The sequence below is a fragment of the Ursus americanus genome, chromosome 2 (assembly GCF_024610735.1).
Source record: "Ursus americanus isolate L20-20 chromosome 2, mUrsAme1.1.p, whole genome shotgun sequence".
Lineage (NCBI taxonomy): Eukaryota > Metazoa > Chordata > Mammalia > Carnivora > Ursidae > Ursus > Ursus americanus.
In genome coordinates, this window is record NC_142128.1 from 31644059 (window position 1) to 32189795 (window position 545737).

The 545737-nt window shown below is 52.1% G+C and overlaps 8 protein-coding genes across 26 annotated transcripts; 5 read left to right on the forward strand and 3 right to left on the reverse strand.

Annotated features, from left to right (window-relative positions):
* The first annotated feature begins 978 nt into the window (after window positions 1-978).
* Window positions 979-2859, forward strand: SOCS1 (suppressor of cytokine signaling 1). The gene is made up of 2 exons (XM_045784288.2): window positions 979-1084; window positions 1628-2859. The coding sequence occupies exon 2, from the start codon at window positions 1678-1680 to the stop codon at window positions 2320-2322; it is 645 nt and encodes a 214-aa protein (XP_045640244.1). The 5' UTR covers window positions 979-1084; window positions 1628-1677; the 3' UTR covers window positions 2323-2859.
* Window positions 2860-48889: 46030 nt separating this feature from the next.
* On the reverse strand, window positions 48890-250344 carry CLEC16A (C-type lectin domain containing 16A). 8 transcript variants are annotated; one of them, XM_045784364.2, is made up of 24 exons: window positions 250090-250344; window positions 238369-238497; window positions 234605-234738; window positions 229000-229148; window positions 225969-226074; window positions 224101-224224; window positions 221106-221280; window positions 219573-219626; window positions 216592-216705; window positions 200093-200324; window positions 187162-187294; window positions 183213-183313; window positions 169161-169283; window positions 165808-165917; window positions 165009-165053; window positions 162394-162444; window positions 159194-159322; window positions 151179-151299; window positions 105102-105253; window positions 102437-102641; window positions 100578-100745; window positions 62326-62481; window positions 55865-55986; window positions 52344-52474 (listed from the first exon to the last, which is right to left on the reverse strand). In XM_045784364.2, exons 1-23 carry the CDS (start codon window positions 250167-250169, stop codon window positions 55910-55912), a joined length of 2868 nt encoding a protein of 955 aa, XP_045640320.1. In that variant the 5' UTR covers window positions 250170-250344; the 3' UTR covers window positions 52344-52474; window positions 55865-55909. The 8 variants fall into 8 exon arrangements, 6 of the variants coding, with proteins under 6 accessions (XP_045640318.2, XP_045640317.2, XP_045640319.2 ...); XM_045784362.2 differs by lacking the exon at window positions 55865-55986 and having other exon boundaries at window positions 48890-52474; window positions 200141-200324; XM_045784361.2 differs by lacking the exon at window positions 55865-55986 and having other exon boundaries at window positions 48890-52474.
* A 2084-nt stretch (window positions 250345-252428) lies between these two features.
* On the forward strand, window positions 252429-264588 carry DEXI (Dexi homolog). The gene is made up of 2 exons (XM_045784299.2): window positions 252429-253349; window positions 263926-264588. The coding sequence occupies exon 1, from the start codon at window positions 252934-252936 to the stop codon at window positions 253219-253221; it is 288 nt and encodes a 95-aa protein (XP_045640255.1). The 5' UTR covers window positions 252429-252933; the 3' UTR covers window positions 253222-253349; window positions 263926-264588.
* A 3296-nt stretch (window positions 264589-267884) lies between these two features.
* On the reverse strand, window positions 267885-312546 carry CIITA (class II major histocompatibility complex transactivator). Of its 7 annotated transcripts, none has more exons than XM_087870469.1 (20): window positions 312131-312540; window positions 289872-290015; window positions 289533-289628; window positions 287149-287211; window positions 286892-286969; window positions 285072-285116; window positions 283781-283933; window positions 283230-283373; window positions 282128-282292; window positions 281557-281625; window positions 279074-280724; window positions 277875-278033; window positions 277182-277250; window positions 274249-274329; window positions 273594-273686; window positions 272469-272555; window positions 270039-270122; window positions 269789-269872; window positions 269016-269113; window positions 267885-268562 (listed from the first exon to the last, which is right to left on the reverse strand). In XM_087870469.1, exons 1-19 carry the CDS (start codon window positions 312411-312413, stop codon window positions 269038-269040), a joined length of 3624 nt encoding a protein of 1207 aa, XP_087726595.1. In that variant the 5' UTR covers window positions 312414-312540; the 3' UTR covers window positions 267885-268562; window positions 269016-269037. The 7 variants fall into 7 exon arrangements, 6 of the variants coding, with proteins under 6 accessions (XP_087726595.1, XP_045639858.1, XP_045639856.1 ...); XM_045783902.2 differs by lacking the exon at window positions 312131-312540 and adding an exon at window positions 304566-304683; XM_045783900.2 differs by lacking the exon at window positions 312131-312540 and adding an exon at window positions 303853-304014.
* Window positions 312547-352536: 39990 nt separating this feature from the next.
* TVP23A (trans-golgi network vesicle protein 23 homolog A) lies at window positions 352537-381253 on the forward strand. 2 transcript variants are annotated; one of them, XM_045784838.2, is made up of 8 exons: window positions 352537-352692; window positions 352984-353063; window positions 377422-377566; window positions 378050-378139; window positions 378371-378499; window positions 379642-379770; window positions 380418-380477; window positions 381032-381253. In XM_045784838.2, exons 1-7 carry the CDS (start codon window positions 352684-352686, stop codon window positions 380475-380477), a joined length of 642 nt encoding a protein of 213 aa, XP_045640794.1. In that variant the 5' UTR covers window positions 352537-352683; the 3' UTR covers window positions 381032-381253. The 2 variants fall into 2 exon arrangements, with proteins under 2 accessions (XP_045640794.1, XP_087726621.1); XM_087870495.1 differs by lacking the exons at window positions 352537-352692; window positions 352984-353063 and having other exon boundaries at window positions 377104-377566.
* NUBP1 (NUBP iron-sulfur cluster assembly factor 1, cytosolic) lies at window positions 381182-400524 on the reverse strand. 3 transcript variants are annotated; one of them, XM_045784837.2, is made up of 11 exons: window positions 400442-400524; window positions 400259-400363; window positions 398301-398434; window positions 391973-392041; window positions 389636-389668; window positions 388965-389055; window positions 388138-388292; window positions 385322-385432; window positions 384943-385045; window positions 381942-382025; window positions 381182-381415 (listed from the first exon to the last, which is right to left on the reverse strand). In XM_045784837.2, the coding sequence occupies exons 1-11, from the start codon at window positions 400458-400460 to the stop codon at window positions 381357-381359; spliced, it is 963 nt and encodes a 320-aa protein (XP_045640793.1). In that variant the 5' UTR covers window positions 400461-400524; the 3' UTR covers window positions 381182-381356. The 3 variants fall into 3 exon arrangements, 2 of the variants coding, with proteins under 2 accessions (XP_045640793.1, XP_087726613.1); XM_087870487.1 differs by having other exon boundaries at window positions 391895-392041; XR_015728045.1 differs by having other exon boundaries at window positions 381392-381415; window positions 384939-385045; window positions 391895-392041.
* Window positions 400426-459479, forward strand: TEKT5 (tektin 5). Of its 2 annotated transcripts, XR_015728042.1 has the most exons (11): window positions 400426-400561; window positions 401376-401558; window positions 413675-414792; window positions 417643-417726; window positions 418348-418418; window positions 422424-422567; window positions 426452-426674; window positions 454010-454164; window positions 456429-457114; window positions 458416-458490; window positions 459347-459479. XR_015728042.1 is itself a non-coding variant. In XM_087870483.1 (9 exons), the coding sequence occupies exons 3-9, from the start codon at window positions 414217-414219 to the stop codon at window positions 456643-456645; spliced, it is 1470 nt and encodes a 489-aa protein (XP_087726609.1). In that variant the 5' UTR covers window positions 400426-400561; window positions 401376-401558; window positions 413675-414216; the 3' UTR covers window positions 456646-457692. The 2 variants fall into 2 exon arrangements, 1 of the variants encoding a protein (XP_087726609.1); XM_087870483.1 differs by lacking the exons at window positions 458416-458490; window positions 459347-459479 and having other exon boundaries at window positions 456429-457692.
* Window positions 459480-459558: 79 nt separating this feature from the next.
* On the forward strand, window positions 459559-533361 carry EMP2 (epithelial membrane protein 2). 2 transcript variants are annotated; one of them, XM_087870503.1, is made up of 5 exons: window positions 459559-459652; window positions 524680-524814; window positions 526943-527033; window positions 529064-529210; window positions 530472-533361. In XM_087870503.1, the coding sequence occupies exons 2-5, from the start codon at window positions 524737-524739 to the stop codon at window positions 530657-530659; spliced, it is 504 nt and encodes a 167-aa protein (XP_087726629.1). In that variant the 5' UTR covers window positions 459559-459652; window positions 524680-524736; the 3' UTR covers window positions 530660-533361. The 2 variants fall into 2 exon arrangements, with proteins under 2 accessions (XP_087726629.1, XP_045639967.1); XM_045784011.2 differs by lacking the exon at window positions 459559-459652 and adding an exon at window positions 503426-503582.
* Window positions 533362-545737: the final 12376 nt, after the last annotated feature.

Here is a 545737-nt window from a genome sequence, read left to right on the forward strand (position 1 = left end):
AAAGTTAAAGTAGCTTTTTGGAATCACCACATCAATGAACCGTCTTTTCACTGGGCTCCAAAGTGCTTTGGAGGTGCCCAGCCATTCCTCTCCCCAAAATAATAGAGGAGGGCACGCTCGTCCAGAGCTCTCCAGCTGCCAGTCGCTGCAGATTACAGCCCTTCTCCAGGGCCTCAGTTTCTCCAGATGCTCCCCCGCAGGGAGGGCAAGCCAAGACTGCCGGGGACCTTGATGGCCCCGCCCGGTTTCCGAGGAACTCGGATCCGCAGTCGAGGCGCCCTTCTCGTGCATCCGAAGGGTTCCTCCGAAGCCTGTGGTCAGGCCACCGCTTCCTGGGAAGCCCAAGCCAAGACCAGGGACAGCGACAGGCTAGAAGGGGTGTGGGGGCAGCCGCCTGAGGGTTCGGGGCTGCGGGGAGTGGGGGGGGGTGCAGGCGACTGAGGGAGCAGCCCCGAGGGGTCCGGTCGGACGCCGGATCTGCAAGCAGGACCCCAAAGTCGGGTGGGGAGGGGTCTGACTCGTGGAGGGCAGAGGACAGATCTACCAGAGACGGGCACTGAAGCACCTGGCGGGCGGGGGAGAGGGGTGTGTCAGGGCCAGTCCAGAATATCCTAAAGGGCTTGACTGCAGAAATCCGAGACCTAGGGTAGTAGTGGGGGCACAGGTGGGGACTCCAGGTACGGAGGGGGCATCCGAGTGACAGCGGGTCCAGGGCCGGGACCAGAGCCCTTGATGCAGGGGTCCTAGGACGAGTGTGAGGCTGGATCGGGGGGACCCCCCCCGGGAAGGGTCCCCAAGTGTGTGGAAAAGGTCGAGCTCGCGACGCGCGCCACCGCGGAAAAAGAAACCGAAAGTGGCGCGGAAGGGCGGGGCCTGCGGGGGGTGGAGCCTGCGGGGGGGCGGGACCGCCACAGCCGGCGGGCCACACCTCCGGGCCAGTTTAAAAGACTGGTGCAGGGGCGGGCGCGGAGCAGAGCGAGCTGCGGCCGTGGCAGCTGCACGGCTCCCGGCCCCGGAGCATGCGCGAGAGCCGCCCCGGAGCCCCCCGCCGCCCCGCCCGCGGCGCCCCGCGCCCCGCCGCCAGGTGAGCCGGGCACTGGGCAAAGAAGCGGGAGGGAGAGGGGAGGACAGGACATAGGAAAGGACGGCCGGGTGTCGGGCCGGCCTGGGGGGCTGCGTGATGGGGTCGCGGCCGCCACGCCCCTGGCCCCCGGCGGCCCCACCCTGGCAGCCCCCCGTGCGCGGGCTGCCCGCAGCGCAGCTTTTCTGTCTTTGCCCAAATCGTCCGGACGAGGCGCCAGTCCCCGGCCTGGCCAGCAGGCGGCGGCCACGGGGCGGCGAGCCGAGGGCCGGGTGGCCGGAGTCGGGGCCGGTTTCTCCCCGCACCTCTCTCCACGCCCCCCTCTTACCCTAACTCCGAGCGAGCCGGAGGCCGGACTCCGCCCCGGCCGGGCCCCCACCCTCTTGGAGGGGCTTCACGGACGGGGAGGCTCATTTTCTAGGTGAGCCCGCTGAGGCTCGCGGGGGCCGCGCCGATTCGGTCGTGCGCCCTCGGCCCTTTCAGGTCGGCTCCCCCACCTGCCCGGGGCCGGCCCGACTCTCGGCTCACCGCCCGTGTCTCCCCCAGCGCACCCCCGGACGCTATGGCCCACCCCTCCGGCTGGCCCCGCGTGTAGGATGGTAGCACACAACCAGGTGGCAGCCGACAATGCAATCTCCACGGCAGCAGAGTCCCGACGGCGGCCAGAGCCTTCTTCGTCTTCGTCCTCGTCCCCGGCGGCGCCCGCGGCCCCCGCGCGCCCGCGGCCCTGCCCGGCGGTCCCGGCCCCGGCCCCCGGCGACACGCACTTCCGCACGTTCCGCTCGCACGCCGAGTACCGGCGCATCACCCGGGCCAGCGCGCTCCTCGACGCCTGCGGCTTCTACTGGGGGCCCCTGAGCGTGCACGGGGCGCACGAGCGGCTGCGCGCCGAGCCCGTGGGCACCTTCCTGGTGCGCGACAGCCGCCAGCGGAACTGCTTCTTCGCCCTCAGCGTGAAGATGGCCTCGGGCCCCACGAGCATCCGCGTGCACTTCCAGGCCGGCCGCTTCCACCTGGACGGCAGCCGCGAGAGCTTCGACTGCCTCTTCGAGCTGCTGGAGCACTACGTGGCGGCGCCGCGCCGCATGCTCGGGGCCCCGCTGCGCCAGCGCCGCGTGCGGCCGCTGCAGGAGCTGTGTCGCCAGCGCATCGTGGCCACCGTGGGCCGCGAGAACCTGGCGCGCATCCCCCTCAACCCCGTCCTCCGCGACTACTTAAGCTCCTTTCCCTTCCAAATCTGACCGGCCGCGCACGCAGCATTAACTCGGGCTCGTTTTTATTTCGTATTATTAATTATTATTTCCCTGGAACCACGTGGGTGCCCTCCCCACCTGGGTTGGAGGGAGCGGGGCGTGGGGGCGAGGCGCCTCCCCCTCTCCCCTGGAGACGAGGCCGCAGACCCCCTCCTCATCTCTTGGGGGGGTGCCCCCCCCTCCTGGTGCTCCCTCTGGGTCCCCCTGGTCGTTGTAGCAGCTTAACTTAACTGTATCTGGGGCCAGGACCTGAATTTGTACCTCCTACCTCTTCATGTTTACATATACCCAGTATATTTGCACAAACCAGGGGTTGGGGGAGGGTCTCTGGCTTTATTTTTCTGCTGTGCAGAATCCTATTTTATATTTTTTACAACCAGTTTAGGTAATAAACTTTGTTATGAAAGTTTTTTTTAAGAAAAAAAAAAAAACAGGTTTCTAGAGCGTGTGCTTTTGCTCAGGGGATTCCCTTGGTTGTGAACGGGTCCAGGGCTGAAGGGTCCTATGACCGACTTGTGTGGCTGGAGGTGGAGTGGGACCCATGTTCTGGGGCTGGGAAACCTGGCAGTTCCCAGTGGGGAGGGACGGGGAGAGGAACAGCCAGTCCAGCCTTGGTATTTTGTGTCGGGTAAAATGGCAGCTGGTGTTGGAGCACTTAATGTGTGCTGAACCTCTTCTGTGTTCTGCGGGCTTAAATTAGACAACCCTCCAAAGCAAGGCTTCTATCCTCATTTTTTTTACAGAAGAGAGAACCAAGGCAGGGGTACATTTGCCTGTGGCCATTCCTGTGTCAGAGAACACACTGGGGCCTTTTTTGGCTGTCCAGCCAGAATCTGTTTGAAATGGATGACAGAGAGGAAACTTCTTTCATTCTGTGACCACAGCACCTTCCAGGAAGAAGGTGGGGGTGGGGTGGGGGCTTGATGAGTTTTTGGAAGGAGTGGCACATTCTGAAACTCGGCCTGAGAGAGACAGATTTCAGACGGGATGGGGATCCAGGGCTGGGCCTGACTTCATCCTTCCTGTCCCGTTCTCTCTCGTGTACTTTTTGGTGAACACACCACTTGGAGCCAGAAAAACGCTCTGCGGTCTGTGGTGGCAGGAGGGCCCCGCTAGCGGCCTTGGGCAATTCCCTTTGCCTCTCAGGGCCTCAGTGTCTACCTCTAAAATGGGTTTGCTGGAGGAGGTGGTTGCTGTGCATGGCGGGTGAGGAGAAGCTCTTAGCAGGCGGGGGAGGGGAAGGTGTCTTCAGGCCACTTTGGGGCTGGCCCACATCGCCAGAAAGTGCCCATGACACGGCCTCTATGGCTACCCCTGTGTCCGTGGCCTGACAGACAAGCCATGCTGGCAACCCAGGGCTGGGCGGCCACACCCGGTGAATCGAGTCACTTTCGGGTGTAGGGGGAAACAGCCTCATGGACATGTTGCACTTCATTTTTAGAAGTTGGACTGGCCCTCAGCAGCCTTGGACATGCTGCTGATGGAGTGTCCTAATATTTAATAATACCTTTCAGGCTTGAAAGTGCAACATAAAATTAACTTGATAGAGAACTGGAACAGCCCAGGCCTGTCTTGGGGATTAAATAGGTTCCAGGCCTCAAGGTTAAGGATGGCCGGGAGAGATTTAGGATCTCAGAGAGCTTTGGCAATTGCATCCTTTAATAAGGTGGGGTGGGAGTGAGGGAGGTGACGTCTTCTCTCTGTGCCTCTAAGGAGCGACTGCTTTTCTCTTTACCACCTCCCTGCCCCTTGTTCACTGCTGTGTGGATCAAGTCCTGTCCTTCTCCTGACCTTCCCTGTCTCCCCCCCTCCCCCCACCAGCTTGGGTACTGCCTGGAGAAACGGAAAAATCCAAGAAGGCACTGCTTGGGCATACCGCAGACACTTAGGGAGTGCTTACTGTATACAGGGTCCTGTTTAATCCTCCCAGCCGGCCTGTGAGTGAGAAACCTCTCTCTCCCATTCTACAGAGAGGAAAACTGAGGCTCACGAGAGGCAAAGTAGGGCACACAATAAGCGGCGCAACCAGATTTTCAAACTTAGTACTGTTTCGGAGACTGGGTACCACTAGGCCACACGGCCTCCTAGCGAGGGCCTAAGGAGTAGCCGCAGCCGGCATTTATAAAGAGCATTACCGTGCAGGAGCCGTTCCAGCCCCTCCTACCTATATGGAAACACTCAACCTTTCCCCCCAGCCCTGTGATTTGGGTACTGTTAACATCCCCATTTCACAGATGAGGAAACAGGTCCTCATCTAAAGAGAAACAAATGTGTTTACAATATTTTCAGGGCTGTTTCATCCTTCCAAAAAATTTTCAAAAATTACATCCTCACTGCAGAAACCCATTCCCCTTCTAAAACCTGGAGCGGGACGGCTAAGAATAAAGGCTCCCTGGATCACATCCCCCAGAGCTGGCCCCTTCTCTTTGGGCGCCTTTTTTTTTTTTCTAAATCTATACTCACATATGTACAGTGACCTAAAGTGACCTAAAAGCCCCCGGAGCCGCGCTCCGCCCCGTGAGACTGAGTTCTTGTGCACACACCCGGCCGCAGAGGAAAAGCACTGGGGGGGAGGGGGGAGGGGCAGCAGAGAAACCGTGTGTGCCATGCGGCTTCCCTGGTGGTGCAGATGCTGTCTCAAACCTCAGCTTCATGATTCAGCAGCACTGACGTCAATTTACAAGAATGAAAAGTGAGAGGAGGGTTGGTGCGCGGCGGGGGCAGGGTCGGGGGCCCAGGTGTGGCTGAGGTATCCTCCCCGCGGAGAGCGGGGGAGCTAGGCATCGTGGGGCAGGCAGAAAGTGGGAAAGCAGCAGCTCTGGGGCCTGAAGGGGGAACAGGTGCGGGAACGGCCTTGGACCTGCACCCAAGCCGCCCCTGGGCTGGGCACTCGGATCCCCATTTTAGAGATGAGGAAGTGGAGGCTCAGAGAAGTAGAGCCAGTCACTCAGGGTCACACAGCTCAAAAGCGACAGCCAAGACTCACCCCAGGTCCGTCCCACTCTAAAGGGAACTGCTTTCTTACACAGTGGAGGAGGAATCCCGTGAAAACACATATTCATAGGTCTCACCTCCACCTGCTTGACGGTCCCAAGCTTATGGGCAGAACCCTTACGCAGCCCCCCCCCAACCCCAGGCACGAGGAGAGCTGAGCCTTTTGCTGGGGTGGTGCACAGAAGCTGGCGAGACATCAGGGCTCCGTGATAGCTGAGCTCCATACAACACACATTTCCCGAGCATCTATGTTCCAGGCATTGCTCTGAGCGCAAAGGATCCAGGAATGAACGGTCCCTGCTCTCGTGGCATTCACATCCGGACATCCAGGGCCTCGGACAGTAAATAACATTGCAGGAAACTAAAGGACCCAGAACGTTCCCAGTAGGGACAGCGCTTGGATTAGAGCTCAACAAGGTGGCTGGACAGTGGGGTGGGACTCGGTTAGAAAGAAAGGTCAGGGGGCGCCTGGGTGGCACAGCGGTTAAGCGTCTGCCTTCCACTCAGGGCGTGATCCCAGCGTTATGGGATCGAGCCCCACATCAGGCTCCTCCACTATGAGCCTGTTTCTTCCTCTCCCACTCCCCCTGCTTGTGTTCCCTCTCTCGCTGGCTGTCTCTATCTCTGTCCAATAAATAAATAAAATCTTAAAGAAAAAAAAAGAAAGAAAGAAAGGTCAGGAAGCCTCCTCCGAGGTGACACTGAAATCATGCCTGGAATGACCGGAGGAGCCGGACCCAGACACCATGTTCCAGGCCCAGGGAGCCGCAAGTGCAAAGGCCATCTTGGGTTGGGAACCAGTTGGGCCCGCTGCAGAGCAAAGGCTGGTGGAGCTGGAAGGGACGCAGTGGAGGCAAATGTGGGAGGGGAGGAGGGATGGGTGGGCAGAGGCAGGAGCCCTGTAGGCTGTGGTAATGACAGGGCATTGGAAGTGTATTGGGGAGTATGGGGTGACCTGATCCATTCTGTGTTGTGACCAGACCCTCTGGCTAAGGCAGGGAGGCCCGGGGAGATGGCCTTAGGATTCTTGCCTTCTGTGCCGACTGGGGAATGGGATGGGATGGGGGCTTATTCTTAACCACACCCCTCAGCTCTGGCCAGTCAGACGAGGCAGGGACAGCCACAGGACCTGCCTGGCCCAGCGCTGGGACGGAGTCTGGACCAGGTCTGGAGTGGCCAGCCCTGGGCAGGCCTAAGTCAGAAACCCTAAGCCTGGATCTAACAGAGCCCCAGGGCATGGCCCGCCAGGCCCCGTGAGGGGCTTCTTGGAGAGCCGGCCACCTGTGCGGGGCAGAGCCGGCCTCAACTTTGGGGAACGACGTTCAGCACCCGGAAGGAGGTGGCTTGGGCCTCTACCACCATCACCCGGACACTCCTGAGGTCTCAACACGGACGCGGCCTGATTCTGGAGGGCCTCAAGGTCCTGCAGAGAGCGCAGTTTCCAAGGACGCCAATTCACACAGGGACAATGGTGCTAGCAGTGGGCGCTCAAACTGCCCCTCCCAATCGTGCTCTTGCCCCCCACCCCCCGACCTGCTGGCAGACAACCTTCATGGGAAATGTGGGTTCCACGCTCGCCAATGACGGCATCTCCCTGGTACTAACCTCCGCCCCACCCCCCACACATACCCCTTGTGGGGTCGGCAGCCACAGTCCTCCAACGCTCCCGCTGTGCTCGGGAGGAAGCCCCCCTCCCGCAAGGACTCGTGAGGCCCGCGGGTGCCGCCCCCCCCTACCCCACCGCCCGCGTGTCCGGCCTCAGCACTCACCGCTCCCTCCTGCCACCGGGCCTTTGCACAGGCCAGGCCACTCCTGGCACGTCGTGGGTGGTGTTTCCCAGCCTGGGAAAGGTCTCAGGCGCCCAAGGTCCAAGGGCTCCGAAGGACTCCAAGCTCAGGGCAGCGCCACGTGTGCCACGGGCGGCGCATGCCCATGGCCGCCACGTGCCGCGCACCCATGACGTCACCGCCCCGCCCTCACCTGCAGGCAATGGACTCCAAGCAGGTTCTGTGCGCGGAGCTCTTCGCCTCCGCTTGGTCCTAACGCCGCCCTGTGTGTGCCGCACGCTGGCCGTGTTGGGGCTTCCAGGGCCCTAGCCATACCCCTGAGGCCCAGAGGGTTCGTGTCCTAAGGATCTCGGGGCCCAGAAAGCCCTTCCACCCGATCCCAGTCCACACCGAGCCTTGCCCGCCCCAACTCACCCAGCCCTTAGGTGCTGAACACTCTCTTCCTCACGAATAGCTGTACCCACCCCGTGGGTGAAATTCAGTAAAGGGGTGCTATAAAGGACTTAACACACGATAGTATCCAATAATTGGGACCTGCCCTCTCTGCTTCTTGATTCTTGCATTTCTACTATTTAAAAATAATGCCATTTACTAAGCACCTCCTGGGTGCTAATACTTCATTCACCCAGGCTGCCTTGCAAAGAGACATGCTCAGAAAGGCGAAGGGATTGCCCCCCGTGGGTGTTTAAATAGCCAAGGCACTCTGACTGCAGGTGCTCGACGCCCAAGCCTATGATCTTATCCACAGCAATGCTCAACAGTTCGTATGTCTATGCCTCGTTTCTGCCACTTAGAACCAGCCTGGGGGACACTCAGAGCCACAGAACAGCCAGGGCTCAGAGCATCTCACTTGTCTGTCCTTTCCCCACAGCACAGGCTGCGGAAGCAAGAGAGGCGGTGGGTTGGTAACGTCTGTGCAAAGCCACATCAGGATCCAGCCTAGGAGAATGGCCAGGACCACCTGGTCAGAAGGGACCCTGGTGAGCAGCTCTGGGGCAGCCCTGGCAGCTGGTAGGGGGCCATGGATGCAAATGAGGATGAGTGAGGACAGGGATGCTATGAGCCAAATAGCTGGATCCCGTGCAAGAGCAGGGCTGGGAGGGTGACATTCAGGGCTGGCCCCACCTGGGGGCCTGCTGGGACCTGCGTCGTGAGACATGTACTCCCTACCACACCTGGGTGCATCCGAGAAGCACAGCCAGAAGTATGATGAAGCAGAGGAGGGCACATGGCCCGTATAAGTCAGCCTTGGAGGGCCCCTCCCCACCCATGTTTTGCTCTGGGAGGCGGCTTGGAGGAGCAGAGAGAGCCAGGCCCCAGGACCTGGGTTCGAGTCCTGCCTCTGTCTGTGGCCTCATCCAGACAATGAAAATTAAACTCAGACCCCCTCTGCCCTGTTTCACAGGGCCATGAGGATCAATGATTCAATACAAATGGAAACAAAATGGATCGCCACCCAGTTATAGAAATTACAACAATTCCTTATTATTTTGCATCCGAGAGACTGCCCAGGCGTATGTGAATCAGCATAGGCATGACGTCAGGCAGACCTGGTTGTATTCTCAGCTAGCCATGCATGAAGAACAGCGGTGGCTCCCAGCTCACCCACGTCAAATGTTCACTGCATGCTAGACATCGTTGTATGTAATCCATGCACAGTATCTCATTTAATCCTTGCAAGAACCCTAGGAAACAGGGATAATTATTATCATCCTCATTTTGCAGATGAGGCAATTGAGCACAGAGAGGTTAAACAGAGTGCCCAGGGTCACACAGCAGGCAGCAGCGGAGGCCAGGGCATTCGAACGCGGGCAACCAAGTTTACAACCATTTCCTCATTTGAAGCTCCAGGCCGGAGTAGCCAAGCTGTCAGGCACTGGAGATCCTCTTGTATGGTCTTTGCCAGACCTATCCAGCTTCCAGCTGTTCTGTTATTCGATTATTATCTCCTTCAAATCGAGTCACTCCGTTTCCTTAAGTGAGCTCTATTTAAAGGGAAGTGTATCATTGCTACACAGGGAAAGCCAGCAAGAGTGAGCCCTGAAAAAATGTAGTGCAATCCCAACGCGTTTATGTTCCAGCTGCATCTTGGTGCCTCGCTCTGCTCTGAGAGGTCCGCTCTGTGTTTGGTTGGGAGGGAGGGAGAGAGGGAGGGAGGAGGGGGAGAGTCAAGCGTCAGAGAGGTTCAGAGAGGTGCACAGGGCACAACAGCACCCATCTCAGACCTTCTGGACTGCAGCGGAAAGATTCCGAGAGGATGCAGAGAAGAACTCGCTGTTTCACGGCAGGGGCGTGGGGGAGAAGGTTCTATGTTTTATAAAAATGTTCCTGTGTCCCACTGGAGATCATCGTCCAGAGAGCCTTGGGGACCCCCATCCCCCACCAGGGACACACGCCCCGCGTGGATGCCTGATGTGCGGCCCAGGGAAGCAGTGCTTTCACTGACTCTGAGTCTTAGTGAAATGGGGTAAATGTCTGCATCTCAAAGGGTCCGGAGGCAGGAAAGGCCAGGCTGTAAAGGATCCAGCACAGAGCGGAAGGTAGTAAGAGGCGGGAGCCAGCAGGCAGGCTGGCCCCGTGTCAGAGGACTCTGAAAGTGAAACCCCGGCATGCCCAGCCTGGGCACCTCGGTGCCATCTGTCTCATCTCTGTCCTCTGGGCTAGGCTGGTGACAGGAAGGGCCGCAGTTCCTGGAAGGTGAGTCAAAGCGAAACTACCTCAGGTCCAGCCAGGTGGGCAGGGGTATGGGAACGGGGGCGGGGTGGGGTGGGGGGAGGCACGCTTGAGCCTCCAAGCGGGATTCGAGATGGGGAAGCTGAGGCTGGAGATGTGGGCGCCAGGCCCGTCTACAGGCACGAGGAGGGAGTCAGGCATGATTGCCCACAGTGCAGATTCAATCAGCTCCCAGTCCTGGTCACACGCACCCTGAGCTCCCAGTGCCAGTGAGTATTCGTCTTAGCTGCCCCGTATCTAGCACTTTCTAGGAAGGTACCAGTATAGTCTCATTTTACAGACAAGGCAACTGAGGCCAGGAGAGGTTAAGCTCCCTGTCTAGGACCTCACAGGTGGCAAAAGACGTAAAGGCAGTATTTGAACCAAGTAAGATGATTCCACAGCACCCCAGTGGCTCCCAACTGCTAGATCCTAAGATATGACCCCTGCCCCATGGGATTTCAGGTCCCTCACCACCTGGCCCCAAGGTACATTCCTAGTCCCACATCGTGCCCTTCACATTCCCCATCTGCTTTTGTCATCCCCAATTTCTCATCGTTTCTTAGGCCTTTTGAGCAACCTGAGAAGCCTCTGATGTTTCTCTTGCTCCCTTTTCACTTGGCAAACTCCTACTCGACCTTCAAAGCCCGACTTGGTCCTCACCTCCCCCAGGAATTCCTCCTTGATTCTGCGGGGCCACCACTGCCTTTGTTCCTGCCTCCGTTAAAGCCCACGTCAGAGTGCGGAGAGTTTTGCTCTGTCTTCTAGACCACGAGTGCCAGAAAGGCAGGGTACTTGTTAGCTGTGTGATACAAGCAAGTTACTTAGTCTCTCTGTGCCTCAGTTTCCCCATTATTATCATGGCTATCTCTCAGGACTGTTAGGGGAGAAATGCTTTAGTATCTGTAAAGTGTTTACAAGCATGCCTAGCAGAAACAAAGTTCTCTAGAAATGTAATAACACTCCCATGGGAGTAACACTCCCACGCTATATGTTGGGTACGAGACTGGCAGAAATTCTCTTACGTGTTTATTTCAGTGTGCATTAGGAGAAAAAATATATCACATCAAACATGAGATGTGATGACTGGTATCACCTGAGACAACCCTAAAGTAGGTATTTAGATTTTTAAAAAGTCGGGTGAGGGGCATTTGTTTAGAAAATGTGGTAAGCATTTTCTTAGGTGAATGGTGGAGTTTGGGGAATGCAGGGCGAAGAAAAGAAAAGAAAATGAGAGAGACAGAGACGGGAAGGGGCTGGAGAGATGGGGAGGGGCTAGAGAGACTGGGGAGGGGCCAGAGCTGGGGGGAGAGGCCAGAGAGCTGGGGGAGGGGCTAGAGAGCTGGGGGAGGGGCTAGAGAGAGGAGGAAAGGGATGGAGACTGAAGCCGAGAGAAGGAGGGAGACAGACATGGAGCCACAAAGAGAAGGGGAGAGGAGGGACGGGGGAGGAGAGAGGAAAGATGAGAAGAAAAAAAAAGGAAGAAGGAAAGAGAACAGAAAGGGCCTAAGAATAAAAGAAAGGAGCCTTGGAAGGATGGGTGAATGAGTGGAAGAGTGGGTGAAGAGGTCAATAATCCACGGCATGTATAAAACAGAGGGCGAACAAACGAAGAAGGGAAGGCATTGGTGGCCCAGCAGGGTGGCAGACCCTTAGCCCCGCAGCCCCTGCTCCCGCCCTCATGGCTGCATGGCTGGGGCCGCCCAGGACCTCTCTGGGGCCGCAGGCCTGGTCCAGGCCCCGAAGCAGTGGCTGTGCCTTTGACCCTCGACCCTGGGAAGCCCAGCCTGCCACACCCTCCCCTCCCAACCAAGAACCCCAGGCACCCGCTGCACTCCAGCCCTGAAAACTGAAAGTAAAAGCCATCCTGAGCATTGCCCCAGCCTTCCTGTTCCCCTGCTGGTTTCTTAGAAATCAGCTGCCTGGGTGTCCAGCTGCCGCCAGGACTTCATCCCTCCCCGAAGGGCCCCTTCACCCCGGTGGGCGCCACGCTACCTCAGAGACGGGGCCAGAGGCCTGTGCCGGAGCCGGGGACCCCCAGGAAGCATGGGGGGCAGGCGTTCATCCCACAAATGCTTATTCACGCCTCCTGAGTGCTAGGTGTGGGGCAAGCAGGTGAATCTGAGTGGTCCGGAGTTAGGAGAAGGACTTAGGGAGGGTTTCAGTGTCTCCCGATTCAGGCCCAACAGGAAGGTGGCTGCAGCGTTGGCGGATGACACCCAGAGAACAATCATGCGTGGAACCCAGGGATCACAGGGATGAGGGTGGGAGACACCAGGGGAGGCTCCCTGGAGGTGGTGCTGTCAGAGTCTTCAAGCCTGAGTGGGAAGGGGTTCACCTGGGTGGCCTCTGTGGGGAAGGGCATCTGAGTCAGAGGGAACAGAACACACAAACTGACCTATGTGATTCCCCGTGATCCATGTAACTGCCCCCAAAGTACGCATGTGTCTCCATGTTTTGCAGGTGAAGGAACTAAGATTCAAAGAAGTGTAGTGATTTATCTGCCCAAGACGCCCAGCTGGAGTGGAGGTCCAGATGCAGCCCGTGAGCCTCGTCTCTCCTGAGCGGGACTCCCTGGGTACCCAGGTCCTCGCCCTGCCTGTCTCTCCCGGAGCACTCCCTCTGCCCCAGCACCCCCCCCACACACACTTCACTGAAATCCTCGACACCACTCCATGGGAGGGAAACTGAGGCCCACGGAGGGGAAGTGGCCTGCCTAGGTCACACAGCCTACTGCTGGGTCAGAGTTAGGATTCGGGCCCAGGTTTGCGGGGCCTCAAAGTGCCCCCTCCTCCTTCTCTGTGAGGCATCAGGGTCCTTACAGGACACACACCTGAGCTGATAGTCTCTGTCCCCACAGTCTAAGGAGGTGGAGGGGACAGCAAGTAACGGTCTTGGCAGCTGGAAGTAGGGTCCACATGCGCTGTACTGCGAGCCAGGGTTTTGCTCAGAGAACTGCCCTCCTGGTTCTCTGTGGTCCCGAAGCAGCCGTCAGTCACAGCACTGGCCGCAGGTGGATGTGAACCTGACCTGGCCCGTCAGAGTTCCCCATGCCTCGAGCGGTAAGCACATGACCCAAGCTGGACCAATCAGAGAGCACTCTGGGACTTTTCTGCCAAAACAAACAGGAACTCTTTCCTCTAACCTGCCCCCTCCGCCTGGCCCCCCGGCAGCCACGGTGCCCGTTAAGTCAACAGAGATGAAGAGAAGGAGCTGGAGACAGAGCCCTGATGCACTGTGTGAGCCCTGCATCCAGCCGTACCTGAGCTCCACCTCTGGACTGACCTATTACACAAACCACAGGTTTCCGTTTGGGTTTATCCTTGTCTGACTTGTGTTCCTGGCACTTGCCGCCCAAAGAGTCCTGGGTGACCAGATTTTGAAGAGCACCCAGGGCCCGGGGTCACGTCGGGCTGGCGTAAAAGGTAAGCAGGTGAAATGGAGCCAGGAATCCTAAGAAGAGACAAAACAGCCCTCTATTCTGGAAGAGCAAAGACTAGTTTCACCAGGATCTGGGGCCCGCAGTGATCCCCACTCTCACTGCAGTCTGATCTCCAGGGAAGGTGGGAGGCAGACACGTTCACACCTCCTGGTCCACGGTTGTTGTGAATAACTGACTTTTTTAACTCGGGAGAAAAAAATTCCACATTAAAAAAATATTTCCTTCCCATTTTTTTTGCACAGACTATTTTTAGGGCAGGTTGAGGTTCACACTGAAATTGAGTGGAAAGCACAGAGTTTCCATATACCCACTGCCCCCCACGCACAGCCTCCCCCACTGCAACATCCCACACCAGCCCACATTCTTTCTTAACTTCCACATCTGTTTCTACATTTGTAAAAGAATCTGCCAATAATATATTGGTATTAAGTACATTATATATATATTTTTTCCTGATTTCTACAGATTACTTATATTTTTTTCTTTTAAAAAAAAAAAGGACAGCATTCTTTATGACCCATATTGTAAACCACTTTTTCCACTTCGCATTTCATGAGCAGCCTTCCAGGTCACGGGTTGACAAGGTAGGGATGATTGTACCCACCTGAACAGTGAGGCAGCAGGGAGCGGGAAGGGGCCTGATATTGACCTCATGAGGCACATTTCATCGGATGCTCTCTGCTGTCCACTGAGGTTTTGTTCCATCTTCATTGATGGGCAAGCTGCTGCTCAGAGAGGGGACATTACTCAGGTGGGGAGAGGGGAGTCCCTGGGCAGGGTGGGGAGGAGCCACTGCAGATCGGCAGCCGTGAAAGGAGGCACCACAGAGACTCTGGGAGCTTTGTCGTGACAGGCGGGGAGGCTGGCCTTCCTCCAAGGAGTCCTCAGAGTTGACCCAAGTGCTCCAGTCCCCGAGGGACAGGCTTGTCTCACCCCTGCCTCAGTCAAATTGCTGCTCCTGGGGACACCCTGCTGCCGAACCTCCCAGGATCCGTCTGGTGTGAAATGCTCTGTACTACTGGCTCATTCTCACACCTGGGTGTGTGCTAAGTAGCTGCTGCGTGCGGGCACTGCTGGGAGCTGCACACACACATGGCCTTAGTTCGTCCTTCTTACCACCCTAGAGGGGCAGGGCTGTTGTTATCCCCATTTCTCAGATGAGGAAGCTGAAGCTCCAGGAAAGTGAAATGACTTGTCCAGGGTCACACAGCTAACATGCAGCAAAACCAAAATTAGACATCAGTGAGTTCTGAGTCCAGACCGAAGCATCCACATGCAGGCTGGGTCCTTGACTTTGTAAGCTGTTACCTACACACACACACACATACATATGCACACACACGCCAACGGCTGACTGATCTTGAGTGGTGTGCCACGGAGCTCCGGCCCCAGCTATGTGCTTCTTTCCATCTTCCTGGATTCCTTCCTAAGGATCCAGACAACCGGCTTATTGCAAGGACGGTGAGCCCATCGGGCAACCGCTGGAATCCCAAACAAGTCCTGGATTAAGACGTTAAGCAGGTGCCGAGGGGACACTGAAGACTTTAATGCGACGTCCTACAATGGGGTAAAAAGAACCAGTTGCCCCAGTACAGGCCGACTTCCAGCCTTAACACTAGCGATGAGTCCAAGCTTGAGATGAATGGCCAGCTCAGTCCGGCCTGGCACAAGTGAGCACGAACGGTGTGCTCTCCCCCGTGCCCGCACATGGCTCATGCTCAGGAATCATGGGTGGCCCTGAGTGCAGGCGACCATGAAGAATGCTCACACCATCCTGGGTGCACACCACGTGCTCAAGACATGGAAGTTGCTACCGGATTTGAAAGAGGAGAATGGGTGAAAGCATTGGGGACCTGTGTGCTGGGAGATATCAAGTAGGTACTGTAATACAACCTAAGGGCTCTTCTTAGCATTTCTTTTTTTCCCCCTATCTATCTATCTATTAGAGAGAAGGAAGGGGGAGAGGCAGAGAAAGAGAGAGAATCCCAAGCAGACTCCATGCTGAGTGCAGAGCGCGATGTGGGGCTTGATCTCATGACCCTCAGATCATGACCTGAGCCGAACTCAAGAGTCAGATGCCTAACCGACGGAGCCACCCCGGCGCCCCTATTTAGCATTTATTAAATGCAGGCAGGGTGCTAAGCATTTCACAGTATCTTGTCCAATTTTTAAAACACTCTCCCAGGCAGAACCCGTTAGGCTGAATCACATGAAATCGCCGTTTTTGCAGGTCAAGAGACTAGAGTCCTGGCCATTTCATCTGGTACAACCCAATAGCATCTTCAAGTCAAGTCAGCCCCTACCCGCGGGGCCTGTTCAGAGGATTCAGATTCTGTCCTGGGCTCCTCCTCACTCACCTTGTCATTCTGGCTACCCGGGCACCCGCCACCCCGCCCCTTTGCGGCAGGGTCTATATTTACAGCAGGGGGTTTCTGTGAACTGAGGAAGTGACTTACTCCAGAGTCATCACCGCCTCCCAGAGATAACCGCATCCATGACCCTTGAGTTTCTGATCGGCCCCCTCGCCCCTGCCAAAATGGGATTATTCCCCCCTCTTCTGGATCTCCAAGGCCCAGACCAGCCAGACAATAAACCGAAATGGGGTGCCTGCCTGCCGAGTGGCCCCTGTCTGGGGGGCAGATGAAATGGGAGGGGGAGGTTTGTGTCCATTTACTGCCAGTAACACCGAGGCGTATCTGTGCCCAGCCTGACTGCCAGGAGCTGGAGTCAGGGGGGCAGGGGCAGGGAGGAGGGGTGGGTTTCTGGACCCCCGGGGGTCCCAGGCTTGTCCAGCCCAGCCCGAGCATCTCAGGGGCCGTCGAGGGGATGCTCTGGATGGGCTGTGCCTGGGGCTCCCAGGGATGTCGCTGAGCTGAAGGCCCAGCCAGAGGGGCACGGGGCCCGAGCGGGGAGGGGGGGCAGGGGGGTGTTTCCAGGTAGTCAGACTGAGACAGGGAGGGGGGGCGGCTGTGGGGACAGCGGAGGAGGAAAGGGGCAGCCGGGACCGTCGCACACAGCCGGTCTTCTTCGGGGAAGCCGCCGAGTCGGAGTTCCAGGAACCGATAACGCTTGTTGAAACCTCTTTCTTGTGGCCTGGTCGCGTCACATGGCTTGGCGGGGACCAACGTCAGGCAGGGCCGCAGGTCTGGGCTAGCTCGCGCCCTGGCAGCTGCTGCCACCCTCTGCTCTCCCTGGAGGCTGAGGGAGCAGGACGGGGGTTGGGCAGGAAGGCAGGCATCTGCGGCCCCCCACAGCACACCGGGGCCAGGCCGAAAGCAGGTGTTCTGTCCCCAGCCCCCCGAGCCCTGGCTTGTCCCCTCCCCTCCCCCTCCTGTGGCTGCTTCAGCCCTTGATTCTCCATCCAGCAAATGGGCTGAGGGTCCCTAGGCCGTAGGGTCGCCGTGAGAGCACGCAGCAGGTGCCGCAGAGGAGTCTAGAAATTCTCTGCTCCTTGCCCGTGAAGGCTAGAAGGTGTCTTTCTTCATTCCAGAGCAGGGATCTCCACCTCAGCCCTGTTGACTTTCGGGGCTGGGTCCTCCTTTGCTGTGGGGGCTTTCCTGTGTATTGTAGCAGACCTGGCCTCTACCCACTGGACACCCAGAGTACTCACAATGACCCCCCCCCCGTTGTGACACCAAAGAAAGTCTCCAGACGTGGCCAAATGTCCCTTGAGGGACAGAACCCTGATCTAAATTCACTGCCCAGCATGTAGACGGTCCTGAGACATTTGTAGGTCTTCAATCTTGACAGCAGGGCATGTCTGGTTGATTTTTATACCCGACCCCTTGGCATCATGGGGATGCTGGGGATAATCTGAGCAGCCCTTAGCCCTCCAATCTCCAGCAGCCTCTCATCCCACACCCTTAATAAACATCCCATCGAAATAAAAACTGTGCAGGAGGACTTGAACTTGAGATGACAGACTGAATTGAGGACAGGGTCAGGCCTGACACAGCGGGTGAGGGGAAAGGCCACATGCCTGTCAGCAAGGCACCCCCTTCCCCATGCCTCTGCTTGGTCCTTGGAAGCCGGCAGCCCTGCTCCCCACCCCACCCCACCCCTGCAGGAGGCCGCGGTCCTCTTTCAGAGAAACCGACCTGCCCCGAAGACGACACTTTGCATGCTGACTCTGGGATCCCACAACGCCAGCCGGTTCCTACCCCGTCTCCTGGATGAGACTCACCTGTCCACATGCCCTGCCCACAGGCACGGGCTTCCATAACTTGTTCTCAGCTTCCTGTGTTTTAACATGAACTCATAGCCAAGGATCACTGGACACTCAAGGCAGGCTTGTAAAATGAAAGAGACCCAACTCAGCAGAGGAAAAGAATTCCCTAGATAACACACAATGCTAGGGGTTGGGACAATCAAGACAGCAAAAAACCCTCCGAGAAATAAAAGATGTTGCATGTGTCTAAGAAAAGATCAGGCTTTATGAAGGAACATTCAGCTATGGGCGCTGGAGCAAAAGTTTCTGGAAGTCTCCCAGAAAGGCACAGAGACTGAAAATACAAGAGACGACACAAGAAAATGAGAAGATTATGTCACAAACTGTCACATCCGATTCCTCAGAGTGGGGACAGAGAAAATGGAGGGAAGAAAGTTCCCAAGACAGAAGGGCATGAGCTTCCATGTCACAACAGCTCATCGATCAGGACATTTGTATTTTACTTCTGCAGAACGAATCATCCCAACTCTTAGCACGAAGGCAGGAAGAATCCCAAGACAGTGCTGTCATTTCCCACAACCCTGCCCTGTCCCCAGGACCCCAGGATGTGCATGGGACAGATTTCACTCCTGTGATCAGGTTACGCTACAGGGCTCGGCTGACTCTCCCGAAGGGGGATCATCCAGTGGGCCTGACTTAATCTGGTGCCAGAGGAGAGGAGGTCAGAAGTTTGAAGCACGAGGAAGATTTGAGGCACTGTTGCTAGGAGTGGAGAGGGCGGGGAGGGACCACATGTGGAGGGAGCGTGGGTCACCTCTAGAGCCGAGAACAGCCCCCGGCTGATATTCCGCAAGGAAATGGGACCTTAGTCCTACAACCACAGGGACTGAATTTTGCCAAAATCCAGAATGAGCTTGGGAGCAGAGATAGGGAGACACCTTCCACCAGCAAGATCAGAATCAGCCTGAGAGGGATACAAACAACAGCCTTGAAGGGTCTAAGGACTCTGATTTGGCCCCCGGCTCCCACCCTGATAGCCGCGTCTGGAGCAGCCTCGGGATCTTAGGCTCAAGCAAGAGGGGCCCGGAGCAGAGGCTCAGGGAGGGTCTGGAGCCCGAATCCATGTGGAAGGGTCTGACCCCTGAGTTGTGAGGAATGCCATCCTCTCTGAGCTGGTCCCACATCCCTGGGGCTCCCTGCTGCCATCTGCTCACTGCTCAGAAAGGCCTTTGTCCACTTGGGTGACCCCTGGTGCCTCATGGCTCTGCTCCAAGTCTCTGCGGCTCTCCCTGTCACGCGCCGCCAGCAGAGGACACACGAGACTCAGCGGAGGTGCCAGGAAGTAGTGCACCCTGAGTCTGGCCTGGGGTCAGGCCCCATCTGGCAGATGCAGAAGCAGAGACGTGCCAGAGGACAGGGACAGGCTGAGGCCAGGGCTAAGATGTGAGTCCTGGTCCTGAAGTTCAAGGCCTGGAATCTGCCAGCTTCGAGTTAGAGTCCCATCGCGGCTCCTGGTGTTTCTTTCCCTGAGCTTGTAGGTCTCAGCCCAGAAATGGGAGTAATGCTGGGGCATGTGTGCGTTCATTCTCTCAACAAACATTTATTGAGCACCTACTATGTGCCAGCCATTCTTCCTGGCTCTGAGCTCTTAGTGACAAAAACAGACCAAGTGTCTCCTCCCCTTAAGGATCTCACCATCTAGAAGGGGGAGATGCTGGCCATAATTAGGAGCCATGCTAAGGAGGATGTCAAATGTGGCTGAGTGCTATGGAGTAACACAACGCTGGCAGGGGCACCAGGAAGTGCCAGGTGTGGGTTGCTATATTATTTGGATGGTCAGGGGAAGCCTTGCTGAGAAGTAGAGAGCTAAAAGAGAGAAGTGGGCTATCTCTTTGGATATGGTAAGAGCATTCCAGAACAGGTGCAAAGGCCCTGAGGCAGCATGTTCAAGGAGAGGCAAGTGTATCTGGTACAGTGTGAGTAAGGGGGTGAAGAGGAGATGAGGCCAGAGAGGTGGGGGGTAGTATTAGATCACATCGGGACTTGTGGAAGGAGTTTGGCCTTTACTCAGAGTGGGATGGGAGCATTGGAGGGTTCTGAGCAGAGGAGCTGCTGGGAGAAACACATGAGGTGCATATAAAGTGCTCAGTAGTGTGTCTGGCACATCGTAGGGGCTCCGTAACTGCTGGCTTTTACTATGACCATTATTATTATTGTTTTGGAACTAGGAAGCAAATTGGAAACTATTAAAAACTATAGGGATGCAAATTTTCATTGCTTGACAGAGCTTTTCAAATATTTTCAACTTGCTCTTATTAAGCATTAACCACGCAGGAAGTAGGTTTCATTTCTTCATTTTGCGGAACCTGAGGCTCAGAGAGGTTAGGAGACTCGCCTGGTACTGCACAGTGAGAAAGGGCTGCATACAACTCACCAGAACCCAGGGCTTCAGGACCCAGACTGATGCCCGCTGGTTCGACCACTGGGGCTGAGTCTTGGGTGCTGTGGGCAGGGGGCGGTCTCAGCACAACACAGAAGGCAGAAGCTTGGGGGCTGCACCCAAGACCCTCCTAGCGTCACTGCAGAGAAGAAAGCCTGGAGCCCCCAAACCTTTTCGTCAGAGGTTGTTCACAGAGACCAAAAGAGGTCCCGGGGCATCGTGGAAGATACTTTGGTCCAAGCAGAAGGAGGCCTAATGTAAAGTGGCTTAAAGAAGCTGGAGATGGAAGGGCCCCTGGGTGGTGCAGTCAGTTAAGCGTCTGACTCTTGGTTTCAGCTCAGGTTGTGAACTCACAGTCGTGAACTCGCAGTCGTGGGATCGAGCCCAGGGTCAGGCTCCATGCTCAGTGCGGAGTCTGCCTCGGATTTTTTCTGTCCCTCTCCACTCAAATAAATAAATAAAATATTTTTTAAAAAAGGAAGCTGGAGACGTAATATCTTCTTCAACAGAAAGCCCAGTGGTGGGGGAGGGTTTCTGGACGGGCTGATTCCGCGGTGCCACCCGGCCACCACAGACCCAGGTCCCTTCCACGTCTCTGCTCTGACGTCTCGGTGCTGGTTCTGTGCTGGGGATGGTCCTGGGACGGCTGATGCACTTCCAGGTGTCACATCTAGAAGAAAAACAAAGGCCGTCTCTCCCTGGGGCTCCCCCTTAGGAGCAAAGGACGCCCCAGCAGGCTTTCCTCTTGTCCCATCCACTAGAAGCGTGTCACCTGCCCACTGCTGAAGCAGCCCCTGGCCTGGGGCCGGAATTTCCTTGAGTGACATGAAATAAGCCTTGGAAGGTGTATCCCATCGATGGAACAAAATGGCCCCAATTCTCCATCCCTCCCTGTGTCCATGCCTTGGATGATTTAACCTGGCCGTGCCTCTCATTGAGACATCTACACCCCCATCCTCAGAGCCCGGGACGCTTTGGCCTACAGGAAGCAACCAAGGTGACAAAGCGTCACTGAGCTGTTTCCTTGCTTAGGCCTCCAGAGGCCTTCTCACTTCTACCTGCTGGATGATGAGAGGTCCCACGGAACAGAGAGGGACCATCCTAGCAGAGCCACCCACCCCCAGACCGGCCCTCGCTGGGTGTGCCAGGCCAGATCAGCCTAGCCCTGCCCGGACCAGAAGAACCACCCAGCTGAGCCACAGACTCGCGAGCAATAGTAAATGCATACTGTCTGACGCCACTCGTTCCGGGAGGCTGGTTTATGCAGCAATAACTCAGGGACACGGGGACTGACAGCTCCAGCAGGTACCCGCTCAGAGGACCAGGAAACGTCATCTATTCATTGACTCCATCTTCCTGCCCACGCCATGGGCTGGATGCAAGAAAATCACAGATGGATAAGGTCTGGCTTCTGCCTCCGGAAGCCAGACTTGGCAACTGGAGCTTATAGCCCTCCAGTGGCTCCCCACCTGCCTGGGGTGCAGGGTCTGCCCGAGGTTTAGTAAGCTGTGAGATCTGCTCCTGAAGACCACCTCATTCCTTCTCCCTCCTCCTGACCCCCTGCCCCTGGGCCTTTGCACCTGCCGATTTCTCCCTCTAGACTGCTTGGGCCCACCTTCTATGACTTATGAATACCATCATCTTTGGAAACTCCACTCATGTGTCCTCTCTCCCAGGAGCCTTCCTACAACCATTTCCCACCCAAGTCAAGGGCCCCTTGGGGCTCTCACACTCCCCTCGGCTTCTTTAGCTCTGCCTTTGACACTCCGCATTGTGTCTGGATGCCTCACGTCAGAGATGTGGAAACTGAGGCCCGCAAAGGGGCAGGGACTTGAACACGGCAGAGCGGAGCTGGAGCCCAGCCCATGGCTGTCTCGGCTATCCCCCACCCCTGCAGTGTTCTCAGCACCCAGCCTGTGGGGGACGGGACCTAGCAGCCCAGTTGGGGACAGGGAGGGGCGGTGTGGAAGGATACCTGAGCTCCCACTCTGTGGGGGTCCCCTGGTGGGATGAGATTGCTGGAAGGTTCTCCTAGGAGGCTCCATCCACCAGCAGCCCTCAAGGTAAGCACAAGCAGCATCCCACTTTCCAGATGGGGACATGAGGCACAGGGAAGAGGCTGACCAAGGTCACTGAGCCAGGAAAGGACAGGGTGAGGACTCAAACCCAGAGCTGCCTACGCCTTGCCTCCGGCCTCCATGGCTTCAGGGCTGAGCCATGGGGAGAGAGGGGTACCGAGAGAAAGCTGGGGCGGACAAGGGGGAGCAGGGGATGTCGGGGAACCACCGAGGCAGGAAGAGGCAGAGCAGAAAGTGAAAGGGGCCAGAGGCCGAGAATAGCTGTGGGTGACAGAAGCGGGGACTGCAGATGCCGCCAGAAAGAGAAACCAGGCTGGGTCCCAGGGTGGGAGTGGCATCCAGTCCCTGAGGAGGTGACCCTGGGCCGGGGGAGCCTGGAGATGGCCCAGTGTCTACCTGGCTAGGAGGGCCTGGGTGGAGGCCCCAAGCTGTGGGAATGGAGTTGTGGTGAAGAGGTTGTGTGGGGGAGACGGGAGTTTCACCACTTGCTTGGCGGCCTTCTCCTGCTACAGGGAGCTTAGAGCGTCTGCTGGTTGACAAAGCCCAACACAGCAGCCTGTGGGACAAAGGCCCGGGCCGCAGAGAGACACCTGTGTCCTACCATCCTTGTCATGGGCTACTGCGTCCCTGGCGAAGCAGCCCAGCCTCACTCCCGGCTCTGCACTGACTGCTGTGTGACCTTGGGCAAGTCTCTGCCCGTCTCTGGGCCTTTGTGTAGTAAATCCTTCAGGGGGCTGTCCTGAGGCTAAGCTGAGTGAGTATACATGGGACAGCTCAGAGAAAGTGTCCGACAAACACCTTCGCTTGTCTTCTGCATCCCCGATTCTATAGTCTCACACACGGAAAGTCCCTCCACACTGTAAACAGTACAACAGCAGAGACTCGGTTTTGTTAGCTACCGTGTCTCCAGCGCCTGGCACACAGCAGGTGCTCCATAAATGGTGGTGGAAAGAAGAAAGGAAGGAGGAAAAGAAGGAGGGAAGGAAGGAAGGAAGAGGGAAGAATGGAAGGAAGGAAGGAAGGAAGGAAGGAAGGAAGGAAGGAAGGAAGGAAGGAGAGGAGGGGAGAGGAAGTGTTCCCTGCATATTTCCAGGCATGGGATATTCATTCTTTCTCTGTATTTTATGCTTTTTTAAAAAGATTGATTGATTTATTTGAGATAGATAGAGAGAGAGAGAGAGAGAGAGAGAGAGAGAGTGGGGGAGGGGCACCGGGAGAGGGAGAGAGAGAATCCTCAGGCAGACTCCCCAGTGAGCGCGGGCCTCGATCTCACAACCCTGAGACCATGACCTGAGTAGAAATCAAGGGTCAGACGCTCAACCGACTGTGCCCCCCCCAGGTGCCCCTGTGTTTGATGTTTCTGTCACATTGCCAAGCATCACTTGTATTAATCGAAAAAACACCCTGTTTCCACAGAGAGCCAAGAGGGGAGGTGTCTTATAAGTTATGACAGCCTTTCAGCTCAGGAGGGCCCCAAGACTCCCCCCTCCCCGCTGGGAGCCCCAGAGACAGGCCAGGAGGCAGTGGGGAGGGTGGGGGAGGCAACAGGAAGCTAGTCAGGACAAGCTGTCCCCAGCCTACTGAGAACCTTGTAGCAAGAGGACTCGCTGTTCAGGGCTGAGATCTTCATGTCCCAGCCCCGCCCTCCCAGGGGAAGTGTCACCAGCGTCCAGGGTGGGGACCTCTGCCCCAGCCTGGGGATCTTGTGGCTCTTCTGATCTCTACGAGGAACCCAGGGCCGGCTTGCTTTCCAGGAACGCTTCCTGCAACAGCAGGCAATGGCTCAGAGCCAAGGTCTAGGAGGGCTGTGTGACCTCGGACTGGCTGCTCACCTCTCTGGCCCTCAGCTTCCTCACCTGCAAAATACAGAAAATAAGGCCACATGTGGGGTTGTTTACCATCAATTACCTTTTAGAAAATGTTGTAGTAAAGACACAGAACATAAAATTCACCATTTTTGGGTAAGATTTACTTATGTATTTGGGGGGGCGGAGTAGGGGGGAGAGGGATCTGCAGCAGACTCCCACGCTGAGCACAGGAGCCTGACGTGGGGCTCAGTCTCATGACCCTGAGATCCTGACCTGAGCCGAAACCAAGAGTCGGTCTCTCAACCGACTGAACCACCCAGACATCCCCTCTCAATGAATACTTTTAAAAACCATTTTCTAAAAGTATTGATGCACTGATTATGGAATCATAGAAATAAAATACTCATGCTCTAACACGGATGAACCTGGAAATGGTCCTGCTAAGGGAAAGGACTCAGACACAGAGGACCACGCGCCGTAGGATTCCCTTTGTCTGCAGCGTCCAGACAAGGCAAAGCCGGAGAGACAGAAGGCAGAGGGGTGGTCGCCGGGGGCTGGGGGTGCGGAGAATGGGGGCTGACAGCTAACAGGTACAGGATTCTATCTGGGGGAGATGAAAATGTTCTGGAAGTAGTAGAGGTGAGGTTCGTACGACTCTATCAATGTGCTAACTGCCACTACCCTGCTCGCTTTAAAACAGTGAATTTTGGGGTGCCGAGGGTGCCGCAGTGGGTTAAGCATCCGACTCTGGGTTTCAGCTTTAAAACTGACGATAGGAGCAGCTAATCCCTTCGAGCAGTTCCCACAGCCCAGGCCCTGGGCCGGGCACTGTCTCAGCACCAACGCCCGGAATCCTCACTGTTGTCCTGTGAGTTCTGGTTCTTATCCCCGTCTTACTGAGGTGGAAACTGAGGCACAGAAGAGGTTCCGTGGGCTGCCGAGATCACAGAGCCAGCAAGAGGCAGCTTGATCTCAGGGAGAAGAGGCCCCGGCACCCCCGCCCCAGAGCCCCCCTACCCTGCCTGAGAAGAGGGCCTGGAGGCCATCGTTTGGGGATGTCTGGAAAGGCTCCTCAAGTTTGGTTTCAGAAGGATGGAGAGCCCCCCACTCACCCCCAGCACACATCCCCTCACACTAGAGACACTCAGACATAGACAACACGCCAGACACTCATACACAAACACCACACACCGTGCATCCTCACACACACACACACACACACACAGGCTTTAGAAAGCAGAGCCTTGTCCGGGACACTCGGTCGAAAGGCAGGTGGTGGGTAAAGGGCCATTGCTGCTGAGCCAACCCCCCCTTCCCACCTCCTCCGGTCCCCAGATCTGACGTGGGTGCTGAGGCACGAGCCCTATGGGCAGCACTGGCAACTTCTGCTGGGCCCACCTCCCCCGTGCCCGGCTCCAGGCCCCAAGCCCTGTCCCCGGTTAGATCTCTGGACCCTCACAGAAAGTCCGTGCAGAAGGATGTTTACGAAGGAGGAAAGCAAGACCCAGCGCAGAGAGCTGCCTGGCCTGCAGTTCCCTGCCCGAGGTGGCGTTTAGAGAGCGGCGGTGCCAGGCACGTGCTGTTTGCTTTCTGACCCACCCCCTGCTCACCTCCGTGTGGACAGGAGCCACGTTTCCAAAGCTGCCTCAGCCACGGCTGCCGGCAGGGCCCAGTCAATGGGAGGCGTGGCGGGGGCCAGGAGAGGGGCAGGAAGGGAGAAGCAGGGTGTTCCTCCCTCTGTCCGTGTCGGGTGGCACTTTTGGCAGTGTGGGGACTCCTCTGTGGCACCAGCTCCCGTGGGAAAGTCCCTTCTTAAATTAAAAAAAAAAATTTTTTTTTAAAGACTTTATTTGTCAGAGAGAGAGAGCACAAGCAGGGGTAGTGGGAGAGGGAGCAGAGAGTTGAGCAGGGAGCCCAACACAGGACTCAATCCCAGGACCCCGGGATCATGACCTGAGCCAAAGGCAGACACTTCACCCACTGAGCCACCCAAGCGCCCTGGAAAGTCCCTTCTTTTAAAAGTTCCACTGCTGGGGCACCTGGGTGGCTAACTCAGCTGAGCGCCTCTCTCTTGGTTTCGGCTCAGGTCATGATCTCAGGGTCGTGAGATCAAACCCGGCATCGAGTTCCATGCTCGGCGTGGAGTCTGCTTGGGATTCTCTCTCTCCCTCTGCTCCTCCCCCTGCTCGTGCTCTCTCTCTAAAATAAGTAAATAAATACAATCTTAAAAAAATAAAGTTCCACTGCTGTTCCTACTCCCACGGGAGGCCCCAGCTCCTGGGCTCCTGGGTACTGTCTCCTCCTCTTCCCCTTTAGGAAAAGGGGTGCTAATCTCTAGTGGCCCCATCACTCGTGCGACCGTTTTCCTTTGTTTGAAATACTAGCTATCGGGACGCCTGGGTGGCGCAGTCGTTAGGCGGCTGCCTTCGGCTCAGGGCGTGATCCTGGCGTTCTGGGATCGAGTCCCACATCGGGCTCCTCTGCTGGGCGCCTGCTTCTTCCTCTCCCACTCCCCCTGCTTGTGTTCCCTCTCTCGCTGGCTGTCTCTCTGTCACATAAATAAATAAAATCTTAAAAAAAAAAAAAAAAAAAGAAATACTAGCTGTGGTTTCTGTTTTCCTGCCTGACCTGTGGCAGGGCAGGGATTTGAACTCAGATCCTCAGACCCGAGACTGCAGGCTTAGCCGTGACACCGCGCTGCCTCTTACTGGAGCTGTCCTTCCAAGTGTGTGTCCAGCTCCCACCATGGCCCCGGTGCGCAGGCTTCCCTCCTGGTTCCCGTTGTCTAGTAGAGCTTAGCTGCAATTCCACGCACCGCCAGCAGGGGGGAAGTCCCACCTGCTCTCCTGCAAACTGCTTTGACAGAATTTTATGTTTTGAGAGCTTTCCCCCAGCTAAAAGAAGTAATGCCTTCATTTGTTTGCTGGTTTGGGGGGAGGGGGGTCATGAATGGCTGGTGAGAATCTCCAGCCAGTCAAGATTCTCAGTGAATAGAATTCCTGGCAAGGATAGAGAGCTGACATTTCCCTCCCTGCCTAAACTACATTGGCAGGGGGAGCAAATGCACAATGTCCAAGTGGCTTCTGCCAAAGACAGCTCCCAGCGTCCCAGGCAGGGACCTTCTAATCTAACATGGTGTGTGCTTTAGGTCTAGAAATTCCGTATGGTTAAAATTCCATACGGCACATTCTGGAAGGTATGCTGCTCCCTCCGTTGGCCGACAGCTCTGTGCCTGGCAGGAGGGGGGCATCTGGAGTCAGGAAGACCCAAATTAGCATCTCAGCTCCTTCAGTCACTGGCTGTGAGGTCTTGGGCAAGTTGCCGAACCTCTCTGAGCTTTAGTCTCCTGATCTCTAAACCTGCCCTGAGCGATCATTGAGGGAATGAAACGAGCTGACATGCGTGTTAAGTGCACGGCACAGGCGAGCCATGCCCCTACCTTTTATTCCAGGTTTTTATGGTTTATTTCTTCTCCGTGAAGTCTGAGGCTTCGGGGAAGTAACTCAGGATGTCTAGAGGCTTCTTTGCTCAGGTGACTGGCACCTTTGCTGGCAGGACTCAAAGGCTGGGTGTCACTGGGGCTGTTGACTGATGTGCAGATGGCTTGGGTTTCGCCACATCATGGCAGCCTCACCTGGCGGTTCAAGGCTCCGAGAGCAGAGTTCCAGCAGACAAGGTGGGAGCTGTGGTGGCCTTTCATGACGCGGTCTCAGATGTCACAGAGCATCACTTCCACAGTGATCTCTCAGCTGAAATCCTCAAGAGTTCACTCCGGGGGCACCTGGAGGGCTCAGTAGGTTAAGCATCTGACTCTTGATTTCAGCTCAGGTCACGAGATTGAGCCCCACGTTGGGCTCTGCACTTGGTGCGGAGCCTGCTTAAGATTCTCTCTCTCTCTCTAAACAAACAAACAAACAAACAAACAAACAAACAAACAAACAAAAAACCAAGAGTCTACTCCAGTTCAAGAGGAAGATGTGTGGACCTCATATCTCAATCCAGGAAAAAGCAAAGACTGTATACCTGTGTTTGCAAAGCACTCCATTCTTTGACTTCGCCATCCTACTCCCGAGTATTACTCCTCCAAGTAGGTAGGAAATCATTCCTGCACCAAGACAGTCACTCTCGCTCCAACTGTAACAGCAAAAGATTAAGAACAACCCAAATAGAGGACCCAGTGGGGACCGGGTAAGTGAATCATGGTGCATCCACAGAGAAATACTGTGCAGTTAAAAAAAATAAAGTCACTCTATGTGCATTAATATAGAACTATTCTGGAGACTTGTTCTGTGGGAAAAAAAAAAGGCAAGGCGCAAGATGATATGTGGGGTAGGAGGCCTCCAGGTGACCCACAATAATTCTTACGTCCTAGTTCTCATGCCCTGGTGTGGTCCTCTCCCACATTAAGTAGGGTGGATCCGTGTCATTAATAGGATGTGGCGGGAATGCGTGTCTTCTGAGGCCAGGTCATAAAAGGTGGCGTGGCTTCCACCTTGCCCCCTTTAGGTTCATTCAGCCTTGGGGGGAGCTGGCTGCCATGTTGTGAGGACACTCAAGCATCCATGTGGTGAGGAACAGAGGCCCCCTGCTGCCAGCCACGTGAGGGCGCCATCCTGGAAGGGGCTTCTCCAGCCCCAGGTGTGCCTGCAGACGATCACGGCCCCGACCGACATTTTGACTGCAGCCTCGTGCGAGACTCAGGGCCAGAACCACCCCCCTGAGTTGTTCCCACATTCCTGACCCTCAGACACTGTAAGCCGATAAAGGCTTATTGATACTTTAAGCTGCTAGGTTTTGGGGTAACTCGTTATGCAGCAGTGCATAAGTAATGCAGCGTGTGTAGTGAGCTAACATTGGAGTGACCACTCTAACTCTTCTTGAAGGAAAAAGAAACTGGGCTCGCAGAGGGAGCCGGGTGGCTGAGGTATGGCATTTGGACCGTCTTTTCAAAAGACCAACTGGATGTCAAATCAGTAAATAAAAACTCAGGCAGCCGTCAGAGCAGCGGCTGTGATTAGGCATGCCACAAATCTTTCTCAAGCTACCAGAAGGCCCTCCCGAGTATATGTGGCAGGACCTACAACAGCAGTTTGTGAAGAACAGGAAAGGCTACGGTGGAGAGTCACAGAGGAGCCCCACCACGTACTAGCTGTGTGCCTTGGGGTAGGTCAATGAACATCTCTGAGCTTCTGTTTCCTTATCTGAAAAATGGGGATCATCAGTACAACTGGAGCCTACTGTTTAGCTGATGGCCAGACATGGGGTACACACTTAACAGATCTGGCTTGTTATTATGAACAAGATCCAAGGATCCTGCCCAGGGCCAGGGGAAGGGAGGAGCCCACTGAGCCCCCTGGCCCCACGCCTGGGGGCAGGCTGGAACGGGTGGCCCACAGTGGGAGGTAGAAGCTGGGGGGAGGGTGATGAAGGCCAGGGGGGACCATAGGGAAATAGAGAGAGAGACCCCACTCCAGGATCACCTGTCCCCCCAGTCCCCCACCTTGCCCTGTGCAGGACCTGGGGGTGGGGCAGCCCTGGCTTCAGGGAAGCCCTGGCCTGCAGCAGCCCGCTCCCTCCACGCAGGCCCGGTGGGCCGGTGCAGAGCAGGATGTGGCTCCCGATCCGGGAGGGAGGGGCATGCCCTCTCCCGGGGCCCCAAGGTGTGCCAGGGGCTGTGTCCTGGCCTTGCCCCGGGGGGACTCACAGCCAAGAGAGGCAAGGCAGGGGCGCGCTGACCACGGAGCATCACTTGGAGGCGTGGGGAGGGTTGAGGGGTACAGGCAGGGGCTGAGGAGCCCCAAGATCTGAGCTGCAGTCTGCCCAGAGCTTGGCGCTCTCCCCCGCTGGTGCCAGGAAGAGAGTTTGGATGATGGGCCCCTGTACCCTGTGATGACTCCACAGGAGGGCGGGGTGGAGGGTGGGGGAGACTTGGGGAATTCCCATGCGGGAAATCTGGGCATTGGCCTGGTAGAGCAGAAAGGTGTCAGGAAGCAGCCCCGGGGCTCTGTATCACGGTATGACTTTGGCAAGTCTGGAGCTTGGCCCCCATCTGCCCAGTGGCCACGCCCCCTGGGCCCTGAGGTGTCCACGGGCTGCCTGAGATCAAAGCAGACATGGGAAGAGGGGTCGCCAGACCCATCCCAACTCTGAGGATGACAAGAGGCTGCGCCCCTCCCTTCGGGGCAAATGCCTGGGAGGCACCCCTCCCCTGGAATGGGGGGAGCTGCTCTGCTTGATTGGGTTGCTTTCCTCATGACTCATGCTTTCTGGGACCAGCCTTGTCCCCTGGGAAGCACTTTCCAGAAAGGCCCCCATCTGGCCCCCTCTGCCCTGTACAGATATCTAGCCCTCAGCAGCACCCAGCCCAGGCCAGGAAAAGGCTGGTCAGCTCCTGGCTGGGAGGGGGGGTCTCGCCGGGATGGGGGCACCTTTTTTTCTGGAGGGTGACTTGCCCAGTGTACTATTGGTGACATATGAATGTATCAACTTGTCCACAAGGAAACGGCCCTGCTCACCTGCCCCCATTCAGTGATCCCAGTCCAGCGCGCCCCATCTCGGGACAGCCGCAGGAGCCGAAGCCTGGACCCAGCCTCTCCTTTCCTCTTGGCGCGGGACAGTGTGATCAGCGACTGTCTTCATGTCGGTTCCTCTGAAGCCGGAGCAAGAGAAGGGCTCTGCATGTTCCCAGGAAGGGTGGGGGTGGTGGGGCAGGAAGGAGGCTCAGCAAGGGGATGGACCCCACGGAGGGGCTCCCGCTGGAGCAGGGAGGGGCCCCTGGGGGGTTCTGATCAGGGCAGGGATGGAGTGATTACAGCCGCACGTCCTCCGTCTCTGGGGAGGCATGAGTTCCCGGCTCTTCTGCTGCCCCATGGGTTCAGGCGAAGCTGGCGCCAGCAGTGATCGGTGCTCTGACAAAGAGGGGCAGGTGTCAGCCGCGAGACAGGTCCCGGGAGGCGGGGAAGGGGAAGCCAGGCGGGGCACCCTCAGCGCTGGCCGTGCCGCCCGACGCGCTCCATGAGACCTCTCATTATTTCTGGAAAATGTTTGCTTCTCTCCATCCTCATAGCTGCCCTCATCCCTCACTGGGACACCCAGGAGCCTCCGAACTGGGCCCCCTGTCTCCCTCCAGCCCCCACGAACCGCTGTCCACAGAGCAGCAGCGAGGACCTGCTAAACGCAGATCCCCTCCTCTCAGGCTCAGAGGCTAACTCAGCTGCCTCCAGGTGTGGGGAGGTGACATGGAAAAATGAAGCAAGCGTGGGCTGCACAAGCCCGCAGTGCTCCCCAGAGAGGCCTTTTGATGCAGACCAGGGGCAGCCACGGGCAGGGGACTCCGCTGAGCCCCCCAGGCCTGGACCCTGGCTCCTGACTACGAGCAAGGCAGGACCGAGATGGGCAGGATGGTGCGGGGCAGGTTCGAGAAGGCTGCGCTCACCGGCTGCTAGAGGGAGGGAGTCTCGGTAATGTGGGGGAAGGAGTGGGGCCAGGGGACCAGGTGAGAGGAGGGGCAGCAAGCATCAGGGCGGTGCTGCAGGGACAGAGATGGGTGGATGGACACTGCGAGGAGGCCTCCCAGAGGGACGGGGTGTGGGATGGGGAGCAAGCACTCCCAGAGCTTAGGTGGACACACAGGCTGGAGGCTCAGCAACAGACCGTCCATCCCAGAATACTCCTTACCTTTGCTTCCAGGAGCCCTTAGGGCACTTGCGCCAGCAAGCACATGTCCCAGCAGCCCAGACTCCCTGGCAGGGCGAGGGAGTCAGGCTCTCATCTCTGCCTTGCCCCAAGGCCCATGGTGCCATGGTGGGAGGGTGTGAGATTCCTAAGTGTGGAAAGGGGGTTCAGAGGGTGGGCGGCTCAAAGGTCACCCCACCTTTTGTCTCCCCGACCCCCAGTGTCCCCATGGTGGGAGAGGCATGGTGGGATAACAGGTCACTCCCTCCACCTCACTGTCCATCCTTCATTCACCCTGTAGGCCGAATGTCCTAAGTATGTGTGAAATGTCCATCTGCTTTGCCCCATCCTACCTCCTTCTCTGGGCCGGTTCCTCAAGGAGGCCCCAGGCCAGGGGAGCAGACAGATGTTAAAGGGACAGTGGCAGCTCTGTGTGGCATGATGGAAGGACATGCAGAGGGTGGGGGGACCAGAGGAGGCCCTGGTCCTTCTGAGGGCATCCGGGAAGGCTTCCTGGAGGTGGCAATGCTGCGCGGAGAAATGCCATACCAGGGAGGGACAGCAGCTTGAGCTAAGCCTTGGAGGCACAGGAGGGAGCTCTGAAGAAGAGTGGTGCATTTCTTGGGGTATGTGTGACGCAGGGGTGCCAAGAGATGAGGCCACACAGCAGGGGGTGCAGGGGTCTGCTGATCGGCCAGTCTGTGGGGCCCAGATCTGATGGAAGCTTTCAGGGCACTGGAGTGACATGGTCCAATGTGAGTTTGAGAAGGACCCCTTCCTTGCATAGGGGGACCCGGGGAGGAGGCCAGCGGCCAGGCTCGGGCTGGGACCAGAAGAGGGATAAAGGCAAGGAGAAGTGTGCCGCTGTTGCTGGGGTGTGGCCAGGTGAGTGGGAGAGAGGCGACACCCAGGCAGGTCCCAGGGCCGGTCTGGTGTCCTCAGTTTCCTTGTGTGTAAATAGAGGGGTTTGGGTGTGGCAGACTCTGGGACAGGGAAGGAGAGCCAGCAAGGCCACCTCTGCTTCCTGCTCCCCACCCACCAGCTAGGGATTTGGGGACGAATAGGGAAGCTGTTACGGGCTCTCGAAAAGGCCAGTGCAGGTGCGGCTGCCCCGCCTGGCCTCACATGCAGGCTCCCACATCCAGGGCTGTCCCAGGAGAAAAAGGGATCTTAGCTATTTACAGCCTCCTCCTCCTGGGGGGGCCCCCTGAGGCCGGGTTTCTCAGGACAATCGATGCCATCATTCCGGGAAGCCTGCCCCAGGAGAGGCCCCAATCCCCCGCTGCATTTGCATAGCCACGCTAACAGGAAACAGGACTCATCAGCACTGGCTGGGCCTGGCCAGTCAGCTCCCCACTCAGCTCCGATGACCCAGCCTGGGCAGCCGGCACCCCCACCTCCCCCAGCCCTCAGCTGGCAGAAGCCCCAGCTGGGAGCTCTGGGTGGCAGCCAGACAGGTGGCCGGAGAGGCGCACCTGGGTGTCAGACATGGAGACTCCAAGCAGGCCAGCTGCGTTTCCCAGGGAAGGAGGAAGGTGCTGTCAACAGCGCCAGCTGGGTGCTCCAGGGGGGTCAAAGGGCCCCATGCTATCACTGAGCAATCCCGGTTCCCAGAAGCGATTGGTCGACTTTCCTCTTGCAGGAAGCGTGCCTGTTGGCTACCTGGCTCCTCTGTGTTCCTTCCCGGCTCCTGCAGCTCCTTTCCCGAAAGACAGCCGGACTTCGAGCAGGAAGCCTATTTCCCAGATGCCCCCAGGAAGTGCCAGGCAAGGCGCAGAACTCCATGCGCTCAGCTGGGCTCAGAAGCCAGGAGTTTGGGGGCCAGCCAGGGCTTGGCCTTGTCAGAGCCCCGTGGGCTGGGAGCCCCGGGGCCTCCTGGGCCTCAGTCCTGCCTCCACAAAACGGTTGGCAGGGAGGGGGACCAGCGTGGGGAGGCGTCCTAGAAAAGCTACTGTGATTCTAGGACTCACATCTGCCTCTCGGTGGCAATGCTCCGGGCCTCTTTACAGCAGCCATTGAAAGAGAAATCAGATTTGAACATCTGATGGAGCATGGTGGAGGGAGGTTGGCAGTCTCTGAGACGTGCTGTGGACATAGCCGGATGTGGGCTTGGATTCCGGCTCTGCTACTTGCTGGCTGTGTCACCAAGCAAGCTCCCTAAGCGTCCCGGAGACTCCTTTTACACGGCTGGGGAGTAGGGATAAATAGTGGTACCATCCCCCCCAACCAGGGCTGGTAAGGACCCCATCTGATAGGACAATAAAGGCCCTGGTGGGAAGCGAAGTGCAATTTGAGGTGGCCACATGCCCCACCAAGAGGGTGGTAAGCTCCACTCTACAGCATCCGCCCTGGGAGGGGCTACCGTTACCGAAATGAACCCCACATGGCTGGGTTGGGGGCCCTCAGAGCGATCAGAGTTGAGGGGAGGAGGTTGGAAGCACCAAGTAATCTGGAGAAGGACAGAGGAAGAAAAATGCCTGGGTGGCCGGGAAATCTAGGGAGGCTTCCTGGAGGAGGGGATGTCTGAGCTGGTCCCAAGGACTGACAGGTTTGACAATGAGTGTGGCAAGGAAGGATGCCAGGCAGAGGAGTCATCCCGGGCACCCACTGCGCCTCCCCTCCACCACGGGAGGCCTGAGCTTTCTCACCTACCTACTGCCAATCTCTCCCTTGGCCCTGGGGTCTTCAGATCCCCATCAATGGGGATACCCCTTTACCGTGACATGAGAGCCATCACCACAGACGAGGCCGGACAGCCTGATAGCACCACTCCTGGTGGTCTGGGCCTCGTCCTTCCCCGTGCGACCTGCCCCCTGTCCTCCGGGGTCTCTGCTGTCAGCCTTCTGACATCCCATCTTCTGGCCATTTTTCAATGAAAACTCTTTCTAAATGAACGAAAGCGTGTCGTAGTTCTCAAATACTTGGAACTTGCTTTTCCTTTAAGTACACACCAGTGATGTTTTCCTAAAGGAAGAAATATTCCAGTTTTCATGGCTGGGGATGGTCCATGGTAGGGATGGACTATAAGGAACTTAACCAACTCTGTAATCCTAGCAAACATTTCTTGATGCAGCTGAGGTGTGAGTGGGCAAAAGAACAAGAGCCCAGAACCCTTTTGTTCTGAGTTCTGATCCTGACTCCACTTTCCAGAGCGGTGTGACTCTGGACAAGTTGCTCAACCTCTCTGGTTGTTCTTGGCTTCCTGGAAGATGGGGAAAGAGCAGCTTCTGCTCACACCTTGTGGTGACACTTCCTGGACACCTTGTGTGTGAGGTGCTTAATTAAGCCCGGCACCCCACAGACGAACAAGAGGCGCTCCATCTGTGGTGTCCGGGGGCGGTGGTGGCGGTGGTGGTGGTGTGACTTGAGCCAGCCCTGAATTCACAGTCTGGGGGGTGAAGGGCTCACTTGTGACCACAGTGAGGAAGAGGTAGAGGGAGAAACTGCTCCAGGCTGCCTCCTCCCCTCTGCACCTCTTCCAAAGAACACGACTGAATCTCCTTGAGGTTGGCTGCTCTCCAAATTCCCAGAACCATCTGGGGCTGGTCCACCCACAGGCTGATGACACGTGTGCCTCCGCCCCACGAGTCCCAGCATCCTCAAAAGTCATCCTTTGCGGAGAAAACCACACTCAGGTCGGCCTGAAGCTCCACCCCACCTTCAGGGACCCCTTCCTTTGCTTGGGCACTGTCCTCTCCCTCCCCTTTTCATGTGCAAATTAATGCCCCTGATGGCTATGCAGACGCCTCCAGTGAGAGTCACCACCGAGGACCAAGGACCGAGGGGGCCCCCGGATGTGTGGGCAGATGGATGGAGGCACAATTGCCCCACTCCCAAGGGGGCGCCCAGCAAGAGGGCAAGAAAGCCCCAGCCTTCAGCTGGTCAAATCCCCAGCACCAAATTCCCCTGCGGGGATGGCCGGAGGCAGCCTCATGTCCCCAGAGTCCTTGCCACAAGCCTTCTTATTTCTGCCTCTCATCCCCAAGCGCTCCCTGAGGATCTTCCGGGCCTGGGAGGCAGTGCTGCCCACCCTCCAGTCCCCTCTCCCAGCTGCTCAGCGGCTCCGAGTCTCAGTTTCCTGCAAAACGCCAACAGCGAGGCTATCAGACACAGTGACACTGGTGATGGTCAACTGTGCAAGTGGGAATCAGATGGAATGTGAACAAGGTCGCGGGCCATCCTCTGGCCACCTCCTGGTAGGTGGAAGAGGACTAGAGGAGATGTAAGAGCCCTTGGCATGGTGCCTGACTCCATAAATGTTCGTGGTCACTGCTGTTATTTATTGTGGTGGGTGGTGGGCTGTGACGTGGGATCTCAGCCCCCAGAAACTCAGCCAGAGCAGAGGGAACGGGAGGTCCACCCCTGCTCCGCCCCTAGGGATCTCCAAGCTCCCCAGCAGCCGTGGGCCGGGCTCCAAGTCCCCCCTAATGGGGCTGGACACTCCTTGCTGAATCGTTGATAGACAGTTCTCCCAAAAAGCCCTGGTTCATTGTCCGCTAGGCCCAGGAGAGGGTGGGAGGGGCGCCGTGAGTTGAAGGCCCCGAGGCCGCCTTCATGGCCGTGACTCAGGAGAATCCTGCTCAGCCCCTTGGTGTGTTATCCGTGGCGGGAGTGATTAAGTGGGGAGTCATGGTGTGTGCCATGCGCCCTGGCGAGTCATCGCCTGGCCTCTGACCTCCTTCTGACTCAGGGCTGGCCTCTCCTCCCCTCCCCCGGGGGCCAGGCCTCTTCTCAGCGGGGCTGGGGAGGCAGGTACTGCACATTTCATTCATGGGTTCATTTTTCGCATCCGTCCATTCACTGAGTTAGATCAATCACGGTGGCTCATTCAGGCGACTCAGCAGCTGGGCCGGCCGTTCATTCATTAGTAATAAGCCCAGCAGCCCGTCTGTGGGCCATGCTCCCGGCGGCTGCCTGTAGTCCTCCTGGGGCCCAGGAAGAGGGCTGTCGTTGCCCTTCCTACAGACAGGAAAGCAGAGGCTGCTGTCCTTCTTGAGCCAGGCCCCCCGCCGCTGGGGTGGGCACCCCTCCTCTGTAACAGCCGGAGGGCAGCTCCCGGAGTGCCGCGTGGAAAGGTAAGCCTTGTCCCAGACTGTGACCCCTGACAGCAGGGCCCGGTTGGCCACCGTGTCCCTGGGCCCATCATAGGCTTCTTCACACTCCTCTCTTGGAGATGGGCCTCAGGAAGGCCAACCATAGTCTCTCGAGGCTATGTAAGATCCCCAGACCGACATTCCCCCCCAGCCCCCAGGAAGGCCAGCACCTTCCCTCCAGCTCTTGGAGAACTTCCAGAGACTTCCAGGGTTCCCACCATCTCCTCATCCTCTGGACCCAGGCAGAAAAATTCAGCCCTTCCGTCAGTGTCTCAGAACAAACCCCACATTCCCACGAGGCATTTGGGAGAAGTGCGGGTTGCCCAGGACTGGGGGATGGAGGAGTTGTCAGGGAAAGGGGGGCAGCAGCAGCAATGCCTGTGGTTTCAGACTGACAGCCCACGGCAGATGGCAGAGTGCCGATGTTCTGCTAGAGACCCCCTGGGTGAGGGTCCTGCAAGATGGGATTTCTCCGGGGCTTTCGTAGATTCCCCATGAGCTCGTCTTCTGTGGGGAGACTGGGGGTGTGTGCGTTCCCCCACCAGGCCCGGCTGAGTTTGCTTTGGTTGATGCTCTGGGGGCTTCACAAACGGGAGACGGTTTTTCCTACTGCTGCTGCCTTGGCTTGAGATGGCAGCAAAGCGGGTGGTGCCAATCCAGACCCCAGACCGCCCGCCCCACCCCACCCCTGCCTTTCCTGTCTTGGACTTTCGGTTTCTCACTGGAGACTCTTTCCCCTCCCTTGCGTGTGGCTGCGTCCCCAGGCCCGGTGGGCAAAGTGAAGCCCCCTGTCATGGAGGGGGAGCTCTTCGGGGTCTTGCCTTCATGCTGGTCCTCTGTTCCCGCCCCCCTGCACATTCTGTTCCATGGCCACGTCCCTGGGCATCACATGAGCAGAAAGAGAGCCCAGCTTACATCATGCGCAGTTTACCTTGAATTCCTTCTTTCTTGCTGGGTCCTGGGATTTCCTTTTCTTTCTTTTGAACTTATCCTCCTAACCACCTTCCCTGAAGGGCTTCCCCAAACCCCCGGAGATAAAGCCCAGGCTCCTTGAAACAGCATTGCCAGCCCCACACTGGACTTCATTTGATTTGCACAATTCCAGGAAGGAAGTATGGCTGTGCCCATGAGCCAGATGGGGACACTGAGGCACAGAAGGGCAGAAGGAGCCCTGACTGGTGTGGCGGGGAGGGGAAAATGGGGCTCTGGGGTCCACGCCTCCTGTTCCACCCACCTCCTGGGTGCCAGCCAGAGGCCCGGGACCCACAGGAGCCCTGCCCAAGGCTGCCTGACCACTCCCTCTGTCCCCAGAAGTGGACACGTGGCAGGACCTGCCAGGATCCACTGGCACGGGTGCCCAGCAGGTAAACACTGGGTGTGGTCCTTCCTTCTAGGAACGGGCTGCCTGGAGATTTCCTTCAAAGAAGTGGGCGAGGCCCTGCCCATCACGGACACCCCCCCGGGCTGGGCCATTCCCTGGGCCGGGGCTACTCGGGCGGCAGCGTTGAGCCTCCCGGCTTTGCCAGTGAGGACGTGAGGTCAGAGCGTGAGATCCCAGGCTCTGAAGTCAGAAGGACTGGGTCCCGGCCCCTACTCTGCTCTGAGCAGCTCAGGGGCCCTCAGGCTGGTCACCAACCCTCTCTGGCCCTCGGCTTGCCCATCTGTGCAATGGGGCGGGTAACAGCTTGCCTGCAGTTGGTTGTGGCTAGAGCGAGAGGCCCTGTGGGTATCCTTACACCAGCCTCTCTGGGCCTCAGCTTCCTTCTCTGTGACATGGGGGAACAGCAGGGCCTCCTTGTAGGCTCAGGAGGAGGAAAGGAGCCTTTGCATGCAAACTGCTGGGAGCAGGGCTGGGTGGTGGCATGGCTGCCGGGGCTCCCTGGGACTGTGGTCATGCCCCAGACGTGCCAACAGCAGGCAATTTCATACTCACTCCTGCCGACAGCAGAGACCCATCTCTTGTCACTTGCCAGCCTCTTCTGGTGCAAATGCAGTCCCTTTTGGGTTAACTCTTCCAAGGACTCTTGTCTTGTGGTTCCTTCTCGCTCTGTCCCTTTCACCAGGGGTACCAACCTGAAGGGAGATCTCCTTCTGCATCTGACGGTCCCTGGATCCCCGCCCAGCCCCGGAAGCCCTGGATTGGCATCTGCCCATCTGGGCAGCAGGCTGCTCGGGTCTGGGGGTCCCCTGCACTGTGGGAGACATCACTAGCCACCCCCCACCCCGAGATGCCTAGTTCTCCTCTCCTCCCAGGTGCGGGTTGCTGTGCTCCTGGGCCTTCTGTGGCTCGTGGAATGTGAGCAGGTGTCATGTGTCGCCTCTCAGCTGACACACACAGCTGCCCAGGAAGATGCCTCAGGCTCATGTGGGTCTCAGGGCCACGTCCGCCTCTAGGATGTTCCACCAAGAAGCAGGACGCCCACCTCCTCGTGCTTTCCACTGGGTGCCCTCCACCCTGTCGGGGTTTCCACGGCCCCACACCCATCTTCTCCCCCTGGGCTGAGCCGGGGTGGTCTTGCTTTTTTTTCCCAGCAACCACGAACCTGATCTCTGTTTCTATGCGTTCTCCTTTCTTTTCAAGGTTCCACGTATACGTGAGGTCATACGGTATGATTCTTGCTCTGCCTGACTTACCTCACCAAGCACAAGACTCTCACGGTTCATCCACGTTGTCCCAAATGGCAGCATTGCCTTCCTTTTTTTATGACTGGGTGTAGATACATTTTCTTTACCCGTTGACCCACTGGGGTCACTCGGGCTGCTCCTGGGTCCTGTGAATGATGCCGCAATGAACACGGGGACACAGATACCACTCGGACACAGTGATTCCGTTCTCTTTGGATACACACCCAGAAGTGGGATTGCTGGATCCTATGGGTAATTTTCTTTCTCATGTTTTGAGGAAGCGCCACATTCTTCTCTGCGGTGCCTGCACCGGTTTGCATCCCCACCGCGGTGCACTGGGGTCCCCTTCTTCCTCACCAGCACCTGTCTCTGGTCTTCGTGATGGCAGCCATGCTGACAGGCGTGAGGGGGTAGCCTGTCGTGGTGAACAAACGTATTTTAAACCCGATGCTTTGAAAAAGTACTGTTAATGGGAAGTGACATTTCAGTGGAACGCCAGTCCGGCTGGCCACATGTCTCGGGGAAGTGTAAATAAGTACGGTGAAAATCAAAGAAAAGAGTCACTTCTGGCTTCAGAGGTGGCCTGTTGAAGGTAAGGGGGGGGGGGTCCTTCTTTCTTTTTCAAAAAGGGGGGATCAGCAAAAGTTTAAAAGGATATTAAAGGGACGCCTGGGTGGCTCAGTCGGTGAAGCATCTGCCCTCGGCTCAGGTCATGATCCCGGGGTCCTGGGTCGGGCTCCTTGCTCAGTGGGGAGCCTGCTTCTCCCTCTCCCCTCCCCCTGTTTGTGCTCACTCCCACTCTCTCTCTCTGACAAATAAATAAATAAAATCTTTAAAAAAAAAAAGAAGGCTGTTAAAGATGGAGAAGCACCCCATGGAGACTTTCTTTTTCCTTTATCTGACCGACCGAAAGGGGGTAGAGAAAGGGGTTGTTCTGTCCACCGTGCTCTGAGGTGACGTGAGACCCCCAAGGCCTCTCTCCTGCTTGGGGAGGCCCAGCAGGGCGTGCAGAGCCCCTGCAGGAGCTGGGGGCTGGGCTGGAGGAAGCCCTAACCTCCCCAGGTGCCCCCGCGCCCAGGCACTCCATGGATGCAGTGTGGGGAGAGGGCTGCCTCCTCTGAGAGACAGGGCCGAGTCCCCTGCACGGAGGGCAAGCATCCTGGCACAGGCAGAGGGGAAGGTAGTGTGACTGGCCACCGTTGCAGGCTCCAGGAGCGCATGCACATGAGGGGCACTTACCTCCTGCAGGGCAGGGCCTGGGTGCAGAGCTTCCCGCCCAGCTGGGGGCGAGGGGCAGGTATTGGGGTAGGCCCGTTGGGGTGGGAATCAGTCCCAGACTCATCTCCCAGATCTGTGACCTTGGGCAAGTCTCCTAATCCATCCGTGCCTCAGTTTCCTTACCTGGAAAATGGGAGATCATAGTGCCTACCGCACAGGCTTAAGAGATGACCTGGGATGGCTCGTGACCACGGGCTTAGCACAGCACCCGATTCAGAGGCAGTACTCGGTACAGGCTAGCGGCCAAGACACCGACGACGAAGAGGGTGAACAGAATGAGGATGAAGAAAATGGCACATATGCTCCTGGGCTCAGCCTTCAGGGTGCACTCCCCACCGTGTCTCTCACCAATGGCCCCCTCACGGCTTGGAAGCATAGGGGGTAGAGGGGAGAGTGGCTCCAGAGCCTGCAGAGTCCCGGGGCTCTGCCGGACCCCGCGGTGGGTGGCCTCTGGGGCTGCCTCTCCGAGGCTGGGGGCCCCCCTCTGGGCACACACGTGGTCTCCACAGCCCCCTGCCCAGCCTGGGACACTCCTGCCGAGAGGCTCCAGGGACAGGGAGATGCCTTCCAGCAGCCACTCCCTGGAGTCAGAGACCAAGGAAACCCATTCATTCACCCTCCTGCCGCATTCCAAGGAGAGGGTGGTTGTGTCAGCAGCGCTGGGGGCCCCAGCCACTCGCCAGCCCTCCCCTGGGCAGAGTGCGGGGTCTGCCTGTGGGCACTTTAAGACGTCTGAGCTTGCATTTGCCAGGAGGAGAAACCGAGGCTCAGAGATGGGAAGGCACTTGTTCTTGGTCACACAGAAAGCTGATGTTGGAGCCACGGTCCCTCCAATGTGCCCCAGGGCCTTTTCGCTGGCCTTTCCCTCTGCCTGCGATAGTCTTACCGCCCAGACACCCCTTCCCTGCCTCCTTCGATTTTTCTTCTTCCTCAGCACAAACTTCCCCGATCTCTGTGTGGAGCTGCACCCCTTCCTCTCCTCCCCAGCTGGCCCAACCCTCCTTCCTCAGCTCTCTCTACTTTCTCGTGTGCTCTACGCTTGCTAGTCACTGTGGGATTTATGGGCTTGTTTTCTTTATTGCCTGCCTCCCCCTGCCAGGAGCTCAGCTGCAGGGGGCGCGGAGTTTTGCCTGACTTGTTCCCGGCTGCCTCCCCAGTGCCTAGTACAGTGCCTGGTACACAGTAGGTGCCCAATCAACGTTTGCTGAATAAATGTTCCAGTGACGGGGAAAGTTCAATTTGCCTCCCCGCCCACTGGGGCTTCCCAGGGAGGGGTCGGAGGGCAGAGGGGCTCTGCAGTCACCTCTTCTCGGTGACAGATGTCATCAAGGGCAGGGTACAGTTCCCAGGGTATTTTGGCAGGAGCCACCCCCAAAGGACTGTTCCTACCCAGGCAGATTGGCAAGAAGCCCAGAGTCGATAAAGCGAGGGAGATAAGCAGGTTCAAGAGAAAAGAGTGAGATAGGGCATGCTCTGGGCAGTTCCTGCGAATTCTCTGGGCAGGTGAGGGGGGGGGGTGTTCCCTCCGCCAGGGCAGCTGGAGCTGGCAAGGGCCCCCGCTTGGGCCCAGGGGAGGCGTGGGGTGGGGACTCCTGGCTTTGCTCTCTGAGAGCCCAAGGGTACAACTGGGAGCCTCACAGACTCTAGCTCCACCACTTCTGAGCTGGGTAGCTTTGGGCCTGGGTTCCTCATCTGTAAAATGAAGATAATACTAACAGCAGTGTGGTAGGGTTTGGGGAGGATAAACAGATCAGGCGTGCAAACCGCTTAGCTGGGGTTGGCACGTACAAAGTGTCCAGGAATCAGGAGCAGTACCACTCACCAGCTGCATGCGTGGGAGGGGATCATCTGCATGAGAGGAGGTTCTTACCCCGGCTGCACGTGGCAGGACCAAAGTCAACCACAGCTGGGACGGACTAGGAGCAAGTGGAGAGAGGGGAGCAACCGGCCACAGGAATGTGTTGGATGGAGAGGGGAAATCTGAGGAAGCTCTCCAGAGGAGGTGAGTTCTGAGCTATGCTGGCAAATGGGAAGGATTCGAAAACTGACAACACTCTGCTGGGGATGCTGGGGGAGAGAGGGCAGGTGGCTCGGGGGGGCGCCAATGCTCTGGCCTTTCCAGAAAGCCATCTGACAATTTGTAGCCAGAGCCTTGAAGTGATTTCTGTTTCTACCATCTGGTAATCCCCAGGCTCAGAACATCTCCCAGGGATCGATCATATACAATGTGGACTCAGGTTTACATATCAAGTTGTGCACCGCAGGATGACTTGAAATAATGAGTGCAAACAACTTCCATGTCCACCCATGGGCGACAGCTGACCCTGAGGGACACATCCCTGCAATGGACCTTTGACACTCTTTGGAAATAGAGCTTCTACGAACACAGGGAGATGCCGAGACGGTGGGGAGGGTGGCGGGGGCTGAGTGTCAAAAGCACGACACGAAGTTACACCCACTGTATTATTTCAACGGCTTAAAGGCATAGAAAAAAGACTGGAAGGGAATCTGCCGGCAGAGGCTTCCCTGCCAAGGGTTGACTCTTAGCGTGGGAACTATGGAAAATACTATGCTTCTGAACTTTGCCAAACTGTCACCAAAACTATGCAGTCCTTTGGCAATTGGTGCAAGAGAGAAGAAGGCAAAAATCGAACACATCAAAGAAGGAAGGAACAGAGGAGAGAGAAGGTAGTGGACTGCTTGGTGCAACGAACCTGTCGGTTTTACCTCCTAAGTGTCATGGGTGACCCACTTCTTTCGTGACCTCTCCATGCTGCGGTGGGCCCCTCCCGACCCTCCTCCTCCTGCAGGTCCAGGGATCTCTCGCAATGAGTCTCATCTGTCACTTCTTGGCTTTGAACGCTCCTGTGCTTGCCACTGCCCCCAGCAGCAAGGCTAAGCTCCCGGGGCAGGCTTGGGGTCCTCGGGTGGCCACGCGGGCAGGCGCCCTGGGCACAGGCTCCCGTCAGGGTATGCTCCTGCCTTTCTGTCTGTCTCACCATCACCTGTCTGTGCTGAGCCCAGCCTGGCCCAGAAGCCAGCCCTGCACAGTGGGGCCTCGGCACGAGTAGTGGATTGAATGAACTAGCCAGGTGGTTTCCTCCCTCGCTGGAAGAGTATGTGGGGACAGGGAACCTGGGGGACCCTCGAGGGCTGAGCTACCCTTCTCAGACCCATTCTCCAGATGAGGAGACGGAGGCCTGAGAAGTTGTGTCTTGTATCTTTTGTGCAGGTGGTAGGGCTGGAAAGGAATGGCCTGCCTGCCTACCTGTCTGTGTGTCTGTTTGCTGGGAGAACCTGGTCTCTGGGAGGTCGGTGACTGTGTGCAGGTCACATCCGTGTTCCTGGGAGCACACACCTGTCCAGTGGCTAGTCCGCATGCACTTCTAAGTGATGGTCCCCATGAGGAATGTGGGCCCATCGTCCCCAGATTTGACTTTTAGAGAGAAGCCATCAATCCAGCTATTTATAGGAGATCTGCACTTCGAAGACGTTGGCTCAATTTCTCTTTAAAAGCCCGCTCAGGTGGCATGGAACCTGCCACTGGGTGGTGAGCCAGCAGCAGCATGCAACAGGGGTGCAGCAGAGGGTCCCCCGCCTGCAGAGCCCCTGCAGCCGCCTCTGAGGTCTGGCCCCCCCACCCCACCGACTCCCACCCTCAAGCACCTGCAGGGTCTCCCTTCTTCCATCCAAAGAAGGGCAGGCCGATGGCGGAGCTACACAGGGCCCAGGGCAGGGCAGCTGGGGGAAGCCAGGTCCTTCTCACCAGGGCACAACCTCAACCAATAGGGTGGGAAAGTCCGTGGCTGGGCTCCTGACCTCTGTGCTCTCCAAGGCAGTCGTGAGGTGGTTCTGGGAGGTTCTGCGGGGGGTCCACAGCGGGGCCCGGGCACCAGGGCGCCGTTGCTGTTCCCGGTCCTGCGTGCTGGGATCACCATCTGAGAAACCAGCTGGCACCCATGGCCTCGTCTCTGGCTCTGCTCTCAGCGTTCTTCAAACTAAAAACAACAGGATTTGGAATATATTGAACAAAAGTAACTTGAGGTGTGCCGGGTGCCCTGAAGGAAACAAGTGGACGCTGTTAGAAGAAAGCAGGGGGCTGGGGCGCCTGGGTAGCGCAGTTGTTAGGCGGCTGCCTTCGGCTCAGGGCGTGATCCTGGCGTTCCAGGATCGAGTCCCACATCGGGCTCCTCTGCTATGAGCCTGGTTCTTCCTCTCCCACTTCCCCTGCTTGTGTTCCCTCTCTCGCTGGCTGTCTCTATCTCTGTTGAATAAATAAATAAAATCTTTAAAAAAAAAAAAAAAGAAAGCAGGGGGCTGACTCTGGAACTGGCTCTGGCAGGTGACAAGACTGCTGCACTGGGGGGACCGGAGGCATAGCTGCTGCAGGTGCCACGGTGGGGGAGAGTCGCTCGGAAGAAAGGTGCGTGCACAGGGCCTGTCCTGGCAAAGGGCTCAGGTCTTCCGGATGTGGCCGCAGTGAGCGATGGAGCGTGGCCAAGGCTTGTTCTCATCTTGACTGCCCTTCGGTCACCTGAGGGCCATAAAAGGATTCCATGGCTCAGCCCCACCCCAGAGGTGCTGGGTCGAGGCACCTGAGAGGGGCCTGGGCATCGGGTACTTTCCAAAGCCACTCCTTGCTTCTAGCTGGGCTGCTGGTGAGGACCACCGGCAAGGTGAGCCCAGGCCAGGCCGGGTGTCGAGTGCTCGGCTGACTTGTCCCCGCTATACCCCTGAGGCCCCTGCCAGGGATGGCCCTGGTTTAACCATGCGCTCAAGGGCCGAGCAGCTGAGTAACAGTGCAGGGACTTGAACCTGGGCTGCTGGCTCTGAAGCCACTAGGTCCTGCGTGAGGCTTTGTTGGAGGCAGGGATGTTAGCAGCTGCAGCAGCTGTCCCAGCTCAGACACCTGGGGAGGGTCGGGGACACAATCTCCAACGGCGGAAAGTAGAGCCCTCAAATGCTTCTGTCCTTGTCAACAGGCCCTGGCAGACACCAGACCGAGGACAAACAGGATGAGCCTCGAGGCCGGGGCGATCGGCACAGACACACGAATGGAATTCGGGCTTTGGGAATTTGGGACTACGTCCAAGAATGGTTCCATCCATCCATCCATCCTTCCTTCCAACCATCCATCCATCCAACACACATTCAGAGACAGCCCACAGCATGCCAGGTCCTGCACCCAGCCTCGGGGAGACTGGGTCAAATAAGACACGAGCCTTGGCTTTAGGTGAGCCTGCTGGAGAAGGAAGATGAAAAAAAAAAAAAAAACCAACCAACCCCAAAAATGAACCCACGGCTGGCACCACCTGTGACCTACGATATCTGTGCCACAGCAGCATCTCCCATCTGGTGGTCCGGAGATTCTAAGGGGTACAAGGACACAGACTTCAAAGCCGGAGTCCCACAGTGAGCTGCTGCTGCTCTTTGATCAGTCCTTCCGATCCTGTCAGAGAGAAAGTCTTGGCTGGGTGCTCACAGGTCTCTCACACTAGCCGGTCTCCCGATTACAGACACAGGGTGGGCCTTGGGCCTGGAGCCCCAGGCAAGTAATGGGAGGTGGTTCAAATTTAACCACATGGATTTACTTGTATTGTATGTGCTTGTATGGGATCTTTAATTTCTGGCGAATATAGTGGGTTGAATGGTGACTTTCCCCTGCCCCCCAAAAATAGTCCCCATCCCCACCCCAGCACCTGGGAAGGTGACCTTATTTGGAAATAGGGTCTTTGGAGATGTAAATGAAGTTAAGGATCTCTAGGTGAGATCATTATGGATCAGATGGGGTCCCAAATCCAATGACTGGCGTCCTTCTAAGAGAAGGGAGGTTTGACATGGGGGACAAGGGAGGACGGACTGCGTGAAGACACAGGGAGAATGGAGTGAGGCGGCCACACGTCAGGCCCGCCAGGACCGCCAGCACCACCAGGAACCAAGAGGGAGGTGGGGAACGGATGCTCCCTCTGAGCCTCCAGAGGACACCAGCCCACCCGACCCCTTGATCTCAGACCTTGGGTCTCCAGAACAGTGGGAACACATTCCTGTTGTTTTGAGCCACGTGGTTTGTGGTCATTTGTTACGGTGGCCCTGGGAAACACATACAGTAAGTGGTGCTGGTTTTGTGTTTGGGCTTCCAGTGGTAAAGTCTCTCCCTTTTTAAGCACATTGAATTTATAAGGTCAGTTAAGAGGTGAGGAAATGGTAATTCAGGAGTGTTGAGGCGGGCACCATCTGGAGGGAAATCAGGCTGAGCCAGTGGCGTGGGGCCCGGGAGCAGGGTGGGCTAAGGGCCACGGCGCTGAGGTTCTGGGGTGGGTGAGGTGCCTGGAGGGCAGGGGAGGCCTCCTGCTGCCCCCTCTGCACACTCGAGTAAATTCCTGGGAAGCCCCATGTGTTCCCGTCTGGGTGATTCAGACCCATCTTCCTTTGGGGAGAAGCGCTTCAGATGGGGAGGGTTTTTTCCCACTGCTCTGAAGTGCCACGAGGTGTCAGGACAGGAGGGGAAGGGGCTTTCCAGCAGGCCCTGGGCCGGGAAGCCGTCTTCCCTGAATGCGGCACCCAAGGTCATCGGCTGGCGGGATGCTGCCTGCCCACCCTCACCGGCTCCTTCACGTTCCAGCTGCCGTCAGAAGATGCAAGGCCCGGCCAGCCAGGAACCTGCACCAGGGCAGACCCCCGTAGGCCTCACCTCCCAGCGGACTCCCACCAGGAGCTAGGTGGCCCCTTCTTGCCCGAGGGCACATAGTGCTCCCCGTGAAGCCCTTGAACCTGGTGCAGGTGCTTCCCAGTCTGCCTTACAGACAGGAACCAGGGACTGGAAGAGCAAAGTGACTAGTCCCAGACCACCAAACAAGCCCAAGGCCTTTCCCAGCTTTGAGCCTGGGCTGGGAAGGGGGCTGGGGAAGCTGCCACAGAGGGAGTCATGCCCAGAGCTCCTGAGGCCCCCTGCCTTGAGCTGAGCCCTTTGCCTGTGTGACTCCCTCCGGCCTCACGATTCACAAGGCAGGCCCAGTCCTGTCCTTACTTTGCAGATGAGGAGACCCAAGCACAGGGAGACGACCTGGCCATGGCAATGGCTGCAAGGCTGCTGTGTGCTGGAGTCTGGCTCCAGATTCTGCCCTCTGAAGAGAAGCCAGCATTTCCCTAGAGTCGGGAGGCAGAAGAGGAACGAGCCACCCATCTGTGGCTGCATGCACTGCACAGAGGGCTATGAGCCAGACCACCTCTCGGGGTCTCAGGGAGTAGCTCTTGGGCAGCGCACGGCTGTGATCATGGACCAGTGTTCTAGGTGGTTCCAGCACCCCTTCACCTGAGAACTACTGCTTCACCTCCTTCTTCCTGTAAATAGCCTGAGGACACTTGGCCCAGCAGCCAGGGTCTCAGCTGGTATGGGCAGCACAAAGCACACAGGCCTGGACTTGCACTCCAGGGCCCTTGGGAAGGTTGCTGAGCCCCACAGGGCCTCGGTTTCCTCATCTGTGTGAAAGCAGTGCCGTGTTCCTGGCACCTGCCCATCACCCTCACTCCCGGTGCCGTCTCCACAACCTGGGGGCCAGGCCCTTGGCTGGCCCAGAGAGACCCTACATCTGCTGTCCTCAGTTCCGTCCCCCCTTCTCCTGGAGGATCCTTCTAGCAAGTTCCTTTTTCTAAACTGAAGTCACTGGAAAGCGTGAGTGCCCACGTGCCCAAGAGGCAGGGCTACTCTGGGCGTGGGTAAGGCAGCACCCAGCAGGCCACGGCACAGAGCAGGATCCAAGCTCCACCCAGGGACCCCCCATGCCTTCGCAGCCCCAGGCCTCATGGGCAGACTTCCTAGGAACTGAGCCCCACCCTCAGCAGCAGCCTCCACCTTCTGTCAGAAACGCCTCAACTCCTGGCATGAGGCGGGTGTCCCATTTATGTTCTGGACTCAGTTTGGGTTTTACCTCAAGGCCCAGAAGATCCTGCCTGTTTCTGGGCCAGGTTTAAGCCGGAGAACCTGGGAACCCATTTCCAGGGATTTCTGGAGCTCACGCCGGTGCATGCCGAGGTGTTCCGGAACGGGCCAGATTTCACCAGACTCCCGAGCCCTTCCCACTTCCCCTGGCCCATTGGCACATGCGAGCAATGATGCAGAGGCACATCTTGTGCTTAACCCACTAATGGCCCCATTCCACAGATGCAGAACCTGAGGCTTGGAGGGAGGGCCTCCTGCCCAACGGGAGGCATGCACAGCACAGACCGAACTCACTGCACCGGACTGGGCTTGGAGCACCTTCTGAAGGCAGTCTGCTGCACTGGAGTCTTCCCAGCCCTGCCCCACCCCCCCTCTCAGGAGCCGGGGAATACCTGGCCCCGGGTGGGGGCAGGGAGAGGCCCAGCCGCCGCCACGGGCCACGGGGTCAGGCCGCAGAGAACCTTCCCATCGTCGGGCCACGGCCTCCCTACCACAGCACCACGGAGCAGCAGCCACATTCTTGGTAACTTTTTCTCTTTTATTGCCAAGCTCCAATTTACCAGGAAGTTCCAGTTTTCGTTTCCACCCTCGTGTCAGTGCCCACAGAGCATGAGTCAGGCTGGCGAGAGCAGGTACTTCCCTGGAACGGTCCCTTGGCCCAGAAGCATGAGGGTTTCCCAACCCCTGGCTCCTCCTTGGGACAAGAATTATTTACATATTTTCACCTCAGAGGGAACGTAAGGAACCCTGACAGTTTATGCCCAATGTCAACACGACTACGTTAAATGCTGCTTACTTATTGCGTCTAGAGAAGATGAGCATCCGTTCACGCCGTGCCTTTACTTCTAACAGTGCATCTGAGACCTTAGAGAAATCTAGTGTATGTCTTGAAAGAGGTATGTCTGTCCTTCGCTCCCACCCGGGGTGGGGGGTTTGCTAACGCAGGGGCGGAGGTGGGGGCAGCTGCCTTCTGTGGAGAGCAGGGAGCAGACCGGCTGGGTGGAGGGAAAGACAGCAGGGAAGGCCTGCAGTGGTGGAGGCCCTCCTCCCGCCCCTCCCCGGGACGGTGGTCTCCCGTACTCTGGCTGTGGCTTTGGGGCTCATCCTGGAGAGCTCCCGGCCTTACCCAGTCTGACCTTCAGCGAGAGGCGCCCTCGCTCTCTCAAGCCCCTGAACTGGAGGGACATACGCTTCTCCACAGAAACTTTTAAAGCTGAGGTTTGAGGGTTCATGGGGCCAACCCTGCCCCTGACCTGGCAAACCCAATGGGCCTAATGGATTGGAGGAGGGTGGGCCTGGCCCTTCTCTCTGTAGGGACACAGAGATGGTAGGCAGGGTGGGCTTGCCGAGCTTGACCCCAGAAGTCTGAGCCCAGGAGGGCACGGTCCCCACTCCTGCTCTGCAAGGATTCCCAGCTCTACCTGCCTCTGCCTGACCCCAGGGTCCCAGCACAGCCCGTCTGGGCTGGCCTGCCTCGGAGTGCCCCTGTTGTTAGGTTTATGGGGTGCTCCTGAAGACACAGCATGCCTGCGGCTACCATGATGGTCAAGACCTAGCAAGGCAGGTCCTTCATCAGAGCCAAGACGGCTGCCTGCCTCCTCCTCACACGCAAGGTGATGGGGAACCCCTGGTTAAGGAAGTCCCCACCCCACGCCCGCCTAGAGGCGTCCTGCTGAGGCAAGCCACAGGACCTACACTGCAAGCCCACCTCCGGGACAGGCCTGCCCTCAGCAATTGGCACCTTTCGTTCAACTGCTCCACTGTCCGGGTCTCGGCAGTGCTGCCTCAGGACCTCCCGCTGTGCTGTCCCCAACGTCTCCTTCAGTGCTCGGCGGCCGAGAAGCCCCTGGGAGCCACCGGATTCCAGATGGCAGGCTGGTGGTCCTGGAGGGGGGCTTGGGTCCACCTGTATGGGCCTGTTCTTTACGATAATGCCACCGGGCTGGGAAGTTACTTGCCTTCTGTCGTTTCTGCTGCCCCAGAGTCACGGCAAAACCAGAGCGCCAGCCTGCTCTTCTATCCAAGTGAAAGATCGGGTAGGATGTGTGGCCGGCTGCTGGCACCTACGCCGCATGACAGGCCCTTTCTCGTCATGGACCACCTGACCCCTTCTTCCGTCCCACCTGCCTTTCCTTCCTGGAGGGCTCTGTGCCTGGTCATGGCTGATCCCTCCTGCCGAGGCCCCTGGAATTTCTGCCTGCACGGCCTCCTTCTCCGGGCTGGGTCTCTTCCCTGTTGAAGCGGGGTGGGCACACCAACACAGAGGGCTTCTGATGATGGACATCCCTGTCCCCATGGGCGCCACGCCCCTCCTCGGTGGGCTCCGCTGCCCCAGCAGGATGAGGGAGGCCATGAGGCCCGCAGTCCTTGAACAGGATGATGGTCCCGGGGCACATGTGTGCTGGCACTCTGGGTGGGCACACGGGGAGGAAAGCGTGTAAGGTCGTGGCGCTGACCAGAGACAGGCGAGGTCACCTGGCCAGGCCTGGCTAAACAGACAGGAACGGCGCAGGCGCTTGAGGAGACATCGGAGAACTGGCCCGCACGCATCCGCCTCAAATGAAGAAGCGACTGTGGCGTTTTCATGTTAAAAATCAGCTTGTGTCTCCACAGCGGCGGCCGAGAGGGAGAGTGGTGCACCTGAGCTCCCAGGACAACTGGTCGAGACGGGACGTGCCCTGCGGCGCGTGCACACAAGGTCGGGCGCAGGCCACGTGGAGGACGGCCTCTGTGGCCTCTTCTTTCCATCACAGCCACGGGGCCCGAGTCTGCGCGGTCCCCAACTGTTCTTTCCAGACAAAGAGAGGGGGCCACAACTGAAGGGAACGCTGGGAAGCCGTCCTGACTGGTTTCAGTCCAGAGAGATGAAGGATGCGTCCTGAGTGGGGAGCTGGCTGCACCGGCCCCTTTCCTGGGAAGATCTTTCAGGAAACGCGAGGTGCCTTGGCTACTGCGACAGAGAAACAGTTGGCCCTCTCGGCTCTGTGTGTACCTGAGAATACATATATCTCCCTTACCTTTGTTTAAAAAATATTCTAAACTTTCCAGGAAGGTAACTTTCTATTCTAAACTTTCCACAGGCTCACAGAGTTAGCGAGTGGTAGAGAAGTAAGGAAATGGGGAAAGCCAGACTGAGAGCTTTACAACACAACGCTGGGAAGTTCGAGGGAAAATGAAAATGAAATCTTAACAGTAATATAATACTTTTAACATGACGTCCAACCTTAAGGGTGGAGGATTCTTTTTTTGGGCTTTTTTCTTTTTTTTAAATAGACGCTTTTTAAATAAATGCTTTTTATCTGCTGCCAAAAGCGGAAATAAATATCCAAAGGAGATGCTTACCGAAGTCTTTTTCTCTACAAATTTCTACCCAAAGTGACTTAGTCCAATTGTTTTGGGCACACTGGGCATGGTGGCCGAGAAGCTTCCAGACTGGAGCAGCTGGGGGCGGGGGTCCTGCCACCCCAGGGTCCTCAGGCTCAGAGACCAGGAGGCCGACCTCCTCCCCGAGGCAGCCGCCTAGTCACCTGGGCTCACCGGGGTGTCCCCCCCGGGACCAGCCTGCTCTGCAAGAGGTGCAAAGGGAAACGGGAATTCACACGGAGCAAAGGAGCGCGAGAAGAGATGGCAGAGGGGGTTCCTGGGGCCGTGAGGACTGCGGGTGCTCCCCATGTGTCTCTGAGTCAGGTGTACCGGGCCCCTGCCAGCAGGGCCACACACACAAAGGGAGGCCACTCGGTGCCCACTCAGTGCTCGGTGGGGCCTGCTGGCTCCGAGTGTGCGGCCTCTTCGCTTGGTGTCGCTGTGCCCACCGCGGCCGGTGCGAGAGGTGCGGGGATGCCAGTGAGGGTACGGAGGCTGTGGGGGTCGACGGGGGGGACGAGGGTCAGCGACTCCACGCTTAGTGTGTCGGCAGTGTCCTCACAGAGCAGGGAGATGGTGGGCTGCTGGGCAGGGATGAGGCTGGGGGACAGGTTGACTGTCTCCGCATCTGCACCCCTTGCCAGGCTCTTGCTGGGCCTGGCCTCCGCTTCTGTTTCGTTGATGATCAACAACTGGCTGGGAAGATGAGGCTGAGGCTGTTCCATAGTTATGGGGTCATCTGGGTGGGGGGAGAAAGAACAAGGGTACACTTAATCCCGAGACACACTGCTCCTGCTGGCACCCTCTGCTCCCGTCCTGAACAAAGGCCCAGGGACATCTGGGTGGGAGATGGTGGTGCTGGGGGACAGCTTGGCTCCACTTCCTCCTTCTGGGGACACAGGAGCTGGTAAATCCAGTCTTCCCTAGGCCTGGGGAGAAATCTGCCAGGGCCCAGGGTTAGCCTGACTTGTGATGTGAGAGAACGATGAGGGGCTCGTGCAGAATCAATGGGTTCCAGGAAGCAGCCTGGGCGGGCTCCCCGTCAGGGAGAGTCTTGGACCACCTGCCCAATGAGTAAATACGGGTTTAGGGAGGAAACGGGCTTGGGTGTGTTTATCACTTCAGGCCATTTCCAGAGCCTACATTTGGTAGCATTTACCCAAAGGGGGGGAACTCACTGCAATATTAAAAAAAAAAACAAAAACAAAAAACGACAACAACGAAAAGGAATTCTATGGAATATTTCAGCTTGCAAAACCAAAACAAAACCTCAGACTGTGGTTTGTCTCCTGCTTCTTCTCTGCGAGCTCAGTTAGCGCCCAGAAAGGGGCCATTCCGATCCTGAGCGTCCCTATGGGGGTCACGGAGAGAAACCACGGCCGGGGGAAGGCAGGGGAAGGCTCCGCCCAGCGCAGATATTTTTGGAGTGGCAATTTCTTTTTTTGGTGCTTTTCAAAATCCTTGATTAGATTACAGACAAATGGCCTATCTGCTTTCCGATGACGAGTTTGCCTGGACAGGAACAGCAGTGCTGCTCACAGTGGGAAACATCCTCCGGGCTTTAAGCACCGGTAATCTGAAAGCATTGACAAGAAGGCTGAGGGCATCTCGCTCGGAAAGCAAATACCTCCTTTGTACAGATTTTGGGGGGTGGACCAGGCATCAGCAGACGGTGCTGATGACAGGGTGCTCAGCCATGAGTCGGAAAGCACTCTGGACCCTGGGAAGGATGGTAGACATGTTTCTTTCGATGTAATTTAAGTTAGGTTTGTTGTTTTTTTTTTTTTTAATTTTAAAGTTAAGCCAAAACAAAATAGAACTGCAAACTGAACATACAGCAAGAAAAGGGAAAAACCAAGAGCAAAAGAAAACCGAAGGGCATAGAGAATGGGATGCAGGAGAGGAAGAGGATTCCCATCGTGGAGAGAAAGCACAAGCAACAGACTGAGTTTCCCAGAGAGTACGGCGGCGTTTCTTTCCCCAAGGCTCCTGGACAAGACAAGCTCTCAAAGATCCCAGATAATTCCTTCCTAAGGCCTTTTTGTTTTCCTTCCGTCTATTATTATTATGTATATTTTTAAAAGACAAAGAAGGCCCAGAGAAAATCACTGCACTGCACGGGGCTGTGGGTCTGTCCTCGCTCTGGGGGTGGGGTGGCGGTGAGCACTAGTGGAAATTGTGATTCAGGGTGTGAGCTGAGCCCAGAAACGCTGAATAAACACTCCATGTGCATTCTGGTTTCTCTGAAGCTCACTGAATTCGCTCCATTCAGCAAGGACACCCTTGTGGCACGGGCTGCCTTGCACGCGCAGGCTTGCTTTCGATGGAGCCCCACGTGATCTACCTGCTGCCTGGTTCCCCTGTGGGCTCACCTGCTCTGGCCGCCTCCCCTGGCTTCCAGTGAGGGTGGGCGTGGCTATGGCCCAACGTACCTATGGATTCGCATGTAAGCTCCACTGCTGACAAGGCAGTTCAGAAATGACTAATTCTCCAAATGGCACTTTTGGGCCATCTGGAGACAGAGCTGCCAAGCATTTCCTTCACGTTCTCTTGAAACTTCTTCTAAGAGTTCCGTCTTTGTTCATTTGCATGCAGATATTCAAAAAAGCTGGCAAATCTCTTTCCCTGATCCCAAACGGGGTTTTTGGTGATAAGCATAATCAAGGATATGAGAAATTTGCCATCAAATATATTTAAAAACCAATAAACCAACAAACGATATTACACACACCCAAAATTGGTTTCTCCTTTAAGAAAAGAACCAACAATTTTTATTAAAAGGGTTGGGTTTTTTCCTTAAAAAAAGCCTTTTTCAAATTTTATAGGAAAAAAATAAGCTCTCACCCATCACCCACAACACTTCTTTTTAAAACTAAGAATTGCTTCCTGAATGTGATCTACAAATGTATCCCTTCCAAGGGGAATGAAAAAGATCTTTTACACCAGGGGAAAATGACCCAACGAAGACACGTGTTCTCGTCCAGGGCTGAGCCCTTGGTTTTGCCTGCCTGCTGGTGTTTTCGGCTCGAAGGCCACAAATAGGGGCCTGGCCCTGAAAATGAGAAATGTGGAGAACATTCTGGTTTCCCGGCCAGGAGCCAGGGAGAAGAGTGGAGGCCTGAGCGGGAAGTCCTGGACATCCAGGGTTCCGTGAGAGACGCGTGGCCCCCCGCCGCTCTGCTTGTAGCCGACACCAAGACAGCGGGTCCCCCCATCCCTGGCCAGCACCCGCCAGAAGCTGATCTCCAGCTTTGAGGAGGGGCTCAGCTGGCCCTTGCAGAGTGACGGTTTCCAGGAAAACTTTGGGGCTGCTGTGCTCAGGCTGGGAGAGTGGGACTGAGCGGGAGAGAGAGAGAGAGAGAGAGAGAGAGAGAGAGAGAGTGTGTGTGTGTGTGTGTGTAAGGGGCAGCAGAGCATAGCAGGATGGAGGGCAGAGCTCAGAGGAAGCAGCTTTTAAACGCAAAAGAAGGCAAACGTCTCCTGACTGGCAAGTGGGAGGCCCGCATGGGAAACCCTAAAGGGAAGGTGGGGAAGGTGGGAGGGAAGGTGGGGGGCAGGCAGCAATAAAGGGCCCTGCGCAGGGAGCTGGCTCGGGTCAGCGGCCACCTGGAGCACTGCATGTAAGTATGGGGGATGATGGCATCCACCCTCCAGTGCCTGTGCGGGGAAATGGCTTTGGCCCCTGGCTGAGGCGGGACTGAATCTACTACTGAGCTTTGAGCAGGGCTGGGGGAGGGGGGGTAGGGAAAAGAAAAAGCGAACCTAGTTGACTTGGTTGTTTTTTTGCAAATTCTACTGCTCAACCCTCGTGGCCTAACCCAGGGGCCCCTGCGGGGACTGGGCTGGAGAACCCCACCAGCTGGGTAGTCCACGGAGAAGGACAGCGTTTCCAGGCTGCCCGAGGCTTGAGGGCCAGGGATCCAGTCCCCAGCCCAGGTGAGGCCAGATGGGAACGGAAGAACAGGCTCCGGGGAAGTTGTGGAGATGGCCGCTCGGGAGGGGGTGGCACAGCCGCGGTCCCCCGAGGCCCAGCAAGGCCCAGCGAGGCCCAGCTCGCGGTGCAGGGCCCGCCACCCTGGAAGGCCGCGGCGGGGCATGTGGGCCGTGCAGGCTAACAGATGAGACCTGCCTGAGTTGCCTGCGAGAGTTGCCGTGACAGCTGCCGTTCGAAGCACTAAACCCAGTGGCCGCCGTGACTGTCGGCCTCCGACAGGCTGAACACTCGCCGGCGTCCTTTCCTGCCACTCCTGACTAGAGGGAAACACAGCGACAGGTCATAGAAAGCCTTTAACAACGGGACAGAGAAAGGTGACACGGAGAGGGGCACAGAGCAGTGACGGACGCCAAGCACGGACGAGAGCGCGAGGGGAGCGTGGCGGGGCCGGGCGGGTGCTCAGGACCGCCTGGGGGGGGCACGGCCCCCGATCAGGTGAAGCCCCCATTCGGCCCCACCAGGATGAGGTGCTGTCACGACAGCTGGGCACCCGACCGTGTGCTCATGCGTAGGGCTCAGTGGGGGGTAAAGACAGCAAAGGTTAAGTCCTGTTGGAAAGGAAAGACTGGGAGTCATCAGCAACACGGGGTGTCCGTCGGTGAGAAACCTCCAGGCACAGAAGAAGAGAACTGCTGGTCAGATCCACACACGAACCAGCGGTGAGGACGAAGGCCCTGCATCCCCGGGACCGTCTGAGGAGGGAAGGCTGTGTGGTTGGGGGACGGGAGCCAAGCCGGCTAGTGAAACAAGCACATTTCTGACCCTTGAGGGATGAGGGCTGTGGTTCCTGACGTCACCACACTAAAGCCAACAGCACAGCTCAGACCCTTCCCCAGCTGCGGGGCGCCGCTCTCCAGAAGACACTGCTGGTCTGAACCTTTGGAGAGCAAGACCAAGCCACAGCAGGAAGGTCTGGGACCAGGTGCTGAGCGGCCAAGGATGGGTCCTAATCCGCTGAAACAAAAATGTTAGGAGCATCTTCCTGGGAAGGAAGGAACCATAATCTCGGGCACAACTTCGGGACTCGAGCAAAGCTGAAAATTAATGCCACAGAACAGAACGCAAATATATCTAATGACGCGTGGGGCTATATGCTTCAAAGTTGTTAAAATGGTACATTGTATGGTATGTGTATTCTACCGCAATAAAAAAATTAATGCCATGGAGAAAACTGGGGAGAAAAGAACATGCCTTGCTCAGGGTTTCTGTCCTTAGAGTCCCGCCTGACTGGTAACCGAGTTCGGTGACATGTGGGTCAATCTTGGGCTGTCTGGCTCCCATTGGGCCTGAAAGGGACCGAGTGCTGGCGTGAAGGTCCTGTGTTCAGACAGCCCAGGGAGCAGGTGAGGATGGGGAGAGCAGGACACCACCCCTGCCAGGGCTTGCCACTGGGCCTCCAGGAGCCAAACCCTTCCTTTTTCCTATAAAACCCTGGGGGAAGGTCAAAGTGCTCATAATTCCATGGGCCTTAAAAACAGGTGACGGAAAGAGCAGGCTGGATTTCAGGCTGACTTCATTTTTTAACAAATGATTGTCTTTCTTCCTCGAAGCAGCTTACCCAGGACACGTGTGAGACACAACAGACCCGGTCACAGAGCTCTATACTGAGGAGTTCTCTTATCTGAGCCCCACGCAGGGCATACGTGTGTGAGTGTGTGCACTGGGTGTGTGTGAGCGTGCACGTGTGTGTGTGTGCGTGTCTATGTTATGGCTGTAACCCAGAAAGTTTTTCTGAAGTACTCCTACCAGCCTTACATTTGGTTCTAAATTGGGTCTATTTTCTCTTTCCCGCCGTATGTTCTCTGCAATTTCAGCTTCTCAAAACCATCAAGTGTTTAAGGGAAAAAACCCTGCTAATTCCAACCCTGTAATTTTCTCCGTGGGGAGCAAGCCCAGGCCTATCAGGCCGGCAGTGCTAGACGAGTGGGCAACAAGACTCCAGGTCCTAGGATGCTGCCCAGGGCACCGGCTCTCCCCATGAAGGCTTGGGGGTCTCACTGAACTTTCTATAAAGGACAAGGGGAACAGGTCAACTCGCACGCTGGCTGTTAAAATTGGACAATAATTCCCTCGGCACAGCCTTAAGAGGTAAATAACTAACAATGAAAATAAAATACCCTTGCTCCCAACTCCTTCTAACTGGTTTCTCTGGTTACCAGGGAATTCAGTTGTGACGTTTCCTTCAGCCGGGGGGGGGGGGGGAGTGGGTTTCTTGGCCCTGATTTGAGGTCTAGCACTTGTAAAAAAAGTCACTCACAAGCATCCACACTGTCCCTCGCACGTGGAGGAGACTCAGAAGCAGGTGCTCCCAGCACAGAGGGCAAACCAGTGACCCTCTGGGTGGGTCCCTTTCCCCTGCGGTGAGGGGCCCTCTGCCAGTGCTGGGCCACAGGCCTCGGCCACCATGGGCACATGTGGTGTTCCTCAAAAACAGGCCGCTCCTTGGGGTCTGTATCTGGAGGGGCAGGACTTATAGGTAGACCCCAGGGAGAGAGGGAAAAGGAACCTACTTGTCTCTTGCCAGCTGCTGGGCTCAGCCTGGGGGGGGCTGTGAGACCCAAGGCCACCCTCCTCACAGACCTCTGTCCTCATTAACCCTCAGCCTTTGGACACTTACGTGCGGTCATTTGGGGGACACTGGCCTCCCCTGCCAGACTGCGGTCCTTTGTTACCCTCTGTCCCCAGTGCCACACACAGCAGGAACTCAACAAAAACCTATTTGGTTAGAAAAAGTTAATGCAGTGGAGGTAGGGTCCCAAGGTCGGCAGAGCTGAGATGCAGAGAGAGGCCGGACGCGAGGGCCACCATTGGAGGGACCCTAGTGAGATCAGGTCTGACATCCACAAAACCTGAGTCACTCAGACTCAAGGTCCCGTGGGCAGCTGAGAAAATCTGTATTTGGGATACACAAGGGCCTCTTGCAAAGCCAGGCAGAGAACTTGAGGTCCCCTGGGCTGGACAGAGGGTGGGGGTGGAAAACAGCCAAGTATCTAAAGAGTTTGACGCCCTCATCGGGGATGAACCCATTCGGGCTGGCAGAGGAGACAGGACCATCTGGGGTCCACTGTGTTGCTGACTTTGGGGGCTAGCAAGCTCCCCCCACAGGGGCCACACAGCCCAGCCTTGGTTGACTGCGGCTGAACAGTAGCCAGGGTCTCTGTGAATGGGCTTGGCTTTTCACGTGGTTTCTAGAGCAACCAGGCACACTGGAAGGAGAAATGCATGTACTTCGTGGGCTGCCCCCAACGGAGATCTGAACCCGAGGCCCAGGGCTCAGCAGTGCCCCACGGAGGCACCTGAGACAGACTTAGGAACCTCATGGATATTCTGTGGAGTGACTTCAGAAGGGGAACCATGGGTTCTGGAGTCGCCAAGGCTGGGGCCCGTGTGGGGGCTCCTCCGTTTCCTAGCTGCACTGTCATGGCCAAGCCATGGGATCTTTCCAAGCCCCCGTGTTTTCAGCGGTATGGTGTGAGGTGGAGGGTGGAAAGTCTCAGGGACGTGGTGTCTGTCCAGTGTTCGTGAGCACAGTGCCTGGCATACGGGGGGATTAGGAGGTACTCTGGGGAGGTATGACTGTTGGCCGTGATGGAGCGGGTACAAAGCACGCAGCACGGGCACACGGAGAAGGCTGGGCAGTGGGCGTAGTGGGTCCCATCTACGGCTAGAAGAGTGCTAAGCCCCACCCCTGGCTTTCAGGGATACCTTTCGATAATTCCGGGTTTCAAAACCACAGCGACATGGAAAGCTGGGCCTGTCTCATCCCCTGATGGATGGCATCCTTCCTCTGCTTCCCCAACCAAACACCTGCCCGTGCAAAGTGTGGCTTCGAGAGCAGAGAAGCCACTGGAGCTAATTCTGGCTGCAAAGGGCCTGGCAGCTGCTCTCCCCACTGGGAACTTCCTGGACTCAGAGGCTCTGGAAGTTCAGGGATAGGAATGCCTCTGATTCAGCACTGTGTCCTCCAAAACCACTTGGGAGGACAAGTGGCCCCTTGACTGGGCCGCAGCTGTCTTCTGCCGTCCAGGCTGGGTGGGCTGCGAGGAGAGGCCCCAGCCCGTCCTGCTGCCCAGCTGGCCCCGCACGATGCCACCTCGGGCTGACCGTGGCCATGCCCCATGGGTGGAAAGTCCGGTGAGAAGGCAGCACAGGGCCACCCTGTGCCAATTAGAAACCTGAACACCGAGCCACTGCTCCGGGCTGACATCAAACCAGACAAGTGGCCGAAGGGCACCCGTCCTGACAAAACCTGCTTCCCTGCCAGCCTCAGCTTCCTGACCAGCACGGCCTGGGGAGACAGCAGGCACATGGCGGCACCACCTGCGGACGCCTGCCCTTATGAGGAACACAGAAACCTCATGTGCTGTGCTCTGGATGGACCCAGGAGGCTGAAGCCTGGCCTGGAAGTTGGCCATTGAGAGGCCAAGTGAATGGTAGCCCTCCCAAGGCCTGACACCCCAGCCTGTGACTCCCGTTGCCGGGCCCCTGTGACAGGGACACTGCGTGGGTGCCGGTGCTCTTTCAAGGGATTAAGAGCTGGGTCCTCAGATAAGAGTGAAGTGCAGGCTGCCTGACAGGCTGGCCCCTCGTCAGGGGTGAGTTATTTCAGTGTCTGCAGAGATTCGGACAGGCAGGCTGGGCCGCAGGCTTTTACTGTCAGGCAGCATAAAAAATGGGGACTCGCACACTTGCCTCCGCAGGCTTACCGGGGACGCACAGAACGGGGGCAGACACCCAGGAGAGGCTGACCATCACTTATCGACTGGAGCTGCCTGGCTACCTGACAGCCAGGCTGACAGCCCCTGCATTTCTGAGATGAGAAGACAGGTCACTGGCACCGTGTGGGGGATGGTGGGGGTAGGGATGGAGGGGCTGAGGGAGACCAAGAGAAAAGAAACTTGCCTCCTGGGGACCCTGAGCCTCTGGGGGAAGGTGCAGAGCCGAAGCCACTCAGGTGAATATCTGCAAACACAGACCTGATTTTGACGATTGTGGGTCTTGGCTGGTTTCAGTTTTAGGCAAAGAAGTATACGGCTCAGATGTTTGCTAAGCTGTTGTCTGTGCCTTCTTCAACATGAAAGAAAGGCATACATAGCTCCACCGGGAAGACACCTTCACCCAAAATGCATTTGTAAGTCTAAGTGTGTTGGCGTGCACACGACACAGACGCAGAAGTGTACACATGCAGGCAGCACGTGGGTGCACACACAAGCACACGAATACATAGCCCTGCCCTTCTGTTCCCAGAGCCAGCGTGAGATCAGGCAGCAGAGGAAGGTGGAGGGCTGCTCCCGGCTTCTGGACAAAGCTCCATCTGAATGTCCCGCTGTGGGCCTGGGACCGGCGGCAACACCCGCGGCCACCCTCAGATCAGGCTCAGAAACAGCTCAGACAAGGCGGCCACCTCCCCCAAGCTGGGGCGGGGAGAGGGTCGGGGGGAGCAGGTGCTGAGTGGAAGAGGGTCTAAGTGAGGTAGAGAGAGGGTGACCCTGCTGCCTGGGCGTCGATGTAATGGATGCTGGCGGGAGGGGGGCTGCAGGCAGCAGGCGAGTCCACGCGGGGTTAACCCTTCGCTGGGGAATGCGGAAGCTGACGACCCCGGAGAGGCGCGCGCAAGATCTTGGGCTCCAGTGTTGAGGGAACAGGAGCTGCCAGGGCTCATGCCCTGGCATGTGGCTTTTATCATGACCCCCCAATACGCCACCTAACAAGAGTTTGGGCAGGTGCCCCTGAAACAGGATAGGTGAGAGCTCTGGATGGGACCTTGAAGGGACAGCGAAGGACACCGAGGGTCCCCAAATGAAGGTGCAGACCAAGTCCCTGAGGGCCTCCCAAATCTCTAGAGCCGCCCGGGGCCCTCTGGACCCATGGTTGTGCTGCTGGGGCGTGAAGCTTCATGCACCCCAAGCCCATCCCCAGCATCTCTGCTTGGGCCCTGCTCCTCTGGCTGCATTATGCGGCCAAGGGGTTCAGGAAAAAGCCTGGTGCCTTGCCCCTGGGATCTCACCTGGCACAGTGAGGCGCTCACGCGTGAGGGGCTCATGGTGGCTGAGAACACAGGGGGCGCCCCCTGGGCTCACCGTAGCCACCCTGCTCACGGGGTCTGTCTGTGCAACGCCTGCCCTCGTCTGAGCTCCAGGAAGGCGAGACGGGACTCTAGCACATCCTGACAGACTCTCAAAAGGTGTACCCTGGTCACAGACGACTGGACTGCCCCACACATTTACAGACAAAACTGGCATGTTATGAAGGAAAGAACAAATTAGCAGGGACGCAATTCTTTTGCCGGGTTCAAACAATCCGGTCTGGGAGACCCCTCCTCGTGGAGGTGATAATGGGGCAGATGCAGGCTCAGCAGCCGTCCATCCCCTCCAGCCCTGCGGTCAGGGAAGGCCAGCCTGCAAAAGGAGTGACTCCTCCCCGCTGGGAGCTAAACCAGCCAGCCTGTGGGCAACGTCACATCACAACGAACGCACAACCCTGAACGGCGGTGGCCCCAAACACGGAGGCAAGGAGGAGCTGGGGGTCAGCGGTCTCAGCACGGAGGGGTCACAGAGTTCCCCGGTCCCCCCCGCACCACGTCACGCAGCCAATACCTGACGGGCTCTGGGTGGCGGAAGGCGTAGATGATGAGCTGGTGCCCGCGGATTCACAGTGACTGGTGCTCCCGCTGCCGCTGGGGCTCCCGCTGGCAGACGGCGAGGACAGGGATGGCGAGCTGTGCTGGTTTATGCACTGGGCCACGGCAAAGCCTGCAAGACAGGTAGTGAGGTGACCAAGTAGGAAGAAACAAGCTGGCCTAGGAGGGGGCCACACTCCCCCATTTCGTGGGAGATGCCACAGGGCAAGCTGTACCTCAAAGGTGGGGGTGGGGACCCTAACCTAAAGGCTACACCCACCAACCCAACCCAGCCCCTTGAAGAGTCCCCAGCTGACCTCTCTGGCCATGGGCCTGACCTGGATACACTTCAAAGCTGTTTCAAGGAAGAGGGTGTGCAGCTGGCCATAGAGCCGAGGGCCGTGAGCCATAAGTCTGAGTGCCGTCGCTGGCTCAGCGATGGTCTGGCTGTGCCCTTGAAGAGGACACGCAGCCTTGGGGCTTCAGAGGCATCCTGGTGAAGTTCACACAGGGACTCAGGACATCCTCAAGGCAAAATCTTGGGGCCTTTGCTAAAGTGCCCGAGTTGTCAAAAGCAGGGCACTGGGCAGGAGGGGAGGAGCCCCTGAGACTCTCCCTGCCACAGGTTTTGCTGAGCTCTGAAGGCTCCGGTGAGCTCAGTACGGGAGGAACAAAAGCGCTGCTGAAGAGCTCCCAACTGCGGAGTTCCACATAGCCCTTGGACCACGGAGATCGGGCCGCACGTCTGTGAGGCCTGAGCCACCCCGGCACCAGGGAGTGGGGGAGCCCCGCACTTTGCAGACGCTCGGATCTGGGCAAGCTCTGCTCACCGCGCAGAAATACCGGAATGCATGCCAGGCACCACCCCCATGCTACCTGGGAGTGTTGTCACAAAGTCCTTGTCGCCGCACTGTACTGGGGGTACAGCGGGGCACAGGGCTGGGCACACAGGGAGAGCGGAGTGTTCTTTATGACAAAAGGAGGCCCATCTGAAGGAGCCCATCTGGGAGCTCCTTTCCTGCAGACCATGGCTTTCTGTCCTTTCTACAGCCTGCTTCTCTAAAGGGCCGTAGCTTCTGATTTTATTCACTAAATACAAGAAAGCTCCCATGGAGCCAGAGCCTTGTTGACGATCCCAGGGGGCTACACGGACTGTGGGGGCTTCTGCCTCTGCCCCCGTGAGCTGCACAGGACCATGGTCAAGGTGCTCTGCGGAGCCTGAGGCTTCTGCCCTGTAATTTAGAAGTGGCAACAAACTGGAGCGGGGATTTGCGGGGCGGAGCATGTCCTCCTTCTAGCTCAGAGTGGGGATCCCAACCCTCTGGGCCAATCACATCAAGCCTCTCCACTCCCTGAGCACACTCACTCCAGCCAGCCCCAAACCTCATTCATGTCACATGCACTGGCTGAACTTCACACAGTCCAGCTCCCACGGACACTTCTTCCAGAAGGTTCCCTAGGCTCTGACCTTGCTTTTCTCAGATAACTCAGGAAGTCGGCAGGGGGTTGGGCGGTGGTCAGCAAACTCTGGCCCGCGGTTTTGTAAATAAAGTTTAACTGGAACCCAGCCAGTGTCCTTCGCTTGCATACACGTTCTGTGGCTGCTTTCAAGCTACACTGGCAGCACTCAATAGTTGCCATGTGGCCCGCGAAGCCGTAAATATTTTACTCTCGGGCCCTCGACTGAAGCAGCACACTGAGCCTGGGCTCTGGCACCAGGAAAGCTTCGGTTCTATCCCTGATCTGCTCGCTTACCAGCCCGTGGGGCAAGTCCCTGCACCGTCCTGAGCCCCCTTCCCTTCACCTACAGGTGGGTAAACATGGGCCTGGCGGGGGTGGGGGGTGGGGACCTGCGGCTTCATCCCTCCCCTTAGGACTAGTGGGATCCCCTATCTGGCCACTGCAGAGGGGCTATTTTGTATTAACGTTTGTGCAAAGTTATTTTTGTCTACAGGTTAGCTCTTTAAAAGCCACGTCTTTACTGTTTTATTGTATTTTATTTATTTATTTAAGATTTTATTTATTTATTTGACCCACAAAGAGAGCACAAGTAGGCAGAGCGGCAGGCAGAGGCAGAGGGAGAAGCAGACTCCCTGCTGAGCAGACAGCCCGATGCAGGGGCTCCATCCCAGGACCCTGGGATCATGACCCGAGCCGAAGGCAACCGCTCAACCGACTGAGCCACCCAGGCGTCCTATTTTATTTTTTTGTGATTTTTTTTTTATACTTTGAGTATAGCTGACATGAAATGGGACATTAGTTTCAGGTGTCCCACTTCGTGATTTTCAAGTTTATACATAATGTTATGTTCCTAAGTGTAGCTTCCATCTGTCCCATTACAATGCTATTACAATATTAGTGACTCTATTCTTTATGCTCTTTTTATTCCTGTGACTTCCTCATTCCTTAACTGCAAGCCTGTATCTCCCTCATCCCCCTCCCCTCGGGCAAGTGGGGTCTTTATTTATACCCCGAGCCAGGCCCTCCAGGTTTTGCAACCTAACAGCAAGTGGATGTGAGGCCTTGCGGGAGCGTGGTGGGTCAATTCACCAGCTTCTCTTTTGTGGAGGGCAGTATTCCCCACGCCCCAGCTACTGCGGACGGATGTTTGCTTGCAGGGAGAATAGCAGGACTGACGTGGTGGAGCTCCCAAGAAGAGGCATTATGTGATATACCGTGTGCATCTGCGGCCGAGGGGGAGGCTCAGATTAGCTACGGCAAACGTCAAGGCGAATGTGAACGCCAGTCGGGAAGATTCCCAGGGGGCAATCAGCCGCAGCCCCGTAGCACCGGCTTTATGGCTGCTTACTTCTTAATCACTTCAAGTGGTAAACCCCCAAGTTTACAAGCTGTTAACTTGACTGGAAAAGGAATCACGCCTTAACAAATCAAAACGTCAAGATGGCTTTTCCCAAGCTGCCTAGTGATCAGAGCAAGATGGCTTTTCCCGAGCTGCTTAAGTGATTACAGCAATGAACGCAAGGGCCTCCAAGTGTGGTAACAGGGTTGGGACTAAGCCTTTTATGCCTCCGACAACGCCCCAGCCAGAACAGAGGGATGGCATAGCTGTCACCATGGTGGTCACCCACCCCTTCTCTTACGACACAAGTCTTCTGTTTAGAGCCCTGGCTTACTGCTCTAAGACCTCTGGGGTGGGGCGTGTGTGGCAGCCGATGAGAGGCTGAAAACTGTTGCCAGGAGACTAAAGGGCCTTCATTTTGGGAATGGATGAGGGTCAAGCCGCATACCTTTTGTTTGTGCGGAGAAATAAATAGGAAAAAAAAATCACCAACTTCGGATACCACCTGTTTGCAGGGTCTAGCTGAGCAGAGACAAACGAGCACATCTTCCCCTTGCCGGCTGCTGCTAAAACCTCCCTTCCTTCTTTGCCTGCCTTTGCACTCCTCTCCCTTCCCCCACAGCGTTGGGCACGCAGAAAGGCTCAGTAATTTTTTTCTTTTTCTTTCCTTTTTTTTTTTTTTGCCAAGTGCCCAGATTCTTGCTGTCATTTCAAGGGACTCCTTCTCAAATTGAGGTCGCAACCACTGTGACAGCCGGTTTGACAAGTCAGAGGGCCAGGAGGGCTCTGAAAAGAACTCACAATTCCTACGGCCAGAGTGCCAGTCCGCCAGCTCTTGCTCCATCCCTGCGAGGCAGTTCTGGATGAACTAGCTTCGGTGGAGGTGCCAAGGGGCTTTCTGGGCACGAGTCAAACACACATGGACTGCCAAGTACTGGCAAACACACACAAGCTGGAGATCATGGGACAAAGGCACAGACAAGACAGGCTTCCCTGAGATCTTCTCCAGCAGATAAAATTCTTGGCTTTCCCCGAGTTATGTGTCAAAAACAGCCTGCGAAATGTGTATCAAAGGCCATACGATTTTCACACTGTCTGACTGAGTCCACAGTCTACAACTTCATGCTGTGGAGGGCACTGTGGGCGGATCCCCACAGTGAATGATACTGGTCTGTGTACCAGGGAGCTGAGAGTCGACATGCCCAGGAGTAGGGGAAAGGCCATATGAATTCAAATACATCCAAGTGGTGAAATCCTTTGCTGGGGTTAAAAATGCTGGTGAGAGAGAAGATTAAGTATGGAGGAAAATGCTTGAGGCAGTAAATGAAAAAAGATTAGAAAGAGCATGTCCCACATGTCCCTGTTGTTTAACAAGAAAAAAGAAAAGGAAAGGAAAGGAAAGGAAAGGAAAGGAAAGGAAAGGAAAGGAAAGGAAAGAAAAGAAAAGGAAAGAAAAGAAAAAAAATCAGGCTCTGCCTCCCTCCTTGAGCGGAGCGGAGCTCGTAGGGATCAAAGCTAAAGTCATGGGAGAACCAGGTGGTTTTATTATATGAGCTTTTGTTTTAGTTTTTGTGCTTGTCTGAATTTTTTTCAAGATTCCTGTGATGATTATCATTTTGTACCGGACACAGAAGAGAGGATGAAGGCAGGGGCACGAGCTGGACTCCCCTAGGATCTGTTCTGGCCTCCAGAACCCTCTCCCTGGGCTCACTAAGAGCCTCCCCAAAGCTGGGCCCGGCACAGTGCTCCTGAAGCTGGCCGCCCGCGCCAATGGCGAGCCCCATCCCCTGCTTTCCAGGAGCGTGGGTTTCACACGGGCAGCCCAGGGTCTTCCTGCTGCCCTCTGGCCCTGTTCTGCCAGTTATTCTGGGAAGATGAACTCATGAGTAACTTTCTGGCATGTGTCAAGCACAGATATACCACAAAAAGGTCAGCCTTCTATTTTAGGCCCCTGATAGAGGGAGCACTGGGCTGGGAGTCAGAACCCCAAGTCCGGGTCCAAGCTCTGCCCAAATGGCTTTGTGACCTTGGACACGCCTTCTCTCCTCTATGGGCCTCCACGTCTTGATGCAGAAAAACAAGACAGTTAGTGAGGATCTCTTGGCTTCAACGGCCAATGGCTTTCTTTTTACCTAGAAATCTGAATTTGATTTGAACCCTCTGACCTTTTTGGGAGGGAGGCAGAAGAGAAATGTACCTTGAGTACACTTTGTATACACCCCTTCTCTCAGAACGCACATTAAAGCTTTCCCCGCGAGAACCAGCTTGCTGTGTGAGTCACGGTCCAGAGCTGGCTGGCAGCAGCCCAGGGGCTCATAGATGCATTTTGTGTCACTCACATCATGTTCATGGGCCGTTCGTTTTCGGTACCCCCATTTACACATTGGGAGATTATATCTCCAACTTTTGGCTTCTTAAAATGTAGAAGGATCTGGCATCACTGGGCCCCACTCCCAATAATGGCAACTGAAGGGAGGGAGGGAGCGGATTCCTTCCCCTCCCCACCCTGACGTGCCTTGCGCTCCCAGGTGTTCCGGTTGTTAATCTCGATTTATGCTTAGATTCTTGGTCAAATCCCCAGACTCAGAGAAGTTCCCAACCCAGAGACCTTTGTGTCATTCCCTCCTCAAACCCTATCCCCCAGAATCACCAGCAGGGCATTTCAAGATGGGGCCGCCTGCCTCCAGCAGCCCAGGTGGGTCCTCAGACCGACTGGCAAGAACCACTTGCTCTCTGCCTCATCTGGGCTGTTCCCTTGGTTTGGAATTCTCTTTTGCCTCTTTTCTGCCTCCATAAATCCCTTCCCCGTTCTTGAAGGCTCATGCAGGTCAGGGCCAGCTTGGGCCAAGAGTTTCTGCAACCAAGGGGGTGACCTCTTCTCTCCTCTGTGCTCCAGCAGCTGGCCTGTCAGCTGTAGAGGAGATGGCCTTCCCAAGGAGGGCCGAAGAAACTTCACTGCAAAGATGCTTCGGTGGTTTCTACAACTTTCCTTACTTTAACAGCTAACACCTGGGATCCTCTGGGGTTGAGAGGATTTTGGACAGTGTTTCTGAAACTACAAGCTGTCTCCCAATGCGCATTTCCCTCTTTGTCTAGTTACAGGCCCTGGCAGCTAGGCATGGCCATGTGGCTAACTTACAGACAAGGACATAGAAATGAGAGTGGCATGTTGGATTTCTAGGCAGACGTCTTAAAAGGAAAGAGGGATGCCTTCCTCCATTGTGCTTCCTGAAACATGGATGTGACGGCTGGAACTCTAGCAGCTATTTTGGACCAGATGAGTCACATATTAGCGACAGCAGAGCATGGAGCAGGTGGAGGCTTGGGTCCCTGATGCTTTGTGGAGCACCTGAGGACCTTCATCCAGGCTTCGTCTACTTAAGAGGAAAATGAACATCTCTTTGGGGTTTTTCTCTACTATGTAGTTGAACCTGATCTTAACTGACAGTTGCAAAAAAGCTTTGTTAAAGTAGGAATGTAAGCTGAGCTCTGTGGGGACAGGGACTGGCAGGTCTCCAGACGTGGTATAGGAAAAGCTGCCCTGCACTTTCTGGGGGAGTTCTGGGAGGGGTGGAGTGCAGAGAAAGAAGGGGCAACTGAGATGGGAGAGGCGGCCTTCCTCAACCCCCACCCCCAAATCTTCAGGAAATGCTCCTCCAACTCTTTCCTTGTGTGGTGCAAGTGGACTTTTCAAGGGGAAACCAGGGAACAGACTGAGTTTCCGTCTGGGTTCCCACCAGGCCACACAGAGATGATGCACGAGGGCCAAGACCTGAAAAGGGTGGGGACCACGAGAGACCAGAGGGTGGGAAGGCTTACCTGTGTGCAGGAGAACTTGGGGGTTTGACCCAAAGGTTTCCTAGATCTCTGAAGGCCAGGGAGACCCCAGCTGACCTCTGTGCTCTGCCCAGAGCTTGTGCTGTATGGCACACTGTAATTCCTCTGAGGACGTCGGTTCCAGGAAGGATCCGACGTGGCTTAAATTTTAAACCGCAAACCCAAGTGCCACAGGTACTGACAGCCACCGAAACACAAATGACATGACGAGAGTCCAACAATGAAATGCAGGTGGAAACTGAAAAATCACAGCAGAACAGCCTCCAGTGGTGGGAAGCTGACATCACCATTTGGCTCTGTGCTTCCTGGGAGCCAAGACCTCAAGAAAAACTGTCCTGAGTGACCTCGCTCTCGTGACACACTGTCCCTACACCTTCCCGGAAGACGCAGCTGCCTGCCTGGAGATGGGGCCCCATTCTGGAAACATAATGCCATCTTACTGCACTCTGCAAACGCTTTTTTCTGAGCAGAGGAACTCTCATTTACACACGAGCTAAAAATGGAAGCCCCTGGCTTAGGGTGCCTGACCATGGGTGGGCTTCTGCTGGCTTTTCCAGAACCTTCTGCAGAGCTGACCTCTGAACCTCACAGAGACGGCAAGCGGGTACCGTGAAGGCTGAGGCCCACAGGCTGCAGACATGAGCATCACAGGGCTGGCCCAGTAAGGTCGGCGAGTGAGGAGGGGCCTGCACGAAGGGCGGAAGGCCCTCCCCATCTGCCAACCACTTTCCCTTATTTGGTTCTGATGAAGGCATTGAGAAACAGTTCCCTTCTGTCCGGAAAATAAACACGACGCATGGACATTCGGCCTCTGTGTCAGGGGGACGGAAGGCACTGGTCAAGCGCCTGGAGCGAGCAGGAAAACGCAGTTCCCCGGCCTCTCCTAATGGCCGCTGCCTGAGAGCAAGGGCCTTCGTGTGGCCACTGTTTCCTGCTCCGCAGGAGGACCTGGATATCCGGATTTTAAGTAAAACCTCCTGATTTTTAAAATTGTTGACAACTTCATTCACATTCCACTTTCTGAGCAAGAAGCAGGCCACCCCGGGCAGGCCAAACCCAGCGCGTCTCCCTTCTGCATGGGCCATGAGCGCACGGCCTCTGCTCCGGGCGGGGACCAGGGTGTCGGTGTCCAGGCCTCGTGGCCGAGCACCTGACGCGCAGCTTTGGCATCTGCAGTACGAGCCTCTGAGCTGCTTCGGTCTCCGGGGGCTGTGCTTTGGGGAAGCCCAATTTTTAAGAGCCCTCTTTAAGGCAAAAGCTCTAAGACTTCGAGGCGAAGGCTGCCTATCTTAGCAAAAACCAACATTCATTCGTGCTCCTTCCACACTGAAAAGCATCAAACAAAGCCTGCCAAGGGTTGCTGATGCCGAAGCAACCAAGGCACTTTGATGTTCTCCAGCGTGAGGGAGGCCCGCGGGGCGAGGGTGCCCTGCCTGAGCTTGCCTTGCGTTGGCAAATTCACAGTGCCCACTGCAGCTCAGGTTTTCACGATGCGATGTTTGTGCTTCCTCACCACCCCTTGTGCTGCTGGGCAACAGTCAGAAATCAATATGCCTTGTGACCTCATGCACAGAACCGAAGACAGCAAGTGTGGCCACGGCCTAATTTCTCCCCTCGATGGCTCCTTCCCTGGCTTTACCCTTTCCCCTCCCAGGGCAGTGGGCCAGGTCCTGGTGGGGGGAAGAGTGCCGGTGGGACTGAGTTTGGAGACCCAGCCTGCAGGGAAGGGGGGCTCGGGGCAGACTGCAGCCTATGGGGTCTACGGGCCACACGGAGCTTTCTCATCTGCACTCTGGACTCAAGAGGCTGGCTCTGAAGCCTGCCCTGCCAGCAAGATGACAGCGACACCCAAGGGTGGTGGGGGCCAGGGCCCATGGAGTGGTGTGGCAGCCACACCAGAAAAGCTGAATTACCTGCCAACTCTTCAAAGAGCATGTGTGGGGGGTACTGAGGAGGCAGGCTTCAGATTCGAGCCCCATAAGAGCACACCCACAACGGGCCAGGCCAGGCCTGGGTGCTCACCCAGGATTCCTCCAAGGAATTCACACAAAAATGAAAGAATCTACCAACACGGGTGCAGGGCTCAGAAGCCTGCAGGCCAACAGGACCCCTGGGGGGGGGTCCCTCACAGTCCCTTCCCCTACTGCTAGGACTCTTGACAGTCTGGTGAAGGTGGAAGTCTCCGGAATCTGCACAGAGACCCTTTCAGTTTTCCTTTCTGGTGACCCACACATGATGTACTGTTTTTGGGGGGGGGGGGGTGTACACAAAACTCTGGGCTTTAGGGGCCATCTACAGGCTTTCCCCCAAGTGGCCGTTGGAAGCCATTTCTGATTTTCTTCACGTGCACTTCCTATCCAGTCTAGGGGGACAAAACAGGCGCTTGGGAAAGGGGGCGTTTCTAATGCCTCCCTTGGCCAGGCCTGGGCAACCTCAACACAGGCGACCCCTAGATCACTGACTGGCTGCACCTCAAAATGCTTAAAGTCTTTTATTTCTGGTTGCTTTTCAAGGGATAACATGTCCAACATAACAAAAATAGCTGGAAACTTGCAGAATCTCTTAGCCTATAGCTCTTTATCCATGGACAAATCCTCTTGGATTTTAAGGACTATACTTGAAAACCTGCAGAAGAGAGAAAACGGTCTTTCAGTATCTTGCTTTCTTTTGGGGCCGTCTCTGTCTCAGCTTTGTCCCTCCAAGTGTTCCTGCTCCTAGGTGAGACCTGCCTGAGTGGGCTGCCACCCGTGGAAGCGCCAAGGCCTCTGTGTCCCTGAGGCTGCCGGGGTGCGGCTGGGCGGCGTGGACAGCAGCACGATGCTGTCCCGGCGCCCTTCTGCTGCCCTGAACACGGGTACCTCTCCAGGCCAGAGAGGCCCAGCGGCATGTGGGGGTCATGGGTGGACTAGGTCTCTGAGGATCACTTCTGGCGGCATCACCTCGCTCTGCCAGGACTTGGGTGTCATTCCTGAGGCCTGGGTCCCTGCTTTGCCCAGCCCCTGCCCTTTCCGGTGGCATTACCGTCTGTACATTAGTAAGCACAGAGCTCCACAACAGTCTCTCAGCAAAGGCACTAGAAAGCTCAGCAGTGGCCACCTCGGCTGCCCCTCTACTGAGGTAGGAAACAGGGCTGAAAGAACAGCGAGAGGGAGGCGGGTTAGATAGCTGTCAGGGCAGGGGGTCACCGACCCCGGACTCCTGTGGTCCCAGCACCCAAGGGGGCAGAATCTGGGACCCCTGGCCCTGGGCTGGGGTGAGTCAGCTATAGCCTTGCTTGCAAAGGACACCCCCCCTGAAGCTCTCGCCAGCCTTTGCATGGCCTGGTCCTTTCTGGCGAGTTTCTCATCTCACCAGCCCGGGTCTGTGCCCGCCTTGTGTGTTCTCCAGAGTGGCGGTGTGCACAGCGGCCAGGGAATCAGTTCTGATCTTCTGCAGAAGGCATGTGCCCTTGGTGCACGCTTAATACGCTCCCAAAGCAGAGCCACGCGCCCACGGCCCTGGTTGCGTTTGCATGTTTGCCAGGACTCGGGCCACGGAGCGGGGTGGTTAACTTCCGCAGCTGGGCCACGCCACTGAAGCCTCTCCTACTGTGTGTTTCAACAGACTGGGGGCAGGCCGGACCAGCAGATGATGACATTCTATGACACATCATCTACAAAAAGAACTGCAGATACTATCTGGAACTACGTGAGTCAGATAGAATCAGGGAGTGTGTGCAGAGCCGCACAAAGATCGCGACGGACGCTGGCCCAGAACAAGTTCCAAAAGCCCTAGCCGAAGTTCTCGAGGAGACAGGACTTTGTCACCTTCTGTCATGGCAGCCCTGTGCGACATAAGCGATCGGCCAGCTGTACGCATGCCTCTGTCATCTATAAGGGAGGAGACTTGAGAAGGGCACACGCGTGGCTCTGGGCCTGTAGTTCCCACTCTGGGCATGGGGGACAGGGGTGAAGAACGTGGGGGGATCAGGCCACCCCTCGAGGGAACCGCAAGGGAACCATTCACGCTGCAAGCCGGTGTGCGCTCACATGTCAAGGGGGTGACCACGGCACCCCTCACGGTGCAGCGAGGCCTGAGGGAGGTGGTAGAGTTGAAGTGTTCAGTTAGCTAGCTGTTTTTATTATTTAACTGGCATGTGTGGTCCCTGGAACTTGGGTCCAATGAGGCAAGAACTGAGGATTTTCAGTTCCACGAATCTTCACACGGCGGGGGGGGGGGGGTGGTATGTGGCAGAAGAAACGGCTCAGCACCACGCAAAGCAAGGTTCTTTCTCGTGTGATCGGTTATGACTGAAGGTCTTAGGAGTTAATAGACACAAACATCTAAGTTTAAGGGATTTATATGCAAACAGTATATGAAGGGTGCCTGGGTAGCTCAGTCAGGTAAGCGTCCAACCCTTGATCTCAGAGTTGTGAGTTCAAACTCTGCTTTGGGCTCCACCCTGGGTGTGAAGCCTACTACAAAACAAAACAGAACAGAACAAAACAACACAACACAACAGTGTGTGAGGAGGCGGTGCTCTTGTTATCTGTTATGTTTGGCTCGAGAATGTGTTCTATTAGTTTCTTGGCTAGGGGGTTGAATGTATTGGGTGGAACCAAATGAAAGTGTCCTTCTTAAAGACGTGCACTGGGATAGACTCATGGAGGAAGGGCAGCCGACGGCCAGGTGTGCATCCAAACAGGTGGCTCCCCTAGGTCTCCCTTCCTCTGTCCCCAGCGTATCCTGTGTGCGTCTGTGTGTACCTCCGTGTGTGCACGTGTGCTCCCCTCTCCAGTTTAGATTCGTCTTTTCATTTCCAGAAGGCAACTGCTTCAACAAAATGCTTGGAAGTGATCTTGGCGCTGAAGGAGGTGTCTGTCTTCTTGATGGAAACCCCCCGACAAGGGGGCTTGTGAGGCCTCGGAGGGGCTTCTCAGATGGGCCCTGGTGCCCTCTGTGTTCCCTTTGTGCTTCCTTGCAAATGCTAAGCTAATGTGTTTGACGCTGAAATCACCCGGCTGTTCTGCGTTTATAGTTTTCACTTATTATGTTTTTTTAGTATTATTAATATTTCATCATAAAAGTATTGATTTCCTTTAACTAAGAGACTTTAAAGTTTGCTGCATCCTTAAGCATGATTTTATTATGTCTTGGGGCCAAATGTTTTTTCCTTCCCCCCACCCAAAGGAATTGTTCCCCTTTTATATAATGTGTGTCAAGAAGAAAAAAGGAATTGATTCACAGAATTCTGCCTTATAGGCAACTTTTAAGGAATGTATATAGTAGGAAGACTGGAGAGACCTCTCCTAAACGTGACCATGGGGTCTCACTGTTAAGCCTTTTCCTCTCTAGAGGTTAAGAGCCAAAGCACAAAATTCATATTAAAATATGAGACAACTCAAAAAAAAATATGAGACAACTCTAAGAGAAGCTAATATGGGACAATTAAGACAACTTCAGACATGACCTCGAAGCTTAAAAACTCCTTGCAAGTGCCCCGGGATTCATCAAAGCCTCGGTTTTCACAGTCTTCCCCCTTCCTTCCTTTCAGAAACCCAACAGAAAGCAAGGAGACATGCTGCTGGGTTGGGGTTGCTTCAAAGAGGCTCTGCGTCCCCCCCATCCGAAGCACTGGGGTCAGAGGCCGGCCACAGAGAAAGGCAAAGGGTGCCCGGTTTTGCAGAACGTGTCCAGGAAGCAGGCCCAGGGCAGGAACTGGCAGACCGAATGAAGCTCTCTGAAATATTTAAATATTGAACATCCTTTTTCTCCTTCCTTCACATTTATTATTAACTTGGACCCACATCACTACGTACATTGACTTCATTTCTTCCCAAGAATCCATGACCCAATGGACAATGCTCGGGGCCGGCAAGTGGGGGCGGGGCTGAGATTTGGGGGTTTTTTCTTTCATACCCTCGCTGGAAATCCTTTACGGTCAGCTTGTTTTTAGAGCCATGAATTCCTGGAAACGTCTCAGCCTTTCAATGACCCCTGGCGCCCGAATGCAGATGATTAGTGCCCCAAATATTGACAGACTGGACTTTTTCCCCTTCCCAACAAGGGAGCAGTGTCGGCGCGAGGCAGCACGAAAAGAGGCTGTGGCCACCGGACCAGGGAGGTTGTGCAAACGTCATTCAGACAGGCACTCTATTGTTTGGGACCGTGGTTCCCTCAGCCGGGCCCAGGGAGAAACAATGCCTGTGGTGTCGATGTCAGAAGTGCCTGTTTTAGAAAAACAAAAACAAAAACAACAAAAAACCAGAAAAACAAGAAATCTGTCTACAGCTCCCAGACGTCCTCTGCTCAGTTAGGAGACACCGGGAGGAGGCTGGTGGCGACCCTGCTCTGACACACGAGGCACATCAGATCTCAGCAGCCTGGGCCAGCAGCCAGCAAACTCAGATCCCAGAGCCGCGGCCAGGCGTCACTCCTTGTGAAGAGGAACCTACGGGTTTGGAAACATAAACCTAAAATCTTTCCAGAAAACACGGCAGCACCGTTTCTCGGGAACAAGTAAGGGGGGTCAGGGTGGACCATCTATCATGCCCAGGCAGAACGCGGCCGCCCTCCTGTCAAAAAGAAGCTCCTTTGGACCCGCCAGCAGGGTAAGCTGGTAGTAGGCATTTGTTTTTCCTGGGCTTTTATCTGTTCAAGTGAAACTGTCCCAAATGACCGGCCTCCAGCTTCCACTTTCTTTTAAAAGACAGTACTACATTTGAGATCGATGTTTTCCCCTGAAATGCTGGCTAAATTTATCCTTCCCTGCATCCTGCTCTCTGGTCTCTGCACTAAGCTGGCGAGCAGCGCGGGCCCGGCCTTGCTGAGGGAAGCATCTGTCTTGCAACACTCGCTCCTCACTGGGAGCGCGCAAGCACCTCGCCCCGGCCTGTCCTTCTGTTCACAGCATGCACCAAATCCCCAGTTCTCTTCCAGATTCCTCTGTCGCCTCATTCTCTCAAGTCTCCGTGAGTGAAGCCCCCGGCTGCCTGAGCTCTCATCATCTGTCCTGAAAAGCCATCAGGTTGGCTGGCTTTGAACGGCTCTTGAAAACCCCCTCCCCGGCCTCCTCTCCCCAAAGTGGCTGGCTGAGTGCTCATTATTTGATTGCCTCTCGAAGTAGCAGGATGATGTAGCTGCCGTGGGCTTCATGGACTGAACTAAACCAGAGAACTTACTTCTGTCTCCTGGTCTGGCTTGGCAAACTGCCCTGTGAGTGAAATTTCACTGATTGATTTAATGCCTGATGCCCAGAAAGCCCAGGATTTCTGAAATCTCTATTCGCATATGCGGCTGCAAGAGAACAGGCCCCAAACAGACACTTTGGGCTACAGCTTCTATTCTGCTGTTAACCTGTGGACTCTCTTTTTGGCAGGAATAAGAGATAAAATAAGAATGAGGCCAGAGGGAGAGAATGCACGTGCCCCTGCCAGCGGGCACGCTGGGGAGGGATTCTGCCTTGAAGCACCAGGCAGGCTGGCATTTCTGGAGGGCCCCACTGAATGCAAGTGTGGGGTACAGGTATGGTCAGCTGGGTAGCCCCCACCCCGCTCTGCTGTCTGGGAAGCAACCTGGCACGGTGCTACCAAGAGCCTTAGATATAGGCATTCTTGCTGATCCTAAGAAATGATTTCCAAAGGAGTAACTGGAACGATGGACAAAGATTTCTGTGTAAGGAGACTCATCACAGGTGAGGCATACAGTGCAGCGGGAACAACGTGCATAGCCACTAGGAGTGGCCTGGCAAAGTAAATTTCGGTGAAACTGCAGACTGTTAAGACTTGAATTGTGTCTCCCCCAAATTCTAATGCTGAAGTAACCCCCTGGTACCTCAGAATATAACTTTATTTGGAAGCAAGGTCATTCTGCCGATGGAAGTAGTTGAGATGAGGTCATTAGGGGCGGGGCCCTAATCCAGTGTCAGTGGTGTCCTTACCTAAAGGGGAAATGCGACACCAAGGCGTGTGGCTGGGTGGGGGGGGGGGGGGATTGTCCACGTGAAGATGAAGGCATAGACCAGGGTGACGCTTGGACAAGCCAAGGAACCACAAGACTGCCAGCAAACCACCAGACGCCAGGAGAGGGGCATGGCTCCTCCTGACCTCCTTCAGAAAGAGCCAACCCTGCCGACACCAGCTTCCAGAACCGTGAGACAATACATTCCTGTTGTCCTGGTCACTATGTCCCCAGCACTTGGTGACGGCAGCTGTGAGAAGCCAATACTCAGACCATGGACTGCTATGCAGCCATTGGCAATGACGTGTAGGAAGGGGTATTTGGCCACACAGGGACGGGCTTCTGAGGGCAGCAGTGTCGTTCAAAGAGAAACCCCACAGCCCAGCAGCTCTGAGCCTGGGCTGCACGTGTGTGCAGACAAGAAGGTCCATCGCAGTGCAGTCTGGGATAGTGCAAGCCTAGAAACGACCAAATGCCTAGCCCAAGACACCCGTGGGCCCACACTATAGAATACCACACAGCCACAAAAAGGAAGGAGCGAAATCTGTACCTGTTAACACGGAAAGATTTTTACTCACAGTGGTGTCTGAAAATCAAGCTGCAGAAGGATATTCAGAATTCCAATTCTGTGTAGGTTATAAGGGGGGGGGCAGCCCAAACCATAAGACAATTACAGATCCATGACCCCTTCTCTCAAACCCTTGAGGCTAGACATGTTTTAGAATCTAGAGTCTTTAAGGCTGAAAAGACCGTGTGGCACACACACATATATTATGTCACACCCTCAGCTGGTCTCTGTCAGCTAAACCCCAAAATACTGCATTTCTGCAGGAAAAAACCCCACATATATTCGCAATAAATGGCGTCTGCAACTCTTATAAATAGGCTACAAATAGTTCAAGGCAGGTTTTGCCACCAAGTGAGTTATGAAAAATCTTTTCATTTTCAGTGCTGTTTGGATTTCAGAATTGCAGAGAAAAGGCTGTGGCCCCTTCCTGTCTGTTGGTTATGGGCACACGGACAGAATGCAATGGCATGCAGAAGGATTTGGAAGGAGAGGAGACAAACTATGGGATGCCTGGGGAGGGGTGAGAATAGGGAAGAGTACTCACAGGGGACTTAAGTCCCATTTGTAATGCTTTTTTTTTTTTTTTTAATTTTTACTTTTTTTAATGAGGAATCAACTCATGTATTTCTTGGGTAGCTAAAAATTAGGGGAAAAAGAGAGAAGAAAGAGAAGACACAGATAAGAAGAAAGCAGAAATATCAACAATGCCTGTCTCAGGGGCGGGAGGACCGTAGCAATTTTTTTCTTGTACCTGTACGGTTTCTAGCGACGAGCTTCTGCATTCGGGTCTGAGTGCACACAGATGAACAGTGTGGGCCTACGGTGATGGCAGAACAGCTAACTGGTGACCGCTCCCCTCCCTCCCTGTCATCGGCAGCTCATCCCTCAGGGCCCTGGTGACCTTGCAGGGTGGCTCCTGGAGTTGCTGCCACCGCCGCCCCTCGGTTGCTCCTGCTCCCAGACTCTGAGCACCTCCATCACCATGAGATATGGCCCCTTCCCGGGGCACTGCTCACACACTGGCCACTTTGATTCATCATCTCTCTTACTCTCTCTGTCCTTTATTTTTCTGCCCTCATTGGCCTTTGATTGCTTTTCGGGAGTTTATCATATTGAACTTTTATCCCTTTCCAGGAAACCCTATTCTTTTTTTCTTCCCTTTCACAATTAATAAATAATTGCGAGAGCACTTCTTTGGACAGAAGCACATCCTGCCTCCTAAACAGAACAGCTGGAGTGTTTCTTTTGGGCTCCTCTGGGCCTCTGAAGGGCACATCACCTGTCACAGAGAAAGAGCATTTTGGTCTGTCGCTGTGCTGTGGGGGAGGCTGCCAGCGGTGTTCTCATTGTGGGAGCTGCTCTGGCCCCCCAGGACCAGGACCGCTGTGCTTTCCCAGCTCTCCTCTAGGGAGGGGACAGGCAGGTCGGGGGCTGGCCAGGGGTACTGATTGCTGGGGTATGGACAGGGGAACAGAGGTACAGTATAAGAGTTACAATGTGGGCTTTGGAGACAGACAGATGGGTTCAAATCCTAGCCTGCTGCCACTGGACTGTTGCCTTGAGTTTCCATTTCTCTGGGTACAATATGGAGGAAGTAATCCCTACCTCACGCACAACCACACCGAGCACGGGGATTGACATGTAGCGATTGGCTGATAAATAGCAGCAGGCACTGCTAAGCCGTAGCTCCAGCCACAGCTCTGAGCACTTCTCTCCAGACAACCTTCACCAATTTCTACCACGCAAGGAGAGGAGCACAACTGGCCCTGACCATCTCCACGAAATAACGTGGAGACTTTCGGATTACATTTCTTTAAAGCCACTGGAGTGAGCTGGACAGAGTGGGGGACATATCACCTAACCTGCACCAGGAAGGGACTCCCGGAGCAACAAACAGGTGTTGTTCACCTGTCTTCTGTCTCAGATCCACAACACAAATTGCTTGCCACTTCAGAGGTTTTCAACAAATGCTCAAAGCAGTGATTTTAATACCTACTTTCTTTCCCAGAAGCCTTGCTTCTGAGGTCAGACCACAATCAACAGAGATTTCTGGAAAGGTATGAAATGCAAACTTATCTCATAATTTACAGGAAAGGAAAGGGAACAGGAGACTATTTTACCAGTAAGAACAGAGTCTTTTCTTCAAAGTCAAAAATAAATGGAAAAAAAGGCAAATTTTAGGGAAGAGGAAGGGTGCCAGGTAAGTCTGCATTGCATCAAGGTTTCCAGATTATTCCTGTGTGGCGGGTTCCAACTTTTTTTTCCACATCTGGACTGCTTTAAGGAAAATGCTGCATAAATTGGACTATTTCATGATCAAATAGGATACAAATAAGATAATCTGGTCTTTAGAAAAAGATGACAGCTTTGTGACAGTCTGACTAGTTTAGAACTGTTTTTAAACACTGAACAGCTTTTGGGGTCCCTGGGTGGCTCAGTCGGTTACACATCTGTCTTTGTCTCAGGTCATGATTCCAGGGTCCTGGGACTGAGCCCCACATTGGGCTCCCTGCTACTCAGGGAGTCTGCTTCTCCCTCTCCCTCTGTACCTCCCGGACTCATTCTCTCTCTCTCTCTCTCTCTCTCTCTCAAACAAATAAATGAAACCTTTAGGGGCGCCTGGGTAGTGTAGTCATTAAGCGTCTGCCTTCAGCTCAGGGCGTGATCCCGGCGTTCCGGGATCGAGCCCCGCATCAGGCTCCTCCGCTATGAGCCTGCTTCCTCCTCTCCCACTCCCCCTGCTTGTGTTCCCTCTCTCGCTGGCTGTCTCTATCTCTGTCAAATAAATAAATAAAATCTTAAAAAAAAATTAATTAAAAAAATAAATAAAAAATAAAAAAAATAAAAAATACAACAGTCTTCTCAAGATATACCTCACATACCGTATAATCTACACATTTAAAAGCTTACAATCCAGTGGTTTTTCGTCTATTCACGGAATTGTGCATCCATCACTACAATCAATTCTAGAACACTTTCGACCCCCTTCTAACTAGTTGTGATTGTAACTTGCAGCCAGGGTCTACAAACACATTTACCCCCCATTACACTAATCGGTCTCTAACCTGGCCTTTTAAAAAACCTCCAACTCCAGATTCTGCCATTTGTTCTCCTGCATGTGGCATAAAACATTTTGTTCTTCACATCAGGCCTGAGCCCATGAACTTCTATTCCGAAAGAATTCATCAGAAACACGTCCTGGGTCAAATTCTTCCTTCCATGCTCTTTGCTCACACGGGAAGAGACCTGGGTCATTGCTGGGAATGCCAGGCTGAACCCCTTCCTAGGAAACAGGACTGGGCTCTGCGCCCCACTTAGCTGGCCAGGGTGGAAAATATTATCAAAGGGGAATTCTGTGCACGAACTGGTAGCAGGTTATCACCTGGACAGCAATGTTTTCATTCCTTGGGAATTTGGGGAGCCTGTAGGCTCACGCATCAACGGCTCTCGCGTCTGTGTGGACTCCTGTCTGGAATGGATTCCTGCCCAGCCTGGCTCCTCCACTTACTCCAGGCCAACAACCCTTCCTCAGAGATGCTTTCCTGGACTTCCTGTCCAGGTCAGATCCCTTTGTTGCATACCATCTCAGCTCTCAGCTGGTTCCTTCAGGGCCCCGAACAGGGTTGACATCTATAGCACCCACAGTACCTGGGAGCTCCAAAGGGACTACTCTGTTCAGCATACATGGTGAACAACGTCTAACACATAAAGGGGGTATTAAAGATTTGTTGGTTCCATCCGTACATGAATTTTTCTCGCTCTTCCTCTATATCCACCCACCCCCCATTCATCCATCCATCCACCTACCCATCCATCCACCTACCCACCCAATCAATACTTGCCAAGCACTGCCTATATGGTTCATCTCCCAGTGCAGCTCCAGGAGCTGGGCATTTAGCAGAAAACAAAACAACGTCTGCTCTCTTGAAGCTTATAGTTCAATAATGGGCTGGGGAAGGACAGGGCATGGGGTAGGCAGACAATGAAGAAATAGAAAATGTTGGGTGGAAAGGAATGCTATGAAGATAACTGAACAGGGCAGGGATTTTTTGGAGTGCTGGGAGTAGGGAAGCACTGTGAGTTACACATGATGGTCAGAAAGTACCGAAAGACAGAGCTCTGACAAACAACCCTAAGGCAGTGAAGACAGAGCCATGCAGGTACTTGGGATGAGAGCACTCGGTGTAGGGGCTGGAAGGCGGGCAGGCTGGGCCATGTCAAGGCTCAGCCGGGGGCTCCTGTGGCTGCCCTGGAGTTGGCCAGGGGGACAGTGAGGAGACGTGAGGTCTTGAGGGTCTAGACTGTGTGGGATCTTGGGAGCCAGTGTAAGGAATCTGGCTTTCATTCTGAGTGAAAGGGGAGCCAGTGACAGACTTAAGCAGAAGACACACATGATCTGACTTACACCTGAAAAAGATCTTTTTAGCTACAGAGATGGGAACAGACTGAAGAGGCCTGGGCGTGGGGGTTGGGGGTTGAGGGCGAGGAGGTGGGCGGAGGTTGGCAGGATGATCAGGGCGATTCTGAAGGCCACAGTCAGGAGTCAGCAAACAACATCCTGCAGGCCAAATGCCAAATACTGCAGTGGGCCTGTTTTTCTAAGTGACTTTTTTTTTCACTGAATGGGGCCATGTCCGCTCATTTACATATTATCAGGGGCTGTTTAGCTGCACTGGTAGAGTAAAACTGTGACAAGCAGCACATGGCCAGTAAAGCCTAAAATTTTGACTGCCGGGCCCTTTAAGAAAAGTGAGCCAATCCCAGCCCAGGAGATGGGATACAGTGGTGGGAGGGACTGGACCCTGACCGCATTTCGCAGGTGCACTAACAGGCCGGGTGAACTCTGGCCCTGGAATGAACAAGCGCTTGGGTCTCCAGCTGCTCTATGTGACAGCTTGTTTTCAGCTGCTGCTTCTTTCCAGCCAAGTATAGGTCATCACATCCCACAGGCAGCCCAGCCTGGGGCTGGCCCCCATGAATGACCCTGTCTTCCTGCTGCCAGGCTGGTGTGTGGTCAGTTTAGAGGGCAGCCTTTAGCACTAGCACCCTCCTGCCCCAACCTGAAGCCCATCAGGAGCTCCTGTGGGCTCCTCAACGAAGTCCAAGACAGTCAGCCCTGCACGGGAGGTCATTCCCACACGGCCTCATCTCCTGCTGCCTCCTGCCCCACACATCTCAGGCCACTTGCAGGACCCACATGCATACCATTGTTTTCATAGCCGAGAGCCTGCCATCATCTGCCCAGGACACCCCATGTTTAACCCGGTCCATCCATCAAGACCTTCCTCCGGACCCCTCCTTATCCTCTGATTCTGGCTGGGCTGACATCCCTTTCCTGGGCTCCCACACCATTACAGCAAGGATGCGCCTACGTAGTGATAGTGCGGTAGGTGTGGTCTTCCCCAGGACACCATGAACTCCTGGAAGGCAAGGCCCATCCAGAACCTTCTACTCCCCAGTTCTTGGCGGAGCATGGTGTAGAGGAGTGCCCGTGATGGGGGTCCTGAAAGCATGCTTGAGCACTGGTCTCTCCTGAAACTGGGCCCAGGGCATCAGACAGATCTGCTCCCAAACCCTGAACGTCCCAGTACTCCAAACTCACTAGGGAGCAGCTGCTCTGATGGAGGAGAGAGCCTGTCTGAGAATGACCGCAGCTCACCAAGCTCTCCGTCCATCTCTGGGGTTCAGTTAATGGGGCTGGTCACTGGAGCGCATCAGATCTATGATGAAGGGACCTCAGTCATGCTGAGCCCCGTGCTGCACAAGCCAACGGTAGGATCACAGTGAAGATTTGTGGATTAAAGAAATGACAATCAGGCCACAGCATCTGACCCCAGTGGTCACTGAGACCCTCTTGTTAAGCCACCTAAGAGAAATTTAGTGAAATCTCTTCATCTCTAATAGTGTTCTCAAGACTGGAGGGCCTTTAGAATGAGCCAGGGAGCTTCAAAAAACACCAATGACCCTCTCCTCACTCTGATTTAACTGGCACTGGGCTTTTCAAATTCTCTCAGGCTGATTCTAGAAATGTGTAGCCAGAGCTGAGGGCCACAGGCAGGGTTAGGCTGGTTCAGCCCAGGGCCCCAGGCTGGAGAAGATCTTGCATGGGCTGGGACTCCATGCTTCTAAAAGGCTGCGCCTCTGACCCCCGGAAACTACAAGGACAGGTCCCGTGGGGTTCTCTGGCTGACCGAAGGGGTCCTAGCTGACTGACTTTCTGACCACCCAGCTGGCCATCTCACAGAAGCTGTGGGGGTACTGGACTATAGAAGGACAGGTCCACCAGCTTGCAGGAGCAAGGAGCTGGCCCAAAGGCCTCTCCGAGCTGAGCAGGCCCTACTGCGTCAGGCAACAGTTGAATGAGGCCACTCTCCAGCCTGAGGCCGGAGTAACAGCCCCAGACACTGCCCAGCACGCTCAGCCCCTCCACTCTTGGGGATTGCACTGCTGTGCCTTGTTTGGATGGGGTTCTGACCAAGGCTCAGGGATGTGCTTACTGCAAGGTAGATGAGGTGGGGTTGGGGGTCAGTTGCCCAAGGGGTTTGTTGGAAAAAAGCCATGTGACAGGGATAGGAGACACTTGCAAAGTGCAGTTTGGGGCTTCTAGCTGTTTGCAAATTGGAGGTCAAGAACTCAACAGTAATTATCCTCCCATGGGCTTGTGAGTTATGGGGCGCTGATCCTTCCGGCAGGCCACCGAGCTATACCAGTAATAACAGAGAATAGGAAATAAGAGTAAAAATAAGAACACAGAGAGGGAGGCTGGCAAGAGCAGGGGCCACGATCAGACAGAGGTAGGATGGAACACTGGAGTCGCTGACTTGCTGTGTAAGTCTAGGGAAGTTCCTTAACCACCCTGGGCCGGAGGAAACTTCAACTGCAAAATAAGCAGAGGTCTGCCTCTCCCCAGGCAGGTTCAGAAGGTGAGATAATGAATCCATGGAACATGCTTGGTACAGAGCTTGAAGATGGCCCATCGAAGGGAGCAATAATCACTGTCACAGAGATGGGGGGCAGGGGAGCCTGACCCTTGTCACAGTGATGGGGAGCTGGGGGAGAGTGCCCCGTCATACTGATGGGGAGCTGGGGAGCCTGACCCTTGTCACAGTGACAGGGAGCTGGGGGAGCCTGCCCCCGTCACAGTGACGGGGAGCTGGGGAGCCTGACCCTTGTCATAGTGATGGGGACCTGGGGAAACCTACTCCCCATCACAGTGATGGGGAACTAGGGGAGCGTGCCTCCTGTCACACTGACAGGGAGCCAGGAGCCTGACCCTTGTCACAGTGATGGGGACCTGGGGAGACTGATCCTTGTCATAGTGATGGGGACCTGGGGGGAAACCTACTCCCTGTCACAGTGACGGGGAGCTGGGGGAGCGTGCCCCCTGTCACAGTGATGGGGAGCTGGGGCAGCCTGACCCTTGTCACAGGGATAGGGACCCAAGGGAGCCTGACCCCTATCATAGTGACGGGGAGCCAGGGGAGCCTGCCCTGTGTCACAGTGACGGGGAGCCAGGAGCCTGGCCCCTCATTCCATGCTCAGCTTCCCTGCACATGCTGTCCCTGCCTGGAACACCTTGTCACCCCCCACCCAGTGTGCTCCAATGAGTCCTCTCACATCAGTCCGTACCACCTACACAGAGAAGCCTCCCTGATTCCCACTGGAGAAGACCAGGTTCCCCATTATTAGCTACTCATTTGCTGGTACAATTATATGAATAATGCTGTTATTTTCACAAGATTGCAAGCTCCATGTGGCAGGGCCATGAGTGTCTGGTTTGCTCATGGCCGTCACCTCGAACCCAAGCCCAGCAGCTGCTGCCCAACAGATGCTCAAGGCATGTATGCTAAGCAGAGGACTTCCACAGAAGCCCACCTTTGTGGAGCCATGACGGCAACGAGCCGAAGAACTCCCCAAGTTCACCTCACTGAAGAGCTTAACTACATATTGGGCCAGCCCTAGAACCTTCCAGAAAGTGTCTAAATTCACCCCTGACCAGCAGATCTTACATCTTCACTGCAGGGGCTCCCGTGCTCAGCCGGCACACAGGCCTTTCCCACTGCAGGTCCCTGCTTTATTATTATTATTATTGTTTTTAAAAGAGTTCTGGCTGAGAGCCAGCCCAGGCTGCAGAAAGTAGGAGAAAAAGCTGTTGATACATCACACCTACTGGGCAGATGTCAATTGGCCTGGGAAAGCCTAGACAAGCACTTAGTGTGGCCCGCCAAGCGCCGGCATCTCGGGCCTGATTCATCAGCGCGCTTGGACAGGCGTGCTCAGAAACCCCGTCTCGGCCCGGGAGCCACGCCGGGCTCAGGAAGCACGTGCGAGGGGCTGCAGTGGAGCTCATGGTGTCCCAGCTACCAAATGCGGCTCCCCCAGGGCAAAGCTAAGAATGTCCTCAGGTCCCCAGGCCCTTAGGAGGACCCTGGGACACAGGATTGAGCAGACTGTGGGGTGAGGGGGCAGAGGAGTGGGTTTCAGCAGCACCACCCACCACTGTGCGACCTGGGAGCAAGTTACTCAACTTCTCTGGGCCTCAGGCTCCTCAGCTGTTAAGGAAGAGTAAGGTTGTTGTGACCTGGGTCAGGGAGACACTTAGCCAGACGCAGGCCATCAGTGAGCCTCAGGAAAGGCTCTTCAGCGGTGGGCGAGCCATTCAGCCATTTCGACCTCACAACTGCTCAAGGGGTAGAGTGCACAGCACGCCAGGGCTTCCTGGAGGTACGACCTGGCTGGTCACCTCGCCTCTAGGGCCTCCCTTCCCCCTCCCGTCCCCTCATGGCATTATGGAGAGTGTGAATGGGAAGTGCTTTGCTGACTCTGAGGTGCTACATGGGGACCTAAGGGGACAGCGCCATCCTCAGGAGCACATCTGTCACAACCAGGCAAGCTGCTCCCAAGCCCATCACCGACCGTGCTAACCAAGGGGGGCACCCACCCTGCCCCAGCTCTCGGCTTCTGGCGGACCCCACTGGCCCCCTGCTCTACTGTCTCCAATCCACTCCCCCCACCCCCTGCGGCCACGAGATGCTCAGACAAACACGGATGAGCTCTGTACTCCCCAGCCTGAAGTTCAGAGAGCTTGGCTGAAATACCCATCTCCCCCCAGCCTGCCACTCCCACCTGAGCAATCTTCTCTTCTACCCACCACCCGGCACCCCCTGCATGCCAGCAGCACCGGGCCTCTAGCTGGCTTACCTGTCCACAACTGCCCCCTCCCCCCAGGACTTCCGGCACAGCAGACACCCCATTTCCATGCCTGCTTCTACGACACAGGCTGCCGGCTGCACGAGGGCTCCGTGCGCGCTTGCCAGAAGGATGCACGGTGGCTGAGGTGGCGCTGGCTTTGGTGGCTCTCACAGGGCGGGTGCCCAGAGGTCCCCTTGACTGGCAGAGCCTGAGAGCACAGCGAGAACACTTGTGAGTGGCCTGGGGGAGCTGGCTAGCTCTCCTGAAAGGGGCTAGAGCCCTGGCCATTAGTCAGGAAGTGCTGGCCTACCACCCCCAAGGTCAACCTGGGCAGGCTGCTCTCAGGCTGGGCCCTGGCTCCCTCCTCTTCAACACCAGAGGCTGTTACACAGGTGTTGTGAGGTCCCTTACAGGGTGCTGGCCCAGAGCTAAGCTCTTGCCCTGGGGAGGGAGGCTCTATTCTACAGAGGAAGAAACCGAGGCTCAGGGGCCTTCCAGAACTTCCTGACAACACACAGCTGTCAATGGGTAGGGGCTGAACAAGCTAGGTGGGCTACCTCCAGGGCATGTGCCCCTACCCTCCTCATGGCGAGAGCTCCCTGGCAGGGCTGTAGCACGGTTTAGAGAGCGCAGGGGCATACTCCTGGCATATGGCAGATGCCCAGATATTGGTAGCTTTTAAGCGGCTGGAGGCTGTGGGTGTCCCAGCAGGCATGAAGGGCCCATCTGCTGACCCAGTGGGGACACAAGTCGGTACAGGGTGTTTTCTGCATCTACTTTCTGCTGAGATGGGGGGAAGAGCTCAGAGAGGGGACAAGGAGCAGGCCGTGCCTCCACCGCGCAGGCACTGTTCCAGGCGCTGCTCTGAGCTGTGGGATATTTTCCTTGGCCATCATGCTGGAGCTCAGTTTTGTTTTGTTTTTTTTAAAGCATTTTTCCAGAATGCCCAATATTTTATAAATGTCAATTATTTCAGAACATCCTCCAGGATACTAAGGCTAGGGGTGGGGGGGCTCATTCCATCCACACTGACTCTTCCTGCCACTGGACTGACTCCATGATTTATGAGGACACATTCCACCTGAGAGGCTGGAGTGTGCGTCCTACCCAGCATCTGAGGCCCAACCGTCAGCCTGTGACGTCAACATACTCAGCCACAACAAAGAGCGACTTGATCTCAGGAGCTCCAAAGAACCTTTAAGTCAACTTAGCAAGAAAGGAAAGAACACTGAGCAAGAGATAACCTTTTTCTCAGGAAGCAGGTAGAAGCATTACAAAGGGCAGGAGTTTGAAACCAGACTCAATATCTCTGGGACCCTGGGTGGGGGCTCTGCATTTGAGTCTTGCTTGCCCCAGCTGCAAAAGTAGGGTTAGCGACATGACGTTTCTCTTTTGATTTTATATAAAGCAACTCACTTAGCGCCTAAGCAAGCACATAGTAGGCATTCAATAAATGGGACTTCCATCCTGGAGCCTTACAAAGTCTGCGAAGTTAGAAGTATGCCCCACAAGGTATGCACCGGAACTTCTACCAAACTTGCACCTATTTTCAGAGAAGTCATTGCAAATCATCCCCCAAACTTAGTATTTCATGCAGTTGAAGCATCTAATGCCCAACTCATGTGGTGATTTCAGGGACTTGAGTTCATGGCAGGCAGCAATGGAGACAAAGTAAAACAATTCATCGGCCTCGATTTGACAGGCTCTGGGTATCTTTTTACAACGACTCTGGGGCTTAAGGAACAGGCTGTTTAAGTGTGAAGAGATGTCACAAGATAGCCATGCCTGCCACACTGGGATAATATTGACTTTTGGCCCTCTGGGAATCTGAGATGTTGAACAAATACTACTCTATGTTTCTGGAGAAAAGCACATTCATACAAAATGCCATGGCTGGACAGCCATAAATAAAGGAAGCTGTACTGAGTCATGGGATGCTGGCTACAGAGAGAAGAGAACTGAGGAAAGTCCTAACCCTAGCGGAGATGCCAGGAGGTAGGAGGAGAACCCGTGGGGGGTGCCATCGTGCCATCATGCCCTGTCTGCAATGACAAGCCAAGCGGAGGGCAGGCCAGCCCTTGGAGGCCCCGGACCCGCTCCAGGGAACCTTTCCAGTCATCACAGTTCCTGAAGGCCTCCTGGACAGAATAATATCCACAAGTAACGAGGATTTTGCTGGCGCAGAAGTTGGGATCGTCAAAATGCCCTTGCTGGCTACATGCACACAGAAGGTCCAGAGAGAAAGTAAGACTCCTTGACAGCTTGCCTTAAACTAGCCCTGGGAGCCTCTCTCTCCCTCCACCCATATACTCCATTGGTCATCAAGTCCTGTTAGAGCCACGGCCCTAGATATTTCTGGACTCACTTCACAGTTACTTGCTCCAGGGAAATCCTTGCGCAATGGTGTGCAGAGCGCTCGTTATTTGTTGAGGACAAAAAATTGGCCCCAACTTGAACGTCCATCAATGGGGGACTGGCTAAATAAACAGTGGTTTGCCCACACGATGGACTGCTCAGCAGCAATAAAAATGAAAGCGGGCACTCTTATGAACTAACAGAAAAAAAAATCCAAGGCGTACTGTTGAGTGAAAACAGTGATCGTCTGTGTGGAAAAACTACAAAGGCCATGCAATGCTGTAGTACAAGCATAACAGGCACATACTCAGAGAAAGGTATAGAAGGAGGTGCACCAAGTGGAGGAAGGGAGTAACTCTGCGGAGAGACCGCTGGTCATCGCTGCCGAGGGCACAGCACCTCCCACTGCGCAGGTGTGGTGTGCCAACAGAAGGGTGGAGAGGGCCTTCCGTCTCTTCCCCGCCCACCCTCTTCTCCTCTGTCCTTCCAGACTCCAGTGAGGCAAAACCCAAGTCCCCTGACTCCTCACTCCTTGGCCTCAGCACCTCCAAGGGCTTCCTCCGGCTCCCAGGGTACAATTCCAAGCCCTCAGCAGGCTGCAAGCCCTCAGCCATTCGTACCCCACCCAGCTTTGCAGCCTGTCTACCTGTCACGGCCCTACCCCTGGCCATGCCACCAAATGTCGCCTGCTCCCTCATGCCTTTTGCACATGTCGTCCTCACCACACCCGCCTCTTTGCTCTGCACAACCTGTTTGTGCGTCTGTCTCCCCCGCCCAGTCCTGTGTGGTCGGCATGCATTTTATTTGACTCCTAAGAGACCCCTGGAAGCACCTGCTATAGGCATCCTCCCTTTCCTGACCCTCTTGGTCTATTTGTCATGTAACTTCCTTGGAACTCTTAAAGTTCCTCTGAAAAAAAATGCCAGCTTCTTCGTCACCTGTCCTCCTCCCCCTGGCGGTCCCCTCCCTGGCCCCTGGCAGCTGCCATGCTTCGAAGAGGCCATAAAGGAATGGGCGCAAAGGAAAGGGACATGTGGAGGGCCCAATGATTGGCGCCTCTCTGTGAACATGCAGCACTATTACTGTGTCTCCCGCCCGGCTTCTGCTTTGGCTCCTCCCACGCTTAGGAGGGTCCTCATGGATCAACAACTCCTTCTTCTCGCCGTCTGCACTCAGCAGTGCCACTTAGTTGGCATCACATCCTCTGGGATCCCAAGGCAGGCACTATGACTGGTCCTTGGGAAGTGCTAAAGTGGTTCTCAAACCCAGGTCCAGGGGGGACCCTGGGGTTCCTGAAGCTTGATTTCAGGGCTATTTTAAGGTAAAAATCAAATCAAGGTGGTCTTTTTCCAGTTCACAGATAAAATTAAGGGCTAGGGTCTTCTCTGTTTCTGGGTTTTACCCCACGAATGAGCCTTTGATCCTTGCCATTTGCTATCACTTTTCCGTTAATGAGAGCCTGCAGGTGGTAGAACAAATGACTCAGCAGCAAAAAATAAACATCTAGAGAAAAAGGCTCATAAAGCTTCTTCAAATAATTGTATGGGCTTTTCCCTTGGACGCAGACACTTGTGTCCACAGAATACGGTCATGTTCCCTTCTGGTTTCCATGCTCCTGGCTCATGCTACGGGATGGAATATAATAGCTCACAGGGTTCCCAAAGCACACCTGGTTCCCAGGTGTTCTGCCACCCAATAATCTTGCACACTGAACACATGGGTTCACGGAGTGGGCCAGGTGCTCCCCTTCCCCGAGCTCAGGCTTCCTGGTCCTCTGACTGAGGCGTGGCACCAGCCTCCCAGGGCTGTCGTGTGCTTGCATGGGAACTGCCCAACTCAGGTAGACATGACATGAGCCATGGTGGTCAGTATCATGGGGAGCACGCCTATGCTGGGCTGTGGCCACAGATCTCTGCTCTCCTCTGGCCCTGGTTCTGCCTCTAGGAGCTCCGGGGCCTCGGGCACCTCCCAGAACCACAATACTCATGGCTGTCTGGCAGGAGGTAAATTCAGCCCTAGTGTCTTCTCAGCACCTGATGAAAAGTCTTTCTAAATGAGCAAATCTGTACAACGGCTGTGTGTCTTGTTATTTACAGCTAAAGGAGCTGCTGGATGATTAACTTTGTGCAAACTGATTTAACACATAGAAAGGGAACCTATTATTTCGGGTCTCAAGGGTCAGCCCTGACTAATAACAATGACAATAAAAAATATGGAGAGCCTAACCTTCACTGCACACTGCACACGCATGAGGCGTCGTGTAGGCACTCACGTGAATTAACTCCTATCACGCCCCCTCATGAGGGGGGTGACATTTTCACCCCCGCTTTTTTTCTCTTTTGAATTGTGATAAAATACACGTAACATAAAATTTACCATCTTAACTATTTTTTAGCGTACAGTTCAGTAGTGTTAAGCACATTCACATTTTTTCTATGAATCAACAGGTGCAGGGGGCGAACCAACCGGCCCAAGGCCACATAATGAGTCTAAGGTGGAGCCAGGGCCTGAACCCGGACTGTCCACTCCAGGGCTGTGCTACGCCACCTGCTTCTGCTGACTCTGACCTGGGCACGCGCGGTTGCTGAGGAAAGACACCCGTGACGGACGAACGGCAAGAACAACGGGCGAGGACCCTGGATTTGCTTCATGGACACCTCAGGGTGGAGAGATTCAGTGCACCTATCTTTTCTTGCTGCTCTTCCTTTTTTCCAACTGCCCTGCAATACATGTGCTCGACCTGTCCTAGGTAGGCTGATAGTACCGAGAACTGACAGGAGCTGCATGCTACAGGGCGGGCACGGGCGTGGGCGCACACACGGGCATGTAGCTGTGCCACTTGCTCCAACACGTGCCCGCCCGTTCTGTGCTGCCAGCAAGGCTGCCCCCGAGGGCCCGCTAGAGCCAACAGAACATTCTCAAGTGCAGCCAAGGTCAAAGGGCAGAGTGAGGCTGGGGTCTGGTCTCTTCTCAGGACCTCCGGCATGGGCTCTCTGCTCTCTTCTCCGGGAGCAACCTGGGCAGCATTCCCTGCTCTCCGACGTGCTGTGATCACCACACGGCTCCCGGGCACACAGTCACTTTGACAGTCTGAGGTGGGTGATGACCCCGAAAAGTGAAGCAACATCAGTTCTTTGGAACTCTTTCCTCCTGTCTCCACCCCCCAGAAAGGCTCATCTGGGACCCGAAGGCTGCCTCTGCCTGCTGTGTGCTCCGTTTCGCAAGAGCACTCCCAGACACCGAGTGCCTGTGTGCCGATTGGGAAAGAGTCCAAATCTGGGGGCATGTTCCAGGTGAGGGAACCTTATGGGCCCTGATTCAGGAACGTGGTTCCTCGTGGGCTGTGTGTGCCCAGCTGGACAGCATGATCATACCCCCTCTTCGTGGCTGCCCTAGGGGTTCCAAGAAGAGGCGTGGAAAGCAGGGACCCCCTAGGACTCAGCTGAGGGATGATTTTGGCGTGGAACCTGATCCCCACACCCCGACCCAACCGCTCAAAGGCTGCTCTCTTAGACACAACCACCAGAAAGCTTTGAAGAGAGTGCAAATCCTGCTGCTTTTGTACCAGTGAGATTTTTAAGTCTTGTTTCTGCTTTTTGGTCTTCACCGACCAGGAACGAATCGCTACAAGGATTCACGTGACCCCAAGCTCTACCCAGTCTGGAAGTGGTGTCTGCAGGGGGAAGAAGAGTGTCCTTCCGGATGGCTGCTTTGCAGGTTTATCCCCGAGCCAAGGTGGGGCTTAGAGTGCATGAGTGTGGTGCCTGGAAGACGGAAACAAGAGATGCTGTATCTATACTAGGGCCACGTGAAAGCCCCCTCTCTAACAAGGGTCTGTCTTGCCAACCTCTGACAATCAGAGCCGTCAGGGCTCGGCCACCACTAATGCCAGCCTTGGGGCGAGTGGGATTTAGAGGCAGGCAGTGGAGGTATGGCTCTCAGCCTGCCCTGTGAGAGCTCTGCAGCCTTGGTCCAAGCCTTGGTCTCCCATATGTAGATCAGGATAAGTGCTCCCAGCTCCCAGCATTGTCCCGAGCCTCGAATCAATGCATACGTAGTGCCTGGCACAGATCATTCTTTCGGGCAAACTCTATCCCATGCCCCCAGAAGCAGATGATGTTTCCTGTCTGAAACACACCACTTTTGGAGCCAACAACGGGTTTTGCCTGATATTAGTGAGGCCTCAGGTGGCGTGGGCAGGACTTTATTTCTAAAATCAGAACAGGAGAATTCACTTCAGATGTGTGGTGGCGGGGGTGGCAGAGGCTCAGGGTCTGACACAGGCCACGCAGACCTGAGTTCACAGCCTCGCTGAGGGGAGGGGTATCTGGTGTGACCTTGGGCACCTTGTTTCCTCACAGGCAGAAAAGGAAAATGGCAAAACCTCCCTTCTGAGGGTCGTTGCATCAAATAAGAAAACTGCATAAAGTGCTTAGCAGCTCAATACATCTTGCTTTCAAAAAAAAAAAAAAAAGGCCTCAGGGTCAGAATCCAGCTTCTATAACTCACTGACCCAGTGGCTAGAGTCTCTGGCTGGGGAGCTGAAGGCTGGGAGGGGTGATTAAGGGAGAGCGGGGCGCTGAGGAGACTGGAGGAAGGTGGCAGGGAGGTTCTCCTTCCTGTGTGACTCCAGAAAGGGCATTCTTCTTGCCTTGGGGAGCTGAAAGGACAGAACTGGCCCCAGTGTTACAATCGGAAACAAGGAAAATAATGGGCCTAAAAAATTAGTTTCTGGGAAACACTGTCACGAGATGACATTAGCACCTAGTACATCATCCCAGGGAGAAGTCAGGACTGAGGTCTATGAATTAAACATTGATTTTTTTTCTTTTTTCCTTTGGCTGTCAGTCCGAGGCTTCGTGGTCAGCTCAGCTGGCTCCGAGCACACTGTAATCTTTGCATTCTTCCTCAGTTACTCAGCTGCCAAGGGTTGGCTCTGGAACAGTGTTGCCTTTCCACAGAACTATTAAGTGTTCTGGGTCAGTGACTGATAGGGCCGGTTTGTTTGCCTTTGATAAAGATAACGCTTGTGGAAAGCAGAGCACTCCCCCTGTGCTTGGGGATTTACATGTCTGCTCTGAGACAGATGGTGCCCTGGACCCAGGAGGACATGAAGTTGGGACAAGAAGCGAGCGAAGCAGAGCTTGGCCCTCGCGGGATGAAGCCTGACTCTCCAGGTGGCCTCCCGAGCCAGCGCAGGTGCCAGAGCCGGGTCCAAGCAAGACAGCAATGCCCCTGCCTCGGGAGCTTACAGTCTGCTGGGGAAATGAGACACTGAACTATTCACCCAGCAATCCAGGCCCCTACCCATGTTTGACGCTCACTGAGCACCTGCTCGCTAAGTGTCAGCACCGGAGGGCAAGACGAGCACGGACCGCGGGGCCTTCCACGTGAGTGCAGGGCAAGCGACACAGACAAGATGACAAATGGGTCAACTTCAGCTAATGGCAAGGGCTCTGAAGACCGTGGGAAAACCATCCCACTCTGATGTAGACATTCCAAAGAACCGGAAACAGGTGTTCAAATAAAAACTTCCACATACGCACTCACAGCAGTGCTGTATGCACTCGCCGAAAGCTGAACGCCAGCCACGAGGCCATCAGCGGGTGAAAGAATGGATGAGTGAGATGTGGTCCATCCACACAGTGGCTAGCTCTGACACATGCTACAACATGGAGAAACCTGGAAAACATTACGCTAAGTGAACGAAGCCAGACACAAAAGGCTATGCAACGTAGGATGTATATGAAATGTCCAGAACGGGTTAAGTCCATAGAGACAGAAAGCAGAGCAGTGGTTGCCAGGGGATGGGGAAGGGCGAATGGTGAGTGACCCCTCAATGGGAATGGGCTTTTATTTGGGGGGCGATGAAGGTATTCTGGAACTAGCAGAGGTGGTGGCGGCACACAAGACTTCGAATGTACTAAATGCCACTGTATTGTATCCTTTCAAAAGGTTTTATGTTATGTCAATTTCACCTCAATTAAACAAATAAAAACCAGCACAGAGAGGCCTGTGGGTGGGTAGGGGCCCCCGGCGGAGGTATCTGAGCAGAGTCCTGAATGCTGAGAAGGAACCAGCCACACAGAGGGCTCCAGGCAGAGGTCTGGATTAGAACTGGGAAGAGCAGGGCGGCGGGGAGGCTGAGCAAGAGGGACCATGGTGTTCTGCCCACCTCCATGCCACCATGACCCACCAGGTGAACACCTGTGAGCAGCCCCTGGGCTAGAAGGAGTCCAGAGTGGGGGTCAAGGCTGCCCTGGGAGGCTGGAGCCCTGGCCCTCTGACTGGAGGCTGCTGCCCACGCCCCCCACCCTCCAGGGGCACTTCTGGGAACAGCTTCTGCTCTGGGGTGGGCTGGTCCACTTGGTGTTTATGGAAAGATGCCTCGGTGGTCCAGTTTCGGACACCCCGCCTCCCTTGGCAGATTCTAGCAATAGCTGTCACCATGGGTTGGCAGGACAGGTCCTCAAGGGCATGAACCATGGAAGGCTGCATCTCAGAGGCTGACTCTAGATCTGGTCGTGCCTGTACATGGGGACACACTGTTTGCTGATGACCCAGCGGCCCCAGCCAGGCATGCACCCAAGCCCCTATCCTCGTGCAGTAGAACGTTCTGCAGGGGCAAGAGCCATGAACATAAAATCGGCCAAGGCAGAGAATTTGTGATTTCTCTCCAAGTCCAATGGAAAAAGAAAAATATACCAAAGTAGCTAGTCGCCTATGAGCCCTGATTTATATTCTACTTTAGCATCTCTTCCAAGGAAATGGAAGGTACATTTTCATCAAATACGATCATTCACAGCTTGTAAAGGGGGGACAAACTGCTCTGTGATGACCACCTGGGCTGCAGATGAAATCGGAAGATAATGTCATAACAGAGCTAACTCCTCTCGCAGTCACCCTGAGGCAGACAGCCAGAACTGTCTTCTCCACTGTGAATTACCCGCCAGGCGGGAGTGAGGGTCCCTCAGGGTGAGGGACACAGAGCAAGACCATTCCCGAAGTGGGGGAGGGGCGACAGGGTGGCACTCACAGGCCCAGACGGCTGCTGTGGCTGCCACAGCATCAGAGGCCAACCTAGGCTGTGCTTCTGATGACCCTCTCTGGCCCCACTGTTTGGTTTTTGAAAACTTCCAAGCCGAGGGTGAGGAAATTCAGTTGGGGTGCAAGCAACCGAAATCTATCACGTGAGTTCACTTGCTCGCCCCGGATGCATAACTTGTGCACTCTGGTGACAGGAATGAAGCAGAAGAATGCTTAAGATCTTCTGGAGTCTCCGTTCCCTGGTCTTCCTTCCCTAGTCCAGGGGCCACAGACTGAACAACCCGAGGCCTGGGGCCCCAGAGAGAACTCCGTCTTCCTGGAGTTCACGCAGGAAGAAGGCATTAGTGGGATCTGCTCTAAGGCTGTGCAAAGCACAAGCGTGGCTCATTCTCCATCCGATAACTCCTGAATGGGGGCACAGTGCCAGGCGCCAAAGCACAGCAATCAACAGGACAGACCCGGTCCCCATGGAAGTGACCTTCTCGCAGCCAGGGACCCAAACATGCCATCCAGGTAAAGAACTGCAGAGAAAAGAAACCAGGCTAATGGGATAGAGGAAGGAGGGGGGAATCAGGAAAGGCCTCTTGGAGGAGGTGGCATGCAGACTGAGGCCTGTGGAGGAGAAGGAGGCAGCCACGCACAGATCCAGGGAAGAATGTTCAATGAGGAGACCCTCAAGCAGGAGAGAGGCCAGTGACTTGGAGGAGTGGTTCTCAAAGCATAGTTTGGGGAACCCTGGGGGCCTCCCAGGGTTAGAACTACTCACATAAAAATATTAAGATGGCGTTTTCCTTTTACATTCACTCTCCCAGGAGTATATGGGGGAGCCTTCCAGAGGCCACACAATGTACGCTATGACAACAGATTGAAAGCAGAAGCAGACGCAGGGGTCCAGCTGCCTTCTATTAAGCCAGATATTATAGAGATTTGCAAAAACATAAAACATGAAGTTTGTTGTGTTGTTTTTTTTTTTTCCACTTTGGAAAAGTTATTGTTCATTAAAAACTATGTTATTTATATTTACATGTGATGGGTTTATTTTTATTTAAAAAATAAATATGTAAATAGTTAAAGCACTTCTTAGTTTCAATTTTTACTACGTGAAATATTCATAAATGTAAGCCCATATAAACTATAGCTCTTTGGGATCCCTGATACTTTTTTTAAGGGTCTAAAGGGGGTCCTGGGGCCAAAACTTTGAGAAGCACTGGCTCAGAGGAGCAGCAGGGCCTGGTACGGCTGGGGTATGGGACGGAAGGAAGTTGGGGGGCTGCATCTGAGAGGCCAGCTGGGGCCAATCTCACAACAACCACACAAGACCAGAATGAGAGATTGGGATTTTGTTCCAAGTGCAATGGGAAGTTGCTAGAGGGTTGCAGGGAGGGGCATGATGTGATCTGATTTATGTTCTAGAAAGATCCCTCTGGCCAAAGGGAAGAGGTGAGGCTGAGAACACTGAAGAAGCTCCTGCATGATCGAGGGCGAGGGCTAGTGGCCAGAACAGGTAGAAAAGATGTGACATACTCCGGAGGCAGAGGAGGCCAGTGGGGATGGGACGGGAAAGAGGAGGATCACAGATGATTCCAGATGCTGGACGGCTGTAGGGCAGGCTACTGAGACAGCAGGGGGTGAGGAAGGGCAGGGCGGGGAGAGCTTCCCTCCCTCTGTCTGCGTCATGCCGAGGCTCACGGATTTCACTTGCTCTTTAGGTCACATCTCCAATACAGACCAGTGCGGGAAGGCAGCAAGGCCTCTCTCCCCTAGGGCCCACAGCAGAAGCCCTTGGGGGCCCACTGGCGTCAATGTCCCCACTCCCCCCAACACAGCTGAGCAGCACTTCCAGGGGCTGTCAGGGGCAAGAGACAGGGAAGGGGCAGATGGCCAGCTTTGGCGGCTACCTTTGCCCTGCCACAGTCTCAAATGGCTCGACCTCAAATACCCCAACCCTGGGACCAGCAACAGGATAGAGGCACTCCAGCTATGCCAGCCCCCTGCCAGGCAGGCCTCGGCCATGGTAGACAGGACCATACCCCCACACTGGATGACCTCACTTCTCCCCTGGAGCCCAGGCAGGGTGGGAGAAGTTTGCAGTCAGGCACTGTAAAGCCTTCTGCAAACAGAAATATGATTATGCAGATGCTGAAGAATGTGACATTTGCTCTATTTATTTATTTACACTTGCCTTGTTCCAAAAAGCATGGAACGGAAATAAGACCCAGGTTTTTCTCCTTAACCCGTTCGTTCCTGAGATGAAACCCTAATGACCCTAAAGAAATGATTTCTTAATATAATGTTAAATATCAATTATATCTCAATTACAGAAATCACAAGACAGTGCTTACAGAAATGTTATAAATTATAATTGTGTGTAGAAAAAGAAGAACGAACGAAAAAAAAAGGGAATGATTTCTTACCAAGCCAATCTGTATTTAACCCAGACTCAGGGCCATCATTTATATTTACTTAGCAACCATCTCTACAGAACGTGGAGAAATCTGGACAATTTTTAACAAAGAATCCTCCAGGAGCACCTGGGTGGCTCAGTCAGTTAAGCGTCCGACTCTTGGTTTTGTCTCAGGTCATGATCTTGTCAGATCAAGCCCCGTGTCAGGCTCCACACTCAGTGCAGAGTCTGCTTGACATTCTCTCTCCCTCTCCCTCTGAGGGCACAGTGTCAGGCGCCGAAGTACAGCAATCAACCTACCCCTCAAATAAATAAATAAATAAATAAATAAATAAATAAATAAATAAATCTTAAAAAAAAAAATCATCCAGACCCTGGAGTAGGCAGAAATCATCTCACATTTCATAGCTGAAAACAGAGGTGGTGTCACAATCAGTCTTAGAGACTAAGACTGGTTTTAAGGATGAACACAGTCACAGGCAGTGGGTAGGGACGGGAAGGGGTACACTTTTCCAGAGTGCATGCTGGGGCTAACATATGTCAAGAAGACAAGCCTCCCTCTGACTCGGCAGATCCACTGCTGAGAATTTATCCCACAGACACTCAAGATTTGCAACAGTTATACCGAGGCCACCCCAAGGATGTTCTCTATGACACTGGAAGAGCAAAGCACTGGAAATGACCCAAATGTCCATCAATGCTACATGACAGAAAAGATTTTCTGGTCCAGCCATACAATAAAATACCACGCAAGAGTTCATTATTAATTACCATAAGTCAGTCTAGGTGCATGGACATGTGACATGGAATTAAGTGGGGAAAAAAAGGCAAGGTGCAGAATTACGTATGTAGTACAACCCCATGTGTAAAAACAGACAAGAAAAAACATGGCATAAAATGAACATTTCTGGAATGATAAGCAAGCAACTGTTAACAGTGACTCCTTCTGGGGCAAAGTTGACTCATTTCTCATTTTATCATGTCCTGTTTGGGTTTTAAAATATCATATACTGGGGCGCCTGGGTGGCACAGCGGTTAAGCGTCTGCCTTCGGCTCAGGGCGTGATCCCGGTGTTATGGGATCGAGCCCCACATCAGGCTCCTCCGCTATGAGCCTGCTTCTTCCTCTCCCACTCCCCCTGCTTGTGTTCCCTCTCTCGCTGGCTGTCTCTATCTCTGTCAAATAAATAAATAAAATCTTTAAAAAAAAATATCATATACTTACAGTATATACATTTCCAAAATACGTTAATGAAATCAAAGAACAAATATAGGATAAATCACAGAGTGGAAGGAAAAGAAGGACCCTGATTTTGGACAGGTCCTTACAGCGCCCTTTAAATCAACAGCTGTTCTTAAATTGATAACTGCTTTCAAACACATTTTATAATGTATCAATTGAAGTTCAAAACCCTGAACGCTTGCAGGGGATAGCCTCGCCAACTTTTGTAAGTTTTGTAATCAAGGGCAAAGTTCCCTTTCAAGGGATTGGGGTGCACATGGATCTACTTAAGGTAGACGCACCAGAACAGGAAGGGGAGGGCCCACCGGCCCTTCTGGAGAAGCAAGCTGGCCTTGAACTTTCTCTTCATGTTTCTCTTTTTGGGAGGGAGGCGGTTTCGAGATGAGCTTTGGAGAGAGTGGGCAGGGGTGCTCCCAGCTCTGGAATGGAAGACCCTGGCACCGCCCGTTGGGAGCTCTAAGAGGAACCAAATATACCGTCTCTCGAGTCATTCTACACGGAGAAGGAAACTACTCCCCCACAACCTCATTACTAGCAATCAAAGTATTTCCAAGAAATTTCCAAGAAACTTCTTAGACTTAATTCTGAGAAGTTCTTCCACATCCCCAGAAAATCTCTGGAAAACGAAAGCCAGGCGGCAGGATACCAAAGGGAAAGCCAAGATTTATTCCTAGGGCTTGTGTCTCATCTTGTGCTATGCTTCGATGAGTTCTAAGAAACGGGCGCTTCCAGCCGAGCAGACCCTGAGAGGGGAAGGGAAGCTTGCTTGTTGCACAGGCTCCAGAGAGAGCCATCCCTGGAGGCCCAGGTGGGGACGAGAGGCGGCGCAGGGTGGGGGTGACTTACCTGGCACCTTGTCCACGGACGCGAACACGGAGCGCTGCACCGTGGGGTCGCTGCTGCCCCGGCGGCACTGGTCGTAGAAACGGAAAGGCAGGTGCTGGGTGGAAGAGGAGGAGCCAAGCCTAAACCCCAGGACTTCGGTCGTCGGCTGGATCGGGAGGTCCAGGAGGGCTATGTTCAAACAACACCGTGGTTCATGCTCATCGCGCGGGCCAGGGGTGTAGGCGACGGGGCTCTGGATGGGGTGGGCCGCAGCCAGAGTGGCTGCGGCTCTGCCAGGCACAGCACTTGGACAGTGCCAAGCAGGCAGCCGGCAGCCTCCAGCTGGGGAGACCAGCGTGACCTCAAAGGTCCCGCCTGAGCTCAAAACAGCCGGTGCCTAGCGAGGGGTTCAGAAATGCAGGCTGGGCTATCTTCACTTTGGATCCTTGGCTTCCGTATGCAAAAGACCCTTGCCAGCCTTTGCCGAAGGTGTCATTTCAGACCCCAAAGCAAATGGGGCCAATTCTGCCCTGAAAGTTCACGTGTGTACATGTGCGTGGGGAAGTGTGTGAGGGTGACTCTATCCACGCGTGTGTATTTATGAGCGTGTGTTTATCTGTCACAGTTGCTGTCTTCCCTTCCACAAACAAATCTCATGATATAGCAATTTGGAGGGGCTTTTTAAAATCAATTTAAGGAATACCCAAGGCGTTAGTTCTAACAGCCACTTTACAGCATAATTCTCAATTTTCAAATGAAATATTTAGCCTTCGTGCCAGCGGTGAGAAATTGCTTTACATTAAAAACAACAACAACAAAAAAACCTTCTGAAAATAAATCTTCAGAGAAAGGACTGAATGATTTAAGTCACTTTGCACATTACAAAATGCTTCTGTAATGATTTCACAGGCCAAGTTTCAGCTAAGTGAGAAATGAAACAGGGACCGCATGGGATGCAGGCCTGGGCAAATCAACAGGGCACTCACGGTAAAGAACCGAATCTGTAATGTCCAGAGACCCAGCCCGCCAAGTGTTTATTTTTCGGTAATCTGTTTAGAAAGCACCCCTCCTCCCCAAGTGGGCTGGAAAGCCTCCCAGCAACCACACCAGAATGACCATCAGTGCTTGGACTGAAAGGCGTTGGTGTCTGGAGAAAGACTATTTATAATTTGAGGAGCTGATAGAATGCCCTTCCCCGGGGAAATGCCGTGCTGTCAGCCCTGATGAATGGAACACCCTTGTTTTAATGCCTTGATTTCTAAGAAAGCTTGAGCCTTCCTGCAAGGGGCAGCCATAGGACTCCTTACAAATTCACCACAGTGCCTATGACGCATACACCGACTTCCCAGTTTAGTGCTGGGTCATCATGGCCACCTCACCAAGCGGGGAGAGCTGCCTCTCACGACAGCTGGACGGACAGGGGGAAGGGATGAGCTTTAGAGTCAGAAGTTCTGCTTTTGGGTTCTGCCAATTAGCTGTCTGTATGACTTTGGGCAAGTCACTGAGCCTCAGGTTACTCTTCTGAGCAATGGGCAGAACAGACCCTAGTGATCTTAAGGGTTCAGGATCAAAGGTAGAAGAGGAATGTCCAAGCATTTTCTAAGTATAAGCTAGAAGACTCCAGTGTGCGGGAGAACAGCTGTCCCACACGGACACCTGTCTGCTCATGGCCTGTCGCTTGGTGAGGGAGGGTTCTCCTTCTCTTCCATGCAGCCCTAGAAACTCTCGAGAAATCAAACACCTGGGGAATGGGGATTCTGAGCAGATTCTCTGTCCTTTCACCAGAACACAATGAACTCGTAAGCCATAGGTGTCCTCTTCTAGAGGTCAGTGTGAGAGCCCGAGGGCTCCAAGGACAGCCGCCAGAGCTGGCCACTCACCGGCTATCCTCTGCATCTTCATGCGCCTCGCCTGGATGCGGCCCTTGGCCAGGCGCTGCTTGGCGATGATGCAGCGGATGTGGTCCGAGAACACGAAGGTGGCCTGGAGGATCGGGAAGGGCTTGGAGTGGGGGCTGGAAGCAGGCTTGTGGATGGTGATGTTCAGGGCGCGGCTGTCATCTTCCACGCCGGTCACCTGCATGTCCTACAGAAGAAGCCAAAGAAAGGGTGTTCGTGAGGTTCAGGAGGACGGCAGCGGCTCGGAAGCTGTGGGGTCTGCATCTCATCAAGAAAGGGGTTCCCCAAATTCAGCTTGGCTTTTGCTCGGAAGGAGCAGCCTCCCAAGCCTGAGTCAAGGACGGGCACCCACCAGACCAGGCCTCGCAGAGAGGACACTCAAAGTGAGCCCATGCTGGCTGTGGGGGCTGGGACCCTACCCACGAGGACCTGAGTAAGCTAGTGAATGAATGGGTGCTCCCATCAAGGGGCCACGGGGACTCAAACAGTTGGACTCCAGCAGTTCTGACTTCTTCTTCTTCTTTTTTTTTTATTTTAATGTTTTTTTATTATATTATGTTAGTCACCATACAACCAGCAGTTCTGACTTCTGAGAAACGACAGATAACAAACCAAAATGCCTATTGCCATCTGACGTGATCTTAGATATATTCACGCATCTACTGACCAGCTTGTTCCTGGCTTCTCTTAAGAAGGGGGTATCCCTGGCACCCATTTGTATGTGTCTGAAGAATTTCTGATCCCTGAAGGAACATGCAAGCCCTCAGAAAGGGACAGGGACGACCATTTAGCAGGCACGTCAAGAAGGCTGCATTTGAAAGGTATGGAAGAAAACTCACGCGCAGCAAGTGTACTAAGGACGGATCCCCTGTAAAACCTCAGAGTGGATTCTGCATAAAGAACCTGCCTCCCACAAGCGTTTGAGGTGATGTGAGGTAAAGGCATGAGACAGGAGGTAGACGCGGAAGTCGGACATGCTACAGGAGCTGGGGAAAATGCTAAGAAGGCTCCCCAAGTGAGATCGTTGTTGTTTTAGGCATGAAATCTGGCGCGGGTGCTTGGGAAGAGTATCTGCCTCGGAATGTTGCAGCGGGGATTAGATGAGATATTACACATCGGAAGCAGAGAATCTGGCACACAGTATGGCCTGTCAAATAAATAGTAACTACTGGAAGGCGACCAGAAGGAAAGGTTTATGTGCCTTTCATTGTCTGATGGAGGACATGTATTAATTCTTCGAGGGAGAAAAACACTTTTCCTGCCACTAAATTCTAAAGGAAATTGATCCTAAGTCTAGATAAATAAGAAGCACTACATCACCTAATGGACAACCTCTTACACGGGAGTCTTTTTAAATGAAAGATCCTTCATACGGTTTCTCACATCATCCTCTGTAAAAGATATTTTTTAAGCGGAAAAATCTGGAAAAAGAGGAGGTTGGGGAAAACACGTGGGCAGCTCCCTAAGAGAGTGGGATGCTGCCGACACGTCACACTGTGCAGGGGTTGACGTGGGTCAGCCCGAGTAAGACTCTGCCAGTGACCAGAGACCGCCCAGCAAGGAAATGGGCTGCCTCGGAGCAGGGCAAGCCTCAGGCCAGGGAGAGTTGGCTGGACGCTCAGGGACTGGGGGTTCTGACAGGGGACAGGAGCTGGAAGGCTGTCTTCAGGACTTCTGGTCCTTCGCTCCCTTTAGTCACCCATCAGACAGACACATGTTAAGAAAATCCTAGTCCCAACTTGGTGTTTGGCAATTTTGAGCCTATCTCTGCTAGAAAGGGGGTGAGGACAAGGGGACTCCCGTATGTTGCCGGTGGCAACAGTCACTTGAGAGAGGAATTTGGCAGCACCTATGAACACTGAAACCAGGCACACCCCAACTTCTTGATAGCTGCCTAGGGGAACCTTGCTCAAGAAGGAAGGACGGTTCTGCTCATGGCAACACTGTTTGTAAAGGTAAAATGCTGGCCACAGCCACAGGGTACTAGCTAACTATGCCTTGTATGGTCACGCAGCAGTTAAAAGAATACTAGTAAGTCTGCATATACTAACGCAGTCAGCTCTGAGACATACACTGAATGAACAAAAAAAGTTTAGAATACGTTCACTGTCTGGGGCGCCTGGGTGGCACAGCGGTTAAGCGTCTGCCTTCGGCTCAGGGCGTGATCCCGGCGTTCTGGGATCGGGCCCCACATCAGGCTCGTCCGCTATGAGCCTGCTTCTTCCTCTCCCACTCCCCCTGCTTGTGTTCCCTCTCTCGCTGGCTGTCTCTATCTCTGTCGAATAAATAAATAAAATCTTAAAAAAAAAAAAAAGAATACGTTCACTGTGGCACTATAAAACACACCCCCCCCTCAAGTATGTGTACACAATGTTTATAAACAGCACATGCAGTTGTATTTATATGTGCATTTGGCGGAGCACCAGCTCTGGAAGGACCATACTGACAATGCAGGAGAAAGTTTAAGAACTGAGGGTTTGGGTCAAAGAATACTTGATCCTTATCTCTGTAGTGTTTCAACTTTTTTCAGTGACAGCCTGTTCGTGTATTCCTTGTATCCTCAGAAATTAACTGTGGAGATGATTCTTCTGTGTGTGTGTCTGTTCAGCCATCCAAGAAGAGCGTCGAGATTCCTTCGCCATCATACCTGCAGGAGGCCTGCAAACTTGACCACTCCCCAGCCGAGCCTGGACACATCGGGCTCCACTAAGCTCATCTGGTAAATATCGACAGCCAGGAAGCGCTGGACCATGCCGCCGTCCTTGGTGATCACCGTGCACGCGATCAGGTCGCTGTTGTCTGGGGAGAGGGAGAGGGAGAACAAAATGAAACACAGTCTGGTGGCCCAGCCTGATGCAGACAGGTGCTCAGTGGACTTGTGTTCTGCTGGGCAGCAGAGTCTGGTCAGAGCCCAGGCCTGGAGTCACACACCGCTAGAACTGAGTCCCTCCTCTGAGTCACAGTGGGCAACATTTTTTTGTTTGTTTTAACCCTCCTGGGTTTCACATTCCCCATCTGGTAAATGGCAATAATGCCCACCCCCTTCAAGGTGATAACTGAATGAAGTACATAAAGCATTAGTACAACGTTTACTGCACGTGAGGCACTTAAACTGTAGCTAAAACAACAACCGAGAATCCCTGTAACATTTCAGTGCTTCCTTGCAGACAAATGGTGTTTGATGGTTGTGATGGTGTTTGCCTAAATTAAGCTAAGACCGAAAACAAGAGTCCCCTACTTGGTTATAGAACCATCAAGCTTCCAATCTGGTGTCTGGCAACTTAGAGCCAAGCTTTGCACTAGATGGTGTGTGATCTTGGGCAAGGCATTTGGCTCCTATGAACCACAGTTTTCCATCTGTAAAATGGGAATAATCTCCATTTTCTTGAGATGTTTGGTGCTTTAAATGAGAACAGACTGATAAAGCATTTAACACAGAATCCTTACTGTATGGCTGGGTCCCTTCTCTCACTTGGAAATTATCCCCAAATTTGGTATCTAATTTAGTACCAGTCCTTGATGGCTTTGACATCACCAGAGCAATACAGGACCATGTAATCTAAGGTCTACTTTGTATTTCCTCCAATGGAATCCTCTGCCCCATGTTTAAAAAAAAAAAAAAAAAAAAGGCAAAACAGGAAACAACCTAATGTCCCCAAATACGGGAAAAAGTTATGATTTTTCCCCCATCACATGCAAAATTATATACCCATTTAAAAATTATATTTAACCAAACTGTGAACAGTGGTTGCCTATGGAAAGGGAAGTGAGAATTGATGGTGGGAGTGCATGTATGGGGTGGGGGTATCAATGGGAGAACTTAAATGTTTGTACTGTATACCACTGCATTCCTTGAAATTATTTTAAAATGAGAAGGTACTCAAGATATATTTTTGAAGTACATATTAAAAACTGGGGTGCCTGACTGGCTCGGTCAAGAGAGCATGTGACTCTTGATCTCAGCATTTTAACTTCATGCCCCATGTTAGGTGTAGAGATTACTTAAAAATAAAAGCTTTTAGGGGCACCTGGGTAGCTCAGTCAGTTAAACAGCTGACTCTTGAATTTGGCTCAGGTCGTGATCTCGGGGTCCTGGGATGGAGCCCCATGTTGGGCTCTGCACTCAGCAGGGAGTCTGCTTAAAGATTCTCTCCCTCTGCCCCTCCCCACTTGAGTACGTTCTCTCTCTCTTTCCCTAAAATAAATAAATCTTTTTTTAAAATGAAGTACATATTAAAAACCCAAGTTAAAAAAATCCTGTTTAAGAATAATTGCAATGACATTGGAAAAGACTTTAAAATTTGAAATGAAAAAGGATAAAACTATATTAATTATGATTTTGCTATGTTAAAAAAAAAAAGAAGTAGCCCTACAAAGAAAATACAAGTGCAGAAAAGAAAACTGAAACGCTAGAAGAACTTTGATTAGAAGAATGGTAGGTGGGCTTTTTTTTGGAAGCAGCTTTACTGAGTTATAATTTATCTACCATAAAACGCACCCATTTTTAAGTGTACAGTTGGGGTTTGAGCACATTCACAGCTGCACATCACTGCGTTCCAGCTGTGGGACACCTGTGTCACCCCAGTGAGTTCTACCGAGAGCGCCGGAACCAAGTATGTGGCTTAAATATTGGTGGTGGGTGGCTGGGTGGGGGGAGGGGAGGAAGGTAGTAACACAGTCAGTAGAAATCCTGGCCCTGAAAGCAGGTGATGACAAACCTGGGCTCAGGTATTCCCCAACGGTTTTCCCCCATTTCTACTTTTCCTTCAGCTCTACAGAGGATAGGTGAGTCTCTCTCCTCTCTCAGCACCATCTCCCCCAATACGGCTCAGTTTAATGGTCTGAAGGCTAATCTGTTTGGGATTGTGGCTTCATGGGGATGTCTTCCAGTGCACCCTCTGGGCTTTTAAGGGCTTCAGGCTCTGTGTGCTCTCCCTGGGGCAGGCCCGCCTAGGATGGCCAGCAGCCCTGTGGCAAACACCAGCGACCAGGCAGGATCAACTCTCTGGGTGCTGCTTTCTTCGTATTCTGTGGCAGGAATCTTCCTCCCTTTCCCAGCCAAGGACCTTAAAATATTTCTAAAAATTATGTCATCCAGAATGTCCGGTGAGGGCCCTACTGGAACACAGGCAGCCCTGTCTTCAGAAGTGAAGCCAGCCTCTTCATTCTTACCAGCATGTTTGCTGGGGCACGTGGTTTATTTTCTTTACTCAGTACTTAAAACATTTCCTCAATGACAATCTTTTACCTTTTCAAATAGAAAGCAAAACTATAAAGGATACTTTTCCTTTCCTTCTTCCCTTTCCCCCACTCCTCACCTTCCCCTCTCTAAGCAGGACTCCTAGGATTTCTTCTCTCTTCCCATTCACAGAAGATGAGCCCCTGAGGGTGTGATCAGGAAAAGCAGGCAAACCATGGGTGTAGGTGTCAATGGGTTTGGAGGTAGGCAACCCCCTCCTAAAGCTCGAGGACCTTAAAGCCTTCAGGGGGAAAAAAAAGACCCACCATCTCCACCACTAAGAACAAAAAAGGAAGGACAAAACCCCAAAGCGGAACAACTTTCAGAAATGCAATTGAGACATCAAACTCCCACGAGGGATTTCATAAGAAAACTAAAAGGTAAGTGTCCCCAGGGAGCAGGACCTCCGCAGTGAGGGAGGCTCTGGCTTTTCAGCAGCTTTGGGGCAATTATAAAGTAGGCTTCCTCCTGAGAGACCAGGGAATGCTGGTGGGGGGGGCTCGTCTATGGGCCTCTTGGTGTCATCTTGGGGAACTCCTTCCCCACCTCTGCCCTCGCCTGCTCCCACGCCAGCTATGGACATTCCCTGTGTGGAGCCCTGGGGACACGAGCTGTCTGCTCCTCTCTGGATGGCCACAGTGTCTTAGGTGAAGGAGGACCCAAGGGAGAGCTGCTAAAAAGAACCCGGTCCCGCCCACAGTCTAGTCCTATGCAGGTTGCCTTTATGCAGGTGCCCTGGATTTCGCTCCGAGACGGAGGAGCCATGCCAGTGCTGAGGTACCGGGAGGGACATGAGGACAAGGGGAGGACTGTCAGGGTGTGACGGCCTCAAGAGCCTCCCTGCCGACTCCCAGGAATGGCCTGTGGCCTGCACACTGGCACTGCCCAGATCCTGCTGCCCATCCGAATCCGTGGGACCCTCCCCCTACCAACATCACTTCAAAAGGAGTAGGGCCTAGGATTCTAGTTCAAAAATTTACAGAAAATTGCCAGAAGACAATATAGGAGAATATCCACGTGATCTTAGGGGCAGGAGAGGGTTTCTTTAAAAAGAAAGAATCAACACTTACAAAAAAATAAATACCCGGAGACGGGTGTGGAGACTGGTAAACTGATTACATCACAATTGAAACTTAACTCATATAAAACAAATGACTTTACAGACTCAGTGAAATAACTAGAAAATGTCTCTAGGAGCCAAAGATCTTGCAGTAAACGTGAAGGACTCCCAGAGGCCATTCACAGACAAGAGAAAGGAGACAGCCAATGAACACACACAGAGGTACTCAACCTCACGAGAACACAGGAAAAAATTTAAACAAGATCTCAACCTTTTACCCATCAACTGGGGAAAAGAAAGGTGTTTGCGAGGACACAGAGAAGCCGACATTCTCAAACACGGCTGGTAGGAGAATAAGCCAACATAGCCACTTTGAAGGGCACATTAGCGTTGTTTATTTAACCTGAAACTTTCACACCATATGACCTGGCAAGTGGTATGTTCCCAAGAAAAACACCCACGAGGGCCAAGAGACGCGAACAAGGACGTCGACAGCAGGATTTGGGTCTACCGTGACCCAAATCTCCCACAACAAGGGAAAGTCTAAAAAAAACAACCATACACGTCCATTCAGTGCAAAACCAGCGACAACAAGGAATGACTTCGATCTCTGGCTATTTCAACACAGTGAAGCCTCAAGAACATACTGGAGAGTGGAAAAAACAAGTTGCAGTAGGACATGGGCAGTGGAACGCAATTCGTGTAAAATCAAGCCTCACAGAACCAGGCTGTCTATTCTCTACGGGTTCCTGCATGTGGGTAAGAGAGAAAGTTAAGAAAATGTCTGGCAGGGTACACAGTGATTGCCTTTTTGGAAGGGATGAGGTGGGACTAAAGGTGGGGGGGGTCAAGGTCATGAGGGTTTAAATGCAACATTCTGATTTTTCAAAGGAAGAGGTGTGTTATCTTTGCACTTAAAATTAAACAAAGAAAAAGTGAATCTCTTTCCACACTCCTACACATAGGGCCTCAGGTCCTTCTGGGGCCCAGCAGGGCTGGGAAGCAGCACGAGGCTGAGCTGTGGGCCAGCCAGCTCTGCCTGATCTGGAAGGCGGTGACCACCACCACGAACAGGGAGATGGCGGGAAGCCAGGTCTCTCCAACAGCACCTCTCGGTACACAGGCGTGCACATTTCCAAACGGGACAGACGTGTGTGAGCTTTAGAGCTCTGGCAGCAGGTTCAGCAGAACTGTGGGCGTCAGGCCTTGTCCTAGGGAGCCAGACTGACAAGAGTGAGGCTTGGTCCCACCTCAAGGGGCTCGGGACCAGAGGATACCATGCAGACCAAGTCTCCACACCCTACAGGAAGACCAGGTGGGATGACAGATGTCTCCATCACACCCCAGGGCCCCGGAGGCATGGCAGGCCTCCAGTGGAGCCTCACTGCAGGGGGAGAGGACATGTCTCTCTTCCCCTGGCACTGCCTTTTGTATCATTTATTTGGAAGGGAGATTTGCCATTTAATTTTATTTGAAAGTATGTAGATTCGAACGCACAACACATTCTTATGTTCCCATTTAAGAAAGTATGACATTTTTTACAGTGGGTGGTAAGTCTCTCCTGCCGTCTCTCCCAGAGGCAACCACCACCCCAGTTTCTTGGCATCCATTCCCGTGCATTTCCAAGGGGAGCTATGTTCTCGCCGCCTTGCCTGTCCACAAAGGGTAGCATGCTATGCACTCCACCTTGTGCTTCTTGCCACATAACCGTGCGTCTTGGGGACACATGTGCAGACAGACCTGCCTCACTCTTGGTCACAGCTGCACCCTCGCCCACTGGAGGGATTACTTAGTGACTGAACAGCTCCCCAGCTGATGGCCACTGAGGTTGTTAAGTTTTGCTGCAGGGGACGAAGGAACCGCCTTGTCTATGCGCGCATGTGAGAGTCAGTCTAGAGCAGCAAAGTAGGGCTTGTGCTTACTTTTTCTCTTGAAAGCACTCACATTTTGCTAAAATAAGTTTATTTTAAAAAGAAAATGTCATACCACTACCAAGAATGAAAAACCAGAATTATTTATTGTAAATAAAGCAACCAAGAAAACAGATTAAGAAGACCCTTCATTAAACTGTAGCCGAAAGCGGACTCTTTTGATAAACAGAGAGAACCAAGAGTTAGAGAAGTTCGAAGACAAACCAGAGCCAATCGGAGGCCTCCCTGATGTCATCGAAAGGATCAGACAGGCACTGAAACAGGTTTCTTTACGGACTACTCTTTTCAGAGATGGCCAGAGCAGTACCTCCCACCTCACATGCTCTCCTTACAGTGTGACCTTGGCCCTCTTCCCATCAAGTGCTGGGGTCTTTTCTCCTGGAAGCTTGGTGGGCCTGTGTGATTGCCTGGACCAGTGGAGCACAGTCTATGTGGTCCTAACATGGTTTCTGAGGCAAGGTCACCAAATGCTCTTGGAACCAACCTACCCACCATGCCATACGGAAGCCCAAAGAGCCATGGAGACACGCACAGGGACAAAGCAAGACCTCAGGCCCAACTTGCCGGCCTCCAGCAGATGCCACGTGGAGCAGAGATGCACTGCCAAGCCCCACTGGGCAAATTCTAGGTCTGTGAGCAAAATAAATGGCTCTTGATGTTCTCAGGCACTACATTTGAAGGTGGTTTGTTACTTGGCAATTGAGAATTGCGAAAGCAATTGTTTCGATCTATTGTAATTTCGAGCTGTGTCCAGGCACACCTGCAACGCTACATTCTTCCCACACCACCAGGGGCTGTATACCACGTCATGGAAGGCCAATCTGGAGCAAGAGCTCAGGGCTGGCCATCTGGAAGGCAGGAAGGGTTCTGCAATGTTTTGTGGGACAAAGGGAAAGGAAAGGCAGCCATTTTCCAACAGCAGCTTACGGTGTTGAGAGAGAGGAGGAGAAAAGGAACAAGCATGGAAGAGCCACTTTACTGTGAAGTGCAGACGCAGGAAAAGCACACTGGGCTCGGAGCCGTGGGACCCGGGTTTAAGTTCCAGCTCTGGCACTACCAATGATGTGACCCTAAAGCCACTCCCCTCTCTGGGTCCTGGGTTCCTTCCTTATGAAACGGAGACCCGAGCCCTGGCAGGGCCGTCGAGCTCCAGGCTCCAGAGAGGCCTGGAGCCCGGCACCTGCAGTGCCCAGCGTGCAGCACAGACACACGCTGTGTGGCCCTTACCAGCCGTGGCTGGAGCTTGGCAGCACCCTAACTTTCTGCAGCCACTACACTCTACTCAGAGCCCTTCTGCCTGGGGCAAAGTTATGCTTTCTGAATGCAGGCTCTAGACTAAGCAAGGCTCTTCAGAGGGAGAAAATGATTCATGGTTTTTGGTTGTTTCTCAGAACTCCTGTGGGGTCATAGTAGGTGAGCTACACAGGCCTGTGGCCTCTCCGAGGGGCCCCCGCCCTGACCCCTCATCTGTGGCTGTCCCACCCACCCTGTCCCTCTCCACCCCATCTACGCAACTCACCCCTGACTGCACCCCAATGCTCACCAGTCCCCAACATCCCGTCCACCCCTTCCTTCCTGGTTGAGGCCTGCTCCCTATCTAGACGTAAGGCCCCGGAAGGCAGGGCCCTGGCTGGTCCCTTCACTGCTACACTGCTAAGAGGGTTCTGGGCAGCATCAGGCATGGAATAAATATCTGTCAAGGAGATGGAGGGACACTAATGACTGCTGGTCCTCCTGTGTGGAGGCAGAGGACTTCCCAACCACTGTCATTTCAGCCCCCGGGCTGAGGCCTTCCTCCATGGCTCCCTCTGACAGGCTATAGCTCATTACCGAGTGATAAATGGGGCTGATTGACTTTTGCTGTATTTAAATAATCTCTTCATAATAAAATATGGATGCCAATACCGTAATTTAATTCTTGGCGGTGGTGGCTCCAAATGCATTTAGAAGCGAAGTCTTTATCCTTACTGTGGGATTTCTAGGCCAGCTGAATTTCCAGAGCTTTGAAATCCAATAATCTGGGCTTTAGGGTCAATTCTTGGAACACCACCACAGCTGGAGTTGAGATTAGCAACTCAGTAACACTATCAAGTCTCCCAGGCGTGTGCTGTTAACCAGAGGTCAGGAAGGGCTTAGGAACAGGGAACCCGGATTCCTTGAGAAAGGCAGACCACCCTGGGATTCCTAGATATCAGGACCATCGTGAGACTTCGCAGCTGACAGGAGACCAGGATTTCTTTGCATGCAGAAAGCCACATGACTGCTTTCGCAAGGAACGCGTGGTTCCGCTTCCTCTGTATGTACAAGCGGGATCACAGACTCTCTCTGCAGCTGGAGGCTCTGTCCAGTGGGGATCTCGTGTCACGGCAGGCTTTGGTTCTCCACAAGCACAGGCTGGAAGATTGTCGAGGCTGGGTTTTTGGATAGGGGAGCCCTCCCTCCAGCAGTTGACTGGTGCTACCGGCACCCTAAAAACCCATATGGAGCGTTTCTATACGCCTGGTGCTGAGCTCCCACCTGACACGTTCCCAGGATCCTGTAAGGTGGGATCACTGATTGCAGAGGACACAAATGTGGGACAGCAAGTAACATCCCAAGGACACAGGACTGATAATGACACGGCGAGATAGGAAGCCAGAGCACACACGTGACCTGAACAAGGTTATTGTAACCTGGGGTCTAGTCGTCTGGATGGCGCCTGAGAGAGGACCGACCCTCATTTCCCCCAGAGAAGGGGGTGTGCCTGACCTGGGCTAGCTCTTAAGGATGCAGGATGCTGGCTCGCTCTGGCAGGGGATATCCAAATGGCCTGAGCTCTCAGTAGGCAGGCCCTGGGGGTTCTGATCTCAGGAAGGCTGACTTTGCAAAGCTGCCTGTGTGTTCCCGGACTGTCCTTGCCAAGTTTCCCCCGCACCGAGCACTTGGTGGCCCCCTCAAGTGGCAGACCCAGGCCCTTCTCTAGCTTGGGGAAAAGCTGTTTCTCTTCTGCCCTTGAGGGCAGGGAGGGTAGATTCAGGCTAGGTATTTGTGCCTCCTGGCAGGGAGGGTAGATTCAGGCTAGGTATTTGTGCCTCCCCTCAGGCTCTGTTCAGGAGCAGGGATACAGGGAGAGCAAGGCAGGCTGAGCCCAGGGGCTCCTCGAGCCTCCAGACTCATAGACAGATGGCAGCCCTTTGGAGCTGTCCGACACTCTGGGAATTGGCCTCACACCAAGGTAGTGGTGTGTCTCACACCACTGTGTCTCACACAGAAGGTAGTCTGTGGCAGTGAATAAAGCTTTGACGGTGGTTCCAGGGAAAGCCAGCCTGGCACGGCTCCGTGATGACAGAATGCAACTGAGGGGAGAGGCCATAACTGGCCAGTAAGGCACAGCTGGGAAGCGAATGATGACTCATCGGACTCCGCGTGGCTCTCTGGGGGGCAGGTAGCATGAGACGGTCAATCCGAAGCCTGGTGGGAAGGGGCAATCCATCTCCCGAATGTCACCACTCCATCAACATCCACTACCAAAATGACAATAAGAGGCGTCCTGGAGCGAAAGAACATTACTCACACAAGTTTCCTTGGGAGCTGCACCAAGGGCTTGGAAAAGGGGGTCTTGTCCTGGGGAGACAGGGACCAGGCCCTGGTAAATTCTACAAACCCACCCAAGGAGGATGGTCTTGCACCAGCAACCCCAGCCCTTCCCAAGCCTGATGCATGCCAGGGGGAGCCTCCAGGCACGGCGTGTGACGTTCTTTAGCCCGAACAGGAATGAGACTCAATTGCTCCCACTTAGGGTGCGAACAAGCACACTCAATTAGGTTGGCTGCTTCTCCTGACAGTCAGATCAATCCTTTGAAGAAAATTAAGTAACCATTTCTCCATCAACCCACGGACAGCTTATGGGTTATTTGCTCCAAGTAGCAATCAATTACTTTGTCTTCTTTGAAGCTCCCTAAAGCTTTCCTTCCCAGCACAGCTTGGGGGCCGTTGTAAAGTGTGAAGCTTCCTGGATGGAGAGCAGGTCTTGGCACATTTCTACTGCCAGGCATAGGAGTCAGCTCCCTCCAAGAGGAAAGGGAAAAAAAATGTGCTGGTGCTAATCCTCGGATTTGCAAAGGGGAACAGTAATCAGGGACGCAGATATTAGGACGTGTGCTAGAATCTGGTCGCCCAGGGAAACTGTGACCTAGTGCTGGCTCCAGGATTTCTAGAAATCCTAGAATGGGCGCCTCTGCCACCTTCTGGTGTGCTGACCCTGGGCACGTGACTTTGCTTTGGTTGCCTCATCTGTAGGACAGGGTAATAGAACGACTTTATAGCTCCACCTCATACTACGTGTGCTGATGTGTTTAGGGAGAAGGGTACGGATGTCTGCAATTTACTTTACTTTGTAATGCATAAAAAAAAAAAGAGTTGATGGATGGAGTATATACGTGATAAAACGAGTGGAGGAAAATGTTAGCAGCAGAACGTCAGTGTTAGATATAGCAGAAGACTGGTCGCTGTACAATTCATTTAACTTGGTGGTATGCTTGACTTCTTTCAAAAGAAAATGCTGGGGGGTGGGGTGGTCCTGTTAGGGTTGTCAGGAAAGTCACACAAGCACACAGTGGTGCCCGTGACACTAGGGGCCTGGCAAGCAACGGTGTCTGCAATGCGATTATTCACTCGGACCTTCTGTAGATCACACTTTGAGTGATTACTACAGGATCCCCTCGCTGTAAAAATCTATTTGGTTCCCGCGTTTGAACAGAGGTAGTTTAACAGGAAGAGTAGGGTTACCTATAGCATTCTCTCTAGCGATTCTTAATCTTGCAGAATCTTAACATCACCCTGTGGATTCCAGGGCCACCAAAGACGCTACATCGGTGCTGACTTTGTTGGTATGGGCGGGGGGTAAGTCTGTCATGTGTTCATCTGGCAATTATTCAATCAATGAAGGGTCAGCCTCTTGGGGATTGTCAATGACCAACTGGAGGGAAGGTACTGGTGTTGTTTTCAGACAGGGAAGCCTACGGCTTGGGGAGGCCAGCCCTCTGTCTCAGGTGCCCACAGACTAGGAACAATGCTGGGGGTGGGCTTAGCTCCATCTGCTTCCAGAAGAGGGGTTTTCCATGGTTACTTCCTTTCTCTTGCTTGAAAAGCACATGCGATGTCTAGTAAAATAATGTGACCTATTTTCACAAAGTGGCCAAGAAAACCCATGTCATCTCCCCACCCTTTGAGAATTTTAAGAGACTTTGTTCGTGGGAGAACAAAGAGTGAGAATTTGATGTTTCTTGTCCCCTCCCATCTAGAAGTGTGTGGGGCAGCTCCCAGCGATTGCTTCAGTCCACATGGGAACTTTCTTGACACTTGTCCAAGCTTTATTCCCTGTTCCTTCTTTGTACTAAACTAAGTTCACAGACAGGCAACTTGGTGAAAACGTAATTACCAGAAACAGAATCCCAATGAGCCGCAATTCCAAGTAGAGCATATGGCATATCCTCTTATCGAGTGACACGCAGGCTGCCCCCAGAGGCACAGTGATCTGATCTTTATAATGTCTTGGTGGCCACACTTATCTCTACACCCGCTCTCCCCAGAATGCCACATTTGCATAGCACATTGCATAATTTCCTCTCTGAAAACGGCCCTGTTTAGCATGAGTAAATAAAGTTAGCTAACTCTGAGGCAGCCGAATGGAATACTTGAGATTTCCAAGAAAAGATTTGAATATCGAAGCTCTTCACTATGCAAGGCAAGATAGACTAACACAGAATTGACTTTCGACTTTCAGTATGGCTCCCTCCTTCCTGCTACTCAGTGGCCTGACAGCTGATGAAGGAGCCCATGTGCCCCCCCGCCCCCCGCTCCGGCCATGATTTCTCTGCTCTTGGCCCCTCCACAGGATGTGGTCACGTTGACCTGGGCTCGAATCAAGGCTCTGCCTTTCCCTTCCTTCTGCTGTTTCCCCCACCGGCCTCTTCACCCAGTATTTGCCTGGTGGCTACGAGGTGCCAGGCACTGGGTTCTATATATCCCTGTGGAGTGATGAGGGAGGTAGACACACACCTGCTCTGGGTGACTTTCTGAGCCTCAATTTTCCTCCTCATCTGAAAAACGGGCTCACCACTTCTTTCACAGGGATCCTGTGAGGAGCAAAGGAGATGAGGTATAGAAAAGTCTTGTGATTTTTCTCTATGAACCATTGTGTGGGTGTATCTTTCTCCCCCTAGATAGAGGGTTCTTGAAGAGTGGGCCAAATCTTCTCTTTCCCTTGATATTCCATCAGGCAAATGCACAAGGGTGCAGCTCCTGGCCCAGTGGATTCTTCGTCCTTAGGCAAGGGAGGGTCCTCCCGGCAGAGAACATGAGCTGGAACCTTTTCCCCAAGTATGAAAACCTGGGGTGGGGTTATATTGTTAACACTGCTAGAGAAGGCATCTGGGGGGCATCCGTGCCCCCACAGATGCTGGCTAGACTTTAGGGAACTCTTCTGCTCAATGGCTCTGAGCTTGACCTTCAGGGCCCTTCTCAGGTGGGGAATGTTCTCTCTTGATAAATCCAACTCAGACCCTGGATCCAACCAGGCCAGTTGTGGAAGGAAAAAAATGGCTTTGTAGACAGAACCATTTACACCCACTTTCCCCTTCACTGTCTCAGACTTTTCATTCAAACATTTCTGGGGCACTTTTCCTCCATGCTAGACCCTGTGCTTGACAAAGGGGGCCACGGAGATGGGCGAGACTTGCCCCGAGGGAGCGCCCCCTCAGTGCGGGAGACCAAGCAAGTGACAATTACATATAATCTGACAAAGGCCATGGTAGGGGAAGAAAGGCTGCAGAAGACCAGAAGAGGGGCACCAACACAGCCCAGGCATCAGGGAAGGCTTCCTGCAGGAGGTGACATTTTAACTGAATTCTGAAAGAAGCCCAGAAATTGGCCAGGCATTTCAGGTCAAATCAAGCCACGGCTGCTGTCTGGAGGGCTTGCAAGCTCCTCTGCTACTTTCTGACCCTTCCTGGCCTGGGACTGGCTTCCCATTTTCCACTAATCCTTTGGGGTTTCCAGACTCTGCATTATTTTGGTTGGAATGGCACACATTTCCTTGCGTATCACTTGGGTCCTCCCTCTACATCTGTCCCTTCTCTAGACGCTTCTTCTTAGCATCTCAGAGAGGCACAGACTCCTGGTGAGAAGCACGGGTGAGGGACCTTGGCACCCTGCTACCTACCCTCTGGTCCTCAGGTATCCCAGCCAGCAGATGGGGTGATAACAGCACTTTCCCAATGGGGCTGCCGTGAGGAGTAAGCGATACTGATAAAGTGCCAGAAGAGTGCTTGGCACTTAGCAATCATAGAATCGCTCTGAATCCAACTCAGCAAGAGCAAGCAGGGTTTGGTGAGAACCACGGGCTGAGAGCGAGAAGAATCCCAGCTGGGCACTTAGGAGGCTGCTGAGCCTTAGTGGAGGCAATTGACCTTTCGGGGTGGGCCCTCAGTTTCCTTCTCTCGCAAATGAAGAGGTTGGGACCAAACCACATGCCTCTTTTCTGATGGGAAAGAAGGTCTAAATTTCATACCAGGGGACACATTTATGGCCGTTTGGCAGAAATTAGTTCACAGAGTGAATGCTTACCGGCATAGCAGTCTGATTTTTAATTAGCTTGTGGGAATTCAGTATACTTCAAACATTAAAGTAAAATATGGGAGACCTCTGGTGGAGACAAGCCATACCTTTGGGCTTAAACAAAAGCTGTATACTTCACACACCAAATTGCCTGCTTTACGTCTTTAATCTCTAGTGCTCAAACTGAGTATCAGTAAACGTTTGGCACTAGAACAACACTTCCAAGGCATATGATTTAAAGTGATACGGTTGATAGGAAACGAAGTCTTATCAGCCTAACTCCATATAATCCAACGCACCCAATCAGATGGACATCTTTACATTATTAAGCTGTTTCAAGCCAAATAAGAATCAAGAATCTCAATTATTTTTCCCTCCGTTTTCTTCTTTTACAGTGAACTTGAACATGAACTATGCCATTAAATTCATGAAGAACAAAATAAGAAAGTGAACTCAACCATTCAGTCAGCTTACTTTAGTCATTCAAGGGGAGTGGGTCCTTATAGACTCTGGAAGGATGTGGAGTCGGCAGACGGAAGGGCATGTGTCATGAATCAGAGACAGATGAGAACACGGTGAGTTTGAGAACTTCCGTCCTTCGGTGGAGCTGAGGTATGTGGAACAAGGCAGTGGGCACTGGTGGTGGCTGGTGGGGGGGGTGGTGAGGCTGCAGAGACCATGGGCTCATCAACAGGGCTGTTTATTAAGGTCATGCCAAGTAGCGTAAACAGATGTCCAGGAAATGGGAACTAAAGGAGAGTTGTCATGGCAATGAAAGGTTTTGCCTGTGGTTATTTACTGAAACTTAATTCAGGTCTTTAATTGGAAGTATATAATTAAGAGCCAGTCTGGGTCTTATAGTACACATGAAAAAAGGGCTTACTAAGGATATAAAAAAAATTAACATTTCCCGATCATGATTTTTTAAAAATTAATTTAACAAATATTTACTGGTCTGTGCTTTGTGCCAAGCACAGTCCCAGGTACTAAGGGTGCAGGGGTGAATAAAAAAAAAAAAAAGGTCCCTGCCCTATGCAGCTTGGTGGATGCAGACAGACCACAAACAAATAACCAAAATAAATCTATTAGGAATTGTGCTAACACACTGGGAGGGTAATGCTTAACCTGCTTGTATGGAAACTCTTTTCAAAGGTCCATTTGCAAATCCTGCAGTTAAAGACTGGTTTCAAAAGTTCCATTTGCAAATCCTGCAAACAGACTTCTCAAAGGTTCCACATACAAACGCATACCTATACTAATTTCAGGTAATGACGGTTACAGTTTATCGAGCAGTTTTACAAGTGCCTGGCTCTGTGCTGAGCCGTCAGGACAATGCAAGGAAGAAGGTACTATTACCTGCAGCTCACAGACGAGAACAGAGGGCCCTGATGGGGTTCCTGACTTGCCCAAGGTGGTGCTGCTGTGATTTTCAGTCAGATCAACTCCCGGGACGCCAGGCAGGAAATGCCCAGAGTGAGTCAGGTCCAAGTTCCTCCACACACTTGAAACCAACCCCCAATAGTATAAAAAAGATTCTGCAGGTCACACTCTACACTCAGTTACGTGATTCAGGACGGGCTGAGGAGACCAAGTTTGACCTCCGGGCAGCGCTACGACACAGCGGCCGAGACCTTATTTTGACCAGGCTGCGCGAACATCACTGCCTTCTGCTGCTTTGCCAATTTCTCGGCAGGGGAACTCTGCCACCGGGGAAAGGGAAAGGTTAGAGAGACAGAGATCTTGGCAAGACGGCAGGAGGGGATACAAGGTGGCGAGAGAGCCCAGCTCCTGGGAGGCATACCTCCCTCCTTGGTACAGCGTGGCCGGTGCTGAAAACCCCGGGCCTTCCTGAGCTTTATGCACAGAGCACGTTCTCAGAATTAGGACGCCAGAGATCCAAATTTGTTAGGCACAATGGAAGAAAAAGAAAAGCCAGGTTGTCCTCTAGTAAGTAAGTAAAAATGGGCAGGGGAAGGAAGGGCCAGGCCACGGAGGTGTGCTGGGATGCTGGGCAGGGGGTGCAGAGGCAGCTCCCAGAGCCAGGCCTCTAACCCCTCATGAATCACAAGCCCCACTGTTTCTACTGTCTGCCCTGTGCTGGGAGCTTACACATGGTCCAGGCTCTGGGCCTGCACTTCCCCATCTGTAAACAAGGGTGCTAACAGCATTTAGCTCCCAGGCCCCAGGGAGCAAACGAGCGGAGAGAGGGTCAGTGCCCAATACACGGCACCGCTCCCACCAGCATCACTGTGTCACCTGCCTCCAGGTCACAGATGATGGCACTGAGGTCTCATCAAGGTTAAAACCACGGGAGACAGGATTCGGAAAGCTTCCAAAACCCATGCTTCTCCTGCTTCCGGAACTGAGCCCCACCTGGCAGTGCTGCCCCAGAGAAGACAGGAACGCTCTGCATCTGTGCTGTCTGGCGTGGGAGCCAGCAGCCACCTGTGGCTATTTCAATGAAATGAAAATAGAATGAAAATGTTCGGTGTTTTTGTGCTGGCCACAGAGGACTACTGAGCATCTAAATGGGACTAGCGCAGCTGAGGGACAGGAGTTTTAGTTTTATTTCATCTTAATGTTGTTTTTGTTCATTGAAATCGGGATAGCTACATGCAGGAGTAGAAACCAAAGAGAAAGAGGAACCCTAAGCACTGTGTGGGGCTGTAAGAAATGGCCCCACTTCAACTCTGGCTAGGAGCACTGTGTGAGAAGGACCTGTCTCAGGAGAGCTTGGTGACAGGAGGCAGCACGACCCTGGGCCAGGGGGTGCTCCCTGATCTAGAAAGAATGGGGTGCTCTGGCCATGTACACTCCTGGCTCTCGGCTCACTCAGTGTGGGAGCCTTAGTGCCTGTGTGTCACTCTGGCCCCATGGCCCCTGCAGGTCTGACGGAGGAACGCGTCCCCACACAGCTCTCTGGAGCACTTACTGAGGAGCCTGACCATTCTCCCTGAGGAGACAGAGGGGACTCTGCAGCGACACAGGCCGGAATGGGGACACCTGGTGGCAATTGCGAACAAGAGGCTGACTGTCCCTGGGTCTTGTGTCCTGGCATGCACCGGCAACCCTCCCAGCACGGGGGCTCACCGGCCCATCCACAGAGAGGAGGCTGAGCAGGGTTTGGCTTCTGACACTCCACCATCTCCCGGAACTGGCTGTTTTCTTGAGGGTGGACACTGAGCGTCCTGTTAGTCACCATTAAGAGGCCTCAGCTACACCCTACAGTAGTGGCTCCCCAACTTGGTTGCATATGGAAGCACTTGGGGATTTTTACTGATTTCTTTAAAGAGGAGAGGGGGAGAGGAATAGAGAGAACCTTAGCTGGCTCTCCACCCAGCAGGGAGTCAGATGTGGGGCTCGATCTCACAACCCTGAGATCACAACCAGAGCTGAAATAAACAGCTGGATGCTAAACTAACTGAGCCACCCAGGCGTCCCTCACTTGGGGATTTGTAAAAGCACTGATGCCAGCTCCCACCCTGGACAGTGTGATTTCACTGGTATAGGGCATGAGCTGGGCACTGGGAATCTACTCCCCAGCAAAGCCGCAGAGCATGGCCTTCCCGCATTGCCTGAGGAGGCTGGCACCCCTCCTCACCCCCCTGGTCCAGCTGGGGAGACAGACTTGGCTAAGACCGCACTTGACCAACAAGAAGCTCAGCCTTGAGGAAGAAGCTTACGCTCCCACTATTATAACGCAAGGAACTTGCGGCCCATTGCTAAGTCAAAACAAAACACAAAATCCTTTTCCTCATCTTATTCCCAGACACCGAGACAGCAGGGCAAGATGTTTACGGTCATATGCAAAAGAGATGTCCAATGGGGTCAGAAAGCTGGTGAGCTTCTCAGGTGCAGGGAGGTTCGCTGAGAAAACACGGGTAAATACAGGAGGCTGTCGTCATACCATGCCAGGTCTGATGGACTGCTTACAGCAGTTAATGCGAACAGCCCTGAACGCGGTCCTGTGTGTCAGCGCTCTCTGCCATTAACGATTCAGGTAAAGAAAGACGTAAAATAATAGGGCAGGGAATGAAACTAATTGAGCTAAATAAGCCTTCTAAAAATACTTCCGATACATCAAATTCTAATTAAAGATTAACACACACAATGGAAATATTAAAAGGCACTTACAAAGGCCCCCAGAACACAGTGAGAACGCGAAATCTGTCAGGGGTGAGAAGACTGATGAAATCTTCCAGATAAGGGAACTGGTGAGTGACATGAGGCAATATCCTTACAGCTGTGAATGTAAATCAGGAGAATAGCTCCTGGTTATTCACCCCGCTGATCATACGGCCACAGCCTTCCTGGAGGGCAACTTGGCAACAGGTAAAGAAAAGCTGCCAGCTGGGCTTGCCCTTGAACCCATGTGTCCACTTCTAGAATTGCATGCTGTGGCCTCACAGATTAAGCTACAGGGATATTCAGAGAGAGAGAGGAGGGGGAGGGAGGGAGAGAGGAGGGAGTGGGCAGAAAAAGAGAGAGGGGGGAGGGGGGAGAAATGGGGGAGACTAGAGAGAGAGAGGAGGGGATGGAGGGAGGAGGGGAAGGGAGGTGGGAGAGAGACGGACAGACATTGTGTGTGTGTGTGTGTGTGTGTGTGTGTGTGTGTGCACGCACGTGTGCACGGGGGAGGGGGGGCGCTTAAGTAGGAAAAAACTCACCGATTAAGGGAAACTTAATCTTGGCAGGCCCCTCACCATGGGGTGTTACATAGACAATTGTGGAAAATGCTGTTAAAACAGTGTTTTATTTCTTTACCACCCTAAGGATTTTTCCTAGTTGTACCGCCTGTACCACTTTACTTGCTCTTTTCCTTAAATCATGCCCCTCCCTTTTAACTTGATTTTAAAAGGAAACTTTGTATCATGTACACAAGTTCAAAATAAGCATCGGCTGTCAGTAAGGGACACCACCATTTGTAGGGAGGACACACTCACGGGGGTGCCACCCCCACCCACCTAAGGGCCCACACTGAAAAGCACAGCTGAGAAGAGCAGCTGAGGGAGCGGAAAGGTGTGCCCCTCCGCCTGGCGGGGAAAACGCGGGTCCTACACAGTGTGCGTGGAATGACCTGCTTTCATGTAAAACAGACTCGTGTGTTATCTTTGGATTACGGGACAATTACAAGGTATCTCTAGTTCTGAAATTTTCTACAGTGAACCGATAATAATTTTATAATAAAAATAAATGTTTTTAAACTTTTGTGGTCTTGTGTTTCTCCTATGGGTCCCCACGTGCTTCTTGGAAGATGGGTCTGGAAGGATACACACCTAACACCTGGTTATCCCTCGGGAAGTGGGGGTGGGGGGCAGGAATCACCTAGTTTTGCTTTCTTAGAAGGACGATGTACTTGTATGGTATTTGCATCATTAGAAGTTAATGAAAACCATAACTGTGAGAGTGCAGGCCCATTTGGTGCCCGTCTTAGACCACCGCTACACTTCAAGCTCCTTTCTTGCTCGACCGTCCTGCACACGTGGTCCACAGCCAGGTCCTGCCCGGTGCACAGCTCAGTTGGACAGGATGCCAGGTCCGATCAAGGTGAAGTCGGGCAGGCGGGGAGAGCTGGGGACCCAGGGCTAAACACGGTGTGGCCGGGCTGGGGTCAGGGCCCACACAGCCTCCAGCCTTGATGGCGGCTTTTTTTCTTGCTCCTTCTTGTGCATTCTCTGCTCCCCCTTCTTCTACTTGCTGCCCTTCCTGTCTTCTTACTGGGTTTCACTCTTAAAGCGTGGCCTAGAAAAGGCAAGCTTTCCACGTTCCATAACATTACCGCCCACTTTTTCCTGCTATTTACATCAAAGATCCCAAGCTCACACATTTGAAACAGAATGTCATTTAAAAGATTACCAACTAAAAAAAAAAAAAGATTAGCAACCGTTCAAAGAAGAAACAAGTCATGGAAAATCTGACTTTCATTCTGGTTCTGCTCGATCACACCTCCCAAGAAGAAAGTAGAAACTTCAAAGGCATCCCGGGGACGGAGGGAGCCCAGAGCCGCGAAAGGTTACATGCTTTGCCGTGGCAGATCCACGGTGGACAACTTTTTCCACCCCTAACAAGGGGTGCTGTGTTTAAAGGCCCACGGGCCCCTTCAGACTGGCCCCCACTTCTTCATAATAAGGACAACTTGATTCATTCTACAGACTTTATTGATTTAAATGTGATTCATGTAAAATTCATGGCAGCCATGCAAAGCTAATTTTTTACATTTGAGTTATATTATGAGCTCCACGGCAGAGGCAGTAAGGAATTGAGAGGAGGCACATTTGGGCAGTGGGGGCCCGAGGCAGGCACGCGGGGCCCCAGATGGAGAAAGGGGAGGGATTCTTTCTAAAGAACTCGGATGCACACGGGATGTACAAGGTCAGTTCTCAGGAAGGGAAATGCCTGATGTGTGTGGTCAGCTGTGGCAACCGAGACTTGGCCTGGGGGTGGGGAGGTGGTGCCTGCAAATGCCTCCAACTTCAGAGGGCAAGGCCTCCTGGGGGAGTCAGCGGCCCCTGGCTGAGCAGCTGCTGCCTGGAGGGCCCGTTAAGCCACAAGAGCACAGTCAGCCTCCTCCCACAAAGTCTGCACCTGGAGATGAGGCCCGGCCTTTATGGATCGGATAGGGGCCCTTCAAACTGTTTACTGTAATCACACACTCGCTGGAAACTTCTCAGGCAAGGCCTGATGGGGACTGGCATGGACCTTCTGGGTCAAGCCTCTGGAACCTCTGACTCATGTCACCTTTCAGTTTCCCTTTGATCCCCTGGAGCCTGCATCTTCTGTCACCTAAGGGTGACACAGCAGCAGGGCCCATTACAAGGTGGTTCATTAGGACACAGGCTGAGAAGGGCCCTACGGAGCCAGCAGGTGCCCGAGAGAAAAGGCTGTGCTTGGGGCATCACTTTGAAGAGTGGGGTCAGTCCTATGTCCTAATGGCACTGTTAGAAAAGAAGACAGAACTCAACAGCCATGGCTCTGTGTGGGCCGGGGGCACCTGACTGCCTGTCATCCAAAGGCACGCACCCTCACTCCTCCCTCTGCGACAGGGCTGGAGGGCCCGTGGCCCCTCTACCCACGGGGTGTGCTGCCATCATCCTCTTGCTCTAGGTGCAATGGGAGGCTCCTCCCCTGTCCGCCTGCCTCCCCAAGTTCCTGCCTCCAGGCCCGCCACCTCACAGTCTGTCCCATACATCCCAGCGCATCACGCCTCTGCCCGAGGCACAGCTTCTCCTTCCTTCCGAGGGTGCCCCCTGTCATAGCCCCCGCCCCACTCTCTGCTCTCCCACTGGCACGCCACTCGAGTCCAACAACACTCAGGCCCATGGGAGCCCTGCCCTTCCCTGGCCATGCTGTGTCTTCTGCCTGGTGGGCTGCTGCCCAGCCCTGAATGCCTGGCTCATGTTGACTTCTGCAGAAGTCAGCTTACTTTAACAGAGATTTATGGGGTGGCTATTTGGTGCCAAGCAGCATGGACATAGAAGCAGAGGAGAAGGAGACAACCAGGTCCGGCTGTCACTTGAGTGTCCATCAAGGCATGCTCTATGGGCAGTGATGACAGCTGCCATGCACTGGGCATTGACACTCCGGACCAGGCACTGGACCAGGTGCTTCCTGGTATGGTAAGTAAGGTGACTGTCACAATAGCCCTGGTTTACAAATGAGGAAGCGGAGGTCCACAGAGTTTAAGGAACTGGCCTTGGGTTAGAGCGCTAACAGACGACAGACCCGGTGCTCAAACCCTGACAGATTCTGACTCTAGAGCCCCTACTCTTACCACTGCGCCCAGAACAAAAGGAAGAAAGGAAGAAAAAAGAAAGGAAGGCACAAGTTTTGGGGGTGAAAATAGAAATCAATTATGTTCAAATTTCTATTTGCAAATCAACTTTCAAGGAAATTCTGGAAATGCCCGCAAGCCAGGGGACGGCTTAAGCAAGGTTTTGAAGAGCTGATTTCCAGTCGAGTACGGTAGGCTCCCGCCTATCAGGCCCAGGCAGGCCCCACAGCGAGTGGCAGGCCAACCAGGCAAACCCATGGCAGCTGAGAGGGACGTGGCTCGGAGGTGCCCCCAGGGTGCCCAGGCACCCCTGCTTGGGACGACTTTCACTGGCATCCCTTTCCCGCAAAGCCAGGTGGGGTGCTTCAGCAGGGGGAGCTCAGGCCGCAGCTGGGCCACAGCTTAGTCACCAGAGGCCTGGCGGGTCATTTCACAGCTCTGGTCATAAAACTTGGGCTCACACGCCTCAGAGGCCTGCTGTGTTTCAGGCGCTGTGCTGAGGACCTTCCTGACAATTTCCATTTTCCAGATGAAGGAAACCTCAGGCTCACCTTTGGTGTCATGACAAAGTCACCTAGCGGGCAAGCAGTAGAGCTGGCTGGAGGGCCACCCGCCGGTGGCTGGTCTCAGGGGCACACCGCCTGCCCTCTACCTCTTCTTGCCCCTGTATCAGGGGCCTGCAGAGGTGGGTGGGGGCCTGGGACACACAGCTCTGCCCACCACAAGTGGCCGGGCCAGCATTCCAGGTTCCAAAGGCTCTCTTGCCCCTGGCCCGGCTCTCTCAGACCCTGGAGCACCACCCCGAAATGGCCTTCCTCCTCAAGTGGCTGACACTGAATAGGCCAGAGATTTATTGAAAGCCACACACAACTTCCCTTCCACCCTATGGAATAAGTGATTTCTTCCTCTGCACCAGCTCTCAGTCTCCTGTTTCTTTTAATAGAAGCAGTTTACGGGGCGAGGTGGGGCAGATATAAACATAGAAGCAAAAAGTGCTTACCGGAGGACTTGACTGAGAAAGGAGGTTGGAAGCTTTAAAAGCAAAATCCACCCGAGCCCCCAACACAGGACTAGAGATTCCATGGTGGTGGGGTGGGGTGGGCAGGTGGGTGGAGAAGTACCAGAAGAGATGTCACCATAAAATGGCCCACCTGGGAATAAAATGCAGACCAACTATTTGAGATGCCGACCAACATCGCACTCCATTCCCTGAGGACATTCCTCATGTCAGAATTCCACTTCTGGTCCCCCAGGGTCTCTTTTTCGAACAGTCCCCAAGGATCATCCGGTGAAGCCACGAACATGGGAAAGGAATGAAACATTTTAAATCTCTTCTTCAAGCCAAGGATTTTGAAGTGAAAGTTGACGGGTCACCCACGGGACTGATGAGGCTTTACTCTCGTGAGGCAGGTCCCCCCTTCTGCACTTCTGAGGAACCAGATTCACACAGGGGACACAGTATTTTATGAGAGAGAGATCTGGCAAAGAACCAAGCATATTTCTGGTACTGTTTTAAAATAAACAACTGCCAGGCAGAGGATTGGGAATGTCTAAACAGATATTCTGAGTGTGAAGGATGGTAGGAGTTTGAGAGAACACAGCTGTGTGTCTTCTCAACACAGATAAAAAGAGTGAGGAATTCCAATGGCAGGAAGTCTTTTCTGGAACTTCTTTGATGTGCTAAGACAGGGATGGAAAAAACGGAGTGGGCACACGGTTGGTTGGCCTGGATGGCACCTCATGGGGCTGGGTGGGCTGAACCTAGGCTGGGAGCTGAGCCTGGGCTCCTTAGCCAGCGGCCTTGCTGTTCTTACCAGGGTCCTTCTCTGAGCATGGTGCTCAGGGCACGTCCATTTAATGCAACAACATGCAGATGAGTTCCACCCACGTCTCCCAACACAGGAAAGCCCCACTGTTAACTGTAAAAACCAAGCTGTGGACCAAGATGCACACGGTCCCGTTCATGCAAAAACTACAAGGAGAGCCACACATGTGATAAATACTTATCACATGCCTACGAAGTGCCAGGCCCCAGGCTGGGCCGGGGTGACAGTGGTGAGTGAGACAAGTCTGTGTCTACGAGCACGAACTTCTTTGTGTGCTGGTGCAGAGAACAGGGTCTGGAAGGACACATGCCGAGAGTGAGCTGGGGCCACTGCTAGACCGGCCGGTGGGCTCGGGGAGGGCGGCAGGATGCCTGGGAGGTAGAAAGGGTCCTTTCACTCTTTCCGCTACATGCTGTACCATTTCAGGTTTTACAATGTGAATGGGCTTCTGTATCACGTGTGACATGAAATCACAGACTTGGTGGCAGGACCCCCGCCTCATTGGGCAAGGACAGGTACCCACTCTGTGGGTGGGCAAGGGGCCCAGATGGCATGACGAATGGGCCAATTTTCCAAGCAAAGCCAAGGTTTCGACTTTGCCTCGTTTCCAAGCCCTTTGGGAAGAGCAGGTGTGCAGGGCACTGACTCTAGCAGCCCACTGGTCTACTCTGGAGTTGTGGGCATGCTCTGAAGCCTGGGGCCGTGCATCAGAGGGCAAAGGACCCCCGGGGAATGCTGAGCAGGGGATCGCTGCGGGCCTTCTCCCAGCACCCCTCTCTGGGTATGAGAAAACACCCTGGAGTTTTCTGGGCCCATCCTCCTCCCCACCAAGGCGTCCACCCACCCCCAGCTGAAAGTAGGTGGCTTGTTCCGCCATGTCCTAGCTATGCACCCTTGTGCCGATGGGAGCCTCAAGTCCTCAAAGACATAACATCTGTCATCTGCTTCAAAGATACAGGAAGATTCCACAAGAATGCCCCCCACCCCCATCTCAGTGAATCCATGTGTAAGGGGACCAAAAATTGAGGTGTGTCCTCCAATGCCTGGGAACTTCGCATCAAATGCAACCCTGCACCAGCTTATCTGCATTTTAAGTACCTATCGCTGGTGACTGGGATAACCTGTGTATACTCCCTGCCTCTGGAAGAACGGTTGATGAAGCAGGAGGAGAACTTTCTTCCCCGGGGCCAAAGGAATCTGGGGTTGAATCTTAATATTACTCAAACCCAGCCCTCTAAACTGATGCTCAAGCAAGCAGAATCTGTCCACATTGAATACCTACAGGTAGATGTTAAAAAAATACAAGTAATTTAGATTCCTTTGGTAAATTAAAAATGACAGTACTGAACACTAAATGTGGTTTTACAAACTGCCTTGCTGTTCCACTGCCCTAGGATGAAAATCACAGCCCGCCTCCTGGGGAGGACAAGGCTTTTTCCCAGACACCCCGGGGTCCAGTGGGGGGCTCTACAGGCAGGCAATGTGTGCAGACCGTGGGGACATGAGATGGTTTTAGAAGGCACACGTGTGCATGGTTATTTTCATTTTAGTCATTCTATATTTACTTTCACGTGTAGTGAGAAAAATACACACTTAGCTTATGGATCCCAAGATTTCATGGGTATAGGTTAGGATTGGCTTAGCCTACCCCCATCTGGCCCCAAGAGGGAGAAACTGTGAAGACATTCAAAGAAAAATATTAAATAAACGATAGTACAGTTGGTTCTTTGACCAAGGCGTGGTACCCGAATGCCTCCCACACAGGGAGTCCTGGTACCTGATCACAGAAATGTCTCTGCCAAGCAGAGGTGCACACGGATTGAATGGAAGGGGTAAGGTAGCACTGATTTAGAAGAGGACACCAGGCTCTGGAAAGGCAAGAACAGGGGCTGTGTGGGCACTCAGGCGGTCACACCCGGCTCTCTCAGGCAGCGGTACAAAGGGACCCGGCGGCCACCACCATCAGACCTCCGCACGTCTTGGCTACGTCCTTAACAGGGAGGTAGTTACCCAGGAGTCACCATCCAGGACTTACCACGGCAAAGCGCTGTGAAGACAGCATGGAGTCTCTCGCTGAATGCTCATAACGACACCTCGAAAGGGGGAAACGGTTACTATGCCCGTGGTACGAGTGAGGTAAAGTAACCTGCTGCGGGCACAGAGATAGGAAGTGAGCCGGGTGGGGCTGGCGGGGCCCGTGCTCCGAACCGTGACACCTATGGCCCACATCTGTCAGGCCAGGCCGTGAGCCTGGTGACCGCGCTTGCGCCTTGTCCTTGGCTTTGGTGCTTTTGTGCACAGCCCAGAAGTCAGAGAAGCCAAAGCTGCCCGGACCAAATCTTCAGAGAACCCAAGTACAACCATAATGGCGAGGAAAGAGTGCGCTTCCAACAAAGAGTGCCCTGTGCTTTACACACATGGTCTTATTTTAGCCTCGGGACATTCTGTTGAGTCCCTATATAGAAATAATATTTATTTATATTAAATAATATTATAAAAATATTAACAATTGATAATATATTAATATATCAATAAGATGGTAATAATAAATAATATTATTTATATTAAATAAATAAATAATATTTATTATCCCCCCTACTGCACAGGACCTGAGAGGTGAGGCCATTTCCCATGCACACAGCCACCAAGTGGCAGAGGCTGAAATAGGACCCAGGCCAGGCCACCCCCAAAGCTCCCACTCACACCCACTTCTCTCTCCAGCCTCCCCCACCACAGGGCTTCAGCCCTGCTGCCCGTGCTATTAGCTCCCTCAGTCTCGGCCAGTTCGGAGCGCCCACAGGGTGCTCAGCTATCCGAGGGGACCCCAACTGTGCTTGCGCTCTCCCAGCTTCCCTCTTTTCCGGCAGCGGTGCTGGGGTGCTGGGGTAACCCCTGTCAGTTCTGGAGCTTCCTCTGCTGCCTGTCGGTCAGCCAGCAGCAGGGATGGTTCAGGAACATGACCACTGGCAAATTGTCATCATCCCCCGCCTCCATGGGCCTGGTCCAGCTCAATCCAGCCCAAAATTCGCCTAATGTTCTGAAATGGGTCGAGGCCCTAATTCACCCAGGTCTTCCCTTTCTCTTTCAGTCTGTCTTTGCTCTTCCTTCACTGTTAGCTCCTCAGCTTTCTTCCTGGCCTAGCAGGCGGTGGGCCTGGGTGCCCCTGATCTGCAAACACCCAAATGCCAGGCGCTGACCTCCAGAGGCTCCCAGGGACAGGCAGAGGATGTGCACTTCTGAGTTTGGCCGAGACATTCACCGGGCGCCAAGCAGCCATGGCCCCCCACCACCCTCTTCCCTAGCCGAGAGCCAGGGAGGCTGTAGGGTGGCGAGACAAACACGCGTCCCCATGAGGTGTGAGTGTGAGAGTCAGGGCCCGGGCCTCAGCTCTTTCACTCTCCTCTGCCCTTCACGCTGAGGTGAGTGCCCTTCTCACTGATGGAGCCTCCACCAGCCTGGTCCCTGAGTGGCATGGGGAGCAAGAGTGAGCAAGAAAGAAATCAGTGTTGCGTGAAGCCAGCTTGGCCTGACCTGTGGCGTAGAGCCCATGACGCTGGGCACTGGGGTCCTAAACACAGTGAGATGAAGCCACTTGAGATAAAACCGTGAAGTCGTTCTGGGGTCTGGCACCCGCACGGCGAGAGCCCCGCGCTTGTAACACACACTGTGCTGAGCAGTTCTAAATGCACTTTCTCACCATTTCCTCTGGACAGCTCTATGCTACGTTGTTGGGCCTCAGTACCCTCATTTTACCGACGGAGAAGCGGAGACTTATGAAGTTGAAGGGGTCAGGTGAGGCCTTGTGGGGAGTGACAAAGCTGGGATGTGGCCCAAGTCCGTCTGTGGTCACCAGCCTGCTGCCGCCCAGCCACCTTTCTCCCCTGGGACTCCATCTAAGGCAAGTTTTCTCTCCTTTGCTGGGAGTGTCACACCATTGGTTTTTTTATAAGCCACAGATGTGCCCTCTGACCAACCAATTAAGGTTTGAGCTGTGAAAACGGGTCTGTCATGTTACATTCTGACAGCCAGGACAAAAGCCCCTGTCTGCGGTCCTACGGGAAGGCCTCAAAGCCCTGCCCGGGAGAGTCCAGCACTCCGGCCGGCAGAGAACGGGTGTCGGAGGGGTGCGTTTCAAGCCCTCAGACAACGACAGACCCTGGGAAGAGGGGTTCTGGGGCTGGCTCCCTTCCCCCACCCCTGACAAAGGCACCTGCTCACGCGCGCTCTCTGCAGAAGAACTGATTTATACGCAGGGCCAGGAGAGGCCTCCCAAACCAGGGCCCACACGGTCGTGAGTTATTCCAGCAGACGCACAGCCATCTGGCCGCGGGCCCTTTCTGCCTTCAGAACTGATGGCATGGTATTAATTTTCCTCGAGGTAATCACCAGCTGCGCCTGCGCCGCTTCTTCCTAATAAGCAGCATCTTCCAGGGGAGCTGCACAAGGGCAGGCGTTTTGAGGGACGGGAAGGAGCACCAGGTAGAAGGCAGTGAGATTTACTACGGTTTTTGACATACTGATTGACCTTTAGAGTTTCAGATCGCCTCTGTGCACAATGGCGATGACTCACGTAGTCAGGCAATTTCTGGAGACTCATGCTGGGCCCTCGGATCCAGTCTTGACCTCAATTCCAGCTCCCCAGTGAGAAAAGAGACCAACTGAAGAAGACTGTCAGATGTGGTCAGACGGCAAGTTCGCAAGGATGCCCTTGGGCCCTGGGATCATGGTGTAGTTCTGAAAACAAGGCCAATGTCCTAATTTCTGGGCACTGTTCCTAAGCCACTTTCTCATTTCCATTCATTCATATCCAGCAAATCTTCACCGAATATCTACTGCGCTGTCAGCCCCACGGTTCAACCAGGAACAGTCAAGGTTTCCTCACCCCCGCAAGCAGCTTGGTGCCCACATCCATCAAATAACCACTCAAGAACAGAAAATCACATGTGGTGGCCAATGCCATGGAATAAAGCAAGATTTGCTGGTCAGAAAGGTTTTTCTGGGAAGGGAGCTATCTGCAGAGGTCTGGAGGATGTCAGGGAGTTAGCCAAGCAAAGGGACCATGGTGGCTGAAGAGATCATCCCAGACAGGCGGGCTGGCCCAGGTGAGGGTCAGAAGCAGAGGGGACAGTCACGGCAGTGTGGCTGGAGAACAGCTGAGAATCAGACTGCACAGCCCCTGGGGCCCTGTGGGTCTTGGGCCTTGACCTTGCTGGTACACAGAGAAATCAGCAAGGCGGGGGGCGGGGAAGGGGAGGAGATTGGATATGGCTGCTGCTAGAGGCCACGTGTGCATGCCTCCTTGACCGGTGAAAAAGCCCACTGCCCGTTTCCATCCCTGGCAGAGTAAATGCACACACAAGCAGATTAGAGCCATCCCTTCTCTCCTCCCTATGGCAGACCCCATGACAGGTTCCCCTCAGACGGCCAGCCTGGCCCTCCTGGCTAATGAAGGAGCTCCCTAGGCAGGACAGACGGTTGGGACTCAGAGCTATGGCGCCGTGTTTATTCTGGGCTCTTAGCACCACCTTCAACCAAAACCAGTGTTGGGGAAACTGGAGATGTTATTACATGTGCTGCAGAAGGACGAGGCTTCAGGTGGAGAGCAGCTGGGCGATATCAGGATGGGTCGGAGGTCTGAGGGCTTGCTAGGTGAGAGCCTGGGTGCTGGAGCTTGGCGGGACCCCTCCTGGCCAAGGGACCTCTAAACATAAATCCTCAGGCAGCACTTGACATATGGTGAGCTGCCGAGGAGGGGTAGCTCCTGCCACCCCCACCCACCAGGCCGCTTTGAGTCTGCAGGACTTCTCAAGAGCCTTTGACTGGGCTTTCCAGGGGGTCACTGCTATTGCAGTGGGCTGGGACCACAAGGAAAACTCAAAGACTTGCAAGAAGAGGTGCTGCAACTGATGGGGAGCTCCCATTTTCTCCCTAATTGGGCAAAGAAGCCCTTAATGTGCAGCTGACTATCCACTTCCCACAATTTCCAAAGCTAAACACAATCTCACACCCACACACAACCCAACAGCAAAACCAGGATATAGATTTGCCAAATATGGAAGTTTTAAATCTTTATGTCCATGGTGGGAGGGACCTGCTACCCTGGAGCCAGCTGTGAGTGAATGTGGCCGTAGGAGGGGCATGTCCCTTTGTTTTCACGTGAAGAGGCACGACAGCTGAAGCGGCAGGGCCCCTCATCTCTACGCCCAGGGCCCAGCCAGGCACACAGTAGGGCTTTAGCAAAAACAGCTGCTGGTCACATGCAGACTCATTCCCAACTCTCCAGCAAACCCATCAAGTTAAGCCTTGCCAAGTCTCGCTGTCAACCCCAAGGTTTCATCAAATGAGTTCCCATCATTGGTGTCACCCAGTTGATCCCTTAGGGGGTGGGGATGGGAGCTGTCATGTATTTTCGAGAAAAACACTTTCTTCACAACAGGAAGAGAAGTGAAAGCCTGGACCTGGGTCTTGGGGAAGGGTGGCCTGGATGGGGAAGTGGTGCCACCCATGAGCCGATGGTCCTGCCCCGAAGGGGTGAGTGACTGTACACGAGCGGGTCTGGATTTCCACAGAGCAAGTTACCATGCTTTCCCATTACATGTGCACACGCGCGTGCACACACACACGCGCGCGTTTGCACACACACATGGTCTCCACGGTTACTGTGGGTTTGGGCAAGAGCCATCAAAATCAAGGGAGGCATCTGCATAATTTGCCGAACCTCGGTCTCCATACATATACTTAAGGCCTGAACCAGAATGTTTTTCCATCATGGTCAACAATGTTCTCATTTCTTGAAACAAAACAAAACACATTTATTTTATTTCATTTTTAAATCCAACCACTTTAGTCAAAAACTAACATTCTGCAACAGACCATTTAATGACTGGAACTATCTAATCCTTTCCTGGAGAAAGGGCCCTCTCAAAAACCAAACTGGGACTTTTGATTAAAATTCCTTCTGGCCAAAGCTGGCTAGACAGAACCCCCACTCTCAGTGTTGCTGTCCTGGACTACCAGTGTCTGAGAAGAAACAGTCAGGGCCCCGGTGGCCTGCGGACCCAAGGGAGCGGTGCCTTGTGTGTGTGTTTGTGTGCGGGGGTGGAGGTTGGAGGTTTGAGCTTTTCAGGGCAAAAAGAGATTTCGGGGGGAAAATGAGCTTGGGCTGTCTGGGAAAGTACCAACCATAGGAAGAGCCCCAGCAGCAGGAACCCAGGGGAAGGACAGAGAAGACTGGCAGAAGAGGCAGAAAGTGGCTGGGGCCCGGAACTGGAGAAGGCAACTTGGGGAATGTCAGCAGGCAAAGAGCACGGACATCCTGGGGACAGTGGCAGGAAGCAGCGAGGCAGACAGAGGAGAGTCTTAACCTGTACCACCAAAGTAGGGCCTTCCTGGGCATGCCTCAGCGCTCCATGGGGCTAGAAGGTCAGGTGGATCTGCCAAGGATGTGGCAGGGGGACAGGGCCCAGCCATTCAACCCAAGAACAACCAAGGGGTAAATGTTCTTAGCCCAGGCATCTGCTGTAGGTTCTTGGGAACTCCTCAACTGCGGGGTGTCAAGCAGAGCTCCCACCCACCTCTCTATCCTCATGTGCTGCCAATTTCCACTTCCCACCTGGCAGGTAGAACAAGGGCCCCAGAGATGCCATGCTCTAATTCCAGGAACCAGTGAATGGCTACCTTACAATAAGATTCTTCCAGATATGATGAAATTACCGACCTTGAGATGGGGAGATTATCCTGGATTATCTGGGTGGGTCCCATCTAATCAGGAGGGGTCCTTAAGACTGGAAGAGGGAGGTAGAAGAGGTCAGAGTCATGTAAGAATGCTTCAACCCACCATTGTTGGCTTGGAAGATGGGAGAGGGCCATGAGCCAAAAATTGCAGGCAGCCTCTAGCAGCTGGAAAAGGCAAGGAAATGAATGAGTTCTTCCCTGAGCTTCCAGAAAGGAAAGCAGGTCTACCAACATCTTGATTTCAGCCCAGTGAGACCCGTGTCAGCCTTCGGGCCTATAGAAGTGCAAGATAATAAATGTGGGCTGTCTGAAGTCACTAAGTTTGTGGAAACATGTTACACCACGACAGCAAACGAACACACCATGTTCCAGACATGGGGTGTTGATGTTCTAGACATGGGTTACCGACCAGGGTCACCATTAGCACTGTCGTGTCTTCACTTACAATACCCCCTGCCTGGGACATCCTTGCCGAGCTTGAACAATAGCCGGCTCAAAACCTGGGGCTCCCACAGGCAATCCCTGTTCCCACTGACCCCTGCCGGTTCTCCCTGCTGCACCTTGAAGATTCCTCCAAAGCACTCGCATCCGCCTGTTGATGTAACTCCTGCTGGGATACCAGCAGCTGCCTGAAGGGAGGGCTGTGTTTGATTCTTCTCTGTCCTTCTACCACCTAGCACAGGGCCCGCTCAGTAAATGGGGGATGGACGAGTGAGTCGGTGAGTGAGCGGGCGGTAGAGCCCAGCTTCTGCTGGCTGAATCTTGCGTGTGTGTCCTGGTTCCCCCGCTGCCTGGCGGTGCGTCCTTGGGTAGCGGCTTGCTCTACCTCTCTGTGCTTCCACCTCCTTGTCTGGAAGTGGGGATAACAGGAACTACTTGGCCAGGTTGTGAGGGTTAAATGCGCTAACCCACGCAAAATGCTCACAGGAGTGAAGAAATGGACCGATGACCCGTAGCTGTCATCAGTGCTCTGTGATCCAGCAGAGGGTGCTGGGACAGGAAGGGAAGGAGCTGGGGCCAGGGGCTGAGGGAGACCTCTGGGAGCGTTGACAAGGCTGCACAAATCAAGCCTCGATCCTTCCCTAGACACTGCCTGGGACTCCTGTTTCTACCTCCAGCTTCCTGTCCCAGTCTGGTCCTGGGGCTCATTGGAGTGGAGGCAGCAGAGGGAAGGGGGCACAGCAGGGAACAGAGAAAGCTCTAGATCTTCATCAGTTCTGCTGCTCTGGAGGGTGCAACCTACCACTGCAGAGAGGCCAGTTTTGTGAACGACCAGTTAAAGGGTAAAGGTTAACTGGAGTCATTTAAATGACATAAATATTTCCTGGCTTTATAGGGCTCTGGAAAACCCCAAGTGCACTTAGAAAAACGCAAAGCATATTATCAAACTTGAAGGCCTGGGTACGGGTGATGAAAACAGTGAAGGCACAAGATAATGTGGACACACCGAACTGAAAACCCAGAAGCTGCACGGGGCTTTTTGGCACTATGATTTGGCATTGAGAGGAAATCTCACCTTGAACCTGGTATAAAAAAGGGTGGCCCCAAGCAGACCAAGGGAGGAAGGAAGGGAAGACAGGATGAAAACTTTTAGCTCGTCATTATAAGCAAATGACTTGCAAACACTCAGGAGACCTGGGAAAGGCAGGCTCAGCTCCACTGACTTCTAAGCCTTCTGGTCTGACTGTCTGCTCCCGAGACATTTTTACAACTCTGCCTGAAATGGAGCAGGCCATTTCTACGCTTGGCGCTGGTTCAGGGCAAGCGGAGAGTCAGGGCTGGGCTGGGGCTGCCGTGATGCAGAGACTGTCCGCTCTCGTGCAGCCGACGTCCGTCATAAAGAAGGCCAAGCACAGCTCTGGCTCGGTGGCTGCCTGAGCTTACGTGTAGCTGGGGGCTGCAGGGCTGGGCCCCAGGGGTGCTCCAGGAGGCAAAGCCTGGCACCCCCGTCCCTGCTCTCTGCAGGTTGGAATCTGCATGCACAGTTAACTGACACAAACCCAACTGTATGCACTCAGGAAGGGAAGGGACAGAGAAATGTCATGGCTTAAATACTACAGGCTGCTCCCACTGAAGAAGCACATGCCCTCAGTGGAGCCCGAGGGACAGATGGCACTCTGCCTCCCTCATGGGCCCGGCTCCTCCCGCCTCTCCCCAGAGGACCCCTTACAGTGCCCAGCAGAATTCTCCCAGAGACCCCCACTCTCGTATAGCACAACTAACTCCCTCTTCCTCTGGTGCTCAAGGACAGGGACTGTGTCAGACTCATTGAGAGCCGTCACACTCCCACAGGCCACCTTCCCAAGCGGTTTGTAAGGTTGACTTCAATGGGACAAGGTTTCCACCTCAGAAGCAGACTTCAGAACCCAGAGAGATGTGGCCGCTGCATCACACCCCCAAAGCCAGCCTCCCTAGCAACATCTGGTTGATCAGGAGGTGGGCAAGGAGAGCTCCAAGAGGGAACTGGAGTTCATGGGGAGCAGCAAAGTAGAGACTAAGTGTTCACCTCCAGAACATTCCTCGGTCTAATCCAGTGGTTCTCAATAGTGGTTGCACAATGGAATCCTCGAGGGAGCACTTAAAAATAGAGATGCCAGGGCCCCATCCCTGGAACAAGTGAATCAGAACTTTCTGGAGTGGGGCCTGGGCAGGGACAGGGTTTGAAGTTTCTCAAATCATTTTAAGGCACAACTCGGGCTGAGGATCTCCACGGTCACCCTCTTCCAACAGAGGGAGCCCCAGGCCAGAAGCCACCAGCCCTCCCACCACCTGCCCAGGGCTATGGCTCTGCCCTGGTCTAGGGGGTTAGGGGCAAGTTAGATGCCCAGAAGCAGTTCCTCTGATGCTAGGCCGCAGGCACAGCAAACCAATTTTCACTTCTATTTTCAGGCAGGTCAAAGTGAAATGACAATTTAACTTTTGAATGTCCCAAGATCTGTATTCTACACTTACTAATAGTTTAGCAGAGCAAACACCATTTGACATTCATTTGAAAAAAAAATCAGTCCAGACCATCTACTGTGTCCCACAACCTTCTGGTCACCAGGAAACAGGGCAATCCTCGTCACCACTGTCGTCAAACCTTAACGTCCTGACATCTGCTTAAATCAGAGATCCAGTGGTCATTCCAGGCCTTGACTTGACCTCTACTTAGGAATTTAGGTGATAACAATAATCTGAATGGAACACATCTCCCCCATGAGAGGGAGCCAAAAGAAGGTGCTGGTCCTCTTTACCTGCTTCCTGCACTCCCCAGCGGGGACGAGGGCGAGTTGGAGGGTAAGGGCTGATGAAAGCAGAGTGGGCTTGGTAGCAGGACCGGTGCTGGGGCAAGTGGCACCAGCATCCTGGCCTAGGGGAGAGGACAAGTACAAGGCTGGTGGCCTTTCGATAAAGGTCACTCTGTATGTCACTGCTTCAGTCTCCCCAGAGATTTGTTTTGGGTGTTCTGTGGTTGATCAGGTATCAGGGCCAGAAGCCAGTCCTCCCCTCCTGAGGCTTGAGCAGCCCTGTGTTGTCCCTGGTGGCCGGATGGGGCGGTGGAAGGGGACGTGTGGTGGGCGGGGAAACCAGCAGCTTCGGGGTGAGGAGCCCTGTGTAGGCAGAGCCCCAGACAGTCTCAGTGAGTGGGCTGGAGCGAGGGAGGTCTTGAAACTCAACGTTAACCCTCAACTCCACGCCCTCCATGAATTCCTGTTTCCCGTGGCAGCTCACTGCCCCCGCCTGTCAGCTAGATGTGGTCAAGGAGGCTGGCTTCAGCAGCACCATGAGGCAGAGTGGGGACTCAGGAGCCGCACTGAAGCCAGTGGTCCAGGGGGAGACTCTCCTGTGTTCCCATGACTGGAGAAGCGCAGGCAGGAGAGATGGGGGCACAGGGTGGGGGTACACCCTGCAGGTCACAGGCAGGACTCTGGAGGGGTCTCTGGAGGGTTCTGATGGCCACTTTGAAAGGATGCCCCGGGCTCTTGTTGGGGGAGAAAGGCAGTGTAGGAGGCTGGCAAACCAGAAAGAGGACAGTTTCTGGAGTCTGCACCAGGGTGGAGGCATGGAAAGGGGGTGAGCGGGGGCCAGATTCTGAATCTACCTAATGCCCAAACTGGGAGAATTTGCAGAGAGCATGGTTGTAGGGGTGAGAGAAAGAGAGAAGACAGGATACTCTACGGCTTTTAGCCTGAGTGACTACACAGATGGACTTTCCATTTATTGACTGGGGAAGACGGTCACGTTTGAGTAGTTCCTCTGTTGGCCTTCACTGGCCAGGCCCTATGAAGTCACGCCAGGCCCTTGCTCGGCAGGCAGCGTCCCTCCCTCCTGACAAGCCCTGTGAGGTACAGGCAGAGAGATCCAAGGTTAGGGGGACACGCCAAGGTCACAGAGCCTGAGAGTGCTGGGGCCCCGTTGGCTCTCCTGACCGCCCTGGAACACAGCCATATCCACAATCAATCCGCTTCCCAATGGCCATGCCATGCCTCAGAAGATACCACTCCTTGCGCAAATCTAAGCCACGTGGCCCCCTCTGATCAGAGGAAACAAAACTGTGCCCCCATTTTCAAACACATGCGAAGGACTGGGATTTGGGAAAAACATTTCACTTACATTGTAAAGTACCTTCAACAAAAATGACCATTTTTATAGACAAGGAAGGAAAAAGCTCAAAACCAGTCTCTTCCACTCAAACATCTCATCTCCCCAGTTCATAGAGTGGAATTTAGAAATTCTGCTTCGTAGAGGAAAAAAAAAATCCCAACTTCTGTCTTTTCCAGAAAAACGTGTCCTAGGACTACTTGAATACATAACTGACAACAGAGGGCACAGCCATTAGGTGACCTTGTGATTTCAGCAAAACGTGTCTCTCTAATGTAGTTCAATTACGATTGTAAGTTTATAAAACAGGGAAAGATTACAGGAATATACATTAAACCACATCAATGAGCGCTACTGAGAAAAAAAAAATTAGTCCAGCAGACAGGTACCAATCAAATAATCAATACGCAGGAAACAGCTACATCACCCTGCTTTAAGAGAACCAAATAATGCTGCAATTGGATTTACTTTAAAATTTTCCACTTGAACAAAACTGACAGCTGTATTATAATCACATTTCCAGTCACTTTATAAGATACAAATTTCATTTCTCCATATTTCTACTTCATTTCTGAAAAGGGGCCAGCAACATTATTCATCAAGCACACGGAGGAGCCGCCTAATTCATAGCGGGGGGGGGGGGGAAATGCTGTTAATCCCATGTTTTCTGTCCCCTTAGAGAATTGGTGGTTTAGTTCAAACATGGTTTTTTCTGATCAGTCTAGTTCAGGGTCCTGGTTGCAAAGAGGGGCGTTGGGGGGGGAGAAGCACAGCATTTTAGTTCTCAGGTAAAATGATTTAGGGTAGGTTGACTGTTGAAACGAAGACAATCTATATGTTTAGAAAGCACCCAGGTCAGTTTAAGACTCTTGGTATATTTCTTTGGTGGGGCGGGGGGGGGGGGGTGTCTGCACTGGGAGCCTGACTATTCAAATGTCTGGTAGTGATGAACAAGCATGGTTCTTAACTCACAATCCAATGGCCTCAAATTACTCAAGACAGCATTTAGAAATGCCACTTGCATGTTAATGAAAGTGCCTTAAGTGTTTATGAATAATTAAGGTGGCTGCTAAAACTCTAATCGGTTCAATCCAACGAGCTTTCTTCGAGCGCCTACTGTGTGCCAGACCCCGTGCCAGGCACTAGGGATGGAAAAACAGCGGTCAGCGCACAGGCGAGATGGCTGGTGACCCCCGACCGTGGGGCTGGAACGGGGTCAGGGGCAGTCCCCGAGCTGTAGGTCAGGTGACGCACAGGTGGGGACGTCCACAGGCAGAGACCCCACGTGTACTGTACCCCTTTTAGGGACAAAGAACCCTGGGGGATGCAGGCTGAAGAGTCACAAACCACAGTGGCCCCTGGGGGGGTGACGTCAGTACTGCAGAACCCCGTTCTCTGGGGCTCCAGGCCTGAGTGCTTGAACTAACTTGCCCCCAAGGAGCCATCTGAGTCTGAATCAAGCTTCCCCTGCAGGTTTCAGTTCTTTGCCAAGCAGCCAGCACCCACTTTCCTAAAAGTCATCTTTCCATGAAACTTGTCTAACTAACATGCCTGCGTGACCACTTCCACTCCTCAGTGTACCCCACGGACAGAAACGATCATGAGGCTTTGGTTTGTCAGAACTCCCCTAGAAAACCTTCTAATAGGACAAGTCGTTCCCCGCCCAGTGTGTAGTCCCAGTGATGAATGCTAATGACTGCTTTTGTGAGGAAAGCCTGCACACGCCGAGGTGATCCCGAGCATTTCTGAGGGAATTCTCTCTTCTATCTGCAGAGCTGTCCTGAGCACACACTATCAGCCCCACTTTACTAAGAGGAAGAATGGCTCAGAGAGGTTAACTGGTTGCCCAAGGTCACACAGCTGGGATTCAAACTCGGGTTTTTTTCCCCGAATCCAAGGCCCGGTCCCTAAGCATTAACTCCTTGAATTACACGCTGGATTTTCAAGGACTCGATTTCTCTCTTGCCACTTCCTTAAGCTTTTATTTTGAAAAATTTCAAACTTCCAGAAAGGTTTAAAGAAGAGCACAAATAAACATACATATGGCCTCCACCTAGATTCACCAACTGTTATTACTTAATTGCATTTGCTTCCTTTCTCACTATAGCCACACTCAAATTTTTATTTTGTGAATCATCCTGGAGCTGCAAGCAGCATGACAGTTTACCCCTCAACACTGCCGTCTATCCTTCCTAAAAACAAAAACATTCTCCCACAGAATCACAGTGCCATTATCACATCTAAGAAATGTAATAATGACCTCAAACTACATGATCCAATCACAATCTACATGCAAATTTTCTCAGTTTAAAAAAAAAAAAAAAGTCCTTTAAAGCTACTTGTTCCTCTCCATCCAAGCTCCAATCCAAGTGGACAGTTGTCGTGCCTCCTCGGTCTGATCATCTAGAACGTAATCTAGAACTGGCCCTCTCCCCCCATGTTTTTTTGGTCTTCCATGACATTCACATTTTTGAAAAGCTCAAGTCAGTCGTCTTTTAGAGTGTCCCACATTCCGGATCTGTCTTTCACAGGCTTTATTATTTATGCTATTTTCTCATTTTTGCCAGGATGAGGCATATGACAATGACCAGGTCATGAACAAAATAAGGCAACCTAGAGAATTTTCCAGAACTGACAGAGGAGACCACAAAACTATCATTGACCTTGCGAGAGAAGCAAATCAATGAGCTCACATTTTCATGGGCTTACAATCAGGCCACATAACGTGCTTGGGGAGCTTCAGAATACTCTTTCTGGCAAAGAATATCTCAGCCGTCCGATGAATTAGCCAGGATCTTCCACGTGGCCGCCTGTCAGGGCATCGGGATGAAGCACGCAGAGTGCTAGGAACTGGGGAAACGGGGAACCCTGCTAGGTCACTCACAACATTCACATTCATATCCATCGACAAACAAAAGGATAATCAAGAGGAGAGATGTGGCCCAAATTCAAACATGGATGCAATCTTGGTGGAGTATGGCTGTCACACATGTAAGTGTCCACAGGTATACTTTCTTCTGAGGGAAATGAGTGGTTTGCAGGGGAGGGGGGCACAGCCAGAGCAAAGGCCCTGGGGTGGGAATGTGCCTGGTGTGTCTGACAGAAAAGCAAGAAAGCAGAGAGAGCCAGGTGGTGCTAAATAATCCTCAGCTTCTCAGTCGCTGTAAAGTCAGAGTGGGAAGGAGGCCACTGTGAGCAAAGGGAGGACAGGATCTGACTTATGTTTTAAGAAGACGACACTGGGCGCTGTGTTGAGAATAAGCTGCAGGGGACAAGGCAGAAGCAAGTGACTAGCTTATGAGGCTGGTTACTACAACAATGCAGGTGACAGAAGATAGCCGGGCAAACCAAGGGCCAGGGCTGGAGCTGAGAGAGGTGGTCAGATCTGGATACGGCTGGAGAGAGGGGCTGAAGAGGTGTGCTGACTGGCTGGGAGGCAAGCTGGAGAGAAAGACGGGAGTCAGGATGGAGCTGCCACTGGCCGGGAGATGGGCAGGCTGCAGGGGGTGGTCTGTGAGGGAGCTCCAGTTCCACTGTGCTGGTGCTAAGTGAGAGGGGCTGAGCAGGCAGCCGGAGTTAAGTGGGTGCCCACGGCTGGAGACAGAGAGAGCCGGTGTGAAGTGCGCCTACCCCTGGAAAGACACGGCCCACTGCTGCTTGTGTGGATGTAGGCCCCTTGGGACCAGACCATTTCAGATTCAAAGTGAGAAATATCTGGGTTTGTATGAAAAGATGTCTTGATTTTAAAATGCTGGCAACTCACGTAAAATTGCAAATATTCTGCCAGACACCAAAGGACATCTGTGGGCCTATCTAACCGAGGGCCAGCAGTTTGCAACTTCTCCACGCCGCTATCTCCCTGCCTTACAATAATCCTGCAAAGATAGGCACTGCTACTCTCATTTTATCAATGAGGGAACTGAGGCTCCAGACGTAGATCGATTTGTCTCAGGTCACGCGGCGAGGAAGAGGCAGAGCTGGGATCCAGAGACCAGATCTGTCCTCTCCTGAGTCTATTTTTCTGGGACCCGTGGCTTCCTCCCTACCCTCAGCTACCTTGTTAAACAGGCAGGCCCTGGGCTAGAAGCAGCAGGGAGAGCTGAGGGAAGGTCCATGGCAGCTTGCCTTGCCAGGAGACGAGAACCACTGAAATAGCATTACTGCTGTTAATAATTAGCTTCAAAGGCTCGATGGGTCGTTTTCCAGAGAACAAGCAGGATCAAACAGGATGGGTCTCCAAGCAATAAACTGTCCACGTGCCTGGGCCACAAAGCAGAACACAAGCAGGCTCCAGACCCATTCGCTGGGGCAAACCAGGGTGTGTAAGAAGTCCATGGGCACCACCTTTTGGATAACATTTCAGCAGGATCGGTCTCACAGGCCTGGCCTCCCGACGGGGCTCCCTGCTGGAATGTTGCCCCTGACTCCATAAATCTACCTTCACACTGAGGCCAGGGAGGCCCCTTCTGAGACACATGTAGGTCATCTCACCGGGTAAAAACACTCCTTGCTGTTCTTAGAAGAAAGCCCTGGATCCCTGATCCATCTACGAGGACCACATGCTGGGCCCCAGGCAATCTCGACATCACCTCACCACCTTGCCCTGCCTGGCCACACTGCTGCTTCTCATCTTCCTCAACTCCTCATCAACCCCAGGGCCTTCCCTCCTGCCATGCCCCAGGCCGCTGGCACCTGCCCTAACATCCAGCCCTCAGATGGGTGGTCGCTCCCTCAAAAGCCTCCCTGACCTCCAAGCAGGTCAACCCCTGCTACTTGAGCTCCTTAGCATAGTGGCCATCTGCCTTTGCTCTGTGTGACGATGTGATCAGTGTTCACCTCCCCCACAAGACTGAGCTCAAAAAAGACAGAGACGCTTCTGCTCTTGTGATTGGTCTGCACTTGAATTATTTAAGGAACAGACCCCATTAAGGCCGAGGACGTAGGCTTATTTCTTGGAATGTCTGTACCTTGCTGTGAAGTGATGCCCTTCCTGCTTATCTGGCATTAACAACGCCCTTTCTTTTAAGAAATGAGTTTGTAAATGCTTTAAAAAAAAAAAAAAAAGACTTGGTAACATAAAAAGTTGGCAATCCTATCCCCAGAGGTTTTGTGGGGTTTTATTTTTGTTTTGGCATTTCACTGGGCTGTGCAGTCCCAAGGTCTGGGAACCACAGGGAAGCCCTGCTCTATCCTACATGGACATTTTCCAGGCCCCCGAACAAGGGTGCCCACGCCTGGGGGAGGAAGCAGACCTGGAGTGCAGAGATCTGCTTATGTGGAGGCTTGGGAGCCCCCCCTCACAGACCGTGGGCTCTTTTGAGGAACTGCCGTCTCTGTTGTAACACAGCACAAGTGGAAATGCCAAGAGCTGTGCAATGGTCACAGGAGACGGCTCAGCCAATGGAAGGTCACCAAACATGGTAACTCTGACATTCATGAAAGTACGTGGAAAACCACTTCCAAGGAGAGTGTGGAGAGGTTTCCGAGCCTCTCCCCAGACATCCCGGCTGGGATGCTTCCCAGCACCTCTTCTCCGCCCACCCAACAACCTTCATCGTCTGTTTGGACCCAGCCTCTCCTCCAGGGCTGGCCCCTGGCTTACAGAATCACTGTCCCCTAACCCCTTGCTGCCCGCACTCTCCCCAAGCTCAGAACCAAGAAGCCAGCTGACTCTCAAGCATCGCCACCAAACACTATTCCCAGACTGTGCCCCCATCCCTCTTCCCCACTCTTGTCGGCCGCCGGAACCCCGCTGGGCCTCCTAACGGCCTCCCAGCGACTACACCAGGCACTGTTACAGGCACTCCCCATATATTAACTCATTTACTCTCATTATACAGATGAGAAAACTGAGGCACCAACACATTTAGGTACTTGTCGAAGGCCATACAATGGCAAGTTACAAGGGCAAAGCTTGGATTTCACACCAGGCACAGTCTCCCAAGCCCATGTTCATAACCACCTCCTAGGTGGCCTCCCCAGCCCTCTGACATGGCTCACGGGCCTCTGCTGGGACTGTGGGACTTGGCTGTTCCAGTGCACTCTCAGGACCCATGTCCCTGTAGGAACCCTCAGATGGCTTCCCACTGCCCTGGACCGGAGATCTGGTTCATCTCAGCCCTTCTTCCCCCGACTCCTCACCTGCTGGCTGCACCAGCTCTCGGACAGGCCGTGCTCCCTCCCACCTTCCAGCCTCACCTCTACCATCCCCTCTAACTGGCGGACCTCAGTTTTGCATTTTCTCAGAATCTTCTGGTCCCTCCCTGAACGGCACCTGACCAGAGAAGCCTTCTCTAAACAGCGTAGGAGGTCTTTTCTCCCAGTTATTCTCGAGCACAGACCCTGTTCGTCACCTCCACGGACCATCTCAAAAACCTGTGATTACCTGTTGGTGGTCCTCCCATCCTCCCCACCCCTACCCCAAAGCAGAAGCACCATGGAGCTGAGACCAAGTCAGCCTTCAGTTCCCTATCACATTCCAGCTGCCAGCACTGTGCCTGTCATACAGCAGGTGCTCAACACGGAGCTGAATGAGTAGATGGATTTTGCTGAATGGTTCTCACGAATGGATTTAGAAAATCCGAATACAAGATGAGGTATGGGAAGCACACAGGATGGGTACAACATGCACATGTCGAGTGCCCACATGGAAAAGGCTGGGAAGGAATCCAGAAGTTTCCTGGGGATGCCTGGTATCTACTTAGCATATTTAGACAATGGGCGAATTTCTCCCAACTGTGATTGGCCATATTTTCTAGAAATAAGCAAGACTCCTTTCAGAAGGCTCTGATTCCAATCCTGGCAGGAACTTGGCTGCTCCTCACAGCCTGCTTGTCCTCAGGGCACTCCCGGGGACTGTCGGTCAGTAGGCCCAAGAGGGAACGCAAGGGAGCACGCTGCCTGGGTGGGGTGCACCTCCCATCGTCTGGGCCCAAGCAGCCCCGCGGTCTTCTTACCCCTCCAAACAGTGCCATCCTACAAGTGATGAACTGGTTTCAATACGTCAGGATACGCTCTTCCAAACATTGTTAGAGCAGAAAATGCCCGCCCCTTGGAGTCCTGCACTATGAGTTCTACATCACTGATCCAGCAGCCGCACCAGGGGCAAGAGCTCCTCTCAGCCCCGAGCACCTGCTACACGCCAAGCACAGTGCCGTGTGCTTCACCAACGTGATCGCATTTGATGTTCAATGGCTCTCCCTGCACGTCTTTTAGAACCATTTTAAAAGCCAGGCCCCTGAGTCTCATGAACATGAAGGCCCCAAGCAAGGTCACAAGGCCGATGACCTCCAACTACACCAGGGGCAGCCAAGGCGGATGTCAGTGCAGCCGGCCACGCCTCCCTCCTGCCCGGCTCCACCCAGAGCCCCAGCTGGGCCGGGGAAGCTCACGATCTGGAACGGTAGTGACCAATTCAATGACAAAGAGCAGCCCCAAGTCCTTCTCTGTTAGAGAGAAGTATTTATAGATGCAACGATATGAGGTCTTCCACTGGCTTTACTACACTCAGCGGGAGTGGCGGGGAGGGAGGTATTTTGGAAAGAGAAATGGTGGAGCAGATGGAATGAGACGTAGGGAAAGAGTAATAACCCTTGAAGCCGAAGGCGCGGGATGTGGAGATTCATGGTGCCATTCTCTCTAAAAGTCTCATCTATTTTATCTAGTCAAGCTAGCCTTCCCTTCCCATCCCCCTTCCCTCACGGCTGCCAGTCCCTGACCTGGGCCCCAAGCCACTCTCCTCTCCAGCGAAAACAAAACAGTCAGGAGCACAGTCAGCTCTGCCCCTTTCCGGGGAGGGGGCAGGTGATGGGGGTGGGCGATGGCCTCCGCCATGCTCCTTGTCCGGAGCCACCATGCCAGAGCTCACCAGGCACACCTGCCAGAGGCCTGACGCTGGTCAGCAGACACGTGACATGGCTTCTGTGTACTCGTACGCCGCCGTGGTTTCTTATCAGAGTGAGACAAGGTCAGTAAACACACTTTAAGTCACCTCTTTCTGGGGTGCACAGCCGACATGCCTTTGAGCCTGTCCGCCCAGATTATGTCACCTTCCATGAAAGTGGACCAGCCCCCAGCATTTCTCCCTGAGTCAGCTTTCTTCAAATCACGGCGCTCACAAGAAGCATGCCCAGCTTCCAATCATTCGGCAAATATGAATGCCTTTGCCTACATTATGATGTTGCTGACATTTTATATACATAGAAGGCATTTTGTGACATGCGAAGCATACTGACTTTTCCCCACTGGAAGGTCAGACACTACGGCATTTAAGAACAATCACCAGGAAAAATACAAAGAAAAAAGAACACAAAGTCCAACAACAACACATGCTATCTTCTTCTAGTACCATGCGCTCATAAAATCCATAATTCCTAGTATTTTCTGGATGGCACTCTCTTTAGCAAAGAATAATTTGTGACCGGGCTGGGTAAAGACAGACAGCCATTACTTTCTTAATGGCCAACTACCCAAAAAGGTTCAGTTAAGTGATCTCAACTAGCCATCTAATCAATTAAAATTGATAAGTGAAATACTTTTAACCTTTATTTCAGCAGGCCATTCCTAGCTGGGGTAGGGGAGGGGGCAGGAAGGAATGTGAATTCCCAGCATAAAATTTAATTCCATTTCATGGATGCAAACATTCTTGCTGCCCTGATGGAGTGGTCCCCTTGAAAGCAAGCCGTTTCCCTCTTCCCTTGAATCCAATCAGAGAAAGACTGGTTTATGGTTCTCTGCAGCCAACTCAATCCATTTAAACCCTTAGAGAAATCCCTACAGCAATTTCTCAAGGAGAAAAGGACCAAAGGAGACGAGCACAGAGCAGCTCAAAGGGGACTTAGCTTCCTTGTTCTTCCAAGAGAGAGAAGAAAAAAAGAGTAAGAAGAGGGCAAGAAGAAGTTAGGGGCACCTGTGTGGCTCAGTCAGTTAAGTGTCCAACTCTTGGTTTTGGCTCAGGTCATGATCTCAGGGTCATGAGATCGAGCCCCAAGTCAGGCTCTGCACTCAACAGGGAATCTGCTCGAGATTTTCTTTCTCTCCTTCTGCCCCCCTCTCTCAAATAAATAAATAAATAAATCTTAAAAAAAAAAAAAGTTAGACAAGCGGGTAAAACCCGTAATAATCACGGAAAATCTTTTGTTCAGGCAGAGTGCTCTGCTCTTTATATGCATCACCTCGTTTCATTAGCAGGTAACATGGACTACAGTTCCCTGAGCACAGTTAGAGGCCAGACACTACGCTCTGTCATGTTATATTTCATATTCTATTTCGCTCGCATCTCAAAACAAGCCCATCATATCAGGAAGTACATCCCCATTTTCCCGGTGAGGAAATGGAAGTTGTAGGGGTTTCAATCATTTGCTCCAGGGAATACACAGCAGGACAGGGAATGTGGATCAAATACCAACCCGCCATGGTCTAGGTCATGATCACTGGCCACACAACTGAGCACTTTTGTCAAAACTCCTCGAACCGTACACTAAAACTTGGTGAATTTTATCGGATGTAAACTGTATTTCAATAAAGCTGAGTTAAAACAGCGGGGACCTTGTCCTGACTACACACCACGAAGAGTGGCCATCTGCCGCTCCTGCCTGCTTAGCTTCCATCTCTTTGTGAGTTTCCTTTGAGGGCAACCTCCCTCTTCCCTCTCAAGTGATGGAGTTGAAAAGAAATGGGCCCCACTTCCCAGCTTAGGGTTCACCACATGACTCCGGCCTCGCCCAGTAATGAATCACGTTCCTCTGACAACGACTGGTTCAGGGATGGTCCACCGACCCAAGCCAGGCCAGTGAGCCCTGCTGTGGACTTCCACAGAAGTCACAGGAAAAGGAAGCCCTGTTTCTGTCAGGTGTGCTAGGCTGGTTCAGCAGATTTTGGAGCTGCAGATGGCCACCTTGTTGCTACCTAGTGAGAGTCCTCCTGAGGATGACGCCAGAACCAAGGGAAGCCGAGCTGAGACAGGGCAGCAGCTTCTTGATGACGCTGCTTGAGTACCTAGATCCAGCTATGCCTGAAGGCAGACGTACTCCTGGACTTTCCAGTGACACCAGCCAATCCCCCTATCTTTTTCCTTAGCCAATCTAAGTTGGGTTTTCTGTCTCTTATAACCAAAGAATCCTACCATATCACAATGCCTTTAAGAAACAGAAACCACCCTGCCCATCCGTGTGCACGTGCCCTACAGCAAATGGAGGAAAGAGAGAACTATATGTGTATGAGGAGGATTACAGGAGCTCGATCAGGCTTTATACCCACTGTCGCTTTTAATCACAGCCTCGTGCTCATGCTGCCGAGGAGACCAAGAGGCACTGCCCACGGTTAGGGAGGGAGCCCAAGGCTGCAGGTTGAGCACATGGCTCTCCAGCCTCCCCGCCTCCGCCTCACCTACAGGCTGGTGATTTGCATTTTTGAAAGTTTTCCCCTTTTTTGCAGCAGAGGCCTTTAATCATTGGAATCCTACAGAAATCTTTTTTTTTTTTAAAGATTTTATTTATTTATTTGACAGAGAGACAGCCAGCCAGAGAGGGAACACAAGCAGGGGGAGTGGGAGAGGAAGAAGGCAGGCTCCCAGCGGAGGAGCCTGATGTGGGGCTCGATCCCAGAACACCGGGTCACGCCCTGAGCCAAAGGCAGACACTTAACGACTGCACCACCCAGGTGCCCCCTACAGAAACCCCTTAATACACAAAACCAATCATGCTACGGTTATGTGGAGGGCAGGGGAGCTGGAGACCCCAATCACCCTGCACAGCTCCACCTGGGCTCCAGAAAGCAGAGCCCGCAGACACACTGCCAGGCACCCAGCATCCAGGGCCCCTTCTTTGAATTTGGCACGATGTGCACACACTGTCAGCTTTTGGTGACAGATCAACCGCGGTAGCAACTCGGGTCGCACACCGACCCTCCCAGTGACACCGGAGCTGGCGTGACGGCATGTGCACCCCTCCCCGCCCCCGCCCCTCCGCCCCTCCCAGGACTTACTCAGATCCAGCACGTCATCCGTTTTGATCAGGTCCTCCTCCCGCGTCAGGGGAAGCTGGGTCTCGGGCTCCCCTCGCAGCTGCAGCGACAGGGAACGGAGCATGAAGAACACCCGGATGGCCTGGACAGACCAGGAGCAGAGGAGAATGAGACTGTAGTTATTTAAGGGCCATACGGAGAAAACACACATTGACTATTGATTTGAACAAACAAAACAAAACAAAGTCCACTTGTCGCAGTATCATGGCTCTGGTGTTTTCAGAACAAGGCAAAAAAAAAAAAAAAAAAAAGAAAGAAAAATCAAAGGGTACAGCCTGCTTTTAGTTCTCCATAGCTTTAGGCTACTTTACCTCAACTGAGCACCTGTCATTTGCCAGGAGCTCTCCCCTAGCGCCATGTAACCTTCACGACACCCCTGCTTAGCAGGCTGCCCCATTTTGCAGACAAGGCACTGGGACCCAAGGAGGCAAAGTAAACCGCCCCAGGCCACACGTCTAGGGAGGGCTAGAACCAGGCCTCTTCCAACTAAACCAGCACAGAATTTGGAAATCCAAATCACAAGTAATAGTGTTCTAACATCCTGCCTAGTGAACATGGGGGCTGAGAAGGCAGAAGAGGGTAAGATGCTTGTAGGATTCAGAGCCAGCCAGACTCCATTAAAATCCTGCCCCTGCCCCTCCCTGGGTGAGCCCGTTCACAGCAGAGTCTCAGCCCCTGGGCCTTACCACAGGGGGTATGCTGTGGATGGGACAACAGCCCTGGCACCTGGCCAGTGTGCCGTGACATCAGTGCCTCAAGTGCCCCTCAGACTGACCCGGCTAGCTTTCTGGGGGCAGAGGCAGCTCTGTTCAGCACAGGGATTCCTGGCCCGGGAGAGGTGTCTGGGTGGAATCCAGGATGGCCATCAGACATTTCCAGAGAATAGGAAAAGAGTAGAATTCCCAGACCCGGACCCAGAGAAGTTTATGCAGAAAGCAGCTTCTCCCCGGACCCAGCCTGCCCTGATAGCACTCCACCCCTGGGTCCCAGACTGGGGTTGAGTTGCCCACCGATGAGAGGCCAGGAAGTGGAGGTGCAGCCCATGGGAGAGGCCACCTCCGTGCCAGTTTCCCTGACGCACAGCTGATGGGTCTACTTGAGGTACATGCCTGAGGAAAGCAGCTCTGGAGTCAGACATGTGAGGTCTGTGTTGGACTCACCGGGCAAGGCCCCTGACCTCCATGAGCTTCAATTTCCACATCTGTGAAATGCGAGCGGTAGTCCCTGCCTCGCAGGCCTGCTAGGAGGCTCTGAGATAATGCTGGGGTGGAAGGGGGAAGCAGCCAGCATGTGTTCCGTAAAGGGGCAGCCATCCTTTCCTCCAGCCACTCGATAGCTGGGCACGGGGGAGGGCATGGGGACAAACCACTGTCGCCACTGGTGAGCCACACAACGATGAATTCCAGCCCACTTTCAGTCTTCTTGTTTACAGTTCTGAGACTACAGGCCTGGCCCACTGAGAGAGGAGGCTGCCCTTCCTATGACAAGGTGCTTTCCAAAACAAAGTGGGGGGCAAATTCCTGCCTGTAAAGAGCTGGGCTTGTGCGGGCTCCCACTGACCCAGGCACCAAGGATGCCCCCTGGCACATTTAAGCCCGAGTCCGGCCTTGGCCTGGAAATGGCAGGAGACCTGAGCCACTGTCTCTATTGCCTAACGCAGAAAACTGGAAGAACAACCCTACCTCCTGGATGTATTCTGAGGTCATGTACTCCCCTTTGTCCACCATAAGCGCTACAGGAGGATAAGCCTTTATATTATGACGATGGGGTGGGGTGGCAGCATTAGTACTGATCTGACTGTCCTTATCAGTTTTTTAAAGTACAGCCTTCCTGGGGCACCTGGGTGGCACAGCGGTTAAACGTCTGCCTTCGGCTCAGGGCGTGATCCCAGCGTTCTGGGATCGAGCCCCACATCAGGCTCCTCCGCTATGAGCCTGCTTCTTCCTCTCCCTCTCCCCCTGCTTGTGTTCCCTCTCTCACTGGCTGTCTCTATCTCTGTCAAATAAATAAATAAAATCTTAAAAAAAAAAAAAGTACAGCCTTCCTAAGACATCTGCAACAATCAGAAGAAAAGGAAGAGCCGTTTCATTTGTTAAAAATCAAAACAGCTTCTATTTACTAAGTACCTCCCATGCACCAGGCACTGTGAGCACCTTACTGCAACGCAGAGCTATTACACAGGAGGAAACGGAGCTGGAAGGGCAGAGCAATCTCAGCTCATGCAGCTGGTGATGCCTGAGCCGCCCTGGACACAGCAATGTCTGATGCTTGTGTCACTTAACCAAGCACATGAGGACATTCACACGCCTGCACCACCCCGAGTGCAGAAAGCCCGAGATGTGGGTGGCTCCTTGAACTCCATGGCCATCTGAGCTCTCAAGTAAGGAGTCATGGCCTTGGATGCGAGGACAAAGGCCCATCGGTCAGGTCTAAGCTGAGTGAATACTTCATTTCTGTGTCAAAAATCCATTCCTCTCAAAGGTTCTGAAGGCAAAGAAATCAAGCGGGACCCTCGCTGGGGGGCGAGAAAAGAGAAACACGTGTGGCTTTCTACAGACCATCACTCTGAGAACCAGAAACCTTCCAATAGAAAAGGACTTCGGAATCTGGCTCCTAGTATAGACCATTTTGGTAAACATCTGCTTTTGCTCTGGAAGCAACAAATGGGAGATATTTCCAGAAATACAAAAACTAATAATAAGACAAAAAAATCTAAAGAATATAGACCACACTGACCAGCCCCATAACTTCAAGAATCCACAAAAGAGAGATAAAACACCAGAATAAGGGTCCTCAAATTCATCCCACAGCCCCCTAAACAATTAGCATCCCCCCTCCCTCTGCTTATCTGAGGCCTGCCGGGTACTGGCGGGGCTGGACCATGTCATCTCCCTGAAGTCTTTTAATGACCCTCCATGGTTCCTATTGTACAGACTGGAAACCAAAGCCCGGGGATGTGAGGTAGCCTGCCCACAGTGACTCAGCTAATAACCAGACTCCAAAGCCTGTGTTCTACTAGCCATATGCCTTTCCCTTCAAAAGACTTAAGGCTTGGGACCCAGGCTTTTATTGTATGCTTCTCTTTGCTCTGCCAAATAAACATGCAATTTAAAAAGTATTAAAAAGGAAAAAGGAATTATTGCTCTTTCTGATGCTTCCACAGAATGCCAGGAAGACGGACTCTGGAAGCACACATTAGTTCTGGAAAGCAGTGACAGCTGAGCATGCTCAAATATGAAGAGGCTCGTTCCATGTGCTCCAAGGCACTTGGGAGCAAGCTCTGCAGCAGGGTCGTGGAGAATGAGGCCACTACGTGGGGCAGGATGGCTTCGGGGTCAAAAAGACCTTGGCAAGTGGGTCACGTAAATTCCCTGAGCCCGGGCTCGAGTTCTAGGAATAAGGTAGCCACCAGCCCCAATCTCATGGTCTCCCCGGAGGTGTGCCCACTGAATCCTGGGGCAGCCCTGGATCGAGCGCTCAGCTCCAGCCCTCTCTCCACTTCCCTTGTCACATTTGCAAGCCACAGAGTTCGGGGGGCCGTCACCCAGCTGAGGAGCCCACCAGGCCATGGGAGTGGCTACGAAAAACCAGTCACTGCTAATAGGGTGCAAAGCAGTGTCACGTGGGCCAGGCCCACTGTGAAAGCCCCTTGGCAATATGGAGAGCATCACGCGGAAAATGTTCGTGCCCCCTGAACCAGAAATTCTACCTCTGGGAACTTTTCCTAAAGAAATAAGCCAAAAGAAAGAAAACCCTGTATTCGTGAAGCTGCTCATGACAGTTTAGTTGAAAATAATGTAATCCTGGAAGCAACCAGAATGTCTAGCAGCAGGAAAATGCCTAAGTAAGTTACGGCAGAAGTCGCCAGATAAACTTTCATGCACCGGTCAGAAATGTGACTTAAATTACAACTGCATCCCAGCACGGAAAGCTGCCTGCTGTACAAGGGAGAGAGCAAAGGAAGAGGCTGGAAGGAAGACCACAACGCACTCTTCCTGCCGCCACGAGAAGACGTGATTGAACACAAAGACAGGGAGGAGACACAAGTCTAAGCCTTGTTTGTTTAGGGTGATGAAATCACGGGAAATTATTTCCTTCTGCTTTCGAAACCCTACGAGATGTTCTTTAATGCGTAATACCCATCCAAAGAATAAAGAAAAATATCCTATTTCCTTGCAGTGGATAGCGATAAACACAAAAACTGTTTGTGGTTTTATGCGGGAACAAGGAACAGAAGTCAGGGACAAATAAAATTTCACGCAACTATATTTATTTCATAATGGCTTCCAAGATTACCACAGAAAGACAGCCAGTGGCTTACATTCAGATTTTGAGATTCACCAGAAATTCCTCTCCCTAACTCTCTTCTCTAACCTGAAGCTACAGTCGATGGCTAGAAACTCTTTTTCTTTCCCTCCTGAGACACTAGACTGCTCCACCCCTGTTCAGCCAAAACTTCCTGAGCTCTTCCGGCCTGCCGGGCACCGTGCAGTCCCTCTTTCTTATCTACTTTGGGCAGGAGCTGAGAGACAGGACACCTCAGGGAGGGTAAGGAACTTGCTCAATGCCACACAGTTGGAGCTGGGATTGAACCTTGGTTGGTCCCACGAGCCTCTGTTCTTTCTTAACTGCTTCTCTCACCTTCCCCTGGGACAGGTCCAGCCCACGTCCCCATTTCTGCCTCCACGTTCTCATCAGATCCCAGCAGTTCCCATGATCTTCGTTTCAATGTGAATTCCCCTTATCAGCTGGCATGGCTCAGTGGCACTCTCGCTATTTGGGGTCTTATTTTATATTAGTTGTTCACGGTCTATTCTTGCATTTTGCATAGTGCCTGGCTCCTAGAAAAATGCTCAACAAATATGTCGAATGAAAGAATAAAGAGTGTAATTTGCAAAATGCAAGAGGGACTCTGTGACTTTTAGTGTTGGATGACTCCCATTGCCTGCAAGGCCTGGCCTTCCTCCTGCCCCGTCCCCTCTCCTCACTCTGCTCGTCACTCTGCTCCCTGAACTGGCTATACCCTTTTGCATCTCAGGGATTCTGCACTCACCGTCCCCTCGGCCCTGCTCATTTCTGTACCCTTGGACCCAGCATCTGGCATCCAGTAGGCACCCAGTGGCTCTCTGGTGATTGTATGGAGGACTATTTCACAGTTAGGAATGATGTATTAGTAAGGGTTGTTTGAACTTCTTTAACAAGTCGTTAAGGAAAATAAAAGGTGGGATTTCTGAAAAGTGTCAGCCTCCTAAAAGTTAAAAAAGTCTACTTGGTGGAAAAAAAAAAAAAAAAGAAGAAGGAAACCTTTGAATCCAAAAGGATGAAATGGAATGTTCTTTGGATACAAGCAAAGAACTTGAAACAAACCACATAAGCCTTCAATTGCTTGCTAAACCATACACTTCCTTTAGCTTAAATTCAAAGCACACTGCTGTGTTCTGATGTCTGAAATGGACTCAGGAGCTAAGCTTCTGGATGATTCTAGACAGCTGCCTTTAACGGAGACCGGACTGAGGTAAGTGGTCAAAATCCCCCTTCAGAAACTGATTCCTGAAGTCACAAAGGGAAGCTTCTCTAAGGTAGATGGCTTCACTTTGAGATGGTCAGCCCTATTTTATATATTCTGCTACCTTCTCCCTGGCTCTAAACCCAGGGACCCTGAGACTTGAGGATTAATTGTATAAACTCCTCAGACAGACAAAGGCTGGACAAGAGACCCAGAGAAGTCCAGGTGTTCCCAAGGGCTGCCTGTGCTTCAGGAAGCAGCTGCACTGTGCCTCCCATCTGGGACAAGGGAGGTGGGCAGCAGGCCCTTGGGAACTTACAACCAAGTGAGATGTCAGGGGCCAACGGAAGAAGGAAACCCCTACCCTCGAGAACTATCACTGGTCTTCTATGTTCTGCCTTTCGCTGAGTCCCCACAATGACTCTGGCAAGGCAGGTACATGCTGCTTTGAGATGGGAGAAGGAACCCCAAAGCCCAAGCGACCCTCCCTCTGCCATATGCCTCACCCCTGAATTTCTCCCATCCTCTCCTGTGGATCAGGACCATCTGTCCCAAGCCGGCCTGATGTCAGGAATCAGCTAACAAGGCCAAGGTCCTCACTGGGCTCTAAGGCCCTGGAGCCTGGCTCCCTCCAGCCTCTTCACTTCCCACAAAGCCTCCCTCACTCTGAGCTCCAGCCGTGTCCCCTCCTTGGAGGTGCTGGAATGAGCCACATCTGTCTGGGCCTCAGCCTCCGCTGCTGCCCAACCTATCCCTCTGCTGCCTGTTCCACCTCCCTCCCCAGGGGGAGGGGCTGACCCCACACTCCTTCGCCAACAGCCTCAGCCACACGGACTGGCAATGCTGCCTGTCCTACCTCGCCCTCTAGACTCCGACTCCTTGAGGACCGTAGCAGTGTATGTTAGGCCCCTGGTGTCCAGCACCAAGTAGGGCTAATAAATATGATGAAGGGAGCGGTGGGAAGCAGCAGGTCAAAGTGGCTAAGAGTGTGGGGTGCAGAGGCCACACTGCCTGTGAGGAGTCCTGGCTCTGCTACTTACTCACTGGGGGACCGCGAGCAAACCACTTGATCTCATCATGCCTCAGTTTCTTCCTCTGCAAGATGGGTTCATGTAATGCCAACTTCCTAGACGGCCGTACAATTACATGAGGAAGTTCACATAAAAAACTGATGTGAATGATTTACTTGATATCGGACAGGAGCTCATCTAAGTGTTGAGAAAACTGGGGGCCCAGGAACCAAAAAGAAGGCAGAGTGCAACCCAGAGCAGCAGCTCTCACCATTCACAGCCTCCAGACCTCTGGCTCAGGGGACCAGGCGGGCCTCAGGGACAGGACCTTCGCTCTCGCTCTTGCCTCAAGAGGGAGCATCTCCGAGGCCAACCAAAGGCTACAGGTGAGCAGGCCCACCCGTTGAAGGAGTTGCCAACACAACCCAAGTTTGTCAGACCCAGTCCTGTGGTGAAGCCAGTGCCAATGATGCCCAATGCAAACAGTGCCACCCACACACATGCTCGTATGCCTGGCCACGGGGCCTGCGGGCTGGCTGGGAGCGTGAGGAAGGAGCGCGTCACTGGCTCAGACAGGGTGCGTCCTGTGGTGAGGTCTGCGGGTTCGGTCAGACAGCAGGGAATGTGCACTGACTTAAAACACACAGGTCGGACTTCCTCTGCACCCTCCCCCACCCCAGGCCTCTGAGGCAAAATAGCTGCCTGGGCAGAGGAACGCCAGGGAATCCTCCTGTTTGAGGCAGATCCAGTAGGTCACGCCTGCTTCTCAAAATCCCAAAATTAACACCTCCGCTGCTCTGGTCAGATGCGGATTAACTGAGAAGAAGAGGGCAAGGAACTCAGCTGATTTATCCATTCATGTCTCCAAGGAATGATTTTCTAGGAAGAGGTGATGGTGCTTTCTAAGAAAGAAACTGATCTTACGCAAGAGATAAACTACCGTGAACAGCTCTGAAGAGACCGCTTCAGACAAAAAGTGCTGATAAGGGGCGCACACTCCAGCAGGGTTCTGAGAACTCCTCTGCTTTTCACACAAGGGAGCAAGCGGGCTGGCAACAGTCACAATCTCACTTGTGTGTGCCTTGCCCCCAGATCCCTCAGATACCTTACCCTCACGCCATCTTACCATCTCCGGGGGTCCTGAGCCTCTCTGGGAGAGGATTTCACACCAAGGCCGCACCTGCACTACCTGTTCTTGACTCACTCCCCCAGGTGCCTGGCAACAGCCCTGCCTCCCCCCAGAGCCTGGGCCCTGCTCTGCACCTGCCTGGCTCTCACATGGGGGAATCTCCATCCTGCTTTAGGAAAGGGCAGCTCGCCTTGGGAAGTTCCTCCTGGTGGCAGGGCGCCGGGGGGAGGGGGTGTCGTCCGCTCCCTGTCCCGAAGTGGGCTGGAAGGTGGGCTCTTGACCTGGTCAGACTGCAGCCCAGGAGAGGCGGGTCCCGCCTGCCCTTACTCACCCGCCGGGTCTTCTCCACGTCACCGCACGGCAGCCGCTTCACAAAGTCGATGCCGGTCAGCGGCGTACCCGTGGGAGGCAGCAGGATGGAGGCGTCCATCATGAGATACTCCACGTTCATGGGCTTCATCTAGAAGAGAGACATCATAGGAAACCTCACCGAGGGGACAAAGAGCATGGGGCAGGTCACGCAAGCCCCTCACCTCCACCCAGCAGAGAGCGGGTCCCGGAATGCAGCCCGCCTCCCTCCCTTTGTACTGTCAAGAATGACGACGACAGACACAGTGACGGCAGCTCCCCGTAGCGTTTATCCAGAGTGGACTACGGACTGAGGGCAGGCAGCGAACTACAGGCTTTGCGTGCATGATCCTATTTAATCCTCCCGAAGACTCCAGAAGGGATGTTTCCCAATCCGTTCATGAGAAAATGGAGACTCAGCTAGCGGGTGACAGAACTAAAATGCAGACCCAGGCCTGCCCTACTCCAGACCCCCTGATTCCCGCCACATGACCACCATTCCCCTTCCTTCCTCACTGCCTTTACCTGGGATCATACAACAAAGCCACTTACTGAGCATCTACTCAGTGCCAGGAGCCTGCAGGGCTCACCTCCTGCTGGACAGCAGTGCTGATGCTGTTCCTTATTACAGAGGGGGACACACTGAGCTCAGAGGAAGGGCATATGCCTACAGCCCCTGGGCCACACGGGAGCAGAACTCTCTGCCTGCTTCCACACCACCTCTGGGAAGCCTTCTCTGCTTACTGTGACATTTGGTAACAACATCTCCCCTCCTGGACCTCTGCTGCATCAGTGCGGACATCGAACGTGCATCCGTTGTTGGACAGGGACACTTCATTTCCCGGACATCATGAAGGAATGACATTTCACAAGGCAAATTTCCTATAGAATTAACTTAACTCCTTTAAGCAACACATGCTTTTTGTGTTTTTTGGGGTTTTTTTTTAGAAAGTGGGCTTCAACCGTATCACACTTTCTCCCTCTCCTAGAACATACAGCTGACTACACTGGGCAGTTATGGTGAAGGCCCAGCTGTCTGGCCTAGGGAGCCAAGGAAACACTTAGTGCATGCTGCCTGCCTTTTCTTTTGGCCACCCCCCAAAGGCCTGGGGTCTCCCATCCCAAATCCCTTTATGCCAGGGCTGGGTGGTGGAGCCCTGAGTCCCACCCCGGGGCTGCCCGTGGCATCGCCTACCAGCAGTGCCTTCCAGCCTGCCTGCCGCTCCCTAGCAGCCCCCCTGCGCTCTGCCCCACCTCTCTCCACCACCTTCCCGGTGAGCAGTGCTGGCAGCCAGCTGTTGCACTCATTACACCTCTGCATTCAACAGGAGGTAAAGAGAGAAGTGAGCGAGGGTCAAACATGAAGGCCTGGCTTCAGTGCGGCAGTCTCCATGAGCACCCGCGGGCCTATCTCCCCTTCATTTAGCTCAGCGGCTGCTTTCCTCAGGTTCGACCCCAGGACTGACTTTCAGGTGTGGGGGTTGGGGGGTGTCCGCTTTCTATTTCTCTAGGGGGCCAGGCACTGTGCAGACCACACAGTAAACATGGGACAAACCAACAAAGCCCGGAAGCTCTCCATAGCGGGAGGGAAAGGACGCAAATACTCGCCGTGCACACACTATACAGGAGGAGACTCACAGGCACCGCATGCGTGGGCGCGTGGCGCAGACCCCACCTTACAGATGGGAAAAATGAAGGCTCAGAATGTAAGCAGCCCACTGGAGGTCACGCAGTTAGTAAGTAAAAGAGCAGAGGGGTGCCTGGGTGGTGGTTAAGAGTCACACTCTTGGTTTGGGCTCAGATCGTGATCTCAGGATTATGGGATCCAGCCCTGTGTCAAGCTCAGAGAGAAGTCGGCTTGAGACTCCCTCCCTCTCCCTCTGCCTCTCCTTCTCTGCCCCTCCCCCTGCTCACGCACACACCACGTGCTCTCTCTCTCTCAAATAAAAAAGTAAAATCTTAAAAAAAAAAAGAGAGAGGCAAAAAACTGAGCAAGGGTTTAGGAGCCTGAGCTTTTCCACGTCATCAAGTGACATGCGAGCCTTACGTTTCCAACAGGAAACCCAAATGGAGAATTACGCTGCAGAAGGGGACATCATAGGGGCAAGCTGAAGCGGTAGCTAACCCCCAAATCCACTGCACTCTAACTAGCAGTCCAAGGAGCAGAAGACTAAGACACCATTCCAGGGGCTGGGGGAATAGTGGGGAGCAGTGGCCATCGCCAGGTGGGAGGCACACCTGGGCAGCCTGCACAACACCAGAGGAGGCCTTGGGTGCTACTGGAGTATTTCTGAGATACTCTATGCCAATTTACAATTTTCCCCGGAATGGGCTCTGCAGAGGCCTCGGAAGTGCCGAGGGTGAGAAAGTGGTAAGGGCCCAGCGGTCCATACCCGGTGAGAAGGCCTTGGGAGCCAGAAGCCACTTAGAGCAAGCTGCTTTTGTCTTTGTGACACTTTAGACAGTTAGGTTGACTATAAACTTCTCGAATCACTTCACTCTTTGATGAGCAATGTCCATGAAAAGGACATTTATCATCTCTTTACTGAGTGCCAGCTAAGGGTCAGATGATAGGGATGTACGGAAATGAACAGAACAGAGAAAGCCGCAAATCTTCTGAACCAATCTTTTCCCATGACTGTGCCTGACAGATGGAGGGAAACAGGGCAGACTCTGAGATGGTGCTGTGGATTCAAGGACAAGCAACACGCTGGAACATTCCGGTGACACAGCAAAGAAGGGCAGGGCACTGGAGGCGAACTACTCTGCTTTGGAATCTTGGCTCTGCACCTCACTGGCTCGGCAGGCATGGGATCTCACTCAACCTCTCTGATTCTCACCTTCTGATGGGCGACAGGAGTCTATGCTAGCAGCTACTCCCATCAGGGTGACACGGGCAGTAAAAGGATGAATACATACAATGTGCTTTATACTCCTGACACGGCACGAGTCCTCAAAGATTATTCATATCAAAGTGAATCTTTCCAACTCATCTAATGGCACAGCCCACAGAGGGGGAGTGAGGGTCATCTGAAATTTCACCAGTGGCGGGGGTCAAAAGGCACCATTTCCAATTCACTTCCCCACCAATCTCGGTCAGAAAGGCCCCAGTTAGACAGCGGTCTCTCAGTTCTGCAGGACAAGCTGTGCAGGCAATCAAGTACGTCCTGGACCCCGACTTACTGTCATACTCCTGTACTCATCTTCAAACATGTCCAAAAAAATTTCTTCTCCCTAAAAAAAAAGGAAGGGAGAGAGATTATGCATATTTTTTCTATAAACACCAAAGTATTATAAACTCCAGTTCATGGCTGTTGGGGCCATCTGGTTCTCATTAGTGAGTTCTCGTAAATCACCAGGAAGTAAGACACACACGTGAACACAAACGCACACACTCCAATGAAAGCCCAAATATCATATTGCACCTCTCAATGTTTCTCTCCCTTTTTTTAAGCATGTAGAATTAGATTCCTTCTGTCAAGGCAGCTAATTGAAACGACAACAAAAATAACACCATATATAATTAAACTACACAAGTGGGTGAAATTAGGAGTGTTTCACTTCATCTATGTGTTGAGAAACGGGAAGCCTGGTTCAGGTGCCATGTTAAATCTATGAGGCTCCACGCCTCGGAAAGGAAGCGTATAATTAAGCACACTTAACACTAAAGTTATACAGCTCGTTCCGGTCATTTCCGAAGCACACCTGTGAGGCTCTGTAGTTCCACAGGGCTGCGGTGGGTAAGACTCTGGCTTTGAGACACGTAAACCAGGGGCCAAAATCCAGCTTTACCTCTCAGATCCTCTCTCTGGTTCACTGCAAGACTGGAATGACAGCCCACATCTATGCGGGTCACTGCAAGGATTTACCCGAGTAAAGTGCTGACCACAGAGCCTGCCACTCAGCTGGGGCTGGTAAATGCTAGCACTCATGGTCATTATGGTCACCCTTGGACGGAGCACGGCTAGGGAGGGGAGCAGAGATTCAGCTGAATGCATCATGACTATTGAAACTGTCCTGTCTCTCTCCTAAGTCCTGAATCTCTCTCTCTCTCTCTCTCTCTCTCTCTCTCTCTCTCTCACACACACACACACACACACACACACAGAGTCAGGATGGGAAAAGGAGCAAGTCCTTTACATATTTTTCCAGTTGTCAGAACTGCAGATAAACTTGAATATTCTTGTGTGGCATAAGAACCACAGAAATCACACCCCTGAGAACATCCAAAAGCTTCTGAGATATTATACTTAGGGTATAACCCTCATAGGACAAAAGAACAATCTGGGTAGGGAGAAAGAAGCTCCAATTCAAATACAGCTCTCCTTTGGCTAAAGATAACCCTCTGGGAAAATGCCTACCTATATATATCTTTCTGACTTTGCAATGCAAAGGCTTTCTAGGGGGGAAACAAACTAAGAGCAATTATCCTGGAAAGAGACCCAAAGATGACTAATGCGGCCGTGAGGCTCCCACTCTCCTCTCGGCTTTGCTGAGGACTTGTGTCCTCCCTCCGAGGCCAAGCCCCTCGGGATGGTCTAAGGGGAGCCTGGAATCTCCTCCCCCATGCATGGGGGCACACAGCGGTCCACCCTCATCTGGGCATCCACCATGCTGCGGCCGCATGGGGTCATCTGCACCTGGCGAGGTGAATTTCCAGATTGTAAGACCTTGTTTTCTCTCAATGAACACTGACAATAATGGACAGTGGCTTAAAAAGCTTCCTGCAAAGAAAAGGGGTCTGGTGCCCATGTGCCTACAATTCACAGCAGTTCATAAAGACTACAGATAACGAAACAGGCTGAACAATGAGAAGAGGGCAGCACCAACACCTTCCTCCTCCAGGGAGGTTCTCTGTATCAGCTGAAGGATGAGGGGAAACCCTGGCTAACTGGATCTGGAGAGACCTGACGCGGAGGTCAAAAACTCAGGGAGGGGGTGCCTGGGTGGCACAGCGGTTAAGCGTCTGCCTTCGGCTCAGGGCGTGATCCCGGCGTTATGGGATCGAGCCCCACATCAGGCTCTTCCGCTATGAGCCTGCTTCTTCCTCTCCCACTCCCCCTGCTTGTGTTCCCTCTCTCGCTGGCTGTCTCTATCTCTGTCGAATAAAAAAAAAAAAAAAAAAAACCTCAGGGAGCCCGGGGGCCCATGTGAATGCGGATTAATCCATCTACTGCTGACGGAGGATGAGCTTCCCTAAGGATATATCACGTTTTAGGTACAGCCCAAAACAAAACCATCTCAGCGAGATATTTCAAAACTAACCATCTGGAATCTGAAGAGGAAATCTACAAATTCCTCGGTGACTCAGAGCTGTGGTGGTCCTTTACAAATCTCACTAAACTCAATGATAAAGGTTTAGAAGCCTCTATGAGGTGTCTTGGCTTACGTGTCTATAAATAAGATACATGCATAGAATTCATAAGTAATTCAAAAGTTATTTTATATGGAAAACCTACATCCCTCATGCACATATTAATTTACGTGTGTACCTCAGTCCCGTGCACGCATGTAATTTGCATTTATATGTAGATTCGTCAATAAACAAATTCATAGATCATTGATAGACTGTCACAGACTAGGGGTGAGTCCTCAGAAGGTGCGCCACTAAGAAGAGCACGGGCGGAAGAGTGCAGGGCCCGCTGCTCGGGGGTTTTGACATGGCGCGTGCTTACTCAGTACCCACGGGTACAAGAAGTCACCACAGACTGTGATTGGTACGTGCGCACGCCTGGATGTCACAATCCCGTGTCTGTGACGCACGCCGCACTGCCTTCCCCTGCGCTCTGGCAGCTTACCTTATAAAAATGCCGCACCAAGTGAACACTTTCTTCTCTGGCGCCCTGTTGAGAGAGGGAAGGCGGGAGGCAGGCCAGTGAGTTGGGTAAGTTACCAATTCCAAAATCTGAGTGTGTATCAAGGAGATGAGAGGCTGGGCTCATATCCTTAAATCTATAAAGTGGTTTATAATAGGGAGGGAGAGGGAGCTTAAAATAAAAATGGGCAAAAGAGAGGGGATTCTGGGCGGTGAGATGGAAAGTTGTTACCCTACAGTTAGGTGGGGGAAGTGGGTTATAAAATATGGCCATGGTGACTCTTACAAATGTGTCAGTGTGTGGATATCTGGAAAGACGCACGCCAAAGTGTCAACTATAGTTGTTCCTTTTTACCTTTGTACTTTCTAAATTTCTCAAATAAACAGGAAAAATAAGGGGGAAAGCAATAGAAAATAAACACAATGAATGTAGATATCAGCACAATAAACTATAAATACACAAAAAGCGTGCATGTGTTTGGGTATGTATACGATTTTTGTAATACACAAAGGAAAATAATAAAATTCTGGTTGACAAATACAGGGCCAACAATTGTCACAGAAGTTACTGAAATTCAATAATTAAGAGGGCTCATCGAGCCAGTCTCAGAGGAAGGGTAGTTCCACCAGAGCAAGTGGGCTGCAGGGTGGGGTCAGGGCTATTAGGCCCTGCTTCTCGCCGGTACCGCGGACCCCAGGACCGGGGCTCCCGTCTGGACCCAGCAGCTTCCTTCCCCCGCACGGCCTCCTGCAGAACCCAGGCGGCGGGACAGGGCCCTCACCTCCAGGCAGGCTAGGTGCACGTCCTTTATGATGCAGCCTGTGCTGGTCACCACTTGCTGCTTTAGGAGCAGGCAGCTCAGCTCCAGCGTCGCCAAACGGATCTTCCCATCTGCAGGGGAAAGCAGGGTCAGCCTCGCACAGCCTGGTGGGAAGCCCTTAAACACAGTCTCTTGCTTTACCCACTTTGAGGTTAACAGGTTAGCTGACTGGCCCTTGACATCCAGTGGGGACACAGAGGGACCTCACATGCCAATTACAATAGAATGTTCCATCCGAACCACCCACACCAAATACTCCCCTGCACTCCCTTTATCAGGGGAGGGGAGGCAGGAAAAAGAATATTACTAATTATTCCTGAAGGCTGGGAAAGTGGCCGTCTGTGGTTGCTTTCCTTGGCTGGGTTCCCTCCCCTTTTCAGGAACAAGCACCCCTCTTTCCTTTGGAGAATCACCAACCCTACTCTTGGGTCTCTAATCTGGGTGGAGCCGGTCCCTATGCTCTGTCCCAGGGAGGGGCACATCACCCAGGCCGGTCAGGGTGCTCTATTCCTCCGGTCACGGTGACTGGGGAGGAGACGGGCAAGGAGGCCAGTCAGAGCCAATAAGGCTCAATTCCACAACATGCCGGGACCACTGAGCAAGAGCACCTTCTCCCTATGCTGGGCTGAGGGCAGGACAGGAACAGTGCTGGGGTCCTGAGCGGCACAAGTGTTATAACACACATTGGCCACCTCCGCACCCTCGCCAGCATCTTCTATCTTTTGTCCAAGTCCACCCTTCCCGCCACACTGCCCAGAGTATGTCTCCTACAGCGAGTCCCGAACCCCAGTAGGGAAAGCGATGGCTGGAGCTGCTGTTGGCAGTTATCCTGCTAACACACAAAGTGGGAGAGTCCAAAAATAGTCTTAAAAACATTGTTCGAGCTTCTGTATCCAGCTGTGCCTGAAGCCAGGCTCCAACAGACTTGAAGTTGTACAAGCCAGTAGTTTGCTTGTTCGTATTGTTTTAGGCCGCCTGAGTCGGGTTTCTGTCGAAACCATGCTCTGACTGACCCGCCTGCTATGCTACTGTGAGCCAGGCACAGTGCTGGGCACGTTACAGACCCTCCCTCCAGAAGTCTCTGGAAGAACCCACTGCAATGGGTGCTCTAACGACTGAGGTTCAGGAAAGTGAAGTGACTTGTCCAAAGTCTCACCCTGGGGGTTGGGGGACCCCAGGTGCTCCGAATGCCAAGACCCACACTGGGCATTGCTCCTAGAAGCATCTGTGGCTGCCTGACAGGAGGGCAACCTGCTCTTAAGCGAACTCCTCCCTGGGGCTTTAAGCACATTTCTGGGGAGATGTCTCAATGTGGAAGAGGGGTCAGGAGAGGAAGAAGCCTCCAGCCACACTCCTGAGGCCCTGGAAACCCCAGAGGTCAGGACCGGCTACTGGGAAAAACTCCAGGCAGATGTAGCACCGCATGCCTTCCTGCCCACCTTTTCCTGCTTCACGTGTCAGGTGGGGAACAGGAGAAGAGGGACTCATTTACCGGGAAAGGCAGCCTGGTCTCAGCTCCGTGGCTCTCTCCCCCTGCTTAGCTCCATCAGCCCAGCAGGAACGCTGCTTCTGTGGCACCGCCCCCCGGCCTCGCCCACCTGCCTCCCACTTCTAGCTCTCCAGGCACAGTCTCACTCTTGCCTGTCCCTCTGCAGAACCCCACTGGCCCAGCCACGACAGCCCTGCTGCTGCCTCCAGGGAAGGGGAGTGTGATCTTCCAACAAGACCCTCCTTCCTTTGCAAGCTCCTGCCAGGTGCTGACTTCCTCCCACTGGTCCCCTCAAGAAGCTGGCTGTCCCTCCCCACCCTGGAGGTGCCTCTCTACCATCCAGGCCACGCACTGACTTCCCTGACCACGGGGCCACATCTCCTCGGATAGCTCCCACCAACTGCCCCCCCCCACCATCCTCAGGGATGAGCTTTGCTCCCTGTGCTAGACCTCTCTGTAGAAAACTGACCCCACTGAGCACCCTCGGTCCTGAGCCACATCTCTCTTTTTCCATGTGGGACCTGGCTCAGGCTCCCGTGCTGGCTCCCCCTCTATGTCACCTTGAGATACTTGTAGTGGCCCAAGGCTTGGTCCCAGACATGTCTCTCTTCTCTCCTGTGGCTTTAAAAACCACCCACATGTCTGTGAGTCCCACAGTGTGAGCTCTGGTCCTGACCCCCCCACCCTGCCCCGAGCTCTAGATTCTATCTCCCCACGGAGTCCCAGGCCCCTGGGACTTCAGACCTCCCGCTGTGGCTCCTGGGAGGCAGGAGCCACATCTGTCCTGCACTTCCTATACCCCTGTCATTTGCACACAGCGGGTGGCAGGTAGGAGGCACTCAAATGGACCCCATTCCCCAACCCTTTGTACTCTCTCCCCGAAGTCCCACTGGGCTTCTGGCCACCTGGCGGAGCCCAAGCCCCGTGAATTCTGAAGTCCTAGCCTGCAACCACAATCCCTCACCCCTGTCCTTCTCTGGAGTCTGACCTGGGTCACCCCCATACCGCTCCTACGGTACAGCTCTGTGGTTCTCTCTCAACCAGGCCGCATCTCCATTGGGCCCACTTCTGTGCCCTCACTCACACCCTGATGGCATCTCTCGCTGCCTCCACAGAGAACCGGCCCTGCCATCGGGGTTTCTCAAGCCCAGCACTGCTGACGTTTTGGGTCAGATGACCCTCCGTCGCTGGAGGCCATCCTGTGTACTACACGACGTTCAGCAGCATCCTGGCCCCTAGATGCCAAGAGCACCTCCTGCTCAAGCTGTGACAACCAAATACGTGTCCAGACGTTGCCAAATGTCCCCCGGGGGGGCAAAGTTGTCCCCACTTAAGAACCACTGCACTAGGTCATTGCACCTGCTGTTCCTAGCCCTCGCCATGGCTGCAGATCCTCAGCCAGAACCTCAGAACTGGGCTGACAAGGGCCAGACACTGGGCATGTCTCCTGATTCGAACCTTCCAGCCTTCCCTCACGCACACTCTCAGCCTGGTTCATGCTCAGACGTGGCCTTGGCCACCCCGAGAGGAAGGCTGGAGACACTGGCAACACCAGCAAAAGAAGGGCTGGGTGTGGAAGGAGGGGAAAGGCAGGGTCTAGCCCAAACACAACAGGGGAGGAAAGAGGAAGAGGCCCCGAGGTGAAGACACGGCTGGACAGGACAGTATGGGTGGCCCAAGGTATGCACGCACAGCCCAGGGAGTGGCCGAGACCAGCCTGCATTCCCAGAAAGGCCAGGTCTAGAACCCAGGACTCCTGGTGCACCGTCCAGGGGCCTGGTCTCTCGACCTCTGCCGCCCCCGTGAGCGGCCACACCCCAGGCACCTGGCTGGGCCGCGTTGTTCATGATCCGGATGAGTCTCTCAGCCAGGAGATGGTTGTAGGTGGTCTTCTCGGCCGCACCGGGCACTGGGAGCTGGATTTGCTCGAGTTTCTCAGGATCCATGCCTGGAACGCAGAAAGGGGCAGGCTGTCAGTGGAGTGGCCTCATCAAGCATTCTGCTCATCCTGAAATGCGCCTCAGCGCGGGGCCACCCCACGATCGGCGGCCGTGGTCCATCTCTGGGATTTCGGCCATGACTGGTGCTGCCTGAACCCTCGCTTCCTGCAGAGTCCTCTGTGAATGGAACTTAAATCCACAGATTAAAACGCACATTTTCTATCACCGTTTGTAAACGGGAAATCAGCATTGCTGCAACACTGAAAGTCTCTGTACAAAAGAAAAAGACAATGTTTTTACATTTTAGCTAAAGACGTGACTGACTACTCATCACGGTCTGAGACCTGCTCTCTTTGTTAAAAAGGGGGGACTGGCAGATGCTTAAGAGGTGCGGAAGACGTGCCAGCACCAAGTGGTGACAAGCTCCTGGACGTAAGCGGGGGTTCGGAACAGGGACTGAAAAGGAGGGGCTTCTGCACGGCGTGCTGCTCCGCCATCCCACGCCAGGTCTGCATGCCACCAGAGGCCACCCCCGGATCAGACACATTCCACGGTGGGGGAAATGCAGACCGAGAGGAACGGACCAGATGGAAAGGAAATTACAGTCATGCCCAATAATTGCACCTCAAGCTCTTGGCAGCCAACTCAAGGAGCCAGGCCCGCCACGCAATAAGCGTGCAGGCAGGGGCAGGGGCTGCACAGGGCAAGGGGCATCGCTGGCAAAGAGACATCAGGCTACATCCTACGACAGACAGGTGCAAAATCAAAGATGCCAATAGCGCGGGTCTATCTTGAAGAGGCAAAGGAATCGTTTTTCTGCCAGTAAAGACGAACAGCATTTCAGAGACAAAAGCCAGGATGGGGGAGGGGTGGCTGGGCGAAGAGAATGGGAGCGCACACAAGTCCATCTGTGAACTCAGGGTCATCTCCCCTAAAGCAGAACCTGGGGGCCGCGGCGGCAGGGGGACCTGTGCGGGCTACTTCAGCAGGCCAGGTGCGGGGTGAGGGTTGCCCTAAATCCTTACCACTCTTCTAACGTGGCTCTGGAAAAACACACTCACAGAAACAAACATTTCACTTGATCCAAGGTTGGAGAGCTGAATGGATTGTTTGTGCTGAAAGCACGTCTTTTCCTGTTATTCTACAAAAGGGGGGAAGGTGGCACTTCTCGGAACTCTTGAAATACGGCCCCTTGAGTACTAGATGACGCTTCATTTAGAACCTTGACAACACAGCGGAGGATAGCATTGAAGAGCTGACTGTCTGGATCCTAAGTGACTCCTACACACACACACATTGACGTAATAAACCATAACAATATATCTTGCTTTATTGAATTCCTTCCAGCTCTGAACCAAAGGCTGAGCCATGCCAAGGAGATGACACCGGTGAGGGACGGCCTGAGGGCTCGAGCCGGGCAGTTCTCACGCGCATGCCTCCTCAACGTGGCTTCATCAAAACATCTCATTGCAGCAAAAATTTAATTTGCGGATTCTATATCCCATTTTGATGCTCCGTGTCCAGCTCTGAAGCATCCTGGTTTATTAAATGGCAAGAAGAACACCAACCGAATCTTTTTGGCAGCTGGTTTTTTTCCCAGAGATGTCAACACCACCCTCCCATCTCTCTGTCCTCCCATTTCTGGCCCTTTGGGAACTGTTAGTCGGCCGTTCTGGGGAAAATAATGCTCCTCGGTCGGACCGTCTCTCATCCCCCCTCAATGAGGCCAGCAGGAGGGGCCCAGCTGCTGGCTCCCTCAGGAATGTGGCGGTGGTCAGCAGAACCGGGGCTTGAATTTCCATTTTGTCTCTTTCCTACGACTGCCCCCACTTGAGAATTTGTCAAAAATGAGGAAGTCGTGGCAAAATCTTCTCTCGACAGGAAGAAAAACATTCCAAGGTTATCTTGACCTTCCTCAACGAGTGGCTCCACTCTCTGTGAAGAGGGGGACCCCAAGGGACAGAAACACTTCAAGAACTTCACAGGACCGGATTCCAGGGCAACCTCCTCCTCTAGTTGGAAACTGGGGCCCAGAGACGTTAAGTCATGTCTCAAAGGTCACAGAGCAAGTTGGCAGCACGGTTCGAAGAGGAGGATTCCAAAGGTGGACAAGATCCAGCTAACTTCCCAACGCTATGCTGCTTGGGGGCCAACTCAGGGACGAGCTGCTCAGGTAGGAGTCTAAGGATGAGCCAGGATTTGCCTCGAACTGCACAAGGAGCTCCTGCATGGAATGTGGTAGAACTTAGGGAAGGTGGGGCGATGGGGGGGCTCTGGAGGGAAGCGATGAGGCAGACGCTGGGGGAAAGGGACAGGCAAGACTTACCTGCCAAGATCCCTGGAGGGCAGTTAGCGGGAAATGACATGATCTGGCTGTGCTCATGCCTACTCTGGACTGGTGTCCATTGCCCCCCGACCACTCAAGGTGATCTCTCTGCTCAAGGCACTCTCCCCAAAACAGACTTGGTATTGCAACGCATGTACCTGAAGTGGACTTTACCGCCAGCCACTGGGGAGACAGAGAACAGGGTAGACTCCATATAACACATGGAAAAACCTTGCCAGAAAAAAGAAAAGAAAAGAGAAAAGAAAAGAAAAGAAAAGAAAAGAAAAGAAAAGAAAAGAAAAGAAAAGAAAAGAAAAGAAAAGAAAAGAAACCTTTGAGAAGCTCTGTTCTTTCTCCAAAGTTTCTCCTGGGCCAGGTGCCTCAGTTCCTCCCCGTCTCTCTTTTTTCTCCCACCACAGCCTCTAAAAGCCCCTCTGTTACTCTGAATGACCCCATCCTGGCCCTTGGCTTTCAAAGCCTGTGCAGCCATCGAAAGCTCCAGACGTTCTTCTGGGTCCGTACAAATTAGTGGCTGAGAGCTGTTAATGAACAAGGTCGATGTCACAATATGACAAGAATATGCATGTGAACAGGGAAAGGGCACATGTGTGCACAGACACACACACACACACACACACACACACACACACACACACAGGTTTTTAGGCACTGAAAGGCCGATTTTGTTGCAAGCCTGATTGAGTTTCTTTGCTAGCCATTTCCCTCCGACTGAAATAAACACTGCAGATAATATATTGTCCTATTTGCTTCAACCCTTAAGTGCCGAACAACAGACAAATTCCAAAGAAACCCAGATGTACTTCACATGGTCTGGGAAGACGCGCTAGCACGTTCAGACTTCCAGCAGACCACATGCTGCCTCGTTCCCTTCCCGCTGGGGTCAGATCCTGCTCTGTCCAAGTGACTCAGAAAGGGTCTCCCTCTGCATCGCTTCCACCCAGCGATCACAGGGTTCGGGGGAAGGCGGGGGGTGGAACTCCCAACGAATTCAAAGAGTCCAAAACAGAAGGGAAGGGTGTGGCTCCGTGACATCAGAAACCAGTCCTAAGCTTCCCCTCTAAGTTCTGACTCCTGGATTCAGCCTCCTTAACAGGAGCCCCCACCCAGGAGAGGGGTCAAAAAGACCCAGACCAAAGCTACATAAAAAGACGTAGACAGACACCCTGGCCAAAGAGGTCACAACAGCACCAGGTAAACGATGGGCAAAAAATGTGTTTTGTTTTGACCGCGCAAGGTCTCCTTGGCTGTAGTCACACAAGCATTGCCAGCTTTGGAAAACTATAGACCAACTATTTCGAAAGCTAACCAGATGTTGGGCCGATTTCCAATGTACTTCTAGTTCTGATTATGTGTCAGTCGAGATCCAAAATGATGGTTTGCCAGCTCTCTGCATGGTGAAAGCCTCCTTTTATCCTATTACCTTTCAGCCTTTCCCATACCTCACATCTGTGTTCCAGTAACTTCTCGGCAAAACAAAACCAAACCCAAAAAGCCTGAGATTCCTCTTGGGTAAACAATGATAAATGGATGGGGCAAGAGGGTGGTGGGTGGAGTGGGGGAACCTTTAAGAATATGAAAGCTGCAGAACTCCCCCGCCCCGCCCGCCGGGCCAGGCCTCTGCAGACTTGACAAAGGAGAGAAGGCTGCATTTGCTATTACAGATATGAACCAGAATTCATTATGTGGCCCAATTGAATCACAACGAGTGCCTTCCTCCAACTGGTCAACCCTTTCCACAGTGGGATATTCATTTCGGTGCAGCATCTAATCTATTATGATTTACTGGAAGGCCTGAGCTAACATTTGGTTTTTATTAACATTGCTTTTATGTTAAAATTGTCTTATGATGAAAAATCTATCGGAAAGAGACCATTTCATTAGGGGCCCTGCTTGGAGGGTACAGATCTAGGGAAGAGAGGCTGAAGGTTAAGTGCAGCTAACTGCCTGCTGCCTAACCAAAAAACGGACTGACCAATCACCACAACCAACAAAAGACTCCCACCAATTACAGACCCTGTGCCTAGAGGCCAGGACTGGAGCACAAAGCGGACAGCAGCTTCGTGCTAGGCAGGTTCCTTTGGGGCCTCCTAGGCTCCTGGGCCCCAGGTGGCAAACCTGAAGTCTCCAGCTTCCTCTCCAAACCTGGTCCATGGCCCATGCTCGCTGTTTCTGGAAATGGCACTACCAGCCACACAGTAGCAGGGTCAGGGACCTGGGCATCACCTAGACTCCTCCCTTGGTGCCCACTCCCATCCAAACCAAGCAGGACTCCCCTCCCCCAGTCCTGCTCCTTTCCTTGTCTCCCCACCTTCAAAAACAGCCCCGCACAGCTGCCCAAGTGTCCCCTTCACTTTACTGCCACATCCAATTCATCAGTTCATCCTGGCCCCAGGTCTAAAACATATCGTAAATCCTTCCAGTTTTCTCCAGCTCTACAGCCAACATGCTGATTCAACCCACATTATCCCTTGCCTGGACTACTGCAACGGCTTCCTACCGGGCCTCCCACTTTTCCTCTTGCAACTCTCTCTCTTACCCCCTTCATCTACTCTCCATCCAGTAGCCAGCCTGCACCTTCAAAAAATGTCCATCTGACCATGTGACTCTTCTCCTTAAAAATACTTCAGGGTTTCAGGGGTGCCAGGGTAGCTCAACTGGTTAAGCAACCAACTCTTGATTTCAGCTCAGGTCATGATCTCAGGGTCCTGGGATTGAGCCTCATGTCTGGCTCCATGCTCAGCCACTCTCTCTCTCTCAAATGAATAAATCTTAAAACAACAACAACAACAACAACAACAACAACAACAACAACAACAGAACCGCTTTAAGGTTTCCCACTGCTCTTGGAATAAAATCTAAGCTCCTTTTCATGGCCTTCAGGGCCTTCTGAGATCTGGGTCCTACTCAGCTGGTCAGTGCATCACTTTGCTTGGCCTGCTTTCTGCTCCTCAAACCAGTGAGCTCTTTCCTACCTCATGGCCTTTGCACATGCTGTTCCATTTGTCTGGAGCACTCTTGCCCCAGATCTTGGCAAAGTGGACTTCTTCTCACCCTTCAGACCTCCACTCGAATGTTCGTTCTTCAGGGCAGTGCTCCCTGACCGCCCTGGCTAGTCACCCTTACACCCCACCACCACAGGTTTATTCTTTGTCACTACACGACCCGATTTCTTCTCGTTCACTTGTTCACTTGATGGAGGCTCCTCAGACTTGTTCTAGGACCTACAACAAGGCCTTGCATATAGTAAGTGTACAGCACATACCTATTGAATGACAAGAAAGCCCTTTAGTTTTGCCTCCTCACCACTGCCCACACCTGCCCCTCTCTCTCCATCCTGCCCGTCTTCTGGCTGAACTGTTGTGAGCCCTTACCAAGGGATGCAGCGAGGTCAGGGGGGCTCCTGGCTGCACTGACCTTCAGCATCCCTCACACAGCACGTAGGATGCAGTTCCCCGCCACTGCCCACCCACTTCCTGCATGCTGGCGCCAGCCCGCCCATCTCTCAAAGTACCCCTGCTCACCATTGCCTGTCGCCACCCGCCCCCCTGACAAGTGGACAGCGATCCCAGACTCAGTGGGCCTGGAGTTTGTAGCCCCCGGACTGGGCGTACTGCCTGGCATGCAGCCGTGCCCACATGAATAACCGAGTAACTTCAAGCACGAATTCTTCAGGATCGACGCAGTCTTTTGGAACCAAAGGCGATTTTAGACAAAGCAGTCACTTTCAAAAGAAGGTAAACACGGAAGTCACACAGATTGCACAATGCTTTCCTGCCTGAACAACCTTGAGAGCTCCCGCTGCGTCAGAATATAGTCAAAGCTCCTCACCGCCACGGGTCCCCGCCACGGGTCCCCGCCACGGGTCCCTGCTCACCTGCCATGCTGCCTGTACCTTCCACCCCTCTCGCATTGCTCCCTCCACTGCAGCCACACTCACCTCCATGAAAGCATGAGTTTGGTTCACCACTGAGTTCTCAATATTAACCACAATAACTGGCATCGAATAAATAAGGCTTCAAAAAAATCTTGGTTAGAAGGCTGAGTTTGTAAATAAAAGACCAGCAACAGCAGGAAATGGAAGAAGGAATTAAACTCCCTCAATTATACACTTCCACTCTTTTAAGAAGAAACCTCTTAGATGTCGAGGAGGAAGAGAAGGAGGAGGAGGGGGAGGGAAGGAGATCTCAAGAAAGAAAGGGAGGCTCGCCCCACACGACCTGGGAAGGGTTGGCCCTCTGGGGCACAGCCCTGGATGAGGGAACGCTGCAGGGTGCGAGGACTTCCCACCCTGGCACCCAGGTCGGGGCTCCTGGAAGGAAGCCCATCAGGAAAGGCAGTCACCAGAATGACAAAGGATTCACCCACGTGCCCCTTGGCTCTCTGGAGCCTGGCACCTTCACCCTGAAGATAGCACCTTCCCGGCTGAGGTCCCAAGGACAAGCCACCAGAAAGAGCAGTCCAGCCAAGCTGCCACGAGGCTGAGAGGCAAGCAGTCAGCACACTTCAGCCGAGCACGGACCGGGGGCCAGGCGCTAAGTTGGGTACTGCAGGGGGCCATCGGGAGATACGTGGTCTCTGCCTCCAGAAACGGGGCAGTCCAGAATGGGAGAGAAAAAAATGGGAGAGAAAATGAGATATAAAAAGTGCCACAGGAACTCCATGGAAATTAAAAATGTCTGCTCTTCAAAGTACATTGTTACCGAATGAAAAGACAAGCCACAGACTGGGAGGAAATCTCTGCAATACTCAACTGATAAAAGATTTGTACCCAGAACATATAAAAAATTTTTCAAAACTCAACAGTAAGAAAATGAACCACCCATGAAAAAATGGGCGAAGGATTTGAAACAATACTCCACCAAAGAAGACATGCAGAATGGCAAATGGGGAACACAGAAAGAAAGTCATATCATTAGTCATTAGGAAAACGCAAATGAAAACCACAATAGGACACTACTACATACCTATTAGAATGGATAACATTAAAAAGATGGGCATACAAGTACAGGCAAGGACGTGAAGACACCAGAACATTCATAGACTGGTGATGGGAAATAAATTATACGGCTACTTTGTAAAAGAATTTGGCAGTTTTTTTCTTTTTTTAAATAAAGTAGGCTCCATGTCCAATGTGGAACTTGAACTCCCAACCCTGAGATCAAGACCTGAGATCAAGAGATGCTCTAACCGACTGAGCCACCCTGGCGTCCCTGGGAGTTTTTCTTAAAAACAAACAAATTTACAGTAATCAATGATTCAGCCATCCTATTCCTTGGTATTTACCCAAGAAAAAAGGAAATATATGTCCATAAAAGACTTGTATATAAATGTTCCTAGTAGCGTATGCTTAAGAACTGGAAATAAGCCAAATGCCCATTAACAGATGAATGGATAAACAAAATTGTGGTACATTCACACAATGGACTGCTTTCAACAGTAAGAAGAAATGAACCACCAATACACAGAACAACATCATGAATCTCAAAATAATTATGCACATTGAAAAAAGCCATACCAAAAAAAGAGTACATATTGCATGATTTTATTTACATAAAATTCTAGAAAGGACAAACTAATCTACAGTGAGAGGGAACAGCTCAGTGTTGCTTGGGGAGAGGGGTGAGGAGCAGACAGGGAGGAGGGGTAACAATGGGGCAGGAGGGAATATTTGGGGTGATGGATACGTACTCTGTCTTGACTGTGGTGATGGCTTCCTGGGTGTATACAAATGCCAAAACTTATCAAAGTGTACACTTTCAATGTGTGCAGTTTATTGTATATCAATTAGACCATGATAAAACTTTTTCAACTACCATGGCTTTCAGCCAAGATGGATTAGATTTACCCTCCTGATTCAAGCAACTAGAAAACTGGACAAAATACATCAAACAATGATTATGACACACTGGACAGGACAACAAGCAGCACGGAGGGCAGGGGGTGGTGCCCGGTGAGAGAAGAAACGAAGGCAGTGGGCCCAGGAAGTGCTTCATCTGGAGGGAGCTTCCAGGTCTCAGCAGAGAGAGAGAAACCCCCAACAAAGGCCAAGGTCTCTCTGAGATGAGAAGGCAGAGTTTGGAGCTCAGATGGGCCGAATGACTGGAACTGAGAGGAGAGAGGACCGGAGAGGAGGGGGCTGTACAGAGAGCTAGAGAGGGGTCCTTTGAGGCGTCAGCTAAGTCCTGCTCTTCGCATGCATGTGAGGGAAGGGAATGACCTTCGGAAATGAAGCAGGTGGAATAATCCCAGGCTCAAACAGGATGAGAAAAGTTCCTGTTCCCAGCAGCCAGCATGGAAAGACCGCCCAACCATGGCCCATCAAGTATAATCCTCAGAAAGGGACTGACTCAGTAGTGGGGCCAAGTGAGCCTGAGACCAAAGGACCAGCACCAAAAAAGTTTTTAAAAGCCTCAAGGGGCACCTGGGTGATGCAGTCATTAAGTGTCTGCCTTCGGCTCAGGGCGTGATCCCGGTGTTCTGGGATCGAGCCCCACATCAGGCTCCTCTGCTAGGGGCCTGCTTCTTCCTCTCTCACTCCTCCTGCTTGTGTTCCCTCTCTCGCTGGCTGTCTCTCTCTGTCAAATAAATAAATAAAATCTTTAAAAAATAAAAAAATAAAAAAATAAAAGCCTCGAAAGGATCAAACTGATTCCAAGTAACTTAACCATGACCCAGGACAGAGCCCAAAACCCAAACCGGGAGAAAAATCAATGACAGAAACAACTAGAAATTACACAGATGATACAACAGACAAGAATAAATCAAAGGGAGATTATAAAATATTTTAAACTGAATAAAAATAAAACCACATATATCAAAATTTATTGCATGCACCTAAAAGCAGTGCTTAGATTTACAGCATTAAACTCTTATCGCAAAAGAAGAAAAAGTTTAAAAATCAATGAGTGGTATGGGAAGGGTATGACTGAAAAGGAATAATAGCATGAGGGAATTTTTTTAAAGATTTTATTTATTTGGCAGGGGGAGAGGGAGAAAGAAACCCAAGCGGACTCCACTCTGAGCACAGAGCCCAACATAGGGCTCAATCTCATGACCCTGAGCCGACACCAAGAGCTGGATGCTTAACCAATTGTGCCACCCAGGCAGCCCTAGCACAAGGGAATTTTTGGCTGATGGAATTATAATGTATCCTGATTATGGTGGTGCTGATCAAACTCATACCTGTGCTAAAATTCATACAACTACGCACTATACATTAATTTAAATAAAATAAACTGATTATCATTTTTAAAAAATCAATGATCTCAGCTTCCATCTTCAGAAGCTACAAAAAGAAGAGTAAATTAAATCTGAAGTAGGCAGTTGAAGGTAAGAAAGAAGAGGGGGCGCCTGGGTGGCTCAGTCGTTAAGCGTCTGCCTTCAGCTCAGGGCGTGATCCCCGCATTCTGGGATCGAGCCCCACATCAGGCTCCGCCACTGGGAGCTTGCTTCTTCCTCTCCCACTCCCCCTGCTTGTGTTCCCTCTCTCGCTGGCTGTTTCTATCTCTGTCAAATAAATAAATAAAATCTTAAAAAAAAAAAAAAGAAAGAAAGAAGAGAAATTAATAAAATATAAAACAAACAAACAAACAAAAAAACAATAAAGAAAAATCAATGAAACCAAAAGACAATTCTTTGAGCATCAGCAGGATATGAAATTGTTAAATCTCTGCCAAACTGATCAGGAAAATGCAAATGAAGACCTAAACAATCAATACCATGAATTAGAAAGGGGACATCACTACAGATCCTACACACATTAAAATGATGATAAAGGAATACAATGAATAAATCTATGCCAATAAATTTGACAATTTAGATGTAATGACAAATTCCTTGAAAGACACAAGCTATCAAAGCTCACACAAAAAGAAATAAAGCTTCATTAGCCCTGTATCTATTGAAGAACCTGAGTAGTTAAAAACCCTCTCTCAGGGGCGCCTGGGTGGCTCAGTCATTAGGCGTCTGCCTTCGGCTCAGGGCGTGATCCCAGCATTCTGGGATCGAGCCCCACATCGGGCTCCTCTGCTGGGAGCCTGCTTCTTCCTCTCCCACTCCCCCTGCTTGTGTTCCCTCTCTTGCTGGTCAAATAAATAAATAAAATCTTAAAAAAAAAAAAAAAAAAAAACCCCTCTCAAAGAAACTCTAGGCCCAGATGGATTCACTGGTGAATTCTACCAAAGAGTTAAGGAGGAAATAATACTGGTTCTATAAAAACTCCTCCGTACAATCCAGGAGTAGGAAATACTTCTAAATTTATTCCATAAGGCAAGTGTAACCCTGAAAGCAAATAAAACAAGAGAATTATAAGACCATAAACCAATATGACTCTCAAACATAAATGCAAAAATCCTTAAGAAAATTTTAAGCAAATCAAATTCAGCAATGTATAAAATGTGCCTGCCACATTAGAATGTACCAACCAAAGTGAATATCACCTGAAGGGATCAGAAAACACTTCTGAGCACACCCTTGACAGGCAAGCAAAATTTCAGCAAGTGATAACACTGGGGGAGAGAAAATGGCAGGAAGAAACACAAATGAATACAAGAACGTAGAGGACTAGCCAGGAACAGGTAGGCATGTTGGCACTGACTGCAGTGGCTTCCAGGGTTCCAAGGAAGCTCATTTCTTTGGGAATAGTCCCAGACAGGGACTGAGCCCCTGAGGGCCAAGTCTGTGCTATGTAACCTGACCCCCAGCCATAACTGCATTTTCCAGAGTCAGACACACCACCAACCTGTAACAATCAGATCTCGTGCCCAAGAACTGGAAACCTGAACAGAGACAGACTCCCAGCTGGGGATCTGCTGGGGCCAAATCACAATCTACCTTGAGGGAAGTCCCCAGAGCTGGCTGGTTCCTGCCCTTCCCTCAGCTTTTCAGCAACTTCTCGGATCCTGGGAGCTGCCCCAGGGGCCTTCCTATAGACTTTCCCTTTTACTTAAGTTAATGAGAAGTAGTTTCTGTTGCTTGTAACCAGAAGAACTTTAAAAGAGTTCAGTGAGTACCATGACAGCATCCCCAAGTTTATCTCTATGGAAGAGTTCTATCACTAGATAAAAATTTGAACCCAGAGCCAAGGGTCTGTGAAGGGAAGTCAGAGGAACCAGATCAAATTGGCATGGTGGGTGCCATCTGGATACTCAAAATGGTAGGCAGAGGAGAGTGGGGTTTAAGGGAGAGAAGGCACGAAGGGTTTTTGAACAGGGGAGGGATGTCGTCAACACAGTCTTATGGAAGATCACCTAGCAGTGCTACGGAGGATGGATTATGAAATGGCCGGTATGTTTGACCCCTTGGGAGGCTGTGATAATGGCCACTGGAATGACGTGCCCAGATCTCTCTTGCTCTCATGCCTCCAGTTCTCACCTCCAGCATCTGGTTTAGGACCAGGCACCAAGTCACACTCAGTTAAGTTCTGCTGATTAGACAGGCTGAAGATGGAGAACTGACAAAACCTGATGACTAAACGCTGGGATCAAAGGAGGGAAGGAACTAAAGGTCACGGCAGTTTCAACCTTGGTTGGCAATTTCAACTGAACCAGAAATGGCAGGAAGTGTGATGAGGTCAGGGTATACTGAAGGGGGATGAGCGTAGTGTTTCAAGGTGGTATTGGAACACCTGGGTAGGAGTCTCCAGCATGCATCCAGCAGGAGCTCAGATGCAGACAGTACAGAACTCAGGGGCCAGGGGAGTGGTGGGCGATCCCTGGACGGGAGCCGGTCAGTCTCATGGAGTTCTGTTTCCGCTCAGAAACCGAGGGCTCCTGTGTGTCATGCACCAAGCCAGGAGCTGGAGGGGATCAGAGAAGACATGGGGGTGAACGAGACTGCAGGAAAACGTCAGCAGGATTCAGAGCCCGCTGGGCTCCTTTTAGAGGTCTTAAGCTGGGTCTACAGACTTGCATGTGAGCACAATGACTTACCTTGAGAAGAGCCATCAGGGTGTATCCTAGTCATAAGGGCAAATCCTGGGAAGAGTTTCCATGCCGTTCAATAGGGGATGACGGCAGAATAACTGATGCCAGACAAAGGATCAAAAAGAACAAGGCAGGGGAGCCTGGGTGGCTCAGTTGGTTAAGACTTAGGCTCAGGTCATGATCTCAGGGTCTGAGATCGAGCCCTGCATTGGGCTCCACACTCAGTATGGCATCTGCTCGAGATTCTCTCTCTCTCCCTCTCCTTCTGCCCCTCCCCCTGCATGCTCTCTCTCTCTCAAAATAAATAAATAAAATCTTAAAAAAACAAAAAGAAAAAGGCAGTTCTCCAGAGACGTGAAATGATGTGTGGACACATGATGATGTGAGAAACAGGACAGGAACAGACAATAAGGGATACCTCTATAAATGTTTAAGTGGGGGACAGTCGTAGAAATAAAATCATATATACTCATACTTGGGTTTGCATGGGTATCTTTTATTTTTTTTTAAAGATTGATTGATTCACTTTAAAGAGAGAGGGTACAAGAGCAGGCGGGGGGTAGGGGGGAGGGAGAGAGAGAGAGAGAGAATCCCAAGCAGACCTGAGCCTGGAGCCTGAGGTGGGGCTCGATCTCACTACCCTGAGATCATCAATGAGCCGAAATTGAGTCGGATGCTTAACTGACTGCGCCACCCAGGCTCCCCTGCATGGATACCTTTAAAAAGACACACAAGAAAATGCTAAGATGAACCACCTTAAAGAACAGAGTGGAGGACAGGGATGGGAGGTGAGGCTTTTTTCACCACATATTCTTTTGCCACTAGTCCACTTATTTATCAGGATTAATGATTTAAGAATAAATACTTATTATGTTGAGTGCTTTTTAAATGTCTCTAGACATAGGCTGTCTAGTAAAACCCACCTTCACCTACCTCCCAGCTTATGAAAAACCTACTAAAACATCACCTGCCGCAAAGTCTCATCTATGCCAAGGTCAGGTCTGGACAGTGGCCAGGAAGAATGTTCTCGACTCTCTGAAGAGCTTCTGATGTGGAGGTTTCAGAAACTGCCCGTGTCAAGCCAGGTGGGGGCATACAGCAGCGGCGGTGCCCAGTGAGGAAGTGAGTGAATGAATCCTCAACAGGTCTATCAGCTCCCCAGGACTCTGATCCTGACCACTCTGCCTCCACGGGGGAAGCCAGAGAACCACACCTTTCTTCAGAAAGGAAACCTATGCTTCCACCCAATCTGCCCAGAGTCTATTTTAGCCCTCAACCCAGGGCAAGAACATCAGCTATCATAAATAGCAAAACCAAGATTACAATTTGACTGATTTCAGTTCTGATGTTAGAAAGAGAGGTCGGATACTAAGCCAGTCGTAAAAGCCAGGGGTCGAAAGCAAACCACAGCGTGAATGGAGTCATGCTGGGTTAGACAGTCACTTGCACCTTCCCTCCCACCCCACCCCACCCATACTGCCTGAGTAACCAATTCCTGTGGCTTTGGTCTGCACAAAAGCACCTGAGAAATTCTAACAAGGTGAAGAGAAGTTTTGTGGGAGTTTGCCAAAACCAGAAAGGACATTCCTCAAGGAAAGCGGCTTTCTTTTTTGGTTCCACAAGGCAGAGAGGGATGCCCCGAAGGCAGGCGAGGCGAGGAGGCTTACCTTTGTTATGAGACATGGCGTAGAGGAGGCAGAGCACAAACAGCGCATGGTAATCATCATCTGGGCTGTCCAGGGCGTGGTAGACCATATCTAGGAAGGGTCTGGAAAAGAGGAGGGGCGCGCATGAGCCTCTCGGCACACACAGTGAACAGCTCTCCTCTCCCACCTACACACAGAGCGCTGGCTGCCTTTGCCTTGTCTAGCTCTGCCACCAGCATGCAGTGAGTCCACTGAGCGCCCCGTCCAGCACCGGGCGTGGAGGACAGGCTCTGCCCATGGGAAGCTAGCTCTAGGGGAAACTGAGGAATGGACTGCTTAATCACTCAACAATCGTGGCCCAGCTCTTCCAGACACGGAGGGTAAATGATGCAAAGTCCCTGCTCTTGGGGCACTCCCACAGCAGAGAACAGATGGACGACATCATCACTTTGAAAAGTAAAAAGAGGATGAAGACCAGGGCGGCGTAGTAGGCTAATAGCAGAAAAGGCCCCAACAAGTCCAAACAATTTCAGGACGTGGGCCCTGGAGCCAGAGTGCCTGGGTTCTAGTTCGGATTCTGCCTCTTCTGAGCCGCGAACCCTTGGGTTAGCTACCTAGAACCTCTCCATTTCCCCATCAGGAAGGGCTCCCAGGGGGCTTCAATGTGAAACGAGGAAGGAAAGGCATTTAGCACAGGACCAGGTGCCCAGTGCGAAGGGTGCCCGCACATGCGAGCTGGGACCAGATTTCTATTTCGAGCATTCCAAGGGCACTTCTCCAGGAGCCCACTTTGGCAGGTCCTGGCCCAGCAACTTCTTGGACTGACTTTCCCTGACGGGTAAGAATCGATGTGAGGGTTCACCTCTGATGCTTTGTGGGAGAGGTCTAGAGAGTGGCTGCAAATATCGCAAACTACACACCCCAAATGCTGCCCTTCCAGGTGAAGGGCCTGGCCTGGAAAGATTCTTCATCACAAGGATAACAGAATATGCACGGGTCTGGCCCATTGGCAGAAGGCTCTGAGCCCGTGACTGCCTGCTGCCGCCTCTGTGGAGGCCGGGCTGAGGCCAAGAAAGCAGATCACCTCAAGGAGAGACCGAGGGCACATGTAACCCCTAAAGGACACACAGCCACTATCAACATCACCGTCCAGGGGGAGTAGAGAGGTGTGGCAGAGAAACGGGGAGACTATTCACTGCATCACCTTTCATACTTTTAAAAAACTTGAATTCCATGAATGGTGCAGTGATTCAAAATATTAAACTGCAAAGTGCAAAAGAGAAAGTGCAAACGTTCTTGTAACATTTCAAATAAACACATGACGCTGGGAAATTAAAGGAAGAGCCCTTCCTTAAAGGGGACATTCACATCCGGGCTGTTTCCCCAGGGCCCCAGATCCTCCCTGCCCCAGACGGGGCACCTTTCAGATGCACGAATAGTCTTGCCAGGTGTGGATCTGAGTTTCTGCAAGTGCCTGGCAATAACACTTCCAAATTAAGAGAGGGATGAAGTAGAAAACGTTTTCTTGTAAACCAGCCACCTGGAATGTGGATTGTATTTTCATTTGAGAGCAATGCAAATAACCAAACGCCCAGTCGCAGAGGGAGGGCTGAGTGGACATAACATCTTCTAGGAGATGAAGTAGCATGAAACCATTAGCATTTTGTTTTCTGAGTGTACAGCAAAGCGAAAAAGATGCCCGGGGTTTGGTATTAGAAAAAAAAAAAAAAGACGAATGACAGGCATGGTCTGGTGTAAGTATTGGGGACAAGGAGGGTACAATTCCCACTGAGAAATGACTGGCAGGAAATAACTGAAATGTTAGTGACAGCTGCCTTTGAATGCTGGCATCATGGAGACCTTCTTCCCTTCTTTATGCTTTTTTCAAAATGTTTTTACATTTTCTGCATGTGTGTTACTTTTATAATTTTTTTAAGAAAAGAAAGAATGCTTTAGACATTTTTTTGTTTCTTAGGCCTATGTTTAACCCTGAGTGCAGACAACAGCCCATGGTACGAGGAATAGGAGAATAGTTCCACTTTGTACTATGCTGTGTCTTCAGACAAGTGGACCAATGTCAAGATCCAATTAATGTCGTGGAGAACACACTGGCCCCTCCTTCCTCCAGAGCACCCTCCGCCCTGCTCAGGGCCCCGAACTGGGAGGAGAGAAGCCTGTGGCAGTGTTGCTGACAACCAACAATTCAATACCTTCGCAAAGGAGAAGGCAACTTTCCACCTGGGCCAGTCTCTCCTTGGCATGTGGTCTCAGAGCCAAGGTGGGCCCCAGCCCAAGGGTCCCAGGGCCACAAGCTGTGTGTGAGGCCAACTCAAGGTACAAGGATCAGCTTCCATTATAAGCCACACGGTGGAAGATGCCAGTTAAAGTCACCGAAAGTTAAGAAGTAATTTCAATCAACTCTAAGAAAAGCCCTCTCCTTTACTAAAAAATCAGGAAGAAAAAAGAAGTCTCAACCCAACATTCAAACACATTTCATCTGTTCGCTTTTTTAAATAATACATGGTTATTTTTCTTCCTTTAGCCAAGCTATAGTATTACCGTACTATGTAAAATAGGTGCTGTTTCCATGTATTAGATCCTAAGAAACCCAACACACCCTGAGAGTATTCACTTAAAAGTAGCAGCTCCTATTCTATTAAAACAGATGCAACCCCATTTGCTGATGCACCCCCCCCACCAGTCATTCGTGGTTTTTCCAATTATTCATATCCTCACTAACGCTCTGCCAAGCAACAAAGGTCGTTTTCCCCTCCCTTTCTGTGTTTAGAATGATTTCCTGAATTTTCAGAGCTTCAGGAGTTATGTTTTTTGCTGCCACACAAAATCAAAACCGTCTTTGTAAGTTCCAACAACTGATAGCCCACCCCACACTCGGGTGTTTTTTAATTTAAACCCAACTAAAAACGGCTCCCTTGTGCATCTGATAGAAATTAATACTGACTGTTAGATAACGGAAACATGTGCCAAGCAAAGAGAGGTGGAGGGAAAAACTGGTGTGCTCCAACACTCCAAGCTGGACTCATAAATAGGATGGGGCGTGTGTGTGTTTCAGCCACTCTGCCCCGAGGGGTCAGGAAGGGAATGCTTTGTAGGCTCACAGCGAAACCCCGAAACCCCGAAACCCCGCTGCTGGGCGTTTATTCGCACTACAGTGGGATTAGGTTACGGCAGGGGTCTGTGCTGCGGGGCGCTCGGGAAGGAAATAATTCTGAAATGAAAAAGTCCTCCTAACAGTTCACTGCACACTTTGGAAGCCTTCCACCCAGTCCCACTCTGGAAGGGGTGGTGCTGCAGCAAGTTTCCAGGAAATGTGGCATCTTGAAGGTTTAAGAGGATGTAGCTTCAGCAGGCCATCAATGAAATGAACACTCAGGCAAAAAGCCCAAGGTGGACAGCAGCATGAAATCACGCTGGCTGAGTCATGAGGGCAGGCCCTACGGACGGCAGGGTAGCATGGCAGTGAATGAATGAGACAGGGAGTTCCAAATGTGGCCTCCAAGGGGATCCTTCCTGGGAGCAGCAGAGCACTGCCAGGGGCGGCCAGGACAAGGCTGTGAGGCGGCCCACACCCTTTAGGACAGGGCCCACCACCAAAGGGCTTGGGGGAGGTGGCGCCATGTCTCAGTCTCCCTTTCCAAGGGGTGAGCACTCCCTAGTTCAGTGCCAGCTCTGCCCCTGTGGTCTCCTGAGAGGGGCTGGAGAAGCGAAAAGCAGGAAGCAGGACAATTTTGCTGAGAGGCAGAAGAGGCCATCTGGGCGGCGGGAAGAGGCCCCGGGTTACCTTTGGTGGGTACCCCAGCCAAGGCACCCTCCCTCACCGCTCAGCCCATCTCCTCATCCCAGCCATGGAGCAGCAGCCCTCTCCCCAACTGGTGGGCTGGCCTGCGGGCACCCCCCGCCCCCCGCAGCACCAGCCCGAGCGCAGGAGGGCTGGGCCCGCCGGTGGCACCTGTTCCACTGCGCACTCTCCAAGCCCGTGGCGGCGGCGCTCTTCTCCTCATCCGTGGTGTTCTGTTCCTGCACAGAGGTGTTGGCCGCCAACTCAGGGAGCTTGCCGCGCTCCATGATCACCATCTCTATCTCTAGAAGCAAATACAGAGACGGGGATGAGCCTGGAGGGCTTCACAGCCCTAGATTTACAGACACATTATCCCAGAGACAGAGGCCAAGTAGACCGCTCCCAAAGCGTCCAGCAAGGGCGCGCCAGCAGTGAGAAGAGCATCAGCAACGAGCTGGGGAGAAAGAAGACGGAGGCCAGAACCTCTCTTTCCTTTCATCTCGGCAACGCCAAGAAATGTGGCCCTGATTTTAATAAAAAAGTGCAAATTGCAGTAATTTATTTTATTTCACGATGTTTTTTAAGGCACTTAGTTTACTTTATTGACACCACACTTCCTTCCCAGAGGAGTTGAGGCAGCAGAGGAAAAAAATGACATGTGGTTAATAAAACATAACCTAATTCACTGAGAAGATTCTCAAACTGTTTACACTCTAGAAAAGGCTTTGACGTGCCTGACAACTTCCAGAAGGCAGAGGGAGGTTAGGAACCTCGCTGTATTTTTCCCAATTAAATAAGGGCCACTTGTAGCAACCGACATAAGCATGGTGTACGTTTTTAGTTTTCAGAAGAAGGTAGGAACCAACAGAGATCAATTAGAGATGGTCAGCTATTGGTCCAAGTTCTCCGACGTGCAGGTGTGGACCTTCAAACAGCTAGTTCTTGGAACCCAGAGTTCAAGTCATCTCCCCCATCTTCAGGAGACAGATGTGGGGGGAAAGGACGCTGACGTGTGAAGCTGTACTTGTATCTGGAGGGATGGGAGGACTCCCGGGACTTGGCCGGCCCCCGCCATCTATGATCTTCCCCTGGACTCATGCAGAGGCCTCCCAGCTGGCTTTGCCTTCCTTTACCCCCTAGTTTGTTCTCCACACAGACCCAAGTGAGTTTAAGTGGAAATTAGCTCAGGTTGCCCTTCTGGTCAGAGTTCTCCACTGCATTCCCATCCCACCGGATATGAAACCCACATGCCGTCCCCAGTGTTGAGGCAGCCTTTTGTGTAGCCTGGCCCCTCTCCACCTCTGACCTTGCTGCCTGGCCTTCCCCCCAGCACTCCTCTCCACCTGTGCTGAGCTTCTTCCAAGCTGATTTCTGCCCGAGGGTCTTTACACGGCTGCTTCCTCTGCCTGGAATGCTTTCACCCTTGGTCTCCCCTATCCTGGCCTGACTCAATGACATCCTTCAAGGCCCAGCTCAAATGCCACCACCTCAGAGATGTCTTCTCAGACTCCCAATGCACTGGTTTTTCCTTTACCTCCTTAAATTATTAGCAAAAATCCCTATTTCGTTCATAGTTCCTTAGGTTTTTCCCTACTGTCCATTTTCCATTCCAGGATCCCGTCTCGGGGACCATGTTACATCTAGTCATCATGTACCCTCAGGCTCCTCTTGCCTGGACAGTTTTTGACTTCCCTGCTTCTGGTGACCTTCCGGTTTAAGGAGAGAGAACTGGTCAGTTATGTTGCAGAATGTCCCTCAATCTGAGTCTGTCTGATGTTTCCTGATCATTAGACTGGGGTACAGGTTTCTGGGAGGAAGCCCATACAGGGCAAGTACCCTTCGCAGTCCACCGTAGCGAGGGTGCAGGTTACCAACGCAGCCCAACCACCGCCAACGTCAAGTCTGCACCACTTGGCCAAGTGAATGCTGGTCAGATTCCTCCACCAGAAAGTTACTTTCCCTCCTCCTTTCACTGCACGCTCTGTGGGAGCAAGTCATTAAGCACAGCCCATACTTAAGGAGCAAGGAGTTATGGTCTATCTCCTGGAGGGAGTAGCTACGTAAATTATTTGGAATTCTTCTGGATAAATCTGATCCTTCCCCTCTTATCTCGATTTTACTTTATAGCATTTATGATTGGCTGCATTTCCTATTTTCTACTTGTGGTTTGTGTGCTGCCTGCCTTTCCCCACTAGAATGGGGTTTCATAAGAGAAGCCGCCTTCTCTGTCTTGCTCTCCACAGGAACTCTAGTGTCGAGTCCAGCACCCGGTACACGGCAAGTGCTCACTAACGGGATGGACAGATGGATGTCTGGGCTAGCCCAGCGTGGGAGGCTTTGGTGGCAGGCAGGGCTGGCAGTGACGCACGACCACTAGGACACGTAGCGGGTGGCCCGGGGCCCCACCCAGTCTGCGCTCAGTGTGCACAGCATTCTCACGGGAGGCAGCGCGTGCCCACCACCCTCTGAAACTTCACTAGGCACGGCTGCGCCTGCCACTGTCCTCCAGCACAGAGGAGTGCACCACCCACCCATCCACCCGGTCCCGGACCACCAGCCCCTTCCTCCCAGTGTGCACTGGAGCCTCCCACGGGGCCATCACACAGGTGGGGGCTGACCCATGAGGTTCAAGTGCAGTGCGGACAAATGTGCTATTTGCATAATTCTCTATTTATTTTAATGTGCGTTAAAAGATTCTAACCGCACAGAAAACCTGTTCTGTGGCCATCACTGCACAGGAGAAGGCGAAATTTAAGGGAAAAAAACCGAGTGAGTCAATTCACAGGGAGCTACTGAGTAAACAGCAGTCTGAGCAGCATGGTCTCGGCAGAGCTGGTGGGGGCGCAGACTGCTGTCTGAGAACCACTGCTCCTTCCTGCGCCTGCACCTTCACCCCCACCGCCCTCCTCCAGCTGCCTCCCGACGAGCCTGACCTCTTGGCGGTGCGGATAGTCTGCCCCCACCGGGGAGAGGAGATGATTCACGGGGCAGTACCTCTCTTATTTTCAATTATCCTCATCTTTAAACAATCTGTTTTGTTTGTTTTGTGACTGTATCTAACCTTGGCACAGCAATACAATATGTGTAATTTACAATAAATGTAACTATATTGGGGAGATGTGTGCTTAAATGACATTTATTTGATTGTGTTTACCGAAAGAACATGCCATCAAAAAGCTCTGAAGACTACCAAGCAGGACTGTGGTGCCAGCCTCGGGCTTCCACCCGGGGACCTCTGACACACCTCCTGTCCTGCTGCGAGCTCCCCTCCCTCCCATCCCGGCTGACAAGGCAGGAACTCAGCTCCAAGGACTCCCCAAGGCTACAGGGCCAAGCCCTAGTGCCTTAGCCTGGAGAATACGCCTGCTGTGACGTGGTTATTCCTTTTTAATCTCCCTGGACAATCAGAATACTGGAGCAGACAGCCGCTAAAGATAATCCAGTCTAGGGCTCACCAAACTCAGTTAAGGAGTGGCATATTAATTTTGAGTGACAATTTCCCGTGGCACACCACCACAGATGGGAGCAGAGCTGCTCTGGGTAAAGGGTAGGTGGGTTCCCAAACGTCCCTGGCCGCGGGTTTCCTCCTGCACTCCTTTCTAGAATTCTGGAGCTTCACATGGAACTGCTAAAAACTACTGGTTTAGTCCTGCACACTGTATATGAGGAAACAGAAACCCAGAAGCATAGTGACAAATTAATATAGCTAGAAAAGTAGCAGCAAAAGCCAGGACTGCTGCTCTGCCCACTCCTGGGTCCCTCCTCGTGCAGGACCAGGCCCACAAGGATCTCTCCACACACAATGAGGTTTCTGAACCTCGGTTCTGTCACCCTGGTTCCTACAGCCGTATCCCACCCTCCCTATCCTCATCCAGCCAGCACAGCTATAGAGCGAGCTGCTCCAAGGGGATTAATTCTCTAGATGAACGTACAACAGTTTTTCCAGTGCCAACGCAGGTTTCCCCTGCCCTCTTCTTTTTCACAATTTTGTCCAAACAACTCTTAAAAGTAGTGATTCTTACCTAGCGTCTGTCAACTCCCTGAAACTGTATGCAAAATGCCATGTGGGCATGGGCGGGGGGGGGGGGTAGTAAGTTTTTGGGGAGAGGGTCTCTCTAGATTCTCACCATTCTAAAATGCATTCCACAGTCATCTTTAAAAGAGCATGCCAAAGAAGATTTGACCTTTCCTCTCCTGGTGATTCAGGGTCGAAGTGAACCTCCTCTTTATGCCAGACAACAACGACCGGCACTGTTCTGCAGAGCCTTCTGGGCCCCCACTCCCACACCGCCCTGCTGATACATGCCTGTCTTGGTGCAGGCTTGCTCCCTGCCAGGGTACATGCGCCATGTTGCCGCCACCCAGGAAAGCAGATCAGTGGGCTCGCGTGCATGGATTTCCATGGACGGTCACTGAGGCCAGGACTCAGCTCTGACGATGAATTCCCAGGGGCTCCATCTGAACCTGCTACAGTATACCATAAGCCCCCATCCCATCTGGGTTTCTATTTTGGAATTTGAAGGGACTGCGGCAACAACCCAGCTCAGTTCTGCTCCCACTTCAGTCATTTGCCCGGCTCTAGGATGTTTGCCAGGTCTATGTGTCGCCTGTACTATTTGTTATTTACCTCATCATTTTATCCGATCTCACTTTTATTTTTTTTTGATTTAAATACATTTTAAAAGTAAACTTTAGGGGCATCCGGCTGGCTCAGTCGGTGGAGGGTGCGACTTGTGATCTTGAGGCTGTGAGTCTGAGCACCATACAGGGTGCAGAGATTACTTAAAAAAAATGAAATCTTTAAAAAAAAAAAAAAAGGGAAACTTTAAATCACCATTATACCCTTCAACTGAGCAATCCCACTTGCAGGGATTTATCTGGAAGATACACCCCTTCACAATATAAAAATGCACACACACAAGGGTATTTACTGAAGTATTACTTATAATTGCAAAATATTGGAAACTACCTAACTGTCCAAGCATAAAGATCGGTTGAATAAACTTTGGTACACACACACACACACACACACACACACACACACACAGCGCAGCTGTAAGACAGAACGAGGAAGACTGCGGTGAGCTGATATGGAGTGATTTCCATAGAAGCCGCTAAGCCAAGAGAAGAGAGCGCGCATAGACTGTGCTACCCTGCGAGTAAGAGAGAAGGGAGAATAAGAAAACATTTATAGATCGGCATTTTCTTAAGAAAACAAACGTGGGAAGGATATTCCAGAAAGCAATCAAGTTGGTTATCTACCAGAGGAAGGGGAATATGGGATGGAAAATGGAAGAAGGGACACTTCTTGAACATACCCTTTTGCATGGTTTTAAGTTTGTTAATAATCCATATAGTAAAAAAAGAAAAGAAATTAAATCTGTAAAACTGGGAAGGAAGAACCCTAACTGCACTCCCCCCCCCAAAAAAAAAGGACGAACGTTTTTTTTCAAACGAATACAATACCTACTCTGACGGGGAATAAAGAACAAAGAAAGGGCAGACTAATCCAAGGAGCTTTAAGCACACCATACTCGACTCTATACCCTCGGTTGGGAGACAGGTGAAGTATGCACGGTTGGGGGGATTGCAAACCATCCTGAACTCTTGTTTATTAAACAATAAACAAACTGAAGCTTTTTAAGATGTATTATAGGATTGAGCACACGAACATGTTGACATTGTTGGGAGCCAAGGCTCTCGCTGAAGAAGGGACACACAGATTTGGAATGGGGGAAGGCAAGGAAGAACCCTCTGGGAACTGCTCTGCATTGGTATGAATACTGGCGGTATTGGCATGCATTCGTGACTTCTAAAATACGTATATGCATACGCATGTCTGTACGTATGTATGTGCATGCACAAGTAAATGTATATTTTGTGTATATACACGCATCTGTTTTCTAGATCTGTCCATTGAAAGGGCCAAAAAGCAAAGCACCGCGGTAGCCATTTGCACTTCTGGCAGCCAGATCTTGGCCTTATCTAACACCACTGTCCACTGAGAGGAAGCAGGGTTTGTCAGAGAAGTGGCTCATCCCGTGGGTGGGCATTCCCCACCCGTCCCAGGATGAACCTAGAATACCTTATCAAGCCAGAAAGTAGAAGGATTGCTCAAAAGAAATGACGGGAGCTTAGCGCAAGGACACAGCAGGCAGCAGAAAAGGGTTCCCAATGGCCAAGTCTGGGACAAGTTGAGCATCAGATGAATTAAATCAGTAATGAAATATAAACCACTAAAAACTGAAATCCTTGAGTCTGTGCCAAGAACTGATAAAGAAAGAAATGGGGAGAAGGGAGGACTCTCGCTTACAGTGGAATGCTGAGGGCTGACTTTTAAACACAGAGAGAGTGCTGACATTGGAAAATCAACATTTTGCCACCAGTCTGGTAAAGACTGGATCGGGCAGGTATCATCACTGGATGCCAGCTCCCAGGGCACTGGAATGAGGCACAGCATATCTGCATTATTTCTAAGTGTCTCCCCACAGATTGCAAATTCGTTGTAAAGAAAAGAGAAAGCAATTATACAGCGGAAAGACGGGGCAATACCGCAGCCAGGTAACCAATATTCATGTCACCCATGAGGTCCAGGGGGACATCACGTGCCTCCAGGTGGGACACACTGAAAAGGACATGACACCACCCACACCACAGTCCAGCCAGGAATGCATGACCTCCATGTAATCACAAAGAAAACATCAAAGACAGAATAGGGAACATTTTATTAAAACAAAGGAGGAGAGGTTCTGCATTCTTCAAAAATGTCACTGTTGTAAAAAAAAGGCTGTGGAAAAATGTTCCAGACTCACGAAGGCCAGAGAGACACGACAATTAAAGGCACACTACCTGACCCCAGACTGGATTTTGTACTGGTGGGGGAAATACGCTAGAAGGGAGATTATTGGGCTGACGGACAAACTGGAACAGCAAAAGCAGAAACCCACACTGGAGTGGACGGCTGCCCTGGGGCCATGAAAGCCAATGCCTGATCCTTAGCAACTGCGTGCTGACGCGTATAGGAGCAAAGCAACAGGATGGATGCTACTTACCCAGAAAAAAAGTGTGTGTGTAGTGTGTGTGTGTGTGTGTGTGTGTGTGTGTGTGTACAGAGGGGAAACATAAATAAGAAAGCAAATGGGCTATAATATGTTAAAAGATGAAACCAGGTAAAAGGTAAACAGGTGTTCTTTATACTATTGTTTCTCCAAATTCTTATAAATTTGCAATTATTTTCAAATTAAAAAAAAAGGGTTCTCATTACCCCTCTAAGCATACAAGCCAGTGTAAATAAGCAAGTGTGAATGTGTATGTGATGAGGGAACAACCAGGAGAGAGGCCTGCTATGTGCTGGGAAAGAAGGGTGCAGGGACGTGAGGGAGGCGTGAAGGACAGCACGTCAGGCTGCCCGGAGCTGATGTCAACAAGAATGTTCTCACCGCCCCATCCCATCTAAAGCCACCCCCGTATCCTGCAGCTCAGGCAATGCTGACCTGGCCTAGCGTCTGCATTCTACAGAAGGGCAGACTGAGGTGCAGAGGGATTGAGGAGGTGGGCCTCTGTCCCACTGCTGGGGGCCCCTCTCCCGGCACGGCCCATCAGCCATGTCCTGGAAAGGAGCATACGTGAGGTTACAGTCCCAGCACCAGGCCCTGGGGCCCATAATCTTGAAGGCTCCTGCACCCCAGCCTGGTGGGTTGTACGACCCCTTTACACAACTGGAGTCTTGAGCCTCTGGGAGTCGAGGAACATCCTTGTGAGGCTGAGCAGCTGGGTGTGGGAACCCAAATCCTCAGCTCCTCTGGCTTCACAGGCCCCACCCCTCCTCAGTGTCTTATCATTTCCTCAAAAGCCCCCAAAGCAGGAGAGGATCTGCACACCCATGGGCATAGCAGCACTAGTCACGATGGCCAAAGGGCAGAAGCAACCCAAGTGTCCATTAAGGAGTGAACGGATAAGCAAAATGTCACCTATCCAAAAAATGGAATACTGGTCAGCCTCAAAAAGGAAGAAGTTCCTGACACGTGTGACCACACGGAGGAACCTTGAGCACATGATACTGAGTGAAGTAAGACAAGTCGCAACAAGACAAATACTGCATGAGCCCACTTCTATGAAGTACCTAGGACAGTCAAATTCAGAGAGACTGAAAATGGAAAGATGGTTGCCAGCGGGCGGAATATGGGGAGTTAATGTTGAGTGGGGACGGAGTCTCAGTTCAGGGAGAGGAAAAGAACTGTGGAGACGGATGGTGGCTTGGGATGCACAGTAGCGTGCATGTACAGGAGAGGCCGGAGGGCCCTCGGCACCCGAGGATGGCAACCTCTCCCCCTCAAATGACAACTCTGGCCAGATCCGGGAGCTTCCCCGATGCTCTGACACTCTGATTTTTTAAATAACAGCAATAATCCATCAACTTGCCCAGGATGATGTACATTCTAATCTGATTAATATTTGGTAAATGAAGTGCTTTTCAGGGAAATGGCAGGCATGACCTCCCAACAGTCTTTGACTTCACAAATTCAAGGATTTTCTGAGGTGCCCTCTGTATTCTACATTCCAGGAATCAAAATGAGGACAGACAATAAAAGGGGGAAGGGGAGACTCAGAAGGCCCTATCGAGACCGTTCAGGGAAGGAGGAGAAAGATGCCCTTGCTGGTTACCTAGGAAATAGGGGAAGGACTGCATGCTATTGGCTGGCTCTGGAGCAGAATTTCAAGAGGCAAAGAGCACCTGGCAACAATAGGGTGTGTATGAGCGGAGGATTTAGGGGAACCTCTTCTTTTGTTGTTTTCCTTGACTGAACAGCACAAGGAGAATTTAAAATGTTTTTTTCTGGGAAGTTCCTTATACTAGTTAAGCCCATTCGAAAAGGTGGCACTCCCACCTCTCTACAACGGCAGGCCAGCCTCCTAATTCTTCTCCTCCCTCCCTTCCTGCTGTCCCCCAACCACACACACACACACACACATGCTCACCCTCTCACCCACCTCACTAATTCATTATACAAATGAACACAGAGCTGGGCTTCACGGAAACTCGCAGTAGGGGCAGGGGGTGCCCAAGCACACACGCCCCTTCCATGTTCCTCACTCTGCTCTCCGCCTTGGCCAGGCTGCCTTTTCATGCTCGTGGGTCACACAGTGGAGTGCTAAGACAGTAATGTCTCATTTCTGACAACCTGAGGGCTGGGCATCGTGAAGCTCCCCCATCGGTGGAGAAGCAATGACTTGCCCAGGGTCACAGAGCTGCTCAGGAGCAGCCCTTCCAGGGTCTAGGATTCAGACCCCAACCTCCCAATGGCTAATCCATGGCTCATCCCAATCAGGAAACTCTGCCAGCCGTGGGGTTGGCTCTGTCTTTGCAAAGGGAGCCAGAAATGAGGCCAGGGTTCCACTTCACTTCAATAGAAACTTAAAAAAAAAAAAAAAAGGCAAAGCTGGGGTTCCCAACTTCTGGGCACCCCTCAACTCCCAGCTGACCTGGCAGTTTCAAAGTCAGTGTTGTTCTCTTCACCCTGTGCCCTTGCTGGGATTCAAGAGAAGAGCAGGTTTTCCATCTGAGGACATGAAATCGGTGCCTACGTTTCCATAGGCAAAAACCAAAAACTAAACCCTATTTTTCAAACAAGAAGTTCAAACAACTCATTCTCTGGTCCTAGGTCTGTGTATTAAGTCACTCCTCCAAGTGACTCCAAAAAGAGACGGCTGTCCTTTCAGACTGACTTGCATCGAGTGAATACTTCTTTGGCCACGGGCACTAGGGTACCCCTCTTTATCCTTTAGTGTGTAATTTCTGCAAAGTTAGGGGCCCTGTGATTTTCTTGGTTTCCGAATGAGTCACTCCTCAGTTGGGACCTGAAGCCGAGGGAGGGTCCAGAGGCGCACACTCATTTCACACTACTTCCTTGTCTGGGCTTAAATGTGGAGGAGGTGTGAATTCTGGTTGCATTTGTAGAAGAAGAGCATGTTAATGCCACATTTAAATCAGGTCATGGCAAAATTGTGACTTGTGACCACACGCCTTTTTACGCCTGTGCTTTCTGCAGCCTTGTGAAGGCCAGACTTCCCCGCTAGCGTGGGGATGGCAGGGTTTGCGAGGGGGAATGGGTGCCAGCATCTCTTCACTCAAGAGTCGCCGGTGCCTGTCTGTTACAAGCAGGATGTCAACGAGCCTCTAAATCCAGGGACAGGGCGAGAAGCCCGCTAGAGAAAAAATGATCTGGAGGGGAGAAGAGGCACACGGCCACATCCAAACAGCCCCGAGGGAGATAAGGAGCACACAGAAAGACTGCGGCTTTCTCGGAGAGCATCTGCTGTTTCCGCTGGCTCAGCATCTGTGCCCCCTTCTTCTGATGAACACACCCTAGTTTTTACTGAGGGAGTCATCATCATAGGATCAACAAGTGACCCAAGCCTGGCCGGTCGGCACAGAACACCCCTCCTACAGCAGTGGGCGAGCCAGCCCATCCGAGTCACAGAGCATCGGCCCCCAGACTAGAGCTGCAGCTGATGGGAAGGAGCAGCTCCTTCTCCACTCGGGGCTAAGTTGGCAGGATGCAAGCTGGGCACTGCCGATGGCCATCTACACCCAGGGCCAGCCCTGCTCAGTCCAGCGACGTGCACAATAATCACTCTCTTTAAGCCAGTCTGAGTTGAATTTCTAACTCTTACAACCACAAGAATCCTAATATATATTCATTAAAAAAAAAAAAGCACCACATGAATTACATTTTTTATACTCAATTTCCAGACGGGGAAACTGAGGTGCAGAGCATGGAGAGACCACTGAAGGCTCACAATAAACCTAGACGTGACCGCAAAGCCGGTAACCCGTCTCTTAGCATCTCCCATATTGACACCGTGGCCTGACACCCTTCCAAGTCCTGGGAGCTACCAGCTGCACCGGTTCACCCAAACACAGTCTGAGGAGAGAACACCCAGCAGCTGCATCTTAAACCTGAGAATAACCAAGAGATCAAAGACATCATTCACCTAAAAGCTGCCGCTGCCCAGTTAGGTGTCTCTCTGCTGGACAGCCCAGTGAGGGCTGTATTTATTTATGTTGAGCTGGGTGGGAAGATGACAGGTCCATAATATTTTGGAATGACTAATGTGTGTTCGAGAAAATAGGAAGGCACCAAAATGTCAAGGGGGGAGGGGTCGCTGAGAGTCATGTTCGACTAAGCTCTAACATCAGCATCAACTGTTCAAGCAAACCTCTGGGGGAGATCCCGGGGCCCTGTCTGGTACAATCTGGCTGAGTAAGCACTCGGAACACAGGGTTTTGGAGGCTGGTGAATGTTTCTCCTCTTGCCCCCGGCACAGGACAGGCAGGCTTGGCATCTCGGGAGTCATCACCCAAATCCCAACGGTGAGCTGGAATAGCAGCCCGGCCGAACCACAGAAGCCCCGCATACCAGGACCGGCCGCCAGGCTGACTCACTTGACTGTGCGTTTGCGGCCAAGCCTGCCCTGTCCACACCAGGGTTAGTCATGGCCAGGCCTGGCTAGAGAGCAGCCCTTAAAAGGATTGGAATGAAAGAGGTAGCATCTTTCCAAACAAAATCGTCAAGAACACAGAGTACAAAATGGGGTGAAATCCTCCTTTCCCCCAGTATGGCCACAGGACAACTAAACCCCAGGGTTTGTGTAGTTTTCTCCTGAGTTTAAAAAAAAGGAGAGAAAAAGAAAAAAGATGCAAATAAGCCAACTAAGATGGCTTGCTTACCTTGCGCTTGCCCCTCACCTCCCCACCAAAGTCATACTTGTTGGCATCCGTGTCCTGAGCCAAACAGAATTCCGATGCCAAAATGCTTCCTGTGCACTTTAAACAGAAATAAAAGCATGCTGGGGATCTCAGCCTTAACAAGAGGGCCAGGTGGCACCAGAGAGATGCTTTGGTTATACTTATCAAAATGGGATCGTGGCATTCCCTGAGAACTGCCAGGAAAATCAGAATGGGGCCAGCAGGGTGGGGACAGGGGACAGGTTTTGGCTCCATAATCGTAGCAAACTCCCCAAAACAAATGAGTTCCCAGTCACTGATTTACAGCTACTCCATTTTCCAGCTTCAGACCCCCCCGGACTAGGGACTCACACAGACCAGACTGATGGGCCAATGACAGCTGCTGGCTTTGGAGCAGCCACGACCAGCCCCGGGGCCCAGGAGGACAGCCCACAGTGGGGGCTGAGGACAGCCCATGTCCGTCCCACGAGGCATGGTGGGAGCTCACGTCCAGCAAGCAGAGCCCGCATCCCATTTTTACCCTGTCCCCTGTCCCACCCCAAGTGCCCGGGGCTGTGGCCAAACACCCCATCTGTGTGGCTGTGCACCCAGCCCCTGACACAAGAGCCTGCAAAGCTGAAGCCTGCCTCATTCCATAGCAGACACTGCTCTCCAGATCGAGAAAGTGTGAGCATCTAAGCCAGAGGAAGGTGGAAATTAAACCAGAATCATCCCCAACACGAACCAAAAAGAGGACTGAATGATTCTGCTTTTTGAGCACGTGTGCACCAAACCCCGGTGTACCTCACTCTCAACAGACAGGACTTTGGGCAAATCTTAATTTAAGAATCTAGGGGATGAGATTTGATTTATTTGATTCCAAAAAAACATAATCGTATTAAAGGCATGTAATCTCATTAAACACGGGTTTTCTCCCTGCAGCGCCCTGGAAATAATGACTCATGTCAAAAATCAGAACCGCAGGTGACGGGGAATAACCACCTGCAATAAACATGATGAGAGGAGTACGAGCAGCAAATGCTTAGGACACTGCTCCGAGCATGGCACACATATCCACTCATTCAATTCTCAGGATAACAAAGTAAATACTCTCTGGTAGCCTCTTTTTACTGATGGGGATACTAAGGCACGGGGCTCTGAGTAAAGAACCCTGCTCCGGGTCACCCGTGTGATGAGGGCAGGCCTTGCAGGCGACCTGCCCACAGCTGCCTGGGAAGGGCTGGGTCCACAGAATGAGGTACACCGGCGTCGGGAATGGACAGAAGTGTCCACGGACACACAACAGGGACCAGACACAAGGGATAGCCTGGCTTGCGGCACAGGCGGCAGGGTGGCATTCGCGGGCGCACTCACCTTCACTCTCCCCACTCGTCCTGATGCCTTTTGAACCACCCTCAGTACCTTTAGTCTTCTCAGCGTCTTCCTGGGCATCCTCGGCGGGCCCCTTCTCCTCCTCGTCTTCCTCCCCAACGTTTTTGTAGTTGGGTCTCTTCTGCACCCGCCTCTTGCCCTTGTGCTTGTTCATCTCAAGGGAGCGCTCTAGCGTCTCGGTGGGCTTAATGAAGCACCGGATGCTGGGCTTGGCCTAGGGAAGTCAACACAGGGATTGGAACCTTGGAATCGCGCCAGACGCTATCGTCAAGCTGCCTGAGAGTTGCTGCCCCAAGAAATCCTATTTCCGAAACAGAAAAAGGCTACCTCCTACTTTGTCTTCGGGACTACGATTAACACCACCATTGTTAAGTCATCAAAACAAGCCCAGCGCCCTAAGTCAGAAACTCTGTACTTTACCAACACCAGCCACGTGCTTCCCAAAAGCCACTGCTTGTTTGGAAACACACTTCTGGTTAACCCATTCACGGTACTTTGCATGTGCCAGATGCTGTTCTAAGGGCTCTGACCATATTATCTCACTTGAACTTGACAACGACCCCGAGGTCATCCTATTGTTTCCCTCCCTTTTACAGATGATAAAACTGAGGCTCAGAGGTGGTAAAGGACCCACCGAAGGTCCAAGAGCCAGGAGGCAGCAGAGCAGGGATTCAAACCCACATACTATCCGCCCAATTTAGGACTTAAGTACAGCATGCTGGTGTTACTGACTTCCTTTTTTTAAGATTTTATTTATTTGAGAGAGAGAGTGAGCGAGCACACAGGGGGGCAGAGGGAGAGGAAGAAGCAGACTCCCCGCTGAGAAGGGAGCCCAAAGTGGGGCTCAATCCGAGGACCCCAAGATCATGACCTGAGCCAAACACGGCCGCTTAACCAACTGAGCCACCCAGGCACCCCTAACTTCTAACTTAAATAAATTTATTTTAAAAGAAACTGTATACCGCTTCAGGGCAGGGAACACCAGTGTTTTCTTGCTGTTGTAAAAATAAGTAACAGAAAAGAAAAAGGTATACTGTGTATAGCCAAATGCTGGCTCTTTAGAAAGGGGGCTTCGCAAGTGCCAGCAGGGAATCAAAGCTCCTCCCCGAAGGAGGATGGCCCCAAAGTAAGAAGTTCTTCCCTGAGAAAGCAGGAGGCTTTCTAAGAGAAATCAAAGATGCCTGTGTGCTGCCAGAGGCTCATGCCCCATCCTGTGGGAAACAGAGTTGTATCTCAGTCCAGGCAATAAACATGAGATAGACGGATCGCCACTCCCATTTTACAGATAAGAAAACAGAGGCTCCGAAGGACAAAGTGACATGCCCCCTGTCACACAGCTCCTGAGCCAAGAGTCAGACTTGGAACTGAAGCTTGCCCAATCCTAAAGCCCAAGTTCCTCCTGAAATAAGGGTGCTCCATCAGGAGCTCAAACTCAGTTTCCCCGCTCAGCACCCTTTAAAAAGTATTTACATGCAAATGGACCGGGTCTAGAAGGGGAAAAAAAAAAAGAGAGAAAAGAAAGAAAACTGGTTTGTTTGGGGCAGGATTTTGACTGAAGTATTTTTCCCTTTTCAGGATCTGGATGATGTCCAGATATCATTTTGTCATTAAAAAAGCAAAAAGTTTTAAAGAAAACGTTTCCATTATCTTGATACGGTTTATCCATCTTCTGAATTGATCCCCAACCAACCACCAACTGTACTCTGGGGGCCACCATACCTTGCCAATAAGTGGAATGTGTTCAAGGAGCACAGATTAATTTCAATAACGCTCAAAACAAAACCTAATTGGAAGTTAAATTAGCATCCAAATCCAAACATTAATTTTTATTTATTCACTTTGGATTATTCACATCCACAAAAATGACAGATACGTTGAGATAGGATTCTACTGCCGAGGAAACGCAGAGAGCGCATTACAGACGCCAACAGCCGGGAGCCCAGAGATGGGAGCCCCCGAGCGTGCAGCACTTGACAGACAGCATCCATCAGAGCCCACCCAGGATGCGGTATGATCGAACGCCACCCTGGACAGCCCCCTCATCTTCTGCTGAAGGACTCGAACCCACGAAATGAGGGTCCCAAGATAAAGTCACTGCTTCCTCTGATCACCACTTAACTCCCAGTGAATCTTAGAGTATGCCATACGCAATCAAAGCTTTCCGAAACAGAAAACCGAGAATAAATGCAGAGCAAAACATCACCCAGTTAGAAGGTCTAAGCAAAAGTTCACGTGGATGGATGTAGAACCCTCTCCCTGAGCTCTGTATGAACTCGGATGTACAGAAGTGGCAGGACAAAGGGAAGCGAAACAGTGTGTGAGGCCCAGGGCTGCTCAGAGCAGTGTGATCTCCAGCGGAACCCTGCCATGAGCTGTGGGGCCTCTCTGAGCATCAAGAGTGCTTGTCTAAAACACAGGGCAGATAATTCCGGCCTTCTAGAACTAAACGTAATCACGGATATAAAAGTTCTTTCAGTGAGCATACAATATAGGAGAGTCAACTTCCTCTCCCTGCCTTAAAAAAAAAAAAAAAAAAAAAGATAAGTGTCAACTGTGAAAATAAATTTAAAAACTTTCCAAAGGGATCTGCTTTTCTCGATGGTCAGGTATTAGGAGGACATGTTTACTAGGGAAATTTCAAACCTTTAAAATGCAACCTACCCAGTGAACAGCTGGAAATAACCTAAATGTCCATCAAGAGGGGAGTGGTTAGGTAATTACGGTCTGTGCATAGAATGGGAATCCACGTATATGTTACAGAGACCCAGGTCTTTTGGTACCTACATGCGCAGATACAACCGGTACCAGGGTGGAAAAGCAAGAGCGGGGAAGCTCAGTGGGGGCCCCTGCAGGTAAAGCTTTTCAAAGGCTACACATGATGCTGTGAACAGCTTTTCCTGGAAAGCGGCCTATGAATATCGCAGGATTTCATCTCTGCAGGATAGAGAAGGCAGGTGGTCCTGTGTGTGCACACCCACACAGGCACACTTGAATTTTTTAATTTCTAGACCTTTCCATTTGGTTTGAAATGTCTCATCCTGTATGCATGTTAACTTTTTAAAAAAAAATTCCTCAGGGATCATTTGGACATTAGAATTTTGGAGTTTATTTTTCCTTTTATATTCAAAAGCCTGATTGTATTTTTCTTAATACTAATAGCATCAAAACCCCGCAGTTACCATGGAGAAGCTGACAGGTCTTGGCTGGGAAATGTGAACAGAGATTCATGACTGTTCCTGCTGCTCCCGTCAAGAGCCTCCCGGCTGCTGGCCTCCCAGGAATCTCCATGTGATAGTCGACAATCTCAGATGGTCCAAATGGAAAGCCCCCAGGAGAAGGGCCCATCCACCTTACCCCTGCCCCTGCTATGCTCTCAACACACAACCAGGAGCCTGGAGCAGGGCAGGGCCTCAGTGGGCTGCTGCCGAGTGAATGCATGGCTGTGTGTGCCCATACTGTACCCAAAGTGAGAGAGAGAACCACAAAGCAGAAAAGTGAGGGACGGAAGAAAATGGGAGCCTGATAGCCTCGGGAGACTAAATTTAGCACAGGGCAAGAGCAAGGGCCATGAAACTAACCAAAAGAAGGGGAACAGCTCACTTCAGAGTCAAAAATCAGGAGGCTTTGGGTTTATCTTCTCATAAAGCGAGCCATACAAGTATTCTGCAAATCAGGTCTACAGTTCCCGAATGCCACAAGCTTAGGTTTCGCCCAGGGCTCGTCTCCCAGGGACCTGGAGCCTGAGCTGCAAGAGGAGCGTGAAGATATGGGGCACAGATTCAGCCAGTTACCCAACCAGGGGATGTAGCAGGAGACCCCTGGGCTCTAGGGCTAGGCATTTAGCCTGGCTCCTGTGGTCAGAGCCAGTGGAAGGCCAGCAACGCGATTACAGGGGTCACCCAACAGCCGAACTGCTCCCTAAAGTATCTGCTTCTGCCTGCTAGTTAACAATACCTTACTCTAGTCTCTACTCCTCCACCCTAAGGCTTCCATCCTTGTTTAAAAGTTAAATACTCCAGAAGGTGACTCGCCAGGGGTTGGCAGTAACTAAGGTCTTTCGGGGCTGTGGGATTTGAGAGCCGGCTCTGCACAGACAGCAACAGGTGTCTGGGGCAAGGGGTCAGGAAGAAGGACATAAACACCTAAGGCCCAAGCACTGGACGCACGAGAAGCAGCAGCACCGCTAATGCGCCAGATGTCAAACAGAACACCCTCTGTTAGGTCTGGGGGCACCCCCCCCAGAAAGGCCACATACAGATATCACATGGAAAAGCAAGCTGCAATCGGCAACCCACCCAGGTTTCCGTTTACAATTTAAAAAACAAAATTATCGGGGCGCCTGGGTGGCTCCATCGTTAAGCGTCTGCCTTCGGCTCAGGTCATGATCCCAGGGTCTGGGATCGAGCCCCACATCAGGCTCCCTGCTCAGCAGGACGCCTGCTTCTCCCTCTCCCTCTGCCCCTGCTTGTGTTCCCTCTCTCGCTGTCTCTCTCTCTCTGTCAAATAAATAAATAAATAAAATCTTTAAAAATAAATAAATAAATAAATAAATAAATAAATAAATAAATAAATAAAAACAAATCATCAATAAAAACATATCCATCTGTATCGTGTTGTCCTGTGTGGAGAGATCTGTGTGTGACAGTGCACACAGCAAGGTCTGGAGGGCTACACACGCTCCAAATAGCAGTCCCTTCTAGAGAAGACAGTGAGGTTGGGGGAACTTTCACTTTCTCCTCTAGTTGTTTCTACGTCATCGAGTCCTTGTACCCCAAGAAAGTATTACCAATGCCACTTAAATGTAAAGAGTAGCTTTAAAGCAAGCACCTAATGCCACTGAACTATATACTTAAAAATAGGTAATCCACGGGCGCCTGGGTGGCACAGCGGTTAGGCGTCTGCCTTCGGCTCAGGGCGTGATCCCGGCGATCTGGGATCGAGCCCCACATCAGGCTCTTCTGCTATGAGCCCGCTTCTTCCTCTCCCACTCCCCCTGCTTGTGTTCCCTCTCTCGCTGGCTCTCTCTATCTCTGTCAAATAAATAAAATCTTTAAAAAAAAATAGGTAATCCATTATTTTTTTATGTATTTTACAATTTTTTAAAAAGGCACCTTTAGAAAGGGCGTGGCGTTAGAGACTGAGTACGAGCTACCAGAAATATCTCCATCTTGCCCTAAGTTACACAAATGTAATAGTAAGCACAAAGCCACTGACACCCTAAGATCACTGCACTTGATTTACGTCATCCCTATAGGTAAAAAACATTTACCTACAGAGTTTTCAATGAAATCAGAGTGTCCAAGTGCCCTAAATACAAGCTAGAAACAACTGAGACAAGTGTGAAGACTGGATTCACAGCAGTCACCAGAGGCCTGACCTCACTCACTGCACCAAACTGAACACCAGGAGCAGGCAGCGGTCTGCCGCGTGTCCACGTGGACACCGGGGGCACAGAGGAAGGAGTGAGGAACTATGCCAGGCAGGGGAGGCGGAAGCGCAGGAGGGCTTCACCGAGAAGGAAATGACTGGTCCAAGTCTTGAATGGTAGCAGGAGTTCACCAGAACACTTGGGAAGAGAGGAGAATGGTAGGAAGGCCAGCTCAGAGCTCTGGCCATTCACCCTTTATTTCTGTCAAGGCCAGGGTCACTGGAGCTGGTGTGCCTGGTGACTACAGCGGTGCTCCGGGACACAATGTGCTTGGCCAGCCCCCCAGGGAGCGGCAGGCACACAAGAAGTCAGGGGGTGGTGCTGGGCCAGCTGGATGGCCCCTCCAGTCACCGGCTCCTGATGGGAGTTCACAGTGCTCATGGCCTGGGGAGAGTTGTCAGGGTACCCCTGCCTCTGTACCTGGTAGATCCAACCTGCTGAGTGCGTTTCTTTGTACCTACTCAGTGGTTCGGTGGGGAAGGGAAAAGGAGTGGCCTGGAAAAGCAGCGTAGGGACAGCAGGCAGGCCGCTCCGGGAAGAAGCAGCTGGTGGCTAGAGGGGGCGGATACGGGCTAGGACAGGTGACGTGGCCCCCGTGTCTGGCTCTGTAGGAGCTATCGCAAGGATCTAGGAAAGCTCACCTTTCAGGCTCTGCCAGGCCTAACCTGCTCACCTTCTGAGGAACCAACTAGAATCCTTTTGTTCAAACAGCTCTGGTAAGGCATTTGAGAACTAGGAGCAAGGTCTTCCCCCTAAGAAAGGAGGCCAGCCACACTAACAGAAACATGCCCAATGTATGGGCAGACCCAAGTCCAACCTCACTCTCACAGGTCCAGGGCCCCTGACCAAATGAGCCTCAGTCTCCCCATGAGTAAAAGAGAGACAACAGCAGCTCCGCCACACGCGGCCACAGAGCTAAAATGAGATCCCGAATGCAAATACGCCTGGCACGATACCTGCCACAGAGAGGCGCTCTAGAAATACTTTGTCACCTTCGAGCCCAGAGGGATCACTGGGGTGGAAGAGATGCCAGGGGAGGGGCTAACTTCTAAAAAGCAATCACATGCTGTTTTAAATCTGGCTCCCGGGGCGCCTGGGTGGCACAGCGGTTAAGCGTCTGCCTTCGGCTCAGGGCGTGATCCCGGCGTTATGGGATCGAGCCCCACATCAGGCTCTTCTGCTATGAGCCTGCTTCTTCCTCTCCCACTCCCCCTGCTTGTGTTCCCTCTCTCGCTGGCTGTCTCTATCTCTGTCAAATAAATAAATAAAAATCTTAAAAAAAAAAAAAAAATCTGGCTCCCTAGCTCCTACAAACTTTCTGCTCGCTGGCTTTCTGGTTTGTTAGTGGGCTATACTCAGCGTCCCCAAAGCGCTCCTGGGCCCCTGGCCAGCCTCCCCAGCCTCTAGCCTCGGGGCCGGGACTGGCAGAGCGTGCAGCACAAAGGCCGGGTGGGATCCGCAGGGATGCTGGGGCAGCCAGCGCCCAGACTCAGTGTCCCACCGCTCACCAACTTCTCCCAGGGCCTCAGTTCCCACAGGCACCAAACAGGCCTCACAGCAGCATTTCCCCCACAGGGCTGCTGTGAGGTGCCCAAAGGTAGCACACCTCCTTATTACATGCTTCCGGGTACTAACGACCATCACTAATGTCCAGTGGGCAACAGAAATGTGCCCAGTGCTGCTGTGAGCACTCTACATGCACTGACTCGCTTTATCCTCCAACAGCCGACTAGGGGAGGGTGGGAGCTGCAGAGGGCAAAGTTCTGGCCCAAGGTCACCCGCTCAGCAGAGCCAGCGCCAGAGCCAGGATTTGGATCCAGGGAGTCTGGCTTCAGTGCCCACAGCCCTGACAACTCTGCAGCACTGCTCCAGCACTCACCCCCTTCAACGAGCACTTGGCAAGCCTGACAACATGGGGCCAGCCTCCTGCAGGGCCGACGTAAGGGCCCAGCCAGGCCCCAGTCAGGCTAATCAGAGCAGCAGGTGGACCCATGCTGCAAAAGCTCAGGGACGGCTGACATACCACTCACTAGGAAGCCTCCTGACCTGACCATCGTAACGGCCACCCACAATGTGTCATGATTCCCCACTTGGTCTCGTATACACAGGGCTCCAAATGTCATAGGGGGTCGCGGTGACCCAGGCCTGTACCAACCATAACCAACAGCCCGTGGCTTTGCAACCGGCTGTGAAGGGAAGCTGGGCTGATAACCGCTGCAGAGCGAGCCTCTTCTCATTCCAGAAGGTGGGGATCAGCAAGCAAACATCAGCGAGCATAAAGGCCAGACTGATCCCTGGGCGCATGTGCCCATGCCGAACCCTGCGTAACACAAGGCTGCTGAACTGAGGCCAACGCATGGCCAGAACGCACAGCTGCGACCACATCAGAGAGGCAACTGGACAATGCTGCCAAATGTTAAGGGGGAAAATAGAACCCATCGGGAGAAGCGTGAAAGAGGTAACGGGCCGCTTCCGTTAACAAGAGGAGGGTGGCATTCTTCTCCGTGAACTGGCCAATTATCAGGGAGTGTTACAGCTGCAGAGGCAAAACCCAAAGAGATGCCCATCAGTCTGGCACCAGAATGATCCCAGAGCTCCAAGGACTCGCACTGCACACACACCAGGCACCATGATCGTGTGAGAAGCAGCAGGTAACAGCAAGACGGTGCTGGGGCTGCCTAGAAAGCAAGGTCTGAGGTGCTCCCAAGCCTGCAAGAGACCAGCCTCATCTCATCCCCAAGCCATCGTTTCTGTCCCTCTCAACACCTAGTGCTGCCTGGTCTGTCCCTCCAGTGCTGTGCCTGGCATGCAAGCTAATGAGTGCTGGGGGAGAAATTAATTGCAAGATACTTAGGATGGAAGAGGTGTGTTCAAGGCTTATGCAAAACTAAATACACTCTTTCTTTTTTTTTAAAAGATTTTATTTATTTATTCGACAGAGATAGAGACAGCCAGCGAGAGAGGGAACACAAGCAGGGGGAGTGGGAGAGGAAGAAACAGGCTCATAGCGGAGGAGCCTGATGCAGGGCTTGATCCCATAACGCCAGGATCACGCCCTGAGCCGAAGGCAGATGCTTAACCGCTGTGCCACCCAGGCGCCCCTAAATACACTCTTTCAGTAAACGACAACACACCAAACACTTGCGGCATATTTCCTCAGGCCAGTGTTTTACTGTTATTCTCTAGAAAGAACTAACTGTGGGATACTGGGAACTCCCAGTTACCCCAAACATTTGGCCCAGAAGCCCACATGTCATGCTAAACTGGGAGTGACTATCACTGTAGACGGTGACAGAGGGCATGAAACAGAAGCAGCATGGGAGTCTGGGGCTGGACACCTGCCATCCCCAGGCACTGGGGGAGGACAGGATGATCACCTAAGGTCTGGGGGTGGCGTCTAGCTCATGCACAGAATGTGATGAAAATACCACCACACTCTAGGTTATCAGAAACCTAAAAAGAGACGTCAGAGGAGATGAACAAGATGAGAAACACCCCCGTCTCCCACTGACCCAGTATTTCCTGCGTAGTGGCCCCTCTTCTGATCCTAGCCAGCCAGCTCATGCCCACAAAGGTGTCTGATTCACCATTTTCCACGCCTTGCCCGTCACAACCCGTCCTCCGCCCCCCTCAACCCCCAACTCAGCTCTTCACCCTTCAGTCCTCCAACCCAACAAGGCCACCTCCTCCGGGAGGCCTTCGCTCACCTTCCTCTTCCAAAACTGGTTTCTGTTTCTTCCCAGATCTAAATCTTCAATCTGTGTTGACATGCTTAATACTGTCTGTTTCCCCCTACCAGAACGTCAGGAGAGGGACCTCGTTTGTCTCATTCGTCCTGTATCCCAAGGCCAGCACAGTGCCTGCCTGGAACGTGTGGGTGCTCCAGAAACACATGTGGGAGGGGGAAGAGGGGTGAGCAAGCCATCCAGCCTGGCACACAGGAAGTGCTGAACAGAGGGGCACTGCTTTTATGGGGGAATGACCCATCGCGGTAGTGGGACCAGGGCAATATCGTGTGAGCCAATAAAGCCCTGTAGCGTTCTCTTCCCTTCTCTTTTTCATGAAGCTGGAGGTTTCCAGCAGGGTCCTCTGGGGTAAGGTTATGAGCATCACAGCAAGTGGTCAGCAGGCAGTCAATCTGTCTCCCGGGATTCGAGTTATGTCCACCTGCTTCGTTTGTCGTCTTCAGTTGGGCAGTGAGTTGATTCACACCACTCCTTGGCTCACAGTCATTAAACCACTGGAGCATCGGAGAGGGAAGTGAACGGAGTGTCCCTTTCTCACCCCTGTGCGGCCCCCCAGCCTCCCATCAGACAAAGCACCCTGAGCAAAACCAAGTTTTCCGGTAGGAGGACTCCAACACGGACCAAGACTGGATCTCCTTGGCTCATTACAGACAAGGTGTTCAATTCCCTCATGGAGATTTGTTATTTCAAGACAACTGACGTTTATTGCAGGAGCCATTCTAAACCCTGGGGACACAAAGGTTACGATGCTTCCATTTCTCCTCATCTGAACTCTGGAGTCTCCCAATGGCTCCCAAGGCACCACATGCCTCAGAAGCTTGTTCCTCACTGACCTCACCCTACTACACTCTGCCTTGCCATGCTGCACCCTGCTGTTCCTGACAAACCAGGCACACTCCTGCCTCAGGGCCTTTGCACTGACTGCTCTTTCTGGCCAAAGTGCTTTTCCTGCAGAAATCTACATGACTCACTCCCTTCACTTCCTTCACATCTATGCTCAACTGTCATCTTCCCAATGAGCCCTACCCTAGCCACTCTATGGAGAACTGCACCCCGCTCAAGCCTCTTGGAGCTGCCCTTTCTCCCTTCTCTGCTTTACTACTATCGCTTTTCTAAAGCACTTCTCACGTTCTAACATGCTACAATGTTTACTAATAGTTTCATTGTTCCGCTCTCTTCCCATTATGACAGAAGTTCAGGGAGGTCTGGGGTCTTTGTTTTGTTCCCTACTGCACCAGCGTGCCTAGAACAGTGTGTGGTACCTGTCCAATAATCATTTGTCAAATAGATAAATAAGTAATTCTGACCGGGCTTCAAGAAACTCAGAGTCTTGTTTAAAAACTCAAATGCCGGGGCGCCTGGGTGGCACAGTTGTTAAGCGTCTGCCTTCGGCTCAGGGCGTGATCACGACGTTCTGGGATCGAGCCCCACATTAGGCTCTTCCGCTGGGAGCCTGCTTCTTCCTCTCCCACTCCCCTTGCTTGTGTTCCCTCTCTCACTGCTGTCTCTGTCAAATAAATAAATAAAATCTTAAAAAAAAAAGAAAAGAAAAAGAAAAAAGAAAAAACTCAAATGCCCACAGAGGCCAGGCGGCTGATAAAAACTATCCAAGTCCCAGGACAGAGACACCAGAAGTACTGGGTGCCTCATTTTTCCATCCCCACCCCCGATTTTCTGAATTTTCACAGAAACCTGGAAGAATTCACCAATGGCTCAATGCAGGCTAGGGACGGTCCCCATTCAACATTGGGGAGGGTGAGGGGGAGGATGATAATACCGCACACCAGGGGGCAAGCAGTCCCCAGCCTTGGGGCCACCCCAGCCCACTCTGTGTCATGCTGCCCGGCAATTGCAGAAAAGACAGCTAGGGTCCAAGCCACGGAATCTTCTCCACCCCTACCTCACCCCCACTTTACCCACTCTGCTTTTCCCTGCTGGCTCCTCCCATATATGGCCATTCCAAGAACCCCTGGCCCTTCTCGGGCTCACTGGACCAGAGGCAGCCTCCCTGGTCCCCAGGTGGTCAGCCACAGCGCTGGCTAAAGGCTATTCCCCCGTGAGCCTCCATACTATGGGACTTCCGTCAACTGTCCAGCCCCACCTGCACAGGAGAAAGGAAGAGGTGACTGCTTCTAAGAGGTCTCCCATTCACGACAGCACCCTACTCGGTAAATGGAAGGTGCTACACTCTGGATTCTCTTTGATTCTGTCACATCCTCTTACGCATGAATCAGTACCGCCACGCTCACTACTTCTGCGGGCACCGGTGGTGACAGGGACCTAGCATTCCATTCAGGGATGAGGGGACAGACCACAACAGCCCCGCAAGAAAGGAAGACTACACAGTGAGTTTGAATTCTTTTGTGGGAATGTTTGTATCTGTGCCAATTAAGGCCCTTGATTTATAGCGGTCTGTCTTTCCCTTCGGTGTGCACCATCAGCCGTCTCCCAGAAGCCTCTTACCACTTTCAGGAAGAACAATGTGTGCGCTTCAGAAGCAGCATTGATTAGCCAGGGATCATGAGTAAGGTCAGGGTCACTGAAAGATTCAGTGGGACTCTAATTCGGGCTGCAAACGGAGTTACTCTGTGTGATGCATTCAATATGCAGAAGGCCCGGCTGACGTCTGATTCAAGCCTGGTTTGCAAAGACAGCCCTGCAACAGTGATCAGGGGACCCAAGCCAACGACCAGTGCTCTGCTTCTGCAGACATGGAAGCCGGAGGAGTCAGACTGCTAGTTTTTCAGCTGCTGGCTCCATATGCCACGACCCGATGAGTGTTCTGCTAGCAGCTGACCCAGCTCCCAGGAAGACAGATGTCATGCAGAGAACTGGCAGCTAACATTTTAGCTGTGCACTCCCGCATTCTTTGGGATCCCGAGAGAATCACCTGGAGACCACTGCAACTGGCTGAACTGGTGCCTATAGAGGGGTGGTCGACATCCTCATTTTGGGACAAACAAGCCTATTCTGCCCCAGGATTCTCAGTCCCCATTCTGAATTCACAACCATCCAACCACAGGAACACATATAAGCTGGTTAAGCATTTGCACTTTCCAGAGATCGAATCTGGGGCTGGCTGAGTTGCAGAGCCAGGAATGCAGAGCTCAGCCCACTGCCACCAAACAGCAACACTTAACTGTTAGTGCTATCATTGTCATCATTGTTGCTAACACCCGGCCCTCGGTGTCTTTGTGTCTTGTCATAAGGCACCTCCCTAAGGGGTGTTCTAAGTGTGCCTCTACCTTAATCATCCCAAGAAGGGAGGTCCCAAGTAGGGAACACGGGATTGCTGCGTGGCTTCAGAAACTAAGATAGTTGTACTGATAACATCTAATATTTAGGTCTTGATGTGCACTAAGCTTTAGCAGAAGCACTCTACCCTGCATTTAATCCTCTATGCAGGCCCATGTCCTTTATTCTAAGCGGAGAAGGGAGGAAACGGAGGCCTGGGGAGGTAGACTAACTTGCCCTGGGGCATACCTAGTGAAACCAGGAACCAGGACTTGGGTGGGCTGGGCAGCCTAACTCCAGAGTCCACTCCACTAGACTGTCCCTTAAGGCAAGAAGCAGAAGAGTACGAAAAGCAACCTGCTCTAACACTCCCTCCCAAAAGCCTGCCGCAGAGCAAAGAGAAGACGGCATGTGAGGGTTAGGCTCTGAAGCTATTTCTGTTTTCAGAGTCATTAAGAACATCACGAGAGCCCTTGTGACCCGACCCCCAGTTCATCCATCGAGTTGCTCGTTCCTGCAGTGAGCACCCCTGAGCATCTCCAGCAAGCCCATGATGGCACAGGTGACGCCAGCATCTCCAAGACACGGCCCCCTCCGGCCTGGGAAGCCCAGTGAGGCCAGGGGTCATGTCTTCCCTGTGCACCACGGCGTCTCTGCTTCAGAAACGGACTGAATGAGTGGAAAACGGAGGAAACTATTCCACAGAAGTGGAGGACAAAAACAGGCCCTTTAAAAAAAAAAAAAAAAAAAAGCACCTGTAGGTAACGATGCATATCCCATAATCTCATCTATATGTTCATGTTGCAAAAATAACGAGACGTTAGCAGTTTCAGGATTAGTGTTCTCTTTTTCTATTTCCCTCAACAAGAAACAGGATCTGCTCTGCATCAGAATTATAGCAAACTGGCCCTTAGCAGGAACCATATGATTTTAATGCACAGATGAATTTCAATTAGACATTTACCTAACCATGCTGATGTGTTTTGAATTTAACCCTAAATTACAGACTTTTCAAATAACTCTGCTCTTCCCTCTGCTTCTCTCTCTTCAATTTTGGTTTGGTTTTGTGAAAGGTCTGCTGGTAAAAATGAAGCAATACCAGTAACTTATCTACAAATTACGGGAAGGAGAAAGTAGGTTAAAAAAGATCAAGAAACTTAAAACAAGCATGATCAAACCACATCCGAGTTAGGCAGGAAACAATAGGAGACCGTTCTTGCTCAGAGGGAAGGAAGGTGAATCTTACCAGGACTATTGTCAACCAAGTCATAAATGGGGTTCACCTCCACTCTGCCCAAGTTTCAAGTGCAGTCATCCGAACACAACAAAGTTCGATTCTGCACCCAGGGAAAGGCGATACCCGGAAGCAGAAAGCCGACACTTTCACTTGGGCCGGCAATTCCTTCCATGCTCAAAACAATCTCATTTTCAGGTCAGGCGCCCACCACAACGAGCAGTTGTGTGTCTATCATAACGGAGGCAGGAACTTCATCCCAAAAGGAGGCCGGAGGGAGAAAGAACAGAAAGAACAGATCTCCTAATGCTCCCTCCCATTAGAGGGTTCGACCAAAGTGGATATCCCAAGCTGAGCGGTTGCCAGGAACCTTGTGCAATTTGCTTTTGCTCACATTGCAAACCCCAAGCGTTGAGGCTAGTATCCCACTGTGATACTGTACTAGAGTTTTGCAAGATGTGACCACTGGGGGATGACAAGGGCAAGGGTATGATTATTTCTCACAGCTGCATGCCTATCAGTCGCAATGAAAAAACCTGCAAACCCCAGCACCCCAAAGATCTCTGCATTCATCTCTTGGAACACCAAGTCAAACTGTGGCACTGAATGTCTTACGGGAAGACATTCTGGGACAAAGCCCAAGCAGCGACCAAAGAAAGTCCGGAGGGACTCAGTACATCCCAGCTTGCTATTAATGTAAATGCCGTACGGGTCTACAGCAGGCTGCGTGGGGACTGGGCACGTCCGATGGCAAACACATGCCTCGTCTGATGGCGGGGGCCACCTCGGAGAAGCTTGCTGCGGAAACACGTGTATAATGAGGACCAGACCTGCTAACTCTTCAACGCAATCCCAAGATCTGGATTTTCCTGTGAAACTTCCTAAATGTTAAAGTTGGTCATTCATAAAATTTTCTTTCAAATACTGCAAAGACCAAACCAAACAGCTCTGAGGGCTGTACTGGACCCCTCGGGTCTTGATGGACACTTTCGATGTATTTCCCTCCCGTCCTCACCAACGCCCTCTGGAGTAGGACCTGCTCTCCCTGTTTTCTAAATGGGGTGAAACAACATGTCCAAGGGGAGCCACTGGCTGGCAGGCCCTCGGCAGCCCTGACCGGGAGGCCCCGTGGGTTCTACGCAGTCAGCACGCCACCGCTCGCATTTGGTCAGCAAGACGGAGTTCAAGAGAGTTGCAGAAAAATACCTCCAGCTCCATAAACACCAAGTCAGCCCCACGTTTTCTCATCTGTGGTGCCCTGGCACGGGCCCCGAGGGGAGTCCTTCCCGGTTCAACACTCGTCACCCCTGTCGCCTCTAGGTTACACCCTCTTGCCAAGAGCTACTCCTTTCCTTTAGAGCACTTGTAAGACTTACGATAGTATATTTATTTGTCTATTTGATCAACATCTGTCTCTCCTACCCGACTATAAAGCTCCAACAAGACAAATCCTCTTTAGGATTTTGTATATTCGCAGAGCTAACATGGTGCCTGATCCAAAGAAAGGGCTTAATAAACACTTGTTGAATGAATCAAAGAAGGGATAGGCCAGACAGGGGCCATGAAAGGGCCCCTTTCAACTCAGCTGAACTAATGCCACCACCAACAAGGACAGAAAGTTTCTGGGAACCTTTTCAGAAGCTCTATGACTCCCTTAAACAGCAAAATGGCCCGGGCAAGCCGCCGTACACCAGAAAAACCAGCAGGGCAGGGACTCCCGTCGCTGCACTCCGGGCGGTCCTGGCCTTTCATGTTATAGGAGCATTCTCCACCCACCTGCTAGCTCAGGTATGGCAACAGAGCCGACTGCCCAAGGGCAAACCTAGCCCTTTTACCTTTGTGCCTATTGCAGACACAGAGCGCTCACGAAACAGCCTTTGTGTGAAACACTGTGCTCATCTCAGACACAAATGCCAAGCCCAAGCTGCAACAGATACGAGGAGACGAGATGCCTGCCAGAGCTGCTGAAAGCTGCTTCAAGGAGAGGAACTAGGAGCAAGGGCCTTCCAGGGTGCAGGTACTGTAAAGGCACAGGGACAGAGGCAGAAACACAGGGCATGCTGGGGAAAAAGGAAGCTGCACTGGTACCAAGGAAGCCTGAAGCTCAGGACACAGAAGCAGGATGGTAGGAGGGAAGACAGGCCAGAGACACAAGGGCCAAGCTGGGAAAACCTTGGAAGAAATCCTAACACGGGTCTCGGGAGCCTTCCTTTAGCAGAGCACAAAATGCGCAAACATGCACAAACCACAGACATGCTCTGTTTAGGCCACAGCTGGGTGATCATTTAAAACTTGGGAGTGTTTGCATCCAAAGGCAGATTTCCAGCTTCTCTGGAAACATGAGGAAACCAGGCACTACTGCATCCATATTCCTGCAGAACTGCAGGCGGGGGTGGAACAGCAGCTGCTGACAGACGATGCATACGCTCTCCAACTTGCCACAGTCCCCACCCTTCCCTACTGATCTCTCACGGGGGCTCACATCATTCATAGATGTTCTCTGTCCAGTCTCTGTAGGTATTTGTGCCTTAGACAAGGTATTCTCTCATTCCGTCCCAGTAACAGTATCTCACAGATACATAACCTGGGGCCCAGAGGAGTACGGTTTCCTGTTCAATGACACACGATCAATCAGATCCACTCAGTACCCAACCCAAGTTTTCCTGGGTACACATTTCAAGATTCTGATTAGGTTCCTTGAATCCCAGACCAGCTTACACATCATCGTTGCCGTACAGGCAGAATGTTGGTTTCTGGTTTTAGAGAAACACACACATGAGCAAAATGAGCAGCGGCTTCTTATCAGGGTCTAGGAACAGTCCCAACGCTAATGACTTACACAACTTCTCTGAACATCCTGTTCGGTCTTAGCGTACGTCTCAGACAGATCACCGTTCAGAATGACTTCAGCTAACGAGTTCACCAGGGGTGCATGATGTATAATTAGGAAGACCTGGTGAGAAAGAAGACATCAGATTTGCATTACAGCCTGCAATCTCTCCACCGCTTCCTTCCTGGATCAGAAACAACTAGACTGGGCTACTTAGGTCCCGTGTTAAGCAGCATTCCCCGTGAAGCAAAATCCAAAGAATGGGTCCCATTTAGGAGAAGCCAGTTATGCCTCTCTCCTTCCAGGGTCGGCCCCTCCTTCATTCAGACTCTCGCCTATTTGGCTGGCTGCTCCCCAGCGGAAGGAAGTTCATTAAAGCAAGACTGTCCCTCATGGCTGGGTGAAGCCAAATCTGCCTGAAGTGGAGCAACGTGGGAACGCAGCAGCCAAACCAGCACACTCCTTCCTCTCCACAGGCATTTTAGTGTCAAATTTGATTATGCTAAGACTGGAAGGCACAGGCCCAATATTTCAGTTATACGGGAAGAAGGGGCCGGCGAGTCTTGTTCCAATCAAGGACTTGGCAAAGGGTCGGCTACCCAGAGATCCCATCGCTGGAATGAGCTCTGACCCCCGCGGTGGGTTTCAGCACACCAAGATTCCATGGCAGCGCTGGTAGGTGTGGACACTGTGGGGAAGGAAAGCCACACGAGCCAGAGTCGGGCCTAGTTGTGCCAGCATGCAAAAGCAGAAGGCGCTGGGCTGTCTGGGATGGCCCTGCTACCCCACCCTGTTGTCCAACACTCAGAAGAACAGCTTTGGGAATCAGGGTGGTCAAAACTGCCTAGCAAAGCTGGCTGAGACACACCTGCTACTTTGTTGTAAAATATAAAGACAACACCAGTGGTGTAGCACAGCTTGGGACGTACCTGCCGCTTATACAGAAAAAGGCTGTGTGTGCACATCTGCATTTGTTTACATACACATGGAACAGGATTTCTACACACTGGCCATAGAGGTCATAACTTTTTGTTGCTGGGGAGCTGTCGTGTGCATTGTAGGATGTATGGCGGCATCTCTGGCCTCTACCTAACCAGAACTGTCTCCAGATGCTGCCAAACATCTCCGGGGGGGCAAAATCACCCCCAGTTGAGAACCCCCCCCCTGCAGGCAATGTCTCTGGAAGGGCACAGGAAAACCCTGTAACTATACTGGGCTCTGGGGACAGAACTCGGGCAATGAAGCAAAAGTAGAAAGAAAACCTGGTTTTCACCTGTTTGAAATATTTAACTTAAAAAATTTATTAAAAACATAAACATTGTTAAGAAAGAAAGAAAGAAAAAGAAAGAAAGAAAGAAAGAAAGAAAGAAAGAAAGAAAGAAAGAAAGAAAGAGAAAGAAAGTAAGTTAGTTAGTTGAGTCAGACCCTGAAACACTGCTACATCTGGGGAATGGGACCAGGTGCCTGGGGAACGGGAGTAAGAGGGAGACTTCTCCAAGGACAGCATCCCCGGTCACACTAAATTAGCATCGTTAACATGAATTTTCTTGGTTCTGCAGCTGTGCTTGTCAAATATTTTGTAAGGACGCTTTGATGCAGGGACCAAAGATATGAGATTTCTACCTGATTCGAGGTTTTCACACATTTTGGGAATCAACATGAAAAAGCTCATTGAAAATGCAGGGGAGGATGAGCCCTGTTGCTTCAGCTGAGAACGCCAAATCGCACGTTACACTTTTTTGTGAGATACTGAGACAGGTGACTTGGTGCTTGAGTTGCTAGTCCTTCTCGAAGAAAACAGGAGCAAAGGGGTTCTCAGGGAAAGGGTATGGCCTGACCGCGCGCTCCTCAGAGGGGACTCTGTCCGTGCAGCACTCCAACAGCTACAGGGTCTTGGGAGTGCTTTCCACGGGATTCCTGTGGCTGAGCATCTGGCTGCTCGGGCCCTGCCAGACTCCCAGAATCCCAAGCAGGAGGCTCGGGCAGATTTGTAATGAGGCGGCGGAAAAGGGTGCCAGGAGAGGCTGGGGTTTGCACCGAGCTCCATCGCACAGAAGGGCATTCAGAAGGAGTGGGCACCGGTGCGGAGCTCCGAGCAAACAGAGCCCCCAGGACAAGACTCCGGGGGGGAGCAAGGAGCAGGCCGCGCGTGGACCCCGACTGGCTTAGACACCACGGGGGAGGCCAGGGCTGCGACGCTTCTCAGCCCCGCTCAATCTCCAAATGGCCCAGGGACCAAGGCAGAAGGACATTCTCTCAGCAAAGCCAATAAATACCTGCGCCATTGCAGAAGTGGGAACAGAGCTCTGGTCAAACGTTTGACTACTTGACAGTCTAATGAGATGGCCTGAAAGTCTGGACTGCTTGTAATAAAAATATTTTTAAAGTTATGTAACTGGGTCACCATGGAGTTTTTCCCTTCTTGTAAATATTACATAATTACGAGAAGGAAACACACTTGTTTAAGGAGGGGGAGGCAGACAAATTGGCTCAAGACACAAATCTGGGAATGGAGGCTGCTACAAGATACCTTCCAGAAGGTAATCTGGGAACTACAACCATGACAAAAGTCTTTAAAAACAGCCTCATTAGTGGAAGTTTGTTAAACCAAGGCTGCCGCAGGATACACACACTGGACCTTGCAGTTTGGGGCTTATTTCAAAATGCCGTGAATAAGACCCATGCCGCCCACATTTCCAGAGTATTTAGAACACTCCTTGGTTGTTTAAAAACCTCAGTCCCCATGGTAAAAACCAAGCACATAAGTACCAGGTTTGGTTTACTTTTCATTTCTCTTTCAATGTCTACCCACTACCATGAAGAAGATACCAGCCCCTCTGCTCAGTGTCTGGAAAACAGAAAGCCCCCTCCCTTTTATTGTTGTTTTACTTCAAGATGGGGGGACGCAGAAAGAAGACAGGGCGATGTGGCCTAGTCCTCCAAAGGACCCCCAAATGTGGCTGGGGACACAGACAAATGATGAACCATACCTGTGACAGGAGATAGAGAGAAACTGGCAGGCTGATCTTCGGGCGTTCTCCTCCCTAGTGAGGATTAGGGGAAAGAGACAGAGAGAAGTCCAGGTCACACATGCGAGCAGCACAAAATACATGAAGCCAAAAGCCACCTGTCTGAAGGTGAGACGCCCTGTCCCCCACTTCCCTCACGCCCCCAAGGCTGTTCTTTCCTGGTACTAGTGTAAAGTCCACTCTGCAAAATAAATTCGCAATCTAATCCCATCCGATACCATTCTCCAGGCCTCTGTTTTTCCACCTGAGAAATCCTTCACCATTAGTCACGAATTAGAGGCTGGGTCCAAGAGAAGAACTCTAGCTCCTTAAATTACCAGGAATGTGAGTTTCCCTTAGCTGGGGCACAGAGCCCACTGCCCCACAGGAGAGGCCTCTTCTCAGGAAGAGCTTTCAAAATGGGGCAAGGAGGGGTTGAGGTACTCTGGCCTCGGAAAAGCCCCTCGTTTGTACTGAACTTCAACGTGCTCCATCCTGTATCAACCCTGTGAGGATCTTCAGGACCCTGCTGTGGTTCACAGAGGTTAGCTGCCTTGGCCAAGGCCACAGAGTGAGGAAAGGGAAGAAGCAGAATTTGAACCCAGGTCTGAAAACTCCAAGTCCCATGCTTTCTCTCAGCCTCCCAGAGCTACCTCTGAGAGATCTGGTTAGGGCTGCAATTTTTTTCTATTTACTGGTTTTTAGAAACAATCTCCATGTTCCATCTCCAAAAAGAAAGCTACAACCCCCCGGGGCACATCCGCAGAGGCCTGAGCCCCCGCATAGTAACAAACTGGCTCCAGCCTGCCTCCTGCTGAAGTCTCTGCCCCTGAACTCTGGAAAAGACTACTCCTGGTAGGATCTGAGAACCGCCAGCTCAGAACGCCCCGGGGGATGTTGTGGGGGAGGGGGGGGGGAGACAGGGTAAAGATGCACACTGCTGGCCCACTACAGATCCACTGAGCCAGAATCCCTGAGATGGAGAGCGGGCCCCCGGGAATGTGCATTTCAATACCCACATGGGATTCTGAGCCTAAGTGCGGACAGTCACTGCTCTGGGATCTTTTCCCGAAGCGCACTCCATCCCTTCCCACCCATTCTGTGCAAGTTCTGTGGCTGGCTGGATCTTCTGCAGATCAATCTGCTCTGGCGGCTATCAGAAGTTACTGGGGATGAGAATACCTCCAGAGAAAGATGCACAGAAACCAAAAACCTAGGTTTCCTGTTTCCTTCTGGTGTCAGTGTTCTTTTCTCATTCACTTTTATAGCTCCCCCCACCCCCCACAACACACACACACTCCCTCCCAGACTTCCCTCTCTCCACCTACCCCTCCTCCCCCAGGGAATAAAAGGAAAGGAAAGAAAACCAGTGTGCTTTGAAAGCATCTCTCTCAGGCTCGAAGCCTTGGTCCCTTGCAAAGTTTGGTCCTATTCAAGGGAACCGTTCCTCCCCCTTCCTCCCCCTGAAGACAGCCCTCAGCCCACAGGCACGGCGGGGCCAGGCCCCAGCCCCACCTTGTCCCGGTTCTCCAGGGAGTACACATAGAGGGGCAGGAAGAGCCTGTTGAGCAGATGGTCTGTGAGCACGTCGTTGAGGAACTCACAGTTGATGATCAGTATGTCATTGAGATAGTGCAGGTGGTCCAGGTGCTCGGCCACCAGGTCACTCAGCTTCCCCCGATTCCGGTGCCTGCCAAGGAAAAGGACGGCCTTAGCCTGGAAGCTGAAGCACAGAGCCTTCGGGCCTCGGCCTGAGACTTAGGTCACTGGGAGTGTTTCATTCATACAACAAATATTCACACAACAAGCAGGCTCAAGGGACACTTACACTGGCCCTACTGGCGGCACACACAAAGGGAAAATGGGCAGATACACTGCAATCGATTGTGGGGGACTGCTGGGGTCCCCCCACACTCTGGGGGCCTCACTATAACTCACCCACCGCCACCACTACAGCCCAAAACAAAAATGGGTAAATAAAGCAAAAACCAGCTCCCTTAGCAAGCCATTCCACAAGAGCAGCAGCTCGTCAGCGTGGCAAGATCCCCCGCCTCCTGAGATAAGGAGTATTAATGGGGCAATAAATCCTTGCTAATTAAAATGCTCAAGAGGAGTTCCAAAGAGAAAAGCAGGCCTCAGCAACCACATCCAACCCCCTGGCCCTGACCATGTGGAGGGCACAGCACAAAGATGTGACCCTCGACCCCAGGCCCCAGGGAGGTGTCTGTCTCCTTCCAGGAAAGCAACAAGCATGCTGCTTGGGCCCTATGGGTCGTCAGTCCCCCACCTGCCAAGGACAGAACCCCCCAAAACAGCTAGTAGGCACAGTTTCACTACCCCCAAAGTAGTACCACTTGCAAAGAGCAATGTAGCTGGGGTAAGACATTTTGTTTGTCTTATCATTATTACTCAAGTAATAGATGGTCATTTCAGAAGATGGGAAATTGAAGAAGAAAAAGCAAAAAGACATCAAGGTCTCCTAGTCCAACCACTAAGAGATAACATTTTGGGACTTGTGACCCTACAGTCTGTTTTCTTATTCCCATTTCTATGTCCCCCTATAATCACGTCTAAATGCAAGTATTATGTATCTATCCATCTAACCATACGTGCTTTAAAAAAAAAAAGCAAACATAGGATCAATTTTGTTTCTTTCATATAATTTTTAAAAATTCTTTCCTCTTATACTTTAATCAACTATTTAACGAACATACATAGCAAATACATGTCGTAAAGGCTAACAGTAGGATGAGTACCTAGGAGCCCATCACCCACCTGAGACCATGTTTTGCAACCTTTTCCCCCATTTAACAAGATACTGTGGGAATTTTTCCTCCGTAAAGATAGTTAACACACTTCCCTTTTTAAACCTTTAGTTTAAAAAAAATATATGCAGATGGGTTTAAAAGTTAAAGGGTATTGATAAGCTGATGATAAAATACAGTAGCTCTGGCCCAGCCTCCCCCACCCTGCCTGCTCTCCAGAGAAGGCAGGTTTTCACTTTTGAGCTGTTTCTGTGGATAGTTCCCCCCACACCTCTAGAAAATCTGCAAGATCGTCTATTTTGAATTTGAACCATTGTAGATATCGTGTAATGACCTCCTGTTACGATGAAACCCTTGGCGTTCCCTTCCCCCCCCCCCCCAATAGTCATCAACAACTGGAGTTGACATCATCACGACCGTTCACTGCAGGGCCACAAAGAGGATGAGGAGTCCACTTCCTTCCTGGAATAACTTTTTGTCTTTTCTGGAATCAAGTGCTACATTATGTGTCACATCCATGACCACTCATCTCCATAAGGTCCTGCTTTTCCCAAATGCCCTGTTGGATCTGCCACCCACCTACCCCCGCTTCTTTCCCAGTACTGGGGCTCACATTCGATGGCTTTAGCCCCATCCCCCATGAGACCTCCTTCCTGGATCCCCTTATCACCAGGGCTCTGCTGAGCCGTCACTCTGGAGCAGTGGTTCTCCCCGGAGGGCGATTTTACCTCAAGGGAGACATCTGGCCATGTCTGAGGACGTTTGGGGTTGAAACAACCGGGAAAGGGGCACCGCTGGTATCTAGTGGGTAGAGACCAGGGATGCTGCCAAAGATCCTACAGCTGATAAACAGAGCAAACTGGAGAAGTAAGGAACGGCAGGACAGCCCCCCAGAACCCAGAATTCCCTAGTTCCAAAGAGCGATACTGCTGACTTGGAGCAACCTTGCTCTTGAACTTGCAGTCATCGTTCTAGGGCCCAAATCACCACCTTAATCTGTTGTGCTGTTTGGTTTTTTTAACAGATTCACCGAGATATAATTCCCATACCATAAAATTCTCCCATTTAAAGTGCACAATTTAATGGTTGTTAGTACATTCGCAGTCTTGTCCAACTGTCCTCCCGATCCGCTTTAGAACATTTTTAACTCTCCTCCCCTAACAGCCCTGTATTCCCATTTCCCGTCAACACACCTCCTCCTTCAGCCCTGGGGAACCACTAGTCTACTCTCAGTCTCTCCAGACTGACCTGTTCTGGGCATTTCATATAAATGGGGTCACACAGAGTGTGGTCCTTAGCATCGGGCTTCCTTCCTTCACCGATCATCGCGCTCTCCCGGTCCAAGCAGGGCGTGCCCAGCGTCAGGCGTGCCACGTGTCAGCCCTTTGTTTTACTGTTGAGAACTATCACAGCGTATGCAAACACCGCGTTTTGTTTATCCGCTCACCAGGTGGCAGAGCATCTCACTCTTTTTACCGGCTGCCTGCCACCCCATTTACAGGTGTGCTGAATTCAGTAACCTCTTCCGCTCTAGGAGGTATGAGAGTTGTTTCTAACTTTCCACAGTTATAAAAAGTAGAAAGGCGGGTGGAACCTTTCAGAGAACAGAAGTCCACATTCTGCCAACACACAGGTGGGGGAGTTTTGCACTAGTGTTTTATTTGTCCTCGATGAAAATGGAATTCTCCCCTAACTACACTCTCTGCCTGGGAAGCCCCCCCCCAGCCCCACCGGCGGTCACTTACTCCTCATCGGTCTGCACACAGTTATCAAGTTCGATCACGTGGCTCCCAATGAACCAGACCAAATTGGAGAAGTAAGGAACAGCAGTTTTATCTCTGATATAGTGCAGCATGGCCTGGTTATCCACTGAGAAAATTCACAAAAAAAAAGAAGAAGAAAAAAAAGTCAAGCTACCAAAAATAACTGGGGGAGATTTAAAAAAAAAAAAAAGCCACAATGCAAAAGCTCTCTGCTATAATCTGAACCTTTTCTGTCTTTCCTGGGAATACTTGAAAAATGGTTATCTTATTCATGAAACCAGACACATCAAGGCAGTTCTTATGCTATTTTTATAATTAACAAAATGAATTAATTGGGCTAAACATTAATACTGCAATCAGAAAGCCTACTTCTCAGCAATGCATTTAGCTTGACTGTAATGGAAACCACGCCATTCTCAGGCAAGTTTCCTGTATTTACATGTAAGGATAAGTTAAGAAAGCAGAAAACCAGAAGTTAATAACTTACATGACACTGGAATAAGGAACACGGGAATCGTCATTGAAGGAAAGGCAAAAAACAGACAACAGTTAACAGGGTTAGGAACTGGGATGGTGAGACAGTTGCTCAGAGGGACAGAGGGCTAGGGCAGGAGGCATCTAAGGATATAGGCTGGAAGAGAACAAGAGAGAGGAGAGAGCAGGGGCTGCAGAACTGGGGCTCCGACCAGGGCACAAACTCAGAAGCCTGCTGGGTGGGCTGGTGACTCAGTGAGTGAGGCCGGGAGAGCCAGCCTGTGAACTAGGGAGCCCAGGCCTCGACCCCAGGGAGAGGCGCTGCTTGTCAGCACCAGCTCACCACTGCCCTACAAGACTGTGGGCCCAGAGCAGCCAAGTCTCTACTTTCAAGTCAGAAATCCAAAAAATGACCCAAGAACTCGCCGTGTTTAAATACTGGCAACTACGTATCTTTTCAAGGAATACCTAAGCCAATCTAAACACGTCTGAGGGCTGGATCCAGCTCTCCGGCCCTCAGTTTGCGACCCTGGGCAGGGGCCCACCTGCCCAGGCTCTTCAATTTAACACAATCCCAGAACTAAGCTGGAGCGAGTCCCTGAGGAGCTCCCCCCAACCCCAATTAGGGGTCAACTTAAGTAATAACATCATGACTCATAACCCGTGAAGGTCAAAGCCCTTTAGTCCTTGAGAATATGGAGTCCCAGCTCCAGTGTGGTGACTCCAGGGGGAATAACCCCAGTGTCAGGCAGAGAAGGCGTGCTGTCGGAGGCCAGTTTCAGGCCGGGAAACTTGTGTCCAGGCACCCTTTGTGCCAAGGTGGGCAGGAACCCATGCAAGGGCTTTCTCCCGGGGGCGATGTTTTGGGCATTAAGTACATCTGGACAAAAGGACAATTTGTTGGGCTTTGCAGTAGGTTGAGAATACAATGCTGCCCCCTGCCGTTAGTGACATGAAATGCTTCTATGCATTATTTAAAGATTCCACAACCCCAGACTGTACTTAAGTACACTTTACAGCCTGAAACACAAAAGTATAAAGACGACATTTAAAAGATAACTTCGCTTTATCTAAGTATCACGTGGCTGCTCGGAGTCCCACATATGCCTTTCTTAGGACATTACTACTACCATGTGTCTCTGTACGGAGACTTCAACATGCAGGACTGAGCGCACTCGAAGGCAATGGAACAAAACTTCACGGAAGGGGCCAGTTAAATGTTCCATGATCACAAGCTTTTCATGGGACATGCAACCCCAGCTGTCATACACGAGCTCCCTGTCCCCACCGGAGAAGTGTGTATACAGACTCATGAGAGCAAGCCCCAGCTGTCAAGTTAGAAATCAGACGAGGCATGAGCACCTAAGGAACCTTACCTTTGTAGACGTTCAAAGTGATGGTTCTTACAGCAATTCTAACCATGCTTTCAGGGTGATTGAAAAACTTGATGGCTTCTGTGTACAGGGCAAAGTCATTAGTGTGCTAAAAAAGAAAAAAAAGAAGCACCAACGACAAGTTACAAACCCATAGGGCAGGCCTCCCCTCACCCAGCTTCCTGAATCCTATCAGACTTCTGTAAAAGACGAAAAAACCATTATCCCCCACGAACCTCAAGCTAGTGATTCATTCCCAGAGAGGGGATGTGCAAAGGAATGGCAAGGCGAGACCGTCCCAGAACAAATACAGAAAGGGTCCCGACAATGCCAGACCTGGGCCTGTGATCTCTTCTGCCGCTTTGCAGCTGTGTGCTGTAAAATTTCAAGCCTCTGTGCCTTCGTCAATAAAATGGGGATAACAATTCCCACTTCACGGCTGCTAGGAGTCACTGAGATGATTTCAGGGGGTGGGGCCTCCCACCGGACCTCCTACCTAACAAGCACTCAGCACCAAGACTGGTTGTTACAATTAGAGGCCACTTCAACTACTGAAAGGCAAGTGTGAAGTTTTACGACATTCGGAATCTCTTCTGGCTATGACACATTTCTCCATTTAGAAACACTAAAAGTAGGGGCGCCCGGGTGGCACAGCGGTTAAGCGTCTGCCTTCGGCTCAGGGCGTGATCCCAGCGTTCTGGGTTCGAGCCCTACATCAGGCTCCTCGGCTATGAGCCTGCTTCTTCCTCTCCCACTCCCCCTGCTTGTGTTCCCTCTCTCGCTGGCTGTCTCATCTCTGTTAAATAAATAAGTAAAATCTTTAAAAAAAAAAAAAAAGAAAGAAAGAAACACTAAAAGTAGACACGTAATCATGGAGGAGGAGGGTTTGGGGAATCTGCTGGCATTAAAAAGATATCATCAGAAGGGATCAAAACAGTTCAGAAATATAGAACTGCACTGCTGGGGCCTTAAGAAAAGCAGGACCAGATCTGGGCCTAGAGCCGCACGGGGCGAGCTCTGCTGCCCTCTCCTGGCCAGTTTTCCCACATGGCTCTGCAACCTTGCACCAAGGGCACCGGTGGGCAGTGAGGGCGTAGGGAAGAGGCAACAACCAACCTACAGCAAGGTGACAACTGTCTAAGGAGGACGATGCCACGCAGAGCACTAGATGTGTACCCTAAGCAAGTGGTAGCTATAGTACTGACCCACATATGAGGAAACTGAGCCCACCTCAAAAATAAGGCTCTTAGCTCCTCTGGTGACCAGCAGGATGTTCTTCCAGAAGCAAGGCTCTGGCCCCAGAATCTCAGGGTCTTGCCCTCCCATCCTGGGGAACACAGGCCCAGCTGTACCTGAGTGGAGGTACCTCTCTTTGGACTGAATTTCATCCACCTGGGGAGCCTCTGGCACAAAGCAAAGACCACCTACATGTCTCTGGACAGGTTTAATGAGCGCCTACCATCTGCCAGAAACCGGACCACGCAATGTTAATTTTTCAAACTGCCATACATTATGTGGTTGTGGCTGACAACTAATATTTCTTCCCTCGGAGACCAGTCCTTCCCCACTCCTAATCTAGACAAGGAAAACCAAGGTTCAGGCCGTTCTGGCCGCATCATGTGGGGACAGCTAGATAGATTTTGCTCACATTCAGGGACTATGTTTGAGAGGATGGTCTGCCTCTAGAGAGAGGCTGTACAGCATACATGACTGCCGATCAGAAGACAGCTGCCATGCAGACAGCACGTGGCTGTGCAGCAGCCCACCTCCAGGACGGCCCAGTGACCATCACGGCCTGTACTCAGGCCTCTCCCACATGGAGTCAGGGCCCACCTGTGTGACCTAAATAATATGGAAGGAAAGATAGTGTGTGGCCTCTGAGGCTGGGTCACAAAAGCTCGGCTTGGTCTCTTAGATGGTCTGTGCGGGGGGAAAGCCAGCTGCCACGCCATGAAGGCACTCAAGCAGCCGCTGGAGAAGCCTACGGAACTGAGGCCTCCCACCAGCAGCCACAGGAGGGGTCCTTCTTGGAAGCAGATCCCCCAACCCATCCAGCCTTCACATCTAGCCTCATGAGAGACCAAGCAGAGCTGCCCTGCGAGGCTGCTCCCAAATTCCCAACACCCTGCGAGGGAGTGTGGCACGATGCTGACCAGGAAGACACAGCAGGAAGTCTGCTGGGGGGCTTCTGGGAAACAAGTGTTTTTGGAGGTCAGAAAGGAACACAAGAAGGGAAGCAATCTCTTCAGGCTTTTTGGCAGTGGTACATGAATATGTGATGTTTGGAGCTGCTGCAGCCATCATGAGACCATGAGGGGTCGAGCCTGAGGACAGTTGCCAACTGTACGGTCAGCAGAGCAGGCAGATACAACAGCCTACATCCTCAATAAAGCGGCTGAGCCACAGGATGAACCAGCCCGAAGACAGCCGGCATCGGTACCTTCTAGTACGTGAGATAAACTGACCTTAGCAAGTACCTGTTCACTGGGAAAACAGCAGCAATTTATTTACTGAAATTGCTAGTAATTCTCCCAAGGAATACCAGGAACAATAGCTGGTAAAGGACAGCAATGGCTGTGATTTTAAGGAGCCAGGTACATAATAGGGGCTTTGAAGACATCATCTCATTTAATCCAACCCCTGGAAAATCCTGCAAGGTGTGGATCATCATTCCCCTTTCTCAGAGGAGAAGACTGAGGCTCAGAGGACGGAGACTTCTCTGAGGTCACGCAGCAGGTCATGTGTTTTTCCCACAGAGCAACACAACCCTGAGTTAACTTTCAGGCACTTCTTCCTGCTGAGAATGCAATGCTCTTGGGTAGTACAAACTAATGTTTACATTAAAAACAGAGGTAACTTTCAAATTAAAAAAAAAAATGTTTTTAAAGCAGGTCAAAATCTAACAGTGTCACTAAGATCAAGTAACGGTGAGCACACAAGCGCTTTGTCAACAGACACGAGGCCACCTGGCCCGAAGGTCCTGCTCTGACCGGCTAGCTTCCCGCCCCAACGTACCCCTCTGGCATGCACTTACCTCATTGTAAAAGAAGTGGACGGTGTGGTTGTTGAGTTTTAACGAAAGTGTTTTCAGGAACGATATATAATATGCCATAATCTCCTCATCGGAAAAGTCAAACTTATGGACAATGATAGAATTTACATAGTTATTAGAGAGCAAATAATCTAGAGGGAGGAAAAAAAACACAAAGCAAAATAGGTTAATTCGTGCTGGAGGCAAGCCAAGCAGACAAAGTCAGGTAACAGAGGACTCTGAATGTGCTCGAACCCATCAAGCTTCTGGGTCGCTGGGGCGTAACAGGCCAACAGGGAGCAGCTTCACCTTAGCCAGCACAGAAATCAGGTACCCACTATGCACAGCCTCAAGAAAGTTCAAGAGCCATGAGAGAGAAAGGCCTGGGCTACCCTTTCTTCCTACACCAAATAGAAAAAACACCTGAACACTTTTTTCCTTGCTGGCGAAGTTCAACATAGAGCTGGGGTGGGGCAGATGTGCTGGTGTGTGGGCATTTTCACAAACCACCCACAGATGGGGGGGGAGCACTGGATTTTATTAAAAGCTGTTCCATGTTGCCATCAAGAGTCACATTGCCATCCCCAAAGGCTGCAAAGGGCTACGTGGTTTTTCTCCTCCCATATGGCAGCGTGATTTCCTAAAAGCTGCTTTATGCCTAACCCCCACTACGTGCCCAGCACCAGGCTGAGCGCTTTACACCATCACCACAACGATCCGATCCGGCCCAGCAGGTTCGTTCTCCCCATTTTGCAGAGAAATAAAAAAAAATTCAGAGAGGTTGATTGACTTTCCAGAGGTCACAGAGACCATTAGTCCCAGAGACAGAACTGGAAGTCAGGTCCTAGGTCAAAACCTGTGTCAGTGTCATGCACTAATGGGGATGAATAATGAATGGGTGGTGAGGGCCTGACGCGCTAGGGATAACTGCAGAATGGCCACCCCCCTCCACACCCCCAGCCCCTGCACACGTGCAGGCCCGGCACCGGGGGAGCCTCAGACTGTGCAAGGGAAGCTGGAAAACATCTGAATGCTGCATGCCCTGACTCTGCCATGCCGGCCATGGGACCAACTGGTTCTTCATGACGGACTGGCGGGCTGCAGCCTATGGGCCTGCAGTCCGCGACCCTGGCCTGGGGTCCTTTCCAGGCAAGTCCTGGAATCCTCACCAGCCACCCTGCAAAGCGGGTGCTGCCACCCCTACTGTGTGTCCTGTAGGCTGCCAGTCTGAGAGCTCTACACCATCCTACCGCCCCCCCCACACACACCAGTGGTTAAAGGCAGAACAGGACCAACACCCACACCTGCAGGCATTCACGGTCAGGCAGTAAAGCTCAGTCGTTTGGAGCCTGGCTGCTCAAAGTCTGATCCTCAGACCTGCAGCCCAGCATCACCTGGAGCTGGTCAGACACGAGGAATCTTGGGCTCCGGCTCCGCCTACCGACTCTGGGGTGGACCTGATACGCTCCACATGTTAAGGAGCCCTGCCTGTATTTCAGAGGCCTTGCATTCGAAGGGGACTTAGATACACACTGCCCCTGCCATCTCCTAGCTGGGTGACCCTGGGAGAGCCGCTTACCCTCCCCACTCTCCAGTTTCCATGTCTAAAAACAGGAATACCAGTACCTTCCTCAGGGGTCTGCTGTGAGGATAAAGCAGATGAAGCACTAAGGAGAGTGAGGGGCACAAAGCAAGCACACAGCAATGGCAGCTGCCACCATTTCTCTTAGTGCTGTTATGCGGAGACCCCTAATCTCCACCACTGAGCCTCCAGCCACCAGGACTGAATACAGTTGCTCTTAGGGGGAACAGAAAAGAGACCGTTATTTGGTGCCAAAGAGGGACCCAATCTAAACCAGTCAAAGTACAACTAGAAAGGCTGACATCACCAAACGCACCCCAAAGAGCCATCCAGGAGCACGGGGCGGCGAGAAGGGCCATGGCAGGGCCCGCTGCTGGGTCCTGCTCAGAAGCCAGCTCTCCAGGAAAGCCACTGCCTTCAGAAAAGCATACTGGGTATTCTTGGCTTTACAGACAGGCCCTGAAGTCTGTAGTCGTAGCACGGTTTTTCAGTACCTCCTGATTCTAACAATTTCTGAGGGAAATCTTGGGGCTCCAAGAGAGGAGGCAGTGGGTCTGGGGTGGGGGTCTTAAGAAGCTTAATTGACTTAAGTGTTTAAAAATGATATTACACATATCATAACTCTAAAGTGTACAGCTTGATATGTGTGGAAATGTACATATAGGTGAAACTTAAATCCATGTACCTATACACTTACATATGTGTGTGTACACACACACACACACACACACACGGATACATACATCTACACACCACAAATCTTGAGTGTCCAGCTTGATGAATTTTTGCAAATATATACACCACGTAAGGACCATCCAGATCAAAGAGAACATATTTCTATCTCCACAGAAGGCTCCTTGACACCTGCCCAGTCAATCCCCTCTCCCAACAAGAAGCCCTGGTTTGACTCGGATCACACAGACTTGTGTTGCCTGTTCTAGAGCTTCATATCCAGGGACCACACAACATGCACGCTTCTCGAGTCTGGCCTCTGGCACCAGTCACCACATCCGAGAGGCGTCCGCGCTGCCGCACGCAGTGGCAGTAATTCACTCCTTTCCTCCATTTTGCTATGTAATGTTCTATTCTTTGCACAGGCCACAACCTACCCGCCTAGAATCTTCACTGGTAACAAGCAACCCAGGTGATGCTGAGGCCTAGAGCCCTTCTTCCTCATTCTGTCCTGGCTGTGGCTGGGGATGAATGAGCTGGCAGGAGAACGGACTACAGAGATGTCACAGGGAGCCCCACTGTGACTGGTTGGCGGCTTCCGGGCCACAGAGGCACAGACGCCGATGCTGGCAGCTTCAGACAGACAACCACGAGACTTTTAGCTGCACTCTTGAGCTGGAAAAGCCACATGCTCCCATCATTCCCCAGCGGGGACTTTTCCAGGGCCTCCACAGGATGACTCTGTGGGTGGTGGGGGCCACCGTGGGGCCAGCTGAGGTGCCTCTATTATACGGCTGGGATTTTTCTACTACCCCCTCACTGGGTGGCCAACTTTCTGTGGTATCCTTTTCTCAACCCAGGAGTCGCTAAGTAATCTCAGTCTCTCGGGCCCTCTGTGACTTAGGTCACTGGAACCGGACAGGCAACAGGTGCGTATGTGAAATGGCTGCTGGTAATAGTGAAAACCCGGAAACCACCTCGATGGCTATAGGCAGGTTGAAAAACTCAGGGCTCAGCGAGATGCAGCTCCGGAGCCAAATTAGGTGGGGGGCATGTGAACGGGCTGCACGAAGATCTAAGATACAGCAGGAAGTTGGAAAAACAGAAAACAAATGGCAAAACGGTATGTGTCCGCTGAACTGTGAAGGAGAGGCTCTGCGGAACTTTTGCTTTCTATACTCTCGTGCCGGTTGATTGGGTTGTTGTTGTTGTTTTACAACGAAGACTTTTCTTCCTACGATTGGAAAATGAAAATAAAAGCCAAAGTCATGTGTCCTCCTCACCCCCACCAATCGAAGTGCTGTAAAAGCAGTGATGTCTACTGCTTCTGCAGGGCTTACAAAAGCGCTCCGGTGGGTTCGCCCTAAAGACAGTGGCGTCTGCCTGCTTTTCTTACAGCGCAGCACCCTTTCCAGTCCTAATCTGAGAAAAGCCACGTGACCCAGAAACTCCAGTATTTTCTACCACCCCAACTACCGTGGCTAGCTGGGCTGAGGCAGCATTACCCGAGAACAGACATTTGGGGGAATGCTGGATTTAACGATAAAAGCAGCTCAAGTGGCCGCCTCCATCTGCCAGACCCCAGGCTCCGTTCTGCACATCCACTGTCACACTTAATCCTCAGACCACTCTATTCCCCAGATATGAGCATCATCTCCCCTTCACAGAAGCAGAAACCGCAGCTGGGAGCGGAGAGTCCACCCCCGGAGCACACCCAAGGCCACTGTGGCAGAGCCGGGCCTGGGACCTGGTGGGTCAGAGTCCAGGGCCTACACCCCTGAGCTGGGTCTTCCCCGCTCGGAGTTTTCAGAAACCGCACACAATTCATATCCAGGGTAACAAAAGCTGTTAACACGGGAAACCACTTAGGGAGAGTGAGTCAACTCACATTCGTGGGGAAGTGCAAGCAGAGACTCCTGGGATGGCAGCACCACCTAGTGGCCGCTTCCCAGAGCCACCGTGCACAGCCCTTCCCCGCCTCTCCCGCTTCCTCCTGAGCGGGAATGCCGCCATCTCTACCTCCTTTCACCCACCAGAAACTTTTTCTAAACCCGTCTTGGGGACCTAGAGCCTGCCTTTGATACAGGCATTCAGTGACTTGTCTTCTCTTCCCGGCTCCTGGGGGGCAGGGCCTGGGGCCTGCAGTAGTCGTCTTAGAGTAATAAAGCGAGAGGTCAAGCACAAAGGAAGAGGAGCTAAACCTGGTTTCTTGCCCTGGGCGCTGCTGACATTTTGGGCTAGATAATCCTTTACTGTGGGGGGCTCTCCTGTGCGTTGTTCGATGCTTAGCAGCACCCCTGGGCTCTACCCATCAGATGCCAACAGCACCCCCACACCCCCACCCATTACCACAACCGAGAATGTCCACAGGCACTGACAAATGGCCTCCAGGGGCACAATCACCCCTAGCTGTGGACCCTGAACTAATTTGGCTGCGCTGAAGCCGCTTCTGGATCCGGGCCTTGCTAGAGCTGTCACCATGGGCCATTGACTGGAACTCCCTGGGCACTAAGTGAGGGACAGACAGCACCTGCCTCGCAGGGCGGTTGTTTCAGATGAAGAGCTGGGGCTTAGTGAGGGCAGAGAAGCAGCTCCGAGCCGCACCCGGGCTCGTCAGGCAGTGGGGCTGAGGCAGGCAGGTCAGCTGCCAAAGCGCACGCCCTTGCATGCTTCTGGGCCATTCTTCTTCACCCAGCTGCTTCTAGTGCTTCTTCCACTGGCTGATGATTCAGCGACCTCAACCAGTTATAAAAAAAAAAAATGTGAACAGCCCAGAATCACTGAGCAGAAGGGAACCCTCTCAGCCCTTCACGGCATGGTACCAGGCAGGGATAAACATGGTGTTAGGGACCAAACTGCATGCTACCACCATTCACACAGGGAAGCCCTAACCCCCACTGTGACTGTACTTACAGACAGTGGCTGCAAGGAGGTAATTAAGGTTAAACAAGGTCCTAGGGTGGGGCTCTGATCAAAGAAGACTGGTGTCCTTCTAAGAGGAAAAGACCCCAGAACTCTCTCTCCACGTGCGCACACACACACACACACACACACACACACAAAGAAAGGCCACACCAGAAACAAGAAGATAGTCATCTACAAACCAGGAAGAAGGGAAGGTCTCACCAGAAACTACCCCTGAAGGCACCTTGGTCTTGGACTTCGCACAACCAGAACTGTGAGACAGAAAGCTTCTATCTCAGCCCCCAGTCTGGGGCATTTTCTTAGAGCAGCCCAAGCACACGAAGACATACACAGTAAGCACAGACATGCAAAACGCAACACGAAAACCACGCCGAGCGACACGCGCCAAAGCGCAGCAGCGACGAGGCAAGGGTCAGGGACTGTCCTTACAAAGCGAGGTCTCGTGACTGATATTCTCAAAGAGGATGTTCAAGGTCTGCAGCAGCTGAACGCACACGTAGCGGCCTGACTTCTGCCGCAGGATGTTCAAGAAGAAAACGAACATGTTCTTCTCCAGGAAGAAGCTGGGGAGAGAAAGGGAAAGCATCAGCGGTTGGCTTCTACACGTGGAAATACCAATCATCCGCGGGCCACGTGCGCCGCACTCAGGCGTAGACCGCCCTGACTCCCAAAGGCATCTGCAGAGCAGCCCGATGACCCCGCCTGCAAGGCCCCGGCTTCCCCGCCGACGCCGTCCTTCACGGCAAAGGGCGGCCGCTCGCGCTCTCTCCCCAGAATGTGAGCACAGTGCTGATCCTGGGAAGCAGAACGGGGAAGATCTTTACACACTAAATGATTACACAGTGATCTACCTATGCTGAGAAACCCGCCAGCCAGCTCTTCCCATCCAATACTCTCTACCCTTAGTTTTCTTTACTAGGCCTCTTTCCTTTGCTTTCCTATCTTGGCATGTTAAACAGCACCACCTGGAATTTCCTACAAAGGGGCAAGATAACGCTAGCAAAAGTTTCCAAATCTTGGGGGAAAGAACTGGAAGGGATTGAAGGGGCTCATAGAAAAGAGGCAGCTACCCAGCCCCCAGGTCAGCTTCTGCCTTTCTTTTTCTAGACAGGACATCTGTGTACATGCAGCATGGAGACACAGACTTTTGGGGGTACACACTGGCTCTTTTAGTCTTGCAATGGAGATAGAACCCCCTGATGCCTTTCTTGAAAGGCAGAAAATGGTGTTTTCTAGTTATGTGTTCTCTGTATGCAAGCTAAAACCAGGTAACCACTCGTGTGGGTGACTCAGAACAGGTCCCTGCAGTCACGAGTGTCTGTCACTTGATTCTGGGGGTCTCTCTCCCCTCAGCTGTCAGTTCCACAGTGGCAGGATCACTGGCTCTTGTTCAGTGCTATGTAACTTCTGTTTGAATTCATGAAAAGGTAAACGAATCAGCAAACCAAAAAAACATGAATTCAAACCTTTTCCAATTCTGATTCTGGGAGCCTGTCTGCCTACAAATGCCCTGCAGGTTGATCCCCAGAATATCTCTCTCATTTGACCTCTTTTGTCTTCCTTTGCTTCGGGTTGAAGAAATTAGTGACTCCCAAGCATCCCCCAAGAAGCTCACTGCAGCACCATGACCAACTTGGGAACCTGTTAGAATGTTTGTACCTAGATCAGGCTCAGGGACAGATTCTGCATGTCTAGCGTGAAATCCAGGAGCCTGGATTTTTAAAACTCCCTAGGAGAGGCAGGCCTTCCTTGGAAAAATGGCTAATTCTAGATGTGGGGCAGGGAAAATACAAGATGAGCCCCCAGCATCTTAGAGTACAGGAAAGTAAGGAAGTGCTCAAAAAAACCAGGATGGGGTGTGTCGAATGGACACGGGCCCAAACCTGAAAGAGCCCCCAGTACCCAAAGCTGGAACTGGAGCAACACAATAAATAATACAGTATTGGATCCAAAGTCTGCTTTAATCCAATAACACAGTATTGCATTTTAATTTAATATTAATGACACAACACTTAATAACACCGTACTAGATCCACAGTGTACTTTAACCAAAGTATAAAATAAACATCCACAGCCCATATTGATATAAGTAAACCGGGAGAAGAGACAAGTCTTCCATGCAGAAAAATTTCAAATAATATATGTAGATACTAACCCCCCTTCCAGAAGGCGGAGCTAAGTTCTCATGCCCCCAGGTGGGCTAAATTGAGTGACTCTTTCAAAGATCAGGGTAGGGAAAGGCGAAAAGAATAGGTTTACAGGAGAAAAACCTGGCCGACACCACCTTAACCAAGCCACCAGATTAACCTCACCAGAGAGCAGGTGGAGATCCTGACTGCTGACACTGTGGGATGAGAAGCGCCACGCACCTGTGTGGTGTTCTTCCCCATAAACCCCGGCTAATCATGAGAAAGGCATCACCCCCCAGACGGGGGTAAGGGCCCTTCTACAGGACCCTTGGCCGGTGCTCCTCCAAACCATCAAGGTCAGGAAAACAAGACTGAAAATCTGTCGCAGCTCGGAGGAGGCCGGGTAGACGTGGCCACTAAATGGACTGTGTGAGCCTGGACCGTGCCGCTAGAGCAGCAAGCGGGGCTTCCGGAAAAACTGGCGAACTCCAGTTCAAGTCGGGAGTGTACTTAATGCTAACATACCAGGGTTAGCTTCTGTTTCCCCAAACGCACCCCAGTCAGATAAGACATTGACAGCGGGGGAGACAGGGTGAGGGGTGTTTGGGAACTTTCTGTACCATCTTTGTGACTTTTCTATAAATCTAAAATTATTCTAAAATGAATGGATTAAAAACAAGTTCTCCTGGGGACCCTATTGGGGAGCCATTTAGGAAGCACTGGGCCTCTCAGGGCTCAGCGGTTTTTCTGAGACAAAAGATGGGCTCAGAAAGTCCACTCTAGTCAAAGGGGACACAGTTTCTAACCTTTAATCCAGAGGTCATTCACATTTCCAAAACAGACACCAACCAACCTATTACCCATGATCCTCAAAAGAAGCCAGCCCCGTTTGCAGACAACACCTCCCTCTTTATTCACGTTTTTCTTTGGGGAAAAGGCCAGTGTCACAGGTTTGCATTTTCCACGAATAGCTTTATCTTGGATAACCCTACTGATGAAAACAGAGAGCTGTCTGGAAAATCAGAATATCTAGTAAGACGCCAGGCTGGAAACGGAACACCTTTATTTGTTTTAAATGGGTTTTTTAAGTGGCCTCAATACTTACAGTTGAGATTATTTTATATAAGAATAAAATCTGTATTTGGTGGTTGTCATAACCCAGATCCCTCTGCACTCAGACAGAGACAGGTCTACTGGGGAAGCTGTCCACAGCTTCTAGCCTTTTTGCTTTTTAACTGTCCAATAATACGGACATCTTTATGAATTACCGTGTGCTAATGATTCTTGAGTGCCTACTCTGTACCAGGCACTGGGCAGGAACTTTCTCTCTAAAGATGTGGAGGGGCACCTGGATGGCTCAGTCGGTTGAGCATCCAACTTTTGATTTCAGCTCAGGTCATGATCTCAGGGTTGTGAGACCAAGCCCTGCGTTGGGGCTCTGCACTGGGCATAGAGCCTGCTTAAGATTCTCTCTCTGCCCCTGCCCCCCTTTTTAAAAAAATGAGGAAACTGAGGCTGGCTTACAACTGCTCATCGAGGAAGTACACGAATGAGGAGAAGCTCCTTCGCTGCTACCAGCTGTGCGACCCTGAGCATACATGGCGATGCTCATGACAGGAGGGCCTCCACCCGGGAGCAGTTGGGAGACTTAGATTATCTCACCGAGAGCTCAGCACTGGGCCTGCCCAGCAGTAAACACAATAAATATGAGCTCTTCAGGTCTCTCCAGGGCAAGGTCCTTTCAGTTCACACAGAAGCTAACTTCCCAGGACATTTTCACCTTCCACTGGGGGAGACTGTCGGACACTACTTGGAAAATTATCCATCACATTTTCAGATTTTTCGAGAGACACTCATTTCCCTGACGTTCCCACTGCCAGCCTACGTTTCTCCAGTGTTTCAAGGACACTTTATATAGAGATACAGATACAGATCTGCTCAAGACCCAAATGGGTGTCAAATCCTGACGTCATCAGGAATGACTCATGGCATACATTTCAAAGGAAGGAGAAAAATATTCAAAGGAAGGAGAGTCAAAAAACAAAAAACACTGGAAACCCTTACTCAAATACAGAGCTGTCATTTTGATCTCCCCAGATCAGGATCTCAGTGATGGAACGGATGGTCTCCACGAGCAGGTTCCGGTTCTGTTCTGTGACTGTGGTGTTTTTGGTCAAGACGTGGTACAGATACCTGACAGAAAGGAAAGAAAATTAAGGATTACCAACTGAAATATATGCCAGGCTCAATGACCACTACTGACATTCTAGGGATAATTTGGCTGTGCTTTTTCGGATGTGGTTAGCCCAACTCCCATTCAGAGAAGAAGCAACTCGCCACTCAAGAAAAATGGTAGACAATGCTGTGAAGTGTTAACCAGAAACACGCCAACCCAAACAGATGTAAGAGAATCATCAAGCTCTTGAAGATGGCCATCCTCAAACTCTGGTGTGCAAGAGAATCATCTGGAGAGCCAGATAAAGTGGGGCTACTGGAGCCCATCTGGAGACTCAGAACCAGCAAGACTCGCGGGCCTTTTCACGCCCCCAGGTGATCCTGATGCTGGTGGAGCAAGTGGAGACACGTGGCCCAGGCCAAGCGTCTTGCATAAAACCCTCAGCCAGGCTGATGCAAAGCTTCGGAGAGATGAATACCAGGTTAGCGAGGGGAGGTCATAAAGCTAGTCGCTGGGACAAAAATCGCGTACAATCAAGACGATCCTTGGGGGAGAGAGGGGTGCCTAGGTAGTTCAGTCGGTTAAGCGTCCAACTCTTGATTTCAGCTCAGGTCATGATCTCAGGGGTGTGGGATCGAGCCCTGTGCCGAGCTCCATGCAGAGTCTGACACTCTCCTGCTGCTCCTTCCCCACTTGCACTCGCGCTCGCTCTCTCTCGCTCTCTCTTAAATCTTTAACAAAAAAAAAAAAAAAACATGGGCACGTAGGTGGCATAGTCGGTTAAGCGTCTGACTCTTAGTTTCAGCTCAGGTCATGATCTCAGGATTCTGGGATCAAGCCCTGTGCCTGGCTCTATGCTCAGCATGGTGTCTGCTTCAAGACTCTCTCTCCCTCTGCCCCTCCCCTCTGCGTGGGGGCTCGCTCGCGCACTCTCTAAGAAAATTAAAAACCACCTTTGGAATGCCTATGAGAACTCACAGCTCAAACGAAGTGGGTAGCTTGCAGTTCAAGGCACTGACCTCATTTGCTGGGTCTCCACTGTTGGGTGGGTCTGGGAGGCTATGGCACTGTGCTTCACCCACCCAAATATTCCTGGAAGGCCTCTGCTGCTCCAGCCCTGTGCCTGCCGCTGGGGTAGAGGCAGGTAGACCAAGTCCTAACCTCAGGCCTCTACCAGGGGTCAGGGCAACCGGAAGAATCACTGAGGCCAGTCCTAGGCGGTATGGGGACTAGCGCCCAGCCAGATGCCCTGGGAGTGCCACCTGCACAGCTTTAAGAGGGTTATTGCAAATGGCAAGACTTCACTCTTTTCTATGGCTGCATCATATTCCATCGTGTATGTGTACATCTTCTTTATCCGTTCATCTAGCGATGGGTATCTGGGCTCTTTTCCATAATTTGGCTGCTGTTGATAATGCTGCTATAAACATCGGGGTGCATGTATCCCTTCCAACAGGACTTGAAGATGCTGACATCCCTGCTTCCTGGCTCCCAACGGCGCTCCCTCCCCTTCCTCAGGGCTGTCCCTTCCATTTTTTTTTTTTTTAATTTTGTTTTTAAGTAATCTCTACACCCATGGTGGAGCTTGAACTCACCACCCTGAGCTCGAGAATCTCACGCTCTACCAACTGCGCCACGCAGGCGCCCCCTCTCCCTTCGAGTTAGTATTTTTGTATCTGATGTGGATGTAGCTAGAAAGCATAACACTAAGAACTTAAGACAGAAAAACAAATAGCACACAACTTCCATGTGGAATTTAAGAAACAAAACAAACATGGGGAAAAGCGAGGCAAACCAAGAAACACTCTTAACTATAGAGAACATACTGCTGGTTACCAGAAGGGAGGAGGGGGGGATGGGTGAAACAGGTGATGGGGATTAAGGAGTGCACTTGTGGTGAATGCGATCATTACATTCTACACCTGAAACTAATTACACTGCTAACTACCTGGAATTTAAATAAAAACTTGAAAAATTTAAAATAAAAAGATAGCATCTCCAAGGGCCACAGACTGACTTCAACTGTCATGGTTTGGGAAGAAAAGGGGGCGACCAAGCGGGACTGACTCAAAAAGAGTCACCTTCTGACTTCTTTTATGGCTACCTTCAGTTTGGAGGTGGGGCTGGTGAGAGCAAGGCAGGGGAATAGACAGGATCCTACCATCGAGAATCTCTAAAAACGGGTAGGGTATAAAGAGGTAGAACCTTGCAGATGAAACAGTAAGGCCTAATCTGCTTCAGGGGGGTGGGTTTTACTTAATATTGCTGCTGTTTGTTATATTTTAAAGACCGTATAGTGAGTCACTTAATCATTTAATCAAAGATTGCATGCAACTTTTAACACACAGTAATAGAACAGCTCTCCAAATACAGAAATCTCCACCACCTGTGCCCAAATCTACCAGCAGGGCTGCACGTGGGCGTGGAGGCCAGCGTCTCCCTCTGCGAAGGGGGCTCCACAGCACTGAAGCACCCCGGATGAACTGCAGGAGGACCCACTCGTGAATCTCTGCCTCCACCTCCCCTCCTGTGCATTTTCCCCAAGAAGCTCAGAGGAGTTTTTCCAATTGTGCTTCGAGGGCCCTCTGTGTCCGAATCCCCTTTCAGTTGCAGATTCTAGCTCCCCACCCCAGACGCACCCACCGCACCCACCAAAGCTGCCTCCTGGGCGCAGGGCCCCAAGTTTGCATTCTGAACCAGCTCCCACTAAGCTGTCCACATCGCTGCATCACTCACCCCATGGCCATCAGTGACCCACGGTATGCCCCCTAGGCATCGCTGGGACAGGCATCGCTGGCAGCCCAGGGGAAGGGCAGATCCTCCCCACTCCAGCGTTTCCTTCTGCGGAGATGATGGCATCCACAGCATCCCACTAACACACTCCTGGCCCCGTGGGAGAGGCAGTGGCTTTTATGGCTCTGAAGAGCCCCAGGAGGGATGGGAGGGTTTAAAATCTTTAGCACCAGCCCTGACTTCTAACTCCTGGCATCTCCTGGTGAAGCCTTCTGTGTTGGGAAGCAGAGCTGGTGTGCTTAATTAAGAAAGTGCAGTTGAATGAAGAGGCACCAGCCACCCACACGGGGGCAGTAGGGAGCTCCTTAGCATGGGCGCTCCCACCCTGAGGAAGTGAAACCCACTGGGTCGTTTTGATTGGAGGTGTAGTTTCAGTACACCCATGCAAAGAAGTAGAGTCACAAGATTTACTCCTTGCAGATCCCAGAAGCTGGGGGCCAGGGGTTGTGTGATGAGCCAGAGGATGGGCAGTTCTCCAGCCCTGGTCAGGGGAGCAAGAGACAGACAGTAGGGTAGCAAGCACCTGCTACTGCGACGTTTCTGTTTTACTTTGAAATTCTGACTTAGCATACATCTGGAACTGATTTTTCTGTGTATGGTGTAAGATACTGGCCAAAATTCATTTTTTCCATGTGGAAATCGAGTTGACTCAGCATCATTTACTGAAAAGGTCTTGAGTTCTCCAATGCGCTCTGTCACCTCTGTCATTTATCAGATGACTGCACATGTGGGAACTTTCTGAACGCTCTAGTTCCACTGATCTACTCATTTACCTTTGTGTTGATACCACGCTGATTACTGCAACTTTATGATAAATCCTGCTATGTGATCGTGGAAGTCCTCCAACTTTTCTCCCTCTGTTTTTTTTTTTTTTCATTATTATATTGGCTATTCTTGGCTCTTTACATTTCCACATAAATTTTAAAATCACCTTCTCAACTTCCACAAAAATACTTGCTAAGATTTCCCTTAAGATTGCCCTAAATCTCTAGCTAAATATAGAGGGAACTGACATCTTTACAATAAGGTAACATCATGACATTTACATTTCTTTCAGTGTGGTCTGGATCCGGCCTGGCACATCTTTTGTTAGATTTATTTGTAGGTAACAGATGTTTTTTGATGCTCTTGTAAATGGTAGCATCTGCAATAATCATTTTCTAAATGTTTGCTGTTGGTAGATACAAATACCCACTACATCTCAACTTCGAAAATTCTATGATGATTGTACCTGCACCTTGCTCATCTTTTCACACCCACTGTGCCCTATTACCCATCTTAGGTAATGTTTTAGAAATGGGACCCTCAATCCATATTTGCTTAAATGTACTGGGTGGGGGGAAGCTGAATGGATTAAGGTTTAATAGTTCGATGCCACATCTAATTCCAGAGCTTTGGGAGATCAAGTAATTCAACTACCCAGAGATATCAATACAGCTTAACAACTTTCTGATATTGAGCATAACACTCATTTTAGGAAGGTTGACTACTTCAACAAAAGAGAAATGTCAATTACGCCACCCCCTGAGATGAACACTGCTGGAATGTGATGTATTTCTTTGGGTCTTTTCCTTTGCTGTGGATACTCACAGTAGTTGAGCTCATACTGTAGAGCCGTTTCCCTGCCCATCTTTCCCACCCCTTCTTGGGGTGATAAAAGCATTTTTGTTACAACTGTTCGCAAGCCTCTGTAATGGCTACATAGTTCACTGCTGACAGGACAAGCACAGCAGTTACTCCTCTGCAGGACATTAGGATTCCTCATTGTTCAGATGATCAACAATGTTACCGGGGCTATCTCTGTGTGCAATGCTGTGTCCCTATTTCAGATAAGTTTCCAAGGTCAGAAGGACAGTTTTCTCTTACAATGATCACTGGTACAATGAAAACATTTTCTCTCAAACTCTGTGTGTGCACATTTTTATCATCATCATCAAAAACAGTTGCAGCTCGGCCCTCCTTTTGCAAGGCGCTCTTCTGAGCGCTTTAGATGTATTCACTCATTAAACCTTTAAAATAAGCCGGCTTGATGCTCTAGGGATCTGAGGTTCTGGGAGGCTAGGACCCGCCCAGAGTCCCGACGCAGGGGACGAAAGCAGTCTGACTCCAGACCCCTTGCATATAACCATGACAGGATAGAAAATGCAAACAATGAAGAAAGCACTATTATTAACCAAGCATTTACATGAAGTTATAAATGAATGCCTAGCATGCAAGGAAACGAAGCAGAAAAACAACAAACCAAAAAGGCATGGAAAATACATATCGGAACTTCGTCCTTATAACGGATCCTTACTCTATTTCTTTGGAAAACAGCCAGCATCATATCTCCAGCACAAGCTCTGTAGAACGTAGAATCCCAATATCAGACCCGTGCACGCACGGTACTCTACCTTGAGTGATAAGCTGGAGTCTGAAATACCTGGATAGAAAACCATAGCCTGTTGCCAGTGTACAACCAACACACCAGAGGCTCCTCGCCAAGGACAACGGACTGTAAACGAATTCTGCCTCCACAGACGCTGCTCTCAAGAGTCCCGTATTTCACAGGTTCAACCATTACAGTCAATAATCATTATGTCCACTTAGACACACTAAGTTCATACAAGTTTTATGATCTGTATCATAATGTGCCTCTTAGGATGTTCCTACTGGAAGATCCTGAAACTTACCCTGAAACTTACCCGTAAGCTAAAGTGTGAGGAAGGATAAGGGGAGTGGCAGAAGCTTAAGGAGACTAGAAATCCACTCACCCCAAAGCACACATCCCAAAATAACAATGTCTGGGGGACAGAGGAACTCGGAGCCTTTGTTCAGGCTGAGCGTCCGCTCCGTGCCTTGGGAAACCACACGTGGTCAGTGCCCGGCCCTCCAGCCAGCAAAACAAGGAGACGCTCCACATGGGGTGCAGTGAGACCAGAGGATTGGGGAAAGGTGTGATAGGCGGTGCTTCTCCCGATGAATCACCCCAGAAAGATGTCAAACTGGGCCAGCCAGTGAGACTGGGTCTGACATTTGGGATGCTGACAACCACACAGGGGTGTAGGCAGGGCTTGCAGCCCTATACACAAAGTCACAGCTCCAGCACAGACACTGGGACCAAACTGGCCAGAGCAGGCCTTTGTTAAGAAAAGTCTGGCCAGAAGTTGCCTCTTCCGTTCATCCTGTGACAAATACTCACTGATCACTCGTTGTGTGCCAGGCCCTGTGCCAGCATCTGACAACTCCCAGGTGAACAAGCCACCCAGGTCTCTCTTTATGAAGCTTATGCTCAAGTTGGGAGAGACAAGACCATTTCTGATAGCAAAAGGACAAGTCTGAGGAACCCTGGCCAGCTTCCTGGGGCTCTAACTCCCGGCTGGGATAAAGCTTGAAAAGCCCAGAGCATCTAACAGCTGGTCTAACTCTGGCGATGGGAAGACTGTACGTGACTATGTGGTAACTGAGTGGGACCGTGGGAACAAGAACAAGTGACATGAGAGATGACAGTAGAGCTTCCGGCTGGCTGAAGTCACCAGGGCAATTTTTATGGAAGAATTGGTATTTCAGTGATAAAGTGGGCATTGGATGGGCAGGAAGAGGAACAGAGCTCAAGTGGAGAGAGCAAAGATGCAGAGAGGCGGGTGTATGAGGTGTGTGTCAGCGAGACAGGAGGTCCATCAGGGCGAAGTGGCACGAGAAACACCCCTGGATTAGGGGAGGCGGCCACCCTCACTCCCCAGAAGATGGCAGCAGTCCAACTGGATGCCCACCTCCTGCCAGGCCTTCCCCCAACCTACCCTCCAAATTTCGGCTGGACCAAGACACTCTAGTTTAAAAAAACAAAAAAAAAAAAAAAAAAAAGAAAGAAAAAGAAAACAAAAAACAAAAACAAAACAAACAAAAAAAAACTTCAACAGCTTCCCACTGTTCTCAGCGTGATGTCCAAAGTCCTTAACATGTTTTAAGAAGAGGTCTCTGTGACCTCTCCTGCCTCATCGATCTGCTCTGGGGTCCTACACTTCCCCGTCCCCCCATATGCACCCCCTTGCTGAATGACCTCGGCCTCTCTCTCTCCTCTAGGTCTCTCAATCGCTGTTTCCTCTGCCTACAGCAGACCCCTTTCCACCCTCCCCCCTAGAGTCTGGCACACTCCCATCTTTTAGACCTCCCTTTAAATGGCTGTCTGTCTACCAAGGATGCTCCTGACTCCCTAGCCTGCATTGGAGGACCCTCACCAGTGCTCCAAAACTAGACGGATGGCAACAGAGTCTAGAACACTCTGAAGGCCTGGAAGAACTTGGACTTGACATAATGGGTGCCTCCGGCTCATTATAAGTGATTTGATGAATATGATATCCTCAAAAAAAAAAAAATCAGTCTGGCGATACTGTACCCTTAAAAATAATCAGTGCTTGGGGCGCCTGGGTGGCTCAGTCGTTAAGTGTCTGCTTTCGGCTCAGGGTGTGATCCCGGCGTTCTGGGATCGAGCCCCACATCCAGCTCTTCTGCTGGGAGCCTGCTTCTTCCTCTCCCAGTCCCCCTGCTTGTGTTCCCTCTCTAGCTAGCTGTCTCTCTCTCTGTCAAATAAATAAAATCTTTTAAAAAAAATAATCAGTGCTATCCTAGACAAAAGTTGACTAAACCGGGGGGCGCCTGGGTGGCACAGCGGTTAAGCGTCTGCCTTCGGCTCAGGGCGTGATCCTGGCGTTATGGGATCGAGCCCCACATCAGGCTCCTCCGCTATGAGCCTGCTTCTTCCTCTCCCACTCCCCCTGCTTGTGTTCCCTCTCTCGCTGGCTGTCTCTATCTCTGTCGAATAAATTAAAAAAATCTTTAAAAAAAAAAAATTTGACTAAACCGGGAACAGGTGAGCATCTGCCTGCTAGATACACATTGCCCTTCTCTTTGGGTACTAACCCCGGATTTTCCCAGGGGGGAACCACCCCTTTCTCTCATTCGCTCTCCACTAGCTTGGAGGGAGCTGATGCCGCCCCGGTTCTAGGCAAGGGCCAATTAGAGCACCCCATGCCCATGGCCGCAGTGACTAGCTCAGGCTTGAGCATGAGATCCCAGGTTGGTCCAACTAAACTCACTTCTGGACAATATTTAGAAAAGAAGCTCCCTTTTTCCCCATGGATTGCTAGACTGATAAGATGTAAGCCTGGAGCCTTCTGAGAAAGACACCAACACAGAAGAAAGTGGAGACAAGAACGGAAAAGAGACAGATGCTGACAGCTTTGTCTGAACACCTGGACTTGGCCATGACTTAGCTAGGACAGACTGCTCAGTGACAGGAACCAATCAATTCTGTTTGGGGCATAAGGTAATTCCAGCTGGGTTTCAGTCATTTGCAACCAAGAATTATGACCCCCCCCCCAACAAAGGTCAGAATTAAGGCAACAGCACAACACAACACCAACATAGTTTTACCAGTCTGTGGACTCACAGTTCTGCTAAAGGTGATCTTTCAGAAACAATCACACAACTCCATCAGTAAAGGTTCCGTTTGCTGGTGGGCATTTGTTAGTCCGTATCACGGCCTTGCCACTAGTCTGGGCAATAAACCACCCGTGCCGTGTAGCCAATAACCTCTTCCTATCTCAGTCTGCCTCGACTGAATCTCTAACTCGATTCAGTACACAAAGACCACAGGTGCACAGTTTCCTATTTTGCAAAAGTACAACCCTAACAGAAAGGTTCCTTTCCAGTTTGAAAGCTGAGAATGTTATAAAGAATAATGTTGGTTCAAAAGCAATTCTAGCTCTCTACTATCTTCTCGATTTTTCTTTAAATCTCAAACTGTTCTTAAAAATAAACTTTTTAAAATGGGGAGGGTTCCTAGGTGCTTTGCATGTCCAAAAAAACCTTTTTTTTTTTTAATTCTAAATTCTTTTATTTATCTTCTTTCCTCTCCACCCACAGTGCCCTTGGTCAAGCCAAGAAGTCTACTAGGGTGACCAGGACTTTCCCAGTTTTAGCACTGAAAGTCCCATGTCTGGGGAAATCCCTCAGTCCCAGGCACACTGGGACGGTTGGTCACCCTTCGTGTCAGATGAAACCCAAGCCCCATTCTACCTCCAGCCTTATTTCCTACAAGCACCAGCCCCACCTCGATATTCCACAAACCCAGGGTTTCCCTCCCACATCCTGCAGCCCCACATCATGGCTCCTGCTTGTCTTTCAAGAGTCTGCTCTGGTGTTGCCTCCCCCCGGAAGGCTTCCAAGGGTTCCTACAGAACCCTGAACCTACAGAGATCCCAGCACTTGTCAAGCTGTACAGTCACTGGCATTATGGCTCTCTCCCCCACCAGCCTGCGAACTCCCTCAGGGAATGAGCTGTTCTGTACCTAAGTCCCAAGATGTTTACTATCAGAGCCAAATGAAGAACATCACAAGCACTGGGGTGAGCACTAGCTGTTCAGGACACTCTTCTCCAAGTCATTCTGGGATCTTCTAAGCCGCACAGCAGTATGCAAATTTCCAGGCTCCTCAGACTGTAATATGGATTAAGCTGATCTGCCTGACCCAGGACAGGCAGCTCGGGTTTCCAAAAGCACCCAATGGCCTTTTAACCTAAACAAGGAACCTGGGCAGTTCCCAGATACTTCAACAGAATCTGAGAACCTTTACCATTCCCTGGCTGGCTGGAGGGTGAAGATGCCCCCTCCAGCAGAGACTCAACCAAGCTGAAAGTCCTCCCAAACTGACTTAGGCCGTTTCATTCAGAAAGACAGTGCTATCATAGACTGTGGGTACGAGCACTGAAGTCAGATCCTGGCTTTGACCGTTTCAGTTGGTGTCACCTTGTGGCAAGTGACTTAACCTCTTTGAACCTTAGTTTCCACTTCTATAAAATGGAAAACAATAACAGTTCCTATAACTCACAGACTTGTGAGGACTAAAGGAAACAACACACAGGAAGTCCTGCGTAAGTACCTGGCGCCAAAAAACAATGCATTCAATAGTTATTAAAGTACTCTACAAGGGCTGGAAGCAGGCAGTTAGGTGAAAGCCTGCAGGTGCCTGGATACTGGCGAGAGGCCCAACCTCCTTCAGTTAAACCATCCTCCCCTTCTCAGCCACATCCACCCACTCCCTAAATTCCTGAAATCCCTCTGCCTCTCCCTTTCCAGTCCAGCTGCCCTCCCATTTAAGATTCCTGGCTTCCCTACACACCCCCACCCTGTTCTGTGCTTCTCTTCTCCATGTGTCCTCTCTCATCACTCCCCTAAAATCATTCCTTACTACATACTGATCCCTCCTGCCTCCCCACTCTGTGAGACCCACAAAAATTTATGAAATGCCTGTTCCATGCTAGAAAAGACACAGCTGAGAAGCAAAGCACCCTGACCCCTGGCCAAATGAGAAGCCCCATCTAATTTCCCTCCCACCAATCCTTTCCCTGGGCCCCTGTCTTTCTTCTACAGCTCCCTGCCTCTCCCCTCCATCCTTCTTCCTTCCCATTAGTAATTTTCCGACCTCCCTCTGGAAACCAGTCTGTTTCTTACCACCAAAGGACTTCCTACTCCCTACCCAACTGCCCCCCCCACACACACACACTAGATTTTCCTCCCTGAAGTCATTCCCTCCAAAAAGTCTCTATTTTCCAACGCCTCCCCCCCACCAAAAAAAAATCCTGGGTTTGTCTGCATGCTCTGCCCCTGTCCCCAATTCACTCTTTTTTCCACTCTTTCAGTAGCCACTGAGCTCCTACTGTGTGCCAGGCACTAGTGCTAGATGCTGGAAATACAGCTGTGAGCAGAACAAGGGGTCTTTGCTCTCCTGGAAGTACCAGTTTAGGAGCAGACAGAAAAGGAATGAAAACAAACAGGGTAAATGAAGGTAGTGGAGATATACATTGAATGAAATCAAGAGAAAGATCAGACGGAAAGGAATTGAAGTGGGGAAGCACTTTAGGTAGGGTGGTCTGGGAAGGCCTTACCTAGCTGATAAACACAGCTACGAACATTAGCCACCTACTGTGTAAGAGACACTGGATCGATCTCTTTCCATGCACAACATTATTAAATCCTTGCACAGTGTATACCATCCCTATTTGCAGATGGGAAACCAGAGGCTCAAGGAGGTGAAGTAATTTGTCCAAGGTCACACAGCCATTAAGCGGTAGAATCGGGATTTGAATGCAGGTCTGACTGCAAGGCCATTTTGTGGACTCCTGCTTCCCAGGACCACAATGGCCACCTGTCCTCCCCCAGAGCTCTACTTCTGATAGTCCCCTCTTCAGACTCCCCCCCAAAAAAAAATTTTAAACGACTGCCCTTTCTTGAACACTTGTACATGCTTCCAGTTTTACGTGCATTCCCTTACCCAACCCTCCAAACAATCAAAGGGAGTAGGTGCTGTCACTATATCCACTTTACAACTGAGGAAACGGAGGCCTAAGTTCACACACTTAGAGTGGAATCCCAATCTGTCTGGCTCCCAGGTCCAGATCTCTGAGCCCTAAGCTGTCCAGCCTAAGAAGTACCACCCCCGGAAGCTTGGTGCCCACCGCTGCCCCCGGCAACAACGAAGTGTGCGCATCCGTAAACTGAAATCTCTCCCCTTACTTTACAAATGGGGATACTGAGACTCCGAGAAGCTAAGCCACTTGCCCAAGGTCACACAGCGAGGAGCGACGGTGTCAGGGTTCAATCCCAGGCGCCTTGACTCCGGAGCCCTCACTCTTAACTGTGGTACTGCCTCTCCCGGGCGTCTCTCTCCGCCCTCCACCTCGCTCTCACACCTTGCAGCGCCCCCCGGCCCGGGGCTATGCGCCCCCATCCCCACGTCCAGCCCCGCGGCCTGCCCCCCTCAGTCCCCAATACACTCACTTGAGGTGGTCCAAGGAGTGGATGTTGCGGGAAGACTTGCCATGGCCCCCGCCCACCCAGCTCCGCGAGCGGCCAAACATGTCGGCGGCCCCGACCCGTTGCCCGCCTCACGGTCTCATGCCCGAGCGGCCGAACGGCCGGGCGCCCGCAGTGGCAGCACAAGCGGAGGAGGCAGCGGCGGAGGTGGCAGAGGGACCGCCAACCACCTTCCTCCCCGGCGCACAGCTCCGCACTGACATTCAGCCGGAACCGGCCGTTCGACCGCCGCGCTTTACGGCCGCCGCCGCGAGAAACGCTGGGAAATGCAGTTCGCCCGCGAGGCCCCCGCCGACAGGACTCTGCGGACGAACTACAGAGCCCGGCGTGCATCGCGCAACTGCGGGCCTGCGGCCTCGGAGAAGAGGAGGAGCGAGAGAAGAAGGAGGAGAGCCCGCAGTATCGGACGGTGGGCGGGAACGGGAAACCTGTGCGCGCAGCCCTGAGGAGGGAATCGGTGAAGATGGGTGCTTAAAAGTAACCGCAATGTTTACAATCTTTAGCTTATATGATAAGAATAAGAACAGCTATTGCATGGCGTATAATATGTGCCACCGTCCTGAGCACCTTACATATACTGCTATTTAAGGCTAACAACCAACCTATGCGGAGGGTACGATCATCCCCAGGCTACCCACGGGGGAAAATCACAGAGCGGTTGTCCTACCCAAGGTCATGCAGCTAGGAAGTGTGTGGTTCAAACCCTGGCACCCTCATTTTATGCCCCAGTAAGCTAATCTGTGTCAAATCGGTAATGGTCTGGACTGTCCTTACAGCTTTTTTTTTCTTTTTCCACTTCAACTTAAAAAATAGATTTTGAAACGCCTTCAGGTAACAGTGTACCAAAACTGAACGTCCGGCGCTTTCAGAGGATTTCTCTAGTCTTCACCCAAAATCCAAGCAATTCCCAAAACTATGACATTAAGAAGAAGAAAAGGAGAAAAGAAACACCCAACTCCCCACATGAGCCTATTAGATATATTTAAATTTCCATCCTGGAGTAGGATTGAGACGCTCCTTGGAGGCAAGACTGCCCTGTTCACCATTCATTCATTCCTTTCTACCCCGCACAGTTATCTAAGGCCTACTGTGTCCCATTAACTCTGCTCAGAGTCGGTCTAAGGGCCCATGTTTTCCCTGCTGCCTAGCACAAAGTTTGGCACATCACTGGTGCTCAACAAATACTGGCAGAGTGAATGAGTGACGGAATGAAGGTTTGCTTCACCTTCAGCAGTTGGAGAATTAACGGTTTCCTCTGTAATTCGTCTAAAGGGGCAAGGAGACAGTAATGGAGAAAAAAGGGCAGGTCTGATCTCCAAGCACACAGAGCCCTAGCATCTTCCTGGGCCCTCCCTTTTCTCTGGCCCTAGATTTCCTCATCTGTAAGAAGAGGTAGCACACTACCCAGACACGTCTAGCTGCAATTAAGCAATGTCTGAAAAGCACCCAGCTCAGTGTGACCTGAGACTTAAAGGTCTGTTCAGTCAGCAGAGCATGCGACGTTTGCTGTTGGAGTTGTGAGTTCAACCTCCACTTCGGGTGTAGCGATTACTTAAAAACGAAATCTTTTAAAAATCATAAATGTTTGTCGAACTGCTCTGGAAGGCACTTTGGGCAAGATCAGTCTCCTGAAGGATATACAAGAGTTGCTCATGAAAAGCGGAATCAACGAGTGCAAGACTCACTTTTCTATGTATTTCTTGGTTGTTTCCATGTTTAACCACGTCCTGTTTACCAACACGGTTTACAAAGCAAAAACAAGCAACCCCACGGCTGCAGGTCTGACCTGCCTGGGAATCTCTTTATTCGGGTGTCCCTGAACCCTGTTATGCACATCCTCGCAGTGGGCGGTCCTTCTGACATCCAGAATTCGGAGAACTGAAGGAGGCACTGATCAATCTTCCCCACCACGGAAAATTGCCACTTTGGAAAGTCCGAGATTTTCACTGGTAAATTCACACCCCCCCCCCCACTGCCTCCTTTTGACAGGTAAACTGAATCCCAAAGAGGCCATATCCAAGTCCAAGGCGGGGCGGGGGGGCTGCTGACGAAGCTCAGTGTTTCCTTGAGCTCTCTTAACCTTTAGGATACGTCTAGTTTTGAACTGTGTTGGGTCTCTTTCCCCTCCCGCCACTCCGTGGGGGATTCGCAGAGCCAATTGCATTTGAGACCTGGGCGGAGCCCGGAACCGGGGAGGCAGCTCAGAGGCCGGCGTCCCAGAGGGGCGGAGCGAAGCGGTACCGCCCCCGGACGTCTCGGGCCAATGAGCGCGGGAGTGGAGAGGGCCAATGAACGCGGGGCCGCTCCGGAGGCGGTGCTCGGAACGCGACCAGGAGGGCGACGCGGCGGCCGCAGCCATGGGCGCTGGGCCTGCGGGGGCGCGGAGGGGGCTCGAGCAACTGCCGGGCGGGGCTGGAGAGACCGCCGCCGGGACTGGCCCTCGACGCTGAGACGCGGTGGGGTCCCCGCCGGCGCTGGGAGGGCCTGTGAGCGCGAGCGAGGCGCGTCGGAGGAGCCGGGCAGCGGCCGGCCACCTCAGTGGGGGGCCTGCCTGGCAGCTGAGCGGATCGGGAGGACCGTGTGGGCACATCTGGGGGTGCGTGGACCCCGCCGGGCACGTTTCAGGGGCAGGGTCGCTTCCGCAGAGGCCGCCGTACACCGGCGGGGACACCGCCGGGGCCGAGCTCGGCCTGGGTCGAGCCCCCGGGGCGCCCCTGGATGGCTGAGTTGACCCCTTGCCGGCCGCCCAGGCGCCGCAGCGGCTGAGATCGCTGGGATCGCCGGGCCGCCGCCCTCGCCGACCCCTGCATGCCCGGCGCCCGGGTCGCGGCCCACTTGGACGCGCTGGGCCCCCTGGTCCCCTACGTGCCGCCGTCGCTGTTGCCCTCTATGTTCTACGTGGGCCTGTTTTTCGTCAATGTGCTGATCCTATACTACGCCTTCCTCATGGAGTACATTGTCCTCAACGTGGGCCTCGTCTTCCTGCCCGAGGACATGGACCAGGCGCTCGTGGACCTCGGCGTGCTCTCCGACCCCGGCTCGGGCCTCTACGATGCCGATTCGGAGCTCGATGTCTTCGATGGTTACTTGGAGTAGGCTTGGCTACCGTCCGCACCCCTCGGCCTGGACCAGCCGCCCAAATCATGCCGCCGCTGCTGGTTGGGGGCATCGTCGGGCCAGGGATGGGATCCCCAGGACGAGGCCCTCTCCGGCCTCCAAGACCTGTAAGTGCTCTCTCTGCGACAGATGAGGGTGGGTTGGGGCGCTGGCGAAGAGGCTGGCATCTCCAGACCGGACACACACCCTTCCCCCAGGCTCCTGGAGGTCTGTTTGGATGCCAGGAATGGCCAAACCCCTGTTAGGCCTTTAGCTGGGGCTGGCAAGCTTTCCCTGATGAAGGTGACAGTTGTTGAAGAGGGGAAGGGAGGCAGAGCCTAAGTGGTGTTTGCCACAGCTGGTGGAAAAGCCTTTGCACCCAGATCGCTTTGAGGCAGAGCTGTCAGCTCCTCCCTTCTGCCTCAGTCTGGCTTGATGGTGACCTTGGCTTTCTGGGGATTCCCATAGTTCTGGAAAGATAAGAATTTGGAGTGTCGGAAGAGATAGCAAGCCAGGCAGTGACCATCTTTGTCCTGTGGCCCTTGGGGGAGTGGGTGGAGACTCGAGAGCAAGGGCAAGGGCCCCGGCTGAAGCAGTGAGAGGAGAAACCTCCTTCAGCAAAGTCTGCACTTCCTTTTGGCGTTGCGTTTGCTGCTTCTTGGGAGTCGGGTTTCAGGGTGCCCCAGCTCGGCAGTTCTGCAGCTCGCATCTGCAAGGGCTGCAAGGGCTGCCAGTTTCGCAAGTTGCTTTTGCAGACCAGGCAGACTGGGGCTGGCTTTGCCTGCAGTGTTTGCAAGGCCTTAAGGAGCTCTTGGGCCAGCAGGAGTAGGGACCACAGGATCTTTGCACTGAGGTGTTCAAGTCCTGCCTCTAGGCTGTAACCAGGAAGCTGTGTGTCCTGCCCCACCTTGTGTGTTGATGGGAGGGAAATGAAGGTCCAGGAAGGAGAGGGACCTGGCCGAAGTCTCAGAGCTGGAAGAGAGGCAGCTGAACAAGATGGGGAGGAGGGGGTAGGCAGGCTTTTGGGTCTGGTGAGCGTTCGTAGGACTTGCAGACACTCTTTGGCTGAGCCTTTCCACTAGACAGTGTGCAGTGTCACTAGGCACAGGGCCTGAATGGCAATGAAGGGAGGATACTGAGGTGGCAGGAGCTCTTTCTAGAAGACAGACACTAATGCCACTTTCCCCAAGCAGGCTGAGTTAACTCCCCTCCTCTGTGGGCTGCCTTTGCCAAGTGACCATAGTCAGGGAATGCAGGGTGGGGCAGGACCTGCTGGTAGTGGTGCTGAAGCTGGGGGCTCCCCCTGAGAGGTGGACAGTGAGATTTCTTTGATAAAAGCTTCATTTGAGCTCAGTGAGACCTTAGCAAGAACCAAGTGCCAGGTGGAGAATGGGTCAGCTGCCCTGCATACCTACCCAGTCTCCTTGCCCACCTGTCTGCCTGCCATCCATCCATCCACCCGTTCTTGGGTTGAACAAATGTTTACGGAGTACACACTGTGCCCCCTGGGTGAACACAGTGAACAAGAGAGACTTAGGCATGACCTCCTGGCACTTGGTGAGAAAAGACAAGGAGATTCCCAAACAAGATGATCAGATTTTTTGAGAGCCATGAGAACATGTAGGAAGGACCTGGGCATCCCTAGTGAGTTCCTGCTGCTTTCTTGGTGCTTAGAAGAGTGCCTGGAATCTAGTAGGCACTCAATAAATGTCTGTTGAGCAAAGCTGAAGAACAGAAATGGGCTGCATTAGAAAGGAGGGTCAGAGAAGGTCTCTTTGAGGAGATGACACATTTGAGCTGAGCCCTAAATTGGTAGAAGGAGCCAGACGGAAGATCTGGGGAAAAGCATTCGAAGCAGAGGGAATCACTAATGCCAAGGCTGTGGGGTAGGAGAACTGGTTTTTACAGCAACCAAAAGGAGGCCAGTGAGGCTAAAGAGCAGCCCCAAGAGAGGCCTGTGGGGCAGGTGAGGCCAGACCCTACAGGACCTGGGAGGCCATGGCCATGAGCAATGGGAAGCCATCAGAAGGCCTGAAGCAGGAGATGACACAATTTCAATTCACATTTTGCAGAGATGACCCTGGCAGTTGTAGGCAGAATGGCTGTCAGGGCAAGAATGGAATGGGGGAAGCCAGTGAGGAGCTGTTTAGTCGCTCAGGCTGGAGGTAAAGGGGGCCTGGATGGGGCAAGGTTGCTGAAGATGGAGAAACAGACTGAGAACACCTTTTGAAGGTAGAACCTGTGGAGTCCATTCAAAATCTGGACTGAGTATTGATCATGGACCATGCCTGGTTCTAGGCCCTTTGTGTGTTCGCTCAGTCAGCCATTCAACAAACTTTGCTTCTGCCTGCTCTTCTACCAGGCCCTGTGCTAGGCCTAGCAGATCCTAAACTGAATCTCTGCCTCCAAGCCAAGCGCTTGACTTTGAGACAGTGTAACTTGGTGAAGAATGTCTTATTTTATCTCTTCACCACATCAACAGAAACACTTCCCCTTCCAAATGAAAACATTGGCAGACTTGAAGCCCAAATGCTTCGACAAACTTTGCAGCGAAGGCTGTTTGTGCAGAAACGCCAGGAAGCGTGTCTCAGGGACACCCTGCCTTGCAAAGCTGTCAGAGTGCCTGGGCCCGAGCTGGGAGGCAGGGAGGCCAGGGGCTGGGGGAGATACTCAAGCCAGAAGAAGTGGGGAAGCCACGCACAGCATTCCTTCTTCCCCACTCCCGAAGCCAGGCCGAGGCAATCTTGGCCCCAGGACCAGGGAAGCCCAGCCTGGGGGAGGGGAGGGGTGACCAGCAGCAGGACAAGCCTTTGGGAAAGCTCTAGAAATGGTCTGACTGGACCTCAGCTCTGGGCCCCTTTCTGTAAGCAGAGAAGCATCCGTAGTCAGATCTCATTCTTTCTGGCTCGTTCTCAGGTGGACGTATTCTCATGTTACGCACGAGAAGGTCATGGAAGCACTGACTAAGGGTGTGGGGCATGCCAGGCAGTGGGGACTGGGGTGGTGCACTCACTTGCTCTCGTTCTTTTTTCTTTTGGGTGTGTGCCCACACGGTACGGTCCACCCAACATCTGTTGAGCCCTTACTGAAGGAGGCAGTATTAGGGTTGGGGTAAGGAACAAGAACCTGGTGCAAATCCCAGTCCTGGCTGCCCTTGGGCATGTTCTGTAGCTCCCTGTGTGTCAGTGTTCTAAAGAGTGCGATAATATTCCTCCTCGTGAGGATTAAGGGAGATGTACGTAAAGCTCGCAGACCTTCCTGTGTGCAGTGAGTGATACATTAATATTAACCGCTGCTAGCATTAACGGTCAGATACAGTGGGGAGTGTGTACACTCGGGCCCTTGTAAGTATAAACCTGCACGTGCACACATGCATGGATACTTACAACCCAGGATGAGCTGAAGAGGACTGCCTGCCTGAGTGCTGGGTGGGTTCAGGTGGGGACCACCAGGACAGACTTCCCACTCTGTCCTCCTGCCTGGGACCCTCAGGACACCTTTCCCGTGGCCTGTGATCTCCACAGTCCACCAGATCTGGAGCCCCGTCGAGCCGTGGCTCCGCGATTTTCCTAGAGTTGTCATCGTTGCCCGGGAGCAGGAAGTGGGGAATCAGGAGCTCTCTCCTTCGCAGGAGAGAGGGCCACTGCGGCTGGCCTGGGAGCCAGGGAGAGTCCTCACATCCCAGCACTTCCGATGCGGGGGCAGAGCAGCTGGATCGATCTGTCCCCGTTCCTGGCACAGGGAGGGCTGTGGGAGAGAGCCTTTGTGCAGCGGAAATGGAGAGACTGCAGAACGTTGCTGCTGGGTCGGGAGGGCCTGGTGTAGCTCGGATACAGAGCCAAGGAAACGGGCCCCATCAGTCTACTTACCACAGGGTCTCCCGGCTTCCGGGCCCTGACTCGGTGCCGCAGCTGGTCCTTCTGATCTGTTCTGACCCTGGCCCCGCCATCCCAGTCTGCAGCCTGTGCCGGCAGCAGAACACCCCGGCTGGCACGTCACTGCCCTGCTCAGAATCCCAGACCTTCTGCAGGGACATGGACCATAGATTGAAGTCACGGGAGAGCCCACAGGCAGCTGGTAGAGCTGTGGGGAGTGAGGGGAAGGAGAGCGGTCAGGGCAGGTGAGGGAAATGAGTCGGTCTCCCGTAGCTGTGGTCCAGACAAGAGATAGGTGATGGTGGCAAGGGGAGGCAGGTGCACCCTGGGCCTGGCTGACTTTCCAGCTCTGTCCTAGCACAAGGCTCACCTGGAAGCGTGCTGGCCACAGGGTGCTCGGGTGCTGGCTGCCCCTGTGGCCAGGAGAAGGCCCCGTTAGGGGTCTCAAAACAGCTGAGATGCCAGGGGTTCAGCTCCCTTGGCCCCGAGTTATGCAAACTGAAGGTTTCATCCAAGGAAGACCCTCACGGTCCTTGTGTCAAGGAAATTAAGGGCTCCTCTCAACTTGACCATTCGTATTCCTGGTTTACCTCTGTCTTTCCCCCAGAACTTCCGAAAGCTTAGCTTGCTTGTGGGAAATCAAGATCACAGTTAAAGGGAGAGGCAGCTGAGGCCCAGAAAGGAGGAGTGAGGGGCCAGGGTAGCAAAGCTGAGTGAGACAGCTGAGCCCCCCAACCCAGTGCTGGGTTTGCAGGGGCTGCAGGGGGGCTCCAGGAAGGGGCTCCCAAATCCCACCTTGGAATAGTGCTCACGGCTCTGCCAGGCCTGCTGCATAGACCTCACTCCTTTTTGCTGAGTTTCTTAAATAAAACTGTATTTTGAAATCACTTCACAAGTATACAAAAGTTGCAAGAAGAGTGCAAGGAAGTCCCCCCACCCTTCACCCAGAGTCACCAGTTGTACGGATTTACATTTTGCCACATTTGTTCATGTAGACAGTGTGTGCCCATGCTGTTTACGTGCGTGTGTATATACACATATGTGTACGTGTTTAGCCATTTTTCGGAACCACTTGAAAACGATTGCTAACATTGCGTTCCTTTACTCCTAAATATTTCACTGTATAGTTTCTTAGATCGAGGACATTCATTTCCATAACCGCAGTACAGTTGTCAAGATCAGCAATTTAACACTTGATGCAAGCCTATGACCGATTTTCTTCAGATCTCACCAATTGTCCCAATAAAAACGTAGAGTTGAGGTCTGGGATCCCATCACACAGGTCACCCTTTGCTTTAATTCTTGTCTCTCGCGTTGCCTTCAATCCTGACCTCCTCACTCTGTCTTCATCTTTCGTGACACTGACATTTTGGAGGAGTACAAGTCTGGTATCTTCTGGACTGTCTCCATTTGGGTTTATCTGATGTACTCTTGTGATTAGGCTCAGATGATGCATTGTTGGCAGGAACCCCCGCAGAGAAATGAGTGCAGGGTATCTGGGAGACAAGTGACGTCTGTCTGTCCCACCGCTGGTGATGGTAACTTTGATGGCTTGGCTAGGGTGGTGTCTGCCAGGTCTCTCCACTATAAAATTATTTCTCCCTTTGTAACTTGTAGTTATGATTAAATCCACTAGTGTTAGTACTTTGTTTTTCAAAAATCTTTTTTATGTGAATTTATTTTTAAAAGAATGGCGTATAGCCCTTCATAAATGATGCTGTGTTGATGGTGTGTCAGACCCAGAGGGGACTCAGCCCGGGAACCCTCCCCTTTTTTTGGATGCTTGCCTCCTCCTCTCAGGGGCCCATTACCAAGGAGGATGTGTCTGTGCCTTTAAGGCAAAGGGTGATCTGGGATGGGTTCCGGGACCTCACCTCTACTTTTGGAAACAGACAATAACTGGTACCTGGTGAGTCCAGCTCATGCTGATGACATCACAGCTGCCATCCCCTGCCCAGAGACTGGGGAGGGGCTGGGAGTGAGCTCTACTTCCCCACAGAAGGGGAAGGCCTCATTCCTGGGATTCCTTCCTGGCAGGGGTCTTGGCTGGGTGGTTAAAAATAAACTATGTCTCCCACATCTCCCAGCTTCCCCTAAGTGTCATCTGCAAAGCAGGCGAGGCAGGGCTCATTAGCTCCATTATACAGGGAGGAAAACTGAGGCTCGGGGACGTTCAGTGACTCATCCCAGATACCCAGCCATGAGGTGGCCAGTTGTCCTCCTAGCCACACTCCCAGTGCTTCCTCGAGTGAGGTCCTTTGCCACACGTGAGGCCACCGAAGCAGAGTGTGGCCAGGCTGTTGATGCTCTGTCACTCTTGGGCACCTGCTACTTCTCCATTTGACCAGAGAAACCAGGCCCAGGCTCAGTGTTGCAGGCCAGGGGTATCTGGCTAGAGCTAATGGTTTCATTTTCATCCTATTTGTTTTTAGCGTTGCCTTCTGTTTATGACAAATGATTCTGTTTTTTATTCATTACGGTGATGTAAAGGTTCCTTTTAAAAATTTGGAGATAAAAAAAAAGGTTCATTGATATAAAGTACTAAATAAATAATCGTCCGGGCAGTTCTCAGGTGTGGCAAGACTTATGGGCAAACACTGCCCTTCAGAAGGGCCTCAGTAAGTCTGAGGCACCAACCAGCTGGAGACACGTTCTGAACCAGGAATCTTCACAAAACCCGTGGCTGGTGAGCGTCAGCAGCTGACACGTAAAGCAGAATGCGGCTTTGAGAAATGGGTCCTGGTTTCTCCAGAACACTGACTTCCATCAGGTACCCAAGCAGCCGGGCAGCATCTCCTTTCCCATCCCCCTCCGGCTGTGAACTCTTGGACTAGCCAGGGCAGAGGTCCTTCTGCCACACAGCCCATCACTGAGACGATGGTGGACACACAGGGCCAATTGGCTCAGGGTGACATCTGTCTTTAGCCACTTGAATTGGTCAGTTGGTGCATGGGAAAGAGGAATGAGCAGTGGGTTTCCAGCACGCAAGGTCTCTGGAGGGCGACAGGACTCCTGTTTCCAGCAGCCCCCCAGCACTGCAGAGGCCCCCTGCCTGGTGTGTTTGCTAGCTGCGAACAGGTGGAAGGAGGGGAGGGGCTGCTAGGTATTGATGCCCGTGTATTGTAGGCACGTGATTTCATATCATCCTCACAACAAACGGCCCAACGAGGTGGGCGCTGTTCTCCTGTTTCAGATGAAGAAAATAGGCCCAGAGAGAACTTGCTAAGGCCACACAGCTAGGAAGGGGCAGAGCCAGGATTCCCCCAGATCGACCTTGCCCTGACTTTCCCCGAGGAGGACCGTGGGAAGACAAGAGTCTCAAAGGAGAGTTTTGCAGCATGTCCAGAGCGTCGCCCACCAGCACCCCAAGACCCAAGGGCCCATCGCAAACTAGGCAGCCTCTCGCCAGAGGCAGTGAGCCGAGACGTTGCTTCTTAAAATGGATCCTTTGCCCAGCTGTCCTTCTTAATGACAGAAATGAGTCAGCTGGCCACTCGCTCTGTCCAGCTCTCCGGAGTAGCCTGGAATGAAAGGTTACAGTTTCAGAAAGAAAGAAGGGGTGGGGGGAACCAGTGGCTAATGAATTGTCTGTCATGCTCTAATGATAGTAGAAGGTTGGAGAACCCACTGCTTTGGATTCTGCAAGCTGCGGCTCCAGGATGCTCTCAGCCCGAGGCTTTCGGTGCCTGGGAGGAAAGAGATGAACCTAAGATCAGACCACAAAGGTTCAAATCCCGCCTGCGCCATTTACAAGCCCGGAGGCCCTGAGCAATTTACTGAAGCCTCTCTGAGCCCCGTCTGAAATTCCCGGTGATGAGCCTGCTTGGCCCCACCTCCTAGGGTTGTTCTGAGGAGCGTGTGAGCTAGGCCAGGAGTTAGAGCAGATGGCACACAGTAACGTAGAGGGGCTGGAGAAAGCCCTCCCATGACAGAGTCTCAGGACCCTCCCTGGGGTTTGCTGTGAGGCCAGACTTGCCAGTTAGGGAGCAAGGGGACCGATCTTTAACAGCCACCGTGGGTGGCACTGGTGAGTGGTCTCAGGACATGCTGCAGCCAAGGCCCCAGTGACCTGGGCGGTCCTTACCTTGCTGTATGACCTAGGGCGGGTCCCCACCCTTTCTGGGCCCTTTGTGGAAGGAGTGGGACTGACCCCGATCCGGGTTCCCCAACCCCATCTGCCACGCTCAGCAATTCCTGCTCTGTTGTCTGAATTCTCATTTGTGTCATTGTTTTCCTTAAACGAGCTCTTTTTAAAGTGAAGTAATGCTCTGAAGGGACAGGAACTTTGTATTACTATCAGAAGTGGGAAGCTGGCATCACTTGCCATAAATAGAAGCTGACCCTGCAGATAACACAGTGAAAACCGAGAGCAGCAGTGGATCCAGCTGGAGCCGGCGCCTGCAGGGCCCTGGGCCCGTTCAGATGGGAGATTGGCACGTGTCAGAGACACGTTCCAGCCACTGACACTCGTCTGGATCCCGTGCTGGTGGCAGACATCAAGATTGGGAGAGGAGTGGGTCCCCATGCCGGGGGTGATTCTGTGCTCTCTGACACCCAATCCACACAAGTCTGAAATGGGCTTAAGTGTGAACCCCTGCCTTGGAGATCTCTGGAGTGAGCCCTGCTCTCAAGAGCACCACCACTGACCCCCACAGGGGTTCCTTGTGGGATGGGAGGGGGAACCGTGGATGCCTTTTGAGAGGGCTGGGCTCACCAGTGCTCTGGCCGCAGCCCTGGCTTCCCATCCCCATGCCAGGTCCAGTGGGGAGGTGGGTTGCGGCCCCGGGACACAAGGACTCGGCCTGTGTCAACAGTGGGAGCCAGGGAAGGTCTCAGCAGTGGAAGGATGTGTTCCCAGCTGGCCTCTAGAAGGTGAATCTGGCAGATAGCACAAGAAACTTGGCTGACTTGGCCCCTCCTCCCCTCTCCAACTGTGCCTACCATGGCCTGCCTTCTTGCTCCCTTCCCCCACCCTGTACAAACCTTAGGGGGTTTTAGGGCCTGCTGTGCCCTCGTCACCAGCCTGCCCCCTGCCTGGCATGCTCTTCATGCAGGCTTCCCCGGGCTCTGGGCTCCATTCATCCCCTGGACTCCCTGCTGTCGGGTGTATCACCTTGGGCTGTGATTGCTCACCACAGGGTATCTCAAAAGCATGACCACGTTTATCGTGGGGTCCCCAGCACCCAGCTCAGGACCTGGCATGCAGGAGGTATGGAATTAGGTAGTGTGGGAAATCTCCAGTGGAATGAAGCCCTGGAGAACTGAGTATCCTGGACAAGTTACTTACTGTGTCTGGACCTTAGTGTCTTTGTCTGTAAAATGGAATCCCAATAGTGTGTCGTTCCAGGAGTTTTAGGAGAGCTGAATGACCTGACATGTGTAAGGCTCCATCTCAGGTCTGCTCTCCCAGGAGCAGACGCCGGGACAAAGGTTCAAGGGCAAGGTGTGTATTCAGGAGGTGATCCCAGGACTACCAGTAGGGAGTGGGTTAGTGAGACAGGAGAGGGTTCTGTCATCCAGTAGGTCACCACTGCAGCCCTGAGCTCAGTCCTGCTCAGGAACTCTGGAGACTCAGCTGCAGGGTGCAGGAGCTGGGGTATTGATCCACCACCTTCCTGGTCATCCCTGGTTGGAAGGCAGCTCTGGGGAGACATTGGCTCTGCCTGTACTTGCAGCCTGGGGGCCAGTCAGGCTTTGGAGGCAGGTCCCTACAGGTGGAAGCTGGCAGGTCAGCGTGCCCCGGAGGGGTGAGCAGAGGGAATGGCACAAGGCATCCACAGGCTCTGCCTTGGGCTCGTGGCCCATGGTAAGAGCTCAGGGAGTGGCAGCTCCCCGATTGTGATGGTTTCTACCATTGTCACCAGTCCAGTGCCAGCTCTGCCTGTCATAGTTGTGTAACTCAGGTCACTTGGCTTCTCTGAACCTTGGGGAGATGCATGGTTCTCAAGAGAAGCAGTTCTGCCCCCTCGGTGCCCCTTGGAAATGGGGCGAGGGTGCATTTTTGGTTGTCAATGTGCCCCGGAGCGCTACTGGCATTAGTGGTCTGGGACCAGGGATGCTGCTAGCGGTCTTGCAATGCCCAGAACGGCCTCCCACCTCGGAGAATTGTTTTGCCCCAAATGTTGGTGAATGACCGTCCACGTTGCATATTTAACATAGAAGTTTCATTTGGTGCATGATGATGTTTGCAGAAGGTGTAGTCCGGGCTGGCCGTGGTGAGGCACAGAGCTGGGGCAGGCGGGTGGGCGTGGGAGCTGAAGATGCCACAGAGCCCCTGGCACCTAGTATGGGAAATGGGACCAGCCGAGGGGCCAGGCACCATGGATGATACCATGTCCCAGGAGGACCAGAGCAGTGAGGCTGGTGAGGAGCTTGGCTGTGGCCACAGCCTTCCGGTAGCCTGCGAAACATTTTCCGGGCAAGGTGGGAGGTGCTGCCAAGCCCCGCCCTCTACTAGAGCTTGCTCAGCCGCCCCAGGGCTCAGGTCGGCCTGGCCGCAGGCCCTGGGTGACCCCTGAGCACACTGCCCTCCTTCCTCAGATACCAGGATCCCCCTCTTCCCTCCCAAGTGTGGGCCATCGTTCCTCTTCCAAGTGAAATTACACTGGCTTTCCCATCCAGAGTCCTTAGAAATCAGGCAAATTCATTAAAAAAGAGTTAATAAAAGTTAAAACCCAGCCTGCATCTGGGGTTTCTGATGGCTCCCGAATGCAAGGTTTAGAGGAAGTTTCCCTGCCCCGCCCTGAGCCTCCTGAGGCCACCACCAAATAAGCGAGGACTGCGGGACAGCGCTTCCATGCTGGTAACACCCCTTTTCCCTTCTCGGTAGGCCTGCTTCCCCCGAAAGCTCCGTGCCAACAGAGAGGTTTCCGTCCGGACCCAGGAGGGTGGGGCGGAGAGATTGAAACTGAAAGCGGAGGCCCAGAAGGCCTTTGCCCCTAACCAAGGGGAAAGGCAGGGGCGTCCGAAGACCTCCCCCGCCCACGGCGTCGCACAAATGGCCTTGCCTTGGCTTATGACCTTTCGCAGTTGCGATGGATGTTTACAAGAACCCAGCCAGAGTCTGCCTCCCCGCTCTTCACCCCCAACTGCACCTGCTTCTCCCACTTAATCTTGCGAGAGGATACTTCAAACTGCGGACACACACGGAAGCCACTCCCAGCTCCGTCTGATGCCAGTGGAGCCCACAGCCCGGCTGGGTTGGGCCCGAGGCTGGTCTTAGATGCAATGACTATTTCAGGGAGTAAGTCAGAAGGAAAAGAAGCCACGGATCGTGTCAGGGGCCGAGGGTCGGGTGTGACTTATTCATTTCAAGTTGCTTGTCCTTCATCAGGTTGCCAAGACTGGTCCATCATGCCGGGGGCATGCCACGTTGCTCCTCTGGCCGGAAATATTTTTGAAAATGTGAGGGGTATGAATACTTGATGTTGATGAACCTGTAAAAGCAATACTTAGGCTGACTTCTTTCAATTAAAACATGTATGCAACTCCAGCCTGTGGGGGCCCTGCCTTTTTTTTTTTTTTTTTGAGATTCGGGAAAGGAGCCCTTAGGCAGGACCTCGCAAAGGGCAGAAGAGTCAGAGAATTCCCCCAAGCCAGGCTGGCGGGTAAGTCAAGCCAGAGAGGCAAGGGCCAGCTTCTGGGGCGTGGCGGCCCAGGCTCAGTGGCCCGGATCCCAGAGACTCGGGAGGCACGGTATCCCCTTGCATGCACACAGCACACCCCAGGAGATCTCCACTAGCCACGAGGGAGTGAGGGAGGGAGGGAAGGAGCAGGTGAATGGATGAAGTTGGGTTGACTTGCAGTTTCACAGGAAAAGAGCCCTGATTCTCAGTTCTGCAGAGCTGCTGCTTCTCGAAGCACCCTCGTGTACGCACCGCGTTACACAAAGCACGATTGGCTCCGTTGTGTGGGTGAGGACACAGGTGAGGGAGGGTCAAGCCCCTGCAGACTCCAGAGAAAAAACAGCCCAGCACCCCTTGACTTGCTGTGCTGCTAAGAAAGGGAGCTAGGGGCTATGAACAGAACACACCTGAGAGGCCCAGGAAGAGAGGTGAGCGGGCGAAGGGAGAGGTTTGTGACGGGGGAGAGGCCTGAGGATTTATTTAAAAGATGTGGCAAGGGGTGCCTGGGTGGCTCAGTCGGTTAAGCATCTGCCTTCGGCTCAGGTCATGATCCCAGGGTCCTGGGATCGAGCCCCATGTCCGGCTTCCTGCTCAGCAGAAGAGTCTGCTTGTACCCTTCCCTCTGCCTCTAACCCCTGCTCATGCTTTGTCTCTCTTGCTCACTCTTTTTCACAAGTGAATAAATCTTTTCAAAAGAAAAAAATAAAAGATGCTGTAAAATTGGAATCATGCCATCAACGTACAGCATGACTCCAGACAGATTCCCTGATTGCTCTGGGCATCGCTCTTCCCACCCAGGAAATGGCTCTCAGAGAGCAATCCCAGCACACTGTGCCTGTGCCCGTGGAGACCCACCCTTCCACAGAAACCCAAAGGGGAGTTTGCATTTCAACTCCCTCCTTTACAGGGGTGTGGCCTTAGGCAAGTCACATCTGTGAAATGGGGACAGTAATTTATGTACCTCAGAAGATCTCTTTGTGCTAATAATTACAAAGGTGCCCCACTGGGCTGACACGGCTCCGCATCAGGACTCACAGCTTGGCAAGCAGAGTCTACACTGGTTTGCAGCCCTCATTTGCCCCCTTGTTTGGGTGTATTTGTGCAGTGCACGGACCACCCAACCACACCAGACAGCCCTGCCCAGGGAGTTTTTTTAAACTTACTAAAGTACAAGACTTCCCAGAGCAGGAACTTTGAGCATTTTATTGAGTACCCCTCTGGGTCCTCTGTACATATTTGTGGAATGAATAAAGCACACAAGCAAAGTTGTGGTGAGGATCATTCATTCCACAAACATTTATTGAGCACCTACTATGTTCAGGCACCTTGCAAGGTACAGAGGGCACAGCAACAAATAAAGTGGACAGGTGAGCTGCCCTCTGGAGCTCACATTCTAGGACAAGAGCAGACAACACAACAAACAAGCATGAAAACGATAAACTAATGACCAGTTTGGAGAGGGGGGAGGGGGAGCGTCCATTTAATAGGGTGGTCTGGTAGACCTTCCTGAGGAGCTGTTCTTTAACCTGCGTCCTACAGGATCAGCAGTTGTCCAATGAGAAAGGCCTGGGAAGAACATTCCAGGCAGAGGCAGGAACAAAATGCATATTCATACATAACAAGGACAGCCAACAAGGATTGAGCTGTATGCCAGGCTCTTGCCGTCAGTGTCTTAACTCCTTGAATCTCTGCATAATGAAGAAGGCACTGTAATTATGCCCATTTTACATGTGATGAGACTGAGGCATGGAGAAGTAATTTGCACAAGTGGTGAGCTGGGCACTGAGCCCACGTGGTCTAGCTCTGGAGTCTGCAGCTGGCCCTAGTCTGGTCCCTTTGAGTAGGAGGGGCTTAACATGGTACTGGCACAAAGTAGTAGTTGCTAATATTTATTGAATACCTGTTATATCCCTTCCACCGTGATGAGCACTTTACAGGTATCAACTTATTTAATAAATGGTAGCTATCCCACTTTAAGCGAGAACTACGAATAATCACGGCCTCTGACTATAGTTTGTCATCTCTGAACAGACCCAAAGTAGTGTGTATGATCGTGCCGTCCCCATCCAGCTGAGGGGTGCCCACGCCTGTGGACTCCACACAGTCCACGAATGCGGACACACCCTGAGGAGTGATGCCCTTGCTATTTAAAACCCACGCCTGGGTCAGAACGCCTGGTGCACTTCGCAGCAGGGCCAAGGCAGAAGGCAACACCCCTCTCTGCAAGGACTGCCAGCTGGGCAGCTGGGTCCAAATCCCTCTGACCCTCCTGACTCCTGACTCCCGCTTTCTGGGAAGAGGAGGGGAGTCTGGGAAGCGGGCACCAGGGCTGGTGCACTAGAGCTGAGCAGACAGCTCCCGCTGCTGCCGGGAGAAAGCCAACTTGTCCCGAGTTGGGACTTCTGACCAAGCAGGCCATGCTCCAGTAAAAACAACAACAGCTGAGCTGGCAGCTCTCGGCGTAGACAGCAAAGCTTCCAGGTCCCTTCCAGGCTCACCGTGGCTAAGGCAAGATGCCAGCTTGACTAAGAAACAGCTCCCAGGATAGAACACCGAGTCAGACAGGCAGAGGAAAACATGCCCTCCGCTAAGGCTTAACAGTGCTTCAACCTTGCCGATCCCCAAATACTGAATTTGCCGCTAAGTTCAGGACGCGCAAGAAGACCCTCTCCGAAGAGACAGGACTCGGGCCCCAGTGCACTCTGCTGGGGGGCTGGGGTCGTGGGCGGTGGCAGGAGAGCCCCAGCCCCTGTCCCACCGGGCAAGGAATATGGAGGGTGTGGTGCTATGTGACTCCCAAGGCTGGGTTATAAAAAGGATACTTCTCCCTGTGGTCTCTGTCTCTGTCTCCCTCTTCCATGTTGCGTGATTGCCCTTCAACCCCTCTCTTGTCGGTTACTTAGAGGAACCAAGGCCCCAGGCCCCCAGCCAGCATGGAGTCCCCGAGCCATTCAAATGATGCCAGCCCCAGCTAACACAGAGTGGGGCAGAGATGCACCGTCCCCACTGAGCCCAACTCACATGACTGGCCTGGGAGCAGAATCAGCGTGCGTGTCCTTTTAAGCCCCTGCATCTCGGGGGATTTTGTGATGCATTCGATAACCGAACAGTGGGTGCCCCAAAATGGTGATCACGGCACAAACTCAAACAGTGGACACGCCCATGAGATCAAATGAGCCCTTTATAATGTAGTGAAACAGGACACAAGAAATGAAGGCCGAGAGGCAGGTGTGGTTCCAGCCCACCTCCCCCTCCCCCCCATTAGTGTACCGTCAGCTCTTTCCAGCTCAAGTCCAGTGTGTGTGCGCCAGGCCGAGCTCTGGCCTCGACAAAGTTAGTGCAAAACAGCGAGTCGTGTGGCCGCAAAGCAGCTGCTGTGAAACCCGCGCCCATCACAGGCCGGAAGGAGCAGGCGGGGCTGGCCGCTGGTGTCCGCGGAGCGTGCCAAACGCGCTCTTAGGAGAGCAGCGTGGACAACTGCTTCCTCCCCAGGCCAGCGGGGACCTGGGGAGGCAGAGATGGGGCCGGCCCGCTCCCTCGCCCCAGCCTGGCCACCTCTGTCAGGAGCGACCCGCAGGGGCTGCCTCAGGGCTCCTGGGTGGACCGCAGCAGCCACCTAGCGCCCACCCCGTCTGCCAGGGCTGCCATCGACCTGGGCCCCGCGGGGGCCTGGAGCCGGGCCCGGTCTGTCCGCAGAGCAGGTCCTTCCCGCCACTGGGTGGGGGCCGACCCTGAGCCGGCAGGGCTGGGCACCAGGCTGCTTGGCTCATCGGCCCAGAACAACTGTGTCCACAGATAACCATTTCAGGGTCCGGCGTGGTCAGCGTCCTCAGAGAACGTGCTGTGAGAGGTCAGGAGAAGGGGTGGGTCAGAAAGCTTCAGGTGGGGGCAGCTCGACACGTGGGCAGAGCACTGTCGAGATTGGGGGTGAGGTGGAGTTGGAAGAGGGGGACATCAGGTTGGGGGAGCACAGAAGTGGGGGGACAGTCATTTGCACAGAAACGTGGAGAGCAAATTCCTATGTAGACCGTGCAGGGCAGGCGGCAGGGGTGGCTGGGGGGACCTCTAGGGAAGCTCTTCCCCAGACTAAGAGCTGTGGATAGCTGACCAACCGCCCCCCCCCCCCAGCTGTCCTTCCCCACCTCTCCAGGCCCGGCCGCAGGGAGGAGGCTCAGGGCCCAAGTCCCCAAAGCCTTTAAAGACACCTCCACCAGTCACAGGAGGAGGCCCCAGATGGTGCATGTGCTCACCCAGCAGTCCCCCCAGTTCTCCGGTCCAAGCCCGCCTCGGTTACCTCGTCCTGGGCATCACGGAGCTCATCTCAGGCTGATCCGTGAGTCTAGCTGCTGCAGGTGTTCATGGACGCCAAACGGGATAGTGGGCGTCCACATCCTGTGATGGGCACGGCATGTGAGGGCCAGGTTAGAGGAGAGGGGGGCCCGGGTCCCTCCTACCACCCAGCCTAGAACCTTGGAGACTTCCCACCTGGCAGAACCAGACCAGTGCGGGGTTAGAGGGATTGCAGAGGCCTCGAAGCCCCGAGACCCCTTCTTTAGACCTGGTTCTGCTGCTGATTTGCTGTGTGACCTCGAAAAAGTTAGTTAGCCTCTCTGTGCCTCATTCTCCTCATCTGTAAAATGGGTCTTATAAATTCTACACTAGAAGATACGAGGGATTATGTAGGTGAAAGTGCCTTGGAAGAGTATAAAGTACTGATATCGGACATTTGACCCCATGGTGACACATAAGTTTGAACCATATGAAATTGCCAAATTTGCCAGGTCCAAAATAATAGAATATAAGTGATTTCATATCGTTCATCCTAATACATTGAGCATTTTCAGGTATCAGACTGTTCTAAGATTAATTTGAGCCTCACAAAACTGCTTGGGGGTAAATATTATCACTTCCATTTTACAGACAAAGAAACTGAGGCCAGGGTAGCAAAGTTTGCTCATCCAAGGTCCCACACAGATAAGGGCCAGAGCAGGATTTGAACTCAGGACTCACAGGAGCTGCACCCCTGGAGAGCTGGTGGCTCTCTGCCCACGGGGGGCCAAGACTTACGCCAGTGTCTCCACATGAGGGCACTTCCTGAGGCTGGCGGCGAGCTGCTGAGCCCCAGCGGCCGTGAACTTGTTATACTGTACACTGGGGAGAGAAACCCATCCTGGGGCCTGGCCCTCGCTCGGGGCCATCCAGCCCCAGACCAAGGCCACCCCTGTGCTCTCAACAAGCACCCCATCCCAGCATGGCAGCGGGAGACCCCGCAGTCCCCCCGAGCCCCAGACCCCTGCCACCCACTGTCCACACTCACTCCAACACCCGGAGAGACACCATGTCTGGAAGCACGTGTGCCAGGCTCTCCGCTCCCACGTCACAGATGCTGTTATTGTAGAGGCTGCCAGAAACAGAGGTCAGAGCCCATGGGGATCCACAGCCAGCCACATTCCCTGCCCCATTTTACAGACGGGCAAACTGAGGCCCAGAGACTCACACAGTGAGTCCAGGGAAAGCACCAGGAGCGAGCGGAAGTAGCTTCCTGGCTGAGACTTCCCAAGTTCAAATCCCAGCTACGGGGCTTGCTGCCTGTGTGACCTTTGGCAAGTTACTTAACTCCTCTGTGACTCAGTTTGCTTCTCCAGAAAATGGGCACAATAGAGTAATCACGGGGAGGAGTAAACAAGTTCAGGCTAGTACAACACCCAAAACAGAGACCGGCAGGTGGAATGACTAAATCCTAGCTGTGGTTATTACTACCTCCTGGGGGGGTAATGAAGTTTACACGGGTTACCGTAGATGGTGTGACCAGCACTGGGGAATAGTAGGGGAGAGAAAAACCAAAATCACTGGGCCAGCACGGGTTTCTGTGGTGTAGTCACAGCTGCCACGAGCAGCAGAGTAAATAAGGCGGTGGGTGTCGCCAGTGCCAACCGAAGCTATACACTCAACAATCATTCCTTAACAAGCCAGGTGCTCCCGTGGTTCTCATTTCAAGGCCATGACTTTGCCATGGCTCAGCCTCGGGGCTCCACCACAGCGTTGCATGTAAAAGCAGCAGGTCTACACTGCAGCAAAGCAGATTCAGGCTAAACTCCAGCATCCCCTGCTGTCACAGGTTGGCCAGGACCAGGGCCGGAACCAGGCGGAGGCTTTACAATTTCTTCCCGGGGTGGGTCTTCGAGCCCAGGGGGCTTCCCCCTCCTCCCACTGACAGAGGATTCTTCCCATATTTCATCGATACCAGGATGTACGTGTCCCCCCTGAGTATCGTTGAGACCTGGAGATGTCTGGTTATCAATGAACATCATGGTTCAATTAGCAGTGTTTTGTCCTCTTAATGGTGTCTTACAGTGGATGGCATCTTAGATTCCATAAAGTAGGAGGTTTTCTAAAGTGGCAGTCAGATCAGATATTGCCCCCATACACCCCACTTGCTTCTCCATTCGCAATGGAAAAACTCCAAAAGCCCCCTCTGGACCTACAAGGGCCTCCCTGCATAATCTGGCCCCCCTACCCCTCCCACCTCACCTCCCACCCTCCGTCCCTCATTCCCTGTAGCCAGCCACAGTGGCCTTTCTGGCAAAGACTCAAATTCTTTCCCACCTCAAGGCCTTTGCATCTTCTGTTCTCTTCTCCTGGAATGCTTGTCCCAGAGCACCTCCCACAGAAGGCGGGATCTCCTGACCTCCTTGAGGAATTCAATACTCCCCATTCTACCCTCTTGGGCCCTTGTAAGTTTCCTCCCCAGCATGAATCTCTATTTAAAAATATTTTGTTAGTACATATGCTAATTATGCAAGATGCTTCAAGGCAAGGAATATTTGTTTTGTTCATAGCTGTATCTCTAGTTCCTAGCACAATACTGGCCCATGGTTGATATTAGAGGTAATCAGATGCCCTGCACAACCCTAGGGAGTGCCAGTCAGATCAACTATGATTTGCACAATACACAACCCATACAGCTGCACACGGTGACCCTGGCTGGAATGATAAAAGAGTGGATGTGTCAGTAACTAGATGAACCAGATACCATCTCCCCACCCCCCTGCCCCGGGAATGTGACTCTGGCTGTCCTCGGCTGGTGATGAGGGCTGAGGAAGGAGTAGGAAAGCCTGGCGAAAGAGGAGAGCTGGCAAGGCTGAGCTGAATGGCTGGGGCTGTGGTCTGAGCTCCCCTCCTCAGTCCTGGGACCACCAGGGAGCCAGGCTGGAAGTCATCAAAAGCAAGGAGTGCTATGCCAAGGCCCACCAGAAGGTGGCAGTGCAGGCACTGCGTGAGCGGCAAAAGCCCGCCAAGGCTGCCAGTGCGCAGTCAACCTTCTAGAAACCGTCACCCCTGGACTCCAGAAAAGGCTCAGTCCTGCCACCCCCTGGGGAAAGAGGACCAATATTGTGCACTGGAGCCAGGCATGGTGCCAAGGGCTTTCCATAGGCCACTGGGATGGTACCCATTTTCCAAACGAGTAAGCAACTTGCCCAGTTTGTCAGATGCATTTTCTCAGGCCCTGCTATCCTCCTGTTGGGGGGGTGGGGCACGTTCATATTGGATTTTAGGTCAAAGCCCCCCCCCCCGCCCCCCGCCCCTGTACCTAGCTGTGCAACAAAGGCCAGCAAACACAACAGCCTGACGGGATGCCTCCAGCCCCAGCCTTGGGCTCTGCGGCTCTGGCACAAAGCAGATTCTCCACCCACCCCCAGCCCTCCAGCTCAGCGCCTGAGCCATGACAGGGGGAGGCCCCACTCACCTCAGCCTGAGGAGGGACGCAGCCAGGGAGGGCAAGGCCTCGGCGAGCTTGCAGGCACCCACATCCGTAATGCTGTTCTGGGACAAGCTGCAGGGACACAGCGAGGAGAAGGGCTCAGGGCCAAACTCCCGTGCCCCTCCCCATCTGTGCCCACCTGGCCCAGGCAGAGCTGGGAAACTCTCACTTCCCCACCGGGTGGCCAGAGCAGCAAACACATGCCCATCTACCTCGCGGAGAGTTGTGGGTAACAGGGTGTGAACGACTTTGTGGGTAACACACTGGTTCTTAGTAAATAAAAAGTACTGTCCCACCCTGTGGCTGCGGGGGTTGTGGGGGTGATGATAAAAAGAGAGAGATCACCCTCCCCCCACACCTGTTCTATGATTGGATAGCATCCTTCTTTTCCCTTGGGGCCACATTTCCACACGAGAATAGAATACGTGTTCATATTATTTGTTTAGTGGTAGGTCTGTTTTGTTCGTTACTGTGTCCCTGTGTTTACATCAGTGCCAAGTACATAGTAGGTGCTCAATAAATAAGTGGGTGAGAAAAAGGAAGGAAAGGTAGGAGATGGAGGGAGGGACAATGAAAGGAGGGGTTGGGAGGGGCCGATCTAGCTTACTCACAGCTTCACCCAGAATACTCTAAATTACTGGGCAAGTCTCAGTGCCCTACAGTCAAGGAAATCCCAGAGTGAATCCTGCAGCCATCCCGGCCCGGTTATGAAGCAGAGTGTGGACAGACTTTGATGATCCCCTCTGGGTTCAGTAAACAATCACGCAGACCCTCCTTCATCACATCCATCCACTTCCCAAAACCCAGGACAGTTTGTTTTTCCCTAACTAGGCTCCACGCCCAGTGTGGAGCCCGACATGGGGCTTGAACTCATGACCCTGAGATCAAGACCTGAGCTGAAATCAAGGGTTGGATGCTCAACAGACTGAGCCACCCAGGCACACCCCCCCTTTTTTTTAATAAAGATTTACTATTTTGATGATAATGTGTTAGCGACACATGCTAGTTCCTCTCTCCTCTGCACCACCCAGCACCACCCAACGACTGAATGGGTGAGTGAACGGAAGAGGGCAAAACCCAGTGCAGCAGGAAGGGCAGTTCCACACTCACTTGAGAGTCTCCAGGGCCTTCAGCCGAGGGATGGTGGCTGACAGCTGCTCAACACCCTCGTCCCCGATCTTGTTCTCGCTCAGCGAGTCCAGGCTGTGGGTGGAAGCAGACGGAGGGGCCATCAGCCCACACCCCCGAGGCCAGCCAAGCAGCAGCCTCCTCCCATCCCCCCCTACCTTGGACACACCATAGGCAAACTTTCTAGAGCAAGTCCGCATCCCCTGGGGATGCCAGTTGGCCAGCCAGGGGACAAGGTTCTAACTCTCCATGGACCTGAATCTTCTCCCCCCCCTCCCCGGGAGCCCCATGAGCTCAGGCAACTTCCTTAACCCTCTTGGGACCACAACTGTGCAATGGGATCCTGCGCCCAGACCCTGCCTCCTTGTAGTGGTGCTAGGAACAGCATGGGAGCCCAGGGAGGGAAAAGTTTCAGAGGTCACAAAAGGATTCAATCTTTTTTATCTTGGGGATTCTCCCATCCATCCTCCCTTCCCTGCAGTGGGGTCATCTGGTCATTCACACTAGCCATACTGAGGAGGGAGCAGTAGGGAGGGAGGGAAGGAGGGAGGGACAGAGAAGGTCCTTCTGAGTGCATCGTCCCCAGGGGCAGGGTTTGGGGTAATCAAAACCAGCAGGTGCCCGTGTCCATACTCACTCCAGATGCTGAAGGGAGGAAAAGGCCTCGAGGATCCTCACCAGTTTGGGAAAAGCCTGGGGGCCCAAGACGGAGCCCAGCCTAGGAGGCAAAGAGCAGAGTTAAGACCCCGAAACAGTCACAGCTCCTCAGTGTGGCGCCAGGGTGGTGTGGACAGAAGGCAGGCCCAGTCTGAGGCTCCCTCCCCCTCCCCCTCCCCCTCCCTGCCTGCCCAGTGCCCTCCCTCCCTTAATCCCCACCAGGTGGCACCCCAATCCCTTCTGCTCTGGCTGGACTTCACCAAAGCCCCCCAAGAGGCAGCTGGGCTCCTGGCCTGGGGAAGTGGTTCCCAAATTCCGGCCTGAGGACCACCACCAGTCTGGAGAAAAATGACTTTACTTATCCGCCATTACATTTTTTTAAAATTATTTTTTAATTTGTAAAAAAAAAAATTATTTCTTTTTATAAGTAATCTCTACACCCAACATGGGGCTCGAACTCACAACCCTGAGATCAAGAGTTGCAAGCTCTACTGACTGAGCCAGCCAGGCGCCCCTGTGTCATTACATTTTAATAACAAATAAAAGCATTTATTGAGTACTTATTATGTGCCAGGCACACATGGGGTCCTTCACTCAGGTTAGATTTCACTTCATCCTCACAACTCTGAGCTAAAGGCACTTCTTATCCCCATTTTCCAGATGGGGAAACCGAGGCACAGAGGGATTAACTAATTCACACAAGGTTTCAGGGGCTAGATCAGCATTTACACCCGACTTCCAGGGAATGAGAGAAATAAAGGTAGTGTAGGGCTGTTTTATTCTGCTTTTAAAACATGGTTAAACGGACTCAACGTAAGAACCATCTTTTACTCTGAAATTGGGTCCTTTGGAGTGTTTTTGGCATGAAAATGTTCATTCTTTGATAAAATTATTGTGTGGCTTATTGGAATGAACACACTTGATAAAAATGAAAAGGTGGTACTGCATATAGTCCCTCAAATTTACTCTGAAATATTCTCTGTCTTTGCAATCTCAGAGTCTGGGAACTGCAAGCCTTAATAAAAGGTCACGAGATGGGAGTCCGACATCTGATTTGAGCCTGGGCCCTACCACGTGGCTCCCGTGGGGCCTTGTGGGCAAATCCCTTCAGCTCAGCCTTGGTCTCATCAGATTTAGCCCCAGTCTCATGAGCTTGTTGGAAGGATTAGGGAGTTTGTGCATCCAGTATTGACTGCTCGCCTACTGTGTGCCAGGCCCATACGAGCCTGTCACGTACAGGGCCGTGAGCAAACCAGAAATCCTGGCCCTCCTCTGTGGAGCTGACAGTCCCGTGGGCAAGACAGATAATCAAAGAAATCGGTAAATTATCTGGCGCGGGGGATAATCAGTAATACAGAGAATAGTACGGTGGCAGGCGGGGTAGAATTGTACTTTCAAACACGGGAGCATTTGGCTCGGTGGAAAGCAGAAGGAAGTGAGAAAGTAGTGGCGTGGGCCGTGCTGATATCTGGGGAAGAGGATCATGGGCAGAAGGCACAGGCAGTGCAAAGGCCCAGGGGCCAGACCATGCCTAGTGAGGTTGGAGGCCAGCAGGGAGACCCCTAGGGCTGGAGTGGAGGGAGCAGGGAAGGCAGTCCGGGAGATGGAGGGTGCCTCATCAAAGCAGATGAGAGGCTGAATCAGGACCCTCGTCCCCCCGCAGAGCACCTCACGGGTTCTGAGCAGCCAACAGGCCTCATCTCCAGGCCGCTGGGGCCTGCGTGGTACCAGGCACGGTGGCTGCCAGTCACACACCCAAAATAGTCCTTTCCTTCCTTCCTTCCTTCCTTCCTCAGAACTTCCTCGGGGCTTCTGGCCTCCAGGTGGCTAGTCTCCTGGTTCTGGGCCGTTCCACCTCACAGCTGCTGTTCCCCAGAGCACACTTCCGACCTCGACCTAGGGGCTTTTTCAGCTGAAAATAAGTCAAAGCCAGAAGCGGCCCTTGGTGATTGTTCTCACACATTTCCTCTTTCCAGCAACATTTTTATTTCTGCACAAATGTGGCACCTTGTCTCTGTTCAAAACAAGAAATGCTTGCCTTTTTCTGGGGTGCGGGGGAGCAGAGATCAGGACAGGCAGGTAGCTGGTGGGTGGGGGACCTTGGGCAAGTCACTGAACCTGGCTAAGCCTCAGTTTTCTCATCTGTAAGATGGGGACGGTAGTGGCTACCTCCCAGATCATATATAAATGGCACTGAGCACACTGCAGGTGTTTAATAATTTCTTCCTAATCGTTAGGTGATTTTAGATCCCTAACCAGGATCGCACACGAATTTAGCTTCTTTCTTTGTTGGAGCAAGAGCCAGGCAAGCTTCAGCCCTTGGGTCACCTTCTCCAGAGAGTCCCCTTAGCTTCCTCCTCCCCGCCCCCCACCTCCCCAGACAGGCCACTGATCACAGCAGGGGGTAATTATCTGTTTACCCTAGACTTGAGGCTCGTGAGGACATGGCCTCAGTCAGTGCAGTGTATCTGTCCAATGAATGAATGGGGAGCGTGTCCACCAATAAATGGGCCACTTAGCATCACACCCGAGAGGCCCCAGCCACAGCCCTGACCGCCTGGGCCCCAGATCCTGGAAGCCGGCTTCCAAAGAGGCAAGACAAGAGGATAAGAATGATTTGTGGGGGGCACCTGGGTGGCTCACTCAGTTAAGCGACCGACTCCTGATTTCAGTTCAGGTCATGATCTCAGGGTCCTGGGATCAAGCCCCGCATTGGGCTCCAAGCTCAGCACGGAGTCTGCTTGTCCCTCTCCCTCTGTTCCTCCTCCTGCCCTCTCTCTCAAATAACTACATCAAATCTTCCAAAAAAAAATTATTTTGGGGACCCATCTCCATTCCCGGTGGCATGGGCCCAGTTAACAATGCTGGTAAGAAACCCCACGGAGACCCGAGACAATTCACTCTTCTGCTTACGCAAACTCGAGCTTCTTCAGGTCCCGGACGGCAGGGAGTTCAGCTGCGTCTTCCGAGGGACTCCTCGTCCTGGAGAGAACGGGCAGTGTTAGCGGGGAGCAGGCTCTTCGCCTGTCCCTGAGCCCCTGCATGAGTGATCCAGGATGTCTGCCACAGTACCCCAAATTCCCGGGGAGGCCTGCGTTCCCTGGGGGCTATTGTTGTCCCCCATTAAAAAGAAATACCCCAGAACAAGACGTTATGAAGGCATTCCTATGGGTTTCACAGAAAAGAGCCTCGGAGCAGGGGCTCACCAAACCCGGCCCAGACAGCACACAGTAGGTGCTCACAGAATGGATGAAGACAGAATGAGAAACAGTTATTCTATGGTCGAGTTTCCTCTGCCCCCTGGACCTTAGAGCTCTGCCATCTCTCACATGGGGACAGCACTCGTCCCGGCTGCCTTAAAAGGTGGCCATTGGTGTCACTTCTGTTCCTAGATGCAGGAGGCAAATCCTCGGCCCCTAGCAGGGAGTCCCTCTCGGGCTCTAGCTGAGGACGAACTGGGTTCACGATGGCAAGTTTTGAATGGCACGAGATGATGGGTCCTGGGGGAGGGCACAGGATACCCCCAAGTAAGGGAGAAGTACCAATGGCGAACTTAATGTTGGGTCCTAGCTGTCTGAGCCACCTCTCACGCCCTCTCCCCCTCACCTCTGGATCTGCACGAGGTTGCCCAGGTCTTCCACATCCTTCGGGGACTTGGCCTTGAAAGGCTCGATGGTGAACTTCTCCTCCACCGCCCGGAGTAGCTTGGTCTCCCCACGCTGCTGTAGAGACTCCCAGAGCCCTACCGTGTCGCTCAGCGAAGCCCTGTGGAGGAAGGGCCTCAGACCCAGGCACAAGGACCGGGCTAGACCATAACGGAGGGGCAGCTCCATGAAGGGACCTCCTACCGATTCAGACACTTTCTGTCCTCAGCTTCATCCCTACCTCCTCCTGGAAGCCTTCCAGGACCACACCAATTCCTACTGATTCCTCCCTTTTCTCAGCCCACCCAGTGGTTTTATTTCCCTTTTTGCTTTGGCTACTAGGAAGCTCAGTGGCAAATTCTTGGTCAAACCACTACAATGGTATAGAACTTTAGAGCTTGGGTGAAGTATATTTGGGGGGAAGGTGGGAGAAATTCTCTTCAGATTAGGTGAAGTGATCAAATTGATCACAGAAGGATTTAGATGAGCCAAGTTAAGGAGTCAGAGGGGGGAGATATGATCCGATACAAATTCTGGGAAGACTGCTCTGACAGTTGACTACGAAGGAGAATAGAAAAGGGGTGCTCGAGAGGAAGTTGTGGCTTTAACCATGACAAAATAGTGGCTTGATTAGGGGATGGAGAGAAGAATACGAATTTGAGCCCAGATCAGTCTTACATCCTAAATGTGGCCCAGTGCCTGGCACCTGTCAGGACTTCAAATATTGGTTGAAGGGGTGCCCGGGCAGCTCAGTCGGTTAAGTGTCAGACTCTTGGTTTGGGCGAGGTCATGATCTCATGGTCATGAGATCGAGCCCCATATCCGGCTCTGCTCAGCGCTGAGTCCGCTTGAGATCCTTTCCCTCTTCCTCCCCCTCTGCCCTTCATCTCCTCACTCTCTCTCAAATAGAAAAAAAAATTTTTTTTAATTAATAAAACCCACAAATATTGGTGGAAGACGCTGTTCTTCACTGGCTGTGTGACCTTGGGCAAGCTGCTGTCCCTCTCTGAGCCTGGACATCCTCATCTTAAAAATGGAAGGAATCACTTCCGCCCCCGCCTGGCTACCACGCATACTAAATGAGACCCCACAGGGGTGCCCAGCACCGGGCACAGCGCCAAGACCACAGCGGAAGCCCTCCCCCCGCTCCCCTGCCCCCACCTGAAATGGGTGACACAGCCGAGTCCCACAAGGCTCCCCAGCCCAGAGGGGTCAATGCCCGTGCTGCGGAGGTCCAGGGAGAAGTCTCGGCCCGCCGCTGCCAAGGCACTGCACAGCACGTAAGTGTTGGGGGGTGTGAGCCGGGTGCCCAGGAAGGAGAGGCGGGCTGGGAGCCCCTGAACCACGTGCTGCCAGAGCCCGGCGTCCGAAGCTTCGTGGGCACAGTGCAGCAGCTCCAGCAGCCGGCCGGCCCGTAGCGTCCCTGGCTGCAGCCGCTTAAGGTACCTGCTGAGCACCTTCTGCTTCCTGGCCCCCAAGGCGGCCACTGCCGGCCCGGCCAGGGCTCCGAGGCAGTCGGCGTGGGGCTGGAACAGCAGCCCAGCCAGGAAGCGCGGCACGCCCTCCAGCCAGTTGTCATAGGGCCTCTTCTTCCTCGGGGTCAATGCCAAGTACTGTGGCAGCTCCTTGTCCTTGATTTCCGTGCTCAGCGCCAGCCACACGGCCCCCAGGAAGCACTGCAGGAGGAAGCTGGAGAAGGCCAGCTCCGTGTCCGGGGCCCCCGGGATGGGCTGCACCAGGCCTCTGGCCACGGCCCAGGCTCTCACCTCCGCCGACGGGAACTGGCTGTCCTGCAGGGTGCCCCGGTGTCTGCGGCCCAGCTCCCACGCCAGCCTGGCCAGTCCTGCCAGAGCCCCCGGGGGGCTGTCGCGGGCCGCAGGGCCCAGCAGGCCCACGTAGAGTCCCGTGAGCGTGGAGGGCAGCTCAGCCTCGCCGCCCGGCTCCAGGAGGGCCTCGGAGAGCCGGCACACGGCCCGGCACACAGTGGGGCTGTGGCTGTGGCTGAGCAGGAACGGCTGGCCGTGGAGGAGCGCCAGGGCTTGCTCTCGGTGCTCGGTCACCCCAGCGCGCTCCAAGTAGCGTGTCACATAGGTCTCGGCCTGCTCGGCTGAGAAGCCGGTCACCTCGAACAGGACGTCGGCCTTACTCAGGCTCTGGGCCAGGCGGCCCCGGGGCCGGGCCGTGAGCAGCAGGGTGCAGCCTCGCAGCAGCTTTCGCTGGAAGAGACCGGCCAGCAGCCCCCGGAGGGAGTGGGGCTCAGTGGACACAGGTCCACCCGCGCTGTGCAGGAGGCTGTCTTGGCCCTCGAGCCCCTCGAAGGCGTCCAGGATGAGCAGAACCCGGTCAGGCCTCCTCAAGATGTGGCCGAAGACCTCCTCGTCCACGGGCTGTGGCTGGGGGCCCAGGCAGAAGAGCAGATCCTGCAGGCGGTAAGTGTCCTTCACACGGTCCAAACAGTGGCAGGGGAAGTAGAAGACGAAGTCGTACTGGGGCAGCTGGCCGCAGGCCCAGGCTCGGCTCACTTCCCGGGCCCAGTGGCTCTTGCCCTGTCCTGCTTTGCCCAGCACGGCGATCACCTGTGTCTCCCGCGGCCGCCGTCGGTCCCCCGCAGCTAGCAGCACCTCGGCCAGCCCCCCACGGGCCAGCTGCCGCTCTGCCCAGTCCGGGGTGGCCAGCTCCCTCTCCTGGCTCTTGCTGCTGTTTCTTTCAAGCCGCGCCCTCACCAGCTCCACCTCCACCAGGATGCCTTCCGGGCCTGCGGGCTCAGCCTGGTACTTGTCCCGTAGGGAGCTGCAGAACTGCTCCACCGTCTCTGCAAAGGCCCAAGAGTGTGCGTGTTGGGTGGGGAGGTTGCTAGCGGCAGGACGGGCCATCACGAGGTCAGCCCGACCATCATAAGTTTCTTCCCCCAGCGCCAGTCCGTCCCCACCCACGGCCGCCTTTATCACTGCCTCGTTCAGTTATGCAGACGTTCATTCATTCATTCATTCATTCACTCTCACACCCGTCATTCACCTGTCTTCTCCCTTGTTTATCTATCCGCCCCTTCATTTACTCACAAACCCCCTTCTGCTTTTGCTCCCTCACTACAGGAAGGCCATGGGGTGGGGGGCGGTGTTAAGGGTTAAGAGAGTGAATCCATGTATCTGGTTCAAATCCCAGCCCCACCGCTAATTACGGTAATCTTCAGCATGTTATAGACCCTGCTACGGCTCTGGGGATGCCCCAGGAGTCCCTCGTCTGCAAAAGGGGGATAACATTAGGGCTGTTTGCGACACGTGTGATTTAACCTATCTGCTTAGAAGACCATGCAGAACGGAGTAAGACAGGAGTTCGGTCATCCTCTCATCATCCCACCTCCCATCACCCCCTTGCCCAGAGTCTGCTCCCTCTTTCGTCCACTCTCCCCCCCTTCATTCCCTCAGCCTGGAAAAAAGATGCCAACACCTGGCATGGGCTTCCGAGGGCAGGACCTCAGCACACACGACTTAGGTGTCAGCGAGGGGCAGGATCAAGTGAGCAGGTGAGCGGATGTATGAGCCAGCCGACAAAGAGGGGTGGAGTACATGGCGAGTGAGTGCAGGAGAACCCGATCTGGGCTTCCACCTCCTGCCCCAGGGCACAGAGAGCCCCCCACCACTCACCAGGCCATTTCGGAGGCTTGCTGGAGACCTCGTGAGCTGTCAGGCATTGCGTAGGGGACATCTGGTCCTCTGGAGATGAAGAAGTTCGGGTGAGGGGCCTGCCTGGGACCTTCCTGCCTCGGGGACATTCAGTCTTCTGAGTCTCCCAAAGGCAGAACCAACGGGGGGGCGGGGGCCGCTGGGTCTCCCCAGAGACAACGGCCATAACATGGTACCCTAAGGCTGTATCCCACTCAAAGAGGCCTTTCTTGGGCCGGCTGTGCTTTCACCAATGCTTTAAAAAATCACAGTATCTATGTAAAAACCGAGATTTGCAGATGTTGCTGACAATTCAGAAGATCTGGCCACACTGGGTCTGGTTTCGTGCGGGGGGGCAAGTAGCTGAAGGCCAGTGGGAACATGGGTGTTCCTATGCCCTCCACTCCCTGGAGCCCTCCTCCCCGCTGCCTTGTTTTATCCATAAACGCAACCTCCCTGTCCCTGTGGCTCAGAGACCAGATTGAGACAATTCCTTCCCCCAGGGCCTCTGTCCTGCTTCCTGTAAGTCTCACCAGCCCCCGAGGGGCCTTACCGGTCATATTTGCCCGGGAGGTCAAAGCCGGCTCTGGCATGCCAGGAAGGTCAGCTGCAGACGGCGCAAAGGGGCTGGTGGAGCCGGGCCGCTCTGGGGATTTGGGGAGGCTCTGCATGGCGGGGCCACTGGAAGGAAGCACTTGGCTGGCCTGGGGCATCTCGCCTACAATGGGACAAAGGGAAGGGTCAGAACAACCAGGTATCCACCCAGGACCCCACTTGGGCCACCTCCCACCCCAAAGGAGGCTGTGTGGCTTGAGAAGTCTGGGGAGGAGATGGGAACTTCCAAAGTAAGACATTTCAGGACAGAACTGAGAACTCTGGAGTTACACCTAGCTCACCGTGACTTGGTTTCCCCACCTGTGAAATGGGCACAGTCAGCTCACAGGGAGCTTAGGGCAAATGCTACTATAATACTCTTCCTGCTATACGGTCAGGGCTCATTTGCCCGGATGTCAGGTCAGGGATGCTCCCTTGCTTCTGGGCCCCCAGTGCATTACACAAAAACCTGGCATACGCCTTTAAAGGGTGCTCTTGGATTGGGTGGGAAATCCCCCCCCCCCGGGTTTCATCCTCTCTCCCATCCCTGAGAGCCCAAACGAGCCTTGCCCTGGGCAATTCACAACTCCTCAGTGTGGGAGCTCAGCCGGGACCATCCTGCTGATCAGGAAATAAGGCAATTCCAAAAAAGCCACGCAAGGATGCACACCGACTGTTTACCACGCTGGAGCAAGAGAGTGCAGACGAGCCTCATTAACTCTCGTAAGCATCTCGTTTTGTTTGGCTTGTGAATGAGCACGTATCGACGTGATTTTTAAATATAATAAGGTTTAATACAAAGAAAAAAAGGCAAAACTAAGGCTTGGTGGGGGAAAGTGATACACAGAAAGCTACAGCCGCTGGGTGGGTCACTCACCCAGACCACTTTGGGGAGCTCTGCCCTTATGCTTCGGTATTTGGGAAAGGGGATCAGGGAAGGGTGTTCTGGGGGAGCAAGGATCAGAAGAAGGTGCCAAATGCCTGGAGCTGAGGGAGGACGGGGTCAGGGAGTAGGCAGGTAGCTGTGAGAGGGGATGGGCGGGCAGGCTTCGAACACTCACCTTGATAGATGACCATCCCAGACACCCCTGTCCCAGCCCCTGAGATTTGCCAGAGTCCCTGGGGCAGGGAGGGGAGGCTGGGGACGATCTGGATGCGTCCAGCAGGAAGACTCAGGCAGCTCAGCAAGGAACTGGAAGGGGGCACTGCAGGAGACAAAGGCAGTGAGAAGGGGTCCTCCAGAGCGCCAACGTTTGCCATCCCGTCTTCTGATTATGCAATTAATATCCGACTCCCTTTCTAAAGGGCGGGCTCCACTGGCCCCCAGAGCAGCAGCTGTGTCTGTCTTGCCCACGGTGGCATCCCCTGCCCCCGGCAGAGTGGCGGGCACAGACAAGGTGCTCAGTGCATAGCTGCTGAATGAAGAGGGCTGGTGGGCAAATGCCCTCATGGTGGGGACTCCCTACTGTATCTCCCAGATGTTTCCTTCCAAGGCACATTCTCTGACACAGGGTGCACTGATGGGGACCCTGAGGATGGGACTAGCTGGGAGGGAAGTCCCAAGGCGGGGCGGGGGGGGGGGCAGCCTCCCCTCTCCAAGTCCCTAATGTACCAGGCATCAGGACGGGCTCCTCCAGCCAGCTCTGGCTGGATGCTGGCTCCTTGTTGAACACGGCAGGTGGTGACAGGCAGGGCAGGGCTGAGGAGTCACTCACTGACCCAACCAGGAACGTGCCAGTCACCACAGGCACAGCGAGGGGCTCAGCTGTGAGGAAGAGGACCATGTTAGATCCAGGGGACCGTGGGCAGGGTCTGAGTGGATGCCTGGAGGGGCCCTTCTGGGGAGGGTCGCAGAAGCAGAGTAGATCTCTCTCCTGGCAGCTGGAGGAAGCTCCTGTCCTCTTCTCAGCCCTGGGTAATGCTTTGTTGGCAACTTCTCAGTGCCAGGCAGCCCCCCACCCCCCGGCCCTCTCCCTGTGACTAGGTCCTGAGAGCTTCCTGAGGGGGAAAGCCACAGGCAGGTCAGGCCCCTACCACCTTCCACAGCCAGCCACTGAGCCCCTTGGGGGACCCAGAGAGGCCCCAAGCACTCCCCAATGAAGGCAGGGGCTGTCCTGTGCCCCCTTGTCCCCATCTGACTGGGGCAGGGGTTTTTCTCCTCTATTTAGTAAGGAGACAGAAGAGGGTAAAATCTGCTTCTTCCATCAGATTGGGAGCTCTCTGAACACAGGAACTGCTTCCCTACAGGGGCTTCACAGGCAGAGCTCCTGTCTCCCCCATCAGATTGGAGGTCTTGGAAAGTAGGAACCCAGTCTCCGCCATCAGATTAGAACTTTCTGAGGGCAGTGACTAGGCTTCCCTCATTAAACTGTGAGCTATTTCCTCACTCTGTGCCCCTCGGGCTGGTCTCCCCGCCTTTGCAATAACGACTGGGTGGGATGAGAGGGGAGGTAGAGCGAGAGGAGGCAGCCTCTGGTGGGAGGAGACGGTGAGCCTGGGGAAAAGGCTCGCTGAGGCATGGGGCTCTTGGGAGGCCAGAGGGCACTGGGTGACCAGCTGACCCTAGATGACTCCGGACTCTAAAAGGAGAAGTGTGGCCTGGAGGGCCAGTGGAGTAAGGTGGGAGGCGGGGTCTCGACTCTGACTGAGAATTAAGAAGGGGTGTCGGGGGAGAGGCTTTGTGGGAGTTGAATCTCCCAGCAGCCTTCAAACCACAGAGCAGGGGCTATGGAATCAGGATCTTGGTTTGAATCCCAGCTTCGCCTCTCACTAGCTGTGTGATCTTGGACAAGTGACTTCCCCTCTCTGAGCCTTGGCTTTCCACTGCCAGTTCGGACATGCACCTGAAGAGACCCCGGCTTCCCTGCCTCACGGTCTCCCCAGGCCCACCCGACCGTGCTCACCCAGCTTCCTGTGCTTCAAGTCCACGGGCAGTTCCTCTGGGAAGGCTGCAGAGAGAACATCATGGTCAGCCACCCCAAGGAAGGTGTGGTCCCAGCCACGAGAGGCCCGTGAACCCCAGCAGCCACACGGCCTGGCCTTAAATGGCTGGGAAGCGGCCTTGCAGCCCCCATTCCCTCCCCTTCCTCTGACCCTCCCTGCCCTGCTTGTCCACTTGTGCCCAAACCCCACCTTGAAGACCCAGGGCAGCGAGGGATTAGAAGAGGCAGAAGCACAAAGGGGACACCAGACGAGTCTGAATTTAGAAAAATAAAACAACAACCTGCTTGGGGTCCCTCCCTGGCCCCGTGTCTTTGCAACAGAGCCTCTGTGAGGCTTCAATCGCTCATCTGTGAAACAGGGGTGGGGCTTCCTGCTTCGCCGGAGTACGTGGAAAATGGGCGAGCTAAGAATCACGGGCTAGCACACCAACGGAGAAAAACCCTATGCGTCTCCCTCAGCAAGGGGCTGGCTAAGCAAATCACAGTTCACCCAGCCCGCGACATTCCACGCAGCCCTAAAAAAGAACAAGAATGCTAACGGACGTAGGGGGAAGTGTCCTGGTGTCTGCAATTCACTTTGGAACGTTCCCAAAATAAAATGAATGGATGAGTGGGTGGCTAGAGGGATGGACAGATGGATAGAGACGTGTTGAGGCAAATATAACCAAACATCCACTGGAGAATGTTCGTGCTATGTGGTGGTTTGCAGTACGATTCTTTCACCTTTATTCTATGTTGAAAAGTTTCATAGTAACATGCTGGGGAAAATATTTATCAAATAAAACCAAAAAAAGCAAGCAGATGGGGAATTCCCTGGAGGGAACCAGCCACATAGGCTGTTTTCAGAGAGGGAAACCGAGGGCCTGCGGGACAGGGTGGGAGGGCGATTTTTCTTTTTTTCACTGAATATCCTTGCACTTTTAGAAGTTTTGTAGCCTACACCTGCTTTACCTGTTGACAAATCAAGAAATAGGTACCAGTCTGACACATGGTCTGGAGCATAGTAAGATCTATGTGGACGGGTGGTCAAGGAAGGCCTTCCGGAGGAGGTGACATGTTAGCCAAGAGTTCAAGGATTCAAAGGAGCCCGCGATGGGAAGAACTGGGGAAAGGGCATTCCAGATAGGACTGCAAGTGCCAAGAGCTGTGTTCTAGGAGTGGTAGGAAGCCAGTGGGGCTGGAGTGTCCTGGCCCCAGGGCGAACTTGGAGAGGTGGGAAGGGCCAGATCCTATAGGCCTTGTGTATGTATTCTGGAGCCATTAGAAGGTTAGCAGGACAGCAGAATGGTCTGATTTGCATTTAAAAGCTCATGGGGACTGCCAGTAAGGACAGACTAAGGAGACAGGGAGACTGAGTAGGAGGTTCAGAGAGGGACAGGCACTTGCTCAAGGACACACAGCCCATAGATCGCAGACCCAAGACTCAAACCCAGTTCTTGCCGACTCCAGAATCTACAGTTGACGACACCTCCCTCAAACACAGGGGTGATAACTAAGGATGAAAGGGAACCCAGAGCCCAAAGGTCCTTTGGGAAATGGCAATCAAGACAGCCAGGGGCAGAGACACACCTGGAGAATGGCCATTAGCACCTGGGCTGTCTGCTTCCTCCCTGGGTCACCAGGATGCAGCAGTGAGGGGCGTGGGGGGTGGAACACCCAAACCCAGGCAGAACAGACAGGACTTAACAAGGGTAGCAACTGGGAGCCACAGCAGGCTCTGGAGTGAGGGCGGAGCCAGAAGTCAAGCAGGCCGAGGTCAGATCAGAGAGGGGCTTACTCACGTCTTTTCTGACTTTTCTGCCCTGCTTCCTCCACCTCCACACTCTCACTGATCATTTCTTCCAATCCTATGTGCTCAACTTTGGGGGGAAAAAAAAAGACACCAACATACAGTCAGTGGATGCCCAAAGTGAGCCTTCATTGTCCCTATGTTGGGGCAGGATCCGACCGCCCTTCGAGGGGTGGTCATCAGGTATTACGATGCTCCCCAAGGAACAAGGAAGGAAACGCACGCTGAGCCAAGAAGCCCCCGACTTACTGAAAATGTCTTTGCCCAGACCGTCCAGTTGGGAGTCCTGGAACACATACTGGTCCAGTTCCGCTGCCCAGACAAGGAAAAGAACAGTCAGTCCCCGAGTTTTCTGAACGCCTCTTGTGTGCTGGCCTTGGGGTAGGCACCAGAGAACTGTGACCCGTCCAGCCTCGGCACACACGGAGGGGGGCTCCATCCGTGTGTGCTGAATGAATGATCAAATTAATGAGGAACCCTGAACCTTCACGGGCTCTTAATCTCACTGAAGGGATGATACGCATCCACGAAAACGTAATTATTGCTACGAAGTAGTGCAATGCGGTGTGGCGGTTGTCACGGGCTTTAAGTTTAAATCCCAGCTCTACCCCCATTAACCGCACTAGCTGTGTCAATTACTTCACCTCTCTGGGACTCCACTTCCTTATCTGTGCAACGAGAATAAATAATGCCCACACCCCAAGGATGAACAGCGAGGATTAGAGGCTCCACCTCTAAGTTAAATCATTAAACACAGTGGCCAGGACACCATAGGCACTTAATAAATAGTGGTTAATTCTATAAAGCGGTACACGACTTGGATCCCAGGAGAAGACAGCTGTCATGGCAAGAGGTCAGAGGAAAGAGTGTATGGTGGCACGGGTCTGTCAGGGAGGGCTCCTGAGGGAAGGGACCCTGGAGCTGGCCCTCGAAAGACGGTCACAGTCAGAGAGGCAGAAAGTGGAGGGCTTCGGGCAGTGAGGACAGTGAGGAAAGGTGTTTGAGAAACTCAGAGACAGGTGTCTGCGGGAAAGTTTCACGTTGGGGGAAAGGTAGGGCTTGACTGCATCAGCAAGGGAGAGCCATGAAAAGGCAGCAGCGACCGTGATGTCTAGGATGACGGTGATGGTGGCGGTGGTGAGCGGGCGGGGGGCGCCTCACTTACTCTTTGCAAATTCCTTTCCTAAACACTTTACACACAGAAACTCATCCAATCCGCAGCCATCGCACGAGGCAGGTGCGATGATTATAGCCACCATGTACATGTGGAAGCCATTTTCTAGACATATTTCAAGGTGCCTCAAATGACTGGATGCTCAGGCCAGAGCCTGGCTTTCTAGAAGCACAAAGAAAGCCCACAGGCTTGAGGAGCACGTTTAGATGAAGCTTCTTCCTCCCCTTGCTTTTGGCAGCTTCTACTTCCTGTGTAGATGCCCTCAAGCGAAAAAGCCCCTAAATCCTAAGTAATGCTCAAATCCTTCATCACTGCTTCCAGTTGTGAGGAATACGAATGCCCTCAGCACCAAACACTTCTGCTTCCTCAAGTAAGTTCCCAGGAAGGAAAGGAATGAGCAGACTTCTTAGTTCTGTGATTTTTGAGACACATACTTATCACTCTCCATTTTTGACTCTGTGTGCTGCAGGATTAACTGTGCACTGGGGAAAGACTGACCACATTCACACTAAGCACAGACCACCTCAGTGATGTGGTGCTTGAGGTTGCCAGGAAAAGGGTCAGAAAGAACAGTTGTGCAGGTTGTTCACTGCACAAGGGTGCCTGCCCAGCAAGAGCACAAATGGGGGCTGCATCCTCCAGAAGAAGGGGCATCTTTTTCTAATTCAACAGAGCCTCTGTATGAGATAGTGGTGAGGAGGGAGCCTTTACCCCACTCCCCTCCAAAAAACAAAACCAAAACCAACAGCAACAGCAACATCTCCCTTGAAAGAGTTCTGCCCTTGTCTGAAAGTAGTAGCCGTTTTTAAACCTGCAAATCTGCTTTTCAGCTTAAGCCTTAGAGAACCTCCCCACCCTAGACACTTTCCTTTTTGTGGCTAAAAATAAGGACTTTGAAATGAGAGAGACCTAGTTTGAATCTCAGAGCTACCCGTTGCTATCTCTAATGCAACCTTGGGTACATTGCTTTACCTCTCTAAGGCTCGATTTCCTCCTCCACAAAACGGAGATACTAGTAGGATCTACTTCCTTTGTTGTAAGAATTCAGTGCAATAAGACACATACAGTGACCCGCGCGCAACGAGTGCTCCCCTCCAAATGGTAGATACAACAAATACTAGAGTAGTTTGGCTTAGGAGCTAGGGAGAAGACAGGGAGGGGTATATGGTGTGGCTGTGTGGAAGGAAGGAAAGAAGAGCAAGAAATATAAAAAGGTATAGAACTGGAGACAGAGGATATAAAAATGAGACTTTGTTTGCCCGGTGGTCATTGGCCAAGGGGTCAATCTCCCTTCTTCCCTGGGGTCTCTTTTCTAGCTCTTGCTCTGCATTTCCTCTTGCCCTAATTTAATGAGGGAGGAGCCTGCTGTGGCTTGTGGTGAATGGGTGAGGTGAGCAAAAGAGAAAAAGGAACTCTTCCCCTTAACTGGCCTTTTTCTGGGTTCAGAATGCTTCCTCACCGATATTGGCATAAGCCTCCCTGGTCTCTTCATCACCTTCCATGTCACACAACAGTCTGCTGAACTGTTCGCAGTTGATGGTGTCCATGTCGGGTTCTGGAGGGAAAAGCCCCATGGATGAAGCCGGAAAGCTCTGGGAAGAGGGCTGGTGGGGAAGGAAGGAGAGGCGGGGCGGGGCTGGGAGAAGCCCCCTTTGGAAGCAAACAAGTAAGCGTTTGGAGCTGTCCGTGGTGCTGACCAGAGCTCAGTGGCCAGAACATCACCGGTGGCTGACTGTCTCCACTGCAGGCTGGGGGGGTGAGGAAGGACTTGGGAGGGGCCAGAGGGAGGAGAGCCCACCTGAGCAGAGCTCAATCTCTTCTCTAGCCAGGTCTGTCTGGTCATAGAGGTGGTAGAGCTGCAAGGGATCGGCACTGCTGTTGAGAAGCTCCAGGTACCCGCCTTCTAGAGGCCCCAACTCCATGGTGGCACACTGTCCACTGCCTGGAAGAAAGACACATTCAGTCAGCACAGGGAGCACTGGAAAGATGCAGAGAATTCACAGCTACCACCATTCCTAGCTGGGTCACCCAGTGAAGGCCAGAGTTTGGGAGAGCCAAAGAAAGTGAGCAGACGTGCTCATTCAGCACCTCTTGTACACTCCAGGCAGTGGAGAGAAGAAGTCCTATCTCCTTCCTCCAAGGAACTTATTTTTTATTTATTTTTTTTAAGATTTTATTTATTTATTCGACAGAGATAGAGACAGCCAGCAAGAGAGGGAGCACAAGCAGGGGGAGTGGGAGAGGAAGAAGCAGGCTCACAGCAGAGGAGCCCGATGTGGGGCTCGATCCCAGAACGCTGGGATCACGCCTGAGCCGAAGGCAGATGCCTAACCACTGTGCCACCCAGGCGCCCCCTCCAAGGAACTTATAATCACTCTGGGAAGATGCCGACCATACAGGAAAGGGAACTTGGAAGTGTAGGTTCAAGATACCTTACACCTGGGATCCAGGAGACTTGACCTCCACCCCTAGTGCTGCCATGAGTGATGACAGTTGAGATTTGTAGAGCACCTACTATGTGCCAGACACATGGGCTAGCGCATTTCATTCTCACATCAACAACCATATGAGGTAGATACTCTTACTATCCTCACTTTCCATGTGAAGACACGGAGGATCAGAGAGGTGAGGAGACTTACATAAGGTGACCCACGTCCACGTGGAACCAGGATCTGGTTGGGGGCATTCTGATGCAAGGATATGCAATTAAGTGCTATGCTGTACTGCCTTGGGTGACCTCGAGCAAGTCTCTGCGCCTCTCTGTGCCTCAGTTTCCTAATCTGTAAACTGAAAGAATTGGGGCAGATTCTAAGATTCCTCATTTGGTGAAGGGCATATCAGATACCTTAGGTACCACTTCATTCAGTCTTCCAGACATCCTGCACATGTCCACACAAAAACCTGGATATGAAATTTCATAATTGCGTAATTCATAATAGCCAAAATCTGGAAACAACTCAAGTATCTATCAATAAAGGAATGAATAAACAAAATGTGATAAATCCATACTGTGGAATACTATTCAGCCTTAAAAAGAATAAAGTACTGACACAAGCTACAACATGAATGAAACTTGAAAACATGACGCTCAGGGAAAGAAACCAGACACAAGGGGCCATAAATGGTATGATTCCATTTATATGAAATGTGCAGAATAGGCAAATCTCTACCGATAAAGTAGATCAGTGGTTCGCTAGGGTTGGGAGAGAGTTGTGGAAAAAACTGGGGAGCAACCGATCACGGAGGTGGGACTTCTTTTGGGGGGACGTCAAAAATGTTCTTTAGCTAATGTGGGGATGGCTGTACAACTGTGTGGACATACTAAAAAGACCACTGAATGGTGCATTTTTAATGAGTGAATTGTGGGGCACACAGTGGCTCAGTCGGTTAAGCATCTGATTCTTGTTTTCAGCTCAGGTCATGATCTCAGGGTCCTGGGATCGAGCCCCGTGTCAGGCTCCACACTCAGCAAGGAGTCTGCTTGAGATTTTCTCCCTCTCCCTCTGCCCCTCCCCCCCTTTCTAAAAATAAATATTAAAAAAAATAAATGGGTGAATTGCATGCTGTGTGAATGACATCCCAATAAAGCTGTAAAAACAGAAGCCAATCCAGGAAGAGAGGCATTATTGTCTCCATTTTGCAGATGAGGCCAACTAGCCTCCCTGATGATATGCAGCTCTTGCTGGCTAGAGTCACGGAGGCCTCATGTGTGCAGAGACCCGCTGGAACAAAGCACCACTAACAAAGGAGCTTAAAACCACAGAGCCTTAGTCGCTCACAGTTCTGGGGACCAGAAGTCCAAAATCAAGGTGTTGCCAGGGGCTCAAGGGGACAGTCCTTCCTTGCCTCTTGTAGCTTCTGGAAACTCTTGGCATTCCTTTACGTGCGATGGTGTGGCCGAATCACTCTAATCTCTCCCTCCATGGTCCCATCATCTCCTCTTCATGTCTGAAATCTTCTGCCTTTCTCTTAAAAGGCCACTTGTCATTGGGTTTAGGGCCTACCCGCATAATGCAAGATGATCTAATTTCAAAATCCTTAACTTAATTACACCTGCAAAGACTCTTTCTCCAAATAAGGTCACATTCCCAGGTTCCAGGGATTTGATGTGGGCATATCTTTCGGGGGCCCCCATTCAACCTCCTCCCCCTACATGAAATGCAGACACTTGCTGGAAGTGTCTTGGAAGAGATAAGAGGAGAGCTGGCCTTGAAGGCCAGAGGACCTACCAGAGCCTTCTGAATACCCCTGCCTGGGCCACAAGAAAGTGGAGGTGAGGTGGGAAGGACCGAAGAGGGTAGGGTCAGGAGAATACACACACACAACTGTGTGCACCTTCCAGCTGCTTCTTTCCTTCTGACTCATTAACAGCCCTCACCACCTAGAGAGGGTCTCTGCACAGACCCCAGACATCACAGAGAATGAACTTTCCAGTCCAACATGGGCCCTGGCTGGGGATGCCTGTTGATAATGGGTTGGGTGGGGGCTGCAGGAACCCAGACATCAGAGACTTGCCTCAAAGGTCCAGCCAGCCATGACCGGAGGAAGCAGAACTGAAAGACTGGGGCCCCCACCCTTTTCTTGTCATGAAGCCAAGCCTGGGGGAGGGGAGAGAAGAATTCCACCCCTCCCAGCACAGTGGCCTGAGAGCTAGAGAAGAAATCTGTTCTCTCCAGGGAGGTAAGAAAAGATGCCCCCCACCCCAAATCTTGCCCAATGCCTTCCTCCCCTTTCCAGTCTGTGGTATTCATGGACAGCTCCCATTGTAGCAATCTGCCTCCTTTTCCAGGCAGCTGGATCGGGCGACAGCAGCTCTGGATGGAGCCCAGCCATTTCACCACTGAGTTGGGTGACTTTGGTCAAGTTACCCAAACTGTCTTTTCACAGGGTAACAGGTCAGCCAGGGGCCTTCAAGTCCAACCTCCTTCACTCTACAGAGCAGTTGAGACCCTGAGAAGGGACCCTACTTGCTCAAGGCTGCATAGCCTGTCCCTGGCTAAGCCTGCACTTGACCCCTCCCAGCACAAGACTCTCAGTCCAGTGCTCTTTCCTGCCAATCAAAATGTTTCCATTCAATGAACAACCCCTATCATATCTAGGCCCAAGAATGGGGGGACCAGGTCCTATCACAGAGCCTGAGGAAGTGTAACCCAGCCTCAGTATCAACGGGCTCAGCTTCGAACTTTGGACAGCATTACCCCAATGCGATCAGACACCAGAGAAACCCACTGACAGAAGAGAAAAGTCCAACATGTGTGAGCTTTGGAGTCAAACTGCCTGCCTCTGAAACCACTTCCACCTACCAACTCACCACAACCTGGGCAAGTTTGTTTTATCAACCTCCTGGAGCCTCACTTTGCTGACCTGCAGAATGGGAATAATAACAAGTAACTCATAAGGATCAGATGAGTTCGTTCTCATAAAGCCCTCAGAAAGGCGACTGGTGCTTAGCAAGCGCTTGGTGAATGGTGGCTCAGAAGGGCATCCATCACATACGTGGCGAGCAAATGTGGGTGATGGCCTTCACCATCACTATTGTTATTAATGATTATTAATATTATTAATGATTATTAATTCGCTTTTAACCTCTGTGAGGTTGACAAAGGGACCCCTTCTCTTTCATTTCTTTGTAAGTCACAACATCATGAAGCCAAGCGTTCTGTTCTTCTACATAAGGAGGCCCCACAGAGCCCATAGGCACAAGAAAGCCCCACAGCCAGCAGTGTAGCCTGGCAGGTCTGCTCATGTCCCCCATCTCTACCCCTGAGAAGGTGCCTGGAGAAAGGCATCCACGGGCCCAAGTTCTGTGTCCTTGGCTAAACCCAAACAGGATGACATCTACTCTTGGGGAGCTTGGGTGGCTCAGTCGGTGAAGTGTCTGACTCTTGGTTTTGGCTCAGGTTGTGATCTCAGGGTCGTGAGATAGAGCCCCGCGTTGGGCTCCATGCTGAGCATGGGGCGTACTTAAGATTCTCTCTCTCACTCCCTCTGTGCTCCCAACCACCCTGCTCATGTGCTCTCTCTTGCTCAAAAAAGAAGAAGACGACGACATCCATGCTCAGATACCCCCCAACATACACCTCAGCATCTCCCTTCCAGCTGCCCCGAGATGAGCCCTGCACCTAATGCCCTTGTCTTGACTAGACAGGGATTTCCAGCTCAGAATGGGCTTCTGCCTCCACCCAACCCCCCAACTGAGCTCCCAAAGAGCTCTAGGGAGAAGGCAGGATTTAACGTCCATCTGATAGACAAGGAAACTCAAACACTTCCGAGAAATGACTTGCCCAGGGTCACCTGGTTGGAGAGTTTGAGTCTGAATCCTGGCGAGGAGGCATTAAGCAAGTGGCTTCACCTCTCTGAGCATCAGTTTTCTCACTACTAGATCAGGATTATGACACTTCCCTTGTGGGACCATTGAAAGGCAGAGGCTCTTGGAGGCACACAGGAGGCCCACAGTCAAAGGAATCCCATGATGTTGGGACCCTGCAGAGCTGGGGCTCAGTTCCGGAGTCTAGTCTCCTGGTCTTGATCTCCCAAAGCCACAGTGAGTCGCATTCATGCCCAGATCGACTTACATCATGGCTTGGGCCCTCCCAGCGTTCCCACAACCATGTTCCCTATGTCTCTAGATGTTTAAGAAGTGCTTCAAAGGCCCCTGATTAGACTCTTTCCCCCATGTGTCACTCTAGCGGGGACTGGGGACACAGATGGCTCAAGTCACCCCACTGCAGAGAAGAGGGTCCCCTTCAGCTGCCCCAGCACAGGGCAAATCACACAGGCCAGGAGCCCTGTGAGGGCAGGAGCCCTGTCTGTCTAGCTCACCTGTCCCCAGACCCCAGCAAGCTCCTGCACATAGCAGGCTCTCTCCATCCACAAAACTGAAGCATTAACTAGAATTCACAGGTGCCCGCTGAGCACCAGGCACCAGATGACGTGATCTACAGACCTTATTCTCTTCGGTCTAACACACACATTTATGATTTGTCTTCCCATTTCTCCGATAAAGAAACAGGCTGAGAGAAGACTGGTAGGATCTGAGCCAACTACCCGGCTCCAAAGCCACGGCTTCTTCCAGCGGCTCTTGGTCCCCAGGCACCCCAGGGAGGTGCCCTCGCCTGGTGACAGGAGGCGTGGGTGACAAGATGGTTTCTCCTTTTGCGGAGCTGTCTGGGGCACAGCAGAGAAGTGGTCTGTGTCTTTTTGGTAAACGAGCAGTATTTTTAGAAGGTCCTCTTTGAATCCGCCCTTCCCCCTGGGCTACCACCTTCCACATCCAACTTGAGAAAAAGTTCCTAATCTTTTGGCGACCAAAAGTCCCTTTGGGGGTTCATTTCCATGTCCGCTTTGTACTACAACGCAGGTTTTGAAAGACCGTAGGCACCAAGATGGTTTCTGGAATAAATTCATTTCCCTCTCCCCTGAGGGAAATCCAGTGTTACCAAACTGTTCTTACCGCTCCTTAAGTAACCTGACAGCCCGTGTCTGCTGGCCTAACAGTCCTTCCCCGCTGGAAGATCCGGTTGGGCTGGGGGCGGTGCGGGACACCTGAGATGCATAACCTTGTTTCCACTGTCACAGCAACTCTGGGAAATTGGTATTATTATATTCATTTCACAGATGATGACAATGAGGCTAGGCTCTGTTTAGCAGGTGCTTTCTTCCCAGAAAAGGCAGTATATCCTTGAGGGTCTCAGGCGGCACTGGGAAGGAGAAAGGGGCACCTCTGCTACCCTCGAACTCTCCAGCACTGCTCTGCACTGTGATACAAGAGCAGGAGAGGAAATACTTCCCTGCACGTTGACTCTACTTCTCCTCCTGAGGAAGGAATGAAAATCTGCGAGCTGCACTCAATGTCTGGGGCCATGGCGTTGCCTTCCAGCTCTGCCTTTGATCTTGAGGACCCTCTGAGCCTTAGTTTCACCAAATTGGGGTGGAGCCCACTCAGTGGAGGTATTTTGAGAGTCTAGATTCCTCACTGCTTGTCAGCCTTCCCCCTTTCCATTCCCCCAAGCCCTTCCCCCAACACGGTCTTGCTCCCCAACCTCATGACACGCTGCTTCCGGGGGTCAGATGGTGGTAGGAAGCCAGGAGCCCATGGCTACCTTATCTGCCACGACCAGCCCCCAGTCAGTATCTCTGTGGGGCTGATCGATCAAACAAGTTCCTCTTCCCTTGCACCTTGCAGTCCTCCAGATAAATTCTGAAAGACACACTGCATTGGTTTTCATCCAAATCTGTAAAACAATGATTTACTGAGCATCTCATACCAAAAAAAAAAAAAAAAGTACGAGGCTCAGTTCTCCAGAGGCGCTAAGGACATTTACAACACAGTCCCTGCCAAGAAGCTTGCAGTGTAGACTCAGATAATATTTTAAGAGGGAGACAAACCGTGATGATAATAATACGGTGGTTAAGAGTGCGTGCTCTGGGTTCGAATCCCAGTTCCCCGCTAAGTGCGTGACCTCACGTAAGTTCCTCAGCCTCTCCCGGTTGTGAAACCTACCGCATTTGGCTGGCAGAGCCTCCACCTCGTTATGTGGCTGTGACTTGCCCAAAGTGACATTTCCAGAAAGCGCTACGATGATGTAAATTTCCAAATAAAAACAGCAAGCTGCCACTTGATATGGCACCGCTGGTCAAAAGTAGAAAGCTCCGAAATGCCAAAGGCTGGCAGACGTGGGCTGGGGCAGGACCCCAGCGAGCAGCCCGGCACCTGCTCAAATACCAAAGGAGGCAGAGATCCTACGACCTCACAGTTCCAGGCCGGGGATTACCTCCCAAAGAAACGCTCCCACAGCTGCACAAGGACAGCTGTCAGGCGACGCACTGGACTCTTTGCGGTGACAGCAGGGGGATGCCATCCGGGTGCCGCTGGCTGAGGGAGGGGCAGTCAAAAGTAGCCACTGTGATCCACGGCAGATGATGCTGTGTGAGAAGCAACAGACCAAACGCACACCCAGCCACGGAGCGCAGACTGAAAAGTCAGAAACGGAACGAGCTCTGAGAGCCCAAAGCTAGACATGCAGAGTGACATCCAGGCGCATGAAAACACAGCAGAGAGCTTCCAAGAACACACGCAAACACGGGGCCACACCTCGAACGCATCAGAAGGCAAATCTCAGAGCAGGTGACGCTGCTTAAAGGGGCTGGAGGGCCCACAACCTTTCCTCCCCAAAGGGGCTGCAGAGTATGCTGAAAACACAACTCTAGAGAAGCGGAGACCTTGCCCTCTGGACACTCTGACTTGACCATTTTAACTGGAGTGATGTCTTACACGTAGTATCCGGCTACAACATGGATGAACCCCGTCAAGGGGCTGAGGTCGGGGTGCCCATCTACCAGCTGCTGGAGGGCAAGGGGCTCCCAGCTCACAGCTCTGGGCATAGCTCCAAGTCACACCCCTTCTCCAAGGGGAGCCCATATCCGATGACTGGTCCCTGTGGGGTGCAAAAGTCCGGTCTGATGCCTCAATTTGCAGTAACCCTGAAGGCTGTCCCAGCTTCAGTGCGCTCTGTGGGGGCAGGGGAGAGGCTGAAACCCCTGTTGAGACTTATGGCTGGCAGCCCAATCCTGCTTCTGCCCAGTCCTTCCTCTTCCCTCTCCCTGCGGTGTCCCCCACCTCACATCTCCCAGTAAGCCTCCCACGTACAAATCAACTCCGAGTCTGCTTCCTAGGAACCTCACCGCAGACAAGCTCACTCTGTTTTTCCACCAAGGGGTCTGGCAACCACACAGAACCCCACAAAAGCACCCCCTGCCAAAGACCACCTCTGAGAGCTTGGGCAAGCCACCTACCTAGTCTGGACCCCTACTGAGGACATCCGCCTCATTGTGACTTGGAAAACCTTTGGGATTCGAATGATCCCACCTCAGCTGGTGCGTGTGCCTAGAGACGGCCAGCCACTGGGGGTGAGGGGCCTGCTGGACGCAGGATGAGAAGGCAGGAGGCCAGCAGTAAGAGCTGCAGCTGGGGGAAGATGTGTGGCCAGTGCTTGTCCAGAGTGCAGGTCTCCTTCCACTGGCCTGGCCCCTCCCACCTCCAGGTAGCCTTCCCTCTGCACGCCCCAACATTCCGAGCTGCAGTCAGTGACCTGGAAAGGAGTCCAACATGTTCCCTCCCCTGCCCCCCCCCCCCCGAAGACAACTTGAGCCAGGTATTGGGATGGGGAGGGGAATGAGCACCCTGTGGTCAAGCCAGGCCCTTGGCTCCAGTCCTGACCCCCAGCTTGACCTAACAGGGTGCCTAAGCCAGCACCAGGCCCTCTGCTGGGTGCTGGAGCCTCTGAGCCATGAATCATGGGCCAGCCCTGCCAGCCAGCATCTGACGACAGACAGGAGCCGTTGGCTGTGAATCAAAACCGCCCAGTAAGGGGGCTCAACACACAGGAGCCAGGGGCCCGACTCCCAGAGAGTCTATATTTTTAAACAAGCACCCCCTATGCCCCTACACACACACCTGCCTTGTAGGGAATTAAAATGGGTTTTCTTTTCAAGGCAGCCTGAGTTTCCACTTGTCAGGAAACACGGCCCCTCCGCTGGTGTGACTTTTCTTGAACCCTGGGAGGTCTGCAATTCTCCGTCTCCCAAATGACCCTTCCAGACTCTCCCTTTCTGCCACCTTTCCACTTCTTCCCAGCTGAAAATCCTAGAACCAGACTAAACACCTTCCTTAATTCTTCTCCTTCTCCTTCCTAAAGTCCCTGTCAACAGCCATGCTATTGATGGAGAAGCCCCAACCCCACACCCTGGATTGTTACAATTGCTACTGGGTCTTTCCCCCAATCCGGTCTCCCAAACTTCAGGTGTTCATCAGTCAATTTTTGGGTCAGATCTCCCTACCACCTGTTCTATAATTTACCTTTGTATTTTCCTTGAATTAACTTTTTATTCCTTTTTAAAAAATATTTATTCATTTGAGAGACAGAGAACACGAGCAGGGGGGAGGGGCAGAGGCACAGGGAGAAGCAGACTCCCCACTGAGCCAGAAGCCTGGCACGGGGCTCAATCCCAGGACCTGGAGATCACGACCTGAGCCGAAGGTAGACACCTAACCATCTGAGCCACCCAGGTGCCCCTGAATTAACTTTTTTCAAGAAACGAATATATTTACGGTCAAAGAAAACCTTCCAGAATTGAAAGCAGGCAATCAAATGCATACCAGTACACCCACGTTCATAGCACACTTTTTGTAAAAGACAAAAGGTGGAAACAACTCAAGCGTCCATCAACAGATGAATGGATAAACACAATGGGGCCTCTCCGTACACTGGAATATTACTGAGCCATTAAAAAGGAAGGAAACACGGACACCAGGGACAACATGGACGAGTCTCAAAGACACCATGCTCAGTGAAAGAAGCCAGACGCAAAAGGACACACACTATAGAATTCCTCTTACACGAGGCACCTAGAGTGCTCAAATCCATAGGGACAGAATATCGAAGGGTGGTGGTGGGGGGAGGCGGCTGGAATGGGAAGTTAGCATGTCATGGGAACAGAGTTTCAGTTTGGGGCGATGAAAACGTTCTGGAGACAGGTGGTGGTGATGGTGGTATAACAGCAGGAATGTGTTTATTACAGCTCAATTGTATACTTAAAACGGGTTCATTGGTAAATTCTCTATTGCCATTAAAAAAAAAAAAAAGGAAACTTTCTATAGCTCCCTCCCATGGGGGGAAAGAAACCAGTATCACTTGCCACTAAAAACAGAACAATGTTATCACAGTAAGGTCAGCTGCCCTCCTACTCTGTTAAAAAGAAGAATCAGCCAGTACGGGTGTTGTTGAAGATGTCTACACCCCAAAATGGGGAAGGCGGATTGAGAAAGAATCTGTAAAGCAGGGATCTCCTCCACCAGGAGAACTGGGGTAAATTAACTCCTGTTTGAGAACTGTCCGTGGGCCACCCATCAGGTACATGTCACAGTCTAGAAGCCTCCCTGCCGCCCACAACTTGCCCTCAAATCTTTCCGTATAATCCCTGTAGGAGCTCTGACGCGTACTCCTGGCATCGGCGCACCCTTTGCTGACTTTTCCCAAGTTCTTCCAAGACAGGGCTCTTGTTTTAGCCGTCTTAGACATGCACCTCGGAGAGGAAAGTCATATATCCTGAGTGACTGATGGCAAGTCTGAAAGCCAAGTCCAGAAGCTTCCCCCTCTTCCTCAGGCCACTGCTCTGATTGCCCGGGATTGACCCCGGGGCCCTGGCGTTGAGTCCTTTTGCTAATTTCCTGACTATTCTTCACGAGGGACCAGGGGCTGAGGTCTCAAGAGGTCAAACCGGGTCCCTGCCATCAGACAGGCTTTGCTATATCCGTAAGCCTCTGACCACCCAGGACCTGCCCTGCGTTTGTGAAGCCTCACGCCCCTGCCCAGACACTGGACTGGGCTCTCCACAGACTCGGACTCAAATCTTGACTCAACCACAACACGACTATGTGACCTTGGTTACAAAATCTCCTGGGGAAGTCCCCAGAGGTTTTGTAACATGGTGAAAGAACAGGGTTTGGACCACATCAATGCCTCTTAATGTATGTATAACCTCTGGGCCTCTGACACAGGAATCACCAAGATAAATGGTTTAGCCCAGGTGGGGCCCAGGGGCAGGACCCAGGAGCCTACCCGCTAAACAGGTGACTTCCTTGTGCCGGAAGCCTGGGATCCCCTGGCTCAGTTCTCTCTGAGGATCTTTCCATCATCCATCCTGGGATCTTGGAGACCAGGTCCTTATCTAAGGCAGCCTGGGATTTGGAAGGTGACGATTTTCTGGGGTCTCTCCCTCTCCCCCCTCAGCTCCACCAGGCCCTAGAGCAAGAAGCACCAATTTCTTTAACCTTCTGATCGGCTGGAAGTATTTCCCTTCTGGGTTGGTGGGAAGGGGAGCTTCACAGATGGAAGCCGTCTTGCCAAAGTCGGGAATGCCTGGCTGTGATTGCAAGTGGGGCGTGGTGGACTGCTGGGCGTCTGTCTCCTACCCTGTGTCACCTTGGATGGGGGGGTAGGGCGTGGGACTCAAAGGAGAGCGGTGGCCTTTAAGGGTCCTAGACAGAGCTAGACATGGCAGTTCCCAATTCTGGCATTCTGGGACCCCAGAGGGACCCGTTTCTGGGGCTCCTTGGTTTCTCTCCTTGGAAGGCAGGGCTCAGGACCCCAAAGCGAGGTAGAGATGTCAGCCCTGTCAAAGCAGTCCCGAGAAAGCTCGGGACCCCACCCCCCACCCCAGATTATCAAAGAGAGGCTTGGATTGTATAAAATTCCTGGACATCCAAAACTACATTTTAAAGTTCCATTTTCCTTTCTAACTAATGAACTCTTGAACTGGGCCAGAAGTGGTAATTGCTTTATAAGCAGTTGCTCATAAAAAGTCAACAGAACAGCAGGCATTCAGACGGATGGGGACAGGAGAGTTCGTACCTACAAGGGACAGTTTCATCTGATAGCACCAACAAAATAAAAAGATCATAAACAGAAGCAGCTCAACCGGTCAGCACCCACTAGCAGCCTTTTTCTTCTCTGCTCTTCTTTACCAAAATCATGCAATCGCCCCCTCCTTTCTCATAAAAACCCCTGGCTTTCCCCACATGAGCAAGAGGTTTTTCTGTGCTCCCGGAATTGCAATTCTGAGACCCCCCCCCCAAATCAAGGTCTTTGTTCTTTTTCAGTTTAGCCGCCGGTTGAGAGAGGTGAGGATTTCCCCAGAGGGCCCACTAAAGGTCGGGCCCCCCCACAATCCTTCCTGCCAGGCACCGCACCCCAGGGCTGGAAACCTGCATTCCTGAGTGGGAGAAGTGCTATGATCCCACTGGAAAACTGAGGCTCGGAGAAGGACGGCCCAGGCCCAGGGTCCCCGTCTGTGTGCTCCTCTGCGCGGCCATGTCGCCTCTCCACACTCTAGGAAGCACCAAGGGGGTGTGCGTCCTGGCTTTGGCGCCGAAGCTGGGCTCCGCGGGGTGTGCGCCTCCTGTGCCCTAGAGTGTCTGCAAACGCCCGCCTCCCCTGGCCCCGCGCTCTGGGCCCCGCCCGTTCCGCACCCCAGGTCCCTGCGTTCCAGGCGGGGGACGCTGGAAACGCGGGCTTTCCCAGGTCCGCACTCCGCACACTCCCCTCCCCCTCCTCCCAGCCTTGCTGTGTGACCTCAGGAATATAACTGCCAGTCTCTGAGCCTTGATTGCCAGGCCGACTTTCGGGGTGTACGGGGTTGGGGGGGGAGCCCTGGTCACCTACCGCTGCTTCCCGGACTCCCGTGCTGCCAATGGCCTCTCCTTCCCACCAGTCTCTCACTGCGGGGAGACTGGAGCAGGTCTGTCGCCCAGCCACCCCACCTCACCCCCTAGGACCGTCCTTTTCTCTTTCACTTTCTCTCTGCGCTGCGGGATTTGAGCCAAGCTGGGGAGTACGCAGGCTTGCTGGACCCACCACGTGCTTTCTCAGAAGCGCCAGAGTCCCTTCCCTACATCCCTGGGCACTCCCAGAGCGTCTGTCAGCTCCTGGAAATGGCCAGTCCCCCGCTTCGGGGCAGCCAGCACGCCCCCGCCGAGCCATCTGCAAGCCCTAACTTGCAGACAGCTCATCTTGGCTTTGGGGTGGCCTCGGTGTTTCTCCAGCTCAGCCTAACCACAAGGGTGGCAAAACCACCCTTGCAGGGCGCCCAGTCCCAGACACTTGCTCAATGAGCCCTGCACTCGTGGGAAGGCAAATGCCCTCCAGAAGCCGGGAAAATGCCTCAGGCACCTTCATGGGCTGGAAATTCAGCCTAGGCAACCCTGCCTCCCCATCACCACATCCCTGAGGACATTCCTCCTGCTTTTCCTCCTCCAGAGGTCCTGGACCCCAGCTCCACCTACCAGGAGAATTCAGGGAGGGCGCTTCCTTTCCCAGGCTTGGAGTTCCTATCTGGAATTGAAGGGGTAGGTCAAGGTGACTCCTGACCTCCCCTTCCCCATCAAAATTCCCAACAGGCTCAATCCAACAGAGCTGGCAAACGTGACATCAATGTGTCACATTTCGGGGGTGTCTGAGGAAAGGAGTCTCACCCCTCTCAAACACACAGCACAGCAGCCCCGGTAATATTGGGCTTCTGTGATGATATTCAGTTCCTACAATGTTCCAGACACTGTGCTGGACTTTGATCCCTCATCATTAGGCTGCCGTAGAATCTTCAACGGCCCAGGAAAAGAGCCTCAGAGAAGGTTGGTGAAATGTCTTGTGTCACATCACCCAGCCAACAGTGCAGCCTGTCTGGCTGACTTCAGAGCGGGGGCTGTCTGTCTCCTTGCCCCGCTTCTTCCCCAAAACATAATTTAGAAACTAGGGAGAGGGGAACATCCGTGCAGCCAGCCGGGGCTCAACAGCTACACCAAGGAGCTGACTCCAGCTTTGATTTTCCTGCTTCTCCCCGGGATGGGGGGGGAATGGGGGGGGTCTGGCAGGGATCCTGTCCTTCAAGGGCACCCCGCAGTGTTTACCTGCTGGAGAGAGGACCTCTGGTTGGCTGAGCAGGGCCATCAATGCTGAGAGCTAACGACACGCCTCCTGAAAGTTGTCCCTCTAAAACCCTTCTGCGCTGATAAAGACCTCTCACATGCCAGGCACCTGGGCCAATCTGAATGTCCCTCAAGTAGAAGGAAATAACCAACCACCTCACCTTTTTCAACAGCCCCGACAGGACAAGGACCCCCTCTCTGCCCCCACCACCCAGTTCTGAGATGGTGGGACCAGCTGAGACATTCCGCTAAATCAAGAAGCATTCTCAGCCCCAACTTCCTTCACCCCCCTTTTTACCTTGGGGCTCCGGCAGGTAGGACCCTGCAGGGCGTGGAGCCAGGCAACGCATGGTGTGGGAGACCCAGTCAGGCAGCCGCTCCTGGTGCCCTCAGCCTGCCCCACGAAGCCTCTGAATGCCCAGTTCAGGAGCAGACTGCTTCATCTCCAGCTTCTCCGCCTATACCAGGCAGGAGCCCGCCAAGACGAAGACCGCATGCAAAAGATGCAAGCAAGGGACCAACAGAAAACTCTCCCCCTATGAAGTGACATCCTGCTGCCCCAGTTCTCTAAAACTCTCGAATTTGCCCACGCTCCCTTAAACCCTCCCAGTGCCTCTGATGGTAATTTCAGTTCCTTGTGGTGGACCAAAGGGGGGCTGTGACTGTAGAATGTTGAGAGTTGTCTCTTGGAGGGGGACCTTCGACACAATGACATTCTGAAATTACGGTGACCACAGTGGAGCCCCACTGGTGCCAGCTGGCAATTCCTGCCGTCCTCTGCTGGACGGGCCAGGATCAGAGGCCCACAAATGCTTCAAGGCAAGCTGACGCCCAGCTGGGGTCCAGCAGGCTTCCCAGATTCCACTTTCCTCCACCACCTCACCCCCATGCCAAAATGCCCTGAATTGCCTTGGAGATCATGCGTGGTCCACTCACGATTTTTATTCCAAGACATTGAATCAAACGTAAATTACACGTAAAACAGTGTTGTCCCAAATGTGGTCTACTTACAGCCGGGTGGTTCGGGGTGGCACACAGATGCAGTGCTAAATAGCACTGACCCGCAGGGGGAACGTTAGCGCCTCTGCAAGTCTCTACCCACGCTCCTGATGGCATCTGGGAGAAAGTCTTAGGCTAAATAGGTCTCTAACAGCTCTTCAAATGCAGGATATATCCCTGTTTCCCAGAAAGCATTCCCTAGCTGCAAGCCTTCCGTGAGACAACAGTATCTGGCTGGACTTGTGCAAACATTGCCCTGCCTTCCTGTTTCATAGTTCGCTTCAGTGGGTGGTATTCCTTTCACTTACGGTGAACATAACTTTCCTTGGAAAACAAAGTCGAATTAAAAAAAAAAATGTGAGTGCTCTGAAAAACACCTGTCAAGCAAATAATAGTATAGGACGGTGCGTAGAAATTGTGAGGGTGGTCCGGAAGTGAATGAAGCTTGGGAAGCAGTGACAAGTGCCTCCTTCCTGCTTTTTTTTTTTTTTTAATTTTATTTATTTATTTGACAGAGAGAGCACAAGCGGGGGGGGGGGCAGCAGGCAGAGGGAGGCGGAGATGCAGGCTCCCCACTGAGCAGGGAGCCTGCCGCAGGGCTCGATCCCAGGACCCCGGGATCATGACCTGAGCTAAAGGCAGATGCTTAACTGACTGAGCCCCCCAGGCACCCCTCTTTCCTGCATTTTTACTGAAAGAGCACTGGGTTGGAAGTCTGAAGTCTGAAGAGTTGCCGTCGAGTCCCTGCTGTTAGTAGCAGGTGTGTGACCTTGGACCCCTCACTTCCCTTGTGTGGGCCTCAATTCCCCACATACGAAATAAAGATAACGATGCCTATCTTTGCAGGGTGGCTATTTTGAAACAGTCCCTGCTTTTAGAAGGCCCAGGAAGGAAGTACACAGATGAATGGGAAATGCTAATAGTCAATTTGAAACACGGTCTTGCCTCGTTAGGCTAATAAAACAGACGTGACGAATATTAGAAATCTCAAGAAGTCTCATCTTCCCATGACCTGGTGCCAGGAGAGAGGCACCCCTGCCCATTCACTTGTCTCGAGACCCCTTCTGAGAGTCCCTTCCCGTCCTCAGAGGCAGCCAGTTCTGACGGCCGTGGCCGAGGCGTTCATGGGCAGGAATGAGCTTGCAGTGAGGGTCGGTCCGACTGGGGTCCACCTGCCTGAATGCCATCATCTCTCACCGGGTCCAATCTCACCTCTGCTACTCACTGAACTGCCCCTCTCCCTCCAGACCCACACTCAAGACCCAAACCTGACCATGCATATGTCAACACAGGTCTCTGAGCTGGGAGGTGACAAGAACCAGGCTGCGTGTTTGGCTGATGCCAGAGGCTGTAGCTTAGCACAGGGAGGGCCCCTGGCAGAGACAGCAAAGAGGAGCCATTGCAGTGCCCAGCCAGGAGCCGATGGGGTCTGAATTTCGACAGGGGCCGTGGAAACAAAGGGACGAGGGATGGGCAGGCTGGCACTGCAGCGAGCTAGAAGGCCAAGCCTCCTGACTGCATGGGCAGGGCAAGGAGCAGGGCAGAGGGCGTAAGCCGAGCCTAGGATTTCTCCCTATTAAAGCATCCTGCATTCCTTCTGCTAACGTTCCTCTTCGAAACTCCCTCAGAGACGGTGATCTTTCTCCTGAGCCCCGGGATGCTTTGAATAAAATCAATTCCCTCCCTACTGGAGAGCGCTCCCAGCGCTGTTCAAGCCAACCTTGCCCTGGGCATGCAAGTGGCTTTGCCTCCAGTGGGGATCCAGCGGGAGTAAGTCCACTGGCTACCAGGAGAAGCACTGTGAAAGTTGCCAGCCGGGGTCCCCTGCCAAGTCCCAAGGGGAGGACATGGGGCAAACTTCTCTTCTGAGTAAGCTTGTCATCCCTTGCTGCAATCTCCCCAAACAGCCCTGCTCGACCTAGGTGGGTACCTCTCTGCTCCTGCGGGGCTGAGCTCCTGCCTTCTCCCCACCAGGCTCTATTTTAGCCATCCTTCAAGGCCTGAGTTCTTGCTTTCAGCACCCTTCCAGGTAACATCAATCTTCTGCTTTACTCATTTTTAGAAAGCTTGTTGCCACGTATTTGGCAATGCATCGGTGAACTTCCCATTTCATAAGTAGAGACTCGGTCACCTCTGATTAGATCATGAATTGGCTGTCTGGGACCCAGTGTTTTATTTTCTTATGTAAAAGTCACACTACTCCAAGACTCTTTGAATGAAGGGACCAAGCCTGGATTGGCACGATCAAGACAGACTAAAGTTCCCAATAGTGAAGGGTTCCCTCTCCCTAGGTTGTAAGTGCCTTTTCTTATGCTTTTTGGTGACTACCACAATCCCTAGCAGGTGCTAAGACAATGATTAAGGAGGAGGGAAGAAGTGTAAGTCAGGAAGGGAAAGAAGTGAGTAGAGAAGCAGGTGAACAGATATGATAAAACTGGCACGTGTCCAAATTAGGCAGGTAGGAAGGCGCACGAGAACGGAGGCCCATTAGTCGGTAAATACGCAAGCAGATGGGTTGGTAGGAAGGCAGGTAAATAAGTTGATACAGAAAACTATACATGGTCAGATAAATAGATTTTTAAGTATGTATAAGTGAATGACGGATAGAAGTTGCAGGATTGATAAATGGATATTGGTAGGTGGTTATGAAGACCAGGTCAGTTTGAGGGTAGGCAGGTAAGGTGTCTGGGCAGCTGGCTGGAGAGATGAATAGATTCTACGGAAGGATGCAGGTGGGCTGCTTAACGTAAGGACAATAGAGAACAGAAACCAGCTCTGGTTGGGTCAGGCGCCAAGCTTGGAGCCAAGTGGAGTCTGGAACGGGCCACTGGTCAACCTGGGAAAACCCACGGGGAAGTGCCAACTTGCGAGTGTAGGCGCTTTTCCTTCTGCGGCTCCCAGGGGGTGAAGGTGAAGGGGGTGTGGTTGGCAGGGACACCGTCCAAGGAGAACGGACAGGAGCAGTTCCTGCCAGTACGTCTCCTTCCAGGAGGCAGAGCAGGTTCCCCCAGATTAGAGCAGAAACGGGGCGTGGGAAGGGAAAGGGGAGGGTAGGAGGGCACAGCTCCTCTCCTCTCCAAGGTCCCGGCTCTGGTGGCTCTCATGCTAGGGGCCAAATGAGGAAGGAAGCCAGAGGAAGAATTTGGCAGCCTGGGGGTGGGGCATGTCCCTTCCTTTCCAATAAATCAGGTGACATCCTGGAGGGAGGTTTGGTTCTATGGTTCCCAGAAGAGAATCCTCCTGGGCCAATATAAGGCATCAGGAAAACACAGAGTGACCAAAGGACAAAAGAAAGTCAAAGAAAGCAATAAAATATAAACGCCCGGGGAGTGGGGGGTAGGGAGGTTCCTACGCCTCTGAGAATACCTGCCCAAAGGCACTGCTGGGCAGACCCTCCATTCACAAACCCAAGCCGGCTGTCCCCTCGGGCCTGTAGCTGCCCGAACACGAACACCGGTACTGAGGCGGATGAGTCAGAATCCACTCTCTTCTTGCCAGAAATGCAAGTTCCCTACGTTGGATGAGGTCATTGAATCCTCAGAGCACCACCCTGGGTACCATTATCGCCTCCATTTTATAGTTGTGGAAAACCGAGGCCTGGAGAGGTTCCCAAAAATGCTCACAGCCACACCCCCTGGAATTAGGGAGCCATTGACCAGCACTCAGGCAGTCTGAGGGCAGAGACCATGTGCCAGCCCAACAGTGGGGGCACATTGATTCACTTCTCAGATATACACAGCACCAAAGCCCTCAGCACTGTGTTTCACATGGAATAGGTGTCTAGATATTCTGTGGGCCCCAACGAGACTGTAGACGCAATTGTTTTCTCTGCATCTCAAACCCCTGGTTTATTCTTCCCTGTCCGATTCTCCCTGCTGTGACCCCTCTAGACTTAGCCATCCAATGCCAAGCACTGTCATCTCATTTAATCCTCACTATAGCCCGGGGGGCTTTATATCATCATTCTCATTTTCAAGATGAAGAAACAGAGGGTCAGAGTGGTCCAGTCATGTGGCTGAGGTCACACGGTTTGTAAGAATCAGAGCGTGGCCTCGGACCCAGAGCTCTCCAGGGTCCAGCCTGGTCTTTCTCCATCCCTGCCATCCTCCCTGTCTCTTCTCTGTCCCCAGACTGCCTGCCGTGCATTGTCACCCACTGTCGCCAAAGAATGCCCTGAGCGTTTGCTTTGATTCCCCAGGGAAGCTGCCAAGTTGTGTCAGGACAAGGACCTTGACTCTCAGGCCTCCCCCCACTCTTCCTGACCTTGCCTGGGGTTGCGGGCACCCATGCTGCCTCCTGTAGCAGAGTCGGACCCCCGAGGTTGTGCAGTTGTGCAGGCATTCTGCACAACTGCACCGAGGCAGGGTGGCAGCTAAAGGTGACTTCTGAATCAGTTTGAAGTTTCGGACCTAGTTTCAGTTTGAAGACAGTCAACCTGTTTTGGGTAGATTTACGGTATCCCTCGGGTTGTTTAGAAGAGGCAGCCGAGCAGAAAGTGCAGCGGTAGGGGCGCCTGGGTGGCACAGCGGTTAAGCGTCTGCCTTCGGCTCAGGGCGTGATCCTGGCGTTCTGGGATCAAGCCCCACATCAGGCTCCTCTGCTAGGAGCCTGCTTCTTCCTCTCCCACTCCCCCTGCTTGTGTTCCCTCTCTCGCTGGCTGTCTCTATCTCTGTCGAATAAATAAATAAAATCTTTAAAAAAAAAAAAGTGCTGCGGTAGATCTGGCCTTGTGACAGCCAATAGCCCCCTCCCCAGGACATCTCTTAACCTCTCTGTGCCTCAGTTTACCATTCTGTAAGGTAAGAATAATGGCAATACCTGCACCATCCACCCACCCACTCATCCACCCATCCCTCCCTCCATCCAACCATTCAACACCCAACGGACCTACCTTACACACCTACCCCGTGCCAGGCACTGCGCTAGGCATTTGGAATACACTATGATAAAAATGCAGGTCCCTGCCCACGGGGAGCTGGTTTTCGAGCGGGAGAGTCAGACAATGAACGACGAACATAATACAAAAGTAAAATCTATAGAAGGTGAAAAATGTCAGTCTAGGGAGGGGGCTCAGAGTGTGGACAGGGACCCTCAATTCTTTTTTTTTTTTTTTTTAAGATTTTATGTATTTATTTGTCAGAGAGACAGAGAGCACAAGCAGGGGGAGAAGCAGGCTCCCCATTGAACAAGGAGCCTGACGCAGGACTAGATCCCAGGACCCCAGGACCCCAGGACCAGACCTGAGCTGAAGGCAGATGCTTAACCGATCAAGCCACCAAGGCGCAGGGACCTGCAATTCTAAAGGGGATACTCGGGGTAGGCCTTGCTGAGAAGGTGAAATCTGAGCAAAGAGCTGAGGAGGTATCCTCCAAGGGGATAGCTGGAGAAGAATGTTCCAGGTAGTAGGAACAGCACGTGCCAAGGTCCTGTGGTAGAGCGGGTGCCAGGCCTGTCCCAGGGACAGCGGGGATACCAGTGTGGCTGGAGGAGATGAGCAGAAGTAGGGGCTGAGACCAGAGCAGTGACGAGAGCCAGATTGTGACGAGCCTTGTGGGCCACCGCCTGGATTTGGCTTTTCCTCTGAGTGATGGGGAGCCAATGCAGGCTTTAGAGCAGTGGAGGGTGAAGATCGTTAAGGGTTATGGAGAGAGTTACAAAACCTTCACATGATGATTTCTTTTTCGGAACCTCCGTTGAAACCAGAGTCAGGGCCCTTTCTTTACAAAGCACGCGATTCTCTTTCCCCTTCCCCACTTCCCCTCGGCTGCTCCGTCCGGCTTCTACCACGGCCGCACGCCTAGCAGCCCTGATGGGGGGCTGACCTGGAGGACAGTAAGAAAGAGCAGGGACAGGAGGCGCCTTGCCCTTCTCTGTCTCCCAGCCCCCTGAAGACCACGGCGCTCTGAGCCCAGTTCCCTTTCTAGAGTCACATGGGCTCAGAAATAAAAATATGACATCCCCAGGGAGGAAACAGAGTTAAATAACAGGAACCAGCAGACAGAGGAGGGGGTGCCGAGGTGTCAGGCAGCCTCCACATAAAGGAGCAAGGAGCGTGCAGTGTGCAAGGAGGGAGGACGGGGTTGACTCCCGCCCCATCCGGGGGGGGGCTGCTGCACCCCCCTCAAGACCACACAGGCTGCTTGCACCCCCATGAAGAAATCAGGGAGATCCTGCAGGTGGGAAAGGGCACAAGTAAGAGATATGTCCAAGAAACCAACAGAGATGATCTGGGCGAGAATTTAACCATGAGGAAAACCAACCCCTTGTAAATTCAGTCTCGGCAGAAGAGCGGGAGAAGGGCATACACCCCCCCGCCCCCCCGCCCTGTGCCCCAGTCAAGACCCTCAGAAGGCTTTTTACTCCTCGAAGCTGGGTCGAAGATAAAGTTCGTCTGCCTTCCAATCCAGCCTCCAGCACGTCCCACCTGGGGACCTGGGGTGGGGTCACCTCTGGGCGGTCTGTGTTTTCTTGGTTTAGGTTAGAGCTCAGCGCGCGGCCATGTGATAGGTGGGTCCGGCACACGGTCAGTGCTCAATAAACGTGAATCGTTGTGACCCTCTCCCACTTCAAGTAACTCAAAAACCGTAAAGGGACCTTGAAAGCCTAGAATCTAGGCGCCGTGTCATGAAACTGGAAAAGCCCAGATTGGGGTAGAGTAGGAGGCAGAACAGACATGCACCTTTAGGAAGAACGTTGTTGGCAGCAAAGCGAGCACTTCTTTGCAACAGGGAAGGAAAACCTACAAGGTCTGCGGGGCCGGAGGCGTGGGTGGGAGCAACTTGGTTTAGGCTTGTTTTGACGATTTCAGATGCGTCAAGTGGCGTCAATACTCTAAAAGTAAGACCCTCTTCCTCTCTTTTCACTGATCAGGTTCCTGTTCTCTGTCTCCCTCTTTCTCTTTCTCTCTCTCTCTTCCCCCCACCCCTCCCCCTTCCTTCTCCCTCAGTCCTCTCCGGCTGTCTCTTTCTGTCTCTCCCTTCCTTTCTCTCTCACCCTGCCTGTCTTTTGATTTCTGTCTCTCGCTGACACAGATGCACACACACGCACACATGTACACACACGTGCACGCGCACACACAAATGCACATACACACGCGTGCACACACAGCATCCTCCGTTCACCAGTTTCTTGGCCCGTCCTCTCTCTGGCACCTGGTTTCTCCACATTTGAGCCACGCCGAGTGCCTGCAGCCGTCTTCCGCACTGGACCGTGAGCCCCTTGCAGGCAGGAGCTGATCCGTAGCCGCCGCCAGCGCCCAGAGCAGAGCCTGACACGTGAAGGCCGCTCAGAGTGTAAGTCAAGCAGGCATTGGATGGCACGCCTCCGGGATGGTCTTTTCTTAAGCAGAGCGGGAGGCACGCCGTACATGCCTTCAGCACACCCGGCATCACAGACCGAGTCCTCCAAAGCACTTGCTGCCCCTACCAGCTCATCCAGAGGCCCTGACTCCTATCCAGCTCTGCCTTCCCATCAGGGGACAGGGACGAGCACACGACTCTCCTTTCAGAGAGGAGGGAAAATCCATGCACTGCCTACAGCCAATCATTGCTACTTGGGCAAAGGGGATGCTGACTTACCACTGTGGTCCTTGGAGTTGGGGTCCCTCTCGGCCACTGGGGCCTGCCACCCGCTCCATGCCCACCTCAAGAGGGCCAGGTCCGGGTCTCCTTTTTCCAGCAAGGTCAAGGAGATCTTCCTGGCCAGGGCCTCGCCATCAGGCTCGCGGAGCAGGGCGCCGTGGTACTCCTGGGACAGGAGCTCCTTCTCCAGCATGTGGTCCAGGAGGGCCTGCACCTGACCCGGACAATAGCTGGACAGCAGCATCCGGACCCGAGGCAGGATGGTCTGGAAGTGGTTCATGGCAGGGCTTGGAGGCAGGCCAGCTGCCTGGGCCAAAGTCTAGGATCTGTGCTCACCCAGCCTGCAGCATCCAAAACACGAAGTGAAAAACAGGATGAGGGAAACTCTGCAGTTGGGTGCTGTTAATTCCTGCTTAGACAGGTTTCCTCATTTGTGCTGCAGGCTGGGGTGCCTGATGTATGGTGGGAAATGGTTGCTCGGGCTGATTTGGACCTCACCGATACTTGCTGGGACCGCCCACGTGCCTGGGTCAGAGAAGCCCGCGGCCTGTGGCTTCCATTTGATCCAGTCTGATATTCACTAAACAGGAAACGAACTTGCCTCTCCGAGAACTTACACCATGATGGTCCTTTTCAGATGTTTTATCATAACAGTAGGCAGCTGGGGCATCCAGGTTAAACAATTGGCCTTGGAGCAAATCTGTCGGCATTCACATCCCAGCGCTGCTCGCTAATTCTGTGAACCTGACAACTTGCTCCAGACCCCATCCCTCCACCTGAAGTTTGGGTGATGAGAATCTTCCTGACCTCCCAGAGTGAGAAGGAGTGACAATAACAGCGCTGAGTTGCGGAAAGAATGAACTGAGATAACCTAGCACGTTATCTACAACGTGATATTAGTTTGATAAAGATGCGCCTTTATTATTATTATTATTACTATTATTATTATTGATCAATCATGCATACGACTGTTATCTTGGGCTCAACCTCACGAAACCTCAGTCCCCTCCTTGGCAAAATCTCCCAGTGAAAGTAATCCAACCTCACTGAGTTGTCTTGAGGATTAAAAAAGATACTGCATTGCAAGGGCTTAGCGCTGGACCTAGTAAGCACTTGGTGAACACTGACTATATGTGAAAAATCATCCCCGATATACTGATGCACAAAACAGGGGCTTTGCGTAGGAGCCAGTCTATCTCAGGATTCTATTCTAAAAATTCCCAACCCAGGGGCGCTTGGGTGATGCAGTCCACCTAGCCCCCGATTCTTGGTTTCCACTCAGTTCATGATCTCAGGGTCGTGAGATCTGGCCCCTCATTGGGCTCCGTGCTCAGCCTGGAGTCTGCTTGAGATTTTCTCTTCTTCTCCCTCTGTCCCTTCCACTCATGCTCTCTTTCTCTCTCTCAAATAAATAAATACATCTTTTTAAAAAATTCCCAACCCCCTTTTTTTTTTTTTTTATCATAGCTGATTGCTCTCCCTTACCATTTTGAAACACACCCGTGACCTCATTTCCTAGCCTGGCCTCAGCTTTGCCATCTCTCAGATGCGGACCATTTGCAGTGCTCATTTAAGTGAGACAAATCAGGATTTCAACTTCCAGCTTCCCTAGTAGCTCCTATCTGACCAATTCTACCACAGATAACAACAAACACAAAAAACCAAAAGATGAAAAACAACTACCTAAAGGCACCGAAGAGTGACCGGGGCTGGCAGATACTAGAAGGGAATCAACGCATGGAAGACAAGAATACCATTGGTGAGTTCTCAGCTCACCTGGGTTTAGCCTGAAGGCAAATCTCGATCACTACTGCTCAGAGCAACTAAAACCTAAAAAATGCAAAGTTTTACTACCCCAAATAACCAGAGGACGGAATTTGGGATAACGGTAGCTGCTGGAAAATGGGAGTAGAAATTCCAGCAAGGGGAGAGAGAAGGGTTGCCTCAAATTCTGTGTATAAACTGCCCAAATATCTAGCTGACTTCTGAACCCTACACGCATTCACAGTGAGATCCGAACAGCTCAGCTAAGGCTAAAGGAACTGAATGGAGATTTGAATTGCAACTGACCCTAAGGGTGGGGAGGGAGTGGAAGACGGCATTTAATTCCAGCCAGGTTAGGAGCCGGCTAGATCAACAACGACGGAAAAAATGAACAATGTTCATATTATAACAAACCAGAGTATCTGCGATATGTAACATGCAGTATACATGTAAAATTACTTGACTATACAGAAACAGGAAAAAGGGACCCATTCTCAAGAGAAAAAGATAACCAGTGGAAACGGACCTCTAGGTGAGGTGCCCCAGATATTGAAGTTGGCAGACAAGGATTTGTAAAGCAGTGACTATAATTATGAATGAAAAAGACACGAAGGGGGGCTCCTGGCTGGCTCAGTTGGCGGAATGTGAGACTCTTGATGTTGGGGTGATGAGTTCAAGCCCCATGTTGTGGGTAGAGATTACTTAAAACAATAATATCTTTTTTTTTTTTTTTAAAGAACCATTTCGAAGAAAGAAAAAGGAAGGAAGGAAGAATCATAAAGGATGTAAAGGAAAATATGCTCATAAAAATGAAAAGATAGGAAATTTCAGCAGAAAACTATAAGCTATTCAAAAGTTATCAAAAGGAAATTATCCAAGTAGAAAGTACAATATATGAAATTTTGTCCCTGGATGGGATTCACAGCAAAATGGGGAATGACAGAAGAAACAAACTTTCAGTTGGAGCAGTAGAAAGTATTTGATCTGAAAAACAGAAAAGATTGGGGAAAAAATGAGCCTCGGGGACCTGTGGGATAATATCAAAAGGTCCAACTTCTCCATATTTGGAATCATAGAAGGAAAAGAGAGAGAATGGGGTAGGAAAAAGATTTGAAGAACTAAAGCCCTAATCTTCACAAATTTGGCCAAAGGAAAACAAATCCATGAAGTTTAGTAGACTTTAAGAAGGGTAAATACAGGGGTGCCTGGGTGGCTCAGTTGGTTAAGTGACTGCCTTCGGCTCAGGTCATGATCCCAGGGTCCTGGAATCCAGCCCCACATCGGGCTTCTGGATCAGGAGGGGAGTCTGCTTCTCCCCCTCCCCCTGCTCATGCTCTCTCTCTCATTCACTCTCTCCCTTTCAAATAAATAACATCTTAAAAAAAAGAAGAAGAAGAAGAGGGTAAATACGAAGAAACCACACCTCGGTACATCATAGTCAAACTGCTGAAAACCAAAGATGGGCAGAGGGAGAGAGAGAATCTTAAGCAGCCTCCAAGCCCAGCGTGGAGCCTGACGCAAGGCTTGATCTCATGACCCTGCGATCATGACCTGAGCTGAAATCAAGAGTCAGTTGCTTTACCGACTGAGCCACCCAGATGCCCCATCAACACAGATTTCTAAACCCAGTGAAAATACCCTTCAAGAATGCAGGAAAAATAGATGTTTTCAGATAAAGGAAAAACTCAAAGAATGTGTTGCAGCCCACCTGTATGTCAAGAAAGCCAAAAGTATGTTCTTTATATGGGAGGAAAAGGATGCCAGTTAGAAACTCTGATCTCATGAGCATCCATCCCCAAGCATCCAAGGTGGGGAAGAGGACCCGCCGTGAGGACCCATCCCCACGTGTGGAAGGTGGGATAATGGATAGTGAAAATAGCACACGCTGGGAACACAGAACCAGGGATAAGGGTAGATTCTCCCAACCCCCTATAAGGCCACCTTCCTCCTTCCTATCAATCCAGCCACTACCCAGTCATGTGCTTGGTCAGGAAAACTTGAATGCCAGCCTCCACTCAACCACTGATTCCCTGTGCCACCATGGGCGAGACATTTCCTCTCTCTGGACCACAGTTTCGTCACCCATGAAAGAAGCGGTTCAGATTACATGATCCCTATGATGTCTTTCAGTTTTGAAACACTCAAAGTGTTACCTAGTTGCAGAACCCTGGTCCCAGAGCTCCACAACATTCCCCTGCGATGAGTCATGAGTGTTGCATTTCCCGTGTCTTCAGTCACTCAGGTCTCCCTGCACGACTTGTTCTCCCCTCGTGATCACATGCAGTGTGTACTATTATTTAGCTGGCCTATTTACGTGCCATCGAAGGAAATTTCCTGTCGTTATCAGAGTTGGGAAGTCATATCACATGCCCAAGTGTGGCGAGCAACTGTGGCAAACACGTGGCAAATAAAATGATACAAAAGTGTAGATTCCCCTGCTTATTAAAGCTTCTGCTCTGGGGGTCCGATCTCTCTTTGTGACAAAGCGTGGTTTGCAGGTGGTCAAGAGAGGTGAGAGCCTAGCACCAAGCTGGACCGGCCTACATCCACACACCGGTAAAAATTGTCAAAGTTGTCCGTAAGCATGTAGAAAAATGAGAACTGTCCTACTCTCCTGGAGAGCATATGGAAAGGTGCAATCACCTAGGGTAGCAATTAGGCAGGACTTTTTTTCTTTTTTCTTTTTTTTTTTTTAGAGAAAGAGAGAGAGCGCAAGAGTGGGGGGGTGCAGAGTGAGAGAGGGAGAATCTTAAGCAGACTCCCAGACTCCGTGCTGAGCACAGAGCCAGACACAGGGCTCAATCTCACGACCCTGAGATCACAACCTGAGCCGAAATCAAGAGTTGGACCCTTAACCAACTGAGCCACCCAGGCGCCCCAGAGATGGGCATTCTTAAGCCTTACACACAATATACAGAAATTCACTATTAGGTTAAAAACCATCCAACTTCGCCATGCTAATCGAATTATTTTAAGAAACACAGAATGCAGCCAGAATTGGGAGTGGAACTCAAACTCTCCCAACACCTTGCTAGGCTCCAAAGAGCTGGCACCCACCAGGTGGGTTTGTTTGGTCATTTTCCCACTGCGGGATTGTCAGACAGAAATCATTTAAAGACACTGTCCTCCGATACACATAAAGAGAGACAACGCTTTTCTCTAAAATTATCGGCTTTCCTTGGACGTGTAGCCACATGGCCCTAACGACACATAATGTATAATGATTCTGGAAGAAATTACAGACGGGAAATCACGAATAACCAATGCCACAAAAGTTATGGAGAAATTGTACTAGCAGATGAGCTCAGAAGATTCTGGAATGTCTGTATCTGCATTCATAGCCCTTAGTAATCTCTTTTAAGGGTCTCTTAGAAATATAACATTCTCATGGATGTCATGGCTGTTAGTTTTAATGTGTAAGACCACCCTGGTATGAAAGAAGGAGAGAAAATTGTAAAGACTCAATCATTAAACCTTTAGAACATGGCCTGTATCCCGATGTAGAATTGATTTGACTAACTTTATTTTAACAACCATTAAATTCCTCACATAATGGATTGGGTCCATTGAGCTCAATCTGTTGAAGCCACACTTACTCCAGAATGCTTATAAAAGACATTTATAGCTATTTTTGTGTTGATTTCTATTTATTTATTTTTGCCATCACAAATACGGCCACCTCGTGTACTCTATGCACCTGTGTAAGAATTTCCCTGGGGTGTATACTGAGGAGGGCCACTCGGGGTCTGCGTTTCTCCCGTGTTAACAGGTGTCATGTAGGGGAACTCTAAGAGAAAAAACGCCCATCTCCGAGAGGAAGGCATTATAATGTTTGCGAGCAGTGACAAAGAGCACTGCGCATTTCTACAATTTCATTTTTCTTTTTTAAAATTTATTTTGTTTTTTGTATAATTTCCTTTTTCAGTGTTTGCAACTCGTTTAGCTCCCTCCTCCCATGTGATACAGCCACACCAAGAACCAGCCAAGCCCTCGTGAAGTTTTGTGGGGCTGTAGGCGTCGGCAGCATGAGAACAGCACGTAAAGCAAGGTTTTATGATTATGGTACCGACTTTAATGGACTTTTATTATTGGAAATTGAACCTTCACAGGTATAAACAAAAGCCAGTAAGAGAATATAATCATTTCTTTGGCTATAAAAAAAAATCACCCCAAGAACCGAGAAATAGCCTTACCGTCCTTGAAAAACAGACTAGGTCAGCAAGCTATATACATTACTCCACTGGAACCCTGAACACAATTCAAATGCGAGAAGCAGGGCTACCTAATTTATAACCTGCAAAGCTCGAAAACGTAATGAGTAGAAAACCAGCTTACAGTCCATGGAGCAGTGGACTAGGGATGTAGTACACATGGGGGTCAATGTGCATGAAATGATCAATTGCCAATTCAGGAGACTGGTTCTTTCTACAAAAAAGAGAACGAGCGGGAGGAGGGGCAGGGGAAAGGGAGAGAGAATCTCAAGCAGACACTGTGCTGAGCATGGAGCCCGACACGGGGCTCGATCTCACGACCCTGAGATGACAACCCGAGTGGAAACCAAGAGTCAGATGCTTAACCGACTGAGCCACCCAGGTGCCCCCACATTCTCATTCTTTATGACTTCTTGTATATCTAAATTATCCAATTAGGTTGAGTCATATGAAATTGTTGATATTTGTGTTAATCTACAAAAACAGCCATTTCATATGGTGTAATTTAATATAACGATAATGATGGGTGCATGGGTGGCTCAGTTGGTTAAGTGTCTGACTCCTGATTTTGGTTCAGGTCTCAATCTCAGGGTCATGAGTCCAAGCCCCATGATGGGCTCCATGCTGGGCATGGAGCCTACTTAAAAGAAAAAAATATATATATAGATATATATCTAAATATCTATACTTATAGCGATAATGATGATTCTGGTAAAGCATGGAAAGGAGGCTCCCTTTCTTGCTTTGGGATGACTTATTTAAAGCCTTCAGTTCTCTGGTCCCCAGCAGGCTGGTACAGGAACCACACTTCGGGAAACACTGACTTAGTAAATGTTGTCATGATTCCATCACAAATCAAGGCCGGGGGTCTGGCCCTGGGGACGGCAAACTTACGGTCTGAGACTAGACAGGGAGGATGAGGTCTGCAGAGGGAAGGCGATGCCCCTGGGCAGTGTGCAAGGTGTTCATGCTCTAGGCCCCCAGAGCCAGGGGAGGGTTCAGGTTGTTGTCGGGGTCCCCAGCCCGCACAGTGCAAGGCAATCACATTCTCTCTATCTCTGGCTCTTCCCGTTGGGGCTCAACGATGAGAAGGGTGATGTACAAACATATTTAAATGCGACTTCCTGAGTGAGACTGGTGAGCGGCTAGATACTTTCTGTATGTGGTCTCAGCATCACCAAAGGCACCACAAGGAAGGCATTAATCATCCCATTTCACAGATGAGGCCCAGAGATGTGAAGTCTCAGATTTCGAGCAGGAACCTGGGGAGAAATTCCGGGCTGTGATTTGCAAAAGGATAAGAGGGTGGAGCACAGTGTCTGCTGGAGGCTGGGGTGATCAGCTCCCTGGGGCCACGGGCCCCGTGAGCATGGCAGGCCTGAGCCCTGTGGCTGCGGTGTGGCTGCCCACAGAGCAGGGAGAGGGACTGCTACGTCTCAGCCTGAGTCACCTTGACCACCGCTCGGGGACTTGGCCTGCTGCCCGTGCTTCGTGGGTTTCCCCCCAAGGCTCGGGGAGTCCACTGCTGGCTGTGACTGTAGAGGTGAAGTGGGGAGCGTGGGTGGGGACTGGCGGCATGATGACACTGTCTGCTGTGGCTCCTGTGGGCCAGAAGTGGGAGGCAGGGGACCTGGGTCCGGTGGGGTACTGGAGTGGCGTCACCACCTCCCCCTCCAGCACCTCCATCCATCGCTTCCTCCCTCCATCATTTCCACTGTTACCATCATCACCTCCCACTCCACCCTCCCATTGTTCCCTTCACGGTCACCACCACCTCCACCAGCCCCGCAGCCTCCTCCCGATACGCGCTATCCCTGCCACCACATTATAACTACCACTGAACCATGCAGCACCTTCAACTCAGAAATCGCTACACCAGCCTACAAAGTGGGTGTTCTTACTATCGCCATGATATATGAAGCTTGAGGAATATTCAAAACCAGGTCTACGTGATTCCTTTTGACACTTAGCAAGGGGATGTTGAGCCCACTCGTTGACATGGAATTGGACCCAAGATGGAGATGCCATCTGTCTCTCCCAGTGGGTCAGTTCTGGAGACGTAGATAGGATCTAATGGTTCTCTGCAATAAGGTTCACACTTACGCAAGGAGTTTGGAAATCACAGGAACCTGAGGATCAGAGACATCTAGTGTCCTCCTCAAGGTCACACAGCCCGTAACTGCCAGGATGCTGTCAACGCCTATGGCGTCACAGCTAGATCTGTCTTCGGCACAGAGCAGGGGTGATGCAGCTCCTTCGCGACCATCAAGGCTATAATAGCCATGGGGACATGTCACTTAGCTCTCTGCAAAAGGGCACCTGCCATAGGTACGAGGCAAGTGTGGGATGCAGTTGAGAGTGTCCAGCCGTGGATGGCTCAGGCTCGGCCTCAGCTTATAAATTCAACCCAGGTGCTTCCGGGCAATCCTTGGCCAACGACTGAGCATGGTGCTGATACAAGGTCTCGACATTTCTGGGCAGTGCAGGACTCTGCTACAGGCCATCTCCAAACCCAGGCTCCCTCTTGACCTGGCCACGCTTCCCAGAGCTGAACCCCAGTCTGAAGTTCTTCCTACATAATCCTCCTGTCTTCCCTTTCTCTTTTCAAAGTGTCAGATTCCCCTGCCTGTTCCTGCTCTCTGCCCCCTTTATCTTTCAGCGGCATCACCTGCCCCCATAAATGTCTCGTACTCCAGCTCTGGCTTGGTATCTGCGCCCTGGAGGACCCCAGATGACACAAGGTGAAGTCTGTACCGTCACAGCAGAGGGAATTACCTTCCCCGCCCTGGACTTAAGATCTGACTTTAGTATTTTTTTAAGATTTTATTTTTAAGTAATCTATACACTCAGCATGGGGCTCAAACAGACAACCATGAGACCAAGAGCCACACGCTTCAACAACAGGGCCGGCCAGGTGCCCTGAGATCTGACGTTAGACACACACACTCTTCAGCCCTGTGGAATGAGTGTGTACTAACATGACTGCTTCCTTTAGTAGTAATACAATTATGATAAATCAACCACAGCATCATCAACACTGCACTGGCACACTTCTGGCCCATGGTAAGCGAAACGAAGCCACAGGAGAAGAGGGAATGGCTGGTTTGGTTGTTAACATAGGGAGATTTGGATCCCTATTCTACGAAGTCCAAGCTGGAGTGGGTCCTTTTACTTCTCTGTGACTGGATTTCCTCCTGTGGACCATTCCAAACATCCCGGGTTGTTCTGAGGTCCAAACTATTTAAGTTAGCAGAACACACATACACATAGCCGGGCACATCATAGGCAACCACACATGGATTCCTTCAGTGAGTGCCTAACTCAAGCACGGAGCTAACATCAGGACCTGGGAATACAGCAGCGAACGATAAAGAGAAAAACTCCTGCTCTCAGGCAACTCACAGTCTTATTAGTTGAAGCTAAATCTGGAATGTCTTGAAGATACCTTCATAGCTGTAAAAGCCAAATAAAATAAGCTTCTCCTTTGAGAAGGGAAAAATACGAGACCAGATCTGTGCGTATCTTTTAAGAGGGAAATCAACTTTCATTAAAGGAAAACAAGGAACAGTCACTTGGAGCTTTCGACCCTTGGTGCTGGGCAGTAAACTCTCTCTGCCTCGACAGATGGGGCGTAGATTAAATAGTCAGTGTGGGCTAGTTGAATCTCCTTCACTAAGGTCAAAGGTTCTGAGCCAGACCTGCATTTGCTTCTTCTTGTGAAGTCCTGTTATCTCAAGGTGCAAAGAGATCAATGCTCTCTGCAATTCAGGCAAAGTCTGTTTTTATTTCGTTCAGTTATCACATTATTATTTAGTTTTAACTTGATGAAGATAAGAGGTCAGAGAACGTAATCTACGTGATCTTTGTTAAGGTTGATTCCAGCTCATAGTCAATTTTTGTAAACATCGCACATAACGCTTAAAAAGAATGCGGATCTGGGGCGCCTGGGTGCCTCGGTCAGTTAAGTGTCTGATTCTTGATTTCAGCTCAGGTTGTGATCTTGGGGTGATGAGATGAAGATACAGATCAGACTCCATGCTTAGCTCAGGGTCTGCTCGAGATCTCTCCCTCTCCCTCTGCCCTTCCTCACCACCACCCCCGCCCCTTCCCCACCTCACTCGCGCTCTCTCTCTTAAAAAAAAAAAAAAGAAGAAAGATTAAAAGAAAAAAATATGTTTAACAACTAGTACTCTCTCTAAAACATACATTTAAAATGAACAAATAAATAAATACCCCACTTTACCGTGTTTGCCAGCTCCCGCGGTGTCCGTGCTCCTTGTGGCCGGTTTCAAGCTACCAATGTGCTCTTGCCAGACACAGAGTAGAAAAGAGCCACTCACAATCAGCCCCTATGAGCCGTCACGAGCTGGCTGAAACCCATCGCTGGTGTTTACGTGTTTTGTATTTATATCCTAGACTCTGAAGTCCGTGGGTCTCTTTAAAGCTACCATCCATTATTTCTACTCATTTTCCACTTCTTTTTTTTTTTTAACCATGAACTCTTCATTTCTCAGAACTTCATTGTAGGCCATCTTTGAGTCCTGGTGTAAAATTAAGTTGCATTAGTGAGCTCGTTGGGGTCCAGTTCTATGAAGGGATCTACTGTTAAAGTCTCACCTGGGGTGTGCCCGACATTGTGTCTTGCCTTCACTCTTCTGTGGCCGTGAAAGGGGAAGCTGACATTTTTCAGAGTTTGGAAGAAACCCTCAAGAAAAAGACCGCCTTTGGTCGGTGCTCACCACCTGGCATCTCCGACTTCGTGTCTTTGGGGGACTCTGGATTTATTATCTCTGTGCCAACCAGCAATGTGCCAGGTACCTTATCCAGCATTTACTTGTTTCTGTGGGCAGAGTATTAGGGCATCTAGTCCCTCAAAGGGCTGGAATTAGACATCTCTTTATTACCTCTCAGAAATAAATGACTTCAAGTGTGCGAGGGTTACTCGCATTTTTTTCCTTAGTCCTCTCCCTCCTTGAACAAAGTCGATTGCTCCTCAGGCTATAAAAGTTTGGCGTTACCCCACGACAGTTGCTAGGGTTCCTTCTGGAACTACACGTGACAAAGTTGCAGATATACAGATAAAGCTACCTCACTACCGTTGGCATCCCTTGCTTCTGCCTCTGCTCAACGCCAAGCCCACCGCTTCTGAACTCGGCACCTGCTCCTCCCCGTTTCTTCCTGGAGTCGGTGAAGGAGGCTCCTCCAGCCGGGCAGCCGGACCCTGACCCAGAGTCCAACGTCCTCCTGCACCACGTCCTCCCCCTGAAGTGCGATCTGTTCCCAGATCATCTGATTAGAGGGCCAATGTATTTCTGGAGTTTCTCATCCTTTATCTCTACCCAGGCTAAATTATAGTCCTTAATTTCAATCCTTCCCATCGTCTCTCCTCTAGCCTCCTATGGGTCTTCATCTACTGGCACATTCCTTGAGAGTTACTCCTCCTGAAATCCCAGGACGGAGGTACTGTTATCATTCCCATTCTACGGATGGAGAAGCTGAGGCTCATTGAGGTCCAGTGGGGGGGGGGGGGTGTCCCAGAGCCGGTCCGTGGTAGAGCCTGGCTCCACACAGGGTCTAACCCAGAGCCTGGGTGTTGGCTCCTGCTCTCCAAGGTTTGTTTTCGTGCCTTCAGCCTCACCTCCCTCAACGCACTCTCCCCTTGCAGCAGCTGGAGGGATCTTTGTAAACTGCAACCCTGATCGTGTACTGCCTCAGCCCCAAACCTTCCGGGGGTTGCCCAGCGCCTCGAGATAAAGCCCCAGCTCTTCAGTCAGGCTCCTAGCCACAGCCTCTGCAGCCTCATCTCCTGTTACAGAGAATCACCCCTCACCCCACTCTGCTGCGGCCACATCACAGCCCACTCACAGCAACCAAAGTGAGGCCATGCTCTTCCACCTTTGGGTGACTTCAACTCCCACTACCATCTAACTGCATACATTTTCTCCACTTGGTGAACTCCTACACATCCTTCAATACGCAGCCCAAATGTTACTTTGTGGAACACTTTCCTGACCTCCCCCAGGCTGAACTAGTCATTGTGTACTTAACTCTATAATACCTTGGCAGGAAATTCTTGACCTCTGAGGATCATTAGTACCCAGAACATTCATGCTAAAGCAAATCCGGTTAGAATGGGACTAAAATTTCAGAGTAAATATTGAATTTAAAAAAAAAAAGAGGATTTGATTGATGCTTTGCCTTCAAAAAATGAAACTAAATGAAACTAACACTTATGGGCATTATTCCATCTTTAGCTAAGAAAATTACAATTGAAATTCTGTACTAATTCTTAGACCAGATTATGGAGCCAGGGCTAATATATAAACTTTGGGGGGGGGGCCTGGTATGATTTCCTGACCAAAATTTGCTTAAAGTCATGATATGACATCCTTTTCTATAAGTTTCACACCATGATCCCACAGAGAGTCAATTTTGAAAAAAACAAAAAACAAAAAACGATAAGATGCTATCAGTTTCCCAGCAGGGTTTTCTTAGCCTTTTCATACTGAAATTACGTTCTTGTGAGCACCTGTCCTGTCCTCTCGTCAATATCCTCTTGTTGAGTTGTTCCTTGGTCTGCCAATGGGATGGGCCAGATACTCATTTGTCAACATCTTCGGGGTGCTTTGAGCAGTTCTCCAATATCCAGTGACATCAGCTTCGGGAAATTCTGTAACTTTGCAAGCAAGGACGGCAATTTTATGGGGCAGATGTGGCAAACTCTCAGAGTGACCAACACCCAAGAAAGACGGTGTTGATGTCAGGGGCAGAGTCAGACAATGGGTTCAGCTCGAGGGTTCAGTTAGTAGCTAATTCTAGAGGCTAATGTCAATTTCCTGGTTCTGATACACTGTCCTAAGATGTTGCCATTGGGGGTTGTCGGCCAAGGGACACAGCACACTGCTTCATACTATTTTTGCAACATCTATGAGTTCATGATAATTTCAAAATGAAAACTTGAACATATTACAAAAATAACTCAGAGCCAAGAGGAGTCTAAGGAAATATAGAGACTAAATGCATTGGAAGTCCTAAGCTCGTAAGTTAAATGTATAAGTGACCAGACACTTTGTTAACATTTTCTTGTAATAATCATTTTTATTTCCCCCAGGCAATCTCTTCACCAGGTGGGGAGTAGGGGTTCCTCACTGATTACTTAGGTTTTCACTACATCCTTCCATGGAATTGTGACTATTCGGTAACTACCTAACTTCTCCCTTTGGACTGTGAACTCCTTCAAACCTAGGAGTGGCTTCCAGTCATCTTTTTGTTTCCAGTGCCCATCGTAGGGCTTGGCATTGATTAAGCCCTGATAAAAACTGAATGAATGAATAAATGAATGAATGAAAACATGCACAAAAAACTAAAAGATGGGATTTCTAATTTGGTCCCAGCATAGCTTAGCCGTGGGAAGGATGGTGCCAGAGATGTTTCCTCCAGCGGTGGTTTGGTCTGAGTCTCAGACGTAACTACAGTTGGCGTAGGGGATGGGAAGCCTACCCGAAAGATCTGCTCTGCTCTCTCCATAGACACAGGCGGGTGGTGCTTGCCCACGTACCTCTTCTGGCCCCCCTCATCAGTAAGGAGGGCTTGGGGAATTTCAGGGATGGTATCTTTGGGAAAGCCCAGGTCAGGGCGAAGCCACCTCTAATGCCCCCCAGAAGGTGCCCCATAGCCCAAACCAGCTCTTCCCCATACTGCTCAGCCTGAGGCTTAGTAAGGATGTCTAAGAGTTGGCTTTGTTCTCCTGGGAACTAACAACTCCATCTGCCCGGTGGGCATATCAATTCTCCCACCATCTTGGCCTCTTTTCTTCTCCCTGAAACTGATAAAAAAGATAAATCCCACTACCCACGCTTGTCCCTCTCCCCAGAGGCAATCTAGGGAGATTTTCTAACGTCATGCTATAGCCTCTGTTCGGCAACTCATTTTTCCTATTTTTTCTTTCATGTATTTTGGACATCTTTCTATACCCTCGTGTGCAAATCTCCACCGTTCTTCTTCATAGCTCCGTCACATTGCACAGAATGGCTAAAGCATTGTTCACCTAAGCGGTTCCTCCTGATGATGGGCCTTGATGTTGATTCGGTTTGGGCATAGCGTGCCAATGGCCGCACACGTCTGCACACCTACACAGTACTGGTTAGTACCCCAAATGCCCTCTCTGATAGTAGCACTGCTTTTCACACTCCCAGCTATAGCTACGGCCATGAAGCCCAGGCTCGTGAAAGAAAAAGAAACCCCATTACCCATGATGGTGATGCTTACCATAGCAAGAGAAGAAGGAAACTCGCTTGACAAGGAGCTTTCTTGGCATTTTTTGGTTTTGTCTTTATTTCACTCTCTGTCCCCTAACAACCTTGTGGGGACCGTGGAGCTGGGGACTGGCCTTGCTATTATAATCATTACTGAGTTGACACACATTTTGTGCCAGGTTCATGCTGGATGCCGAGTGGGGGGCTGGGAGGGGGTGATGGCCAGGAGAGGGCAGTCTGCTGAGGCGCTTTGCTCAGCTGCTGTCCCCTCCATCCCTTGTGTCCCTTCTCAGCTCCCTTTATTTCTAATTTTTCCCCAACTTGATGAGATACAACTGACATATAACATGGTACGACCTCAAGATTCGATACACTTGTATATTACAGTATTGCGACAGCGCTCGAAGCAGCTGAAGGATTCATTTGCTTCAAGCGTTTGCACTCCTTGCTTGCGGATCTAACTCCCTTGGTTCCTAGCAAAACTAATCTTTTTCCTTGAGATGTGCAGACTGCTGGCCTTGAGGAGAGGAGGACTGCACTTTCCCAGAAGACAAGGCCTGTCTGAAACAGCTGCCACTGATGTGAAGTCTGTTTAGGGTCACGTCCACAGATGACTACCCACCTGGGCACCTGCTTCTCCTGCACGCGGCACCTCCCCCCCCTTTCCAGTGCCTTGCCCTTAAAAACCCTCCAGCTTTGCCTGGACAGGACAGCAGCTTTCTTAGGTTGCTGGCTTCCTGAATAAAGTTGCCGTTCCTTTCCCTCCATCCTCCATCATTTGTTATCGAGTATTGACTTTCGGGCAACGAGCAACCAAACCTGCGTTTGGATCTGGTCCTCTGGCAGGTAACAATAGGATTATCACCGTAGTGTTAGCTAGCTCCCCCACCCCACCATAGAACCACCACTTCTTTTTGTGATGAGACCATTTAAGGTTGACTGTCTTTGCAACATTCAGATATACGGTCCAGTGTTGTTATCTATAGTGCATTAGATCCCCAGAACCTTTTCATCCTCTAACTGGAGGCTTGTACCTTTAGACCAACTCTCCCCATTTCCCCCACCCCCTTGCCATTTCTCACTACCACCCTGCTCTCTGTTTCTATGAATTCAGCTTTTTTGGGGATTCCACGTATAGGTGAGATCATACAGCGTGTGTCTTTCTCTGTCTGACTCATCTCACCGAGCGTAATGTCCTCAAGGATCATCCGTGTTGCTGCAAACGGCAACAAAGGATTTCATTCTTTTTTGTGGCTGGATAATATCCCATCGTGTATATACACCACATCTTATTTATCTATTCATCTGTTGACAGACGCTGAGCTTTTATCCATGGCTTTTTCCTTGGCTATTGGGAATAATGTAATGAACCTGGGACCTTCAATATCCTGTTTCCATTGCTCTTGGATGTCTCCCCAGAAATGAGATGGCTGGAGCCTATGGTAGTTTGGTTTTTAGGTTTTTTTGAAGAACCGACTTCCATACTCTTTTCCACAGTGGCTGCACCAACTTACATTCCCTTCTCTCCTCATCCTCACCAATACTTGTCTTTGTGACGACAGCCATCCTTACAGGTGTGAGGTGGCCTCTCTCTCGCTCCCTTTCAAGTGAGACTTGAGAACCAGTGATGACATCACACTTGAACAACCAGCAGCGTTTGGCCCTGTGCCCCATCCTCTCCTTGAAACACCTTCCCCACCGTGTCGTCCCTTTGCCGTCTCCACCCCAGGGCTTTGTCCTCACACCTCTTCTCCTCTATAGCCACGCTTCCTCCCTGGGTGATCACATGCAGTCCCATGGCTTTAAATAGCATATGCTCGTGACCCCAATCTGCATGTCACCATCCCAGACCTCCACCATGAACTCTGTGTGTCCAGCAATCTTTGCATCGTCTCCATCTGGACGTCCGAAAGAAACAGCCCAAAGGTAACACATTTGTGCATCAGCAGATGCGTTAGTCATCAGGGAAATGCAAACCCAAACCACTTCACGCTCACTAATGTGAGTGTCATCAAAAAGATGAATGATAGTGAGTGTTGGCAAGGATTTGAAGAAATTGGATCCCGCCTACAGCACTGGGTGGGGGGGAATGCAAAATGGGGCAGCCACTTTGGAAGATAGTTTGGCAGTTCTGCAAAAATGTTACACAGACAGGAGCACCTGGCTGGCTGTATCGGAAGAGTGTGTGACGCTGGCTCTCGGGGTCATGAGTTCGAGACCCACACTGGGTGTAGCGATTACTAAAAATAAAGAAAGCAAGAAATAACCCTTAAAAAGTTACACGGACAGTTATCGTGTGACCCAGCAATTCCGCTCTTAGGTGTCCACCCAATAGAGGCGAGAACATGTCCGCGCAGACATTTGTATACGAACATTCGGAGGAGCGTTATTCAGAACAGCTAAAAAGTAGCAGGAAGCCAAATGCCCAACAGCGGATGAGTGGATAAACAGAACGTGAGGTAGCCTCACCATGGGACGTCACTGGCCGGGGTGAACCTCAGCAGCACGACGAGTACAAGTGAGAGACACGAGTCACAAAAGCTCCCACACTGGATGATTCCCTTTCCAGGAAATGTCCAGAATACGCAAATCCATGCAGACAAAGCAGATCGGTGACTTCTAGGGACTGGGAGGAAAAGGGGTGGGGAGTGCCTGTGGATGGGGTTTCTTTCGGGGGGATGAACACGTTCTCAAGTTATGTAGTGATGATGGTCACATAACTTTGTGAAAGGACTAGAAACTCCTGAAAAGTACCCTTCAGAAGGGTGACTCTCATGGTTATGTGAATTTATCTCAATTTTTCTAAAGATTTTATTTATTTACTTATTTGACAAAGAGAGAGAGCACAAGCAGAGGGAAAGGGAGAAGCAGGTGCCCCACTGACCAGGGAGCCCAATGAGGCGCTCGATCCCATGACCCTGAGATCCTGACCTGAGCCGAAGGTGGACCTTTACCCGACTGAGCCCCCCAGGTGCCTCTATCTCAATTTTTTAAAAAGTTAAAACCGATTTCAGATTTTTTTAAGAGAGAGAGCAAGCGAGGGGAGGGGCAGAGGGAGAGAGAGAGAATCTCAAGCAGGCTCCACACCCAGCATGGAGCCTGATGCGGGGCTCGATCTCACAACCCTGAGATCATGACCTGAGCTGAAACCAAGAATCAGGTGCTTAACCGACTGAGCCACCCCAGGTTTTTTTTCTTTTTTAAACATAACAAACGATTTCCTCCTCCAAACCTACTCGGCCACTCTTGCACCCTCCATCCTAGCCATCCACGAAACCTGTTAGCTTTACCTTTGAAATTTATCCTGAGTCCAAACCCTTCTTCCCACTTCCCCACCACCATCTGTGTCTGAGCCACTAGTCTGTGTCATCTGCCTTACCCCATAACCATGACGGTGTGTCCTCCATCCAGCAGCTAGATGTTCTCCTGCAAGAGAAGCAAATGAGACTCTGCTTGCTCACAGCTCCAATGGCTCCCATCTTGCTCAGACGAAAAGCCCAACTCTTCACTGTGCCTGTAAGATCCTGACATTTCCACCCCTCCACAAGCTCTCTGGTCTCCCCTCCTCCCAGCCTCCCTTTGCCCACTCTGTTCCTGCTGACCTCCCTTCTGTTCCTCAACATGCCTGACTCATTGCAGGGCCTTTGCACCTGCTGTTCTCGCTGCCTGGAATGTTCTTCCTCTCAGGTCTCATTATCATTATCTTTCTCTACACTCCTTAGCTTGATTACTGTCTATAGCATGTGTCTCCCACCTGAATGTGAGCCATTCATGGACAGGAAAGTTGCTCTCATCCATTGTTAAATCCCCAGAGCCTGGCAACCTACCAGTTGCTCAGTAAATGCTTGTTGAATGCATGAACCAAACAACTATACACAGATCATGCTTGGAAACGCCCAAGCGGAAGGGAGACGGGAAGTCTCAAGTATGGAATGTTTCCAGGCTTACAAAAGCTTGGTACCGGGCTATCTGGCTGGCTCAGTCAGAAGAGCATGCAACTCTTGATCTTGGGGTCATGAGTGAGAGCCCCACACTGGTAAAAATAAATTAATACATAAACTTAAAAAAATAAACAAGAGTCTGATACGTATTTTTTTTCCATATAATCTAACAGCCCTATGAGATAGGCAAGCATTTAAACTATTTCCAGATAAGGAAACAAGTTCAGAGCTAACTTGGCGGAGTACCCAGCATAGGGCAAGCCTTCAATTAATATTAACACTATTGTGATTGTTTTATCATTCTCCCCACTTACCATTTCAAGCCCACCTCAGTTCACCTCAGCCTTCTCCCTGAGACAGAGCCCATCTGCTTCCCCATCCACACACAGAGCTGGCTAACTCCCTTTCCTTGCTTTTGCTGACATCAGTCCCTCTACCTCGAATCCCCTCATCCTTCCTCTCTACTTGTCAGTAGCCCAAATCCACTGTACCATTGACTTCACTACTGCTTCCTCCAGGAAGCCTTCTCGGATTAACCCGCCCACTGCTCACTACTTCCGTATTCTCCTCCCCTCCACTCCTGTTCCACTTGCCACTGCTGGCAACATTGTAGCTTTGCTTGAATCTTGACATCTCACCAGTGTTTTCACAGATCAAATAGCACACTTTGGTGAGCCTGACGACCTTCTCCCAAGCTGTGTGACCTTGGGCAAGTTGATTGACTTCTCTGAGCTTCACCTGTGAAGTGGAAATAGAAATAAGCCTGTCTCTCTTAGGGTTGCCATGGGGCTAACACGAGACATGGTAAATCAGACAGCTATGTCAGCACGTGGTGAAGGTCCAGTCCAGATTAGTGCTTATTATTATCTCAAAACGACCCTGCAAGGTAAGTAGAGCAACACGAGGCTGGAGTGGTTTGTGCAGCTCATGGCAGCAAGCTGGGACTCGAACCCCGCGTCCTGCCCTTCTGTTCGACTTCACCACATCTTTTAGGGATCGTTTCCAACGGCTCACATTATGCCCACTGGTGTTGGTGTCGTGCGTGATCTCGGAATCACTCTCGGATGTCTGGTTTCACCCTCCAGCGAGGACAATGCCCCGAGCTCAGGGTTGGAGACTTTCGAGGGCGTACTCATCTTGGCTTTCACACCCAAGCCGCCCAGCCCCCTACTAGGCAGGCGAGGCACACCGTCCTTTTGCAGACGGGACAACCGAGCCTCCAAGAGGCCAAACCACTGGCTCGTGACCTCACAGCAAGAAGAGCAGAAAAGCCGTCATGAGAACCAGCCCGGCATTTCGTCCTTCGGTAACTCACAGCCTTCTCTTTTCTGCTCTCCGGTGCCACCGAAAGGCTGTGCCTTCTGCACCGACCCTCCAGGGTGGGGGACGGTAAAGGCACGTGACGCCATCTACAGAGACACTGAGGGACATGGGAGAAGGGGCAGGTGAGGTGAGCTGTGGCCTTAGACCCCCCGGCCCTGGAAATTCTCCTGTCCCCGAGCCAGCCTCAGCTGTGCTCCCCCGTGCGTGACTCAGACGCCCGGGAGGGGTGATGGCGGTGGTAATTCTAAGTACCCAACATTTCCTGGGAGAAAGTATTTCAATAGCAAGTTTTGTTTGTTTATTTTTTGTAAACTTCCTCATAGGATGGAGAAACCACAAGGGTGAGTTCTCCTTTCCCAGTAAAGGCTTTAATGTGCTTCTCCAAATCAGAACTGTGTAGGGGACAAAGACTCAGCCCTGTTCCAGCAAACTCTGGCTCATCTCACTTGGGAAGCTGCCTTATTCACTGCTCGCCCTTCTTCCATCCACACACTGCTTCACAGCCAGCAGCCCTGGGAGGGGCTGAATGTGGCTGGTCTATAAAATGGAATTATTTTTTCACCCGAAAGGGAGTATTCTCGTGAACAGTGTCATGAGCTGAATTAGAACTCCCTTCCCGAAGGCATACACTGAAGTCCTAACCCCCAGGACCTCAGGAGTGACTGGATATGGAGATGGGGTCTTTAAAGAAGTAATTGAGTTGGGGCGCCTGGGTGGCTCAGTCGGTTAGGCGTCTGCCTTCAGCTCAGGCCATGATCTCAGGCTCCTGGGGCCGAGCCCCACGTCCGGCTCCCCACTCAGCGGAAGTCTGCTTCTCCCTCTGCCTCTGCCTCCTGCTCATGCTTGCTCGTACTCCCTCTCTCTCTCAAATAAATAAATAGAATCTTTAAGGAAGAAAAAAAGAAGTAATTGAGTTAAAATGAGGTCACTGTGGTGGGCCCCGATCCAAGGTGACTGGTGTCCTTATAAGAAGAGGAGACTGGAACACAGACATGTGCAGAGGGAAGGCCAGTGAAGACCCCGAGAGAAGACAGCTCATCTCCAAGTCAAGAGAGAGGCCTCAGAAGAAGCCCACGCTGCCGACACCTTGATCTTGGACTTCTGAATTGTGAGAAAATCGGTTTCTGTTGTATAAGCCGTGCAGTCTGTGGGAGTTTGCTGGGGCTGCCTTAGCAGTGATGCAGAGGAACCGTCTCCTTAGCTGGGCACAGTCTCTACCACTCCCTATTGCCTTACACATGCCTGCGTTACCACTTACATGGCCTCTTCTCCCGACGGTGTTTGAATTTACATCTACTAAATGGCTATTTGTGGAAGAACAAAAACCAGTGACTTTTTTTTCCTCTAAATTTTTATCATGGTGAAATACACGAAAGAGTACATTTATCATCCGAGCCCTTTTTAACTGTGCTGCTCAGTGGTGTTAAATATATTCATGATGTTGTGCTACAACCCCCACCATTCAGCCCCAGAACACTTTCACCTTGTAGGACTGTAACTCTGTACGCATTAAGCAATAACTCCCCGCTCCCCACTTCGCCCCAGCTCCTGGCAACCACGACCGCTGTTTTACTTTCTGTCTCTACGAATGTGGCTACTCCAAAGAGCTCATGTAAGCGGAGTGATACCGTCTTAGTCTTTTTGCTGAGTCTAAGTCTAAGTCTATCTCACTTCACATTTGCCCTCAAGGTTCATCCATATTGTAGCATGTGTCAGAACTTCCTTCTTTTTGGGGCACCTGGGTGGCTCAGTTGGTTAAGCATCTGCCTTCTGCTCAGGTCGTGATCCCAGGGTTCTGGGATCGAGCCCCACATCAGGCTCCTTGCTCAGTAGGGAGTCTTCTTCTCTGCCCCCCAAATAAATGCATAAATTTTATTTTTTTAAAAAAAGAACTTCCTTCTTTTTGAAAGCTGAATACCATTCCATTGTACGTGCACACCACGTTTTGCTTATTCATCTCTCGATGAACAGAGGTTGCTTTCACTTCTTAGCTGCCGTGAACACGGGCACACAAATATCCCTTTGAGACCGTGCTCTCAATTTTGGGGGCTCTATACCCAGAAGTGGAATTGCTGGATCATAGGAGAAGTCTACTTTTAATTTCTTATGGAACTACTATCATATCGTTCTCCCCAGCAGCTGCACCATCTGACACTCCTGCCGACAATGTGCCTGGATTCTAATTTCTGCACGTCCTCAGCAACGTGTGTTTTCTGTTGTTGTTGTTGTTGTTGTTATGGCAGCCGTCCGAACGGGTGTGAAGTGATACCTCATTGTGGTCTCGACTGGCATTTCCTTGACGGTTAATAATGCCAAGCACCTTCTCCTATGTTGATTGTTCATTTCTGTATCTTCTTTGGAGAAATGGCCATTTAAATCCTTGGCCCCATTTTGGATCAGGCCGATTGTCTTTTTAATTGTCGAGTTGAAGGAGTTTTCTATATAATCTGGATATTAATCCCTTATCAGCTATAGGATTTACAAATATTTTCTCCCATGGTATGGGTTGCCTTTTTTCTGTCGATAGTATCTTCTGATGCATGGTTGCATGTGTGTGTGAAGTCCAACTGTCTATTCTCTCTTTTGTGGCCTGTGCCTCTGGAGTCACATCCAAGAAATCATTGCCAAATCCAATGTCATGAAGCGTTTGCTCTCTGTTTTCTTTCGAGAGGTTTTTTAAAAATTATTTTTATTTATTTATTTTTAGAGAAAGCGAGAGTGGAAATGAGAGTGTGGGGGGAGGTAGGAAGAGAATCTCAAGCAGATCCCCCCCTGAGCAGGGAGCTCAACACAGGGCTTGATCTCACGACCCTGAGATCATGACCTGAGCCAAAATCAAGAGTCAGGCGCTTAACCGACTGAGTCACCCAGGCGCCCCTTCTTCCAAGAGTTTTATGGTTTTAAGTCTTACATTTAGGTCTTTGATAACATTTTAAGTTAATTTTTGTATATGGTGTGCGGTAAGGGTCCAACTTCATTCTTTTGCATGTGGATATCCAGTTTTCCCAACAATTTGTGTTGAAAATACTGTCCTTTCCCCATTGAACGGTCTCAGCGACCTTGTTAAAAATCATTTGACCCGGGGCACCTGAGTGGCTTGTTCAGTTAAATGTCTGCCTTTGGCTCAGGTCATGATCTCCAGGTCCTGGGATCAAGCCCGGTGTCCAGCTCCCTGCTTGATGGGGAGTCTGCTTCTCCCTCTCCCGCTGCCTCTCCCCACTGCTTGTGCTCTCTTTCTTACTCTCTCTCTCAAATAAATAAATAAATAAATAAATAAATAAATAAATAAATAAAATCTTTTTAAAAATCACTTGACTGCATAGGTGAGGGTTTATTTCTGAGCACCCTGTTTTCTTCTATTGGCCTACATGTCTGCCTATATGCTAGTGTCGTATTTTGTTTACTGTAACTTTGTATAGTGAATTCTGAAATCAGGAAGTACGAGTCCTTCAGTTTGCTCATTTTTCAAGATTGTTTTGACTAATCAATTGATTGTTTAACTTTGAGATCCCATACGAATTTTAGGATGGATTTTTCTACTTCTGCCAAACACACACACACACACACACACACATTGGGATTTTGATAAAGCATTGCATTGAATCTGTAGATTGCTTTGGGTAATATTGACATCTGAACAATATTAAGTCTTCCAGTCCGTGAACATGGACTGTATTTCCATTTATTTACGTACTCTTTAATTTCTTTCAGTGATGTCTTGTAGTTTTCTTTGTATAAGTCTTTCGCTTCCTTGGTTAATTCCTAAGTATTTTATTCCTTTTAATACCATTATGAATGGAATTATTTTCTTAATCTCCTTTTTGGATTGTTTGTTGTTAGTGTATGGAAACGCAACTGATTTTTGTGGGTTGGCTTTGTATTACGTTACTTTGCTGAATTCATTTATTAATTCTAACCGTGCGTGTGTGTGTGTGTGTGCGTGTGTGCGTGTGTGTGTGCGCATGTGTGTGTGCGCGTGTGTGTGCGTGTGTGTGTGTGCGTGTGCGCGTGTGTGTGTGTGTGTGTGTACTCTTTAGGGTTTTCTACATTAAGTTGATATCATCTCCATAAAAGAGATCATTTTACTTCTTCCTTTCCAATTTGGATGCCTTTTATTTCTTTTTCTTGCCTGACCTGGCTAGAACTTACAGTACTATGTTAGACAGATGTGGTCCAAGTGGGCATCCTTACCTTATTACGATCTTAGAGGAAATGCTTTCAGTCTTTCACCATTGAGTGTAATGCTCGCTGTAGGGTTTTTCATGTAGAGTTTTTATTATGTTTATGATGTTTCTATTCCTGGTTTATTGTGTGTTTTTATCTTAAAAGGGTGTTGACTTTTGCCAAATGCTTTGACAATTACTTCTGGTTTTCCACCTCGTCTGACTGCCAAAGCACCGTCTTTAACACACTCCCTCACCCCATTCATCGAGCAAACTATTTTAAGAACCACTATTCATCCACTGCTCTGTGTCCTTCAGTTCCAGGACATTTTCCTGTATTATCGCTTTGGTAATTTCCTCTCTTGGTTTTCTCAGTTCTCTTTCTGGAACCCCTTCTCATGAGATGTCAGTCATCCTGCATTGACCCTCTCATGACTGTGCCCTTTCTCTCCTGTTTCTGCATCTGTGTCCCTTCTTGCCGGCTCTTATGTTTCTCCTTTCCCTGCCCTGCCAATCCATCACTATCTATTAGCTTTTTTTTTTTTTTAAGATTTTATTCATTTGGCAGAGAGAGACACAGCAAGAGAAGGAACACAAGCAGGGGGAGTGGGAGAGGGAGAAGCAGGCTTCCCGCCAAGCAGGGAGCCCGATGCAGGGCTCCATCCTGAACGTTGGGATCATGACCTGAGCCAAAGGCAGACGCTTAATGACTGAGCCACCCAGGTGCCCCGTTTTTTTTTTTTTAAGGTTTTATTTATTTAGCTGAGAGAGAGAGAGGAGGAGGGAGAGAGAATCTGAAGCAGACTCCATCCTGAGTGCACAGCCTGATGTGGGGCTCGATCCCATGAACGTGAGATCATGACCTGAGCTGAAACCAAGAGTCAGACACTCAACCAACCCACTGAGCCACCCAGGTGCCCCGCCATCTATTAACTTTTACCTTCCAGAAATGTGTTGATTTCTCTTGTCCATTTTTATCTCCTTTCCATGCTTTTTCTCTGTTCCCCTCTCCTTTTTTCTTTTGTCCATTTCTGTATAAGTTAAGCTGATAAAGTGATAAAGCCCATTCACAGAGACCTCCCCAAGAGGAGAACAGGGAGACACCCACCAGATTCATGGACCTGCTAGGGTTTTCTGCCCCTGGCCTCTCTCTTCTTCTATACAGAGAGCAGAATGGTGGAAAGAATAGAAACAGGCAGAGGGTAGTCAATTAAATTGTGCCTCCCAAAAGGTGGGTCCAGATCCTAACCCTCAGTATCTGTGATTTTGATCTCATTTGGAAATAGGACTTTTGTGGATGTAATGAAGCATCTTGAGATGGGCTCAGCTTAAAATTACAGCAGGCACTAAATCCAGTGACAATGACCTTAAGACAAAGGACGGAAAATGTGAAAACACAGGGGAGAGGACCACCTAAAGATAGAGGTACAGAAAGGATGCCGCCATAAGCCAAGGGACACCCAGGATTGCAGGCAAGCACCAGTCACTGGAGGAAGCAGGGAGAGTTCCTCCCCTAAGGCCTTCAGAGGAGAGGGTGGCCCCAGGGACATCTTGCTTTTGGATTTCTGGCCTCCAAAACTGTGAGGGAATCCATTTCCGTTGTTAGGACCCAGCCCTGGAAGAAGCTAAAGACAGAGCTGGATGAAATTCATGTGTCCTTGAACAGCTCACTCCACTTCTCAAGGACATCTTCTTTCCCACCCAACCCCCACCCCCCACCAATGGGAATGGAGATAAGAATCTTTCTCTCCCCGGGCTGTGGGACTTTAGCACCCCCCAGAATTCCCTAGGGGGCTTGTGAAAGAACCCCAAACTTTCTGGATCTGGACGAGGCTTGAGAATCTATGGACGCTGTTCATCTCAGAACCACCGCTGTAGAGGCCCCGAGAACTGCGCCCACTAGAAAAAAGGAAACTCCGGAGACATTGCACCGAAGAAGAGCTGAGAGAAGGGAGAGACCAAAGACGCAGGGAAGCCACTGGGTTCTGTGTGGGGAGGGAGAGAGCAGGGGATGCAGAAGACTGGCTCTCGATCACGGTGGCTTTGGGGCCGTGTGCGGACTCATCTTTGGTTCATACAACTGGGGGGAGCGGTACTACGGGCATCTCATGGGTGGAGGCCAGAGATGCTGGTAAAGATCTGACAGCACACAGGACAGCCCCACGACAAAGGACTAGCTAGCCCTGAACGTCAGCCTTGCCATGACGACAGGGACAGCAGAGACGGATGGTTTTCACTTCTGCTGCATTATCAGAATCACCCAGGGAGTTGTTAGAGCATCTGATGGCCAGAGCACATTAAATTCACATGGGTGCGACACAGGTGTCCGGGTGGGGACAGTTGAGAACAGTATTTATCCATATGGCAATCACGCCGGGACCTTGTTAAAATGTGGATTCGGATTCACTGGGTCTGGGATGGGATGAGATTTTGTTTCCAACAAGCTCGCAGGTGATGAGCACATTGGGGATTATCTTTAAGAGCTGGGGCTGGGTATGGGGGGGGTGGGGGTGTCACTGGGATCTCCTCACAAGCTGGAGAGGTTTTTCTAAACCCTTTCTCTGCCCTTTGAGATATAAATCTACCACCCCAAACTCCTTCCTTCGGACCCAGAGAGTCGTCTCTTTGAAATGCAAACATTCGGGGAGAGAAAGTTCTCTCCCAGTCCCTGTGGGACTTTGGTTAAGGGCCAAATTCCGTGGTCACCTTCCAGCAACCCGCACCCCCCCCCCACCTTCTGGCATAAAGGTAGCAGAAGTCGGCTTCTCCTCCAGCCAAGTGTAAAAAGCCAAGCGGCCTAGTCACAGGGGCAAGCCCCCTTCTCAACCCTCAGTGCCTTTTCCCTTAGCAAAAGCCTTTCCTTTCAAGGCGAGTCAAATCTGGTTTGCACGGGGGCAGGAGAGGGTTCCTGATTACGAGAGCAGAGGTGCACGAATACACCTGTCCTCACCACTTTATTGACCAGCTTCCCGCTGTGAGGGTCTCTGATGGAGGCGTTAGAGGAGTGAGCTCCTCAAGCTCAGTCTCCTCCACCGCCCATTCTCCTGTCTGCCCCCCCCCCATTGGCCCGTAAGCAGGGGGGAGTGGGGGGAGGGCACGGCTCGGATCTTGCCTGGTGTCCTGGCGGGTCAGTTTGTGCGGAGAGGCTCAGAGCCATCTGAAGGGCAGAGCAAGGGCACCCTCATGGCTGCCTGACAACGGTCATGCCATCCGTTTACCTTGGCACAGCCCTGAAAAGCCCCCCCCCCCCTTCCCCAGAGCATGCTCCCAGCTACGGGACCCCCACTCCCACCCAGCTGTGTCTTGGCCACGCTGAGACATCCAGCTCTCCAGGTGACCTCTGATGGCAAACACACTCTCCAGGCCTCTCAGGCCACACACTGCAGCTGTGGCCTTGAAGTTGTGTGTCTGGCCCATGCCCCGATCCCAGCCAAGGAAGTAGCAGCCCAGACAGAGCCCCAGCTTTCCGTTTGGGGCCCAGTGCAGGTGCCGGAGGCCAAGCGGAGCCTAAGAACGCTAGAAGACGTCTCCTGGCTCGGCAACTTCAGGAAACCCCCTAAAACTCCCAGTGGGGTGGCTGTGGCGGCCCCACAGACCTCCCTCACTCTTGACTCGGGAGTGCGGTTTCCCTCCTGGCAGCTCCCCAGCCTGAGGCTGCCCGGCCTCCACAGCCGGGTGGCGGGGTGGTCTCACCACTTCTGGCGCCTAGCTGGTGAAGGCTAGGGGTGCTGGTAAGCGCCCTACAGCGCCCAGGGCCGAGTTCCATGTCACAGGGATCCAGCCCAGTGTGTCCATAGGGCCGTGGTTGAGAAACCCAGGCTGGGCGGAAGCTAAGAGTGGTATTTCCAGCTTGAACGTGCCAAGCCCTGAGTGCACCCAGTGAAGGCTGATGCTGACCTTATGCTGCGCCCGAGTGACTGTCCCCTCTGCCTGCCCAGGGCCCCAGCTGCCCTTCTGAGGCAGAAGAGCTGGGCCTCCAGGCTCCAACACTGCCATAGACCTTTCCTGCCCCCACCGCCATAACCTGGGGGCTCCCCCAGAGGACAAGGGGGACAGAAATGAGGACCAATGCTGGGGTCTGGAGATAGGCCCGTGGGCCCCTTCTCCTGATAACCTGGACTTTGAGGCAAGTGCAGGCTTCAGGTCCCACACACCTGGACTCAAGTTCACTTGCCTGCGGAACCTTGGCCAACTTGCCTCACCTCTCTGGGCCCTGGGAGAAGAGGCAGAACTACAAAGTAGCCCTTGTGTTTCCAGAGTCCACCCTTGTGGCACTTAGACCAGGACTCATACAGAAACCGTGGTTGTCTGTGCTTAGCGTCTTAATCCTGAAGGTCCCTCTCTCCACATGGCAGTCCCCAAAATCTCTGATTGTGCCCAGTTTCTGCTCCCCTGGAACCTGGATGACTGCCTGTATCTATAACGTGGGTCACAGAGCATTTTGAGTCCAACCACCCTAACCATAACCACCACAGCGGGTGAATATCCATCTAGCCGTTTCTGCATGACGTGGTACGTGAGAGAAGACGGAGTTACGGCTGCCGTGACAGACTGGTGGAAGTGTATTTCTCTCTCACGTAACAGTATACACATCAGCCATTCGGAATAAGCAACGTGGCTCCGTGGGACAGAAACCAGGCTCCCTCTCTTGTTTGGCTTTCTCATCTTTGCTCATGGCTTCCACCTCAGGATCCAAAGTGGCTGCTCCAGCTCCTGTCATCATGTCTGTATTCCACCAGAGGGAAAGGCAGAACCCAGAAGTGGCATGATTGACTCCTGCTAGCATGGTCACATGACCACACTAACTGCGGGGGTGGGGGGAGGCCAAGAGAGGCAGTCTTTCATCTTTAGCATGAACCAGCTAAAAATTCTCTTTCAGTGTAAGAAGATCTTGGGGTTAGCTGGTAGTTTCTGCCACATCTAACGGAGGAACAGAGAATAATTTTATTTGTGTGGCTGGGTGAACGCACAACTCAAGTGGTGTGAGGAGAAGCCCCCCAAACCCTCGCAGGGTGATGGGCGGGAGGCTGGAGTGAAGAAGGAACCCCTCTGGAAAAGCGGTCAATATTTTCCTTCTGTCAGTCAACGTACATGCGTCAAGCATCTACTTTGTGTCCGTCTAGAACACGAGCTCGTGTGTGAGCAGGAGGAAGTGGGGAAGGGCCTCGATGCCCCCAGCTGACACGGCTGTCAGTGTGTTGTATACCCCCAGTCGCTCAACGTCTGTAAACTGAGCGCCTACTCTTCGCCAGGCCCGGAGAGGCTACCAAGGAGAAAACAGCCCCAGCCTGACCCCGACACACTCTCACCATGAGTCTGCAGTGCCCACAAACCACACGGGAAAATCCTTCTGTTAGAACCATGCCTGCCCTGGGAGGCGGCGTCTGCCCATCCCTCCTCAGCACGGACTGCCTGGACCCCCCCTCCCCCCCCGGACACCCAACTCACTCCCACGCTGTCCCACTGCGGCCCTCCCCTCTGTTATGACCAAGTATCTGGAACAGGCCCCCCAGGGCCTCTCCTATGGGCAGCAGGGATCCCTTCCTCTAAGAGTGGCCAAGGCGGGAGTGTGGCCAGTTGGGGAGCGCTGAGGGGTCCGACTCATCCTGGGTTGCTCGGGTGGTCCTGGGTTTAGCAGTTGCAAGGCCTGCATCCCGGAAATTCCCCCAGGCTGGGCAAACGGGGATGGTTGGTCACTCTAGAATTCTGACCCTGTCTTGTCCTCTCCCCAAACCAGGGCTTTTCAACCCTGGCCACGCGTTGGCATCATGTGGAGGAACTTTCAAGAAAGTGCTGCAGCCTGAGGACCAGTTCATTCGGAGTCTCCGGGGCAGGGTGGGGCACAGGTCTTGTGACAAAGACTCTGGAGGCTTCTAATGAACGAGCCCCCGGGGCTGAGAGCTCGGGGGTCTGTGCTGAGTTCAGTGCGGGAGAGATGGCTTGTTTGTTTCCTGATCAGGAAGGTGAGGAGGGGTGGAGAAGGAGCCCTGGACCGGGGTTCATGGGTCATGCCTTCATTCATTCGTTAGTTGTACCTGAAGGGCCTGCCACGAGTCAGGGGCCATCCTGGGACTGGAGGTACAGGGTGGGGAAGAGAGCAGTCAGGACCTATGTCCATTCTAGCGGGGGACCAGAGCGGAAGCAGTGACGTCAGCTGGGTACTTGCCGATGAAGGTGCTCAATTGAGTGACGTGTCCCAGGGGGCGCGATAGGTGGGGTGCAGCTGTGCAGACCCAGCTGTATTGCTCCCTTGGGCGGCCGTAACAAATTGCCACAAACCGGGGGCCTTAAAACGACACGAGTTTATTCTCTGAGCATCTAGAGGCCGGAGTCTGAAGTCAAGGTGTCAGCAGGGCTGTTCTCTGTGGCAGCTCTGGGTAGGGGGGAGTCCATCCCACTCCGCTCTCCCCACTTCTGGGGACTGCCACGGATCCGTGGCATCCTTGGCTGGTAGATGCGCCGACCTCCGCCTGGTCTCCAGGTGGCCTTCTCTTCCCTGTCTCTCTGAGTCTTCACCTGCTCTTCTCCCTCTCTCTGCGTCCTCTCTTCTTATAAGGTCCCCAGTCACTGGATTTAGGGCCCACCCATGTCATCCAGGGTGGTCTCATCTTTAGACCCTGAATTACATCCACAAAATGTTATTTTCCAAATAAGGTCCCATTCTCAGGTTCCAGGGGTTAGGATGTGGACACACGTTTTCTGGGGTGACAGTTCAAACTCCCACAGGTATGGGGGGGCAGGGAAGGCCTCCAGGGACATGTTCTGGTGTGAATCATTCTGAGGCCAACTCCAGAGTGAGAATGTGGGGGGATCGCAGGAAGTGCTGCTGGGGGACAGGGAAGTGAGGCCAGGGGACAGAAGGGGCCAGTTTTGGGGTGACTCTGGAGCAGATCACCCCTGTGGGCTACTGGGGCTCAGGGGGACCTTCAGGAACCTCAGAGGTACCCACCCATTTGGGGGGTGAGGGCATTGGGCACTGAGACACCAACTCCTGAAAGTCATTGGTGGGCTGCTACCACCCCTGCACTGGGCCTACCAGCTTCTGGCGGACAGATGGAGCCCCCAGGCAGAGAATGGAAGGCACTTGCCAGCGTGGGTACCGTGAGTGCTGAGAGGTCCTGGTGGGACCCTGACTGTGGCTGCTGCAGAAGGGACGTTTGAGCCGCAGCCTGCACTATACGAAAGGGCCGTGTGACAACTGTGCAAGAGCACGTGGAGGCCACGCCAGGCAAGGCAGACAGTCGGGGCAAACTCCCCAAGGCAGGAGCGAGCGGGGTGCACTCCCAGAGCAGCAAGGGTGCAGGGCGGCTGCAGTCAGGGAGGGTGGGGAGGCACCCGGAGCCCCGAGAGCCCAAGGGGGGGTGTTTCCAGGGCCCATCGTGCAGGGTCAAGAGCTGAGATTCGATGGCGTGGACAAGGGGAAGCCTTTGGAGAGTGTGAAGCAGGAGTCCAACAGGGTCCGGTTACTGTTTGACATTTGACAACAGTCTGATCCGGACAAGGAGATGGATTCCAGGGAGTGGCGGCGTGAGGGCGCAGCGGGGAAACCGAGCTGGGGAGGGTCTGGCTCTGTCTCCCCCAGCGGCCGCGGCCCCTCCTTTCTCCAGGCCTCAGCTTCCCATCTGAAAAATGAGTCCCACAAGCTGGGCCTCTTCACTGCAGAAGGGCGTTTGGCGACTCTGGAGATCCTGAGAGAAGTCCCCTGGGCACAGCTGGGTGAGGGGCTGCCCGCGGTGCTGGGGGCAAACAGCCCCTCAGCAGAAGTAGCCATGCCTGGACCAGTCAAGGTCGGGGGAGGCCTTTCTCAAGGTCTGCGCTACTGGCTGAGTTGAATTAAAGTGAATTATAGTGAAGTGAATTGAAGTGAATTCAACTGAGTTGAATTCAAAAGTGAATTGAACTCAAATTATGAATTATAAATGCGGCGTCCTGGAGGCATGAAGACCAAGGTGGGCTGAGAAGTGAAGACTGAGTCTTTGGGGTAGCTTGGCAACGTGCAGCCAGCCCTGGGGTGGGCCAGTCAGCTCGTTCAGGGCTCTGGGAGGCAGGGGCTAACATGGCAGTCACTTGGCATTCACAGCTGACTGGGAGGAAAGTTGCATTGAACCCTGAGCCTGAAGACGCTTGGTTTCTCCGGATGGACTCTGAGTACGGCCATGGTTCAGTGAGTGCCTCAAATCTCACTAGGCCCAGACCCGCCTGTAGTCCAGCCCGTCCGTGGTTCTCCTCCCCAGTGATTGCCAAGACCCCCAGTGTGGCTACAAGTATCCAGGAACTTCAGATACTCATTTATCAAGGGCTTGCCACGTGCCAGGCATTGTGTGAAGCCCTTTACGTGAGGAAGGATGGTCACCTTTCCCATCTTAGAGTCCAGGAGTTGGCACCCCAGGGACGCGAATTCACCGCGGAGACTCACGCCCCCTCTGCAAGCTGTGCTCCTGAGCGGGGCCCACAGCAAGGCTGACAGGGTCCCGCACACACTGCTCATAGCACTTCGGTGCCAAGGTGGCCGGGGAGGGGACGGATTTCGGCACCATGGCGTGCGGTGCCTGGAGCCACCGTCCCTCCCTGACCCCAGGTGCTGAGTCACATTCACCACACTAGAATCCTCGGTGCCCCCCACTTATGCTCATTTCTGATGCCCCTCCTGCATACAGATTCTTGTTTCCACCAGCGGGGTTCGGATGCCCTGAGTACCCACAAGGGGAGCCTTTAGAGCTGGGGGTGTGTTTCTCACAGGGTTCCTCGGCCCCTCTGTCAGCAAGGCTGACAGGTGCAAGGGCTCTGCACACCACCACCTGCTGACCGTCCTTGAGTGACCGCCACACCGGGGACACATGGAAAGGGGTGGGGTGGGTATGATCCACTTCTGTCCTTGGCAGCTCCAGTGCCAGCAAATGCGGCTGGTATGTAGAAAAAGGAAGGCACTCAGCTGCCAGTGACTCATTTAGGGTCATTCCAAGCCCAGCGAGTGGGCGGCCAATGCGGGTAAAGTTATGCCTTCCGTGCATTCAATGGACGGTGGGCCGCGGGGTCCACATCCCTCAGATCCCTCTCCCACCTTCATGCCTCCCGCCCCCCACCCATGAACTTTCAGTCCTAAACATACCACCTGTGCCTCTGCTGGAGGACGACCCCCACTCTGGCAGACCCCACTTTGCCAGTGTGTGCCCAGAGCCAAGAGCACCTGGCAATTCCTGTCCCGGCTCGCGGCAGCCCTGAAGCAGTGCGGATGGGGGGAGAGCAGAAACACCCCTGCTGCCTCACCAGGCTGGGCTTTCGGAGTGAGCCTCGGTTACCTTCCATTCCAGGCTGAATTGTGTCCCCCGCGCCCCAAGTTCATCCGCTGAAGTCCTAACCTCCAGCAGTTCAGACTGTGATTTTACTTGGGTAGAAGGTCACAGCCCGTGTAATTAGTTATGATGAGGTCCTATTGGGATAGGGTGGGCCTTTAGTCCAACACAACTGGCGTCCATATAAAAAGGGGAAATTCGGACACAGACATGCACGTGGCAATGCCACGTGAAGCTTGGAGCTATGTTGCCAAAAAGCTATCAGGAGCTGGGGGGAGGGGAACAGATTCTTCCCTAGTGCCTTTGGAGCGGGCACAGCCGTGCCAACCCTGTGATCTGGGACCTCCGGCTTCTAGAATCGCAAGGGGAAAAAAATTCTGTTGTCTAAGCCGCTCAATTTGTGGTATCTTATTAGGGCAGCCCCAGGAAGCTAATACACGTTCTGTGGGATTTCGCCTAGTAACACATGCCGGCACGGCCTCCCTCCCTGGGGACACTGCCTGATATCTCGTGGTCTCATGGGTCCTTGTCACAGGGTCGGGTCTGCTCCCGGACAGTACTGCCTAAAATAGTGGGATTTTAAGGAGCAGTTGCGAACTTACCATGGGCAAACAGCGTAAATGAGCAAACGCGTGGCTGGGTAGGGTGAACCCCATGGGAGGGGACGGTCCCTGCTCAGCTCCTGTTATGGGGGACACAGGCTCCGTGTTGCCTGAGTTCCTCAAGAGAAGCCAGAGGGGCGCCTGGCTGGCTCAGTCAGGAGAGCATGCAACTCTTGATCTCAGGGTTGTGAGTGTGAGTCCCACGTGGGGTGTGGAGATTACTTAAAAATAAAATCTTAAACAACAACAACCCAGAAATGTGAATTTCCAAAGGAACAAAAGGTGACATGCAATTTTTAAATATTGGCAAATGACTCCATTCTTGTTTGTCCTTTTAACCTACTCAGATTCAACTCAAACAGGTCTGGGGGTCAGATCTGGCCCTGCTTGGCGGGGACAGCACCCCCCACGCCCAGCCTTGTGTGGCGAGAAGAGCTGTGAGCGGGGCACAAGGCACCTGGCGTCCTGCTGCCCGTGAGCTAGGCGCACCTGTTTCAAAAAACCCTCGCCGAGCCTCAGTCTTCATATGCATCAAATGGGTACCACCTCGTGCACCTTGCTTCCCCGCCGGGGCGGTCATGAGACAGAGGAACACAATATACTTAGCAGACACTGTGCACCAGCGATGTTCTGAGTCCGTGGCAAAGTAGTGAAAGTCTTTGACTCCACCCCACCCGTGCTCAGAAGTGCCAGCTGTGATGACCCTACTTCGTTCTTACACGGGAGAAGGAGGCCCAGAGGTTAAGTGACTTGCCAAAGACCACCCGGGCGGTCGGCAGTGGCAGCGGGCCTCCCGCCTCCAGCCGAGCTGACCGCCAAGCCAATGCACTTGACTGCCTCTTGGAAGGCATTAAAATACTTCCCAAACTGCTTTTTCCTCTTCTTCTTTTTTTTCTTTTACAAAGGGGGAGGAGGGGACGGATGGGTGCCCTTTGGCCTTTTCTTAGGGAGCTCGCTCTCTCCCCTCCAGCAGCTGCTGGGCTGGGAGGAACTGAGTGTGGGCTGACGTAGTGGCACAGGCTTCCTGACCCGCCTGGACCGGGGCCAGTACGCTGGGCCAAACACCACACCACCCTTTCTCCTCAGCAGAGCATTTCCCGTAAGTAGCAGCTCCCTGCCTGCTGGCACACGGACTGGCCGCGGCCCACAATCAGGTGTCTGGGCTCGTCCTCCACGTGGCCAGGCCAGACCTGGGCCAGTGCTTCCCAAATGGACCTGGGCCACCTGGGCCACACTGCCTGCTCTACCCCAATCTGTATCTGTGGTGTGTGTGTGTGTGTGTGTGTGTGTGTGTGGAAACCCAGATCCAGAGCCACCCCTCCAGGTGGGGATCCAGGCCACCGTTCACCTTGATTCCAAAGTCCTCATCCACACAATGGGCAGATTTGCAGCCTGGCACAGTTCCTACAGTTGTGCACTCTTCATTCACTTACTTTAAACCAGAAACTTCTCAAATACCCACGGTGTGCCCCGGCTAGGTGGACAACAGGGGCACCTGCTTTTATGAAGATAATACTAGTGGGGTGTGAGGAGGAGAAAGCTTGCTTAATAAACAAGACTATTCGAAACCATGGAAAGTGGTAGAAAGAGGACAAGACATGCCTAGGTTCCAGACCCTAGAGAGGGACTGAATGATTAGGTGGGACATGAGCCAGGAGTTAGGAAGGCGGCTTGGAGACAGACCTCATATTTTCAGTCCTAAAAAGTCCCGGCAGGGAAAACAGCAAGTGCAAAGGTCCTGAGGTAGGAAAAGGATTGGGAGTTTCTGGAAATCTTAGAGTCTGGTCAGTGTTATCAGAACATGGGGACATGGTGATGGAAACCATCTTCTCTAGTTGGGGGCAACCCCGCTGGACCTCCAGCTGCTGGGGGAGAGACCGGCATTATGGTCTCGCCAGCCCTGGACCTGGGGGAGGGACTTGCAAGCTCCTGCTGCTCCAAGAGGAACCCAGAGCTGTAAGATGGATAAGAGCCACTGCCCACTCTCCCAGCTTCTGGACGAGAGGGCCCAGCCTTGCTGTGACCTGCCAGCTCTGTCCTTGGTCCCAGCCGTTGAGTGACAAGAGGCTTTCTCTGGCCTGTGTGCTGACTCCTCCATGGCCTGGCCAGGTGGCAAGTTCCTTGGGAGGCCAGTAAGTCACATCAAAGCTTGGCTGTCCCTTTTGCCCCGTGGTCTGGAATGTCCCCTCTTGGGGGAGTGTCTAGCTGGCCTAAGCAAGGGTCTCTCCAGACAAGGGCAGACTGGAGTAGGAAGCAAGCTTCCGGCATAGACGGAAGCTTCACAGACTTCAGAGGAGGCCTCGGCAAGGAGAGAATATGAAGAGGGGACAAGGAGTGGCAGCTGCAGGAAGGACTGTCAGCACTCAGATCTCCATGCCAGGTGCTAGACACAGATCAATCCATTACTCCTGTGGGCGGCGCTCCCTAAGATCCCACCGGCCCTAAGATCTGCCCTCCTGGCACCTGACAATTGCCCTGCCATTCCTCCTCAAGCAGGGCTGAGGGTCTCATAAGCAAAAATAAGGGAGCCCAGGAAAATGGAACTTGAGGAAAGCAAGAAATCATTTCTTAGTGTTTAAGTATATCCCATGCACTATTTGGGATATACTTATACTAAAAAATTATCAGTCGCTTATTTGAATTTGAATTCAAATTTACCTGGGGTCCTGTATTTTATCTGGCAACCCTATGTCTCCAGGCCAGGGTGCACCCAGGCTCAGGGGACCCAAAGCTCCCACCGGATGCCTTGGCCACTGTCCCTGTGCCTCTCCCCTTCCTGCCTCCCATGCATGCTCCGCCCACTTCACAGGGCTCCTCCCACCTAACCTGGCCTCTGTCCTTCATGCTGGCAGCCAGAGCAGTGTGCCCAGGACGGCAGACCACGGGGCAGAGGGAGGAAGGTGGGTCCCTCCTGTGGACTGTTTCCTGGGGTGAGCCCCAGATTTCTATCCAGAGTCAGCTGTGGCTGGACCTCTGTGAGATGGGGAGAGACTTGTTGCCTTGCACACTCCCAGGTTCCTTCACTCACTCTCCCACTCGCTTACTCTAGGCGATGCACTGGTCTGGGCACAGGGGTAAGGACTTAGACACATAGCGTGCCTGCCTCTTCGGACCCACATTCTAGTTGTAGATGGACAAAAACAACCAATTAAAAAAGAAGTCACAAGACCTTTTGGATCATGCAATATGGCCCTCCTTAATACCCATCACCGGCCTATCCCATTCCCCCACCCCCTCCCCTCTGAAGCCCTCAGTTTGTTTCCCAGAGTCCATAGTCTCTCATGGAAAAATGAAGCTGCAAGCAATTCCACTCCTAGCCACGTATCCAAGAGAACTGAACCCTTTGCCCAAAGCCTCGGGCAGGAATGTCCTAGCAGCCTTGTTCCCAGTCACCAGAAGGTAGACACATGTCCATCCACTGACGAAGTTCTAAACAAAGTGCCCCCTATCCATACGTGGGATTGTGTAACCTGGGTGCACCCTGGCCTGGAGACATAGGGTTGCCAGATGAAATACAGGACCCCAGGTAAATTTGAATTTGAGGTAAGCGACTGATCATTTTTTAGTATAAGTATGTCCCAAATAGTGCATGGGATATACTTAAACACTAAGAAATGATTTCTTGCTTTCCTCAAGTTCCATTTTCCTGGGTTCCCTTAGTTTTGCTCGTGAGTCCCTCAGCCCTGGTTGAGGAGGAATGGCAGGGCAATTGTCAGGTGCCAGGAGGGCAGATCTTAGGGAGTACCGCCCATGGCAATGCGGGGCTGGGGGTGTGGAGCAGCTGCTGGCCTGGGGATGACGGGCCTGGAGGCCGCAGCTTTTGCCCTGACTGACGTGGGGGACAGTGCAGCTCAGGGCCTTTTCTAGCCCCAGGTCGGGACCCCCCTCCCCCCGTGCCAGCTGTCCTTCTCCCGAAGGATAAAGATGGCGACAGTCCAGCCAGGCCGGCCCCCACCGTGCCCCCATCTCTCTGGTTGTGCTCCAGGCTCCAGCCTTCAGCCAGGTCCATTCACACCAAGCCCCTGCTTTCTGGGCCAAGACTCCTGGGGTTCCATGTAGGAATAAGAGCCATGCTGGGTCCTCTGTCCCAGCTGTCACTTGTCCTGGGGACACAGAGTTGGGCCCACAGTAGGTGTTTGGGAAATGGCCCAGCTGGATACGAAGTTCCTGTTCCCTCATTAAGACAGATGCCTCTTGGTGGAAGGAGTGACTCTGACATGGGGCTCACATCCTGTGTGCTGCCCGGCCCATGGGCTTTCCTCAGACCCCAGGCCCCTCTGCGGATGACTTAAGTCACTGTCACCAGAGCTGCTGTCTCCCCAGCCCCAGCTCTGAGGAGGGCATTTTCCATGTGTTTTCTCCTGGTTTTGCATCATCCTTGTTTTTTTTTTTTTTTTTTTTTTTTTTTTTTTTTAAAGATTTTATTTATTTATTTGACAGAGACAGCCAGCGAGAGAGGGAACACAAGCAGGGGGAGTGGGAGAGGAAGAAGCAGGCTCATAACGGAGGAGCCTGATGTGGGACTCGATCCCAGAACGCTGGGATCACGCCCTGAGCTGAAGGCAGACGCTTAACCGCTGTGCCACCCAGGTGCCCCTGCATCATCCTTGTTGATGGGACAAGGGGAGGTGTGGCCCCATTTTACTGATGTGGAGACTGAGGCCGGAGAGGTGAAGTCCCCTGGCCAAGGCCACCCAGACAGGAAGCGGTGGAGCGTGTTCCCAGCCAGGCCCAGCCAGCTCCGCATGTTGACCTCCAAGGGCCATCCAGAGGCCGGTGGCTGCCTGAGCTGGGAGCCCCCTTTCCTTGCGGTGGTTCTGGCCCCAGGACCAGTCATCGGAGACGGGCCTGCTCTTTGAAACTCTGCTCCCAAGCTCCTCCTGAACCAGGGCCAGCAGAAGGGGACTCGTGTCAGGATCCCAGTGGCCATATTCAGTGGTAGCAGCGTAAGGGGACAAAGTCAGTGTTTCCGCAAAGTCTCCACTCTCAGGAATTCCCCAGAGCCCACATCAAACGCAGATTCCTAGGCCTGGGCCCTGGTGATTCAGAAGGCCTGGAGCGGGGCCCTGGAATCTGCCTTTTAACCAGGAGCCCCAGGTAAATCCACTGTAGCTGATTTCAAAGCCAGTGATGAATTCCCCATGGAACTGACGGGTTCTCTCCCCACCCCCTCAAATTCTACTGGCTGACTGCAGAGGGCCAGCTAGGTGTGTGTCCAGGGACAGCGCGGTCTCCCGGTGAGGGGATGCCTGGGCCCCAGGTCTGGCCCTGGCCTCTGCACCCCCAGCCCGTGCCCCAGTGTGGTCTGGAAGGGGGAGAGTGGCATGACCTTGTGTTTGTGGGCCGACTTCCACATGGTAGGGCCATGGCTAATTCTCAAGGCACCCTCACCCTGACAGCCAAGAATGACAGTTTGTCCCCAAATGGGGTTTCCAAAGGGGTTTTCCTACCTTCTCACACCCTGGGGACTCTCTGAGCCCCAACTTAACAGCTAGCAACAGCTGGTGATTCTTGGGGTTGGAGGAAAAGCCCCTAAATGTTTTGCAACGGCTTCTCACCTCCACCTGCCCTCCCCTGAGTATCCCCGGCAGCTGGGGACTAGCAGGGCCGGGGAAGCTTAGGGTACCCCAGCCTCTGAGAGCAGCACTCGCCTGTGCCTGGAGCCAGCTTTGGGCCGGAAGCGACAACAGGCCTTTCTAGAACCCGGGGTTTGGTAGTGTAGGTCTTTAATGGTTCAAGGGGTGGTCCAGAGGCCTGCAGCCTCAGCATCTCCTGGGAACTCGTTAGAGAGATGCATCGCATGCAGGCCTAGACCCGCTGGCCCCTCAAGATGGCACTCAGTGCCCAGGAGAAGGCACCCCCCTACAGGCCTTTGGGGGGGCGGGGCGGGGGGGGTCAGTTGGGGGCAGGGAGGGGGTGCTCACCCAGGGATCAGAGCTTAGGCAGCTCCTGGCAGCTCAGCTTCCTACTCCAATCTCTGGGCACCCCCTCCCCGCAGCCACTCTTCCCTTCAGGGGGCCAGTGGTGAATGAGTCGTGTCAGGAGCTTGTGGACCTGTGGCCTTTTTCCAGGTCACCAGAGATGCGGGACAGGCTCCTCCTGCCCGTGACGAGAGGGCAAATGCAGGACTATGGGCCTTGGCATCCAGACTCTCAGCCCTCTGCTGCTGGGTGGGGATCAGGAGAGAGCAGAAAGGAGGGGAGTGACCTGGTCCTGGGCCAGAAAAGACTTTGAGGTGGTAACCCTTCTTTCCCGGGGGTTACCTGGGGAGGTCTTACCGTCCAGAATCACTACCATGCCTGCTAACAATACTTACTTTGTGCTATGTGTCTGTTGCCCGGACGAGGGAAGATCTCATTGTGGTCAGCAGATTCACCTGTCAAAGGCAGATCCCAAGGGTGGCACTCCAGGCCTTCCCAATCTGCAGGGCTGGGCGAGGGCATCCGCTTTGATGAAGGGCCCGGGGCGGGGAAGAATTCTTGGGACCAGAGACTTCTGGGAAACACTGGCTTTCTCCAAACCCTAAATGAGGCTGCCCAACACTGACAGTCCTTCATTCGTTCACTCGCGCATCCGACAACATTGGGACATGCACCTCATTCACTGGCCCGTACCCTCTGTTCCTCCCAGGATCACTGTTCACGGTCCCTGAGTACGCCTCTGAGCCCGAATCGTCCCCTCCTTGCCGCCCCTCCGTCTTGGCCCTCCATCGGTCCGCTCTGGGCATCAGCTCTTTCCCTCCCAGGCGCGGTCCCCAGCGAGCCCTGGGCCCGGGACCCTCGCAAGCCCCGCCCCCGCCCGCGCAGCCTAGCCCACCTCCCCAAGCCGCGACTGCGCTCTGGGCACCGCGCGCCCCGCCCCGACGCGAGACCTGCCGCGCGGGGCGCCAGCTCGGACCCCGCCGCTCCCCACCGTCCCGGCATCCCGGCCTTTCGGCGGCGGCACCCGGAGACGGAGCCGGAGCCTGGGCTGTGGGCTCCAGGTGCGCTCTGGAGAGGATGAAGCAGGTAGGGCCGCGGGGATGCTGGGGGCAGGAGGGTGGGGGAGAGGAAGGGAGGAGCCTGCGGGAGCTCCAAGCGGGGGCGGGGAGGGGGCGGTGAGGAGGAGGGGGAGGGGTGGGAGAGGAGGAGGGGGAGGGGTGGGAGAGGAGGAGGGATGCGTGAGCAGAGCTGGGGCCTGGGCCGCACCGCAAATGGACAGGAGGCCTTGGATTGCAGCCGCGGGGGAGGGGCCCTGTCAGCTGAGGGGATGGGGGTGGGGATGCGCACCGCCTGCCACCCGCGTTTGGTGTCTCCCAGGCCCTAGTGGACGATACTGAGGATGTGTCCCTGGACTTTGGTAATGAAGAGGAGCTGGCCTTTCGGAAAGCCAAGATCAGGTACGTTAGGACCTGGTGTTTAGCAAGCATCCCCCCAAAGCTGCATATTCACTTATTCACTTGCACTCACCCACTCATTCATTCATTCATTCATTCATTCATTCACAATGTGTTGAGCACCTACTGCGTGCCAGGCACGGGGCTAGGGACAGACCGTGGGCAGATCAGACAAGGTCCCTGCCCTCCTGGGGCCTGTAGACTGGGCTGCCTGGCACTAACAGCGAACAGGCAAACAAAGATGGTATCGAGATAGTTACACAGTGTGAAAAGATTTGGGAAGAGGAATCAGTGGGTGGTGACAGAAGGGGATGTGAAGGCTGCTGGCCTCAGTGCAGCCAGGGAGGGCCTCCCCGAGGAGGTGGCATTTGCACTGAGACCTGAACGATGGGGAGCAGCCAGCCTTGGGAGACTCTGGAGGATGACGACGAGTGTTCCAAGCAGAATAGGCCCCAAGGCTGTGTTGGAAGGTCAGAGAAAGGCCCCTGTGTCTGGAGGGAGGTGGGGGAAGGGAGAGGAGTTGGCAGGGAGGCTGGAGAGCTAGACAAAGCCTTCCGTTTTTATTCAAATCCTTGCCAGACAGACAGAGTGTCCTGGGTTGAGTCCCTTGCCTACCAGAGACCTTCGGCATCCCAGAAGACAGCAGGACTAGGGTGTGAGGAATGACCCACGGACACCTTGCGGATGACCACAGCAGCCACCATGTCTAGAAACACATGCCTCAGGGCCCCCTTACCGTCTCTCCTTCCAGCCTTCAGATAGCAGGGTGGGGGGGCCTGGCTCCTAAATGCCGCTCTTTTCCAGTTCTCTGATCCAAATCCAATATACCCCAGATTGGAATATGACTGTATGAGTGTCCCGGGGCGGCTGTAACAAATGACTCTAAACTCGTTAGCTAGAAACAGCAGAAGTTGATTCCCTCGCAGTGTAATGAGCAAAAGATTCCCAACAGCTGTGTTTGGGTTTCGAAAAGGAAAGACTTTATTATTGTATAGAAGCCTAAAAGAGACAGGAGAGGAAAGGAATCTACACACAGATGAAGGGGATAGTAGGCAATAAGTGAGAATGAGGCAAAGTTACATCAAATCAGGTACTTACAACATCCGGCCTCATCAGCTGGGGAAGCCCTGCGGGGACAGCCGGGCTGCAGCACCGATGGAGAGGCCTGGGCACAGCATCCTCCCCATGCTGAGCCTTCCAGCCGACCATCCCCATAAGGGCCATGGTTATAGGGCAAATGACGGGGTTTGAAATTAAACATTTGTTTGCCTGCATGCAGTTTGGAGTGAGCTGCATTTCTATGTTATCATGTTTCTATATTTTCAAGGAGCCTGGGCTATGTGTGTCTGCCTCCCCTCCCGGATGCCGGATTTCATTCCGGGGTGGGGGTGGGGGGCAGCCCAGCCTGCAGCAGGAGGGGATGTGCGACAAGATTCGTAGCCCTAGGCACCCAGAATACAAGGGGCAGTTCTGACCTGGAGGCCAGATAGTATATTTCAAACAACCAGGCTCCCGAGATCATTCATGCAGCCCGAGTCTCACCAACAATGTTCCTTAGCCCGCCTGTGTACGCGCCGGTCCGGGTGGTCGATTATGTGGGATGAATCACAGAAACATCTGTCCATACAGAGCACACACTTCTGGAGGGCAGAAGTCCAAAATCAGTTCCACTGGGCCCCAGAAAAGGCCTCAGCAGGGCCACACCCTGTTTGAGATTATAGGGGAAGACCTGTCCCTGGCCTTTCCCAGCTTCCGGTGGAGGCTGGCTGAGGCCCCATCCCCCATGTTCAAGGCCAGCATTTTAGCATCTTCAGATCTCTCTGCCCCAATTTCACGTTGCCGTTGTCTTCCTCTGCTAGGGTCGCTTGTGAGTGCATTTAGGGCCCATCAGGATAATCCGGGATAATCACCCCATTTCAAGATCCTTCACTTAATCGAATATGCGGAGTCCCATTTGCCATATAAAGTGACATTTACAGGTTCCACGGGTTAGGACCTGGATATTTTTGGGGGCCCATTATTCAGCCTGCCGTAATGACCAATGACTGATTGTAAGAGAACTGGGATCCTGGGGAACAATCTTACAGACCATCTGTACTCATTATATGCCCAACTCTGGGCTGGTGGCTGGGGACACATGCTATGCAGGACACACACCCTTCCTTTACAGAGTTGTCCAGTCTAGAGCAGGGATGGTCAACCTCAGCATTGCTGACATTTTGGGTCAGATGATTCTTTGCTGTGGGTGTTGTCCTGTGCATTGTAGGATGTTAGCCGTATTCCTGGCCTCTACTCTCCAGGTACCAGGAGCACCTCACCGGTAATGAACCCAGACTCTGCCAACTGTCCCTGGGGGGAGGGGGGCAAACTTGGCCCTAGTTGAAAATTGTTGGTTTGGGGGTAATGGGTGTAGGCATGCCCATGGCTGTTATGACTCAGTGTTTTAAATGCTGTGATCAGCAAAACCTTGGGCACTTGTCCTGCTTAAGGAAAAGGGACAGCTGAGACCCAAAGAATGGGTAGGAGTTAGCCAAGCGAGGAAGGCAGGAAGGGTATGACGTGCAAAGGTTTAGAGGTGAGAGCATGACTTTAGGGAGTTGAGAGTGGCTCCCTGTGGCTCAAGACCAGGGATGCTTTGGAATGGTCTGAGCCGAGGCTGGGGCCAGACCCTGAAGGGCTCCTAAGCAAGTTGTAGAGCTCTGCTGTCCACTAGAACTTTCTGTGAGGATGGGAATGTGCTGTGTCTGCGCTATCCAATATGGTGGCCACCAGCCACATGTGGCTCTTGAGCAGTTGATATGTGACTAGTGTGAACTTTGGGCAGAACTTTGGGTATTGAGTTATTTATAGCCACATGTGGCTACCATATTGGACAATGCAGTTCTAGAGTTTTCTCACCACTGTAGAGCTTTGCAGGGTAGTGATAGGATCAGAGTTGCAGGATGGAGAATGGATGGTGGAGGCAGATGGAAGCAAGGAGGAGAAGCTGGGAACTTAGACCACGGTGCTGGCAGGGGTGCTAGAGGAAGTGGGGGTGCCCAGAGGCACATAGAGGATAGAATCAGCTGGTCTTGGTGATGGTTGAGATATGGGGTGGGGACAGGGACAGTCAAGGATGATGCCCAGGTTTCTGGCCTAGTGATCCCAGCGAAGGAGCACTTCTGGGGTCACAGATGTTGGGCTTGGGAAGTCCCTGTTGGGTTGTGCTGGGATGTCTAACTGCCAGGTTTGGTGGGCTGCTAGCGAGAGAGGCTCGGAGCTCAGGGGATCATCTGGGCGGCATTCCCAGGCCTGGGAGGCAGCAGCTCTGAGACCCACATGTGTCTCAGAGCCTCTAGTCCCAGAATCCTTTGGTGCACCTCCTGTCGATTTCTGGGCACAGCCCTGCACCTCCCTAACCAGATCCACAGGAGATGGGCCTGGGAGTGTGAACTTAGAATAGCATCTTTCCTTGATTCTGATGTTCAAGAATACAGAGATGGCTCTAAAATCCTGGGGGTACTTAATGAGGTCGATGGCTGGGCTTCAAGGGGTCCAGGAACCTTCTGAAAACTATTCTGTACGTCTCATATATGTGTTGCTTTGGGAAAAGGACTCTATTAGATTGCCAAATGGGCCCATGATCAAAAAAAGTTAAGAGTCACTAGTATAGGGCAAGAATTGTTATTTGGGAATTCCTGTTGAAATGGGTGCCTCGTTGCCTTCAAAGGGAGATGGAATGACAGAAGGGCCATCTAACAGGAGTCTGGGATATCGGGGCCACCACTTCCTTTACCACCTGCTGGCTTTGTGGTTTTAGAAAGGTCGCCTTGCCTTGCCGAGCCTCCATTAGCCTGTCTGTAAAATGGGGATCATTGCACCAACCTGACCCCACCATGTGGTTTTTCTACAGTTTGTTCAGCAACTATTTATTTAACATCTGCTGGGTACCAGGTGCTGGGCTAAGCCCTGGGATGGAGACCAGAGCTGGTCGTCCCCTTCCTGTGCCCAGTTCTAGGTCAGAGAGGTGCAGTGTTGTGGTAGGGACGCTCAGGGGAGGATGTGACCCCACAGCACACTTGGGCAGGTAGAGGAACTGTTAGCCATGCTGTGTGCGTGTGTGGGTGTGTGTGTTCCCCACTGGCTACCTTTTCCTGGTTCTCTTTTTCTTTTATTGCGGGAAAAACCCAAACCCTAAAAGTTACCAGCGTACCCATTCGTAAGTATACAGTTCCGTAGCGTTGAGTATATTCACGTTCTTGTGAAATAGATCTCCAGAACCTTCTCATTTTGCACATCTGAAACTCTGTACCCCTGAAACATGGAACAACTCCCCATTTCCCGTTCCCCAGCCCCTGGCAGCCGTCATTCTTCTTTCTGTCCCTGTGAACTTGAGATACTCTGTGGAAGTGGAATCTTGTGCCTGGCTTATTTCAGTTCACCTGATGTCCCTGAGGTTCATGCATATTTTAGCAGGTGCCAGAATTTCCTTCCTTTTAAAGGCTGAGTAGAGGGGCGCCTGGGTGGCTCAGTTCGTGAAGCGCCTGACTTCAGCTCAGGTCATGATCTCAGGGTCCTGGGATCGAGCCCCACATCAGACTCCCTGCTCAGTGGAGAGTCTGCTTCTCTCTCTCTCTCTCTGACCCTCCTTCCCGGTTGTTCTCTCTCTCAAAAAAAAAAAAAAAAAAAAAAAAAGGCTGAGCCTTATTCCATCATATGGATATACCACATTGTGTCCTTCTGTTCATCTCTCAGTGGACACTGGCTTGCTTCCATGTTTTAGCTCTTGCGAATACCGCAAGCAATATGCGCGTGCAGATATATCTTCAAGACCCTGCTTTCGGTGCGTACCCAGACATGGAATTGTGGGGTCCTATGGCAATTCTGTTTTTAATTTTTTGAGGAATTTGCATTCCATTGTTTGTAACACCTGTACCATTGTGTAGTTCTGCCAGCAACGTGCAGGGCGCTAATCTCTCGTAGGATCCATCCTGATGGTTGTGAGACGGTATCTCGTTGTTGTGTCTGTTGACATTTCCCTGATGATTGTTGCCGATAAGCGTCTTCTCCTGCACTTGTTGGCCATTTGTATGTCTTCTTTTGAGAAATGTCCCTTCAAATCCTTTGCCCATTTTTAAAATTGGGCTATTGGATTTTTTGCTGTTGAGTTGTAGGACTTCCTTATGTATGTGTGTATTAACGCCTTACAAGACAGACGGTTTGCAGATATTCTCTTCTGTTCCATAGATTACCTTTCCTCTACGGATTGTGTCCTTTGATGCATGAAAGTGTTTTAGTTTGACATAATTCTGTTTGTCTGTTTAGACTTTAGTTATTGTTGTTTTTGATGCCGTGTTGTGTCGTGTGCGTTTTAAATTGGAATATAGCTCACGTATCATAAACCACCCTTTCCAAGAATGCAGCTCAGTGTGGTTTTTAGTATATTAACAGGGTTGTGCAACCGTGACCACTGTCTAGTTCCAGAATTTTTTCATCACCCCAGATGGAAACCGTGTGTTCATTCAGCAGTCGCTCTTCCCACATCCCCCTCCCTCAGCCCCCTGGCAACCAGCGATCTCCTCTCTGTCCCGACGAATCTGCCTGCTCTGGGCATTTTCTAGAGATGGAGCCATACCGCATGTGGCCCTTCGTCTGGCTTCTTTCCCTGAGCATTATGTTTTCTAGGTTTGTCTGTGCTTTGATATTTCTTCATTCCTTTTTATGGCTGAGTAGTATTTCATCATACTGCTAGGGCATACTTTGTTTATCCGTTTCGAAGTTGATGGACATTTGCGTTATTTCTGCATTTTAGTTGTTATGAGACGTGTTGCCTTGAACATCCGTGTACAGGTCTTTCTGTGAGCGTATGTTTTCAGTTCTCTTGGGCACAACCCTAGGAGGGAAGTTGCTGAGCCACAGGATAAACTCTGTGTTTTCGCCATGCTGTGTTGCAGACCAACTTTGAGTGAGTACTCTGGGCTCCCAGCTGTCTCCGGGAGTAGGAGGGGCCCAGACTCAACATCAGACAGACCCACGTTTGGGTCTTGGTTTCGCCATTCTCCAGCCATCTAACTGTGGTTAAGGGTTCGGTCTGGCAGACAGCCTCCCAAGACACAAATAGGCTTTCGGATAAAAGTACATCGATTCATCTGTCCTGTGGAAGGATGCGAGGCGGCGACACTGCATCTTCATCTCATTGGGAGATCCAGCCACCATCCACACACAGGGCTCCTTGTGCCCTGCCACCTCCACGCGCCATGCTGGGATATTAGAAAAATAGCCAAAACGCTGAGTCACCTAGAAGCTTCAGCCTCTGTGTCCTACCAACATTTTCTATGATTCTGTTCAGTGAGGTCCAGTTCCTCCAGCCCAGGCACTCTGAGCGGGCAGATGGCACAGTGCGTGGGAAACCCAGGTCATCCCAGGCAGGCCTGCTGTTAACCCTGGACTCTTGATGACCTTGAACGAGTCAGAGCACCTTCTGAATCGCCCCTTTTCTCATCTGTAAAATGGGGATGATGTTAGCTCCACCGTAAGGTTGCAAAAAGAGGACTAGAGGTGACAAATGTGTATAACCTGCTTAGTGGCACCCCTGAGACCTTGTGTGGGCTTCATAAATGGTACCTATTGTCTGCCTCCTGTGTGACTTCTGTGTCCTGCTCCTGCGGGCAGGGCCCGGGCATATGTCCTCTGTCGGAACAGGATGTCACCTTGCAGTTGACTGTCACACGGGACCCAGAGACTCTCTCTTCGTGAAAGTTACGTGTATACTTTCAAGGTATTGTCTTCACAGCCTTCATTTAGACCCAAGGTCGTGGGGGGCAGCGGGTTCCCACTCAGAGTAGGGTGGTCTCCTCCTGCCGCGGGCAGAGTTCTTAGGTCTCATTTTGGGCTCAGCCGTCAGGGCTGCTGGTTGGTGGGCCTTGGGCCGTGTTGCGTGGCTGGTCTTCATCCAGCCCAGGGTCGTGCATTGAGAAGCTCGCTGTCCCGTGGTCCCAGATGACCCAGGGAGTCACTCTGAGTGGGGGTCAGGCCCGAAGGCAAAAGTCACACGGAATCAAAACGACACCCCGCAAGTCCCCGACTCGCCCGTCAAGCAGAATAATGTTCTCTCTCTCAAGAAGTCTTCCACCGTCGCCCTCTCTTCCCATGCTGGGTGCCAGAGCAGTTCCTCAAAATGAGCCCAGATGAGACTGTTGGCTGTGTATGAGGGGAAGTAATAGCGAATGGGAAGTCTTCACAGCAATACAAATACTCGGCCTGCACGGACTATATGCGGGCGCTCTTCTGAGCCTCGGAGCTGCAATGATGGGTTTAATCCGTATTGCAAACCTGTGAAGTGGATACTGTGACTTTTAGTGGTTTGAAGATTCAGTAAATTGATGGAGAGGCTCGAGTGACTTGCCCTAGGTCACACAGCTAGGAGTTTGCAGGGTGGGGATTTGCACCCTTCGAGTCAGAATTTCTGCCTGGTGGGCCAGGTGCTCACACAGGAGGGACACTTAGGGGTGAGCTGTGGGACTAGCATTTTTGAGGCTTCCCTCTTAGGCTGACCCTGGGGGATACTTTACCTTTTCCCTGTGTCTGTGAGAGTGCAGAATCGCTCCCACGTTTTAGAATGGGTTTTCTTTTATTTTTTTTTTTAAGTAGGCTCGATGCCCAGCATGGCGCCCAACGCAGGGCTCGAACCCGCGACCCCGAGGTCAAGACCTGAGCTGAGATCAGGAGTAAGATGCTTAACTGACTGAGCCACCCAGGTGCCCCTTAGAGCGGGTTTTCTTAACTTCAGCATTAATTGATACTTTAGACCGGATAATTTTTTGTTGTGGGGGCTGTCGCATGCGTTGTAGGACCCACGCACCCCCACCCCTGAGTGACAGCCAGAAATGTCTCCAGATGTGGTCAGATGTCCCCAGGGACAAAATCGCCCCCACTGAGAACCTGATTGGATTATTCTCTCTCTCTCTGCCGGGGGTTTGGATTTGGATAAGTCAAATTTGCATTTGAGGGGACTCTGAGCATTCCCCACAAGTCTGTGTTTGACGGTGGCCCAAGGGAAGCTGGTGGGATGCGGGGTAAGGAAGGAGCAGCGGGCAGATGACCACAGATGGCACCTTGGTGGTCATCTGCAATTCTCTGAAATCAGGACAGGTGCAGCCCCAATCACTACACACACACACACACACACACACACACACACACACACACACAGCTCCAACACACTAAGGAGAACAGTTTTGGTTTTTCTTTGTTGTTATCCCGGGAAGTCTGTTCCCCTCAGTAAGTGAGGATCCCTCAGACCCCCTTCCCCGCTGACCTTGGGGAGGTCGTCCTGCCCCTCTCCCCGCTCTGAAATTTCTCTTTAGAAAATATAAAAATATAACACATAAACCGGTCCCAGCAAGAGCTGATTGTTTAATTTTGAGGAAGGTGCATGATTACCGAGGAAAAGAACCCGCAGAATCAGGGAACTAGGCGAATTTCAGTTCTCTTTGATTAGGGCACGGAATTACATATTCTGAACTTAACCCCCTGCATCTACAGCAGCCTAACTTCCTCTTATTTATATTTCTCGTTAACTTGAAATCGATTGCATAAGCCCTGCCACCAATAAAGTCGCCAAGAACAGACTTCTGCTGAACTGTGGCCCGCGCAATCAGAGAAGGCCCTTGGGGACGCTGGTCTGGTTCCTTGATGTTCAATATTGGACAGGAGGCTGACCGTGTAGACCCGAAGTGTTTAATTCACTCACTCTCGTTCATTCTGGGGATGACGCTATTGACAGTTGGGGCCAGGTGTTCTTTGTCACGAGGGCTGTCCTGCGCACTGTCAGATCTTGAGAAGCCGTCCTGGCCACTACCCACTAGATAGTAGCCGTCCCCCAGTGGTGACAACCAGAAATGTCCCCAGATAGTGCTGGGGGCAGGGGCAAAATCACCTCCCCTTTGAGAACCACTGGCTTATTCTTCCACTCATTTCATTTATTCATTAAATCAACACAAATTTTCGGGGCACCTGGGTGGCTCAGTTGGTTAAGCATCTGCCTTCGGCTCAGGTCATGATCCCAGGGTCCTGGGATCGAGCCCCGCATCAGGTTCCTGGCTCAGTGGGGAGCCCGCTTCTCCCTCTGCCTCTGCCTGCCATTCTCCCTGCTTGTGCAATGCTCTCTCTCTCTCTGATAAATAAATAAAATCTGAAAAAAAAAACCCCACAAATCAACACAAATTTTCAAGAACCTTTGTGTGCTGAACACCATTCTGCAGGAAACAGAGGAAACCAGCCAGGCCTGCTCCTGACTCACACGGAGCTGACATTTTAATTAAGAAGAAGACAGTAACCCTCTAAGCAAATATCTATAAACCAAGTAACTTCAAAGAGTGGTAAGCGCTAGGAAGGGCTATATGTGGGGAAGGGGGGCTCCTTTAGATGAGGGGGTGGAGCTCAGAGGTGTCCTCTGGGAAGAGGTGCATTTGGACCCAAATTTGGAGGAGGAGCCAGGTGTGGGACGTTGCACAGGAAGAGAGTTCTGATGGGGAAACGGCAGGTGCTGAGGCCCGGAGGCGGGAGGTGCATTTTAGGGCTGGTGGAGCCAGGGTGTAGGCGGAAGATGCTGGTGGCCTGGGCTGGCTGAATGCCAGGGACGTATCTGGAGACTGGGCAGATTTTTCTGCATTGTCTGTTTGTGGATGAGTAGGGAATGCTCCCACTGGCTCGTGTGTGTGTGTGTGTGTGTGTGTGTGTGTGTGTGTGTGTGTGTTTGTGTGTGTTCACTTTCTTTGGCCCCGGGGGGGGGGGTAAGTGTTAATACAAAGCTTAGCCATAAATTCTGGTGAGTGATGCTCGTGACATTTTCTTAGTAAAGACCAACTCAGTGGATTGGGGTCGGAACCTAAGGGGGCAGACCCCGGGGCAGGCCCTTGCTCAGCCCCGAGGAAATCCTCTTCACACAGAGGCTCAGGCCTGAGTGTCCCAGTGCCACGTAGTCAGTCCTTACTCATTACGGGAGTGCGGCGCTCTCAGGATGACTCAGACTCGGCCACAGACGGTGGTAACGGGTCCTCACATTTTCCCTGCTTTACAGTACAGATGTGGGTCTCCCCTGGAGTTTAAAATACTCTAGAATAGGAACTGCCAAGGGAGAGTCAGGGATACTGATTCCAAGCCTCAGACATACCCTCGTAGGCCAGGGAAGTATTTTAAATGAGTTTGAATTTAAATTAAAAAAAAAAAAATCGGGAAAGGTCACGTTACAAACCTGACTTGCTCAGAGTAGGAGAACCAAAGACAAAAGGCAGATGGGTCGTCGGCGGGGGCTGCAGGGAGGACAGAAGGAGGAGGAAGTGCCTGATGGGGATGGGGTTTTACTTTGGAATGATGGGAGCGTTCGGAACAACAGTGTGAATTCCTAAATGCCACTGAATTGTCCGCTTTAAAATGATAACTTTTACATGATGTGAATTTCACCTCAATACATTGTTGTATTTTTATTTTTTAAGGACTTTATTTTTACAAGCAGTTTGAGGTTCACAGCAAAACCAAGGAGAAGGTACAGAGATGTCCCCCTGCCCTCCTGCCCCCACACGTGCCCGGCCTCCCCCATATCACTGTCCCCCCAGATACAACATTTACTACAGTTGACAAACCTACATGGACACATCATCACCCCAAGTCCGCAGTTTACGTTAGAGTTTGTCCTGTGTTGTACATTCTCCTTAGGGTGTTACAAAGACTGACTTCACTGCCCTAAAAACCCTCTATGCTCTGCCTATTCATTCCCCCCACCCCAACCCCTGGCAGCCACGGATCTTTATCCTGTCTTACAGTTTTGCTTTTTCCAGAATGCTGTGTAGCTGGAATCATAATACACAACCTTTTGAGATTGGCTTCTCTCACTTAGTAAAATGTAGTAAAACCATTTAAAATAACAAACTGATTGCTGGCTTCTTTGGGAAGGCCATGAGCATTGGAGGGGTCAGCTGAGTTTGGGACCTGCCCCCTGTGGGTGAGCCCAGCCCTCACCCAGCCAGTGGACTTACTTCCCCCACCGCCCAGCTCAACCCATGAGCACCTGCATTGGCGCCCCCCCCCCTACCGTCCCTACCCCTTGAGGACAGCGGGGAGTGAACACCGATCTTACAACAGAATGTTTTCCACTTTTCTGGGGAGTGAGAGGCCTTGAGTTGGAATTGCTCTCTGATGGCGTGGTTTTCTGCCCAAACTTCCTGAGGCCGCCAGGTGATTGACGGGCTCGTTCCGGATAGCCTCATGTCGGGGCTCTCGCTGTGTGGACATGTGAGGCCACGTACCCTGCTTATCCCCCGGCCTTTGTGTACGCTGAGCTCCCTGCTGACACATGTGTCCTTTAGGTCTTCAAATAGTTTGAAAATTCTTTAATTTTTGATGGAGATATAATTCACATACCACAAAATTCATCCCTTTATTATTATTTTTTTAAGATCTTCTTTGAGCAAGAGCGAGAGCGTGCAAGCTGGGGGGGAGGGGCAAAGAGAGAGGGAGAAGCAGACTTCCTGCTGAGCAAGGAGCCCGACGTGGGGCTCGATCCCATGACCTGAGCCGATGGTAGATGCTGAATCGACTGAGCCACCTGGGCGCCCCAAGAGTCACCCCTTTCAAGTGCACCCATGATCACTGTCTAATGCAGGACATTTTCATCATCCTCCAAAGAAACCCCCTGTTCTCTCATTGCTAAGAAGCATCCTCAGTGCTCCCTCTCTCAGCCTCCACAGCCCTGTGTCCACCCCCGGCCCAAGGGCAGCTTTACTGTCCACCCCTTGGTTTCTTAAACTGTCAGTGAACAGCCGAGAGCCTCACGGACGCCCTGCCCTGAGATAAGCTCCTGTAAGTAAGAATGAGCACCTGGAACAGTCAGGGGCAGGGGCACCACTGTCCATCCTGATTGGACGGTGACTGTGTCACATCAGCTGTTGACTGCTTTGATTGTGACTCTGCTTATCCCATTAAGGATACTTTTCACGCTGAGTTGAAATTGCCCATTTGCTTGTTGGCCTCCCCTGAGATGCTGGTGATGTTCGTGGGGGGGAGGACTCGGTCCATGTGTTCACTGCACTTCACCCAGATCTAGCAAGGTAAATAGTAGGTACTCAAAAAATGTGGTGGCATGGCTTTCAGCTCCACTTATTAAACTCACTTTTTTTTTTTTAAGTTTTAAAAATTTATTTTAAGTAATCTCTATTCCCAGTATGGGGCTCGAACTCACAACCTCGAGATCAAGAGTCACATGCGCCACCGACCGAGCCAGCCAGGCGCCCCTAAACGCACTTATTTTCTAAACAATTTTGAAAATCAGCTTAAAACATTTATATGTGGGTTGCAAGTTTAATTCTATGTCCTTGGACAGTTTAAACTACAATTTTAATTGTAGCACTCATCGTTGTTTGCAGTACCCAGTTGACCTGCAAACAGTATCGTTCCAGTTTTAGTATATGTGCGGTCATAGTGAACACCGACCTGCAAATCATAAACACACGTGCACAGCAGTGACAAGATTCTCAGTGCGATGGTTGCTGGAGCGCCAGGTGGAAAAACCGTAAAGCACAGCAACAAAGTACGTTGTTAGAAAATATTATTATGAATCAATATCCTTAAAAGGACTTAAAAAAACCCTTTTACTTTGAAACAAATTCAAACATACCAGAAAGCGGCAAGAATAGCCCGAAGGACTAGCACACAGCTTTACCTTGGTTCACTTGCTGTTAGCACTTTGCTCTGTGTGTGTGTGTGTGTGTGTGTGTGTGTGTGTGTGTGTGTGTAGGTGTGTATGTGTACCAACCCAGGATTGCCCATTGCATTTAGTTATTCTGGAATATTTCTAGCCTTTATCTTTCATGACATAGATAGTTTGGAAGAGCAAAGACCAGCTCTTTGGCTCTGATAGTACTCCTGGTTAGATCCAGGTTGATGATTTTTGGCAGAAATACTGCAGGAAAAATGTTGTCTTATAAAAAGACATTTTTTTTTCAAGCTCTGTCACTACTAAAGGTGGCCCAGCAGTGGCTTTTTTTTTTTTTTTTGTCCTCCACCACCTCTTAGCTGCACCCCAGCCCCCAGATTTTGGTCTTTGGTTCTCTCACCATTCAAAGAACCCAGGGCTCCTTAGAGAAGAGCCAGGTCCAGATCTGGATGCAGGAACCATTCGGACTGGACCTGGCACGACCTTTTGTCGCCAGAAAGCACAAATGTGTTCTGTTTTACTTCTTCGCTGGGTGGTTCCGGTTCTGGGTCTCATGAGGCTGTAGTCAAGTGACCGGCCAAGGCCAAGGTCATCTGAAGGCTCAACTGGGGCAGGAGGAGCCACTTCCAAGATGGTGCACTCATGTGGGTGTTGGTTAGAGGCGTCAGCTCCTTGCCACGTGGTCCTCTCCATAGCACTGCTCCTGGCATGACGGCTGGCTTCCCTCAGGGGGAGCGAGGGAGAGAGCAAGAGAAAGTGACTAAGACGGAAAGCCAAAGTGTCTTATAACCCAATCTCAAAAGTGACAGATGGTCACGTCTAGCGTATTCTGTCAGTCATGCCGACCAGCCCTGGTTCATCGTGGGAGGTAACTGGACAAGGGTGTGCACACCAGGAAGTCGGGGGTCACTGGAGAGCATCTCAGAGGCTGGCTACTTACAGAGCCCTGCCCAAGGAAGGAACGAATGCATGAATGTCTACAGAGTGCCCCCTGTGCTCCAGCCCCTGCTGTTAGGTAGATGTGATTATCCCCAGTTTGCAGGTGAGGAAACTGGACTAGGGAGGTTAAGTCACTTGTCTAAGGTCACACAGTAAATAGCAGAACTGAAATTTGCAAGGCTGTAATCTGCTTCCCTGACTAGTTAAAAAAAATTATTATAGAGAGTTCTAAACATATGCCAAATAGAATAAAATAATGAACCCCATGTACCCATCACACAGCTTCAGAAATGATGGACTCATGGGGCGCCTGGGTGGCACAGCAGTTGAGCGTCTGCCTTCGGCTCAGGGCGTGATCCCGGCGTTCTGGGATCGAGCCCCACGTCAGGCTCTTCCTCTATGAGCCTGCTTCTTCCTCTCCCACTCCCCCTGCTTGTGTTCCCTCTCTCGCTGGCTGTCTCTATCTCTGTCAAATAAATAAATAAAATCTTTAAAAAAAAAAAAAGAAATGATGGACTCATGACCGATCTTCTTTCAGTTATACTCTGATTATTTTGAAGCAAACCCCCAGACATCACAGCACTTCAAACATACTCTGATATGTTATCTTGAAAAGAACTCAGTTGTATTTTTTTTTTATTTTTTTCTTAGGGGGATGGAGGGGGTGAGGTGGACAGAGGGGCAGAGGGAGAGGGAGAATCCCAAGTAGGCTCCACACCCATTGCAGAGCTCAATGTGCGGCTCAGTCTCACGACCCTGAGATCATGGCCTGAGCTGAAATCAAGAGTCGGACAGACGCTTAACTGGGTCACCCAGGCACCCCAAGAACTCAGTTTTAAAAGGAAAACCATAATAGTATTTTCTCACTTGAAAATAATTTCCAAATACAGTGAAATATCCAGCCAGTGTCCAAAGTTTCTTGATGGTCTATTTTTATTTATGTATTATTTGTTGGAACTTGCAATGAAGTAACATGCGCATGTTACAGCTGGTTGCTAGATTTCTTAGGTCCTTAACCCATAGGCTCCCCAGTGTCCTTCTGTCTTTTCTTCCCCTTTGCGATCACACTGATGTTCTGTAGAGCTTCCTATGGTCTGGACTTCGTAGTGCCCTTTGGTGTTTTCCTTCAGCCCCTATACTTCTTGCAAATTAGTAGCTGGACCCGGCGGCTTGATGAGATTCCCGTGTGGCTGTCTGGGCGCCAGCTTCAAGGGGTGGGGGGCGTCCCTCCACCAGGGGCTCCTAATGCCTGGTGGTCCTCCGTGGCCTCCATCCCGGAGTCCTTTTGGGGTTGTAGCCTGGCCGCTCTCCAGTTCTGTGATTCTGTCTTCATGTGAGCCGATGTGATCTGGACGCTTCCCCCTCCCCCCCCCGGCCCCGCCCCGGTCAATGTTGTAGTCATTGCCAGGCGTACTTTATAGAGAAAAGGCATGATGCGTGTTATGTTCTTGCCCTTCACTCTTCTGTGTTCTGGATGTGAGTCGGTCATCCTCTTGCATCTCCCACAGGTAAGCGCGGAGGGCTGCTTGTAAGTTTCAGATGACTCACGGATTAAGGCGTATTGTCGTTGTTACTCAGCTTGTCCTGCCGCTGGCCCGTGGGAGCCTCTTCCAGTGGGCCTCTGAGCCTTCTGCCCCGACTCTCACAGTCTCCGACAGCTTCCCTGCCGCCTGCGGTGCTCGGATGTCCCAGCCTCATCCTGCGATTTCTCCATCTGAGCTTGGAATCTGCTGCGTGGTGTCCAGAGGCCGCAGTCTGGGTGCGTGTCCTGCCTCAGCTCCCAGGCTCCGTGGCTAGGAAGTGTGTCAGGTGGGCCTGGACTGCCATCTCTTAGTGGACGTATTTGGGGTGGGGGGCGAGTCACCGATATCAGCAAGTACGTGTCCCTTTCTGTTGATGTGTGACTCCCTGGGGGGCAGCCCACAGGTGAGGCAGCCTGGAGGCTCCGGGCTGAGGTTAAGGCTTTGGGCTCTGGTGCTGAGTGTGCTGCTCAGAGCAGCTGCTAGCCCTTAGGACACCTTCATGCAAACCAGCAAAGACCACCCTTCCTCTACCCGGAGAGGGCCGGCAGCTGGAGGGGGAGGTGGGGCCTGATTCCAGCCGCCAGCACCTGTGTTTGCTCTGACCTGGGGCGGTTCCCTTCACCGTGCTTCTGCGTCCTTACCTGCAAGATGTCTCTCCGTCTCCTCCCCACCTGCCTTATTTGGGCTCATTTGTCCCAAGGTAGGTGCTATGGGTTGACTTGTCTCCTCTCCAAGAAGGGTATGTGGAAGTTCCAACCTCCAGGACCCCAAAAGGTGACCTTATTTGGCAATGGGGTCTTTGCAGATGTAATTAGTTACCATGAGCTCACGCCGGAGCAGGGGGGCTATTCATGCAGCGTGACTGGTGTCCTTATGGAAAGCCAGCCTTGTGAAGACAGACACGTGGAGAACGTCGTGTGACATCGGGGCAGAGACTGGGGTAAGGAGCCACAAGCCAAGGAACGCGAAGGGTGCCAGGTGCCATCAGAAGGTAGGAGAGCGGCATGGGGTGGGTTCTCCCTCACAGCCCTCAGCGGAAACCAGGCCTGTCGACACTGTGATTTTGGATTTCTGGCTTCCAGGCTGCGAGAGAGAGAAATTTGTGTTCTAAGCCACCTTGCTTGTGGTGCGTTGATATGGCCGCCCTGGGAAACGGGGTACAGCAGGTGACTCTATGCCTGCTACCCCCGGGCTGGTCCAAGGACCAGCATCACCTGGGTACTCGTTGAAACGCGGGCTCTCCGGCCCCACCCCAGCCCTCCTGAATCAGAATCCGGATTTAACAAGCGACCCAGGTGATCTGTATGTGAAGGATCCTGCTTTCTGCAAAGGCAGGTGGTGGAAGGACTGCTCCCCGGGGCAGATGCACGGTTCCCGATCGTGGCTGGCACTCAGAGAAGCCCCGCGGCCCAGCAGGCAGTACCGTAACCCCGTAGACGTGTGATTATTCTCATGGGATCTTCCCCGAAACTCCGCGCGTGCAGTTAGTGCTGCTAGCGGTGCATACACATGACTCATGTTCCACTGGAACCCCCTGGCAGCCCTGAGTCTCATCGCCCTGTTTCATAGGCGAGGACACTGGGAGGTTAAGTCACGGCTCAGGGTCCCCCAGGCCTTCAGCGGTGGAGCTGGGCTCTGCAGCCAGGCCCCTGCCCCATCCTCTTTCTGCAGGAGAGCTCCCCCAGGCCGCGCCTCTCACCACCTCTGGGTTTTTTTTTTTTTCTTTTTGTTTTTAAATTGAGGTGAGATACACATAATGTAGAATTGACCATTTTCATTTAAAGGGAACAATTGAGGGACATGTGTGCGACCGTCCCTATTGTCTGGTTCCAGAACCTTTCCGTTGCCCCCAAAGGAAACCCGTATCTGTTAAACACTCATTCCCGTGTGTCCCCCAGCCCCCGCCCGCCTCTCAAGGGCTGGCTGTCCTCCCAGATGGGTCTATTCTGGATGTTTGCTCTGAATGGAATCTTGAGTACGTGACCTGGCTGCTTTTACTCGCGGTCATGTTTTCCAGTTTCCTCCATGTTGTAGCGTGTGCCAGGACTCCTTGGTCCCCTCCCTTTTTCCTATGTTTTATTGTGGTTAAATAGGCATAATCTAAAATTTATCATTTTTTACCATTTTCAAGTGGACAGTTTGGTGGCATGAAAGTTTGTCTCCAGACTGTTTTCTTCCGCCCAAACTGAAGTCCCGTCCCTCGCTGCCCTCAGCATCTCCCCAGCCTGCCTGCTCTCCCTGCCTTTCGTAGTGGAGTCCCACACTCTGCGCTTCCGTGCCTGGCCCCGGTGTTCTGGGCCTGTCCACGTGGCGGCCCGTGCCCCTGCTTCATTCCTTTCTGCAGCCGAATCACGTCCCACCGCACAGTAGGTCCCGTTTTGTCCGTGCGCCTGGAGATGGACACGTGTTTCCACCTTTTGGCGGTTTTCACCTTTCTTAGGAACACGTGTGGACACATTTTTGTTTGAAGACCGGTTTTTGGCTCCTTGGTTTCCATTTGTTTTGAAAACTCTGAGCCATGTGGGGGGGAGTCTGCCTGGGTGCCCCCAGCAGAGAGGGGAGGATCGCCCTCCACAGAAGGCCCAGCCTGAGCCAAGCAGCCAGGGGGCCACTGATAGGTCCCCGGGGGTTCACTTTAATTGGCCTGCTAAGCCTGTCCAGCCTCTGAAGTTGGGATGTCTCTTTAAGAAATAACAGAAATAAGAGTTAAAACCCTGGTGACCTAGAGGGAAGTCTGGTGTTTTGTTTTGTTTTGTTGCTTCCACACTCAGACCTCTGTTGTGCTGACCTTTGAATCGAAGCTGTGAGGACATAGCCATCCGCATCCGCTCAGACTCCCCAACTGTTAGCAAACCTGTCTGTCCTGGGCTAAGAGGCCGGGGGTGCAGGGGGGACATGCTGTCATGTGAAGCGAGAAGCCAGAGTCTGAAGTACAGAGTGGTGCTCACGCTGTCCCTGGGGCATTCTGGAGGAGAAATATCCGATTCTGCCCGGACGCGGAATCGGATGCAGCCCACAGGGTTTCTGCAAGGCACATAGGGGCCCCTGCTTGTCTAGGGGTGGCTTCCTCCAGCCTTTCTCTGCTTGGCTCCTGGAACGGAGTTTATCTTGAAGATGGGTTAGAGGAGGGCCCCTTGGTTGTGATGAGCACATGAGTCCCCTGCCGTGTTGTTAAAATGCAGATTCAGGCTTAGGAGGTCTGGGGTGGGGGTTCCCCTGATGCCGCCTTCCTGACGGGGTCCCAGCGGTCGAGGGGAGCGGCAGAGGGAGGGGCGGGTGGCGTCTTCGCTGTCTCCCCCTTGCGCGTGCAGGTCCCCTTCCTCCCACGTCTTCATGGTGGCACGCTATTGTGAGCAGAAGAGCCACCTGACTCTAAGTGGGCGTCAGGGCTGAAGAAATAAATAGCAGCACCCATTCATTTTTAACACCCGGGGGGGAAAACCTCTGACACAGGATGTCCGAAAAGAGCACTGCTGGCCAAGGCTTTTTTTTTTTTTTCCACTTTCTTCCCCTCTCAAAAATCGTGACCATGAATGAGAAACTGTAAGTGGAGTGATCAGTCACAGCCACTTGAGGCCCCCTCTGGTCTGGCGTCCGAGGTACTTCCTCTCCAGGAACTTCAGGCATCTGGGGTTGACTTTGTCCTCCCATTTCATAGATGAGTAAAGCAAGGCTCTGAACGGTAGTACCTGTCCAGGGCCGTGTACCCGGCACAGGCAAGGATGGCGTGCGAATGTGGATCTAGGTGCCCTGGCTCTCACCGCCCCTTCTGTCCAGGTGGGGGCTGGGTGGGCATTTATGTTCTATGGAAGGGTGCTCCCCCCTTTCTTTTTTTGCAGATAGACTAGTAAGCCCAGAAGAAAGGACCCGCTTTCTGGAATTTTCCTCATGCATCCAACTGTGATGGTTAATTACTCAGTTGGGGATTTTTAGGTCTGGATTTTTATGTTGGCCACAGAGAGCCCCCTGAATATCAGCCCATGGGCTTGGTTTATTCTGAAAGGGGTCTTGCCTCCATGCAAAGTGGAGGCTGCCTCTGATTTCTTTATTCTTCTACTTTTTAATTCAGATTTACATAAAAGTCCAGGGAACACTGAGCCTCCATCATGATCCACACGTGGCCGGTTCCTCTTCACCCCCCTCAGCTCCAGCCCCCAGCTTGTTGTAAAGCAAATTCTAGGCATCATCTCAGATAACTTGTTTTTTTGTTTTTTTTTTTTAGTGGCAAAATAAGCCAAGGAGGAAATATACAGTCTTTCCTCAACCTGTGTCCCAGAGAAAAACAGCTTTCCAGAGTGTCTGAAGGTTGAGGATTGATTGATTCATTTGACAGCGAGTGCGTGTGTGCCCACCCAAGTACGAGTAGGCAGAGAGGGAGGCAGAGGGAGAAGCAGGCTCCCGCTCAGCAGGGAGCCCGATGTGGGGCTCCATCCCCGGACCCCGGGATCATGACCTGAGCCCAAGGCAGACACTTCACTGACTGAGCCACCCAGGTGCCCCAAAATGATGAGGTTTTAAAGGAAGAGAACTTAAAATAGGCTGTTTGCTGAGGAGTTCAAGCTGCGGTCCATCTTTAAAAACCAGAGCACGATTTTCAAAGTTAAACAGTAAAACGAAGGACAGATTTTTAAGATACTGTTCGATCCATGCTGAATTTAGGATTAAAAGAACCTTTTCCCCTCAGGTCGACCTGCCTTAGAAGTTTATGGGAAAGGAGATGTGTACGCCTACGGGACATGGTTCTCCCCAGATTTTACTCTATTTGCTCTGTTTAGACACAGCTCCCCCCGACCCCCCAGCCACCGCGTGTGCCCATTTTTTAGAGTACTTTTAGGTTTACAGAAAAATTGAGCAGAAAGTACAGAGTTCCCCTAAGTCCCGCCCCCCATCCAGAAGTTCCCCCTATTCACATCTTGCATCAGTGCCTTCTGTTTGTTACAAATGATGAATCAACACAGCACTGTTACCTACAGCCCGTCTTTTACGTGAAGGTTCATCCCTGTGCGTTGTCTGGGCTCGGACGAATGTGTCATGACATCGATCCACCATTACTGTGTCATACGGAGTAGTTGCGCTGCCCTGAAAGTCCCCTGTGCTTTTATTCACGCTCCCTCCCCCACCAACCTCTGGCAACCGTTGTTTTTGTTGTTGTTTTGTTGGTTTTTTGCTTGCTTGTTTTTACTGTGTTCGTTGTTTAGTCTTTTCCAGAATGTCCTAATGTTGGGGTCCTTCAGCACACAGCCTTTTCAGACTGGCTTGATTCTGTAATAAGCATTTAAGGTTCCTCCTTGTCTTTTCGTGGCTTGAGAGCTTATTTCTTTTTAGGGCTAAATAATAGGCCACTGTGTGTGGATGGACCGCAGTTTATCCGTTCATCTATTAAGGACATCTTGGTTGCTCCCAGTTTGGGGCAACGAGGCGTAGATTCGCTATACGTATGTGTCCTGTTGCAGGCGTGGACCTACGTTTTCAGCTCCTTTGGGTAAGTTCTGAGTAGTGTGATTGCTGGATTGGATCACAGGACATTTTTAGGGTAATTTGCAAAGATTCCTCTTTGGTCAGCGGCTTCAATGAAAACTTTTTAAAGGTGTAATGTACATAAAGTGCACAAATCTTAGTGGATGGTTTGAACGTTCCTGTGTGTATACACATGCGATCAGGGTAGGGAGTGTGTCCGGCACCTCTGTTTATGTACCGTCTCGGGCAGTGTCCCCTCCACCATCCCCGAGATAACACTACTCTTGACTTCTAGCACCATCCATTGCTTCTGCCAGTCAGCCAGCTTCCACCCTGCTTTTGAAAGCAGATTTACTTTGGGGTGGGGGGGAGGGGCCGGTAGTAACAATATGATTTTGGTTTGTTTTGAACAGCGCCTCATTTCCTCATTGTTCTTGCTGATCTGCAGCCGAGACGTTGGCACACTTTCTGGGTAAACATTTTCGACTGCAGTCTGTGAGTGAATAAGCATGGCTGCGTTCCCATAAAACGTTACTTATGGAAACAGGAAGTGGGCCAGATTTGGCTCCTGGGCCAGAGTTTATGAGTCCAGTGTAGAGCAGGGCTTTTCCTTTGTAAAATCTGGCTCTGGGCCACGCTCCAGGTCTGACCCCATATCCCTGGGAGGGGTGGCCTTGTGCAACTCCTCAGGCTTCCTCAGGGGGCTTTCACGCACATTCCAGGCTGACCACCTTCTGTGTTTCCTCCAAGGAGGGAGCCCGCAGTTGTGGGGCCCTGGACTGTGAAGGGATTAAAACTGAAACGGAAGCCCAGCCAGACTCTCCCCACCTGGACCGCCCTTGAAGCAATCTCATTGCCCGTTCACAGTCTGTCCTCCCCTCGTCCTGCTGGCCTCCAGGACCAGGCTCCTGCCTACCTGGCGAGTGGAAGGCGCTGTTAAAGTTGAGGAATGAAGAAGGTTCTGCGGTGAAGTGGAGGGACGGGGGAAAATGAAGTCAGGAGACGTGGGGATCTCTGCAGAGGTGAAGGTCTGCCCCTGGCTAGTGAGAGAGAAAGTTGTGGTCAGGTGGGGAATTTCGCAGTTGGGTTCCTTGGAGGTGGATCAGTTTCGAGTGACTGAGGGCTGAGGTAAGCTTGTCATGGTCCCTGAGCACGGTCTGAGTTTCAGGCACTTTCTACGTGCCACCTTCACCTGATCTTTTAATAGCGAGGAAGTGGCCACTATCGGCATTCCCGTTTTACAGAAGTGGAGACTGAGGTGTCCAGGGGTTGTGTGGCTGAGGGCGGGCCGCAGAGCTGCTCTGAGGTTGGAACCGGGATTTGAACGCGGACAGTCTGGCACCTCTGTCCTGGTGGCCTCTTGGGGGCAGCCAGGTGGGTGCCTGGGAGGGTGGAGTTGGAAGCCGGTGGCTTTGGGAGCTGGAGGTGACTGTCAGTGTGTGTCTGTGTTCTGTGGCCACAGAGGTGGCAGAGAGAGAGCCCTGGGGGATGGAGGACCCTCTGGCAGGGAAGGGTGGACAGGTGTAAGCCATGGCCTTCCCAACTCTCCAAACCAGGAAACTGGTTTGAGACCACATGGGTGTTGGCGGGTGACACAGGCTGGGCAGACTCCAGAGGTGCACTGAAGGAGGGTTTGGCGGGCGGCCCGGAGGGCAGCCTGCATCAGCTGGGATGAAAGCAGTATTTGAGAGGATGCCATCGGCATCCTTTTCTACTTTGGGCTTTGTCTGAGTAATGACAGTGGCCATGGTAATGGTACTTTCCATTACAAGCTAAGGACATCATTTAACTGGGACCCAACTAAGCAGAACCTTCCAACAATGGGAATTTCTCTGCATTTTAGGAAACCACAGCCGAAAAAAGTGGGTGGTCAGGGGATTTATTTGAATGCATTAACTTCCAGGTTTTACCCTGGAACAGTGGCCATGTGGGTCTGTTGCAAGTCTATACTGTTCTACAATATAGACCCAATTATGAGGCTCGACACAACAAACATTGGCCGAGAAGCATAAATGCCAGGTGCTGTCGGGGACATAGAATGATTTCAAATGTGGTTTCTGCCCTCAAAGAATTTTCGGTTATTGCATAAGCACTCCTTCATCTTCAGGGCGAAGAAGCAAGATTGTATTAAGACATTTAGTTAAAAGATCCTCAGGAAGATTTAAGGTTGAAAGGGTATAAGAGAAGGGGCACCTGGGTGGCTCAGTTGGTTGAGCGTGCAGCTCTTGGTTTTGGCTCAGGTCTTGATCTCTCGGAGTCATGGGGTCGAGCCCCGTGTTGGGCTTCAAGCTCAGCGGGGAGTTTGCTTGAGATTCTCTTCCTCTGCAACCCCCTCCCTGCCCCCTCACCACCCCGTGTGCTCTGTCTCAAAAAAAACCCCAAAAAACAAAAAAAACACCCCACAATAAAATGTAACAGCAAAATTTATTTTAAAAAGAGGGCATGAGAGACCCCCCAAGGGTGCACTCTGGGAACACTGCAGATGTGGAGGGCGTACGGGACCCTGTCTGACTCTTGAGGGCTGGCTGCCTGTCCCAGGCAGGCTTGCAGCCGGGCTGCCAGGAGAGCTCAGCATCTGAAAGGCACAGAAGGAGAAGCGCGCTGGCGGGTAGCAGGGGTTTTGGCACTGCTGCTTCTTTCTTTGGAACATCAGGAGTAAGTGCAGAAGTCACTATAAATAGTGCTTGAGTCCGTTATGTTCCCTTGAGAGTCAGAAACCGCACAATTCCCTAGGAGCCCAGTTTGCTTTCCCTGCACGGTCCTTCCTTGGGAGGACGAGCAGGTGCCCCCCTCCTCCCCCGAGGCAGCTCCAGGTCTGCAGGCTACCTCTCTGAGCATCCAAGGGGTGGCGGGGTGGAGGCTCATGGGCCAGCATGAAACCCAGCCTGGGCTATTTTATTAACATTATTAATAGTCGCTGTCATGTAAAAACATTTTCCTGTCACAAGTCTGAATTTTTGGTGTCTTGTGACAGCCATGGGTCTGGCAGTCCTGGGTGAGGCGGCCCACCCCTTCTGCCCCTCCCTCTCAGCGCTGGCTGGTGCTTTCGCTGCTGTCCGCCACCTCGCTTGCACTGTGGCTTTCTCGATCTGGCTGTTTCTACCTGTGTTCTACCAAACTGGGTTCCAAAGAAAAAACCAGAATGCCGTGAGGGTCTCCTACCTGGCCCGTGTCCCCCACCACCATCGCCTGCTGGACACCTATGGGCATGTGTTCTCTCTCCTCTTGATACATGGGCGGCCCTTGTGCCTGAGCTAGCCTTGGGTCTCTGGTCTTTCTAGACTTTTTTCTTTGAAGCAATTGATGTGGGTGAGTCATGATTTCCCTCTATCCAGGAATATGCATTCCCCGGTGACACGAGATTCTGCACCTGCGGGCTGCACGTGGATGGCTCAGTTACTGGTGGAATAACCCAACCTTTACCTTTAGGGAACTGGTCCTTATCACTACCAGGTAGGAAGGCAGTGACCACTGTCCTGTTTCACTTCAAAAGTGGCTGAGTTTCGAAGAGGGCCAGTGATATTTGGAATCACATGAGGGGAAAGTACTGGATTCTTCAAGAGGGGAAAGATGCTGGTACGATAATGACTGTTTCAGGACTTCTGATTTGCCGACTTGCTCAGAGCTGCAGCCTGACAGAGTGGGGCTTGAAGTGCACGGGGGAGGACATGGAAAGTCAGAACCCATACAGTGAGTTCGGTAATTGCCCTCTTGGCCTTTGCAGTGAGGGGGCTTCTGGGTTCTTTCCTAGGCACCCGTTGGCCACCTTTTTCCACCTGTTTTTCCGAGTGAGTGCCATTGTCATCTATGTGTGCTGTGACTGGTTCAGCAGAAGCTTTGTGGGCTGCTTTGTCACTGTGCTTCTCCTCCTGTCCTTTGACTTCTGGTCTGTGAAGGTAAGGCCCCCTCGCTCATGACACCATCGCTCCTGAACACAGGAGGGCTGTGGTTCTAGACGCTGACGTCCCCGGTACATGTGGCTGATTTGGGCCAAGAGTTATTTTTGTTGAAACTGCAGATCCCTACTTAGGAGTACTGAGCCAACATTACTTGAATATTGTTGAGAGTTGGAAAATGGTCCTGGTTCTCAGCTGCCACGGTAGCAGATGTATATCTCATGAGAGCAGCAACTCCCTACAGCTTGAATTTTTTTGTAAAATTTGCATATACTTCAAATACATATGCTACATATTGTTTGGGGGGTGTGCATGTGTGAGCGGGGCGGGGAAGTCACTGGTTAGGGTAAGCTTAGTTAAGCTTACCTCTCCTCCTGTTCCCAGGGCACGTTCAATACAAATTGATTTTTATTTTGTTCATCAGTGAAAAGACGATGACTTTGCCAATGGCGTGCTTAGAGTCCTTCTGTCCATTTCCCCCAGAACGTAACCGGGAGACTCATGGTGGGCCTCCGCTGGTGGAACCAGATAGATGAAGATGGGAAAAGCCACTGGATTTTTGAAGCCAGAAAGGTATTCTCAGTACCAGTCAAACTTGAACCAGGAAAACGGTTGTGGAAGGTTTGCACAGGTCCCTTCTGGGCTTTGTGCGGCTCGGGTTCCCGCCCTGCACCGAGCCCACTGCTGTGGGTGCGCCAAACCAGCGGGTGGCCCAAGGCGGCCAACAAGAAGCCGAGAGGACCGCGTGCTGCTCTGCGACCGCCTTCCCTCATTTTGAAAACGGCCTCCTCCTCCCCTTCCCAGGCGTCTCCGCATCAGATCGCTGCCACGGAGGCGGAGGCTCGCATCTTCTGGCTCGGCCTCGTCATCTGCCCGCTCATCTGGATCGCGCTCTTCTTTAGCACCTTGTTCTCCTTGAAGCTCAAGTGGCTGGTAAGGCGACACCCCGACGCGGACGGGCTTTGCCATCTGCACAGACCAGGGCTGCAGGGTGGGTTTTATCATCTGTCCGTTGATTTGAGACCGCTCTGCTGAGGTCCTTCGTGTACCATACAGTCCACCCGTTTAGCACGTGCAATGCAATGGGCTTCTAGTATGTTCAGCGTGTGGCGGTCCCCACAGCCCATTTTAGGATATCTTCAGCACCCTCAAAAGAAACCCTGTGCCCTCTAGCCATCATCACCTCCAGCGCCTGGCATACTCCTGTCTGTTCCAACACTTACCTATTCCAGACGTTGCCTGTAAGTGGAATTCTAGAGTGTGATCATTTGTACCCCTCTTTCACGTAACACCGAATTTCAAGGTTCCTCTGTTACAGCATCTATCAGTACTTCATTTTTTATGGCTGCATGAATATTCCATCATACGGACATGCTACGTTGTTTTTCCATTCGTCCACTGATGGACATTTCATCTTTTGGACTCCTATGAATAATGCTGAGAGAGGAGCTGTAAGCAAAATCGTATGATATCCTACCTTAGAATGTTCCTAAATAGGAATACGCAAGTCTGTGTTCTGAAGTTTTATTTTACAGGTTTTAAGTACATTCCACACCCAGCACGGAGCCCATTGTGGGGCTTGAACTCATGACTCTGAGATCAAAACCTGAGCTGAGACCACACCCAGCACGGAGCCCATTGTGGGGCTTGAACTCATGACTCTGAGATCAAAACCTGAGCTGAGACCAAGAGTTGGACGCTCAACCGACTGTACCACCCAGGCGCCCCTATTTTAGTTTCTTACTCTAGTTCATTGCTGTGACCTAACATCCAGAGACGGTCTAAGCAGCAGTGTCATCAGAAGTGGGTGCTGGAGTCTGGCTGCTGGCCCAGCCGTGCATCAGCTCTGGGACTTTGGGCAACTTCCATTTCTCTGGGTTTCCGTTTCTTCCCTACAAAATGGGATGAGAACGGCCCCACCCTCTTGGGTTGTTGCTGACTAAAAGGTGTCCATGATTATTTGAGAGTGCTCAAAAAGGTTGGCCGTTATTAGGTACAGGCCAGAGCCAGTGCTATGTGGTTTGGGAGGAACATTTCAGTACCTGCTCTTAGAATGACCTTTGCTTTGCACGCAGGCCCTCGTGATAGCTGGGATTGCTCTCCAGGCCGCTAACCTGTATGGCTACATCCTTTGTAAGATGGGAGGCGAGAGCGACATCAGCAAAGTCACAGCCAGCTTTCTGTCCCAGACGGTGTTCCAGACGGTGAGTGACTGACTCCTGGACCCCTGTACTCCAGACGCTTTAAGTGCAGGTGACGTACTGACAAATGCAATTTTAATGGTTTTCCCTATCAGCTCGGCTGCCATGGTCAGCGTTCGTGGTGGTAAAATAGGCACAGCATAAAACTGACTACTTAACCATATCCAAACGTGCTGGTGCTAAGTACATTCGCACTGTCACGTGACCATCGCCACCGTCCATTTCCAGAACTTTTTCATTCCCCAGACTGAGACTCTGTCCCCGTGACACAGTAACTCCTGGTCTCCCCTCCCCAGCCTACCATCTACTTTGCTCTATGAATCTGACTCCTCTAGGGACCTCACGTAAGTGGGCTCCTCCAGTATTGGTCCTTTCGTGACTGCCACTGTTTTAAGTGATTTAAGGACTACAGAATTAAGTACTGCACACACACAATATTTTTAACCTAACATTTCTAGAAGTGTGAGATCTTTTCAGTTTGATGTTTTGAGCCATTTTAAAATTTGAGCAGTGCTACTTTATGCCAAGACATTGAGCAATGAGCCCTGTGGGCTTTCGGTTATATTGTGGGTTTGCTCTGGCCCTTGTATCAGCAGAATCAGGCCCCTCACATGTTAGGACAAAGCCACAGTTGACTTTTCTCCTTGCAGGCCAGCCCAAGCGACTTCCAGAAGCCTGGCCTTGAGGGGCTGGAGATCCACAAGCATTAGGTAAGAGGCGGGGGTCGGGGCTCAGCTGTGCCGGTGGGCCAGGGCGCACAGTGGGGCTGGAGCCAGTGGGAGGCCTGGGCTCGGGGCCTTCCCAGCTCCCTCCCTTTCCTCACACAGACACTCGAAAACTCATCCCTGGGTGCAGGCACCAAGGGAGGGGGAAGGAAATGAGGGGAGAGGAAGAGAATAAAGGGATTTGCCCATCCTTCCACCAATGCCCAGAGGGAGCTGGAAAACGGGAATTACCTCTTTCCTCAGTGGTGTCACTTCCTGTGCATCTCCTGGCAGTGAGGAGAATTCTAGAGTTTACCTCAGTCTCTTTTACGTAATTAAAGAAAAAAACCCTGTAAATGGTTTTGTAGGACACTGGAAATTATGGACAGCGAACACATATTAGTGCATGGGGCATAGGCACGGATCCCCAGTTCTGTGTACATGGGTGATTTAAGGGCTTTTCGGGGCTATTTTTCATTTTCCCCTCAATCTAAAGCAGTGGCATTTGGACTATGTTATTCAAAACCATGACTGTGGATTTCGTGATGGTTCTTTTTTAGGTGTCTCTCTGAGGCCGCAGTGTTAAGCAAGAGGTTCTGTCCTTAAACAAGCTTCCAGCAGAGAATCCCTGACCACCAAGCTGTTGGTTTTCCGGAAGCAGGCTTGGGGGAGAGGTTTGAGGAGACATTTTTATTCTTGTTTGTAAAGAATGTTTGTAAAGAATGCCTTTATATATGTTGAAGAGTGTACGAATACTAGAATTAAAGTGTCTGAAAAAATGACTTCATGCCCTACCAGAGTCTGGTCCCTTTCTGCCTGAGACCCCCGCTCTGTTCCCAGGCTGAGCTGCACGTGCAGCTTGCATCTCGAATGCTCTCGTGTGTTTCAGGAACCGATGAGGTGCTCTTCTTTCGGCGGATGGTGACCACAGAACTCCTGAATTCCTGGAACACGAGACATGGCAGCTGCAGTGACGGTGTGCCTGGCTCTCAGCCCTGCCTCTGTTGGCGAGGGCCGAATCCCCGCATGGCTGAACTCCCCCAGTGGTCCTATTTCTGCCGGTGCCCTGACTCTTCGAAAGTGCTCATCCCTGGGACAAGGCAAGTTCCTTTTGCCCAGGAAAATGGTGTCCAGGGCAGATACCGGCATTCCTGGGCTTCTTACCACAGACCAAGAGCCTCCAGCTTTAATGACTGCCCCCACCCAGCCGCCTTAAAATCCAGGTTTAGCTGGCCACTCACCAGCACGCTCAGGCCTGCACATGGTGGTTTTTCTTTTTCTCACCTCAATGGCTTTCTCAAAGATGCCTGGCTTCCTGGGCTGAGGGGTCATCCCAGCCCCCACGAGCACTACTGTCTCCACCCAAGGCTGAGCGGCAATGACCCTGATGACCCATAAATGGCTCTATGTGGGATCTTCACACCCACCCGGGCAGCCCTCTGAATTCACAGGACTCACGCACACACGTACTTTTAATGATACTTCTGTAGGCTAAAGTGGCTGGAGAATCTGGTGCGTCTGTCAAAAAAGACTGTCCTTTGTCGCAACTCTTACCTTAGAGAAATGAAAAAAAAAAACCCATGAAGAAAACATATTAAGACCTCAAGCCCCCTCACCTGTAGTGAAGAACAAAGTTGAGGAAACACGCAAGATGAATGGGGCATAAATACACACGTGGAATGAGACTGCTGGGGCAGGTGCTGTTCTCCCCTCCTCTATTCGCTCTGTCCACTCCCAAGCCTGGGCAGACACCCCCCCCCACCCCGCCTGCTCAGCACTACTGCAGAAGCAGGTCAGTGGTTCTGCTCCCCACAACTGCTCCCCAACCTCGGGTGGGCCCTGGCAAGACCAGCTGTCCCCTGCGGCAAGGAAACGGAGGGAGGGAAGGAGCCAGGAGCAGGGGCTGGCAGGGGTGGAGCCCAAGCTACCCTGGGAATGTGCTGGACTAGGTCTGGCAAGTCCCTGGTCCCAGAACAGTCACATAATGGCCACTGTGTACTGATTTTCACAGGCTGTTCTTGAGTCTTCCCTGCCCCAGGGGATGCTCCCTGGCTGGGACCCCTTTCCTCTCCCTGTGCTCCAAGAACAGGCATTACTGTCCACAGAGCTGCTTTCTGAGGCTTCCTGGGTCTCCTCTCGTGTCATCTCTGCAACTCTCCCGTTACCACCCGCTCTTACAGATGAGGCCCTCGGGGCTTGGGGCCTCCAGCTAGCAGCGGGAGAGCAGGACTCCGCAGCTGGGGCGGCGACCCCAGAGCCTCAGGGCTGTCGGGCCGGGGCAGGGCTGAGAATCGCAGTGCCAGAGAGGCAGCACCTCCTTCTGCCACGGAGTTCCCAGCATGGCCTGGAGTGTGTGCCTTCACATCTTCCTGTTCCCAGCAATCTGCCTTTGCTCCCACTGGACAAAAGAGCTTGGGGGGGGGGGTGTTTCACAGGACCTCACAGCTTTGTCCTCCTTTCCAGTGTATGACAGCACTAACCACCCTTCTCTGATGCTCGCCGGCCTCATGGTTTCAGCTAGAAGTGAGGCTTGGGGCCACGGAACTTGTCACACAGGCCTGCCCACTAGAAGGCACATCATCCTCTGCGCTTGTGACTGACAGCACCAGCACTCGGCCTTCTGCTTTGCTATCGTCTACTGGAAAGTACTCAGACTTCCCCTTCTTTGAGAAGAATGGCCCTAAAAAGAAAAATCTGGCTGAAGCTGGAGCCAGGCAGGAGGGCAGACACCCCCCGCCCCCCAACTTCCTCGCTCTTTCCCATTCTCTGCCAGGCATCCCCCTCATCTCTTGCCTGCCCCTCCTGTCCTGGGGACCTGACTCGGGCAGCGGCACGGGGGGAGGCTGGTGGCAGAGAGTGTGCCGGGGCGCCACTGCCCACCCACTCATTCGCATGCCGGGCGTCCACCTGCCTCGAGGGGCCTGTGAGCCGCAGACGCTTGCTCCCACACCTGGAGGGAAAGGGGGGGAAACTCAAAAGGAGGGGAAACTCAGCACCACGGCTGGTCGGCACAGACAGGTTCATCTTCCCGGGTGTTCGTACCCTCCCTAAGGAAGCAGCTGGAGTTTCCGTGTCTCGCGGGGAAAACACAGAGCAGGGTCAGGTTTCAGGACAGGGGAGCAAGTGAGGAAGGCTACCGGGATCCGCTCCTGGGTGTCAGGGTTCTCTGAGCAGTGGAGCAGCCGCTCAGTCCCTCCTCTCTCCACCCCCCTGCTCTCCCCACCCCCTGCTCTCTCCACCCCTCTGGCAATCTCATCTGCAGGGGCACATCCCACGACATTCCTGAGCCTGCTGACAAACCCAAGGCCTCCCCTGCTTCGAGACCCAGCATGCGAGAGGGAACCCGGCCCTGCTCACACTGCCTACTGTGTTCACTGCTTCTCAGGGATGTCCCCGTCTCCTAGATGGCTCTGACATCTGCTGCCTTTCTCCCCACCCATCAAATCCTGTTACCTTCCTGCTCACGTGTGTCCCTCCCCTTCCATGCCAATGCCCAGGCCTGGGGCAAGTCCTAACCTCCTCCCCACACTCCCCTGCAGGGCCAAAGGCCTCCCTTCTCAGCACTCCCCCACGTGCCCTCGCAAAGTCTCGGTTTCTCATTTCCTAATCCCTGAAGGCCCAGCTCCCAGGCTTGGCTGCAAAGCTGTCCATGCCTGGGCTCCAGCCTGCCTTCCAGCCTTCTCCCCGGCCTTCCCTGAGGCCCAGGCCCCTCTGCTGACGCTCCCACCTCCACCACTTCCACGCGTCACAGGCTCAGCTAACTTAAGCTAAGTTCAGCTCTACCTCGGGGAAACAGATTTGGAGGCAGGTGTCATTTAGAGCGTGGGTGGCCCTGCCGACCATGCCGCTCAGCAGGCTGACACCCAAGAGTGACTACAGAATCGGGAGGGCGTCAACCACCACCTTCAGTCTTGTTGCTGCTCATAGAGTGTCTGGAGGGGACCCAGAGGACTCTGGTACTAAAAGGGAAGCATTTTTCATGCACAAGGGCCCCTGTAGGCAGGCCAACTCCCTCATCTAGGGCCGAGAAAGACAGGGCCGTCCGCACTGTGCTGGACCTCCTGGGAGGCAGGAGGTCTTCCTAAGGGTTTTTGAGGCTAATTCTGTTCATGACTTTCACCCCAGAACCTAATTCCTGTCTGAGACAGGACCCCAGCACACACCTTGGCATTTCCACCTCCTGTCCCCCTCCTTGGTGAATTCCTATCCTGGGGCCCCCCAGCACATCCCTGACCAGTCTTCACCCCGCCTTCCTGGCCCCACCCCGCCACCCCACTCACACTGAGGTCTGCTTGCTCCCCTGGCAACATGACTGCACAGTTTAAGGTTTCTCTCAGCTTCAGGGGAGTTCCTGAGTGTGTACTCTTTGTCTCCTGTCCCCTTGTCCAGAGTTGTCCCCGTGGTGGGTGAGTGGGGTGTGAAGGACCCGTCTGGCAGTGGTGGGCTGGGACCGGCGTTTGGACTCACCCACCTATGTGTGGGTCCAGAGGCACTTTTCCGAGGAGCGGGATCTTCAGATCCTGGCACATGACCTCTGCACCGCCCGTTGTTGGTGGAAATATCTGAGATTCTTTCTGTGAGGCAAATTAAAAGAGGAACAATGAGGATTTTGTTTCAGAATCATTAAAAATGGACCACATTTTAAAGCAACCTAAAAAAAAAAAATGGCTGTGTGAACGTGAAACATTCACCACAAGAACTTTCATTAAATCAGCAAGAGATTTTTGTGATTCCACTTCCCAAAATGACGGGGAGAAGCGGACATGGGGTCACAGAGACCCCTCTGCAGGCTTTCCTCCTCCACAGGAGGACGAACGGGTTAGCTGGGCCTCAGGCGGCCGCGCTCCCACCTTGCACCGCGGGCAGATGAAGACGCTCATGTTCTCCACCACTCCGATGACAGGCAGCTTCACCTTATGGCAGAAGTTGATCTCCTTCCGGACATCCTGGAGGGACACCTCCTGTCAAGGTTCAAAAGACCATTTGTTTCAAAGTCAAAGTCTAAGAAAGAATGTTTGCGTGGTTGCAGGGAAGGCTGGTGCGATACAGTGGATTCACCACCATAAAGCCTTCAGCAAGTCTCTCTCCAGTGCCAACCATGTGCTGAGCCCTATTCTAGGTGCTATTTCCCCCCAAACCCTAAAAGGATAAACCTGAATGGCCAAATAGCAAACTTACCATGAAGGCACAGAAAAATGACCTTTTACAATATCCCCATGTTCTATTTTCTCATCAATATACTGCACCAAGCTGAATTGTGCAGTATTTTCTAGATTGGGGGACAGCAAAGTATGGCCTGTGGGCCCAGTCTGGATGTCTGCTTTTGTTTTTGTTAAGAGCTACTTATTGGGGGGGGGGAGTGGGGGATGGGGTGGGTGAGGGGGAGACTCTCAAGCAGGCTCCGCACACCCAGCATGGAGCCTGACATGGGGCTTGATCTCATGACCTGAGATCATGACCTGAACTGAAACCTAGAGTTGGACGCTTAACTGAGCCACCCAGGCACCCTTATCTGTTTTCTACAAACACTTCTGGACAGAGCCCCGCCCGCTCCTCTACATACCATCACTGGCTGATTTTGTCCTACAGTGGGGGGAGTGTTTGCGACAGAGGCCGTGTGGTTCACAAAGCCTAAAGTACTTACTATCCGGCCCTTTATAGAAAAAGTTTCCTAACCTCTGATCTAGACTATTATGAATGCAAACAACTTTATGGACAAGAAGAAAATAAGGAACATTCCCATATTTAGACCAAATTCACTTCGGAACTCTAAAAGCTTCTTTTACAGTAATAAGTAGCGTAGCATCCTGGCTTGGTACCCTCTCTACTTCCCCCTGGCTCTTAGGGTCCCAGACACACTATTCCTAGCTTGCTGTTGTCATGTACGGTCACACGCCAGCCTCTGTGGCTCTAACACTCCTGGGCTCCCAGACGTGCAAGGCTTCGAGTCACCGATTTCTGGAGGCACACACTTGGTTCTCAGTCGCTTGGAGACGGAGGTACAGACACAAAGGCGTTTAGCTATAGAAAATAAGCTGGTATCAACTGTATTAGTCTCTGCACCTCACTGCACCTCTGCGGTTCTCTCCTTAGTGGTCCTGTAAGTCAAGGCCCTGCTTTGTCAAAAAGGACCCCCAAAAGAGAGCCTCCTGCCTGGGCCAGCGGCTGTGAAGGGCTCTGAGAAGGTGGGTGACCCTACTGTTAAGTCACTCTCTCCAGAGAAGCTCCACACAGAGCGCACGCGAATGCAGAGCGTCCTCCCGCGGCTTCCTGGAGGAAAGCCAGCATCTGCTCGGTGTGTTTCCCTCTTGAACCCAAGGGGACGCCGTGCTCGCTTTCATAATAAATGTGAAGAGGCCATCTTTGTGCCAGCTGGATTTTTGTTGTTTCTTAATAGATGATTTTAGAGTGGTTTTATGTTCACAGCAAAACTGAGCAGAAACAGTTCCCGTATGCCCCCTGTCCCCATACCCATACACCTCCCCGCTACCAACATCCCCCATTGCAGTGCTCCGTTCCAAATGGATTGTTTTCCTTATAGGTCACTTGTTTGGGACCCGCCCTCGACAGTACCGCTGCTCTGAAGCAGGGCTCAAACACTCGGTAAAAATTCAAAAACACTGTTAAGTCCATCTTTACTACCACCCCCTGGGCCAGGTGCTCCCCACCTCTCGCCACTTAAGTGGTGTCCTGCCATTCCATGTGCTCCCAAGACCCTCTCCACAGGGCACCAGAGTGATGTCCCACACTCATCCCATCATAGCACTCCCCGCCCCGGCACCTTCACGTGGCCCTCGGTGCCTGTCACACGTTGTTGGAGCCCCGTGTGTGCCTCGTGTCTGGCACCCGGCTTCCTCCGTGAGCCGCAGAGGCCGTAAGGGAGGACTGGCCTGTTTCTTCCCTGGTGCCAGGCACGGGGCCCACACAGAGCCGGTGCTCCGAGAAGGTTTCCTGAAGCGTGAGGGGTGGTACTGACGGATTCACAGACAGACTAAAGCCTCCTCTGTTGTGCTTTCTTAGGAGTGAAGAAAAGTATCGTGAAAGAAGGTACAACTGAACGGGATCAGCTATGGCTTTCCTGGCAACGACAATAAAGCCCGTTGCAGACGGGACTGCGTTTGTTCACTGCTGGATTCACTCCAGAGGACAGCCCTGCTCTCTCCTCAGTTTGGGCTCAGCACGGGCTCTGCATGACTGGAACAGGAGCTAGGCCTTGCTGAAGGGGCAAGGACTGCAGCGGCTGACCCAGCCATCGGTCTATACCCCAGGCTGGCTCTATGGACAACCGGGAAAGGCGCAGGGAAGTGGCAATGCAGGTGGTGGGGACTGATGCGTGAGCACAGTAAGGGTGACGTGACCACGAGGGACAAGCTGGACTGTAAAGGTACCAGTGGTCTTGCTGGCTCTGTAAAGGAAATGTGAAGGGCAATTCTGAGCCACTACCGCTTCCACCTATGAACAGGAATAACTGTGGAATGCTTATTTGTCAACAGCAAATGGCTCGACCAAAGATAAAGCTTTTAACAAAGTTTCTGTCGATCCACACAGGGCTGTTGGGGCACACGTTCTGAGGAGCTGCTTCGAGAAAAGGGTCTCGAGGCTGTACGAGAAAGGAACGTTCGGACGCGGCCGAGTGTGCGGCCAGCCCCCCTGGGCGCTCGCTCACCTGAGGCGTGGTGATTATCACCGCCCCATCGATGTGTGCCGCTGACAGGTACTGGACAGCCGACAGGTGTTCGTCCGACGTGCCAGGCGGGGTATCCACGATGAGGTAGTCCACCTCTCCCCAGTCCACGTCACGAAGGAACTGCTTGATCATGCCTGCAGAGAGACACAGAGAGACAGACAGACAGACGGTGCCGCCTTTTTTCCGCACTTACAACTGTGCAGAGGCACCTTGCGCTCTTCACGTACACCTGGCCTGTGCTCTGAATCAGGATGTCTGCCCATGTCTGGAGACGTTTCTGGCTGTCACGATGGGGGTGGGGGTGCCACTGGCATCTAGTGGGTAGAGGCCAGGGGTGCCACCGACGTCCTGCAACGTGGAGCACAGTCCACCCCTCCCCTAACAGAGAATTATCTGGCCCCGAAAGGCAACAGTGCAAAGGCTGAGGCGCCCTGCCCATAAAGGACAGTTCTGCATGGTCTCCTTACGCCTCCCTGCCCAGCCAGCCTGCTAGGATTTCACCTCACACACTTCCTGGACATAAATAAGCTACTAGAAAACCACAGTAAAAACGACTTCAGAGTTACCGAGGCTTCAAAGATAGAAAAACTCACAGCAGACGTTACATATTATAAAACAATTTCTGTCGGCTCTCTATTAGCTCTCTTCAAGCGGTGAAGACAAAGGCAACCAGATGCTTAACCACGACCCTCTGCAAACCCCAGCAGAGGACTGTTGCCATCCTGACGGCACAGGCTGTAGAGGAGACCTAGAGCAGTTCTGCTCTTGGAAGATCGTGCTCACAGAGAAAAAGCAGAGTGGCAAACCATTTTTCTTTGGTCCCCTCCAGATAACGGCGTCGTCAGGACTGCTGAGCAGGAAACCCACCGACATCACCCCCAGGTTGTCTTCCACAAACTGGAGAGGATGAAGCAAAGAACACTTAAAACCACAGCACAGGGCACTTCTTTGCCGTTTATTGGAGCTCAGACTGAAAAAGCCATTTTGAGAACAAAACGACCATGTGATCTCTGGGTCTATTCATTTTTTGAATCCACAAATTATTTTGGGGGAAGAAGGGTTACCATACTGGGGGACCTGAACCCTGGGACCGTGTGCTCCAGTGCAGGAACCTCGGCAGAACCACTGCCCTTGCCTGGGCTTGCAAACTGTGGCCCACCTCCGGGTTTTCTATGAAGTTTTACTGGAACACAGCCACGGTCATTCATTTACATATTATGACTTTCACACTACAACGGTGGGTAGTGTGTGGCCCATACACTGAAAATATGTACCGTCTGACCCTTTATAGAAACAGTCTGCCAATCCCTGATCTTACACCTGTGTTCCCTGAGCCTAGACAAGTGCCCCAATCAGTACCTGCTGACAGATAAACACTTGGGTTGAGGAAGGCGGTGCCAGCCCAAACCATATCCGTTCTGAACCCAAGACTCAGAGCACACAGCCTTGCTAGTAAGGCAAAGGTGTGAGAACTCACCACTGGAGACCAGCCCGAGCCACTCTGGTGAACCTGCAGGAACATGAACACCGACGTTCGATGGTAAGAAATTAGGCGCCATGTGCATACTTCTCACCCACATAGATTTACACGTTAGGAAGACAATTTTATAAAATATAATTCACTGTCTTAAATGCTACCACTCCACTCTTCCTAGACAGTGAGCAGCTGGGGGGGAGGCAGTGAGGGACAGAGCTGTATTTCCTACCCCCTCCCCACCCCCAGGCTGGGTTACTTTGAAACTGCTTAGATAGATCCAGTCAGGGAACCCAGCCTGGCTGAGTTCACGTATCATCTAGGGTGGAAGGTATGTGACAAGCGGGGCGAGAATCAGGTGGGGGTTGCTGAGGAAACGCAGTGGTTGTCATGTGGCAAGGCCGCCTCTGTGGGAGTCCAGGAGTGAAAGGGTTTCACTCTTGCCCTGTCCGGGGCCTGAGCGTCCGTGCTGGTCTGCTGAACTCCCCCCACCCGGGGATGGGGGCCAACAGGAAGCTCATGGGCCACCTGGAGATTCAGACTCTCTCCTTACAGCAGGTGTTCAGTCAGAGTCGGCATTCAACTCTGTGCTGCCTCCTCATCGTGAGACTAGAACTGACTCAACTTCCGACTACACATGTCTTAGCAAGTGGGCTTTAGAGCAACCTAGGAGCCGAAACAGCCCATATCCTTGAAGAAGTCTTACTTTTTTATACAGCTCTACGGAAAACTTATTCACATACGACACCAGCCTCCCGTTCAAAGCATACAAGTCAGTGGCTTTTGAGATATTCCCAGAGCTGGGCACCCACCACCAGTCAGTTTGGGCACATTGTCACCACTCCAGGAAGCCCCGTGACGGTCACACCCAGTCCTTTACATCCGACACCCCCGCCGCCCTCCCAGGCCCAGGTGACCCCCATCTCCTGTCTCCACAGATGGGCCTGTTCTGGACACTTCACAGAAACGCAACTCTAGGATATGTCATCTTGGGTGACTGGCTTTAAGGTCTTTTTGATTTGTATGTACGTTTTAAGTCCCAGAACAGTTAGCGTGCCGCGTCGCATCCATTTCGGAGGTGTGACACAGCGATGCCACAGGTCCACGCGTGTCCGTGCTCATCACAGGGGTGTATGCTTAACCCTCCGCGCCTAGTTCACCCAGCTCTTACTGAGCACCAACCCGTCATTCCTACGGAAACTCATTCTCCACGGTGGCAGGCTTGAGAAAGGGACAAATGAAATGACCCATAGTACAGGAGAAGAAAACAGCACAACTTCCGTTTTCTCTCACCGCGTAAACACGTCAGCGTCTACGAAACACCCGCGTATGGGTACAGTCAGCGCTAGCTGGACAGAGCTCACAGGTCAACATGCTCGTTACTGATGGGCATGGGCGCAGACGTGCCTGCAGCTCTGCCTCTACCCTGGACGGCGTCACGCCCTTCCCAGCACCCTCAGCAGCACATCCCAAGCCCCGAGGAGTCCACAGGCCTGGCCTGTCTGCTTCTGGCTCCTGTGCAGCCACCCTCCCTTCGTCCCTCTGCCACTAGTCCTTCCGTGGAGGACACGCCTGCTTCAGTGCTCCTGCACTTGCTCCCTGGCCCAGAAGGCTCTTCCCTGGCTCTCCACAGCAGAGTGCCCTTGACCACACCCTTGCTCGCCCTGACCCCTTACCCCCTTATTTTCTACTATCAGCTGCCCCTTCCCACTGGGGCCGGGGGCTTTATCTGCCCCGCTCACCACTGTACCCCAGCACCCAGGAGGGCCCGGCAGTTACATAGAGAATGAACCCTGGGAACATCCTGGCCCCCAGCCCCTTTTCAGTGCACTGCCTCGGAGGCAGACCCTTGCTGGGACAGCTTCTTGCCAGCCAGGAGGGGATGACCGGCACCTGCACGGACTGCTGTGGTGCTGTGGCCCTGTCCCCATCCCACGTCCCTCTGCCACCTCACAGTCTCAGTTCCCCGGGGGTGACCGAAAGGGCAAAAACATTCCCTTGCTTCCAGGGTACAGACCCCTAGCCAGGACTGGTCTAGCTTTCCCAGGCAGTGCGAAGTTTCCGTGTCCTACTTCTGCATTTTACTTGCTGTTTCCCTTCCTCTCTAAGGCACTGAAACTAATGCTTCTCAAATGGTGTCCGTGCACTTTATATACAGTCCCAACCCCCCAAGCTCACAGATGGGACGGGTAAATGTTTATCTGGTTTCAGCACGGCCACGTTAAAAACGCATGGCTACAAAAAACGCATGGCTCTGCTAACCCCTTTGTGTGTGATGAGTAGTCCGGAGCTATGGGTGCCGTGAGAATGCTTTCCTGCGGTTCCCGCTGTAGTTAGTACCTGTTCTCCTTCCAATCCCATTATCTTGGGAATTGACGGCCCACATATGTCAATGTCCAGAAGAGCGACCTGGAAACAAGCAGAGACCAGAGCAGTGACACAACTGAACATACGACCTTCCAGATGTGCACCATTGGGAGGGCAACAGCGTTTGAGAAAGGGGAGAAGATGGAAAGAAATGGAGTCAAGCGAGAACCGAGTGGAATCCTGGGGGAGTTCCAACATTTATCTTCCAGGCCATGGCCACACAGTCTCAGACTCCTGAAGAGAGCTTGGCAAAGCACAGCAACACCACGGACTTCCACCCTCCCCCCGTCCAAGTCTGGCCAACTCCGGGGTGATCTTCTGGACCCGGGGTCAGGTCCTTTAAAGATCCCAGCCCAGCCACCGTTCACTTGGCCTTTACCACGTGCCTGAGGGGCGGGTATGGTCATCCCGGCTCTACAGAAGAGGAAATGGAGGTTGGAGAGGCCCAGGGACTTGTTCAGTAAGCAAGCAGCAGAGCTAGGATGCACCCGAGGTCTGGCGACCCCAACACCAGGGCTCTTTCCACTGCCCCGCAGGGCCTGGAGAGGAGAGCCAGAGTGGAACCTGCCCCCGAGCTCTGACCGAGCCCCACTGTGCTGTGATCCTGAAGGTTAATGATGGCTTAACCTCATCTTCTAAAAAGATGACAAGAAGGAAGTCTAGAGAAGCTCTTTGCTAGTGATCTGCGCAGCTGGAATGACTCCTTCCACCCCAAGCACCCTGCTTTCTCAGTGTGATAAATGAGGAGATCTGAGACAGTCTTTAGGAACCCGCTGAAGAGCAGGGTTAATATTCATCTTGAAAGCTCAAATGTCAAGCATCCAAAGTGCAGCACATCTGGGTAACTTTTTAACTTGCCCTAAATTCGTTTCTTGCTTCCCTCTTCACAGCTCTCTGCAAACCCGTCTCCTGCTTCCTCACCCGGCACCCCCGTGATCAGGAAAACTTTTCATCCTGAGCTCAGCCGCTCGCCTCCCCCGCCCTCTGCTGGACCACTTGAAGAACGCAACAGAACGACGCGCAGGCCGAAAACCTGGCTTCCTTCACCTTCTGGACAGCAAGGCTGGAGTGCGTTCATGACCCACAGACGTTTTACCTCAGAGCCTCACAATGTGAGAAACCACACCGTTACTGCCGCCCTAACAGGCTTAACGGTACTCTCGGCTTCTAGACACTCTGTCTCTGTGCCCTTTCTTCCAGAAACAATTTACTGTTTCAAGGAACTACGCTTCCCACAGCCAAGGGGGTGAATTTTAAGTGAAATGATGCAAGGATGCAGGGACAAATCGCAGGCACTCACTCCCGTGCTGGTACCCAGAAAGGCTGTGACATGTCCCTACTACGCAGACCTCCGAGGGGCTCTGTGCCCTGTCCCTTTCAGACTTCCTGTTGAACCTGTCACTACCCTAATATCCATCCAACTGATTCCTTTCTGCTCAGGCCAGAGAACCTGTGCAGAGAGAAATGTGCCCGAGTACATTCTACCAGGGCCTCTGTGGAAGCAGCTAGCAACCTGATGAGACAAGCAGGTTTTGCCACACCTCTCTCCCAGCCAAAGAGTGGTGGAACAGGGTGCTGTCAGGATCCAAAACTTTCCCCGTAAGCAAATCCCCAAACTTCCCCTTAAGAGGCCCTGGGAGACGGGCTCTAGTCCTGACTTTTGGCACTCCAGGGCTGTGTCACCTCATACAAACTGCTTCCGTCGGAGCCTCTGATCTGTCAAACAAGGTTCAGAAGATCATCAGGCCCTTTCCAGCCCCAAAGTCTACCAGCCCCAGAGACGGGCCTCAGACACTTCAGTCCGGAAGCCCCCAGAGCAGACATGTTAATGCTACAGCTCATCTTTCAGATCACAAGGCAAGACGACCACCTGGTCACTTGTGGGAGCTGGTGACCCTGCCCTGGAAAAACAGCCCGTGAGTCGGCGGTGTCTCCTAGCTCAGGTGTTAACTAAGGCTCCTGCGCCCTTCACCACAACTCACACCCCCCAGCCTACCTGCTCCCTCTGGGCTCATGCCCTCTGCTAACGAGCTGCTGGACACCTGCCTGCCTTGAGCCCGAACCCAGGACAGCCCTGCTCAGAGCTAGGCATGAGCTTGCAGCAGGTCGCAGACAGAAAAGGCACCGGGCGTTTCCCTCCCGAATTTAGGGAAGGAAGGAATGTGTGCTACTTGAGATCAACCAACCAGACGGACTCAGGTCTACTGTCTGTCAATATCCCGCACCCCTTGGAGACAGTGGTGTTTTCAGTCAGGAGTAGGATCTGTGAGGAAATAGTTTCCTAAGTCCGGACTTTTTTTCAGTAAGCCACCACTGCATAAAGAAATCCAGCTTCTCCAGTCGTACTTCCACAACGGATGGTGCATTTTCCTTTAGTTGCAAAGTCCAGGCAACTACTTCACGACAGAATTATACAGAAGCACCATTATATATAAACAGCTCTCTATTTCCAAGTGGTTACTTGCATCTGGCCTGGTTAAAGCCCATCTTCAGAGAGCTGCTTAAGAAAACAGAGCAGATGAACACGGGGGAAGGGAAGGAAAAAGAAAATGAAATCACAGAGGGAGACAGACAAACCGTAAGAGACTCTTAACTCTAGGAAACAAACTGAAGGTTGCTGGGGAGAAGGTCGGTGGGGAGATGGAGTCACCGAACGATGGGCATTAAGGACATTTCATGTAGGGAGCACTGGGTGTTGTATGCAACTGATGAATCACGAGATTCTACCCTGAAACTAATAATACATTAACTGATTCTCAATTAAAAAAATTAATGCACACACATACACAAAATAGAACATGCCTGACAGCTTCTAAAAAGCAAAGAGCATTCTGGGTGATACGGACACTCTCTCAGAGGAATAATCAGTGTTTGGCCAACAGGCCAATACACATTTGACCTTCAAATGGCAGGAGACTGTTGATTAACAGAAGAATAAACGAACAAGTGGATTCTCCACCCACTCAGCACTGTAGCTGGTGGGGGTAGGCTGCGAAGCCGGCGCTAAAGCAAAAATGACCACCACCTCTCCCCCACGTTCCAGTTAGTGGATAAAGTAACGGTGACCGCGGCCACCGACATTTACTGAGCACTTATACACCTCAGACACCATGCTGAGCATTTTACATTTACCTGCATTACCTCACTGGCTCCTGACTCTCATTTTACAGGGAAAACTGAGGCAGAGAGCCTGGCAACCCGCCCAAGGTCCCAGAAGTGGCGTGGGCGAACTGGGATGTGAACCCACGCAGTCTCAGCCCAGAGCCTGTATTCCTGGCCACCACGCTGTACTGTGCTGGTGGCCACCCTGCCCCAGATGCTTAGTCGGGCTCTGACTGCCCCTCTTCCCCAAAGTGGCCAGCCCCTGCTTTGTCCATCTCCCTGACTCCGCCCCTATTTGTCCTGTGGCACTTGCTGCACCGGCTGTCCTGATCTGCATCCTTGGGGCTGCTCACGGAGACACGAACACCACCTCGTGTCTGGCTTCCTGTCCCCTCTAATGGTACTCAATCACACACTCGGCTGTCATCACGATGCTCCCAGAGCAACGCCTCTTTGCTTGCCGAATGTCTTACCAGGTCATTCAAAGCCTCCCCGGTCTGGCTCAGCCTCCTCCTCGGCCCCTTCACTGGAGGAGCCCCACCAGCCTGCCTGCCACACACACATTTCATCTGTCCTCACCACAGTCCAGAGGCCGCCTTCTCTAAGCCCGGGTGTCCCTCCCAGGCTGCTTTCCCCTGTCCCAAATCCCTGGAGCACGTCTTGGATGGTGGATGCCAGATTTCAGAGCCCCCCACCCAGGCCAGCAGGAACAGCTCTACCATTCTAACATGATCAGAAGAGAAATGAGCAAGAAGGGAGGATTCATAGCCCGGGTGAGTGAGAGGAATGCCGAACATTACAGATCACCAAGTCCAGCCTCTTCACTCCCAAGCAGGCTGCGGCTCGCCCCGGGTTTCAGTCTTCCTGCACAGACGCACTTCCCCAGCCAGCACCAGTGTTTCTGGGGCTACAAACCAAACCAGGGGCCAGTCAACTACAACCCGGGGGCCAAACCTAGCCTGCTACCTGTTTTCGTACAGCCCACAAGGTAAGAACGGTTGTTACGTTCTTAGAAGGCTGGGGGGCAGGGGGGGAAATAAAAAAAAGTCTATTTCGTGATGTAAAAATTATATGAAATTTAATGACAATAAAGTTGTGTTAGAACACACAGGGGAGTTTGTTTGTTTACAGATCATTTATGGCTGCTTTCCTGTTGGAGGGCAGGACTTAACAGTTGCCATAGGAACTGTACGGCCAGCAAAAGCGAAAATATTCACCATCTGGCTCTTCACACAAAAAGTTTGCCCGGCCTTGAAGCAAACTTAATTTCTTAATGCAGTGATTTGGAAACTGTATTCCCGGAGTCCTCGGATACTGGTGAGGTGTCTCAGGGGCCTGTGTGTGTCCTGAGCGCATGTCACAATGGTGGCTACAGCCTCTGCGTGCTGCGTAGCTGGCTTTTTTGCGGAGAAAAATCAAGCCTTATGTTGAGATCTTATGGTGCTATTTCACTTATGTAGAATGGTTTATCTACTACAGGCACACAACACTGACATTTACGCAGCTTTTGGAGTTTTAAAATATAACAAGCAATGTGTGGCAGTTTTGAAATTTCAATACTAGATTAAATGTACCTCTACAGCCCCTTTTAGCACTTTTTTTGTTTTAAGTCAAACAAAAGTGAAGGGCCATTTATCAGAAAAGAAATCTGAACTGAACGTCAGCCATTGTATATAAAAATAATATTCAAAATGCATGAAAAGAAAAATGCTCAGAAATAAGTCTATGTATGAAGAAGGCACGACGACCATGGGAAGAACTGAAATGGGAAGAAACAGTTTTCAACGTGAACAAAACACAACTGCTTTCCTGTGTTACGCAGAACTCCTCTGCAGGCCCTGAACCGTGTCCTGAGACGCAAGAGGGCAGTTAGTTGGCAATTCCCGTCCAGAGGGTAGCAGGCTAACCCAGGGCACACACAGCGCTGGCACACAAATCCTCAGCCAGGTCTCTCATTTCGGGGGTCAATCTATCAGATAGCTGGATTCTAAGAGACATCCATGTGCTCTTGCAGTTCTGATGTGTAAGCATTTTTTCACTGGAATTTTAAACAAAATTTCAGTTTGGAAGAAAACGAAGATGGAATGTGTTCTGTGCTTAAAAAAAAAACAACAGAAACCACAGTATTCATGGTTTTATTAGCTATCAAGCGGTAATAAAGTGAATACTGGGATCACTTTAGAAAAGTGATCAATACAAAATTATCACGAGTCCAGTGAATAACCGAAGGTATTTTTAAAATCACAGGTACTGTCAATTTCCATTCGAGCTTTGTGGTAAAAAGTATTTTATTCTTCCTCATCACACCACACCTTTCATTAAAGCTGAAATCCAGAAAGCAGCTGGATTTTCACTGGGCATTTGTGGAGTTTTTGTGTACATGTGTATACTTGGGTACCAGCAAGTGGCCCAGTTCAAGGGGTTGGCAAGTGTTTTCTTCCTCAAGAGTGAAACAGAAAATACACTTGACCTTTGAACAAGGTGGAGTTTAGGGTTGACCCCTGTACAGTTGAAAATCCATGTGTAACTACTGACTCCACCAAAATTTAACTACTAATAGCCTGTTGACCCGAAGTCTTATAGGTAACAGTCGATCAGCACATATTGGTTCGTTGTATCCATTATACACTGTGCTCTTATACTACAGTAACCTAGAGAAAAAAAAGTTACTAAAAAAAATCCTAAGGGGAAAAAAATACATTTATAGTACTATAAAAAAATCCACATATAAATGGAACCATGCAGTTCAAACCCACGTTGTTCAAGGGTCAACTTTATTTTAGGCTTTGTGGGCAAAATCAAGGATACTATAAACCAATTTAAAAGCAACCGTTTATAAATGTAAAAATCATTCTTAGATCACAGGCCACAAAATGGCAAGAGAAGAGCTGAATCTGCCCATGGGCTAATGTTTGCAAACCTCTGGCCTAGAAACAGGCAGAAAGGGGCCAAGAGAAAAAAGTCTGAACTTAACAAAATGATCAGCATGCCAAAAGACATGTACACCTGCTACGCATTTCCATAGAGAATCTCATGAAACATTTCATTTCACTGCATAGCTGCCATTCGTTTCCTCCTCCTCTCTGCAAGGATCTGGATTCCCAAGAGGCCAATTCAACTTAGTCTAAGCAATCAGTTCTCCAGAAAGCATCACACACCCTCACATGGGAGCCTCTCTGAGTTTTTCCCAAGGTCTTACCTGCGTGTTTTCATCCTCTGCTAGGCCGTGGGCAAGGTGGGCACTAAATGTGCTTTTTCCAACACCACCTTTCCCAGATAACACCAAGATTTTGTGTTTCACGGTCTTCATTTTCTCTTTGATTTCTTCTATGGCTGCAAAGAAAGCAATCAGGTGATGAAGTCCCTGACTAAATTTCAAGTGTCACTTTTCCAATGGACTAGTAGGAGCTAAATAATTGGGGCTATTTCAAGCGACTGTGTGTGAAGTACCACCCAGTAAGTACTATAAAGATAATAAATCTATTATCATCTCTGAAATTTTATTTATTGGTTTACTTGTCTGTCTTCTCTTGCTAGAACATAAGCTCCATGAGAATAGAGACTGGCTGAAATGTTCACTGCTATATTCCCAGCTCCAGAAGAGCTTCACACATAGTAATGGTTCCCAACCTCACAGCAAAAGCTGCCTGGGGACATTTTTGGTTGTCACAAGGAAGGCGTGCTACTGGTACATAATGGGTAGAGATGCTGCTAAATATCTAACAATGCGGGGCGCCTGGGTGGCACAGTTGGTTAAGTGTCTGACTCTTGGTTTTGGCTCTGGTCATGATCTCAGGGTCATGAGACTGAGCCCTATGTTGGGCTTTGCGCTCTACTCAGCACAGAGTCTGCTGGAGATTCTCTCCCTGTCCCTTTGCCCCTCCCCCTGCTCCTGTTCTCGCTCTCTCAAATAAATTAAAAAAAAAAAAAAAAAAAGGTCTAACAATGCTCAGGACAGCATCCCACCCCAAAGATTTATCCAGATCCAAATGTCAGTAGTGCCAAGGTTGAGAATCCCTGACAAATAGCAGGCATTTATGACGACCAGTCACAGATAACTATCACAGATTATACATATGCTGTACCTTCGACATTTCACCTTACTTCAATTCTTTAAAATACTACCATGAGGTAACTATTCTACCCGCCCCTTATTTAAAAAGTACGTTCCAAGTGGCATCTGACTCTTGGTTTCTGCTCAGATCATAATCTCAGGGTCCTGGAATCAAGCCCGAGGTCTGGCTCTCCACTCAGTAGGGAGTCTCTTGGGATTCTCTTCCTCTCCTTCTTCCCCTCTCCTGCTTGTGAGCGTACGCTCTCTCAAAAAAGTTGGTTCTAAGCACACTGTGGGTCTTGAACTCATGACCCTGACATCAAGAGTGGCATGCTCTATGGACTGAGCCAGCCAGGTGCCCCTTGCCCCATTTTGGATAAGGAAATGGAGGCTCAGAGACCTCAGGAGTCTCGCTCAAGGTCCTACTGTTTGCAGGACCCAGAAATCAAACCTGAGCCTCTCTTCGAACTCCTTCAAAATTCTCCCAGCCTCCCGCTTTTTAAGATCCTTTTACTAAGTCCCCAGAGTCTTTCCCACCCTCCGATTTGTCCTTTGTCATACTTATCGCTGCGATGATTTATTTGCTTGCTCACTTGATTATGGCGGGTCTCCCCTATTAAACTAACGTCTACTAGGGCAGTGACCTCATCTCTCTCATTCACAGCTGTATCCCCAGCACAGAGCACTGTGTCCAGGAGGCGAACACATATTTCTATTAAATAGATAAGAGAATCGCTCCTTTTCACAAGGAGGACAATTTTGTCCAAAGAATAAGCCCAAGCAACCCCCAGTTCTATACCCTATTTCCTGGGACTAAGGCTTCAACCCGACCACTGTCGGTCACTGTCACTCAAACCGCTAGCCCCACCCCCTTCCCCGCCCCTCTTGAGACCCCTTTGGACTCCGTAACAGTCACTGGACCTTCAGGCTCTGCCCCATCGCACCACAACTCTCTACTCTGATAGACTTTTGCACAAGCCCGCCTCCTCTAGCCCCACCCCTCCTAAGAGGCCTCCCGGACCCGCCTCTGACATCCGGTCCTCGGTCCCACCTCTTCCTGGCTGGGCCCTTCACTTCCGGCTCAGGCCCTGCCCCTTCCTCACCTGGGTCAGGAGCGGCGCCGGCTCCGGAAGCACAGAGTCGCTGGTTGGGGCAGCCCTGACATGAGGCCCCTCGGCCCGCCTGGGCGCTGCCGGTCCCGGGACAGCCTGCGCGGGCACAAAGTCACAGTTAGAGTGGCTCCTGTTCCTTCAGCCCCGCTACCCACACCCTCTCCGCGCACTCACCCTGAGGTACCTCCTCCATTCGGCTGCCTCCGACGTCTCCGCGGCCACCGGAACCCGCCCTTACGTGTTTCCGCCTCCTGGCGCCCAAGCTGGCTCTCCAGCTGCGCGAAGTCAGTCTCGGTAAGAGGACTGTGCGCAGGCGCGGACCTTGTGTCTGTCAGATGCTTGGGGCTGGCTCCCCCCCCCCCCCCCGCCGCCCCCCTTGCCCTTTAAAACTGAGCTGCGGAGATCTTTCGTAAATTATTCTGCATGTAGCGCCTAGGAACAAAGGCATTATCCTACATGACCTCAATGCCCTTTCATACCCAAGAAATTTGATACTGATGCAAAATTATTAGCTAACGTACACTTTATATTCAAATATTCTCAATTGTCCCAAGTAAGACCTCCCCCCGACACACACACGGCCCATCCTGGATCCAGTCAAAAGCCACACCTTCTCTTTGTTCCCTTCAGTCTATTCTAATTCAGAAGTCTTCCCCTATCCCCTTGCCATTTTTTGTCTTTCAGGACATGGATAAATTTGGATATAGCCCAGGCCATTTGCCTTATAGAATACCCCCCCCCCCCACCATGATAAGATTCAGGTTAAAAGGTTTTGGCAGAAGGCTCTTGAGTAATGTGCACAACTGTGGTGTCCCAGCGGGAGGCACAGAATGCCCGTGGGTCCCCTTGTTGGTAACATGAGGGCTTGGCCACTTGGGGAAGGTAGCATCTGTCCGCCCTGCCTCTCGAGCGAATGGTACCCTTTTCCATTTGTAATGAATAAAGATTCTGAGAGGATTTCTTGAGATCCTGTGAATATCCTGTTCATCAACCTTGCACTCAGCGGTTTTAGCGTTATTCTTGCCTGAATCCGTTCTAGCAGTGTTTCCAAAATTGTGCCTTTGGGTGAGAACACAGATGGTCAAAACGTCTGAACTCCTTTCCTCAGGTCACACAGCTCCTAGCGAGGGAACCGGAGTGATGAACCTGGATCGTGGGGCTCCCGAGCCTGCACTGTCATCCGTTACACGTGGTGCCAAGTGTCTCCATACAAGGTGCTGATGCCACCAAACTGCCCTGATTCCTGTCGTCCTGGCCCCCAGCCTGGTTGGCACAGCGGATAATGAAGCAGGTAATTAGTTCTGTAAAGGCTATGACAGGAGACAACCGGGGCGATAGGAAAGAATTCCTTAAAGCTGACACCAGACTGGGACAGGGTGGTGGTGGGGGTGACAAGTGGTATTTCAGACAGGATGAACCGCCTGAACAAGCCCAGAGGCCAGAGAGGAATTCGCCTGTTAGGCAGGGACTGTCGTGATCTCTACTTTGCAGGTAGGAAGACAGGGTCACCGACAATGACTTGCCCAAGGTCTCAGAGCCGATAAGCAGTAGAGCTGGGATGCCAACAAAGTCTGATGTAGGGCCTGGGCTCTTGACACTATGCCATACACCCGGAGGCAGGATGCAAACTATTCTCCTTTCACTGAAGGTGAGGCTCAGAGAGGTTAAGTGGCTTGCTCAGGGTCTCTCAGCCAGAAGGCGCCACCAAACTCTTGTGACCACAGGCTCGTTCTTCCCCTCAGCCACACAGCGGAGGCCCAAGGCCAGCCCGCTTCAGATCTTCCTTACGGACGTCCCCTAAGAGCATTGCTCCCAGCTGTCTTCAGCAGCCCTGCTATCTCTAATTACCCCAGGGGCCCTCCCACTCAGCAGTCTCTCTGCTCTGAGGCAGGGAAGAAAGGTCTACCATTCTTCAAGCTCTCCCTCCCTCCTCACTTCTCCCCCACAAAGCTGTAAAAATGATCCCATGCCACCCTATGAAGTAAAATCAAATAAACCTCCTCTCCGCTTTGCTCCAGCTCTCTCTCCTTCTGTCTCCAGCCTAACTCCTGTCTCACTGAGGGTGGAATTTTCCATTTGTGGGAGTGGGGGCCGAAGGACAGGAACAAGGCTGCAGAGCAGATTTCCTCTGGCGCATCCTGACCCCCTCAATCAGAAGCTCAAGGGCTGGGACAGGAAATGCACATTTTACGCTCTCACCAGATAGTAGTTTTATCCACTGAAGTTTGAGAACCACTTCTGAAGAGAAGTACGCCTCAAGACTCTGTCCTTGGCCCGCTTGTCGTCACACTTTCCACAATCTTCAGTCCTTCAGGCATAGCAAACTTCTATCCACAACTCTTTCCTCAAATCAGTTCCTCCTTCTGGAGCTCTTAGAGAATGGTACCACCACTGCCCTACGTATTCAAGTTCGAAATGTGAGCATCAGCCTTGCTTCCTTCTCACCATCTCCCCTGTATCAGTTACCAACTGCTGCATAACAAGTCATAAATACACACACACACAGTGGTTAAAACGACAATGGTTTATTATTTCTCCTGAGTCTTCTCTAGCTTTACCTGGGCTCACTCATATGGCATCGTTCAGGGGGGAATGGAGAAGATTTTCATTCTCATGTGTGCCTCAATTTCTCTCCATGTGGCCACTGTCTCTCCACGTGGTCGCTCATCATTCAGTGGTCTAGCCTGAGCACCCTTCCATGACAGCTGGACAAGGCTTGGAACTGGCGCAGGGTCTCTTTCTCACATTGTACTGGTCAAAGCAAGTCCCAAGGGCAGCCTAGATTCCAGGGGCAGGGAAACAGAGGCCACATCTAGATGGGTGGAGTGGCAGGCTTGCACAAAGATGGCGGCAAAGGCTGGTGGCCATTGCTGGAAACTTTCATGATGTCTCCCTCCATGTCCAATCAGACAGCAAGTCCTGTGGCCTCACCTCTGTGTGATGTGATGGTGTAGTTCCCTAAATGGCCCCAATACGTCACCTCACTGTGAGCAGGGTCTCTGTTCTACCCCTGGACTCCGGGCTCAGGCATGTGACAGACTTTGCTAATGAGATGTTAGCCAATGTGACCTAACACAAAACAGGTACTTGCCGGTTTTCACTTTCTTCGCTTACTCCTCTGCCCTCACTATGAGAACACCTCTGGGCTAGCCTGCAGAAGGAAGACATACAGGGCCAGGCCAAGTCACCTACATGGTCTCAGCCAAGCCCATCCCAAACCAGGGACCCTGAGACACAGGAGAATCCAGCCAAGTGGTGCAGAGCCCCCAGTCAGACCCACAGGTGACCACCAGGTGTGTGAGTGAGTCCAGAAGAACCATCCAGCCAACCCACAGGCTCAGGAGCTAAATGAACACTTACTGTGTTAAGCCCCCAAGTTTGGGGTGCCAGCAGACAGCCGTCGCTGCATGACCTCATCGCCCTGCGACCCTCACCGCCTTGCAACCGTCACCGCCCTGCAACCCTCACCCTCCTTGGCCTGCAGTGGTTTCCGATCAGCCCTGCTAGGCTGTGCAGCCAGAACAGGCATCCCTCAGCCCGCAGAGGCTCAAGGCAGCAGAGATCATTTTTGGCTCCAACTACTCATACAGGTTCACGGGCACAGACCTGCTCATCGTTTCTTAGGGATACATATGACAGGAGCCCTACCGTCTCACATTGCTACTGCATGAACACAGGCTCCAAAGGTGGAGCGCGTGAATTGTATGATCTTAAACGCTTCCACCCAGAAACAACCCCTATGCGCACAGCTTCTATCACGAGAATCGGTCACACGGTCATACCCAAAAAAGGAATAGGGAGTGCGGTCGGTGGCATGTGGCTGGAAGGAGAAGAGACCAGGGAGTGGCCGGCACAGGACTGTCTCTGCTACACGTCTTACGGCCCTTTCCCCTCATGATTCAGACCGGGTCACTGCTACTCGGGCACCTTCCATGGCTCCCTATGGCCCAAGCTGACACCAATCTTGACGTGGTTTTCGGTGGCCCCCATACTCATTTTACCTCTCCCACCCCATCTCTTGCTGCGTGGCACTGTGCACGCCGAACTCTATCTAAAACAGATCAGCAGGTATTTCCTTGGCACCCCCACCATTACTCCGTGGCCAGGTCTTTCACCATGACCGTCCTTCCCCGCTGGCCCTCCTCTGGGACAGGTCACCCTCCGCGTCATCCCACGGAAGCCAATTCTTAGGCCCGTGGAATCCACTGCCTTCTCCTTTTCCGAACATGGCATGTTCCAGAAGTCTGAGCCCAGTTTTCCGTTTTAGTAACTCGGAAAGTGTGAATGCTGCAAACTTACCCAGAATCGGCATTTGAAAGTCTATTTACATCTCCTTTACATTTATTTAGTTTGGGGAGTTGGATAGATTTTAATTTTAAAATTTTTATTTCGGTCCCCCTGATTGAAGGTGGCAACGAGGACTAAGACAACAAAGCGAGAGCTGGAAATGTTGTCGTTTCAAATGTGGAAAACTTAGTACGTGCCAAAAGATTTAATTAGCTACATTTTAAAATGCTTTTAAAAATAAGTTTGTAAAAGTAGAGACACAGCAGAAAGATCCGTGGTTGCCAGGGGTTGGGTGGGGGAAGGGATGAACAAGCAGAGGGCTGGTTTTGAGGGCGGGGAGACTCTCCTGTGTCACGTGTGATGGTGAATACTTGACATTACGCAACGTATCGAGTCTCACAGAACCTGCAACACCAAGAGTGAACTCTAACTCACACTCCGGAATTTCGTTAATAATAACAATTCCGTATTATGGTTCACCCATTGTAACAAACGACCCCCACCAACGCCAGATGTTAATAATAGGGGAAATTGGGGTGGGGAGGTAGAGAGGGAATATTCGGGAACTCTGAGCTTCCTGATATGTTTTTCCGTATGCCTAAAACTGCTCTAAAAACATTTTTTTTTTCTTTCAAAATTTGTTTATGCCTCCGAAGTGATTAGAGCTCAAATGTGCATTAAGAGTGCGGGGACACCTGTGTGTTTACCTTCTGTAGCTTCGTTTCTCAACCAGCTGCCCATTGTGATCACCTGGGAGATCTTAGGCCAGGCACGGGCTCCCCCACAGCCAGTTCAGTTAGAATCTTGGGTGTGGGGCCTTGGCATAGAAAAGGGTTTTGAACCCAGTTTCCGAGGTGGGGGGTGTGGTTTCTCCACACCAACAAACAACACTGGGGACGCCAGCCAGGTGTCCCACAGTTCAACTCAGCTCCTCGATTCTGAGGCTGTTCACCTGGAGATAGCGTTCGACTCCACAGGTTACAGGCTCAGTTTTACAAGACTGCCCCCCCCTGAGCCACCCCCCTGAATTAATATGTCAGTTGCAAATCCAGTTGTCACCTGTCCTTCTGACTGCCTGGCTGTAGTTTGGGGGTTCCAGTGACCCTCCCCTCCTTGGACCACAGACACCCATAAAAAGTCCAGATTGTTTTCTGACCTACTGGCTTCAAATTAGTTTTCCATGACCTACTCCCCCTTTGGATTCGACTGATTTACTAGAGCGACCCACAGAACTCAGAAAAACTTTCCACTTACCAGATGATGGTTTTTGCTGTAAAAGGATAAAATTCCAGAACAGCCAGGTGGAAGAGGTGCTTAGGGCAAGGTAATGGGGAGAGGGTGCAGGGCTCCCATACCCCCACTGGGCACGACTCTCCCCAAACTCTGGGACGTTCACCAACCTGGAAGCTCTCCAAACTCCAAACTGCCAAGGCTTTGTCACACAGGCACGCTTGATTAAATCATTGGCCGTTGGTGATTGGCTCAAGCTCCAGCCCTCTGAGGTCTGGGGTGGGGGGGGAGGAGGGACTGAAAGTTCCAACCCTCCAATCACAAGGTTGGTTCCCTGGCAACCAGCCCCCGTCCTAACCGGAGGCTCTAAAGTCGCCTCATTAACATAACAAGAGACACCTTAATCACTCTCTTAGGAAATTGTCGGGGTTCTAGGAGCTGGGTGTCGATAATTGGGAAGAGGACCCAATGTGTTTATTATAAACCACAGCATCACAGCATGTTTAAAAAACCCTCACAGTTCTTTAAAACGACTTTGTATGTCAAATGTAATATTTATTTTTTAAACGATAAAATTGTCAAAATTAAAAAAAAAAAGGAAGAAATAAAAACCCTTGGGGTCAGACTCCCTAGGGTGGGGATGAATGAGATCGGTGAGGGCAGATGACACGCGGCCTTACAGCCCATGCCCAGAAGTCGGAGGTTGTGTTCAAATCCTGCCTCCAACTCACATGAGCTGAATACCATTGGGCCAGTGCCTTCCCATCTGCGGCCTCGGTTTGCTAATCTGTAAAATGGGGATGTTAAAGGCATATTTCCCCCCACCGCCTGTGGTTCCTGTGGGGATAAAGCACTGTAATTCATGTAAAGCACCAAGCACAGAGCATCCAGAGAGCAAAGATCCGATACAAGCTTGTGTTTAAGTAAACTCAGGGTCATACGTGAGAGCTGCAGATGTGAGATCCGGCACCGTATTTACAAATGCAGCAACAGAAGCCTACACCGGGAAAGTTGCGCAAAATCCCTCGGCCAGGTTAGTGGATGAAACAGGACTAGCGCCTGGGGCAAGCTGGTCAAACATTTAGACGCTGACTCAGCAGGACCGCAGCATTTTAACCCCCTGCAGGTTGAGTAAACACTTTTTGAGGTGCCTGCAGTTCTGCCTTTCACCATTAGGTGGCGCTCTCCCCCCACATATGATTAAAGTAGTCAGGAAATGACCAAAAAATTAAGTTTAGGTGTAGGGAATTTTCTACTTCTTTCCCTGGAAACAGCAAAAATATCTAACAAAGAGCTGTCTATATGCACCGCAAAAATATCTAACAAAGAGCTGTTTATATACATTTAACTTAAAATTGAGTCAAAAAATAAGGTTCATATCGACTACATATAGGGAAGCCTACCAGTGTTGGTTAAGAATGAGGATTCCTGAATGCCAGGTGTCTGCATTCAAATCCCAGCTCTCTGTTTACCAGCTTTCGAGTCTTTTCTTCACGCTTCAGCTTCTTCCTTCATAAAATAGCAATAATAATATTAACTACCTGAAAGGGTTAGTTGTTGGGAGGATTAAACACGTTGGCATTCCCATAGGTGCACACTCATATCTTATTGTGGCTTTAACTTGCATTTCCCTAGTGTGTAATTATGTCGAACAGCTTTTCATATGCTCATTTGCTGTTAGCGTAACTTCTTCAACGAAATGTCTGCTCAGATCCTAAGCCCATTTAAAAACATTCTTGATTGTTTCATATTGCATTTCAAGAATCCTATATATTCTGCATACAAGTCCTTCATCAATTAATTATATGTTTGGCAAATATTTTTTCCTAGTCTGTGGCTTGTCTTTTCATTCTCTTAAAGAACGTCTTTTGAAGAGCTGTTCTTAATTCCAATGAGGCCCAGTTTGTTTGTTTTTTCTCTTACGGGTTGTGTTTTTAACATCACTTCTGAGAGATCTTTGCCGAACATAGGTCACAAAGATTTTCTGTTTCTTTCTAGAATCTTTAGAGTTTCAGACTTTATATTTAGGTCTGTGACCCATTTGGAGTTAGTCTTTGTATGTGATTTTGGTATACGGTGCAAGGTGTGGGCTGAAATTCATTTTTTAATTATATGGCTATCCAATTGTTCCAGCACCATTTGTTGAGAAGACTGGCCTTTCTCCACAGAATTAACTTTGTGCCTTTGTTGAAAATCAGTTGACTGTAAATATGTGGATATATTTCTGGATTCTTTATTCTGCATGGATCTCTTGGAAGTCTGTGCTATCCTAGTGGTCTTTGTCCATCTTTGTGCCGATACCATACTGTAGTTTTATAATGTCTTGAGGTCAGAAGGTCTAAATCCTCCTCCTTTTTGCTTTTCAAAGTTGTTTTTGGCTATTTTAGGTCCTTTGAATTTGCATTTAAATTTTAGAACCAGTTTACTAGTTTCTACCAGGAAAAAAAAAAAAAAAGAGCCTGCTGGGATGTTCATTGTGGTTTGCTTTGACTCTAACCTGCAATTGGGAAAGAAGTGACATCTTAGCACTATTGAGGTTTCCGGTCCACACATGTAATGTAGCTCTCTATTTAGGTCCTTCTGTATTTCTCTCAGCAATATTTTATAGCTCTCTTTATTCCCCCAGTCTTCTGTTTCTTTTTGGAGGCTTTCTATTGCTGCATTTTCAACTTCACTGATTTTTTCTTCTTCATTGTCCCAATCTGCCTCATTATGGGCTGAATGTTTGTACCCCCACCCCAACCCCCAATTTGTATGTTGAAGCCCAGACTCCCCATGTGATGGCGTTAGGAGGTGGGCCTTGGGGAGGTGATGAGGGTGGTCATGGGGTGGGGCCTCGTGATGGGATTAGTGCCCCCTTTCTCCAGGGGAGGAAACACAGGAGAGGGACACAGAGAGAAGGTGAAGGCAGCCATCTATCAACCAGCAAGAGAGCCTCACCAGAACCCACTGTGCTGGCACCCTGATCTCGGACTTCCAGCTTCCAGAACTGTGAGAAACGTGTTCCTGAGGGCACCTGGGTGGCTCAGTCGGTCAAGCACCTGACTTCAGCTCAGGTCATGATCTCAGAGTCCTGCGATTGAGCTCCGCTCAGTGGACAGTCTGCTTGTCTCTCTCTCCCTCTCCCCCTACTTTTGCTCTTTCTCTCTCTCTCAAATAAATAAAATCTTTTTTAAAAATACACGTCTGTTGTATAAGCCCCCCAGTCCGTGGTACTCTACGGCAGCCCCGGCTGCATGAAACACGCCTGTAATCCCATCTTGTGTATTTGTCATCTCAAGACTTTGTCGTTCCATCTCCCGATGTTCAATTCAGGTGTGGGGTGTGTGTGTGTGTGTGTGTGTATCTGCTGTGTTTCTGCTCAACATGTCCTATCTGTGGTCTAGCTTCTTGAATACACGGAACACAGTTGTAATGTTTAAAGTGTCCTCCCCTGCTAATGCTATTATCTGTGTCATTCCTGGTTTGGTTTCAGTTGATTGACACCCCCCCCCCAATCATGGATCATATTTTCCTGCTTCTTTGCCTGCCTGGTCATTTTTATTAGATGCTAGGCATTGTGAATTTTACCTTATTGAGAGCTGAAATTTTTTTTCTTTTTACAAGTATTCTTGATCTTTTCTCTGGGGCAGAGCTAATTGACTGGAAACATTTTTTATCTTTTGAGATCTGGCTTTTTGGTATTCTCTAGATAGGACCAGAGAGGCATTAAGTCCAGGGCTCATTTTGCCCTAACACCAAGGCAAAACCCTTCTGAGTATTTGACTTGATGTTGCCCGAATTATGAAATTGTCTACTGTGGTTGGTGGGATGGAGAGCTATTCCCAGCCCCATGGGAGCTCTGGGGATTGTTCCCTCTAACCTCTCGGGATGATTCCTTCCCCAGCCCAGGGTTGTGTCTTCATGTGCCTGCACTGGGGATGCTCTGCTAAGAGGGCCCCTCTGCATATCTCCAGAGCTCGCTTTGGGTAGCCCTCTCCTCTTTGGAGCTCTGTCCTTCAGACTCCAGCCACACTGGCTTCCCGCCCTCCCAGCTCTGTCTCCTCAACGCAAGGAGCTCCCGTCCCTGCACTGCGGCCTGGAAGCTTTGTCCGGGCAGTGAGCTGGGGTAATTGTACAACTTGTTTCGTTTGTTGCTCGTCCCACAGGGAGGACTCTCCTTCGTGGCCTGATGTCCAGTGACTTCAAAATCATTGCTTTATATATTTCGAGTGTTTTTGAATTGTTTCAGTTGGGAGCGTCCAGCCAATCTCTTTTATCCAATCTTGGCCAGAAGTGAAAGTCCTATTAGGATACAAATATGGAAGAGACATATATTACCCACTAGAGTATCTATACCATATACATTGGTGTATATGAAATATATACTGTGTATCACTAAAATGAATTTTTGTGTATGTGTAGATGTGTGTACGTACACGTATATGTGTATACATATATATATTAGTATGGAAGGCTTAACCCAAAAGTAAAAGGCTCCCTCTGTGCCCCGCACCCCTCAGTTCCACTCTTATCCCCCCAAGCGTAATCACCCTGGCCCTGGTTCCCGTGTATCCTTCTGGAAGTGTTTCCGGGTGTACAAGTTATGTATCTATCTGTGCATGTTACAAATACATCATACCATGTAAACTGTCCTGTATCTTGCTTTTCTTCACTTACATCTTAGGAATCAATTCTTATCAGCAACGGCAGGTCCATCTTCTTTTTATGCGGCAGCCTAAAAAGCCATAAAAAGATGACTTTTTATTTTAGCCACCCTGTACTGAGGGACAATGGTTAGTTCTGTCTTTTTTCGCTGCTACGACCAACGCAGCAGTGAACACAGAGCCGCGTGTGCACGCACTTAGCCTTCATGGAGGCATGTATCTACAGGGAGATTTCCAGAAAGATTGCTGGGTTATTAGACACCAGCCAGGGCTGGTGCTCTAAGCGCCCAAAAGATACCTTCTTAAATTCCAATTGGGGGGAAACGTGTTTTATTGTAAAATGCAGGTTTGGGTTTTGAATGACACAGTCTGACATAGATGCTGAATTGAAAGCAAATTCTTTCCGGATTTTCTGTTTCCGCCGCGTGTGTCCCTGTGTTGCTGTTTTTCTAAGCACTGCTTGGAGCCACCTCCAGTCCCCAGTTTGGGCTGCCCAGCAGGCGCAGGTGCAAGATCCCTGCCTGCCCACAGGGGGCGCCCAAGGAATGCTTGCTGATTTGATCTGTTCGCTGCAGAAAGTTCTGTGGGACGGCGCTGCTCCAGCCTCACCTAAGCAAGACAGTCTCGATGATGCTTTTCTTCCGTAGGCTGTTGGGTTTCCCATTAAATTCACAGATGCGAAGCTGTCCCCTTCGGAGCACGTGCCAGGCAGAGATTGTGGTAGAATAGTCGGTGTTGGACACGGTGTCTCCAGTTTGGGAGGCAGAGCTGGCAGTGGACGGGGAGCCCCCCCCCCCGGGGGGGTTGTCACTTCAGTGACTCTCACCATCCACTTCCTGCAGAGATTCCAGAAAGAGAATGCGTTTTCCGTCAGCAGGCTTTAAAAGAGATTGAAGGAAAAGCCAAAAACAAAACAAAAAAAACTTGTGGTGGATGATAGGTCTCTAATCAGTGGCTACCTCGAGCATGTGACAGCCAAAGTAGATAATTGTTTTAACACCCCCGTCCTCTCTACAACAGTATCTTGGGTGATAGTAGTTTCGTTCCTGGTTAGTTTTGATGCAACAGACAAATACAGAGATTACCTTTCAGTTTTAAAGGCACTGAGTTCAGAGAAGAGTTCATGTATGAACTAAAATGTCCACTTTCCAAATTAAAGTATCACACCTCTAAGGTCATGCGCTCTTTCGCCGTTGTCCATTCTGGGCACGAGTGGTCACACAGAATGACAGAATGGACGTAACCAAGTTCTGGTTTCTTCCCATCTCGGCTCTCCTTGTATATCTCGGGCCTACTGCCTGAACACAGGTGTGCAAAGCACCCCTAGGGGTTGGAGACGAAAATTGCACCCAAAGAGAGCGCCACCGATTCCCAAGCTTTAGGAACTTACTCTCAAAACAGTGCAGTGAGTCTGGTGTGTGGTGCTGACTGTGTAGCTAGCGGTCCTCTGAATTAACATCTACGTATACTCTATTTAGTAGAGAATAAGCAATAAAAATAGGCTTAATTTGAAACTTACATTTTATTAAAACCCACCAGTATCTTAAGCGGAATTATCACAGGACCCTGCAGTTCCCCTCCCTGATATATATTCAGGAGGACTGGAAACTTGGACACGAATGTTCATAGCAGCATTATTCATGATGTGCAAATGTCCATCCACAGATGAGTGGATACACAAGAGTGGTCGCTCTCACAATGGAGTAGTATTCTGCCACAAAAAGGAATGAAGTACTGATAGCTGCTAAGATGTGGATGAACCTTGGAAATGCCACGGTCCCACCCTTGGCGAGGCACTGCTAAAAGTCCAAGTTATACTCCAAAGGCCTTACTTTTAGTATTTTTCACTTGCTAAATTTTTAGAAGTTGGAGTCTTTTGGACTGGGAGGTCAGGCTTACCATTCCTTTTTCCATTGAGCTATAGCCAACTGTTCTCAGTTTATCTTTCTCATTTAATGGCTTCTGACGTTCTGTTGTTCATCCGTCTACCCATCTATCCATCCATCCACCCACCCACCCACCCACTCATCCTTTCATTTTTCTCATTCATTCAACACACTCCAGTTGTGCACCTGCTATGTTCCAGGCATTCTACTAAGTGCTGTGGATGCAATGACGAGGAAAATCCAAACAAGGTCCTTTCCCTCCCAGAACTTACTTCAGAGTCTCACTACTCCAAGTATGGCCCCTGGACCAGCGTCCACTGGGGACTTGTAAGAAATGCAGCATCTCCAGGCCTGTCCCAGCCCGCCTCAACGAAAATCTGCTTGCATGTGTTTTTATCTTCACAGACAATCTCTGGAAATAGTATAAACATCTGATAATAGTAGTTATATCTAGGAAGACTGGACGTAGCTAGGGATGATGAGAAAAATCTAAATCTTACTTTATATCCTTAGATATTGGTCACATCGTTATTTTTGGACATGAACCTTTCGTGCTTCCAACATATCCTGAGTCTTTTTGGCCCATTTCTTGACCGCCCTGGATGTGCACGTGCTTCCTGTACAGTGTGGTGCCTCCTCCTAAAGGATCCTACAAAGGAAAGCGTTGGAAGTGTGTAGGGGGTCCAGAGCCCACCCTATTAGATAGGGGTGGGCCTCAAGCCTTTCATTCTAAGTTCTCCGTGGAAATTCAATGAGTATATGTAAAACATCAAATATACAGAAGGTGCTTAATATTATCTTCTTCTGCCTTGGTCATTTATAGCCACTGTTTTCGGTCGTAATTAGGGAGAGAAACACTTCTTTGAGGGTTAGGCTCCTCTTTTTCCTACAGCAGAAGGGGGAAAGTCCCCACACATCAACCACCCCTCTTGTTCTGTACCTTGAGATCTCGTTGCCACTCCCACTAGCCCAAGAGGGGGCAAGTTTCTTGATGGGTAAAACCATTGGTAGAGATGAGAGGGTTGAATATTCTTTCTGGCACAATCCAGCTCTTGATTCTAGATGCCCATTCATTCATTCATTCGTCAGTGTGCTGGTTGCTGGGGCTTAGTGGTGAGCCAGAGAGACATGGTCTCTGCCTCATGATCCCTCCCCCGCTCCCTTTACTGAGTTAAGGTGTGTTGAAGTATGACTTACATACAGTAAAATTCCCCCTTTTTAGTGGACAGCTCTGTGTCCACTACACTGTCACCGCCCCACGTTTTCCAATGCTCCTTTGCGGTCAGCCCACCTCCCCTCACCCCCAGCCCCTGGCAGCCCCTGGTCTGTCTTTTGTCCACGTGGATCTGTCTTTCCAGAATGCCTTCTAAGTGGAATCGTACAGGATGTGGTCTTCTGAGTCTAGCGGCTTCTATTTGGCTTAATCCATTTGAGACTCCTTTTTTACTACGGAGTAGTATCCCATCCCACGGATGCCCCACTTTGGTGTCGTCTTGGGGACAAAGAGGGAAGGAAGACGACTAACCCCGACCAGATGATCCCTGAGCTGACAGAGTTTCCCGAAGTGGACTACATTACATTTTCTCCCAGCGGCAGAGCTAGGTGTGAAAGGCCGATTTGATTACTGTGGAACAGTAGAGCAATACCATTTCGTGCATCTCCAAGTGTGCAACTTGAGAAACTCCCCTTCACTTTGTTTTTTGCATGTGTTTCCATTGGGACAATATGGCCCCAGCCGGCCTAAAATGAGCAAGAGCCCAGTGAAGCCCCACTCCCCCGGGCTTTATGACAACAGTGCCCGAGTCATAGAGCTCCGGCCCATCACTAGGAGAAGATCCTTCCCCTTCCTGCCGTGCCTTGGCCCCTCAGAGTTTTGCCCAAGGGCAGCTGATGGGGGAGAATGGAATTTCTTGGAACCACTCAGACCGCCAATTACTGTGGCCCCAAGAAAGCCTGTGGCTTCAGTGCGCTGCCCCCGGCCGTGCCGGCCTCGGAGATCCAGGAATGTTACCAGCCCTATTACCTGCCTGGGTACCGCTACCTCAACTCATGGAGACCCAGCCTCTTCTACAAGATCTCCAACGCCCAGACCTGCATGGATGAGGGAGCGACGTGCCGCAGCGCCCTGAGGCCGCCCACCATCCTGCCAGCACTCCGCTCCGCCCTCTTCTGTCGCTACAGCCCCCATGACTGGGACAGGTCCAACGAGCTGCAGATGCGCGGGGCCGAGGCCTCTCGGCTGTGGGCCAGCCGACTGACCGGCGACTCCATGAGGCTCATGCAGGACAAGGACCAGCTGACCCGCCAGATGCAGGAGGGGACCAGCCGGAACCTGGGCCAGAGGCTGTCGGACATCGGCTTCTGGAAGTCCGAGCTGGGCTATGAGCTGGAGAGGCTTCTGAAGGAGAACCACAGCTTGGAGACAGTCAAGAGGCGGCTGGAGTGTGCGGCCGAGGAGCTCAACTGTCCGCTGCAGGTGAGTGTGGGTCAGGAGGGGCCGTGGCAGCCGCTGGGAGGGCAGCCCTGGGCGCTCTGCTCCTCTCCAGGGAAGGTCAAGGCCATGGGCACTTTGCAGGTCTGTTCTCCCTGCATCATCATCTGCGCTTAGTTCCTACAGCCCAGGATTATCCCAGTCGAATCAGGGTTCCTCAGACTGAATGGGATTTCCTTCGCTCCTTGGGATCACAGCAGAACTGCAGGGGTTTTACCCAGACATTCCGCGTGTGCTTGTGTGTGCATGTGGGCACACGCACGCAGGGGGCTCTGTACAGGGTATATTTAAAATAATTGCTGTATTTTTCTCCATAGCCCTGAACACCCTCTAACATACTCTCTAACTTACGCATGTATTTATTTATCGTTTTGCGCCCTGAGCTAGACTCTAAGTGCCACGAGGGTGGGGATTTTTGTCTGCTCTGTCACTGGGCGTGTTCCAGATGGAACCTCAGCTGTGCTGGGCAGCATGAGCAGTGTCTATGCTGATCGCCCATTGTCTGGGCCAGTGTTCTGAATGTCTTCCCAGCCTCGCATACTGCGTGGCACACAGTAGGCACTCAGTAACTATTTGTTGAGCGAACGAAGACCTATCTGGATGTGGACGTTCTCGAGGCTCCTTGGTCTCCGGTCATATCCTGGATCAGTGAGGATTGCTTTTGGCGGCATGTAACAGACACCCAACTGTGGCTCAGTGAAGGCTCAGCCAAGTAGGAATTGATTTTTCTGTCCTGATGAGAATTCCAGAAGGAAACAGAGCAGGCTGCTGCCACCTCCACTTGATGCCAGAGGGGACTCTGGCGCCTGTCTTTCTGCTCTGCCGTCCACAGCTTGTGGCTTTTGTCCTACTACTCGCGAGATTTCATATCTCCTCTTGCAAGCTCCTACTGGTAAGGAGCATTTTGATCTTCTCATTTGAGGCAGGAAGATAGGGACAGGACAAAGGGCCCCCTGCGCCAACCGTGTCAGGGAATGTCAGTTTTCTGGAAAGGAACACCCTGCGTTTCCATTCCTAGCCCATTTGCCAGAACTCTCCTGGGCTCCGTGGCTGCAGAGGAGTCTGGGCAAGTGAGTGGTTTTCACGGGGTCCCGGAGCCAGCATCGGGTAAGGAACCGGCATCATCTGCCTCGTGCTGCGGGAGCTAATCTTGGTCACACAGGATGATGTTTGGCTGCTCCCTGGAGCAGGTGGGGACTCAGACCCTCCTGCCCGGCAGCCACCTGCAGCTGATTCTGCTCCATGTCAGGTGTGGGGACATCTGGAGGAGAGGTCCTGCCTCCAGATCCCTCAGGAGACATGGCGCGGGTCCCCCCTCCCATTATGGGGACTCCTACTGTGTCCATATGTGCCCATGTTTCTCCTCTGAGAGGAGAGTGGGCAGGGGGACCTAAGGCAACATCTAAAACCTATTGCTGTCCTCTCCTGCTCTCCTCACCCCTCCAGCCTGTCTGGGAAACCCGGCTCTGCCTGGTCACCGGCGCAGCGCCTCTGACAGCCATGTGGTGGCTTGGGGGGGGACCAGAGATCTCTCTGCTCCACTTCTCCCCAGCTCCAGGGCTACCACCCTTGTCCCTGGACAATGATGCTGCCTCCTTCCTGTCCTCCCCCACTCCCGCCCCTCCTCCACTCCCACCCTCCTCCCACCCATCTTCCAGCCAGAGGGGGCAATTTTAAATATTAAACTGGATCTCCACATCCCTCACTAAACCTCCCCTCAATGCACACTGTTAACATCCAAATTCCTTGTCACCAGCTCCAGCCCCTGCACAGCTCAGGCCCTGCTCTCTGCTCTAGCCTCACCTTCTCCAGTTCCGGGGTCTTCCTGTCTGCTCCTCCTCCTACCTCAGGGCCTTTGCACTTGCTGTTTCCTCTTCCTGGCACATTGTTCCCATTCATCTCTGCTGCTTCTGATAATTCAGGTCTGGGTCTGTCACCTCCTTAGTGAAGTCCTTCCCGGCCAACCCCCCACCGGTTGCTCCCCACCCACCCACGCCACCCTGTTCACATCCAAGCCCTCCTGACACTCAGAAATGATTGCACCTCTTTGCGTGTTTACTTGTGTGTGTTCTCTCCTGTCTCTTAGAGCTCTGTTAATGCAGGGACCCTCTGATTGGTTGATTGTGGTATCCCTAGCACCTTGATCGGGTGTGGTCAGAAAAGGGGCTCAGTAAATTCTTGTGAAATCAGTGAGCCCCTCTGCCCTCCTGAGTTCCCAGATGCATTTGCACCCTAGCACCAAGATGTGCAGCTCCCCTGCTTCCTTCTCATTCCTGCTTCTCTTTGTGACATCACAGGCTCATGGCCCAATCACCAGCCTTCCTCAGCCCCTCGTTGCAGGAGCTCCCCTGAGCAGCCACTTCTCCTGTCTTCCTTTCCACACCACTCATGGCCCCAGGACTGTTGCTGCAAGGTGCATGGCTGTGTGACAGGGTTGCCTGGGTCTCGCCTGGCCCTGGTCACTTTCCAAAGCTCTCCCCTGCCCCCTCCCCATTTACAGATCTTCAAAAAGGCGTTTTCACATCTATTCATAGGTAACATTTATTGACCACATTCTGCGTGCTTTGCACTTGTCGAGCCCACTTAATCCACACGGCAAACCTGTGAGATAACTGCCCCAGTATTCTGCCCATCCGCAGTCATGGCATCTCGCGGTCCCCACGGGAGGAGAAAGGGAGGTGAAGCCCACCCACAGGCACAGGGCTGAGGCTACACGGAGCATCCAGGTTTCCTGGGGATAAAACAGGTCACGGCAAAGATAGATGGGAGTCGCCTGCGGTCAGGGTCTCCCTACAGGTGCAGGGAACACACGCCATTTCCTGCTGCTCCCTACAGGTGGCTCTGGAGTGTCTGTACCATCGAGAGAAAAGGATCGGGATTGATTTGGTCCATGACAATGTGGAGAAAAACCTTATCCGGGTAAGAGGCCTCCTGGGTTCCGCCCGGCCGCCTGAGGGAGGAGGGAGGGCCCGCTGCTCACAGAGGTTTCCGAGCTGCCTACCAGGAGCAGAAACCATGTAACCCCTTGCAAAGTCGGGGCTCAGAAAGTATTGTTGGGGGCCTACATCGCGTGGAGAACAGGGAGATGTGCAGTCACGGAACCCGCAGTTTTGATCTCCAAAATGGGCATAATAATAATAATAATAACAACAACAACAACAATAATGAAAGCTAGCATTTATGGAGCACCTACTGTATGTCACACGCTGTACCGTTTCATATGCATTATTGACTATAATGATAAAACAATCTACAAATGAGCACTTGGCACGTAGTAGGTGCTCAATTTTCTTTTAATCAGGAGGTGTGTAAAAAAGGAAGAAAGTAAAGCAAGGAACTGTGGAGCCTCCACAGATGACCCTTAACTGTCTGGCCCCGGGGATCAGGTGGGGTGAGGCAGGAAATGGGCCCCGCCCTGAGATTTCACCTGGGGGTGGTCAACGGTGGGCAGCGAGAGGTAGGGGTGGCGTCACTCGTCTAGGACGCGGGGTGCGGTGACTTTCTAAGGGGCACTGTTCTTTTTGACATTTTTCATTGCAGGAAGTAGATTTGCTAAAATGTTGCCAAGAACAGATGAGAAAACTAGCTCAAAGAATTGATATCCAGATGCGGTAAGAGCTGCTTTCTCTCCCCCTTCTCAGGGTCTGTTTTGGGACTCCCCAGTTTCCAGGGGTAAGCAGACAGGCTTGCCGGACGTCTCTCGGTTGTTCTTTCGGTCAGTGGCATGCTGCCAAGTGTTTAACAACCAGCTCTCCGGGGAAGAACATGAAATCCTGATTTGGAGCACTGTCCAAGGTCGATGGTGTCAGTGCTGCAGCCGCAGTGGCTCATCTCGGTCTCCCAGAGCGCGCCCCCCAGTCTTCATGACCCAGAACTTCACTGGCTGCTCTTGTTTGCACGCAGGGCCTTGGCAAAAGAAATGGGCCTCACTGAGGCCCCCCTTAGCCTGGGGCTTCCCCGTGTGAGTTCCCAACTTGGGGAGGTGGCAGAGAGCGGGTGGCATTAGGCATCAAGGTTGGGGGGGCAGCAGCGCATCTCCAGAGGGGAGCTGGTGGATGCCTTGAGCCCAGAGTCTTCAAAAGCAATCAGCTTTTTGTTCTTGAAAGATGACATGACCAGTCTCATGACAAGTCAGGAGGCTCCCCCGCATAATTAGAGGGAGGCCTGAGTTTTACAGGGCTTGGGGCCCCCTAGCTAAGCCCTTGGCACTCGGCTCCCCTGGAGATAGGCTCCACTCCTGGGGCTGGAGCTGGGCACTGCCTTTAGCTCTTACGGGGCACGCTGCTCTGCTGGTTTCTCCTTCTCCTTTCCTCAGACACAAAGAGCAGGGGGAGGGCTGGTCACCTAGCCCCAGCTGCGCCTTCCAGCTGCATGGGGCATGTGGGTAACCTGGACAGGATGCTGAGAGGTCAGGCAGCTTGCATATAGGCTCCGGGGGCTGGCCGTACCCCAGAAGGAGCAGTCGCCGCCCCCCCCCCAACACACAGAGCAGCCCCTCGCCTCCACTGAGGACTGGGCGGCGGGACAGGATCACCCAGGGCAGTGTTGAGAAGCTCCCTGCAGATCAAAGGGTGAGGTCAGGGCAGACCGCCGAGGTGGAGGCTGTGGAAATGAGGAGCACACGGCAGTGGCGTAGGGACCGGTGAATGGCCAAAAGCAGGGCTGACTTCTGTCATGTGTGCGCCTCTGACCTGATTGCTGACAAGTACATCACCCACTTGGACTACTGTTTGCCTCCTGTTTGTCTTTAAGTTAATTTGCTTTAAAAAAAAAAAAACAAACCAAAAAAACCCTTACATACTTGCATTTTAAAGGAACGTTTTAACAGGGAACGCTTCGGGCAGGCAAATGTCTTCATTGTGTTTTTCTTGCCCTTATTTTTATGATCACCTATTTTGGGCAAGAAAGAGTGGTCTTCCATTTGTGGTTGACACCGGGCTATGGCAGAACTCGGCGTGGAGGCGCCGGAGGGCTGGAGTTTGGGAACTGGGACAGCTCGAGCCGGCAGAGTGAACAGAATCCCAGACTGGAAATTGGGGAACTGGACCCTGGAAGGGAAATCATCCCAAGACAGGACTGGGGTGAGGGGGACCGCTCGTGCAATGCCAGCAATGAAGCAAGATGTGGGAGAGTAAAGAGAGCCAGAGAAGGAGAGGGACAGACACAGAGCAAGAGGAAACACGAGTGAGATGAGGGACAGGCACCAAGAAGTGAAGGCAGCTGAGGCAGGGAGGGTGGGGGGAGAGAACATGAGCAGGTGGAGAGGCGTCCCTCCCCTTTGCCAGAACAGAGGCCGAGCCCCTCTCAGTAGAGGCTGTTTGACGTGGGGCTGTGGCCCACTTGTCTGAGGATGCCTGTCTTCTTGCAGGAAGCAGCTCGTGTTGCCAGGGCTCCCTGATTAACCTGGAACCGGCCAGAGCCTCCTTGGCAGAGCCTCAGTGTGCCCTTGCCCCTGTGTGTGTGTGTGGGGGGGGTGGAGACTCCACGGCTGACCCGTTCAGGTGGCCTCCCTGGCGCCAGGCTGTTGACTCATGGTTTTCTGGGTGAGGCCTCAGGCCTGCATCTCACCAGAAGCCCCAGCAAAGCAGAAAAGGCTGAGCAGAAGCCATGTCAGGGCTTTTCCTCGTAGGCTGGCAGCAGGGTGAGCCTTGGCACAGCTGGGCTCTATGTCATGGGCCAAGAAGGGCAGACGGGCTGCCCCCTCTTTCTCCAGGCTCATTAGCAAGGGCCAGGGAGCTGGATTCTGAGGCCCTGGATCCCCTCTATTGCTCAGGCATGTTTCTTTTCTACATTCTGGTCTTCATGTTCCCGTTCATTAGGCAGGACACAGCCCCATTCCTCCATGGTTCTGCCAATTCAGAAGGCCCCAGGAGCCTCAGGATGGTTCCTCCTGTCCCAGCATGACACCCTGAGCATTCTGATAGGTGGGAGCCCACCATCAAGATTTGCTTTCCTTGCTTCTGGCGTGTTTGAAACCCCTCACCAACATCCAGTATCTATCTACAGCAGAAAAAGGAAGTGGCAAAACCACGAACAGAGAAAGACAGGAGAGAGGGACAGAGAAAGAGATGCAAAGTCCCCACGACAGAGAGAAACCAAGAAAGATGAGGCAGAAAGAAAGATCTCTCTCTCTCACTCACACACACACACATACACACACACACCCGTGTGAAATGTGCGCCACTCACTTTAGTTGGTGTGTCTGGACATTAGCTGGCTTAGTGAAGGTTATCCCTTTCTTTATTCCCTGTCACCTCGAAGCACCTCAAGGATACAGTCCCAGTCAACACTCGTGTGTCTTTAACACTGACTAATCTTGTTTCAATCAAGACAGAGACAGAAAAGCTCAGGCTTAGAACCTTCTGGAGACAACAGATTCTACCTAGGATTCTGTTAGTGTTTACTTAGTATTTATAACTGAGGTGACCTTTTAACGGAAGGTGCTACTGATGTTCCTTTAAAGACAGTGATGTCGATTTTCCCTTTAAAATACACTTATTTATATTTTAAAAGTGATTTTTAAAAAATAGCAAGTAACTAATAGTGCAGGTACTCTGAGAAAATGGCAAGAATCACGAAAGTGGTTCTCCAGGGTCTGGAGTTTGGCACATGGTGGCCTTTAAGTCTAAGCTTCCCAGCCAAGATACGAGCCCTGCAGGCGCAAGGACTGGCCCAATGTCCTCAGCTCACCTCGGATCTGCCCCTGGCTCCGCCCAGTCCCTGACTCCGCCCAGTCCCTGGCTCCGCCTAATCCCTGACTCTGCCCAGTCCCTTATTCTGCCAGCCTTAATGAGGTGCTTACAGGTCCCTAAATGCCTGGATGTCTCTAGCTACTTTGCCATGTGATGTCCTCAGCTTGGAATTGTCCTCACCCCTTCACCCAACTTGGTCCACCTGTCTACTTATAAAAGTAAGACCTAACTCAGAAATGTCCTCAGCTTGAGTTTACGGCTTCCTCCTCTGTGTTACTTTGTATCCTTTTCAAACCTTCACTGTTACCCCTACTATTCTTTGTTTTTACTGTATTTGCACAAATCTGTGAGCAACTTGAAGGTAGTGCCTGGGTTTTATTCATGTCTTTTCCCTCTGTGCCTGGCATAGGGTCAGACACAATGATCTGTGAAGTGATTTAAATCAGTACCAGGCTCTGTCCAAAGTGAGAATCCATATCTTCTAAATCAGGTCAGCCAAGTACGGCGGGAGGGCCAAATCTGGCCCGCCACCTTTTTCTGTAAAGTTTTATTGGGACATAGCTACGCCCATTCACTTACATATTTTCCTGCGTAGTTGAGTAGTTGCAACAGAGACCATATGACCCACAAAGCCTAAAATATTTAGTATTTGACCCTTTACACTAAATGTTTGCCCACCCCTGTTCTCAATGACAACAGATCTGCTTGGACTGGGGGGAGGGGAGAAGTGTGGGGAGGCTGTGGGTATGTGATGCGGGCATCAAAGTGGCACAGGGCAGAGAAGCCACTGGGGGTAGACAGAGTACCCTTCTGGTAGTCCAGAGACTTGGCTTTCAGCAATGGCGCTGCGCCACCTCCTGGGTGGCCTGTGTGAGGGACCCTGGGTAGGTACAGAATCTTCAGACAAATCCTTGCCCCACACAGTGATAACCGAGACGCTCAGCATGCTCTGGAGAGGGACTTTGAGGACAAAACCTCGGCCCAGTTTATCGATGAGCAGTGCTTTAACCTGAGGAACACGTCAGACTGCATCAGCTTCTTCCACGGTGTGGAGAAAGTCGATGGCACGTAAGTACTGGGCTCTTGGTCCCCATCTCTGGCCGAGCCTGATGGGAGTGAGGGCTTCCGGGTCTGCTCCTGCCAAGGAACCATAAAGGGTCATGATGCACCAGTCAAGTAAGAAGCAAAGTGGGTGAGTGGGGATCCTCGGTTGCAAGCCACGGAATCCAGTTCTAGCTAACTTGAGACAAGATGGAATTTACTGGAAGGCTGTGGGGGAGCCACAGATTTCAGGAGAAGGCTAGAGGGGAAGGTTCTGGAAGCTTGAATGAGCCAGGAAGTGGGAGCTAATCAGCTGTATTGTCAGCACTACTGTCTCTTCATTTTTTGCCTCACTTTAGCCAAGATTCAAATTCCAACAAGAGGGTGCAAGAGATTGGCTTAGTGAGGGTCACATAGCCACCGCCATTGGGCCAAGGCATTCCGGGCACCCAGATTGGCAATTCCACTAAACAAATCCAAAACAGAATGGCTGTAACCAGAAGGAGGAGGGGTCCAAGCTCAGCTGGGAGAGCCGACTGATGCCCATCAGAGCCGGTAGTGGTTTAAGAGTGGATTCTGGAGCCAGGCTGCCTGGCTTCACATTCAGCCTCTAAACTCATGCTTGGGGCAAAGTACTTAATCTCTCTGGGCCCCCCTTTCTTCATCTGTTCTGGAATAAAAATAGTGCCCACCTCCCAGAGCTGCTATGAGTATAAGAAGGTGGGCGTGTGGGGCGCTGAACACGGAGCCTCGTGTGGGGGAATGACAGCAGCTAACTTGTGTTGAGTGCTTGCCGTGTGACTTCATTTTCTTGTCACAGCAACTCCAAGGTAGGTGCCTTCTGTGTGCCTCGCTCTGTCGTGGGCATGTCACTGTTTCTGGAATTTCAGGTCGAATGAGGGCATGCTTTCCCAATCGGCAGGCAGTCCAAGGCCCGGGATAATGAGGGCTGGACAGAGCAGTGCTCTAGGTACAGGGAGAGGATAGTATCTACCTTGGTCTCTTTAAAAAACAAAAAAACCCCAGAGAACTTCTAGCACAATATAATTGTGCTTGGCATGTAGTAAGTGTGCAGTAAATGTTTGTTGAATGAGCGAATGAATGAAAAGAGAAATGGAGGGAGAGAAGAGAGAGAGGAAAGGAATTTCATGGCAGTCTCCTTGGCCCTGAGCCTAGGGCCACCTCCTGGACCTTAGTAAATATCAAAGCGTTGCACTGATCCTTTGGGGTTTCCGGCAGTGGCAACTCATCGGGACCCTCCTCCTCTTCCTGACAAGGCGACTCCCCCCATGGCACTGGCAACATCAGCAGGACTTCAGAGATCTCACACCCCTTGGTGGCAGCTGTCCATCTGGAGAGGGAGTCTAGAGGGTTCCATTCCCAAACAGATGCCCCCCTGAAAGCTTGTGCGGCCAGGGGCTGGCAGGGACTCGGGGCCTGCTGTGTAAGTCCCCCGTCCAGCGACTCCGGCTGGAGAGCAAACACTGTGGGTGTGGCTAATCGCTCACCAGATGCGCCAGCCCAGGGCTCTGGACTGGGGATTTTCTTAAAGCAGGGCCATGTCTGGGCAGGCGAAAGGACATTGGGAGACCGAATTGCAGGAGCTCTGGCTCACCCGAGTTCTCATAGCTGGGGGTTAGCCGATGATGTGATGGTGCCAGTAGTAGGTGCCCTTTACCTGATGTTTGCTGAGTGCTAGGCACCGCTCTTGCAAACAGCGTCTTGTGAATCATAAACACTCACCAAGCGCTTGCTGTAGCCAGGTGCTAAGACAGGGGTTTCACATTTAGTCCCTCAACACCCCCCGGGGGGGGGTAGATACCATTATTATCCCCATTTTACAATGAGGAGACTAAAGCTCAGAGAGTAGAAGTGACTGGACCAAGCTCATACAGTGAGCGTCAGAGCCACAGTCTGAGCCCATGTTGGACATGGAGCCTGTGTGTTTTATCTTGGCACTTTCTGCCTCCCAGCAATGCCCGCTGCCGTCTCCTCCATCCTTAGAGGACATGGGCCCCACAAAGCACACTCCCCTACTGAGGCACACTGCCTTCCAGCAGACAAGCTGCCTCTGGTACATTCCCCCCAGGGAGAGTGTGATTGAGCGGGCTCTGTCCTCTGGGGAGCACAGCTGTCTGCTCCAGAGGAGGGCGAGGACTTAGAGGTTGCCGCTCCTGACCTTGACAGTGCCCCATTCAGCAGCAGGAGACACACTCCGAGTCAGTGTGCAGTCTCTCTCTGCTGTCCCTGGTGCCTTCCCTCTCCTGGATTGATGGTGGATAGCTTTGTGACCTTGGAAAAGACGCTTCACCTCTCTGAGCCTTGAGCGTTTGTTGGCTGAAAGATCTGGATCAGACGCTGTGCCGTCTCCCATCTCCAGAAGGCTGAGACCCCTGTTACTGCTTTATTTTTATAATTCCTGCCAAAGACAGACAGGGCAATCACATGTGATATGTAGTTTTTTAAAAAATTTCTATTCACCATGCAATCTAAATGTGCTTTAAAATGTCTGAAAAGAGACTTCTATTTCAGAAAGTTGAGTCTCCTTTTTTTTTCTACTGCCCGAGAAGAAAGATGTTTTATTTAAGAACTGGAGATCTCCCAGCTAGAAGAGACCTTAAAAAGTTACCCAGTCTGCTTTACCCCGGAACTGAAGCCAGCTCCGGGAAATGTGTGTCCTTCCTTCTTAGAGGCTTCCCAGAGAAGACCCCCATGCCATACATCAGTTGTGTGTTGCAGGGGGTTACGCACTCGGCCAAGTAGTACTTTCTGTTGTCTGAACCGAACCCCTTATGATCACTGCCTCTGAGAAGCTTTCCCTGCCTGCCTTTTCTGATTGAGTCTGTGTTCATTCCCCCCAGATCCATTCTCCGGCTACCCTGATGTGAGTCCTGCAGGGAGGCTGCCCACTGCAGACTGCCTTTCCATCTGGTTCCTGCTGGGGTTCAGCCAGAAGGGGGGCGCCCGCAGGAGGCAGAGCACAGGAGGAGAGGGAGGCTGGGGGTTTATGCTTCCGGCTCCCTCCCTCTCCTCTGGCCCTCAGTGGTGACAGCTTTGTTTTGTGCATTTGTTAATCCCAGAGCCCCTCAACACCCTCTGATCCTTTTTCTTTCCTCTTAGGACCCTGACAGGCATGTAATGCCTGCACTCCATCACCCTGTCCTTCCCTGGTTCAAGTCCCTCCTAGCACATACACCATGTGTAAATATCTTCTTTCTTTGATGTCCATCTTCGAAGCTCTGCTGGAAACAGCCCCGTGAGGACAGGGCTGTTGATGTTCTTGTGTCTGGCTCTATCCCAAGGGCCTGGAACAATGCTTGGCATGTGGTAGGCGTTCAGAGAACATTCGTTGAATGAGTGAGTCGGGGCAAGTAGCATGGCCACGTGCTCATCGCTGAATTGAAGGGGCTCTACAGCGGGCACTGACCCCAATGCCTGCTTCGTGGCCTGTCTCCGTGATTTTGGTGGTGGTAGTGAGAAGGGAGGGCTCTGGCGGAAAAGAGCTTTTCGAAGGAATCTCTCTCTCCTCCCCTACAACTCCCCAAGCGCCCTTTGGAAGATCAGCGCTCGCTAGGCTGCAGTTGCCTGCCCTGTAAAATGGGGTGGGGGGGTTGGATTAGCTCAGTGGTTCTCAATGGGGGGCAGTTGTTTCCTTCTCCCAAGGAACATTTGGCGATGATTTTTGGTTGTCATGACTGGAGGGACGGTACTGGGGCATTTAGCGGGCAGAGGGGCGCTGCTAAACTTCCAACAATGCCCAGAGTGACCCACCCAACAGAGAATGGTCCTGACCCAGACATCAAGAGTGCCCAGGGTGAGACTCTGGATTGGAGTTTCTCCAAGACCTGCAGTCCCCCCGCCCCCGCCCCAATTCCTGTCTTGTGTTAAGTTCATCCCTGTGCCTCCTGCAGGATCTCTGTGCCCGAGACCTGGGCCAAGTTCAGCAATGACAACATCAGGCACTCGCAGAACATGCGGGCCAACTCCATCCGGCTGCGCGAGGAGGCTGAGAACCTCTTTGAGAACTTGTCGGATCAAATGTGGAAGCAGTTTACCCACACCAACCTGGCCTTCAGCGCCCGCATCTCCGAGGTGACAGACGCAAAAAACAAGCTACAGACACAGCTGGCGAAGGTAAGCGAGATGCGCACGCACGGGGACCAGCGTCCTCCTGGATGAGTCCTCACCTGCATCGTGACAGTCTCGGCAGCATCTGGCCAAGCTGCCCACCCGCCCTTGGTGCTGAACCGGTCCTACCATCCCAGATCCAGGAGCCTGTCCCCCTGGAAGGGGCGGGACCTTGAATATCCCAGGGGGATTCCAGCAGCTGGGGTAGAGCCTTCCCTGCTGCCCTGAGGATGTGACGATGGAGCTTGGCCTGGCTGTTAGCAGGGCCCCCAAGAGGCTGCTGACGGCCCCCATGGTTCTTCACTCCGTCTGAGGGCCTTGCAGCGGAACGTGACCAGTGTGTATGGGTGCCGTTGTCAGAACCCCAGGAAATGGGCCCGAGCAGCTCTCTACCCACATCGGCATCTTTGGAAATTTAACCTTTTGACCTTCAAAGGCTTCCACAGCATCAGGGGTGAAGGATTGCCTAATTTTGTCACTATCTCCTGCTACTGCCATATTCCCTGCCCTTTCTACTGCTGCTGTGTGAATGCAGCATGCTGTCTCACACCTCTGGGGGTGGGGGTGGGCGTCCTTTCTGCCAGATGCTTGCCAGCCACTAGGAATGAAAGGAGGGGCCATACAAACAATTCCCTGGTCCCTCAGGGGACTGGCATTCTGCTGGGGGCTGTGAAATGTGCACAGGGCAAGGGCTTAGGGATGATAGTCTGATGGGGAGGTGGCAGGGGACTAGCCTTGAATTTGCATTCACAAAATGTTACAGATACAAAGATATGTTATATATATATTTGGGGGTGCAGTTGGTGGGCTGCATGCAAGGTTCAATGGAAATTGGACAGGGACAGTGTAAGCCCCCCACATACACCACCCTATAACCTCAGGTATGGAGGTGGCCAAGACAATGGAAGTTTCTAGGAAGAGGAAAGAACAAGGAGATGCATCAGGGTTTCTCATAGAGACCTTACATGGGGTGGCACAGGAGCAGGTCACTAGGGAGTTGGGCAGCCAAGGGATGGTGGGAAGAGTATTCCCGAGAGTGGCCAGTGAGTGCAGCGGACATGTGTGTGTTGAGGTTGGAGCACGGGGCAGGCTCAGGTCCTGGTAGGTCCTGGTGAGAAGTCCGGATTTTATGCTGAGAACAGTAGAGAGCCTTAGAAGGATTTTAAGCAGAAGGCGTTGGGATCCACTCACATCCTTAGGTGGATCTCTTTCCCTCCTGGATGGAACAGGGTTGCAGAGGTCAGGAGTGGCCACAAGGAGAGTGGTTAAGAGGCTCTGGAAGGTGTCTGGTGAGAAGGATGGCCACCCCTGCCACAGTGGCGGCATCAGACAGGAGAGGGAAGGGAGAGATATGAAATATCTTGAGAAGGCAGACTTGGCAGATGGACCTTCCCTCCCTCTTTGACTGAACATTTTTCTATTAATCTTCCCAAAACAGGGTTGAGAAACTTTTTTTCTGTAAAGGGCCAGGTCCTATTTTCAGCTCTGCAGGCCGTTCGGCTTCTGTCACAACGACTCCATTCTGCTCATGTAGACAGCCATAGACAGTATGTACACAAATGTGCACGGCTGTGTTCCAATAAAACTTTATTTGCAGAACTCGGCCGTGGGTCGGATGTGGCCCACAGGTTGCAGTTTGCTGACTACAAATGCAGTTTTACGTAGTTTATCCTTGCTCCTTCCACCCCATAGAGTGTGGGTACAAGCATGGACAGAGCGTGGTTACCCGGGTGTGAACCCTGGCTGCACCATCTCCAAAACCCTGGGCCATTTCCTTAACCTCTCTGTGCCTAAGTTTCCTCATCTGTAGAATGGGAATAATGATGGTTCTGACCTCAGGGCTGCCAGAAGGATTATCTGAGTCAATGTAGGGAAACCAGCTGAACCACAGTGCTTTGTCCACAGTAAGCACTGTGTCAGTGGCTATGATTTAACGTATTTAGTTGGTTTACTTGTCCACGTCTCTCCAGGACATTGACCCTGATTCATCTATGTAGTCCCACTACTTCGTGTACCACCTGGCACGTAGTAGACACCTTTAAATCGCTGATGAATGAGAGGACTCTACAATGTTGAGTTTCCTGTTGACACTTTTTAAAGAATGATCCATGAGTGAGTTAATGCTTTCAATTTCAAGCCTTTTTTTTCTTTCCCTTCCTTCCTTCCCTCCACCCTTCCTTCCTTACTTCCTTCCTTCCTTCCTTCTGGGGAAAAAAAAATGTCCTATTATTGCAGTGAAATAAACATAGCAAAAAACGTACATTGTCTTAGTCTGATCAAGCTGCTGTAACACAAATACCGTAGACTAGGTGGGTTATAAACAACAGACATTTATTTCTCGTGAGTCTAAGTATCAGGATCAAGCCCTGGGCAGTTTCAGTGTCCGGGGACAGCCTGTTTCTTGGTCTACAGACATTGTCTTCTCCCTGTGTCCTCACACAGTACAGTGGGGAGGGAGCTCTTCCAGGTCTGTCTTATCAGGGCACTAATCCCATTCGTGAGCCTACTGGTAACCTAATCACTCCTCCAAGACCCCACCTCTTTTTACTGTCACAATGAGGATTAGGTTTCGACATGAATTTTGGGAGACACACACGTTCAGTCCCTAGCAACCACTATGAAGTGTATAGTTCACTGGTGTGAAGTACCTTCACACTGTTGTGCAACCATCACCCCCGTCTGTCTCCAGAACATTTTCCCATCTTCCCAAGCTGAAAAGAACTCCTGTGTTTAATTAACTCCGTGCCCATTAAACGACTCCCCAGCGCCCTGGCAGCCACCACCCTCCTTCCTGTCTCTTATAAACTGACCACTCTGGGTCACACTTCCACACGAGTGGAATCATACACTCTTTGTCCTTTTGCGATGGGCTGATTTCAGTGAGCAGTGTGTCTGAGGTTCTTCCATGTAGCCGATCGTGTCAGAATGTCCGTCCTTTGCAAGGCTGGATAGTATCGCATCGGATGTGTGTGCTGTGTATTCCTTCTTCCTGGATGAGGGGGATGCTGGGGTGGCCTTTTGGTTAATTGTGCAAGCATTTTCTCTCTCTCTCTTTTTAAAAGATTTTATTGATTTATTTGAGAGAGAGAGGGCAACCGCACACAAGCAGGGGGAGGGCCAGAGGGAGAGGGAGAAGCAGGTTCCCCACTGAGCATGGAGCTGATGTGGGGCTTGATCCCAGGACCCTGAGATCATAACCTGAGCTGCGGTCAGACGCTTAACCAGCTGAGCCACCCGGGCGCCCCAAAGGAAGATCATTTTCTTTTGATGGGGAATTTCATATTGTGGGTCAAGCACAGTGCCTTGTCACATTTCGTGGCATGAAGTCTGAGGCCTGGAGGTGACTCGGGAAGCTTCTTTGTTGGGTCTCAGCGGCTGGTTTCTCATCTGTGGAACAGGGAACGAGAACTCCTACTTGATGACGTTACTTAGAGTTGATCAGCGCGTAGATTTCTGTGGCACCCTGAGCGCAGTGCTTGGCGCATGGTAAACATTCAATGAAAGGTAACTGTAAGCATTCATGTCATCATCAATGGGGAGAAAAAGGATATTTTGGGTGGCAGTGGGGCGCAAAGCCTTTTTCCTAAATTTCTCCAGGGAAGTTTGGAATTATTACTAACAGTCTCATCCACACTGATGAATTTTTGCAACTGTGTGGATTTTTATTAATATTCGTTATCTAATGACCAGCTGCTTTGCAAATAGGCCAGCACGCATGTGAAACACACCAAACCCCAGCCCGACACCACTGACAGTACTCCCTGAGTGAGGACTTGTCTTCTGGTTGGTGATGATCCCACACTGTGTTTTTCTAAGGCAATAAAAGGAGTTGATGGAACAAAAATAAATACATAGCAACCATGTCACCTTTCAATGGTTTGCTTCAGCTGGAGGATTAGAAACGCTCCCTTTAAAATTTTAACTGTTAATTGTTGAGCTCAGCCTGCTTCCCCTTGGCAAGGAGCATTTCTGGAGAATTCTAGGCCCCCATCCTCACCTGTGCTGCAAAGGTAGAATCCACTTCAAAAGGCCAGGTCTATGTAGTTCCCCATGCGGACTTTGAATCCAGCAGGGGTTTGGAGGTGCATAGACAGCCTTAGCTGTTCACTATGATCCTAGGGTTCCATCCCCAAAGCCACACCCCAAACCTTGTAACTTGGCCTAGACCTCATCCATGCACTTCATCCTTGCACTCTGGGGCCTGGGGTGTGTCCCAGGCATATTGACCTCGGCTAGAAGAGAGGCTGGTGACTTCTCTGGGCTGAAGCAGTTGATGACCTGGGAGCAGACTGCTGCCTTGAGAACCAATGCTTCCTGAGAGCTGCCCGGCCCTCCCTGGGACTCCAGATCAGCATAAGTCCCCACCTGTATCCAGCGACCCAGTTGAATATGCCTTGTAGGGGATGGACTCTTAATGTGGGGGAAAGGTGCAAGGGGTGGGGTATGGGGACACCGCTATAGAGCAGTGCTTATCCTGCAGTGTGGGAGCCAGGCCCTGGTCATGGCAAGTGACAGCGGGTGTAGCTCGAGCAACAAAGTGGTTCTTCCTTCAATCCTGTTTGAGTCCTCGAAATGTTCTCAAGGGGAAGTCCTGATCGCATGCTAGAATGCCTTCTCTGCCTCTTTTATTTTATTTTTTTTAAAAAGATTTTATTTATTTACTTGATAGAGAGACAGCCAGCTAGAAAGGGAACACAAGCAGGGGGAGTGGGAGAGGAAGAAGCAGACTCCCAGCGGAGGAGCCCAATACGGGGCTCGATCCCAGAACGCCGGGATCATGCCCTGAGCCAAAGGTAGACGCCCAACGACTGTGCTACCCAGGCGCCCCTCTCCGCCTCTTTTAAACAGAGTGCCAGCCTTGGGCTAAGAACCTGGGACAGATGGCAGCATCTAGCCAGAGTTTAAATAACGGGGTTTTACGTGCATCTCGTTTCATGCATTTTTATGGTTATTTGCACTTAAGGGGAATGATGCAGATTTTCCACTGATCAGAGTGATACAAAGTTTTATTTTTGAATAAATGCTTTTGAGGGTTTTTTTTTAACAGTTGATTTATAGAAAAGATTGTTCATATAGGATGAGTGGTGTGAGGGGGGTATGGTGGACATGGTTAGCGTGTTTGGTGGCAGCCTGACTCTTGGAAAACAGCAGTGTAGACCCGTGTGTGTCAGATAGTACTACGTGTGCAGTCCTGTAGATAGTACCTGGGTATGGCACTGAAAAGCTATTCTGGCTGAGCAGGTCTGCTGGACCTGAGGGTCTGCGTTTTGAACCAGTGGCGGTGGGGGGGGGGGGCATGCAACACCACCAGGAGGATGTAGCCAGAGTGTGGGAGTGTGAGTGTTGGAGTGTTGCTTTTAGGGCGAAGTTGGCTTTGACAGACATCTGGGTGAGCAGCTGTCTCCTTCCCTTCTCCTCTCTCCCTCCCTCTCTCCTCCCCTATTCCAGACTCAGTATTGAGGGAACCAAATCCTTCCAAAAGGCAAACCTCAGGCATCCGATTGAATCTGATCTGCCCTCATTGCATTTTGTTCCCAAGCTTCCAAGCCGAGCCCAGTCATCCCCTCTCTGATGGATCTTACCCTGTTACCCAGATCGCCTCACTTGTGCAGAGGCAGACGTCCCTCTGGGGTTTCTGCCACCCCTCGGTCATGCGAGCCCTTGAGTCAAAATCACATTTTCCCATCTTGGATGTGAATGTAGTTGGAGCAAACGAGGACGCTAGGAGCAGGGGGTCAGGATAAGCCAGAAGCATAGCCTCAGTCAGGTTGTCCAAAGAGATAAGTCGGATTCTTGACTTCCTCTCAACAGCTCTCTCCTTGAATGTGGTGTGGGCCTCCTTGTAGTTAGAGGCAGCAAACAGGAGCCAGCTTTCCCCTGAGGACGCCTCCTGCTGCATCGTTTCCCTCTGTGGCTCTGGCTTCCAGATGCTTCTAGAGGCTTCCAGTGGCTTCCAGGGGCTCTGACTTTCAGGTGCTCAGTCCCAAACCTTGGGGCCCACTTGGATGCCTCTCTTCCTCTCCCACCCCATGTCTGCTCCATCAGCAAATCCGGTTGGTTCTATTTTCAGAAGCTCACTGCTCCTCACTGCCCCTTCCTCCTCCACCCTGGCTGGGCCTCCACCATCTCTTGCCTGGATTACCGCTATGGCCTCCCTGCTGCCCTGTTTGCTTTTGATGGTACCCACGGATTAGCTGGCAGTTAGTTAAGAGGGCATTTGATTTACAGAGAACAAAAGTGCTACTGCTTTAGATTCCTCAGAAATCCTTGAGAGTTTGGCCTAAGAGTGCAGGTGACAGGCTCTCTTTGGGTAGCACCTGCCAGTGTCCATGGGTCACCATCCTCTCCTTGACTGGGCCTCTTTGCATCACTGCTGACTGGAGAATTCAGCAGCCCCTCACCTTTGCAAACCCAGCGCCTCACGAAATGCATGGTGCACCAGGCATGACGTAAATGCTGGCTGGGTGGTTTAAATCTGAGCACAAACACTAGGAGTCCGTGGGCTGGACTTGGCCCACCTATTCTTTGGCCCTTTTGGCTCCCCTTAGGTGCATGTTTTTTAGTGTACAATCTGAGAAGTTGTGACAAATAAATGTCATGAGGCCACCACCTCAATCAAGGTAGTGAACATATCAAAGGTTTCCTTGTGCCATTTTCTCATCTCTTTCTCCACCTCACCCTCACCCCCCACAACAACCAATCTGCTTTCTGTCCCTATAGATGAGTTTGCATTTTCTCGACTATTTTATAAAGGGAAACATACCATATGCACTTTTTTTTTCATTTGGCTTCTTTCACTCAGCATAATTGAGAGTCCTGGTTTACTCCTTATTGTTGAGCAGTGTGTGTTGTGTGGATAGTATATTGTACGTATCCACCCCTGGTATGTATTGTATCCACATACCTGAATTTGCTCATTCCATTCACCTGTTGAAGGACATGAGGGTTGTTTCCGGTTTGGGCTGTCATCTTCGAAGCTGCTATGGACATTCATGTCCATACATTTGTATGCACTCTCATAGAGGGTTTGTTTTTGTTTTTGTTTTTAACATTTTGGCAAAAAACAGAGATTTCACATAAAAGTTCAGATTTCCAGAATCTCTAGAGAAATGGGTAGCTCTAGCAACTCTGAGCTCAGGTTTCTACAGGGGAACAGCGGGCAGGAGCTGAGTGGGCACTGCATTTCTTTGCATAGGGCCTGGGCCCTCCAGTTTGCCTTGGTGTCACCACCACCCCTGTCATAGGCCACTGCACTCATCTGCATTACTCGCCTGGGTTCCAGTAGGCTCATGCATCGGCACGTTTTGCTCCACGCATGGGAGGAAATGCAGGAAAGCAGATGTATAAAGCAGTCAGGCATGGGAAGAGTTTAACAGAACACAGAGGGACTATGAATTTTAACCTTGAAAGCCTTTCTTTCACTCTGAGGTGTCTTTGGGGTTTTGCTTTCCAAGTGGTCATTAACACCAGCAGAACACCCTTCCCTGGGAGGCGGTGCCAGGGCAGGAAGTCACAGTGTCTGAGGGGTGAGGGCCCAAAGCCTGCGATCTGAGCACCCCAACTCCTACTGCCAGCCCCTCTGTTTGTCCAAGGAGGTCTGGAACCCATTGTGGAGTGGGAAATACTTTTGTGCTTTGCAAGCAGCCGGATCCCATCCAGCACCGGTACCCGCAGCCAAGCTACTGACGGCTCTTTCTAAAACTGGCCCAGCCCAGGGGAAGTGGAGCCCGCCCGCCTGCCCCTGTGGCTGAGGGCAGTCTGGTGAGGAGGGGCGGGGGCCAGGCCTTCAACATCGTTGCAGCTTTGTGAGAAAATTCCCCTTCCAGGTGCTCGCCATCAGCCTTTCCCACAGCACGAGGACTGGAAAGTGATGCTACTTTGCCTTTAACATCTATCTGACAGCGAGGCATCAAGTCTCGGGCAGGCTTTGAACCCCTAAAGACAAAAGAACTTAGTGAGACTTACCCTCTCTTCCCCATTTTCTCTCTTGTTCTGGTACCTTCTATTAATGGCGAGGGAGATTGGTTTTCCACTTGTGGCAATAAAACAGATCCCATTTCAAATACATTTGTCAGAGGCTGAAAAGGGAGTTGATTTGAAGAAAAATATGAAATCACTGTACAGATGGTAGGTGGGTATGGCAGGATAACTCAGGAAAACCTCAGGGCGGCATGTAATAGGTCTCTGCCTGACACCTTTGTGCCAAGAGGAATCAAAGACTCACCTGTGTCACGTGGGCATAAGTCTCCTTGCTGTACCTGGGCCACGTGTGCCTGAGGACACCCAGCAGGAGGGGCCCACGAGAGCTCAGGTGCGGGCAGTTCTGAGGGCAGGGTGATGGGGGGGGGGTCGGACTGTGTCACCAATTATCTGTCCTCAGTGACACTGAACAAATGGGAGAGAAACTGCTGGAATCAGGAAGAGCAAGCCGAGGTCCGGAGCTGGGAAGGTAGCCAACAAAGGCAGGAAGTTGGAGGGACCAGACAGGAGAGGGGGGAGGGAAGGGGAGAGAACCAGAAAGGCCCAGCTGGTGGTGGGCAGTACAAGTGAGGCTGTCTCGGGCTCACTTTGCGGCCACCACCAATACTCCGGGAAGCTCTTCCTTCCCTCCTCCCATCCGCGAGCTTCAGCTGGTGTCAGCCAATCATATGCTTCTTCAGCTGGTGTCAGCCAATCATATGCTTGAACTGGAAGCTGAGGGTGGGGCAATCACTGGGATTGGTTGCAGCTGAGACAGGAAGACTATAAGATGCTGCCTGGTGGAGGTGGAGAGTTGCCTTGGTCTCACCTGGGTCCCAGCGGTTTCCTATTTCTTCCAGGTAGTAGCTCATCCGCTTATGGGTCCTTGGCTGTATGCACACTCGGGACCTGCTGCCCGGCTTCATGTACACTGCATTGCATCTGCTTACCTTGTCCTGGTCCAGATTCCCCCAGCCTCTCCACATTCTGCTTCCCCCACGTGTGAGCCCCATGGTGCAGGGCAGATGGCAGCGTTCAGTTCTGGCCCTAGAACTTCCTGGCTAAGTGGCCAAGGCCCCCTGGCTTCGCCTGTGTGCCGTAGTTTTCCCCTTCTGCAGAATGGGAGCAGTAATGGTTGGCAGATATTTGTGAGAATGACAATAGCTGTGTTGGCCACCGTGCTGGCGCTCCATGAATATCAGCTGGAAAGATGGTAAAAAGCCTGGTCTCATGTCTGATGTGGAGGGAGGAGCAAGCAAAGTGGCAGAAAGAACAGGTGTCTGGAGTCAGAAGACCAGGGATGAATGTTGGTAGAGCTGAGAGATCTTGGGAAATTAAGTAACTCCTCTGAATCTCTGAGTCTTAATGTATAAGGCAGGAGTAATCCTGCCAGCTGTGAGATCAGAGGGGAAGGTACAGGTGAGAGGTTCTCGAGCTTGGCTGCACACTGGGATCACCCAGATGCCCGGGTCTCACCTCTAGGGATTCTTTTTTTTTTTTTTTTTTTTTTTTTTTCTGCTGATGATGGTTTTATTTTATTTTTTTTTTTTTATTAATAATGATTTTTTATTATATTATGTTAGTCACCATACAGTACATCCCCGGTTTTCGATGTAAGGCTCGATGATTCATTAGTTGTGTATAACACCCAGTGCACCATGCAATATGTGCCCTCCTTACTACCCATCACCGGTCTATCCCATTCCCCCACCCCCCTCCCCTCTGTAGCCCTCAGTTTGTTTCTCATAGTCCATAGTCTCTCATGTTTCATTCCCCCTTCTGATTACCCCCCCTTTCTTTATCCCTTTCTTCCCCTACTGATCATTCTAGTTCTTATGTTCCATAGATGAGAGAAATCATATGATAGTTGTCTTTCTCTGCTTGACTTATTTCACTAAGCATTATCTCCTCCAGTGCCGTCCATGTTGTAGCAAATGTTGAGAACTCGTTCTTTCGGATAGCTGAGTAATATTCCATTGTATATATGGACCACAACTTCTTAATCCAGTCATCTGTTGAAGGGCATCTCGGCTCCTTCCATGATTTAGCTATTGTGGACATTGCTGCTATGAACATTGGGGTGCATATGGCCCTTCTCTTCACTACGTCTGTATCTTTGGGGTAAATACCCAGTAGTGCAATGGCTGGATCATAGGGTAGCTCAATTTTTAACTTTTTAAGGGACCTCCACACGGTTTTCCAGAGTGGCTGTACCAACTTGCATTCCCACCAACAATGTAGGAGGGATCCCCTTTCTCCACATCCTCTCCAACAATTGTTGTTTCTTGCCTTGTCTATTTTTGCCATTCTAACTGGCGTAAGGTGGTATCTCAGTGTGGTTTTGATTTGAATTTCCTTGATGGCTAATGATTTTGAACATTTTTTCATGTGTCTGTTAGCCATTTGTATGTCTTCATTGGAAAAGTGTCTGTTCATATCTTCTGCCCATTTTTTGATTTGTTTATTTGTTTCTCGTGTATTGAGTTTGAGAAGTTCTTTGTAGATCTTGGATACCAGTCCTTTATCTGTAGTGTCATTTGCAAATATATTCTCCCATTCCGTGGGCTGCCTCTTAGTTTTTCTGACTGTTTCCTTGGATGTGCAGAAACTTTTAATCTTGATGAAGTCCCATAAATTCATTTTATCTTTTGTTTCTTTTGCCTTTGGGGATGTGTCATGAAAAAGGTTGCTTAGGCTGATGTCGTAGAGGTTGCTGCCTATGTTCTCCTCTAGAATTTTGATGGATTCCTGTCTCACATCGAGGTCTTTCATCCATTTGGAGTTTATTTTTGTGTATGGTGTGAGATAGTGGTCAAGTTTCATTCTTTTGCACGTAGCTGTCCAATTTTCCCAGCACCATTTATTGAAGAGACTGTCTTTTTCCCACCGGATGTTTTTTCCTGCTTTATCAAATATTAGTTGCCCAAAGAGCTGAGGGTCCATTTCTGGGCTCTCTATTCTGTTCCATTGGTCTATGTGTCTGTTTTTGTGCCAGTACCATGCTGTCTTTGTGATCACAGCTTTGTAGTACAGCTCGAAATCCGGCATTGTGATGCCCCCAGCTTTGTTTTTCCTTTTCAACAGTTCCTTGGAGATTCGGGGTCTTTTCTGGTTCCATACAAATTTAAGGACTATTTGTTCCAGTTCTTTGAAAAACGTTCTCGGTATTTTGATCGGGATAGCATTGAAAGTGTAGATTGCTCTGGGTAGCATGGACATTTTAACTATGTTAATTCTTCCGATCCATGAGCATGGAATATCTTTCCATCTTTTTATGTCTTCCTCAATGTCTTTTAAGAGTGATTTATAGTTTCTAGAATAAAGGTCCTTTACATCTCTGGTTAAGTTAATTCCAAGGTAACGTATGGTTTTTGGTGCTATTGTAAATGGGATGGATTCCCTGATTTCTCTTTCTTCGTTCTCGTTATTCGTGTACAGAAATGCAACTGATTTCTGAGCATTGATTTTGTATCCCGCCACGTTACTGAATTGCTCTATAACTTCTAATAGTTTGGGAGTGGCTTCTTTTGGGTTTTCCATATAGAGTATCATGTCGTCTGCGAAGAGAGACATTTTGACTTCTTCTTTGCCGATTTGAATACCTTTGATCCCTTTTTGTTGTCTGATTGCTGTTGCAAGGACTTCTAGTACTATGTTGAATAATAGTGGCGAGAGTGGGCATCCTTGTCGTGTTCCTGATCTTAAGGGAAAGGCTTCCAGCTTTTCCCCATTGAGAATAATATTTGCAGTAGGCTTTTCATAGATGGCTTTTATGAGATTGAGAAATGTACCTTCTATTCCTACACTCTGAAGGGTTTTAATCAGGAAAGGATGCTGTATTTTGTCAAATGCTTTTTCGGCATCGATTGAGAGGATCATATGGTTCTTGAGTCTTTTCTTGTTGATATGATGTATCACGCTGATTGATTTGCGAATATTGAACCACGCTTGCATCCCAGGTATGAATCCCACTTGATCGTGGTGGATAATCCTTTTAATGAACTGTTGGATTCTATTAGCAAGTATCTTGTTGAGGATTTTGGCGTCCATATTCATTAGGGAAATCGGTCTGTAATTCTCCTTTTTGAGGGGGTCTTTGCCTGGTTTGGGGATCAATGTAATATTGGCCTCATAGAATGAGTTTGGTAGCTTTCCTTCTGTTTCTATTTTTTGAAAAAGCTTTAGGAGAATAGGTATTATTTCTTCTTTGAATGTTTGGTAGAATTCCCCAGGAAAACCGTCCGGGCCTGGAGTTTTGTTATTTGGAAGGTTGTTTATCACTGACTCAATTTCTTCATAATTAATTGGCCTGTTTAAGAAATCAATTTCTTCCGGTTTCAATCTTGGTAGTTTATAGGTTTCCAGGAAGGATTCCATCTCTTCCAGATTGCTTAGTTTATTGGCATATAGCTGTTGATAAAAATTTCTAATAATCCTTCCAATTTCAATGGTGTTCGTCGTGACCTCTCCTTTTTCATTCATAATTTTAATAATCTGGGTCCTTTCTCTTTTCTTTTGGATAAGTCTTGCCAGTGGTCTGTCAATTTTATTGATTCTCTCCAAGAACCAGCTTCTAGTCCTGTTGATCTGCTCTACTGTACTTCTGGTTTCTGCTTGATTGATTTCAGCTTTAATTTTGGTCAACTGCTTCCTTGTGCGTGGATTAGGCCTGTCCCTCTGTTGCTGTTCCAGCTTCTTGAGGTGAGAATATAAAAACTGCATTTTAGATTTTTCTATTCTTTTGAGTGAGGCTTGGATGGCTATGTATTTCCCCCTTAGGACTGCCTTTGCAGTATCCCATAGGTTTTGGACTGTTGTATTTTCATTCTCATTGGTCTCCATAATTTGTTTAATTTGATTTTTGATTTCCTGGTTTATCGAGTCATTCCTGAGCAGGATGGTTCTTAGTCTCCAAGTGTTTGAGTTTCTTCCAAATTTTTCCTTGTGGTTGAGTTCCAATTTCAGAGCGTTGTGGTCTGAGAATATGCAGGGGATAATTTCAATCTTTTGGTATCGGCTGAGACCTGTTTTGTGTCCCAGAACATGGTCTATTCTTGAAAATGTTCCATGGGCATTAGAATAGAATGAGTATTCTTTGGTTCTGGGGTGTAGTGTTCTATATATATCTAAGAGGTCCAACTCGTCGAGTATGGCATTCAAAGCCTTTGATTCTTTGCTTAGTTTTTGCCAGGGTGTTCTGTCTATTTCTGAGAGTGGAGTGTTGAGGTCCCCTACTATTAATGTATTTTTATCTATATGTCTCTTTATTCTGGTTAAGAGTTGCCTTGTGTATCTTGCTGCTCCCCTGTTGGGGGCATATATATTTATAATTGTCATATCCACTTGTTGAATACTTCCTTTAAGAATAATATAGTGCCCTTCTGCATCTCTAACTATAGTCTGTAGTTTAAAATCCAATTTATCTGATATGAGAATTGCTACCCCAGCTTTCTTTTGAGGTCCATTTGCGTGAAAGATGGTACTCCATCCCCTTACTCTCAGTCTGAATGCATCTTTGGGTTCGAAATGAGTCTCTTGTAGACAGCAAATGGATGGGTCATTTCTTTTTATCCAATCTGCAACCCTGTGGCGTTTGAAACCAGAATTTAAACCATTAATGTTCAGGCTGAGTACTGAGAGATATGCTTTTAATTCTGCCATGTTGTCAGTAAAGTCTTTGTTTATATTGGCTGTGACTTTCTGTTTTGTATCACTCTTGGGGCCTTTTTACTTTTATAGAACCCCCCGTAATACCTCCTGTAGGGCTGGTTTCGTGGTTACGAAATTGGCTAGTGACTGTCGATTCTGAAATGTCTTTATTTCTCCATCAATTCTGAATGACAGCCTTGCTGGATAAAGGATCCTTGGTTGCATGTTTTTCTCTGAAAGAGCTTTAAAAATGCTCCCCCAACCCTTTCTCTCATTCCAGGTCTGTGTAGACAGGTCTGATGTAATTCTGATGCCTTTGCCTTGGTACGTGAGAAATTTCTTTGCCCTGGCCGCTTTCAATACTGTATCCTTGGATCTCATATTTGCGAGTTGCACTATGACGTGACGTGGTGTAGGTCTGTCATGGTTGAGCTTGGGAGGGGTCCTCTCTGCCTCTTGGACACGAATTTTTGTTTCCCTTGCTAGATTAGGGAAGTTTTCAGCTACAATTTGTTCAAATATCTCTTCTAGACCTCTGTTTTTCTCCACCCCCTCGGGGATGCCGATGATTCTAACATTGGATCGTTTCGTTGAGTCAGTAATCTCCCGTAGCCAACATTCGTGGGCGTGGATTTTTTTAAGACCATCTTCTATTTTTAATTTTTCCTCTATTAACCCATCCTCCAATTCACTAACCCTTTCCTCCGCTTCTGTGACCCTGGCCGTCAGAGCCTCTAGTTTTGCCTGCATTTGGCTCATAGAATTTTTAATTTCTGTCAAATTCGCTCTCATTTCCGCCCTTAGGGATTGTATATTCTCAGTAATATTTTCCTGAATACTTTTTTCAAGTCTACTCATTATCTTGACCATTGTTACTCTGAATTCCATTTCTGATAATTTGGTTACATCCATATCCGTTACTTCTGTGGCAGAGGCCCCTGACTCACTGTCCTTTCTTTGCTGGGGGGGGCTTCTCCTTCTTGTCATTCTGATGAAGAGAGGTTGCGGGGTTTCCAGAGCCCAAAATTATTGACTGGGTCCCAGGCCGTGCCCCTTGTTTTATAGGGATCTTAGAGATGTGGGCTTCTTCTTTAAAGATTTTATTTATTTACTTATCTGAGAGAGGGAGACAGACAGCAAGAACGAAACAGAAGCAGGGGAGTGAGAGAGGAAGAAGCAGGCTCCCAGCGGAGGAGCCCGATGAGGGACTCCTTTCCGGAACGCTGGGATCACGCCCTAAGCTGAAGGCAGGCGCTCAATGACTGCGCCACCCAGGCGCCTGGGTTGTGGGCTTCTTGATTTTTCAGCCTGCCTTCTGTGTTCTGGGGGAGGGGCCTGCCGCGCCGATACTCAGGCAACCCTGTTTGGGTAGAGTCTCCGTGCCCCTGCGAGGGAGGATGGGGATGGGCACTCTCTGAGCCGGTATTTCCAGGCTTTTGTTCTCTGGCGGCTTTCCCTGGCGGCCGGCTATGCCTCTTCTGAGGGTCAGAGCAGCAGAGGCTGCATTGTCGCAGAACAGAGGGATTGCGGCCCGTTCTCCACTGATGTTCTGGCCACTTTAACTCTGTTACTGTTGGTGCTGCTCAACCCTGCGGCGTCCCGGGATGTGCGCACCAACTCGGCGACCCTGCCCTCACTTCCAGGGCCGGCGCGTCTCTGTCCTTTGTGTTTCTAATGCCGCCAGCCACCGGCCGCCCCGTCTCTGTCCTTTGTGTTTCTAATGCCGCCAGCCACCGGCCGCCCCGCGCGCTCCCGGGTCTCCCGGTCTCAGTCTATGCCCGGTGAGCACACCTCGATTCCGGAGTTTCGTGAGAAGCCTGGTGGCGCGCGCACCCGGTTCAGGGTCTCAGTCTGCTGTTTCGCGGGTGCCGACCGCGAGTCCGCCCGCTCCCCCGTGCAGGTGGCCCGCCAGCCGCCAGCCGCCCCGCGCGCGCTCCGGGAGTTCCCGGTCTCAGTCTGGATCCCGTGAGCACACCGGGATTCCGGTGTTCCGGGAGATGCCTGGTGGCGCGCGCGTTCACGGCTCACCGGTCTCAGTCCGCTCTCTCGCGGGTACCCTCTGTGTGTCTTCCCGCTCCCCCGTGCAGGTGGCTGCCGCTTCCCGGCGCCCAAACACGGCGGCTCCCTCCCCCTTCCGTTTATCTTCCGATATCCGTGCACGGTTTACAGCTCCCCTCTTGGTACCTCAATACTCAGCGCTGGAGATGTTCATTTGTAGAGATCCAGATGCATCATCCTGCGTCTCAGGCTGATTCCGTGGTTATTTAGGCTGGTCTGGTACCTATCCAGCTCGACTCAGGGGACCGGCTGAAAAAGGGGTCCCCTACTCCTCCGCCATCTTAACTCCCATCGCCTACCTCTAGGGATTCTGATTTAAGTGGTTGGGGTGTGGCCTGGCTATCCAACCTTTTAAACTTCCTGATCCAAGAGGTTCCAAGTATAGTGTTTCTCAGAGTGTGGTCCTTGGACCAACAGCATCAGCATCACCCAGTACCATGTTTGAAATGCAAATTCCTGGGCTCCATTCCAGCCCTTCTGAATCAGAAACTCTGAGGTCCATCCATCTGCATTTTAACAAGTTCCTCTAGGTGTGTCTCCCAGGTGTAGACATGCAACAAATATTTACTTCCCTCCCTCCCTGAAGCAGATACTCACTTAGCACATCTGAGGATCCAACATGAAAGAGACAAGATCTCTGCCCTCAAGGGGGCTTATGTTCTAATGGGGGAGACTAGTTTTCAAAAATAAACACAATTAAAAATTGTAATACATGTTAAGGAGACGCTTGAAGACCTGAGCTAGTGGATTCCCATGGATTTTCACACTCACACAAGTGTCCCCTCTAGCAGGGAGCCTCCGCCAGTTTCTAATCCCCTCCAGGAGTTGCAGGACCCCCGACCTCAGACGGCCTCTCTGCAGCTGGTGCTTGCATTGGCTTGGCACTGTCTGAAGGCAGCTGGCCACCTCTGGACGGCAGTGACTGGGAGCCGGCCTTAGTCAACATCTATCCTCCTCCTCACCTGGGGTGAATTTCCTCCCCGGTGGCATTTGCCAATGTCTGGAGACATTTAGGTCATTACAACTGGGAGGGCGGTGAGCTAACAGTTAGTGGGTAGAAACCCAGGCTACTGCTAAACACTCCACAAGGCACAGAACAGCCCCCAGAGCAAAGAAGTATGTGTCTCCAAGTGTCAAGGTGCCACGTTCAGGACACCATGCTCTGGAGATATCAGGACCTGAATTTCTGGTGAGGTCACTCTGGAGCACTCCTGTCCTTTCTCTCCTTGCTTCTGGGCTTGGCTGCACTTGAAAACCTTCCACCATTTGACCAGCAAAAGGATTCCAATCCGCCTCTCCCACCCTGAGCTGGGAAAGCTGCCCTTGAGCCGGGCACCTCCTTGGCTTCACGCAGTTTGGAAAACAATGAATTTGCGAGGTTGCACAAAGCAGCCGCAAGCCTAAGGCTGGCTGGAACTGCTAAATCCATTTTTCCCTCCACATCAAAAATCCTTTCCTGGCCTTAGACGCTTTCTCTGCTGTCACAAGACGCAGGCAGATAGTTTTACATGGCAAACAACCCCGCCAGACCCATCCCCCCTTTCAAAGCCTCTGGGTGGATTTCTGTTCCAGCCAGGAATATCAGCGCACTTTTCCGCTGAGCTGCGAGGTTGGTTTCGGCCGAGGCAGACCTGGCAATTGTCTTTCACACCTCACACATGGCCAGAGCCCATTTCCAGCATGGACCTCACCCTTTCCCCACACACGGGGCTGGGGTGGGTGCTTGGGCTTTGCCCTCATCTGCTCCCCTGCGAGAGCTGAGGGTGGCTGATCACAGTCTGAGTCTGGTCAGCCATCAGGCTGCAAACAGGAGAAAGAAAAGATTTCACTCTAAAGACTAAGCTTACTGTGAGCAGAGGGGTCTCCGTGGTTTTCTTGTGTTAAGTCCTCTTTCTCTCCTGCAGCCTTATAAAGAAGGAATCCTTTTTAGCCCCGTTTTACAGATGAGGAAACCAAGGTCGAGTGACTTGCCTAAGGCCTGTCCCACCCCAGCTAGTAGATGGCAGGGCCAGGATTTGCGTCCAGGTGTCTTGCTGCAGAGTTCCTGGTTGGAGTTAATGTGAACATCCCCCCACTCCCCTGGGGACAGCATAAGACTACTAATAATGGCAATGGCTAATAATAACAGGCAACATTTAGGGATGCCTGGGTGCCTCAGTTGATTAAGAGACCAACTCGATTTCGGCTCAGGTCATGGTCACGGGAGGCTCTCTGCTCAGCGGGGAGTCTGCTTGAGGATTCAGTCCCTCTGCTCCTCCCCCTGCTCACACGCAGTGTGTTCTCTCTCCCTCCTTCTCTCTCTGTCTCTCAAATACATATATCTTAAAAAAATAAGAACAGGTAACATTTAGATGGATGACCCTTCAATGGGACACTTTTGCACCCCAAGGGGACATCTGACAATGGGGATGTTTTTGTTATTATGACTTGGCAGGGGAGGTGGCGGTGCTGACATTTAGCGGGTGACACAGGACGCTGCTAGCATCCCACAGTGCACAGGGCCACCCCTGCCACAGACAGTAACCCAGCCCCTGATGTCAGGAGTGCCAAGGTTGAGAAGCCCTGGTCTCCTGGCATTAAGGCTTGGCAAAAAAAAAAGGAAAAGAAGGAAAAGGTAGTAAATAGGTAGACGGATGGATACATGGATGGACAGATGAACAGACGGAAAGTGCTCTGGTTGAGAAACCCAGATCTAGAGCGTGCTTGCTGCGTGCCAGCCATAGTGCTAAACATGGGGTGCCTACATCAATCCTCATGGTCACCCTACTGTTATTTCCATTATATCTCCATTATATGGTTGGGGGTACTGAGGCTCAGAGAGGTGCAGTGATTTGCTAAGGCCACATGCTCAGCACTTTGGTGTTGGCATTCGAATGCAGGCTGGTGGCTTTCACCTCTCTCTTCTAGGAGGTTCCTCCTGATTTGAGGGGCTGGGCAGGCTGAGGTCTGCGAAACATTGCCTTTCCCCACTTGGTACGCTCCCATCTGTTACCAGTGCTCCCCATTTTGCCTTTCGAATACCCCTATGACCTTGTTCGTCCCATGTCTCTCCATCCCGCCTTGGTGTGGGTCCTCTTGCCTCTCCATTGCTCATTGCCCTCCTGCTTCCCACCTTTGTTTCCTCTGTCTGCCCTCCAAATGGCAGCCAGAGAAATCTGCCTCAAACTACAGATCCGAGCCTGTCCTCCCACCTTAAATTTTAATGTGCATGTGATTACCTCAGGGTTTCGTTAAACCACAGATTCCCTTGGTAGGTCTGGGGCAGGACCTGAGACGCTGCATTTCTAATATGCTCTCAGCGTCCAGTAATGCCGGTCCACGGACTGCATTTTGAGTAGGAAGGCAGCAGAGAAATTCTCTGAATTCAGGAAATCTCAGAGGACCAGCAGCCTTGCATGACATGGGCTGCTTAGGGTAATCAGGACTTGACTGTGTTGGGCTACAGCAGGGGTCTCCAACTTCCGGCCCCAGGGCCAACCCTGCCCCCACTCGGCCTGTTTTTGTACATAAAGTTTTATTGAAACCCAGGATCCCTCCCCCACCTCTGTGCATTACATGTTATCTGCGGCTACTTTTGTGCTACCAGTGCCCGAGTAGTTGTGACAGCGACCAGATGGCTCAGAAAGCCTGAAATATCTACCACATAGACCTTTACAGAGAAATCTGTCCACTGTCTGGAACATCTTCAAGATGCTCCGGAAGGCCATGTACCAGGACTCCCTGACATCTGGAGGGGGTTGACTTGAAGACTTAAACACAAAAACACGTACACCAGAGCCATCCCTGCGGCTAGCAGGTCTCAGGCTGGGTCCCAGGGAAGTGGCTCCAGGTGCACGGAGAGACTGATGAGGGTTTGGGGTGTAGAGCACATCGCCTGATCTGGGAGACCGAGAGGACCCTAGCCAGCAAGGGAGAATGGGCCGTGGTCCCCATGTGCTGGGTAAGGAAATTGCCTGTGCGGCCCATGGCTCTGAGTGGGGGTGTGGGTTACACAGCTGGTTTGTGTTAGGGTTTGGATGGGAACCTGGTCTCCTGACTTCCTGCCAGGGCTCCTACCTCCAAGACACCCCGCGTGGAGGCCCCTGTGGCTGGGCATCTGTCTGGGGGCAGGGGTCGGTTAACAAAAAGAAGTTTGGTTGGGGGCTGCTGGGAGGATGTGGGCTGCCGTCTGCCGGAGGCTGGCTCCCTCTCTGAGCCACATTCCAGAGGCTGGGAAAGAGGACATTCCTCCCCTCCTGCACAGGCTGCCTTGACCCCTAATATCCAAATAAGTGGGTTAATGGAGGTTAAGTCTGAGCCCTGGCCTGGAGGTCTGAGGGAATTTACGATGCCTGCGAAGACAGATCCTGTCAAATGAATCTCAGTGTCCTGTTGTCTTACAGTAAAAAAAAAAAAAAAAAAGACCAGTGATCCCAAAGGAAAAATCTAACAACCTGAACATTGCGGGATGGGGGTTGGGGATAGAGTGGGGATGCAGGACAGCCCCGTGGTGTGTGCCAGGCACTGGCCTAAGCACTTTACACACGTTATGTACTGTAATGCTCACAACAACCTTGTGGGTACATTATTGTTACGTTATTTGCACATGAGAACCAGTGGCCCACCCAGTGTCTGGCTCATGAAAAGGGGCTACTCAGTGAAGGGGCTCAGTGGATGTTGAGGACTTGATTGCATGAGGCACAGAGAGGTTGAGTGGCCTGTTCAAGGTCACACAGTGAAGAAGAGCAGGAGCTGGCATTTGTACCTAGATCTGTGTGACTGCGGAGGTGCTCAGTGGCCTGAAGTGACCTGACACTCCCCACCCCCCATGCACTGCATGTGGAAGCTCAGGAATCCCCCACAGCCCCGGTCTCACAGCCTTGACTGGCAGGCAGCCTGCAGCAGCAGCTTGCAGAGCCCAGAGCTGGGGCCTGGGGAGCGGAGTGTGGTGTGGTGAGCCCTCCACTGCCACCACCTCCTTCTCTACTGAGTTCCAGCTTCCAGCTTCTGGGCCAAGGCTGCTGGGGCTCCTCCCATGGGGTGACCCCCTGGGCCAATCCTGCAGCGACCCGCCCAGCCTCGGGTGAGCTGGGCTGTGCCCTGCCCATCCCCGGGAGCCTCTTCCCCCTACTTGGGCTTTGTGGGAGTAAGAAGGTTAACACCCCTAGGGCCTGCAGGAAAGAGGGTGTTTCTGGGGCTCAGGGGCCAAGGAGAGAGGAGGAGAGAAGAAGCAAGAGAGAGAGAGATCACTCTACCTGGCCTAGGAAAGATGGGGAGGGGGCACGATGACTTTCGTGTGGCTCTTTCCAGGGTGTATTTGTAGGAGAAACGCACACACATGTGTGCACATGCTTGCTCTGGGAAGAGCAGGATGTGGCATGTGTGCTCTTCACGTGGCTCTGAAGACGTGCATATGTGTCTCCCAGTTCTGCGTGCCAGGCCGTGGGGGGTCTCCTTCCAGGCCTGCCCCCAGTCACCAAGTCTCCCCTCTGTGCAGTTTTCCCATTTCACTGAAAAGGCTCAGAGAGCCTAGGACACTTGCTGAGGCCAACCAGCTTGCACTAGGATTTAGATACACTCAGGTAGTCCAGTGCCAACCTCTGTCCTCTTTTTAACCAAACACCCCGTGGTGTGTATTAGTCCATCGTGGGGACAAGTGTTCTTTGGGCACTGATGAAAGTCCCCCCGCCAAAGTGCCTGGCACCCAGTAAGCACTATTTCAGGTGTTGGACATTCGTTATTATTATTATTACTCTGTTCCAGGCGTTGACTGGTACAAGCACTGGGGATTCAGGAGTGAGCAAAACAAAAGTCCTTCCTCACTTGGAGCCTACTTTCTGGTTAGGAGAGATGAGCAACGTTAATGAGTAAAACACATAGTATGTCAGCTGGTACAAGGACTATCGAGAAAATAAAGCAGGGGTTTGGGCATTTGGGTGTGCTGGCCACTTCGGGGCTTGCAGTTTTAAAGGAAATAGTCCGAGAAGGCCTTCTGGGCATTCTAGCCACAGCCTGAAGGAGGTAAGAGAATGAGCCATGTGGATGTCTGGGGAAGGAGCATCCAGGCAGAGGGGACAGTGCAAAGGCCCTGCGGTGGGAGTGTGTGGGTTTGATGAGGATGTAGGGGATACACTATCTCTGGGAGTAGGCGGGTGGGTGACTGCAGAGGGAAGTGGAGGTGTTTGGGACACTCATTCTGTGTGCGCGTGCCTGTGCGCGTGCACGTGCATGATGAACTTAATCCCTTTACCTTACTCCGGCCTTCCTGCCAAGACAGCCAGCCTTGATGTACAACACCAAACCACCGAATGGGTCATTAACCCATTTCCTTCCCTTGGAGACTTTCAGTGTTGGCCTGTCTCTGTATCACGTGCACCCGTGGTTCCTGACTGTGACTGCCCTTTTGAATTACTCGGGGGGCTCCTGAAACCTCTGATACCTACACCCAGGAAAACAGAACCTCTGGGGGAGGGGCCCAGGCGTCTGATGATTCTAACACACAGCCAAATTCAGGGCGCCTAGGTGGCTCAGTCAGTTGAGCGTCCAACCCTGGATCTCAGCTCAGGTCTTGATCTCAGGGTCTTGAGTTCAAGCCCTGTGATGGGCTCCATGCTGGGTGTGGAGCCTACAAAAAAAAAAAAAAAATTAACATGCAGCAATTTGAAGAAACAATACACTTTACTATCAGATGGTATTTTATTCTTTAATTGGCTTTCTCCCATTAAAAAAAACTAAAGTTATTTTAAAAGGAAGCTTAAATCTGGTAGGGTTGTGGGAACGTTTTCCTTTTTTGACCTCAGTGAAGAGAGAGGAGTTTATCATACTCCTCACTTCTTGGTACATCCTGTTTGTAAAAAGCTTTTTGCTTATTTCTTGTTTCCTTTCTTTTATCCCCATACTTCACGCTCGCTCTCTTTCTCCCGTAGACGACTTTCCCAGAGATGACCGTTCTAATTGTTGAACGTGGCTCTCTTGGTCGAGAGGTATTCTTACTAAATGTCTGTGGCTGTGGTAGGTGCGGGGATTTTTAATTTTCTCAAAAGGGATTGTGTAATACAGTTCAGTCTGTTTCCTTCTTTTCTCACCCTGCATAGTTTTAAAGACCCAGGCTTGGTCCTACCCATGCCTAATCCTCTGCCGCTAATGGCCCCCCGAAATCCGCTGCAGCGCCCATTTGCTGTCTTTTACTTGTCCTTCTCCCTGGTCAGGGGCACCCATTGCCAGCTCACTGCCCATTACAAGTGACACTGCACTCAACATCCTCGACGTGGATGCTCCTAGCAGTCTTGGGATACAGCAGTTTTACCCAGGAGCGGATGTACTGGGATATGTGGGTCACCCTCTTAGAGTTGGGGCTCTTCTCCCAGGGGACATTATGGAATTTGGGGTCCAGGGACCAGGCTGGCCTGGAGCTTGGTTGGCCAGGCTGGCCCTTAGAGCCTATGCTGGCACCAAGCAAACCCTGAACTTCCTCCTGAGCGCGAAGTTCAAGGCTGCTGTGTCTCCAGCTCTTGCCCCTGGTCAGTCCACTTGGTCTCTGCCTCCCGGTCCTTGGAGATCACATTCCTCAAACTTTTGGAGACTGCGTCATTGCACATGGGACTTCTAGAGCTGCCTAGGCTGGCAGGACTGGGGTGGGGGGCAGGGGCTGCCCCCAAGACAGAATGAGTATATGTGTGTGTGCATGTGGCTTTTTTCTCCCTTCTAACGAAAAGGATCCTGGCTGTGAGTGATAGAGGCTGGGCACGTGGCTATGGGGAAGAGTTTTGGCAGAGTACAATCACCTGGGCAGATTTGCTTTGGGTGTGATTCATCGATCGGTTGTAGAGTGCCCAATTCTGGAAAACCCCTACCTTTCTGGAAAATCCACAGACAGGCCCGCTCAAGAAATGCCAATGGGAGACAGGAGGTGGCGACTCGGAAAAACAAACACCAGTCAGTCCCAGGACACACACCCCCTCCCCCAACACCTCCAGATGCCAGCCCTGAGGACATGGGAGGTGGGGGACGTCACAGGGGCCCCTGGCCCTTGGCATCCTCATTTGGTCTGTGACTGCTCCCCTAGCTCCCCGGCTCCCCTCCAGTTCTCTCACCTGCTGTATCTGCACCTGGGAGACAGTGTGGTACAGGGTTTCCCAAATCCAGTCACCCCCAGGGCCACCTTCCCAATTTTACCATATCCACAAGCCACCTGGGGTAATATTTAGTTTATATTTCGGTGTAACGCCAGTCCCTGAAAAATGCTTAAAAACACATTCATTTAAGATGTATTTATATCCCTTGTGTCAATGGAGAACCAACAGCCCTCGCCTTAACTAGAGAGTAGCTAGAAGGATACATGGAAGGCAGAACAAAACTGTTAAAATGTAGCTACAACCTGTTGCCCGCAGAAGCCTCCGGATTCCTCCAGGGCTGGCCCCCCTTCCTGGAAGCGGTTGGCAGGCTTGAAAAAGAATTGATGTATTTCACTTCTCCTGGAACTGCTGTTCATCTCGGGGTTGTGTCCTGGCCCCTCCGCCGTGCTCACGAGGGGGCTCCCCGAGAACAGAGATGAACTTGTATCCAATGCCCCTCGCGTGGCCCCGGCCCCCCACCAATATCCTGCACACTGAAGACATCCCATAAGGTTTTTTTGTTTTTGTTTTTTTTTTAATCGAGAGAGGGTGGCAGCAACTTGAACTTCTGTGATGCTGAAGAAAGCACTTGGGGTTGTAGGAAGCACTTGTCGGCGCTTACTAAGAAACGTGTATTGTGTATAATAAATGTTTGTTGCACAAAGGAGCAGTGAATGAGTGAACTCTCCGCTAGAATGTAAACTCCACCAGGACAGGATTTTTCCATCTGTTGTGGTCACTGCTGCATCTAATTCCTAGAAGGGCTCTGCACCTAATAGGTGCGCCGTGAACATTTGGGAAAGGCAATGCGGGAATCGACGAAAACTGTAAAATAATGAGCAGGGGGAAGAAGTGATTGACCCCCTAAATGAGTGCCAGCACTATCCCTAGACTCGAGAGACAGGTCTTCGGTCAAGTTGCAGGCTCCCCAGTTGCCAGCCCTGAGCTGGGGACCAGGGGATGAAGAGAGCAGATAGGAGAAAGCAAGAAAGCTAAGCACAGCCTTGGAGCACTGGCCCTGAGCCTCTCAAGGTTCCCTTAGCAGCCACTCTTACTGGTGGGAGAGGAGCGTGCTGGGAGCTGCCTTCACGGCGGGGGCAGGGCTGGCAAGTCCCACCAGCAGCTGAACCCTCAGTGATGTCCTCCTTACCCCATCCTGCCAACAGGCCACAGACGTGTGGATGGTAGAGGGAGGGGCTGGCTTCTGCACAGGACAATGTGATGCCAAGAAGCATTGTTCGTCTCTGAAAGCTTGAGTTTTCTTCTGTACCAGGCTGGGGTGGTGCTTCCTGAAATATGCATATCTGTGGCAGCTCCCCCCCACACACACACAAAAGGGCACGTTTCTAAGGAAAATCCCCACAACTTCTAAGAGAGATATCCCCCCCCGCTCCCCCTCCCAACGGAGTGTTTACATGGAAGCTCGTGTGCTGAGCACAGAACATTCTTATGGGGTAATGTTTAACCAACATGTGGTCGGCGGCGTCACTCTGGTCCTGGGTGGCTCAATGAGGACCAGGTGAGGGAGCCAGCCTTCCTCCTCATGGGCTTTGAAGGAGGCCGAGCAGCCCCCCTGCCCCTTCCCAGAGCCCTGCTGCCCATCTCAACCCCAGTAGGGAAAGGGCATCATCCTGTTGTTACCTTGAAATAGCATAATGCTCTCTTTCTAGACTTTTTTTTCTAAGCTAATAGGGAAGGCAGGACTTTAATTCTTTGGGGAAAAAGTGGTGTTTTAAGCAATTTCTTGGTGCCCATAGAATATGGGCTCAATCCAGGTAAAATAGTCATCCCAGTACCTGTTATGATTTGTGAATATATTTTCTTGCTCACGAATAGACAAAAAATATGAATGTAATGTCCTGGAAAGTGGGGGCTGGGTCTCATACTTGCAATCCCCACCCCATTCAGAAGCCCTGGCATTTTCGTGTGTAAACAGTTTTCCCTGATACCGAAATCTGAGATGGAACAGTATAAAGTTTCGGACACACTATTCCCAAACCTCAGTGGGGATAAGGACCATGGGGGAGCTAGATAAACATGTAGACCTCCAGATCCCACTGTGATTGATTGTTTGGTTGATTCATTGATTCATTCATTTTATGACTGTTTATTGAATTCCTACCATTGAGTAGAGTTGGTAGATTTAGCAAATAAAAATGCAGGATGCCCAGTTAAACTTGAATTTCAGAGCAACAACCTATCATTTTTTTAGTGTAGGTATGTCTCGTGCAGTAGCCGACACATACGCTTAAAGAGTGCTTTGTTGTCAATCTGAAATTCACATTGAACCGGGTGTCTTGTGTTTTATTTGGCAGCTCTCACTGTTCCTGGCAATGGGGATGTCGCATGGACAAAGCAAGGCCCCCAGCTTCTTGGAGTGGACATGCTAGTGAGGGAGATGGACAAACAGCTCGCAGAAGGAGGGATGTTGGAAGTCGGGGTGGCGGGGTACCATGTCCAGGCTTGTCAGGAAGGGAGCACATGTCACCTCGCCATTGGGTCCTGCCAAGTCTGGAAGGGGTGTTAGCGCAGCCCACCCACAAAGAGGCTTCTGGAAGGAGAGGGGCACCCTGAAAACTAGAACTGCTCACGGTGATGGGGGGGAGGGGAGTGGACGTGTCAGCCACAGTGCGGTGATGTGTGTGGTGTACTCTCAAGTCTGGTGTGCCTATGGTCGGCCAAGTGCAAGATCGGGTTCCTTCTGGTCATGGACAGCACCAGTGTGGCCGACTTCATTCGTCCTCTCGTGCTTTCATTTTTTATTATGGAAAACTTCAAACACATGGAAGACCCCCATGGACCCAACACGAATATCACCATTTTGCCAGTCTTTTCTTGTGATGACCTTTTTCTGATTTTGGCTTTATTTTCTATTGAAGTTTAACACTCTTACAGTAAAGTGTACAGCTTGATGAATTTGGATAAAGGTTTTCTGCCTGTGTTTACACCTAGGGAGGCCTCCATGCCAATCGAGATACAGAACATTCCCAGTCACAGGCTCTCTCCTGTCCCTTCCTGGCATCTGTACTTTCATCAGTTGTAGGGCATTATATTGGGGGAAATATTTCTATACATAAGTAAAAAATTTTGAGTCTCTCTCTCTCTCCCCTCTTCTCCCATTCCTTCCCCCTTCGTCCCTTCTTCCTTTCCTCCCTTCCTCCCTTCCTAGTTTATTTACTGACCTAGTTACTAGAAAGGTAAATTCTGGATTACTAAGAGATCTAGAACAACCTAGATTAATTCAGATTAAAGTAGATTCAGAGATGAGCTTTTTGGATTGTTTTGGATGATTTTGTTCATCTTAAAGGCCTTTCTCCCCTTCCCTCCGTACCTCTCACTGAACACTAATTGGCCGACTCTAGAGGCTGCTGGAGATTGGAAACACAAGCAGCCTTGGCACTTGCCCCTCACCCATGTTCATAGGGTCCTGGGTGACCTGAGGTGCTCAAGCTGCTTTCCCAGGGTTGTCTTAGGAAGAGAGCAGCCCCTGTGCCATGGGCTGTTAAGGTTGAGGAAGGAGTCATTTAAGCACCCAGCCCAGAGGCGCCTGCTTCCATGACACACCCCGCATGTTCTCCACAGACACTGCAGGAGATCTTCCAGGCAGAGAATACCATCATGCTTCTGGAAAGGTCCATCATGGCCAAGGAGTGCCCACTGAAGGTGGCACAGACAAGGCTGGAGTGCCGGACCCGGCGCCCCAATGTGGAGCTGTGCAGGGACATCCCACAGTTCAAGTGAGTGGGGGAGGCCAGGATGGAGAGGGGTGCGTCTGCAGAGCTCCCAGGAAACCTGGGTCTGAAAAATGGACCCCTCTCCCACCACCACCAATCAGGACATGTAGCCCCACAACTCGACATGACACAGCGGGGGTCTGGAGTTCTGGGGTCCCCTCAATAGCTTCCCCCACCTTGTGCTCTGGGAGCCCTCCAGCTTTCCCCTGAAAGCTAAGGAGAGGGAGCCTCCCAGGCCAGAGACATGGCCTGTGGCCTAGGGTTTCTTCTGCACCCCGCTGCCAGCCCAGAAGAGAGGCTCCAGCTCCCACCTCCCTTGGTCTCCATCTCCCTCTTGTAAAGTTCTCTGTGAATGCTGGAAGAGTTTAATCCCGCCCATCCCGCTTTGTGAAGGGGTGGCTGCTCCTGTTGACACAGGGCCCCCTCGCTGGGAGGGGGTGAAAAGCTCATAAAGCCCCAGAGCAGGGGTTTGTGAGCATGGGGTCGGGGTTTGGAATGGGATGAGTGCCAGGCAAAGGAGGAAGAGGCCATCAGACATGGGAATTTGTGTGACCAGGGGAGGCCCCTTGGTTGTGTGGGCCCACCATACTGGGGGCCCTGTATCAGCTCCCTGTTGCCACACAGCAAATGCCCCACGACTCAGTGGCTTGTCCTCATCCTGAGCTAGATGTGTGGAGATGTGAAGAGAGCTGGAGAAGTAAAGAGAGGGAGGAAGAGTATTCTGAGAGAAAATGCTGGATGGCTCCAGGTGACACTGAGTGATGTTTGCACAGCCTCGTTACTGCCAGATAATCACTCAGGAAATGGCAAAGCTGGGTGTGTGTGTTGGCAGGGAGCGGGCAGGGAAAGTGACCCCAGGCTTTGAATTGAAGGCCTGGCTACCTGCTGCTGGCCTGGAAGCTCTTCATCCCTGGAAGTGGGTGCAGGGTCCAGGGCCCCACCCCAGCTGGTCTGGAAGGGGTCCAGGTCCCTGCTGAGGGCTTGGGGGAAGCTCTCCCATTCCTCCTGCACCCGTCCCTGCTTCTTAGATGCTCAGGTTGGGTTCCAACACCGTCTGGGTCTGAGGGCTCTCTGATAACCCACCCTGGGGGACTTACACGGAACAGGGCTTTCGGGGACCAGGTTTGTCCTGGAGAACCTACTACTGTAGGACAAGCTCCCCACCTCCTTGTCCACCAGCTGTGCTGTTGAAGTGGGGGAATGGGGAGCAGGGATGGGACACGTTGGGCTCAGGAGTCCCAGGCGGAGTGCATGCGTGTGTGCACACAGACGTGTGTGCACACAGACGTGTGTGCACACATGTGTCTATGTGTATCTGCATGTCTGTATGTATCTGCGTGTGTGCTTTTGTGTGTGCATGAGTGCATTGGGAACTGAGCAGATAACAGGACTCAAGCCGGCTGCCTCTCTAGCAGTTGACCTGTCCCATCTATGCATTACCTTCCTCACCCCCCATCCTTTCTTTACCACCGCTGGGCCTTCTTTCCTGTTTCTTCTATAGGTAACCCCTGCCCCTCTGACCCTCTCTCTTGGGTCAGCTCCCATGCACGCCCATTCCTGAGAATGAACACCCATTTAAATTTACATTTAAATTAATTAACAGAAACAAATGTGACGACTCAGCTCCTTGTGTCCATGAATCACATTTCAAGTGGGTGGTCAGAGGCTACCATATTGGACAGCACGGAACATTTCTGTGGCTGCAGAAAGTTCTGCTGGACAGCTCCGGGCTACAGCCCCAAGGAGCAAAGAGGTTCCAGGCTGCTCTGTGACCTCTCTCTAGCACAGGCCTGCCACAGGCAAGCCCACCCTGATATCGAACTCAAGCCCTTCCAGTAGTGTGTTCCCTGGGCCTGAACCAGAGGTGGGATCCACACCATAGCCCCGCCATGGAGCTGCCATCCATCACAGCTCACATGGCATGTTCATTCCCTAGGCCTGCTGTAACAAGAATTTGTTTGAGTATCTGTTTGCAGTTCTCACGGGTATATACCCGGGAGCGGAATTGCTGGGTCATATGGTAGGTCTACATTTAACTTACCGAAGAACCGCCAGATTGTTTCCCTGAACATCCTGTTTCTTCCTTTGTGCCCATCACCCTCAGCCGCTCCCCGTCTGCCTGTTCTTCCTCTGTCCTCCCTGCTCCCTGAGCCTCGTCTGTCCTGCTCCCAGCAATCTCCAGTGCCTGGCCCAGCTCCTGGCACCTAGTAGGTACGTCAGTGCTGATCGCTCGGTGAACTGTGCCTTCTCCTCTGCTCTGGCCACAGGCTCGTGAACGAGGTGTTCACCATCGACGACACCTTGCAGACCCTCAAGCTGAGACTGCGGGAGACACAGGACACGCTGCAGCTGCTGGTAATGACCAAGTGCCGGCTGGAGCACGAGCTGGCCATCAAGGCCAACACACTCTGCATCGACAAGGAGAAGTGCATGAGCATGCGCAAGACCTTCCCCAGCACGCCGCGCCTGGTGGGCTACACCTGAGCCGCTGCTGCCAGCCCCTGGCGTCCTGCTCCGCGCCTGTTCTGTGTGCAGCATAAACGTTGGAAAGGCAGAAAAACAAAATAAAGTGTCACTTTCTCCTTTTCCTCCTATCACAGAAAAAAAACCCAAATTATATAAATATATATATTCAGAGCCAAAATAAACGTGCCCAAACCAAAGATCCTGGAGCTCATTCCTGCTGCAGAACTGGCCTCATGGCAGATCTGGGAGGAGACAGACTGATTTCTCGGGGATGGAGCATTGTGAGGTTCTCGGCATCCCTAGGAATAGAAGGGGGCACATTTTTTTGTTTTGTTTTGAAAACTGTTTGTACATTTAGGAGCACAGTGTAGACCACGGGATCCAAAGATTGGACGGCGGAGCTGAGAGTCCAGAGCCCAGCTGTCGCCTAGGAGCTGTGTGGCCTTGGACAGGCTCCCGACCTGAGTACCCTCATCTATAAAATGAGGTCAGTCCCAGGCGGAGGCAGCTGTCTGCTGTGTGGGGCAGGGGCAAAAAGCTAGGATTTGGAGCCAGAAGTCCTGGGTTTGAATCCCAGCTTTTTGAAATTGTTATGGGAGGAAAAGAGGACATTAGTTCTGTGGGTGGGGCAGGACGAGGCAGGTGAGGGTCAAGGAAAAGCTCTAGGAAGACGTGACATTGCTTGAGAACGTTAAACATGGAACTCTTGCACGACCCAGCAGTTGTATTCCTAGGTATATAACCAGGAGCACTGGAAACAGATACTCAGAAACAAAAACAGAAACAAAAACATAACACTGGTACATGGACATTCATAGCAGCACTAAGTACAATAGCTCAAAAGTGAAAACAACCCAAATGTCCATCAATGAATGGAAAAACAAGATGCAGCCTGTCCGTGCGATGGAATTTTATTCTGCATAAAAGAAACAAACACTTGCTTCAACACAGATGAGCCTGGAAGACATCACACTAAGTGAAAGAAACCAGACACAAAAGGCCACATATCGTGCGGTTCCATTTATATGCAATGTCCAGAATGGGCAAATCCCTAAAACAGCAGCTTACTGGGTGCCAGGGAGAGGGAGGGGGTGGGGGAGGATGCCCAGCTAAATGCCACAGAATTGCTCCCTTTACATGGTTAATTTTATGTCATGTGAAATTCACCTCAATTAAACAAGATAAAGACAAGTCCTATTGGATCTGAGTCCTGAACGATGACGAGGGCAGGAAGAAGAGGGTGGGCTTTCTGGGGAGAGGAAGAGCCTGAATAAAGGCAGGGAGCTAGGCTCCCAGATGCAGAAACCCTGGGAGAGGTGTGCGAATCATCTTGAAATAGTTTCAACTTTTTGTCCTGAGGTCGGTGTTTCTCAGAGTTCATTATTCACATCGGTACTTCCCAGAGTTTACTATGCATACACGGGGTGCCCTCAGACTGTGTTAAAAATGCAGATTCTGAGTCAGGAAGGCTGAGGCTGAGCCCGAGGTTCTAAAGCTCTGACAAGCCCCCAAATACTGCTGATAGTCCGGGGACCACACTGGGAGCAGTAGTAACACCTCCACTATCTGCCATAATCAAGCATCACCTTTACTGTTATTCACTCCATCTTTTAGGTTGTTGCACTTAAAAATTTTTTTAGATTTATTTTAAAGGCAAATTTGTAGCATGAATGCAGACAGGAACCTGTGCCCGGGTTGAACAAAGCAAAATATTGTTAATGATGTCTGGTTAGGAAGTATTGTCTGCCCAACGTGATGCTGGCTGAAGGCTTCTCTCCTTTTGTTCAGAAGGGAGATCAGCAAGTCCTAAAGAGGTGTTAAAGACTGCCTACCATCCAGCGTCCAGTGGAGACTGCCCTTGAGGTAAGCTTGCTTGAAAGAGGACAGAGGGTCAGTTTTTCTACAAATGAGTTTCATTCCTGTTTCAGGCCTTGAAGGCATGAATCTAGGCATGTCTGCAGGCGGGGGGAGCCCATAGGATCTTTAATGTGGGGATGTGAAATGACCAGATTGGTGTTTTAGAAATAATTTCTCCATGCAGAGGAGTCAGGAGGAGAGAGAAGTTGGAGGGAGGGAGAAGGGGGTTTGGGAACCCATCTGTTAGAATTTAAGGCAGAAGGACAGACAGCTGCAGGAGGCACATTTGTGGGGCTGAAGCCACAGTCCTTAGACTGTGGCTTGTAGGAGGCAAGTGGAGGTCAGGATGGGACAGAGAGATGCCCTGCCTGGTGTGAGGGGGCGGTAGACAGAGGCAGGGACAAGTCACAACTATCCTTTTGTGCCGGGAGTGGGAATCATCACCCAAGGGATGTCCTGGTGTAAATATCTGAAAGGCAAGTGGAAACGTGGTGTTGGAGGTTAGCTCAAAAGGGAGGCTAGCCGAGGCTGGGCTTGGGGGCTGGGGAGATACCCAAAGCCTTGGGAAGAGATGAGCTGGTGCAGGGAGATCCTGAGAGTGAGAGGGGCGCTGCTGGTGTGGGCATAGGACAAAGGGGCCCAGAGAGCACAGACAGGGGCCAGCAGAGTCCAGGCGATCGCAGACAGAGGGGCAAGCGTGGGGATGTTCCGAAGAATAAAGAAAACCCTTTAGAAGCAGGTGTGCTAAGTATCCCGCTGGCCGGGACACCCACGTGCATACAGTTTTGGAACGCAAATTGGCAACACGCGTCAAGAGCCTTAAAAGGTCCACACCCTTCTACTTAGGAATGTCTTTCTCAAGACTCTCTTTAGGAAACTATCCCGAACGCAGACCCAGCTGGACGCGTTAGAATTTATGTATCGTAAGAGACCTCTGAACGCCGTGTCCAGCCGCAGAGAGAGCAGCTAAGCAAAGTACCGCACAGCCGAGTCATGGGATAGTGAGTAGCTACGAGAGCTGTGCCAAATGCTTGAATGCTGAGGGAATGTGCTTGTGAGGCTGAAAGCCCAGAGGACAAAAATGTGATGTGAACCGATCCTGAATTGCGTCAAAAGTGCACAGGAGGAAAGATTGTATTGAAATATGCTGGTGTGCTCAGAGCCGATGGTAAGCAAGCGCGGGTTACTTGTTTATAGGACGAATTATCTGCAGTGAACATGTGTTCCTTTATGAACCGGGAGGAAGTGCTTTTATAAATAGACTTTATTTTGCAGTAGTTTGGGATTTATAGAAAAGTTGCAGGGAGGACACAGGCGGTTCCCGTGTACCCCTCGCCTGCCTTGCCCTGATGTCCGCATCTTACCTTGTGGTGAGTTTGTCGAAACTAAGAAATGCACATCAGTGCGTTAATGATAACAAACTCGCGAGTCTGTTTCCGTGGGTCGGCCTCCTTCTGTCCTCAGATCCGACCCAGAGTAGCACATTGCATTTAGTCATTAATTCCCCTGGGACAGTTTTTCAGGTGGTCCCTGACGTCGTGACCTTGACGGTTTTGAAGAGTACCTGTATTTGTAGGGGTTTGAAGGTGTTCATCACATGTCTCTGAATTAGGGTTTGTCTGATGTTTTTCTCATGATTCATCTGGGATTACGGGTTTGGGAGGAAGACCACTGAGGGGAAGTCCCCTTCCCATCCCCTCATATCAGGGCGTTTGTGACATTCTCGTGGTGGATGATGACCTTGGTGATGATGAACGATCTCTTGGGGAAGGTGGTGTCTGCCAAACTTTCTCCACCTTATGTTCCTGCTTTTCCCTTTCCATACTCTAGGAGTAAGTCATTAAACGCAGCCCACGCTCAAGGGCAGGGGGATTAAGGTCCCCATCTTGGAGGGAGAGTATTTATATATATTATTCGTAATTCTTCTCTAAGTATGTTCCTTTACCCTTATTTATTCTATCATTTATTTGTATTCATGCACTCCTGGATGTTTATTTTAGGCTTTGAGTTATAATGTAATACTGTGTTATTTACTGTGTCCCTCCAATCGTTCGGGCTTTGGCCATTGGGAACTCTTTCAGGTTGGTTCCTGTGACCCTTTGACACATCCCCCACTCTTCCGTCTTTTGAGGACTTCCTTACTTTCCAATCCTACAAGATGCTCCAGGTTCCTCTGGATTTTTTCCCCCCGTGCTCCATCACTAGAATCAGCCATTTCTCCAAGGAGCTCTGGTTTGGTTTTTGTCTGTTTGTTTCTTTGTTTCATTTGTTAGGTTTTTGGTGTTGTTTGTGTGTGAGTGTTTTTTTGAGAATAATATTTAGAAACCAGGGTCTGGCGATGTGCGTCAACTATACTCAAAGAGAAAAACTGGGGGGCTCCTGGGTGGCTCAGTCTGTTAAGCATCTGCCTTCAGCTCAGGTTGTGATCCCAGGGTCCTGGGATCGAGCCTCGAGTCAAGCTCACTGCTCAGTGAAGAGCCTGCCTCTCCCTTTGCCTCTCCTCTCTCTCTCTCATGAATAAATAAGTAAAATCTTAAAAAAAAAAAATTTTTTTTTAAAAGAAACCGAGATCTGAGTCCTGGGTTTGCTCACTGTTAAGAATGTTTTCTTTTAATTTAAATATTTTATTTATTTATTTGGCAGAGAGACAGCCAGCGAGAGAGGGAACACAAGCAGGGGGAGTGGGAGAGGAAGAAGCAGGCTCCCAGCAGAGGAGCCTGACGTGGGGCTCGATCCCAGAACACCGGGATCACGCCCTGAGCCGAAGGCAGACGCTTAACGACTGCACCACCCAGGTGCCCCAAGAATTTTTTTTAAACCTTTCATTGTGATAAAATCTGCATAACCTAAAATTGACCTTCGCAGCAACCGTTTTAAATGTGCAGTTCGGGGGTATTGGGTACATTGGTAATGCTGTGCAAACTTTACCATCATCTCTCTCTATAACTCTTTCCATCTTATAAAACTGAAACTCTATACCCATTTCACACTAACTCCCCACACCTCCCAGCCCCTGAGTGCCACCCTTCTCTTTTCTGCCTTTATGATTTTGACTATTCTACGTCATACACATGAAATCGTACGGTATTTGTCTTTTTCGACAGCTTGTTTTCTCTTCGCATCATGTCCTTCAGGGTCATCCATGTGGCAGCATCTGTCAGAATTTCCTTCCTGTTTAAGGCAGAATGGTATTCCACTGCATGGGTCTACTATACTACGTTTTGCTTCTGCGTTCCTCTGTCAACGAATACTTGGGTTGCTTGCATGTTTTAGCAGCTGGGATGATGCCGCAATGAACATGGGCGAACACCTAGTTCTTTGAGAGCCTGCTTTCAGTTCTTTGGGATATATACCCAGAAGAGGAATTGCTGGGTCCTATGGTAATTCTCTTTTTAATCTTTGGAGCAACCACCATGCTCTTCCCCCCAAGAATTCCCATTTCCCCACATCTCGGTTACCATTTATTCTCTTCTGGGCTTTTGACAGTACCATCCTCATGGGTGTAAAGAGGTATCTCACTGTAGTTTTAATCTGTGTTTCCCTAATGATGAGTGATGTTGGGTGTGCTCATTGGTAAGAAAACTTTTAGTAGGAGAAAAAGAAGGACTACCAGGCTTGGTGCCCAGGAAACTTTGGGTGAACTGTCAGAAGTGATGGGCGGGGGGGCAGGAGGTGAAGTGGAGGGAATGGGGATACCCTGAGATTTTGGTCACCTGCGTACCCTCAGTCCCTGCACACAGTGGGTGTCCCATAAATACTTTATTGAGTGACATATAAATGGCCAAACAAGCATATATGAATGCATATATATCCATCTTGGACCGGTGGGTTGTTTCTGAGTTTAAGGAGAAAAAGAGGAGGGTAGTTGCATGTGGATGTGGGGAAGGTAAGCCTACCAATCCATATGCTGTTTACAACCCAAGAGGCCAGTGATGTGGGATCCCAGAGTGGCTCTCAGAAGCTGGCACACTGACCAGCCATACAGGGTGTCTCCCCATTGCAGCCCAGGCAGGAAATCCCAGAGACGAGTGCTGGCTCCCTGCCAGGCCTGAGAACAAATTGAGAGAACTTGGAGGATCTCCCAGTTGACTCGCTTTCCCTGTCCTCTCAGAAGGGATACTGCCCAGCTGGCTCCAGAGGATGCACCACTCCCTAAACGGGGTGTGTGTGTGTGTGCGTGTGTGTGCGTGTGTGTGTAAGCATGTGCTCACACTTCTAGCCTTCTCCTGCCTCCACGACCTAATCCAGCATTTTAGCATTTTTCAGAAGACCAGGTATGTGCTGGAAATCCAGCAGACTTTGGAGATAAAGTGAGAAACCACAAGAAAGGACATGGGATTGAAGATGTAGGAACTGACAAGGCTAATGGGCCTGGACCTAAGTCTCAGTTTGTAGGAAGCCTTCAAAAATGTGTTGAATTCGTTACCAACATTGAAATAACAAATTCTGCATTACAATGTTTTTTTTTTTTTGCCTCTCTCAAAGATGGGCTTATCTGACTACCTCCCACCCACATTCCCCACGATAGCTGATACACTGAGCTCCCAGTGTTGATTTTGCCACAGTCCCCACTCCTCCCTATTGCCACACACAGTCCTGCTTCACCCCTGTATCTTGCCTGCTGACCACTTAGGCAGCTGATTTTATCCCTCTACCTTGTTGAGGCTCCCTGAAAAACCCTTTGATCCAGCCTACAAAACTGAGGCTCAGGGGCTAGAGAAAGACAGGGGACCTCAAGCATGGGCCACACAACTACAGGGGAAGCTGATTTGGGGTAGGGACCAAAGTGCCTGACTCCTGTCCTGTTGACTTCCTGTGACACCATGCTTCTCCCCTGTGTTCATTGTTTATCAGTTATTATTGTACCAGACACCAAAAGCGACTCTCCTTGCACTCCACTTCCCACTCCATTAAAAGGAGGAGCATGGGGTCTAAGAAGTAAAGCCTAGAGCTGTAGGAGACCAGGATACTTATGAATCTGAACGCCGTTGTGTGTATTCTCTTTCCCAGTCCTGCTTCAGTAATTCTGCAAACCGAGTCCAGGAAAAGTATAGTAAAGCCTCGATAGTAATGCCCTAGGAATGCAAAAGTCCTGGGGATCTTTCCTTTTCTGGTTGACAAAGGTGATCCCAGAGGCCCCTTTTCGGTTTGAAGCTTCGAGATCACAGGATATTTCTTGTGTGAATGGATGGAGCTGGTGAGGGCCTCAGGAAGGATACTCTCAAGCCCTCCTTTTTGAGAAGAAGAAAGCCCCATCCAGAGAGGCACAGTGACTTGCATACAGTCACACAGCAAGTTAGAGGTGGAGCCAGTCCTCTGCGTTCTCTTCGGATCTCCCAGGCCTGCTGCCGGAAACCCTGCTGAGGGGTCGCAGTCCACTCTCTTGCCCCATTAGGAGAGCTGACGGGTCACACTGGCTCTGTCTGTGCTGAGGGTGACCTTGAAGGCTACAGGAGTTGCACCGTCTGGTCTGGGAATGAAGGTGGTTGTGACTTAGGATGCGTGCACGGGCCAGCTGCCCTTGGAAGCTGCCTTACCTGATATGAAGTCATCTCTGTTCATTCGTTCGTTCGTTCATTCATTCATTCATTCATTCATACCTCCATATGACACATTCCCTGAGTGCCTGGCACATGCCAGCACCTACCCCAGACCCCGCAGCCCCAGCAGTGACTACACCAGGCCCAGTCCTGCCTTCATGGGACCCTGTGCCACAGTTGCCCATCAGTGTCCTAGGGGGAAACAATAGTGTTTTGCTGAGGAGTCAAGTGTGATTTTAGAAAATGGGCTTTGAGTATATTCTCCTCTCTTAAAAAAGTGAATTTGCAGGGCCTTCTTTTACTCCTGTTCCCTGAAGCTGAGCTCTGCCACCTCCATGGTGGGGGCACGGGGACCATCCTCCCTTGGCTCCCCCTGCCTGGGCAGCCTCTCCAACTCTTGCTTCACCCCAGGCCCCTCCCCTGGTCTGTTCACCCACCCCACGCCTTGTCCTTCCACCCTTGAATTCCCCCAGAGGCTTCCCAGGTGCAGTCTTCCCCAGCCTCAGTGAAGGCTGTGACCAGTTGCAGACTACCTGTATTTAAGGAGGACAACATGATCAGTTTTGGGTTTTTTAAAGATTTTATGTATTTAAGAGAGGGAGAGAGAGTGAGCAGGGGAAGGGCAGAGGGAGAGGGAGAAGCAGACTCCCTGCTGAGCACAGAGCCAGATGGCGGTGGGCAGGGGCTCCATCCCAGGACCCTGAGACCAAGACCAGAGCCACCCAGGTGCGCTAACGTGATCAGTTTTAACATATGTATTCACCAAAGAAACCGTAGCCACAGCCAAGATAGCGAATGAACCCATCACCCTGACAAGTTTCCTGTGCCCCCCACCCTGGTCTTACCCCTCCCTCAACCGGCTGATTATTGATTTGTTTCTATCACTAGAGATTAGCTAGGATTTTATGCAAATGGAGCCGTACATTGTATACTCCTTTTTTTTTTTTTCCTCTCGCTTTTTTGCACTCCGCATAATTGTTTTGAGATTCGTCCTTGTTTCATGTATCAGTAGCTGGTTCCTCTTTACTGTTGAGTAATCCGCTGTCCCTCTCCTTGTGGTTTTAGTAAAACCCAGGGCTCCATAAGCCAGCAACACCTGCCCCGCTCACTAAGCACAGGAGATCCCATCCTCCCCCTTCCTCCACGGCTCCTTAAGCCCATGTGAGCATCAAGACATGGGCAGAAAAATGCATAATGCATCTCAAGCAGCGTTTAAATGACTATTTAAGTGTCGGTGGGTGCTGCTGTGTTCAACCGATATGGTATTGAATTGATACGGGCCTTCTGTTGTTACAGATTTTTCTTGACAAATCCTGAAAACAGGGACTTTCTGTCATGGGTGGAAGGAGGCCTCTTAATCGTTGCTTAAAAGGGGGGTGTATAATGTCATGGGTAAAAGCCAGACTTTCAAGTTAGATCTGTATTCTTTTTTTTTTTTTCTTAAGATTTTATTTATTTATTTGACAGAGAGAGAGACAGCCAGTGAGAGAGGGAACACAAGCAGGGGGAGTGGGAGAGGAAGAAGCAGGCTCATAGCGGAGGAGCCCGATGTGGGACTCGATCCCATAATGCCGGGATCACGCCCTGAGCCGAAGGCAGACGCTTAACCGTTGTGCCACCGAGGCGCCCCTAGATCTGGATTCTGACGTGGACTCCACTCTCTCCTAGCTGTGCTGCTCTTGGGAGAGCCGCTTCACCATGCTGTTTTCTGCCTCTGTTTTCTCATCCATAAAATGGGCCCAATAAGATTCTTCCATTGTTGTTGCCCAAACACCCTTTTGCAGGTGACCATAAAGACCAAGTATAACCCGCACAGGAAGGGTATTCAGTAGTAGTTTTTCATAAGCAGCTCACACTTATGGAGTACTGCTCTGTGCCAGACAGTTTTTCGAAGTGCTGTCTCACGTAATCATCGCTCAGCCCTGGAACACGGGTTCTATTTGCACGTCCTTTTATCGACGGGGAAATAGAGGCGCAGAGAGGTTGAGAAATTTGCCCACAGTCACACAGAGAGTAAATGGCTGAGACAGGACTTAAGCCCTGCTGTGGGACTTCAGGGTGTGAACCGCTGACCACAGCCTCCCAAATGAAGGAAAGCTATGCCAAGGGGGCTTGAGAGTCAGGAGGGGTCTGGCAAGGCCACTGGCAAAGGCCAGCCCCCGAGAACAGAATGTCCCCCCAGCCTTACTCGCCCAGCAGCTGCCCTGGGGAAGAGCATTTCTCCTAATAGTCATAATACTTGGAGATCACCTTCTGAGTGCCAATGAGGTGCCAGGTGCTTTACCCTGTGTCCCAAGTAATCCCACATGTATGCTCTAGAGTAGCTGCAGTTTTGGTCCCCATTTTACAGAAGGGGAAACTGAGGCACAGAGCAGCTAGGTTGCTTGCCCACAGGGACACAGGATGAGTTGGCACTGGCCCCCAGGTGGCTCCCCACTGGTGCTCCCCACCCCTACACACACACACACACACACACACACACACACACACACACACCAGCCAGCATCAGGCAGCGAGTCGCTGGGAGGGAGGCGGCTGCATTGTTGGCCTTGCCCAGAAATGTCAATGCGTCACCATCATACAAAGTCCTGGCTGTTTGCTCCTGTCATTCCCGGGGCACTCTTGACAAGTGTCCCCTCACCAAGGCTGAGGGCGGAGGGGCAGGAATGGGAGGCAGGTTCAAAACATGCAATTAAAATTCCTAAGGAGCTATGTGAAGTCCTTCTATTCCTCCCCTAAAAACACACAGAACATTCTTGATCTCTATATCAGGCTAGGGGCTGGACTTGAAGCCTCTTGCTGCACCTTCTAGGGTCCCATGTGACTGCAGACAGGCAGGAAGGAATTCGGTGTCCCAGAGACAGCTGGTCCTTCCCTCCTCCCCACCCAACTATGCTGCTTGGGATTCCTGGCGCTCTTCTGGGGGCAGGCATGGGTGTGGGCACCCATGGGGAGCAGAGCCCAGGATAGCCTGAGTGGAGGGCACCCAGGGGGCTGCCAGCCCATCTCTCCACCCCCCGCTACCACCACATGCCTGGTGGGGAGGGAAAGTGTGCCCCGGCTGGGCTTTGGCGGTCTCAGAAGTTGAGGGAGACCCATCAGCCCAGGATATGAGTCAGAGAACTGGCTTCCCAAGGGACGTGTGGCCTCTTGTCCTGATAAGGGGTCATCCTGATGGGGAATTGAGAAGCAGGCAGGGAAGCCTTGAGCGGGGCACGACTGCAAGCAGGTGCTCTCTCTTAGGTTCTCCTCGCTCTTCCTGCCCTGGGGAGCAGGGGATGGGGGTGACTGCTCCAAGGATACAGGCCTCCTTTGGAGCTGATGAAAAGGTTTTGGAACTAGCAGAGATGGTGGGAGCACAACGTAGCGAATGTACTAAATGCCACTGAATTGTGCACTTTGGGGGATTTTAGGTTTTGTGAATATCACCTCAGCTTTAAAAAAGTGAGAGAAGGAGAATCAGTTATGGCCACTCCTTCCCTCCAACCTCATTTTCCCAAGTAAACGTCTGTGTGGACTCTGGAACATTTCCACTAGATACAAGAAAACATGTTGATGGAAAACTTGGACAGTATCTTAACATTTTATGTAATAAATCAATGCACACACATAAATGGAAGGAGGCTCTGGGGCTCAGGGACCTTCCAGAAAAGGGTCCGCATGCTCAGGAACCAAGGACCTCCTGACACTTTGCTCCTGACTTGCCTCACCTGGTCCCCTCCCTGTCCCCAGTCACCTGCCCAGGTGCTCTGGGCTTCTGTCTTCTGTCACTCCTCTTCCCCTTTCCCTACAGGCGAGAGGGAGTCTTTCGCCTTCTCTGTGAGTCAGCATGAGGGTTAAAAGCGCTCACTGCAAGGGGGTCTGAAGCCCCTTTGCCTGGGTTTAAATCTGAGCTCTCCAGCTCACTCTCTGGGTGACTGTGGGCAGCTCACAATCTGGGTGACTCTGCAGTAGCCTGAGACTTGATTTCCTCATCTGTAAAATGGGGCCACTGTTGTCATTGTCGTTGTTTCTACTCACAGGGGCTCAGCCAGGATTATTTGAAATAAGGTCTGTGAATTGCAGGCCTCGAGACTGGCATACAGCAGGGAGTGGCTCGCTGGTCCTACTTGCCCAATATCAGTTAGGGACCCCCTGCCACCACTTTGAGAGCTCTGGGGGGGTGGATGGTGGGATGGGACGTTCACTTCAGAGGCCTTACTAGCAAAGGACTGGCTGATTTAGCAAATGGTGGAGTAAGTTTGATGAGGGGGCCCTCATTCCTGCCCCTGGGACGGGAGGAGGGGGAGAGGGTTTGAGGCCTCTAGGAAGGGGTTGGAGGGCGTGCTCACCCTCGGAATGGAAGGATGCGGAAAGCTGGTGTATCCCCACCCTGCCTCCCTGTCCTGGTTTCTCATAAATCCCAGCCCACTTGGCTTTACCCAGAAATGGCTCCCAGAATGGGGGTCGTTCCTCCCTTCTCTCCCCCTCTAACTGGTCCGGGAGTCTTACATACGCTAAACAGAGAAGTAAAGATGCTGGTGAGTTGGTGGAGGCCCCCCACACCTTATGGGGGTGGAGGTGGGGAGATCACAGATTAAGAATTAAGACAAAATCTTGGCCCCGCCCCCTCATGGCTGTATGTAAATAAGGCCCAGTCTGTGGCCCCGCCCCATGAGCCGTGCCACGCCCCCCAGTCCCTGAATGGACAGGTGGTGCTCTGTGCTAACCACCCTTGGCAGCGCACTCCCCTTGGGCGCTGTCCACCTTCCCCAACTGCCTCCTCCTACCCACCAGCTTTTGCAGGACAGGAGGGGCTGCAGACCCCCCAGCTCCTGGCTGCCAGCCACACCACAGGGCATGAGGGTGTAGGAGAAGGGGCTCAGTCAGGTAGGTACACAGATGAGGGGGAGCATGCCCCGGCGGGGCTGAGTGTCTGCTCTTATGCGTTCCTTCCCCTTGCATTCTGTTAGCATCCTGGCAGGTGACCCCAGGGGGCAGAGGAGGTGGGTGGAATGGGGGGCTGGTCCTGGCACTAGCTTCTAAGGGGCAAGGGAGCCAGGGGTAGATCTTGGCAGTGGGACTGGAAAACAGTTCCTCCCTCCAGAACTCCCCCCTGCCCCATGAGCTGGGCTCTGAAGGTGGCAGCAAAAACCAAGTCCAAAGATTCCTGTCTGCCAAGGCTGGCCTCCGGGCTACCTGGGCTCCCCCTCCTTCCTCTGCAGGGCCCCACAGGAGGAGGGAATTAGGAGGGAAGCCTGATTTTGCCAGTATGGCTGTAGGGCTCTGCGTGCATATCAGCTGAAAGAAAAATCCTTCAAACACCAAGCATGTTGGCTCCTCTTGCACAAAACCTTTCCAGAGCTTTCCAGTGCTCCTGGGGTATCTCTCCCACCCCAGCTTTCGCTCTGCTCCACCTCTCCAGCTCCTCCTTCCTCCTGCGCTCTAACCACACTGGCCTCTTCTTTCCCTGCAGGGCCTTTGCACATGCTGTCCCCTCTTTCACCCAGTTACCAGTCTTGTACTTCAGCACCCACCTCTTCAGCCTTACCTGCTCTGCGCTGGGTGCTCTCAGTTTCCTTCCCTTCCCAGTGCTTAGCTTTGCTTAGAATTCTCATTCCTTGGGGGAACAATAATGAGACTCATAGGAAGTACTTTTAAAAATGCAGGTGCCTGGGCCCTTCCCCAGCCCCGGCATCAGAACCTGCCATTTCTTGGTGCCCCTCAGGGGATTCTGTCCAACACTGTGGGTGGTCGCTGTCTGCACCCCTGCTCAGCTCCAAGTGCCAGGAGGCGGGCACCATCTTTTTCTTTATTCTTGCAAGCCTACCTCCAGCACAGCGTCTGGCAGGTGATGGGCCTCCAGAAATACTTGTTAATGAGTGGCTGGCTGCAGAATGAATGGAATTAGTTCCAGTGATGAACTTTAATTCAATTCCAAGTGTACTTGTTACCCTGCCTACACACAAGATGAGCTCACCAGGAGAATCCCAAATGGATTGATGCCCCCCACCACCCAGGAATTTGAGCTGAGAGAGAGTGAACCGGACACGAATAAACCCAAGCTGAGGTCTGAGATAGAGGCAGGTTTTCAAGGAGGAGCCTGCCTGTGCTGGGAGCCCCCAGTAGAGGCCAGAGGCGTCCTGGAGGCCATCCCGAGTTTGCTAAATCCACCCCCTTCCCTGGGAAGGCATCGTCCCCCCAACACCCACCCCAAGGCAGGTGGAGGCAGAGGAACTGTTGACATTGTGGGGAAGTGAGGAAACAGGCCAGAGTAGCAACAATTATAACAGTAACAATCATTAAGGTACACATTTTTGGCACCCCCATAACGCTAGGCCCTGTTCTGAGATTATACAAGTTCGCTCTTGCAACCCAGTAGCTGCTTGGACAGAAACAGTACCTTCATTTCCTGCCCTGCACTCGCTTCCTCTCCCTTCCGTCACCCTCACCTGTGCTGCGTGTTAAGCTCTGAATCGGGGCAGCTCTCTCTCAATGTGTGTCCTTGATGTCAGACCGCTCCCTCTGCCCACCGGTCTCCCCGCAAGAGCTCATGCGTCACATAGAGCTCTCGATTTGGGGTTCTGGAAACATAACCGCTGCCCTGGAATGGGGGACCCCTCCGTCTGCTGCACAAATGCAGGGGGAAGGGGGAGGGAGGGGTGCAGCAGAGGGAGCTAGCCCCACCCCAGCTCTCCTCTGTCCTGGCTCCCACCCTGCAGCAGCACCCACGATGCAGCTGCTTGCATTTCAGGATTTTGAACTTGGCAGGATGCCTGCGAGGTTCATTTCTGAGGGGGCAGAGAATGGAAAGAGGCGGAGGAGCAGAGGCTTTCCCAGTGCCCTGCCCAGGCTGGGATGGATGGTATCTTCCAGATCAAAACCCAGCTGCTGGCACCCAGGCCTTCAGGGAGTACCTCCCCCCTGGTGCAGCAGGGGAGGGATGGATATGCAAAACAGGGGTGGGGGGGCAGGCTTTGGGGGTGGGTTGCCCTGCAGTCCCTGAGCCTGGAGGGGTTACTATCAGACCTCACCCCCCCCCCCACCCGGACTGAAGGGACGTGTTTCTGAGCCGGGTGGGCCGTGCTGACACTAAAGGCTTGTTTGCCTCCTGCCCACACTTGCTGAGAATTGCCTTAGGCTGGGCACCCGGGGCTGCTGCTTACGCCAGTGCCTGGGCTAGTAGGCACCCTGCTGCCAGGTCTGCATCCCCCTGCAGCTCTGAGAGTGCCCCAAAGGGCAAGGACCCCTGGGTGGTGACCTTTGGGACAGGGTAGGGATGGACCAGAGCGAGCCGAACCCCTGGACTTTGCCAGACCTGGTAAACAGGGCCCCCAGAGGTAAAAACCTCAGCCCCAACCCCCTGGAGTGGGGACTGTGCATGGCCAGGTGGGTGAACCGATGGTGGGGAGTCTGTGGACCAGCCCACCCCTGAGCAAGGCTGCCAGAAACAGTCTTAGCCCCGTCCTTCCCCTTACCAAACCTGTCCCCCAGTTCTGGGGGGTCCAGAAAGGAGGCCTCCTTGGAAAATTCTGGGTCAGTCCAGGATTTGAAAAGAAAGCAGACAGCAAAGCATTGCTTTTGGAAGGGGTGCTGGGGTTTCATCTGGGCTGGGGTTGCATGGGTCTGGAGGGGTGAGGTGTGTTCACAGCCAGGAGGTCACCGCATTCCTGATCTGATGGGGGGGGAGCACACTGTGCCAGCAGAGGGGGAAGGGCAGGGTGGTTGGCATCCCAGATTCTGACTTTGCCCTTTTGGTTTGTGCAACCTCACTAGGCCTGAATTTCACAAGGGCCCTGTGTTCCATTTAATGGTCTGTCCGTGCACCTTCTCGAAATTCTTAATTTTGAACGAGGGGCCCCGCATTTTCATTTTGCACTGGGTCCTGAAAATTATGTGGCTTATCCTGGTCTTAAAACTGAAGGAAACAGTGGTGGCTCTAGAGTTTCTGTTTAGGGGATGCTTTTCAGTGAAAGGCTGGTTGGAAGTGAGAGCTGGACTAGTGCTGAAGCTGTACTTGGATAATAATAATGATGGTGCTGAAGACATTACAGTCTTACAGTGCTTATTCTGTGCCAGACATCATCCTAAATGCTTGATATGAATTAACTCATTTCATCCTCACAATACACCTCTCTATGATGAGAATCACTCCTATCCCCATTTCACAGCAGAGAAAACTGAGTCTTGGAGAGGTTGAGGAAGTGGCTGGGTCAGTCCTGGGCAACTTGGCTCCACAGCTCCTTGCCTCCCACTCCCATTCATTGGTGTTTAAAGGGGGTTTCTTGTGGACAATATATGATTGGGTCTTGTTTTTTATCCTACTCTGATGATCTCTGTTTCCTCACTGGTGTATTTAGACCATTCACACTTAGTATAATGGTACAGTTGGATTAATCTCTACCATGTCTGCAACAGTACTCAGAGTACTTGTTCTTCCTTTTAAAAGAAATCTTCCCCTCCTTTTCTGTCTTCTCTGTTTTTAATTGTTTTATATGATTGCATTTTTTCCCTCTTCTCTTTGCCTATGAATTATACTTATTTAAAAATATTTTTAGGGGCGCCAGGGTGGCTCAGTCGGATCACTGTCTGACTCTTGATTTTGGCTCAGGTCATGATCTCAGGGTTGTGGGATCAAATCCCCCGAGTGGGGCTCCGTGGTCAGCAAGGAGTCTGCTTGAGATTCTCTCTCTCCCCCTCTCCCTCTGCTCCTCCCCCTGTGTGTGCCCTCTCTCTCTCTCTCTCTCAAATAAATAAATCAGTCTTTTAAAAAAATATGTATTTTTAATGGCTGCCCTAGAGATTTTGCAATATACGTTTACAGCTAATCTCAATCCACTTGCCATTGCTTCACAGAATCTTCCCACACTCTCCCTCCCCTCCCTTACAACATGGCTGCCACTCATGTCCCTTCCCAGGTGCTCCAGTCACCCAACATGTTACTGCGGTTACCCATCATTTACGGCAGGCATTCGATTTGCCAAGCCTCACGCGACCTTAAGAGGTGGGGCTGTCTGCAGCCTCATTTTGAAGGGGAATCGACAAAGGCGTGAAATGTTTAACAAGCCTCCAGGCCACCGCCAGTAAGTGGCAATGCTGAGCTTTGAACCCGGGTGTCCTCCCCCTGCGTAGTAAGCAAGCCTGCTTTTGTTTCGTTGATAACATTCCATGTCATCCAATGGAGCCAAGTTTTCTAAAGAGAGTTTTATTCTCATTTTTTATGGCGTTTTCAGTTCCTATTGTCCCGGTCAGTGCATTATTACAAATAATAATGCTTTGGAGAGGTCGATGGAGATGGGGAGCCACCAAGAGTATTTGGGTTCTGGCCTCCTGTGTTGAGGACTCCTCGAATCACGCCCTGCTCCCCTGTAGGCTTAGAGGGTGGGGCTTGCAGTCCCCGCCTATGTGGCATGATGCACGGAGGGCTGGGGCACCCTATGTAGAAACATGGGCTTCTGCTCCCCAGGGTCAACATGCTGGCCTGTGTTGCAAAACCTCTCTGCAGAAGAGTAGATCTCTGGATTCTCAGTCTAGGCTGTTCCCTAGTGGCCCAGGGGTTGCCCTTGGAGGGAAGCCAGAAGAAGCATTCTGGGGACCTTGCCTGCAGGAGCTCGACCTCCTGAGCCAGCCCAGACAGCACCATTCTCAGGGACTGGCAGGAAGGAGCTGCTTTCTATTTGTAAACAGTGGCCATGCCCTGCTGTCACCCTTCCTTCTTCCTGCCTTCCCTGAGCTTCACCCCCTCTGGCAGGGAGAAGGAACCTGACCAAGGGTCCTGGGGCAGGAGTGGGCAAGACAGTCCCCCCCAATCCCACTGGGCTGATTTTCCAGGCTGGCGGGGATCCCCCTGCAGGGGCATCTGGAGTCAAATCTGAATTCCTAGGGTAGACACAACCCTAGCTGATCTTGGAGGGGGAAGCCTGGCTAGAACAGAGGGGACCTGAGGACCTCCCTTCAAAATGGTTACAGAGCTGGGGCTCTGGGGCACCCAGTGACAGGCCAGGAGAGTCCACACTGTGTTAGGCATGTTTCTGATGACCAGCATCCATTCTTCCTTCTGTCTCCAGCATCCCAATTTCCCTCTGAGGAACCACCCCCTCCCCCACTTTCTCAAGTATCCTCACCCCTCTGCTCCAGGAGACAGGTAGGGCAGACTTGGCCTGTTAGCATAATCCATCCCCAGCCACCACGCTGGGTTAAGTGTCCACTGAGAATCAGCCCTGGGACTTTTGCTGGAACTACCTAGAGAAGACCTCTGTGTGCTGAGCTTGTTGAACTGGTCAGATGTAAATTCGGAGCTGCTGGCGGCTGACTTGACTGCCAACAGAGGGAAAACAGAACCCAAAGATGATTTTTAAAAATGGCATTTTGTAAAGAAAAGAAAGGATGAATTATTCACTAAATGGAACAATTAGCTACACATTTAGGGGAAAATTAAGTCAGATCCCTTCCTCATATCACAGACAAATAGTTCCAGTTGGATGAGAGAAAAGAGGATTAAGAAGTGAATGTAGTAGAAGAAATGCAGGATACTTTTTGATAAACTTGGGAGTGGGCAAAATCTTAGATTTCCCTGGATTTCCGTGACATGAAATCCAGAAGATCCCTAAGGAAACTGTTCACAGATGGGGTGCATAAAAACAGAAACCTATGTAGCCAAAGAGAACACAGAAAAAATCAAAAGGCTGATAATGATTGGGAGAAAGCATTTGCAATACTGCAATGGACAAAAAAAAAAGACGTAAATGCCTCTAATTACGAAGAAGGCTCCAACCCAAACTGGGCAAAAGACATGAACAGGCAGATCACGGAAGAAGGGTCAGCCAGACCATTGTTTGCTGCTAGGAGCACTGGTCCAAAGGAGTACCTCAGGGAAGGGATTAGAAATGATGTCATGCATGAACTGTTAAAGGAAAGGAAAATATTTAGCCCAGAAGGAAACAGGTTAGAGTGGCATCCTCCAATAAAATATAATGCCAAATGCATAGGAAATTTTAAATTTTCTAATAGCCACTTAAAAAAAAAACCCAAAGAGAAACAGGAGTAATCAATTTTAATGACATATTTTACTGAACCTAGAAAGTGTCATTTCAGCATGTTATCAACATAAAAATTATTTATTGGCTTTTGGTACTATGTCTTGGAAATCTGGTGTGTGTATTATGTTTACGGCATGCCGCAGCTGGGGCCAGCCTGGTTGCCATGTTTCAAGTGCTCGACTGTGATAGATGGTGGCAACTACCATACTGGACAACGGGTGTTATCGACTAAGTGAATGGATCACAGACCTGGGGCCGTGTCCTGGCTTTCTCATTTGCTAACTATGTGACCTTTTTGATGTTCCACGTCTTCCTTTGAAAAATGGCACTATTGGGTCGTGTGGGTTTTAAATGGAATTCACATAAGGCATCTGGCTTAGTGGCTGGCCCGGAGTTAAGAGCATAACAGTTTATTTGTAGTTACTCATTGTTACCAAATAGCTGATCAGTCTGTAAGCACAGTGAACAAAGAGAAAACCAACCAATCTAACACGTGTTAGATTTTAATGCAGCCTAAGAAAAAAGTCCACGTCCAGTCCTACAGGCGCCAGCCCCATGTGACCTTGGAGCACCAGAAGAGCTAGCCCTGTGGAGAAGTGCTTAAGTGTAAAATAAAACACCAGATTTCCAAGGCTTGGTGCAAAAAATAGAATGTAAAACATCTCACTAAATTTTAAAAATGTTGCTTTATGGGCTGATCACAGGTGTTAGAAATGTTGGGTTAAAGAAAAAACATTATTAAAATTAATTTCACCTATTTCTTTTTACTGCTTGCGACAGCATGAATGTGCTCACATTATAGTTCTATTGCATGGTGGTGATTTTAGGACTCTGCAACCGTGGGATAGAACGCTTTGTCGGTAGTGAGTTCCCCATCCTGAGAGTGCTTCAAGCCGAGGATGCATAATGGGGAAGAGGGGGTGGCATAGGATGAGACAGAGCTGGGGACTTGTGGGTTTCTTGAGCTCCTAGCCATAGAGGGGCTCCTGGGGCCACAGTCCCGCACATGCTGTCAGGCAGCTGACTGTGACCGTCCACCTACAGGTGACCTAGAAATCTGCCCTCTCTCCCGCACAGCAGGACCCACCTCTTCCGCACAGGAGTCCAGTATGACATAATGTTGGCTGGGGGCAGCGGGTGGCCAGAGAAAGGACGGGGCCCTGCCTGCTTTCTGTGTCCCTGTGGTTTAGAGCCGCTCAAGGTCACCTCCGTGAGGTCCCCCTTCTCCCCTGCTCCCGGTGTCTAGAGGGAGCCCCCACACCCCCATCACTCTCTGCTCATCCCCAGATCCTGGGCAAAGCTCCCACGTGGGGGAAGTTCTTGGCTGCCTGGACACATGGAGAGGCCCTTGGAGGGAGTATCTTAGCAGACACAAAGCCGGAACACCATGTCCCCCGCCCCAGCGGCCAGACAGCTTCCTCCTCAAAGCCTGAGTCCCGTGTCATCAAGGAAGGGCCAACCCGAGTATTCGCCAGTTGGCCCAAGGGAAGCAGAGGAACCCAGAACCAGAATGAATTTTGCTTAATAGCGAAACCCACAAGCAGCAGGGTGGTGTGGCCAGAGCTCAGCCTGGAGGGTCTGCTCCAGCCCCAGAGGCTATCCCATTATCAGGAGACCTTGGGCAGGTCCCTTCCCCCTCTTGGCCTCATTCTCCTCATTCACCAGAGCAGGTAGGGGGACACCAAGTGGCTTTCCTGTTCTTAAATCTGGGGATCTTGTGACTCATCCACATTGGTTCCTTAGCTCCTGTCTGGGGCATCCTCTTATCCCTGCTATGCTTGTGTCCAAATCTCCTCTTCTGTAAGGACTCCAGTCACCTTGGATGAGGACCCACCCACATGACCTCATTTTAACTTACCCCTTCAAAGAGCCTGTCTCCAAACATGGTCCCAGGCTGAGGTGCTGGGGCCTAGGACTTCCACAGATGAATGTGAGAGGGGAGCACGGTTGGGCTCAAATCACCCTTGGAAGGCAGGGAGAGCCCCCCCCCCCCCCCCCCCGCGCCGCAGAGATCCTCAGATAATCTTTGTTTAAAGTCAAGGTTGGGGAGGGGGGTGGGGAAGGGGGATACTCAGGGGCAGGGAATGGAAAGTGCCCCTTTGGGGTTCTTCAGCTCCACCCTGACAGCACCCCGCCACCGCCGCCCCACCGTGATGCTGACAGCTTAGGGGAAATGGCCAAGTGAACAGAAATTGCGTCCTCATCATAGAGAAGCGTTGACCCCAGTGGGGGAGGATTAGGAAGGCTTCCTGGAGGAGGCACTGTAAGGAGGACAAGAATCCTAGCCAGGCGGGACCTGCTGGGGAAGAGCATTCTGAGTAGAGGAAGGAAACAGCAGGTGTAAACTGGTGTGTCTGACAGAGGGTGTCTTATGAGAGAGGCTCCAGCATCAAGTTCAAAGCCAGGGATCACAAGTGGCAAGAGGGAGGAGGGGGCAGCCCAGAAAAGTCCTGAATGCTGAGGAGTGTGGACTTCACCTGAGAGCTCTAGGAGTTATTGAATGATGTCAAGCAAGGGAGCGGAGCGGACCGACATACTAACCAGTGTTCACCTTGGGGTGGGGGTGGTGGGCTGGCCCGGAGCCTGAGCCGTCACTGCCCCCACCTACACCTCTGCCAGCTCTCCATCCCAGCCACACCTCTCACTCACTCACTCACTCTGGGAAGCCAGGAGCCGCTCTCATCCATTGTTGAGCCAGGACCACCCTGAACCATTCAGCGTCCCTAGTCCCTACTGTTTGTTACTCTTCAACAATAGCTTTGCAAACACGGCTTTTGGGCACAGAGTCTGGGAAGGCTGCATCCCAACCTCCCAGAAGCAGCTTGTCATCTCCCTCTTTGCAAGGACTATATGTGCCTTGCTGAGCTCCCCACACACTGGTAGTGGGGGGTCAGGAGGGTCTCCACTGGCTGAGCCTCCAGATGGAGGGGAGTGGGCTACATTGGGCATGTCCTTGTGTGTGACACAGAATGTCCCCACTCCAAGCTGCTTTGGCTACTAATAACGACAATAATAGAGCAAATATTTACCAAGGGCTTATTCTGTGAACACTTCACAAAATTAATTCACTTCATCTTAGTGGCAGCCCTATGAGGTAGGGACCTTTATTATCTCTGTTTTACAGATGAGGAAAGAGAGGCACCAAGGTCCCTTATGCAGGGTCGGTGGTTAAACTGCTCCAATAAGGAGGGGAGCCTTTTTGCTGAGTATAAATGAGGAAAGCTACCTATCTATGGCTCGGAAATGGTTATACCATTAATTTTGGGCCAAATGCTTCCTAAAAATGGTAGGGCACAGTCTGGCCTCTTCACTTTTTTGAATTTTAGATACAAGACTTTGACTTTTAGAAATTGGATGCAACCTTTAAATCAAGAGATTTACAGAAAAATCTGGCTCCTGGTTCCCTCTTGGAAAATTGGAAGCGCTGGTGCCCTGGGCCCACCTTCCCACCCGGCAGCAGCTGTCCAGGTGGGACGGCTGTGGGAAGGGTGCATTTACCCCTGTGGGCTATACTGCCTGTCCCCCGGGGTGGGAGTAGGGGTGAAATGGCTCAGTAAACATAGCCCTAGAAAGTAGTGTTAGGGAGTCCTTTAGAAATCGACTTCAACACCTTTCTTTTACATGCAGGGAAACTGAGTCCCAGAAAGACAACCACCCACGGTCACACAGGGAATTACAACATTTATGCATTTTCGTATGTGAAATGTCAGTGTCTCTAAAAACCACTCAGGGAAGTAGTTAAAATGCAGATTCTTCAACCCTGTTACTTGAGGTCCAAGACTCTATGTTCTAATGAGCATGCCCCCGTCCCCTGCACAGGGGGTATTCCCTCACTGGTGGTCCTGGGACTCTGCTCCGAGAAGCATTGCTTTAGTCCTTGGGCGCCCTGAATAACTGGGTGGCATGCTTAGCAAAAAAGCTCTGGGCTGGGGAGTCCAAAGGCTCAGATTTTCTCCTTGGTCCTGAGTGACCGTGGACAAATCCGTCTCTAGCTTACTCCGTGTAACGTCTTCCAACACCAAGACCGTACATGGGGCTTTTCTTCCCAGAGTGTGTAGTCCGGGCTCACATACCTGCATTTTGGGGCCTGAAGGACACCCCAGCCCCTCCCCTTCAGCACCCTCTCTACCTGCCCTACCTCCTGCAGGCCGCCAAAGGTGCCAGGTCCGTTGTGGAACCTGTTTGCCTGCTTCTTGTACAGGTTTGGATGAAATAGCCTTGGTGGGGGGATGGGTTTTAGGGGAAGGAACCTGCGTACAGCCTCTTATGACACAAGGAGTTGGTGTGAGATCACTTAGCAAGGCTTGCAGATAAGCAGTAGTCTTACCAGCCTGCCCTGCTGGCCACTGGGCACACGGACAAGCATGGAAAAGTCATCTTGCCATTCACCGCCAGACAAAACACACTCTGTTTGCAACAAGGAATCAGGCTGCGGGGTCCAATATGTGGGCCACAAGCCAGAAGTGGCCAATGAGCGCCCGAAGTATGGCTAGTATGAATTTGAAGACTAGTTTAAAGGAAAAAAAAAAAAAGAAAGATAAAATATACTGTTGATACATTGTATCTGAATTGCATGCTGCAATGATAATACTTTGGATCTATGAGGTTAATGAAAATATATTATTAAATTAAATCTCACCGTATTTTTTTTTTAAAGATTTTATTTATTTATTTGACAGAGATAGAGACAGCCAGCGAGAGAGGGAACACAAGCAGGGGGAGTGGGAGAGGAAGAAGCAGGCTCCCAGCAGAGGAGCCTGATGTGGGGCTCGATCCCATAACGCCAGGATCACGCCCTGAGCCGAAGGCAGACGCTTAACCGCTGTGCCACCCAGGTGCCCCTAAATCTCACCATATTTTTAACATGGCTACTAGAAAATATAAAATTAGAGATATGACTGCTGTTTTATTTTTTATTGGACAGCATCTCCATTGTTTCCTTCCTAGAAGGAATCCAAATCCAATCCAAATCCCTTATGCAAACTTTCCTGTGTCCTAGTCATCTTTGAATTATGAACATCTGGGGGAGGGAGGGATGGGCGACTCATCTTCACGCACCTGCAGAGCCCACGTCAGAAGAACTCCCCCAGCCCCCTCCACGCTGTTCATAACCTCTTAGTGAAAAAAGGAACTATAGGAGTCACCTAGGGCTGCTGTACCAAGTTACCACAGCCAGGTGGCTGAAAAGGGCAACAATGTGTCTTTCTCTCTCATTCTGGGGGCCAGAAGTCAGAAATGAAGGTGTGAGCAGAGCTGGTTCCTTCCTCCAGGCTCTGGGGAGAGTCTGTTCCCAGCTTCCACGGGCAGCCAGCTGTCCTTGGCGTCCCATGACCTGCACTGTATCACCCCATCTGCTCTCGCCACCACATGGCCTTCTCCCCTGTGTGTGTCCAAAATTCCCTTTCTAGTGTGAACTTTTTTTTTGAGAGAGAGAAAGAGCATGAGAGTAAGGGGGGTAGGGCAGGGGGAGAAGGAGAATCTTCAGCAGGTCCCACGTCCAGTACAGAGCCCGATATGGGGCTCGATCGCCCGACCTGAGATCATGACCTGAGCTGAAATCAAAAGTCGAATGCTTAACACGCTGAGCCATCCAGGTGCCCCCAGTGTGAACCCTTCTCAATTACTAATGACATCTGCAAACACCCTGTTTCCTTTTGTGTTTCAGGTTTTTATTTAAATTCTGGTTAGCTAACATATAGTGTAATATTGATTTCAGGAGTAGGATTCAGTGATTCATCACTCACATGTAACACCCATGGCTCATCGCAAGTGCCCTCCTTAATCCCCATCCCCCATCTAGCCCATCCCCCCATCCATCAACCCTCAGTTTGTTCTCTATAGTTAGAGCCTCTTATGGTTGCTTCCCTCTCTTTTTTCCCCCCTTCCCCTATGTTCATCTGTCTTGTTTCTTAAGTTCCACATATGAGTGAAATCATACGGTATTTGTCTTTCTCTGACTCACTTATTTTGCTTAGCATTATCCCCTCTAGCTCCATCCACGTCCCTGCAAATGGCAAGATTGCATTCTTTTTGATGGCTGAGTAATATTCCATTGTGCATATATGCCACTTCTTCTTTATTTGTTTATCTATGGATGGACACTTGGACTGTTTCAAAACCTGGCTATTGTAAATAATGCTGCTATAAACATAGGGGTGTGTGTATCTCTTTGAATCAGTATTTTTGTATCCTTGGGTAAATACCTAGTAGTGCAATTGCTGGGTCATAGGGTAGTTCTCTTTTTAACTTTTTGAGGACCTCCATGCCGTTTTCCAGAGTGACTGCACCAGTTTGTGCTCCCACCAACAGCACATGAGGGTTCCCCTTCCTCTGCATCCTCGCCAACACCTGTTGTTTCCTGTGTTGCTAATTTTAGCCGTTCTGAAAGGTGTGAGGTGGTGGTGTCTCATCGCGGTTTTGATTTGTATTTCTGAGACCCTATTTCCTAATAAGGTTACATTGTGAGGCTCCGGGTAGACATGAATTTAGGGGCAACACTAGCCATCTCAGCACGGGGACCTCCTTGTGCAGGGCAAGGGAGGTCTTCAAGGTGACCAGTTTGGGTGACTAGAAGAGGCAGGAGGGGAGAAGTAGCAGCATGGGCATAGCCCCTGACGTGGGTTTCCATCAGTTCTTTCAGTGACTATGGGGTCATTTCAGGATGCCTGGGAGGCCAACCCTGCCCCAGCGTGGCTGTGTGGGGGCAGCTCCCTGTGAACAGATGGTTGGGGGACATTAGTTCTGGGACTACAAGGACGAGGTTCTAAGTGATGCCCCCACCAAACCCCCCATGGGCGAGCTTGCTGCCCCAGGGAGGGACCGTGGGTGTGGGAACCACATGCAAGGACTGGCTGAGTCCCTACCTAGTTAGGACCCTGGGATCCCAATCCTACTCCAGATGGTGGTTTCTGGGGCTGGGGACATGCCCCTGGGTCAGGAAACTCAGTGCCTCTCAGTTGCCATGGGGATGGGGGGCTGTTCCCAGCTGTAGGAGCCCCTGCCTCTGCAGGAAACAGGTCTTATTTCAATGCTGAATTCAGAGAATGGGGTCCTTTGGCATACAGTCTTATGTCTACCCCCCACCCTGGGGTTCTTGGCCTTCTTAGGGGGGCAGGGAAAACCAGCCTATCTGTGAGGGAGGTGTGCTCTGGGACACAGGCATGCACAGCACACTGTCCCCAAATTGTGAAACTGGATACCGCGGATAAGAGGGAGATGTTCATGAAGTGCTCAGCTGGCTTCCTCTTGATTCCCCACCAAGGCTGTGGGGGTACTTAATCCTCACCACCGCCTGGGAGGTGGACATTATTATTGCCCCCATGAATTCATTTAAGGTCTTGGCTGCAAGTGATAGAATCCACTCTGGGTACTTTAAGCAAAAAAGGTTTTTCTTTTCTTTTTCTCTTTTTCTTTCTTTCTCTCTCTTTCTTTCTTTCTTTCTTTCTTTCTTTCTTTCTTTCTTTCTTTCTTTCTTTCTTTCTTTCTTTTTTTGAGATTTATTTATTTTAGAGGGAGAGAGCATGCATGCACGGGATGGGAGCAAAGGGAGAAAGGGAGAGAATCTGCAGCAGACTGTGCTGCTGAGCATGGAGCCCGACTCGGGGCTCTATCCTATAATCCTGAGATCACTACCTGAGCCGGAAACCAAGAGTCAGATGCTTAACCAGCTGAGCACCCAACCGCCCCCAGAAAAGGTTTTCCTTAGAAAGTATTAGGTAGCTCTGTGAACTCAGGGTTGGGGAGACAAGCTGGGTTTATATGGCACACGGCTACACATAACACTTACCAGGGGGATGCTTTAACAAACACACGATTGCCCTAACACCAGCACGCCTGCAGGCACATGAGCCCAGCCGCTGCCGTTCCCAGAGACCCAGCTGCCTCTGCCACCAAGTTCACCAACCGCAAAGACGCTGCCTGAGTTAACTAACCGCCCCCCCCCACCCCCGGGCGGGCTCGTTCCCGTGGACATCTTCCATGGCTGTGTCTGTTTAGGACCCAGGGCTTGGTCCTAGATACAAGGGGGCTGCACATTTGAGATCTGCTTCCACGTTAGCGAGTGTGGACTCATACCACGGATGCTTCCCCAGAGACAGAAGGTTATTCGAAGGTGACAGGCTGCCACAACTATGAGAAATGCTCCCGACACTCCACTTTACAGATGAGAAGATGGAAGCGCAGAGAGGTTGAGTAATTGCCCAAGGCAACAGAGCTAGAAGTGGTGGTGGTCCCAGATTCCAATCCCGCGATAAGAGCTGAGATCGCGAATGAGTGGGAGGGTTTGGACAGGTGAAAAGAGGTCATGTCAGGTGGAGACCTATGTGATCCAAGACACAGAAGGAGAGGGCAGCGCTTCGGAAGAGGAACTGTTGCTTTTCTTCATATTGTGCCGAAGAAGAAGCTGGGAACCCTGGGCAGAGAACTACGAGGACCCACGGAGCTCCCGGGGGCCGACTCCCACATGGCTGCTCCATTCCAAGGCCCAGAGTGGCCTGTGCCGGGGTCGGGGACTCCAACATTGCGGACCGTGAAGGGGGCTGGGGGCCGCGTGTATGGCTTGCTCCTGTTGCGCCGCCCTGTGTCCCCCCGCAGACCCCAGCAGGCCTCTCGGAGCTGGATGTTCTGAAGTTGAGTTGACATTGATGGTAAACAGAGACATTCCAAACCTGGAGGAATTGGAACAATGCAGCCACCATGGCCGAGGCTCTGGAGGTGATGCCGGGTGGGGCCGGGTCCCATCCAGGCCTGGCTGCATACCGTGTGAGGCCTGGGCAAATACTCCGAGCGCCTACTGTATGCAAGAAGTAGAGGGAGAGGCATTCCTGCCCAGAAACCATGGCAGCCAGCCCGTGGGGTGCGGGGTCAGCCTCCTCTGGAAGGAGTGGGGAGAGTTTCGATCTCACCTCTCTGCGTCTCTCTCATCTCTCTCGGGCTCCTTGAGAGCCCAGGGAGGGGCAGGGCGGGGCAATCTGAGCTGCCATCTCTGTGCACACTGGGCAGGGACGGTATCGCCACCCCACCCTGCCAGGGGGACCTGACGCCTGGCAGACTGAGGCCAGCTGTCCCCAGGCTGGGCCCAGAGACGCCACGAGGCCTCCGACCCTGCTTTCCTGTTGTTAGTATGCATTCCTCTCGGACTGGAATCTGAGCCAGAAGGTGCTTGACAAACAACTCCAGAGAAGTTTAAGGACCGCAGGGCGGTTGAAGCGAAGTGGCAGGTGACGAGAGTAGTTGGACAACTTGGCTCCCTCCCCTGCAAGAACTTCCCCTGGAGCCGGATTCTGGGTATGGGGAGTCCTCCCCACAAGTCTGCCTCCCCCAGCCCCGCTTCCCAGGCTTTGCTCCTGGTTCCCACCCTGGCTCCTTCCTGTTGGGGTTACAGACTATATGAACCTCAGGGCCTTCCCTCCCTGCCTCCCCATCTTCTGCTGTCCCCAGCCCTTGGGCAGGTATCTGGGGCCTTGTAGCAGCCAGCACCCACCCACCCGTGCCATCGTTGTCTGTGTGTCCAGACAGTGCATGGTCCGTCTGCACGTTTCATGAAGCACCGAGCACCAGACCTTCCGAAATCTGGGGAGCTGTTTGCCATTGCTGCAACTTGCAGGGACCTGGCGGGTTTTATTGCTTTTCTTGTATGTTATGGAACTGGCTCGTGATGCAGGGACCCCCAAAACAAGCAGACTGGTCCTTCACTGAAAGTGGCTTGGTAAGCACCAAGCTCTGGGGATTGCCCAGCAGGAATGTTTGCCCTGGGAGCTGCCAGAGCTTCCCTGAGGGACAAGGAGTAGGCCTGGCCCGGTGGATGTCTGGTGACCCAGGCTGGTGGGCTTGGGGGTGCAGTATATGAAGTGGGGGACAGTATGCTACCCACAGGAGAAGGTGGTAAGGTTTTAGACAGCTTAGCAAGGCACAGGAGAGCATCCTAGAAACCCTCAGGGAAAGAAAGAAGGACAAAGAGGAGGAGAGGAAGAAGAAACTTGGAGCAAGGGGCTCTGCCCTGCCCAAGTTCAAGGTTGGCCTTGCTGTCTGCTTGCTTACGCCCCGGAGGGGCCCAGCTGCTCCACCTCCCAAGTGTGAGAGGAGGCAAAGGTCCTGCCCTTTAGGGGGCTTACGTTCCCAGGGGCCGCAGATCTCTCCCCAAGCATGGGGTGGGGTCTCTGGAATGGAGTTGGTCTGTGGCCAGTGTCCCAAACCCCTGCCCATGCCATCCCCTCCTGCCCGCAGACCACAGAGCTCTTGCTCGAAGCTGGACGCCCGCATGAGTTCTGAGATGCACTGACACCGGGGGAGGGGCAGCAGCAGGAGTGGGGGCTCCATGGCATGTCTCAGCGCGGGGCCCTGGCTGTGCTCCATGCCCCCCTGTTGGTACCCGTCCCCTTGGCTGCTCTGCCTGCCTGACCTCTCTGGCAACAGGCCTCTGACTCCATCCTCATTCTCTCTGCTTGGAACTTCCCTCCTTCCCAGGTGCGTTGGGGAAAGCCTAGTTTGGGGGGGCTGGGGGTGAGTCACGCCTCCCCAGCTCCTCCTTCAGCCATAGCCAGCGTATTGGGTTTCAAGGGCAGCATAGCAAATTCCCACACGCTTCGCAGCAGGAAGCAACACGCATTTATGGGCTGCTAGTTCTACTGGGTCAGAAGGCCAGGTGCTCTACTCTGGGCCTCCCGGGTCTGGACTCAGGGTGCCAGCTTTTCTGTGGAGGCTCTGGAGGAGAATCTGCATCCACGCTCGCTCTGCTTGCTGACAGAATGCCGTTCCTGGCGTTGGCCATCCGGTCCCCATCTCCTTGCTGGCTGTCAGCGGGCGCGCTCTGCTCCTTCTCACCTGGCCCCATTTACAAGCCAGCACGGGCAAACCGCGTCCTCCAAGGCCCTCCTGAGTCTGATCTCCCCTTCTGCCACTGGCTGGGGTGGGTACTTCTCACGGGATTCGGTTAGCCTCACCTGGATAGTGGCCTCTTGAATGAACTCAAAGTAAATTGCCGTGTGAGGCGACAGACCCCCAGGAGTGATCGCTCCCTGTCGTCACAGTCACCAGGTTCTCCCACACCTAAAGGGAGGGCTTACCCCAGGCTGAGGGTTCCTGGGGACCACTCTGTCAATTCTGCTGACTGGGCAAGCTGCTGGTCCCAGGGGTGCCACGCGGGCGTCCTCTGAGACCTCTCCTGTCAGGGTGCAGGGTGCTAACAAGCCTGGGAAGTTGGAGTCTTCGTTTTGAGCTCTGCCTTTGCCACTAGTGGGCTGTGTGACCTTGGCCCAGTCACCTTGCTTTGGGCCTCAGTCTCCTTGTCTGGACACCTGGGAGATGGGACTATCAGAGATGCTCTATTCTGACTGCCCTTTGGAATTATCTGGAGGAGCTTTAAAAAATATAGTGTCTGCACCCCTGCTCAGGGATCCTGGCCTAAGTGGTTTGGGGAGGGACCCAGACGGGGGTTTATTTAAAAAAAAACAAAAAACAACAACAAAAAAACTGCCAAGGAGATTAGGCTGATCCGTCAGTGTTGAGAAGCACGGAATCGAGACTTCCTGACACAGAGGTTCTCAACTTTGGTTGCACATTAGGATACTCTGGGGGAGATTTTATTTATTTATTTATTTTTGGTGGGGGCGGAGATTTTCTTTAAAAGACCAGTGCCTGGGCCCCACCTCAGAGCCTCACTAAATTGGGTGGAGGTGGGGTCCCCTTTAAAGTCTCTCCAGGGGTTGCCAATGGGCAGTCACAGGATTGTAATTCCCACATCCGGTCCTTTTTCCCATTCCGAGGGGTGGGATGGGGACAAAAGAATGCCAGATTGAAGAAGAGGCAGGGGTAGGGAGGGTTGACCTGCATTCTGGGTCAGCTCCAAGGACGCCTCCGTGGGATTGTGATTTTTCTCTCGAGCCCACTTCACAAGACTGAGGATTAAGGGCCATTAGATCGGTCATTGTTTAGCTTAGTGCTCTGAGCCCCCTGAGGCCAGCCGGGGCAGGTGTCTCACCGAATCCCACCGCCACAGCCCCGGGAAGGCTTCCCAATTTCTCCACTGGGATCTCAGCCTTCAAGCTCCCACTCCAGCCCTGGAAACAGGTCCCAGCCCTATTTTCAGCGTGGCCACTGCCTCATTCTGCACCATTTCCTTCCAAACAACCAGCTTCCCCTTTGGGGAGGTTATCAGAGCACAGCGCAGGGTGGGCAGGGCCGGATTTCTGCCCTGGGCACTCCCCGGAGGTGGGAAGGAGCAGAGGATGGGGCCGTGGGTGGACTGACCGACCTGACCAGAGGCTGATCCTGCATGAGAGTCTCACTCTAGCTGGCTTCTGGGGGCAAGAGTGTAGGGAGCTCTCTTCCCCTCTTGGAATAATGCTGCCTTGCAATGAGGCCCAGGCTTCTGGCTGGTGGGCCAGGCACCTAGATGGCTGTGTAAATGCTCTATGGGGATCTAAGGGTGGGTCTCTACTCGCACCATCTCTCACGACTGAGAGCCTCACCACTGATCTCTCCCCTCCCAACTTGCTCCTTCCATTTGTTTTCCTTACAGAAGCCAGAATGTCCTTGGGAAATAGGAGTTGGGTCCGTCACTCCCCTGTTTGAACTCTTCCTGGGCTTCCTGAAGAACTCCTTCTGTGGCCCATGAGAGCTGCTTCATGTGGCCCCAGCCTCTCTGATTTCTCCCCTCCCACTTGCCCATCCCACATACAACAGTCTCCCTTTCTTCACTCAGCTCCTTCCTACCCCAGGGCCTTGGGACTTGCCATTTATTCCCTCTACATGGAATACTCTTCCCGTGGCTGGTCATTCTTCTGTTCTACCTTCAGAGAGACCTTCCCAGATCAGCTCACCCTGCCTAAAATACCGCCCCCGTCATCGCTGTCTCTGTCACCCTGCTTTATTTCTTCCCAACACTCATCACTATTAAAAATGTCTTACTTATTAACTTAGGTTTTTTTTTCTCTCTCTCTCTCTACCCCTAGAAAGTAAACTCCCCAAGGGCAGGGACCTTGTCTGGCCTTTTTATTGTGAGTTCCTGGGTCTGGCAAATACTCAGCAGGTTTTGGCCGAATAAATAAACAAGAGAAATTGACAGAGTTTAAAAGCACGCGGTGTGGGCAAGGTACCATAGGAGTTTGTAGAATGCACACACCACCCTCCCAAATACAATTCGTGCTAAGGGTTGTTCTAAGGGCTTACGTATGTGAACCCACTTACTCTTGCAACCCCCCTGTGAGGTCGTTGAATACTATGAAATGGTAGTATTCACATCTTACAGATGAGAAAATGAAGACACAGAGAGGTTAGTGACCTGGCCAAGGTCACACAGCTCACCCAGGTGCAGCGAGCTCCCTATGCTGTACTGTCTGTGGGGAAACGGTAGGATGCAGACCGCCGAGCTTGCTTGGTCGCACAGGCAGAGGAAATCCATTCTATTATACTGTGGCCACTCCCACACGGTCACAATAAGGCTGCAAAGGGCAGGGGGTAGGAGAACAAGGGGTTCTCTCGCAAACCCTGAAAGAAGGTGGAGCAGAATCTCACGATGGGGGAAATCAGCAGCCCCAACTGCTTCCTGCCACCCCAGACTCAGCTTCCCCATTTCCAAAGTATAAAGGAGATGGGCATTCCTCTCTATTTTGTGATTCTAGTGACAAATGAGTGCCAGGAACAAGTGTCACATAGACTCCAGGGTGGGGGCAGGGGCAATGACAGCGAGTGGAGCTCAGACAGCAGGGAAAGGCATGAGGGTCTAGGTCAGAACTTGGAGGTGGGGTGGAGTGCACACCTGTAGTTCCTGCTCACATGGCGTTGGGCCCCTCCCTCTGCTCACAGCACCCCATTCTCCGCTGGGAACAACCTCTGGGCCATCCCATGCAGAACTGGCAGAACTAGGGTAGGGGTAGGGAGGGGGCTGTCCAACAAGGTGCCACTGGTGGCCATGCAACCCAATGTAAGTCAATCATATCCCCTCTCCAAATTGGAATTTCAGCTTGGGGAAGGAGGCGGGAAGGAGGAAGGCAATGCCCACTTCTAGACTCCTCCCAAGGTGTGCAATGGGGCCACCATGGAGCCCCCTGCCGTGCTCGCAATCCTCAGAAATCCCTGCCCAGCTCTCTGACCTCATTTCCCACTACTTTGCTCATCACTCACCACAGTCAGGCTACCCTGGTACTTTTGTACTCTTCAGACAGGGCAAACTCCGCACCCCAGGGCATTTGTACTTGCTGTTCTCCCCGCTTGGAACATTCCATTCCAGACCTTCCTTCCCACTGCTGTTTCTTTTAGTCACTTCAGCCTTCCCCGGAGGTATGCTCAGAGAGCCCTTCTGAGATGACCCAGCTGGGCCCCTGCCCCACCCCGCTGGCCATGTCCTGCCATATCCTCCAGTTGTAGTTGCTCTGTGGTGCACAATGATGGCCGGGGTTCTTCTGCTGACTTCTTTGTTGGGTTGTTTCTGTCTGCCTTCCCTCACTTGACATAACCCCCGCGAGAGCCCTTCTCTGCGTGTCTTACCTCCCCGAGCGTGGCCGAGCCCCTGGCCCATGGTTGGTGCTCAAGAAATGACGTTTGAATGAACGAATGAGGCAACGGGGTTAAGTCTAACCCCAGGGAATCCTCACAGGCAATACTTCAAAGAGTTCATGAGGGAATTCTTTGTCCTATTTCCAGAGGGGAAAACTGACCCTTGGTGGGAGGAGAGAAGGCTATTATCAGGACTCCTGAACCTGGTCTTCCTTCCGCGTGGAAGCAGGACTGCCCCACCTCCCTCCCAGTGGCCTACTTGGGTTTTGGGATCACTTCCTACAATCGTGAGCCAAGTCACCCAGGGGCAGGGAATCCCTGACCTCAAGCCTCCCTTTCTCCTCTCCCCAAGCTTCCAGGAAGGAGTCTTTGTGTCTCTTCTTTGTGAGAAACTCAAAGCGCTCAGGTACGGACAGAGGAGCTCCAGAACACCGGGAGGGCGGGAGGACAGGCGGCAGGCGAGCTGGGTCCTGCCGTACAGCCGTCCAAACGGATCCGGCTGGCATGTGGGTGGTGTGGTCTGACTGGTTGGGTGAGTGCGGGGTGTGGGCTGGTGACGGTGCCAGCCAGCGAACTGTGACACCCCCAACCTGGAGATGGAGAGGCACGCTAGGAAGATAGCTGGTCTCCCAGCGTCTCTCCAGCTCTTCAGCACTGACTCCGGTGGGAGACCATCGGCATAAGAGCCCAGGGTCTCTCTGGCATCTTTCCAGGAGCCAGGGAGGTGCTGGGCTAAGATCACTTGACCAGGGCTTCCCCAGAGAGCGTCTCATCTCGTCGGGTGGAAGGCGAGGAGGAAGCATTCTGGGCTGGAATGGAGTGGCCCGGGAGCATAGAGATTGGCTCAAGATAAGCGGATGAAGGAAGAGAGAGTGAGGAGGAAAGCCTCAGTGGGGGCAATTAGAGAGTTGAGTGTTTGGAGCCACAGAGACCTTTGAATCTTGGCTCCGCCACCTATTTAATGAACCTGTGTGAGCCTTGGGTTCCTTGTCTGCAAAATGGGGGTCACCGTGCCCACTTCCTCATGGTGGTGTGAGAATTGCATGAGCGAGGAGATGTAAGGTGCTTAGCGCTCAGTACTAGCGCAATGAAATTAGCATAAAGAGGAGGAGCTTAGGGGGAACCCCAGAGGACAGTCTTGCTGCTGTAACTCTTCTTTTTCTCCTAGCCAAGTTTTACTTTCCTTGCCTGGGAAATGTAGGAATGGGCCCCACCCTTCTGGACTCTTCCAGTTCCCTAATCGGTCCTGTCACTTTGGAAAGCTCATGGGTAATGGCTCCAGCTAAGGTGTTAATGGCTGATTGTAGCTAATGGGATAATGGCTTAATGAGGTTCGCCATGTAAGAATATTTACATATTAATCAGTTACAACTGGAGAAGCCAAAGGAACATTCTCCACAGAGCCCAGGGTGGGGGTGGGTGTAAGACAGGAGGAGTTTGGGCCAAGGGGGCTTCCTGGGTTCTCCTACCTCTCCTGGGAGCACTAGTACCCAGCCCTGGGTGTATTGGATGGGCAGGTGCTCACACAACTGGCAAGAGGAAAGTGGGGAGACAATAAAGCCTCCTACAACCTTTCCTTGGGGATCCTATGACATCCTGGGTGAGGGCTGCACAAGGACAGGATCAAAAAGGCAATGCCAGGAAAAGGTCTGGGGCTGCGTGTGGGAAGAGGCCCCGAGATTCACTCTCTTCCTCTTAGTCCTTTTTCTTAATTACCTAAATTTATTCTAGAACAAGTTTCCCTGAATTCAGTCCTCTGAGTATCACCTTCAACTCACTGCCATTTCTGTACCTCTGACCTATGCAGTCATTTCAGAGCTTGTTAAACTTTGTCTGGGGGCCAAATGCAGTCCCACGGCTGCTATGGTTACTAGTTTTTTTTTATTGGAGTACAGCCACGCCCATTCATCTAGAATTGGCTTCAGAGCTGCGGGCCTGGGACACAGAACCTGTGAGGTCTGGGATCCCAGGGCTGAAAATATGTACCATCCGGCCCTTGCCAGAAAAAGTTTGCCGACCCTTGATTTTGCTTCATTTAAAAAAAAAATCAACTTGTGTTTTTACTTAAATAGACTTACTTAAAAATGAAACTTTTGGGGAGCCTGGGAGGCTTAGTTGGTTAAGTATCTGATTCTTGATTTCGGCTCTGGTCATCATCTCAGAGTCTTGGGATTGAGCTCCGCGTGGAATTCCTTGCTGAGCGTGGAACCTGCTTAAGATTCTTTCTCTCCCTCTCCCCCTATCCCTCCTCCCCCGCTCTCTCTAAAAAAACAAAAAGAAACTTTTATCACTGCTATGACTTGAAAACCAGACTCCCTACCTGTGAACAGAAGGGCACTGGAGAAAATAAATGTAATGAAAGCAAAAGAATATTTTTCATTTCTACCTAGATGCTCTTGCCTAACCAAACTTCTTTTTTTGCTGTTTGTTTTTGTTTTGAGTTTTTATTGAAGAGAAATTGTCATACGATACCCTGTTAGTTTCAGATGGGTCCTATAGTGCTCCAATATTTGTATACATTATGAAATGATATCCATGGTAAGTCTAGTTACCATCTGTCGCCAAAGTTATCACAATGTTATTGACTGTGTTCTGTATGTTACAGCCACAAGACTTATTTATTTTATAACTGGAAGTTTGTACTTCTTAATCCCCTTTGCCTGTTTTGTCCCCACCCTTCTCCTCCTTCTAACCAGTTTTGAGTTGTGACCTGAACACTCCTTCTTTACAAGGATAGGATTCTTTCATTCATTCAACAGAAAATTATTGAGCACTTACTGTATGCCACACATTATAACGATTGTTGTCCTTGTGGGGCTTGCTTGGTGCTAAGTGCTGTTCTAGGCATTTCATCTGTGCCCATTTGTTAGACTCTATAGCCCTATGAGGTGGGTACCATCATCCCCTTTATCAGATAGGTAAACTGAGGCACAGAGCGGTTGTGAGATCTGTGAAAGTTACACAACTAGGGAGGTTATTAGGGGCTAGATTGTGGTCCCCCTCAATTCATATGCTGTAGTCCCAACCCCTAGTACCTCAGAATGTGACTGTATTTGAAGACAGGGTCTTTAGAAAGGTAGTTACACGTTAAAAGGAGGTTGTTGGAGTGGGTCCTAATCCAGTATGACTGGTGTTCTCCTAAGAGGACGTGGAGACACAGACATACACAGAGGGAAGATGATGTCAAGACTTAGGAAGACGGCCATGCACAAGTCAGAGAGAGAGGCCCTTAGAAGAAACCAACCCTTCTGACACCTTGATCTTGGACCTCCAGACTCCGGAACGGTGAGGCGGTCCATTTCTGTTGTTGAAGTGACACAGTCTGTGGCTCTGGCAGCCCAAGCTGACTCACTCGGAGGTGCAGAGCCTGGATTAACTGCCATGCTCCACCCGTAGGTGCTGAAGGCATCCTAGCACCCAACTGAGACTTTGTTCCTGTGGTCATCAGAGACACCAAGCAGGACTTGGGAAGAGAATAGCATTCTTACTCCATAATGTAATGGTATTAATTCTATGCCCATGTATTGCCTGAAACCATCTCCTGGACTGATAGAGTATATGCTCCTCGCTTTGGGGAATGTAAACCTGACCAGTTAGCACCATCCTGGGGCCATGACAGCCCATGGGCCACAACGCCCAGAGGTCGGCTCTCCTAGACTTCCACATGATGCCTGAGCGGGGTGAGACTCCTCAGGCCAGTGCTTGGTTCTACTGACCTGTTTGGACTTTTTTTTTTTTTTAAGATTTTATTTATTTATTTTAGAGAGGCAGGGGTGAGGGGGGGACAAAGGGAGAGGAAGGGAGAGACTCTCAAGCAGACTCTGTGCTGAGCACAGAGCCCGAAGTGGGGCTTGATCCCACAACCCTGAGATCACAACCTGATTCCAGCTCACTGAGTGATCCCGGACAAGCCTCAGGCGTCCATTCTAGAATCTTCCGACTCCTTCTCCAAGGATCAGCCACCTTTCCAAGCTTAAAAGACAGCTCTTCAGAGTGTCCTTCCTTTCTTTGGTCCCTCTGACCACTGGTCTTTCTTTACTTCCTTAATAGCAGTTGCCACAACTTATAATTATATGTTTGTTTCTTCACTTGTTTATCTCCGGGCTCCCTTGCCAAATGGTACCCTCCACTGGATCAGGGACCATGTCATTTTCATTCACCTGTGTGTTTCATTCATCTCTCAGCACCTAGCACAGAGCCTGGCCCTTGGGAGGCCCTCAGTAAGCAGCTGTTGGATGAAGAAAAGAGGATAGCAGGGCTTCTAAACTTCAACACACATGTGATTCCCCTGGAGAGTTTATTAAAATGCACATTTTGATTCCGTAAGTGGGTAGGGCCTGAGCGTCTGGATTTTTCAAGGGTTCTCATGGGATGATGCTGGTCTGTGGATCGTGCCTTAGGTAGCAATGTCCTAGGTAAAGTCTGTCCATCCTAGCACCCTCTGTCCCCTTTGTCATTGCTCAACACCCAAGGAGAAGTTTCTGGTGTTTCAGAAGCAAGGAAAGGGCTACTGAAACCCAAGAAAGGATTAGTAAAGAAGTGGGAGAAATTTCAAGGAGCTCAGAATTAATGAAGCAGGCTTTCCGAGCTGTGCAGCGTACATGACCCCGTTTGTGTAGACCATGCAGAGGCCTGAACAAAGATGGTCCCGCCCTGGGTCTCTCCCAGCAAGGTGATAGGCTGTTCCAGGGCTGGACAGGTTAACCCCTGCCTCACTAGGTTGTCTCCCTCTTAATGCAAAACTCACCATGCCCAGCCACCAGCTTAATACACCTGGCCTGGCCATTCCAGAGGTGGGTGCTCCCCATTGCTGTGGTGACAATATCTGGTCTCCATCCCACCCACGGACTCATCCAAAGCCCTCTCTGGACACAGAAAGGTACAGCTGCCAGACAAGGTAGTTCAGCTGAACTGATGGTGCTCGCCGGGGGCTCACGTCAGTGGGAAGGTAAGGTGGCCATCCACCAGCCAAGATGTCAACTCACCACATGCCTAGTGTTAAATGGGATGCTCAGTGACTATGATTATGTTTGGTTAAAGGACTGATATAATGTTTCTCAAAATATGGTCCACACACCACTGGTATCAGAGTCACTTTGCAATTGGGGAATGGGGAAAGAGCTTGCAAAATATGCAGACATGCTCCACCCCAGACCTCCTGTTCCAGCACCTTTGGAAGAGGGGCCCAGGAACCTGCGTGGTTCATAGGCTCCCCAGATGATTCATATGTGCTTTTGCCTTTCAAAGTCTCTGGGCTCCTATATTTGCCACCACCTCGGTCTGTGTACATAGTTTTTATTTCCTTTTGTGTCAGCTCTATTGTTGTGTCTTTGATCATAAGCCCATAAGCTGCCTCAACCCCTTTGGAAGCCAGAGAGTAGAGTAAATACACCAGGCTTTATACGTGACTAGGTGTCCTAGGGCACCACCCTGCCCCTTTGATGCTCCTCTTGCCAGTGAACCCACCGTCAAAGTGCAGCCGACATAGAAGCTACCCAGCGAACCCTTCCTTATTACGCATCAAGCCAACTGGTCCCCTGAGGCCAGCCCGTCTTTGCAGCCCATATCTACACCAGCAAATATTCCAATGGACCAAACCATGTCCTCCACACTCAGCTGTTTCATCTGAACCCCAGACTCTTTAGGCTTCTCTATGATGTAATTTTCCTTACACATTTCCCCGCAGGGACATCCAAGTCCCCTTTGGGTTAGTCTTCCAGACCCAGTGCCATTCTAGAGTGTGAGTGCAATCTTGCATTCCACGTTCCTATCATTTCTCGCCTCGTAATTTCTCTTCCTGAGCCCATGCTGCCCCCCCCCAACCTCCACACAGCAGTCAGGCAGACCATGTCACTGCTTTTCCTTGTTTTAGTTTCACGCAACTGTATTGAAGAATAATAGCTCATTGACTAGCAGAGCTATTGATTGATCATTCCCCACTGAGAACTTGCATCATTGATTAGGTGCTGTATTAAAGAGTGTGTTGGAAGAGAGATTAGCTAATAGTGCCAAGCCTCCTCTAACAATTTAAATGAAAATTTCAAGATATTTTGAGACCCTATTTTGGAATACAAAGGATGTTTGACTTCTAATTTGCATTCTCTGTGGAGCAAGAACAGGTGTTCCCTTTATGGACATGCATAAAATATTTCACTGTTCTGCGCATGCTGTAAATTCAATACTAATTCTTGAGCCACATCAGATTATGACCACAAAGTGTGTCATGTAACCTCAAATCTCCAACGCAGAAGGCTTAAACAAGACTGGGTACCACTAGACTAACTGCTTCCTTTGATGTGACAAATGAGCATCCATCTCCCTCCCACACAGCAGGGAGGACGGACCCCTCAGCCTCTTTCCACCACCACTGGAACGAAGCCCCTAACCCTACCTTAGCCCCACCACCTTCCATAACCTCAACCTTGCTTCCCCCTTTCCAGCCACGCTGGCTTCTTTCAGATCCTCCTACCCAACCACAGTCCCTTTGAACTTGCTGCTTCCTCTACCTGGGCCCTCTCCCGTCCCTTTTGCCAAGCCAACTCCTAGGTCTCTTCGGATCTCAGGCCTAAGCTCTGGCCCCACTTCCTCAAGGAAGCCCTCCCTGATGTCTCTGCCTGGGTCAAATCCCCTTCCTGCAGGCTCTAAGAGCACCATCTACCTCTTCCTTCATAGCACGCTTGTCACACCAACATGTTCACATTTAATTTACTTTGTTCATTAACTCAGTATAGTTAGGGTGATTGTGCACCCCAGTTTCCCTGGGACAGTTTCAATCAACTTATGATTATTGTCCCATGGCAATTATTAATAGCACTCCCTTCGCTCTCAAAATTGTCTTACTTTGGATAAGTTCTACAGCTGTCCCATTGGTGGCCACCCCACCAGACTGTAAGCTTCATGAGGACCAGACCTTGGTTTGTTTCTGCTCATCATTGTGCCCCCGGCACCTGGCTCCAGAGAACCAGACAGACCCATGGCTATTGGTGCCCCACTCTTGAAGGTGATATGGCATTGCTTCCACCATATTCTACTGGTCGACTGGATGCCAGTCAGTGAGCCCAAACTCTCAATGGGACTGAGTGTCTGAGAATTTGCAGACATGTTTTAAAACTACTGCCTGTCTCCAAGGATGGGAATTTTATTAATTTATTCATCAAATATTTATTGATTCCAGTACTCCTGCCTCTTGTCGCATAGTTTGGGCCTGGCACAAGAGTTCCTAGCTGAGAGGTGGGTCCTCCCAGCCACATGCCTGGCTTGGGGTTGTGCTTGCTTAGAGAAAGGGGCATTTTTTTGGTTTTGTTTTTCCTTTGCACAGAGGTGACATCTTTGTGCCAAGCTGTCTGCGCCTAAAAGGATATCTTTTTCTAAATCATTGGTTTGGAAGAGGCAGCTTTTTCAAATTTTCATAAAGCGCTGTAAAGACCAACAGAAACTCTGATTCATCCCCCACTATGTGTTGGACGGTGGCAAAAAAGCCCCGAGCAAAACAGATACAGGCTCTGTCGTTAAGGAGCTTGCATTCTATTGGGGAATGAAGACAATGAGTGCGAATGTGCATAAACAAAAATGTAAAAAATATCATCACAGATTGTAAACAGTATTATGGGGAGAAGCCCCCCTGCTCTGTGCTGGTTGCTGGAGGCGGAGGCCAGAGTCTGGAGGTGTAGACTGCCTACCCAGGGCCACCAGCACTCAGGGGATGTCCTGCAGGGGAGGAACCAACAAGAGCAAATTGAAATGGGCTGTGTCCAAAAAATATGAATCCCACATAAGGAGGGAATTCCCAGGCTGTTCAGGTGTAAGGACTTCAAGATTGAGAGTCTCAGTGACCCAGAATGGTTCACATACCTTCCTGCCCAGAAGCATAGGAATAGACAAGAATTTCTAGGCCTCCTCCCTCCTGAGTTGTCATTCTTTGAATTTGGGACTATGGCACCATGACTGATGTGTGTGTGTGTGTGTGTGTGTGTGTGTGTGTGTGTTCCACTGGAAACAGAAGACAACCTTACTTCCTCATACCCAAAGTTCATAAGGATTTGGGGAGTCTTGCCTGAGTCCTGAGACTGGGGTTGCCTGGCTGGGCCAGGGGCCCTCAGCTTGGGGGATGTTTCCATGGGCTTACAGCCTAAGCGACAACCCCCCCCCCAATACACACACACACACACACACACACACACACACACACACACACACACACACAGATATCCAGGAATCTTAGGAAGAAATGTAAAACAAAACCCGTATCATGTCAAGAAGGATAATGGATCAGTGTTGGTTAGAAAGTTCCATGAGACCAAGGGTTCTTTGACCTGCTTGTTCAACGTGGTATTCCCAGGGCCTCAAGTGCTGTCCGGCACATGGGACATTCACACCTTGTGTATACTTTAAGTGAATGATTGGGAAAATATTATTTCCGTGAGCCATCGTTTGGCAGGAAAGAGGGAAGGAAAGGACTTTTTTTTTAAATTAGAAATATTTTAAAAAGCACCAAGGATGCTCTTGTAGCCTGAAGTAATAATACTTATGACTGTGCTTAAGATCCCAGGAAAACGAGAGCACACCCTGGGACGCTATGAACAGCAGGGGCTTTTTTCTTCTCCTTTGCCTTTTCGCAGTTAAACTGGACTCCATCTTTGCCGAAGATGGGCCAGGAGAGCAGGCCTATCCCCGCCTTGCCATGGGAGGAGACACCAGAGGGCTTTCCTCTTTGACTTGCCAAGAACATCCCTCAGGCCTACCTGGGCTCCAGATGTTTGGGCGGTAATGATGCTGGCGGTGGAGAGCAACCCCCCTCCCCCCGGCTTCCTGTGACTCTTTCTGACTGTATTTCAAGGAAATTGAAATGTGGGGAGGGGTCCCAAGCTCTAGCCCTCTGGTGCCAAACCTCCTGATGAAAACTGGGGCCTACGGTCAAGCAGCCAGATGTTTTGGGGCTGAGCGCCAGACATTTCCATCACGGGAAAAACCCAGACCCAACCCCCGAAGGTTTGTTCTGCTCATGGTACATTTGCATTCATTACACACATGGTGTCTTTAAAAGACACACATGAAAGCCCATTATGACGTGGTTACGGGCCGTATTTCCAGGGGTTTGGAAATTCTGCGACCTCCGACTTTGGTGATAGTCGAATCTCTCTGTCAGAAGTCCAACGGACAATATTTGTACTGTGAATCCTTCTTAGACTTGCAGGATGTTTTATGATGGGGAAGAGTGATGGGATCCAGAGCTCTGAGCTGTAATCGGAGGACATGGGGGCTTGTTTGTCTGCTGGAAACCATTGTCTCCATCCCGCCCCCACGCAATCTGTGATGGTGGGCGACAAGGAGGAAATGGTCTCTCAAGAGAGTCTATTTCTCAGATCCCACTCCAGGAATTCAGGTTCCTTGGCTCTCCACAGAGCAGGCACCAGGGCCTTTCCCAGCTATCTCTCTTAGGGCAAGATGGGCAGCCAGCTGAGCCATGTCTAGAAGTGCTGATGGCAGGGCATTTGGTTAGCAGTGGTAGTGGGGGAGGGGTTTGACCCAACAGTAGTTTCCTATAACCTTCATACTTGGAATTTTTCCTGGGTCTGAGGATTTTCCTCGTCTGGGGATCCTGCTTCACATCTGGAAGAGGAGCCGAGAGAAAATGTCACTTGTGAGCCCTCTGAAGGTGCTTGCTGCCTTCCTACCTCCAAAGGCATGTGGAGATGTAAGCCAAGGTCAAAGATAGAGTTGGGCCCTGAGAGATGAAGTGATTTGCCAGAATAACACGGCCACCGGGAGATTTTTTTTTTTTTTTTTTTTTTTGCTGCTTGGCTTCATGACTTGCTTTGCCCATGAAATGTGAGCATGGAGAAGCTTTTAATAGCCAGCGTGTGCTTTGTTCCCTTATCTTCCCACCTCCCTGAAACCAGCAGTGGTCCCTACAGAGGCCACTCCATCAGCCTGCAGCCTGAAGTAAAGACGATATAGACATGGTCACAATCAACCTGAAATGGACATAAAATACCTGTGCTGCAAGCCACAGAGATCGTGGGATTACTTGTTACTGTAGCATCACCCAGCCTATCCTGACTGATACAAAGACTACAACTAGAACCCATCCCTCCAAATCTGAGGCAGTGGATATTAAGTCTTTTCTTACCATGTTATTTATCTATTCCTGAATGACAAATTACCCCAAAATGTAGGAGCCTAAAGCCACACACGTGTATTAACTCGCAGTTTCTGTGGGTCAGTGATCTGGGCGTGGCTTCACTGGGTTCTTCACCCTAGAGCTTCTCAGAAGGTTTCCATCAGGGTGTTGGCCAGATCTGGGGTCTCATCTGAAGGTTCAGCTGGGGAAGGATCTGCTTCCAAGCTCACATGGTTGTTGGCAGCACTCTGGTCCTCAGGGGCCGGTGAGATGAAGGCCTCAGTTCCTGGCTGGCTGTTGGCCAGAGGTGCCCTTGGTTTTTTGGCCCATGGGCCTCTCTAACATGGCTACTTGCTTCATGGAAGCACGTAAGCCTAGAAGGCAATAGACAGTCTGCTAGCAGGACAAAAGTCACAGTTCTGGTAACCTACTCATGGAAGTGACATGCATCATGTTTGTCTTAGTCTATTCGTGAAAAGCCAGTTGTGTGTCCCACCCACTCTCCAGGGGAGGGGATTACACAAGGCTGTGAGCTCCAGGAGACAGGATCACGTGGGGCCATCTTAGCAGCCTATCTACCAGTTTGTTTTCAAAGGAAACATTTATTGATTGGAAGTTGGAGAATCCCCTGCCATCTGTCAAGATTAAATGGGTCCAACCAACTAAAAGCAGGTTTCGATGGCCAGATCACTTTCATATTCGATCCATTCCCATCCTAACATTATGGATTTAGAAATTTTTCTTTTAGGTCTCGATCCTTCTTGACAAAGGCCCGCATGTTCTTCCCCATTACCCATCCCGCTGTGACCCCTAGTCATTCCTTGTAAGAACAGAAAAGAGTCAACAGAAGCAGGTTATAAGCAATTGGCAGAACCTTAAAACATACGAGCCAGAAAGGACACACGAGAGATGATAAGTGTTCTCAGTGACCATCTCTCCTCCACCGTGACCCCCACCCCCAGCCTTTTATCAACCTGTTACTGCTGTGAAACCACCAACCACGATGTCTCAGTGCACACAACAGGAGACATACGTTTCTCATTCACGTGTCTGCAGCTTGGCTGGAGCAGCTCTGCATTCCAGAGGGAAGTTCTGCTGGTCAACGAGGGTAGCTTGGCTCCCCATGTCTTTCATTTTTTGGGAACAGTGAGCTACTTGGAGGTATATTCTGCTTATGGAAATGGCAAGAGCACAAGAGGGCAAGCCCTATTGTCCAAGCACATTACCAGCCTTTGCATGTGTGCCCTGTCTCCTAGTATCTCCTTGGCCAAAGCCTGTCAATGGCCTAGCTCAAGGTCAAGGGGGGGGGGGATGTATGCTCTGCTGGCCATGAGGCTGGGGTGTGGATGTACTCTATCAGGGGTAAAGATTTGGGACCCAGAACTTAATGGAGCACACTCTTATTCCCCTCCCTTTCCCTTCCCTCCCTGCACCACATTGAGGTTTCAAGCTTATTATGGAAACAGCAGGGGTGGGAATACAAGCGGGTAAAGGCAGGTTGGAGAGATAGGACTGTATTTCAAGAAACCAAACAAGGTGGTGCAGGCAGCAGGTGAATGTCAGGGGAGGTGGGGCTCTGGAGTGGCTTTGGGAACAATAGAGAGGAGCGATGGATCCACTCCTTTCTCTGGGCCCTGGAGAGGCTCTTTGGTGTCTGGCCAGGTTCTTCCCACGGTGAGGCACGCCCCACCAGCAGGCACAGGGGAGGTGGTTTAGGTGATAAGGATATGGGGAGGAGGCACTGCCTAGCTTTGAATCACAGAGTGAGAGCCAGGTTCCCTTTCCTGGTGATCTTGCAATGATTCTGATGACAAGGGGAGTCTCCTTTTGTGCTAGCGAGTCTCACAGGCTGAGTGATCGATCCCAAACCTCAGGTTGATGGACTCTTTCAGGGAACAGGATCTGGCTAGAATATACTAATACTGGGGCGGGGGAGGGGGTTTGGGTAGTGTTTGTATCTGTTGAGTTTGTCCTCTCTGTTTGGTGAATGGCACTGGTTTCCTGTTTACTGTGAAGCTATAGGGCTTCCTTTTGAAATAAATCTAGTTAAATAAACAGAGTTGATTTAAAGAAAAAAAAATAAGTGAATGCTAGTTCACGTGGCATGTTGATAGGGCAGGAATGATGGCTTGGCCATGGTCAGCATTTGATAAATAGTGATATGGTGGCAACAGAAAAGTGGGGCTTGCCGCGGTCGGTCTGGGTTCAAATCCACCCTCCAAGTGTCCCCTGTGGCCCTTGAGCAAGTTCCTTAGGTAGCTTCTCTGACCTTCCGTGTTGTCTTCATGGATAAAATGAGGGTAGCTTCTTTTGCAGGGCTGTTGCGTTATAGCAAAGGTAATGTTTGTGAAGTGATGGGACACAGCAAACACTCTACAAAGGGCAGAAACCCACCTGCTCCAGTCCCTACCTGGATTCTCCATTCTGGGAGAGGCTTCTGAATTCCCCCTGACCTCCAAGTGGCCATGGGACAGCAGGTGCCACTGCCCCTCCTGGTGGCTGGGCCCCACCTGGCCTTCTGCAGCAGCCAGACCCCACTCCCCTTCCCTTTTAAAGGCAGGGCCTCAGGTCAAATGAACATGTTCCTGCCCCTGCTCCAGCCCTACAGAAAATCTCCTGCTTGGGGGATGGTGGTCTTGAGCAGCTGTTAAACTCCAGAATTCAATGAGAGAGAGAGAGAGAGAGAGAACAGATCAGCCACTGGAGCAGCTGGGAAACCTCAGGTTCTTGGGGGTGGGGTGGCCCTTCAGAGATGGGGTCCCAAATAGCCTAAGGATCCTAATTTTGACCCAGGGAGGCTCTCCTCTTGCAGAGCTCCCCAGCAGGATTGGAAAAAGGCATCAGACAATTCATTTTTTATTTATTTTTAAAGATTTTATTTATTTATTTGTCAGAGAGAGCACAAGCAGGGGGAGCTGCAGGAGAGGGAGAAGCAGGCTCCCCGAAGAGCCAGGAGCCCCACAGATAATCAGGGAGCTGGATGTGGGGCTCGATCCCAGGTGCTGGGATCATGAGCTGGTAGCTGCTTAACTGAGCCACCCAGGTGTCCTGCGTCAGGCAATTTAAACAAGGCATTCCGGCCCCATGAGCCAGTGCGCAATAAATTAGTATTTCCTAAACGTATTTCTAATTCTCTCTTCTTAGCCAATCTCCTGCCTTGTATTTTGGGGTGTATGCAAATAGCATTAACCTGTTAAAAGCTTAAAATATACTGTCCCTTTGTGGCCCTATTTTGCAATTTCTTCGATTTTTCCATATACTAACTGCTCCCCCGCTCCACAGATGGAGCTTGGGCCCCTCTGGCCTCCTCCCCCACCCCCCCAAGAACCTCCAGAGCACTTGAGTCCTCTCAGTTTCCAGATGGGGAAACTGAGGCGGGAAACGTAAAGGACAAGATCACAGAGTTGAAGAGCGCCAGAGAAGGGGTTCTAAAGCAGGGAGTCGGATACCAGAACCCTCGTTCTTAACCCTTACGGTTAGGAAGGGAAGACGAGAAAGGGGGCGCAGAGGGACGGGAGGGGAGGGAGTGGAAGCCGTCAGGGAGAGCGCGGGGGAGAGACTCATGGCTGGAAGGATCGGCGCTTTTCTCCCTCTTTCCCCAACCCCGCGACAGACGCCGCCCCGAACTTGGCCCGAGGAGCTCGGGAAGGCGGTGGGGGGGGGGGGCGGGGACGCTGCCGGGGCTGCGGCCTTTCCCGCCAGCGTCCCCCTCCCGCCTGCCGCCGTCCCTCCCACTCCGCTCTCCCGGCCCCTGACATCACGCCCCGGGAGGCGGGATCCGGGAAGGCGGGGGCGCGGGGAGGAGGCTCCGCGCCACCGCGAGGGAGGAGGGAGGGCGCGCAGTCCCAGCCCAGAGCTTCAAAACAGCCCGGCGGCCTCACCTCGCGCCCTAGCCCGTCCGTCCGTCCGTCCAGCCTCCAGCGCCCGGTGAGTGGGGCTCGCCCTTCCCGGGAGGCGCGCGCGGGGCGCGGGGCCACGTCAGGGGGCTGCGGGCAACTTGCGCCCGGGAAGCGGGCCGCTAGCCCCCGCACCCACGGGACCGAGGGGGGTTCCCCGCCGTTGTTGGGGGAGGCAGGGGCCGAGGCCCGTCCGTACCAACAACCCACCGGTCCTCGCCTAGACGACCAGGGCGCGGACTTCCCACCCACCTTGCCGAGTTCGCCCCGGATCCCGAATTCCACCTCCCCACCCCCGGACTGCTTCCTGCGCCTTTTTGCACTGAGGCAGGCGGGAAAAGTTTGGGGAGGAGCCAGGGCGGCTCCCCTCGCCTCCGCCAACTGCGCTCCTGGGGCTCTCGGAGTCCAGGGCAGTCCCGTGTCGTGGGAAGGACCCGGGCGCCTCGGCGCACCGTCCCCCGCCTCACCGAGCGGGCGGGACGGGCTGCGCCCAGGCCGGGTCAGTGGGTCCCCACCTCCTTCCCGGCGGCGGCTCCGTTGCGCCCCCCAGCGACGAGGAACAACTTCCTTAGCTCTGGAGCGGTGGGGGAGCCTGGGTGAGCGCTGCTGGGATGACGCTTCTCGCCCCCACTCTGGTTGGGGCGGGGGGCTTTGAGGACTCCACCCGTTGGTTCCAGAGAAAGAGGAGGCCAGAGCTCATGTATAGTGGGAGTATATACTCTCCAAATCCAGGCTCCTAAACACACCCCGAGGAGGCCCTAACTTGGGGCTGACAGGGGGACATCATAACCAGGGGCTAGTTGAGGGTACCTGGAGAGGAGGGATACCCCACAGGGCAAAGCCCTCCGTCCAGGCCCCAGAACCCAACACCTTATTTTTGGAACAAGGCAGACAGCCCAGTTTCAGGTTTGGGAAAAGCCACACTGCCTCCTCCCAAGCTCCAGAGATGTACGTGTGCGGTGGGGTGGGGTCAGGGGGTGAACTTTTAACTTGGCTGTGTCTGCAGTGGAGAGACCAGCCTGAAAGTGACTGGCAGAGGAAAGGTGAGGGGCTTGAGAAGCCTGCAGCTCAAATCCTGTATGATCCCACTGATGCCACCGAGGAGGGGTGGATTCACGGGGACAGAAACAGAAAGTACAGACTACCAGGGACTGGGGCAGGGGGTGAGAGTTATTGCTTACTGGGTCTGGAGTTTTTGTTGGGGAGCGTGAAAACATTTGGGGTATAGATAGTGATGATGGTTACATGACGTTCTGGATGTACTTAATATACACGAATTCTACAATTGCAGGTGATTAAATAATTGATAGTAGGTAATGTATATTTTACCACAATTAAAAAAAAAGTCTCCAGCTCCCTCTCTGCTTCTGTCTGAGTTAGTAAGGAATCCCAGAGACTGCTGACTGTTGCAGGCCACCTCTCCGCGGAATTTGGCTTCAGTATAAGGAAATGGAAGAAGGCTGAGGAGGGGACAGGAGCCCAGGTTTCCGCAGCAGTTGGGAAAGGACCAGGATGAGAACCAAAGCATGATGGAGCATTTGCAGGGCTCCTGGCAGTGTGCATTGTGCCCACGCTGTCCCCCTTTGGAAGCCTCACACGACTTCTTCCATCCCAGCTCCCAGGTGGCAGGTGGGGAGAGCCAGGCCAGAGACATTAAGTCCGTTTCTCAAGATCATTGAGCCAGTAAGTGCCAAGAGCCAGACTTTGAACCCCCATCTTCCTCCCCCCAAGCCTTCCCCCTATCCACCTGGAAATGCCGTGGTGGGTTTCCTGGAATGCGGGGGAGAGCTTCTGGAGAAACCAGGGCCCAGATGCCCACGGGGGCTTTGGCAGATGCCAAGCCCACAGCCGAGGGAGGGGCGTGGGGGTGGCAGGAAGGTGCCGAACCTGTTTTCCCACTGAGGGATTTTGGATCTGCTTCCTCCACCCCCCGCCAGGAATTGGGGAGTGGGAGTGAGAGTCCGAGAGCAGGCCACATAGCCTGGAGCCTTCTCTGCCCCCAAAATGGGGAAACTGAGACTCACCTAAAACCTGGGGACAGGTGTTTGTGGTGCAAGGCATGGAGGTGGCCAGCCTCGTGGCGAGGCTCTGGGGCGGCCACTGTTCCGCCCCACCCAGAGGAGAGGTGGCATCGTGTCTGGCTGGTGTGGCCCCACATACGTGGCTCAGCTCATGAGAGGCAAGCAGGGCTCCCCGGCATGTAGCTGTAAATACAGGGCATTATCCCCTCGGTCACCCTGCCCCCCCCCACACAGGTATTTTATACGGCTCTTTCTTCCTGGAGTGGAAGTGTCACCTAGGTTTCCTTTCTCTGCCTCGCATGTAGTATTCCAGACAGGAGCTAAAACCATTTTACGGCAACAGGTGATTCACAGGTTGACTCGACTCGCCAAATTTTCGTCCCCGGGGACTCTCCTGTCCCTCTCTGCCGCCTTCCGGGTGGATGGGGAGCCCAGCAGAGGCCAGCTCTTGGTCATAGTAAACTCTGGGCAGACACGAGCAGGAAGGGAAGTCTGTCGAGACAAAAATACATAAGTGCCTTTCCAGGCCAGATGGGATGGCGTTGGATTACTGGCTGGTTGGCGTTGTTTTTTGGGAGGAAGAGTCCAGCCACCATCCGTGGGGGGCAGATCTCGTGTGTGTGTGTGTGTGTGTGTGTGTGTGTGTGTGTGTGTGTGTGTGTGTTGTAAGTTGTGGCTGCTGCCCAGCCCCGTGGACAGGTGAGGCCTCTGACACAGGCCATGGGGAGCTGCAGAACAGGGGTGGTGGCAGCTCTCCCCCAAAGGTAGGATGGTGGGGTCCCAGGCTCTGGGACGGGGGAGCAGAGCCCTTCTAGAAGAGGCAGGTGAAGTCCGTGACGAGACTCCTGCTTGGGGGAACTGGCTCTGGACGCCTTACCCAGCTTCGGAAGCCAGGCGATTGGCAGCAGCAGCTGGAATGGGGAAAGAAGGCAGCTGGTGCCATAGACAGACTGGAGGCCTGACTGCTGGGGGTTGGCTTCAGCTTGTCCAGGGAAAGAATAGGGGTTGGGGTGGGGGTGGCAGGAAGAGGAGGCTCCCCTCCCTCCCCAGGAGGGATGGAGTCTGGCTTCCTGCAGGAGTTACCCAAAGAGGGCAAAGAGTGGAATCCTCTTCAGACGCATCTGGCTTTCGTTAGGGACAGGCCAAGGGGGGAGTCTAAAAATATCAGAGGCAAAGCTGCCACCCAGCGAGAGAGTGCTGGGCTCGTAACCCGATACCCAGGGTGGGGGCCGGGGTGGTGTCTCTGACGCAGAACTAGCGGAAGCTCTGTTCCAGTCATTTGGGCTTTTCCAGGCAGCCAAACCTTGGGTGGAGGCCTGGGGTGAGAGCTGTCTGCATTCAGGGCAGCCATGGGCTAAGATCAGGGAATTTCAACAGCATGAGAACCTTAGAAAGTCCCAGTTTGACAATGAGGGACACGCCGTATGGGGGGGGGGGCGGTGACTCACCCAAGATCACCCCGTAGGTTGGCAGCAGAACCAGGACCAGAGCTGGATTTAGGGACTCACTGCCCAGGAGCCCAGTGGCTTAGGAGTGGTCATTGGGGTTCCAGGCCAGGTCCCCAGGGTCAGGGCCCCTTAGGGCCTGTGTCATCCATCTAGGATGCTGGGTTTCCATGCTTATGTACTGATGGGAGAAGGTGGGCGAGCAGCTATGCTCAGGCAGTGGGTCACTTCCCACTGAGCACTGGGTCACTTGGGCACCGCTGTCGGACTCGGGATGTTGGCCCATCCTGGGGCAGGATGTAGGGAGGAGGGGGGCTGGAGGAGAACCGGCTGAATGAGTCCCTCCCTCTTTCCCATCTGAAGACACTGTTGGTTTTGTTCACGTGGTATCTCCACTGCCTAATGAGTAGTCGTTAACCAGAATGATGAATTCCTCCGGCCCTCACCGTCCTTGGGCAGCAGGGCTTCTGTTGATCTAAAAGGGAACTGAGGGTGAAGAGATTGCCTACACTCCTGCCCTCTGTGGACAGGTCGGATGACCTCAGCTACTAGAAGCTTCCTAGCACTCCTAGGTGTAGAGCTGGAAGAAAGGTCACCAGGGTGACATTCAGCATCAAGGTGATCTTGAGAAACGCAAGTGTGAGTTCACTCGCTATTGCTGTGCAGAATGGAGGGTTGGACAAGTAAAGTCCTTCAGTATAGACTGCTTCCCCAGAGACAAGGCACCTTCAGGATTTCTTATTCTGACTCTTCTGATCACCAACTTATCTGGCAAACAGACTTTCCTTTAAAAATTTTTTTTTAATTAAAAGAATTTAGAGTGGATAAATAAGACCCAAAGTTGTCTCATCAATCTTGTTCTCATGAATGGGTCTCACAGTGTGTTGTCATTGGTGGCACGCAAGGTAATTTTAAAAGTTTCTGCAGCTGAACATAAAACAAGAAAGGGTAATTAATGTCTTTTTCTCAGTTGCTATTTCAAAAAAACATAAACTGCACCCAGGCCCATAATTTCACAGGATATATCCTGTCATGTCCCTCTTTGTAAAAACAGGTGCTATTGGGTAGAGTGAAACTATAGGGGATGCTTTCAACTTTAAAAGGTTTTTTTTTTCTTTTTTTCTTTTTTCTTTTTTCTTTTTTTTAAAGTAAGCTCCATGCCCCTTGTGGAGCCCAGTGCAGGGCTTGAACTCATGACCCTGAGATCGAGACCTGAGCTGAGATCAAGAGTCGGACACTCAACCGACTGAGCCACCCAGGCGCCCCAACTTTAAAAGACTTTTTTTTAAATAATCGAGGGATCTCTTGAGTAAGCACAGGTGACCCGGGGTAAAAATCTTAGGCCTGGAGTGACTGACATGTGGGAGTTGGCATAACCGTAGCTTCTGGGATGGACACAGTTCACTTTTTTTTTTAAAGATTTTATTTATTTATTTGACAGGATAGAGACAGCCAGCGAGAGAGGGAACACAAGCAGGGGGAGTGGGAGAGGAAGAAGCAGGCTCATAGCAGAGGAGCCCGATGTGGGGCTCGACCCCATAACGCCGGGATCACGCCCTGAGCCGAAGGCAGACGCTTAACCGCTGTGCCACCCAGGCGCCCCACAGTTCACACTTTTGACAGCATGACCAATCCGGGAGCATCTGTGAGCTCTGGGCCCAAGCTCCTCTTCTGCAAAGATACCCCCGTGTTCAGCTTGGAACCGAGCAGCCACTCAGCTTCCCAGGGAGTCTTTCTGTCTTTAGTGAGGGTCGTTTTGCTGCCTGGATGACCTTGGACGTGCTGCAGATCGAAGGAGTTGGTATACTGATGTAGACCGAAGTGGCTTGCTTGAATGCAGGGAAGGCCGAGGGAGAGGTTGGCTAGCCTGCTTTCGTCTTGATGGGTATTATCTAGCCGCTCTGCAGTGAGCTGCTACAGGCAAAGGGGGATCTCCCTCTCTTCAAAGGAGGCTGCCGTCTAGTGAGAGGGTGAGGAGTCCAAGGACATGCACGTGGCAGGACCCGGGTCCGAGAGATGTGGTTTCAGGGAAGCTCATGGTCGCATGGCAGGCGAGGCTTTCCTGCCGCCCGCAGCACCGGAGATGGGCTGGGAAGAGTCCCTAGGATTTCCCCCAAGCAGAGATGGTTGTGAGTGTGCAGCCAGGAACAGAGAAGAGGCAGAAGATGCTGGCCGGGACCACGCCTGAGCGGCGCGTGCAGTTGGCCTGCACTGCAGGGCGCGTGGAGGGAGGGACAGCAGTGGAAGGCGTGGTCAGAGGGACTCCAGCCTCATCTCCACCAGAGAGAGTAGATTCATGAGCTTCCTCCGTACCCCAAATCTCAGGTTTGGGGGTGGGTGGCCTGCTGGAGGCTCCGTGGACAGAGGGGTGGAGTGGGGCTGGGCGGTCACCCGGGTCTGAGGTAATGGGGACTTAGCTCGGGAGGTGCCCTCCAGCCCCCACGGAGCAAAGCTTGGAACTTCCCACTGTGGACGCCTCGTGGCTGTAGTGGGTTTCCTGTCTGGTGCTGTGAACGGCAGAGGGGGCAGCAGTGAGTACAGTGACCCCAGTAGGACAGAATGGGAACCCCAGCCAGGTGTCCGGGACACCGTGGGGGATGGGAGTCTGGAGCTTTGGAGAACATTCAGGGACAGAGAAGGACCTGGGGCTGGAATTGTGTTTCAGGTTGGAATTTGAGGGTAGTAGAAAATGACTTGGATTTTGCCAGTGTTGTCAGGAGCAAGAATGATAATTAGCGTTGCTATTATTATAGCATTGGTAGGGTGCAGAACAGTTTCCTTTATCTTGTTTAAGGTGAACAACAACCCTGTAAGGCAGGGACTATTACTATTCCCGTTTATAGGTGGGAAGAGTAGAGCCTTATAACTTTGGCTTAAAACCACTCATTGGCGGTGTTTGGGTTTGAATCCAAGCCTCGTGGACCCACAGACCCCGCTGCATTTGCTGTATCCTGGCACGTCCCTCTTTGTACAAACAGACATCTGTGTCCTCCTCTTGGAATAATGCCGGCCCTTTGGGCCAGGAAAATTCCTTTGTTACAACTGTCCTGGTGGGTGTCTGGGAAGCAGGCATTCTTCCTCCAAAGTCAGCCCTCTCAGCCCCGAGGGTCCCGGGCATGAGCTTGCCGCCCCCCAACCTGCCTCATGGAGGACAGACCCCTGCTTAAGGGGAGGAAGGCTGGCGGATGCAGGGACCCCGTCTGTTGAGTTCACTGGGTTACCTCCGGCCTCCAGGGCAGAGCTAAGTGCTCGGTAGGTACTCGGTGAATCTCTGTCCCATGAGGAGCCCAAGAGGGAGTCACCTGGCGTCTTGGGCTCCCTGCTTTTCAGCCGGCCCCAGGGGAGGAGTCCCAGAAGGAGGCCCCTGGGATAGGGGGCGGGGAGTGAGGAGCCAGCTAGAGGCTGCAGGGGCTGAGAAGGGAGGGGAGAGATTTGGGAGGGTGTGTGAGATGACTGGGGCCGGACAGCTGTTCGCTCTCCCTCCTGCAGCTGGCTTTGCCCGGAGCTGGGTCAGGCCTGGGTGGCATGGTCAGCGTCCATTTATATCAGTGTGACACGGGGTCGCATTCTTCTAGGCCAGAGCCCGAAAGTGGCTTCATCACCACCACGCTCAGAGTGGGGTCTGCACACCCATGGGCCTCTGGAGCCGACGTTAAGAACTGGGGTATGCTCACATTTATTTTAAAGTGGATTACTAAAATGTCAATCCCTTGGCAAGGGGTACTGATTTCCCTTTTAGGGAATAATACCCATGTACAAACTCATCGATTGAAGCTAATTGTTGTACAGACGGTTAGGGGCCACGTGGAGTACGGGTGGTGTACCCACATGGCCGGGATGATAGCAGTGGTGTCCTTGCACTGTTGGTGCCTCCCCCCCCAGGTGCCCTTTACTCCACGGTATGCACACCCACCCACCCAGAGGCCGCAAGCATTGGCTGCTAATGAGACATGACTTCCCCTGCTCCGGAGAACTTCGAGAACCCCCTCATCCCTCTGGAGACACCTGGAAAGTCATGCCCCCGGCCTCTGGGCTAGTGGACCGCACCCCGGGGCACCCGCCCAGCCGTGTCACGGAGCCTGGCCTGAGCCCCGGCCCAGCCTCTCCCCTGTGGGCTCTTTCCACCTCTTGGCCGTTGAGAATAATGTTGCCGTAACCATTCCCGTATATATCTGGACATGTGTTTTCGTTTCTCTTGGCTCAATCCCTAGGAATGGAATTGTCGGGTCCTCTGGTAACCACGTTTAATTGCTTGAAGAGCAGTCAGACTATCGTGCAAAGTGGCTGCATCTTGTCGTGTCCCCACCACCTGGCTTCTTGGAAGCCTCTGCTGATGAAGCCCCTACTGATCTTGCGCAGGGTCCTGGGGGCTGGGGCTTCTGGGTTTAAGTCAGCCCCCCGCCCCCCCGCAAAGGTTCTGGGAGTGACTGGCCCAGCTGAGTGGGCGGTGGGGGTGGGTGTGGAAGGAAAGGGGGGTGCATGCTCTGTTCTCCCCTGGGTGGGGGCTGCCCGAGGTACAGCTGGAGTCAGTGAAAGATGCTGTTTTGTGCACGATGCTGGGGAGCCTTTGGGTGGCTCTGGACACAACATGCAATGGCATTAAACCACTTCGTGAGAAAGTGATATGCTTTTCAACTCTCTTCCAACGGTCCTGATTCCACCGAGGGCACATCTTAGCTGCTGCTGACGTGTTTCATGCCTTTCCAACCTCATTTGCCATCTTCAGCCAGACAGAGCGGGTCTCTGGCTCAGCCCTTTGACAGCCAACAGCACGGAGCCAGAACTTGTGGGCTTTTGGGGGGGAGGGGGTGTTTATTTTCAAAGTCAATCTCTATTTGTGGCAAACGATGCTGATTTTCCGCTTCCAGGGAGCCAAAAGATTTCTTTTAAAAATATGCTCATTTCTGTTGGAGAGTGGGTTTATTTAAAGACCGATACGCAGTAGAGTCCCACGGTGGTCCTCGAGAAGGTGACAGGCAGATGAAGGTTTGGAAAACCGTGTTCTGAAATGTAGGGCCCGATCGTCAGGTGCAGAGTCAGGAAGCGGTGAGGTCCCCGGTCCCGGGGCACATACAGATGGAAACTGGGTGCTGGGGAAATAATGCAGGCAGAGGCCGTGGGCAGGGGTGGCCGTGCGCGATCACAGGCGCCTTTCTGCTGAGACTGCCTGAGTTCGCAATTCTCGTTGTGCGGGCGTGGTTTCCCGATGCCACGGCCCGACGGGGTCATAGCTGCAGACGTCACGTCATCAGCGGTGTCCCCATCAGAAGGGCAAGGGATTTGGGGGTTAGCCTTCCCTTCACAGCCCATCCTCCCCCCACTTTATAGGGCATCCTGGCGGGGAAATGGTACCCCGCGATTCCAAGTTCATGGGGATGGCTCCCTAGCTGGCTCAGGGTCTGCCCCGATCTTGAGTGTTTCACGGAGGGAATCTTTTCCTGTCCTGTCCCCACTCTCCGCCCCCGACCCCCCAGTTAAGGGGCGTGACCTGCCAGCTCTCAGGTTAGTGAATCTGTATGGGCGGGGAACCCCGATGGAGAGATGCTGTGTTGGTCAGGGTTTTCCAAGAAACAGAAGCAATTCAGGAGATGTGTATGTAGAGGAGAGTTATTTTAAGGAATTGGCTTACATAGTTATGGAGGCTGGTGAGTGTGAAGTCTGCAGGGTGGGGCTGGCGGGTTGGAGACCCAAGGAAGAGCTGGTGCTGCAGCTGGAGTCTAAAGGCCATCTACGGGCTGAATTCCTCTTGCTTGGAGAAGGTCAGCATTTTTGTTCTCTTCACGCCTTCAGCTGATGGGACGAGGCCCACCCACAGGAGGAGGATCGTCTGCTTTTCTCAAAGCCCACCAATTTCAATGTTAATCGCATCCAAAGTACACCCTCACACAAACACAGTGACTCGACCAAGTTGACACATACTACTGACGGTCACAGCTGCTTTAGGTAAAATGGACACACGGCATGACTTAAAATAGAACCCTTTTAAAATCATTCCCTTTTGAGTTCCCTTCCAGCCTTCCAAGGAGAAGGTCTCAGTTCTGTGCCAGCATGTCTTTAACACTTCCCAAACACATGTGACATCCTGTTTCAGCAAGGAGAGACAGGGTTGGCCTTGGACGTGAGCTTTCAGCGGCCTGTTTCTAGCTGGGCATCTAATCACACTGTTTTGTTTTCGTTGTATTTCTTTTTCCCTAGCACCCTCGATTAATGGCAGGCAGGGCTGACTTTCCATGTGAGTCCTGATCCCGGGTTTCCTTTTATAATGCAAGCTTAAAAAGTGAGGAACCCACTAGGAGCGAGGGTGGTATGCCGATACCCCTGAGATTCTAAAGGCGGGAACAGGAGTGACGGGTTTGGGGAAATGGACGTAAGCCTAGCGGGTGAGGACGGTGCCTGCAATATCCCCTACTGGCCTAAGGCTCCTGCGGCCTGGCCAAGCTGTAGGAAGTGATTCCCGGTCCCTAGCTTTCCAGCAGAATGCAGTACAGAAAGGACAGCCCCTGTCACTTAGGAAAGATGACAAGGCTGTGACAGTGAATGCCGCTGATCTCCTGGGGATTACTTGACAGGCTCTGACACAAAGTGTTCTGTGAAGGAGAACGCATTCCCAGCCTAATGGCTGTGAGGATGGGTAACGCCCCGCATTTGACACCTGCTTCACCCCTGACCACTGACTCCAAATCCACCTCGCCCCACGCTAACATGTGTGCCTGCAGGGACACTACCAGCCCTCTCTGGGCTAGGGTGTGGGTTTGCCGGGTGGCGTAATTACACGGAACTCTTCGGATGACAGCAGCCAGCAGTGAGATCTTTAGTTGAGGGGTCAGGCCCAGTCATTGGCAGAATGGTGGTTATTAGCTCCTCTGCAAAAGTTGCCCAAACTAGCAGCCATTCAACAAACATTTGCTGAGTAGCCTTGGGCTCTGGGCATACGTAGATGAGTAAGGCATGATCTCTGCCCTTGAGAACTGAATCTGTTAGAGCACCGCGTGCCCTGTACCAGTTAGCTCTTGCCATGTAGCAAACCACTCTGAAACGTAATGGCTTAAAACAGAAAATGTTTATTTAGTTCATGATTCTGCAGGTGGGCGGTGCGGGCTGGGCTCAGGTGGACTCTCTCATGTGTCTGGGGTCAGCTGGTGGGTCAGCTGGGGGCCTGGCTGGCCCAGTGTGGTCTTTGCTGGAAAGGCTCCTCTGGGCTCCCTGCAGTTGCTTATCCTCCAGCAGGCCAGGCCTGGCTGGTTCATGTGGTAGCTGAGCAGAGAGAGAGAGAGAGGAAGTGCATGAGGCCTCTTGAGGCCCCGGCTCAGCATTGGCACAAGTCAGTTCCACAGCCTTCGATTGATAGAAGAAATCACGAGGGCAGCCAGGGTTCAGTGGGTGGGGAAATAGATCCCACATTTTTTTTTTTCTTTCAAAGATTTATTTATTTATTTGAGAGAGAGAGAGCTTGAGCGGGAGGGGGGAAGGGAGAGGGAGAGAGAATCTCAAGCAGACTCTGCCCTGAGTGTGGAGTGTGACTCGGGGCTCCATCCCAGACCCCAAGATCACCACCTGACCCAAAACCAGGAGTCGGACACTCAGCCGACTGCCCCCCTACCCGAGCCCCTAGATTTTGCCTCTTAATTTGCTAAATGTGTGCTTGTGAACATGAGGGGTGTTCAACTGCATTTTTCTTTTCTCGTGATGTCTTGCCTGCTCTTGGAATCAGGGTAATGCCAACCTCACAGAATGAGAGCATGGGGGTGGGTGTAGGGGGTTCCCTCCTCTTCGATTTTATGGAGGTGTTCACTGTATAGCGTTGGTATTATGCTTCCTCGGATGTTTGATAGAATTCACCGGTGAAGCCATCCAGGCCCAGAGTTTCCTCTTTGGGAAGGGGCTCCAGGCGCTTGACAAGTATTTCTTCCTCCTTCCATTACCAAGCCTAAAAGAAAGGTCTAGCTCCATGTCTTCTTCTTAGCCCTTCGGCTCCTTGAAGTCTGGCTCGTTCAGCTGTCCCTTGGACACGTATTTATAGGGCACCACTTACAAAGTGGGCGCTGTTCTGACTGCTGGGAGTACTGTCTGCACACCACACGAGGGCCCCGTCGCAGGGGAAGCGAGAGCACGCAGGTAAACAGCTACGGCATAGCATCAGGCCAGGAGAAGTGCTCCGGGAAAAGAGTCAAGAAAGGCTTTCCTTCACGTCCTAAGATCTTCATCAGCAGGTGGCCCAACGCCTTCTCTGAACTCTCCTCTCTCGGCTTCTGCTTCTGGGTCCCACTGTCCGCTCGGGTTCTCTCCTCACCCTGTGCCCCCCACCCCCGTCTTCTTCCTGGTGGGAGTGCATATCCACCAGGGGCTCTGTGTCCCACCTGCACGCCCGAGACGGGGGGGGGGGAGGGCTTCTGCTGGCCACTCCTGTTCTCTCCCGAGGCAATGTCCTACCCATGCTCCCACTGCCGGGACACGTTTCCGCACTGTTACCAGACTTGGCTCTCCCGGTGGGCCGTTGCCCTCACCCTGCAAACGTGCTCCTCCCGCTCCGACCCACGCACGTCAGGGGAGCCAGCATCCATTCTGCTCAAGCGCAGGGCCCCTGAGTCCCCAGCCAGGCACCAGGCCTGGTGACTCGCTTCTGGAAAGCTCTTGCTCCTCTGCTCGCCAGCCTGTTGCTGCCTCAGTCCAGACCCTTGTTTCTCCACCAGAGATCTGCCCCTTTGCCTCTTCCTCCTCCTCCTTCTTCTTTTTTAGAATTTATTTGTCAGAGAGAGAACACAAGCAGGGGGAGCGGCAGGCAGAGGGAGAGGGAGAAGCAGACTCCCCACTGAGCAGGGAGCCCGATGTGGGGCTTGATCTCAGGGCCCAGGGATCATGACCAGAGCCGAAGGCAGACGCTTCACCGACTGAGTCTCCCAGGCGCCCCCCTTTGCCTCCGTTCTAACCCATCTCCTGACTGTGGAACGTGTTTCCTCCAGAGGCGGATCTCAGTGTGTTCCTCCTTAAAGGCCTTCTGCCCCTCCCTGTGGGCTCCCAGACAATGTGCAAGCTTCCAAGGCCGCTGCAGCTTCTGGCCCAGCCTGGGGCCCTGCCCAGCACACACCCTACTCACACTTTTGTGTCGGTGCCTCCGAGCACGCTCCGTCCCCATGGCTCTGCGGCCAAACCGCCTGTGCTCCGCCCTCCCCTTGAGACCCAGCTCAGATGTCACTTCCTCCGTGAAGCCTCTCATGCTGCCCCCACGGGGCTGCTCACACCTTCCTCTGTGTTCTCACAGCGTGCGTGCCATCATGTCGTGCCTGTGTATCCACCCGTGTTCTTCACCGACCCAGCTGCTCCCAGGGCACACGGGCCTGCCTGACTCATCTGTGTGTCACCAGGGCCCGGGACATGGTGGGCTCTCACTGCATGCTCGTTGCATGAATAATTGCTCCATTTTAAACCAGTGAGCAGAAGCCTGGGGTTTGAGCCTGGTTCTGCCACCTGCTAGTTTGATGATCTGGGCAAATCCACAAGTTTGACTTCTAGGCTGCAAAGGGGATCATAGCCCTTGCCCATCCTTATGATGGGGGGACTGTCACCTCACTGACATGTGTTTATCCTGCGTGTAGTGAAGAGAGGTGCTTTCAGCCTGGGGGACTCGTGGGTGACCTGTGTCTGACTTTGTGGGTCCTAGAGTAATGCTGTGCACTGCTGGCCAGCATCCAGAGCCATGTGTGGCCCCAGGAACTCGGACCCATCTGATTAGACCTTAAAGGAATAGGACCCCAGGAGGGAAAAGAAATTCAGATTCCGGGTGGGCGACATGGTAGTTTCTCTAGTGCCAGATTGCCTGGGTTCAAATCCCAGATCCAACCTTCACTAGCTGTGTGACCTTGGGGAAGTTGCTTAACCTCTCTGAGCCTTTTCTTCACCTATTAAATGAGGCACATTATAACACCTGCATCACAGTGTTTTTATGAGTAACCAATAAGAATTGAGGAGGCACTGAATGTTGGCTGCCACCGTTGGTGCTGTTGTGGTCATGATTATTCCAGCAGACCGAAAGACTTGGGCCTGCACAGGCAGGATCGTCCTCTGTGGCTTCTGCCCTGGAGCATTGCTAAATCCCAGGGTCCGGCCTGTTGCCCTTTCTGCAGCGAGCCAAGGGTTGGCCCTGTGCCCAGAAGCCCCAGCCACAGTGAGCGCAAAGCTGGGCCGCCCAGGGCAAAGGGGCTTCCGCCAGCCCGAGGGCATCTTGGACGCCTGGATATTCCAGTATGGCTGGTGTCCAGATGCCAAGGCAGGAGGCCGTGCTGACCTCTGCCTTCCTGAAAACGGAGGCCAAAGCCACTGCCCCTTCGAGCACTGTGGGTGGTGGGAGGAGCCCGGCTTCCCGCCAGCCAGCGGGGGGAGCACCTCCAGCTCCAGAGTGGCCCTCGGAGTCCCTCCGGCAGTGTGGCCTTCCCCCAGGGTTCAACCCAGAGCCTCCTTGGCCCTTTCGAGCCGGAGCTGTGGGTGGAGCACTTCTGGGCCGAAGGAACGACCCCGGGCCTCCAGATGCCAAACATCTCAGGTCTGTTTTGAAAAGTTCCACACGTCAGGATTGTCCTGCTTACAATTCCGGGAACGGGCTCCAACTCCGCCTGAGAACGGGCCGGGCCGTGGTTTAAATTGTAGGAAGAACTCCCGAGGGTGGGAATAGAGGCGGGTGGGCCGCGTGGTCCTCTTAACAGCATTTGCTCTCCCCGCGGAAAGCTGGCCGGCTTGCTCTCTTGTTCCCCAGCACGTAGTTTTAGTCGAGCGAGTGCCAGAGCCCCTTCCTTTGAGCCGCAGGGGCGGGGGTGGGGGGGTGGGGTGGGGGGCCTGCAGCGGGAAGCAGTGTGTTTACGGAGGGAAGGAGAGGAGGGACCCTTCCCCTGCGCTGGGCAGGCCCCGTAACCTTCTTCTTACCTGTGAGACCTCACGGTGATGTCCCACCATCAGCTGCAAACCAAGTGTCGCTCCTCGGGGAGGGAGGGCCGGTGAGTCACCAGCAGGAGCTTCTCCCCACCCAGGACTAGACGTGCAGTGTGTGCATGTATGCACACACGCGCGCGCGCACACACACACACACACACACACACATTCAGGCAGACATCGGGCCAAGACAAAGCGGGACAGCAGCTCTGCCTAGGAGCCAGTGAGGAGATGCCCATTTTTGGCATGTCCTGTTTGTTACCTGAGGTCTGGCTGGACATCTCTGGGAGTGCTGTCCCTCGTCCCGTCCCCCGTCAGAACTTACAACTCGCCGAGCTGCAGATGCTCCGTTCTGTGCGCAGAATTCCCACAGTCCCACCAACACCTCCGGGGGCTTCATCCCCACTGACTCCGGGTCTGATACCCAGAGGGGGCTTGCTCTCGGAAACCTATTCACCGCTCCTCCTTCGCCAGTTACGGATTCTTTTTCCTTAAAAAAGATTCTTTCGAATCTTAAGTTCTAACACCCAGGGTTCCCTGTTATTTTATGTGACTGTTTTTGTGGCTGTTTTCTAGCCTGGAGAGCATGTAGGCCTTCAGTCTCAAGATGCTTTCCTGCGGTTCCTCCCCCGCACCTAAATCAAGGTTGGAGAGTCTGTGAGACCTAGCGGAGTTTCCGGGCGGAACGGGGGTGCGTTGTGATAAAGGTAGCAAACAGAACTGAGGCCGTGTACTCCCTGAGGGAATCCTTTCAGTGATCAAGGAAAAGCACTCTCCAAAATCCAGACCCATCTCCCAAGGCTCACTTCACTGGGGCCATTGAGCGAACAGGATCAAAACTGCAGGAAACGCTATTTTGAGGACGGATGAAAACCTACGATATGTGCAGTTCTCTATCGGGCCCCCTCTGATACGCCCGGTCCTATCCCAGGCTTAGTTCATGGGCCGGTGCAGAGAGACGCTGCCTCCCCAGATCCCTCCCGCCTGCTGTGGGGCTTGGGGCGGGGCCCACCAAAGGTAAGGGGTGCACGCACTGCCTGCGCCCTCTTGCCTGATGCGAAGCAGGCCCCCGTGTGATTTTTGTTAGGCCCGAAACATGAGCAGGAAGGAGGGCAGCAGAAAATGTCCCAGAGCCGGAGTTGGAAAACCAGGGGTTGGAATCCATCTCTGCCAACTTTGACAAATCACCTGACGCCTTGGCGAGCCTCAGTCTTTCATCTGTAAAGTGGGGATAATGATATCTTGCCCTGCCAGCTTTACAGGGTTGACGGGGAAGGCCTGACACAAGACAGACCGTGTCGACTGCAGCTTCACCTTTAATCATGAGAGTCCTGCGGGGTGAGCCCTCGGAGCACACCCCCTGCCCCCCCCCCCCCCGCCCAGGATCTGCTTTACCTTCTCTGTGTGTCGGCATGACAAGGACAAGAAGGGTTCTCCGAGGAAGAGGAGAAGTGATCGCAGCACCCGGTTTTGCCCCATAGTTGACAACAGTTACAGGGCCCTGTGATGTAATGGGCAGTGACCCACGTAAGGCATAAGGACGGTGTGGGGATGGAGGGCGTGGGCAGGTGGGGGGAGGCGATGGTGGCAAAGAAACTCCCCCGTGGGCGGGAAGTCAGTGTTTACAGCAGAGGAATCGGGAAATAGAAGTGCAGGAATATTGCCTGGAAATATGGAACTCTGGGGAAAAGCACGGCTGAAGGGGTTCACAGTGACTGCTTCCGGAGGCCTGGACTGGGGGGTGGGGCAGAGGCTGTGGTTTTTCATCACATGCCTTCGGTTCTTTTATCTTTTGGGTTTTTTTTTTTTCCTTTGTCATCACATGGATTATGTAGATCAAAACGTATTTTTAAAAGAGAAGTCCTGCAAGTCGGAAGACTTTGATTTCTAGACAGGAGCTTGAAAAGCCACCGAGTGCAGCCTCCCACCTTTGGACAGGTCAACGCCCGAATCCAGGTGGCCTTTCAGAACCTGGGCTGGCTCCATCCCTGAAGAAATCGCCCAAGGAACCGCACCGTGGCTTGCGCTGCCTGGTGAGGGCTGTGCTGGCACGTGGCAGAGGCCACTGGGAAATGCTTGTTGACATTGGAAGGCTGGCTCCCGTCCTCTGAGGGGTCACCCAGTGAGGTCGAAAGGGTTGTTGGAGTGGGGGCCAGGACAGCCTCCCATCCTGACCTTCCTCCGGCTTCGCTGTGGGATCCGAGCAAGCTGTGGCCCTCCCCGGTCTCAGTTTCCGCCTCTAGACGATCAGGGCTTTGAGCTTCTCAAGAGCCGTCACAGTGACGCATTTTTAAAACTACCAACGGTAGCAAGTAGCTTTCTCTGCACCGGGCACGGTAGCAAACAGAGGGGGAGATAGTAAACACGGGAACAAATGAGATACTTTGAGACCGTGGAAGTCCTCGGAAGAAAATAAGCCAGAGGGATAGGATAGACCGTATTGGGTGGGGGGGGGGTGCTTCACAGCAGGTGATCTGGGCATGTTGGAATTGAGACCTAGACAGTGCGAGGGGGAGAGAGAGAGAGAGAGAGAGCGTGCGAACAAGCCAGCTGAGGGTGGCAAGGAGGGAGTCCTCCAGGGAACTCTGCCCCAGGCGGCTGAGCCCAGGCCCTGAAGCCCACAAGGACAAGGGGACGCAAGAGGGATCGGCATTCAATGAGACATTTTTTTTGGAGGGAAAATAAATCTCTGTGAATGGCAAGGTTAAATTTGGCGCCCCCTTGGGTTTGGTGGGCCGGTGTTCGTGCAGCCCCCAACCCAGGGGGCTGTGTGTTCTTCAGTGTCTCCGAAGAGGGTGTGCAGAGGGTGCAGGGGTGAAAAATGGGTGTGGGTCGTGGGAAGGGGTGCTCCGCTGGGAAGGGCCCAGGAGATAGCAGAAGCTGGTGTGTAGAGGCCAGGATTACATTTCTTGGGGAACAACGGATGGGAGTAAGTCAAAGAGGTGATGTGGAGGCTTCTGCACATGCCCCCCCCCCACCCAGTCAGGCCTTGCACAGCAGTTGGTCCAGTAGGTCACCTTGACGATGGAGGATGGCACAGCACCAAGTGTCCTCTATGCTGCACTGAGTAAAAAAAGTAAAAGCAAAATCAACTACACAGCACGTCCTTCATCCCAGCACCCCCACTTCTAGGAATCTGCCCTTCAGATACACGGATGCAAGTGTGCAGAGAAATAAGTGTAAGGGGGAACGCCTGGCTGGATCAGTCGGTGGAGCGTGCGACTCCTGGTCTTGGGGTCCTGAGTTCGAGCCCCACCTTGGGAGTAGGAAATAGTTAGAAATAAAAAAAAAAAAATTTTTTTTAAAGGAAAAAAATGTAAGGATGTCCACTGGCAGTGTAGTTTGAAGTAGCAGAACGTTCAGAAAGGACCTCAGTGGTCATCAGTGGGGAACCAGTGAGTAGACTGTGGCATGAGCCACGCAACCCAACACCAACCAGGCAGCCATTCCAGCAATGAGGTGGAACAGTTGAAAGAGAATGATCCTGGGGGGGTATTAGTGGGGAGAGAAGCTAGGCTGGAGAATGGGCTGTCGGCTCCACACCCTGCCCCCGACCAGCCCAGGGGAACCCCCCCAGGAAAGGGAAACTGGGGGCTCCCAGCGAGCAAACTGTCCCGCTCGCTGGGCTAGGAAGGAAGTTGGGGAAGAGCACAGCGCTGCGCAGCTCACCATTCACGTCTGCGCTCCACCAATCCGGAAAGTGGACGCTGGATGCCCCCTCCAATCAGGAGCGAAGGAGTGAGTGAGGGGCGGGGCATGAGGCCAGAAGTGTGACTGGTGCATGTCCCCTCCACACGGAAACCTGAAGAGTGGGGAATAAGTGTTCCCACCTAGCAGATATTTCTGGAAGGAGCATAGCAAACCTGAAGAGTGGTTCCCTGAAGGGAAGGAAGGAAGAGAGTGGCCTCAGGGATAGTGGTTAAAGGGACACCTTGTGTAAAGATGCAGGAGCAAAGGGTCCCTCTTAAAGGTTCAGGGGATCTCTTCTACTTATGAAGAATTTCCTTCAAAGCCTGTGGTGAGGTCGCTGGCAATGTCCTAGGTGCACAAGTTCTCTTTTTTTACCCTCATTTTGCTTTTATGGGAGATCCAGACATTATCATGGGGGAGCACTAAGTAGTTGGCATTTACTTCCCTATGCCCTAATTTTCCTGGACATCTGTGCGTTCAAACCAATCTGTAGCCACCCTTGTATGCCCGTGGATCTTTCTCTTACACTGGACTCAAGACCTCTTGTAAAAACGTACTCTTTTCTCTGCAGGAGTGCCTTCCTAATGTCTGGAATGCCAGCTGAACCCACTCCCAGGCGTTAAAGCAATGCCTCCCAGACGTTAGGCATTTGAGAACCACCCCAGGACTTTTGTTACCACTGAAGGCCACCTGTCCTTTTAGTTACATAATATTTTTCTTAAATGACTCACTTTTAAAACTTCACATTTGTCTATAAATAGCATTATTTATAAAAAGAAAGAACCTTAAAAATAAATGTAATAAAATCTAAACAACATTGTAAAATTCTAGCTACCCTATGACTTGCCTAAAGTTCTGCTCGCCCTTCCTCCCTGTCTCCCTTCTTCCCTCCCTCCCTCCCTCCCTCCCTTCCTTCCTTCCTTCCATCCTTCCTCTTTCTCTCTCTCTTTCTTTCTCTTTTTCTCTTTTTCTTTTTAAAATGGCATGTGTTTGAGACAGACTAGCACCAAACTGGGTCTTTTTCCTTGGTGGACTCAGAAGGATTAGAATGGGGACTTTCTCACTGTGTGGTTCAGTGTTATTTAATGCCACATCAATGTTCCCACCAAACTCATTCTCTGTAGCGTTTGAAATATGCACTTTGGAGAAAACTGAGTTACAGCTTCCCCTCCCCCTTCTGGAAAGTTTTAGTTATATGTTCAAATGCTTTTGTGTAATCCGAACCGAATAACATATGAAGTCTGTTATTACCCTGGTGTTTATGGCCCTGCCTGATCAGGTTGGCTTTTTGACAAGGGTCAGAAATGTATCTGTTTGGGGGCAGCCTATGATGACAGATAAGAATGATGCAGGCGTGGGGCACCTGGGTGGCTCAGTGGTTAAGCATCCGCCTTCAGCTCAGGTCATGATCTCAGAGTCCCAGGATCGATCCCCAAATTGGCTCCACACTCAGCGGGGAATCTGCTTCTCCCTCTCCCTCTGCCCCTCCCCCCACTCGTTCTCTCTCTCTCTAATAAATAAAATCTTTCTGAAAATGATGCAGGCATAAACAAAGGAGTATTGGTCCTTTTAAAAAGAATCGAAGAAATCACTGAGCTGGTTCGTTGGGTTCTTGTAAGTGAGGATGTGCAGAATCACAGCTGGGACTGTTCAGGCTGAGCTCTGCAGCCGAGACTCCTGGCTGGTTGTTAGTGAGTCCTGGGTCTTATGGAGTCTCCCTATGCGAGCCCGCAAGAGTCCATCCCCATGAGGGAATAATAAGGAGTGTCATGAGTGAGAGTAAGCATGGTCAGAGAAGAGAAGCCCTCCTGTATGGATGCCTTTGGCGCTGTGTGAGGAGCTGTCCAGCGTCACTTTTAAAAAACCAGATACAACCCCAGTTCTTTTGCAAGATTTCCAGTTTCACTTTGCAGTCGCTTCCTACTGCATGGTATTCAGACTGTCCAGCCATAGTAAAAAATTGACCCCGATATCTCAGTGGTTTAACATCCAGAGGCTTATTTGTCCATCAACAGTATCTGTTCAAAGTGGGAGGCGTCGATGAATTGCCACTGCCCCATGCCAGCCACTTCATAGGGGAGGGATCTGGGAGAACTCACACCTGCTCTTCAGCCGGAAGGGACACTGAGGGCTTGCTCGCAGCTCTTTGCCCAGAATTAGTTACTAGGCTCCACCCTAACCTCAGGGGAGGCTGGGAAATGCAGTCCTCCCAGGCCCCCAGAGAGGAAGATGAACCAGCGGCCATACATTGTGTCTTCATTTTATGGTTAGATGTTCGAATAGAGGTAGACGTCAAGAGGAGGGGTGTTTGAGTGGGGATTAATGTGACGAGTGGTCATATCATTAGGAAATGGTTTTGTGTAGGGATTGTTTTTGCTTTTTTAAGCACCATTGCTGTGATACCAAATACTCAGACTATGACCTCCAGCCCCCACCACCTCCCACCCCCCCACCCCTGCTTGTGAGCCCCCCAGGGCATAGCCACCATTGCCTGCTGGGTGGGGGATCGGAGCAGCCTTTTAGCACACAGAGAGCCGCTCCTTCCTGCCCTGTCCCCCTATCCCCCCCAGCTTGCAGCTCTGAAGAGGTGCGATGCTTTTCTGAATTCGGGGTTTGAATCAGTCCTCACCTGGCCTCCTCCACAAGGAGTGTTTGGTATTTGGATGCAACAAGGAGCAGCTCCTTGTGCCAGATTTTATGCAGTAAAAAGTCTCCAGGAGAAGAATGATGAGAAGAGCAGTTCTTGATTTTTTTTTCTTTTAAAGATTTTATTTTTTTTATTGAGAGAAAGAGTGCAAGTGTGGGGAAGGGCAGAGGGAGAGAGCAAGAATCCCAAGCCGACTCCCTGCTGAGCGAGGAGCCCTAATCAGGACTCAGTCTCACAACCCTGAGATCATGACCTGAGCAGAAATCAAGAGTCAGACGCTCAGCTGACTGAGCCACCCAGGTGCACCCCGGTTTTTGACTTCCTAAAACCCCACTAAAAATCGCCTACTTTTCCTTTAATTTTGTTCTGTCGTTGACGAACGTATTTCTGCCTTGTACCCTTCAGCATCTCTCCCTCCCTGGGCTTTAAGCGAGAGCCCCGGCCCCACCGCGCCCTGTGAACATGTTGGTGCTCCTGGCTTTCATCATCATCTTCCACATCACCTCGGCCGCTTTGCTGTTCATCGCCACCATCGACAATGTGAGTCCCCTTTCCTTCCGACCACCCCGCAAGCCCTGGATCCTGCCGTCCATGGAGGCGGGATCGAGAACTCCCCCACGCTGGTAGGGTATGGCGTTGTCTTCCCTACCGAGACATCTCGGCTCAGGCCTCCATGTGGAGGTTTGGGGCATCTCACGGTTAGCTCTGGATGTGCAGGGACCTGGCTTCTCTCATCTCCGATCCCCCCACAGAGCCTGGTGTAGTGCCTTTTAGGTGTAGGACGCTCTTCGAGGGCTGCTAGGACTCAGCCCCCCTCTAGATAAATTTCTCAGTGTCAGCACTGTGCCAGGGAGCTGGATCATTCTTTGCTCTAGGGCCGAGCTGCGTATGGTAGGGTACTAAGCAGCATCTTTGGTCCCTGCCCACGAGAAGGCAAGCGCTCCCACCCCTATTTGGGACCACCAAAAATGTCTTTGGACATGGCCAGATGTCCTGAGGGAGAGCAAAACCACCGTCAGCTGAGCACCGCTGCCCTAGATCCCCCAGGTGACCTATCCCGGGGGGTCTCTGCCCCTCCTGCCTTTGACTTCTTCTTACAAATCAGGGAGCCAATTGCTAGCCACCTAGCCATGCCCTCCCTGGCAGTGCTCATGCTTGGAACTTTCCCAACAGCCATGCTCCCCTGCAAAATGGGACTTTTTACTTAAGTGTCCAGCTTGCAGCCACATGGCAGGGATGCATTTGATAAATGAGCTATTGGTATAGATTAATATCTCTCCTGGCAGGAAATGAAGCTTTGTACCAGAGATCCTCAGTGGCCCACACCTTGATCCAAAGGCCTGGCTTCAATCCTGACCATTTCAAACTCAGACGCATTCAGAGTCAGAAACACTGCTCCAAGGGTCCCCAAGTGCACCTCACGAGTGGCCACCTGCTCTGCTTACACCTAGGACTCCTGTTGATCAATCATCACACAGCAACACCTACCGCTTAGGGAGTGCTCCCTCTGGCCAGGTCCTTGGCCCTTTTATGTGCATCGTCTCGTTTGGTCCTCACCCCAAGCCTCCGAGATAGGTTGTCCTCTTCCAGCACCGTTTAATGATGAGGGAACTGGGCCTCAGGGCAGTTATGACACCTGGGGAGTCTACGCAGCAGGAAGCGACAGAGCTGGGTTCGAACCACTCCCGACCCTAGATCCCGTAAGGCAGGGAAACGTAGGGATCGGTTTGGGTTCCTGAAGATTCTCGAAGAGTTGCCGTGAGTGGCCAGGGCAGAGATCACACTGATGCTGTGGCTTAAAGTATTTGGGCCTGTCGTTATCCACAGGACCCGCGCTCTATGAAATAAAAGGTAGTGAATATTTTTTCAGAATCTCCTTTTCCTGTGCCTTGCATCTATCCCTTTGGGATCTTGAAAGGGATAGACAGACCTCAGGGGCAGAAAAGCCATCAGCGCAGCACCCGTTAATCCTTTGGGGTACCCCGGGGTGCTGTGTGGCTGTGCACTTAGGACAAGACACGGACAGGCTTTGTTTCTGCCCATCAGGGAGTCATCGGGTGTCATTTTGGGTTAGGAATTGCGCATGACATGTAGCCGGCATGTGGTGGGAGTTCAGTGAACTTCGGTTGCTGGAGGATGGGAGGTGGATGGAAGGCAGAAGGAGGGCCCACTGGGGGCGGGGAACAGCAGAAGCGCAGAGAAGAAGCATGTGTTTGCACTGAAAGCCGGAGAGTTTCGTCCGATCATTCCCTCCGTACCAGGCCTTGCCCTGACTTTCAGCCTCTCTGACCCCGACATGGCCCCTGTTGTTCTTGTGGGTTTCCCACTGTGCGCACCTGTGACCACCCTGAGCCTTGTCCACGCTCCTATGTCCCAGGAGGGCCCGGCCCCCCAGCCCGTGGCTTACCTTTCAACAGTCCCACAGAACGTGCCTCCTTGGGAAGGGGGGAGTGAGCCTGTTGGAAATGCAGAATCCCAGGCCCCACCCCAGACCTCCCAAATCAGAATCTGCATTTTAACCCGACTCCCCGGGGACTCGCGTGCCCTGGGGAGATGGAGAAGCACTGGTCCCGAGTATTTATTTATTGCTGTGCCTCGCACCTAAGTAGAAGTCCGTGTTTTCATGGTTAACAAACAGCCCCTCCCTGTGTTTCTGTTTGCATTACAGGCCTGGTGGGTAGGAGAAGAATTTTTTGCAGATGTCTGGAGAGTGTGTGTCAATAACACGAATTGCACAGAAATCGATGCGAGCTTCCAGGGTGAGTGCCGAGCCCACACGGAACACCTTAGCTCAGGCTAAGGGCCCCCCTCTTCTCTGCTCTCACATCCTCACCTGTGCTCTCAGGGTCCCTGGAGGGGCCTGGCCTAGTGCTCTGTGCAAGCTGGAGACAGGAGGGGTGTGCAGAAACCACAGGCCAGGGGCGTGCTAACCCCAGATGAGTTGGGCTCACCCTTCCCTTCTCTGTTTCTGGGCCCAGGAGAGTTGCTGGGTCTCCCGAGGCGCTGGCAAATCTGGTGTCCGGTGAGGCCTCTCTTCCTAGATTACCCCCTAAGGGCCCCACGTCCCAGTGCCAACCCGTTGGGGGTTAGGATTTCGATATAGGAATTTTAAAGCCATGCAAGGGGTCTGCAGCAATCCATATTTGCTCCGTCACCTGAGGTGAACAAAATATGGGTTCCTGGTGCCCACCCAGAACACCTGTGCCGTAGTCTCACGGGGAGAGGTCTAGAAGTCTGTCTTTTGTTTCTTAAGAATCTGTATTTTTAATAAGCCCCCAGGTGATTTCTGAGGTTGGGCAAATTTGGGAAACACCGCTCTTAGCCAGAGGGTCACAAGCTTGGCCCCACATTGGACTTGCCTGGGGAATCTTACCCACCTCACCCCCTGTGCCTGGTCCCAACACCAGAGATTCTGACTTATTTCCTCTCCGTGTAGCATGCTGGAGTTTTATTTTTCATGCAGCTATAACTTATGAACAAGAAATGTACTTCTTAAGGGTTCAGCTTAAAGAGTTTTGACAATTATATATACGCCCATGTAACCACCATCCAAAGCAAGATAGAGAATTTTTCCATCACCCCAGAAAGTTCCCCTGGGCCCATTTCCACTCGTTTCCTGCGAGCCCTGTCCCGAGGGCAAGCACTTCTGACTTCTGTCACCCTAGTCTCCTTCCATCTGTTCTTGGACTTCATACAGATGGAGTCGTACCATGTGTATTTGTGCGTGTGGGTCGGGCTTCTGTCCTCCACATAAGGAATGGGCAAGGGCCCAGGTGTCTGTGGGTGATCCTTGCATGCGGCCAGGATGAACCAGGATCCATTGCTTGAAGCATTTCATGAAGTACTCAGGAGTTATGCTTCCCTCCAGCAAAATTGGGGAAAAGGAAGGTTCGTTCTTAGGTTTTCCTGTGAGACTTTGGCCACTGACCCCTGGCCTTCCTTAGCGGCATCCTAGGGATAATGTTCAGCCCTTACACGGACTCCCCTTTTGTAGCCCCCCCTAAAATCCTTGAATGAATTCCTTCCACTCCCCCTGCCTGATGCGGTGGGGAGGAGTCTCAGGTGAGGAGACCGAGAATCATGCAGGTGGCTCCAGTCTGTGCACTTGACCCCTTCTCTACACCTGCAGTGTGTGGCTTCCGTTGTGTCCTTCCCACGTGTAGCGCCCTCTGTCCGGGACCGGCTCCTTTCTCTGCTGAGACTTCCCTCTGCCGAGCCCACTCTCCAGCACTATTCTGAGAAGCCTCCCTTTCTCTTTTCCTGGGTAGCAGTAACAAGGCTCACTCTCTTCTTTTCAGGGGGTATTAGGTAGTCCCCAGAGCACTTTCTGAAGGTCACCTAGCCCCATGAACCCCAAATCCCCAAGAGTCCCTCTGGAGACTGCTCATCCTGACCCATCCATCCTGACCTTCCAAACCAGGATCTGCCAGGATCTGAGGGTCTGTACTTAAAAAAAAAAAAAAAAAAAAAAAAAAAAAAAAAAAAAAAAAAAAAAAAATCCCCAACCATGAGCCACACCTTTGGGGGCAATACCCAGACTGAGAAGAATGACAGAGCGGGTGATTCTTGCTTTTTCCAGAAAAGGGTGTTGGGAACCATCTGGTCCAGTGCACAAATGGACAATAGGGGGGAGGGGATGTTGGGGCGACCTCTTGGCTGTTCTTGTGCTCATACTGTGCAAACAGACTTCTGCCTCCTGTTGTCCCCACTCTGGAGCTATCACTGTGCCCCCCTGAGGGGCCCTGGGGTCTGCGGTCCTCAGTCACGCTCTCTCGCCCTCTGCCCCCAGATTACCCCACGATGCAGGCGGTCCAGGCCACCATGATTCTGTCCACCATTCTCTGCTGCATTGCCTTCCTGATCTTTGTGCTCCAGCTCTTCCGCTTGAAGCAGGGAGAGAGGTTCGTGCTAACCTCCATCATCCAGCTCATGTCATGTAAGTACGACGACGGGCTTCCTGGAATAAGCCCTCCCTTCCCAGCCTGCGTGAGTAGCAGCCAGGAGCAGCGCTGTGGGTGAGGATTTGGGAAGGAAAGCCAGCCGCCATGCTGTAGCACGACATTTTATACTTCAGAGTCTGGATTTAGTTAGAGGGTCGGGGCAGGCGTGCTGAAGATGCGAAGCCTGAGCCAGGATCTGTAGGGTAAGTAGGAGTTGCTGTCAAGAATGTGCTATCTTGGTACAGAGGGAAGAGGCACAGGTTCCCCAAGGAAGATCAGGGTACTTGACTTCATCCGGCCACTAACAGTTGTTGGTGAGTCACTCAGGATGCTTTTGACTTCAAGTAAGAGGAAAATCCAATTAACAATGACTTCAGCCTCAAAGACCTTTACTTTTCTGATCCAACAAAAAGCTTGAAGGTGGAGGGTGCCATCGTTGGTCTGGCAGCTCAGAAGCATCAAGAACCTCCACTTGATCCTTTGATGCTTTCATCTTCAGAGTGTCAGTGATGACCTCCTCATGGCCCCCAAAAGGCTGCTGCAGCTCCAGACATTCCTCCTGACCTAACAGTATCTGAAGCAGTAAACAAGGAAAAGCACAGCACCAAAAACGCTTTCTCCTCCCTATCTGTCTCTTTCGAGGGAGTAATAATTTTTGCTGAAGGATTTTTCTGTGGCCAGAAGTTGGGATGCATATGGATCCATAAACTTTTATAAGTAAACAGGAACAGGATTGCCTGGGGCCGGGGGTCGGTTGGCAGCCTATGGTCCACGGGCCAAGGCTGGCTCACTGCCTGGTTTTGTAAATAACCTTCTACTGGAACGTAGCCCAGCCCACTCATTTGCATATTGCCTGGGGCTATGTCCACGCCACCACTGCCACCACTGCCACCACCACCACCACGGCTGAGCTGAGTAGTTGGGACAAAGATTGTTTGTGGTGCACAGACCCTAAACTGTTCTCCGTCTGGCTGACCCATGGCTTAGACCAGTTATGACTTTGCCTCTGGGCTGGGTACCCAGCTGCCCAAGCAAAATCGGGCTCAGCTAGCAACAGCGGGAAGTGAAGCCGTGCGGGGTGGGCAGGCACAATCCGCCACGAAAGAAGACTAGTTGTGATCTTTCCCATGAACTAAAACAAACACCCGCCAATAATCAGAGCTTAAGCGTGTCTTCCTCTCCGGCTGTGGTCCCCTCGGGTCTGTGCTGCCTGCTGTGACGTGGTCTGTGATTTGTTTATTTGCTTGCTCCCGGCAGGCCTGTGTGTCATGATTGCAGCTTCCATATATACAGACCGGCGTGAAGACCTTCACAAGAATAACCTGGGATTGTACGCCCTGGCCCAGGAGGGCCGCTACGGCTACTCCTTCATCCTGGCGTGGGTGGCCTTCGCCTTCACCTTCGTCAGCGGTCTCATGTACTTGATCTTGAGGAAGCGTAAATAGAACCCGGGGAGGCTGCCTTTGCTGCCGTGCAGAGTCCACAGTCAGATAACCGTTTTGTATATAATCCTTTTTTTGTGTGCGGTTTTTCTAGCAAACATATTGTTTCCTTTAAAAAACAAAAAAAAAAAAAAAAAAAAAGAGAGAGAGAGAGAAGAGTTTTTGCATTCTCGAGATCAGAGACTAGACCATGCAGGCTGGGATTCGGAACTCCTGCCCATCTGAAAATCTCAACGAGACAAAGCCCCAAGTCCAGCAATGCTCAAATCTAAAAACGTTCAGCGGGATGTTTCTTAACCGAGGGGATATGATGTGATGTGAGAAGAGAGCCAAGAAAGCCAGGTCTCGGGGGGCCATCCTTCCCCAGGTGTGAGCCACGCCAAGCTCCCCCTCAGCTCAGCCTCCCCTCCCCTTACTGTGTGTCTTAGGGTTGGAGGTGGGGTGAGGGGGGAAGCCTCCTCGGATGTTTGGCCAAGTTCCATGTGAGAAGCAGGTGTCGCCCCCGCTGTTCTGTCTATACCCAGACCAGAGCCCTGAACCTCCTGTAATAGGCTGGGTCCAGAAAGCGCCACGGACCTTTACTGACACGGTTACCCGCTTGCCTTAGGGAAGGCGATCTTTAACCCTGGGTCGGATTTACGTTCACCCTAAGGCAAAGAATCTCAGCATGTGATCCCCAGCAAACGTAGTAACGGGGCCCTCCCTAGACCCACGGAATCAGAGTCTTCAGAGACGGGGCCTGGGCACCTGCATTTCTCACAAGCTCCTTGGTGATGCGTAGGTGACCTGAAGCCGAGGTCCACGGCCCCAGGGCCAGGCGAGCAGAGCTGCCTCATAAATGTTAAAGACCTTGTCATGTCACGCCGCTGGCCTCCGTCACCCCCGGCCTTCCCTGTCTCTTCAGCTGCTCCCAGGTGGGCCTTCGCAACAGCAGCCCAGGCCTTGCGTCCAGATAGCCTAGGAGTGCTGCTTCCCCCCTCCTCTAAGTGGGAAGGCCCGGCCCTTCTCCTCCTGCCCTGCCTTCTAAGGCTGGCAGACCTCCGCTGACCCCCATTTCTAGAGCCTCAGCGGACCCACCCACCATTCATTCCACAGCATAAATTGCAGGAGGCTTGGTGCATGCCAGCCACGGGTGATATCGTGCGGGACAGTCTCTCTCCTCCAGGGCTCGCCGTCCTGTGAGGGAGGCAGATGGAAAACTTAGGAAAAGCAATCACACTGTGGGGAAGGCGGCAGAGAACACAGCTCTGGGTTCAGAAGCGAGGCCCATGGGCGGGAGGGAGCCTGCTCTACGCCAGCCTATTTTTAAACGCTCCCGGAGGCACTTAGATGGGCCGCAGTACCGCTCCGGCCAAGGGAAAGCCCTTGCTGGGTGGGGTGGTCTGGGTTACCCCCAGAGGACACTTCCCTGGAGTCCCGACTGCAAATGAAGCCGTGAGAAGCTTCCAGATTGCCGTGGCTTTCAAACGTCAGCGTGCACGCTGCCCCTTGGGGAACGTGCTTTGCCAGGGTCTGGGTGAAGAGCGCTCCAGGTGATTCTGAAACCGTCCTGCGGGGTGCCGTGGGGAGCTTGCCCTCAGTTGTGCAAGCACCACGAGTGTATGGCAGGGCAGGTGACCCCGGGGAGTGCCTGCAGAAGCAGCTTTCCACCCCTCGCTGTCTGGAGCCTCCGTGTTTTGAGTGCGCTGCCGGGGCCGCGTGCTGGGGCCGCGTGTGGGACTGTGTACGTGCTTCTGCACTTGACCTTCAGCAGCCCGGGTCCCATGGAGCTGGGAGGATGTCTGCTTTGAGTGATTTAGGGCCGCCAAGGATACCAGAGCAGGACTGGGTTTTCTCTCCATCCACTCATTCACTCATTCCTTCGTTTTCAACCGACTCTTCAGTGCGTACTATGTGCCAGCCACCGTGTGAGGCTCTCAAAACACAGGGCAAGCACATTCAGACACCCTCTCTGAGGCAGGACCCCAGCACAGTGCAGGGTGACACAGGGACAGAGACGAGATCAATGTCACCTCCTGCGTCCACGGCAAACTCCCATCAGTCCTGCTGTGGGTAGGAGTGCAGGTCACACCCCTGGGGTTTGCAAGATGCTAGGTGAGCCTCCAGGAGGAAGGTGGGGCTACGTGCCCCAGGGCTTTCCACCCAGGTGGCTTTTCTAGATTTTTCTTGTAGCCACAATGGAAACAAACGAAAACTCTTAGAGCCAGAAATCTGGAAAGCCTACTCCCCAGGCAGTGTGTGAATATCCTTCCCCCAAACTTGAACATCTGAGACGACCCCATGGACCTTCCTGGCCGGTCGCTACTTCTGTGTAGCATACAGTGTCCAAGTCCATCTGTGACGCCAGGTTTCGTGAAACATGAGAGCTGCTTTCCCCACCCCTATCCCCGGCGGTGTGACCTGCATTGGGGAAGTGAGGAGGAGAAAACGGTCCAACCTCCTTACCTGTAGGTCGAACCAGCCCTCACTGCATGCTTATCCTCTGTTACTCAAGGACAACCCCGACACACATTAGCCGACAGACCCAGGAAGCAAAAATTAGGACCAAATGCGCCACCCATAACGACTGTGTTTGAAGGGACTGTAGTTTGCGCCTTTTAGAACATTTTTATAAAGTACTGTAATTCTTGCGTGGAGCGGCTGTGGATGGAGACAGACTAACCTGTTTTGTTATTTGCATTAAAATTACTTTGGGTCTCTGTTCAGATGAGTTTGGAGGATTGATTTGTTGCTCTGAGCGAATGTGTCTATTCAGACCTGAATGTGGGAAAATTGGGGACGGTCCCCGCACCCTCCCTCCCCATCCTCTCTGCTGTAGGTTGAGTCCCTGCGCGCACCGGAGTCCTCGGATGCTCTGTATTTACTGAGGATGAAGAAACCCCGACCCTGAGCCCGTAGGGACACAGCTCAACGCAGTAGCTGGAAAGATCCGTAGAAGCTGTGGCCTCGTTTAAAATCTGCCTGGATGGGGAAATAACTCGCTAATAGTTGAAAGGTTACTTACAATACGGCAGGTGAGACAGTTTTGTGTACTAGGGGGGCAGTGGTTTGGGGGGAAATGCAAGAGAAAGGCCTGGAGGGTCAATTGGAATCTCGGTTTGGGGACAAAATGTGATTTTAGAGTTAGATACGTTCTGTTTCACGTGCCTTTAAGGTAGCCTGTTTCCTCTATTTTATATAATGTGAAACTACGTGGCAGAGTTTGGAACCACATCGCCCAGCGCAGTAGACGCTAGTGTTCCAACCGGGCCAACAGCCAGGGGAGAATGCCGCCCTCTCGAGTGACGGGGCGCTGTGTGATTTCTCATCAAGATACTCATGTGTGGTCTTCACAGCGAGCAACTGATGTCTGACAACTGATCACAGGACAGCTTCCAACCCGCTCTGCCTCTTCTGGAACCAGCGTTCTGGAAGAAGGACCTGCAGGGGCTCGGGACCCCACGCTTGGTTAGCGGTCTGCTAGTGCCATCTTAAAATTCCTAATGACAGTGGAGCCGACAGCCGCACGTTTCCTACTTGCAGTGGTCCCCGAGGATTATAGAGGCAGCCCTGTTCTCCCTGTTCTCCCTGTTTGCTTGATAAAGACTTCTGCTTTAAAGGGTTGGGTGATGATGAAAATGAGACTATCTTGACAGCGCACGCTGCTAAGAAATGAAAATTCAGCCAGAAAAGAAGGAGACGATTGATACGTAGGTAGATAGGTAGGTGGGTAGGTCCGTAGGTAGGTACGTAGGTGGCTGAAGAGAGGGAGAGAGATCTTGAATTTTTATGTAAGGAAAGCCAAAGGTAGTGAAAGCAATCTATCTGGGGAACCTACATTCTCTTGTCTCTACGCAGAAGTCGCAAACTAAAACCTCCAGGGGGTGCTGTCTGTATTCTTTGTGTTTCTAGAGGTTTTTGTTGGTTGGTTTGGTTTGGTTTTTGGTCTTCGTGGCAGGTAGATGGTGGTCACCCCAGAGAACTCAATTTTACATATTTCTTCCATTTGGAAGAAAGCCTGTCGTTCATTCATTCACCAGATCCTGGTGGCCTCACCTGCTTCATCCCGCAGAGTGCTCCCTGTGTGCTGGAGAAGACGGTGTATTCTGCTGTTGTCAGAGGCAGTGTTCTGTAGATGTCTTTCTGGTCCACTCGGTCTGAAGTCCAGTTCCAATCCAGTGTGTGTCCTTATGGACTTTCTGCTGGATAATCTATCCATTGCCGACGGTGGGGAACTGGAGTCCACTACTATTACTGTATCCCTTCCTTCGGATCCGTTAATATTGCTTTATGTCTGGGTGCTCTGATGTTGCATTAATGATGGTGCATTAGTATTTATGGCCAAGGGGTCCCTTCATCACGAGGATGTCGTAAATACTTCTTCACCCAGTATTTGTGTATGTATGTATTTTGGCATAAGCATTATGCTAGCTCTTAGGTACTCAGTCCTGACCCTGGTCTAGACTTACCTTAGTCCCCCCTGCCCTCAAAAAAAAAAAAAAAAAAAAACAACCAGAAGTGAAAAGAGGAATACTTGGTAACACGTGAAAATTACATAAATTCAAATTTCAGTGTCCATAAATAAGGTTTTATTGGAACGTGGCCATGCCGTCTTGTTTCGATATCACGCGGGCTGATTTCACACTGCACTGGCAGCCACCACAGCACACACACGGCCTGCAAAGCCTGTAATACAATCTGGCCTGTTACAGAAAACCTTTGCCATCCGCTGGTCTAATCAAACAAGAAGGGAACCGTCTTTCTGTGTGTCTCGTTTTAGGAACAAGAAGAGTTTTCCTAGAACCCTTTGGCAAACACTTCCCGAGGTCCCTGGCCCAAGGATTCCAGTTTTCATGCTTAACCCCAGCACTGGCAGAGGTAATTAAAATGACCACGCTTCACATGGACCTCTTAGCTGGGTATCAGGTTCCTTCAGTGAGGGATATACTTAGGATCCACACCCTTAGCAAAGAGAAGAGAGGGGGTGACCAGCAGTGTCTGCCCCAGTCCATCCCTGGGCTGTCCAACATCCACACACAACTCCGTAAGAATTTTCATGATTCTTTTATATTCATGAAATGAACTAACCCCTTCCCAAGAGGTCCACAGCCTGAAGCCAAAATCAGTTAGTACGTCCAGCTCGGGGGTCACTGGGTGACGCTGATTATCCTCTTTATCAGGTCCAGATGTGGCTCCTCGTGGCCTGGCAACCTATGATGAAAAGCTACGTCATAGACGCCCAACGTACCCAATACATAATGGAGGGAAAGGAACAGGATGTCTATAATAAATGGTCCTCTTTGGAATATGGATGAGCAGAAAGGCAATCAATGCCCAGTGGCCAAAGGTTCACTGTCAGTTGTGAATACCAAGAACTCCACTGGTGGGGAGTGAGGTCAGTGGTTGGTCAATGCATGGCCTTTGATTCCATTCAGGGGGACCATCTCCTGGGCCCGCAGTCCTCCAGGGCCATATCCAAGATGGGCAGCAGGGAGGAGACCCCTTCCTCCTTCCCGTGGGCATGAGGCCCAGTGTCTCAGAAGTGCCTCAGGGGAGGACGGTCACGGGCTTGGTCATAGACCGTGCAAGGCCAAGCCAGCCAGAGATCGTACCTGGATCTTTTCTGTTTTGTCAAACAACAAGCATTTATTATCACTTGGATTTTGCCAGGAATCTGGTAGCAGCCTCGCTGGGCGGTTCTGTCTTATGGTCTTTCATGAGGTGGGCCTCATTTCTGAGCTTGAGAACTCTGTCTCCTCATCCCTGGGCTCTGTATCTTGAGGCCATAACATCAAGCCGTCATAATCCCAGCTACGTCCCTGGGCTTGGCCCTTTGGTGAAAAAGGCTAGGACCTGGCTTATCTTTTCTAGTTATCTCATCCATTCTGCTCGGCTTCCTGCCTCCACACTCCCGACCTGTACTTTAGAGCAAGGCTTAGCACAAGGCCTGCTTTTTTATGGCCCAAGAGCTAAGAACGCTTTTTCGTTTTTAAAGAGTTGTAAAAAAAATGTGAGGGAGAACGCAACAAAGACCTGAGGTGGCCTGTAACACCTAAACTCTTTGCTGTCTGGCCCTTTACAGGCCAAGCGGGCTGATTCTTGGCTTAGAATTTGAGTCATCCGTCCCTGCAAATCTCTGAATCCCCGGACTCACCATCGGTGTAGATTGCAGGCTTCAGGCAGAGAGAATCTCAGTGAAGCCATATTTTCTTCCACTTTTGCCACGAGATGAACCACCTTTGGCTCCAGATCGACTTTTTCTCGAAGGAGCTTAGCGAAAACTCCGGTGAACACATGGCAACAGCTCGATGTGTTTGTACAACTTTTCCTGATATGACAGCACCCATAGGTACGTGGTTGGTGTGAGACAGGTGACAGTTTAAACCAGGGGTAAACATTTGGTCCATGGCCCCAATCCAGTCCACCGCCTGATTTTGTGGACGAGATGATATTGGCACCCAGCCACACACGCTAAACCACACATTGTTCACAGCTGCCTTCAAGGGCAGAGATGAGAGGCGCCTGGGTGGCTCAGTCGGTTAAGCATCTGCCTTTGGCTCAGGTCATGATCCCAGAGTCCCGGATGGAGTCCCACCTCTGCTTCTTCTCCCCACCCTCAGCTCATGCTCTCTCTCTCAAATAAGTAAAATCTTAAAAACAAAACAAAAAAATGGGGGCGCCTGGGTGGCTCAGTTGTTGAACGTCTGCCTTCGGCTCAGGGTGTGATCCCGGAGTCCTGGGATTGAGCCCTGCATCGGGCTCCCTGCTCCGCTGGGAGCCTGCTTCTTCCTCTCCCACTCCCCCTGCTTGTTTCCTCTCTCGCTGGCCGTCTCTCTCTCTCTGTCAAATAAATAAATAAAATCTTAAAAAAAAAAACAAACCAAAAAAACAAAGAGACGAGTTGGTTGCCAAAGGGACCATACTAGACACTAAGCCTGATACATGGGCTATCTGGCCCTTCACAGAGAAGCTTGCCAAACGTTGGTGTGAAACCAGTGTCTTGCAATAAAATGCAAGGGCCACCCCTTCCCAGCCTGGAATAGCGGGTCCTCACTGCCCTCGGCTCTGCCATCTCCGCTGGCCAATGGCACAGTAGAGTGTTGGTTGATGCAGTGCCCACATTCAGTGTCATCAGGCTTCTTAGCTGCAAGCCACAGTGACTCTGGCTGACGGACCCCGAACAGGGGTTCCGTAAAAGGAAATCAGGTAGAGCCCAGGCTTTGGGAGAACGCAACCAAGCCCCTGTTGATGCCTCCAAGTCTTCCATAGAACGGTTTGCTAAGGAGACGGAGGCTGGCGCCACAAGATGGTGCTTTGCGCTGAGAACTTGACCTTCCACAGCCCGCTGCTCCACCAGAAGGCATCTATCTGTGCTACCCGCCCCCCGTCCTCCGGAGGCCGACTGGCATGGTGCGTCTATCTGATGGATGAAGACTGGGTCATGGACCACGCCCTTGCTGCAAGGGAGGCTGGGAAATAGCAGGCATGTTCCTTGTCTGTAGCCGGAGGTAAGGTCTGCAACCCACCAAGACTCAGAAGGAAGGGAATTCCCCAAGAGAGGAAGGAAGTTCAAATGCAGGGCGGTCCAAGCCAGTGGCAAATGCCTGGTGTGTCCTATCAAAACCTGGTTCCCTGTTCCCACAGCTAAGCTCGTGCTTCCCAAGCTTTATTGACCCATGTCTTGCCCACTGCTCTTTGCTTACAGGCCTGTACAGCCCACACAATTATTTGCTGAACATTTTTCTTTAAAGCAACTATTTTTTACATAAATACGTTTATTCAAAAGGAAAGTCTCAGGTAAGTTGAAAATCAGCATCGGTTGTCATAAGTGACCTAGATATGCTGTAAAACAAGAACGTTATTAAGGGTATCGTCCGGCAGAGGTTTTGAGCCTGAGGACTGCTCCTTCCCAGGGGAGAAAGGAGGCTGGGAACGGGTGGATAGGTGTTCAGATAAGGTCAGGACCATAGCTACTTGGTCACAAGACAGTGACTTCTCTCTATGTGGTGTGACTGTACGTACTACTTAAATTAGTCGGGTACCACTGGGGGTATTTGCGTCGTAATGACAATATAAAAAAACCCCATAAACCAGTGGCCTTGCTGGTGTGAGGGAATTCACACGTGCGCGTGATTCCTCCCTCTCGGGATTTCCTGAGTCCGCTCTTTCTGAACTGCGTTGCCTCTTTCAAGCTGGCCTCATGATACATACCAGTCCAACAGGAGATGAGAACCACGTATGTTGGTGTAGCCACACCTGGGTGTATGATCAGAGGCTTCCGGCCTCCGAGGAAGCCCGCGACGCCCCATACTCTCAAACCCCTTCTGACCGCAATCCCCGATCGAGCTTCTGGGGTGGCAGTGACCCAGGAGGGTGTTGTGTAATCCCACGCGGATGGCCGCATCAGGAGCGGCGGCTCGGCCAGGTGTCTGGAGCGCGCTAATTACAGAGCGGAGTCTGGCTTTTTAAGGGGCTGAGGTTTCTGACTCATTGCCCGTGGGGCAGGAGCTTTGATTTGTCTTTTCTGATCACTGCATTTCTTGCTTCTACCCAAGGAGCAAGGCCCAGGACTTCCAAGACCAACCAAACCCTCCCCGGGAGGCAGGGCCAGGCCAGGCCACCTAAGACACATGGGCCTCACATCCAGACAGGCCCAGGCTCCAATCCGACTCAGCAGTTAGTTAAGGAGAGGCTTCTCCAAGCGACCGAGATGCTGCAGACCTCGTGTCCTAATCTGCACAAGGGGCGTGATGCTCCGTCCATCTGGTCTCCCGTCGGCCCGTATGTGTTAACACCTACTGTGCACCATATACTGGGGTAGGCACGGAGACAAAAGGATGGACCGGACAGAAGGGTCCCACGCACTCATGGAGCTTTCATTGTAGTGAGGAGAAACAGACAACAAGCAAGATAAATAAAATTACAAATTGGGATACAGCCCGTGAAGGGAATAGGGTGACGGGAAGACAGCAACTCAGGGGAGGCGAGGGCTCATTGTTGACGCTAAGCTGCATTAGGAGAGCTGAGGGCAGAAAGGACCGGGTCGCAGGACCAGCTGTTACACAGGGTTGTGGGATTCAGTGAGGTTGCACACGTGCAGGACATGGGGACACACGGAGGACGTTAAGTGCTTGCAGAGATGCCCAGAACTCCGGTTTACAGAGCACCTTGCCATGAATTGTATCATTACATTTGGTTCTCACGGCAATCTGTCAAATAGGGCAGACCCTGTGCACTCCTTTTGTTGGTGGGAAAGTGAGAAGAAGAGCAGGTAAGTACAGCAAGGAGGCAAAGCCATTTCCTTTGGTCTCTCTTCTCCCCAAAACCACCTCCTTTGATCGATGGTGGCCCCTTGCAAGATGGGAGTGGGCGAGCTCGCTACGGCTGCATAACAAACAGCCCCAGTGCATGGTGGCACACACCCACAAGCGTCTGCTGTTCCTGTGTCTGGGCTCAGCTGCAGCTTGGCTGGGCAGCTCTGCTGATCCCGGCTGGATGTGGCCCCAGGTCTGGGTGTTGGCGGATGAAGACCGATCTTGTGTGAGATGGCTTGGGACACTCAACCTTGTTCATAGCTCTCTCGTCCTGGATAAGACTGACTCCAGTGTAGACGCATGGTGATGACAGATACGCAGGAGAGCAAGGGGAAACACATTCTCTTAGGCTTGTGATTGGGATACCGTTCCTGCTGCCTTGTACTGGCCAAGCCAATGGTTACAAATCTTACCTGGGCGCAAAGGAGGGGAAACCAGGTCCCTCCTTCAGGGAGAGGACCGCACGGTCACCTTGCGGAGGATGGCGGTGAGAAGTTGAGGGGGGGCGGGAGGGAGCAGAGTATTGCGGCCATTAATATAAGCTGTTAGTGCTGACTTCTGTTTGGGGCCATAAAACAGAGAATGGCTGTGTGTGTGTGTTGGGGGGGAAGCAATGGAACCATCTAGAGCACACACCATTTAGGGAATACTTGTGAAAATGCAGATTCCAGACCTGTTACATCTCGAGGAGACTGACCCAGTATCTGACATTTCAGGACTTTCAGGTTTTTCAGAGGATCCCAAAGTTGGTAGGTCATCATTTTCAGGGATCAGACCTAGGTCCGTAAATCAGAAGAGTTTTAATTTTGCATTTGGAGGTAAATACTAGAGCATGTATGTCAGTATCTCCTCCAACCCTCCGAAAAATATGTATCCCAAAATTATCCGGCTTCCAATGCATTTGTATTACCGGCTTTGGGAGGCCCAGTGGCCAGAAAGTGAAAGAGCAGGTACGACTACCACCCCCTAGTGGTGAGTGGCCGCACAACATAGCAATAAAGTCCCGGGGCAGAGATAGATTGTTTAGCCTCCAGTTGAGCCAAATCCGACACAGCTGATCAAAGCTAATGTGAGTTATTCCTCCTACCAGAACATGGCTATGTACTGATTTTCATTAGCTCAGTTTATTAATTTTTAGCCATGTGATTTTTTAAAAATTTAAATTCAATTAATTAACATATAATGTATTATTAGTTTCAGAGGTAGAGGTCAGGGATTCATCAGTCTTATATAACATCCAGCGCTCATTACATCACGCGTCCCCCTTCATGTCCATCACCCAGTTACCCCAGCCCCCCACCTCTCTCCCCTCCAGCAACCCTCAGTGTGTTTCCTATGATTAAGAGTTTATCTCCCTCTCTGATTTCATCTTGTTTTATTTTTCTCTCCCTTCTCCTATGTTCCTCTGTTTTGTTTCTTAAATTCTACCTATGAATGAGATCATATGATAAATTGTCTTTCTCTGATTGATTTTGCTGAGCATAATACCCTCTAGTTCCATCCACATTGTTTCATTTTTCTGATGGCTGAGTGGTATTCCATTGTATATAGAGACCACATCTTCTTTATCCATTCCTCCGTCAGTGGACATCTGGGCTCCTTCCATATTTTTAGCCATGTGATTTTTGTATTCTCATTTTTGGTTGGCAGAATATTACTGCATTGAGACGGATTCGCAGCTTACAACTGGATGTCAGGATAGACGTTAACTATTGTTCCATGAGACAAGAATATCTTTCCAGGGCAAAAGCACCTTGAAGTCATTTTAAATAATTATGTTATGAAAAGTACCATGAATGTTTTCTTTCAAAATCTGTCCTTGTAAGAGGTCCCTAGTAAGGCCACAGTTTCTCACTGTTAGCACAGTGGACATGTGGGACCAGAGAATTTTCCGTTGTGGGGGCTGTCCTATGCATATGAGGCATTTAGCCGCATCCCTGGCTACCACCCGTTAGAAGCCAGCAGGCAGTCCCCACACACACACCAAATTGTGGCAGCAAAAAAAGTCTCCAGACGTTGCCAAATGTCCCCTGGGGAGCGGAGGCAAAATTGCCCTCAGTCGGGAACTGCTGCCACGGGGTTTTATATACCAGGGAATACGGTGACGGGCGAAGCTCTGGGAGGCCGCAAGGGCGCTGCTGGAAATTCTGAGGGGGGCTGGCCCTACGCCGCTCACATCCTCGGGAGAACAGGGCAAAGCCAATGACAGCCGCCCCACTGTGGCCGTTGGCATGGGTGAACACGGGGGAGAACAGCACAGGCTGTCCCCGGTCCCCAAGCTGGAACTGCACATTTGCTCAATATTTGTCATCAGCCGGAACAAACAGACAGGAGGAACCAGGACGAAATTGCTGCTCCGTGTTTGTAGAAGGACGATAGCCTAATTTCACCAGGGGCCTGGACATCAGTGAGGAAAAGGAGGTGTGACCTGACCTTGGCACAGGGTTACCTTGAATAACAGATTTTTAAACTTTTTCCAGAAGGAGAAGTTAAATGGCCAGGACAAGGCTGCTGCCTCGTCCAGGACGGGGTGGCGGCCGAGGGCGCTGCTGGAGACCAGAGCCCAGCCAGAGGAACAGCCACCCCCCTTCTTCCTCTTTGTCATCCTCTGTCCTCCCACGGCAGGCTGGGATGGGTGGACCTTGGTCTGGAAGCAAGGATCCTGAAAGCCCCCCAGCCCTTTTCAGAATAAGGTGCAACATCCAGATCCTGGGAAAGTAGCTCCCTGGGACCAGGGGACTGGCCTCACCAGGGCTGAGGACCTTGCTGAGCTGGCCGCCTCCCTACAAATCGGGTCCCAGCCTTTCGGGGCTGTGTGCCCTGCAGCCAACCACTGGATTTCTCCGGGCCTCTGCTTCCTATAAAATGGGACTGGTGGCGGCAGCCACTGCAGGGCTCATACAGTCGGTGCTCAATGAGGGCTGTTGATCTCCTATTATTGTCAAGACCACCTACCAAGTGTGTGGTTGACACAAGGATTGAAATTAGATTTTCCAGCCCAGGATCCTGGGTTCTTACCCTTGCCACGTGCCGGAGCCCCCTGGGATGCTTCCGAAGCCCGGATCCCAGAGAGGTGGGAGCAGTGTGGGACTGGAAGTGTTAAAGTTCTCCAGGTGATTCTAACGGGTAGCCCGGGGCAGAGAACCTGTCTCCGGGCCACGGGCCAGGTGGTAACTCAGGTGTGATCCAGTAAGTCGGGACTGACCTTCTGAGACTGGCTTGTTTCACTCAGCCTAACGGCCTCTGGGTTCAGCCACAATGCAGCATGGGACCGGATTTCCTCCTTCTTTACTCCCGAATAATAAATACTCTGCTGTACGTACACACCGTCTTTTCTTTACCCATTGGACACCGTAGATGGGACTTCAGTTTGTAACCATCTCTGGATACCGCTTGACGAGGTCCCTCAAGGAGCGAGGCTCAGAGGAACAGAAAGTAGATGTGGGTGACCAGCAGCTGGGGGAAAGGGGAGGGGGAACTGGGGCTCAAGGGGTACAGAGTTTCACTCATGCAGCTTTGAAAAAGTTCTAGAGATCCCTGTACACCAGAGTGCCTATGGTGAATGATAGGGGACACGCAAAACTTTAAGAAGGTAGATCTCATGTGTTTAATATTTTACCACAATTAAAAAAAAAAAAAAAAGACTGTCAAATGAGTGGTTCAAAGAAGCGCTAAAGTCTCCAGAGTGGGCAGAGCCCACAAAGAGCAGGACTGAATGAATCCGAAGGGGCTTCCTGGAGGAGGTGGTGGCTGAGCTGACCATGGAGATGGACCTTCTAGGAGGAGAGGCACTGGGGAGAGCAAGAAAGCGGAGAGCCAGCATATGCAGGAGCAGCAGCAGCAGGCATGGAAGTTTTCCCAGGGGATTAAGGAGAGCAGCGGGCCCTGGGAGCTCCAAGCAGGGATCTGGAGACATGAACTGCAGACATCCTGCTCTGTTCCCGAGGTGTGGCTCCCGCCTCCCCACCCCTGGGTGAGTTGACACAGTAACCAGAGTATCTGTTGAAGGATGATGACTCAGGCTCCCCTTCCAGCCTCCATCTTGCTCGGCTGGTTTTCTGGCAAGGGAGGCAGAGGCCCAGAGGGCAAGATGGGGCAAAATGTGGCCCAGTGTGTGACTGGCCACATGGTGCCCGTAGCTCCCTGATTTCCAGTTTGGCCTAGTGTCTGTCTGGCTTGTGTGTGGAAGAGTCTTTCTAATTGCTGGTGGGAGAAAAGGGTTTCTTAAAGGGTCCGCAGCCCCACTACCTTGGAATTCCCTGGGGGGCCTGCGGATTCCTGGGCTGCACCCCCGGGGTTTTTGAGTCCGTCCCTCCAGGGTGGGGCCTGGGAATCTGCCATTTTAACAAGCTCTCGGGGCTTTGGATGGATGTGGGTGTCAGGGCGCAACTGGGAGGATTTCATAGACGTTCAGTCCTGTCAGCTAAGCCGGACCGTGCAGATTAGGGGAGGGATTGCCCGGCCCGCCCGAATTTCCTTTCTTCTCTGCGGGTTCTCCGCTCCGCCTCGCTGAGCATGAGAAAGGCACAGGGGGCCTCAGAGGCGGTGTGGGAGTGCCATGACCTGACTTCGGTGTAGTCTCACTGAAACTGAGAAATTAGAAAAAAGAAAGGAAATGTCCCCTCCTACACAGGGTCTGCTGATTGTCAGAATAGCTGTTCATCGTGTGGACGTTTATTGCTTTTTTTGGTGGCTAATTTGCAGTCCCCTTGCTTTGGTAAGAACACCCCAAATTCCTTTCGGAGAAACCTCTCTCCCTCCCTGCGGGCAGTCCGATGGGCAGGTCAGTCAGGGGTCTTGTGGCCTGTGACGCAAGCCAGACCAATCAATGTTTCTTTCTTAGACCCTCCTAGGCTGCACGAGGACGGGAAACCCTGTCGGTGTTCATTCCCAGAGCAGGTGTCTGTTACCTTTGCCCCCTTCTGAGCCTTCCCTAGTAGATGTCACAGCTGTGTGAGCAGCCGTAGGTCCCTCTCCTGCATCCCCCTGCTCCTTAAGTTCTGGTCTGCTTGACAGCTCTGAAGGTCGGTCTATCTCTAGCTGCATGCTGCTGCAAAGGTCTGGAAAGCTTCGTTGTGTTTTTACGTTGTCGTGGGAAAGGGGAAGAGCTGCGGTGGGGTTGATGCTGGGAGTCATTGCTGTGCCGTTCGTCGGCCACATTCAACTTAGTCCACCAGAAAAGCTTCACAATTTCATGGCAGACCACATAGGGAACGTGGCTTCTAGAATGTTACTGAGATGAGTCTTCTTCCCCTGGTGTTGGATTCAGCTTAAAGTAATTGATTTTAATCTCCGTCAGTCAGCTCTAATGTGACAGAAGTGTGGAAGAAGCGAGAGAGGAGGAAAGATGATAAAAGCCACCTGCAAGGGCTTTGCTTCTAAGTGGAAGTGAGCTCTGAAATCGAGGAGAGTCAGGGAAGGGCTTTGAAAAACCAACTGACTTCTGCAACAATTCCAGTTGTAATCTGTGAATCAAGTTCAAAATCGAAATCCACTGAAAATTGCCAGAAAGAAAGCATTTTTCCTCTGCCCTTCTTGGTTTGGTGGTGGTTCTTGTTTTGGTCTGGTCCAATAATCAAATGAACATAGGACAGATTAACAGGAGAAAAACAAATTTAATTCACACATACCAGAGCCTCACAAAGGACAACCCAGACAACTGAGGCTCACAGGTCATCTCGAGCTAAGGAATGAGATCGGGTCCCGGGGCTTCAAAGCGGAGGGCGACTCACAGGACAAGAGGAGCAAATGTTTGGTGATTAGACGTCGGACTTCCTGTGCAGACAGA

Excerpts from the sequence above, each read along its gene's own strand:
- SOCS1 (XM_045784288.2), top strand. The coding sequence starts at position 1,678 with ATGGTAGCACACAACCAGGTGGCAGCCGACAATGCAATCTCCACGGCA.
- CLEC16A (XM_045784361.2), bottom strand. The coding sequence starts at position 250,169 with ATGTTTGGCCGCTCGCGGAGCTGGGTGGGCGGGGGCCATGGCAAGTCT. Across the intron at positions 229,149-234,604 it reads CAGTCACGAGACCTCGCTTT|ATTATTTGCTCTCTAATAAC; the intron begins GTAAGGACAGTC and ends TCCTCCCTCTAG. Across the intron at positions 224,225-225,968 it reads CACTTTGAACGTCTACAAAG|TGGATAACCAGGCCATGCTG; the intron begins GTAAGGTTCCTT and ends GAATTTTCTCAG.
- DEXI (XM_045784299.2), top strand. The coding sequence starts at position 252,934 with ATGCCCGGCGCCCGGGTCGCGGCCCACTTGGACGCGCTGGGCCCCCTG.
- CIITA (XM_087870469.1), bottom strand. The coding sequence starts at position 312,413 with ATGAACCACTTCCAGACCATCCTGCCTCGGGTCCGGATGCTGCTGTCC. Across the intron at positions 278,034-279,073 it reads GGCTGTGTCACCCATTTCAG|GGCTTCGCTGAGCGACACGG; the intron begins GTGGGGGCAGGG and ends CTTCCTCCACAG. Across the intron at positions 273,687-274,248 it reads TCCTCCCTTCAGCATCTGGA|CCTGGACTCGCTGAGCGAGA; the intron begins GTGAGTATGGAC and ends TTCCACCCACAG.
- TVP23A (XM_087870495.1), top strand. The coding sequence starts at position 377,204 with ATGAGGGGAAAGTACTGGATTCTTCAAGAGGGGAAAGATGCTGGTACG. Across the intron at positions 378,140-378,370 it reads GGATTTTTGAAGCCAGAAAG|GCGTCTCCGCATCAGATCGC; the intron begins GTATTCTCAGTA and ends TCCCCTTCCCAG. Across the intron at positions 378,500-379,641 it reads CCTTGAAGCTCAAGTGGCTG|GCCCTCGTGATAGCTGGGAT; the intron begins GTAAGGCGACAC and ends CTTTGCACGCAG.
- NUBP1 (XM_087870487.1), bottom strand. Across the intron at positions 385,046-385,321 it reads TCATCTGCCCGCGGTGCAAG|AAAGAATCTCAGATATTTCC; the intron begins GTGGGAGCGCGG and ends TTTGCCTCACAG. Across the intron at positions 382,026-384,942 it reads GCCTCTGGACCCACACATAG|GTAAGAGTTGCGACAAAGGA; the intron begins GTGGGTGAGTCC and ends CATTTCTCTAAG.
- TEKT5 (XM_087870483.1), top strand. The coding sequence starts at position 414,217 with ATGGAATTTCTTGGAACCACTCAGACCGCCAATTACTGTGGCCCCAAG. Across the intron at positions 414,793-417,642 it reads AGCTCAACTGTCCGCTGCAG|GTGGCTCTGGAGTGTCTGTA; the intron begins GTGAGTGTGGGT and ends TGCTCCCTACAG. Across the intron at positions 417,727-418,347 it reads TGGAGAAAAACCTTATCCGG|GAAGTAGATTTGCTAAAATG; the intron begins GTAAGAGGCCTC and ends TTTTCATTGCAG.
- EMP2 (XM_087870503.1), top strand. The coding sequence starts at position 524,737 with ATGTTGGTGCTCCTGGCTTTCATCATCATCTTCCACATCACCTCGGCC. Across the intron at positions 527,034-529,063 it reads AATCGATGCGAGCTTCCAGG|ATTACCCCACGATGCAGGCG; the intron begins GTGAGTGCCGAG and ends CTCTGCCCCCAG. Across the intron at positions 529,211-530,471 it reads CATCATCCAGCTCATGTCAT|GCCTGTGTGTCATGATTGCA; the intron begins GTAAGTACGACG and ends TGCTCCCGGCAG.